The following is a 576,716-nucleotide window of genomic DNA, read 5'->3' as shown; positions in this document are numbered from 1 at the left end:
GGTAGACCCTGGGTAGCTTTATAGTAGAGGTGTTAGGACATTAAGGAAATGTGAAGTTTCATAGTGCCACTGAGAAATGAAAAACCAAGTGCCTGATGAATGAAATTACCTTTTTAGTACCTCAGTCTTTTCCCATGTAAAAGAATTAAAGACTGAGGGGAATCCTATTTGTATGTTGAAGAAAATTGGTTCTCAGAGACAGATCTTTTAAAATGGTCCAATTTCCCGATCTTACTGTACTTAGTCAAAAATCCTTATTACATTAATTTAACAAAATTACACACTTTTGTGTAAAATCTATCCTCTTGTCTATCTTCCGTCATGTACATTAAGTTCATTTCAGAAATGCTGTCAGTGCCTATTTTGATTTAGGTTATTTTATTTCTGGTTTAGAAGATGTTCAGATAAAAGAAATGTGTTTAAAATCATTGATTTAATGTCTTTTTCCATGCCTGGAATAATCTTTCTGGTGACAGAAAATTATATTGCTTTCTGTTATGTTACATATCAACACATAAACCAGTTAATTTCCTATTATAAGGTGTTTCCAAATTGTGCAGTTTTAAAGTCTTATATTTTTTATTTCTATTTTTACACATTGTGTAAAACAAAACAGTACGTCTAGTAAATAGATGGTTATAAGTATGTACAGGCACCAGCAAGGCCTTAATTTATTGACAAAGAGACATATGCCATGCATACTGGCAGATAAGTTGCATATTTATTTCTGAAGTATATACTAATGTGTATACTATTGACATGAAAAAAAACTTATATTAATAAAAGGTTTGAAATAATCTTTTAACATGTTTGGAGGCTAAATTTACCATTGTTAGTACAAGGAACTACAAATGTACATCTCTCTATATGCTCCTCTCTATCTCCTTTCTATGATGCATCCTGCCTACGATTTACATCCTCACTTCTTGGGAAGTTTGAAGGCATGCCACGTTTATATGCATGCACACATTATACATGCATAGGGCATGTATGCATGCATATGTATAGGACACACATGTAAATGAAACTGTAGACCATTAGTTTTTAATATCTACATATATGAAATATGTGTAGTATCTTTTAAAAGAAAACTCAAATCACTGCAGTATCTAAATGTCCACCATTTTGTAAACTTAGAAATCCCACTAACAGACTGAAGTTACAGAGTGGGACTACACCCAGCACTGACAGTGAAGCTGCTAGGAGGCTACCCTAAACTGTATATTGCATCAGCCAAGATCAGCCACAGATGTCTGCCATGGGATGGGAAAGTTGTCTTTGAAAACAATTAGCCCTTCCTAAGAAGACCAGAAAAATAAAAGCTCTCTGTCATGCTAGCCTTACCACCAGCTGCTCTCTACGCTGGTCCCTTACAGCCTCCTAATGGATTTTATGTCCTGTGATGAGCCTGAGTTCACAGAGTTTTTCCCAGAAAATGTATTTGTTCCTTGCATTAATAATTCCTGGAATTCTGATATATAAGATGAATGGGAAAATATATGTAATATAATGGAAAGCTGCTTTCAGGTTCTATAAAATAGAGATAGTTAAGTATTTTATGACTACAGTTTTATTTTCAAAGAAAATTTCTACATAGGTACAAAGCCGTTTTCTTTTGAAGATCTCTTCCTAAATTTTCTGCACCTTAAGCTTCACAACATTTATACAGCAAGATATATATTCAGCTAAAAATATGCCAAAGATGAGCATTCAGTTATATCTGAATTCAGTGAAATTGCATATGAATTTTATTGACACGATAGTAATACTGGTTGTGCCATACAGCTACTAAGGAAGCAGAATGTTTATTGACAATTTATTTTGTGAGCTTCTCATGGAGTGTGAAGGATGAGTATTTCCAGTCTGATGACAAAACCACAATGTCTGGTGCTGAAAAGTAAATAGAATAAAAGAATGCTACAAATGTTTCGGTTACAAATATGAATGCAGGTAGATCAAGATTTACTGTCCAAGGGGAGTAGGTACCATCATCTATTTGCCAACAATTGTGCTTGTATCATTTTACATCTCTTCCACGACTTACCACTCTGCCTCCTCATCGTTTTTCAGTGTAATATACACAGCGTGTCTTGCATTGCTTTAACTGTAATGATATACACAAAGAAATACAGTGCTCTCTGCTGTCATCACAGTTACAATTTCCCTTATATTAAAATCACTATCTTGTTATGGTTTATTGTCTGGTCTGAACCACTATACTAATGCATAAAGCTCTATTAATGTAACTACATTATTAAATATACAAAAATAAACATAAAGTTGCAATAGTTAAATCATACAACATCATTATATTTAGACAAAGACAAACCTTGGGAATTGCTTTCGTATTACCTGAGAAGGGGGAAAGCTGTGAGGAGACAGGAATACCTAGGTTCTGCACTAGTGAAAAAAGAGGTCATAACCCCAGCACTGTGGACAACTTGTGTGGCACTGCTTGTATCACAACAGCCAAATTTGTGGTTTTGCCCTGAAATAGGTTAGCTTCTTTCACACTGCCCACCAGTCTGGGCCATCACCCAAACCATGTCCAGGCATTGCTCAGGTTTAGCAGCAGGGTTGGCAGCAGCCTGGACAGAGCCACATGGGTGACAACAGGACAGTACCCATGCCTGTGCCAAAGCCCTACCTATTTCACTAGTATGAGTAACGTACTACTATAGCGGGGCCACTATTTACAAAAATTTACATACAAAATTGTTTTTTGCATAATTAAAATAACTTTAAAAATCGTAAAGTTTACCCTTGTGTGAAGGTTTTTTTTTTTTTAATCAATACAACCTAAATCAAAAAGATATAGGGGAGATTCACATTGCTTTGTTTTGACTATCCAGCTGAAAGGCCAAAATTATGTGCTTAGAATTATGCAGTGTAACTTTTTTAAAGTGTCTAAGAGGACGATTGCATTGATTTAAACTAAGTCTATTTAAAAACAAACCAGCTTAATGACCTTGTGCATGGGTCACCTTAGAATCTTAAATTCCTATTTAAAGGATCAACCTATTTCTTCATTCCAAGCACACACTAGTTTCCCTGCACATCAAAAGAAGTAAAAGTGATTGGAATCTGACATATTGCTATTGCTACACATGTTTTCAGAAACGTGGTACCAGCTGCAGCTGAAAAAAAAATGTTACCTTGTCCTCTTTATTGTACACCTAAGGACAAACCAGATTCATCACAGGCCCTCCAATTTTTGTTTTAATTTTCTTTTCAGTGTGGTTCATCTGAAATCACATCTCTGGGAGCCCCTCAGGCTGCAGGTTGTTTTTCATTCTCTTCAGTGTGATGTTTTAGCACTGTGACGCACCGCACCCAGTTATGTCCTTACACGAACTGACTGATGTGACCAGGCAGAGTTATCAGCATAATGACTAGTGAGCCTGGGAAGTCTAAATACAAAACCAATGAGACCTCACCTTAATTTCCTGAGGATTCAAACAGAAGAGATTGGAAAAAGGAATAAGAGCTTCATAAACTAAAATTAGTTTCTGTCTTATATTGCTTTAATAATTGCTTTAATAATTTAATCTATTGCTTTAATCAAAATTTCTCCCCTTAAATAGCAAGAAAACAATTTTTGTTGAATTACCTACTTAGGACCAGTAACAATAGGTTAAACAAGCATTGATTATCTTTCCTTAATGATAAATTATTGTATTCATCCTAGATTTTGCAGTGCTCTTTCTCAAGTCTCATTCAGTCCTAATGTTATAAAAGCCTACATCTTTCCAAGCTCAGATGAAAATTGTACGAAGTACACTAAATGATTTACAGAATCACACAATGACTTACTGAAAATAAAGCACCTTGTGTTATGTGTTTGACATGCATCCCTCCAGGTACACTGATTAGCCATACTTCTACAGATACTAGAAAATGCAGACAGCCATGCTGCAGCTAAGCACTGCACTGAAAAAGAAATTAAGGTATGTAGTTTAGGAAAAAAAAATTGCCTCTTCTCCAGGTGAAATACCTCTGAAAGCATCCTCACTGCCTCCTGAATCTTTCTCTTCTGCTCTATTGTTTAAAGAACTGTGGGGACACGACTTATGTTAGAAATATTATTTTAAAGTTACTAATGCCACAATTTCTATATTTTTGAAACCTACTCTTGGCTTGTAAGAAGGTAAATTTTCTGCCTTTTAACATTAGCTAGGTCATCCTGTCACCAGAAGACTATTTGCATTACTGACTCTTACCCCTTTAACATCATGTGCCCATAGGCAACTAAATTCCTGAATTATGATTAGCTAAATGTATTTTCCATTGGACCTTCTTCATTGCTATGATGAAACTTTCATGTTGTATGACAATGTTGCACACGGCAAAATGCAAACTTTTCAAGAATAAGCTTCTGTTACGTAGCTTCAAAGCTACCACCAATGGATCTCTCAAGATGATCTGAAGTTTTATCGCATTTAATACAATTAAGATGTATATGATTATTAAATAGAATTTCAAAACATATTACAGGATGGTCATGCTTCATCAAGCCCAAACTGATTCCAGTTAGTTTTTCAGTAGTTTGAAAAATTGAAAAAATGTTGCAGTTAAGCAGGAAAACACCTCTATGGGGCAATATGTCTTACATATATTAGGAAAGGATGAATTGTCCTTCAAAATGCCAATTCCTCTCCTTTTACTATGTAGAAGACTAGAAAACATAGTTATACCATTTCCTTTTTTTTTTTTTAATTATAATTATGCTTTCCGATGGTTATCATTATCATTTTAGCATGTTAAAAGGAATGTAGGAGTCCAATAAAGTTAGTTTAGTTTCATTTAAAGTTCAATGCTTACTCAGCAAGTTATGAAATTAAGGTATAGTCAGTATTTATTTTGCATTTTGTCCTGTATCTGCAGTATCAGGGCACAGGATGGACACAAAATCGCGCCAGCGTTTGTTTTAAGTGACTAGATAGCTCTTGCTTCTTTTCCTAATGATATGTATTTTAAAAATTATAAACAAAGGTGATACCATTAGTTTCACCTTTTTAAGTATTATCTTCTTTTAATCACCACACAAAAATAAAGAGGTCTTAGACTTCACACTAGGAAGCTCAGAGATGAGGGCTTTCTATTCCAGGACTTAGGTTTTTAGGCAGATTTGCTGACAGGCTGGCAAGTGAGCAAGTGTATGAAATAGAGGAGCTGGGCTACTTCTTAAATGTTTCTTATTAATATAATGACGAATTACTAAGCAAAATCAGAACTTGCTCCATGTTTACATGAGTTCTATTTTTATGATTTGCACAGAGTACAAGCAAATCTTTGGATAATTGCTCAGTATGGTTCACAAGGATTAAACACTTCAGCTTCTCACATGAAAAGCTCACAGAAGTGAAAATATTACAGGATTAATTTTTTGAGTCATTTTATGAGTTTTAAAAATATTTAAGTAATAAGAGGCAATATTATATTCTCACTTCAAAGGCATTTTTACTTTAGTTTAGTAATCCAGTTAAAAAGAGAAATAGAGTAAAGAAAAGCTTTGTTAACATCAAGCTAATAATGATGTGAAGTATTTATTAGTATCAAGAGTCTATGTTTTCTACTGCTATTTCAGAAAGGAATAATGCAAGTTGAAACATTTGTAAATAGAGGACAGATGATTAAATGTTCCAGTGCCTGCTCTTGTTTTCATGATCAGTTTAAAGTAGTAACACCTCATTTTAAAATATTCTTAACAGAAAACCTGGAATTGAACCAATTTGTTGTAGAAAGGTACTTAAAAGGGAAGGGGCTGAACTGAAGGCAGGTAAGCAGAATAGAGCAGCAGTACAACTAAGCAGAAAATGAAAGGCCCGCTTATTCCTGCGTGATGCTCATTGTTTGACAAGTTGCTTGCACTTGGCAAAGCATTTGTGTAAAGCAGACACTGGAATACATTCAGAAGTACACAGCTTTGACATGAAACATCTTGAATTTAGCATTCTCTATAAGATGACAAAAGGTTGACCTTGACAAAAGCATAATGAGATATTTTTAAGCTCTCATCAGCACTTGAGTGCAATGAATTGATCTTCACGTTTATGTATATAAAATAAAAGTGGTCCTAGCTGTTGCAAACCTATTCTTTGCTCTGACAGAATCTAAATGTTTCTCAAAATACAAGAAAGATGTCAAATTGTAAAAGGTAAAAGTCTTGTAGACAAATCACAAGCTTTAGTCTTTTTGTTGTTTACATACTTTCTCGCTTTTTTTTATAGTAGTGTAGAAATGTCTTGTGATACAGATATTGCAGTTAAAATACCTTTCAGGGCTGTAGCCATTTTAAATTTCCTGTAATGTGAAATTCTGTCAAAAATGGGTCAAGCATGAACTGAAGGTTGGTTCAACAGAAGACAAAGGATGTTATCATACAGAAAACAACATATAACATATTCCTTTCACAGTGTGGCTGTTTCAATGCAGTAATGGTTTTCACCCTCTTCCACATATATTTTTTTTCCTGTTAAAAGGGTTCTGCAAGGTTAAATGTAAGAATGTTCAATACTAACAGTTCAACAATCACTAAAACCATTAATTTAGCTTATAGAATGACTTTTATGTTTTTGCACGAATAGTAACTACATAATTCACAGAAAGTTAAAACATATGCAGATACATATATATACATACATATGTATATATACACATCTATGAATATGTATGCATGTGCATAATCTGTATTTTTGTATTTGTATTAATTTCTATGGGGTATAATTCTTATTCCATTCTTTCTATTTATTTTTCTGCACATATCAAATCTTCTAATCGGTGGTTTGAATGGTTAAGCTTGTGGGGAATTTTCTTAAAGATTACTCATTTCTCTGAGTACCAACAGTCTTGACAACTGTATGAAAAGTAGTGTTAAATGTATGGCATAATTTAAAAGCTGGAAAGTTATAAATAGTCCAAGAAAGATTTACGAAAGGAGCCTGGTGACAGGTGCACACAGGTGCTTGTTGAAAGAAAACAATTACGTAGTTCCACGATTTAGCAAACTAATAGCATCAGCATGTGTGAGTACTCCTTACTTTGACAAGCACATAACTTGTGCTTATACCTGCACATGTGGATGAAGCTTTAGATATTGATTTATATGTACAATAATTGTTAATTTACTTCTCACCTTAATGAACTATATTCTTGAACTACTGGGATGTGATCTGTATCCAATATGATGGCGTATTCAGGACAACAGACTGAGAATCCACAACTTGAAATGGCATATGCTTCCTGGGATTGAAAACCAGGATATATTGATATGCTTTTTCACTGACAGGTTTTTTTACTTAATGCTGCAAATACTGCTATAAAAGTCTTTACTGATTGTGTGCTTAAACATAGTATGGACTTCCTGAGTGAGTGGAGAATAGTAAGGAAGGCATAAAGGTGGCTATTGGAAGATGTCCTTCCTCTTTAACTACAAAGATAAATTTGTATAAAGGAGTAATGTTCAGAACTGAAGTCTAGTCTGAGGACTTTTACCAAAAATTAGATATGTGACATTTTGTTTGCACTTCTGTTTCAAAACTGAGTAGCCAAATCTTTGTGGGTCTCCAAATCTTTAATTTAGGTTTTGAAGCCCCTGCTATTTGTACATGACAAATTTCCCATGTCCCAGGAGATGTGCCTCTCCCTAGACTCAACACAAGAAAGAGCAAATATAGTGACACAGCTGTGGGCACAAAAATATCCTGATATTAATGGAGAGTGAGGGAGGAGGATGCTGAGCTTGCTTTTCTCTCTTTCTTTCCGTCCCCAGTTCCCACTGGGCGTATAGCAGGATATTGTCTTTTTTGGTGGGTGGAATGGGGGCACTTTTTGTAGAGGTCTTTTGTGCCCTTTACACCACCACCACCCCCCTTCCCTGCCATATTATGGCCCCATTTACACCTCCAGAGTCCTTCCACAGCTTTTCTCTGGTTCTGTTAATCTGGTTAATAAGGCCTGGGAGTCAGAGCAAAACTGCAGTACTGCAAATATGAGTAGCACAGGAGTCTCTTGATGGAGAGACAAGCAAATGGGCTCATCTAATTCTTTTTACTCCTTGTCTATAATTACTGTGCTCTAGAGGCTGCAGCAACATGCAGTAGTAGTAAGTCTGTATTTTATAACCTCTAAGCTTCAGGAATTTGAATCTATATTTTTCCATTTCTGATGAAATGCCATAACCGCCAGATGAAGGAAGAGGCGGCGTAAGGATGTTTCAGGCTTCTGTGGAAAGTCTCAGGTCAAAGGAAAGAAAGCTTCATTAAGCCAGAAGAGGAGAAAGAACATGACTCCTTCAACCCAAATAGGAGAGGGTCGTGGGTTTGGCTCCCAGGGCTACCTACACATTTTATATTAAGGAGCTGCTGGACATGAGTCCTTACAGAGCACTGGGAAGAATGACAAAGGTGAACTATAGGTAAACTCAATCTTGCTGGCTTAAAGCTGATTGCACAAAGCAGATTATAAAATTTATATTAAAAATAAACTTTGGAGGGAAAGAAATAGTCAGAATTACCAATATTTGATTATTCAACACCATTTTTTAGTCAAAGGCACAACTTTTCTCTTTGAGAACAGAAGTGAATCTGAACAGTGATGCTGAGTCATATTTTGGTATGCGGAAATGAAAAAAAAAAAATTGTGTCCATGATATTGAGCTGATAGAATTTCACCCTTTAAGTTTTTAATTCAAGATTTAAGCATCAATTCAGTTAAAGGTCAAAACATACAGGTACACTTTAAATGAAGAATACATTTATCAAACAGTTTCAAATGTTTATATCTCAAGAAAACTATTTATACGCGTATATGCTCAGGAAATTTATTTTGTTAAGTTGCAAGTGAAATTATCACATCAGTCAGATGTAGACAGAGAATAGACAATGAACCATTCAGTGGATTTGTAAATGAAATTTCATTTATTCTGATTTTAAAATAAATTTACATTTATTTTTAAATGTAATTTTAAATGTAATTTGAACATAAATTAAAATTTTACAGCTGATTGATGATAGACAAAAATTAGATTTTTATTTATTTGATACCTCTTTAATATTTTTTTTCAGGATGTCTGTTTAAAGGTAATCAGGTTAATATGCCTGCCCTATTTGTAAAGGCTGGTCGAATGATTTTGAGAAAATTAATCACATCATGTTTTCTACTTCTACTTATTTGAATGACAAGACATTTTCTAGTGGATAGTGGTAGTGGATACCTTCTCCAGTGGAGGTTTCCTTCCAATTTACTTCAACTGTTGGATTTTTCATTGTATACCACACCTATTCCACTCACTTTATTTTCAGTTTTGTACCTGCTAAGTATTCTTGCAATGGTTTCATGGAGAATTCCCACATACTGTTTCATCCAGGTCTTAATCAAGCCTAGGTCCATCTTCACTCTGAAGAGGAAATGCTATTGTGTTTATTCTTCCATAGATTATCGCATATGAAAAACATGTTTTTGTATAGTTTGCTAAAGAAATGTAATTATGTGGCTGAATGTTAAGATGGCATTTGACTCTCAGGAGAGTATTTGGGTATGCTGCACACCTTTAACCTGTAATAAAGATTGACATTAATCAGCAGTCAGGTAGTATGGGTATATTCTGGTATACCAGCTGCAGTCTAAACACAAGAAGAACATTAGAGGCTTTGGGAAAATGCCACCTTACAGTTCATAGGACTAAAGTACCAGGGTTGTCCTTATTGCTTCCTGTGTTTTATGTTGATTTAGCAGTGCAAAGACAGGTAACTAGAACAATTTGATACAAAATGGTTTTTGATCTAAACACTAGTTTAGACCAAATTACTAAGGTACCAATTCCTTTAATGCTCATAAGACAATACTTACATAAACAGCATGGTATAGGATATCAGAGTGACCTGAAGAAAAGGAGCATCTGCACAGCTCATCTGGGTTTGTTGCTGTCTTGTGTCCAATCTAGAAACAGCTTCACCCTTTGTGTGGTCAGAGCTGATAATTCCCCAGGTGGTTAAGTTATGTGATTCTGGTACAACATTAAGTAGTTTTTCCCATTGAAATTTTCTGGTTTGAGGTTGGGGTTTTTTTGTTTGTTTGTTTGTTTGCTTGGTTTTTTTGTTTTTTTGTTTTGTTGGTTTGGGTTGTTTTGGTTTGGTGTTTTTTTTTTATTCTGAAGACTATCCATGTCTTCATGGGTATTTTCTTATACAATTTGTCCACCTTGCACATTCTGTTTTCTCAGATAATCTGGTCATCTGTGGACCACCCATCAGGGTATGCTTTTTTGAGGTGCTTATTAACATTCTTTAAAGACCTTTTATTTTACCCATATTTTTATCTGGTTCAAGATAATCTTATTTTATTCTTCACCCTAAATACTTTCCTATTTGAAGGTTCTCAGATTTCCTAGGATCCCTTGAAAGTTCTTTTACATAGCCATATTGCAGGAGTATATATATCTACTTGTGTGTATGTATTTTACAGGCATATTTTACATATAAAAATACATACCTGCGTACTAAACATAGAATCATAGAATCCTAGAATGGTTTGGGTTGGAAAGGGCCTTAAGATCACCTAGTTCCAACCCCCCTGCCATGGGCAGGGACACCTCACCCTGGACCATGTCACCCAAGGCTCGGCCCAACCTTGCATTGAACACTGTCGGGGATGGAGCATTTACCACTTCTTTGAGCAACCTATATTTGCATAATATCTACCTGTTCTTTCTTAATTTAACATGCCTCTAATTATGGCAATATCAATCATGGTTTTTGTAGTTATCAGATTTTCCTTATGTTGTTTTGTTCACTTAAAGCTACAACAGTTGCACTAGATGTCCTAAACATGAATTTATATTTGAGGGAACTATGTCCTCTACAGGATGTAAATTGATGCCCGAGAATCTGAGAACTCTGGTACTGTAGTATACAAAAGTACAAATAACAGCCCCTTTACTACTTTATTTTTATATCTTTTCTGTCAGGACTAAATAGTAAAATCTTTCTTACCCCTGCATCCAGAATTTCTCCATTACTGTCATTATTTTTCCTCTATTTTTAATTTAAGTGATTTTTATTTCTGAGTTATAATGACTGGAATTAAACACTGAATTACAAAAAATCATTAGGTACTTTTTTTTTTTTTTTTAATGCATCCATGGAATTGCTATCTTGTGCTTAATCTCACAGAATCATAGATTTGCTGAGTGGTTGAGGTTGGTAAAGACCTCTGGAGGGCATCTCATTCAACCTCCCTGCTCAAACTACTTAGAAGCAGTTACCCAGAGCCATGTTCAGATGCCTTTTTAATATCTCCACAGATGGAGACTCCACAACTGCTCTGGGCAGCCTGTGTCAGTGCTCCGTCACTCCATCATTCTGAGTGTGACGGAGCACGAAGTGTTTCCTTCTGTTCAGAGGAAGCTTCTTACATTTAAGTTTGTGGCCATTGCCTCTGATTCTGGCACTGGACACCACCCTTCGTTGTCTCCATTCTATTACAAGTTGTTAATGAATGTATTTCTAGGCAAAATGTAAATCTAAATACAGACTTTATGCAAGGAAGAAAATCATTATATCAATGCTTGATAAAACACCCGAGTTCCATAAATCTTCCATGTAATGACAACATAGAATATCTTTCATCAATTATTTATATTGGTTGTGGATAGTTATGAGGTAGATTAAATGAATTTAAAAAAAAATAGAGTTTATAAACATTTTCCCTATCATGATGTTGATCTATACCAGAGTTAGTAATAACTGCGTACTTAACAGTAATTTTACTTTTGAGATTTGGGGTTTCCTAATGTTACCTTTTGCATAATTACATCTGTCATATTCTTTAACCTATTAATTATAAAGATATTCTTTCAGTCTTAATTTATTTTTAACGAAAGTATTCCCTGTGGTATATTGCATATTGTTTTGTTTGTCTTTAAAAAATTTTGAGTTAGACACCCCAAAAAAACATCCTTAGAGGGAGTACAGACTCCAGTATAAAGAGTTCAGGTCTACTGAGGAAAAATTTGCTTTTATTTAGCTATCATTTTATGAACTGCAACGTAGAAAACTTCTGCCAATTTTGTCTGCCAAAAGCTCCTTTGTTTTTTAGGTAGTAATGCTATAGGGTGACATCCAAGTGCAGATGTCCAAGTAAATATGCAATCATAAAATCTTTAAACAGCAGTCAGTGAGAGAAGCAAGGACTTACTGGTTTTATTTTACATTCTTCTGCAACCACAGAATTATTGCTTTACAGTAGTTACTAAAATGGGCTACCGAAAACTGCTAACATGGATTTCTGCTGATGATTAATAACTACTACACATGGAACCATATCTTAAAAGAAAGTTATGAAGAGTAGAGAACAAAACACCTAGAAGTTACAAATGTCAGATACATTTAGCAATTGGGGCAAAAACAAAACCTACTATTAGCTTAACTGAAGTAACTGGAATCAGCAGGCAAATTTTATGCACACAACTTATGACTGAAAACAGCAGCGGACAAACCTCAAGGTAAAACAAAGAAGGAACCTGTGCAAGAATGAAGGTGGAGCACAATGTCAGGGTGAAAACAAATGAGGGTGTACTACACAAACTTGCATGTCCCTTGAATTCACAGTTTATGCACTGAGCAGAGTTATATGAGTTTTTGTTTCCAGACTTAGTTTTGAAGCAAACTAGTAGAAATTGAAACATTGTTTTTCAATGAATAGTATGTCCTGTATCTGGACTTGTTTGAATGTCTGCTCCATAACTTATTTAGAAGTAAAATGGTAAAAGAAATGAAAGAAATTTTATGGTCCCTTTAAAAGCATGGAGCCAAATACTCCATTTTCTCTCAAAGACTGTAAAATGGGAAAATCTCAGCTTGTATGAATGATGGAAGTAAACATAATCAGCATGGGATGGAAATTAGTAAATTAGACATGTGGAGCTCCAAATAGGTGATTTTTTAATACAATCCTTGGATTTGGGCTCCTGAGCCACCCATTATATTCAATATTTTGTCTGCTCTTTCAATTAACTATATGAAGACAACTAAAGGACATTGCATTGTGTTTTGGTTTAATGGAGGTTTACAGGCCATTCTGATCTCCACTATAGTACCCATTTTAAAGAACACGCTTTTATCTGATGGTTGCTTTAATATTTTCACTGGAGGAGAATACTCTTGGTGTTAATGAAATGCCTTACATCCCACAGAATTTTATTTTCCATTTATCTTGTTTGCCCTCAAGCCTATGCTTCTCTCAACTGTCAGGAAGTAAGAATTTTCCTTGTTCCTAATCCATTTGTTTCGTTTTCCCTGGTTACCTTTTGCTTTTCAGTGTTTGTGTTTGGAGCAATGTCCCGTAATCAGCTGTTCATCCTACAGTGGGTTTTTATAGAGCTTGCATCTGTTTCCCAATGTTACTGGCTTGACAGATGTCTGTGGCTTCATATTAAGATTAAATTAGCTTCCTGGGACAGTCTATAACCTCATACAACTGTTTTGTTTTTTCCACACTCTGCCGTGCCAGTACAAGCCTGTCTTTTTACTAAAGAAGAAATGCAATTTTCCAATTTCATATGTTAGTTTTACATTTTCATCTATGCAAACATCCATCCACGGTTCCCACTGCCTTTGGTTTTAAACAGGAAAAATATTGACAATGCATCACATTTCTCAGATAGCTTATTGGCTTCAGCAAAGCCTTGCCCACAAGAACATTGTCCTGAACATTGGTCCTGAGCCTGTTACTGATGTCTATGTTCATTTTACTGTTTTATGGATCACCACTCTCTCTTTTGTCTGCATCAGGTCATAATAATCAGAGATGCACTCACCATACCATGGGATTACAGTAGGAAGAGGACAGAGCTCAGATTTTACTTATTTGTGTGCACATTTTCATTTAAGGGGTGTTTATTCTATTAAAGGACACTGGTGTCATCCTGAAGTCCCTTCAGCAAGTCTAGCTGTACTGTTTTGCAAATGTCTATGATAAAGTCAGGCAGCTGAGTAATTTTGTAGAGGACTAGCTTAATCCTAGCATTGTTTCCTTAAGAATGTGGCATATTTACCCCATTGCAGAGCTGAAGAAGATGGTTTTGGAAATCTTTACGACATTTTATAATACTCATTCGCCAAACTGAAGGTAAAGAAAAAAGACATTTCTTTTCCAGGGCAAATCATAGACATGGTAAATCTAGTGAAAGGTCTAAAAATGCCACTCTTCATTTACTGCTCATGGTTTCTGTTTTACACAACTTTTCTGTAATTTCTTTTTAGACATTTAAGCACCTGATTATTTCTTGAGCTTCAACTACTGATATGTTCCTTCAAGATTTGCATGGCTACTTATACACAGGCTTCCTTTATCACAGATTGAGCTAGCGATACATTTATCTCTACATCCAACTCTTAGCTATATCTTTGTCCAGTCTATATATTTAACTGAAAGCATATTACAGGAAAAATAACTTTAAGATTAAATAGCAAGACTGAAAAGAAACTTCTTTTATTCCCACTCTCCACTTCCATCCTTTGAATGTGGTAACTGGGACTCATTTCTGCTAGACAGCCTATTAGTTTGGAGGTGCAATGTAATTTCCTTCCCAATGTTCCTCTTGCAATCCCATACTAAGACACATGCCATAATTTAGGAAGTTGTTACAAAAGGAACTGCCCAACTACATGTGAGAGACCTGTTCATCACTGGATAGCCTCTCAGTGCTGTCCTGTAATAACTCCAGGGCTCTTGATTTAGGAAGGGTTCATGCCAACATGCAAACAGTCAGGAGCTAAAAGCATAAATGAAACTGGCATTAAATCTGCTTCAGCCTTGATAGTGAGACCTTCAATATGCTGCTACACAGGGCAAAATGGGGCTCCACCCTTGGACTTGCTGATGGGGAGTGAGCAATCAGTATGGCTGCTTATCCACCTTTCCAGGAGTGTAACAAAAAAATTGAGCTCTGACTCACTATCAAATTTCTCACTGATTTTATTTGATCAATATCCACTGAACTGTCTTTAGTAAATATACATAATTTCAGAATTTGCAATAAATTGCAGACAACTTATGACTCTTGTAAGAAACTTTCCCCATGTGTATGGCTCCAAGCTCTATATGAAATACTGACAGCTTGCAAGTAATTTGTTTTCCAGCTCAGAACTTTTCTAGTCTCCATCAGTGTAAATGTTTGTTTATGTATGTATGCGCATATATATATATGAATTTGAGACATTCAGTCTGTGCAGTATTGCATCTTATAACTAGTGGAGGAAAAAATCCTCAGTGGCTGCAAGTTTATAATACATCTGGCTCAGATATGACATGACAGGTGTTCAGAATACGCTTATTTGTTTGACATTTTAAGATGATTAAGCTGAATTTGGTTTAGATTCTAATACTTTAAATTAGCCATGGAGTTTACAGACTGCCCTAATTTTCAGATTTGTAACAAAGCTTCAAAGCAGAAATCCGCATATTTTTTAAATACTAGTAATTTGTATGTGGATATTATTTTCTATATTCTATTGAGCTAATAATATAAAATGTTAGACAAACTGTGACATTATTTTCAGTAGGAATGAAGCAATTAAATAGATATTTTACCTATGGCATGTGGTTGGCATAACTTTTATTTCTATTTTACTCCTTTTGTGCACATATGCACATATTTTATTTAGTTTTGAGACTTTTTCTCTGTATTTGAAACAATTACTTTGAATCATTGAAGCATAGAATGCTTTGGGTTGGAAGAGACCTTAAAGATCATCTACTTCCAACACCCTGCCACAGGCAGGGACACCTTCTACTAGACCAGGTTGCTCAAAGCCCCGTCCAGCCTGGCCTTGAACACTTGCAGGGATGGGGCATCCACAAGTTCTCTGGGCAACCTCTTCCAGTGTGTCTCATCACCCTCATAGTAAAGAATTTCTTCCTAATGCCTAATCTAAATCTCCCCTCTGCCAGTTTAAAGCCATTCCACCTTGTTCTGTCACTACAAGCTCTTGTAAATGTCCCTCTCCAGATTTCTTGCAGGCCCCTCTTTAGGCACTGGAAGCTGCCCTAAGGTTTTCTTCTAAGAGCCTTCTCTTCTCCAGGCTGAACAGTCTTGACCCTCTCAGCCTGTCCTCTTATGGCAGGTGTTCCAGCCCTCTGATCATCTTCATGACTCTCCTCTGGACCCACTTGAGCAGGTCCATGTCTTTCTTGTGTTGGGGGCCCCAGAGCTGAATGCAGTACTCCAGATGGGATCTCATGAGAGTGGAGTAGACGGAGAGAACCACCTCCCTCCACCTGCTAGCCAGACTTCTTTTGATGCAGCCCATGAATGTACTTGTATTCTTTTGAAATCACAATTTATTCAATGTAGGTCGCCTACTTCAGCCTTCTCCTCAAAGCAGCTCCAGTCAGGTCAGCTTTCTCAGTGCTTTGTCCAGCCAAAATAGAGTATTTCCAAGGAGTAAACGTCCACAATCTCCCACAGCAACCTCTTATAGTGTCTGCCCACTCTCATAGTAAAATAGATTTTCCTTATATTTAAAAGAATTTCACATGTTGCAGCTTGCGTGTTTTGTCTCTTATCCAACCACTGTGTTACCTTTGAGAAGAATTTGATTCTGCCTTCTCTACACCCTATCACTAAGCAGTGGAAGACAGCAGTAAGGTCTCCCTTCACCTTCCTTTTGTTAAGGCTGAAGACACCCAGCTATCTCAGCCTCTCATTGTTCTTTATGTGCTCCAGCCCCTCACCATTCTGGTCGCCCTTCACTGGACTTGCGCCAGTCTGCCAGTCTCTTTTTTGTACTGGGGAGACCCAAACTGTGTGCTGCACTCCACATGGGTGTCAGAAGTACCAAATAAACAAGGACTGCTCCCATCTACCTCCTGGCTGCTGTCCTGCCAACATAGCCCAAAGGAATGTACTCTGCTGCCAGGAAATATGCCTGGCTCAGTTTACAACCATTTTGAAATTAAAATCTCAATAAACATTAGAAAAATATGTACTGCCTCTGTCTCTTAAGCAATCATAGTAAAATATTCAAAGAAAAATCCTCATGTGAAATCACTGCTACTTTCATAACAGATGTGATGTGCAGGATCGGGCAGTGGCACCATGTCACAGGGAAACACCTTTGGCCCTTGGTTCCATTTGAAAACATCTGTTTTCAGAACACATCCAGATCAGGGACATCCCTGCACTGCCAGCATCAGCGCATGTAATACATGCAGTCTTTTTCAGCAGTCGCCCTGTCGTGGGATTGCAATAAAATACATTCCCTGGTGCTCTCGTCAGGAATACAGTCTGTACTCACAGAGCATGCTGCCAGGCAATAGCTGTTTTATTGTTTACTTCATCTTTTTGCTAAATGCCCAATCTGGAGTTCAAAAATATATGTGAAATTCATGATATTCATAAAGATTACATTCTGTAGTAAGAGGACACTTCTACATAATTTATTACTAGTTACTAAATTATTAATACTAGCTATAAATGCATAACGTGGGCTGAACTCTTAAGGATTTCAGAGGCCACAGCTTGAGCTGCACTCTTGACTTCTGTTATGGGCCAAACCTAATTACTTAAGATGGAATTTGTTCATGATCATTTCATTTAGATACACAGAAACTGTTACAAATGTGATACTGGCCATATGAGCTATAGCTACAAGAAAGCATTCCCTATATGGACCAACAAAGCTCAGATGGATCTTTGATTTTTGTCAAACCATTTGCATTGGATTATTCAAAACATATCAGTGGAATGAGTTAAAGATCTTTACAGACTGATATTCAGAAGTCTGTGATAGATAGATAGGTAATAAGGCTATTTTAATCAATAGTGTTCTAAGCTACTTAGAAGTAAACACTCTTACCATCTGAAAATAATTTAAATATTTATCATTTAATAACCCTCTGTAAAAAGCATATACTTATACATGTACACTTAATTTAATTGTTGCTTTTGGCAGTAGGATTGAGCTAAAAAAATATAGTTCTGGTTTTACTTTAACTTAGTTGTTTTCCTCCTCAAAAAGATTTTGCTTATACATGTGTAATTACGACATATCACGACATATACCTGTATACAGTTTCAGATGAGCACTATTTTTCAAGCTGACTGCAGCTTCTATTAGCATCTATATATGATGTAATTGAACCTATTTGACTAAACTGATAAAAATACAGCTACACAGATGCAAACAATAGGCTTTGCCTAATATCCATATACACCAAAAATAAATTTATTAATTGATGTAAAAAAACAGTCCACATAGCCTTGTGTCGTGCTTTGAGCCCAGCCAGTAACTTGGAACCACGCAGCCGCTTGCTCACTTCCCCCCTTCTTCCTCCCATTGCTCCCGGAGGGATGGGGAGGAGAATCGGAAGAATGTAACTCCCACGGGTTGAGATAAGAGCAGTCCAGTAACTAAGGTATAATACAAAACCACTACTGCTACCACCAATGATAATAATGATAAGGGAAATAACAAGGGGAAAGGATACAATTGCTCACCACCCGCCGACCGATACCAAGCCCAACCCGAGCAGTGATCTGGGCCTTCAGGGTAACTTCCCCCGGTTTATATACTGGGCATGACGTGCCATGGTATGGAATACCCCTTTGGCTAGTTTGGGTCAGGTGTCCTGTCTCTGCTTCCTCCCGGCTTCCCCTCCTCCCTGGCAAAGCATGAGACTGAGAAAGTCCTTGGTCGGAGTAAACATTACTCAGCAACAACTGAAAACATCAGTGTTATCAGCGTTGTTCCCAGGCTGAAAGTCAAAAAACACAGCACTGCACCAGCTACTAAGAAGGAGAAAAATGACTGCTATAGCTGAACCCAGGACACCTTGTCAACATAGCAGTTGCCTTTAAATAAAATCAACTCCATTACCATTTTAAACCTATATTACAAGATCAGGTTGTGAAATTAATCTTTTATAGGTATGGTACTGGATCCCTGTGGAATTAGCTAGAAATAAAGTCCATGACGTCATAGTACGTTCTTTGCTTTTGGAGAACTAGCTGGGTAGTGGTATCTATTAACTGATGTCTTGTTTTACTGATACTGTTAAACATGTAGCCTTTTTCTATCTAGTGAGCAATTTTTTTTTTATTCACAACAGTAAATGACAATAATAGTTAATCTACATAACACACAAGTGAGTTACCTGGTAGAAGTTAGATTTTCTATTTCCAGATGGAGATGCACCCCCTAATTTTGACAACCTAGTCTGAGACTTCTAAGGCCTTTTTTCTTCATTCATTCCCAGGTAATTTTGGTCAGATAAAATCCTGTATATTCAATGATCTCAGTGTTAACTGTGAACTTTTGGAGTTCCTAGAATTCTATAGGTGTTAGTTAAAGCATATATTTTAAACTGGCTTTACTCTTCTTATTTCTCAAAGTAGCTTCATAACCCTTTCCATACCCAAGAATTATAAATAATATGTTCTGAACTACCAGTAGGGTTAGCCTAAAATCATGTGTAATACATCAAAATGTTTCAAATTAGTAATTTTAGCCTCTCAGGTGTGACATACTCTTTTTTCAAATGTAGTTTTATTCATTTTCGTGTATGTATTTCTGTATACACTGATTTACACAAGCAATACTTTCAAAAAACTGTTATGAGCATCAACTGGTGCTGGAAAAAAGCAGAATAATGATAGCTTTAATCTTCACTTTAGATCATACTCTTTTTCTCTTTGACTTGTGATCATAGCAAATAAACTGCATACTTGTTTTCAAAAGTATATTTATTTCACTACTTATCATTTTTATCATTACTACAAAACGCTACTGATCTTCAGAAAAGATTTTGTGCATCCACTATTATAATTAACTTTTTTCCTTGTCTGTTAAAAAAAAATCCCAGATTATGTGTTCTGGATGTCAGTGACTGGTAATAATTCATGAGCTATTTATGCTGGACAGGCAACTGAAAATCAGCTTTCATTGTGATGTGATGGCAAAAGCAATTAATGAGACTTTGGGGGGGGTTCAGATCAAAAAGAGCTTCTGTAATCTGTATACTTGTATATAGTGAAAAAATAAAAAGACAAATAATAGCAGTCTCTTTCATCTAGCAGGTGAAAAAAATCACAAGAGCTGGGACATGAAAACTGAATTGAGCTTAAATCATTGGAGCAACTATTAGCAATCATTAACCACTGAAGCAAACTATGGGGGGAGTGATAACTCCTTATGTCTTGTCTTCAAAAACTGCATCAGATGTCTTTCTACAGCGTAGCCAAACATAAGCATTAGGCTTGATACAGGGTAAATGAGAGAAATGTATTGGTCTGTTCTATGGAAGCCAGAATATGTTCTTTTTCTTCTTTAGTGCCACTTCTGGAAGGTCTAGTGGCATTTCTGGAAGGTCTGGACTTAAGCACAGACCAGATTTGCATAAATCATCTAATAGATGTTTCTGGCCTCCCTAAATCTTTTAACTATATGAAAAGCCTTACAGATTTGAAACCATAGATATACATTCAGGTTTTTCTTTCAGTGCCACTCATGGTAGCCCAGTTACCTGCCAGCTTTTCAGTGCTAAAATGACATACTGGCCAAGGCTGCCACAGGCTGCAACAGAAGAATCGTCAGCCAAAGTGGATGTCATCATTCCAGCTGCTCCAGGACCGACTTGTAATGATCAGACCCAGACATCTCCAGACCCTGTTCCTGGCGACTCCAGAATAATAGAAGAGAGGGAAGGAAGAATAGTTATAAGAAGCAACCTACATAAAGCAGGGGATTATATTACTGCAGTGCTTCAGCTAAAGTAAAAATAATTATAAAAGGGCAAAGGGAAAATGTCCAAAGGAAATGGAAACTCAGTAATGGAGTAGATAGAAGGCAGTTATAGAGAGAGGAGGAAAGCAAACAGAATCTAAATTATCACAGAATGGGGAGAAGAATGGGTCTCTATTATGAGGCACACTCCTAGCCAGGTTCCCTCTTACTTAGAACTTCACCCCAGAAAGAGAAAATTATTTTGTGGTCGAAGAGCCACAGCATGGGATGAAAATGCCAGGGGAGGCAATATAGGCAAGAGAGGCAAAAAAGAGAAAGAGTGATGCAAGAGATGAGATGATATAAAAAAAGAACTAGTAAACAAAGTCATGGAAGATAGAGAAAGAATGAAATGAAACAAAGATGAACTTGAGAAATGGAAGAAGAAAAAAGATGCAAGCAAAGACGGTGAGGAATGGAAAGGAAGGTAGAAAAACTATTTACTTTTGAAGTTACCAATTTATCTGTTTGCACTCACAAACAGATTATAGATAACACTGTAGATGACACAGGAAGTATAGAAATAAGTATATATAAAGATGTGCCGTATGACAAAAGAGAAGTGAAATGAGTTAAAACAAAAGCAGCTGGTATAACTGGAAATAATTGTTTAAGGAAACATTGATGGAGACATGGAAGGAACAGTGGCAATCAAACACAAATACAGACCTCCTTCCACAACTGTAGAGATAAATGACAATGAAACTGGGGAGCAGCAACCAACACAGAAAAGAAAGGTGGGATTAAATATCAAGATCTCAGCTCTAGCACAGAGGGATTTGAAGTTTCAGATACGCATCCACCAGCAGCATTCCTGTCCGCATTGCTGCGTACAGTTTTTCAGGTGATGAGAAAGGCTGCTATTAAAAATTAGGCCTTGCTATTAAAAATTAGACACCATTTCCCAAAACTGAACTTCTGGCATGTTTTAAAATTTTCCATAGGTCTCTGCTGGAATCGTCTTTACACTAGTGTGTGTGCTCCCGTGGCCGTAAACCTTCAAGACATTCATCACTTCTAAAGCAGAACAGAAGTTGGTTCTAGTCAGCAGCAATATGAACTCCAGCCTTTATTTAATATTCTGTAGGCATATTCTTAAAACGTCAGTGCATATTTTAGACACTTCGCTGCACTTCTGTGCGTCACTTCATGTATTTTAGTTTCTGTTCTGAAGTGCAAATACATGAGACATCACTGAAAAAACCTTCAATTGCCATTGTACTGCCTCTGCGGTTTCTTTTGATTCATCATAATAGCTCATCATGGGAACTGCTTCTCTGTACATTTACATGTATTCTGTTCAGCAAAGGTTGTTTGGCAAGATGCATATATTCCCGCAAGGGAAAGAAATACTTTTCATTTTTTGCCCCACAAAAGCAGGTGCAAACAAGCTCTGTATAGGGAAATAATCCAGTGTATTGACAGTTGCTTCCTCCAAGGTTGTTACTCCAAAGCTGGATAACATGCTACCTATCCTGGCAGGTTTCATATATTGATTTAAAAAAAAAACCCAAACTCAAAACCAAAAACCTAGACATTTCAGTATATTTATTTTCCATTTAAAATCATTAAAAGTCAACAGAAATGCTTTTGAAAAAGCCCGAGTGAATAATACTGCTTTATAATGTTGATTCTTTTCAATGCAAGTGCAGTGTTTAGATGACAATTAAATACTCTTAAACAATTTCTGTGAAATTGAAAGAGTATTCAAATTCCTATGATTTTTTCAAATCAAAAGTATTAGTGAAAAAAGCGACTCTTTGCAGTGCCTCGAGGTGTGTGAGATTCTGTAGGAAAAACACTGAACCTTGAACAAAAATCCTGTAAGACAGATCTGCTTCTTTTTTCAAACATATATTTTTATTTTCTTGAACTGCAAGCGAACACTGATAGCAATGGTACCTCAGGCATGTCATTCTGGAGGCTAAGTTGGACCAGAGGCATATACATTTTTCAGGATATATGTTTTTCATTCTGTAATAAAATGCTGTATCTTTTTTTCTGTAATACAGATTCTATTTACAGAATTTTATGATCAGTTACATGTGAAACATAGTGTTCACGTTTCAGATTTTATTAAACCTTTCTCCAATAAAGGTAAAGGTTTGCTTATTTTTATTTGTTGCCTTCCTTTTTGGTATACTAAAAGAGAATATTAATTTGTGAGTTACAGCCTGGGCATGCTATATATTTATTTTATTGGTAGGTGAAATTTGGGATGCAAATTTAGTGCTACTGTTGACTATTTAGCCTTTAGCTTTTGTGGAAATGTACAGTTCTTTATCTATGGGTGGGTAGCAGCATGGTTCAGAAGACCAGGATCTGGACTGCAAGCAAGATTTGTGGGTGCTATTTCTGGTTCAGTTAGTGACTTGCCATATGACTACAGGCATTTACTCTTGGTCTCAGTTTCCTTACAGATAAAGTAGAAGTGACAACACTAGATTTCCTTTGCAAACTGCCTTGAAAACTAGGAAAGAAAAACTAAATGGTATGATCATGAAAGATGTTTCATTGTAAATCAGAAAAAAAAAAAAAAAAATAATTACAGAGGTAATTCTATCTGTGCTAGATGAAAACTAGCTAGCCCAGGTACAGAAATGGTGATGCTGCAATGATACAGAGCTCAGCCTGAAGTGCAAACCCAACCCAGGACCTGGGTAAATATTCTGTTGGCTCTGCTGCACAGAATTTTGAGTAAGCACATTAATACCGAAAATAAGGTTTAAAGTTGCTCCTGAATGTCTGGGTGAGCTGCAGCCCCACTTCTGACTGTAGAAGATTATCTCCACCAGTAAGTTAAATACACAAGACTAAATAGAAAAGTATTAATGAAGAGTTGACAGTGTAAAATCTTGCAAGACTCTTAAGAGTGAAATCCTGAATATCAGATAAATCTGTATATATTTAAAACAAATTTAGATGCAAGCCTTCCTGGTCTCAGTTCCTGTGCGTGAGATACCCATCCTGGCTCCTTTGCCATGTTCGTATGCATGTTCTGCATCAAGATCTTCTAAATTCAAAGCACAGCGCCCATCTCCCTCTCTCTCCATCCATATGAGATACTGCTGTTTGCCCTCATCTGTCGCCCAATTGGCAGCCCGGTTATCATGGTGTGATGGAGGAGAAAAGTGGTTGTACCACTGTCCTGCATAAAGGAATGGGCCTTATACCAGTTCCACGTTCAAGGAGAGCACACATGGCAGCTCCAGCCTAGAACCATGTCTTGCCCCCATTTTATGACTTTAACAGAGTTCAGACATATGTGAGGTTTCTTACACAGTAAAAACAGACTTGTTCAATATAGTATGCTCAGAATTGAAGCTTTAAAGCCAGGGGTTTTTTTAACAGTACTTGATAGGCCTTAAATAAGAGCGAGCATAAATCTAAGGAAAGTCTTGGCCTCGTTTTCAAGCAACTGAATAGAGGATTCAGCCACAGCTACCCAGATGTAAAACACACAGTATAAAGGAGCTTAAAATTGTCAAGTAGTTCCTGAATAAATGACTGGCTGTGCATGAAGTGATTGGAAATGGACAATATTAGCACATAATCTTTGCCAACGTATGGTACTGAATATATGCTTATTACTAGAGCTCCGTAGTACCATTTCAGACAAGAATTTCTCTACAGCATTTCTACTTGGCTTTGTGATATAAGGACTTGTGGTCAACCAATGAAAAAAGAATTATGTAATCAAGAAAAATTAAGATCTAAGTATAAACAAGTATCCATGGCGTTTGATGATATAGGTTACACAATAGTACAAGTAAAGCAAACAGAGATGATGCAGAACAGATTATACTGCAAAATTTTCTGCTAGTTCACATAGCCTTTTTTTTTTCAGTTTCCCAGGTGTCTAGTTTCCTATGTGAACACAGTCAGGCAAGGGACTGCCTGGAAAACATGATAACTGTCTTATTGTAAAACCTCTTTTTATGTATAAATATCTCTTCTGTGCAATATAAGCATACTGCAGCAAGCATTTCTCTGTATCTGTCTCATTGACTCAATTTTCAAATTTAACCTGAAAAAATTATCTCCTCGTTGCCTGACTACTCAGCCACTTGAATTCTTCCTTCTCTATGCTTATGTTTTTTGGCTTTTTCCCTGTTATTTATTTATAGAAACCATTTAGAGATCTGAAAGATGTTATATCAAATTAAACTGTATTCAGTGAGACCCATCCAGCAAAACAAATAACGAATGCCTAAGCCCACACTACATTAGAACTGCTTTCATAGATATTTGGATTAGTACAGTCTAACATTGGAGTCTTTTTTTAACACCTCTTCAGCTGCCTTTCAATATTTTCTCCTTTCTTCTTTTCCTCTGCTGCCTTCTGCTGTAACACTGTAAGGGGAGATCAGATCTATGTGGAGAAGGGGCAGCACCAGTCTCGGAAGGCAGTGGTAGAACTAACATGGGATCTCTGCAAGCACACAGTTGAGCAGCAGCAGCAGCAAAACCTGCTGCTTCAGCAAGGCAATGCCTCATTGTGCTCAGTGCACTGTCTGCCCAGCAAGGGCTGGAAAGAAATGAGAGAGAGGAAACCAGTGATAATGCCTTAGAGCTGAAATGAAACATTAGCTCTCTTTTGTAACACAGAATGGTATGATGAAAATCTGCCTGAGAACAATGACACTCGACCTTTAAAAAATTTTCTTTTAGAGATTACTCCCTATTTTTTGAGGGGTTTTTTTAGACAACAAGCCTTCATTGAATGCAAATGATGAGCAGGTTTTCCTTTTGCTCTTGTCAAATTTCTTATTGGATTGAGTACTTCTCCTGCACACCATTTTCCAAAATCAAGAAGTCCCAGAGTCCATACACTCCCTGGGGCACAGGGAACCCTAATCATGGACCTGACCTTCCTTCAACCCAGTCCATGATAAGACCTTTGCTGACCTGGAGACTGGGTAAACTTCTCTGTGTGCTCACAAGACCAGCTTCAACCAGTGGAGGACTTTTCAGTGGAGAAGCCGGTGAGAGTAGAAACAGTCCCTATGTGGTAAATTCAATTCCCACTGATGTCAGTGGGCATTGGCTTTGATGGCTGCTGCACAGTGGTTTGATATCATGACATTAAACAGGCAGAAGGCTGCTCTAGGAGCATTAGGATGTACGACACGAACTATCTTCTGTAGTCTGTGACTTTTGAAGCATGATGAGATATTTTACAAGTAATATCTAATACTCACAAGAGAAGAGGGTAGCATTCATTTACAAAAACAGAGAAGGGGAACTGAAGCAAATTATTAGGAGCACTGGGAAACTATACAACCACTTGAAACAAAGAAGTTTTTGATCAGATATTATATTAAAGCTCAGGAGGAACAAAGGAAGAGAAATGTCATGCAGAGTTGTCAATTAGGAAAATAAAGGTAAAAGAACTTTCTTATTGCTGTCATTCCATAATGTGGACTAAGCTGATGATGAGTGTTTAGTGCTTTACTCTAGAAGATTGTAGTTACTATTCCAGTACATTGAAATCCAACTATTTGTGGGATGCAAGATATTTCACATTAAAAATATTTCTCCTAAAATTACTCATAAGACTGATATGTCTACATATTTCTGAACTAATTAAAGAAGAAATGAAGTTCCTAATTTCAATGGCTGGCAATTGACTGTTATTCTCTCTCTATCTGAATTTGGTGAATGTTATACAGCATTTTAACCTTCTGATTTTGAGCTTGCAAATTCTTTTGTCGATAACTGAAGTGGCATTAAAGATTATAATGGACACAGTTGATTGAAAACTGTTCTTTGTATTAATATCTTATGAGAATACTGTTCAATACAACTTTGGTACTTCTGGATACTGTTACTATGACACAGTTGGGAAAGGAGGTAGCTGAAAAATGAAAAAGACCAAGGAAAGCAGAAGCAGAACTGAAGGACAATAGTGTGACTTTTCCCTTAAGGTGTTTAAAAATGGCATTAGGTTTGCCGTCCTTCATTCCTCATGAAGAAATGTTTCAGGTAGGAGTTACACACAACCTCTGATTTACCAGGTACACTATTAGTAATTCAGCTTTATTCCTTGAGCACTCTTGAAACTTTTGGGTGAATATTGTCTGATTTGAAGATTTCTTTGTGTTCTTTATCGTATAGTTTTCACAGCCACATCAAAAGCCAGTTAAATTACAGACAGATGTTTATTGACTCTTTCCTCACAAAGGAAAGGGTCAGGTCACAGGAACCTTCCACTTTCTTCAACAGTGAACACTGATCAGTACTTTTCCATTTCAGTTACCTCTAATGGCTTTGTTCTCGTTGTGCCTTCCTTTTATACATCCTGATCACTAGTTTGCCCTTCGGACTCTCTGGAAGGTTTTATTCTCCTGCTCGTCTTGAAGAAAGATTTAATATTAATTTTGATTCTTTTATTCTTCATTCCTCACTTGTTCTTCTTATTGTATTTTTATATCTACTTTGTCAGAATTTAAATGGCAAATTTGCTCCTTTTTTTTTTTTTTCCTCATTTGGATATGCCATCAGCTTCTTCTCACATTACTCAAGACATTAATAGGGATATGTACTGCTGCTGGGCTTATAGTAAGGTGTTTTCTTCTTGCTGTTTGTAAATATTTAACTGCTTGAATTGCTCGTTTTGGCAACTTTCCTTTTAACAATTTCTCTCATTTTTACCAGTTTCCTTTTTTTGAAGCTTAACACTGAACACTCCAATTCAATGTGATGTTGGCCTTTATTATTGTAATAGGTATTTCCGATTCCTAGTTCCCAATTGTCTCAAGAACTTTGAAACAGAACCTGTGCATTTCCCTTTGTGGGCTCCCTAATCAGCTGTATCTCTATTTCTTGCAGGAGCGACTGATAGTATCTAAAAATCCCTTTCTTCACATCCAGGTATGACATTTGTCTAGTCTGTCTGTGGGCAATTAAAGTCTCTTGTTACAGTTGTATTTCCTGGTTCTGTATCTCTTTCAGCTGAGAGGGAGCTGGGCTGCGCGCCCCAGGCCCGAACCGTGCAGGGGCCACAAGCGTCCAGCGTAGCGCATGGGGAAAAGAAGGAGGGTGTTAATGCAGGAAGCTGGGAGCTAGTAACAACCAAAGAACCAACAGGAAAAGGAGGAGGAGATGATTGTCCCGCTGTAGCCAGCGCTGGTGCAGGCTCACCTTGAGTACTGGGTGCAGTTCTAGGCCCCACCATTTAAGAAGAACATGAAGGTCCTTGAATGCATCCAGAGGAGGGCAACAAAGCTGGTGACAGGGCTGGAAGGCATGTCCTGGGAGGAGCGGCTGAGGACACTGGGTTTGTCTAGTTCGGAGAAAAGGAGCTTAAGGGGTGACCTCATTGCTCTCTATGGCTCTTCCCAAGGAGGGGAAATGGAGACGGAGGTGCTGATCTCTTCTCGCTGGGATCCATTGATAGGACGTGTGGGAATGGTTCAGAGCTGCATCAGGGAGGTTTAGACTAGACATGAGGAAGCATTTCTTTACCTAGAGGGCGGCCAAAAACTGGAACAGGTTTCCTAGAGAGCTGACCAATGCCCTGTGCCCATCAGTGTTTCAGAGGCATCTCGACAACACCCTTAATAACACACTTTAACTTTTGGCCAGCCCTAAAGTGGTCGAGCAGTTGGACTTGATCATTTTAGGTCTCTTCCATTTTTTTTCTCCCTACTTCCTTCTTTCCCTAACAGTACATGCTGAGGAAATTCTGGATGACATTTCCTCCCAGCCCTGCACTAGCGGAAGGGATTGACTGGGTATCATGTCCCATGACATGGGCATTGGCTCTGTCACTTTGTGGGAAGGAGGCCTGTGCCTTCTGCAGGGGGGGAGAGATGTAGATTGTCTCTGGATCGTTTGAGCATCTGAACGGATTTGTGAAAAACATGTGTGAACTGGTTTTTGAAACTCTTCTGTGTTCATCCATTTTATTTGGGTTTCACAGGACAGCAAAAGACCATACCTCTGACATCAGCAAGGCTAAAAGATCAAGCCCTCAGCCTGAAGCAGGGTGTGCTCCTGAACTGAAGTTGCAAATCTTTTGCATGTGGGCAATCCCTGCTCACTTCCTTGTGATTTCCACCTACTCCCAAGCCCATCCCTCCACCAAATACTGGTTTTTAAAAATGCCTGGGTTGTTTCTTTTGAATAAACAAAACAAAAGACAAGAGCCTGAGAACAACGACACTCCATCAGGAGTCCATCTGGCCCAATACTCTCTCTCCAGTGGCACCCCCTACGTGTCTAAAGGAGAGTAGGTGAGGAGTGCAAGTCTACTTCTGTCAAGGTCCAGAGGGTGTTCATAGGCCTCAGTGCCTGGGATTGGCCTCCCTTGGGACCTGCACTGCAGATAGCCCCTCAGACCTACATCACAGCTTGTCATGCAGGACTATATTCATGACATAGCATAGCTGTTATGTTCTAATCTGTTCCATTCCATTCCATTCCATCCCATTCCCTTCTATTCCATTCCATCCCATTCCATTCCATTCTCTTCTGTTCCATTCCATTCCATCCCATTCTGTTCCATTTTCCCGCACGACATCCTTGTCTCTAAATTGGACAGACATCAATTTGATAGATGGACCACTCGGTGGATAAAAAACTGGCTCGATGGCCGCACGCAAAGAGCTGTAGTAAATGGCTCGATGTCCAGTTGGAAACCTGTAACGAGTGGTGTCCCTCAGGGATCGGTGTTGGGACCGGTCCTGTTCAACATCTTTGTCGGCAACATGGACAGTGGGATTGAGTGCGCCCTCAGCAAGTTTGCCGACGACACCAAGCTGCGTGGTTCGGTTGATACGCTGGAGGGAAGGGATGCCATCCAGAGGGACCTTGACACGCTTGTGAGGTGGGCCGATGCCAACCTTATGAAGTTTAACCAAGCCAAGTGTAAGGTCCTACACCTGGGTCGGGGCAATCCCAGGCACTGCTACAGGTTGGGTGGAGAAGAGATTCAGAGCAGCCCTGCAGAAAAGGACTTGGGGGTGTTGGTTGACGAAAAGCTTAACATGAGCCGGCAGTGTGCGCTTGCAGCCCAGAAAGCCAACCGTATCCTGGGCTGCATCAAAAGAAGCGTGACCAGCAGGTCGAAGGAGGTGATCCTGCCCCTCTACTCTGCTCTTTTGAGACCTCACTTGGAGTACTGTGTACAGTTCTGGTGTCCTCAACATAAAAAGGACATGGAGCTGTTGGAGCGAGTCCAGAGGAGGGCCACGAGGATGATAAGAGGGCTGGAGCACCTCCCGTATGAAGACAGGCTGAGAGAGTTGGGGCTGTTCAGCCTGGAGAAGAGAAGGCTGCGTGGAGACCTCATAGCAGCCTTCCAGTATCTGAAGGGGGCCTATAAGGATGCTGGGGAGGGACTCTTCCTTAGGGACTGTAGTGGTAGGACAAGGGGTAATGGGTTCAAACTTAAACAGGGGAAGTTTAGATTAGATATAAGGAAGAAGTTCTTTACAGTGAGGGTGGCGAAGCACTGGAATGGGTTGCCCAGGGAGGTTGTGGATGCTCCATCCCTGACGGTGTTCAAGGCCAGGTTGGACAGAGCCTTGAGCCACGTGGTTTAGGGCAAGGTGTTCCTGCCCATGGCAGGGGGATTGGAACTAGATGATCTTAAGGTCCTTTCCAACCCTTACGATTCTATGATTCTATGATTCTATATCCCAGTCAACGTTGGTCTCCTAGTTGAGTAACTGATAACATAGATCCAATACTTTATTCTTGTTGTTAGAAGATAGCACCTATTGAAACACCAGTTAATATGTAACCTTCTCTCTGGGTCACTTTCACTGGGCTTTCATCTTGCATAGAGAGAAGCAGGAAATACACAAATTAAGAGTGAGCAAGTATTTATTAGCTATTGCACATAATAGGGAAACAAAGACTAATGAGCTACTAGGCTAAGCATTGATATGCTCACTCCCACTTCACTTAAGGAGCAGTAGAGCCTTCCCTGGCCAGACTATTGTCAGTCAGAAGGAAAGGGTTATCCACAGTTGCTCTTTGGTCCTTGGGCTGCACCTCCATGCTGTCTTGTTGCTGTCTTCAGAGTCTCTGGTTTCAATATTCTCTTTGTTTTCATTTCTTTATCTTGCATGATTTAGCTCATACACTTTCTTTTACCTTCACAAGAACTTGCTTAGTAGGACAGGGCCAAATCAGAGACATGATGTACCAGACCAGGCCCTAGATTGCAGACAGCTGAGTCCTAGGGCGAGGGCTGTTCACATAGGCTCCCCGTAGCTCACTGAGGTGTTTGGTTTGTTAACTTTATTTAAGATCTTAATATACAAACCTCCTCTATGGCCAGTGGAATTTATTCTACTTTTTTTGCATGTTTGTATTTTTAGCATCGCAATGGTCCACAAAGCATTTTAAAAATCTACTAAAACAGTATCTTGATTTAGGGGTAGATTTCTTTCTAGTTCTGTCAACTGACTCCTCAGTTTGCTGGCATTGGAGCAGAAACAAATGCTGCTGCTCTGGTTCCCTTTTGTGAGTTCCAGTCTGAATGGCACTGTATGTGTTTGATTACCTGTGTGACAATATGCTAAACAGCCATGTTTTCAAAACTGAAAATTTGGTGCTTTTCTGACCAAGGTGAAATCAAACCTGAAAAAAACCCAGTCAATTTCATTTTTAAAGCGTCTCATTTAAGTGTCTTTGCATATGAAATGTGCTTTATTTCCATATGTTCAAATGCTGCATTTTGCATCCTTTTCACTCTTAGCCCTATGGTCTGGGGCACTGAAGACAACACTAACACTTCTGTGAGGGTTTGTGTGGCTGCCTGTGTTGTAGGGCAACTGGGAGGTTGCACAGCTGTGTAGGAGCAGAGCAGACTGCTGGGAAGAGCTAGTACATGTCCTGTTGAGGGCACTGCCCTGCCATCACCCTTGGCACCTAGCTTGCTATCCACTGTGGAGCAGCTCCCTCCAGCTGCCCTGATGGGCAGGGACACAGAACCATGATCTACTTATCCAGTCCCTGAACAAATGGGAGAAAAGCCCTGGCAAAGCTTCAGAAACCCTCTTTTTCCCGCAGCCTGGTCTGTGACTGCGCTATGTAGCAAAGCAGACCACGAGAACAGGCAGCCAAACCTTCAGGGCAGGAGGGGAGGGTGTAGGGGGAAAGGGACAGAAGACAGGAAAGGCTGCAGAGCCCATTAGTGCAATCAAGACCCTGACATCTGTTACTGTTTATTTTCATTTCCTTTTTTCTTCAGGCTTTTCTGGTGATGTTGCATTCTCAGACATGCTCAATTTAAATTCATGAAGCATTACACTTCCAGCTGCCTTTCCAGCATCTTTCCTTGATTTGTCTTCTATCACTCCAGCCACCTCACCTGTGTATCATGTTTATTGATACGGCTGGGAGGAAGGATATCGATCTTCTCTTTGCTACATACTTACCAATAACTCAAGTACATTTCTCTTATTTGTAAAATCAGCCTGCTCCTCAATGCTTTCCCTTTTCTGTTCCATTTCTAATGTCCTATCTCTCTCCCTCAAAACATAATTTTTTTTCTCACTGTCATCATCATCAGCCAAGGGACCACATGCTGGTTACTTTTGAATAGGGGATGTCTGTTGGATCCTCCTCTGGGGTGACCTGCTCCTCCCCTCCCAACACTGATCCCTAGTTTCCTCTTTGACTCCCTATCTATCACATGTAATAAAGTCAAGGCTTTCATCCTTCATTTCCATATTCCTGCACAATCACTTCTGCCTCCAAATCAACTTTCAATTGCTTTGGTTTTTTTTTTTTTACATTTTCTTCTTTTCCTGGGTTCAGCTATAGCAGTCATTTTTCTCCTTCTTAGTAGCTGGTGCAGTGCTGTGTTTTTTAACTTTCAGCCTGGGAACAACGCTGATAACACTGATGCTTTTAGTTGTTGCTAAGTAATGTTTATTCCAACCAAGGACTTTCTCAGTCTCATGCTTTGCCAGGGAGGAGCAGAAGCCAGGAGGAAGCAGAGACAGGACACCTGACCCAAACTAGCCAAAGAGGTATTCCATACCACAGGACGTCATGCCCAGTATATAAACCGGGGCGAGTTACCAGGGAGGCCAGATCACTGCTCGGGTCAGGCTTGGTATCGGTTGGCGGGTGGTGAGCAATTGTATCCTCTCCCCTTGTTATTTCACTAATCATTATTATCATTGGTGGTAGCAGTAGTGGTTTTGTATTATACCTTAGTTGCGGGACTGCTCTTATCTCAACCCGTGGGAGTTACATTCTTCTGATTCTCCTCCCCATCCCTCCGGGAGCAGGGGGAGGAAGGGGGAGAGTGAGCGAGCGGCTGTGTGGTTCTGAGTTACCGGCTGGGCTCAAACCACGGCACTTCTTCATCTCCTCTTGCAGCTGGCTTCCCCTCCCTTCTCTTTTGTGTTTTCCATTGCACCTGCCCTGGGCTCCTCCATTTTCGCTCAGCTTTCACAAGTGGCACCAAACACCACCTATGATGGTCTGGGACGGTAAATACCCAGTTCTGAATCTGCATTCAGTGCCCAGCCATGGGCTGTCATTACTGCGGGCACTTGCAGCCTGCCTCGAGCACCAGTTTCCGTGCTCACAGCACTTACAACCATCAGCTAGTGGTTTGCCCTCATGGTTCTTCTCTGTTCTTATAACTCGGCTGCTCGATACCTGACAGGATTAACCAAAACTCACATGCTAACCCTACTGTCAACCAAGCCCAGCCCATGCTAGCTGCCACATTAACTTATTTCACTGTGGACTTGGAGAAATCTCTCCATCCTTAGCTCTTGCATCTTTTAAAATGTCAGTTTCTTTTGTTTTAATTAGTTTAGGACACTTTAATAAAATTTTTATTAAGAATTTTTACTTAAAAACACTGTTCATATATAAACACATATAACTGTATACATATGTGTATACACACCCACACATATATAAAACAACGGCTGTGTATAACCACCCTTTATACACAGAGAGCCTGCAAAAGAAAGTAGGGATTAATACCAGAAGCAGTTGCCACTCCATTCCCATGAGGTTGCTCAAGCAGTGAGTTATTAGAGCATTACAGCATAAAGCATCACAGCTACAGAAAAGCAATGTCTTATATTTTAATTTCAGTGATTTGTAGTAAGTATACTTTTTTCCTTTGTGTGACTGTGGGATTGATACCAAATCATTTATTGGCCATGTGCTAGCAAACATCCTGAGGTCCCTGTCAAATTTTGTAATGAATTCTTCTCAGTTCAGCACTTTTTTTTTGGTAATGGGAAGCCTGCCAAGTTCTGAAATTTGATTTAAAGCTTTTAGCTAATTGTACTTCTTTCCTATTAGTTTCATTTAATGAATTTGTTGCAGTGAAACTGCTGTTTATGACCTTGTGTTTCTTCTAAAACAGAATAAATTGTTACAAAATTTCACAGTAGGGGAAGCAACAATTGTAGCAGCAAAGTTCACATCCCTCAAAATATTAAATCGGGATGCCTTTTTCTGGGTAACAAATGGAGTCCATTATTAAAAATAAACAAATATATAAACTGCTGAGATTGTGCCCATATTTCTATTGAAATTAAATTTCAGAGGAACCTTAACACAAGAGTTTTTTTGGAAGTTCTGATGGTTCTAGGTGATAATGAAATTCAGTCTACACAACATGAGGATATTGGCATGTCTTCCTTACTTGGATTAATACTATTTTCTTCTTTATTCATGCTGATCAATGACTTGATTCAAAATAATAATCCACAGTGGAATGCGTGACCTCAAAGATAAGAAATCAAGGGGAAGTAGGAATAGAAACACAGATCAGGATCAGCTTATTTCCTTGGGTACTACTGGTACCATCATGCAAAATTTTGCCAAGATGCAGAGGACTTTACACTGCATGTACAGCAAGTTTGACATTGTTGAAGATGTGATGGAGAGTCCTTTCTGGACTTGAGGGAACTTCAGTGTGACAGGCACATTAGTGGAATGGGTTACGCTGGGCATTGGAATTAATTCTTATAGGCCACTCTAAGCCAAGTCTTTATCACTAGTGAGTAGTTTCTGCTGTTGGTGCACTATTCTGTACACTTCCTAAATCATACTGTCATTATATTAGCCTCAGCTTCTAACAACTGTGATTATAATCTAAATTGAAGTGAACTTTGCTCATTTTCTGCTCAACATATTTCCAAATACTTACTTGGTAATTGTTATTCAACATTGCACTTAGAAAACTTTTTTTAATAAGTTGTACTTAAATTTATTAGTGTGCCTGGGAAATGTTTACAAGCAAAGGTAACTAAGTAAATGTAATTAAGCCATTGACAGACTGCACACTAGTTAATTTTTCTTTCAGTGAAAGACAATTGAAAATGTTGGGGTTGTTTTACCCGTGTCTTATGGTAAAACTTAAAGATCAGCTAACCACCCAGATATTTTTCCAAATGAAAGACCAGGAATGGCAGATTTTCATTCATTTCATGTCTGAAACTGTTGAAATGGAACCTGCAGAGAGCTCCTTTTCCAATGTTTTTCACAGCTAAGGACAAAAAAAAAAAAAAAAAGAACAATTCTGTTTCAAACAAAGCTGTTGGATGATAGATTGAATCCCAAAGCTTTTATGTCTGTTCTACAGTTGCCTAATATGGCTTGCTGTAGTGCAGAAAAGGATCTATGTGATTTAACATACAACAAACTTGTGCCAATCTTTCTATCACTTACTTCAATTGACAGCATGTTTTCACATATTCGGCTTTTCATATCTGCCTTGAAATTGGATTGTTGATTTTGTCATATCCCTTTATACATTCCACTCACTAGATTTTAAACAGGTGGGAATATGACTTATATGCTAAAGGCTTCCTATTGTTACTGTCACACACAGCACCACATTTGAGGACTTCTCTGTCAGGTTCCTGACTTCTTGCTTTCAGTCCTGTGTTTGCAAACCATCCACACCAGGCAGAATCCACACCAGAGACACCCAGCATAAAAAGGAAGGGCCTATCTTACAGAAACATGTTTCAGGCAGAACTTAGCTGTTATGGACAATAATAAATTACCTATCTCAACTGTAATGTTCCTTTACCAGTTTAAATTAATTGTAACTGCCAGCTCTTACCTGTGACTTCCTGGGCCATGTGAGGTGTGTGAAATATGCTTAGATTCAGAAGGGCTAACCTATTTCGGAATTATGTAACTTGTACCTTTTCTGGTCCTTCTTCAGAAATTGTGCTGTTGGGTTGTCATCCACATATCGCTGAACTCTGCAGGTTCTCATTTCACTGATTTCTTTTCGTCTCCTTTTAGACCAGATTTTTTGGTCCCTAGAATACTAATTACAAGTTTTAACTGACTATACACTTAAATCACAGTCAGTTCTACTGAATGCAAATGATTGAACAGGAACTTACTTAAATAACTTACAGCAGGAAGAAGCAGTTGCAAGGAAATTGTATGTCTTTGCTAAGCAAAGGAAGTACCATGAAAGATTGGACCGGGACAACACTGTTTACTTTTGTTTCTAGCAAACATTTAGTCTGAGGTGTTTGGTATTCTCCAACTAAACCAAATATGTGTTTAAGCCCCCTATACCTTCATTGTCAAAAATTACGATGCTTGCTGCTGTAGGATAAGACTTAATAAACAGTTTCATTCACTTCATTAAATGGCGAGTTGTCAGATTAGGAGAAACAGTTGGCACATTTATACTAAGGGAGAAAACACACCATTCAAAGCCATTCTTATCCAATAGTTTCTACTGCTGCCCATTCTGGCATTGTTTTAAGCATATGCATGCATGTTTGGTTTCAGTCATTCTTTTGGCTAACAGAACCTCTTTCCTCCCTCAGGTAAAACATGCTATATTAAGACACCCCAGGAACCACAAAATGGGAACAATTTCTGGTATCATATGAAAGTTAATGCACAAGTATTATCAGGCTAGAAGTTAAGAATAACTGGGATTTATTTGTATTTGACTGTTTTGTTCAAGTTTTGGTATAACTTCTCAAGTGATTGAATTGGTCCTGGAGTTTACTAAAGATGAAGAGCTTAGAGGTCTTATCCCTGAGTGTTTCACTGTTGCCGGGTCTATAAAAAGATGATGATACATAGCAGACAATTATCTATTTGCATGCTCACATCATGTCTGATTTATTGTCCTGATAGATACAGGCCAATGCAATACTCCTCCCTGTTTCCAATCAGCACCAAAGGCGAAGGTGAGAGATTTGGTCTTTAAAGGTGGAAAGAGGAGATTGGTTATAACAGTTACAATTGTCAGCCAAAACGGGAAACTGGCACTGAGAAGAAATGAAACCCTGGCTATTCTTGTTAGGAAGAAAATGGAAAGTTAGATGAATGAGGGGAAATAAGATCTTTTTAATATGTCTACTGTAAGTCGATTAAACACAGTGAATAATGATGATATGAATGGATTTGTCTGCCTGTCTGGCTTCCCCTCTACCTTTTTCTATACCTCTGTGATAACGTAGTATGTTTTGAATGCTATAAAGAGGTGCTTGTGTTTTAATTTTACTAGCTTTGCTTGAGTTAGGTAGTTTTAAGCAACTAGATTGCCTCAAAATATTATTTATACAAGGTATGGTAAAGTTGCCTTGGAGAAATTCTCAGTTGTAAGCTTGGGTATATTAATTTTGTCAGTAAAAATAACATTTCATTCCAAAAGCAAGTACTTTTTATGACTAGATCCCTTTATATTTAACAGTATTATCAGGCATCTTGTAAATGTAGTTCATTTGAATATATCGTTCAGAAAAATACTTTTTTTTTAAACTAGGAGCATGTGTGTCACCATAGTTTTGGATGAACTCACATATACCCATTCTCATGTTAGTTTTGATATTGAACTGCTTGTCACACACCAGCTGGATGAGGTGTTGTTATTTTTCTATATATATATATCGGTTTATTTAGGATTTTGGCTTTGAAACAGCCACATAACTTCACTAGTGATGGGTAATCTACACTGGAATTGATATCTCAAAATTCGAGGCTTTGAATCAGTTCAAATTCACATGTGCATCCAGGACAAGTATGTATGCTATGATGTAGCAACAAATTGTTTTCCAGGTTTGCAGAAATAACCTACTAGTAAAGAACTAAAGGTGTGGTGCTGGTGCTTGTGATTCTGTTGACATCCCATATAAACTAAAAAACTGTAAATTATGAAACAGTATAATCTGGATTTTTAACAGTTCTGATAACCTATGGTTTTGAGAGCAGTGAATAGAAGCAGCCTCCGATGGGCTGTACATAACAGGGCATTCAAAACAAGCACTTATTTTTCAAGCACACTTTAACAATAAACCACCTTCAACTTCAGTTTCTGCTGCAAAATACATTGTCATATTGTCACCTATGTTTTAAGTACGTGCTGTATAAATACACACTGCTGAAACAAACAGGCAGAAAGAGAGTAGGAGCTTGGGATCCTTTTGCTCCCATGGTGACAGTCCTTCCAACACAGTAAAGTTCTGATCTATCACAACAGCTCCTAAATGAAACAGTAATATAAACAATAACAAGGGATTGTATCTTGAATAAATAATCATAATCTTTTCTACTCCACTAACATCTTTTTCAAAACAATTAGATTCAAATCTCATAGGATAATGGCATTTGGTAAACACTGAATGAGATTCCATGTGAGGAATACCCTCTGAAATTATTTACTTTTAACTGCCTAACTATTCAGAGATTATTTAAATTAGGCAAAACAAACTGATGACAGATTCATAATTTTTTAGATTAAAAAACATATATAGTCCTTCATTCTTTACACTCATAAGTTTCACTGGGAATGTACATTGCCTCTACTGAACTTCACTGAGTCAATTACCTGATCATAATCACACATTTTTGTGGAGCACTGGTATGATTCAGTCCCTTTCAAGAGAAAATGTGAGCATCTTGAACGGCAATAGAATTATCAGAAAACCCCCTCTGTTATTTCCCAATTTAAAGATTTTTTGCTTGGTTCTTTTCTTCTGTGCAGGACATTGGCTACTGTAGCTGTTACCTTGGCAACTGTTTGGTCATTTCTGTTGCAAACAATACATTTTGGTTTTTGAGCTTTTTGAGAAGAAAAGGGATATACTAAATGATAATAATTCTTTTTTCTCTTTAGCCTTACTATTTCTGCAGTCCATCACTATTTCATGAAAGAAAGCCCTGGGGTCCCTACCAGAGCTTGAATTTCTGGTAGGTAGAAAGAAAGGAGGAAAAGAATAAGTCTATGTGCAGATGGATTTCTGTGATAGTAACAAGTTGTGAAGGAAGAATACTGAATGCATGCAGCTTTAAAGCACTTGGAATAAAGCAACATCAACATTTGAAGACTCTCTAAAAACAATTAAAAATTAAAATAAATAACATAATAGTGATTGAAAAACAGTATTAGAACTCAGGGAGAAGAAATCTTCTAAATCAGGGTAAAGGCTGTTTATTTTGTACTGTAGTCTGATATAGAAATATCACACTATTTCAGCTAGTGAAGAGTCATACCTCTGCACTGGCAGTTCTGCTCTGTTTTTAAGTGAGTTGACAGAGCCAGTGCTGATCCCTCTGCTACTTTAGCTAAGCAATTCCCACCATCTTTCTTGTTCAAAGCCAACAGGAGTCCTTCAACCGCATGTTGTCCTCAGCAGTGTAGACATAACCATAGACTATAACTCAAACAATAGTCAAAAATTCCAAACAAGATTTCCAGTAATGTACATTTACAGGCTAAAAGACTACTACAATCAAACTCATAATTACTTATGAACCCTATATAGCAGTATTTTGCTGTTTGGCATATGATTAGGAATGCATGATTTCAGCGGCCTTTTCTCACCCAGTACAGCAGTGAAATTCTCAAAATGCCTTGAAAAAAGAAAGAGCGTTTATGTCTAACTATGAAGGTCATATACATTCATTCCCTAGGGTACAGAAGACCTGAAATTTGAATTAGCAAAAATTGTATGTGCTTAAACTGAAGATCAACTATGAAAAACAACAAACCAACACGAGAAAAATCAAGAAAATTGATAACAACAAGCTAGTATTTATATGAATTTACAGCAACAATTTTTCATCATATTGGAGAATGTATAAACTTGGTTTCAACATAAAAGATCAATATTAAACTGACACAATCTTTTCCGCACAATAGTACCACAGATGCTAAAATAAGAGTAGCTGATTATCAGACCAAATGCACTGTGTTGATGAAGAAACAAAATCATATGAAAAGAAAAAAAAAAATGGAAAAAATGCGAAGAGAAACTAGGAAGGAAACAAAATGAAATACATTACATTATTAACAGTAGGAAAGAATAGTAGTGAAGAAAGTGATGAAAGGAATGATAGTGAAATACTTCATCAATTCCCATTTCTAAGTAGTAGGTTCATACCAGTAACAGTGTCTATAAAGAATAAATAAAGAAAAAGACCCTCACTATGGTGATAATGAAAATAAGAAAAAGTATAATAAAAAGTTTCCAAGAGTCATTTGTAGATCAGCATTAAAGAAACTATGAAGTTGTAATGGAAATTAAACATTCATAATTACGTAGAACAGTTTCTCACGCCACAATAAAATGATGCATGCAGAAATACACTGAAGTCAAGGAAATCTGTTGGTAAATCTAAGCCAGTAGGAAATGTGTGGTGATGAATTTATCACTAAGATATTTAATCTTTTTAACAAAATATGGGAATAATAAAAGTGCTCCAAAAGATGTCATTATGGACTAAGTATCAAAGAAGAGTGATTTAAGTTACTCTAATAGTTAGTGAGGTATTTTATTTCTTTTGGTGATAATCAGTTTACCATAGGCTCGCATTAATCAGCAGGAAGAAGGCAACTGGTTAAAGAAGCTTGGGATTTCGACCTGAAAGGTCTCACATTTGCCAGATTCCCAATTTAAGCATAGATATCACAAAGGCCAACAGATTAAAAAAGCCACCCCTTTAATATGCAATTTTTAGATTTTAATAAAGTCTTTGGCATTCCATAAAACAATTCACTCTGGAATATCTTGAAGTTTAAGGTCTACCAACAGAAATAATCAGCTTTGAAAAGGTTTCACATTAAGATTCAGGTCAAACTGCACAAGTCTATAGTAACAGAAAATCATGTCAGTGAGAATTTATTCTTTTACATCCGCCTGCACTGCCCTTGATTTCAGCATGACAAAAAGCAGAGACTCATACGACATAGACAATGCCTGATTTAAAAACATTTTCTAGATTCAGATCTTCTAAAGGAAATTGTTCTTTGAAGAAGTAAAATTTCAAAAGAAATGTTTAAGAAGAAATCTTTAAGAGGAAATTATATGTATTTGTTCTTTTAAAAAGTAACAAGACCTCATGCCAACAGAGAATATTTTCTTCCAAAATTACACAAACAGCACTAATAATTAATTACAAAAAACAAAGCAGTTTTCGGCCCAGGTATTATGGTAGAAGGCAAAAGAATATATGTCACTGGATCATTCATTTTCTTCACTGCTAATGTGAATTGCGGTAACAGCCAAAGAAAAATAACATCTGAATTGCCAAAGCAGCAGTTTCAGTTGATCATCAAAAATGTACAACTTAAAAAAACCCCAAAACCTATGAACTTAACTCCAGTGCAGTTACTTTAATATAATAACAGCTGAAGATATGCAAAAATATAGATAGAGCAGAAAGCACTATACAGCTAACTCAGGGGGGTTAAAAATGAACAATTTTCATCAAAATAATAGCTTTTCCTTCAACTTTTTCTGAAGTTAGAATTAACTAGGCATATCTTAAAAACAAATCATGAGAATCTCTAAGACAGACACATGGAGAACACAAAAGACAACCTACACAGTTTGGTGCAGGAGACTACAAATTTTGCCCTAGGATAGACAATGATGATGGAGCTTGCTTTATGTTCTCTGTCTCATCAGATGACACAGAAACAAATCACAGTCCACATAAAATAAGTCGCATGATCATCAGATTCGCTGACTACATCACTCACGCTGAATCTGCAATATGGTTCTTCATGCAGTGACACATCAAATTCAGAATTTACTATCAATGACTTGCAAAATTATGCTTCTCATTGATCATGTAAGCTTTTTTATTGCACTAGTTCACAAACAGCTTCATGTCTTCACAGTATCTTTTATCATTCCTTGCACACTACACACTTGCAATTTATAACTTCTTCACAGATGTTCAGGTCTTTCATTCTTTAAAGGAATAGATTCAGCAAGCCTTTAAAGCAAATTCGTATATTTAGACATGTATTTAGTTCTATTTAGTCAATACTTCAAAGTCATCTTTAAATGAAGTGTATACCCTAAGGGACATTTTTAAACCAGAGCTACAAACCCTGTCAGAAATTCATTTCTTGAAAGCAGACTTTGTTCCATTGTGTTTCAAGATTATAACAGACTAATATATGTCTAAGCTGTATAGTGTTCTATCTCTAAGCTGCACAGCGTGTACTCACCTGACAGTCAGAATTGCCTAACATGCACCCATGTAATTTATACACTAGTAATGTTCGCATGCATTGGAAGAGCAGTAGATTTCCCAGGTTGGGAAACTTACTTCCCATCTGTTCAAATACAGTAAGTACACAAGAAATAAAAGCACTCCTTAATCTGGAAAAAAAAAAAGAAAAGGAAAAAAGAGCAATTTTCTGCCATTAAGGCAAAGCACTGTCTAGTTTTAAAAGGGATATACATGCTTAAGACATTCAATTCCTCCTTGAAGCCTGAGGAGTAAAACATATTAGCTCCCTTTTGTGGCTTACGTAACACCAGTAAAATTCTTCATCTGATCCAGAGTTTTAAATTGTGACCTGGGGAGCTAAGGCTAGCTCTTGGGGGGACCAAGTCAGGGATCTACTTTCTATCTTAATAGTGATGATAAAACTTGAAAGTCATTTAACTTTTTGATGTTAGTACAATGTAAATTTGTCTCCACATTTTTTTATTTGAAAGATTAAACTCTCACAAAAGTGTGAGTAATGGAAACTGATTTGTCAGGATTAGAATTTCCTAGCAGAGCTAGAGTTCTGATTGTTCCTAGCACGAGCGCCATGCAAATTTCCCATCTAAGGATAGAATAAAATAAAGCTAGATTGGTTGAAACAGCTTGAGATAGCTAGGTTTGCAAAATTCTGTGCATATTTCAGCTGGCTGATGAGAGCAGACATCATATGATCATCCGTACGTTTTTCTGGGTTCACAGACAAAAATTAACTGTTTCTGGTTTTAGTTCACTGGAATTTAGGAACTCTATTTTTGCTTCTTAGGGAATCCAAATATGAAACCATGTTACTAAGAATTCTGTTTGTTTTTCAGGAAATGAGAAAGAAATACAGAAAAAGAAGTTGTGCTTAGTTGTGCCTAACAGAGCATCTTTTCCCCTTGCAATTTTAATTTGCTCACTTTGTATTTGGGACCCACCTCTAAGAGAGCTGTGGCAACAACAATATGTGCACTCATATCTGAGCTGCATTTCTAGATTACTCCAAACAATTACATTTTGACTAGTAAATCTGTTAACCGCGTTTGGGAAGGATGAAGGATAGATTTATGTAATTTTAGCAGTGAAAAAATTTCATATCAGAACATTAGAAACTGGGGTGGAACCCTATCTGTCTATTTATTTCATGCTATTTTCTACCCCACTTGTAACCTCTGAGGTTTCGTGTAATCAGAAATAATCTTTTCTCTATACATATAGTCTGTGACCTCTACAGTTTCAGACTTGCTTTCAGCTCAGCCAGCAGCCACCCATTTCATTAGCATCTTATTTCAGGCAAAACAGCACCTGGAAACCAGAATTTTATAGACCAGCATCCCTCATCTGTACTCAGAATATCAGCAATTCGCTGCAGGTGGAAAATACTGTAGCTCCTTGACCAGGAGAATTTTGTTTGCTGGTTGCTGGAAAGATTCTCCATGCCTGTTTGGCTGTCTGTTGCTTTGCCCAAAAACCTCTCCCATGTCTGCCCATTTTAACTTTATTTCCGTCACAATGTCCTCTCTATAATTTGGGTAAAATTAGGTTTCAGAGACTACCCATGCTTTTAAAATTTCTGTATATCACTACCTTTGCTTTTTCTCTTTTCCCCAAACAGCAGCACCTTTGGTGTTATTTCTTTGGCCTTGAACCAATTTCCATCTCCTGCCAAATGCCATAGATCCACAAAGTGCTTGTTCTGCAGTTGTAATTTTGCTGCTGCGTATAAAAAAACAGAGCTTGCTCTGGAGCCCTTGCTATAAATAGAATGGACTTTTTCCTAGGTCTCTTACTGATTTGCCAGATTGATTGTATCTCTGCTAATCAACCTGAATAATACATTGGCATTCTTTTTTTCTCTTAAAATCATACTGCATAAATATTTTGCTTTATCCTTCTGAAAAGTTATTTATATCATTTTAAATAGAATATCTTTATTATGCCCAGATGTTTTAACCCTTAATTTTATGTTGAAACATCGTTATATGTACACATCATTTGAGTGTATATACACATATAATTGAGCTATTTGAAGGTTAATTCTGAAAGGTGACCTTAAACTACCTTTTTTCTTTTTCCAGTTCTAGTTCCATCTTTTCCATCTTTCTAGATGTCAGTCTTCAGAACATGTCAGTAAAACCAGGAAGGTGCTTATCACGCATTTAAATACAAAAACTTGCTTTCTTCCCCACACTTTCCCCTATAAATACCTTGAAAACATTGTTTTAAATTTTACATTAACATCCTGTACAATTTTATATATAAAAAAAAATAAAAATCCAGTTTAGATATCTCAGTGTGGAAAGGGAGAGAAATTTCATTAATAAGGCTTTTAAAAATAGTATAATTAAGAATCCAGGTCATTAACAGAATAATGAAGTCATTGGTCATTGATATGCTAATTTCACTGTTATGAAAAGAGGAAATCTATATGCCTATTAAAAAAAATGATTGACAATATAGCCTTAAATATTTGCATAGTTTGCAAACACATTTAAATAGAATGAAATCTAATCTCTTTTAGAAGAAAATACTTGCATCTGCAAAGTTTACAATTGAAACAAAATAAACTATAGCTGTAGTTTGCACATACAGCTAGGATCCGATCCAATCCAGTTCAAAAGTAAATACTTGTACCTGTAATGAGCTGTTTGAGTATTCAGAACAGATATATCGAATTTGTACCTTCAGCTAATTGCCCAAGAGAATATCATAATTAAGAAAATAGCCCAAGAATAGGACACCTATTCCCCATTCCTGCCTCTGCTATAAAATATTACTTCCATATGTTTAAGATGGCTTTCCAAATTCTTATGCACATTTAAGAAACCTATTGCAGTCTTTTTGAGGAGTAAAGAGGAGAGCAGGTATATTTTCGGGTGTAAAGAAGATACTTGCTGTTGTGCTGATGTCTCATGACAATCTGAAACACCCCACAGTAGCTCTGCTAGCACACTCAGCTGATGCATGACACACTGGATGGCAAATCCAAAGAGCACCTAAGTGGCACTACTGCCAACAGAAACAGAAAGCAAACATACACAATGAATGTCACACACTTCCATAAATTGTACGCTATTACCAGGAATATTTCCTCCACTTTGATACAACTGTCAGATCTTCCATAATTATTAGAATATTGAGCAGAAAACAAGCTGAGGACATGGGCAGGAAAAGGCATTTCACGTACTTCGGTCAAATGAGGCTCAGCATTAACCTCATAATAATTTATATATATATCTGTGTATCTGAAGATATTGGCTATGACTCAATAGGAACTCAATAGGAACAAAATTTAAAATAATCATACTTTTGATGAATCAAGGTGAGGAAGTTAATATTTCTTTTTCAGGTGAGCATCAAGAAGAAGTTAATCACAGGGTGAGTATATTGTCTGATGACTCAATCGTTAAAAGAAGCATTCATTACAATTGCCATCTCCCTGCAATAATTTGTTATTTTCATGTTATTTAGAAAGCTTTAGGGTTCTTTGCACTTTCCCTAATTAGAGGTAGAGATTCAGAAGAATATGAATATTCCAGTGCCACTAGGTTGAATGATGAACATTTTCGTGTAGTTTTACATAGATAGGTAAAACAAAAAGAAGATACAGAGACAGATTCTCTAAGGTTACAAAGCATGTCATTAATAGAGGCAGGAATAGGAGCAAGAGGTAATGATACAGGGCCTCTGTGTTAATTAGTAGATCTCAAGAACTGTCTTTCCCAATGCACGTGCTACCAGATGCAGGAGGACTCTAACTACTGTGAATTTGCATGCACGATTGCTTATTGACACAAAAGAGCAGCACTAAACACTTAGGCAACAAGTCCTTAAATTGCAAGGTAGGTCTTTGTAGGGACCAACATTTGGAGGGACACAGAAGTGTTGCATATTACTTGCATTTGATTTTGCCTCCTCTATGTTTACCAGCCAAATCTGATGTACATCTGGTACATGAAGCAAAAAATATTGCTTAAACCTGTACTAGTATAAAGTAATACTGCTTAAAAGTATTACTGCTTGTAATATGAAATCACTCATATGCAATGCAGCTTTTGCATGTCAAACGGGAGCTTACTAGACCAAAAAAAAAAAAAGTCTTATGCAATTCAGAGCTGAGATTTAGGCATAATTTAAGTGAATATTAAATAATTGTATGAAGAACCAGTGATTATTTTAAATATAGTTATAGAATTAAAGATACTTGTAAGACAACTTCATATTAAAACTGATTCTGTGTATGCCCAGCAATATGTATTGACAATAACTAAAGAACAGCCTACATGGATATTTGTTATATGTACAAAGACCTGCTTTTGTCATTTAGTAGAGATAAAGCCTTAGTTTATAAGATCTTAGTTTATATGTCTCACTGAAGTTTAAGGATGTCAATCTGAATCAAGGTTTCAGACTCCATCCAATAGTGATTAGCTATCATTGAATCATAAAATGGTTTGGGTTGGAAAGGACCTTAAGATCTAGTTCCAACCCTAATGCCATGGGCAGGGATGCCTCACCCTCAACCATGTCTCCCAAGACTCTGTCCAACCTGGCCTTGAACACTGCCACTTCTGTGGGCAACCTGTTCCAGTGCCTCACCATCCTCACAGTAAAGAACTTCTTCCTTATATCTAAACCAAACTTCCCCTGTTTTAGTTTGAATTCATTACCTCTTGTCCTGTTGCTACAGTCCCTGATGAAGAGTTGCTCTCCAACATTCCTGTAGGCCCCCCTCAGATATTGGAAGGCTGCTATGAGGTCACCATGCATGTCATCTTTTATCAATTCCTCCTCAAAAAAAATCCCAACCTGTCAATAATCCCTTCATCTCTTCTTGTCTTATTCTGTGCCACTTAACCCTGCTGATCAGATCCATCTAGGACACACACACTCAACAAGAAGTGGAACTGAATCAGCTTTGGGGATGGATTAACACTTGTTCATGTTCCAAAAATGTACCTGAAAGGAAATGACTAGTATTACTCCTGGGACAGGTGGACTGTAGCATTAAAGACTGGTTGTCTTCTTTCTGTCCATAATTTTGTGTCTCAGTTTTATCACAAAGGAGTTTATCTCTCACTTTCTTTCAGTCTGAGTTTCTAAGGTGACCCTAACAGTTGTGTTGTAAGTTAAGAGGTGATATAGATAAATGTTTTTTTTCCTTCATGCTGTTATTTTGAATTTTAGTAGTACCTGTATATCTTTCTGTTTTGAATAATTGTAACCACCAGGATATAGGGAGCTTAGTGTTCCTGCTTGAAGTTTACTTTGCTTGGGACTAATTTGATCAACTCAACTCCTGTTTAGGATGCTACTGACTTGGATCATGTCCTTTTTGTCACTGAACAGTTGTCAGTAGTTGGAAAAACAGGCTTGTAGGCAAAGGTTCTTATTGGATCCAACCCTGCAGGACTGCTAGCTTTCAAGCGCGGGACATTCAGAAGTCAAAAAGAAAACACGAAGGGAAAAGGCTTCCTGTGTCTTTTGATCCAGCCAGCAGTAGAATTAATGGTAGTTTCCATTGATACCCAAACAGAAGCAGTTACACCCACTGTTATACCATTACAGCTTTTCCCTGAACAGAGTGTGTACTATCTTTCATTGTCCCTTTTACAGAGGCTTGGCAAGACATCCCCTTTTGAAGGAACACTTTGAAAGCTGTTGGGGTAAAATGCCTCATTAGGTAGTTGTAAAATAAACACCAGGACAAGAAGTTAAATTTTAGCTTGATATTTTAAACTTGATCATTTTAGCTGGGAAAAAAAAAATAAAAAAATTAGAGGCATGTACAAGCAAGCCAAGGTCTTCAGCCAACCTTGTCTTTAGATAAGGAAAGAGATTTCTTTCCAGCTCTTTCATCTGCTGTACTAATGAAACAACAGGCACGACTGTGACCCCACTGAAGTATAGGGCATGAGATCCCACCACTCGTGTTGTCCTTCCAGGCTGCCTGTACTTTATGGCGAGTTTTACTAAACTGGTATTTTTCTTAACTTCCAAAACAACAAGGACTGAGAGAATTGGACAGCAACCTGGTTTCTATGTTTTAAAAGTTCTCCTGTTTCCTGATGTGTTCTCATCATCAGATCATTCATCTACAGAGATAAAAGTCCAGTTTCACACTTTCAAACCCCACCAGTCAAATAAAGACTATGTTAAACTGTGTAACTGTCAGCTTTAAATTTTTCTTACGATTATTGAACACTGGCATAACAATGATCAAAGAGGCTGTGACATATCTGGGTGCAATGAGAAAGATTTCTTTCTCATTCCTTTGTGCCAGAAGTGCTTATAGAAAAAGTATTGAGTACTCTTTAAAATAATTCTGTCCAAATTTCTCTTCAGATTAGCTTTCAGAGTCTCTTATTCTGAGTTACACCTCCAAAAGCCCAACCTTTGCTCCTTTCCCTTGAATGGGTAATGGTGGTGGGGAACAATCACACAAAGAACAATCAACTGAAATGTGCTTGTACTCTTTTTGTCTTTCATTGAGCAGAACAAAACATAGCCATATATAAAACCTATATAAATCATAAGACTGCCTGAGGCTAGTTTTTTACTTTCCCCTTTTTTGCTGATTTATCTTGCTTTACAATGAGCATGCAAACTTCAAGGGATACCTCAGGAAAGGCAGAATAATTTTTTTCTCTATTATTTCTTTGATCCAGACTGCACTATCTTCACTTCTCAGTTTCACTGTTCAGCGGGTAAAATGGATAAAGCCTAAATTTCTGAGAAAAGCAGATTAATTGCAAAGATATTTGGTCTCCATAGTAATGTTGTATCTTTGTTATCAGACATGAAAAATCACGGGTAAAAAATGGAGAAAAATAAAAAACCTGTACTCTTCTCAATAATAATTCTTAACCCCTTCCCCATATCTGTTCTGTTTTCTTTCCAAAGAAAATTTTGCATTCTTCAAACAATTAAATATTGCTAACAAATTTCTGAGAGAAGCTTGAAATCTAATTGACGCATTAGTTAATTATGGTAAAATATAGCCATGTAGTCATATAAACCAATTTTTTTAAAGTCATTTTCTGGCAGAACAGAACATATAAGATGAAAATGTAAGTTTAATATATGCTATCCTGAGAAAAGAACAAAGAAGGAACAATACCCACCCTATCTGCTTTTTCATACTTATTATCTGTGCCTTACAATCTACCCACTCATGCACATTTGCCACTATTGCCAAAGTTGTCTTTTATTCTAACAAAATATGAGTTTGAATGTAGCTTTTTATCTCAAAGAAAAAATTTCTGGAAGAATGAGCAGAATATAAAGGAAGAAAATTCAATTACTCATTCACATTCACATATATTGAATATGTGCTTTTGTGTGTTACAAGCAGAAAGAAAATTCACACAAAGGGAAGGTGCACTTTGCTTAGATATCTCAATTCCTTCCAACTAGCTGCAACAGTCGTGCACTTTCATAATACTACAATATGCATAAGTATATATGGGTTTGGTGGGAAGACAGGAAATAATTTTGTGATTACCATGAATGCACACTCAATAACTCATCTCCCGAGGATTCATCACAAGTCATTGTTCAGTTTGTTCATGGAACAATAATGAAAAGTCAATGAAAATATGCCAAGTTATACATGTGAGGACCTGACTTTGCATTTTTTGCTAATGGATTTCAAGAAATTAACAATCACAGCAGTTCATACATTTTCTAAGATCATTTTAAGCACACATAGATTTCTTAATTTTAATTTAGATGAGGCAATAAAAAAAAAAGAAAGAAAAGGGACAACATGACACGTACTGGTATCTTCTATATGCAAATTTCCTTGCTGAATTTTTTTGTTTTAATATTCTTCCATCACAAAACATGTATGTTTTTTATCTTTCTGTGTCTTTATTTTTCTTCTCCACAGCATTTTGTTGCAGTCAGATGACTATATTGCAGTAAGGAACATTATGGAAGTTATCAGTCATTAAACAGCCTCAAGTTGTGAAGCAAACAGCAATATTAAAGAAACTTGTCATCAAATGAGTTGTTTATTTTGAAGCACAGAATGGAAAGACCAGCTTTTGCTGGTTTATTGTGGGGGGGATTTTCTGTGTGTGTGCATGCATGTGTGTTGTTGTTTGTGGTGGGGTTTTTTTGTCCATGTTCTTCTGGTGATTTTAAGCTACCCAGAGGTGGTATTTTTTTACTGCTCTCTCCTACCCCTTGGAAATAAGTTCTTAGATATAATTGCTTGTTTATTGGTTGTTTCTCTTATTCTCTGATATTCTAAGCTGTTGGTTTTATTCCTCTGCAGCCTAGAGGTTGACATACACCAAAATACTATAATTTCACCATAGAGACAAATTACCTTCTCTCTCAGTAGCTTAAGACAATACTCTATCTAGAAATATTTGATGAGAATGTTTGAAAGAAAAAGTAGAATGTCTATATTTATACTATCTGTATTTAATCTTCATAATAGGACACAGAATCAAATCCCACAGCCAAGATATTCTGATAATAGTTGATTAATATGAGGCTTATTTTATAGTGTAGAAATCCTATTCAGATGTAAATGCAAAATGAGAAAGAAGTTGACATGTTCCTGTACTTTTTCTAAGTATTTTGACTTTAAAATTGCTTATGAACTCCACCTATTACCTTCAGTCTCAGAGGCACATACATAGCTATATAATCCCTAAATAAATAAACTAATAATAATTATTAAAAAAAAGTTGCTGACAATAGAGTGTCTTGAAACCTTTATGCAACAGTCATTTTCAGAAACAAAGAATGGCAGTTTGAGAACGACTTCAGAGAAGAAAATAAAATAACAAGTTTTTAATTTCATGTATACACATACATATATTTAAATATGATTATATTGAACAGGACTTTAAAACTTCAGCATGCCAGAATAATTCTGTCTTCTCTCAGATGAATATATATTTCCCAAGGAAAAAATATGCAGAAGAATTTGTATTTCTCTTATGATACTTTCTGCATATTGTTTTTGCCTTTGAGTTCTGAATTGTTATATATGTTTATTGTAAGTAGAAACAAACAGGAATTTTCCGATGAAGATTTTTTTAACAGAAAGAATTAGTCAGAAAGAAAAATTTTCATGAAAATCTTGTCAGCCTCTTTAGGAAAGAAGTCTCTTCAGGGAAAATTTTCCACGGATCCAAGATGACATCTGGGGAAGTGTGTCGCAGGGCAAGCATCTGACAGACTGATTCCAGGGATTTGTTATTTAACCTAATACCATATGGCATATACCATAGTTTTAGATGTACTGTAGGGTCATTCTGAACTATCTGGGAAACCTACCACTGTTAAAATACCAGTGAGTTTTTTTCCTTCTAACTCTCACTATATAGTACTCATAAATTGCTTGTGCTAATTTGCCTTACGATGGCTCTTGGCTTTCAGCTACTTGAATTTGTTGTGGAACTTGTTCAAACATCATGATTAATAAATGCAGCACTTTTATATTAATCAAAAAAATGGCAAGATATTAAACTTTCTGGATGTGTGAAGTGTTATTTATGTGCTTCCAAAGTAGTATTCAGTGTATCTAAAATTATGATCCTAAGTAAGCTCAGTTTGTTCATCTTCTTACCTCAGATACATTGCTTTGATGAATAATTAACCACACACACATTTGTCAAGAATATACACTTATTTTTCATTCTTTCTGCTGTGATGAAATTTTATGTTAAATACTATTTTCCATTTCCTTCAGTGACATTTTTGTATTCCCAAAATAATTGAAAGTACTTAAATTCAACATGCTAGCTAAAATAGTTTTCTACAAAGCCCTGTGTTGGAACACATTTGTTGATAAAAACAGCCAAAAAAAGGGAAGACAGGGTTGGATCATCATGTGACATGTGGAGGAAGCCAAGGGAACACCAGGCTAAGCAGGTAGTCATCCAAAACCAAAGGCATGTAAGAACTGACACTACTAAATACAGCTGAACATTTCTTCACTCCATCATCCAACAGCTACACAAAGGAGTAACATACGGCAGCAGCCCAAGCCATATGGGTATCTGCAGGAACTCCAGTAAAGATCATAGCAAAGGCAGCAAGTGAGCTGCCGACAGCGCTAGAGCATGCCTGCCAAGAGCTGATGGGCTTATGCATCACGAGAGCAGATACTGAGGAAGCATCCCTGTCTTATCACCTTCTCATTACCGTGCTCTGATGCTACCAAGTCAGAAAGTTTAAATTCCTGACAAGAGTGCAGTATTAAAGTAACTGGTAGAACCACCTGTACTGATCTTTCACAGGAACGCATACAAGTCCCAGGAGTGAGTGTTTACAAAAGGTACAAAAAATGTCAATCTGTGCACACCAACAGCAGGAAATCTGTGTAAAACTGTAGCATGTCTATTATTAACACTCTTGAGACAACAACACAGTGACTTTTGCAAATTCAATTTTTTCCTTTTTACACTGGCTGTGAAGCTGACTGAAGTAGCCTTTGTAATAAGCACTTAAGAGAAGGATGCGCAGAGAGAGAGTGACTCTCTGTGACTTACCACCTGCACTAAATTGGAGTCCCTTTCACCTGCTGGCCTCACTTTTGGAACACAGGAAAGGAGGAACTGAAAGTATGGGAAGTTGTGTAGAGTCTCTGGGGATGAAACACTGTCTGAATGACAGTTAGGCTTATCTATCCAAACTCTGGGCCTTAAGCTCCAAGCTTCAGAGCTTAATCAGACAGCTCTGAAGAAGCTATCACTGAGGAAAGACATATCTTCTTGAGATAACAGTAACATATAAGGCTCAGGTTATCTTGTGTGTGTTGTTCATTTTTAAGATATTGTCTTCCAGCTTCCAAGGGCATTATTATTCTGTGTGTTATCCTGTGTGTAGGTTTTATATAGAGAAATAATTTGTCTAAGTTTCACATGAAAACAAAATTAATAGTAGGGAAATGAATTTTAAGGCTAATTGAGATTATGCAGCATAAGTGAGTCTATGGCTTGTCAAGAAATGGTTACCCACTACTGTTGATAAAAATACAAATGCAATTTTCATCTATTGCTGTTGAATTAAATGCTTCTTTCTTTCTGTAAACAGAATCTGAAAGGTTTTTCAGAATAACTAAGTGCTTCTGAATCCTGTTGCATTCAGTCATAGCTATAGAGGTCAGGACTTAAAAAAACTGTGAGTACTACAGAATCATTCTCAGGCTTAGCAGGGTAGGATTTTGTAGCTGATAATTGAACATCTGTGCACTTTCATATAATTTGGCAATAAATATCAGTCCTGGTTGCTTTCAGGTCTTTTGCATGTGTCATTTTTTTTAGAATATTTTAAATCTTTGCATACATTTTAGATAAGTCACTTTGCCTTTATGGTTTTTTTTCATTAATTTCTTTTAGCTTCTATAAATTGCAAACATGTTTCTATGGAGAAGTCAAATTCCTCTTTCATCACACTCACAAATCTTTGTACTGGTCTAAGTAAATGTATAGTGTAATTTTACAGAGTTGTCTCTCGTGCATGAAGGACAGTTTATTCTTCTCATGGAAAATATTAGTCTGAATGTTGTATTATATTTTTACAGCAGAAGAAAAGCTTATCTGGAAGTTTCTTGATGTCGTTCCAGCAGTCTATACCAAGAGCTCCTGCACAACGGTATGCAAAGTAGTACAGAGCCCTGCACAGAGCTGCCAGCAACACCCATCAGGGATCACAGAGGAAGTTTAAACAGAGGAATTTTAGACAGAGGAAGTTTAGGTCAGATATAAGGAAGAAGTTCTTTACTGTGAGGGTGGTGAGGCCCTGGAATGGGTTGCCCAAGGAAGTTGTGAATGCTCCATCCCTGGCAGTGTTCAAGGCCAGGTTGGACAGAGCCTTGGATGACATGGTTTAGTGTGAGGTGTCCCTGCCCATGGCAGGGGGGTTGGAATTAGATGATAAGGTCCTTTCCAACCCTAACTATTATATGATTCTATGATTCTATGATTTTTAAAGCAAGCTACATGTTCCTGCTAGTAATTCCATTTAGAAGCAGTGGCCTGCAAGGGCTTATCTTGCAAAAGAGAACAGGACAATACTGAAAAATATTTCCTCAGGTTTCTAACAAAATGGTAATAGTGAATTTATTTATAAAATACAACATACATATGTTGCCTTTATACATTCCAATATTTACTAAAATCTTAACACCCCCCTTTGAAACACAAAACAATAGTATGTATTCACATATTTTGCTATATATATAAAAAACATCAATGTTTTTAGGCAGAAAGACTAGCTCTCTCTCTCTAATTCCTGGGATTTATGCATGACACAGAGAGGCTAAACTCCATATGGGTCCTGTCTTTTCCTGTCAGCTTGCTTTTTTCAAGTCAATAGCATCTTGTGACTGATAGCATCAAAAACTTGATGTCAGTCTCATGTCCGTGCATGGCCATTTACTCTTTACTCATAGGCAAAACACTTTGTACTCCAGAACTGATACTAAGTTTCCAGAATTCTTGTAGATCTTTGTAAGTGTAGTTAATTAAAGGGAAATGTGGCCTTTTCTATGGGCTGCTCGGAGTAGTGATGGGAGAGCAGCATGTTATGGGGCTAGATGCCCAGGTCCATGCTGGTGGCAGCAGAAGACAGAAGCTCTTATGGCTCAGGTTCTCCCTAGGACTGCTGTTCTTTTCTACTTCTTGTCCTAGCACAAAGCTACATTAAAAAATCTGGTACAATGGACTGGACTGGACATAGCCTGTGGGGACTTTTCTGATGTAGGCATTCAAAGGTGCTATTATTTTAGCAACCTAGATCTGATATAATTTTGACATCCTCAAGAGGATCATGAGTATCCCCTGAAACGTCTTTTCTGACAAAGAATAAACTACTCAAAATAAAGCCTATACTAATGATGTTTACACAGTGGATTAAAAGGATGCATTTTTGCTGCATCAAAGAGAACATGGCATTAGTCAATGACTTTTCAGAATAACGGTTTCTAAGATTTTACACTCATTGTCATGGGTTGATAGTTTTGTCAACTGGAATGGAAAATATTTGCACCTTTTTCTTGTATAAGTAATTTTGCCAGAAGTTTGGATTAAGATTGTATAGAGCCCAGGCCAGTGTTACCCCATGGCCTTATTCTGCATATAAATTTAATGCTGCCTCACTAATAAATCAAGAACGGCTCTTCTTCTTTGAAAGGTGATAGATCTTCCATGAGATGAGCTATAAGAAAATTTTTAAATGTTTGAGGAACAAAGTGTTACTCTTTCATATATGACAAAATTATTGATACATGTTTAAATATTAGTTCACCATGAAAAATACCAAGGCAGTGTTTCATTAGCATGTATTGTCCTTTCTGTACCGACCAGGTACAGAAAAAAACAGCTGGTAGGACAATTGGAAAAGTCTTATAAAACTACATTGTGCCCACACAATAAGGCAGTTAATGAGTCCTATTCTCAGCTAAGTAAAGCCCAATTCAGAGCATACAAAGTAGCGGGAAGATCAATTAGTTGCTAATAAACCATCATATATTATAATAAAGTGGTACTGATCTTTGAATCTTGGACTGATTCAAACTCAATTTTGTATGATGTGACATTCAGAAGTTATTAATAAGTGCTTGCAGTGGTAACTTCTAGTTACCACTATGTTTTATCTAGGTTTAGACACCATCTAAGTAATGTGTTTTGTTATAAGTGCGAGAATTTGGAGTTTTCTCACAGCTCATAAGAAGTTGCACAGACTTTGCCTCACTTAGACCTTTTGCTATGATTAAAGAGGGAACCTTTTCTAGAGATATTCAATGGTTACATTCAGAACCTCTGTGCCACATGATACCATTTACCTCTATCATGACTTCTAACTGCACAGGAAGAGGTCTTCAGGAAGGAGGGAAGTAGGGATTGTGATGTCAGGAGGAGGCATCTAAGTATAGAAAAGTAGGAAGCCCCCATGCTCACAGTCCATGAGGACTCTGTCCTCCTACCTCAATGTACATAATGTAATAAATCCAATATTTCTCTGGTATCCTGTGCCCTAGACACCCAATATTGAGTGCACTCAACTCCCTTGACTTATTTCCTTGCGGATAATAAGTGTCATCATCCACTCCCATGGGAATGTATAAGTACAGGTTTGAGCCAGTTCCGCAGCTTGTTTTGAATTGGCATAGGCAGTGGTGATTGTCCAGCACCTAAGAAAGGAATCTGATTTGTGACCAATAGCAACGTTGACACTGCACATGACAATGTACCCTTGGGACCAACTATTCTTGGCAAATACTGAGAGCAAAGCTCAGGCACCTCCACAGTTGTGAAAAACCTCCTGAATTCAGCCTGCATTCATGTCACTTAGATGTTGGTTGCTTTTCCTGCAGCTGTCCTCAGGGCACTGGGCTCCTACAGGAAAACTCTGACGTCTCTTATCTGCCTGACATCATTAGTGATAAGACAGATATGGTAGCTAGAGGCTGCACATATTCACAGTGTGGTCATGTAGCAGATAAATACGCCTTGGAGGACACTGTAGGCAGTTTGTACCAAGCATTTCCGTTTCCTTCCTTGTCTGCATACAGTCTCAAGGGCCAGACGTATGGGCAGCATGTTTAGCCTCCAGCCTGTCTTGTGATACTGCCATCAGTATCGTGTAACTCTTAGCAAGGACTGTGTAAGTACAGTCTTAAACAGTCAATTCCAGATTTAGCAACAAAGCCCCTGTGTGCCAATTACTATACAGAGCAAATTAATGAAATGTTTCCCAACCTACATGACTTAAAGTCAGGAGAAAAACAAAACTAGCATAAAGGTCAATGAGAAGATGAAAAGAGGTTAACAGGAACAGAATTCCTGTCACTATTTCTGAATTATTTTTTTTTAACACAGATAATATTGGATGAATTGTGTGTGACTGTAAGTTGAGGATATTAAGCTGGTGTGGCTAAAGGCATGAAACACTGCGGTACTGTTTAAACTCATTAGACTGTATACCTAGAGAAGTGAAAAAAAAAAAAGCTCACAACCCTAAATTACTTGCTTAAATGAACCTTTTAAAAAGATAGTGATGTACAAGAAACCCTGCAGGATTTAGGAAGCTTATCAGCCTCTATGCAGACTTGCTTGTTTCTGCTCTGTGTCTCAAGCGTCATTTTAAGGGTTGGAAAATCATTTTCTCCTGTTGTGCTCTGTTTTAGCCATAGACTGTCAAAGCTGACAGGTTCAAAATGCATTCCAGTCTTGAAAATGCATCTTTTCCTTGTTGTTTTTGTGCTTTGGTTTAGTTTGGTCTTTTTTTTGGGGGGGGGGGTGTTGGGTGTTTTTGGTTTTGGGTTGTGTTTTTTTTCCCCCCAAAACAACTGGAAACCTTCCCAGTTTAATTCTCTGTTGTTTCCTTAAAGTGCAAGGAAGCCCAGGTATGAATATTCAGTATCTTAAAAGCACACATTCTGGATAGAACACATCTGACCATTGTGCAAATCTCTCAACAGTTTCAAGGTCTGCTTAAAACAGCTGAGAATCAAGAATATTACATGGGACTTTAAAATTATACCAGAATATCTGGGAATAGATTGCAGTTCAGTAAGTCTGCACAAGCAGAAAAAGAAAAGTAAGAGATCTCGTATGGCCCTCTGTAAGTATTGTACCATGTCATGGTAGGTACATGTTGCATAGCTGCTCATTTTAAGCAAAATATGTAGGAAAGGGAGAGTGAGGAATGGATGGTGTCAATCTTCTCCGTCTCCAGAGTGCTGGATGACAGAGATGACCTGAGGAATGCATCATAATTAATGAAAATAGAAGTCATGAGCCTGAATCAATAAGAAAGTAAAGTGGAATTGAATTTTTTTTATGAAATTTTTATTTATGAATTTTTTATTTATGAATTTAAAACTACTTCTGAGATGGTACAGTTCCACACCACATTTTGCTAGGGGCTGTGCCAAAAGACATACCAGACATTTAATGCTATGTAACACCTTTCCCAGAGCTAAGCAGAGGTTACTTTCATGGAGAATGGTGATACAAAATGTGAGGAAATAAAAATATAAGAGGAGAAACAGAACCCTAATTAACAATTGATTTTGGTCCAAGAACAATAGCAAACATCCATTATGATCTATTTTGTCCATTGACCAAAAGGCTATTTTTCTTGATACTGTCTTGCATCTTTTTATTTTGGAGAGACATTTTGTATATTTTCACTCTACTTTTGTGAGAGGAATGCAACTTTTTTTTTTTTTTTATATATATGTTTGTTTAAATTTAATTGGATAGATGTTAATGTTTGCACGTGCTACCAGTGTCACCCTTGGAAGCCTTAGTTTCTGTGCTACTTTTTAAGGAATGAAGTCCTCTGTCCAGATTTTGTCATACACTGTATTATGCAGATTGCTGAAGCATGCAAGGGCAGTCCTGCTGAGCAGGAACACCCTGCCCGCAAGCCTCAGTATGGCAGCTGCTAGGAAAAGCAGAGCTTGATCATCATGATTAAGCTGGATTTCAGTTTGATTCAACAAGTAGGAACACAGAATTTTAAGTCAAAAATGGTTGAACATAATGGTGGGTTTACATATACAAAAAAAAATAAAAAAAATAAAATGTCAAAGACTTGATGTTCCATACAAGATTATTCATTAAACAAATATGAGAAAGCACTTCTGTCTGTGATGTTGTGAAATATGGAACTTTTCGTTATGAACCTTGGGCAACATGGTCTAGAGTAGGGCATCTGTGCCCATGGCAGGGGGGTTGGAACTAGGTTATCTTAAGGTCCTTTCCAACCCTAACTATTATATGATTCTATTTCATTGGGTCTGCATTTTTGTTAAGACTGCTTCCTTGTTAATATCTGGCAAAGTGTAACAAAATTTTTTGCAGTTTTTTAAATTGTCCTTTCCCAAAAATATAATTTAAATTAATGTTAAAACTATTTGGAATGCATTTCCTGCTCTAATGGCAAAGTAGATGGTCTTTTAATTTTATCTTTCTCCAATTTCAGTTACTTCTGAACACTGAAATTACATTTCCACTTACCACTTCTAATTATTAATCCTGTGGTACACTAAAACATGGCTTTATCAGAAGAAATATTTAGTAAGAAATTCTAGCATCCTTGCAAACAGTGGTCTGGTCACTACCCTGTGAATCTTGAGTATCTTTGTTGCTGAAACTGGCAACAATTGCTATCACTCCCTTCTGCTACATTAACTCATATAATGATATAACATGTCAGACTGCAGAGGCAGTAGTATTTTGGGTTTCAGTGAAAATTCAATGGCAGAACTCCGTCTTGAGGTCTCGGATGTACATCTTATCTGGTAATAGCAACATGGGCTAGGAAATTTCTCATCTTACTGAGGAAGCTTAGAGTTTCTAATGCTTTAAGCTCACTCACACAAATTCCTCTAGAGGTATTTGACTCCATATTTATGACTTGCTCTTTATATTTGAATGAGACTAGTATTATCCATTTTCTGATTTTTCAAGCTGAATAATAAAAATACACAAAATTCTTTCAGAAGTGCTACTTCTTTTGAATCACCTCCTGCTGTAGGGCAGAATGTTGACATTTCCAAAAACATGGAAGCTGTGTGCTCTCAGAAATGTAAATGAGGTTTTAATTCCTTTTATAATGTAGCAGGTACATTGTGTTGTTTTTAATTACTTCATCATCTTAGATAAGCAAACCATTTCAAAACTGAGTGTTTTCTTCCCAACATATGCGCCAGATGCAGTATTAGGGAGCTTGCAGCAAACTCAAATAAGGGCGTGATTATATAGAAAGCCTGAAAAGAATTGTGTCCGCATCATAAATATTTTAAATAGATTTTAAATTATTGCAAGAGTCTTTCTTTAAATAACAATTTTACAATTAAAGATAAACCATAATTTTATGATAAATCAGTTCAGATTATTAGAAGAAACAATATTACAAACCCCAGACATTAAATTAAATCCTCTAAAAATTGAATTTAGTAGCTACCAAAACAAAATAAACAATATGTTTACATAATCAGGAAGGAAACGTTGAAGCCAAGTTCACAAATGAGTACTGCTTTCAAAGCTATTCAAATATTTTGCTTTTAAAATTGGCTTTTACATGAATATTGCAACTTCTAGTATTTAAGCTATACTTTCATGTTGTTACTTGATATAATGTTATTACTTGATAAAATGTTTTGATTACAGAGAAACAATCACTTGACATTTAGCTTTGAATCTGTTGACAACAAAATATGCATGGAGTCTGTTTAATATTGTCCTATTCTCATTAATATATTTATTATTCCATTTAAGAATAGTTATTATAATTACTTTGAATGCCATGGCAAAGTGAAATAATAATTCAGATTCTTAGAGTCTAGGCCCCTGTGGTTTGTTTTTATTGTGGTTTGTAATTGTTGCACCGCCTTTCTCCTTTATAGTGTGTGGGTTCTATTATATTGGTGGATGTAAGGAAATGAGGATTGTAAAATCTTTATTAGAAGTATTACTGATGGTAAACACTGTAGGGTTTTAGGAAAGGTATGGCTGGGGGGGACTTGAGGGGTCTGTGTGGTTGGTTAATGTTTTTTTTTAATCCTCATGCTCTAAATAAGTTTAAGCCTAAAGATTTAATTGCAGAATAAATTGTAGGGGGAAACTAAGATGTAAGAAAACTATCTCACTTGTGGTCATTTATGTAAGTATTGCTAACTCACTGTGCTTATATAAATTGATCTTACATAAATGACATTTTTTCACTTTTCATAGTTTACATACTGAGTGAAAAATCAGTCTTAACTCCTCCACAGTTTTTGGTGCTCTCCCCACCAATCTTGCCTTTTTTACTACCAAAAGAACTGATCTCACTTTGTTATAATTCACTAGTAAATCAGTGGGTTTACAGGCAAAGATGCAAGCTATATTATCTTCACTAATTACTTTTCAAGTTGTAGTAATAGTTTTCTTGTACATTTCAGTCTTCTGAAATGAGCAGAGAAGCAAGCTGCCTATAGCCTTACTTCACACCAGCTTTCTAACAGACAGAAAAATGCATTGTGATGCCTGCAGAACTTCAATACACAGACTAACTCTTTAACTGGTATTATATTTCATTTGCTCCTGAAATAATGTTCTTCATTATTCTTCCATCTAGATTCCTTTGCTGAATACCACTGTAGCTAAGGTACTAGTGCATGTTTGTGCACAAACCAAAAAGTTGTGAAAAATAGAAGCTGGAAATGTTTGGGAAAACCTTTTATGTATTTTGAAGTAGGATTTCTAACTTATGAATAGAAATGAGTCCGTCTTATGTCTCAGATCATAACAGGAATTTATGTTCCATGTGTATTCTTTTCATTTATTTGAAAAATACAGTATTTACAACTGTAATTTACATGAAGAAAGACCACATCTTTAAAATATGATATGCATTTTCTCTGGAAAAAAAATAAAAAAATAAAAATTGCTATTTATTCATACAGATTGGTATAGAATAGGATCCAGCTATTTAAAATTCAAGTAATACAAATAGAAACTATAACTGATGGATGACTAAACTATAATCTAAAAAATGTACACTTTTAGATAATTTTTGGTTGAAAAGGCCGTGTAAGTAGAAGTTTAGTTTGGACACGCAGTTGTACTGTGTATGTGTACTGGCTTTCAGAGACCATATAGGCAATTTCTCTTCACTGCTCAGTTCATTAGTCAAATTCAAACCAAGCAGTAAAAGTGTTCATTTTTTCATGTGAGCCAATGTGCAAATCGCTGAAGAAAAGCTGAGTGAGCAAAGCAGAAAAGGTGGAATTTGTCTTAGAGATGAGGACAAAGGCCAAGGACTTAAGATATGCACAGTATACCATAAAAGCATAGCGCAAATTTATGTTATATTACCCCTTTTCAATTCCAGTCTGGGGTGAGCAACATCCCTTTCCAAAGCAGAATTTAAGAGCTTTGGAAGGTTTTGTCATTGTCTCCTAGAGATGAGGGTAAGGGATGGATCCCCTCTCATGATATAAGTACCACTACCTACTGTGACAGTGGAAGGGAGTAGGAAAGTAAGGGCAGGGATGGGGGCACCATGTTCCTCCCTCTAACTGTCCTGACATTAGAGATTGCATCTGTAGTAGAACAGAAAGTGGCCATAAAAAAGTTTCAAAAGAAGGCCACAAAATCTCAAGGCTGCAAAGACTTTGCTTACATAGACTTGCCAAGTCATCCCACTTGGAGAGAAAAACTAGCTGGGGAGAGCATTCAATTAATAAAGTTATCACTAAATTCTCAATGTATTGAAAGGAAATAAGGATGCCAGGATGACTAGTATGGAGCAGAGAAAGAATACGGTCCTTCTGCCCTTTTACTTCAGCAGAGGCCTTAATACAGGAACATGATAAAACTCTACTTAGTAACTATGCAAGAGGCATTTGCAATAGCACTCTTACACACCTTCGTGTTATGAGCTGCCTGGTAAACTGTCTGTAGGGTTACTTCAAGTCAAAGTTTTACTTTATACCTTCTTTCAGCACAAACATGAGTCCAGTATCGTCTGAGCAGCCTGTTCCTGTAAGAAAGTTGTTCTTTTTTTTTAACTCACTGTCTTTTTGTACTGTGTCAATAAATCATGCATCTCCTTTGGGATCCTCTTTCCTTTAAAACATCTTTTTCCAGGAGATAATCTTTGTGCGTATGTCTTCTCAAAAGCATAGGCACAATCTTCATTCTTTCTAATTTCAGTCTTTTTTCTGAAGACTGATTAACAAAACAGCCAAAATAAGTAACTCGCTGATATGGTTTGCCTACCAGTAGGACCTCCAAAAAATGATGAATGGGGTAAAATCTGAACTCAGCAGTTTGAGTGCCTTTCCTGTATTAATAATTTTTATTTGCACTGCTATTTTAGAGGATGGTGCAGATAAATTCAAATGAAATAAAGAGATGAAGCTGATGTTAGTATTAGCTTTACTTGTTTTTATCTCTGTAGTCAGTGCTATTAAGTACAGCTATCTGTGACTCTTCTGAAACAATTTAGAACATTAATTCATTAAATTATTTTGATGATTATTAGGAAAAAAGTCTTCATCAAAACCAAATGGGTGGCAAGAATGTATACCTAAAGGCTGCAGTCCTGCCTGGCAATTTCTACCTGTGTTTCTCACTGCTGCTTCAGCCAAGCAAGGCAGAGGGCTGGACAGTTTTCATGTTGGGGTTAGCACCTTTGAACCTTATCGCTCTCTACAACTACCTGAAAACAGGATGGAGAGAGGAGGTGGCTGTGCTAGGAGGAGAGGAAATGGCCTCAAGCTGCACCAGAGGAGGTTTAGACTGGAGATTAGGAACAAGTTCTTCACTGGAAGGGTGATCACGTATTGAAACAGGCTTATCAGGTGGAATCGCCATCTCTGGAAGTGTTCAAAAACTGTGTAGATGAGGCCCTCAGTGACCTGGTTTAGTGGTTGACTTGGCAGTCCCGAGATAAAGGTTGGCCTTGATGATCTAAAAGGTCTTTTCCAACCTGATTGATTCCATGGTTCTATTATTCTACCTTTGCCAGATGCTGCATTACCACCACGTGCATTTGACAGCTTGGTTGGTGTGTTGTTACTTCCCTCTGATTTATGGTGGAGACACGCACAGAGCAGTTGTCAGGCCACTGGCATTGCCAGAACTCTCAATATCAGCCAAAGCAGCGATCTGAACCCCATCCCCTCCCAACAGCCACTGCTAAAAGGGTGCAGCTTTATCTCTAACTAACCATTTTAACAAAAAAATAATTTTCTAAATTATTAAACACTTTACATCACTTAATATTTCACAGTGCTGTGAAATATATTTTATATTCTTGTAGAACTGCTACCCAATAGGAAAACACCTTCTACTCCATGAAGATTTTTAAAGCATTCACAAACACAATTCTTACTTTTGTTGTTCCATAAATTACTAAGCACACAATTTACAATGTTCCAGCTACCTATATGATTACTGCATCAAGTATATTGCGAAACTTCAGAAAGACATGGAAGCACCATTAATCATGTAGTGCTGGCCCGAATGTTAGCTCAGCTTCTCTTAGCAACCTCAGTAAACATGCTTAATTAAGAAAGGAATGCAGCATCATTTTAAAATTTAATAGATCTTTGGCTTAAAACCTTAATCATGTGTTAAAAACACATTTTAGCTTGAAATATTGGTATGAGGTTCCACACCATTGAGAATCCTTTTTTCTTAAAGTAATTGTAACACTGTGTACATGTCTTTGAAAAGGAATATGCTTTTATTAGGATTCCAAAATATTTTTGATCCTTCCTGAAGTATTATCTTCACAGACACCACACAGCAGTTATTGTCTCCACATGCAGTGGAATAGTTTAAATTCAGGTGCCACCACAGCTTTCCAAGGTAGAATACTATAGTTAATAGGCTTTGTAAATCCTTTAAATAATTTTCAGTAATACGCAGACATGTAATTTTATATTATATAAACCCTTGTCCATGTATGTGTTTTCCAGAAAAGCTCTTGTTCAGCACATTATCAAATGCAAAGGTAATCCTTCCTAAAAACAGAAAAAGTTTGAAAATAAAACAAAGCAAAAAACTCAGTCCCCAACTGCAAAACAAACCAACCTGCAAAACCAACAGCTGAACCTAGCAGATTTATAGTACATTTACATGAAAGATTTCTGGGGAGCAAATAACAGAGGTTTCAGGTGCCGGCATGCATGGTGCCAGCAGGTGCAGAGGACAGACATGCTCTCATCACCCAGAGGCACGTCTAGAGGATGTCGCAGTTTCTGATTGTCCCAGGCACATTTAAATTCTTCTCAGCTCTTACTCAAGTTGTTATATATTGTCCAACCTTATCTCTATTAAAACACCTTAAGAGCAGAAGGAATAAGTCAGTGACCCTTTACTTGGCCATAAAGAATAAATTAATGAGTGACTGAGTATGTGTCATGGCTTCATTCTGTGTTGGCCACTGAATCCTTGATAACAGACCAAATTTAAAAAGAAGGATTTCCAAAAATCCTTATGCTTTTTTCTGATGTACAAGATGTAACACCTTTTCCAGTGTAAAAATCCAGGTTGTGCATTCCTGTTGTCATGAAAGGCTCACTGCAGGTCGGCATAAATGGCTGTGAATGGGAAAATGAGAAGACACCAGTCTGAGAAAAACCTGCAGTTACTCGAACAATCAGTGTTTAAAAGACTAAAGCAGCATTATGTAGTATAGGACAGAACAAAGGGCTAATTTTGCAATTTTACAGTTGCATCTTTAAAAACAAAGCAAATTTAATGCATTTCAGAAACATTCGAGTCACTCAGAGCAGCCTCTATCAGGACCCCGAGGGATGATTCCTACTTACCATTCTTAGAATGTTTATAAACACCTCTTTGTCTTAAAGAAACCTGCAATCCTGGATGGTTCTCATTTCCTTTCATTGTGCTAATATTGACTTCCATTAGTACTAATTATCCTTTTTAGTGCTTTATTTCAGATGGCTAATACTTGCTTTAATGGAAGTTGCATAAATTAACTCCCTTCTGAACTGGGAGAGAAGACTGGAAGATCTTTGGAGCAAGAATTATTCCTTCTTTTTCTATCTAAGCAGTTCCCAAGTGTAACTAGCCTTTCTTCTCTTGGTCAAAGGCTCATAAGCATTGCTGTAATAGAAACACAAAGGCCTGCATGCCACTGCCAATGTGTGATTTAATGTAGCTAACATGGTGCATCGGGAATTCTAAGTCCCAAACTGGGGCCATGAGAGACACTATGTTGCAACTTGGCCCTCTGTAATAATTACAACAACAAATTTTATTGTGCACCCTTCCTCAGCGTTGTTGAGCAAAACTTTACAAAAAAGCATTATATTTTGTTGGCTTTACTACTGTGACATTTAATTTAAGAATAATTTAATCCATATTCCTGTTGTGACTTATGTTTTACAATTGTAACCCATTCTCTCAACATTAAAAAATAAATGCTTACATATAAAATGAGTAAATGTATTATATTTTACATTTAGCCTCAGAGCAAAGTAAACATGTCAAAACTAACAACTCCCAGTGCTTTCATTGCTAAAACCCACATAATCTAAAACCCCCATGTTTTATTTGATTTTGATGAATATTTATGTTCAGATTCTTAAAAGTAAGCAGTGCTAGTAATAATTCCTGAGGATGCATAGTAACAAGCAGGGTTAGAGGCGTGCCGTATCAGTTTTAGCTCAATAACAGTGCACAGAAAGAATTTATTTCAGCTGATTTCTATAATAGGTATGGGAAGAGCAGTCACAGACCTCCTACCCTTTAACCTTCAGCCACTTATACAGAATATAGTACTGAATATAATAAAAATGTGTTTCTGTGCATACGTGTATATACATAAACATTGATAGTGCAGCCACCATTTTACACTCTGGCAGTGCTGCACTAAAGAAAGAAGACTTTCACAACTGAGCTTCCCCATAAGTGCAAACACAGAAATTAAATGCTGCAGGGGAGCGAGGAGCAACAGTGAAATGAAGCACAGTTTACTTTTAAGCCTCCAGTCTGGAAATTCAGGTATCATAGTCATATCCACAGCCATGCATCCCTCTCATTAGCAGTGAAAAAACTGGGCCACATGTCGCAGAGGATTAAGTACAGGCCATAAGCACAAAAGAGCAACTAGAAAACAAAAGAAAACAACTTCATCCCCATTTTTTCCAACAGAAGTAGTTTTTTGAGGAGCTGTGCTTAACTTGAGCCTTTGAAAAATGCCTGTAGCAGTTGGCAAATGGGGTGAAATTCACTTTGTCCTGAATTTAGGCCTATGGTGCTTAAGCACTAGCAGGAGCATCAGAATGCCCAAGCTCCCATTTGGGTCATTCAGCATGGTTGGGGGAGGTGGGAGATGCTCAGCAGGATAAGGGGAAAATAAAACAGCCCTGTACTGCAACCACACCACTGTAGTCAGTGACTGCGAAAGGATTCAGGTCTCTCCCCCAACATCTGGCTGCCTCTCAAGCAGAGGGTGTCCCCAGATCCTGCACTGAGCCCTCACAGGGGGACAGGATCAACATAGCTGCAGTGAGTGCTCATCTCTGCTTCCAGCGCCCGCCCCACCTGCCTCTCCTTAGCCACCAGCCTGCAGAAGCCAGAGCTTCATGGACTGGCAGACTGTCACCAGTTAACAACTGGAGTAAACCTAATATACCCACTAGGGAAGAGCAGAAGTTTCTAGTCAAGGGACACCTTTTAGGAGGGAAGACCTCTAGTTTTATTCATTTTTCCCACATAATTATTACATGCAAGACCCTATTTTAAAAGAATAAATTCCAGATGGAAATGGTAAGCACACAAATACTAGAAAAATGTTATGTTATTAATTCCTACCATTAACTGACTCTTCTTTTGCACACATATGGGCTAATGCAGTCTTTACTAGGCCATATCATTTTGATTTTGATGGGTGCTAGCAACATTTGCTAAGTAAGTAGCTATTCAATATCTATTTTTCTCCTCCTCATTTGACCTATGTTCTCATGGCCCGTTTAGCATACACCTTATATTTAACTTTTCTTTTTTTTTTTCTTTTTTTTTAATGGTTTCGTTCACCTTTCGGGAGAACACCCTGACTGACTGTAGGCCTGGCAGTATGGAAAATGCCCGCATTCCTGGTAGTTGGCCTCTGGGGCACAAAGTAATGGAAAATTACATAATTCAAGAGAAAATACAACTTTGTGATTCTATCATTTGGCCATCCCTTAGAATGAATGAATCCTGGGTTTCAGCCTCAGGTGCTTGACTATTTCATCCCATGACTAGCTACTATAAAATACAAAACCAGTATTTCCAGTAGCCTTAGTTCAACCTTTTTCTTTTAAATTATTGATCTTGATTTGATAAGTTTTATGGGAATTTTTTTACATGCTTAAAGGTGCTGCTTTGATTCTTAGGCTTTCTTTTCCCCAAAATAAAATCCTATTAAAATTCTGCTGGAAGGCCTTAAAATATTCTATTGTGACAGTATGTTCAGTTCAGCATGGATAATCCTCACCAGAAAAATTACTGAAAACATTATTTTAACCCTAACATAGGTCACCTGTGAGAGATAATATGCTGATGGGATCGTTAAAGTTGTGGTGATTATTGTTATGATTGTTGTTAGATACAATGATTAGAGAAAGTGTGAGACTTGAAGCCATAGGGGATGTTAGAATTGACAACTAATTTTAACTGCGTGCATGACTACCAGCTCTATCTGCATGATGGTACACCTAGGAGGATGCATATATGTGTAGAGAAATCAAAATTTTAAAATAACTATCTATTAAGAAACAACAAAACCCTCGTGAATAGAATTTGCATATAAATATTTTTAGCATATTTTTGCCTGCACCAAATTGCTAAATCTTTATGCTTTGCTAAATCTTTTCTGAAAAGCATGAAGAGATCATTTCTTTGTGTGTTTGCAATCTGCAGCGTATAGGGATGGGCAAAGTCCTGATTAGCAATGTTCTACTGTGTAACTGTAGATCAATGTAGGAGTAAAAAGGAAGACAAAGACCTTAACACAAACTGCAAAATATAGTAACAATTGCTTCTTTTTTCATGACGCTTGCATTATTACTTAGCTTTTAAACCTCTGTAAAATACGTATCTCAGGAACTTATTTCCCTACAATTTATGTATTTTGCAATGCAAATTTCTTGAAGTCTGACATGTTTCTAATACTTTTTGGATTACTAATACTGGAACAAAAAGTAGTGGGACTGGATTTATTGGAAAGGACTGAGGAATAGCTATGAAGGGTCACAAATTAGACTGACTGCAGGAAAATTATATTCAACAACATCCAGTGATTGCACTGAAATGGTTCTTCATGAGGCTAAATTTAAAACAGATTTTTTAAGACTCAGGAAATAACTAAGAAGGGTAAGAATGAGTGCAGGAAAACTATTTTCAGCAATGAGCAATGGTTGCACTGGAAAAGGATTCATTGTGACACCAATTTTTAAAAAAGAACTCTTTTTACCTTTAATTTGAGATTGAGGGGCTACTGAAGGTCTTCTGTGGAAATAAACATTTGGGTCATGGAATTGTTGGGGGTCTCTGTCATTGCTACAAAAAGCATGGCAGTTACCTTTCCAAGCCCAAATTTCCATGTATAATTTATTTAGCATTCAGTGATACCTTATTATCATCACAGACTAACTGAAACAGAATCATCTAGTAGCTTGGTTTGCATTATTCTACTCCATGAATCCTGACCCTATACTTAATTCAGTTTAGCATAGCTGTCTTTTGTAAATTGGGTTGATGTCCTTGCCTTGCTATTTCTTACAGCACTGATTTTTAGCTATATATAGTAAAACACTGTGCAGTGGGTTCACCTTGGCTGGATGCCAGGCGCCCACCAAAGCCACTCTATCACTCCCCTCCTCAGTTCAAAAAAGAAGAAAAAATATAACAAAAGGCTTATGGGTTGACATAAGGAGAAGGAGAGATGGCTCACCAGTTACCATCATGGGCAAAACAGATTCGACTTGAGGAAATTAGTTTAATTTACTACAATCAAATTGGAGTAGGATAACGAGAAATAAAACCAAATCTTAAAAACACCTTCCCCCCAACCCTCCCTTCTTCTGGCCTTAATTTTACTTCCAATTTCTCTACCTCCTCCCTGCGAGTGGCACAGGGGGATGGGAAATGGAGATTGTGGTCAGCCTATCACATGTAGTTTCTGCTATTCCTTCCTCCTCAGGGGAAGACTCCTCACACTCTTCACCTGATCCAGCTTAGGGTCCCTCCACGTAAGCCCTTCTCATGGGCTGTAGTTCTTCACACACTGCTCCAGTGTGGGTCCTTTCCATGGGTGCAATCCTTCAGGAACAGACCACTCCAGCCTGGGTCCCCTGTGAGGTCACAAGTCCTGCAGCAAACCTGCTCCAGCATGGGCTCCTCTCCCCACGGGCCCACAGGTCCTGTCAGAAGCCTGCTCCAGTGCAGGCTTCCCACAGGGTCACAGCCTCCTTCAGGCATCCCCTTGCTCTGGTGTGGGGTCCTCCATGGGCTGCAGGGGCACAGCCTGCCTCACCATGATTTGCACCCCAGGCTGCAGAGGCATCTCTGCACTGGCACCTGGAGCACCTCCTCCCTTCCTTCTGTACTGACCTTATTGTCTGCAGAGCTGTTGCTCTCAGATATTCTCACTCCTATCTCCCAGTTTCAATTGCTGTTTCTTAAATATGTTATCCCATATGTTATTATACATTATCAACACTTCATTTATCCCGACAACCAGCAGATCGCAAACACACACAAAACTAATCTCTCCATGCTCATCAACAAACAATTAGTAATAAATATTGTACCAAGTCTTCAGAGAATAAAAGGAACAGAACTTGTGTAGACTATTGTAAATGTTTTTAGAAGTTAAATAATGGCTTAGGAATTCCACAAACAAGGGTCTGTGGCACTTAACCTTTTTAGTTTCTTTTTATTTCTACCAAGCTATTAAATTTAGAGACTCTAAAGTTATCATTCAGTCTTCAATACACAATAATAAAACTCCGTCACTTTGAAAAACATGTTGGCATATATTCTGTTTTTATTTTTCAAAGTAACTTTTCTTCCATCTTACACAGAAAGTAAGAGACAGATCCTATTAGTATGAAACTATCTCACAATCAAAACATAGATGTCTTTTTCTGTAAGTAAAATGAAAAAAAAAAATCTGATTTTTTTTCTTAATCAGATAAAATTCTTTGAATTCTTACCAAGACAGATATTTGTTCAAACAGATAGAAACCTATGTCTAATTTTAATTTTCCACATTGAGAATTTTTTTAAAGAAACGTTTTTGAATTCACAAATCATTTAGGGTATGAAATACATGCTGTTGAACTATATGTCAGCCCAAAACTAGGATGTAGTTTTTCTCAAACTAGGATGTAGTTTTTCTAAAACTAGGAAAGCTAGTATCTTTCATAACATCTTTTCTTTTTTATTTCCTAGGTCATATCTGGTTACATTTGCAAAGCACATAGAAGCTTTTTAAGTCCATCTCTACTAAAAATTGCAGTAAAACTAAGCAGATGTATTTAAGTATCTTTTTAAGTGAGTATACAGTTAAATGCTTTACTGACATTTTGCAAGTAGCAGTATTTTCCTTTAGGTCCCAAACTATGTCAAAACACTAAACACAGGCCACATTTCAATGCTAATAACATCCCATAGTACTTATAGTTACTCATGTGCTTAAATGATTACTTGGATTACTCATTACATTGGCAGAAGTTTTTTTAATTTGCAAGACAAATAAGATATCTCTTACAAGAATAAGGATAGGGAAAAGGATCAGTTCAGTACAAGTGTTCTGAATAAAAATAATCAGAAATCAAAAATTGTGCATTAATTTAATCTAGGAGTAGTTCCAGGAGGCAGGAGTAAGATAAAATAATGGAGATATGATGGACATACTTTGTAAGTAAAAGAACAATAATATCCAACTAAATTTAATCCTAGTGGTTTAGGTGCTAAATAAGTAGCTATTCAGTATCTATTTTTCTCCTCATTTAAACTACGTTCTCGTGACCCGTTTAGCATACACCTTACATTTCACTTTTTATTGATTATTTATTCTACTTATTCAACTGCACTTGAGTTATTCACAAAAAAAAAAAAAAAAAAAAAAATTGAAGACACTTGAAAAATGTGATCCACCTCACTTTGGTATCTAAAGCAGGTGTGATAAATAGTGCTCTAGAAGCTCTTATTGACTATGGGTACTTCTAGAAACGCAGAAAAATTATACAAATGTAAATGTTGACTTAGTTGATACCTTTAGCTAGATGAAATGAATCTATTCTTAATGTTACTGTGTGTTCCTCAGGAGGAAGGGCATCTCTATACTGAAATGTGAATGTCTGAAATGGATGGAAGGTAAGAAGGGATCAACTTTATGAAAACAAAGACCAGTGACCGTGGCACCCTGACCAAAAATAAATAATTTAAAGAAGTTATAAACAAACTATTATGTATACAAGTCTAAATTGTGGCATTATTTTCAACATAAGAATGTGATTGTTTTGAAATAAAATGTAATGTTTGGTTAGCATTTTTTTTAACAATAAAAAAGTTTAATAAATATGTGATGAAATGTCACCAAATAAAAAAATGCAAAAAACAACCCAACAAAGTGAAGTTCTTTTTCATGTAAGACCTTTTCACTGTAGGCATTGCCCTGTTTCTATGGTGGCTGTGGACACTTCCATGTTTTGAGTCCATTCATTAATGTTACCTGCCTCCACATGCAGCAAACTTTTGAGTTCGTATAAATCAGAAGTTTCACAGGATTTGGAGACAGACAGAGATAATATTATTATATATATAAATAATGTACTTTAGTTTCACCAATTATCTTTGACACTTTTAATCTAAAAGTTACTAAACCTTTATCTCTTCTGTATTTGAATGACACTTCAGGGACAGGATTTCCACTTCTCCTCCTTCAGTGATAATGAAGACAGAAATTTCCTGCATCCCACTCTCAGACAGCACTGGGTAAATCCTCACAGACAACTGAACATATATGGTGAAAGACAGCCCACATTTTCTGCACAAACAAGATCCTAATGAAGACAGTTTTGCTGGCTTTTTCACTGAAAACAGGCAAAATAAGTAACAAAGAACTGAGGCTACGTTTTTTCAGATCCTTCACTCTCCTGGCAAGTTGCAGAAAATTCAGAAAGAGCCAGGAAGAAGACATTTCTTGTTCATAATCACTATAAAAGGAAGCTGTGTAGTCTCCCTATTTCCCTGGGCTATTTTACCTGCAAGACCACAGATACCTTGTGAGAATATTTCTTGTACCACTAAATCATTTACTTCCAGGCACTGTTGTCCCCCACCTCCAGTTTACCTCCAAAATATTCTGTTTATTAAAAATGGAAAGATTCTACCTTCAATGTTTGCACAGTCTGCTCCTTATGTGTTCAGAAAGAGAAACAACAGAAGTAAATTAAATAAGTGGAAATACTGATTATGTGGGGGAGATTACATTAGGGTTTTATTTGGTTCATAAAAAAATAAATAGAAAGGTAATTATCCATCCAATCCCATAGAAAATTTTTTACAAAATTGTAGAACTGGTACAGGCACTGGATTCTTCATATTATGAAAGGAAGCAATGCATGGTGCTCATTTGAGCTTTCAAGTCTGCCTACAAGTTAGTAGGCAGATAAGTATTTCAGAGTCTATGATTGAGATCTGTCGTTCCACCTCTCTCTTCAAAAAATTACATAATATAAAAATAAATTTCCTGTAAAAGTACTAATGATCTCTTCTGGGAGAATCCCAAAGAAAGACTTTTGCTTTTTCTGTAGGTAGCGTCTTCAAGTAGTGTCTTCAATACCATTAAGAGCCACCACTAAACCCCTGTCAAAACAAGTCTTACAAATTCAAATGCTTCATTTTCTGTGCTGTGACTCTTTACTACCTAAAGAAGAAGGTAGGCAAATTAAAATAATTCCTGATTTGCCAAATGCACATGCCCTTTTAAGAAAATATGTCTTGGCTTCTTAGCCAGTGAGGTTCAGATATGTATATGGCAGAACTGCCATATACGGATATGTATATGGCAGAACTGCTTTGCATTCAGCCACCAAACACAGCAACACACTATATAAAATATTGGTCCTTACCCAGTCATTCTTGGGAGGAACCGTGTTAGGACCAGCTAATTATCCTCTGATATGGATCAGGAAAAACTCTGTATCGGTGCAGGCACCAGACACTATATGAGAGGATACAGATTTGAATATCAAATTCATTTCTCCATTTCAAGCAATGTGGCACATATGTAAGCTATAAAAAGGCAGAAAATAATCTGCAGCTCGAGGAGTAGCTGGAAATGTGTCCTGGGGAGAAGCCTTGTGAGAAAAATCAGAATTTGCCTTCTCGTGAGCAGCCCTAGCACTGAGATGATGCAGTCTGGACCAACTAACCTCTCTAAGCATTACAGGCTGGAAATTGACTTATGTGCTTTACATTCAAATTCAGGTGTAAAGTTAAAAGAGCTTTATTCCATGAGATGTGTAAAAGCAGAGACTCTTCAGGAATAGGCTAAAGGCTTCGCTCATATCTCTCTTCATGACTGAAAGTTAGTATAAAAGGATTGCGAAGGGATAAGCCTCAGTTACTTCAATTGCAATCACATCACTCCTCAGGTCTTTGTTTTGGTTTGACTTAAATGTAATTGAAAACCCTCCTCAGCAACATAGTTGTGAAACATCTTAGAACAGAGATCGGTCCTGAAATCAGTGTTTGGGAGAGGAATGATAGTTGCCTGCTCTAAACGAATAAGTGAATTTGCTCCTCGCACTGAGAGTATGGTAAAAAGAATGATGTACTTTTGTTAGAGGTTCCATTCTTATATTCACTAGAGAAAAGGCCTTGACTTTGTGTAAGCACTGTTCAGCAATAACCAGAACATCCCCCTATTATCAATACTGTTCCCAGCACAAGTCTAAAACATAGCCCACACTAGCTACTATGAAGAAAATTAACTGTATCTCAACCAAAACTAGCACAACAGTCCACAAGGAGAGAATCACATCTAAGGGATAATGTGCTAGACAAATTTACAAGCAATGATTACACACACACACACATATATATCGACAATATGAAAAAAATTGTATTTATTTTAATAAGAGTATCTAAAGTAATGTAGTATGCAGGATCAGTAACTTTTCATCTTTTTTTGAGAATCACTGACTGCTTTAAACATCCAGAAAAATTGCATTGAATATCACATCATAATTAGCTTGAGAATTGTAAAACCAGATCAAATTTCTAAAGAAACAAAACCAAACCACATCAAAATCGTAAGAAGTAAGACGAAACCAAATGCAGGCACAGGCAGTTACCTTGTGAACTACTTTAATAGCTATGAATACATCCTCTCTGAGTAGTTCTCTAAGCTACATTGTTTCCACTCAGGTTTATTGAAACAATCTAGTTTCTTAGAAGGTGAATACAACACCAGGGAGCATTTTATAATCATTGCTTACTATTGAAAATACTGTTGAGAAGCTTTGTTCTGTTGTTTCATGTGTTCATTACAATTACATCCTTCTGCTTTCAAGTTCTTCCTCCTTTCTTTCCTGTAACTAACAAGCAAAACTAAACAATAATATACACATAAACTGTTGGGTTCTTCAAATATAAGACAGCATCACTCACCCAATGAGTTCAGCAGAAGTATCTACAGTGCAGCATGAGCTCCTTTGTCAATTTATATTTCTTTGCAGTTTCCAGGTCACTAATGTGAAAGGCTGCATGGGTCTGTACTGACAAAAAGTACATCAGGGTAGTCTATCTATTCTTTCCACAGTATGCCAAGAAAGTGAAAAGGAAAAAAACCTAAAGTGTTGAGGCCAGTCTTTTGAAAAACAGGTGAAGTAACAAATTTTACATTTTCTGAGGGAAGTTCGAATTAATTATAAAGATTTATAATCTGGGATGACTGCATACTCCAATCTATGAAATTGCATTTCAGAAATAAGAAATGCTAGATAGTGTAGAATAAACTCACCTCTTCATCACTCAGCAGGATTAACTACTGCTTTAAACTCTGCTACTCCCAATGGTGTCACAGAAAAACTCCTATTGTCTTCTGCAGGAGCAAGAAAGGATTTTTCTGTCTTAAATTCTCTGGGAGAGAATACCCAACGTAATCACACTATCAAAATTCAGCTGTGACATGATATTCTTGTCTCACTAGCCATGCAGGTAATACAAACTGCCCAAATCACGTTTCCACTTTGAACAGCTTTCTCCTAGATCCAAATTATCTCCAAAAAATGTAGAGTCTAGGGATTGATCTGCTGTTTGAGGCAAAACAGTATTTTGGGCAGTTTTGTTTCAATCTTGATTTATATGTAAGGTGGTAATAATGTTTATTAGATTATGAGTGACTGGTACCATAATCAAGCAATTCTGCTTATTATTTTTATTTAAAGTCCTGCCAATTGCTTTTTCCCACTCATCATTATGAGGCCATTATGTATGTTTTCAAATGTATTCATTGGCACGTGAGCTGTGCTTCATTTTATTTTTTAATTTTAATTACAATGGAGACAGAATGAGATAGGGAGAATACTTCTTTCAAATATCCAGTGTTTGGATGACTGGTTTGCTGCTGCTAAAAAAAAATATATATATATTTGGGAGGGAAATACATAACTTCTAAAGTAAAAGTTCAGCTGAAGAACAAATAATGTTAAGAAAATGCAGTAATGTGACTCATTACTTGAGTCAATCACTAGAATTAGGAAGTTTTGCCTACTACCTTTATTAAAATCTGTTTCACAGTTGCTGAAATGGTTTGAAAGCTTGAGTAAGAAGATGAAATAGTATTGAAAATATTGTAGATGAAATTACCCAAGATAAAGCAAAATTATTACAGTTCAGTCAGGAATTGAGAAACTGCATACAAATGTTTTCAAAACTTAATGAAAAAAGTCTTAATGAAAAAAGTCTAGGTTTTAAACATTTACTGTAATAGAAAAGTTGACTGGTTCCATGTGCGGGTAGTAGAAAAAGACACCAGATTCATGCAGTAATTTTGTATTGGTTTTGGTATTCAATTAACTACTGCTCTATAAAAAACACAGACATGAGTAGGAGTCTTGGATAAATAAGCTGTCTTGCAAAAATCTGCTTCCAATATTACACATCTATGACAAAGTTTTCATAACCTTCTTTGTTGCTGGAAGTATCAAATCTTCTACATCTACTGAAAGTTTAAGTATTCTAAACTGTATCACAGTCCTCTGTTATAATGATCTCAGTTCTCTTTGGAAAAATGTATTTTACCTAATCTCAATTTCTTTTGTTGGTAAGGAGGTTGTTCCACAGTATCGTGAAAAGGTTTTACTGACATCAGTAAGAATTGAACTGAGCTTAGAAACTCCCATTTCTGACTTTTTTTTCCCTCAGCTTTTATTGTCTGTCAGTGTTTCATCTTGCTTTTTCCAGATAATCAATGATTGTAAAAATTTTTGTTAGTGTTAGATACTCCAAAAAAGAATCCAAGACAAAATCAATTGCTATACTACTTCAAAACTAATTTACTACTGATACTTAAATTTAGGTTATTGTAACCCCTGAATCTAAAAATAATCTGCTAAAATTACACATATATCCTAATTGTAAGAAAAGATCCAAATTTTCTCATTAATTCTTTTCCAAAACTTCTGGAGGAAGACCTGAAAAGACAAGAACCTTTTAACTTTACCACAGTATTTTCATCTTTCCTTATCCAGAAATAGCAATACTTTCAAAAATACACATCTTTATTAAAATTTATGCTTTTGAAAGTGTTGAGTCCAGAAGACATGCAGGGAAAGATTATTTTAATGCTGTTTTCATAAAAATAAGGCATGTCATAAAAATGACTGATGATACTTACTTATAATACTTCATAAGCAAAAAATTCCATTAGTCTTCCTTGTGCCTGATGTCTTAATTTTTTAAAATAAAATAAAAAAGCAAGCCTGTTGTGTCTTAGACATAGAAGTTCCCTGGGGAACTTGTTCTGTCAGCACTGGCATTGCTATTCAAGAAATCCTGTCCTTTGATTGACAGAGTGCTTTATTTTGGACTGCTGGCATCTGTGGAAAAATTTTACTAAAGGGTAAAGAAAAGACCTACTGTCCTTTCATCCAGAAAGATGAAAACACATTTCATTTTAGTGTGGCAAGTTGACATTACTACTTGTGGTTTAACCCCAGTGGCAACTAAGCACCACACAACCACTCGCTGACCCTCCCCCCAGCGGGGTTGGGGTCAGAATCAGAAGGGTAAAAATGAGAAAGCTCATGGTCTAAGATAAAGAGAGTTTAATAATAGAAATAAGTACAATAACAGTAACGAATCTAACAGAAGTAAAACTCAAGAAAGACAAGTGACGCAAATGAAAACAACTGCTCACCACCAAATAACCGTTACTCAGCCAGTCCTTGAGCAGTCGCACTCCTACGAATCTTCTTCCACAGCTTTATCTGCTGAGCACAATGTGATATGGTCTGGAATATCCCTTTAGTCAGCTGGGGTAAGCTGTCTTGGCAGTCCCCTCTCCAACTCCTTGTGCATCCCCAACCTACTCACTAGTGGGGTGGTGTGAGGAACAGAAAAAGCCTTGACTCTGTTAAGCATTGCTCAGCACACCCCTGTATTATCAACACTCTTTCCAGCACAAATGAAAAACATAGCACCATATCGCTACTACTCTTCCCGTTCTGAAAAAATACAAAAGACAACAGTGCTAGCACTAAGATTCTGCAGAAATATATGTCTTGAAGCAAGTAAGTTTTTAAAAACACCTACCCTTGGCTGAGTTTAAACCCAGATCTACTGAGATAGCTTTCTGTTGCAATTTTCAGAGTTTTGAGCTGATCTTTCCTTTTAAAACTGATATATTAATCGGTATTGTAAGCTTTTTTTTTTTTTTTTAATAAAATAAATTGATATTCAACAGATGCAAATCTGTGTGATTCCTCAGCACAAATGAGCAATATACCTTAAGGAGCTGGCCTTAGTGGATAGTACAAGCCACATAGAGACCAAAGATAAAATTACCTTCGCTATAACTCTTATCTAAAAAATGTCATTGAAAGTATTTGTCTTCAAGGATATAGAGTGGGAAGCAAGGGGATTATGGAGAGAGGAGAACTAGTATTAAGAGGATTTAGTGATCCTGGAATGTCTGTTTTATATTTGTGCTTTCAAAAAAAAAACATGCAAGATTTTATAAGATTTATCAATACTGCTGGCTAATAGGAAAGCCTTTGTTTCTCCATTCCTAACTGCAAGATTATCTGATGAGAAGAAATTACAGTCATCTCCTTTCTATAGTGAGGTTATCTTCATAAAACTTACATGTTTATGAAAACAGTTTTAACAACTATACCGCTAGGTTACTAACCATGGTTTTTTTCACTGTTTATGTAAATTATATAGAATAATTAACAATTATTATCCAAAAGAAAGGAAGAGAGTTTTCCATGACATTTTATTCATGACTGTAAAACTTTAAAAAATCAAAATTAAAATATTGAAATAGAATATAAAATTTCATGGAGAGAGAAAGGCTTGATCTTGAAGGAGGCCCATTGCAGTAGATGAGGAATGAGGAAAGGCCACATTCACTGGGAAAGTCACGGATTAAATCAGTTGTGTCTAACAAATCTAAGAGACGATACCAGGTGTCATAAAGCTCCAGTGAAGGAAAAAGTAGCTATTTTGATTGGAGGAACAGTTCTGTCTCCTGACTAAAGTAGAAGCAAACATGTTTTGGAGAGGAAGATTACACCTGTCCAGTTCCCTTTTTAAGTGTTCGCAGTGGGATGGCCTTTTGGTGACCAGGGATGAAACAGGGAGTTAGTCATATAATGGGGACTGTGCCTGGACCTGAAAGTTCCTTCAGAAGATTGTCACAAAGTAACTCTTTATTTCTAGATATTCTTCACACATTTTCCTTAACTTTGAAAGGGTTACTTTTCAAGGGTATTGGCATATTATAGCAAATATTAAGATTTACATAAATTCCATATTTTAACACTTTTAAACTGTAAATGCACATGCCTTCTGAGAGGTATTACAGCTGCCCTGTTTACCCAATTGATTTAGCAAATCCTTAACTGCTCATTTTTGCACACTAGCTAATTAATCTGCCATCAGATATTTTCTTTTTCTGTCCTTTTAAAGATTTTTAAATGCTTTGGAAAAAAACTTGTACAGGTCACTGACCAAGTTTCAACCTTTTTAGGACTAACGTTATGTATAAAAGGAAAGAGGCTGTAGAGGTGGTTAAATGCCATCAGATTGTCACTGGTTATTTTTCCTGAAAGCTTTGCAAGAAGCTGATTATATTGTACACAGTTGTACATTCTTTAAACATTATAATTGTTCAAGCAAATTTTGCTGTTTAGGCTACAGATGTTTCATTCAGTGTATAATGAGGGCTAATAAAACCTAATAATACTGAATAATTGGTCATGCTGTAATTAGATTTGACTCAGCATACTTTTGTGTTTAAAAATGCTCCAGATACAGATTAAGCTTTATTCTCTTGAAACAAGTAATTCATATGATGAGGCAGGTGCTTCTATGGTGTCATTACAATTTCTCAGTCTTCTGATTTTTACTTTTTTTCCAGTTCAAGTATGGATGAAAATGTATCTAAGGACAGAGGACACAACAGCCATGACTTACTCTTCCAGTCCTAAACTGAGGAAACCAGACTATTTCTCTAGCTAAACTTTAATCTACAACATTATGGATCTTCTCAGAGTTGTTGCAAAGCTCAGCTGTGTAATACTGTTACAACTGGTAGTTCTGGCAGGTCAAAAGCAAATAATGACAAATTACTTTAACCATTCATGAAGAGCAGTTTTAGCACAGAAGACACATTCACTTTGCTTGAAGTTGAATGCTGCAGTTTGTCATACTGAGCACATCTTGAACCATAGATTCTTAGAGTCTTTTGACCTTGCACTTGAAGTTTTGTGATTGCATGGGGCATTTTTGATTCACAGAATCATAGAATAGTTAGGGTTGGAAAGGACCTTAAGATCATCTAGTTCCAACTCCCTTTCAAAACTATTTATATGGTAGAAGAACATATGCAGGCAAAAACAATCTCTATCTGCTTCTAATTACTTTTTGTGTTCCAAGTGAAGTACTGGAGCAAGATGACTCCATACCTCATAGCTAAATAATACAGAAGGAGTTTTGCTTTTTCTTGACAGCTTCACAAAAGTGAAAGTCCTTCAGGACCTTCAGGGGTTGCAAACACAACCCGCTCTGAATACTATACTTGCAGTTGTACATTAAGAGTAAAATGTCCAGACTTCCTAGAAGGAATATTACATTTTTAATACGTGGAAAGTTTAAAACTGCAACACTCTCTGAATTCTATATCTGTAATAGCATGTTATGGGGAAAGAATCCAGACCTCCTGAAAGGGATTTTACCTTTTTTAATACCTGAAAAGATTAAAAATCAACAAGAACAACTCATAACAAATGCTGTTTAGGTTCTGTGCATTTATCCATTGCCTTTTTGAAGGACCATTTCCCATTTAAATAACCAAACTAATTGCCCACAATAACAAGAAGGACCATATGGAAGCTTCTCTACACACAAAATCTAAATCACAAAATATGCCCACATTTTAAGATTCCCAAATGAAAAGAATTAAAAATATATAGAAAGACATACTTTTACAATGGATACTAAGAGCGTGTATTGTGTCTTCAGCCTAGAGACCTCACTGGGAAACACACGCAGTTCTACCTGTTAAGCTACATCTTGGGGTTTTACTCAGGTTTTGCTGAAGGAGTATGTCCCTGGGGGTTGAGATCTGCCTGTGCATTGACAGAGCATTGCTACACCTCTCCTCCAGCCTGCCCCCCTCCCAGGTTTAGAATATCTTTATTATAAGTTTCTTTTGTAACCCAAATATCCAGTGAACTTGAAAATCAGAAATTCCTTCAGGAATTTTTTTAACAGATGATTCATACTCTGACCTCCAGATATCAAAAGTGGGAATACACTGTTGTTGTACTCCCCCCTCACTATGTGCCTACTTAAGATCAGCTCACAGAAGATATTGGCAGTGCCTACAGAGACTCCAAATGGTACAGTCCCAGTGTTAAATATTTATACACCAAATACAGTTTGTATGAATACAAAATGAGTGCCACAAACTGAAGTATTCTCATTTTGCAAAGCTGTTACAGTTTACAATTAATCTGACAAACTTAGGTAAGACCTACAATCTCTTTTTCCTCTGGCATTAGCAATCCAGGAAAGGCTTTCTTATTTTCCATGAGCTGTAAGGTTTGTGATATGCTTTAAGGTGAAAAATCATTATTTTGAGGATTTGGGGGCTTGGGCTTGTCTTTTTTAATTTGAACTGCTGCTTCATTCCCAGTACTTGATATTTAAAAAGATGTTAGATAGTGTGTGCCCCACAAAAAGTGTATTTCACAAAAGTACACTTTCTCTGAACACAGGATGTTTTGTTCATATGATAAAAAGCAATGTGTTCACTCTACTATAATATCTGAAATCATTACTACGGGTACGATATTTGTGAAATATATGAACAATAGAGAGTACTTTTCAGAAGAGCAATTTAGTATAAAAATGACACTGTACCATACAGTTCTGCATGTGGCAATGTACTTAATCCGTTATTAATAGCTGGGGTGTTTAATTTCAGATTTATCTTTTATAAGTGTCATTATGTAGGCATTGCTAGAGAATAAAAGGGATCTGCTCCATTTTTCTTTCTGTTGCAGTATGAAACATGGTGGATGATAGCTACAATTCTCTAGAGATGGCAAAGCAAGCAAGTATGAAAAGAAAAGAAAGATCAAAGAGAGGCTCAAAACCTCTTCCCAATGCAGCTGAAAATGTGCTTTTAGGCTCTACCAAAGCAGTGATATGCTCAGCAACTGGTTTATGCACAATAACTCTGGTTCTGTTAACAAATTAGGCCTTATTTGAAAGCTACTTCTGTTAGAAACCTCTCAGGAAAATCAGGGCTAGCATCCGTCTTCCACCCTGCCAAGTAGGTGAAGGATTTCTGGAAAAGGCTGGCTTGCAGGTTCATCAACCGAGGCAGCAAACTCGCTGCCCCAGCAGGTGCAACATCAACATTTTGTGGAGAAGAAGCGGTTCTCCTGCCAACTCCTCAGCAACCTCCATTTCCACTCTGCCCTTACTCTCAACTCACACAAAAGCTGCAAATAACACAAAATGGCCCCCATGGTTAAACTGTATAAGAAATTTGAAACTCCTTAATGTAGCTTCTGATACCCACTGTGTTATAAACTGTGATTTCTTCTATTTTAAGATATGTTTTAATAAAGGTAATATTCAAGATACATATGACATGTCATTTTATACTGCAAAATTCCACTTCTGTGGTAATAACAGCTATTTAAGAACTGTAGCTATGACTCGTGCTCATGTAGGTGAGTTATTTGAGAGCTCTCACTTATATGTATACCACTACAGTGTTAAGTTACTCTCTTCTAAGTCAAATAATTTCGGTTATGTACAGCTCCTTTGTAGGTCTTCATAAGCAGTTTCTTTATATGATTTCGCTTAGGAGATCAGCTAAAACAAGTGAGATTTAGTGAATCGAAATTAAGACTGCATACAAACTCCAGAAATATTAGCAATATGGGATTCTTTGTCACAGTAAGGACAGTTAATATAAATCATATTATTCATATTCTGGAAGGCAAAAGACATTTAAAACAGACTGGAGTAATATGCAGAATAAAGAAAATCTTTTGAAAAGAAAAGATTCTAAGTCTTTGCTTTTAATCTTATGTGTCTATGTCAGATTGTTGGACTGATAATATATAATAATATTTAAAACAAATGTCCTGTAATGTGTATTTTGTGTTAAATGTGGTTTATTAGAAAGGAACTCAATAGGTATAATAAAAAAAACCACCTGATCTTTGCATATGATTTTCACCCAAAACATTTTTTGAACATAGGATACGTTTCATCACCAGGTGAAGTAAATTTATGATTACAGTAGAGGCTAACAACTAGGAATAAAGCAAAACATGAAAGAGATAGCAGGGAAAAAAAAAAAGAAGAAAAATTCAAGTTTGTTTTAAAGAAGATGCAGAGCAGACAACAGCTGTTTATACCATCGGACAAAGCAGGGTCCCTCCCTTCCAACACAAGTTAATATTTGTGAGGTTTTTGTCTGAAGCATTCATGATGTTACATATTTTCTAAGTTTTTCTAAGCTGTAGAAAATTAACCCCATCAGGCTCTGAAAATTAAGGGTTTCTGTATTTCGAATTTGAAGGTCACCATAGCAAAACTTACAAGACTCATAAGTCTTGCCTTATATTTTTTCCAGTTGTATATAACTTTGGGAAATGTTAGGCCAGGATTCTTTTGATAGGAATCTCCCCCTGATTGGCTAGTATACATATACATATATATAAAATATTAATCTCTTCAGAGAATGTAGTTAGGAAAAGGGTATTTTTATTCTTAAAAAAATTGAGTCTCTTACTCTTAGTAAAATGCTAGTTCTTCTTTGCTCTTAGAAATAACTCAAAATTTGATGAAAAACTCACCCTAGTGTCAAGAACATGCTTTTACTGTCCTTCTCCAGAAGATCACAGATTTGGTTGATTGCTGAGTTCCTAAAAAAATCTCAGCATTTCTCAGTTTCGAGCTGTTTAAAGGTCCCACTTCTCCTAAGCCCAGACTTCCTGGAAGTGTAGACTCTGAGTTTGAGCTTTCCTGAAATTTTTCTTCTCTGCTCTGGGAGGCATTATGCTGTAACGCAGTAGAACTGAGAGCTTGGTCTCCCCTGTCAGGTAAGGGAAGATAAAAGAAAAATAATGTATTCTTACGTGTAAATAGGTAAGGAAGATGTTGAACTCAGAACAGCATAAAAGACAGGCGAAAAGAAGTGGGGGAGGGGGGAAGGAGAGAAGGTGCTTAAATAGGAGTGAAGTCCACAGATAAAGTGAACATTACTGCAGTTGCAAGCAATAAGAGAATGGATAAAAGGAACTCCTTATTTTCTTTACAACAGGTGAATATACTCCCGACCTGTTTTGCAGATGCACTCAGAGGAGCAAACACAGTTAGTGGGAGCTCTATTTTCAACCTAGGAAAGTATCACATGTTGTGAAATCCTCGGAAAATAAAAAATTGCCTTGGGCTTCTGTGATTAGCATCCATAATTAGCTATTACTTACTTAGAAATTTGGTCATTATCTGTATACTTCAATTCCAGGTTTGCAAGTAGGTATACTAATTCCATTTTTTTTTCACAGAGGTGGTACTAAAATACATGCCTTAACATGCCTTAACATCTGGTATCTATTTCATATATTGTGGAAACAGAAACCCTTAAAAACCAAGTAGTTACATTTTCTGTTCAGGACATAGAGAATATGTTAGTGAGAAGGGCATTTAGACAAGAACTGACTGATGTTCATGAAAAGTAATACTGAGTAACTAAGCATTCAGTGACAGAAGTAGGAACGCTGCAACAAAAGAAAAGAATGAGAGCTTTTAAATAAAATCTGGTTTCCATAATCACAGAGGATCCATATTAATGTTATATACACAGGAACAAAAAGTATATGCTTCTTAAAATTTGGCTGCTTGATCCAGCACTTAAAGACCACAAAGTTCTTTCAGAATAGGTAACCTTTTATGTAATATTCATATACTTCAGAGAGCAATTATTCCCACTTATATTAAGTTGGTCTTGGTTGGCAATAAATCTGGTTGTAGCACAATTTCTACAAGCTGTGCTCTACTCCTGAGAATGCCTGAAAAGTTGAAAATGTAGAAAATGTATATTTTGCCTGGCTGAAAAAAGATATGCTGCCTACCAATTAGTCAGGACACAACATCTGACAACCTCACCAAGATTCAGGTATCTACGTGAAAGATAAAGTTAATTCAAAGATTCTGTAAATACTGCCAGGATTTGAACAATGTTTGAGAGCATAAATCAACAATTTATTAATTAGTCATGAGAATCTGCAACTATTTATTTAGGATTATCTCCACACAACTCCTTCAGGAATTACTGTTTGGAGTTGCTTATTTATTTGTGTTCACAGACAAGCTTCAGAAAAATAAAATGTGAAACGAATGGATTAAAAGTCTCTCCTGAGCTTCTGCTAAGCTTTCTCTCATAAATTCCTGTATATTCTACCCATTTATTCTGCCCATAAAAGGTGAGGTCAGTTCATGTGTAGGAAGAGCCTGATTAAACTATTTCACAGGTGAAAGGTATTTACTTCCAGAAATTCCAAGTGCACTGACCAGGGACAAATTTATCTATTTCATACCCTATAAAAAGCATTCTTTGAATCACTCACTCCTAATTCCTTAGGTAATTGATTGCATTTCTACAAGCATCTGTAAGGACAAATATTTTTCACTGAAGAAATCTAGCTTCCTGGCACAATACTGAAAGTTAGTGTAGTCAATAAATATACAGACGTGCCCTATTAATGTAATATATACCTCAATAATGAGGAATGAGCAACCTATGTACTGACAAACAAGAACATTGGTTACAGCAGAATATATTTTTTCATACAAAAGTTCCCAGACTGTGGTTCCCGAACCTATGGTGGCAGCCTGTTTGCTGCTTTTTCCTGAGGATTCTGCTTCTCGCCTCCAATGGTCAAGTTACAACAAAGATTACACAAGAATCTTAAAAATAGCATTTATTTTACATGGGATGAGTATTTTATAAAGTTCAAGAACTAAACATAGGGTGTAGTGACATTTTTGATGCTGAAAGCCCAGTCTCCAGCTTTCACTTGCAGAGGGCGCAGGTTACCCACAAGAGCAGATGCCTCAGATACTGTTGGGTGCTTAAGACAGAACTAGACACTAACATCTTTGTATGTGAACTGATCCAGAGACCACTCTGAATTCCCTTAAAACCTTAGAATATGGAAGCTGAGATGTTTTTCCCATTTCCATCCGGGTTACATTGTTGAGCTCATGAGGCTGATTTACGCTCGAGTAAATGAAAAGAGAACCGTTCATACAGTCCTATAAAGCACACAGATGCTTTTTATCAATTGCAGTGCACTTTGCACTTGTATGGGTCAGCAGAAGTGTTGTACCAAATGAACTCTTTGCTCTAAATAACTGGCCTGGAGAGTGATAATGGCTCACTGATTTTGTTCAGAGCACAGTTTTGTACAGTTTTGAAGCTAATCCCCTGCTTGTCTCCATTTACGAAGTGTTGCTTCGCTGCTGAGAGCAGTTTTGGTGTTCATGAAATAGATTTTTTCCAGAGGAAACTGAATCAGAAGGTCTGCTCTCTAAGTGCTTCAGTGCTAATGGGGACATTATGCTCCAAAACAGTGTGCAGGTTCTACCACCACAAGATCTTCCACCATGTAATTAACATCTTTTCCTTGCAAAAAGAATCCAACCACATGAGTAGCTGAAACACTCAACCCAAAAAATGGGTTGAATTGCTGAGTCCAGACTGAATTTAAATTGAAATAATCCCCATACTTTCATATAGTGGGAGTGGGATTAGCCTTGGCTTCGAGAACTTGTTTACAGATCCTTTCCCATTGAGCTGCACTGCCTACTAATCTAGACATCAAGATATCTTAAGTTTAATTTTTTAGCACTTGAATAAATTTTGAGCATTTTAGAAACCTAGGTGCAGACACCCCTATGGGTTTCTCTCTTTAGCAGTGGCAGGAACTTTGACAGGAAACCCAGCAGTTCCTTTCCTCATTCCATTTTGCAATAGGTAGCCAAAACTAGTCCCATCCTTGCTGTTACAGGTAAATAGCATATTGCAAAAACATCTGGAAAGAAAATGGAGTAAATTATTAACACTATTTTCTATGATATATTTAAAATGTTTCTGATTTCTGACAATCAGATATAATTTTTTTGCAGTATCTCTGACTTCTTATGAAATAAAGATGAAGCAGCCAAGGTTGCTTGCACTGTGGCACAGAGAGTTTCTTAAAAAGTTTCTTATAAACACTGAGAAGTACCTCCAATAGTGCTTTAAGAAATCATTCTGAGAGTGGATACTTGGAAAATGGCTATCGCTGATCCAGAAGTCTAATTACAAGATATTGGATTTATAGAAGTGTTGAGTTGCAAGGGGCCTCAACAAAGCCAATATCTTTCTATTTATGCAACAGTAAGATCCTACACCGTTAATTGTTAGAAATCAGGAAATATTAATATGAAAGCAGCTCCTACAAGGTTAAATTCACTCCATACCATCTTCTATAAATTCTGGCATATGTATATACCAGGATACTTAGAAAGTAAAGAAGCTGTTAGCTTCAGAACATGAAAAGTGCTGATGTTACTTGTGATACTGATATAATTCAGATTCAGGAAAAAAAAATAATTTTGAAATAATACAAATTTTGAAATAATACAAAGTATCATTTTAATTGATATAATATTCTGGTTTTTGTGAATTTGCATATGTGGGGGGTTTTTCCTATAGCTTATTACATTTTATTTGTCCTCAGAATGAAAGAAAAATTCCTTTTTAGGAGGCTAGTTTACTGCCTATATTCACACTGTCATTGAAGTCACCAGGAATTAGCAGTTGAGCTTGATTAGTCCCTCCTAGCAAACACAAGTCATCAGTCCCTTCGAGCAGCAAATCTGCCTGGCAGAGGTATACAGCCAAACAAAAGAGCCACAGCTCTCCTATTGCTGGGGGCCCTGAGAATTAACTAGCAAGTGCTGCCAGGGGGAGAGACTTGTCTTGAACATCTTGTCTTCTGCCACAGCAAGTATGACAGAAAGGTAAAGCAAGCAGTGGAGAGCTTTCACACAGCCAGACCAAGCCCATTTGCAGCTGAGAGAGAAGGAGGTTGCAAGAATTTATTCACAACTCCTTTAAATCATTAAATTATTGTTTTTGGGGGGTTTTGGGGTTGTTTTTTATTTTTTTATTCACAAGCATTGCACAATAATAGATGCATTGTAAAGTGATTTATTGTCCTCTGGAACATCTGATAGCTAGTTCCCTAGTTAATAATAACACCTAGTTTTTGCCAGAGCTTTCAATGGTAATTCCGAATTCTTCACAACTGAGGTTTCATTATCTCCATTTTATAAACAGAAAACTGGTTGTACAAAAATTACTTGTTCAAGTCATCACTGTCAAAGCTGGGAAGGGATATAAAATAGAAATTTTACCCCTCTTGCTTTATTCAGAAGAATAGCTACATAATATGTGCAATACCTGCACCTGAGGCCTAAGCTAGCAAAACAATTGTTATGTGCATCTTGCCTTAAATTTCATGGGAAGAATGGGCTTTCCCCCTGCTCATTTTATGCTTTTTTAGAAGTGGGTATTTAGCAGCAGTAGGGAATGAAGGTTTTGTTGAAGAAATAATAGCAGGCTGATGGTACGCGCAGTATGGTCTTTCTCAGGTCTGCATTCAGCCCAGCAGGAGTGCCAGAACAGCAGTGTTTGCTCACTCATAACTGTGTGTTAAAACATCAGTTAAACTCTTTCAAATATTTTTTTTTTACATATTGCTATTTTCAACTGGTTTTCAATGCAAGGGGCTGTCAGCTGTGTGCAAACTCCTTCAGGAAACAGTCTTTCCACCTCTGTCTCTGAATATTGAAATTTTGTGAAATGCAGGATACGGTATCTTCCCAACTTGAAAAACAAGAGTTCTTTTTCAATACATTTGTGTCCCATCATTATGGCATTCAACCAATGTTCAGCAAAACAAAAGTAGGTTGTAAAGTAATGTTACAGTTATGGAACCTGAGGACCTTGTTTATTGTACATTTGCTCTGTGGTATCTCTATTTTTGTCTTTTCCTTATGAGCTGTCACTACTTCAAGACAATTCTAATTAAACCTCAGTATGTGTGCAAAACTAAAATGCTTGATAATGGACAGAGGGCTTTGCCATTTGCAGGTTCAGTCTCCAAGATATTGCAACAGTCCTTGCGAATACTAAATACTTTGCAACTGTCAGTACTCAGACAATGTTTATTTATTAATAATGAGAATTTTTTTACTTGTGTGTCTCTATAGGATTCTGGAAGCTGTCATGCTTCCAGTCCAATATGCTGCTACATGTTTTCATAATTTATTAACCTTGTCACTTATGTATAAGGAGAAAACAGGAATAACTCTTATCATGGCATTTGTTTTTCATTCATGTTAATTCAATATTATTCTAAAATATCTGAGAAGACATATTCATGGCTGTATATGCCAATTTCTCATTTAAGACAGTTAACTTCTCATTTTATGGTCCCTCTCAATCTTTCAGGCCGAGTCTTAAGAAATATTCTACTTACTCCTGAGTGTCTTAAATTTCCTCTTAGAAACTTTAAGATTCTGGTACTTGTAGTTTAAAAGTATACCCATTAATTCAAATGGTAGACATAATGAAATAATATCATAACAAAAATAGGTCCCCCATTGACATCAGCAGAAAATGTTTTTGAAGTATTTATTCAAAAAAGAAAAATCTGAGAGAGAATGAGGGACATAGAAGCATTAATCAATGTGACATTTTTTTATCCCTCGTATAAATATTGTGGGCAACAAGTAACTGGAAGTTATAGCATTCCAAAACAAAGCAAGCACTTATCTTAGAAAGCATGTACAGGGTGTATAAAGTGGTGTGAGACATTTAAAGTGTAAAGCCATTCAGATACTCAGAAGATATAATGTTTTCTTGGAACTGAGTACTCAGTGAATCACACAATTAATTTTGATAATGGAATAAAGCATCTGTAAAATTCTACAGGGAATTAACCAATATGAAGTATTTCCAAGACACAATGTTTTACTGCTGATTTATATACTCAACTTTTGGAGAATTATTAGGTCTAATAGTACCACTCAGTATTACTTTACTTCTAATAAATAAAATTGCTTATTGCAGCACAGAAATATTAGAAGCTATGAACTACTGGATTGACTGCTACAAGTGGTGGCTATCAGCCAATCAAAACACATATGTTGGGTTATTATTTAATACAATAACCTAAGGCAGAACTCCCGCAGAAACCATAATGTATATTGCGTTATTAAAGATTATCAGCGTTTCATCGTGGAGACAGTGACTTAATGTTAGGACAATAAATGCACTCTTACTGTTAACATTCTTTAACTTCTGAGTGCTTAATTTTGCAGGATTAGTATTACAGTAGAACCATCTTCAAGACCAAATTTCCTGGTGAGGTCTGGATGTAAACTGCCATACCTGATAATACCAGGGAGCCTCCAACCCGCAATGGTGCTCTAGGAGTTGCAAGATCCACCTGAACAGCAGGGCTGTGCACTGAAATAGACAGCTGCTGAGCAACACACACCTTCCCCAGTCCAGAACTCCAAGGCTGGAAAATGCCATGACACATTACTCTTTGCATCAATTTTAACTTTTGGCTTAGGTCTTTGGGCACTAGATATGCTATCCTTACAAATTTAGTATTCTTCCCTTACTACAGTCTGCTAAGCTCTATACTTAGTGCTTTTGTACAGCCATCACTTCACCAGACCTTTTTTTCCCTATGACTTTGAATACATAATCACTGCAATTCCAAAACTTCGTTGTTTTGTTTGTAACTTTTTGCAGAAATTTCAAGATTACAGGTCAATCATTTGATGATTTCACCCATCATTCAAGAGAACTAAACATCTCTCTATAAGGTGCAGAGGACCTAAAGTCTCTTTCTCACTCTTTGTGGCAGGTTTGAAGGTGTGAAGTTCAAAATTTTACTTTCATAAGTACCGACTTAAAAGGCAAATTCATCAGGAAGTCCTAATGTAATGTCAGTGTTACATGCTACTGGTTAGTAAACATTTCCAGTGGATTTTGTTTCAAACCATACCTTATAAAACCTGCTGGAAAGCAATGTCCATTTAGTGAAACTGCTAATGAAATTACAAGGTACAGGGACAATATCCTCACATTTGAGGAAGTTTCTTTAGTCTGCTAAAATAATAAACTTTAGTAGTTATTGTACACTGGAAATTATCTGTGGAAATTTGTACATATGTGGGAAGGAAAGACATTACTCAAGTTTCCTTTCAGTTACTGAAAAAAAAAAAGTTATGAAGCCACCCTTTAATGGGGCTTAGGTCCCTTTATACATCTTTCGTTTCCCCATTTCCCTGTTGCAGAAGGTGTAGCTGCAGTCTGCACTTCTTGGAGTAGTACGTACTGGTGCTGCTTATGGAGCATGTCACTCAGACCCTGTAATATTCAGTCTTTTTTTAAAACTCCAGGCACTCTCACGGTTGCAAGTCAGAAAAAAGGAACTGGGTGCTTTTTGTTACTCATAATTGGTAACTGCACTGAGACAGATCTGTGTGTAAGTTTATTTTATAAGTTGTAGTAACTACAAGTTAGTTACTAACCAGTTACTACTGGTTAGTGTAAAAAAACCTGCATGCTGATACTGGAATGAAGAGGAACCTTTACAGTGGAAAATGTTAAGGATTGTAGAATATTAACTTCTCTTCTAATATCTAAGAATTCTCAACTTCACATTTTATGAAGTTATCTGAAATATTAAGTATTAATGTTAAGTATTTTATGTGAAATGTCTAGTGTGTCAGACATTTAACTGACTTTATACTACATGGCAAACATAGAGGCACGTATAAATATTAGACCTAGAAAATCTTTAATATCAGGGGTAGAGAAAACATACACGGCAGCTCAGACTGAAAAAAAAGTGCAATGGTACTGTAAAACATAAAAGCAAAAAGCAAAAGATCACATAAACAAAATATGTTTGTCAAATACAGATGTTTTGTGAGAATACCATATCTGTAGCAGTGAGCTATGTTCTCAGAATGAAGCAGTGTGGCAATGTTACTGGAACCACAGCCTCAGAAGACATTCGGAACACAAGCAATTAAAAAAAAAAAAAAAAGAAGAAGAAATAATTGCAATACATCAGTGTACACTCATGATTGGATTGCAAGAAATTATTAGGGGTTGCCACACCCAGATGAATAGCCACCTTCTGAAAATAGATGTTTCAGTAGCAAATTGGCTACTCTGAATTTGTAACGCTCGTTTCCTAGTTCTTTTCTTGGAAAATCTGATTCATAGTGATTTTCTGCGATGACTGAAAGATCCCTAAAGAAACATATGCTGTTTTAACCTTAAACCATACATTTCTTATAAAGCAGCTACCATTTTATTGATTATGGCTGCTGTTTGTTTTTACTGTGGCATCTGTGTTACTTCGAAACAGTAGCAAGCTTTTTCAATGCAAATAGTGACTGTGAAACAGATTGTTAAAATTTTCTCTTCCAGCAGGATAGTTTTACTTCTGAGCATTTCTACTTTCTCTCTGAGACTATGACATGATTTTCAGCTGGTGGAAATCAACAGAATTCTGTGGCCTTCCTCTGGAGTTGTAAATCAAAGCCATCTGGACAAGTACTAAAACTTACTTGATTTGTAGTTCAACATTTACAGGGCTTATTACATCACTAGTTAACAAGATTTCTGCTTCAAGGTGTCTTTGAAATACTTCTACAAAGAAACAATGAAAAGAACCATGAACTTAGATGAGATCAAAATACTTAGGGTTTTCCTTCCAAGAATTAATACTGTTCACTGAATCACACTTCTTAAGTGTTTCAGTCAAGAGCTTCTTACGTGCACTTCTACAAGAATCTCTGCGGAACAACAATGTCGTCTTATATATGTCAGATGCCAGTGTGAATAGAAGCAACTACTGCACTGACGTTCATGAGAAGTTAAGTGGCAGAGGGTGAATGATTTGTATTGGCAGAAGTGCTTTTGGTGTCCTTGAGTATGTCACTGCTTGTTGACTTACTCTGTTGGTTTCTGGAGTAAAATCCAATTAACTGGTGCCAGTTAGTGCCTCCTGCTAATGCTAAATAATGTCATGTAGAAATACTGTAGAAATGAATGGTAAAACAGGAAAAAAAAAATAAAATCCAAGCAGCATTCTGATTTTAAACTGGTGTTACATCAGTGTATCACCAAGAGGTGCAAGAAAAGAAGACCTTGTTATTAAGCACTGAGATATGACTCAGAAAATGTGGGTGAAATTTCCAGTTTGGCAGAATTTTTGTGACCTTGAGAAAGACACGCAATCCTAATATATCTCAACTTATTACAGAAATAATACTGTAGCTTGTTAAAAAAACCTTATGTGGGGATTAACTCTCTTATCAAGAGCTTCTGTACAACAAGGAAGGAACTTACTGCGTGATGTTATTAGGGTAAGACCTCCTACTCTGAGCTCCTCTGAAATATCTTTGCTTTTGGTGGATTCAGGTTAGACTGAACATGTAGAAACTGAATGTGCATTGACATGCAGTGAAAACAGGAAGATCAGAAAAATGTTGGAACCCAAGGAAGGGTGAAAAGAGGATGGACTCTGCTGTATTGTATGCTGAAAACTTAGTTATGTTTGACCCTTCTGATGGAATTTTTAAGTATCTAGATTCCCAGAGGCTTTCCAGCCCCAAGCCACTATTAGAATCAAAGCAATGTAACACATTTTAGGGGAAGTGTAGAAAACGAGGTGAAAACAGACACCTCCACTTTGGAGAAGGAATGAACCCATGAGACGCTATAATGCCAAGGACAAATAGGACAGAGGGGTTTATATTCACATTGCTCAAAGCCAATACTCTTCTAAAGAAGACAATAGCACTCTCACCCCACAACATTTGGAGATTGTCTTGGCTGAGTACATACACCACAACCCTTTGAACTTACTCATGCCCTATCTACTTCTCTAACATATGTGTTCCCTGCGCAACATACAGTGTCATAATCTTCAAAAAATAAAAAGGCTGCAGCCCTGCAGCCTACATATCTTTGCAGTCTCTGCTCACACCTCTCCAAAGCCTAATGTTGCCTATTGTTGTGAACATAGAGAGCACTGCTGCTATAGGTGCTCCTGTCATCTCTTCAGGTGTTAACCATGGATTAGGCAAGAAATATTTGATGCCATTTTCAACACAATCGTGAGTTATCATTCTCTGCAGGATGATATGTTTTTTCCTATTGCAAACATCTTGTAGGAAGACTGAGGTGAGATTCTTGGCCCAGGAGTCCAATGCTCACCACTTGGTCAATGTACTCTGTATAAATAAGATAAAGTTTTGGGTGTGCCTGTGAGGCAGCAGCAGAAAGGCAGCATCGCTTTGCAGTCACTGGTGCGTAACTATGGTCAAAAGGAGGCAAGCAAGTGACTTCTTGGAGTACGAGCAAGATCTGGGCCACCGGTAACTCAGAAATCAGGAAATCTTACTTTGTGAGCAGCAGAAAATGTTTATTCAAGGAACATGTTAGGGACAAATCAACTCTTCCAGCACTATCAAGAAATGTTGATTAATGACTGTATTTCCTACAGCTCGTAGGACCTTTTTTTCTGTAACAGATGTAGGTCTTTATCAGATGTTTCACTGTTACGAGAAGATTAAGAACCAGAAAATTGCCTAATATGCGGGTTTTATCTTAGATTCACTTCAGCGAGGAGTACAGCTTTATCTAAACATTTGGTCTCTATATATAGATCTTTCTCTCAAAAGGACATTTAAAAATTATCTTATCTGAATGAGATAGTCTTAGTGGATATCTTTGTTATTTACTCAATCCTTTTTTCAAAGTGGAAAAACATTAATTTTCCTCTGGAGTCTTTATCTTGAGACTAGCTTTTAAATAGAAGGAGAATATGAATTTGTTTTGTTTTTCAAAAAGACCCCACTGGTGAGATGAATGAGAAATTCCATTGTTTCCTTCTTAAACAATTTAGGAGTGACTATAAATGTTATCTCAAACTCATATGAAATTTTCTTAGATGTCTGGTTTTTGGGGACTTTTTGAGATGATGATGATATGAGAAAAGGGTGGGAGAAGAAGAAATTCCTGGTATTTTTAGGCTTCTTCCCTGGAAATATCTGAAATTTGAGCTTTTCTGTGTTTGACTGTTTATGTAAATTATTTCTGGTCCTTGATTAGATGGGATTGATTGCATTCTGTTGTTTTTCTTTCACATTGACAACTAATGGCTCCTAAGAGAATTTCAGCTGATGTCCCCTGGTAGAAAAATCTGGCAGGATGGAAGGTTGAAAAGCCTTAAAATTGTGAACATTCCTTTCAGATAGAAAGAACCATCTATTGTTGTGTAAGATAAGGGGAATTCAGAATAATTTTAATCATGATACATTTAGCTTTTACTCTATGTAGTCCTTATTCATTGTCTTAGGAAAACTACATCAAATCAATTTTTATCAAGAACTTGTAAAGAATAAAGGTCAGGTTATTACATAGGAAAACATTTAACAACACACAAATTGCGGCAAAAGTGCTGTCATTACAGTTGAGATGATAGGGATAATTTCTTTCACTTTAATGAAGACGTAATCAGTTTCCCAATGAAGACCTTGGAAGAGTCTTTCTTCATACCCGTTCCTGGTAAGATTTCCCCAAGATTACTACATTGCACTGATCTCCCTTTCTCCGAGACCTAGCTCCACAAATACGATTTCACACCATTGCTTCAGGAAATATTGTGTAGCAACTGCTTGCAAAGGTTGTGGTGCTGGTTCAGACTTCACCCATTTTTTACTGTCTCTTTAAACTAATAGTTACGGGGGTCTTCCCTTGGTGTTGTGTAGTTTCATGCAAATCATGGACCCCATTCCTGTAACAGAAGCACTGTACTTTCTTTGCCACCTGTCCTTTTAATATGAACTAAGATTATCTATTTTCCATTCTATTAAATAAAAAAATCTTACCATTAGTAACAATGGTGACAATAAATGATATGGCATAACACACTTTATCTATTTCTTTTTTTTCCAGTTGTGATCAGGAAATAATATACAGCACAGCAGCAAAATGAAGAAAAGTTTATAAACAAATTCTTCAGTGTAAGATTTTATTTTATGGTTTGTATTTGAGTACCAAGTATGTAAAGATTAAAGCAATTTTCCTTCTGATTTTTCCTTTAGGATGGAATTCCTATTCGAGACTTATCAGAAACTCATAATTTCCATTTTTCTTCATAAGTTCTGTCTCTGTGATCAGTGCTGTGGAGAAGTATATATAATTAACTTCAACACAGCTCTTTCCTCTTGCTTATCCTGGTTAAATCCTAGATTTACCCTTTGAACCTTAAATGTACTAAGCTTAATGTTTTTTTCTGAAGAAAGAATCGTTTGTGTTAGAGAACTAGTGGACTGTCAATAACACATTTCTTTGGACTAGCCTACACATTGTATCTGCTTCAAGATGTTCGTTTCATTTTGTTGAGGGTCAAATATTAACTGTAAATCCAACTTATTACCTAGGGTTTCTTGCATCGGTATATGTTTAGAACAAGAATGGTAAATGGACTGGGACAGATTGTTGACAGACAGATTACTCATCATGCAGCTATTGTCAGGTAACAGACAAAAGTGAATGTTTTCAGCATCATAAACTCATCATAAATCAAAATTGAGAGCTAAATCGGTAAAGGAATTAAAAAGCATGTAATTTTTACACTTCCCTAAAATGAATGTATTAGTTCCTAATTAATTCCTTTGAGGTATGTACGGTCTTGCTTAACTGTAAACTTCAGGGATAGTCAAAGTTCTCAATGCTTTTGAGACAGATTCTTTATTTCCCAGATGAAATTGAGCAAGACAAAATACAAGCTTCTATGTGTGGAAAACAAAAACTAGATTTTTTTTTTGTTATGTCAGGAGCTCAACTGGGTCTAAGCAGAAGTACAAAGAAAAAGCTGATTACAAGATGATTTGGGGCCATGAAAGTAATAATACCCTCACAAGGTCTCAATTCTATGTATAATTCTGTTCAAGAAAGATCTTAGATTTTCATAGGAATAAAAAAAAAAAAGCTAAACTGCTGAGAAGAATTAAATGTTTTCTATATGGAGACTAAAAAAGCTTAAGTTATTTTTTTTTATCAAATGCAGGTTGAAAGGAGATATCACCATTGCGTAAAACACAAAAGGACAAAAACAATGTGAAGAGAAGAAAATATTTGCACTAAGAGCCATGACTAGAACGAATGAAAAATGGCAGCAAATTAACCAAGAGCAAATTGCTTCAGAAACTAAAAAAAAGAAACCAAAAATAACTCAGCATTGGAACACATCTAAAATGAAAGTCATAGGCCCAAAAAGTGTTATTGTTTTGTGAAAGAAGGTGATGCAGCCCTTCTGTCACTTATAGCAAGGTGCTGGACTCAGTGGCTCAGGAGGGTCATCCTTCTTTCCAGCCTCACCAAAATGCTAAAAGATATTAGCTTTTGAATTTTTCTCCAAGCCATGTCTCTCAAGGTCCATCTGTCTGAACACAACAGCAACTCTCAATTCTAGGATTCTAGTGAACTAGGATGAAACTTAGTATGGACTTTATGTGTTTATTTACTTACAACCAGAGTAATCCTGGTGTGCGAGGGTGACAGATGTTAATAAGGTAAAATTTGCAACTCTGTGCAGGCATGTGCACACATGCATGCATACACACGTATTTTTCTGCATAGTTGCATAGTTCAATATAAAATAATTCTTCAATTGACTTTCATTATCTGTAAGCTATTTAAACATATATCATTGAAAAGTAACCTCATGGAAGCAGACATCCGCAGAGGTGTCTAAAATGAAGCAGACACTGTTATTAAATCACAGACAGGACTCCTAATTTTCTTGTTTCAAAATCAAAAATAATTATTGGTGAAACCAATTGAGGACTCTGAATAATAACTGCAAATGTACTTGTCAGTCATCTATAAAGAAAGAAAATGCGTAATTAAATCTATCATACAGAAAATAATCCACTAAAAATTTCTTAGCTATCAAAAATTAATTCATGTTTTATTGTAGGAACCTTTACTCTGACTCAGACACAAAGGCCTCATCACCCCAGTTAGAAATTTCCCATCTATAATAAGCATGCACAAGTCTTTGTGCATTAACACTCTAATTTACAGTTCCATTTTGAATAACAGCAGAAGTAACTGGACCGTGGAATAAATTATCAAGGGAAGTGGTCATGGCAACATCACTTCAGACAGTGAAGTCTGTGACATTAGCAAGGATGGCTTAACGAACTGCTGTGCCAAATATAGGTTGAGTTGTATTGTACAGATAGTTGGATTATCGAACCCTGAACCAGAGACTTCAGTTTCTACCACCGTCAGTCTGCGCTTTTCCTTTCCCCAGCCTTCCTGTCTCATTCTCAGGCTTTTTCCAGCCAGAGGTGGCTGCCAGCAGTGGGGGATGGCTGTGTCTATGCTGTAGCCCCCATCCCAGGCGTACCCAGCGGTCACGTTGCCTCACTGCCTCCACTGCCTTCTATGCCCCTGGAGAATCCTTGTTTGTTGGCGTGCCCCAACGAGAAAGTCATGCACAAAAGCATGACAGCCTGCATCTGCCTATGCAGTAAATTAGATGAAGCAGGTGGAATAAGACAGCTCTTCTCCTCAAGAAAAAAAAGGAAAAGTAGGGGGACACATGTCTCCTTAAGCAAATAAACAGAAGAGGAAGAGCAGGGTTGTCACACTGCCTCCCAGGGCAAATCCTTGACCTATGCTGTCCCAGAGACTTGGTCCAGGCATTTCTCAGGCTACTTCTGGTTGCTACAGGCCAGAGCTGTGCCAGGGAGCATTTTAACAACTAAGTAGTATAGATGATGTTGGAAAAATACCTGTGCCTACACCATAGCCCATTTTGCTAGTGTAGTTCTAGCTACGTCAGGAATTAGCCCGGCAAGCAAGGGTGCCCTTCTGGTTCTGACACCATCACCTCACAGTTTTTGTTTCTCTTTCTGTTCTAGCATTGTTTTCCCCAATGTCAAATTGATTGATGGGATTTTTTTTCCCTTTGTATATTTTGAGGAAGGAAAGGTGGTGTTTACAGCTGTCAACATGCAGAGACGAGCGCAATCTCAGTGCCTGGATACACCACATGACATGACATGGGTGAATACATTCATAGTGAGTCTAATTATTTCCTTGGCCCTCTTCTAAAACATTGTCTATCAGCATATCTTTCCTTCGACCAGGAATCTCCTCAAACGATAAATCTCTACAAGTATTTCTTTCATTTTTTTCCATTACTGAGTAGACCTAGAGACAAGATAAAGGCTGGGTCATATTTTTGGTCCCAAGCCAGTACTGCCATTTTGTTCTTCCATAGTCTACTCTTACCATAGATCTTAACATAAGATTCAAGCAGAGTTTAGTTACTTTATATTTCTTTATATAGATGATTTTTTTCAATAAAAATTATAGCATTACTGAAGCTGCAAGAGGGTAATTTTAGTGAAGTATAGTTTTAAAAAGAAAGTCTTTGCATGACATCTGCAATAACATATCTTTAAGCTGGAGACCATACTTACTGAACCTCTTGTAGATCCTTAAGAAAAAAAACCAAACTCATGTCCTCAAGAACATGGAAATGAAACTCACAGTTCCCTGAAATAAAAAACTGCCTTGAACATTTTCCTTCCATGCCGTCTTCTTGTTTTAGCAAGTCCACCCACAAGCTTTACGAAATGTGAAACATGAAAGGCCAGAGAGACTGAAACTTTCAATAAGAAAGCCGTATTTGTCACAATAACAGAAAAAATTCATTCCATCTGAAAGTGAAAATTAAAACTATGCCTCCACAATTCGTGATAGGTACTGGTCTGAATGAGGCACTACGTAAGAAGGACTGACAGGACTCAGACTACATGAATTCATATGAATGGATTTGTTGTATTAACTGCAATATGCATTTATTACAAATATAAACGAATCAAACTTATACATCCTTTAGTTACCTGAAATGCAGTCTTGGCTGTGGAATGCAATTTACCTCCCAAATAGCCACAGAGTACTCTTCTGATGACTCAAGGACAACTAGGAAGAAAATGTTTTGACTTTATTTTAATTTTGTAATCAGTAACATCTTACTTTACTGCCCATTTCATGACCCTTTATTAGTTCAATGACTGAGACAGGTTGGTCAGAGAGGCTATGCCGTTTTCATCCTTGGAAGTTTTAAAAACCTACTTGGGTAAAACTCAGAGTAACCTGGTCTGAACTCAGAACTGATCCCGCTTTGAGCAGGAGGTTAGACTAGAGACATCCTGTGCAGCTTTCCAACCTGATATATCCTGTGATCTTTTCAGTCATTCAAACTTCTAAAACTTTACACTGGTTTTAAAATATGCTTTTAAAATATGCTTAACTAATTGCTGTTAATTTTCCTGTTCACCTTATCTGCATTCATTACCATATTTTGGTTGCAATAAAATTTCAAATATATGTGGTTTTCTTACCATTAATTTTAGGTTTTTACTTCTACATTGATTTAAAATTTACTTACTCCAAAGCACTTTTACTAGTTCAGCTACATAATAGCTCATTCTTCAAAGCCTTGTGACAAATATTTTCTATTTTACTTTATATAATTTTCCTACACATAAACTTTCATAATGTAAGACATTTTCACACATAACAGAAGCCTATTGATTTATTAAACTGAAAGCATCATTTGACTGTAGTAGCTATCTCCCAAGCCATCTATATCAGAAGTTTAATTTACTGAGTAGTAATTCACTCAAACATAATTCCAAATCTTATCCTTATTAGTTAATCCACAGGTATAGTACCACAAAAATATCTCTTTTGTGCTTATTAGCACAAAATAATTCTATAAATATGTGATAAACTCTACTACTACTGTGATTTTTCTCCTGATTAGATTAAATATCTCTTCTCATGTCTAATAAGACTGCAGCAATTCAATCCAGAAGTTTGTAGATTTCCTAGAAAAGACATTAATATTTTACACAGTGATATATAATCCAAGCTGCTTGGCTTCACAGAGGACACTGTGGACCACTGTTGGAAACCTGAGAGTATTCATTTGCTCCAGGGAAGTGGGAGGAGCTGTTGAGACCTGGAGCTGGTGGGATATGACAGCCCTGTCAAGCCAACTAAGTGGAAAGTGAAGTAATTGCTCATGAACATGTGTAAGGATAAGGATGGCCAAGTTCCCTGAAGAAAGAGCACTTGGTGCCCTTCCCTTTAGTTAAGTGCCTGATGCCACCTCTGCCTTCCCCTTCTTTACTCCAGGAGATGTCCTATATGCATTTCTTCCTGGAAGGTTGTACTAACTAAACTGGCACTTACAAACACAGAGCATGAGGGATGGTGATCCAGGGGGAGGAGCTGGACATGGTCACAGGTGGCTGGAATCAAGAAGGTGTATGAAAATGTTCAAGACCTGACTAGGCTGCCCTTCTGATAACTATCAATAGTTTGTCCCAGAAGTGCTTCGGAGTACCATGGCTCAGCAGGGGGTTGAAACAACAGGTGGCATCCTCAGGAGGAAGGGGTACACTGAATACCAAAAGCTTAGTCAGCCAGGGGAAAGGGAGAATAGTTTGATGGTTAGGCAATGGAAGAATGATTTTGAAGGAAGATAGGAAATAGGAAAAGGTGCTAGAATTGTGTGGAGATTGAGGGAGGAAGAGCAGAAGGAAGAGGTAAGACAAAGAATAAGTCTTTTGAGGAATTGCTGAGGGAAGTGGGATTGTTTAGTCTGGAGATGAGCAGGATCAGGGTGGACCTTATCGCTCTCTATAATTACCTGAAAGGAGATTGTAGTGAGGTGGGGGTAGGTCTCTTTTCCCAAGTAACGAGCGATAGGACAAGAGGAAACTGCCTCAAGCTGTGCCAGGGGAGGTTTAGATTGGATATTAGGAAAAATTTCTTCACCAACAGGCTGATCAGGTATTGGAACAGGCTGCCCAGGGCAGTGGTGGAATCACCATCTCTGGAAGTGTTCAAAAACTGTGTCGATGAGGCCCTGAGTGACATAGTTTAGTGGCGGCCTTGGCAGTACTGGGGTGATGGTTGGACTTTATGATCTTGAAGGTCTTTTCCAACATAGTTGATTCTATGATTCTAAAGGAACATGAGGAAAAGGAAGTTGGAGTGATGCAAGAGGGGTGGGGTCAGAAAGGTAAGAGACTGGAAAGGAGATGGGTTCAGGTATGAGACTGGAAAGGAGATGGGTTCAGTTCATGGAGCATAATAGAAAGAGTGAGCACTCACAGGAGTCTTCTCCACTCCAGAAGGGTTGGACTGAAGATGGAGTCAAAAAAGAGAGTTTGAGAATATAAACAGCTCCAGAAGTTTTTTCATCCCATGAAGACTACACTATCACAGAATGTGTATCAAACAGATTGTTACAGAAGTATTTAATATACAACACATAATTATGTGATTATAAGCATGATCACCACACTCCACAAAATCCTGATCTTATGAACTATGAAGAAGAAAAAGAAGTAAGAAACTAATGGCTAGGGCAGTAGTAGGGCAAGAATAATAATGAGTTAGTGGTCTGAGTATCTCTGTTGCATCTATTCAGAAGCTCAGTGAACAGGAAGATGAGGGACAAAAAAACCCAAACACATGATTCGCTAGAGGAGTGGAGGGTGTCCTTGCTTCTGCCACTGGGTGCCATTGTGAAAGTCTGGACAGTTCATTTAAATCAGACTGTGGTTTTGAGTATCTCAAAGAATAAACCTTAGATCCGTTTTATAGAAAAGAAAAACAGAGAAGTTCTGCCTTCATCCATAAAGATGTAAAATGCATACAAATGCTATCCTAGTACTAAGTATTCTGAAAAACTCACCTCTGTGTGTTTCAAATTAGCACGCTGAAGAATGGATACTTTGGATAATTTTGGCCTTAAGCTATTTATGATAATTCCCCATGTGTGAAATGGAGTTACCTCACAGAAGGACTGTGTAGATAATTTCATTAGCATCTTTAAAAAATGCACTGGATGCACTGGCAAGCATTTAGAAAAGCTCATGAGAGAATGCATAAAATGAGAATGAATAATTCTGAGTTCAGAATGGGTTCACTAAATAATGGATGGATCCATACACCTATAATAATGAAGGATAAACAAATGGAATAACATCAGGCTATCATTTCAAGGAATACCCTTTTTCTTGCATTTCAGCAGACAGGGTTCTGGGCAAAAAAAGTGTATATGTTTACCAATCAAAACTGTATCATGAGATATAGGAAGCCTAGTGAAAGTAGCCTGAGCCAATTTTGCAATTTCAATGTGGATTGCAGAAGCAGGAGGAAAGGTGTTACGAGATTTCAATCACTACTTGATTCTTTAGTGTGAATTAAGTACGGTTCCAGAAAGTTTTTCCTTAGTAGATACTTTCATTAAAAGAAAATGTTTTCTTTTGGGCCTCCATTGAGGTAGAGGTAAAGCTCTCATTTAGTTTCAGAGATGGGAAGGCTCAAGCTGTTTACTATGCTCCTACACTTAACAGTACTCATCTGAGTTTTCTATCACTATTACAACTATTTAATAAAAGTCAGACATTGGAACTGTACTGTTGTGTAAACATTTTCTGGTGCTTTTTAAATGAATAATGTCATGTGTGTGTATCTTTGGCGCACTTTCTGATTTTTCTCTTTTAAAAAGCTTTTTGTTTAGTTATTCCATCTAAAATAACAATCATATCTTGAAATATGTTGCTGGTTTGGCATGAGGAAAATAAGGTGAACCTGGTTTCTTAGAATTTTTCTGAGCATTAGACACACAACTTCCACTAATACAGATTTGACAGCATTTATATGTTTTTCAAAAGTTCCAATGAACGTAATAAATCTTTTGCGCTTAGCTTCTCTACTTGGCAGTTTCACCATGATCCCTTGTTACAAATAAAAGTTTATACTCTAATCTTGAAGGACAGCTTATGTAAAAGAAAGCACTCTTGAAGCAAAATAGTGAAGTGGTTAGCTGTATCATTAAAACCTTTCTGAACATTCAATTCTGAATATTGAATTGCCGAGGTATCTCCAGAGAGGACGCCTTTAACACCGGAGCGGGGGGAAGCACAGCGTCCCGGAGCCTCAGTTCGGGGCGGCAAGAGCGACCGAGGGAGCCTCAAGTCCTCGACAGGACTTGCCCAGGAGCCGGCAGCTCAGCTGACGCGAGCAGCTGACTCACAGGGGGCGGTGCCAGGAGTGACGGCACCAGCCCTCAGTGGGGAAAAACCCACCCCAGGGAGCGCGGCGAACAGGGCGTGGCGCGGCAGTTGGCGCAGGCAGGGCGAGCGGGCGGCGAGCGGGATGGTGAGCACTCGCCTCAGGAGCAGGGCCCGCCCTGGGAGCTCTGCCCCGGCGGTGGCCAGCGTAGGCACCCAGGCAGAGCCGATGAGAGGGGAAGCTGCGGCGCAGACCTCGGAGTGTAGAAAGTGCCTCGACTGGTCTCTTGAGGCGAGGGTGCACAATGGACAGGGCTGCACTCGGTGCGCCCTGGTGGAGGTCCTCCTGCAGCAGGTGGCTGAGCTGCGGGAGGCTGTTGGAGAGCTAAAAGATGCCAGGGAAGCTGAGAGGAAGCTGGGCTGCTTGCTCCAGGCCCAAACTGCACAGGGGCTGCAAACGTCCAGCACTGCTCATATAGGAAAGAAGGAGGGCGGCAACCCAGGAAGCTGGGAATTAGTCACGAGAAAATCGAACAAAAAAAGGAGGAAGAGGACAATTAACGACAAGGGGCTTCCTCCTAAATCTGATGTCCCCACCCAGAACAGCTTTGCAGTTCTGCAGGGGGCTAATGAGAAAGCACCCACCACACCTAATGAGCATCCTGCTGATACACCAGTAAAGAGGATCACTACTGGTGCCTCCAGGAACAAGCGGCGGGTCGTAGTAGGGGACTCTACTTTGAAAGGCACAGAGGCATTCATCTGCCAGCCTGATCCAGTCTCGAGGGAGGTGTGTTGCCTGCCAGGGGCTCGGATCAGGGATATGGCTCGATGTCCAGTTGGAAAACAGTAACGGGTGGTGTCCCTCAGGGATCGGTGTTGGGACCGGTCCTGTTCAACATCTTTGTCGGCGACATGGACAGTGGGATTGAGTGCGCCCTCAGCAAGTTTGCCGACAACACCAAGCTGTGTGGTTCGGTTGATACGCTGGAGGGAAGGGATGCCATCCAGAGGGACCTTGACACGCTTGTGAGGTGGGCCGATGCCAACCTTATGAAGTTTAACCAAGCCAAGTGTAAGGTCCTACACCTGGGTCGGGGCAATCCCAGGCACTGCTACAGGTTGGGTGGAGAAGAGATTCAGAGCAGCCCTGCAGAAAAGGACTTGGGGGTGTTGGTTGATAAGAAGCTTAACATGAGCCGGCAGTGTGCACTTGCAGCCCCAAAAGCCAACCGTATCCTGGGCTGCATCAAAAGAAGCGTGACCAGCAGGTCGAAGGAGGTGATCCTGCCCCTCTACTCTGCTCTTGTGAGACCTCACTTGGAGTACTGTGTACAGTTCTGGTGTCCTCAACATAAAAAGGACATGGAGCTGTTGGAGCGAGTCCAGAGGAGGGCCACGAGGATGATGAGAGGGCTGGAGCACCTCCCGTATGAAGACAGGCTGAGAGAGTTGGGGCTGTTCAGCCTGGAGAAGAGAAGGCTGCGTGGAGACCTCATAGCAGCCTTCCAGTATCTGAAGGGGGTCTACAAGGATGCTGGGGAGGGACTCTTCCTTAGGGACTGTAGTGGTAGGACAAGGGGTAATGGCTTCAAACTTAAACAGGGGAAGTTTAGATTAGATATAAGGAAGAAGTTCTTTACAGTGAGGGTGGTGAAGCACTGGAATGGGTTGCCCAGGGAGGTTGTGGATGCTCCATCCCTGGCGGTGTTCAAGGCCAGGTTGGACAGAGCCTTGGACCACGTGGTTTAGGGCAAGGTATTCCTGCCCATGGCAGGGGGGTTGGAACTAGATGATCTTAAGGTCCTTTCCAACCCTTACGATTCTATGATTCTATGATTCTATGTTGCTGAGAGGCTGCCTGCTCTAGTAAGTCCTGCTGACTATTACCCCCTTCTAGTGGTCCATGTGGGTGCTAGAGATATAGATAGCAGTAGCCTGGAGAACATTAAGAAGGACTACAGAGCCCTGGGAGAGGTGGTTAGGGGCTCTGGAGCTCAAATAGTTTTTTTATCGATTCTCCAGGACAAAGGGGAGGACCTTAAAAAAGCTAGGCGCGTTTGGCAGGTTAATAAATGGTTAGAATGCTGGTGCCATAGTCAGGGGTTTGGCTATTTAGAACATGGGGCTCCATTTGGGAGGCCAGATCTACTGGAGGCTGGTGGAGCTGATCTGACAAAGAAGGGGAAGAGCTTTTTTGGTAGGAGGCTTGCCAGGCTGGTCAAGAAAGCTTTAAACTAGACGTGTTGGGGGAGGGGAGCATTGATCCATCCCAACATTCCTGGTCAGTTGCCAGCACCTGTAATAAGTGCTTGGAGCGATGTAGAGATGTTCCAGCTGCCCCAGCCATTGAGTCGGCTGCATTTGGAGCTCGGCTAAGGTGTCTCTATACAAATGCCCGTAGTATGGGGAACAAACAAGAGGAATTAGAGATGTGTGCAAGGCTACGGGAATATGATGTCATTGGTATCACAGAAACATGGTGGGATGGCTCCTATGACTGGAGTGTTGGATTGAAAGGTTGCAGGCTGTTTAGAAAAGACAGGCCAGGCAGACGGGGAGGGGGCGTTGCTATCTATGTCAGTGATAGGCTAGAGAGTATGGAACTCTGTCTGGGGACGGGTGATGAGGTAACAGAGTGTTTGTGGGTCAGGATGAAAGGGAAAACAGCAAGGGGGACATTACGGTGGGGATCTGTTACAGGCCGCCTGATCAAGAGGACTCTGTGGATGAAGCGCTCTACAGACAGATAGGAGCAGCCTCACGCTCGCACGCCCTTGTCCTCATGGGGGACTTCAACCATTCTGACATCTCTTGGAGGGATGGTACGGCCCGGCACAAGCAATCCAGGAGGTTCCTCGATTGTGTGGAAGACAACTTCCTCTTTCAAGCAATAGAGGAGCCGACGAGGAGAGGTGCCATGCTGGACCTTGTGCTCACCAAGAGGGAGGGACTGGTTGGAAATGTGTTGCTCCAGGGCAGCCTTGGCTGTAGTGATCACGAGATGGTTGAGTTTGAGATCCTCAGGACAGTGAGAAGAGCGGGCAGCAAGCTCACTGCCCTGGACTTCAAGAAAGCAGACTTTGGCCTCTTCAGGAACCTCCTTAGTAAGGTTTCATGGGATACAGTCCTAGAGGGCAGGGGGGCCCAAGACTGCTGGTCGGTATTCAAGGATCACCTGCTATGTGCTCAAGAGTGTTGCATCCCGACTAGACGAAAGTGCAGCAGGAGGGCCAGGAGACCTCCATGGATGGACAAGGAGCTGCTGAGGAAACTTAGAGGGAAAAAAGAAGCTTATAGAAGGTGGAAGCGAGGACAGGCGGCCTGGGAAGAATATAGGAGCATTGCCTGAGAAGCTAGGGACCAGGTTAGGAAAGCTAAGGCCCAGCTAGAATTAAGTTTGGCAAGGGATGTAAAAGATAACAGGAAAGGATTCTATAGATACGTAGCAAATAAAAGACAGACTAGAGACAATGTGGGCCCTCTTCAGAAGCTATCAGGAGAACTGGCTACCATGGATTTGCAGAAGGCTGAGGTTCTTAATGACTTCTTTGCCTCAGTCTTCACCAGCAAATGTGCTGACCACACCACCCAAGTCTTGGAAATCAAATGCAGGGACTGTGAGAACGAAGACCTAAGGCCCACTGTAGGAGAGGATCAGGTTCGAGACCATCTTAAGAACCTGAACGTGCACAAGTCCATGGGACTTGATGAAATCCATCCGCGGGTCCTGAAGGAGCTGGCGAATGAAGTTGCTAAACCACTGTCCATCATATTCAAAAAATCCTGGCAGTCAGGTGAAGTTCCCGATGACTGGAAGAAGGGTAGTATAACCCCCATTTTCAAGAAGGGGAAGGTGGAAGACCCGGGGAACTACAGACCAGTCAGTCTCACCTCTGTGCCTGGCAAAATCTTGGAACAGTTTCTCCTGGAAAACATGCTAAGGCACACGAAAAACAACGACGTGGTTGGTGACAGCCAACATGGCTTCACTGAGGGGAAATCCTGCCTGACCAATTTGGTGGCCTTCTATGATGGAGCCACGGAACTGATGGACAGTGGCAGAGCAGTTGATGTCATCTACCTGGACTTGTGCAAAGCATTCGACACTGTCCCACACGACATCCTTGTCTCTAAATTGGAGAGACATCAATTTGATAGATGGACCACTCGGTGGATAAAAAACTGGCTCGATGGCCACACGCAAAGAGCTGTGGTAAATGGCTCGATGTCCAGTTGGAAACCTGTAACGAGTGGTGTCCCTCAGGGATTGGTGTTGAGACCGGTCCTGTTCAACATCTTTGTCAGCGACATGGACAATGGGATTGAGTGCGCCCTCAGCAAGTTTGCCGACAACACCAAGCTGCGTGGTTCGGTTGATACGCTGGAGGGAAGGGATGCCATCCAGAGGGACCTTGACACGCTTGTGAGGTGGGCCGATGCCAACCTTATGAAGTTTAACCAAGCCAAGTGTAAGGTCCTACACCTGGGTCGGGGCAATCCCAGGCACTGCTACAGGTTGGGTGGAGAAGAGATTCAGAGCAGCCCTGCAGAGAAGCACTTGGGGATGTTGGTTGACGAAAAGCTTAACATGAGCCGGCAGTGTGCACTTGCAGCCCCAAAAGCCAACCGTATCTTGGGCTGCATCAAAAGAAGCGTGACCAGCAGGTCGAAGGAGGTGATCCTGCCCCTCTACTCTGCTCTTGTGAGACCTCACTTGGAGTACTGTGTACAGTTCTGGTGTCCTCAACATAAAAAGGACATGGAGCTGTTGGAGCGAGTCCAGAGGAGGGCCACGAGGATGATGAGAGGGCTGGAGCACCTCCCGTATGAAGACAGGCTGAGAGAGTTGGGGCTGTTCAGCCTGGAGAAGAGAAGGCTGCGTGGAGACCTCATAGCAGCCTTCCAGTATCTGAAGGGGGTCTACAAGGATGCTGGGGAGGGACTCTTCCTTAGGGACTGTAGTGGTAGGACAAGGGGTAATGGCTTCAAACTTAAACAGGGGAAGTTTAGATTAGATATAAGGAAGAAGTTCTTTACAGTGAGGGTGGTGAAGCACTGGAATGGGTTGCCCAGGGAGGTTGTGGATGCTCCATCCCTGGCGGTGTTCAAGGTCAGGTTGGACAGAGCCTTGGACCACGTGGTTTAGGGCAAGGTGTCCCTGCCCATGACAGGGGGGTTGGAACTAGATGATCTTAAGGTCCTTTCCAACCCTTATGATTCTATGATTCTATGATTCTATGAACATAATGATTACTGTCAGGCACACAGGAATTACAGACTACTGGAATTCCTTCTTTCAGTTTTAAGTTACAGAAAGGCTCAGAATATGTTGTCTGAAAGTCATCACGTAGAATCAGCAGTGACCACCTACTCCATAAACAGCATAATTTCGTAATAATTCAAACAAGGTGACAGCTCCTGAGGAAAGAGTGATGATTTTCAATATAGCAAAGTAATTTATTATTTGCTTTCTGTGTCCTAGTTCATTGTTAGTGTGAGTAAATGAGAGCTCCGAAAACAAAGATATGCTCATGTACCTTGCCTCAAATGTCTATTCAGTTTAATCATGAGAGAGTTCAGGAAAGTTTACCACTGAGTACTGACTTATCGCTTATTATTTGTTCATAGAGATGATGTAAACTCAGCTCAGAGTTTTGAATAGTTTCATGGATTTGCTTACAAGGAGCACAATATGTCCTTGTACACGTTGCTTTTATATACTATGTTGATTTTGGGGGAGTTTAAAACAGAATTCATCATTTGAGAAGAGGATGAAGCCACCTAGCATGTTACCCTCAAAAGGCCCACTATACAAGAAGCAATTTCACAGTGTGTGAATAGCTGTGGTGTGTAGCTCAGTTTCACACAATGTAGTGACATAAAATAATGAATGGTTTCAGAGGAACTGAGTGTTGTAAGCAGTAATAACACCAATGAAAATATCAATAGAAGATAATTTGCACAAATATCAATGTTCAACATTGACCTGGTTATTATTAGCTTAGGACCACATTCTTCTGTCATGGTTTAATCCCAGATGGGAACTAGGTACCACACAGCTCAATTCCCCCTGCCCTGCCCCCGTGCAAGGGGAAGAGAATCAGAAAAGGGAAACCTCATGGGTTGAGATAGGAAGAGTTTAATAACTGACATAAAGTAAAATATAATAGTAAAAAATAAAAGGGAGATTACAGTAAAAAAGGAATAAATCTCAAGACAGACAATGCAAATACAATTGCTCACCACCTGCTGACCAGTGTCCAGCTTATTCCTGAGCAGCAATTGATGGCTTCCAGCCAACTCCGCCTAGTTTCTATACTGAGCATGACGTTCTACGGTATGGAATATCCCTTTGGCTAGTTTGGGTCAGGTGTCCTGTCTCTGCTTCCTCCCAGCTTCTTGTGCCCCTCCTCACTGGCAGAATGTGAGAGACTGAAAAGTCCTTGATCTGGGTAAACATTACTTAGCAACAATTAAAAACATTGGTATGTTATCAACATTGCTCTCAGACTAAATCCAAAATACAGCACTGCACCAGCTACCAGGAAGAAAATTAACTCTATCCCAGCCAACACCAGGACATCTTATTTAGGATAACTGGAGTTCTGCCTTCTATTTTTAATGAACTGGTATACTTCAGTCAGAGACTTTGCAGTCAGCAAGTATGTTCTGCATAGTTCCTCGTCTGGAGGGAAACTTCTACTTTGAGAACAATTCTCTCACTGAAGAAATTTTCAGAGATATAACAACATGACTGACATATTGCCTATCGTCTTGTAGCACTGTTCCCTCTGTTCTGATAATAAAATATCGATCAAGGTCCCAAATCAAATAAGTGCTATAAATCACTACTAAAACTACATATATGACAGAAAAGCAGCTTTTCTAAAATTTAATATATTTATATTATGATATTATTTGTAATTCATATACACAAAATAAACTGAAGAAGATAAATGTAGGCAGATTCATTACAATCTTAAACTGGTAATTGTGAAGCAAATTATTCTTTCATTTAGAAATACTTCTACATGAGGGTAAGTATGTGGTGGCTTCTTGGGCAATGTAGTGTGGCAACAACACTGCATGAATATTAAGACAATTTTTAATAGTAGTATACTAATTTGTACTAGGAGGTAGGTCACCCGCCTCATATTTTAAATACTTTATAGCCTTACACAAGCAACAAATATTTGGAGAAGAAAAATACTATTCTCTCTGAAGAACAGAGAACAAGAACAGATTCTTGTTGCTTAGTTGTCCTGTTTACAGTAAGCTAAAAATATGAAAAAAGAAATCCTTAATATATTACATTAGAAATGAAATATACAATTATGCTATAGTAAAATTTCATATCATTAATAATCTTTCAGGCACTGTAGAGAGCCCAGATTCCGTACTCTAACAAAACCAAAATTCCTCTGTCTTGAAACTGAATGTTACATTTGAAATATTAAAATACGGAAATCCTGAGAAATGCCACCAGAAAAAGCAGTAACTGCCTTAACCACAATGCAAAGCATGGAAACACAGAGTACATAGAATGTCTGAAAATGGGAGTAATCTAGTCAAGATACCCACAGATATAGGACTGAGCAGATTTTGTGAGTGATCACCTTTAGCCTAACTTTGTTTTCGCTGAAATTAGTAGCAAAAATTCATCAAATTCTCTGGAACCACTGTTTGTACGAGGCAGGAAGTCTTTGAAAATCGTGCCCTTGGGACTGGAGAATAATTCTAGTAAACAACCCATTTCATCTGCTTAATATCTTCTTGTCCTTGTTATTTGTGCATCTCTAAAACATGGGATGCAAGCCCGCTTCTGACTCTGAAGCTGTGATACGTTTCCTATATGCACCTTCGCACCGCACTGGGTGCAGCTCAGCACTACACCAGTCTGCTCCTTGCTTTGCTTGCCAGGGAAGGCAACAGCACTATGCAGACCAGAAGGGAATGGTAGCAGCCCCTGGCTCGGATGTCATCGTTGGGATTGATACCCTGAGCCTGTTGTGCTCACCTGCCAGTCAGTTTAGCTGCTTTTTAGGATGAGCTTCTGGCAAGCCAGTGATGTGAGTAGAGACAGGATATATAGAAGAAAGTAAAAATGCAGAAACTTCATATACATGTGCCCATACATACACACTCATAGTCAGACTCTTCTGAGTATCTCAGGAGAAGGTTTGTATGTTTTTAATTTTTGTTGCTGGTTCCTATCTGTTTCTACGTTACTTAAAGCTTATAAGTAATTTCTGCCTCCCCAGATGCTATGGTTTCCTCTTGCAAACTGTTTCAGATTTAGGCAAATCTAATGCAGCTGACCTTCTCTGTAATTATTATTTATGTGGTGGATCAGGGAAAAGCTATTTAAATGCTACAGTCTTTCAGGGTTTTATTACCTTGTCTCTGTAGGAGGACTTTTCCGTCCTATCTGACTCTATTTGATCTAAGTGCTTATATGGGCCCAGATTAAGTGTAGCTCTCAAGTACTTAGTTTGCGTCAATTCGTCCCACCCTTGCAACTTCAGTGTGATTACTTTTATATGCAAAATGTACATATGTTTGCTTTTCATAAAAAATGAAGCTTGTACCTAAATACTTTGCTCACTCAGGACAATAATTGTCCTGTTGGTCAAATACAGCCCACCTGCAATAGCTTTATAGTTGTAGAAATGCAGCTACTGCTTTGACTTCCTTCTGCTTTGGCTATATGGTTTTGCTCTCCTAGCAACATCTCATGACTTACTCATGTCAAAAAAAGTCTTAAAAATAATCCTGCATTCTATCCAGTCTTTAAGCAAGCATCTTCCATCAAAGGTCTTCCTTCAGTATGGCTATCATGGCAGCACTTCCATCTGAGCCTACAGAGTCCTAACACAGTTCAGGTTCCCTTATTTTGGTGTAGGACAAGCTTGGATAAATAAGAAACCTACCTCCTCTATTCCATAAACCCCTTTATTTTACCTCTACAGTAATTTATTATATGGTATCCAATGAGGATAATTCTGGGAACACAAGCTACAACCAGCTGTCAGCTGTGTGCTCTGTCAAAGCCATCTTAACCTCAGATTTCACTTTTTCCTTAGTCCTTATAAAACTTTCAGGAATGGAAGAGAACAACTCCTAAAGTGTCTCCTGGAAATTATGTAATGACTCTTCTTCCTAGTACCCCATGTCACCTGCTATTCCCACAGTGTTTCTGGATAGCTGGTGAGCAATTCTTATATTGTCAGCAAAGGTCAATCTCAAAAACATTTGTAGGTTTTTGAGAAAGCTGCACATAAATAAATATGGCAAATAAAATGTGTCAGCTTGTACTTGGACTACACCAGTATGTCACAGTGTTCTAGGTGCCTTAGTCTTTGGTGCTGCTATGGGCCTTATATCTGCAGCTCTGTAACTTGCCTTTTCTTTTCCCTGACAGCCACTGAGTTTCCCTTTGACTTTTTTCCTCCTTCTCTCTCTCTCTCCTCTTTTGTTTTCTTGTTTTTCTGAAAAAGTAACTTTCACCATTAGAGTCAATCTATGCCATCAGCTATGGAGGCCACTAACGTGTATTTAAACACATAGTTTGTGCAACATAAATGGTGAAGCATTTAACCCCAACATCTCTTGAGTTTTAGGCTGCTGCTCTTTGCATCTCTGTGGCATGCTGAAATTTTTGCCAAATTAGGAACTCCACGGTTGATCCAATTTCTAAATGTTCAAAATACTTTAATACTTTTGCGTGATAGTAGGGGTTGATTATGTTATATGAAGCAGAAAGTGTTTGTCAAAGAGAAGACATAATGTGATGTTTAACAAGATCAAGGGAGTTTGTCAAAAGATGGGGTATATTTTAACACAATCCTTTTAAAATGCAACTTTCAAAGCAAATTCCCATTAAGGTAGAAAGCTCCTGAATTCAAGCATTTTAAGAAATAATAGGCAGCCCTCATGTTCTCAGGATTAAGTTCCAGAAATCAGGTTTTTTATTTAACCACCTGTCAGTTTATTTCTTTGGCAGCAATGAAATAGGAAGAGCTCTTTTTCAACCTAGGTGAAAAGGCTTCCCGTTACTGGCATGAAAATACAAATCCGCAGTGTAGCTAAACAGAACACTTGGAAAGAATAAAAATTAGAAACAGTCTCAGTGGAATGGTGTGAAACCCAAATGGACAGTTACATTCACCGCTGTTGCCACCCAAAGGTCTTATTTACATCAAAATGGGTGAAAAAAGAACTGAAAATTATATTCTGGGATAGACATGCAATATTATGCAACTGGTAAGAAATAAATTAGTATTCCTTCATTCACATTTGCAAGCTTAATTAATTATCTCAAAGTTAAAATTAATTTTAAGCATTTGTTCATTAATCCAAAGAAATAAAGACATTGGATTTATGTAACGTTGGGTTTCTTTCATGATTTCTCTCAAACCTTCAGCAGCATTGTAGACAACACAAATATTGATAGTGAGCTTCATAAAATAAAACTGTAAGTATAACCTGATGTTTTAGATTTCAGCAAACAAAAAATTCCAACTTTTACTGCAAGAACAAAAAGTATGTCTATAATTTTAGTGCTTCTAAAGATCCTAGGTGACTTCAGGTTCACCCATCTGTAAAATCACGCAGGGTTAGGTGGTAGGGGACAGCCAGCCTCTTAAAGGCCCTATGGAATTGATGTGCTAACACAAGTCAGAAGATTAATGTAATCTTTTGGTCAAGGAAATGGACTTGGAATTAAGACATCCAGGTGCAATTCCAGGGTCCTTTACATTGAGCTTAAATATATTTTCTGGCTGCCTATGAGTAATCATTTCATGTCCATGTCCTTTTTCTGTCTTGTATGCTTGTAAACTATTAAGGACAGAGCTGTTGTATCCCAGCAAAAGGGAGAAGTGATATCCATCACTTTGCAAAGGGGATGTCATGTGGGAAAGACTATTTGAAAACTACCAGTCATTAGGAAAGACACTGATCTCGATATTGGTAAAAAAGGAGTATGGGCATTAACACAGGCCTTTCTATTCAAGCATTCCAAACTTCAAGTCAGTGAACTAAAAAATAAAGAATTGTGCTTATGGAAACATGTTATCTGAAATAGCTGTTCTTTTTGTCAGTGTGGCTTATGATCCACTTATTCTAGCCTTAGCTACTAGGAGCTCAGAAGTAGCCAAATCTCAGCTGCAAATTAATTTGTATCTTCTGCTACTTTGGCAATGTGGATCTAAGTAACACAATCATCAGTTATTGTGATTTTTATAAAATCATAAGATTTCTAATTTTCTTATTTTCTAACAAACTTTCAGTTCAGACAATTTAAATACTACAGGTGTATTTACAATACTGCTACAACATGCACATGCACCTTTGAACTTGCCAACAAATGTCATAATTGCTATTACCAATGAGTAGTGAAAGAGAAAGACATTCAAATAATCAAATTGCTGGAAAACAGCTTGTTGCTTACTGCACATAATCAGAATGAAAAGGAAAAGGAAATATTTGTGGAACTGAAATAGAGATATTTATGGATCAGCACATTAGTGGCCTGCCCAGAAGTTATCAGTTTTAGATATTGCTCTGACTGAGAAGTAAAATGGAGTTGTCATTTAAAATAAGTCACTGGTTTAATCACTTGTCAGGCTAAGTTAGTTGATAAAAGGATCTACTACTGTATTTAGGTAAAAAAAAAGATGGGAAATAAATACTATATTTGCTTGAACATAAATATGTTAAAATTCTAAATCAATTTCAGTAGTTTGAAAGCGGGTTTCGTGCTTGTATAAGTTCAGGCAGTACCAACTCCAAGGCATATTTTACACATGGTTATGTACCTGTATTTTAAAGAATTTACTGTTTTGGCTTATCCATGTTTCTCATTTTGGACATTGTGATTTTTATTCTCTTACTACATGAGAAAAGGGAAAAATCCTTGAAAACCTATTACCAATAAAACTTGTTTGTCTTTAAATTGTAGTATGTGAAGTGATACACAAAGGCAGCTTGATGGATTTATATGAAAACTGATTATACAGCAATCGTCATCACTCTAGCTCCTGGAGAGTTATTCCTTATTCACATTAAGAAAAGCATGGCACTTTGTAAAAGGAAATCTCAGCAACTTCTCAGTTGGAACAGAGAAGTTGTTTAAAAGTATGTTTTAAAATCACATTAATACTTTAAAATTGTTCTGAAGTATTTACAGTTCCACTGAGGTTATTCACATAAGCTACAGCTGAAGATTTAGGCCTGCAGTATTTCTCAACCTTAAATGTTTCTACCTTCTACACCTGTTTGAGAGAACCATTCACAAATGGCATACTATAAAAATTACTAAGTGAGGCTTTGGATCATTTTCCCCCTTTATTTTTTCATGTCCTCCATTTTCTGAAAATCAGATGTGATAGTTTCTTTTTTCAAGACCATGATTCATAGTTAATAATAACCACTATAGTACTTTAGCTTCCAATGATTCCAAGGCTTAAAATAGAGTCTTGAAGTTGAGATAAATAAATACTGTCATCCAGCAGAAAAAAATACATATGTTTTAAATGACCTAATTTTTCAAATGTTCTTTATGTGTAAAAATAACATGGTTGCTGTGTTCCAGTTAGAGTACTGACATGCTATAAACACAGATGTCTAACACAGAAAGCAGATGTTTTCAGAAATAAGCCAAAACCAAACCACTCTGACAACCTCAGCGATGACAAAATCTGAGAAGACATAGGGTACTCAATTCAGTCAGCTAAACTGAGGTGCCTAGTGCCCTCTGAGGCTCTTTTGTCTTTTGTGTATCTGAAGCACTCACCTTCGGCTGTCCTTCAGGCATCACCTAAAGGGGTCCCATAGACTTACATACTGGCCAAGCACAATACGACAAATGGCACTAGATGCTCTGTGTTTATAATGGAAACTTGTGGACTTGCACTTAGATCAGCATCTGCCCTTTACTTTCAGAGACACTACTAACAAATCAGAAGTTGAATCTGCCTCTCACAATCCAAAGACAAAGCAAAGTAGATAAATATATTTCTCCAATCAAAGAAAGGTTTCATCTTAGGCGAGAAGATCCAAGTTTCTGCCTTTGAAGCTGTGTACCTTTGCGTAAACAATGCTTGCTTTTGAAGGCATCAATTTGATTTGCCTGCATCCTAGGTGATTCTGGAGGAATGATGTCAAATACATTTGGTGTGTCAGTATGCCCCAGTGTGAGACTGGCAAAATGATGTGCTTCATGGAAAGGGAGGGAAGGCAGTCAAACCTGTCCCCACAAGAATGCATTTGTGCATGTGTAAAAAATACAGCTCAATTAGGAAACATTGTACAGGTTGATTAGGGCAATTAGTTTTTAATTGTTTTCAAATGAATGTTTCCAGTTCATGTTAAATAATCAAGCATCTGTCATTCATTAAGCTGTTGCTTTCAAGATTTCTAAGATTTTTTTTGCCAACTCATCTGCAAAGTAGTAAACACTTTGTAGCATGCCTTCTGTGCATGTTTGATGCTTCTTTCTTTGTCAGCACTTCCTTTGGTGTAAATTCATCTCTGAATAAATTTGTAGGTCACAGCAGAACTGAAGAGGTAAACCCATACAAAGTTGTAAAGAAACTTGAGAAACAAAGTGAGATATTCAAAAGACATTTTTGCACTACTCTAACTAAATCCAAATAAACAATGGCACAGATATACCATAGAAGCATATAAACAAGCAGCTACATTTATCTTTCTGTTCACTGAGAACTGATTCCACTAAAATATGTGGTGGATTAATTCTGAGCTTTAGTCTTTTAATTTCTCTTAAGAGAATTCTTTGATGTCAGTTTATCTGACAAGGCAAGACTTTGGTAAATAAGGGAAAGAGCTTAGCAGACAGTAGTGTAATCAGTATACAGTGCAATTAGTCAAAACTCTGTATCTGCTCAAACAAGCAATTGATAATCATGCAAAGAATACTCCTTTTCTGTTTTATGCAACTGACACTTAAAAAGCTCTGCTCAATTATACAGAAAAACAAAACAACTCTGAAGTTTAAGTGAAATAACTTTTCCATCTAGATCAGCCTAATTGAATGATGGGCAGTGTTCTTAAATTGTGTGTGTATATATATAAGATAGCTCTAAGACATTATTAGACAGTAAGGATTTGGTACTTTAGGAAATGAGAGAGCAGAAACTGTAGCTTCTGATAGTACAAAATCAATGATAGGCTCTTCTGCAGTATGTATAATAATAGGTGTGATACCCTACAGATTTTTCTATTATAGTCACTGAACTGAAAAGAGACTACCCTATTTTAAACATGGTTTTCTTAAATAACAAGGTCATTTAGAAGAGCTAGAAACCAAAGAGCAAACAAAAAATCTTGGATTGAATGACCAGGTGCTGATTTAATTGAATAAAAGTATACATATAACTACCATTCTTCAGTCTCACTCATTTCCCATCAGACTTCTCTCCTCTAGGGAGAATGTCATTTTTCATTAAGAGTTAAATCAGGACAGCTATTGGTAAGCAAGTGGGATGGCAAAGCGGTGACTCAGAATAACATCCCACAGCAAATATTTGAGGCTAGTTTGAAGATGAGTCACCGAAGAAGGTAGTTCAGCCTCCTGAATTCACTGAATTATTTTTCAATGGACCAAGTCAAAAAAAACCAAACCCAAAATCAGGCTGAGAAATTAAATCAAAAGTGAAACTCAAAATGTAAAAGGAATGGAAGGACTATCCCAAGGACTGATAGAGAAGTAAAGACAACTGTCTTTATAGAACAGTCAAGTTCAGCTGTGACTGACATTTATGTATGCAGTCTGGTGTTTTAAATACCTTTTTTTCAATACAATGCTTGAACCTGTTATTTAGGTTAAATACTGTTTTCATGTGAAGAAAACTCTCTATGTAGTCTGTTCATCACCAATTACAGCCTCCCAAGGGTAAGAATGCAGTCATGCCTGCTGGCTAAGAATGGTTGATCCAGAAGGTATTGCTAACCAGGGTTCTGTCTGAAAACCAGACTGGGTAGCACAAAAGATGGTAGCCAAGAAGCTGTCTTCATATTCCTAAAAAAGGATTCTGTAGAGCCAAAAGGCCTAGGGACTGATTTTGACACTGAGGCTAGACAGCACTGAGTGTTTGTGCCCACATTATATAGCATTCACTTGGGGTAATTACGCCTCCCCACCATGAGCATCCCTCATTCTAGATAAGCATTTTTTGTTTCCTCTTTCCAGTTTATGTTGCGTGCAACAATGTGAAGAATGCGTTGCAGTCCATCAGAATGGTGCTATTTCATATCATGAAACTGAATGCATCTACCATGTATGGTATGAGGGCACAAGAATGTTTACAGGTTGCAAAGCCTGGTGGGAGCATAATTTTGGACGATGATACACAGTAGAAGGAGCTCATCTTGGTGATGACTTGTCCATGCTGACTATTAGGAATGGTCTCTGGAATAAGCAATCTTTTGAACTCTGTTGGTGTTGTCTCAGGGAATATTCACTGGAAAGGAAAATGGTAGTTGAGGCTGAACAGAAGACTCTGTGGGCTTCATTCACTATGCAGGAGTTGCACAGGGAAGGCAGGGCTGCCATCGTCATCATCATCAGCTCTTGCCCTATCCCCAGATTCGGAGGAGAATTACCCTGGGGTTTCTTGCAGCCCTATGGGATATATAATAATTTCTTCTGGGGAATATTGGTGATACACTTTAGATTGAGAACCACTCTTCCAGTTTGCTAGTAGTTTGTGAGACCTTGCACCTGACTTGATAGTAAGAAGTCGTGTCCCCTGTTCTTTAATTTTTACACAGAAGGCATTTAATCAGTTTTTGGAAGCATGATGCAAGCCAAAAGAACCTTGACCAATGGGATAAAAAAGTAAGACACAATTTCATGAAATATTTTAAAGAAGTTATTAATGTGCTTTCAAAAACTGGCACAAGAGAACTCATCACAGCCTTAGCAAAAAAAGAAATAGCCAAAATATGCTGCAGTGGGAATTATGTGCTATGTAGCAAATTGTCTTTGTACTGACAAAGTAAAACAGATACAAATGCAATTAAGATAACACATAAATGTTTATTATTATTTTGTGTATTTCATTACACTTAAGAATCATGTGTCAAGGACATAAAGGCTAATTGAACTGTAAACTGGTTGTTCTACCCCAGGGCATTGGAATCCCATGCTAGGAATTCTCGTAACTAACTTAGATTTCTACTGACAACTAGAAAGAAATCGTAAGAATCGCTAATTAAAAAGAAATAATTTCACACGATGATTGTTTTGTTCAGTGTGCACCTGCAGAGAGGAAAAAGGCCAGATGCTGATGAGTCATTCAAGTTCTCAAGAAGGACGGCTGTTGGAAGGCATCTCTCATTCATCCAGGTAAAGACTGAAGTGGAAAGACTAAGTTAGGAAATGATGAACCATGAAACATAGGCAGAATATAGAGAAAAACACGGAAGTGGAAAAAAAAACAGCACCAAAAGTAAAAAAATGGACAAAGCAGCTGAATACAGTGGAAAGAAAGCATTAACTCCCTGCGTGTATGGAAGGGTTTGTTACATGTACGGGAGAGCAAAAATTATGATCCGATATATGCAATAATTCTGGCTCAGCTTGTTCCTCAGTAGGAGCATCTGTTTTCTATCCAGCTGTTTTCATAAAACTTGTAGGAACTTAATATGTTCGATAGATCTTCCCTCCAGGGGAAACAAACAGACATACCACATACAGTGTGTAATCATGAAATTTATCATTATGTTTAAAATGAAATATATTTCATTATCTCAGCAGTGAAATCTTGTTGATGTAGTTAACACAATGAATTATGGCTGAAGTTTTTGGCTAAAGCAATCAAGATTAGCTAGCAATGATGGTTTATAGTAGTTAGGAAAAAAATTATAGACTCATGGAATCATAAAATGTCTTGAATTGGAAGGATCAAATCCAGCTATGATCTTTAGAATTCTGATTCTGCTTGGGTTTTTTTTCCTTTTTAAAAATAAAATAATATTCTAAATAAGCAATCTTAATATGGAAATACTTCAACTCTGTAGGTTATAAAGTCAGTTCAAGATATATCAGTGTAGCTTATTCATTTAGAAAAGTCCAAAGATATAAAAATGAAAGATCATGGTTTGAAGAACTGGAAGAAACTGGGTTTACACAAGATGCAAAAGTAAGTGATTTCAACCAGGTAATTTTTGTAAAAACTTCAATTAACAGATTTGATTAAATTACTTGGCAATTAGCGAGAAGATCAGCTGGTAGCTCTGTGAAGCTAATGACCAAAAAAATTCATTTGAATTCCACTGATGTAATGAAAAATCAAAGCAAAAACAACCTTCCTTGAACCTTTGGATTTATTGATGCCTGCAGGGAGAGACTGTATTATTCATATGCTCTTAATTCAAAACAAATATTTCAGTGGATTCCATCATGTCTACCAAGAAGTGAGTTTATTAGCAGTTTTCTCCATAGGAACACTAATATCTTTTCTCTATATAACTATTATTTTAATATATATTTAAATTACATATTTCTAAAAATTTAAAGTACCAAATTTGGTCAGAACTGGACAACGTGATCAGAAAATTTTGGGTGAAGGCAGAGGAGATGTCTCACATACTCGGGCATATATGAAGCGGGGACAAAAAAACCTTGGGTGCAGTACCATTGCTCAACTGTGCATTCTGGGTTCTGGCCTTATATCATGATATTTTCCAGTCCATTCAATGAAACTAAGTAAAAGATCAGAAATGCAATCACACTATAAAATTTCACACCTTTCTACCCTCAAGGGGACACTGAGGTTTGCAAAAGACAGGAAGAGGGAGAATGATAAAAGGCTGATGCTGGGCAAAGAATCTAATAGAGTATTCCTCAGAAAAGAACAGAAAACGTTGGAACTTTAGATTCTCAAAAGATGCTCGCTAAGATCAGGCTAATGAAAACAGCTTGCAAAATTAATTTAGTAGTTGGAAAACTGTACCTGTTTTAAATAAAATAGCCTCCTCTCAGCCTGTCCAATTATACTGCAACACAAATATACATATTTCTGTAAAAAAAATGTGCAGTTATAGTGGGGCTGGAGGTTTTTTGTATGTATCCAAAAGACTGAATTTAGGTCTCACTTCACATGCATGTCAACGCTGACCTTTAGTGGTCCATCTCTAAGGGATGTGGGTTATCAGGTGGGGAAACAAAGCTGACAGGAAAGTTGCTCATAGATCACTGGCTATAAAAACTCTTATTATTTAATTATTCCTGCTCAACAAACTGCCTAGGTTTAAGACAGGTAATTAGCCTGTATGTAAGGAATAGCAGTGATGTCATTTTAACCATTTTTGAAGAATTTTCTAACTGTTAGATAATGGTTCACAACGTATCTATGAAATGAATCATGCTGCCATCACGTTGCCCTTCTAAGTCTTCAGGAAAATATTAATTTTGTAGCACATAGAGTACACAGCACATGGGGATCCCAGACACGCATCAATGCCTCAATAAGCTCTCTGTGTTTCAATGCGTAAGATATTATAAAAACACACAAAAAAGAGGCACAATACCTCAATAGATCTTGCAGTGGACTTTGATATGATCCGGTCTTGCCTTTGTAGAAGTTTTTTAACACTTTTGGTCTCTTTTGTAACATTGCATGAGAGAAAATGCTGCATGCTTAGCTGGATTTGTATTGATGGCGGTGTCCCATGCAAAAGAATATGTGAACATCTGCCACTAGCATCAATGAACTTGTACAATTAATTAATTAATATTTAAAGTACCTTAAAGATTAAAAGTGCTAAGTGCTACTACTGCTTGTTGATGGTTTATGAGTGTATTAAATTAAAGCCTTTCTGCTAATTCATGAAATCTCAGACTATTTTTTTTTTAAGATACTGGAATACTTATTCTACGGATAAACAGAAAAGAAAGTCAGGTTATTTGTTTCCAGCATATCATCTGTAAGATGAATGATATTTTTTCCTTTAAATTAAAGAGCAGAAGCCTGAGTTAAAATAAAATGAAATGCTTAGGAATTTTAGTTATGTGATATAATCTTTTTTTTTTTTTTTTGTTTATTTCTAACAAGTATCTTCCATTACAAAATAGTGAATCGCTTCTCATTGATAACTAAATGCACTGTTGATGGTTTTCAGATGAACTAATTGGTACCAGGATCAAATATTCTCTGCGATTCTCTGTCAAATGGCATGGGTAACAAAATGCTGTCTGGTTTACTGACCTGGAGTACACAGAACATGCCAGTAATGTCAAGTGCCAGCACAATTATTTGCTGGATTTCAACAGCAAATAACAAACTGAATATCAGAGTAAAGACAGTCTTTTGCTTCCTCAGATGAGACATATATTTGAGAAAAGAGCAACTCAGTTTCTTTGTTTTCCATCATTGAAGAAGGATCATTTATCTTTAGAATTTCTAGTTATTAAGAATGGTTATCAAGTTTATTGCAAAGTGCATATATGTGAGAATGATGTATGCACAGAAAAGATGCAAAAGAATTTTGATCATTTAATGATTTCTTTTTGAGGGGGTGTGTAAAAATGGCTTCATTTCACAACCTCACCGTTAGTAATATCAAAAAGTGCAAGCAGGGAGACAAATACTTTTTCATTCTTGGACAGGACTGAATACTAATTTCCCCAAGGAGCCATCTCAGAAGTAATTTCTACAATTTATAAATCAATTTTAATACTTGTTACCATTTCAGAATGTATTAGCTACGTTGATTCATATGTTTGTGTATTGTCCTACTAAGACTGCTGATGAAGATTGGTTTTATCTTCCTAGATTTTTTAGGCTTTTGTTTTTTCAAAATTCTAATTTTCAAAATTCCTTTGATTCCTTTTCATGGAAACATGCAAGTCTTTACTTCTGGAAATACATTGGAAGAAAAATATACGCCTCTGTTTTTAAATTGTTTCTGTCCTTCCATTAGAAATTTTGTGAGTATCTATCTCTGCATTTCATCCTACAAATGTAAAATTGAGAGTGGAATTTGGGTGCTGCTTGGCTTTGGCAAAAGCCACGTGATGGCTTTTTGCCCGTCACGTTTTCATTTCCTCTCCCAAATAGATTGAGCAGTCTAGTAAAATCTGTTTCTTAACTTGCATGAGGCATGAGTTCTCTGGGGCTTGAGGCATGCTCTCTGTAAATGTGCTGACAACAGTGACTGCACAGTGTTGCACGCACTCAATGCCATCGTGTTGTGTGATGAAATGGCTGAGCAATAATAGATTTGCAGAGGGCATAAATCTGCTAATGGTGATTTGATGTTCTGCTTCCTTCTCCTAAGAGAGTAATAGGTTGGGAGGAAAGAGAGGTCGTGTGGCAGCTGGAATGACATTTGGAAAGGAGATGGTCAGAGAGTCAGGTTCCCTGGGGAGATGGGGGGTTGTTTAACACAAAGTTGTGGCGTGCAGGTGGTTGAGTGCACTTTGGCACACACCAAGAAGCAGATACAGCAGCTTAACTGGTGGTCTAAGTGATGCACTGTGCATGCAACTACAGAAATTTCTGCATAGGGATGTTACATCAAATCATTCAGTAACCACATAAAGTGAATTGATGGTAATAATTATGAAAGTGCCCACATTAGGAAGTGGTAGAGAATTTTTCCACCAGAACTTCCCTCTAGCAGAAAATTAATTTTCCTTAACTGCTTAACTGCTTTTCTCAAGACCGTTATACTTGTCCTAAACTAATAACTCTTTCCCAAATGGTTTTAACTGACAGATTAATTCTGGTATGTAAACCTAAATACCTAACCAATATAAAGGAGAACCTTTTCAATAAATGGATATTTTAAAAAATGTGACTATGTAATAAAATTATGATGCCACTTCTTGCAATATTTGAACAAAGGGAAATACAGAAATTCACCTGCCTGTAGAGATTTTATTTACAGAAAAATAACATTAATAGCAGCAGAACTAAAATTAGAATAACCAATAGTTATCTATACTATTATTGATAGTTGGTCTCTATACTGATAGTATTAAATTGTAGATTGATGTGTTACTGTGATAGTTGTAGTTTGTAGTTTAAATAACTAATTGTAGTTTAAATAACAGAAGTAAAACTCCTAAAGGTTCTATTTAAGAAGGAAAGTGAAGGTATCAGGAGTAGAGTCTGAATTGGTTATTATTAAAAAAAAATACATTTGAATGTAAAAACCCTTCTATATATTTAAAAATAATTAAATGAAATGCCTTACTGACATGTTAATGGGAGAAAATTGAGAAGTATTTTGAAGATATTTTTCTTGTTAAATTGATCACTGAGGTGAAAAATCCTGGGTTTACAAATACATTATTCTTAGGAAGGAATGCTAAACATGATGGGAACTCAGGTGATCATTTTTTAAAAAAATGTGGCTTTTAAAAATAATACTTCTCATTTCCAATCTCCCTGTTTACATTTCCTTTGAAGGAGAAAAGAATTGTATTATTAATGGTAAAAACAATAAAAGAATCTGGGTTTTGTCCTGAAAGTGACAATGAAAATATTTCTGATGAAGAAACTGGATGTCTCAAAAGTCATTGCTTTAGGAATATACACCATAATTTATTAACACACAAACGATGTAGTATATGAAAATAACTCACACAACATCTTAGTAAGTGTCTTCAGTAGAGAAGATTGCAGTAGTCACTACGCGTCTTTCAAGTTATACTGCAGAGTAATGCTAAGACTGGAAATTAAAAAGTCATTAAGTCATCACCTCTTCAACTAACCTTTCAAGACAACTCGCCGAACAACCTTTGCTGAAAAAATGCCTTTGCTGAAGCAGCTCTTCCTATAGTAGCATAATTATTATAGAAGCAGTGACATAGATCATGGTTTTCCAAAGTGTGAGCCTCTTCTTTAAAAAACTAAAAAAATTTCTCTCTTACACATTCCACCTCTCTCTGATGGTAACAAACACAAAATACTATGGCTATAAAATAAGTCTGTGTAAAACTGCCCTCAGGCCAGTATTCTCAAGATCTGTGTATTTATCTAAGATCATGTTGACCCTTCACATGGGAGGCATGAGTAGAGCCTAAAGAGAGATACCTAACATAGTTCAAATTTAGCAGAGTAAAGTAATGAAAAGTTAGCAGGTTTCAGTATGGGAGAATGAGAACATACTTTTAGAAACTTGACTACAGTTATGACTTTTTGGAATGAATACTTTAGCTAGCTAGATGAAAACAAGTTTAAATATAGTTATAGTTGCTGCAATCATGCACCCAGTTGCAATGTACACATACTGTAAGACCTCCTGTGGAAAGATAAATCAAACTTTGAAAGTCAAACACGTTTGTTTTCTCAGCTATGTTTCAGGTAATTTACAATTACGAAATTTGCACAGTAGGACTGCTGCTTTAACTTGATACAAGCTCTTCTGTTGTGCTACACCAGTTCTCTCTGCAAAAGGAAAAACAAGGATAAGAAGTTATTTTAAATTAGAAAAAAAGAGATGCTAAACCAAGAAACTAATCCAAACCAACACTTTTGGACAGCCACAGACCAAATCATCTGTGCAGTTTTAAACTTCATCTTGAAAAGAGAGCAAGGGAAAAGTGCCTTTTCTTTCCCTGATGTTTGTCCTCAACAGAAATCTGAATTATTTGACTCAATGACTTTTCATGTCACAAAATGCATAAACATATCTGACACTATGATTAAGTTTATAGTCACATTAATTTGTCCAGTTATACCTATTACTGGTACTAATGCAATATTTTTTGCATTTCCTCTGTTTAATTACGCAAAGAGCTGTACAACAGATGTAAAAGATCCTTCTGTAATAAATACAAGAACTTACACAGAATATAATAGATTAATTCCCTGTTTTCAATGACAGGTTATAAAATTATATACTAATTTCTTGTTTCATACATTTTTCTCATACTTATTACAGACAAAAATATGAGGCTAGTAAAATATACTTTAGAAGTTCAAAGAAATAAACCTAATTTGATAATAATCTACTCCTAATTACTAATATTTACTGCAATTGCATGACAGACGTGTATTAGTAGGATATATATGTTACCTCTCTGATAGAGCTAGAATATCCTCTTTATTTTAATTCAAAAAGGGATGGTATAGGGTAAAAAAGGCTTGTGACCTGTTTGTGAGACAGCTCTTCAGGCTAGAGGTAGTCTAAAGCATTCATTCATCCAGCTTAAATCTAAAATACACTGTGACAGTGCCTTCTTCCTGACTGAAGAAGTTGAGTTACTAGGCATCTAGAACCACTGAAGAGGAAGTATGTTTTAACACACACTAATTCATACAGGATAATAAGGTGTTAAGAAATAACAAATAAACTAAATAAGACAAAAATATTCCTTACATGTGCCCAAGGTGACAGATGTTGTTATGTCTGGTTTAGCAGTGGTCTGATCCATTATCTTCTGAAGTTGATGGAAATCACCTGACTTTACTGAAACCGAACAAGACTCACAGAGCACTATGGACTTTTTAATACCGTATTAGGTCACTTTGCCTAGTAGCCAAATTCATAAAAATTCCTCTCACTGGAAGAAAAAACTAATTAGTAAGAAGCACTCTGCTCTTTGAAATAAATTAGCTCCCTACAGTTATTCAAAGTTATTTATGAACAATTTTCTGTAGTTTCATGTACGTTCAAACATCAGCTAAGGTTGTATGGGTGTTGCCATCACTATCTTGCACTGGTAGATGTTGTTCTTTACTGTCAAGTCTTCTAGAAATGTCAATTCTTTTAAAAATGCTGGTGCTTAATCTAAGTACCAGCAGCAAACACAACACCCAGTGAAGATGGATATTAGCAAGAGTTGTAGATATGTTAATATTGATACAAAAGTATAATTTGTCTGTGGCTTCCTTAGGATCATCTGGATGTTTTGTGAAAAACGAAATGCCCACAGAGGACACTTCTTGGTCCTCTGTAAAACTATCATAATTTAGTAAAAGAAAGGGGACATGAACAGTATGGATATTCTGTGCTGGTTTCAATTTAAGTGTATCTGTCTCTGCAGGTAGATGTAAAACGTGATGGGCTCATTGCACACAAGCTATGAGCCAGCTGGACTGCAACAGCAAGGTCTGGAAGCCATGGAGACCTGACAGCACAGGCACATGTCTGAGTCAATGAGCCTAAGAAACGACGGAAAAAAATGGGGAGGAGAATCTACAAGGAGGACAGGGGGAGTGTATGAATATCCTCATTCCCAGATCCCATGCAGGGTCTGTAGCAGCTTCTAATACTTCCTGCCTCAGGGGCCTCCAGCTCTCCGAGAACTTCAGACCTTCTGCTACAGAGCTTACCCAGAAGTTTTTTCCTTTCAGAACTTTCAAATCCCGGTCTCCTCTATCTCACGCCTTCCTCATTCAACTTAATGCACATAGTATCCTACTACTTTTGTCCAAGAGTCTCTATGCTTATTTATCATATTTGAGACCTAATCAGCTGTCGTCAACCCTTTGCTTGTGACTTGACCTCACAATGAACCATCCTATGAAAGACTTTTTTCTGTATTTGCCTGATCCAAGCCTTTCCATTGAGAACCTTGTGTATCCTCCATTCACATCTATGATCCTGGAGCCAATTCATGGAATTACATTAAATACTATCACGAACTCTTTGTACTAAGTAGACAATTGTAAGTACTAGTAATACTGAGATTTCCAAAGAAATATAAGTGTTAGTGACTTGCCAGAATGTATGGATCGCAAAATGTATTTGATGATATGGGCTTCAGTGAATTCAAAGGTGGCAGAAGAAGTTAATGGCAGAGAGAGAAATTACATACGAATGCAAATCACTTTTGTTTTTGTAATAAGTGCCCTAGCTTTAATAATGCATTGCAGAAAATTCCTGGTATTCCTGGATATACTACACCGAATTCCTAATTTTTCCGATTCCTCAGATGTATCCTTTCCTCCAGACCATACCTCCTAATTTATTCACCTTCTTCTCTTTGAATGTCTGTGTTCTATTTAGCCACTCATCAAACAATAGTCCTTAGCCCTGAAAAAATTTGCTTTTATGACTTGAGAATGGTAATAGGGCTCAGCGCTACAGCATTTCTTCCAAACAGCCTCTGATTTACAGCACTCAGAGAAAGGAAATTAAAGTAACATCTTTATGTGTATATTCTGTTACTGTTGGCTTTCCCTCAAGCCCTTACATGGAAAATTTCATTTTAATATTTCCGGTTGTCATCAGCACAAAATGACAGCCTTTTTGCTATACAGTCTAAATATTAAACTGGGACATCAGTTGGTCCTCTTCCTTTTTTGTAAGTTGAATCTATTTTTCCAGTTGAGTCTTTTGGTCTGCTGACTTTTGTTCTGAGCATAAGAAAATGTAACATTGGAATTCTGCTGGTTATCAAAGCCATTCTTCCACCTTTCTTGCTGATAGCCTTTCATGATTTCTACAGTAATTTAGCTTAAGTAACAAACATAGCTGTTCAAAGTAATACATAAATATTTTCTGCTATTCAAAATGCTCTTCTCACTTAGGGTAGCACTACAATTTTGAAGCAATGTTTCTGAATTTAGGGTTAAACTAAGAATAGATGAAAATATCACAAAGTGTCATGTTTGTGCTTTATTTTGTTTTACTGATGAATACAATGACCAAACTGTCTTATCTTCTTTTAGGTTGCCATTTAATCCTTTTTAGTTATGACTCATACATTAAAAATAAACAATCAATATTTATGTGTATCCTGAGTGTGCTCTTATAAGGAAAGATGTTCTCTTAGAAGATCTAAACCATTCTGTAGGCAGGTTATTTTTAAAAAATGACATATTTTTGAGTAAGTGGAGATCCTGCTACTGTGAGAATATTTGACTGCATGCAATCTTGTCGTTGATTCCACCCACTTCAGGCGGAGTTATACATTATAATGCTTATTGGTGCACTATGCCTCATTAAGGTCATAGTTTTCTTTTTTTGCCTAATGCAGTAGAAACCTCTGCATCTTCTTTTTTGTTTTAATATAGCAAAAAGATTACTAAAGAAACTATGCTTCAGTTCTGGAAGCTACAGAAGTATGTGGATAGGCTTGTGATGTAGATTCTAACCAAGGCATTTTCTGTCCTGTTACTGAGCACTCTAAACTCAGCTGGAATGTAACGGCAATTTTTATGTATATGAAACAAAACTGACATTAGGCAGTGAGTCATCTTTCAAACTGATGAAATACATATATATACAATCCTTTATCAATAGTATATACCAACTGTAAAGATAACAGTCTAATCTGCTCCTTCCACATGAGCATCAGCAGTTAAAAATTGCATAGCATAGATTTTGTACTGCAATCCAAATGATAGGAAAAGAGAAATAAATGCAAGTAGTATTTTTTCTAGTAGTGGATCTCTGTGCTGTTTGTTTTAATTTGTGGCTGGCAAGGCAGAAAACATGTAAAATGGGATTTTTGACGCTATGAGAAGCTTATTTTGGTTTCTGCCCTGCCTGCTAGTGAGGACACACCCACACAGTTTGGCTCATTACCTCTAAGCATGACTGATTTGTTTTTTATGGAAAAAAAGGCACAACATTACAAATTAGTTAACTGGAGCTATAAGTGAACGTAGAGCACATGAAAGACTTGCTTTGAATGCCCAGATAAATCCACTTGACTTTCGCTACTAGCATCTGACAAAGCTGGCAAATACTCTGGTGCTATAAAAAGTTCAGACATGCAAAAGCCTTTGATGCCTTATTTGTCAAAACAAGTAGTGGAAAATATTATCTATTTCAGAGTGGGAAGGTGAATGGCCTGAAAGTGATGACTTTGGTTTGCTGGAGTTATATCTGAGTTTTACCTAGTGAATTACAGTAAATTGCATTTTTTTTGAAGAATTTTTTCTTCAGCCTAGCACAACCATTTCTATTCACCCCAGGATCCTGGAAAGTGGCCTGTAGTTTGTATTGACTATGTAAGTTAAGCAATCTCTTAGAATTTACTGTGGTGCATTATTTTGCCATTCATCAGTATAACAAGAAGATTATTGAAGACCTGACTCACACAAGTGAGACAAAAGCTTGGGAAATAAAAAAAAAAAAATTGGTGCAAAATCATGACAACACAAAAGCACAATAACACTTGACAGAGGAAAAGAATCAATATAAGTTAACAGTATCTGCACATGAACAACAATTTTCCCATTTCAGCTGGGAACTAACACAGGTACTGTCCCACCAGAATTATAGATGACTGCTCCAGGAAGGTATCCATCCATTTTGCCTGAATTCCCAGTCATCAGAAAGAAAGAAACACCTCTGAAGACCTACAAATACAGATCCAATTGCGGTGGGTTCGCCTTGGCTGGACACCAGCTGCCCACCAAAGCCAATTTGTCTCTCACCCTCCTAAGCTGGACAGGAGAGAGAAAATATAATGAAAAGTTTGTGGGTTGAGATAAGGGCAGGGAGAGATCATTCACCAATTACCATCATGGGTGAAACAGAGTTGACTTGGGGAAATAAGTTTAGTTTAATTTAATACCAAGCAAATCGGAGTTGAGTAATGAGAAATAAAGCCAAATCTTAAAATACCTTCCCCCCCCCCCCCCCCCTTCTTCCCAGGCTTAATTTCACTCACGATTTCTTCACCTTCTACGTGCAGAGCAGCACAGGGAAACAGGGAATATGTGTTGTTTTCAGTCATCACAGGCTGTCTCTGCTGCTCCTTCCTCCTCAGCAGAGGACTCCTCGCACTCTTCCCTGCTCTAGCGTGGGGTCCCTCCCATGGCAGATATTCTTCCATAAACTGCTCCACTGTGAGCCCTTACCATAGGCTGCAGTTCTTCATGACGCACTCCAGGGTGGGGCCCTTCCACGGGTGCAGTCCTTCAGGAGCAGACTGTTCCAGCACTGGACACCATGGGGTCACAAGTCCTGCAGCAAAGCTGCTTCAGCGCAAGGTCCTCTCCCCACAGGGCCACGGTTCCTGCCAGGAGCCTGCTCCAGCATGGGCTTCCCACAAGGTCACAGCCTCCTTCAGGCATCTCCCTGCTCTGGTGTGGGGTCCTGCACGGGCTGCAGGTGGAGACCTGCTCCACTGTGGACCTCCACGTGCTCCAGGGGCACAGCCTGCCTCGCCATGGGCTGCACCATGGGTTGCAGAGGAATCTCTGCTCCAGTGCCTTGAGACATCCTCCATCTCCTCCTTCACTGACCTTGGTATCTGCAGAACTGTTTCTCTCACGTATTCTCACTCCTCTCTCCCGGCTGCTATTGTTCCACTGGCTTTTTTCCCCTTTCCCAGCTATGTTATCACCATTGCTGATGGGCTCAGCCTTGGCCAGCGGCGCATCCATCTTGTAGCAGGCTGGCATTGGCTCTGTCAGACACAGGGAAAAGTTTTGGCAGCTTCTCACAGAAGCCACCTCTGTAGCCACTCCACTACCACCAAAACCTTGCCATGCAAGCCCCATACACCAGTCCATCTGACAGAGCTGCTTGCCTTTTTTTTTTTTTTAATTAGTACACAGTAGAGGCAGTGGTAAACAGTATTCTGAAGAATTTTCCTCCCAATGACATTTCCTTTTTTATCTGTACACCTCTCATTACGAATTTCAGAAGCATTATATTTGATTAAATGTACTTATATCTATGCTAACTTTATATGTTAATTATGCAAATAAAAATGTTAAAATGTATTATAGAAATCTATTATGTTATGTGGTTTTTTACTGTGACTTACCCTTCTATTACCATTTCATAATTTTTCACAATGTCTTCTAAATTATTCAGCATTGCAGTAATAATACTGCATTATGTAATATAGTGTCATTGTTGGGAATCTTGCAAACTTGCATTGAACTTCTATCTAATACAGGTCTTCAGGCCTGTTTGTTCCCTGCTTATACCATTCAGCCCGGCTGTAAGTCTGTAACTAACTAGGGATATGATTTAAAATCCATTTTCTTAAGTATCAGCAAAAGCAGGCCAAGATTCAAGCTTTGTCATAAAGGTGTAGGTCACTTTGGCTGGAAAATGTCTGCTATTAAAGCAACTTACAGCTTATACTTAAGCGTTCAAACAAATGCAATTATTGCAATTCTGAGTACCATGATCTCAGACCTCCTGCCATCTCACAGACCTGCCATCTTTGATTTAAGTGTGCAGGCCAGCCAAGCTACACAGTATGCCTAAAGGGAAAATCTGAAAGTAATGATTTATCTGCCTAAGACAATAATGAATTGGAATGCTGAAAAACTGAGAGGAACTTAAGAATCTACTCCTTATTAAAGGTCAATGTCTAAATCTAGCCAGATATGCAACTCTTTCTGGCTGAGATCCCATTATAGGAATTGTCTCCTATAACTGTCCAGAAAGTAGTCATCTTTTAAGAAGAAAACATTATGTCTAGCAGAATAGCCAATATCTTAGCAATTAAATTTCCTCAGCTAAGTAATGTGAAAGTCAGTGTCAAAATCCTATTTCATCCAATTTGTAGCAGGGACTTAATAACCAAAATTAATGCTAGAATCACCGGAGGTCTGAATAGCACAATCCTCTTTCAGAGGTCTTTCTTCTTGTACTCCTTTAGTGTTTTTAGATACTTCTATCCAAAAAAGGTACTTGGGTCTCAGTTACTTACACCACAGGTGAGGACTCTAGCCTCTAAGGTATAGTTCTGGCCCAAAGAATACTTTGCTGGTTACAGAAAGTGGAAAGAGTTCAACATGAAAGACTGAGATTCTTCACCTTCCCATTTATCAACTTAACACATTTGCCCAAAATACAGGTTCAGGTCACTGCCTTACATCAGGCAGATTAGGAATCTGAGCCAAAATCTCTCATCTCAAATGGGCTCATAATTGATGTAGGCTTTTGCCCAATAGCTTTCAACTGTATACATTACTTTTGATGAATAAGAGGTCTGACAAAGTCCTGGCAGGACAGGGCTCTGGTTCTCAGAAGCTCATGAGCTATGTCATCAGTTCATCAGTTTCATTTAACTGACTGTGGACACCACCAGTGTTTAAGTATCTTTCCATCTGCTCTCTGACATATAGCCATTGGTGCATACTTCAGAGCTAGGGACTTTGAAAGGTAAATTAGATTTTAAATTATTTTGTAAATCTCATCCATAAAATGAAATTATTCCTGGGTTTGCAGAGAACAGGGATTTCAGGGGGCTTTTTTCCATCTCTTCATCTCTTTAGATGAAAACAATATGAAATACACTCTTAGTCAATGTGAATGGTGTTGCCCCACTAGAATATATTAAGACATACATAAAACACTAAGTTCTACTAAATTACTATATAGAGGCTGTATTACACCCTTCTACTTAATGGACACTCTTTCTTTGATCCTTAAATCTGCATATATGGCCCTGCATGCAAAAATTCTCCTTAAACGCTATAATATAGATTTAGTAAAATTCATTTTTTTGTTTAGTTATATGCCTTTTTGTATGGAAGATTTGCAAAACTAATTTAATTGGAACTGGATTTTTGGATACATGTCAACAAAATTGACTTGTCTAAGCAGAATTTATCACCTTCTCCAATACAATGAATTAATAATAATGGGAAATTTCTTAAAACCTCTGCAAATTATAAAAGCTTTTTCAGCTCTGTTACCATTCACTGTTCACACTCCCTGAAGCAATAGAAAATGACTACCAAACACATCCAAATAAAACCATTTGTACAATTCATGAAACACTGTAAGAAGCAACTTGCTCTCGAAATAAATAACAGTTTTCCTGTGATTAAAAAATCTACTAAGCAGTTCTGATTTCTATTCCAGATCACTCCCACACACTTAAAAGGAGCCTGCTGTATTTTGTGAACTGCAGAAGATACTAGGATTTATATTTCTTCCAGCTGCACATGAGCATAAACCACATGGAGCCAAATTTCTTTTTATTGCAACTCTTGCTAATGTAAGAGAGTTACCTACTGAATAAAATGCTCTTGGTTCCAATTCTGAAGTATACCAACACAGCTAAGAGAATAATTTACTTCAACATATTTAGTAATGGAACTTACGTAAACCTAAAAGTTTACCTTATAATCCACAGATTTAATATATTTTTTTGTTTGTTTCTGAAGCTATGAAAAAACTTTGAATTATGGAGTTTAAACAGTGACATTTTCCCCCTTTAATCCAGATATAGTTCCGTCTTTGTTTCAAACTGCTTTCAAAATTTCTTAGATCCAGTCTTGTTACAGTCACAAGTATTGAGCCCTCCATATGATCTCATTTTTAATGTGGTTCAGCTGAAGACATAAGATATAATTTTAGTTAAACCAGTGCAAATTTTATATCTACACAAGACCTATATTACAACTGTTAAATATTTATTATTAGTAATAGTATGGCTCAAGGAGATACCACTGCTTGCTTGTAATTTCAAGTGAGAACATTCATGATTTCTCATTCTCCTTTCAGCCATATCTAACACTTTCTAGCTTTCAAGCACTGCTCATTTGACATGGGATATTTAAGTAATGACAAGAAATGTAATATCCATAATGCTATTTTTACAGAGGTATTTCCAAGACAATTGTTCATTTCTTAACAGGTCACAAAATTTGGCTGATTTACAAGTTATTAGATCATGTATTTATTTATAACTATTTAATTTGCTTTTACAGTTCCTTTTATTGTTCTTACTGGAATTATACTGTTTTCGATACTTTTTTTTTTCACGAGGCTGTTTTAGTTTTACTGCAATTTGTGTTTGTTATTCTGAATATTTTTTTTTCAGCTTTCCCAGTGTAAATTCAACCTTTCCTCAAGGAAGCCAAGAAATATTTACACATATATTCCAAAGATGGAACCTTCCCTTTAGCTCTCTTTCTAGATTTTCTTCAGAGCTTGAGATCAAATGTCTCCCTGTGTGCACAGAGTAGAAAAAGAAATAAAAAGTCTACAGATGTTTGATTGATGTTGGGTTTAAGTATGAACAGCATTCTTCATACCTCCAACCTAAGGATCTATCTTCCTAAGGGAATAAAACATCACAGGGCAACAGAGGCTATGCTCTTCAGTGGCCACAATGATACCTAAAAGCATTTCTTTGGTGTGTAGGTAAAAAAAGCCCCCTTTGGGGATGTAAATATTCATATTAGACTACAGAAAATAAGTAACCCTAAACCAACTCAGACAGAAAATAAAATGCATTGAACTGCTTTTACCTTTTCTATATGCACCCAAATTATCTCATCTAAAGATTTATTATTTTAAAAACAATGAACCGGTACTTTCTTGAAGTAAAATATCTTAGCTCATTGCTTGCAACACCTTGGTTGCTAGGCTGCATTAGGAAACAGGCATTCTCATGTTGTCATACTAATTTGTTTCTTCTTTCCTTTGTTAAAGCTTCCATTTTCTCTTCTTTTGTTCATTTTCACTTCATGTTTTCTTCAGCTGGGCAATTCACTTCTATATCTTTCATATTCTAATAATTACCTTTTTTTTGCATCCTGATTTTATCATTCAGTTCTGTTCCCAATCCATCCTCTAGTTACCAGAAAGCTACTGAGTTGATGTCATCCAAAGCTGAGTTCTGCAGATGTAACAACAAGAAAGGTGATGCTGTTCTCTCCACAGCCCAAGTCAATACTCACACAATTCAACAAACGTCAGCCCAAAATAGGAGCTAGAAAAAAAGGTAGAAATATTCACACTAGACCAAAAACTTTTGCAGACATAATAAGGATGGATTTGGTTTGTGATTATTGAAATCAGTTTTCCTGACCCATACTAAAATTTTCATATGTATGTAACCTTCTCTCCTAAAAGGGAGGACATCACTCCGCAACTGTTAAACTTCATTGTAAAGTTTGAAAAAGTTAAAAACTTCACAAAGAAGAAATCTGTACCAGTTTGCATTACCAAGTCAGTGGTTTTCAGGTGACCAGAATACCTCTAGTGTTATGCTCTAGTACAGTGCACAACACCACAGACATATTGAGTTATTAAGACATACTGAATAAAGACATGTAATTAAAATTGTAATGCTAATTTAGAAAAATCAACAGGCACATACATATTTCTCACAGGTACAGCAGCACTCCTAAAATGGCCAGAATGCTTTTTGGACAGGTCTGAAATCACTCTTTTGAGAGGCTTAATCGTTCAGGTTTTGGAGATGAATCTCCTCCCTGTACAGCACATTTTCTTTCTCTGTGTTGGAAACTGTTGGGGTAGTGTTGTTTTGGTTTGATTTTGTGGGATTTTTCATTTGTTTCTTTCTTTGTAGGGTTTTTGTTTTGTTTTTTTATTTCTGTTCTGGTTTTGGTTTTGGCTTTTTTTTGTTTGTGTGCTGCATAAACAACTTCATACAGAAAAATATTGTATCATGTAAAAATGAGAAGCGATAATGAATGTTGTTTTCCTCTGCATAAAAACACCTAAACAGATCAACCTGCTCCCAAACTCCACACAATTAAAACAAGTTGTTTCTAAAGGAATGAATTCTGATACCACTAGATGTTCTGAACATGCCATTAATCCATGGTTACACTCATCATCTGCAAGAGAGGTGCCACAGTAGTTATTGAAAAAGGATGTCCAAGCACAGTCTGATAAGAGTCATGTGTGATATAAAAGCACACGCAAATGAAATTCTAGCCCTGTAGCTGTAAACGTCATCGTATGTTCAGCAACATTTGAATATGAAAGATTTTGTTTTCTGCTCTATTTGCTGTTTTGGTGCACAAGATATACTGGGAAGAGATGATTTATTTGTTTTGAAAAGTGATACATCCGATGCTTTATTTGCTGACCATCTAGAATCATATTCTGACGCATTAAACTCCTGCTGATATGTATTTTACTTCGAGAACAGTTTCATTGATTTTTGGTCTGGCCCTGAGTCCAGGGAGAAAAGTGCCTAGTATGTGTTCTGATTTGGTTTTGCTTTACATCAGTGGTGCAAAAGGAAGGACAACTAATATGTCATTTAAAAAGAAGTGATCTCAAGTCAGCATGTTTCTGTTCTTCTCTGACTTGATGAAGAGTCACAAGGGCATATTTAGACTTTCAAAGTTTGAATACTCCTTCTTGAACTCTTTTTCTCAAAAGAAAACCATAGCTAAGTACCTGAATGAGCTCTCCCCCTGCTCATTTCCTCCCTCCCTCTTTTTCTGAATACCAGAGCAACTGCTGCTACTTGAGATGCTGGATACATGCCTACAATGAAGGACACAACAAAAATGAGCAGGAATTCACAGTGATGCAGATACAACTTATTTCCACTGTAACCATGGTTTCATCAGTGAGTACTTGTTAGTACACTATTTTAAAGGCAGAGAGGAAAACAGCAGGTCTTTCTCATAGCAACATAGATTTGAATCCAACATGACAGAATGTCTTACATAAGGAAAACACATGACTTTGGGGAGTATATTACAGTTCTCATTATTGCCACGATAGTCCTGAATTACTGAAAAATATAATTTTTCACTAAAGGTGCTTGAAAACATTATATGTCTTAACTGATTTCCTAATACTTTGTAGAATAATCTGAAATTATGAAGACCGCATCATGCAGTGAAAAGCTAAAATAAGAGTTGTAGTTTCTAGTACAATCATCAGTACAATATACTCGCCAAATATTTTCTTTCAGTCATGTGATCTAACAAGAAGTTTTGGATTAATTTAATGGATTTAAACTGCATTCATTCCCAAATAGACATTTTATAGCAAGTCATATTAATACACTTGGAAGATATTTCTGTTCCTCTTGAAATTTTACCTGAAACTTGGAACACTACATCTTTTATGGCCACAGTTGGTATCTTCCTTTAATATAACGGCAAGGATTAATGCAATACAGAATGTAAAGTAAAAACCAGTGAGGGAAGTTATCAGAAGAAAAATAAATACACATGAAAACGTCTCTATTCCCTAGCAATACTGACTACAAGATAATTAAACTCAATATAATAAGAAGGCTGAATATTCAAGCACTCAGATGGCAACAAATTCTAAACATGAAGACAAAAACCCATAGGGAGTATTAGTATAGCTGTATTTTAATAGTCTGTATTTTTAAAATCACTTTTATGAGCTTCTTATAAATATAGCAGGCCAAAAGAGTCAACTGTCTGAAATCAAATCAAGTCATGGTAATGACTTAGTAAAAAAATTTTATCCCTTTATATACATACCAATGAAAGTCATGACAGACTTTACCAATGTGTTTAGAAATTCTGCCATAGGATTTCTGTTTATCACACGCAGAAGAGATCTGGGCTATGGAACAAACAGCTTACATGAGCCTCAGAACTGCTGGCAGACTGACAGACAGCAGTGGCTCTCCTGATCTTAGCAATTGCATTTTGGAAGTGATGTTTAACAACAGATGATATATCTGTAGGCCAGTCTACCTGCTGTAGAGTTCAGTGTTCAAATTGAGAAGTCAGGATAAAGGTGCAACTACTTCTCATGCTGTTTTTATTTTCTTCCCTAATTCTCCCAGATTGAGATCACAATTTCAATCTCCTTGGAACTGTTTCATCCAGGTTCAGAAGCACTGACCTGTGTTTAAAAGGAAAACAAAAATATGAAAGAAGACATTTATGTACTCAGTGATTTTATTCTTTTCTTTTTTTTCACAAGCATCACTCTAGTTGTCCTTATTCTGTCTCTTTCCTCCTCTCCACTCAGAAGTCCTAGTTAAACTACAGGTTTGACATGCCTATCACTTCAAGTTCCTGAGTCATAAGATTGCATGAAAGTAATTTTTTTTAAACAAAATATGGAAGTCTTGGGTTCCATTATGTTGCAAAAGTCTTGAAGACACAGCCAAATGTAACAAATACAGCAGTATGTGCAGAAAACCTGAAATCCAGATTCTGAAATCTGCCACAATAAGAACCAGAGAGAAGTGTGGACTTCTAAGCCCTGTGCCTTCTGCCATGCCATGCCTGTGATAGCGCTCCCAAGAGCATACTATGGATGTGCATCCCTTCAGCTCAGTATATTGCTTGCACCAGCTGCACAGCGGCCTGCGGCAGCAGTGACAGGAGAAGAGAAGATGCCTCTCTGGAGCTGAAAGGCAGAGAAACATCCTCAAGTGAATGCCTGGCTTGCCGTGAGAGAGGTCCTTCAAGAGCCATAACTTGCATTGAATGTCAAGGCCACAGAGGGTAGCTGTAACAAAGCACTGGGCGCTGGCTGAACGGATCAGTGCTGGGACAACAGACTGACATACATGCGTGGTGACACCTCACTTACCACAGTGTACCAATATATGCTTCTCCCAGACAAAGTTTAGTCACCTCAAATGCACCCTCACTTTAAAACAACTCTACAAAAAAAAAAATAAAAAGCAAGAGAGCTGCATGTACTTCAGTCTCTTATTTTTCAGTTTGTTCCCCATGATGTGGCTCACTATTTAAAGCGTTCAGTCTTTGTGTACAGTAGTATGAAGTTATTTGTAAAAATAATGTGTGGTAAATTGGCAGACAAGTACAGTTTAAAATATAGACAATCTGCTGAGTGATTTAGGAGAGCTGCCATAAAATTTCATTTCTTACATTATAATATGTTTAACATTTTATGCAACATACTACTTCAATAAGAATGATAAAATTAAACAGTAAAGATTCTTTGAAAACGCCTTGTAGGGAAGAACATACCGAATGATTGTCAGGGCACAGCAGGGGCCGAGCCTGGGGTGGCAGGGACTCCCCTGGGGTGGCATGGCAGGGCCAGGTGCCAGGGCTTGTCCCAGTCCCAGCCAGGAGTGGGGCAGCCAGGGGGCACTGGGACAACTCCAGCCCTGGGTGTCACCTCCCTGGGGACAGGGACAGGCCAAGATGTGGGCCTGGCTCAGGGGGACCCATGGCCGGGAAGGGCAGAATTGTGGGGAGCTGGAGACCAGCCCTGCTGTGGTGTCCCTGGGGCAGGGGCTGACGGCTCCAGGGGGCAGAAATGGGGTGCTGGGCTGTGGGCAGGGTGGGGGAGCCCCAGGGAGGAGTCGGAGATGGTCAGGGTTCACACTGCCCTTGGGGTCCTAGGTTATTGAACTTTCAAGGGAGAGAAAAATATCCACAGACAGTACCATTTTAACCTTTAAGAAAACAAAATCTATAACTGATATTCTATAATTCACTGAAAGAAATCTCCAGGGCGGAGTTGATGATATTGTGATCTGGTGAGTTTACAAGATTCCACTACTTGCACTGGGCTACAGAAGATTGTAAGTATCTTATAATATATTTGGGGCCTGAGGGCCCTGGCAGAAGCTATTAACAACTGCTAGTAACTCTCTACTTGGTAAAATTCCATAAAGACTCAGAAAACAATGATCATTTTCTACACTCAGAAATTAATATGGGAGTCCACATATCAAGTTGTTCAAACACATGAAGAATACCAATTGGTTTTGTAATTGTAATTAAAAAATTAAACAGACATAACAAATTATTAATTTGAACATCTAAACACTATGAAAACTAAAGTCCACTGAGGCTAAAACCCATACCTATGCAGAGCTAAAGTTTCATCCTAGTTCTTTACACTGTTATCTAGCACACAATGTAGTCTTTTTGTGTTGTCATTCCATATTAAAAACTACCTCAAGAAAAGTTGCAAGTCTACAAAACATTCTTACTTTATTTAGTTAAACTCAGTAGGTTTGATTTTTAAGGAAAGTAAGTGGGCTTTTTTGTTAGGATGTTTATTGGTTAAATCTTAAATAATAAATGCAGTGGGAAGAGAGTTGTTCAGAAGCTTTCACTACCTGGAAACTGTCTGGCAACATTATTTTTAAGTTTGAGATCTGCAGAAGCTCTCTCCGTGTTTAAGTGTATGATTTACTATTGGTTAGCATTAAGACTCCATTGCTTTTTGTGTTCCACATATATGGGTTTTCCTTTACCAGTAGAATACTGTCTATGCCAAATTTTTCTTTAATCTTTCTTCTGACAAGAGTACAGCTGAATGTTTTTCCCCCATGTGCATATGTAGCATTGAAAATCCATAGCAGAGAAGTTCTCAGCTTTGTAAGACCTAATTGACCCCACCATACACTTTAGGTCTGAGTTAAGTGTTAAGGAAAGAGGTATCTTATCGTTTCTGATGAGATTCACTCAAGAGAATGAGCTAAGGACAATCTGTCTATGGCAAACAGTAGAATATGCTCTGAAGGAAAACAGAGTTTAGTCGGGTATTCTAAGGGGGCCATACAGCATTGTGGAGTGATGCTGGTGGTAGTCATTGTCTTTACTCTTCTCCCTCTCCCTAGCAGAATGAGAATTATGACAGTCATTTTTTTAACACAGCTCCAATTTAATTGTAAAATAACTAATTGTATTAATCACCCTATGAATGATAATGATTGTTTTTTCTTTCTGAGAATGCGACATAAGATGTACTCATTGGTTAACTACATCTCTCTCTTACTTTCTTGTCTGGTATTTGAAATAACTCCCATTTGTGCAGAGTTTATTTTTTACTTTAAACTACATATTTTTCTTCTTTGCAAAATTCAGATGGCCTTTTTTCATATAATTTCAAAGATTTTTATAGTTTATAATAGTTATCTATCTGTATTAGATTTGATTTGCTTTTATTTCAACAAATGAAGATTGACAGAAATGGACTACCTGGAAGCAAAAGGTACAGTTGCTTTTTAATAAAAAGATTAATAATCAATAACAGCTGTTAATGGTCATCTTCAGCTTTCCATTAATAAACTGGAGAATTATTCTTACCAAAATTAACCGAATGCTAAAAAAAAAAGGAACTAAAAAAACATCTCCAAGATATAAAGGAGACATGGAGAAGCAGAATATGAACAAAAGAAAAATTCTTAAATGTGTAAAAATTTCATTCTAAAATGGAACTTCTATCGGTCACATTTTATACTAAGATTTGCTGGTTTTCATGTGATTGATGTTGAAAAACTTCAATAATATTTGGAGGTTTGATAAATTTCTTTGGTAATTTTCTGGAGAATTCTTACTGCAGTGAAATTCTGTAGGCGTGATTTTTTTTCTTTTTTTTTTTTAATTGTGTTGGGGAGGTTGGTAGGTGTGTATGCAAGAGTGTGTGTGCATGACATGACAAGTCTCCTTCAGCTGAGATCTTGAGTTCTCCAAACAATGACATTTTGTTCATCTCTGCTCTTCTGCTTGCCTTTCCTTTCCTTCTGTCAACTAATGGTAGAAGTGTGAAGCTTGTCACAGATACAGATGTTAAGAAATCTTTGCCTTGACTGAAAATAGTTTGAAAGTAACAAAATAAATTGCTAGCAGTGATGCACATAATTAGCAGAAAATATGACTCGCTTAAAGGGTAAAACTTAGAAATACTACGAATACCTGTATTTTTTCAAACACATGTATTTCTCCCTATTACTGAATTCCTAGTCCATTACTATTTTCTACGATGAATTTTTATTCAGATAATTGAAAGAAAAAAATTAACATTTTCATATTTTTCGTTGAAGATAATGGACATTAAATAGCACTGAAAATTAAAAGCAGAAGGAACATATTTGACAATAATTATGCCAAGTGTGTTCTAGAATAGCTTACCTTTTATCTAACATAATAAATAACAATCTAACATATAGACAGCAAAATAAAGAGTAGGCTCAACATCACTGAATCTTACATAAATTTAAATTTGTACTGCTACATGTTTAATGACACCACAAGCACTCAGATGTTTGATAATAGATGGCTGATTCTTCCTGTTACTGTATAAATGTATAGAGGAGTACAGAAAAGAGCAAACTGAAGAGCCCTGTGTTGGTGTGCAGCATGACAAGGTGAGAGGTTGAAAACCAACCAGCCCTATTGCAACACAGTTAATGCTGTTTGGGCCACATTCTGGTTGCAATAACAATAGCATGCAAGCATGCATGCTAACTTCTCTCTCTCTTTTCCTCCTTTTTGTATTCTCGCCTGTCATTTTTTCGTTACTATTTGAGATTCTCTATCAGGTATATTGTGTGGGCAAGAAACTCCACAGGTACATAATAAAATGGTTTGTGTATAAAACCACGTGCCAGTCCATGACCTACCAAAACAAGGAACTTCTGGGCTTTTTGTAGTCCTGAACCTTCCACGTTTTCTCTTATTGATGATTATGAACCTAAGCTTGTGCCCTAAGGAAGATGTATGGTTCATACACTGGCTTCTATTTCACAGTTTTACATTAATAAATACTTTGTACATATGGAACTCCTGCAGTCAGACTCCTTTTTCTAGAAAAAAAACCTGGAAACCTCTCCAAAGTACCTGGTTGTTAACAGGGCTGTTTGTTAGATTCCACAGTGAACAAAGAATGAAATTTCTTTTTCTTGTTCTTAAAACAACAATTTGGACAAAAACTGAGAAGAGAGAAAAAAAAACCCAACAACACCCCCCCCCCAAACAAACAAAAAGCCCCAAACCCCAAAACAAACAAACAAAAAACAATCAATCAAACGAACAAAAAATCAAACGAGCAAACAACCCAACGAACAAACAACCCAAACCTTAAAACAGTGAGAAAGAACAAGTACATGTATATGGTAAAGTTAAAAAAAACCCAACCCTTTATGGAGTAAGATTTTAAATGGTATTCGTAATTTCTGTACTGCAAGCATATGATTAAAAATTTTAAAAAGTTATTTGCACATCTGTGATGAAGATTTCCCAGCCATAACACAGCCTCATAAGCAACTCAGCGTTCTTTGAAACTTTTTATACATAGTGAGAATGAACAACAGCACATGCTCGAATGCAGTGCTGGAATCTCCTAAACTATTGACTTCGGCTATTGACAAAGCAAGGCTTATCTTATCAATTATCTTAAGCAATTATCTTATGAAGTTCTTTTCTAGCACCAGAAGTTGCCATTCTCTTAACTGCACCAAAGCGGAAGTGGGCATGCTTTGGCTACACGTGAAAGTGAATGGTTGAATGGTGGGGACATACTTTCAAAGTAAACAGATGATTTTTTGTGAAAATCTGTTTAATATTCCAGGTAAGGCATTTAACCTGTGTGTTTCCTTATTTATTATCCTTATTATCTTCCTGAGACAGAAGGTATAACATCAAGTGTCTTACTTCAGCATGATTTCTTGTATGTCTTTGTTGTGGCATGTTTATACACTGCTACATTCAGCCCAACAGCTAAGAAAATCCTATGAGAGCCCTTCGTTTTATTCTTTTTGCTGAGCAGATGACGTTTTTCTCAATAATCACAGAATCATAGAATCATAGAATAGTAAGGATTGGAAAGGACCTTAAGATCATCTAGTTCCAACCCCCCTGCCATGGACAGGGACACCTCGCACTAAACCATGTCACCCAAGGCTCTGTCCAACCTGGCCTTGAACACCGCAAGGGATGGAGCATCCACAACCTCCCTGGGCAACCCATTCCAGTGCTTCACCACCCTCATTGTAAAGAACTTCTTCCTTATAATGAAACATTCTGTTATAATAAAAGAACATAACTGTCAAACCCCAAACTTTAATTAATCTAAACTAGAGAGATAAAAAAACATGGAGTATTTGAAAGTATGAAGAATCAGAACCTCTTTTAAAATTCCATATCCCTGTGTTTAAAATCTAGAATGAGGAGTGGTGTGTATGTCGGCTTTCTCTGAGTAGCCTGTCTAGCTGAGGAGTCATATTACACCAGAAGTACAGTACTTGTAGTTTCCTGATCATGGAAGAATTTTTATCCAGATGAATAGCACTTTCGTAACAAAGCTAAATGATTATGAAAGTCTATGTAGCTGAAGCTACCTCATCGACATTACACTGAGATAGAGTTTACTGGGAACTTCGTGATGGAAATTTTAATTTGGATACTGCTTTGCAAGGGTTTAGTATAAGCAGGTTTTTATTTATTCATGTGTGAAGGAGCCAGGCATGACCTGAAACACCTGTGAGATGTCTCAATGTCTTGACATTTTCAGATGGAGTGGTCACTGGTCTTTACCTTCTTAACTTTTTCAGGTTTGAGATGGAGCAAGAATCTTGGGGTGGAAGGGTAAACTAATGGTATCAGTTAGTTCGTCCTGATGCTGGCTATGATGTCTGTTTTACTGCCAATGGTGTTATAGATTGGATTGTTTCTTAATGATATTAATGAATGATCTTTCATCAGCATCAGTTATGGCTCATGTTATTATTTTCTGATCTCTCTGGTCAACATCTGCTTTGTGGTCCTCACCTTTGGCTCTAGAATTAGTTCCTCCTTCTTTAACTCACACTATGCAAAGAACTTGATCATGAATTGAATGATCTTTAACAAATGCATTGTGATCACAAACTTTAAAATGCTTAACATATTTTTAAAATAACGATACATTGTTTCTTGACCACAGTGGCTATTTTGATAGTCTGCATGTTTTTACATTTGCATGGATGAAAAGGAAGCTCCTTAGCTGAGCAATGTGCATAGGACACGAATTTCTCTCTTGTGAGCCTGGATTTCAGTGGCTTTTAAAGACATTGCTGTTCCCCACTCAGATATGTTCCATGCCACTGGCAAAGGCCAATTTAGAGCAGTTTGTAAAAAAACCTGAAACTAGACAAAAAAGGAAAAATTATGCCAGAAATGGGAGAATTTTTTCTTGTCTTCATGCAATTTTTTGCTTGCACCTACATGTTAAGGATAATTAAGACAATGATCAAATTGTAGTCCAAGAATCTGATAGCACAGATACAATACAGGTGAATGCCATTTATCATTTCATATGGTAATCACACTAAAGGTTTCTATTACACTTTTAAGTATTCAATAGAAGACTAACTTAAAATGTTTACTCACATCTTACACCACTTTAGCTGCAAGAAATACTTCCGCTGAGTAACATCAGAGTGGAAAAAGAGCAGAATGATGGCTCTCAAACAATATTCCCAACCTCAGATCACAAAAATAAAAGGTCCCCTTCAATTTTCAAGTCTCATATACAACAGCATGTGAGCAACTGGGCTTTTTCAAGCAAGTCTTTATCAGCCCTTAAATCATGCCCTCAGAAAAAGCACCCCAGAAGAGCATAGTAAGACCAGAAGATTCTGGTAAAATCAACCATTCTGCAAGCAAGAACTAGAACCTTCTCTGCAGATCAGCTAACTAAGAGAGAGAAAAGCTGTCCTTTCCCAGGTGAGGGCTTTCAGCTGTGCTGAAAGGTGCTAACTATGCTATTAGACTCTCAAGCTTGGTTGTCTTTTATTGGTCTTTAGTTAGCTTCAAACAATTCAACTCTAAGTTAGCAGGATGTTCGTGTTCCCAACTTTCTTTCCCTCCACTGAATGTCTGCAATAAGAGCTTTTTAAGATTACCACAACAATTTTTGAAGCCAAATGTATAATGTCGTCTTCTGTGAGAAAAACAGGTTTATAACAATCTTCTAGTGGAACACAGAAATTGAGATATGAGAAGTAAAACTCATAGCTGAAATAGGTAAGAAATTTAAAGTGAGGAACTACAGAGGAACCGCTAATATGCAGAGAACCTTTGGGAAATAAGCACGGATGTAATTGTAAAGTACAATTGGAATTACGACTCCAATTACATTGGAATGTAATTTATTCACACAATATTATTTTTTTTTTTTCTTTTTTCTTTTTTCACAGTCTTAGCCAAGATCCCCTGAACTTTATTTCTGCACTCCTCTCTTAGTCTCTAGTGGCTTCTTTATCAAGTGAAGACTAGTTCTAAATATTGCTGCTTTATTTTTTTCTTCCAATGTAACATTTTTAAGACAGGTTCTCCTTTCTCTATATTCATCTAAAAATCTTATGCAGGCCTTCATCATGCTGTAGTAGCTCTGGAAGGTCCTAAAAAATGAAGTGCTGCATCATCAATATTATTCAAAACAGAGCTACAGGAATCACTTTCCCTTCTTATTGCTTTGACTACATCACATACTTTTGTAAACACTACCTGCTCCTCGGTTTGTACTGTATATCCTGAAAGTAAAGGCAAACCTTTTTCAAAGGTGGTTCTTTACCTCCCTGCAAGATTAGTTATTCCCTGAGAGTGCAGTGGTGTCTACCCTGTTTGTAACAAAATATTTCATAAGTTTCTACTTTATCTTTGTTGGAGACAGTATGTGAGAAAGACCCATGCTGAGACTTACATAGGGGAGGAAGACAGCTGCCGGATGTGTCTTCAAAGTATTCTTTCTGACATTAGGTTATATTTTCTTTTTTTTTTTTTTTAATAACCTGGTAAATGGTGAAGAGGACTTTCTCTGGTAATAAAGAGTACGATCTCACCCCACTCTTCCTACCTGTCTTTATACACCTAATTTATCTCCTGTAAGTCCCATGTGCTCAAATACTGGCTGAAACAGAGCCAACTGACAGAGACTGGGCATTTCATGCTTTGGGGCAAATTAGCAGATTTGGTTGGCATACTTGGAGCTTGGATAAGCAAAAATATGCTTTGGAGGTCTGATGGTCAAATTCCATTCAAGAGAAACTTAAGCTCATAATTAAATGGCACATTCACTACTGAAGTTTCCACAAAATATATCATTATACTTTTACGCTCTTCATCAAAATCATCCGTGCAGTTTAGCTTTACCAAAAGAGGCCCTTTACTGTAGCGAGCATTCCCCTAGTATGACAAAGCCCAAAGGACTTGCTCCATCCCAGTTTTTGTGGTTCTTCCATAGTTTTTTGTTTTCCATTCTTCAGAGTTCTCCTCCTTCTTCCACCTCATTGACCTCAAAAGCCTACATGCTTTAATAGGAAGAGGCTCGTGTTCAAAGTGGTATCACAAAGCACAGGTGCTAATTGGCAGCCTCCACACTATGCAGTAACCTCAGCACTGTGAAAGACGATACTTCAGCCATTTACTCCTCTGTGAACCTGGCAACGGAGAAGTTAAGGGCAGCAAGTCAACTAGGACAATACTATGAGTAGCAGTAACAGTCTTTCTGTGCTGTTTTTTTTTTTTTTTTATCATGCTTGAAAGAAAACAGAGAGGATGGGCATGGGGAGCTGAGGAGCCAAGAGGCTTCTCAAAGTATTCCACAAATGTTTATAAATCAAGTGATTATGAAGGAGGCCTGTCTGCTATACAGCTTTGCAAATAATTGACTCCTATAGTCCATAGAACAAGGATTGGAATTTTTTCCAAGGTGAGTGCTGAAAACAACCACTTTGGGTGAACATGGACAGTGAGCTTGATCTCCCACATGACCAGCAAATGCTTTAATCAGTAAGTTGCTGTTTGAAAGATGGTAAAAAGGAAGGATGTCATCAATGACACTCATCTTTATCAATACTTGGAAAAGAGTGATGCCTCCATGCATACAGGTGCTGTTATAAAACATAACAGTGCTGAGTTATAGTTTGAAGCTGCAAATCCTGATCTGACCCACGTACCTTATTGTACAGAGTAACGTGCTTTAACTCCAAAGAAAGGAAAATAAAAATCCCCCCAAAATAAAGGAAGAAACCGCACTAGAGATGCCCTGCGTGGCTGTCTGCGAACATGCTTGCTTTCATGCGTGCTTTCTGGGCTGCTTAGTTTTTCTTTGCTCACCTAACGCAAAGCTCAGATTTGTTGCAATTTGTTGTGTGTAAGTGGATGATGGATCTTGCCCTCAGCTGCAGTCGATTGTTGGGATACTGCTCTAATGGTTTGTGTGTTGGAGATAAATTAAGTCAGGATAAGGATCTGAAATGGCCAAGAAAACTGACAAAAAGCCACTTAGAATAGCGGCATAGGTGGAGGGAGAAAGTCATTTTGTCTCTTTTAACCCATGCGTTGCACTGAAAGGCCAAGCTTCAGCAACAAACTCTGGCTTGGCACCAGCATCTTCTTTGCACTTGTTTTTGCAATGTCCGTGTTGGCAACGCTTCTCAGCTATTGGCCTTCTACCATTCACGTGCATCCTCTCTGCATTTACATTTTCCACAATACAGTGTCAAGCCCACTGTGAAGCCACCACTGCAGCATTGCTGAGCCTGAACGCACTGCAGGTGGTGGCTTCATGCCCTTCCAGTGCCTTTTTAAAGCGGATGAAGTGGCTTCAGGCTTCTGAAGCAACACAGCCTGTCCTTCATGGACAGTATGTCTAGGAAGAGTAAGCGAATACCAAAATATGTATTGCAAGAATGAAGTTTGTGCAGTTGATAAATGTGTATCATCCCCAAACTGGGATGAACTCGATTTCAAACCAACACTCTGGAAGTATTAGACATTGGGAAGAGGTTCTTCACTATGAGGGTGGTGAGGCACTGGCACAGGTTGCCCAGAGAAGCTGTGGCTGCCCCATCCCTGGCAGTGTTCAAGGTCAGGTTGGACGGGGCTTGGAGAAACCTGGTCTAGCGGAAGGTGTCCCTGCCCGTGGCAGTGGTTTGGAACTAGATGGTCTTTAAAATCTCTTCTAACCCAAAGCTTTCTACTAAGTTCTGAGAAAAGCTCCCACTTCAAATCGCTTTCTGGCACTCATTCACAACACCCTGCTCCTCCGAGACCCCACGCCCCATCTCCTCACCCCTTCACCCGCCCGCCCGCCTCGTGCCGCGCGGCACAGCACTGGCGGGCGGGCGCGGGGGCTCAACGGACAGCCACGCGCCCGCCTTCCCGCCCTTTCTAACGGTCGGAGAGGAGCGGTTGCGCTGAGGAGAAGAAGGGACACGACACACCGCACCACTCCACATCGAGGATCCCGCCCTAGTGTCCTTTTATTACGGAGTGGGCGTGAGGGGATGATCGCCGCGAAGCAGCGGCAGCAGCTGCATGCGAGAGCCGTGTGCGTGAGGCAGGCGAAGCAGACGTGATTACTTCAGAATTTATTTAAGGAGCGGTGGAAACCACTGCAGCGCCTTCCAGGGGAAGTCCCCGCCGACGAGCAGCGCGCCCAGCCCAGCAGCGCCCCTGGCCGCTCCCCCCCGCCCCTGCCTCGCCCGCCCGCTGCCGCCAGGTCACGGCCGCGTCACCCGCCCCGACTTCGGACCCGGGGGAAGGGCGCTTGCACGTGCCTGGCGTAATAGTAATTATTACGCTTGCCCGCGCCTGGACTATTCAGATTGTAGCAGATTTTAGCACTGCTTTGTCATGGTCGGATTACAGCAGATGATACGTTTTATTACGCTGTATATTCGATTAGATGAGATGTACTGGCGTTTGCCTGAACTCGTTTGAATTACAGAATACAGCACCTTAGAGCTCTCGTACTGCCTTCAATACAGGCATCACCGAGTTATCAGCCGGGGGTAGGGCAGTCCCTGGCCCCGAGCGTCGCTGGCGCTGCCCCGCAGGCAGGGGCGCGGTGCGCGGAGTGGGGCGAGCTCATCTGCTCTAGGTGACCGCCCGGGGCTCTCCCAGCTCCCACTGCCGCGGCTCTTGCTTTGTACCGCTGAGACCAGGCTCCGTACGGTGTCTGCCGGCCAGCGATGGGCTGTGGGCAGAGGATTTCTTCCTGTAAAACAGAAAACCGCGTTTGCTTTTGATCATGCAGGCAGTCGTGCGCGCGTGTGGACTTCAGTCACGCACAGAGGCATGATTAGCCCGGGAGGTACTGAAGAGACAGAGAAGCCAGGCAGCGCTCAGTTAAGTTTAACAAAAGATGAGAAATAAAGGGAAGATGCTTTCGCCCTGGCCCCTCCCCCCCTGTAATCGCTTGCCTCCAGCTGCAAAGATGCTGTTGCTCTAAAGGGGCTGCTGGAGCTTTAAGAGCCGCTCCCCCCCTGCTCCCGACAATGGTCTGAGCCGAGCTCTGCTTCCCAAAGCAAAATTTGTAATATGCCATTTTTCCCATGGATGCTTCTCCTCTTGGCTGCTGACGAAGTGACCGAAGAAAATGCTGAGGTGCCAAGCAGCCAGTCTTGCCGGAGAACGGGTGCGGGGGCTTGGGGTTCCTCGGAGCAACGCCTGTGTCACCATTGCTAGGAGGATGGTCCAGGAGTGCTCGGCTGTGTGAGTCCCCGCTCGAAGCCGGTGGAGACTGCGGTTGTTATTGATCAAGTGAAATAGCAGACGCCGAAATAAAAGCCACTAGGTACTGAACCTTCTGTTTCTGAGTTAGACATTCCCTCCTTAGCCCTGCTACCCTCCGAGAGGTGAGACGCAAAAGCAAAATCTTGCTCTCTGCCGCTTGCTGTAGGACATGTATGATATTTAAATGCATTTCTGTAATGGAAGTTGGGGAATTTCAGACTAAAAATTGTGGAGTCAACTTCTCGGTTTTTTGGTGTGGTTGCGGGAGATAAGAGGCTGGAGAGATGACATAAAGTACAAATAGTCAGAATGAGCCCTTTTTTTCAAGGTACTGTGTTGATCACCCCTCCTGTGTGGAAGGAGTGCAGGATGCTTCTGTTAAAGGTGATATCATAGTTTAGTGGGGTCTGGCAGGTAAGGAGTTAAACTAGGAGGAGGAATATGCATGTAATGCAACTCAGACAATAGGAAGGATTTTCCTTGTGGAATTACACTGTGCTGCCTAAGAGCGATCTTGCTGAGAACATCTGAAAAGACATAATTGCAGTAAGAACTGGTTTTACCAGCCACTATATTTATTTAATGATTTGGGGGAAAAAAATAGTTTGTAAATCCAAAATATCCAGAATGATCCAATGAAATGAGTTTTCCAGCTGATGTCACAGTGGACAGGCTAGAATGTATGGTAGTTAGATTTCTACTTCTTTTTCCTGCAGCAAAATTACAAGTAACTTGAAATAATTCCTCAACCTTGGTGTGCAAATCAGTTATTTGAGTATACGGAAAACAAGGTTTTAAACCCAGTTATGGACAGAAAGGCGAGGGAGTAAAATTAGAATCACATCTAAGGTGGTAGCCTTCAAGGTGAGCAAAATGAATGCTTGTCTAAGAGCCATTGTCAGGCAGAAGCCAAGTAGTATTATGTCTTTTCGTTCCCAGAGCTTGCCCAAGTGAAAGAAGTCCAGCTGGTAAATTATGCCCAGGCTACATGAGATTGCAGAGGTGTTTGTTACAACATTCACTTCAAAAAATAAATAATTCCAAGACTCTTGGACAATTGAGATAACAGGAGATGTCAAATAGGGTGGGGTCTGATGAGAAGAAAGATGACAACTTTTTAATTTTCCATCTTTATATAGCATATGTACCACAGAAATTTCAAGTAGTTTTAGAAAGTCAGTGTTGAAGATGCACTTTTGCACCCAGTCCGTCCATGATTATCAGCATCTGTAGACAGAAGATAAAGAGAATTGCTATCAATTTAGTTGTTAGTGGAGTAGTTCCTGAAAATGATCTTTATATTACCCAGTTTTAACTAAGAGTAGGCATATTCTGTGCCCTTTGTTGCAGTTTGTATCCATTTGCTTATCTGGATATCTAAACTGACCTGCAGAATTCCTAATTGAGCTAATATTGAGTTCACTCTTGATGGAGACATAATGCAGCTAATGCTATAGATTTGCTGTGACATTTTTTCATACGACCTGAAAAATCATTCGTGCAATGAGAATGAACCACATTCTTTCCCCCTCTCATGGAACAGATGACTTAAACAGTCATTGCTTTTTTCCATTTACCTGTTGTGTGCTTAGAGGGGAAATCTGTTTGTGAGTTCTCTTAATATTGTAGGCAATGGTCGCATAACATCCAGTGTGCTACCTAGTCATGCATAACATACATTTGTGATTTTTATCCTCCTCTTTGGAGGTAGTAAAATGACAAGAGGTTGACCGTTTGCCTGTGTTCCTGCCTTTTTCAACCATCTACACTGATCCAAACCCACTTAGGTCCATGGTAGAATTTGTATGAATTCAAGGAGTTGTTGGGTTAGGCTCCATGCAAATGATTGGAGAAAACACTGATCTAGGAACCAATCAACCTGGAACGGATTTTGCAGTAGATGGTGTACAAGATATGCAACAGACAAGGAAGAGAAAGTATTTAGAGAACTTTAATGTGCTGCTTCACAGGCTGCCATCATGTGTGGCTATGATACCTGAGCACTTCAGGTCTAGAACTACTATTAAAATAAGTGCTTGGGTTTTGCTTCAAATTAGAAGAATTCTGGTTATTACATTGACTAAAAGTCTTTTTCTACAGAGCATGTATGTGCTGCATAAAAAGTTGCTACATTTTAAGGAAAACAGTAATTTGTCAGTACCCTGCTCCCCCTTCAGAACTTCTCAGAGGGTTTGTGATAGTTGTAAGGCACCGCACGCGTTCAGTGTCCATTGCAGTCCTTAAGAGTTTTGGGCACATTGTGTGCTCTCTGAGCAAGGGAATTGTAATGTTTGCTCTGTGGCTTCTGATGAATCTAAGAAACAATGTTTGTGTATTAACTGTAAAATGCTGGTGACTTTAAGTAAATGCATTTTTCTTTGAGGGATTGCTTTACTTACGTTCAGAATACTGAGTAAAGCGGTAAACTTTTTACTGTAGAGATACCAAATTCAGTACCAATGGAGCTTTTATTTTTCAAGAAAGAGGAACACATTTAAAAAGTCTTATTTTTGTAGACTGAGATCAGTCAAGCATAGCTCTAATTAAGTTGTATTACTACAGAGCAAGTCAGCTGCCTTCTGGCAAAGGAATATAAAATTTATCTTTTTTCCTTTTGAATAAAGAGTTATTAATGAAGTACATGTCACCTTTTTAAGCCCTTTCCCCCCACTCTTTCCTCTTCTTTGTAGTCCTGGCTGTATGGGAAGTACTGTACATGAGAGCTTGTTCTTTTATCACGGACTTCTGTGGTGTTGAAGATACAGGACAGAGGTGTTTAATACACCACTTGCAGTTCCTAACACCAGTGGAAAGAAATTCCAGTGCCCTCAGCGTTCTTTCTTGGATGACCGTGTTCCCTCATACGTAACTCAGTGTGCTTTCGGTCATGTCCTGACAGAGCAAGATGGCTGCCACTTAGTAGTTGCTTGCTGCTACCGTAGTTATATGACCTGTTCCTCACTCCTGAGGACTAGGATGGTTAATGAAGGTCTTAATTATCTGTTCCCTCTCCACTTCCATTCTTCCCCCAACTCCTTTCCTGGCTCAATTTTCTGAGGGCACCAGCCTCCTCCAGTGGCACAAAGAATTGCATGACTTACTAAATGCATGGTTGGGCACCACTGGTATAATTAAGTAGGATTCGAGTATCAGATTAAGAAAGCAGGCTGGATGCCTGCAGTACACCTACTTCATCTTTTCTTCCTTCTTTCATGTGACAAGGGTCTTAGTAAAGAAATCCTTTGTAAATTACTTCAGTGAGAATTTACTCAGTTTCTGCAGAGCTGACTCCAGATAGCTCGTTACAGATTTCAGAGTTTACTCAGTTCAAAATCATGTATCTTTCGAGAATAAGCCATGTCTGCATTTCTTGGTTCTTGGGTTTGTTTGGGAGTTTGTTTATTTGTTTGTTTTTTGAGAGTATGATGTTAGGAAAGTGCCTTTTTTTTTTTTTTTTTTTTTTTTTAGTTCTGAATGAGAATATGATGTGTTCTTATTTTTATTTCTCATCAATAGCATGGTCAGAGAACTTCTTAAATGTACCAAGCATCTCATGGCTTTATGTATGTTATAACCATTGACTTAATAGCAGATGATGACCACTGACTAGGTTCAGTGGAATTTTGGGGGAAAACATTTATTCATATTTACTGATTTTTCCCTTTAGATTCTAGAAGAAGCATATACCACTTAACTACTGTCATACTGTACGTATATGTTCTCCTGCCAAGCTAGGCTTCAGCAGCTTTTCAATCTTTATTCTAAAAATAGTTTTTTCATTATTTGCTTTACTGTGATTCACTGGGTAGGTGAAAAAATGTAAAGCATTAAAATCTTTCTTTAATCCTTTTTTTTGTTTAAACCAGTTGAATGATAAGTAAAGCCAGAATATGTGAGGCCATAAAAATTGAGTTATAAGACTTTTAAGACTTTTAAAACTTTTAAATATTAAATGTTCTGAGATGTGGCATTTTGACATCCAGTATAATATTTTAGGTTTGATGGGGGTTTTTTTTGTGTGTGTATATTTTCTGACAAAGAGAATTGCCTACATTTCAAAAAATAAGCATAGATTTTCGTTATATTTGGATGTCTAAAAAGTACATATTTTCATTTCCCCTTCTCATGTGGTTATGTTTTCAGATTTCTTTAGTTTGTGGTTTTTTGGGAGGGCTGTTTCTTATTATTTTAATGTCACTGGGAGATCAGGACATTTAGTGTAAATAGCAATATCTGAAAATGCGGCCATACTTGTAATCAAGTATAACTGAGGTTTATTTTTTAATGATGATTTTCTTTTCTTTGTCAAAGTGTTCCAAGTATATAAAGCCCACCATTCTCCACAAGGCAAAGGCAGACCATCATACTGAAATAAACTTTTCTTTTTTCTTCCCCCCCACCCCCCCTTTTTTTTTTGGTGTTTTTTTTTTTGTTGTTGTTCTTTTTTTCTGTTTTCTTTTTTCTTTCTTTCGTTTTTTGTTGTTGTTCATTTATTTATTTACATATTTATGAATGCAACGAGATGAGCCACAGTATATTTTTTTTTTTAATTCCAAATTTCTCTCCAGCCGTATTTAAATATATATTAAATTTCAGAATTTCTGTGGTAAATGAGTGAATTCTTTAAACTTAAAGCTCTCTCCAGACACATGGAATTATTTGGTGTAGAAAGGACCTTTGGAGATCATCTGTGCCAACCCCTTGCCCAATGCTGGGCCAACTGCAAAATAAGATCAGGTTGCTCAGTGCAGGTTTGGAAAATAAAAACAAGTTTCAGCAATCAATGTAAATTTCTGAAGTGTAAGGTAGATATTTATACACTCCAATTTCCTTTATATTTTGTCACATTACCTGAAAATTACAAGAGAAATAATTTTGCAGTATAGATTTGTGGCAATGCAATTCAAGCTTTTTGTTGTAAACTTCAGAGAAGAGATCCAGATGCTTCATGCACAGTTGTTTGTCTTCACTCATTCTTCCTTCACTGTTACTGTCTGTTCTGAATTATTTTTCCCTAATAGAACTCACCAAAGCTACATAACTGTAATTGCCTTGTAGTTGATAGGAACATACTGATTAATGAAAGGAATACTGCCCTGGGATAACAAAAATCTTAGCATAGGAGCTGGCACATGCAGACCAAATGGAGAGATTAAAATGTATGCACAGACATATTTTTACATTTGAATTTCAGTGTGCACATGGAGTTGAATGAGGAACTTGCAGCCTATTATACTGTATAAAACCAATTCAGAAGAGAAGAGGGCCAGGAAACTTCTTCCTGATGTTTGATCTTTTGGGGCTGTCTCTGGTTATATAGTTATATATAGTAATCAGTTGTATGACAGGAGCAGGATCTCAAACCATTGGCTGATAAACAGATTTAGAAAACATGGAATATCCAGATGTATTATGACTGTATTTGCTCTATCCAAAAGTTACAGTTTGGAAAATTAAGTCCTATGAGCTGAACCAGTCATTGAAGTGGTAAGAACGGAGGACAAGAAGGAAGTTTAAAGATGGTCCATTATTTATCCTGCTGAGTTCTGTTCTGAGTAGAATTGATGCCTACATGAATTAATAAGAACTCTGTACCTGAGACAAATACCTGCTACATATGCATGGATCTGTTATTCCTGAACTGTATATATATATATATCCAGTAAGTTCAGGATGAATCCGACCTCTCTGTATGAAAATTGATCCATGCATATATAGTGAAACGTATCTGAGGTGTATCGAAAGTTCTGTAAGCTCACAGATCATCCACAAAAACGTGTGGCATTGTGGGTCTAAAACGTAATAGAAGTGGGCTTGCCAGTAGCCTTATCCCAAACCTTTGAGAACTGCAGCGTTGCATGTGGCTGCATTTCCCCTAAATACAATTGAAAAAGGCATTTTTCACAGAAAGAAGGAGTTATTCTGGTTATTTTACCACAGAGATCACTTTCAGTGTCTAATGGTTGAAATCCTTCTTGTATAAAGTATATTTTAGCTTAACACAGATTTATGGTCCGTGATTAGTAGGGCAAGAGTAGTAGTTACAGTGATTCCTTCAGATTTCAGTGTATGAAATATTGTAGTTGATTATATTATGAAACCGGAGTAAAAATTGCCAGAGTTTTGGTGGTTTTTAATCATCAAAATGAGGCTTAAAATTCAAAGTTACATAGAAGGAAAATCAGAACACTCTCTTTCCCCATTGGAAATTTAAGACTAAAATTACTCATGGTATGACCACATTAGCAATCAGACCCACCTGTCATAGCAATACTATCTTTATTTTATGTTTTAATGAAAATTTCTCAGTTCTTTCCATCTGCATTGTGTTGGCTTGGTTCTCTCTGTGCTTTTGGTGAGTGTAAACTTAAGTTCCTTTCAGCTACAATTAAACTGGAAGCTTAAATCTAATGCCCTGACCCTGTGCGTGAACCACATCATCATGTGGTTAACCAAGGGTTGTCTAATACATGCACACACCATCAGAAGGCTCTGGAAACTTCAAGAACTCTTGTAACTCCCTGATGTGATTCACTTCCTATGTAAAGATCCAGCTGCAAATGTGCGTTTCTATTTGTCCTCAGCTGCATATCCTGTACTACTAAATTGTGATTGGGCTGTTTGATGACACTCTTCCTCTATTTTTGTTGAAGACCATGCTCTGCTTTACCTGCCCTAGCTTTTGTTGCAGCCCCTCTTGATGAACCTCCCTTTTCTCCTTTTTTTTCCTTCCTTTTAAATTTCTTCAAATATTCTCAGTATTTTGATTCCTTCCTGCTATCAAGCAGAAAATTGATAAAGGGTGCAATAAGGTCCTGGGGAAATGGCTCTATTCTTGAACATATGCTGGAAGAAGGCCAGCATTTCTTGGGAATAGTGTGAAATGGTGGCAGCCTTGGGGCATTGAAAGCATCCCATCTGCTGGCCAGTACGAGTGATAAATGCCAGACAAAGTTTTGGGGTTTTTTTTGTTTGGTCCTTTTTTTTTTTTTTTTTTAAATAAAAAAAATGTAAAAGAATGATTTTGTAAGGGCAAGAAGACACAAATCATAGTAAGTTGGAACAGCATGGCATATGTGTCTTTCACAAAGACCTGTAAGAAAACTTTCTTTGAGACCCCCACAACATACCTGCAGTTGTTTGAAATTTTGTTTTTTTCCTGGTTGATGACCCAGGAATAGCCTGACAAGCTGGGTTCCCTTCAGAGTTGTTCTGGGGGCCTTGTTGTTGGCTCCCATAAAAGATCCATGTGAGGACATCGCCCAGGATTCTCTTTTCCCCTGCTCCTCATCGTTGCAGGTATCAGCGCATCCCTTTCTGGTGTGACCTACCAGCATTTCTGATCTGGCCCAGGTTAGGATACTGCTTTTCTGTATTTGTCTCCAAGCTGAAAGTGGGGAGAGAGGATGCATATGGTTCCAATGGAATAATGGCATTGATCTCCAAACTGCTGGAAGGCAATGTACATCACCAGTCTGACTGCAAGAGCTGCTATACCTTATAAAGATTCTCCTGGGGCTGTGAGCTATGGGAGAAAACTTCTAATAGAAACTGCCTACATCTGGAACTCCACGCATTTTCCCTGCTCTCTGTGGTCTTACTGATAGCCTGAGTTTTTCACTTGTGCCATGTCATGGTAATGCATCCCAGGCTCCCAAAATAAGCACACTGCGTGGTCCACTCCCCTCCCTGAATGCAGCAGCTGAGAGAGAGAAGGTATGGTAACAGTGCCATGAGCATTCGACCCATGGATTCCATTGCTGCCTCACAGCCACTTAACATATATATGGCTTTTCATATCCCCATAATGGCTATAGGAGGAGATTTTCTTTCTCGTTTAAATATAAGGAGCTGAGATAGCTACAGCTGTTTGCACAGACTTTTCCCTACCTGTTCCTACACACATACCAGCATGTGTGAAATAATGCACCACTCTCATTCTGCCACTGCTTGTGAGCAGTCATAGTGTATGCTGTGCCATTCAGACCATAAATGTGATCTGCTGTGCAGGACGTTGGAGGTAATTTCTTGAGTGATGAAGGTTTTCTGATGAGAATCCCCTGGGACAGGAAGTGTGCTCCATGAGATGATGATCATAAGGCAGGAAAGGTTCAGTGACAACCTGAATTGTTTTCTTTGGTCTTGAAGAATGGGCACCTTGGTCTCTGGCCACCTGCTGCGTACTGAAAAGTTATGATTAAACTGAGCAAGTGACAGATGGCCTTGATGTTTTAGTTGTCCCTTTGCTCTCTGTGACCTTGACCATTCCAAACTGGTTAGCCACAGGTAAGACCTGGGTGGAGATGCTCCACAAGGTGATGGCCGTTTGCTGCATGAAATGTATTCCCACAACATTGTGAGAGGCTTGTGGAGGCAAGACAGTGGTTCGTCCCTGCTGGTAGTCCCTCATATCATGGTATGTGTGGACAGTGGACAAAGCCGTTACATCAGCAGGAACTCCCCAAAAGCTCTTCTGCCTCTATAGGGAAATTGAAGTATAGGAGAGTGGGTACTCATTTATTCAAACTGTCCTGTTGGTCCAGCTGCAGAGTGTAGTCACTCCCCCCATCTGTGGTGTCTCACGATACGCAGTGTCCATACTCCACAGAAGAAGTGGTAGATACCATGAAGGTCAGTTGGTAATAGTGTAAATATTTTTCAACTTGAAGGTATTTTTGGCAGTGGAGGCACCGATGTGTTAACATCTCAGTATGAAAGGACATTATGGTGCTTCCTAGTGGAGCCTATAGTTTAGGAGAGGCAAAGGTTTCTGGAACAGAAAGTTTTGAACCTCATGAGTAATGGAGATACGCAGCATTGAATCAGATAATCCTGAGTAAATATACCTGACCTAAATATATTAGAGATGTAAGGACAAATCAGTATCTATCACTTTAAGCTATTAACTGTTTCTCTTGCTAAGAGAGAAATAATTACTAAGTGGGTAATTAATTACGAAGTGGCTAATAGCTACAAACAATTTTTATTTTGCATCCAGTCCAAACACTGTAAAAACAGGATCAAGACCTACCTGAAACCTCAGAAATGAAGCTATTGCCTATAAAAGTTATACAGTAGTAGCTGATAATTCACACTGAAATACCAGTGTTTGGTGCCAACTTTGCTAGTTACCACATCTGCCAAAAAAGTGAAAATTAAGGATGCATGAACATTCAGAATATGATCAAGGTAAATCTTAGCAGCAATCAGAGTTAGCACAAGGGTTGCTTGTGGCTTAGTGATAGTAGGAGGAGTTGGTTTTAATGAATTAACAAGAAGTGTCTGCTGTTTTGTTCCCTGGTGTATGGTCTGTCTTTAAGTGACATTCTGTAACAGCTAGATCTTCCATTTTTCATAAATGCCACTTTTAGAAGTTCCATTCTCCTACTTTGGAAAGCAGACCAGATTTAAGAAAATGTAGAGCTAATCCATCATAGTAGTGAGACTAAAATGGTGAGAGTGTTAGATGATGACACATTTAACAGTGAAAATGTGTCAACCACATGTCTTGTAGACAAAGATCATATCCAGAAAGGTCACAGCAAACTTCTAAGTAAAATATTTTAACTTCCAGTAGATCTACCTTGATCCCACTTGTTGAGACAAAAGGCTTCCAAAAGTTACTAAAATAATAGAATATCCAGAAATTAACCCTTAAGTTAATTTAAACTTAAGGTTAATATAACATAAGGTTAATTTAAACTTACAGTTATGTCTGCTGTACTTCAGTCAGTATTTCTGACTCTGAGTGACTATCAGTCACTGGGTAGATGTCATCTACTATTAACACAATTTATTTTTTGTTTTTTATCCTAATCTGAGCTTTGAGACCAGTCATATCTTTGGGTTTGTTTGGGGCTTTTGGGGGGTTTTTGCTTTTGTTTGCTTGCTTGGGGTTTTATTTGGTTGGGGTTTTTTCCTCCCATTTGCTGGACCCAGTATCTCATAGCATAAGCTTCTCCCCATGTGTGAACTAGAGTTTGAGATTTACATAAGAAGCTTTATAATTGAAGAATGGGACTAGATGACAGTTGGGGACTCTGCTTAGGACTGGTTTTAGGCAAGAAACAACAGTGATTCTGTCCCTGGTAATTAGCACTGAGTTTTTAGTTTTTGACCTCTTACTGAACGAGCTCACTGGATAATAATTTCCGCCAAGGGTGGGAATAACTACATAAAAAAATAGATTAACCTGATATTGTTAAGGCAGCATGATACTGGATCAATGGTTAGCCTAAATTGTACTGTAGAAATGCCTAGAGCAGAACAAAATCTGGCAATTAATGGCAGCTACTGGCATCAATACCAACAATTCAGCAATGACATTAAGCAAGAGAGGGGAGAAAATCAACAATAAAGGAGACTACAACTGCGGAGGAAGTTTTTTCTGTCATTTTAAGAGGGCATTATTTGCAAAAGTATTTATTTAAAATATTCTGCTACCCTCCATCTCCTTCCAGTCATTCTTCTCTTTGTTTAGGAAGCACATTCAAAGTCTTTGCTGTGTGGAATTAGTCACTGTATTTAATTCCTGTCTATCGACCATCTGATTAACATGGAAAGCACAAAGTTGAAAGAGGGAACAATGCAATAATCTGCTAACTGTGTCCATGTGACAAAGTTAATTCCTCTTATGAAATCCCTTCAAATGTTTTCTGCTGAAGAGCTTTTCCTTGATTTGTGTTTTTTTAAAGAAATGATGTGTGAAGTGATGCCAACGATAAACGAGGACACCCCGATGAGTCAACGGGGGTCCCAAAGCAGCGGCTCGGACTCGGATTCTCACTTTGAGCAGCTGATGGTGAACATGCTGGATGAAAGGGACCGTCTCCTTGATACTCTTCGGGAGACACAGGAAAGCTTGTCACTTGCACAGCAACGCCTACAGGATGTCATCTACGACAGAGATTCCCTCCAGCGACAGCTTAATTCAGCACTGCCTCAGGTATGTAGTTTATAAAGATTTTTTTTTTTTAGGTTCACCAATTTTCTCCTTAATGCTACTTACTTTAACCCTAATCAGTATTTATTCCTCGAGGCCCAAATTCTGCTCCCATTGAGGTTGGCTGCAGAACTCCTATTGGTTTAATAGTACCTGGTTTGACCTCTTTGGGTCCTGCCTTCTCTTCAGACTAGGAGTAATGCTGTTGACTTCAAGGAGACCAAGATGAAGGCCTATAGCTACTGGTTCTTTTGGCTGTTGCACTAGCATTTACAACAGATGCAGGATTACTTAAATTAAAAATCAGATGATAGGAATGAAAAAAAAAAAAAGAATGAGGATGTTTCTTACAGACTGCATTCCAGAGTTTCTAACAAACAAGAAATAAATCTAGCTTATATAGGTTAAATAAGGTACTACACAAAACCGCATGAGCAAGTGATATTTGTATTCATTCATTTTTAAATAACTACATAAGTCTCATTATCTAAAATTACCTTGATCTTTTTTAGGAACTGCAAAATGAATTACTTCAGTTAAAATCATAATATTATATTTCATTATTATATATAATTTTTTTTCCAATATACTAGAATGAAAAACAAAGAAACATCTTAGTTCAGTCTTGCCAGAGATTTGAAATATACCATCATCAAAACCACAGTTTTTCTCCATGTTAATTTATTTGCATCTCTCAACTGTCACTTACCAAAAAATTCGATGGTAGCCATGAGAGCCTGGGCATACTTGCCTGGGCAAAATTGTAAACCTGTTAGACAGTGATTAGAGAAGGAAGACAGATTCAGTTGTGTGATTAGAATAAGGAGATGGTAAGGATGAATCAAATGAGTGAGAAAGTTCTTAAAGAGAAGATGAGAAAGGCACCCACTGGAGTAGGGAACAGAAGCAGTTGCTTAAGAGTTAACCCCAGTAGGTGGTTGGAATATCTTGGGATAGGGTTGAAAAAGAGAGAGACAGAGACTCTAATTATTTGAAGAACAGCATTACCAGTTTTAGCAATAGCTCCAGGCAATGACTACACTTGGCTTGGGTAAAACAGAAAGGAGTAGCAGTGATCTTGATATGTAGTAGAATCAAGGTGTTTTGGTTTTGTTGAGGGTTGTTGTTGTTGTTTAGGGTTTGGTGGGGGTTTTTTTGTTCATTTTTCTATAATCTGTGGGCAGTTGTGCTTCTATTGCACTGGTCTATTTTCATAGAGTGTAAAAGAATAAGTGAAACACAGCATAAACTGTGTTTCAGTCTTTGAATAAATTCAAAGATTTATTGCTAGAAATCTGAAAAAGAGGGAAGGTTCTGCATCTGTGAACCTTCATGCAGTGTGCCACTTAGTACAGAGGCACTCTCCACTCAGCCCATAGTGAGGTATTTCTGTTGAGCTATAGCAGGTGTATAACCCTTAATGTTTCTGTGTCTCATATAACCAAAACTGCTAAAATGCAGGAGACTAGCTAAGGAAAATAATATTCATCATGAATGTGATACAGAGCCTAAAAGAAATGGAAATTCTAAGGAACTGGACCATGATATTATTTTAATCTTAATTTCTTCTAGTAAATGTTGGTATTGTGTGTTTTTGAATGGTAGCCGAACATCCCCTAAATGTAATTGATTTGTCAGGTGAACACTTTGCACTACCTTGTACCATTAAGAATGTATATTTCAGGTAGCATTCATCCATGTATCTAGAGATGCGTGTTTCACATGAGAAACTGACATACTGCTTAACTTTAAAGCAGAACCAGATTTTTTTTCTCATCAATTAGGCTGTCTAGATCTTCATGTAAGTAATTCAGTATTTCTATAAGTAGTGAACATTAGCCTATAACATTCTAGTAATACAGCCTTCCAAGAAAATAACTTCCTTATGTCTGCCATACTATCTAGCTTCCTTTATAGACTTGAGATATTCTAAATAGTACTTTTATAATTTTCTTTTTTGTTTATAGCTTTATGAACGGCAAGCTTGCATTGCTAGCGGCCTGACATAGCCCCATATCAATATGCTACCCAGCGCTTTTATTGTGGAGAGAGGAAGAATTCTGTGTTCACTTGATTTAATAGAAGAATACATAAATATATGATGACTATATGATAATTATTATTTAGTTATAATGTTACATCTAATGAGACTTGTTTTATCAAAAAATAATATTTTTTAGCACTTGATTTCTTTAGTGGTTTTCAAAGTTCGGTTATTTCTTAGCGTTTACATGATGTTTTCCTTCTAGAAAATATATATTGACACAGTTATATTCCAAAGCATTTTTGTTAGAACTCTGGTTTTGTTGATTGTCTTAAACAGTTAAAAATACGGTCTGGAAAAATCATTACACTTTGCATAAATAGAATCTTAACAAAAAGAACCTGCTTGAAAACTGGTAATGATTAAGCCATTGTAAAAACTTGTCTGATTGGAAATAGGAAATAATTAATAACATTAAATATGAAGCTTGAGATGTTAGTTAATGCTGCTAAAGCCATAGCTGTTAATGCTATAACAAAATACGAAGTATGACTAACTGTAGATGGCTCTAAGGTTTTATATGGATCTATACTGCAACAAAACAATGTATAGTTAACTGTCTTTCAAATTTAGATTACAGAAATATACGTGTCTTGCTAATCACTATCACTGAAGTAATTTTTATTTCCATTAGATTAGTAGTCTTAACTTTATGAACATCCGTGTTTAACTGGCCAGCTATGTTTAAGGAAGGAAGGAAAAAGTGAGCAGGTGATTACAGGCCAGTTAGACTAAATGTAATAATAGAGAAGACTTTAAAACTTTTTTTTGATTAAAAACTAATAATAAGTCAGAAAGTTAACTTTAAAATATTATAAGGGTGTGCCAAAATTATGTTTATACAGAATAACTTAACATCACTCTTTGGTACCAGAATTTCTAGGCTATGAAACTGAACTATGATATCCCTAAAATAGATCTCTTTCAAAGTAGCCCCATTTAAATTACTACTAGATATGAAGTGAGAAAGAAAGAGTAAGATAATTAGTAAAGTAAGTAATAAAAGAGAGGAAAAATTTTCAGTTACAGTAGAGATTGAAAGGATGGAATAGGCTAGTAGTAATAGTAGTTGTTACAAATGTGTTTGGGGAGCATGCCAGTGGAAATTTTAGATGACACAAAATGGAGTTGAATAGTCACCTAAGGGAATGAGTATGATAGTACATGACAATAAGAGTAACAGAGATGGGATGATATTGCATGGCACAAAGATGAGGGCTCTATATCTAGCAGTTAACAAAAATTTATGTTCTGACCTTTTAGATAGCAGTAGGAGAGAGGGAAAATACATATTATACTATGGTTGTAGGCAGCCAATTGGAGGTGGGTGTAAAAAAGGCAAGTATCATTCTGAAATGCGTTATGTAAGAGATTTCTGTTAGAAGTAAGTGAGAATGCAGTTAAACCAAGGGCTGGTTTGAACCTTATTGTCTGCATTTTGGCTCGGTAGTGATTGAGACCAACCTTAAATTAGAAGAGATTCAGAAAAAGACTGCTAGAGCAAAGAGGCAATAACATCTTCTGCATGAAAAGACTAACTGGAGTTTTCTTACTTCTGGGAAAAACGGAGTTGAGACGGAATATAGAATCATAGAATAGTTAATGTTGGAAAGGACCTTAAGATCATCTAGTTCCAACCCCCTGCCATGAGTTACTTCATAAGTTTTCTTGGAGAAGCAGGAAGATAGACTATGTAAAGAAGAAAGAAAGAATTTAAGCCAAAAATAATGTTGATGGAGGAAAAAATGAATATAGGGTACCATAAATAAAGATGTATCATTCATGAGAAGAAGGTCTTGAATTATCAAGGAATGACATTCAAAATCCATCTTTCGTAGACAAAGACAGTGAAAACCCCAAAATGTTTTCAACAGCAAGCTGTTGTGAAAGACATTATATATCATAGTACCTTTGGTTAACCTCTGAACTTGATCCAGAACACCCCTTCCTGTTCGTTATTTCAGAATTTACTGTGGAGACATTCTACTTTGTGTGGGATCACTCACACAAAGAATGAAACATGAGTCTGAATATTTTTGCTAGAACTATTAGAGTTATGTGGTAGTACAGTTAAGTTGAGAAGCATTCTGTGCAAAATAAGTCTTTTGGTGTCAGGAATCTAGTTCACAAGTGGTCTTGTTTGTTCTTCCCAAAGCTGCCTGTTGACAGTGGAAGCCTCTAAGGAAAGTGTATTTAGGTCTGCGCTACATGTTCCCTTATAAAAGGAATTTATTGTATTTAGGTCATGACTCTTGAGTCCAGCAAAAAAATATAAAATTGATCAATACAATATAACTCTAATGGGGAAGCATAGGCTCTAAATACAGTATGTTTGTATTTTGTTGGAATAAAATTAGATCTCTTACAGTAGCATAAAATGTGCTCTACTAAAAAGGTTAGAAGCTAACTCCTGTGTTGAGTAGTAGAAAGAGTAAAATATTCAGTTGCAACTTTCTCAAGCATATTTCATCATAATCTTCTCTAAGCTAAATAGTCTAGAAAGTGTCACCTACATTAGTTGCCTTGTAAACAAACATGGAAGAAATACAATTCTTGTCATTGTAAGACTTACATTGAATCATAAGAATCATAACAGTTACAATAATTATAAATATGCTCTGATAAAAATGCTGAACTAGGCTTGTTTTGTGGTTGTTTTATTGTTTCTTTTAGTCTTTAAAAAATAAGTTTCAAGGGATGGAAGATGCTAAGCTATTATTTATATGAAGATGTTCGTAGGTCATCACTCCCTAGTCAAATACGTGTATTTTGTTCATGAATAATGCACTTGCTCAGTAATTTACTTAGAAATTAATCTAATATTTACAGGATCCCAGAATGGTTGAGGTTAGAAAGGACCTCTGGAGGTCACCCTATCCAACTCTTCTGCTCCAGCAGGGCTAGGAAGAACAGGCTGCTGTGTCCTGCCTAGGACTGTGTGCAGATGGCTTTGGAGTATCTCTGAAGGTAGACTCCACAACTGCTCTGGGAAACCTGTGCTGGTGCTAAGTCACCCTTACAGTAGAAAGTGTTTCCTGATGTTCAGACTAAACCTCTTGTGTTTCAGTTTGTGTCCATTGCTTCTTGAATATTATATTACCAGAAACAGGGATTACAGTATGGCCCAGTCCTGTGGCTGTGCATGATGATAAAGTAGAACAACTTTGTGAGCACATTAAAAGACTTTCAGATGCTGAAATGAATCCTTATGTTTGTCAGTCAGGACAATTTCTTTGATAACTGTCAGTCTGTCAGTCTCTTTCTTCTGTCCTGCACTGGGAATTTATCTAGACATTACTGGGCTGCTTATTAAAGCATTGATGAAAATGTGTAAGAGCTTTTCACTCAGATGAGTGAGTTACTTTCAGTTTGAATCTGAACTAATAACGGAATTATATTGTGGATAATTCTGAGAAAATAAGTTCCAAATTAAGTTTTCAAATACAGTGGTCTGATTTTTAATTCGAATGTTTATAGAAGTTTAATAAAAATACTAAACTCTTTTGAAGTCCTTTGAATCAAAACTTTAGTCAATGATATTGCAACAATTTTTTTGGGAAGCTTTATGCTTATTTCACAAAATCAGCATATTTAAATTTTAAATGTTGCTAAGGAGCAACTTTTTACATTTCAGAGCCTGACAGAGCTTTGAGAAATGCTGTTGCAAGGCTGAAAAGCCTGTTGATAATCACAATTTGAAAGCAAACTTCATAGGTGAAATATTATTCCAGGTGAAAATGGTAGATCATGACTTGCATTCATTGACTAATGCTTTGATATTTACAGTAATACATTGATTTTGTTAGTCTTTGAATACAAATTCTGGTTTTAGAGAAAATTCGTAGGTGATGGAAAGGTCATACCATCACTGACATTGCTGTACTTATGCTGATAAAAGACCTAATTCTTTACTTACAAAATGCTCCCTTCATGTGTTTTCATCTCCTTTGCTGGAGATTCATCTCCTTTGCTGGGTTTTTGTAAAGAAGGTCTAAGTTCCAATTTCACTGAGCATTTATGTTATTTCTTAACATTACTTATGTTTTGGTTTGGGGTTTTTTTTTTTGTTTTGGTTTTTGTTTTTTTGTTTTTGTTTTTGTTTTGGGGTTTTTTTTTGGTGGTTTTTTTTTTTCCCATGGTTATAACTCTTTTCAGGTTCTGATGATCAGAATCTACACCTATGCTATGACTTTTATGGTCCATTCATTCTGACTAATAAAGCCGTCTAAAAGCTAAGCATTCAGTCTTAATCACATAGAATCTCTCTATAAGAAAATGGGAAAATTAGGTCCTTCAGAAAGGACAGTAAATTTTGTAAGATGGGTAATGCGAACCTGGAAATTATCTGGGTTTGTTTTGTTTTTCTCTCATGACTAGAGAAAAAGCATTAATGCCTAGCTTGGGTGGTTAACTTTTAGGCAGCTAAACTTATAGGAAGTGAATTCTTCCCTGCATGGGTATGAGACCCCTGAATTTAAAATGACTACGGCAGTCTAAATTTGCTATTCGTTGGTAGAGATCATAGAATAATTTATACTAAGAGGGACTGTTAGAACTCAAGTGGTCCAAACCTCCTGCAAAGCAGGGCTAGTTATCCACGCCTAGGAGTAGGGTGTTTCTGAAATACATATTAATCAGTTTCATAGAATCATAGAATAGTTTAGGCTTGAAGGGACCTTTAAAGGTAATCTAGTCAATCTGAGATGGCATCCTCTCAGAAATTCTATAGCAATAATAGACAACCCTGTTAATGGTAGCAAGCAAACACATGTATAACTTTATTTGATAAAATATTTAATACAAATTTACAATTTTATGAAAGACCTTCTAATATTACATGTAGAATAGAAAAATTGAATTACTTGTTTCTAAACTAGCCTCTTTAGAGTTTTATTGAAAGTATCTTTGTTATGAATCTTTACAACAGACAGTACTAAAGAATTAAAGTCACACTTTCTTTTTAATCTTGATAAGGAAGATCTTGGTAAGGAAAATGGCATGGAAACGGCTTAATCTATTTCTATCTTTTTGTTTTTATTTCCAGCAGCTTTGAGTGTATTGTGTTTCCAGTGAATCTCTATGGTGGAGATCTAAACACATAGTTCTAATTAAGTATAAGTTCTTCAAGATATTGCCTTTTTTTTTTTTTTCCCCTCTCTAATAAATATTATCATTAGCAATATTTGAAAATCTGTTCTTTCTGGATATAGCTAGTAGGATTGTTTGGGGTGTGAGATTGCAATGCTAAAAAGAATCCTTTGATATCCTCTAGTACCCCGTAGAGTTAAGCTAAATTCTAATTTTTAGTGACAATAATTCAGTAATAAAATCAGTAATAGAAATATACTAGTAATCATTAAGGTTTTATTTCTTCTAATAAGAGACCACTTATTTAGAAATTATTACTGGAGGCATGACAGAAGGGAAAATCCAAAGAGGGAAATGTAATGACCTTGTTTTATTGAACCATTTTATGTAATTTGATCAATATTAAGCTTTAATAGGATTGTGATTAGAGAATTTTGTTGACAGCCTTGCAGTTTCTTCCAGTACTGATGAACAATGAATGTTTCACTGCCAGGGACAAGAAAGGTATTGGAAGACAACAGTAAGTCAGTAGGGCCTTATTCTGAGCTTGTATTATCTGTTTAAATGTGTGTACATGTAGTGCATAGATACAAAAAAGTGACATACCTATAAATAAGTATAGTGACATAGTTACAAAAATAAAATAGCCCACCAGAAAACAAAAAAACCAACACATTTTTAAAGAATTGAAAATAAATTTTGTTCTGTTAAGATTAAACACTTGCTAAGCAATTTCAGGTATTTGCTGTTTAGTTAGAAAGAATAGTTTGACCCACAGTATTGTTCTTAAAATAGATCTTGTTCTTGTGATGGAGATGGAATGGTGGCTTTTCTCCCCTTTTTATTTCTTTCTGGCTATGCTGAAGAACATAGAGTACCAATAGCATCCTGTGTATTTGAATGAATAATCACTACATTTTTAAGTATTAAAACCCTTGTCTTGTACAAATGGCTTTTATAAGGTCTCCATCAATTTCTTTATAATCCAAGGTAAAATTTTTCTCTCTTAATTTTTTTTTTTTTTTTTTTACATTTCCACAGAATAATTTATAAATAATTCCAAAAAGTGAAATGGAGATCCTGTCTCATGTGTCTGATGTGGAAGTTCCAAGTTTTTTGTGTCAGAAGTCCAGTGATGCACTCAGTATTTATTTGTAAAAATTAATCTCAGTCGAGTGCTTGTTGCTATCTCTAGATTTCCACTGTCTTAGAGAACAGTTGTTCAGGCTTCTAAATAAAAATGTCTTCATTTTCAAGTATTCTGAACCTGTGCAAATCCCGCTAAAGTCAGTCCAAGGATAAAGTCTTTGTGACTTCCAAAATCAGTTTAGATTACTAAATATGAACATGAATATTTTCTTAAATTGGAATGATGCTTTTCTGTTAGTTTACCATTTATCTCGATATATTAATATTTAGGCAAGCATATTGGTAACATATACAGAAGACCACATATTAAAAATAACTATTAATTCTAACAGGGTAAGTATAGAGGTAGGTACATTTTGTTACAGGATTTAAATGTATCATGCAGAGACAGAGCATCTGGAATTCAAAGGAAACTTGGTGTTATTACATTACAGTGGTTTAAGTGGAACACAAAGATGAAATACTAGTTGTGTCCAACCTCAGAAACATTTAGGAAAGAGTTAAGTGTTACCTTCCTCAGTCACTTACAGAACATGTATGTGAGACTGTTCTTTTTCTACATAAAAATAAGTAAAAGTTGTTTGCATAGTATTAAATATCAATATTATTATGGTTGACAACTCTTAACTAATATTATCTGTGAAAACACAGGCTAGCTGTATAAATCACGTAAGTAGGACAATGCTTTAGCTGGCTCCTCTTGACTGTCTTATTTTTAAACAGCCAGCATATTCACAACAGAGCACAATCATAGGTATAATTGTACATACAAGTAATTATTTCAGTTCTTTTCAAGAATGAGTTTATTTCCTTTCTCTTGGAAGTTTTGTGTGTTCAGCAGCATAATGCAAATATTTATCAGCAGGAGATTTTCTCTTAAAAGCTGTAGACTTTGTAATAAATACTTGATGACTAAAGAAGACTGATGAGACAGTCCAGCAGAAGAAAAAGCTGGGATACAAGAAAAGAAAACGTAAATATTTAGAGGAGGAGCATGTTATGAATGCCTGAAGCTAGCAACAAGTCTATGTTCTCCCATTGCATTCTGTATTTGCTTCATACAACATTGCTATCAATTATTTTAGTTTGAACCAGGTACATCAACTGCTACGTTAACTATTGACGGCTTGTAATCTGAATGCTTATAAAGACATATGACTGAATATGAGATAAAAGTACAATGGTGCTGGTCAACAGAATGGCACACAGATGGTTACCACATCCTTATAAATGAAGCTGTTTCCATGAAAATTGTAGACAAAACAGTTTTCCTAACAGCTATAGTCATGTTTAATTTTTCTAGTTTTCGTAACGCTGTAGTTGCAACAGCTACAGTCATGCCTGCAAGTGTTTAAGAGGCATTTGGGCAGTGGCCTGGATATGATTTAACTTGGTCAGGCAGTTGGGAATACATGGTCATTGTAGGTCCCTTCCAACTGAACTATTATATTCTGTTCTATGGTGAAGAAAAACTGGAAGAATAAGGCAATTTTGTAAAGCTCAACTCTGACGGGCTACTCTTTGCTCATGTTCCTTGAAAGTGAATGGTAGAGGCTCAGACGACATCCAAGAACAGCACATCAAGACAAAAATGCAAGACAAAAAATGTAGCTTTTTAAAAATACATACTCCTTCCTTAATTTCTCTACTAAAAGCAAAGAAAATGCAGAACATTTAAGAATCAGCTTTTAGAAGTGTCTTACTCAGGCTGTCTTCTATATTAACAAATACCTATACTAAGAAGTATTTGCTCAAAACCATAAAATTATATTAGGGACATGATTTTTTCTAAAATACACATAATTTAGCTCTCACTGAAGTTTGTGGAGTTCTTCTATTGACTCTTAAGAAAACAGGTTTGCTGGTGTTGTTGAATATGTATCATTCACATGATCCCTGGGACTCTGAACTTCTATGGATGGAAGTTAAGGGAAAGATAGAGCAGTAACCTTATTTTATGTAATATCCTTTAAGATAAGTGTTTTGGTTTTTTTTTTTCCCTAGTTAGGATCATTTCATGCTTTCTTTTAAAATTATTGTTGGTCTACTGCATTCTTTATCATGTATGAGTTCTAAAAAAACCCCAATTATATTGTGACAGTCAGTCATCTGTCAAAACAGATAATTTAAATAAATCTTGGAGACCTGCAGTAAGGTCCTCTGTGTAGGTTGGTTTATTTGAACTGATGAAGTAACCAACCAAAATTACATATTTGTTTTTTCCTGAATGTTTGTTGTTTGTTTTTTTCCCCCCCCATGAGAGTCTAAGCAGAAGGGAACATAACGATAAATAAACGGAAAGAGTAATAATGAAAATATAATGTGCAAATAGCCTCCCACGTGTCTACAGTTTCATGGGTAATCCAGAAGAGTGGTCACATGCATGAGAATGCACTGTTTCTTGAAATGCATGCACTTGCTTCTGGAGTTCTTTGGACAGTGTTTTAGACTTATCCTAGTGAGTTAGGGAAGAAATATGTAGCGGCTTCAGGAAATAGTTGGGCATGATGGGGCTTCTAGAATAAGTCTGGATTTGGCAAGACAATTTTTGATTGTTAATTTTTAGCTTGCCTAGCTAAGCAAATGTGGATATTTTCACTGTGCCCAAATCAAAAGTGCTCCTTGACATTCTCACTGTCAAAACAAGGCTCATAAGAGTATTTGAATCAGCGGAGCAAAATTCTGATTATTGTATTTTTTTGCAGTTATAATGACAAATACTGTCGTTATAGGCATTGAACACTAAGATAAATACTACATTCAGAAAATAGATTTTCTGATTTTCTGAAAAATAAAGTTACTCTTTCTTTGGTACTAATGAATAAAAGTGCCATCTGGAGAAATGCGCTTTGGAGACAGAATTCACAGATTATTTTTAAATTATATTTAGTGTATGTTTATACACTAACTTTGTGTATTATACTTCCTTTGCTTAATAATATCAAATTAAAAAAATTAAACATTGACCATGGAAATAACGAGTACCCAAGACACTAAGAAATGTGTCAGATTTGCAGTGTTTTCTTTTTAAAAGGTGAAGGATGAATACTATCTCATCTAATTGGCGCATAGCACATGCTTATGCATGTTGGTCCAAAAAGTGTTGGTCTAAAAAATATAGAAGACAGTACTTCTGAAATAATGAACACTAGATAGATATAATTACCCCTGTTCAAGTAATATGTCATTAGCAGTAGAATCTTGATATCAGAAATATCCCAAGAAAAGAGGCTATTTTAAGATAAAGAATTTCTTATTGTTCAGTAATTTATAGATGTTCATATCAGATCCAGATACCTGACTATTACTTGAGTTGCTGGTTTTATCTGCTATAAACTAATACAAAATCTGTTCAGCCAAAACATTTGAAATTCTAACACCATGTATGTGGAGAACAGATCAATTGACTTATCCCATTTATCCTGTTTTATTGAATAATCAGCTAAGTTTTGTGACTCATTTTCCTTTCCATTTAACTCTGCTTAGTATCTTAGCTTTAATACAAATTCAACTGCCTCCTTTATTAAGAAAGAAATATGGTTTTATTTTTCTGTAATCCCACTGATCCTTTTTCAGTCTGTACTGCTACTACTTCTGGCCACAACTGTGGCATGCAGTTATAAGCATACACTCAACAATCTAATAATATCTCGAATGTATAGATTCCCTCCAGAGACTCAATATTTGGATGGTATGGGTGGCTTTGAGGACATATTGTTTACTGAAAGCTGTAATTAAAAAAAAAATAAATGAAAAATTTCAAGAAAAGCTTTCAAGAAACAGCACATTTTTTTCACAAAATTGGACATGTCTATGCATTTATAAATTCTCAGATTAAGTCTTCAGAAATAATACTCTGCATGGGCAGATGGTTTTATTTCAGTGCAAATAGAAACTTCTGCATATTTAATACGGATCAGTAAAGATTATTTAGGAACCTACATTTAAGTCTGAAAGTTGATAATCTGACTTCCAAAACAAATGGCTACACAAGATCTCAAATAACCTGAATCGGACTTGCTGAAACATGTGCATTTGGCACTGAAAACATCACTATATATTTCTGATTTCTCTATTTCATCTGGTTACAATTCCTTATAAGTTAGTGGTACTTGAATCTGAACCATATACTGACAGTTATTTTCTGTTCGAATACATCCTTGATAATTTTTGTTCTTACATATGGCAATAGGCAGAGCTATGATAGTTAGGATTACAAGAAGATCAGTAACAATTTAAGGTAGTAAAAAAAAAAATCAGTGTTCTGATCTATGCTAGAAGATACAGAAAAATAGATTTTTGTTGCTGGTCATTATTTGTGTTCTCAGACATTATAGAAAAAGAAGGATCACTTTTTCTCTGGACAAAATAAACCAAAGTACTTGCCTCCTAGAATACTAGCAGATAACTGTGAAATACCTGAAATGCTACTTGTCCTAATCCAGTGCTGCATTTTTGAGTCCTTCACTATGATGTCTTTTTGTTTTCTAAAGATTACCAATATTACCTAATTTGCATGGTGATAATGATATGCTAATAAACCCTTTGAAAAAGCCACAAAAGTGACTTAGCAAAGAAAGACTTTACACTTACAGATGTTTTTAGATCTCATTCTCCAGATGAGAATAAAATTCTTGTTTCTTACTGGTTATTTAAACAAACAAAAAAAAAAAAAGTAGTTTATTTGAAGTCATATGGCAATGATCTGAATGTAAAACAGAAGTTTTCTACACCTATACATGAAGAACTAGTTTAGCTTTACAATTCTTTGTTTTTTGCAGAGATAGGGGAATGACCACAGGCATAACATAGAGGCAATTGTTGTCAAGTTCTGAACACCTAGTGCTCATTTCTAGGGTGCACACACACCAGCTGCTCACAAAGAGATGTCAAAACAAAGGCCTAATGAGATGAGTAACAACAGTACTGTGAGATCTCTGGAATGCTTTCCCAGACTTTTACCATTTGCAGCTGAGGGCAACTTTTCCACTTCAGGTTGGATGTTCTTCCTAAGGTAGAAATAAAGTGTTTGTGCTCCAAAACCTGTGCAGTCACATTTTAGCCACTGTAAAATTAAAAAAAAAAAAAAAAAAAAAAAAAAAATCATATCATGGACTTCCTCCTACTTTTAAAATTTACCACTTAGGACATCACCAGCTGATATCCTCACCTCCACAAAGATTTAAATTATATGAAAAATCAGCTTTGCCTATCACCTTTTCAGCATTGTACTGTTGAAGAAAGTATTCAGGTATTCATAAATATGCTAATCTTGTACATGAGTGTGCTTGTCTGCATGCAAGCAAAAAATAAATAAAAGAATGCATACATGATATTAATTAACTACAAGCTATTGATCCAGGTGCACTTAATCTGAAAACAGATGTGACCAACTCCGGTAACAAGTTAAATTTAGTGGACTTATCAGTTCATTTTCTCCAAGTAAGAATGAAAAAATAAAAGGTATTGATACAACTAAATGCAAAAGACTTTTGGGTTCTCTTGAAGACTCTGTTTCTAAGAACAAGAGCACATTATACATCATCACTGCAGAATTTTTCTGTTGTCGTTTTTGCGCAGAACATATCCTTGAGGAAGAACATAACTTTCCTACCTCCTCTTTTTCCATGAGTCAGTTGTGACTCATGATTGTTGTACACTGTCCTCCAAAAGTGAGTTATTTTATGAGTATAAAGTGTGTGATGTATGAAGAACTGTGGCACAAGTCAAAGTCACCATGGATATTATTTAAATATTCATGTGGAAGGTTGTACCTTAACAGAATTTTTAATGGCTTGTGACATCTCATTTGAAAAGGATGATGCTTTACATGCCAAAGATAAGTAGCATATTTGTTTTTCTGACAGAGTGATCACTTTGTAATGTAGTAGTATAAGTTACATAATTTGATTACGTTGTACCCTTAGTGTCCTTCAGGATCCTTCTTTTAATTTCTAGTAGTGAAATCAGTATTGTATCTATTTAGACTGCTATTGAAGATTCAGGTTCCTTTCCCTTATGTCCAACATTTTCCCCCAAAAACTTCTGCAGCTTGTTGCTTCTGTAAGTAGTTTTTGTGCTCGTAATATACAAACTTGGAAGCAGTTTTAATAACTTGTGAGAATAGGTTTACATGGAATATGGATAAAATACTGATGGCTGCACATGCCCAGTCTCAGATACACTGCTATTGCTGGAGCTATGCTTGTAGTAATAATACATATGTTCAATTAACTGAGAATTTCCATTAAAATTCAATTGCTACTGCACTAAAATTTCTACTGATTATTAATTAAAAAAAAAAAAAATTACCCAAAATAATCTGATTGCATAATCATCCTGTAAAATGTTATTTATTATCTAAAACTTTGGTTTTTAAATCATTATAGTTTGGATTTTCCATGGAAGAGAAAATATCTAAACTATTTTCAGTCCTTTTCTCCACTGTTTTAGAAGAATATTTTGGAACCATTTAGTATAAATGCATCTTTGAAAAAAAATAGTTTATTCGGGAAAAAATATAATTCTGTATTAGGAGCAGAGGTTGCATTTTATGGAGAAGGAAATTATTCACTAAAAATTCTTGTTTTGATAGCCAGACCTGTTTTTCAGACCATGTCATGATTGGGATATTGTTAAGTAAAACCCTAACATTAGAAAAGTCAAAGACTTTTTTTTTTACAGACATTGAAAAATTTTTGAACACTTTAATGAAATGTTTATAGTTTTCACTTAGAAATAGTCATAGAATCATAGAATAGTTAGGGTTGGAAAGGACCTTAAGATCATCTAGTTCCAACTCCCCTGCCATGGACAGGGAGGCCTCACCCTAGACCATGTGTTCTGTTTTGAATTTGCCTATTTGGAAAGAAGATTGTCTTCAGCTGGAATAAAACATTACAGCTGAAATGAAAAGAAGGTTTTGGGGATTTGTGTGGGTTTTCTTATCAAGGAAATCAGAAAAAACCTCAACACTCTGTAGTGTAGAAGGTAAAAAGAGTTTATTAGAAATTAAATTTTAAAAAGTTAATTGCTAAACTGTATTTTTAAAGCAGTGAAATCTGCATGAGTATGTTCTGTTACCATTGTCTATGTCACTGAATTCTTCTTATCTGTGTAAATATAATGATTCCAGAGAGAAGAGTAGCCCATTTTTTGTAAGGATTACTTTAGGAGGATATGCCACAGATGTGCTTTTTTCTCTCTTTTTCTTTTTTTTACAAACCATAAAATAGATTGGTATTTTATGAAGGGGTAAAAATTCCTATCTGTCCATTTCTCTTTTGTTTTAGTAAAACAACAAATGATAGCCATTTTGCCTTCCACTACAATTATGTCTCGTTATCTGTCTTCCCGAAAAATGCTTCCTGGTCAAACATGTTGATTCCAACTGTATTTAGTATTGCTCAGTGGTAGAGTTGATTGCTGTTCATAGCTTGAGAGATAAAGATGAGAAAATTCTATGGTGTGGTTTGATGTTTGTAATTCTACATTTTTTAAAGGCAAAGTATTTAGAAATAAGGAGGCCATACTTCCATTTAATTAGTTGTTCTCTGGTTTAAAATCAAATATGTTTCCTCTCTGTTTTTTGGGTTTTGTTTGGTTTTGTTTGGTTTTTTTTAATTGCACTCAGCCTATATGCCCATATAGATTTCCAACAGTTAGATATTTTGCACCTGGTTTATTTAAGAAACTGTCAGTGGGTTCTTTAAGAAGCTTTCTCTGCCCTCTACCATTTAACCAGTCTAGTCTGTTAACCCTTTGTCTCCAAAAGTAATTAATGCACTACATTTGACATTAGTGGCTTTATTTTTGAGTCAAATTCATACTGGAAAGTCTTTTCTACAACATGACATATATAAACCTTTTGGTTTGGAAATCTAGTTAATATTCTGTTTGGAACTTCAGAGACAACTGGCTGTTAGGACCTTCTCTAACTGCATAGGACCATTTCTTATTAGGCTTTGGATAGACATCTTTTGAAGCTTATTTTACCACATTCTGTAAATCTGCAGTTCAGTGAACTAAAGCAATACTTTGCAGTTCCTTCTGTATTTTGGGCATAGCAGGAATTGATGACCTTATGTTTCATTTAGTAACCAGGAGGTACTCAGCATTACTGAGCACATGGAAAGGCAGGTTAGGAGAACAGACTAGTTGAAAGGCTTGCAACTTCAACAAAACTGCTGGAGGATATTGGACTGTATGGTTCGGAGTCTATACTTGGGATGTGAGTGTGCAGCAAGAAAATGAGTCTTGTAAAACAATACACTGAACTGTGGTTTAGAAAACTTCAGGAGTGCTTAGGTCTGCCTCTGATGTGCTATTGAACCATAGGTCAGTCACAAATTTGCTGTTCATCAAACCTCTGAAATGGTTTCCTTTCTGTTTCTTCACCTTTTTAATGTTTCTCAGGTGTAGCCCAGGCTTTGATCTGAGTGGCTCACTCATTTCCTTTGTCATTCAAAAAACCACAGTGTGTCCATACGTACCTGTTATAGTAAAGCTTATAAGTTAGTTTTGAAAGGGTGATGGAGAGCAAATTAGTGTTAACAAATGCAGAAAGACAACCTGTGCAAGACTTGGGAGGTTTAACATCAATGCTGGATGACACTAAGTGAAGCTGAAACTTCTGATTTATGCTACAGGCCAGTGAGCACTGTAGGTTTTTGGTTGTGGAAACTACTTGTGAGGTAGCTAAGAAAGCAAGATTTGCGTTTCATTGCTTCCTTGATTGGTACATTGCACAGCTGAGTATTTTGAAAGATGTACAGTACATTTTTGAACATTCAAGTTTTGCAGTAAATATTAATACTTGTGCAGCAGTGACTCTCAAGGAATGGATCTATGTATTTTTATTAATGTATGGTAATTAAATAATTTTCATTTATAAATTAATACACTTCTTAAATCCATCTTTATGACCACAGAAAAATTTATACAGTGGCAGCAGTTCCTCCTTCATATTAATACTGATTCAGTCATTGATGCTATTCAGGTTCATGGTAGGACCAAACAAGTCTTTGCATTTGTAGTGTCCCAGTATGGGTGGATACATTCCAGGTTTTCTTCCTTTTCATCAAGCTTTCTCAGAAATATGCCTCTTGTGTTGAAGACTTTTTGCAGGTCGTGTCTTTTTGCATCTTTTATCTGTTCCATTTAGGTATCTATTAATTTTCTGCTTATTTTTGGACTAGAGTCTTAAAAAAAGGGAATGGTTTGTTGTCTTTTCTGAACATTACTAATAGGTGTGTAATATTTCTAGCTGCCTTAAAACAATAAAAAATAGCCACAGATATATGTGCTGAAATAGCTGAATAATAAAAAGTAAAGCTTTAACAACACTGGTTAATGCAAAACTGTGTGGGGAAAATTATTTGCATTGCTATTAAATGCATTGCTATTAAATTGCTATTTGCATTGCTATTAAATACAAATTCATTTAACTGATACATGATCTTGCCATGTTTCTATGGTCTTTCATTCAGTATTCAAGAGCAATGCAAAAAATGCAATTCTGACACCCAGAGACTTAAAAATCCTTTGGCTGCCTTTTTAAACTCTGCTGGCAGCAAGATGATGAGCCTAATTATATATGCCTGAGTGACAAAACCGTATAAATTAGTCTGATGAGTTACCAATACGCAATTAAGTGATAACTGAGGTTTCTTAAAGATGACAATTCTCACTGAGATTTTAAAACAAAAATACTTCTTAACTGAGTATTGAAATTCCTTTGTATGGGCTATAAATTAGTCATTAATATCCTAGTGAACTTGGTCACAGATGATCTTATCTAGTGGTTTAGAGCTTAATGATCTGGAGGTGTTCCTGTTGTTATAACAGAGATACTTCATGTAATTACTTGAGTGAAGGGATATAATGTACTTAGGTTTGTAAACCATGTAGGATTTTTACAGTTTTTGTCATATCAGGGGTTTAGTGGTTGTCCAACATGCAGAAAAAATGGCACTTCATTTAATAAGGAAGAAGAAAATCATAATAAGAAAAAATACAGTATATTGTGCCTATAAATGATGGTTAATGTGTACTTTAACACTTTCAAATGACTGCCCTTCCTTTCTAAGAATTTTAGGTTGGTGGGATACCATGTTAATGTGACAGCCCTAATTATAAAAGTGTCACTTCTGGAAATGAATAAAAAATTTCATTAAGAGCTCAGTGATTATATGTGTGAAGATTGTCTAGCTAATTTAAGTTGCAAAGGTAGATGATGGTATTAAGTGGTAATCTTATGCATTTTAATAGTTGTATAATTCTGAATAATTTCAAGGAGATTGTTAAATTCTATGGTACCATTAAAGATGCATTTAACACAATAGATTGTTCATATCTGATTCATTGTCAGCTCCAAATATAAATTGGAAAACAGGTATAGGTTAAATCACTTGAGAGCTGGGTGATTAACCTAGTTAGCAGGCTCATACAGTCATTGCTGCTCCACTTAACAGCAGGCAGATGGGCATACATCAGTAGGGTGATTTTGTGTCCTGGTGGGACAGATTGCCCTCATTCTTTGGGGCATCTGCAGCATCCCTGTTAGTTTCACTGACTTTAAGAAATGGCCCAGATCCTTAAAGGTATCTTTTGCCTAATTGCCGTTGATTCCTTAAAGAGGTTAAGCTTCATATGTACTGTTACGCACAACCGGACTTGTTAACCAAGCCTCCAGTCTTCCTTTGTTAGCGCTGTACCTCAACTGTCATATCCACTGGCTTCAGTTAAATACTCCTCACTGTGCCAGTAATTAGCTGAGAGTGGCTAGCAGCTGCAGTCTCTGCAGCCAGCAGCCTCCACTGCTGCAAGTTCTTGGGAAAGGAACCTTGATTATAGTCATTGTCATTGTCATCTAGTCTAGTCATTGTCATTGTCATCTAGTCTAGTCATTGTCATTGTCTAGTCATCTAGTCATTGTCCATTTTGGAGGAAATTAGAACCCTGTAATTTCGGTTCACTGCTTTAATGCTAAAAAATACAAACCTGGTATAAAATGTCTCTAAGATACCATAAGTTACTTTTTGCTGCCTATAGGCTGGCCAAACAAGTATAATTGGCTGAGAATGTATGTGTTTTTTGGCTTCTCAGGCTGCTCAAAACTGATGCTGAATTAAGTATGAGAGGTCATAGAAAGAGCACAGTACATTATGCTGGCTGTTCATCTCTACGCAGAGTTATGAAAATATATTTAACTTTGCACTCTGTGATCTTTCTCCTGAGTGGATTTATTTTGAAAGAAATAAATCTTTTGGTCTTCTCTAATCTGAAATCATAACTTGGCTTCTAGTCTAGGTCACTTGTTCTGTGACCAGCCATGCTAAGGGAATGCAGTTGCATGTAAAGTAAAGCTAACTTTTGGGAGTAGCATTACCTGAATTTGTTTTCCTGATTTTTGTGGGCTTGTAGTAATATTCACATGAAATGGAACAAACTGAAAACAAAAAACACGAACAACAAAATCTATCTCATGAACAAGTCTTTAGTAAATTTTCCTTCTCCCTAGAGGATAAACTTTATATCGGGAGTGTATAGGTGCTTCTTATTGTACATATGTGTACAGTTATCACAGAAACACTCTAACTGGATTGTTATCATTGTAGAGCTCTGGCAAAGCACTAAGTTTTTCCAGAAACCTTTAAAATATAGACTTGGGCTTACAATAAATTTTAGTTGAAGGTTAGAATGAGTTAGAATCTGAACTGATAATCTAATTTATGAAACACTTTACCAGCTTCTGAAGGGCTGGATAGGGTCATCAAAGTCAATCAGAAGAGAGGACAACAAAATTTTAAAATGCCATCTCTACTAATTTATTTTTTTTCTAGACTATTGTCCTGGGTTCAGCTATAGCAGTCATTTTTCTCCTTCTTAGTAGCTGGTGCAGTGCTGTGTTTTTTAACTTTCAGCCTGGGAACAACGCTGATAACACTCATGTTTTCAGTTGTTGCTAAGTAATGTTTATTCCAACCAAGGACTTTCTCAGTCTCATGCTTTGCCAGGGAGGAGGGGAAGCCGGGAGGAAGCAGAGACAGGACACCTGACCCAAACTAGCCAAAGGGGTATTCCATACCACAGCACGTCATGCCCAGTATATAAACCGGGGGGAGTTACCCAGGAGGCCCAGATCACTGCTCGTGTCGGGCTGGGTATCGGTCGGCGGGTGGTGAGCAATTGTATCCTCTCCCCTTGTTGTTTCACTAATCATTATTATCATTGGTGGTAGCAGTAGTGGTTTTGTATTATACCTTAGTTGCGGGACTGCTCTTATCTCAACCTGTGGGAGTTACATTCTTCCGATTCTCCTCTGCATCCCTCCGGGAGCAGGGGGAGGAAGGGGGGGAGTGAGCGAGTGGCTGTGTGGTTCTGAGTTACCGGCTGGGCTCAAACCACGACAACTATGTTGGGGAACTGAAGTCACTGGGTCAGATGCAGTAACATACTGATGTAAAATGTGTCAGAAATATTTTGAGGTTTGGTTTGGTTTTTTTTTCAAAATCGGTAGTTTGTTAATAAGCTACCTCCTCTTTTCAAGCCTATTGAAATTATCTATATTTTAGATGCTAAAATTATATTTTAAACAGAAAAAAAATGATTGCTTGGATAAATTAATATTAACCTTAATCTGTAAAAACAGATATAGGGACAACATTTCTTCTTTCTAATGGACTTGCTAGTCTCCTAGGAAGACCTACTAGCTGAGGTAAGGCTAACTTGAACATGAGGTAAGATTCTTTGAGTAGAGTCAGTGATGATAATACACCATTGGTGAGATAGTAAGAAAAAATTGTCAAGGAATTTGCCTCCTAATGTTTTTAAGTTAAAGTACTTATTCTTGAAAAGGAAGACTTCATATATTTTTCAAGTTTTTCTCAATAAAAATATCCTTGCAGTGGAAAGCATATTGCTCCAAAATGCTGGGAAAGGAGGAGGAGGATGTAATAATATGAAGTTATGTCAAATGAAGGTGTAAACTGGCCATATAGGTTAGAAAGGCTTATTGCAAGACAGTTTACTTAACAGTGAAAGAATGGAAAATGACATGATACATTCTTAAGTACTGAAAATAAAAATGTAAAACCTAAACTGAAAAGGGACATGTTTTGAAGGAACAAATGATATTTGCAACTGATGGTGAAATACGTAGTATGACATTAAATAATGATATTAGAAACTCTAAATGTGGAAGGGATCCTGTGATATGGTAATGCTTGATAATGTTGCAAAAGATAAAATGTTAGAGAAGTCAGATAGGCATAAAATCTAGAATGAACATGAATGCTGCATCGTCATAAAAAAAATTAATGATTTTGGTTTTGTATGAAATTTGAATGGGAGGGTTAGCCTGCATGTGAATAAAAGTTTAGTCAATCTTGAATGTAATGGAAAAACCTGCTGTAATGCAAATAATTTTGTTGAATTTCATATAAAATGGTGTAATAATAAAATGTAGCTAGTATCTTAGCAACTATGTGAGTGACTATCAGGATAGGCATGCTGCTGTTTCTTTGTTTATGATGATACATTGTGGGTAGGAAAATGAATCTGAACTTCTTTCCAAAAGGTTGTGTTACGTTTCTTCATCAGCTTAAAATCATAAAAATCTGAACTCTGAAGTTCTGCATAAAAAATTATGTGGGTTTTTCTAAAAGGCTATGTAAGGCTTCTGTAAAAAGAGGGATTTTATGAAAGTCCATCAGTAATAATTCTTGGCACAAAATCAAACTTTCAGTTGGTACGCTGTGAAGCGGAATGTCTTTGAGAAAGGCCTACAGGGGGAGGACAGTAAACTGGAAGGAAGTCATGCTGATACTTTAAGGCACAACTTAAAGCATTACAAAACAAAAATTAAAAAAACAATGAGCAAAATGGTTCCTTTGTCGGTCAGTGGTTCATCTGCTGTTGCTTTGTAATCAGTTTGGTTTCAGGGCCCTGAATGTTTTAACGTATTATAACGGTACTCTGCATGCAAAAGTTTCCCTATTCTGCTCCTTTTGTTTCTCTGTTATAAATTATATATCAGTATTAATAAAATAAAGCTTTTCTCTTTAGAGCATATTTTTAACATGGTGTGGGGACAGGGAGGCGGTAGAGTCTGCCTCACACACAAACCCTGCTCCTGTCATCCCACTGTACTTAACGTGTGCTTAAAGCAAATCCCATGGGCCTTGGTATAAATAGAAACAGCAGCTTCATGAAGTGTTCAGACTTATGTTGTTTGTTTGTGAAATGAGAACGTGACCTATTCCAGAGATGCAAAATTGCCTAGTTTAGAAGGAACTGTTTTCACAATTAAGTAATTTTGATACTTCAGTTATTTTATTCTGTTTATATTATTATCTTGGCTTTTTGTGGAAGTGAAGTTTCTGATTTGGTATATTTTACTCATTTTAAAAGTGAATGCAGAAGTACCTGACCATCGAGAAATGAGCAGAAGGATATTTGACATTACTGATTTGTATCTCAACCTCATTGTGTGCTTTTCTTCCTCAGATTGTTGATTTATTGTTTTCAACCCACATCAACAGCTGTGTGACACAGTTACCTCCAGGTCCCTTTAAATTATAGATATCTGAATGTTCAATTAAAAAAGAAAAAAAGTGCTTCTGGAACATAATATATGGATATGCTCCAGTGCAGTTAAAAATTCTGATATGTTTTGGTTTGGGAGATGGTTCTTTGCATAAGAAAGCATTACCTGTGAATGTCATGAAGTATTAATTAACTAATATTAATTTAAAAGTGTCTGGTGATGAAGAACCAATAGAATCATAGAATCATAGAATAGCTAGGGTTGGAAAGGACCTTAAGATCATCTAGTTCCAACCCCCCTGCCATGGGCAGGGACACCTTGCACTAAACCATGTCGCCCAAGGCTCTGTCCAACCTGGCCTTGAACACCGCCAGGGATGGAGCATTCACTACTTCCTTGGGCAACCCATTCTAGTACCTCACCACCCTCACTGTAAAGAACTTCTTCCTTATATCTAATCTAAACTTCCCCTGTTTAAGTTTGAAGCCATTACCCCTTGTCCTACCGCTACAGTCCCTAATGAAGAGTCCCTCCCCAGCATCCTTATAGGCCCCCTTCAGATACTGGAAGACTGCTGTGAGGTCTCCATGCAGCCTTCTCTTCTCCAGGCTGAACAGCCCCAACTTTCTCAGCCTTTCTTCATACGGGAGGTGATCTAACCCTCTTATCATCCTCGTGGCCCTCCTCTGGACTTGCTCCAACAGCTCCATATCCTTTTTATGTTAAGGACACCATAACAGGTGCTTTTTTTCTTTTATTTTTTACTTATTTGTAGTAAACAGACTTCTTGCGTCCAAGAAACACTTGATTTGCATGTTCTCGAGAAGAAAAGCAACATGGGGCTGGCTAGCTACACCTAAGTGATATCACAGAGGGAGTCAGTAACCAACTGGCAATCAGAAAACAAGGCCTGCAAGAAGCAGCTTGGTGGGCTAGCTGGTTGCAGACTGCTGCCTTGTGTCGGGAAGAAAGTTGGCCTAGCCTGTGTTACTACTTTGGAAAAAGCTTGTTATTAGATGGTTTCCACTGTCAAAAGGATGTTTTTTTACTCTCAGTCTTCTTACAGCTAAAGGAGCTTCAAAGTGGGATCCTGTAGCACCTGAATTAATTTTTCGTGAAGAACTTACTTGAGAATAGCAGAAGGAATAACAGGGAGTGGTAGAAAAATATATATAGCTGCTCTCATCTTGGTTGTAGAGCAGGCTTGTGCTTACCTTCTGGCTCCTGTGGGACTAGTTACTGAAGTCTGAGTAATATGTCAGGAATGGTGTTGCCATGAAAGCAGGAAGATGTTGCTGGAGATCTGTTGAGTTCCTTTGTGAACTACTGGATGATGAAGTGGTGAGATGGTGTCCTGTTGTACCATTGTCACACTTCTGCCTTAACAGTTAATGCCTCAGACTTTTTTCCTCAGTACTTCCCTGTGTTAACGCTCTTTGCTTCATCTCTCGTTTGCTTTATTGTGGCAACATTGATGTTTTCATTAGCTTAGATTAATTTAACAGCGTTCTATGCTGATTTAACTATAGCTACTCTAATTTTTTAATAAAAGTTCTTAAGCATGATTTTTCAGGTATGAATTCACAACACTATATTTTAAAGACTCTTATTTTTATTCTCATCTTCGTTACTGTAAAACCCAAAAGAATCTATATCTGTATTGTGTCACTTATAAGTGATGTTCTAACTTGTGGAGAGAACTTCTTTATTTCCTTCCCTGTGGGTGGCAAATACCCATTACTAAATTTCAACTCCCCTTGGGCATGATTTATTGATGATACGGATAAATTGCCATTCTTTATATTGAGCTTGTGATTCAAAATCTTGATGAAGTGTTTTTTCTGTTCAGAACCACCAGAAAAAACAGTTTCTGTAGAGCTGCCTCACTCCATTATGTTGGTCTAAACCATGTCTAATTCTGATCCCAGTCTATGTGCTGGTGATGGTGAATTTGGAAATATATTGCTTTCTGGACATAATATATTTTTTTTGTGCCTCATTTTTGTCAGGCAATGATAACTGTTTCGTACCAATGGTCTGTAGAAATACATGTATTTTTTATAATACTATCTCTTTTAATATTTCAAATTAGTATTAATGTTTAATATAAAATGAAGAAGTTAGAGCCTTGCAATTTCATATCTTTATGCTACCATAGAACTTCTGAAAAGAATGAAGTATTTGGGGTTTTGCTTACTGATGCATAGTTTCAAGTGCTTTTCTAGAAAAACATTTGCACAATTTTCAGTATCTAGTTCCCTGAAATAATTCAATGAACATTCAAATGTCCTTGTGGAGCTGATGCAGATTCTACAGTTTTGTGCTGTATCTGAATGTATGCCGTGCCCTCTGAAGTAGTTTATTATATTCGGCATCGTCATCAAGTTATACAACCTTAAATAGCTTTATTACAATAAGATGTTTACATGAAGTAAAATGCTTTGGATGATGATTCAAGATGATGAATGTAGAGGGAAAATGGAAGGGAGAGCAATATTTTGTTTTGAGCCTCTGTTTATGTTAAGATCAGTATAGATTATTGTCAGAACTTATCCTTACAGGAATCTAATATTAATTAAATACTGTAAGAACCTTGATTAATCTGATATACAGATTAATTAGTTAAACTTTAATTCTGGTCATTTTGTTACATTTTACCTGTTTGTTGTGGAAATTTGTTTTCAGTTGAATTTGCCTTCAAGACAACTTTTTGTAGGAGTTTGGTGAAAAGATTTTTTTTCTTACCATTCGGGCTATAGTTATTCAAATCTTGATGTGATGAAGTTAGGATGGTATTTCTAATAAAAAAGTAAATCACTGTTAGTTTTCCTCTAGTTCATAAAGGAAATGTTAGGGGATGCAAACTCTGATTTTTATATTGAAGTTGTTCTGTGATTTGTATTTTGACAATATCATACATGTTGCCACTGAAGGTAGTAGGTTGATGCACACCTAATATCTTGTTATGGAAACTGAACTTCAAAAATAGAAAGGAAGAGAAATGCTTAAAGTGAATTGTGTGGTTATAACAATGCTACTCAATATGCAAGATTCCAATGAAAATAACCTAAAGAAATGTTGAAGAGAGAGCTTGGATTCGGCAGCGATTTTCTTGTGCTTCCTCATTGTGATTAGTGATTCCAAGAGTTCTCCATTTAGGACACTGAGATTATTTTTCTTAAGGATTTTTTTTTTTTTCCAGCCATGTACAGGTAGGCAGTTGAAGATGTTTCTGTTGACTTGCATCAGAGTCTAGGCTTCTGATAATGAAGCTTTCTCTCAGTGTAGCATGATTGCTGTCTTCTTGAAACATAGCACTTAAAACATCATTAGTGCTAGGCAGCATGCGACAAGTATGTTATCAGGAGGTCAGAAAATGAAATGAAAAAGCCTTTGTGAGTATATGCCTATATATTTTTGGGGTTTGCTTTTTTGTCTAGCATCGTATTGGTAGATGAGGCAATTCTGAAAAGACTTTTGATTTCACTTTGTGACTGTTTTACACTTAGAAATCTCAGTTATGTCAGGTATTTTCTTAAGTAATTCAGCCTGTGCTTTTACCTCCAAACCTCCATTAAAACATTAAAATTTAAAGAATCAAGTAGTATTCTGCTGGTTGCAGTGAATGGGTAGGAAGAACAACATGTTTGATTTTTATTAAAGCAGACAGCATTTTGCTGAAGAGGACCATCTCCAAGAAATTTTTCCCTTGGGGAGGTGGTGCGGTGGGAAGAGAACAGGAGGGTAGCAGGTCTTAGACTTGGCAGCTAACAAAGTTTTATTTTTCCCCTCTATGACTTAATGTGTGGATTAGGTATATTTGCACAACTGCAGACAGTGTCTGTTCTGCATGATAGGGGAAATGCAAATTGTCTATTTCGGTGACAAACTTATTCATTCTTTCTCTGTTGTGTATTACATTAAAGCAATGAGATGTGTGGCTTGTCTAAACTGTTCTTATTCTAATAATCCACTAAACTTATAAGGGGAAGAAATTGAACCATTTTGTCTCCAGCTGTCTGCCTTTCTTACCTTTAACAAGGTAATTTAAAAAGAAATAACAAATAAAAAACCTTACTAGGCTTAAAGGTGTGGTAATTTGTTCTTCAGCTCTGCAAGGTAGCTTTTCTAGCATATTAGGTTTTTTAGATACCAGTGAACTGAAGACACTCAAGAGTGTTCAAAATCAAACTAATAGCATTTTACCTGAGGCTTTTTACAAGTCTGGAATCCTTCTTCAACAGGGTTTTTTCAAGGCCCATGTATGTTTGCATATGTTACCTGTATGCACAGCAATATCTTAAATTCTGGACCTGATCAGAATTGCTGTGGATGTAGCTATTCAGCTACGAACATGTACTTACAGCCTGGTCTTGTCTCCCTTTTTCACTTGGATCAGGAAATATACACTGTGTTCTTTCTCAAACCTAGTAGTATTTTAGTCATCTGCTCATTCCTACAAGCACAACAGTCCTCTTTCCATAAGCTTGCAGAGAAGAAAAATGGTCAGCAAACTGTGCTGTGTACTCCATGGCTCTAAACATTAAATTAAAACCTCACATTAATAAAAGTAGATTGAAAGGGCCATTCTTAGTCTGACACTTCGGTGTGAACTTAAAAAGACCTCAACATTTTTTAGTATTGGAAATTGATAATATGTCCTCAGGTACAAAACCAAACAGTTATCTGAATTACTAAACCAATTGGATAAAGATAGACTATAGAACCATAGAATCATTTAGGTTAGAAAGATCACTGAGTCCAACCATTAACCCAACACTGCCAAGTCCACCACTAAACCATGTCCCTCAGCATCACATTTACATATCTTTTAAATACCTTCAGGGATGGTGACTTAACCACTTCACTGGACAGCCTGTTCAGTGCTTCACAGCCCTTTTGGTGAAGAAATTGTTCCTAATATCCAATCTAAACCTCCTCTGGCACAACTTGAGGCCATTTCCTCTTGTCCTATCACTTGGGAGATTACCTGGGAGAAGAGAACGACCCCCACCTCTCTACAACCTCCTTTAAGGTAGTTGTAGAGAGCGATAAGGTCTCCAGTGAGCCTTCTCTTCTCCAGACTAAACAACCCCACTTCCCTCAGCTGCTCCTCATAAGACTGGAGCTCTAGACCCTTCACCAGCTTCATTACCTGTCTTTGGACATGCTTCAATTCCTCAAAAATTTTCTTGAAGAGAGGGGCCCAAAACTGAACATGGTATTTGAGGTGCAGCCTGAGTAGTTTACTTTATTAAAGATGGAGTGGATGGCAGTATGTGTTGCTAAGATTGACTGATAGTTTTGGCTCCCTAAGAGTAGGTTTTAAGAACTGGAATGCAGTTTAACTTTATTTCTTTAACACTGAAGTTGTTCTGATTATCATTCTATTTGGCATGCAATATAAAGTGCCCTATTTCCCTTCTTCCTACACATTTAAACTAACTCTTGGTTTTTATTATAATTTACAAGCACTAGGTTTATCTGTCAATAATGAAATGTAGATTGTGATGGCCAGAACTTGTCTAAAAGGATGACATAGAAGTGCAAGTTTGTTTGTTTGCTGAAGCAGCTAAGGTTTTTCTAAGAAAATACTTCCAGCTTCCTTGCAAATCTGAAGTGACACAAATTACAACATGGCTTTTCTGTTACTTTCTGAAATGAATGCATTTTGACATAATATTTGCATAGATTCTGAAGTCCTGTAGAGGATAAACATGAAATATTAAATTGTATGCAAGTTACGTTATGCTGGCTGGAAGCAAAAAGTTACATAGGAGATGCTCTGCAATATGCAAGTTCATAATACTCAATGCTGAGCACTTTCCGATAGGTGCATGAGTTCCCTCATTTCTTAATAGGTTCTTTTTCTTTAATACATTCCAACTGTGTCACACGTTATTATTTCTGTTGCTCTGTTTAACATTTCTTCCTGTCCCTTATACTTTTTATCCTGGAGGTGCAATGACCCTTCAAATCTAATTTTCTATGTAAAAATTTTGAAGGGTAATGTACACTGACATATAGGAAAACAGATCATGAATGCCTAAGAGACTCAGGACACCTGTCATCATCTTACTTACAAGTCCTGTAAAAGGGATGCAAATGATAAATGTATGATATGTATATGATAAATACACATCATTACTCTCTCCCTGACAGGATTTATATGCCTATCATGTCCAGTTTGGTGACACAGCAGAGAAGGTTATAACAGGATTCTGTGTGTAGAAGTCAAAACAGGGTTAACTACAAATGGAAATATGATGTAGATGTATTTAGATTCAGAGCAGCTAAACAAATAATAAAAATAAGTTATTGTGAGTGTGTCTCCTCAACCTGAAAGAAGACTATGTGTTTTTACCAGAGGAACAGTGTTAGTACAGTGCTAATAGGACTACCAGACAGACCTTAGAAATTCAGTCTTATGGAGACAGGGTAGTGGTGGTCAGAAAAGGTCATCTAGCATAATGCCTCTCACTCTTTGCTATTCAAACTTGATTTCATTTAATCAAAAACTTTTTCATGCTTCATTATAGTACTTAGCTCATGGTGAATGAGTAACAGATTTGGAAGGTGATGGGATCTCTCAGTGTTTGTAATGCCACTGAGGGAAGGTCTGACCCAATAGTCCATTCCAGTCTAGCCACGCTAACTCTAAAGTAATGTGTGGGTCCTTTCAGTCTAAGGGTGTAGATTAACAGTGAAGTTGAGGTGAGCAATGAAGCTTCATGGCTGCTGTAAGATAAAAAACAGTGCAAACTGCACTGCAGATGAAGTAATTAATGCAGCTATGTCATATGCTGGCTTTGCATTCTTCTCCCCCTACCCCTCCTTGACTATAAATTGCACTAACAAGCCCAGAAGTGGAGATCCAAGTCGCCTGTATGCTTCCTGGATCACAGGTAGGAATTCAGTTTGATCCAATGTTCTGCCTTCTAAATGGAATGTGAGGAATGATCACATACATTTGAGAGCAATACGTACAGCTCCACTGCTTGTGCTGATTTTGATGCTGCCAGTGTGGATTTTTTAAAAATAGCTGCCCCCCCCCCGCAGTTGCACACTACAGTTATGCAGAAATTCTTGATCTACATCTTATTCCTCAAGGAGTGTGTTTAATTAAGAATTGGAAACTGCATCAATCCCTTTTATCCTTATCAATGCTTGGCACATACAGAATTTTATCAGATGTGACTATTTATTTTTTTTTCCTCCTCCCTAATTCAGTTGTCCTATAGCTTATGTTAGAAAGAGCATAAAACAGGATTTCATAAAGAATGGAAATAAACCAAAACTTTTGTGTGTACAGTAGAGATTTCCTAAACAATGGGAAACACTTAAGATATTTCCTAGCAATGAAAAGTTTGAGATTTTGGGGTTTGTCTTTTATTTGCCTTTTTTTTTTTTCCCCATAGACACAGTTAAGTACTCTCACCTCATGCCTTTCTTCTGTAATTCTATGTCATATTTGTCAATTAAAACTTGCTGACTCAATTACCATCAGCCTTAACTGCTTCAGTCTCTTACCCTTCTTATCTTTTCTGGTGGGTGAATGACACATGCTAGGTTAAGAGGTCTGAATAGCTGTTTTTTCACTCTCCAAGATGGTTCCTTTCCGGTTGATCTGTTATAACATTTATTCCCTAATCATGGTGGTTGGGAAACGGGATGTAAGTTGGCAATTGGGAAGAGCCTATGTCCTTCTTTCCTTCTGCTCCCTATTTAAGAATTCTCATTAAGAATCTGCTCTTCATTTGAAATGAACTTTCTTAATTAAGAAAGTTTCAACTCTTAAAATTAACTTGCTTAATTTTGATTAATTTGCATGGTTCTTCTGTAGTTTTTTCTGTAGTAATTTTCTGAAAATAACATTAAACCATTTTTTATTGCATAGAGTTAATAATTGCTAAATAATTATGATAGATATTTCTTCCATGAGCCTCATATAAAAGGTGAACATGTGGGTTTGGGAATTGCTTCATTTAAAACACGGAGAATTTCAGGAGCACTCTTCTGCTCCAGAAGCTACTTGAATCTTTCTTCTCTGCTTCTACTTATTATGTGATTTAAAAAAATTTGCTTTAGGCCCCTCTAATCCCACTAAGAACAGGAAGGCACTAAAGCAAAGACAAGCCATGTCAAATGCCACACAAATGGAAGTGTATCAGTAGATAATGCTATCCTGTCAGTTCATTTTTGTGGTATGAGGAGTTTATGTGACAGTGTTCATCACTGATGAATGCTGAAATACAGAAAATTTGAGTTAGGGCAGTGAAGAGAAAGAGGGAGGCTCAGACTATATCTGGCCTTGTTCATTAATATTATGCGTAAACCTAGCTGAGTTTCTTCCTTGGAAAATGTTTCATAATGTCACTTTTTTAAAATGTGTCTATGGGAGTTGAATGTTTATTGTATTTTTTGGCCTTTAATTGACATTTCCTGGTACATCAGTTTTGCAGATAAATCAACCTCTTCTACTTAGTCAGGAAAATGCATTGACTACATAATATTTATCACACTGTAAGAACATATGGATGTTATTGTCAGTTTTGCCTGACCATATGCTTGGACTTGAACAGACCAATGTAGTTCCTGTCTTCTTAATGTGTTAAATATGAAACTTTTAATGTGGAATAGACTACAAATTAGGCAGGGAAAACTCTGAGCATTTTTTTAAAGCCACCTTAAACACAGAAAGATTTTTGAAGTCAGCCTCAGCTCATGTAAACAACTTGTAGGGGGCAGCAGTTGGAGTGGCTGCATCATTCTGATTTTCTATGTGTGCCTGCCTAAACGAAAAAGAAAAAGCTCATTACTGAGAGACTGTTCAGGAAGATTTTGGTCTTTAAGATATTGCTGATGTTAGTCTGATCCCTAGTCACAGCTGCAATACTGCAATGTGTTGCCTGTGCCTATTTTGTCACCAGTAATAGACCTGGAAGTATTTTTATGTATTCATCCTTTACTGTGATGAGCCGTTCAGCATTGTAAATTGTTACATTTCATGGGAGAATAGAATGGCAACTTTGTCAGTTGTCGGCTCCACTATGATTTGAGTACTTTGTGTGTACCGATGTATTCCCCCACTAATAAATGAAAAGGATTTGCTTTCGTACTTAAAGTAGACACATTTGAAGGTGAGTTGTATTTACTTTAGTATAAAATTATGTCTTTATTTTCCTATCCTGCATCCGTTTCACTTTTAAAAAGTCCTATCGCAAATCAAAACATCTATGAAATTGGTAATTTTGTTTTTCTGTGGAATTTGATAGTTGATTTTTGAAGACTAAAGATTCAGGTTCTATGTTCTGTGACCACCTGTTGTTTGATTCCTGGCAATCATTTTGAACTTGATATTAAAAATTGTGGAGTAGTTGAGGACAGAAGGGACCCTGGATGACCATCTAATCCAATTGCCCTGCTCACAGTAGAGTCAGCTAGAGCAGGTTACTCAGGATCATGTCCAGTTGAGTTTTGAGTATCTTCAGGGACAGAGAACCTCAACACTTCCCACCAAACTGCTCCACTGTTTGATCACCATTACAGTAATTTTTTTTTCCTTGTATTTAAATGGTATTTTTGTTTTCAGCTTTGCGCCCATTGCCTCTTATCCATTCACAGTGCATCGCTGAGAAGAGTTTGGTTCCATCTTCTTTTTGCACTCCTGTTCAGTATTTATACACATTGGTAAGATCCCCCCTGAACCCTCTCTTCTCAAGACTAAACAACCATTTTGAACTAAACAATTGAGATGGTACTGTTCATGTGCGTACCTTAGAATTTGCTGGAAAATAACAGTTTCGGTGAAGACATGATATTTTCATCTATTTGGTAATTTTCTATTTGGCATTGTGCCTGTCCATTGTGGCTGATGTTTGCACAGCTGTTAGCAATTGCTCACAGAGACTTGCAGTAGGGAATCCAGCTCATAATATTAGATACGGAAGGCTTCATCTTTTTAAAATCTACAGATTTTCAATCCAAAAAGATGAAAATCTCTTTAAAGAATTTTAAAACCCATCCTCAGTAATGTTAGCTCATTGTGTTCTATGAAGATTTTTAAAAACACATTAATGTTTGCTGTGGAATTTAGGGATACTACTCACCTCTGCTAGATGTTTTGCAGTAAACGATGAGATAATTTCTACACCAAAGATGTGCTATTAAGATAGGACAGTGGGTAGAGGTAGCAAGTGGAATTTTAACTTCCCAGTGTTGATAGTCAGAAGAAACTATTGATCACAAAGGTAATCCAGATGTGCCCACATCAACCCTTGCACGAGTTTTTATTATTACTGCAACAAAACAGAATTTTATTAGTAGATTTGAAGAGAAGTAGTAAAATAACAGGAATTTGTGGGGCATTGCTTTCAAAAATGAGAAACAGTTTCAGATGAAACTCAAAGATGTAAATTATAGAATGTCACAAGTAAGCAGAGTTTTGTATTGTGGTGCCCATACAATTCCAGTTAGGAATTCAAGTAGCTATCTTACTAATACTGTAGTTTGAGAGAGAGAAAAGTCAAGAAACATCATTCCTTTTGGAAGATAAATGCATCATGAATCAAGAAACTACTTTTTGCATTTAGGTGCACGAGAGAAATAATGTTCTCTGTTTCTTGATGTCTTTCTCGTGGACACTTAGAACAGGAAAGGGAATTTGAACATAACGAATTCTTTCCCAGCATGGAGCTCAGAAGCAAATCTAGAACTAAGTTAGAACTAAGTTCCTAGTTCTGCACACTGATGGAACTGGATAGTTATAGCTTAAAGTACAGCTCAAAGTAAAGGAAAAATACAATGTAAGGACAATCTATGAGTTACTGTTTTATTTTTTTTTTTACTCACAGATGTCAATGTTCATTTTCATAAAAGGAAGGAGAATTTGTGTTCACATACCAGTTTCCAATACTGCTGTATGGTTGTGAGAGAGAAATGATTAAGCAGAGCAACAGAGAGAATTAAGCATTAAAGGCTGCTGGGTGTTATGTTTCTGTAAACACTTCTGTATTCTGAATTAAATGGCACACAGCTTTTCAAAGCCAAACTATACTAACTTCTGGGCCAGGCAGTGATGAAACTTACTGAGATTCAGATATTATATTTAATACAAAGTTCCATTGAATCTCATGTGTAATGATCTGCTTTAGGGCCTCATCCAAGACCTCCTTTGAGCAACCCACCACATTTCTGAAATGTCCTGGCAAGAACAGCCAGATTGAATGAACACAGATTCCAGTCTATTGAAGAACATTGTAATTAGCATTTCTGCAATTTGGCCATAGATATGAATTAAGCCCACACAATCTTTCTGTTATTTTTAGTGACACACTTCTCTTTGCTCTGTCCTTTAGAGTTGTAAAAAGCTTTTAACCACAGAGTGGGCACAGTGGAATATTCCTTTGCATTAGCAACTTTGGCACTAATGTCTGGAAAAGCATTGGGAGCAGGAAAGATGGAGTTGCAAACTCTTGTACTTCAGCTCTGGATGGCCCTGATACCTAGGGGAGCCTGGTATTTCCTGCTGTAACTTAGATGTGCCTAAAGCCATTGTGGGCATTGGAGCAGCACAAACTTAGGAAAGTGGTATGGCCTTGGCTCTCACCTCCCTCAGACCTCTCGGAAACTGTCATACCACAGTGAGGTTGCCTTGTATTTCTGGAGCCAGTACAGGCACCAGCTGATCTTGGTGATAGCTAATGGTGCTCATGACGCAGATCTGAGGCTGAGAAGTAGAGGCTCTAAACTTGTGTTCGCTGTCCATCCTCATCACTTAATACCTTAATCTATTCAAATGCTGTTGAATATAAACACACATTTATTCACTAAACTTCTTAGTTCTGCTGGTGTATCTGTAAGCTATGTCCATTTGAATAAAAGAAGACAGGCCACACACAGATTAATATTATGGGAACTTCCTCACCAACGCTCCACTGTACAGAGGAAAGAAAGGTCAGACTTGTTCTATGGGGCAGACATGAAAGTGTCATAAAACAATCAGTGATCAGATTTGTTTGTTTTGCTTACCAAAAAAAAAAAAAAAAAAAAAAACCAAACCAAAACCCCAAAAAACCCTCTCAAAAGAACAAGGAAAAATCTCAAATTAACTTCAAGTTTAATTTGGAGTGTAATTAATTAATGTGAATTATTACTCATCTGCATTTTGTACTTTTTTTCCTGATTTCTTTGTCTTTTTATGTTAATCAGAATTGATTGCCTTCAGTTTTACTTGTCAAAAAATGTGAATAATAAAATTTGAATAGGGATAGTGTGCTGAAATACCTCAGCATAGATGTTCATGCCCACTGAAAAAGAAGGAACATTATATTAGAAAGGCAAACAGCCATGAATAATCAAACAAACAAAGCTCTCCATGTATATCGGGACTTAAACGGCATAAGAGAGAGAAAAAAGGAATCATTAGCAAATGAACAGCTGGCAGAAACACATTTATTCTTTATGTCTCTCATGAGATATACAGCTTTCTTCTCTTGTTGGAAAATTTAAATTGATACTGTCATTCGTAATGAAAACAGTTCATGTAGCTTGACTTCAGTTGATGTATATACAGGAAGATAGTAAATTCTTTGCAGTTCTTCAGGATAGTAATGTCTATTAATAAAAATGGACACTTATTAAAAGCCACATAATGACAGTTACATACCTTATCTTGTAGATAATTTTTTTTAAATGAATATTTGGAATAAGCATGCTGCTGTCCCTGTCTGAAGTAAAATGCTGTAAAATGATTTTCTCACAGCTTAGTGATTAACCCTATCCATAGTTTCCTTAACCAATCCACTTTAGTTGTAGCCCTTCCTTGAAACAAAACTGCAAAATATGCTGAGACTGTAATTTTACTTAATTTCTCAAGATCAGTGAACTTATTGTTTGTAAATGGTCATGAACAGTTTCTGTATTGATCATTGAACTGGAGTGAAGGAATAGAGGAATCAAGTCCCAAGAATATGGTAAGCTTAGGGACCTTAGAAGACAAGTGACTTTTAAGTCCTGGGCAGTGTTTCACTGAAGCACTAGAATTACATGAAGGAAATATGATATAAAGCTCAGAAAGGGTAAGTGATCTCATCATTACTGAGTTGAAGAATAAACTGCGAAGTACATCAGGGAATTTATTGTTTAAAAGCAAAGGTAATATTTTTTAGAAAAGCTGCCTTCTTTTGAATAAATGTTTATGTTTACTTTGTCACATAAAACATCTCTCTTTCCACCTGTAAGTCTAGTATTTCCTGTGTAAATGGAAGCTACTTAGAAGAAGAAGGTAGATATGGACTAGATATGTAAAACTTGAGCTTATATTCAGGAAAGAAACAATATGATCCTAAACACTTAAGATTCTTACTCCTATCTGTGCTATTAAAAAGATTAGATTGAGAAGTGATCATTCTTTGGAAAGTGTCATCTCTGTGAGATGAGTAGAACCAATCATCTATTGTGATCACACTTGAACCACAGTCAGGCGTACTGTCTCCCCTTTGCTCTGCCCGTTATTGTGTTCACATACCTGCAAAGGGGAACATACACACTCCAGGGTACGCAAAGTCACATAAAATCACACTAAATTGGACAAGTTGGTTTCACATAGAAGCAAACCAGGTTTTACTTCCTTCTTCAACTTTTGTTTTTGCAAGGGTTAATCTTTTGTTCTTTGTGTGTTTGTATTTCTTCTCAGTTTTTATGTACTGAATGCCAGCTTTCAATCATATTTAAGATACTTTGATGAGACAAGAGAAACAAGAAGTCCTGTCTGAGACGCAATTTGGAATAAAGTACTACTTAAAGTTGAATTTCCTTCCTGCCTTTGAGGGGACCTGGGCATTAGCCTCTTTACAAAAGAGATAGTGCTATTTTTCTACCATATTAAAGCAAAGATATGAAACCCTTCAAGACAACTGGATGTACCTTGGTAGATTGTTCTGTAGGATTATAAATGCCATTGCTTCCTATTGGTGATATTTGAAACTGAGGATGATACTTCTGGTATCTGAGTATGATACTATCTGGATACTTCAGATAAACACTTCTGGTGTTTAACTGCATGTACTCCAATACAAACTAGTTAATGTGAGTTAGTTTATTTTGTTGATGGGACGTGAGATAGGAATCCCTTCTGCCCTTTTCTGCCTTGGGATTATTAACACAAAGATTTCTGAAGGGATTTTCAGCACATGCTTTCAAAGCAAAACATTTTGGTGAATAATGCAAGTATGGGTAATTTCTCCCAAAGTTATGAAAATGGGAGTGGGTGAGTGTTATAATTAGAGACACTTGAATATTGTTTGTCAAAGACATTCTTTAACAAATTATTTGTTATTGGATAATTTGAAACTCACATTTGACTATTTCTATAGGTCGTGGGAGGGAGCTCTTAAATTTAGTGAATAAGAATTATGTAAATTGAATACTTCGCGTGATTTTTTTATGTTATTTCCCTTCCTGCTATTTAGTTCCGTTAAAAAAAAAAAAAAAAAAAAAAGAAAAAGCTTTACATCCTTGTATAACAGGAGCTACCAGGGCTCATCTGGAATACATAAACCCAAAAATGCTTTATATCTCCTCACCGTGTTGTGAGTGAAGACTAATGAAATCTAATAAAGACTGTTTTTTGCAGTGGTAATCATTTCGTTATTTGGAATTTTAAAGCAGAAGAAATAGATGGGTTAAATGATCTTCCCAAAGACACATAACTGAAGTGTGACCTAGATCCATACACTAACTATTGCTTTAAAAAGGTATCTTAATGAAAGGCAGAGTTTTTTCAAATGTAACCTTTAGTTTGAAATTCTTGTCACTTTGTGGCTAAGGTAAGTACGGTGTTGATGCCTCTGATTTAAAATGTTGTAGAATGCAAACATATGTTAGATTATTCACAACTACTTTCATGTAATATGAGTGAAAAGTAAATAGACTAAGATGAGATGCATATGAATCACTGAAAATTATTGTCCCTGTAAGCGAAGACTTTACAAAGAGTGCTTTTGTGCTACAGTCTCTTTCTCATCTGTGCCCTTGGTCTTTTCAAGTTGCTTTGTGACTGTGACCCCACCAGTCTGCTCTGTGCAGAGTGTTTGTCATGTTTTGGATGATTTATTTATTTTTTCTCCTGAGGAAAGTAACTTTTGGCTCTTGTGGAAATTTCTCCCGGTTGACTGGACAGGCCTTTATTGGAAAAGGCTGACTTCCTCTTTTCCCTGGCATCTCTTCACCAAACTGACCTCTTGGTCATGTATATTTAGTCTGTGCCAGGAGCTGCAGGCAAAAGAGCCTGTGTAGCTTCCCTGCTGCATAAGCACTCAGGTGGATCCTTTGGGAGAGGCACCAGGTGCTCAACTTTCCTGGCACTTACCAGGAGCCTCTTTTTCCTTCTCAAAACAGGTCTGGTCATAGCTTGACAGTTTCTTCATTGAAAGAAGAAGAGTATCATCTTCAACAGCTCAGATCTGTTGGGGGAATTGGCAGCTCCTAAAACTGAGCTTTGAGAGCTGGCCATGAACCTGTACAATGCAGCAAATGTACTAGTTGGAGATTTTAGTGCATTGTGTGAAACATCTGGAATGAATGGCTGTGCTGTTATGGCACAAACCAGCTGTGGGTTACCAATTTACTGTGTATAGATATCTCTCCAACCTTTTGCTGTCAGCAGCTGTTCCTGAGATGCAGTGAGCCACTGTCTAGCAGTACCCAGAGCAGGATCTGCTTGGTTTCCATCACAAATGATTAGGCAGGACCTACTGGCAGCAATTTGCACCTTTCCTTCAGGTCTACCGCCATGGAGTGGAAGGGTATTCTTGTCATGTTGGTGGAGAGGTTCCTTCTAAAGTCCAATTTCTCTTCCTAACAGCCTAGGTAAAATTTCTGGCTGTGCCAAAACTGCATTGCTTTCTCTTAATCAGTGACATGCCAAGACAGGATGCTCAAGGGTAGGATTTCATTGTAGCTAATGTTACGGTCTTGTTTTTGGACTGAGATGAATTTCTATTTGGAGTTGTGCTTCCACTGTTTTTTAATAACATGCAATGTTTAGGCTACTCTGAAAACCATGCTATGTTTTCTTCCAAATAAACATTATTTGCTGGTTGGTTGTAACTCATAAATAAATAGCTATGTTATTGGGAGACATCACTTAGCGCATGATTATGGATTTTATACTGCTGTATTTTTCTTGGAAATTCATGCTTTATTAAACACGTTATTTCAGGATGTAGTTGCCCTGTGCCTTTATACTACTTGAGTTCAGGAGATATACCTGCAATTATGTCATTATAACTTAGAAATACTATTACTACTAATAGTATTTCTATTAGTGCTATTACTATTAGTATTTCTAATACTTTTACTATTAGTATTTCTAATACTATTAGAAACATCAATAGTATTTCTATTAGTACTATTACTACTAAGACACTATATTTTCACTGTGTATTACTTTGGTATGTCCTGTGTTCAGTTTTATCGTAAGACATTCATTGCTTGTATTTCTTCAGACACAAATAAAAAAATGCACTTTTAAAAGAACCGTAATTTTATTTGCTGTTTTACTAGATTATGCTACATGGATTGATCTACTATATTATATTTTAATGAAAAGAAGCCTGAATTTATTTTGGTAGTCTGCCTACATGCATTTTGCTTTCAAATTAGATAAGAAAATTAACTGTTGGTTTGAATGTGTGACTTTAACAGCATTCACAACAATCACAGTAATCAACCCATTACCACAATTTCAGCCATAATCCATTTTACTTTTTATACACATGTGTTTATTTTAAATCTGTGATTATTTTTTTAGTTCTACTTTTTGCTTTTATATGTCTTACCTTGTTTCCTTCTTTTCAGTATTATATCAGGTATTTGAGCATTCTCCCACCGGCTTGCTTTAGAAGGATGCATGTGAGAGTACCACTTTTCATAGCTGCCGTCGAAGCTTGGTTTACATGTATATGTGCAAGATATCTCTAAAGTCCATAGTATTAACCACAGTACTTATGTAGAAGGCCTCATACATGTGATGTACCTGTCTCTTAGTAGGAAGTGGTTGTTATTACGTGTTTTCATTTTGGGTGGACCTGTGAAACATACATTCTGTCAATATCATAAATTGGGGTAAGGAGTTGATGTTTAAGAGAAGAAATTTCTACTTTTTCCTACTTGTTCTGTAATATAAAATTAATCGTAGAATTATGGGGGGGAAATGGACTTTCCTATAGCTCTTGTTTTCCGCTCTTTACAAAAGAGTGCTCTGAATGCTTAGGCAAAGACATATTACCAAAAAATCTAAGCAGATACTTATGCATAAACCATGAAATTCCAATAGCTTTTGGAGTGTACCATCTCTGTGCTTGACATTGGTATTTAGAACATTTTAAAATACATATGCCCTGATTGATAATGTATGGAAATATATTTTTAAATAATAATGAACTAATATGGATGTACACCGCAATGGTAGAACAGCATGTTCTGAAATATACATAAAAAGTGATATGTTTTTTCTTTTTTTTTTTTTTGAGTTTTAATGAATTAAAAAATAAGCAATTTGATCCAAAGCAAAAGGATTAAAAAAGTGTATATTTTTGGGGTTAGTGGTTTTTTGCCAATTTAAAACAATTTTGGGCTAATGCTGATGAAGACTGGACAGGCAAATTTTTTAAAAATGAAGATTTCTGTTCTTTATTTATACTAGTGTCATTAATAAAATGGTTTCTGTGATTCCCGCTTCACTTACAGTTTTTTACATTTTTTGAGTGTTGGAGAGAAAAACATTAAACATGTAGTCACCATACCTCACTTAGAATGCAGACATGAGATAACACTAATTCATGTTCCTTCCTTGAATTAAGATGTGTGATTGGGTAGCTAACTATAGCTGGTATTTCAGAGTAGTTTGTTTTAAAGCTCATCGTGTGGTCTTAATGAAACTGGCTTTTTCTGGCTGATTGGTGCTAACTACTTCAGGCAGGTATACCTGGAGGTCCCATCACACCAGTGTGAGATAAAGCTGTTTCAATGTAGGACCAGTGAGGATTGTTTTATCAGGAAAGGCGGCACAAAATGAGGCCTAGGCTGCTAATTAACCTTAATTAGAAGCAATTTGTTTAGAATCAGAAGTTTGATAGCCTACTTTAAGTACTTCAGTCCTCTCTGTTGCAGCTCTTTTCAGAAATTCCACCCGATGAGACTTGTATAACTCTCCAAATGCATGTTGTGTCTGAATGTCTGTGGCATCCTCACATGTACACAGTACAAAATCTTCCTCTACACTGAAGGAAAACTGTGGGGTTTTTTGTAGTAGTAACTGCTGCTACACTGCTTTTTTTATTGTGTTCTCTGTTACAAAGGTCACATCAGCACTGGACAGAGACACTTGAGAGACAGAACTAGACTTGGTGCATGCTGGTACTTTTCAGTAAAAAACTAATTTTAGGCAGTTTACAAAAGGTATAATGAAGTCACAAAATTTTTTGAGTAAGGTCTCTTGAGTTTTTACAAGTTCTGAGGTCTAGCCTGTGACTTTATTTTTCCTCTTATGGTGTTCATCTTTGTGCACCTGATACTTGTGAGATTTGTAGTTTTGTCTTCCAGGAGGTACTGAAGACCTTTTGAAAGAACAGTAGTTAGCAGAGAAACAGTAGAAAACACAGATACAAATTCAGTTAGAGGGATTTTGGAGCTTCCTGTAATACAGCATATTTAATATTCAGATATAGTGCTTTCTATCCCAGAAAATTTTCCTGAAATGATTGAGGAAGCTGTCTAGAAATACTTTTTCAAAGGTGTAGAAATGCTTATCAGATGTGATGTACAGTAGGCACAGAAAAATAAAAGAGCATGTAAAGTGTAGGAAAAAAGTTTGAAATGAAATACAATATTTTGCATTATATCAGAGACATGAGACCTGAAGAGACTAGCATTTCAAGGATCTTTTCATTGATATCTCAGTTATCATCCTGTTATCTAGATATAGGGGAATAGCTCAATTATATTGGTTCCTGAAACCAGAAAATGCAACCCAAGGGACAATTTAGATTTACCAGAATTAAACTGGAAGGAAAATCAGTGACAGCTTTATGGTACTTAAGTTACAGTTTTAAATTCAAAACTTATTTGGAAAGGAAAAGCTCTATTACACTTTTTATGGTGAAAGAAAACAGGGTAATGTATACAAATATTTCTTCTCCTTTTACAAATGCTTTCATTTGAGATGGCAGAGTCTAGTGGTCTCGTGTACAGTAAAAAACCCTGAAACAAAACCCTGACCAAAAAAAAACCCCAACCCCCAAAAACAAAGCAAGCCAAGAAACCAAAACCAAAAACCAGAACACCTTAGGCTGAGGTTAAAGACTGGAAAAAGGTTGTATACCACTTTAGGGATAGTACTGCCCATTCCTATTGCTAATTCCTTTTTAGATTTTCATAATTCCCATACCTTAAGAACGCAGGCTTTCTAGAAAGTATGTTTTTCTTGGTGGAGGTGAAGGAAAAGGAGTTAAGGCTTCCGGAGCTGAGACCTTCTGGAAGCAGATTTGGCCTTGCTCACCCAACACAAGCTGGAATAATCCCAGCTGGTAAAAAGTTCATGCACAATGATTCCAGGCAAAGGAACTGAACTGTAAGCTTGAACTCAGTCCAAAGCTGCTGCCTTTGATGTCATTGTCCTCTGGAGAAAGTATTATTGGAATAGGAGTCAGTAAGCACAAGCATAAGTGCTGCCATGGGGGAAGAGACACTACCTCCTCCAGAAGATGATTCTGAAATCCAGCATCTGGCTTGGTGAACATCAGAACAGACACATTGCTTGAGCTGGAGCAGTCTTTTACCTTTTCTGGAATCATAGTTGGAGGACTGTGGGGAGGGAACAGCTTTCAGGTGGCTAATGTTGTTTATGTCACAGAACACTTGCAGCCAGTGAGCTGACCAGTGTCCAGCCCCAGATCTGCTCATGGTGAGGAATGTTACCTCTCCCTCCAAACCGACTGACCCTCACAGTGTTATTCGTAATGGGTGTTGGCAGATGTTTTAAAATAAAGTCAAGGAGCAGAGCAAGAAACTAGTGCAGCCACAAGTAGAAGGGAAAAGTAGTAATGAAAATGTGACCCAGCAAGTTTATTCTAATGCTTCAGTCTCCTTGTTAGGAGGAAAATTGTCCATTACAGGCTTTGCAGGCAGACCATTAAAACAAGATGGCTTTATGGTGTTTCGCATCTTGTCATACTCTCAAACGCCCCAAGTGCCCTTTGTATTATTGAGAATTCAGTTTATTTCACAGTATGGTTTAGGGTCCTCTCTCTCTTCCAAAGAGAATAGAGTATTATATTCACATAAAGACTGTAAAATACTGCAATTCTATATATGACCCACGGTGTCACTGTAGCACATAATATTAAGACACAGCTTATCAGCTGTCCCACTGCATGTAAAAGGGAATCTCTTTCTACATCTTTAGGTGTATGACTTCCATTAGTTTATTAATTGCTACTACAAATCTGCAGGTTTTCCATTGCTAATCTGTTCCTACTGCTTCCTCCACTCAGAATTCCTATCACATCCCCGTTCAAAATGCAGAGCTATATATGAAGGTGCTGGCCTATTCCTGCTGAACACCCTTTCCTCCTGTCCATTATCTTTCTGTTGATGAGGTTAATTCTTACCTCAGGTGAGATTCTGGCTATAATAAATGGTCCCTATACAAATGAGGAAGCATTTAAAAATATATTTCCTCACTCTGCTCTTTATTCTGCTGAAGTCTTTGAGAGTGCTAATTTCCTTGATTGTAATAAAGCTTGCATTATTATCCATTTGAGATCATCAGCTGTAAAGGATTACTTGTTTTCATCCTTTTCCTTCTGTAATACCTTACATATAATAGCATCCACAGACAGAGCTGCCACTTTTTGACCAAAGTAAACAGGAGGAAAAAGCAATTAGGAAATGATACAACAGTAGCCTGCCTCTAGAATATGCCACTTAACAGAGGAATGCTTCAAAAATAGAATTCTCTTCTACTTTATCCAACAGCAGAAACCAGAAACATGAACGCTTGCTTACTGAGTGAAGAGATTGCAAAAGAATTCTCTGTAACCTTGTCAGCTAAAGTGGTGAATTAAATGCCATGTCTTGAATTACTCAAGATATCAACAAACTTGCAGGCAGGCAAGGCTAAAAATGTGATAGTCCAGATTGTCTGAATGGATCACATATGGTCTAGTCATAGGCAAAGCAGTACTCTCCACTGAAACTCCTCTGTATCCTGACGATAACTTTTAAACGTGGACATGGTGTTGTTGAATTTTAGTAGAATTACAACATACAGAATATTTTTAGTTGTGTGGATGGATTTTTTATTTGCATGAAAAAATAATGGCATAAAGCTTAGTATGTTTTTACCGTGTCATGTTGGTATTAATGATCTGTTGCTGAACCTGCAGTTTAACTGTAAATGTTAGGGGGAGATTGTTGGTTTTCTTTAATGTCCTTCTGGAGTGACTGTTTCAGGCATTGACAGAAATTGTCAGAAATTCATGTCAAATGTTATCCCAGATCAGGGGACTGCCTGTCAGGAATACCAGTAGATGGATATATGGATATGGAAAAACTGACTGAAGATATAAAACTTCAGGCATCATATGTATGAAGTAGCTTTTGGAGAAAGAACAAAAAAAAAATACCCCAAAAGAAACACTTACTTTTTTTAAATTTGGTATATCTTTTATTTTTTTCTTTTCATCTGACTCCAGAAATTAGTCACAGATATAAAAACTAAGTTTCAGAAGATAATTTTGTTCTTTGAAGAAGAAAAGAGGATGTTGAAATGGATATTCTACGTACTTTTTCTCTTCATTTTCTATGAGTGTATTTTCTACATAGAGCTTTCCTGTCATAATAAATTACCAACATTGTTGCTTTTCACGTCTGTCTTTTGGCAAGACTCGGGGGTACTTAAAGAGATTAAACAGGGCAATTACTAAGTAAAGTCTCTTGAAACTATCTCTCTTGCTAATGAGAGAAAATGCATGCATGCGTCCATTTAAATGAGAGATATGAAAGACAAGCTTTTAATATATCATAGTACCATAGAACATGATGTAAATGTGTTGGAGCAACATGATGGTATATTGGAAAAGGGAATAAAAATGGACATGAAGCAGCAAGGTTGCTATGGGGAAATATATTAGATCTTTTCATTGCATGCTTTTTAGCCTTTGAGGAATTCTTACAGAGCTGGAATTGGTGACCATTATTTGAGACATTCCTATATTGGAGGGTTTTTTTACTTCCTTCTTATCCCCACCTCCCTCCCTTCCCCCTTTCCTGGATGTGGAAAGCCTGATTTTGCAAAACATCAAATGGAGTAACTGCTGTTCTTAGCATGGTTGATAAGTGTAAGGAACTTACTGAAAAGACATACAGCCTCTCCTACTTCCTAGTAATTCTGATAGTGTGTAAGAATGTAATGAGCAAAACAAAATGCTGCACTTTTCAGAGCTCGCTCAGTTTATGAGAAAGGTTATATAAAGTGTTTCGTGTCATCAGCACTAGGTGAAGGGTCTTTCTGGCACAGGCTGATCTTACACAGTTCCATGCTTTGTAGTAGTATAGGGCCAGGAATTGTGGTGGTGTTCTTTCGTTCTGTCTTCCTTTTTTTTGTCATCAGAGAAAGAAGAGGAAAGCCGATTAATACTCAAAAAATAATGCCCACTGGAAAAACCATGAGGTTGAAAGTTAGAAATATTAAAAAAAAAAAAAAAAAAGATGAAATGGATATTGTTTGTTACTGTTTGAATTGAGAAAGCAAGTATAATGTGATTAAGTCTATTTAGGGCTATTGTGTAATAGTTCTTATTTACTAAGCTTTGAAAAGACTATGAATAAAAACTATTGCAAAGAATTTGTAAGAGATTAAATAGTTGATTACGCAGTTTTAACCATGTCATGGTTTAATCCCGGTTGGCAGCTAAGCCCCATACAGTCGCTCACTCACTCCCTCCTGGTGGGATGGGAGAGAGAATCGGAAGGGTAAGAGTAAGAAAACCCATGGGTTAAAATAATGACAGTTTAATAGGCTAAGCAAAATACACACACACAAGCAAAGCAAAATTTATTCACCACTTCCGGTCGGCAGGCAGGTGTTCAGGCATCTTCAGGAAAGCCAGGCTTCAACATGCCTCATAGTTACTTGGGAAGACAAATGCCATCACTCCGAATGTCCCCCCTTTCCTTCTTCTACCCCAGCTTTATCTGCTGAGCATGATGTCATACAGTATGGAATATCCCTTTGGTCAATTAAGATCAGCTCTCCTGGCTGTGTCCTTTCCCAACCTTTTGTGCACTCCCAGCCTACTCGCTGTGGGGTGGTGTGAGGAGCAGAAAAGACCTTGACTCTGTGTGAGCACTGCTCAGCAATGACTAAAACATCCCTGTATTGTCAACACTGTTTCCAGCACAAATCTGAAACATAGCCCCATACCAGCTACTATGAAGAAAATTAACTCTATCCCAGCCAAAACCAGCACAAAACATTATCCTCCTCCTATGTTTGAAATTAAGCCTGTTTTGGATTATTACCTCCAGTTTCTTTCATGCTAGTAAATATAATAACAAACTTCAGTTCCAGATAATTAAGGAGACAAGTTGGATAATAGACAGAATATTCAGTTCTGTGGAATTTGCAGTGAACATGTTGCACTTTTGAAATGGTGTTAAAAAGCGATCAAAACACAGAATAAATTCTTTTGTCTCACTGCTGTACTGCCTCTTTTTTCCTTTGAAGAATTGAATCCCAAATATCAAAGAAGCAGGGTAGTCAAAGGAGAATAAAAATAATGCATCTAAGGAAGAAAAGAATGTGATTATAGAAATTACTAAAAAGCAGTTATACTTCTTGCTGTGCTATGTCTTCAATAAAATTGCTACTGTCATTCTAAACTTTCAGTTTTATTGAAGCTGTGCAAAAAGGAGATGATGCTTTAATAAGTCCAGTGGTTGCACTTACACCCAGAAAATGCCCAAAGGCTATCATTTACAAACCTGAATTATGGTATTTTAAGCATTGTTTAAAGTATTTTCCATAGAAGCAATTATTAACATATTTAGGCTATTTATATTCATAGAATCATAGAATCATGGAATGGTTTGGGTTGGAAGGGACCTTAAAGATCATCTAGTTCCAGTCCCCTGCCATGGGCAGGGACACCTTCCACTAGACTAGGTTGCTCATAGACCCATCAAGTGTGGCTTCTGAAAGTTGTATAATCTTTACTATGATCTGTGGGAAATTGAGAAACTTATTTCTTGTAACATGTGTGACTTTTCAGGGGAAAGAGGAACATGGGAACCGTATGTGCCTCTTTAAACTTTCTTGCAAAGGACCATCATGGTTTAACCCCTGGCTGGCAGCTAGGTACCACACAGCCACTTGCTCACTCCCCCCTGCCCTGTCCCACTGGGATGGGGAGGAGAATTGGAAAAAGGTAAAATATGTGGGTTGAGATAGGAACAGTTTCATAATTGAAATAAAGTAAAATATACTGCTACTACTACTAATTGTAGTGAAAAGGGAGAAATCAAAGAGAGGAATAAAACACAAGAAAGACAAGTAAGTGCTGCACAATACAATTGTTCACCACCTGCTGACTAATGCCCAGCCATTTTCATTCCCATCAATAATCTCTGCGAATCTCTCTAAATATGCAATGGGATCTGAAATGTGCCCTCCCTAAATATATGCAGTCTATTTTGCAAAGTCACAAGTGGTAGTTTAGTGTTTTCGAATATTTTAAACCAGGTGTAAGAATTACAAGAATTCTGCACACACAACAAACCTTTTAAAGAAAATAAATCTGTGCCTTGTACAGCAGGTGATGTTTACATGTTTACTGTGACACAGAGGTGATTGATCTTTAAAAAAGAGCATAATCTGCTGCTTATTTGCATGCATTTTTTCTTTTATAGAAGTGTTAAAATTATTACCATGTCAGAAATCCTTCTTGTTAGCATTATGATTGCAGTAATCAGATGGGAAACTTGGTGCCCTCTTCAACACACCATTATTTAGAAAATAGGATATAACCTCCTTACTCTGTGTGGGGCCCATTTTCTGTTTAAAAAATAAAAACACAAATTATTTTAAGATTTAGATAGCAACTAAATACTATATGTTAATATTAATGTATTAAATAGCCTTGGAGCTGATCTAAAGTGTATTAATTTCAGCTATTTCATGTTAACTTGGTCTTTCAGGGCTGTTCCTAGTTTCTGAGGGGAACCAGAAAAAATATTTCCAAATTCTATTCTGCCATCTTTTTTGAGACATATCCTGCAATCCTAGTACAACTGAAGGATGCGTGTTATTTCTCCTTTTATACTGTTGATGCATCTCTTCTGCCATGCCTTATTTTTTACTTTATCATAATCAATTGTCTTTGTACCTGAGCATGAACCTGTAAGCTCTGTTGAAATTCCTTCTAATGTTTTAAAGCCTTTTTTATTTCTTTTCCTAAAGTCACAGTTAGTGTGGATAGACATGCAGTAAATTACTTAAGATGTTAATAATTTTCTGCTTTCCCAATTTGCAACAACAATTTTCCTCCAAGTTAGAACAGCGTAATGGGGAGTGATATTTCTCTCTCACTCTTTCCCCAGTAATACCTTCTCCTCAGATACTTTCAGTTGTGAAAGTACAAATTTCTACTCTGTTTTTCTAAATGTAGTGCTTGCTTCTTTAAAAGAATGAAATACTGGAGATTGTAGCAAAAGTATACACTTTGCACATACACATACAGACACACACTTATTCTTACCTCCGAGTTGTCTGGCATTTATGTGAAATATTCATAGTACTGAATTTTGTTAAAGTGAAAAAAGATTACTTTGTGGTAAACAAATATGCCTTGGCATAAAAGCTATGAAAAGGTAATCTTATGTATGATAAAGTTATGGTGATAGTGTGTTCCCAATCCTCAGTGAAGCAACCGTTATTTTGCAAACAATTATTTAGAAAGAAATTTTAACTCTAGTTTTTGAACAGTATCTTCGTCACTTCAGAAGCTGTGGCACTGACTAGTTCCTGTAAAGATGGTTTAGCACCACATCTCAAAAGTTCTGCCAACTTATTTAAAGTTCTGGGCTTTTATCCAATGAACTTTTCTGGTTTTGAAAAAATACATTAGACTAGATTTAACTGCATCTGATGACTAGCCATAGAGGAAATTGCCACTGTAGAAGAATAGAAGTTTGCAAGCAGTCCAATTCATATGTAAGTTAAAAACCAAGAAACCTCTTTTGTGCCGTGAAAGTCTTTTAAGGATAATTTTCAAGTAGAAATTTATATCCAAGTTAGTTCCTTCTGAAATAATATGTTCTAGAAAAAGATGGGTTTTGTTTTTTTTTTTTAGTTTGACTAGGTATCTGAATATTACATGGTGTCTTCACAGCTGGGATTGTATAAAACAATCTGAATTGTAGCATTCAGTGAAATAAAAAAATCTACTTTTCTCTGCAGAGAAAGACATCACATACTTTGATAGGGATTATAATATACATTTATATTGGTTTTAAAAGTGATTTTTGATAAAAATGGGAAAGTGCTGTTGAGGTAAACAGCTTCTACTGAAACTGAATTTCTGATCCTCTGCTTGAAAGCCAGCCTTTGCCAAAATATAGCAAAATTAGGATACAATAAGCAAGCGACAGGCAGTATTTTAATCAAAACACTTGAAGAGGTAAAGCATGACAAATAAATGCAATATATACCAAAATCATAAATACCTACTAGGAAAACTAGATACTCCCTACTTGGTAATCTGGTAGGTATGAAGTGCTATTTGTAAACTCTCACAAAATCTCAGGTCCTGCTTTCACACCGCTGATTCAAGAGAAGTTAAGTTAAAACCACTCCTATGAAGTCTAGTTAATGATAGACTCACAGGGGTGTTGATGTGTGGATTTATGTTTGCCCAGTATCTCATGTCTGTAGATGAAACAGAGCTAATGAATTTGGAACTTCCAAACACTTGGCAGCTCCAAGAGGATGCTGTCCTACTAGCATGAGGCTGCACAGTGATTTAAGATTCTCTTTAAAAATAGTAGGCAGAGTGCCTGCAAACTGGCCTGTATTGTTAATTTTAATTACACCGTATGTTTAACCTTTCTGTCCTTTTCAGACAGTCTGAGAAAACAGTGTTTCTGTGGAAGCTGCAAAGACCAAGTGATACACATTTAGAGGAAACTGTGAAAACAAGGAAGACTTTATCATAAAATATGGCATGTCTTAAGCATTCAGTAAAGGATTGTCAGAGAAATTCACTTTCTCCTCTCCCCCCCGCCTGCCACTTTGTATCTATAATTAGGAAGTGATAATGATATCCAAATTAATAGTTAATAAGAGATATCTTATGCCAACTATAGCAGGCAATCCAAATCCAGTAGCAGTTAACTGCTCATTCATTTTCTCTATTGTATCTACTGTTAAATACTGTATCTGGAGTGAACGTAAGGATGGGTAGATATCAAATGTTAACTTAGTAACGCATACCAAGAGTGATCAAACTAGATGTGTTAACAGCCTAAAAACTTAGTTGAATTTGTCTTTCAAGTTGCATAAAAGAGAACCATCTCTAGATGTGACATGCTGCATAAAGATAAATCAGATGTTCTTTCTATGTTGACAAATACAATAATCACTCTATCTGATGGAGCTTTTCAACTTCTACGGCCTTCATTAGGTTTATTCCTGCTATTAACAATTAAAATACTCAAGATCAAATTTAGGTAAAATTGTCTGGGGAAAAAAAGTATTTTCAGTCACTGCCTTAATATGGATGGATGTGTGTTACTCATGCATCTGTATAGTTTTACAGTAGGCCCAGAGTGCTAAGGTAATTTCAAGCAGATAATTTTTCCTTAGACTTTTTAACACCCTACCACTAGAAAAAGATCTCTGAGATTGGAAGGAAGTTAGATTATATCAAAAAGAAATGCTCTTTCCTGAGTTCATAGTACAAATTTACAGTTCTGTTAAACACATCTTACTCTTTTGTTTAAGAGCCATGTGTTTTGATGGGAAAATCATAGAACGGTTTGGGTTGGAAGTGACCTTAAAGATCATCTAGTTCCAACTCCCTGGCCATTGGCAGGGACACCTTCGACTAGGCCAGGTTGCTCCAAGCCCCATCCAACCTGGCCATGAACACTGCCAGGTATGGTGCATCCACAACTTCTCTGGGCAACCTGTGCCAGTGCCTCACCACCCTCACACCTGAAGAGTAGACCTGTGCAGGAAATAAAACATCACTGGTAGACAGAAAAGTTTGTGATCCGAACATTGTTGTGAGTTGAACATTTTAGAGACTAAAATCTTAACCTCTCCTGCAAATCTACACTTAGAAAAGTACTTCAGTGTTTCTCAGTTAAAATATTCAGTTTTAAAATTAAAATATTTGAATTTATTACACTTTTAAAAATATCTGAAATACATTTTGCATTATGTTTTGCATTATGTTTGTTTCCAAAATGTTTAGCTTGGAAAAAACGTTAATGGAGTATTTCAACAGTAAGTGCTTTGTGACATTTCTGCTTTGAAGTTCAAGTGAAGGAAATGTTGAAAATTTGTGTTTATATAAAATGGTTTTATTTTCACAAGCCAACATTTTTGGACAGAATAATATCCCTCAGAAACTGTTATTAAAACCCCCTCTACTTAAATGGAGAATGAAAAAATACACATTTCTAATCTTCCAGAGCAGCACTGCCTCAGTTCTTGTATCTGCACAATGGCATGTGACATATATTCACAATTTATCTTACCTTCCTTCCTCTATCAAACAAGCTCTTTGCATTTTTCTCCACTAAAATTATTTATTTGCACTTAAGTCAACAGCTGGGTTCTAAACTTGGTAGTAACCTCAATTATAAATGAGTGCTTTGCTTATGCAGCTTGCGTATATAACACCTTTAGCTACACATGCAGTGCACGCTTTTTGCAATGATGAAGTGCAAGGTATACCTCATGCATTTCATCTGCAAACACTGTTCTTATTTCCTGTCTTTCTGGCCTTCATTATTCTGCAGTACTCATGCGCATTGTGATGCTATAGAGAAATCCTAATTTTAGCTTAAAAAATCCTCTCTTCTTGCAATCATATATCTTAATCTGTGCCCATTCTGTGCATTATTCCTGAGTTACCTGTAAAATAAACCCCCTGGGAGTAATGGGTGTATTTTAAAACACAAATAAAAATTACCCTGGGCATTTGCCTAAGGAGAGAGATTAGTGGAGAGATACTAGTGTTCTTGGTCTCCTCTTTTAAGGTCCCAGTATGAGAGAATCTCTCCCAAAATAATCGCAGCACTCTGGAATGGCATAAAGTTCATGAGTTGCCAGCTAAATCTGCTGCAGGTTAAAGGAACTAGTAAGGTTATTTTAAATTATATTGGCATTTCTAGTGTTACCTGGAGTTTCTCAGAGACGTGTCCATGGAGTTTAACTAATGGATCAAGTTCAGTCTAAAAGGAGTCTGAAAAAGGATTAGAATATATCCCTGAGTGGCCAACTAGAGGAAGGACATGAAAAGAAAACAGCCTGCAGCCAAAGAGGAAAAATGGATTTTTCACAGTGCTACTAACACAAGAAGCTGATGAGCTGCTCTGTCCTCATCAGTCTATTCCCTTACGTGAACCCATGTCCAAAGGGATAATGGTAATTTCTGCCTTGTCAAATTCTCCCCCTCTTCTTGGTTATCCTTGCACCACTGATTCAGTCATCTGACATTCTGTTGCAGATTAATTCTCCCCTTGTGCCCTTTTTTTTTTTTAATGGAGACAGTATGGATTCAATACTGAAATGCATGTTGAATAAGCACAAGATTATAATTTTAGTAGGTTCCTTTATGGCCAAATGCTTTTTATCAACAGAAAGAAAAGGGAAGTAGGACAGAGACAAATGAAAGTACGTGATTGGGAAGAGAGGATGTGACAAGGAAATTGTGTTTTGGATAAAATGTCAAGAAGATGGGAATGTGGAAAGTTGCTCTGTTTGTTCACTTCCAGGAGGCTCCATGAAAGGATTAAGTCACCTGCAAATAACAGCACTGGATCTTTTTGAGTGTCACTGTGAAAAGGAGCACACACAAACATTGTACATTTTTCAGGGTTATGTATAATTTCTCATTTCCTGTCATGAGTCAAAGGTGAGTGATGTGAATTAAAATATCAAACAACCTATAGGTAATAATACACCTTAAAACCCCACAATTCATTGGTACTAATCACTGAGGAGAGTAAGGCACAAAGAAACTGAAACTTGGGTCTTTCTTTACATTCTCTTTTTGTGCATTCCTCTCTCCAGTAGTATCAAAAAAGCTCAAAGAGAAAGAGATTATGATGTGTCTAAGAAATGGAGGGGGCCTGAATAACTGAATAACCCCATAGATTAATAGATTATTGAGAGATTTGGGGTTATTCAGCCTGGAGAAGAGAAGGCACCAGGGAGACCTTATTTCAGCCTTTCAACATATAAAGAGGGCTTATAAGAAAGATGGAGAGGGATTTTACTGATTTATCCTGTCAATACTGAGGCCTGTATTGACAGGATAAGGGGCAAGCGTTTTAAACTGAGAGCGAGTAGATTTAGATTGGATATGGATAGAATAGAAGACATTTCTTAAAATGAGGCTGGTGAGACACTGAAACAAGTCCAGAGAATTTATAAGTGCTTCATCCCTGCAAGTGTTCAAGGTCAGGTTGCACAGGACTTTGAGCAACGTGGTCTAGTGGAAGGTGTCCCTGCCCATGGAGGGGAGGTTGGAACTAGATGATCTTTAAAGGTCTATTCCAACCCAAAACATTGTAGGATCCTGTGATTATTCTGGTACTAATACCAGAATAATTTAGATGTATTGTTACTAAATACCATAAATATGGTATTGTATAGCATTCACATTTGCAGGATAGGTGATGTAACCGTCTTTCAGGACTTAGAGCAGAGCAGAAATTAATCGAAAAATGAGATGCCCTTTGAAGGCGTCAGCTATACATAGGATCTAAGTGCGTGCTTTTCTTTCATGTTGACGGCATCCTACCAGGAAAATAACTGATGTGTTAGTAGGCTGTTTCCTGATCTCCTCAGTGTTAAAATCTAGTTGTGTAAAATATTCACTGTATATAATAAACTTTTTCACCCTTTAGAGGAATTCAAGTGTAGATATTGGGGAAGAGATTTAAGGATCAGTGAGTATAGTCCTGTAAACTCCAGATGGAAAGAAAGCCCATCTTTTGAACTTTGAACCTTCTCCTTTTCTAGTACAATAGTATAATTCCAATCAGATCTTTTTTAAACTATTATGTATTTTAGTCTTTCTTGGGAAGTATTCTTTAAGCACATTAGAGAAGAAACAGTTACTCATTTTACAAAAATATCTTATCAAAATGACAAAGTTGAAGATTTTTATTTACAAGTTTAATGCCCTAAGCTATCATTTCAGCAAAAGGAAGGCGGTTTTTATGAAGACATTGCTTAAGGGCTTTAATCTGAAAATAATTGAAAAGAATAAACAGCAAGACTCAAGAGTGCTAGGACTGTTTACTTGCAATATACAGTAGATAAAGAGTTTGTTAGTGAAAGTATTTGTATGAAAATGTAAAATTAATAGCCACGTTTAATGTCTCACACAGGAAACTGTAACAGTTATGAAGATCTTGAGGTTTGCATAGGCCCTCCAAAATTTGAAATCCTTCTACAATTCGTAATACCTTTCTATAATCATCCCAGGCCAGCTACATGTGCCATGGCACCTGACAGCTAAGTCAAGCACAGTATTGGGGAAGGCAGAAATATTTGTTATTCAACTGTATGTAATAAAATATTCCATATATTAGGAGCACTGTGTTTTGTCTCAGTGAAACAGTACAGTTCTGAAGTGAATGCAAGAGGGCAGTGCAAGATAGGCGTTTCGGGAGATCCTCTAAGGGCACAGACTATAATAATTCCTGCATCGTGTCTGGAAAGTTGGCTCTTGTCAGCAACAGCCACATGTTGGCTGTTTTAGAAAATCTCTAAGGCAGTCCATCGTATTAGTCCCAGAGAAGATGGTAGGGGAGGAGGCCCTTTGCAGATCCTCTGAAGTTTTTTGGGTGTACGTCAGATGTTTTTCAGTTAATGTGGAAGTTTGGGTTCATGTGCTTCAGCTGTGATTCCTAATTGTTAAAAAATTATTATAGCTTTTTTATTTTGATGGTTTTTGTTTCTTAGAGATTTGTTCTCAAATGTGATGAGACAAAGCCATGCTCCCTAAGAAGCTGCTAATGATGCATGATAAAAGTGATGATCGCTTCAAGCTAGTGATTTGACTGACATTTCTCTTAAAAATAAAATAAATTGATTTTAATATACATTTAGAAAGGAATGTAAATGCTTCATATGTTATGTATGAAGAACAGTTTCAATACTCAATACTTTTCCATTGGGAGCAGGATATGAATTTCTTTTGAACAGAAATGAAAACCATTCCTCTTTATGTATGATCATTCTGAATCTGAATATGTTTATAAATATATAGTTTGTGTAATAATAAATACATACATAAGGGGAATTTATACAGTACTCACAGAGGCACATAATTTATTAAAAACAATTTAGTGTTATTTATGAAATCTGTAAATTTTTAAAAAAAAATACAATTATATTTTTAAACCAAGTATTTAGGAACAGCTTGAAACCTCCTGTCATCATTAAATTGCACTACGTAAGAATAGAATAAGGCAATGTTAGAAACAATAATCAAAACAGAAAAATATGCCCAACTCAAGGAAATCTTTTATTACTTCCCTTACATGCTCCTGACTCTTGCTTTTCTTCTTGTAAAGGACTTCTATTATTATTGCATTACTGCCTAAATCAAAATAGTCTTTTTATAACTGATCATCTCAGGACAACAGAGATAGTAAAATGCAGTTATATTTGCATTCCTACTGCTTAATTGCATATAAATTCAATTTATATAGATAAAATATAGAGAAAGCAAGGCTGTGCCTGTAAGACAGAGACCTAAACTGTGAGAAGCACATTATCTTAAGGGAAATTCATGTAGGCATTGTGTGCTTCAGGGACGGAGACAAAAAAAGAACAACTCATTCAACAGGAAATGTGCTTAGAGCAATGCCCTGAGAAAGATGTCATCCACTGTGGAAGGTGATGGGGAGAGGAATAGTTTGCTGCCTCTAATGGCTTGCATTGTTTGCAAGGCTCCATTCCTATTTGTGCCACAACTGAGAGATCTGAGAGCTCCAATAGTTGCAGCTATGCTTCTCCCTGTGTACCTTACTTTTAACAATGCCCTAAGAATGACTCCTGACTGTATAAATTACACAGAAAAGATCACAGCATGCCCTCCATATTGGACCTCCTCTGTCATCAACAGTGAATTGTATGACTGCAATGGTGGTTATAATTTGGGGGAAAATCACACTATGACTGATTAGATTTTCTTTTGACATTTTAATCATTGTAAAGGCTCATTGCTGCTTTGTTGCACTGAAACCTTTGTGAATTGAATAATAAATACATGTCATGTATTTGAAGGATGACTTCTTTCCCTGAAATTAGTGAAGCTTGACTAAATGTTGAAAATGCTACAGTGCTATCAGTTGGCAAATAGGTTGGTTTCTTAGAAATGTTAGACTGTGCAACACATTTGTTTTAAAATATCATAAAGCACTTATTTTAAAATCAATACTGTATTTTTTCTTGAAACTTAACTACTAATGGACAGTTTATTTGAACAGGTAATTACTATCATAACCAATTCAACATATTGTAGCTTTTCTGAGAAATGCTTTTGGGAACTGTCTTTATCCCAGTACAATTTAAATGGATTTCAGAACAACTTGCAGTGGATTTGGATAATATCCTTTCCATCAGCACCTAATTGGCAGGAAATGAGATTAATAGTAGTACACTAGGAGTTTTTCAGATTTGATTGCTTGTAAGTGTGCTAAAATACCTGAGTAATTCTGTATGGCATTACACAGCACCTACTGTTTAAATAGTCCTATTCAAGCTACTGAGACTAGTGAACTAAGTAGATTTAACTTTCATACATTGACAACAAATTACCTTATGAAAATCACATAGGAATAGGTTCTGGGTGTCCTAAATCAGTAAATACTTTTTTGAAATTCAGGCTTAGGTCTTATGTCATCGATAGCTATGCCTTATGACTTATGAGTTGCATATCTACAAGCACTGATAAAGAAATTTGGGCTTTATATTCTACTGACAATCCAGACATTATTCCTAAAAGTTGACACTTGCCATGAGCATTTAGGACAAGTTTTAAGACATCCAGTTGTTTCTGTAGAGTACCTATTTTTTTTATATCCTGCTTAGTGTGTGTCTGGTTTCCAAAAATATGTACACAACATATGTCTTTTCTATTTGCTTCTTGTCTGAAACAGTTTTAGCAAAATTAATACATAAAATAGTGGCTATTATTAATGTTGGCATTAGTCCGGAATAATTTGTAATACCCACTCATCTATATTTCGCATGCTGATCATGTTGAAAATCAATGAAGCATGTGAAATTGTAAACGGCAAAGTGGAAGCATTTGCAATTCTATCCACTTCTGTTCACAGATTAACTGTTTTAACATTCAGAAAATAAAATTCCCATGGTACGGAAGACCAACAATATGAGGTCTATCCATGTGAAATTTGTCGTGCCCACAAATGGATATTTGTACCTGTTGTACCAAAATTTCGCATAAGAAGTTCAAATGATAAAGCAGCTATAGTGATGTGTACCCATTTATTTTGTAGATGTTTTGCACACATTGACGATGTTGCTTGCATATTATGTAAGTTTGTGCTGGTAAAAGAAGAGGAGAGGGAATGAAGAAGTGTGGCTGAATTGCTCAAGGTCACTTTTATGAACTTAGTAGCAGAGGTGGGACTAGAAGTCAATCATTTTTGTAATTGTGATGCAGCTCAATCATTCCCAGAATCCTACCTAGGTGATTATATCCACCTTACATTACAGTGCCTTTCCTAAAGGGCACTGAACTCCAAGGTTGATTAATTGTGACACATTACTTTCTGTGACAGGAGCATAAGCTCTGAATGAACAATTATTTAAATGTTCTCAACTGAGAATCATGCCCTCGTCATCCATGCTTGATGTACAAACATGGTCTCCTGACTGTCTACGCTTTTGCCCATCTGTTTGGATGGCATAATGCCTGTTCTCAAATAGGTCAAAACCTTGCTGTAGGGCATGTATGCCAGGCAACAATGGCTTTCAGTGGAAGACTGCATAACCCTGACAGTGTCTTCACTTCTGCAGGAAGTCCTTCCTTTTGTGTAGGATTGAAGCATTAGCTCCTCAGGTTTATATACTTACCCTCAGATATTGCACATCAGTATCTGGAAAGGAAAGAATGGCCTAATATGATGTAAACAAGGCAAGAAAGAGTCTTTCTTTGGTTTTATCTCCTATGAACTCTGAGAAGAACAACACGGTTTTAATGTCTTTAAGTGTGGAACCTGCCAGGCCAAGGGGAGAATCTGGCATGGTGTCTGGTGTATTAGGTTTCTCTGTCTACTTATGCAAGTATACAAGCAACTTACTTATATGTTCAGGCCCTTGAGGCTGAAAAACAGGAGGACATTGGTCAATGCACAGACCTCTGATTTCTCAAGAAGACCACTTACTGTAGTAGGTATCACATAGACAGAAGACTGTCTTAAAATAATTCTTATCCAAGAAATAAGTGAAGATATAGACATAATTTTAATTAGTCTGACCATAATACTTGCCTTGTTTATATTTTGTGTATGAAAGGCAGCATATAAAATGTAGTAGTAGAATTGCTTCGTGGTATGACTTGCTCATTGTATGAACACATATCTATAGGCAGCAACATTCTCTTTGCAGGAAATAAATAGTAAAATTAATAAAATATTTTGTATATGTTTGTCAGTGTTGATCTCTCAATAGCGTAGACGGGAGCCAAGCTTCTGAGCCCTGTGGCTGGTGTGCTCTGCAAAGTATAAGCTAAGCTCCTTTAGATTGTATTAAATAATGATTAAAATTTTCTGTTACAAAACATTTGACATGCTGTCATGTTTATTTTATTTCCAGCCAGTATATACTACCATAGCAATATAAGCACAAAAATAGTTAAAATTATGTTTCAATTTCAATATCTTCAGTACCCTGAAAGTCACTGAAAGGATTTAGATGGGACATCTGTCCTATTTTTTTTCCCCTACAATATAAGATCCTCAGGGTTATCTCAGGTAGGTACTGTTTGAAATCAATATCCACATTAATTGCAAAATAACCCATTGATACTAAAAGCTTCTGGAGTTCAAATACTGCAGAAAACTCCATAGAAGTTATAGTGCACCAACCCCATGAAATACAAGGGAGTAAGCAAAGTGCCGTCTAGCGTAAAAAGCTTAGCAATACCTGTTTATAGAGTTGAATATAGATATAGATAGATATAGATACAGATATAGATATAAAATCATCCACCCTCTTTTTCATCTAATAAGGGCATGGATAGAACTGAACTTTTAAAATTTTGCTGATAATTCATAACTGATTTTTTCACTAGCACATTTGTCTGATTTATTAGTATAAAAACAAATCACCAGGAAAAATCAAACAAACCAAGAATAAATAGCTCAAAACCAGTGTTAGGCATATGCTGTCCTAAAGAAACATCAGTTTCCATTAGGAAATACTGCTGGTCTTTCTTTGAACAATGTCAGTCCCGGTGGCCTCTTCCAATCTGTTGTGTTTCTTCCTCTCCTTCCTGCTGGCTCCATGCCATAAAGCTTGAGCTGAAGTTGCCAATGTCATTGCCTGTCTAGAAAAGATAGAAAAAGTTTGAGAAGAGCTAATATCAACAAAGTGTATGTCTAAGCTTCCTCGCATGTACCTTATAATTTATCAGCTGCTCCTTTCTAGCTGAAAACCAGTGCAATCTTTAGTTATACTGTCCAAGTTCTCCTTGTGAACAATGGGCACATATTTGTATAAATCTTCAGGTGGACATTCCAAAGTGCATTGCATAAACCAAGAGCCTGAGTCTCAAGATTAGTTTCACAAGTGGTCTTGCTCTGTAAAGTGACTGGGTATCTGCGTGCTGGTCTGGGAGTGTTAAGACAGCTGGTAGGAAATCAGTTACCCATCAGGTATTTCTGTGCATACATGTGACTCAGTGCTTCTCAGAATTATTCAGGACTTTGTTATCTTCTGAGATGATAGGCTATTATTTAGTAGTCTAAGGGTTAGAATAGGAGATGTGGGGTCTTGGTTCTCCTCAGCTTGGATCAGTAACCGTGCCACCCTAAATGACTGACCTAATCACCTAATCACTGGGGCCCCTCAGCATCCTGTCCAGGAAAGCTGTGTTACTCTGCAGCCACAAGTGCAAGAACTTCTTGGGTGGAGCAAGGGTGAGCACAGCACGAGTCTGGTGAGACCTGGCAGCTGGGAAGGGGCAGCTCAACAGTTGCAGCACGTGGTGCTCAGGCTGCTGGAATCACATAGAAAACCACCAAACTGACCTTTCTATCTTTCAAGTGCCCTAAATTATTACAGTGTCTTTATACCAAGACACCGTACTACTTGATACTAGCTGGCTTTGTTTCTGGACCCTTGTATTGTTTTTCAGTCTCAGCATCAGTAAGAGCCATGGCAGGAGCTCTCACATAGAATAGGCATTTGCATGGAAGTTAAGGCTGTCTTCTTGAACTGGGAGCTCTGGTTCACAGCCTCTTAGCTGTGGAAGTTGTTTTACCATTAGGACATGACTTCAATTCATATAGTCACATTACGATAGTGTATTTTTTGTCCATATACCTTAGATAAATGTGAACATTCTTCAGGGACCTACCGATGAAATCTGGCCTTCCAATTATGGAAGAAAAGACTAGGAAGTGCAGAGTTCTTGGAATGTATCACAATATACCTCTATAAAACAGCAGACTGTCAGAGAATCAAAATCAAGTCAGAGAGATACAAACAATTTCCCTGATGGTTCTTCAGAGCTGCTTCAAAACCACTTGCCAAATTTGAAGATACATGCTGGGGTCTGGATATTCTCAGAGCAGTTTAGAAGGACTTTACAAAATACCCTTTTGTCTGCTTTCTCTTGCCATATCCCAGAAATAGCCGGCAGCCTCCAGAGAAGTCCAAACAGTTGTGCTCAAAACATCCAACCAAATCTTTCTTAATAAAATTCAGGAATATGTACTACAGATGTCTCAGCATACATTAGCAGTGTGGGGTCAGTAATGATGGCCTTTTGCAGCCCAGACTTGTTACCATAGACCGTAGGAAATGAAACAGCCTACTCTGAAGCACTAAGGGAGAGCTGTTTCCTGTCTCCATTGTCCTAGTAAATGATGGGCTGCAACAGATTTCCCGGTTTCATCAGAACTCTCTATAGCCTTATCTTTCTGCAACTCTAGATCACCTTCCTTTAAGCATATGATTCACCTAAATTACATAGTCTGGAGGTCAGTCTGCAGAGGAAGATCTATAGAGGAAGCCTTACAAAAACTATCTGGCTAAATGTTAAGGTTAGAGACTGTGAATAATCCTCTATTCTTTTTAAATGTAATCCTTTCAATGGCAACATTATAATAATGGGCATTTATGGTTTGCCTTGCAGTCCTGTTATTAATACTAAGTAGCAGCCAGTCTTTTTACAAATCTTGCAACTTCCCAGTCAGCAGGTCTGTATTTATGGTTGCTATTCTGAGACACCTAATTTCCTGTGCGCACTGTGAAGCTTTGGTGCCTAATACTTGGGTTTGGATTCCATCCCAGCAACCAGGTGCCTCCAAGTTACTTGTATAACCTCCTGACACTTTTTTTTTATGTCTAGCCATTAAACCAGAGTTAATCACTGCTGAACTTCAAGTCCAGTGACATGGGGTAGCTGGATGTTAGGAAACAACAGGATGAAGTCTCCGATCAGAGGCAAATTGGACAAATTATACAAAAGCAAAAAAAGCTATAAGTTGATTTATTTTACATCAAAACCATCAGAACTGTAAAAATCAGAGTAGTATAGGTCAAACCTATGCAAATGTGTATGTCAACCTTCATTTAAATATATTGGTTAAGAGATTTAATAGGAGTAACAGGTAATGAAAGCTTGCATTCAAGAGCAACTCCTTTTGAATTAAAAGTATTTCTCTGCATAGAAATTTGGCCTGAAGATCACTATTAATAATAAGGATTCTTGTAGATAATGAAGAAACTATTGTTCCTATCACAGGAAAGTCAGTCAGGCTCCTGAAATGTTTATGACTGTCAGGCTTAATCATTCCTGAATTCAGTGGATATGTGATAAATCTGATAAAATGTGATTTAATCTCATGAAGTTCATTCAGGCCAGGTTACTGGTACTGAAAATCAGAAGTATTTGATCTGTAGCCATCTGTGGCAAATAGAGCTCTTTACGGTAAAGGTCAAGTATCATTTGTTCTGAAAACTGTCCTTTCAAGTAAAATAACTTGTTGTTGATATTCATTAGCTGTATAAAATGCAGGGGGGGGGGGGGAATGGGAAATAATCATGCTGTGGTTATAAAGAAGCAGCAGCACAAACAAAAGCATCTTAAAAAAAGTAGGTTTATCAAAGCTTGGGAGGAAGAAGGTCTGTTATTTGGTTTTCCTGCTACCATCCCTGCTACTTCTGTCACCTTTCCCCTTCTGTGCTGGAAGTGGTAAAAATTATAAGGTGAATCCCAATGTGCTGCATTTTTGATTGCTATTTTATTATATGCATCCCATTTTCAGGATATTTTTTCCTTGCTGTTTATCTCTCAGCTAAATTTGGAAAGCTCTCTGCAGGCTGGTGTTCTGTTGAATGAGTTGGCTGCCTGAATAGATAACGTGATGTGATTTTGCACCAGTTAGCGCTGTAAAGTAAGAATACTGTTCTCTGGCTTGCCAAGGGCCTCCTTTCATATATTAAATCTTGCCTCCTTATATCATGTGAAAGGACAAAATTAAACCAGTAATCCATTTTCTGAACAATTCTCAGCTTTATCATAAAATTATGTGGAGGAAGGGAGGAAGGGGAGATGCTTCACGCACTAAAATAACAAATTTTGGGGCACGGACCTGTGGGAGAGAGTCCAGAGGAGGGCCGCAAAGATGATCAGAGGGCTGGAGCACCTCTCCTATGGAGACAGACTGAGAGAGTTGAGGTTGTTCAGCCTGGAGGAAGCTCTGGTAGACCTTAGAGCAGCTTCCAGTGCCTAAAGGGGGCCTGCAAGAAAGCTGGAGAGGGACTTTTTACGAGGGCATGTAGTCACACGACAAGGGGGAATGGCTTTAAACTGAAAGAGCGGAGATTTGGATTAGATATTAGGGAGAAATTCTTTACTATGAGGGTGGTGAAGCACTGGAGCAGGTTGCCCAGAGGAGCTGTGGCTGCCCCATCTCTGGCAGTGTTCAAGGTCAAGCTGGATGGGGCTTTGAGCAACCTGGTCCAGTGGAAGGTGTCTCTGCCCATGGCAGGGGGATTGGAACTGGGTGATCTTTCAGGTCGCTTCCAACCCAAACCATTCTATGATTCTATGAAATTCAGGACACTTTTAGGAAGTAGGGCTAGAAAGTGACCACTAAGATCAGCTACACAGATCACCTATAGAATTCCCCCTAGGTACTGCCATACTTTGTGTCTCAAGTGAAACCTCTTCATTTTAGAGGCTCAGATTGAATATATCAAATTTTCTGGTAAGTTATGTTGTTTTTTAATTTCTAAATAGAGAACTGTTCTTGCATCTTAATTCTAGTCTCATATGTATACACTACAGTGCCAGAGACAAGAACAAAAAATGTGTATCATATCTAAAATCTTCAGATTTTGACCTTCTTTTCCCTATGACCAAAATTAACAAAAGCTTAGTTATATTTCATACACATTTTCAAAGTTGTCCAGGCTTGAGTTCACAAAGACACATTATTTCACAAGTTTTGGCACACAGCAGCTTCTGCAGAAAAAATAAAACCAAACCAAACACAGTTCTAGAGAAGAGATGATGAACAGAAGGAAATGATAGAGAAGACAGAAGCAGGGCAGAGCTCTGAGGCACTTCGGCTGTGAAGATCTTGCCTGTGAGACAAAAGGGAATCTGAGATGTCTTTTCCTGCCTCTCTGGTTAAGTTTAAATAACTATGCTTTTGAAGTCCATACATGGCTCTAATGGAGGTGCTTTTGGGAATTCTCTGATCTGTTCCTTTTTGGTCGTATATTAGGCACCTTGTGAGAAGACCCTCATTTTTAGTCATCATATTTTGATGACTGAAATACTGCTTTCCCAGTATCTTATTTTAGATACTATTCCTATAATGTTTCCTTTATTAAGTGAAGGATCTACCATATAAAAGTCACAGTTTTATGTAATGTTGTTGCAACTCTGTAAAACAATAGGAACAAAATCAAAACACGTAACTTTTTTAAAGCATCAGTTATGACTACCACTGGCAGATACCCAAAAATTCTGTAAAGGAAACTGCCATATGCTGCCAGCAGCTCATAACAAGCACAATCAAATCTTTGCATAATGTTTCCACTTTGAAAATGCAGCTTTTAACTTCTGGAAGTAGTGCTGAAATTACTTTTCCCTGAACTTTTTCTGGAGAATACAGAGAATACATAGAAATTTCCTAGGCCATGTTTGCTTTTCACAGACTTTTAATAAACAAGTTTGGTAACAGGAATGTTCAATGATACAAGGAATTTTATTAGTTATGCAAAGTGAAATTTGTAATTATAATTGAGAGTGATGGCATCAGGATTCAGTTTATGTTATGTAAAGATGTAAATATGTCAATTTAAAACAAGGGATGTCAGATGAGAGCACTCATCTATTTCCAGAAAACACAACAACCAAGAGTTGTTCATAAAAATAATTAAAACCCCATCCAATATTAAATAAATACCTAAGAAACCTTATTTTAACAGACTCCCAAAACAACAATAGAGGTATAGTGAGGGAATAATTGTTCATTGTGTATTAGTCACCCTGCTGCATTAATTATTATTACTAATAGTAGCTGTCTCAGAATGTTTGGACCCTGAATTTGGATTAACTTTTCCATCTGCTCATCAAATAAAAGTCCTTAATTAGGCAAAGACTTGGAAAGAATGATTAGGAACCATTGACTAAACATAGCTAGGACTTTGTGGAGACATGAACCGTGTCTTTTTACTTTATCTCGTCCAGAGCATGGGTTGTCCCGGAGTCACAGGAGGCATATCATCATTTTTGCTAGCTGTAGGGTTTCCCTTGTCCTCTGGCTTCTGTCCCAAACAGCTGTTCAGAATATCTCACAGGATAAAATTGACACTAGCAGTATGAGACTTGAAAGGATCCAATTCTTCATCGTACTGTCTTGGGATATCTTCTAACCAAACACCATGTTTAGGAGCAGTGTAACTTCTCATTGCCTCATATGCAATACATGTGTGTGGTGTTTAAGGATTAAAAATTTCCTGTACATCATGGCATACAGCAATCCATGCACCTCCCCGCCCACCCCAGCCCTGGGGGAACAGATCTATCCAACTAGTTTATCCATGTAAAAGGCACTTCCAATCTGAGGAGGAATGAAAGTGAGAAGACATATGAGTGAAGGAGAATGGTTCATGGAACTTTTACTTTCATCAGTAGAAAAAGAACTTTTTGTTTCTATGTTTGTTTGGTTTTGTTTTCTAACCCTCCAGAAAACAATATATAAAATTAGAATCTTAACTTAAAACACAGGCCTCTGATTTCAAGAGTATGCTTTGCTAAAGAACAAAAGCTTCAGACTATTCCATGTTTCTGCAATTAAAAAAATACAACATGTTCAGTTTCCATTGTTCATCAAAAACAGGGGGGGAAAATGGTTTGTTCTACCTTCTTGTAGCTTCCTACTCTCTCTCCTTGCTCCCCATGCAATTGGTTTCCTCTTCTCCTCCTGAGCTGCTTAGAGATTGTTCTGTGCCTGTGACTTTGCTCTCTGTGGCTTCACACTCCTGACTTGCTCTCAGCAGTTGTCTCTTCTGCTGCTCCACTTTGTGTGTGAGCCACAGCAAACTATCATTGACAAATCTCAGACAACATTAGGACCTGGGATTTTCAGTTTTTCCCCTTTCTGTGCCTACATGTGGAAAGCAAGAAAACAAGGATGGGGGAGCGTATCATGTTGATGTTTATTATATTTCCCCATCTATCCTGTCTAAATGATTACACATATTGTGCTTACATGTGCCTAAAGCACAGCACAGTCAGGATACAGGCAGTAGCAGTGTATTGAAACTAAATAAAGGAGACAAGAGTTTCTCTCAAAATCTTGTCAGTGAGTTCCTTTAAAAGATTGCCATAAATCCCTATTTTCTTCATAAAAATGACTTCTGCTGCATATCTGCAGCAAAGTTGCAGAGGGACTGTCTTAACACATTGCCAGATGCCGTAACCCTCTAACACACTGCTAGAGGGTTTTTCTGGCTGAGCCTAACCATGTTCATAATAGAAAATTGAAATTATAATCGTATTGGGAGATTCTGTGATCCATGATAAAAGAAATAAAATTTAAATGTAGCATTTATGTTAGACAAAGCTATTTCCACTATTGATATTTTTATTGATAGTTTATTTCAAGAGAAATTAATTTAACTTAATCTCATAGAAAAAGTTTGCTTAAATTTATTGAGAAGCAATAAGGTCCTGTGTGGTTGTGTAAAGCTTTGTTATTTCTAGTATATTTAATTTAAAATGAAAAAATACCTAAAACCTGTCTATAAAATAACATTCCTGTTTCAAGGTTTTGCTTATCAGTAAACATATTTCTCAGACATCAGCAATGCTCATTGCAGATAGTATAATAATCTTAGGGGAAAATCTGGTTATTGGCATACTAGGAAAATTTAACCATATAAACTCACAGATTAAGGCAGGAAGTGATGACTAATTAATATTTCTGTGATTAATCATTACAATTTAGAAGTGCCAAGCATCTCAACTCCACTGTGCTGCTATATTCATGTGTCTAAATCTCTCCACCTCAGACAAACTGGTGCTTTGAATTCCTATTTAATAATTTAATAATTTATCCACTGATCAATTCCCATTTTATTGCATCCGCCTACTATGAATCAAAATTAATTGAAGTTACAATCTCAGCAAGCATTTTGATTCTGATTGTCTGTAGATGGAGTTGGACACAGCTCAATGTGAATGGGGGAAATTAGCATAGACCTTGTGGTGGGGCTGGTCCTTCAATATGAGACTTCAGCTCGATTTCAATTCCTCTCCTAATTCTTGTAACATGCTCTCACTGAGCTGGCAGCACTTATGTTTGCAGAAAGGTTGTATAATTTCTCTGCATCTTAGTAAATCTGGCAGCTGGGCTGAAGCAGCTGAGAGACCTGCAGTGTCTGCACAGCATCAGGGTGTTAATGGGGGTGGCAGGGATATAAAGGCCCATTTCTGTCCCCTGATATTTCTGCACACTGTAGCTACAATGTTGGAAAGTCTTCCATCAGTTGAGCTGTCTTGGTACTGGAATTGAGAGCTACAGGAAAGCAGCCACCTGCAGCATTAATTATTGAGACATTTACAGCTACTCAGAGAACTTCCCTAGCTTCCTGGCCCACACCAATGCTGTAATTTCAAATAATTATTTGGTCATTCCGTTCACTGAACCAGCCAGCTTAGACCTAATGAAGATTTTAATTTAGCTGAAATTTGAGACACTGCAGCTTATTAGTCACCCTGAACATTACTGATCAGAAGAGGATGTTGTGGTAAGCTTCCCTCACATCTGATTTCTTTCAAAAAGAAAGGTTGAGCCACCTAAGCATGATTCCCTCACCAGCAGGAGGGACAGCAAAACTGCTAATAGCACTCTGTGACATCAGAGTCAGTTGACAACTCTCAATAACTGGCAGATGCTTGGGGCAGAACTGCTTTCCTGAGGGCATGGAAGTGCTGGTTGTGCTTCATGTTCAAGTGGGCATCCATAAGACTGAAGGCAGGTGATAATCCCTTCATATGCTGGAATCTTTTGGATATTTTCTTTGGAGGAAGAGGGGATGGGTAGAGAAAAACAGTGTGCACGACAGAGCATCCTGGAGCAGTTTCCTGTGAAATGAACATAATCTGTATTTCTATTTAGGCTGGGTGCACTGATACAAGGATCAGATTGAGTGATTTCTGTGAGCTGATGCAAGTTACAGCCATCACAATAAAGAGGAAGTAGAAAGAGGCTTTCCTCTGTTTCATTTTTGCTCTTGATCACTCAGCTCCTAGATGCAAGTGAATCCCTATCGCTTTATTTTTCATGAGTGTGAGGTGACCAAAGAGAATGGTACAAGTCCGGTTAGAGAGAACTCTGCCTAGCCAATGACTGGGGAGAGAGGATGCAACCCTGCTTGTTCCAGCAGGCTGCACACATTCCTACTGCTTTGGTACTGGAGATGCTGTGAAGAGAAGTGTGGCCGATCCTTAGCAGCATCAGAAGTGGCAGACATTGGTCTCTGGACTTCTGACTCCCAGTCTGTCCTCGCAGATGCTCATAAGCCCTAGGAGAAGGAGATGGTCCTGTGATGAGCCCTTCCTGCCAGCCCAAGGGGAGGAGTTGTGTGCCCGGTGTTAGTAAGGAAAGAGGATAACATGGGGAAGGTGGAGGAGGGAGGAGAGCGAGTCTAAAATGGAAAGAGAGCCCCTGAAAGCATACTTGTCTCCCAGTCTCCCTAGCTTCCTCACCACCTACCTAGCATACTTCTACCTCCCGCTTCTATAGCATTATTTTACCCATGTAGTTCTGCCCAGTACCTGTTTACAATGTCATTCAATATTATTTGCTATTTAACTTGCTTTTTCGTATAACTTTAACAAAATGTGGACTTTCTGCTGTGAAGATATGATTGTTATAGTATCTCTGCTTGTTACCAATTGCAGTTCAAGTTTATTTGTTGGTAAAAGAAATTTTCATATAGCTAAGGGCAGAGGAAGATTTTTTTTTTCCCAAGGAAAACAAATGTCAACATCTGCAAATGTTAAGTTAATGAAAATGGGCTAAAATCAATAAATATAATATGACATATCTCTCATTGGACCAGAGATTCAGGTTTCAGAGATATTTGCCTAATTCCCACTGAAGCCTTTTTCATCAAAATCCGAACTTTACCTGTCTATTAATATTTTACTTTACTATGTGTGGTTTTGTATTTATCTGTCCCTATGAGTAACTCACAACTTTATTGCATTTGTGCTAACCTCATTCCCACAGGATTCAGATGTGTAATCATCTTACATTTCCCAAGTGAGGAAACAAAATGAAGAAAGATTTAAAGCCCAGTTTTGACAATTCTGTTTACCTTGTAGAATTCCTGACTCTTGGAATAACCCTATTGCTGCCAGTGAAGCTTTTTCATGGAGCAAACCACAGCTGTTACAGGCTTGAAAGGCATGTCTAAATCTTTCTGGAACCCATCTGAGCGAGCTTCTTAGTGATGGGTTCAAAACAAGCAACAGGAAATGAACTCCAGGCTCCTGACACACAGTCTGAGACTTTGAAACCAAGACACCTCTTTCCATTATGCAGTTTTGTAGGTGACCGATGTGGCCCATGAAAGGTGTGGGGTGAAGCTCCTCAGGACACACGAGAGCTGTGGAGCTGTGTCTCCTGGCCTGCAGCCCCCGGCAGTTCTGTGCGTCACCCTGTCAGGCAGCCGCAGTGCCACATACCCAGCACCCCGGCCCTGCACCCTGACACCCACTGCCGCTGCTGTGGGACCAGCATTGTGATCCCTCTGATTCCCATAGCTTTGCTGCAGTCAGCATTGTCTTGGGAGATGAGGGGCAAGATGCCTTTTATGTGACCTCAGCTAGATTACCAAGAGGTCATTGGCCAGAGGCCAAATTAATCTCCCTGAAGTGTTTTTCATCATTGTTTACTAGTCAAAACGTTTTATTATGCAGGTTTCAGTGTCATATCATTGAAAATACTTGCATAGTTAAAATCAGTTGAACCTCATAGTTTGTTGGCATTTTAATTCGTTAGCCACATTAAAGCAGGGTTTTTTAAGAAAGAGCACCATCTTGTGGAAGAATGTGTTCTGAGTGTGCTGAACAGCCAAAATCCCGTTGAAAGCGGTGCAGTTAAACCTGGGCATTGCGAGTTTCAGCATCAGTAGTCTTTATAATCACAGTTTTACTGCTGAGATTTAAGAAAATAAGCAGAAATAAAGAGGAAGATGAGATAACATATTTCTTTCGTATTATAAGGACTCATGAAGCATCATTTGGAAGCTCTGAAAAAAATAATTTCAGAACTTATTGAAGTAGATAAACTTTAAAGAAGATACTTCTGTACATACTCTAGGATGACAGAGTGGCAAAGCTAAATTTGAGGCTACTTCCTGAGAATATGAACTTGAGGTTTATGATTCCTGCACAGAAATTCTTTTAGACTATAAGTTTAGGCTATACACTTTAATGTAATTGTTTGATAGACCAAGGAAATGGCCTTCAAAGGGAAGCCAGAGCACTGTTCTTTGCAGTACAGCCAGCTATATTAGAGCCTGGATTTAAGCCTATAGTGCATTCATCGTAAAACAGTCACTTCTGTACTAGATGTTATTATGCTGTAGGGGAAGTGCAGTCTTTTTAGACTTTCTGTTACGTTTGGTATTTCTCTGTACCTCTCCGTACTGGCTGGCTGGTTTCATGCTTTGTTTTCCAGAGTCATTTAGTATAAAAATGACAGATAGAACTGCTTCATTAAATGGAAATGGTAAATTGACTCTATTTATATAAGCTAATCAGTTTACTCAAGCTTTCACTTATTTACATAAAATCAAAATAAATCAGCAGTCAAACTTTACATTTTTGTTGCACTTTATTTTCATGTGTATGTGGCACTCTCAGATCCTCCAATGTAGTTAGTCTGGCTCTTAATGTAGAGCTGTTAACATAGAGTAGCTCTTGAAATCAGGCCTGGTATTGCATGCTCATGATCAGGTCTGCACAATTGTCCCAGTAAAAATACATCATCCACCAGGCAAGTGCATGACACTGACTTTGATCATTTGGTATGTCAGAAAAAAAAAAGCCTTTTATAGGAGCATGAAAGTATCTTGCTTTAAAACTAAATACAGGATTTCTTTCGCCTTCACTTAGCAGAAGAGATTCTTCTATGAAAAATATTCCGTTGCTCTGATATTAAACATTTTATATATATACATACATGAATATATAGAAAACAGATGTATATTTTCATATATATACATATATATACACACATGTCAGCAGAATAATTCCCCAAAGTTGATTCAGTGAATAAGTGAACAGATTTACATTTTTATGTCTCTTTCCAACATATAACAGCCTTGCAATAACTGTTTCGTTGGTGGAAGTGCAGTTAAAAATGGGTATAACTTAGTAACTTGCAAAAGTACTTAAAAGTTCCTTTTGTTTTACCAGAGTGGACCTCATAACCAAGAAAATCAGTTTTATGTTCCCATTAAATATCCTAGCCGTCCTATATAGCCATTGGTACTGTTATTTAATGTCAAATGGTGTGTGTTTAAGGCAAGCGCTAAATCAGAAACATACGATCTTTAAGCAGAAAATTTCCTGAAAAATTCCATTTAAGCTTTTGAAGGAGTCAGATTATTTCTCATGGCTCTTCCTGAAAAACTTCAAACGGTAGTTTTCCTTTTAGAAAGTGGTTTGTTCTTACGATCGTTGAAGGGTAGGTTAACATGACTGATCATGGCGATACCTTTGTTCCTATGCTGGTAAGCGTATTTTGTCTGTGTTCTGGTAGTGGCTGTGTGTGTATTTAGGCTAAAAGCTTATATTAAAGCCTAGAAGTTTGATGTGTCTGCCCTCCAGTGAACACAGATCAAAATGAGCGCAAGCTTTGTATTACACTCTCATCTAAGAGATCTGTGAGACTTTTTGACCAAGTATGATAGAAAAACACAGGTGTTGCCAAGTAGAGCAAACTGGAGATCTAACAATCTGGTCTGCGTTTAACCATGTTTAGGGATACATATTTCCACAGAAAATTGAAGAAATTTTGAGGGCTATTGTTTTTTAAAACTTATCATACAATTCTAAAAGTTCTATGCATGTATGTAAATGATTCTTCTTTCACTTGACACCTACTAAATGCTGGAAGTGAAACCCCTCAGAAATAGGCTGTACATATTCTAAATTCTCTGGCTTTGAATTACTGTTCTAATGGGTCTGACATTTTTCTACATTTCCCTCTTTAATTGCTGCTGCTTTGCAGTTTTAGGGAACTGTTGTATCTTTTACTTTGCTCAAAAAATTATAAAAAAAAATGTTCTGAAATAAAAGCCTGCAGCAGCTTCATATATCATCACCTCTCTACTTCGTGAGAGATGCTAACCCTTACTCTGGGTCACCTGATGTTCTGACAGAAATAAAGATGTACTTTCATCTCAGCCACTGCAAATCACAATCCAGTGCAGCAATGCAAATGATTTTATTAGTAGTGTGAACTATGTTGCAGCCTGCAAAAAGGTGTAATGTATGTGAGTGAATCTCCATTTGTGAAAAAGGCAGAATACTATAATTGGATATACATACCACTTCCTATAGTTTCAGAAAATCATTGCCTTTACTCACGTCTGTTCATGTTTAAGATGTGTGAAAAGTTTCTTAGTGTTAGGAACAGCTTTTCCTCTTTTGGTTGTGTATATGATGGGTGCCTCCTTCTGAAATCACACATCTAAATACATCTGCCTGGAATTTAACAGCCACAGCCTTACTGGAGATGGAAGGAAGGTGGTGTAATTTTATCTTTGTTTTGTCTGAGGGCTTTTCTTCTCATGATTCATTATTTCTTAACTAGAAAACTGAAGGTTTGTGCTGTTGTGTTCTCTCTTTTTCTTGTATATATTCTGCAGTTGCTGCATAATATTCTGATTTCAATATGAACAGCAACTGCATTAAAATAAAATCAGAAAAACACCCCTTCATGTTTCCCTCCTTCCCCAAATACAAGAAATTCTAGTTTCTCTAATGATCCTGGATTTGTAGTGTTACTCAAACTTGTAAAAGACTGCCAGGAGTAGTTGTTAACTTCCATTTTATTATTTGTTTCAAAGTAATTTCAGGAATCCAGCCCTGTATTATGTAATTTGTCAGGGTTCATACTCATCCAGAGAGGTCATTAGAACAATTACATGCCAGCTGACAGGAAAGTTATGTTTAAACATTCTACATGAAGAACTTACTTATTTTTACATATGGTCATAAGGAAATGTTTCTTTGCCAAAAGCTGGGTAAAACTTTCTGGCATATTTTGATGAGGTGAATGTTACGGTCTTGTCTAATGTTTGGCAAACAAAAAAAATGCAGTCATCTACTACTTAAATTTAAGCCACAGTCTTTGTGTGGCCAACAAACCACAATTTCCATACTGTACTGTGTGTCATCTTTGATAATTTTCTGTAGAGTTGTCCCAGCCCTGGCTTGCATGGTCCCTGGTGCCGCTGCCTACTGCTTCTCTTTGTTAGAACCCTGAGTCAATAAGCTTCAGTTTGCCTGAGTTTGCTTTTGTATAGTGTAATCTTTGACCATTTTTTTGAAAATCAATTAGTTCTGAGATGCATTGGCTTTCCGGTGGTTCCCACAAGTTCTTTTCCTTGATTCTACTTCTGCAGGCAATCTGTGTTTGCAACTGGGCATTTGAGAGCTTTAAGAATCTGTGTAGAATACAACACACCTACACATTTTATGCATGTCGATTACTTCTGACTCCAGCACAGCTAGAAGTCTAGAGAAACTCTGCATCTAACACAAATTTCCCAGTTTCAGAGATCCTATTGCTTCAGGTTTCTTACCATTCTCAAGTTGAGATTTTGGGGTTTTTTATGGTTGCTGTAGGTTCCCTTTTGGCCTGGTTGGGTGCTGTGGCAGATCCCTCACCTACGTGGAGCTGGTGATGCTCCATATGATCCCATGACTCAGAAAAGAGTTGACTCCCACCAGCATTTGCTTTCCTTGTCATGCACTCTCTTTGTATTTTGCCACCCACTTGCAGAGAAGCAGAAAATTTGTCTCCCAGATCACCAGTCCATCATTTTGCTTAAGGTAATTGTAGGGACATACCATGAATCGAGATTGCTGACAACAAATGGCAGCAAATTCTACGATTGAATAATTCCGCAGTAATAAATTCAACAAGAAATGTTCGCACTGACTTTTTCCTGCAAAGAGAAAATTTTGAAACACATTCCTAATGCAGGGACAATTCTGAGAATATTTCAGCCTCATTGCACTTTATAGCACTGCTGTTACAAATGTTATATACAAGTAATATGGTACCACCTCTAGAGAACAGACGTGATTATGTCTTTTGTACTGTTTATCTTGCCTGAAGCAGAAGCACATACAGTTCTGTATGAATTTTTCACAAGGGATACAAATACTGGTCCCACTCATGTGAGCTTTAAAACTTATTCCAGTAAGAACTATCATTTATATTTGGTATTTTAATGAGTGCAGTAGTCTAGCAACAAACCAAGAAGTACTTGGTACTCCTAACTATCAGTGATTCTGAAGGCTTATTTTAAACCTTTATCTAAAATATGTACTTCAGACTACTGCTGAGCAAAGTTGCTTATGTGCAAATACATTTGCAAGACTGAAATTTTAGAGAATTATCATGAGTTAATATCTGGCCTTTTTGCCAAACTTTAAAATATCCATAAAACAATAATCCAAAATTATGTCCCATATTTTTCCAGAGGAAATGTTTTATGTATGCATTAAAAACAGTTTTCAATTCACTTACTACCTTTTCTCTTGAAGGAGGCAACAACCCTACTTCATCTTGATAACAGCCATAATAACATTTCAAAGGACCCCTGGTTTACTTCCTCTGTAATTGCCTTCTGCTTCCATTAGAACTGTTTAGCACTATTTTTAAGCAATACGTAACACAAGAGATTCCTAAAATTATTATAACTGTGTGCATTAACTGTGGAAGGACTAGTTAACTAAATGTTGGCATGGTGAGATGCAGCTTGCAGAAAAGTTTGATTTTGTATGTAGTTTGCATTTATCGCATCTCTGTTAAAGTAGTAACGAAACAGTGATGCTCAGTGACAGGACGAGGTGCAGTGGCCATAAACTAAAACACAAGAAGTTTCACCTCAACATGAGGAAAAACTTCTTTACACTGAGGGTGGCAGAGCACTGGAACAGGCTGCCCAGGAGGGCTGTGGAGTCTCCCTCTCTGAAGACATTCAAAACCTGCCTGGACGTGTTCCCATGTAACCTGCTCTAGGTGACTAGATGATCTCCAGAGGTCCTTTCCAACCCGAATGATTCTGTGATTCTGTGAAACAGTAACAGACTGTTACTGTGGCTGAGTTAAAACTTTAATACTGAACATAAAGCTGCCATGCTGACACCAGGGAGTCGGGGACACGCATTCTTAACTTTTTCCTGATTTTCTTCATCTCCACCAACAGCTATGGATTGAGTAATCTGTGTCATACAAGCACCCATTTCTCCCTGTGCTGTTCATAGTGAGCGCTTGGCAGGGGAGCAATGACGGCTGGAGAAGCCTCAACATAACATCATTTTCCCCAACATTACCCTTGTTACAGTGAAAGACTACCTCTCCCCAGATTTACTGTCTGTCTCCCTCTCTTGCAACCCTGTTTTCATGCACTGCCGGCTGTGGCAGTCTTCGGGAAGGCCTGCGGCAGCTCCTCGGCAGCCGCAGCCCCGGCCCGGCAGCAGGTGGCAGTCAGGGGAAGGGGATGGGCCAGAGCTCTGCTGTCGCCATTTGTTTTGCTGGTGTTTGGGGGTGTTTTCGGAAACCGGGAGCATGCAGTGGAGGGGTTCAGCCGGTTGCAGAAGATCAGTCTTTTGCCTTCTCTGACCTGGAAATAAATAGCTTGTTTCAGTGCTTCAATCTTTAACTAGGAATAATGACTTACAATCCCTTCATATCTTACAGTTTATCAATGGTCACGTCGGGTTTAAATCCACTGTAAGATGTTCTATTTTGCTAGGAGAATGTCATTTAACAAAGAAGTCATGCTAGGAGTAAAATGAATCGTGCACATAAATCCTCACTTCCATGTGCATTAAAATGAAAATAGGCCTCTAGAGCATCAGTGTCAACTTGGCTATTCTTACCCTAAAGATTTAGTGCTTAAGACCATGTTAAATTTGTGACATAAATCACTGCATATCTGCACAATCACCTGATTCACATGTCTTGTAATACGGAATGTTTGTAGATGTCCATTAACTGCATTCTGCTAGACAGAGATTAGAAAGTGGGCCCTTACGTTTTAAATAGGCTATGCATATACTTAAAGAAAAGCCTACTTAGTGACTGAGGGGCCACTTTCTAATCTCAGATACATAGCGTGCTCTGCCTGTTTACTGTATGCGGAAAGCCGTGATACTGAGCAGAGATTAGTGTGGCATTAAACCTGTGCATTCTGCAGTAAATTACCTGTATGATGATAAATATTTTTAAATAATTTCTTTAACTGTGCGGTGTTTTTTCTTCAAGTATATCAACAGCTTCCCTACGCATTTTTCAAAAACCTTTATTTAAAAGCCAGCATGCAACTTTGTTGTGATCTTTGATAGGATGATTCACAGATTCATAGAATCATAGAATTATAGAATGGTTAGGGTTGGAAAGGACCTTAAGATCACCTAGTTCCAAACCCCCTACCATGGTCAGGGATGCCTCACACTAAACCATGTCACCCAAAGCTCTGTGCAACCTGGTCTTGAACACTGCATTTGGATGCATTTACTATTTCTTTGGGAAACCTGTTCCAGTGCTTCACCACCCTCACAGTAAAGAACTTCTTCCTTATATCTAACCTGAACTGCCCCTGTTTAAGGCTGAACCCATTCCCCCTTGTCCTATCACTACAGTCCCTGATGGAAGAGTCCCTCTCCAGCATCCTTGTAGGCCCCCTTCAGATACTGGAAGGCTGCTGTGAGGTCTCTCTACGCAGCCTTCTCTTCTCCAGGTTGAGCAGCCCCAACTTTCTCGGCCTGTCTTCATGCAGGAGGTGCTCCAGCCCAGGAGGTGCTGCAGCCCCCTTATCATCCTTGTGGCCCTCCTCTGGACTTGCTCCAACAGCTCCATGTCCTTATGTTCAGGACACCAGAACTGTACACAATACTCCAGGTGAGGTCTCACGAGAGCAGAGTAGAGGGGCAGGATCACCTCCTTTGACCTGCTGGTCACGCTTCTTTTGATGCAGCCCAGGATACGGTTGGCTTTCTGGGCTGCAAGCGCACACTGCCAGCTCATGTTAAGCTTCTCATCAGCCAACACCCCCAAGTTCTTCTCCACAGGGCTGCTCTGAATCTCTTCTCCACTCAACCTGTAGCTGTGCCTGGGGTTGCCCTGACCCAGGTGTAGGACCTTGCACTTTGCTTTGTTGGACTTCATGAGGTTGGCATCAGCCCACCTCTCAAGCGTGTCAAGGTCCCTCTGGATGGCATCCCTTCCCTCCAGCGTATCAACCGAACCACACAGCTTGGTGTTGTCGGCAAACTTGCTGAGGGCGCACTCAATCGCACTGTCCATGTCGCCAACAAAGATGTTGAACAGGATCAGTTTCAACACCAACCCCTGAGGGACACCACTCGTTACCAGTCTCCAGTTGGACATTGAGCCATTGACTGCAACTCTCTGCGTGTGGCCATCCAGCCAATTCTTTATCCCCCAGGTGATACATCCATCAAATTTATCTCTCCAGTTTAGAGACAAGAATGCTGTGTGGGATGGTGTTGAACACTGATTATGTTTGCCTGAACAGTTTGATACCTACATTTATTCTCTTTGTATCTGCAATTGCAAGTCCTATGAGGATAATTAGTTTTGGTTTAGAAACAACCACAACGTAGTGGGAATTCTGCATCTGTCACATAAGGTGAATTCCTTTAAAGTATCATCTTTCTACTTGTTTTTGGCTTTGTTTTCCTTCCTTACTTTCTGAAGAAACATGTTTATCTTTCTGAAGACATTCTCAACACTGCATAATCGTCAGAGAAGGCTGATTTTTAAAATGCCTCAAGTGATGAAAACCCAGTGCAAGACACAGGGGAGAGAGTGGTATTTAAATGTTTGCAAGAGCGTGATGCAAGATCTACATCAGCACAGACGCCAAAACCTAAAGCTTTCTCTTCCAATTATGTCATCTTTCAGCAAGAAGAAACCAAAATGTATTCTAGTTTTTGGCTGGAACTTTGGGAGGGGGTGCTGTTCATCCCGCACAGCGCTGATGGGCTCGTGCTTCTCACAGACCCATCTCTCTGCTGTTTGAATAGTATAGAAAAAGACTGGCTCTGCTACCGCTTCATTTTTTTATTAGATGAAGTAGAAAAAGATGTAGTTTCTTAGTATTCATTGTGCTAGACAATTTCTTTGAACGCCTACATGTACATTAAGATGCCTGTATGCTGAATTGCAGGGAAAACCCAATGCAAGAGGGCTAAGTTCTCACTAGGATGGTAGATGAAGTCTCTTTTTTTGGTGGTAGTTGTGTAACCAGTTCATTGTTATTACCTCATTCTTTTGTTTATGTAGCCTAGTTTGTTGGAAAAAGCTCCTCATCTTCCAATCTAAGCTATCTTTTCACCTGTGTCATCTTTGCAATATCTGTGCAGCAGTATTCTGTGTCAGCAGAAACACTGTTCTGTGCAGCAGCTTTTGCTTTGTAACAGTTTTGAAACCTATTATACTCATATATATTTTGAAATGTTATACTCATATAGTATAGTATTTGTTTTAACTAGCATAGTAGTTTATTCTAAGTCATGGGAGATGTATTTGGTATTTGCAGTGTTCATAGTGTGTATGTTGCAGGATTAACGTCAGTGGTACTTTCTGTATCGGGGGAGGAAAGGAGTAAAATTACTTTCTTTTCTCTGCATCACAGTCTACAGAGCAGAAAGGGCTGCACAGAACTGTACCATTTTTTACTTTTCTGTGGATAGTAACATTTCTGAATAGCTATAGACACAACTCCTGTGTTCTGCCATCATCAGAACAAGATACGAAATGAGAGCTGAGCCAACTAGATTTTAATGAAAACAACATTTTGTTATTTGTTTTTATAAAATCTAGCTCACCAAATTCCTGAAGAAGACAATAAACAAAAGGAAGAAACTCTAGGTTTAAACCGGAAGATTTTCATTGTATTACCTACCAAATCCATAAATCAAAAATATTTGTTTTGAGAATAACTCTTCTGGTAGAAAAGGTCCAGTGTACTTTTGACAGCAGCATTTTTAAAGACATTATAGTTAATCACTTTTCATGAGTGAATGAATGAATGAATGAATGAGTAAAAACATTCAGTGCTCTGAATTTAGCCACATGATCCTAGCTCAAACTTAGGTCCTAAACCCCCAGCCAATCATGAAGTGAATTATTATGAATTCATATATATTATACCCTGAAGAGTTGACTTAGAAAGCACTAAAAACTGTTCAATCATGAACATCCTGTCAAAAGTTATTTACCATTATAATTGATTCAGAACTTTTTGTTCTATATTTCTAGGTTTTTAGGGCAATATTATTCACTACTGGCAGTAATTTCTTTTAATGAAGAACTGATTACAAAATAAGAATTTATCAGTGAATACTTTTCATTTAGCAGCTCAGTTGCCAGAGAAATATCTATGTCCTCTCACTTATCATAGATGCTGAGCACCCATCATTTCTGCAGAAGGTGATAAGATATGAGGATGCTCAGCATGCATTGGAAAGGACCTGTGGTTAGCAACACCTCCTGGCAATCATTAACTGAAAAAAAAAGGGGGGGGGGGGGGAAACAGGTTTTAATTAAAAATTACTTTTCCAGAGTTAGCTGCTTGTAGCTGCGTATTGCTGAAGGGTGAAATAATTTGTGAAACAATCAGACTGAAAAAAGGCATTAAGTTTAAAAACCCTCAATTTTTACAAGCAGAGGTGCCTACAGTTTTATCTAGTACTTCCGCCTGCAAGATTCAGTATGATCTGTACTCTGGTGATTAAATCAGGAACACTTAGTGAAGGAGGCTGTTGTCTTTTGGATCTGCTGTGCCACTGATTACAGCTATTAAGATGCTGGAGTGTGGGAAGAGAGCAGAGTAAGAAAAAGCCTGCCTTCTGGCTAAAGCAGTTGCATGCTTCTCTGAAGTATGCCCTGCTGCCTCTGCTACAGACAACTTCTATGATTTTGGTCAAGCCACATAAGCATAAATCTTAACAGACTGTCATGTGCTGGTCTTCACACATGGTCTTCACACATGCTCTTAAATCTTGAGACCATCTAACATTTGCAGGTCTCAAGCACTCCCAGCAAGAATGACAAAATTTCTTTGGTCATATAATACTGAGTTAGCTAAAAAAAAAACCAAACCCAACAGTTGTATAAGGTACTTCATGTTGAATGTAAAATTAACTGACAGTTTTGGCTGCAATTTGCCAATGTCATTCAATATGAATTACTGATATGTACTGGAAAGTAAAAAACAACCTCATCTCAAGTTGCACAAAAGAAATGAGACTTTGAATCACTGGGGTGCAATGGCAATATAGTGAAATACAGTTATTTCTGAGTGGTTGTTAGAAAGTCTAAGGTAAGCGTAACACCTTCTTATTCAGAGAGCAACATCAGAATGTGAAAAATATTTTTAAAACCCTGTCGGGAGAAAATAAAAGATATCAGACCACAGAGTAGTTCATTATGGTGAATTTTGGGAAATTTAAAAGAAAACTGGAAATATATTCAGTTTAGAAATTGTTAATGAAGACCTGTCCTGCAAAATCAAGAAAACAACCCAACCTAATAATGCTATGCAACTTCTGCTTTCTTATTTCTGTAAGATAAGAAACACCTCCATACAACACAGTTTTAATGCTTAGAATAGAATACATAAAAGTATAAAAATTATCGGAAGGAAAGCATGGACAGGCTGAATCGATGGGCTGAGGCCAATGGTATGAGGTTCAACAAGGCAAAGTGGTGGGTCCTAAATTTGGGCCACTGTTGTCATTTAAGCCCAGCTGGTAACTCAGAACCATGCAGCTGATTGTCCCCCCATTATTCCCCATGGCTTCCAGAGGGATGGAGAGGAGAATCAAAAGAATGTAACTCCCACGGGTTGAGATAAGAACAGTCCAGTAGCTAAGGTATAATACAAAACTACTACTGCTACCACCAATAACCATAACGATAAGGGAAATAAGGGGAGAGAATATGAAACTAAAAGGGGACAATGTTTCAATAGCTTTCTGTCACCCTCTTTGAATATTGCTTAGACTTATGCTTTTCTAGGAGTGTCTGCTTATGACATGATCCCTCTTGGCTAGACCACTCATGTTGTATAAATTATGTGTAATTTACATTACAAGAGTTGAACGTTCTCCAAGACCAATCATTTTCCATACTGAACTACTGTTCTATTCTAGGTCTGAAACTTCCATCTAACTTCAAGATACTTTGAAGATATATACTTCCTTTGGCCAATTCTATTTCTGTATCATTAACTGTATTCATCTGACTCCTAACATCTGATTACAAGACACATGTAAACTTTCTGTAATGTTTTGTTTATACCTTTTTACATTTGGCTTTACTTGTGGGTTCTTTGCAATCAGGTTTTTCCTTTAACAGGAAAAAAATCTTTTATCTTTTCAATTTATATCCTTTCCTGCTTTATCTTCTAATTTTTGAAGATTATTAAGATATATTAGTTTCTAAGTATTTGCTTGAAATTCAAGGTAATTTGCATGCTTTTGACAGCTCCCATATAACTTTGCATTGTATTGGTTTTGTTTGGTTTGTTCTCCTGCCTGTCTGTTGGGCTTTGTCCCTTTGCATTTTTTGTATTTGTCTTATGTTTCCCATATGCTTTTTAATTGTGCTGTACGCGTTATGTGCTTTGTGCTTTAGTTTGAGACCTCTGTGTGTTTCTCCTTGTTTGCTGCTTGTGATAAAGTTGTGCCTGAATCTTTCACATTTCACATGCAGTTTCATCATTAACTGTGGAGAGTCTTCAAAATATTCTGCATAGATAAACATATAAAAAATTGTAAAGTATTGAGAACTTAGATCTCCCCATTCTCTAAGGTTTTGTTTCAGACTACGTGCAGTCTGTATTATGGAAGTATGATTGCAGTATGTCTAGATAATATAACTTGTGCCAAGTTTGTTCTAGATGAATTGCATAAAGAGAGCCTTGAAGACTTGGCAGGGCAGCTGGCAGGAATCAGTGATCTTCTATAGATGATGCAGGCAGAGCACATGCTGTTTTACATCAACAGCTAAGGATAACTGAGTGAAATGAGCTAAAGGTATCCATCATCTATGTGGTACCAATCTGCATTCTCTCCCCAGTTATGATGTTGTATTCTTCAGTCAAAAATTTGACTACCACACTGCGCCTGTTAGGATTTATCTTGATTGAAGTTTTAGAAATAGTTGATTAATATTGATCATTCATATTCTATCTTTAAATATTACCCTAAGAACCAAATATTTTTCAACCGCAAGATTGGAAATTAATGAAATCTAAAGTGCCATAACTTTAAAAATTCTGGAAAGGTTTGACATGTTTATATGCTAGTAAATCAAATGGTACTGGGAAATGTCCCTGGATGGTCAAACACAATCATCTGTAGTTGTAATCTAATGGCCCAGATCCTGGCACACTTTTCATTTACACTAACTAATATTTCCTAGCAATTCCAAAGTATGGTGTGAGTATAGGGCCGTTGCAGGAACCATTCCAATAAGCAGTTTGCATGAAGCCTCTTTGGACACTTCCGTGTTGACTAGCACATCTGTGCGCTCTCCTGTGCCAGTTGGCCACAACGATTTGGAACTTTCCGAAGCACATTTAGTTTACTCCTATAAATACAGCTTTCCTTTCCCCTCTAGTGGTGTCACAGCCTGCATGCCAAGTCGTCTACCACTTCTGCTTTAGTTTTGACAGGTTTTGCATGCCTTTTTCTTGCCCCATTAATGTCTCCAGTGACTCAGATATCAGCTCCAGAGATGGGCAGTAACAGTGAAACGCAGTAACAGTGAAACACAGTAACGTTTGGGATGAGATTGCTTAGGAGGATGATCTTTGCATAAACTGAAACAAGAAACAGCTGATCTAAAAAAAGTCTGTGAAAGGGTATCTATGAAACATATTTGTGCTTGTTGAAAATTATTGATAATAATAAAAGCTTATTTTTAGCCCTCATGAAAAGGAATGATTTTTAACTGTGGAGCATGATGTAACGTGTCATTTTTAATCTAACTGTAGCATTCAGTGTTCCATAATGGACATTTTCTTCTTTAATTGCTGTTTACCGTTTTACCTTTTAGATGCATTAATTGCAAAAATGAAATTGCAGACATTAGAAAGAATTTTTGAAGGTTCTTTTAAATCAAATGAAGAGTTCAGTGGTTAATTTAATATGTGAACAGTTCAAAGACATGTGAAGCAATAAAATATCTTGTTTATCTTGAACAGAAACCAAGTTCATCTGTTCAGATATTATAAGGCAGAGTGTATGTAATGGAAAATTATGGGGACATAATCATGATTCATTTGAAATTTTTAAAAAATAAAATCACAAGTTTTATTTAAATTGTTGACTCATATGTGATTTATTTTCCCAACTGTTCTGTCTTGCTTGTCTGTCAAACCACGTCCATGGTCATCTTAGATTTTTCAGTTAAACAGACAGTGCAAATGTAGAAAATCGTTCTGCTGTTTAATGAAATTTCTTTTGTGGTCAGCGTCCGAATGCTTTGAGTTGCAGTTTATGTTTGTGCTTGTCTAGTTTGGTTTGTATGCCACCTATTTATTCTGATGTGTAATGTTGTTCAATCTTAGCAAACTACAGTTAACTTCAATTTCAGTGCTGTTCTCCATGCGCCAACTAGAAAGTTTGGAGTCTTGATAAATGGACGGGAGTAGGAGTAGGATAACATGTTTCCTTTTGATTTGCATCTGGATGTGCAGAAAAGGAGCAAGACATACTCTGTCATGGTAAGCTGCTATCTGGCGATGTGGAGACAGATAGTGAAAATTATTAGGGGTAAGAGGAATTTTTAAGTGAAGAGAGGCTGTCAGGATTAGCACTGTTTGGTTAAAGGAAATATAAGCCACAACTCATTTATGCAAAATGTAACTGCTATAAAGGAGCTACAGCAAATGTATCTATTTATTTTCTCAACAGAATAGAGGCCAGTCAGTGAAGTTGAAAGATTAAAATATTTAAAACTGATCAAGTCAAACAAATTATTTTCTGTATAGAAGTATTTTTCCCATAAAGTATTGCTGAGAATACATACTGCACCAGACTTGGGAAAGGACTAAACTTTTTAATGTTAATAACCCAGGTTAAATCTGTGGTTGGCTTGTGCCATTTTATTTTTTCCAAATGAAAATTCTTCCTAATGCATTTCAGTTAGGAAAATTTTCTGTAGATGACCAATACTGTGATTTTACTATTCTATTAGCCACAGGTGCATATATTTTATATATGTCTTAAGTTCACTATATATATATGGTGCTTTACAGTTTTTAAGGATGTCCTATGCCACCTTAAGAACATATTAATTAGCATTGCCACTAGTTGACATTTATAAAAATTTAAAGCTGCTTGATATTTTATGAAATTCTAAAGAAAATTCTGAGCTTTGAATCACAATGAGTGTATATTGTGTCCATTTAATGTACATAAGACATGTTCATACTGCAGTGAATATGAAATGAACACAGAGTACTAAGAAATAGGAGCTGCCTGGCGTGAGGTTGCTGTGCTATTTAACCTTGTAGATGTGGCTTAATTTGTGTCACAGTTTCTCCTTTCATAAAACATGAGTAATTTTACTGCACTCCATAATGTTCTGTATCTTAGTCTGGGATGTTAATCTTGCATGTGATTGTAACAGCAGACTATATCTGGATGTGACTGTGAATTTGTTGCTGCAGATGTTACTTTTCACATCATTTGTTTTGGGAAAGTACAAAAAGCCATTTTCAGGTTTGTGTGGTTTTGGTTTTGTTTCACATAGGTATTTCTAATAGTAAAATTCTTTCAGGTGTACTTAACCTGTGGTGGGGTTTTTTTGTCTTTCATTATCATGTTTTCTAGTCATATTTTGATAACTTGTTTAACATTTAGTTTGGGCTGCCAGGGTAGGATTCACTGCACCTACCTTCAGATATCTAGAGCGTAGGCATTTCTGTCTTTACTGCCTCCCACCTCTGTGGTGTGATTCATCTCAAACAGAAATAGACATCTAAAATAGGTCAGAAGCAGTGCCCCTTGAAAGTGGCTGTCTTTATTGAGTTAGGGGAGCCTGTGGTAATGCACAGAGACACTGGTACTTACACTGCAAATAAAGCCCACCAGAAGACGCTGATGTTCATTCCTGCTATTGCTTGTAAGAATTAAATGGAGAAGCTACCTTGCATACATTGGCAAGGAACTTTGAATGTGGGGATGTAGTCCTTGCTCAATAGTGGTCACTTTTCAGTTTCCCACCTATCATTCCACCTGAGGCTTTCTGTGCATGAATAATGCTTGTCTTTTGATCTGTCATCTTTGTAGTCTTACCACTAAGCTTTCAGCATTTTCCAAATGAGTGATGAGTGCAGAATACCAGGCGGTAGTCATCTGCTACCACACAGAAGGGACAAGATTTTGTTAAAAAATGAGAACAGTACTGTGTCAGTATTGCACTGTTTAATTTAGGTTTGACTACTTTTTTATACTTCAGTCAAGTAGCTAACTTTTCCTGACTGTCCAGTCCAAGTGTATGCTTTTAGACTGTGATCTTTAATAATGACAATTCTTTCTTCAGTTAATACTGGCACATGCATTTGACAGTTAGAATCATAGAATCATATTTGATGGATCATAGTTGATTGTCTAGAGTTGAAGATGGATCATACTTGATCTATCTTCGTCTTGATTTTCTAGCTAGAGATGTAGATTAAGCCGTAAGAATGTTAATAATATATATGGCACTGTTTTTAAGTGTATGGCACTTTTGAGGTGCATGGCAAGATAAATCATGAATAATGCTGCTTAGTCACTTGCATGATCAATAATTAAGGGAATTTTTTTCCCTTTTTATGTCATCCATACTGAATGCAGAAAGGAAATTTTTCGTATTTTTCTTATATCCTATAAATACCGCCATACTTTATATTCTATCCTACTTTTTTTTTTTTTCCCCCCAAAATGTGTTTAATAAAGCATAAAGGTGGCTATTGTGAAGAATAAGGTTTAGAAAGTCCCTTTTTGGGGACTTAGCATGTTTTGAAGCCCTTCGGCCTGAAGATTAGGAAAATGGTGGGTTTAAATTGTTGCCTTTTAACTTTTCTTTCAGAATTTTCGGGAAGATAAATATGATAACTGAAAATCAACATTAAACCAGCATTAATCAGCACAGCATATTCTATGATTGCCCAAGTCTGAATTACAAAGGAAATAAATAAAAATTTGAATTCGCATTTCTTAGCACTGGAAAAGTATTCAACTGTATTTGTATATCATCATTTTCTTCCCAGAGAAATGCACTGTTTGCTTCTCCTTAATAGGTATGCAGTTGCTGGATCATTCTATATTTTTATAATAGCTTGTAAGGGGAAATGAGAGTCTGCTGAGTCAAGAGCTGGAACAGCCATTTGCCCACAGGGCAGTATTGACTGTTTTGTTTTATAATCCCATATCTTTTCTGTGTTGGAAAGATCATTTTAGACAGTGTCAGCACACAAACACTCCCACTGCATTTTTTATAGGGAAAATGGCTTCAAGAGGTTAAGGACAAGTGCAGAAGAAATAGGATGCATTTTTAGAAGAGTCGCTGTTTCTGCTTTCTACCATGACCACTTATCTTTATAAGGCTATATGTATGACAATGAAGAGGCATACAGTACAGCAATGTCTTGAAGTCTTTTCAAGCTAATATGTTATTACTGATTTGCGGTATGTACCTAAAGAAAAGTGCTAGAAGGTTTGATTGCTTGTCACTAGCTATAAATAGGAATTTTATATCATCTGTAGAAGACCACATTTTGTGAATAGAGTGGGAGCAACAGGTCTGAGATTTTCAAACTTGCAGTCACTCCAAGTACCTGGCTTGTTATGTTTACAACAGTGAGACCTGATGCTCAAAATGGCACATAACAGCATCAGCAGGCCTGAAGCAACTTGGAGAGGCTATTGAAAACTGAGCATCCTTGAAAATTAGATGAAAAATATCTTCAATTAAACAACCAAATTAATTACTGCTTTTATGACTGTAAATATTGTTCCCTTTAGCAGTCCTGTAGCAGATTCCAATTCCAAGGGTTGTAATCCCATTCAGAATCATTGCTCTAGTTAGCTGCAAGACAGAAAAGCTACTAGGAATTTTATTTTTTGGGGAATTTTATTAGAGCATAAGTAATATTTCATTACTTGCCCAGTATGAAAGAAGGCATGTTTATGCAGTTTTCTGGGTTTCATTCTGGTTATCCATGTTTCTCCAGTTTATGTTCACTTCATTCAGAAATATGTTCACTGACATTATGAAGAAATGATGAAATTTTAATTGAGAAAGAAAACAGACATGTTCTTTTGCAAAGGTCTACTGATATCCACAATCCTTACTCAAGTGAGTATTCCCAGTTCCCATGTAAAATGTGGGACTAATCAGTTGTGAATTTTAGCTTTTGATTCAGTTCTGTAAGTTCTTACTCAAAGGACCAGTTTAAAAACTTACATTGCTCATTAAGACAAAAGATATTTTCCAGATGGAGCAGAAACAGAAATAAATGACAAAGACAATTGCCTTGGTACAAGGTTTCCTGACAGCCTTTATCATCTAGGTATAATTCTGCTACTCATTTTCATTAGTAGTTTAGTCTCTGAATAGTTTTTATACCTGTGGACCAGGATACATCTCAGTGTATGTAAAGATTGCAGGATCAGTATAAAATAATTAATAAGATGAAAATGAATGAAATAATACCATTAGGAAGAAAAAATATTTTTTGAAGGAAAGAGAGGCAGGTTAGAGAGAATATCTATTCATAGTGAGCTGTGCTAAGTTGTAATGTTTGAACACGTTATCTCAAACTTGTACCTTCTTTTGTTTTTCCATCATAAGCCCTCATCCTATTTTTAACCTCATGATAAAGGCATATAATGTAAGATGTTCTCTTAAAAAGAAAAAACCTTTCTGCTAAGGATGATACATAGGCAATGATTATCATCTCATGTGCTTTCATAATTTCTCTCATCCTTAATGTACTGTGATCCTTTGCAATAATTTATGTGTTTTAGATGCTACATTTACTGGTAAGAAATGACTCTTATTTTTGCCAAGTACAGTGATACACTGTGTGTAATGTTACAATCCAAACAACTTAAAGGATGTAAATAACAAAAGTGATACCTAAGTGATAGGGTGCAGGGTGAAATAGCAAGCTGATTGTTTTCAGTATTTCTTTGCTACCATCTGGGATCACATTATTTTGGAGGTTTTGGTCTTGATTCAGCAAGAGTTAATGTTAGATTTGACTGGAATTTTATTAAAACTACTCATAAATGCAGTCACTGCTATATTCTACATTGAAAAATGCCTTTAATTCCAAAGAGCCTGAAGACTTTTCATGAAATATGTAGTCATGCCACAACACAGAAATACAGTCATTCCTGGCATCAAAAGTGAATGGCAGAGGACACAGGTTGTGTACTAAATATAGTTTAGTATCTGTGCTTTGGGTAGTTGAAGCACAAGTCACAGAGAAAAGAAAAGTATGTATCTTTTCAAATCAGGTAAGATACGACTTTGGGGTGAAGATCTTTCCTCAATTTTTTGTTGTTTCATTGCACATTCTTGCAACTCAGCCATCCTCTCCTCCTTTAACTCTCACATTATGCTCAATATCCAGAACACTTCTCTGTATTCAAGTGTTATGTTTTCATTCAGTTTCTTTTTTAGATTCACTCAGTGAGTCACTGTCATCAACACATAACTTAAAAATAGATAAAACCAGTGTTTATGTCAGGTTCATTTCAGTTACCTAATGAGCTTCTGTATACAATCTTGATTTACTGATCAAGTTTTATAGAGGAAATATAGATCCAGTGCTGAGCAGTTGAAGTGTTTAAAGAAAAACAGAATGGTACTTTGAATATTCCATCCCAGCTTTGTTGAACCACGCAGAAAGGAAGTCAGTCATAGAACTATTTAATCAGTAAGTCTTGAGAGTGTGAGAGTTAATTTCTCATACCTATGATGACTAGAATATTGTAGCCACTGCTGCACAAGAGTCCTCACTGTGGTCAGCAATTGCATGTCTGGATTGTATAAAAGGAAGGGGAATTTTGCTTCTGCCCGAGCAAATGCACATCAAAATCAGGCATTGTGTCTTTTGGACTTGTTTGTGTTGTGGTTGCATTTTATGATTGCTGATTAGGGACTGTATACTTGATAGGTCGTAGAAAATGTATTCTGGATTAGCTCCTGTATTTATAAACTCACTTAGATAATGAATCAGTGACTAATTTCATTGACCTTTTATAGCACAGAGATAGTGGTAGAAAAGTTAGTTCTGAAGTTTGCCATTTAAAAGAGAAATAGTTATGAAAATTTCAAGTTCACTAGTTGATAGTTCATTCAGGGTTTTTTCAAAATAATTGCAATACTTGGTAAAATGTCCCAGTATATACAACAGAGCAAGGGTACTTCAAAAAATTAATTACATTCATCTTTGCATTTCCTCTGAAAGCTTCAGCCATTGTCCTTGTGCTTGAAAGGGAAGCATCGTACAGAATGTATAGGTTGGGGCATGCTTTATCCTTTGCTATTGCTGACATACAGTTTATACAGCTAACAGAAGATAATTTTTTTTCTGCAGTGTACTTGCCTTCATAGGTTACACAAATCCTTATATTTGAGGTTAAAATAGGTACATACTTACATGCTTTTCTAAGACACACTTCCCTACAAGCATTGGTATTTGTATAATCAAGATACAAAGCAACAAAGAACAATGATGTGAAATATTGATAATAAGTTCTTAATTATGGAAACAGGAGGAATAACAGGCTTTACTTATCAATAAGATAAGCTGATCTGTTTCTACAAGTCTTCCTTTCTAAAATGATTCTCTGTTTGTACCAGGAGGCTGAAAGGGAACAAAAACTTCCTTGTACTATGTTTAATTTTCCTTAATTCTCCCTCCCACTAGTTTTCTGGGAGCGGTACCAGCTGGGAAAGGTTGGTTTCTGAAACTTGATGTGTATGAGTTTTATAGATTCTTTGAAGTATATTCATTTGTTAGGTAGTGGGTTTTTGTGTTGCTTTTTTGATGGGAAAAATGGAAATACTTTTGGTGTAGAACTTCATCAAATGAGCTAAAAGGAACTGTAAATTAGTTTGGATATGGAGAACAATTAGTCGTGATGCGTGACTTTACGAAGGTATTCACTGCGATTTGATATGCAATTTGAGTCTCTTTTGTTTGAACTGTGGTAGAGGTTTAACATCTTTTCAGCTGTTAATAGTGGCAGACCAGAATTCTTTAAACATTAACGTATTTCAGTTTAAAGCAAATTCAGGGAATTTTAGCCAGATGACTAATGTATTGTATGATACTCCCTCTATGTAGATGTCTGCAACAGCAGATATTAAAGAAACATCAGTTCAAGTAGAATACTGTAGATTTTGGAAGCTTAGTAGGGTTTCTGTGAGTCTGTGAAGTAAAAGTGATGTGGTCTAAGTTTAGTGTGAAAGCTCTCTAATGTTCTGAAAATCACACACTCTCCCCGATCCTGGAGGAAGGCATGTTTCTTTAACATGGTTTTCGCTGATAGAGACAGAAATGAGAACGGTATGTAATATAAAGTCCATGTTTCTGGGTAATAACTCACCTAATTTAATACGAGCTGGCGATTTAAATCTTAACTCAAAACATCTGCTTTTCTATTGCACTACATATTCTGAAGAAAAACTATATCACACAAGCACTAGCATATTAAAAGTGTGTTTGTCCTTCACTGCAGTCAGAGATAAAAGTTTTTGTATTAGTGTCTCTCAATTTTCAAAGTACTTCACATAATGGTCTGATATATTTATATATATATATAAAATATATATGTATATTCCTTCTTTTTTGATGTGTAACTTACTGTTTTTTTAATGCATATATATATCTACATATATCAACATTTATCTGAATTTTTGTATCTACTATAAAAAATAGTAAGCCTCACATCAAAAAAGAACAGGTATACCACACTGAAAGTTTTGGAGACGGGTACCTAATTAAAATGTAAAGTCAACATAACACATATAATATAGGTTCAGAGCTTGATAACTCATACATTCAAAAATAATTGCGAGTAAAGCCACCTCAGGAGAATTGCCATGTCTCATAGTTTTAAACATGTAGGCTTTCTTTTCATATAGAAGATTTTTTTTTCCTCCCCTACAACTCTTTCACTTCATGGAATAATTAAGTCACCCAGTGGAAGACTTATTGGAGCAAGTATTTGAATTGGGATTACTTCTATCGCTGAGCTGTAGTTATGGTCTGTAGGTCTGATTCTCCATTTGTCCTGTTGGGTCTGTTCAGTTTCCTTTTTTCTGTTTCACTTTCTGCTCTCTTTCAGGCTATGTTGTTTGATACCCAGCTTAGTGGTTGTGGCATTCAATTAGACATGGGAGACCTGGTTTCAGCTCTGTGTTCTGAGATTGCTGAATCCCAGCTTTGGGGCTGCTGGATTTTCTGAAATATGTCTCCGTATTCTGAACTATGTGTCCCTGTAATTGTGAACACGCATTCTGCTGTGCATCTGTTCATACTTTACTGAATTTACCTATACTCTGACCAAGTCCTGAGAGAAGGCTGCTTTCACATTTTTCAGAAAAACGCTGTTTTTCACAAATGTTTTCAAGCTGTTTGAGTGATACATCAAAATTACGTTCTGATTCCATGAGGGTCCTGCAAGAATGTGGTGGTGGGCTGTTTCGCAGTGAGCTGAAAGAAAATTTATAGTTATTACTGGGAGCATTTTCACATGAGGTCAAAGTTATTGGAGAGAGAGAACAACAATTTTAATGCCATGCCTCTTCTCCAGATCTGTATTGATTAGCTAAGGAGATGTGTTTATTGGAACTTAAATACAGGGTGAGAGGGATGTTGGGGTTTTTGTTACTTTTGTTGGTGGTGTTTTTTTCTGAGCGTAAATTTCGTCACCTAAGCAAGAAAGCCAAAACCACAGATAAAAGATCAGGAGCAGTATTTTGAAAAGCAGTAATTTTTTCAAAATAATGGGCAGCTGAGTCATAGTGGGCAGTGATCCAAAAAAGAGCTCCTAGTGGAAGGCTGCAGTTAGAAGAAGATACACACTCCTAGAGGAACAGAAAGGGAAATAGCAAGTCAAAATACAGCAATAGAGTTATGATCATGGAAGGCATTATTGAGACTGCCACTAGAGCACTTATGTTCAACTTTAGTATTGACCATTTCTTAAAGATGTTGACAATATCTTTTAGGAATGAAATAGCTTAAGGTTTAACAAATGTCTGTGTAGAAAGATGAAACGAGTTTCCTATATTCCTGGTAGTAACAAGGATTAAAAAGTTGTGAATGTTGAAGCAAGAGAAGTTCAAGCTAATAGGTACAGTTATTCAACAGTGAAAATCTATTGGCGATTGTCTGCTGGAGAAATGTACATAGGATTTTGCACATGAATTCTTTAAATTATGCATTTGGTGAGAAAGCTAAGAGGTAAATTTCTGTCATCTTTCAGGGCAAACAATGTTAAGCTTCCATAAAATAAACTTTATGGATTGCACCATGGGGAAATAGCACAAGTTAGGTAGGTAGATTATAAAGAAGAAAGTATCAGCTCAGAACAAAAGATTCTATACTCAGATTACCGACAATCTGGTGTTTTCCTTTGACCAGTTGAAAGGCCCCTTTCCTAATACCAGCATCTAGATCTTCTGGGAAGTAGTCAAGGAGGGGAGAATAATCTGTAATCTGAAGTCTGTGTCTCATGAAAATGTTCTAGACAATAGTTTTGCTTTTATTCAGTAAATGTTATAGAAGCAGTGTCATGGCAATTATGAGATATTGTTAGACATGGATCTAAGAGGATTTTTTCTCTGGCTTACAAAATGTGATTATTGTGGTATGTGCCACACTGGCATACACAGTTAAACAGACAGACATCTCTGCATCTATCCCAACTCTTTTCATAGTCATTTTACTTTAGAAACTGTATTATCTTCATTTGCTAAAAGCATTAAGATAAAACAGAATAAAAAACAGAGGCAGCCTGGCAACTCACTAGGCTTTTAGATTTTTGACAAATTTCATTTTGAAAGCACCATTTCTTAAGTGGTTTCTCTGTCTCTCATTTAAACCTTATGAATAAAATACAGAGTGGTTGATAGAACAGGTAAAGTTAGTTTTCTAACCACTTTACATTTTTTACCCTTTACTGAAACCTTACTTTTCAATTCTTGTAAATGGAACACTTATTTTTTATTGCTGAAAGGTGTCAAGTTCTTTGAATATTACTTCCTTTAATGCCTTCCTGTAGTTCAAACGATCTGTGTGTGAAGAAAAAAGATGCAATGAATGCTTTTTGGATGTTCAATGCAGGTGTTCACAAGCACTATTGACCTTAAAAAATAACTTTTTAAAAAGATACTGTGTATAGCTAATGAGCTAAGCTGTAGGTCTGTAGCTTTGTGAAGCACAGTAAGGCTCAGAATAAAATTTCAACCTTACACTTAGTTAGAAAAACCTTTCAGAAAGAAAGATTCAGACTGAAGCTGAGAAAACAGAAAAGAATGAGAAAAAAGAGGCTTATAATATGTATTCTATTTAAACGGACTATATATTTAAATTGACTGTTAACAGTCTCACTAACATGTATTTCCTACAATTTGCAGTCTGTAGTAGCATAAAAAAATAAGAAATATAAAAAATATCAATTTGGAAAGCAGTACATTGTTTCTTTTTATCTAGGCGAGAGAGTCAAATTACAAAAAAAACCCCACAAAAACAAACCCAACCACTTTTGTGTTATTTAAAGCAAGTTGCTATGTGTTAAGATAGCTGTCAGCAACTGAAATGATAAAATTATCATTGTTATCAAATAGAGCTATAAACTGAATGCCAGGCATGCTTCAGGTTAGTCAGAAGAGGTCCTCTGTTTTTCACTGTGCATGCTTGCTCAAAATGAAACTGTGCGTTATTGGTTAACTGGGATGCTTAGCATAATCACTTTGCAAGGCTGTGGTGGAGGGAGGTGATTATCACTGAACAGATGGGCAGGTCCAAAGCATTGCCAGATTCTGCACAAGCTCCGTCTACTGTAGGTTCTAGCTCTCTTTTCTTTGGCATTTGTGATTTTTATTCATTGTGCACACTCTGAAGGGCTAGCTGAGCTAGAGGTCAGGGAGCAATGACCTTACAGTTTAGCTTGCAGATGTAGGAGTGGGGAATTCAAAGCGCTGTCACTATACGTCTAAACGGATGGGAAGACTGCCTTTGGTACAATTTCCTCCCTAAATGTATGAAAGGATTTATCTCTGAGCTTAGCACTCTACTCTGCATCTGTAGCTCTCTGTGGATTGTACTGTGTGTGTGACCAGAAATGATATTCTCGGATATGAGCACTGTCTCTGCCTCTCCTAAAGTGCATCCTCCTAATGGGACCCGGTTTTATACTTTTCAGGTGAGTGAACTTTAATAAAACTGAAAGGATTTTTCATGGTACTTAAACGATAGGTAAATTTTCAGTAAGAGTAGCTAATAGGTTAAGAAGCTTATATGTTAATTAGTTTTGTGTTGGTTGGAGAAAATATGTAAGAAATCAATATCAGAATAAGTTTGCTGCCTTAAAAATATCAGCATGTAAATTGTTCCTAAACAAACATAGAATTGCATTCACAGTGATTTTGCTATTGATTTTCTTTCTCAATAATATTACTATCTTACAATTCATTAGATTTATAGTTCCTTAGATGGACTCACACTGTCTGTCTGTTTAGTTCAGATAAGCACTGTGTTGGCATTATCAGAAATTCCACATTCGTATTATACAGAAAAATATTTTAAAAACTTTGAATGTTGTACCTGTCTGGATTTTTTCATATTGATGCTGAATGTAGATTCATACCACCTGATGCTTAATATGATTCATGTGGATTGTAACCATACATGTGCAATTGATAGAACAGCAGAATCTATTGTTAGGACTATTAAGGTTCTCAGTTTTAAGCCAAGTTTTGCCTCATTCAGGTAAATAAGCTTGTGTGCTTAGCTAAAGGTAAGAATTTACTATATGCTCTAAATCTAATGTGCAAAACAGTCTAATTAAAACCATCTTTCAGTAGCATTTAATGAAGAGTAATCTTCAATGCCTTGGGTCTGGAAAACTATGTAATCCTATATTAAGACTTAACAATAATAAACTTGACAACCTCTCTGCCCCAGCTGCTCCTTGTAGCATTCTGGCCCTGCAGGGCAATGCAAACACTCCACTACTTAAAGTGGCAAGAGCTTTTTCAGCTCAGCCTCTGATACGCTTAGGATTTAAATAACCTTCCCATTCATGACGGTATGATGATTTTGTCTTTTTTGTTACTTTATGCTATTGTGGAGTGATGTCTTTAATATGTAATATATCCTGTGTGTGGTACCAGAGCAAACTGTCTGACGCAATTTAAAATTAATAATAAAATGCATGGCAAACTTCTTTCACAAAATACGGGTACCCCATTCTTTGGGTCCAATAACTGCATTTCATTCTTGCCTTCTTTTAATCCATTGTTTTTAATTGTACTGTATTGCCCTTCTTTCAGTGATGTCAAATGATAGTTGAGGGCTGTGCAGAAAGAGTGGCATCCTCCTAACAGTGACAATCTGCTGATCCTGGCAGTGATTCAGAGACATGAATGCCCCAGGCCTGTTCCTCTACAGCATGACTACTTTTCTCACACACTGACATCTAAATATTCTATACAGCCTCCTGTACCTATGCTCTTAAACACGATTCCTGACGTCAGGTATTTTTTCTGAGTGTGTGAAGTTAAAAAAGTCACTAAAATTAGAATGCTTGATTGTGGTACCAGATTGACTATTTTATTATGTGGTACTTCATGAAAGCAAGTGCTAACAATGAAGTATATAATTTTTTTACAGTATGTATTTTTGCTACTAGCAATCTCCGTGATTACTGTAGGCATTATCCAACATACAAAAAACTCTCTTTTAAAAATTATTTCTTCTGCTGATTTATGAGCTGAGGGGACAGTAAATAAAAGGGAAATATAACTGAATTTGCTGTTGCATTCTGGATATTTTAACAAGCAATGTGGAGTTAAATGACCTTGGAATGTAAAGCTGCTAATTCAGGACAGTCTGTGTTTGTGTTCTAGAACAGCTTGCTGTTAATCAGTGCTAAAAGAATCCTGGGAAAACTAAAGAAAAAAATCAACCAAAGACAGCCTATATTTTCCTATGATGTCCTGTAAATTTTTTTCTTCTATGTATTTGTTTATGTATGTGCAGCATAAAGCAAGCCATGTGAAGCGGTTTTCCAGGTCTTGCCTTGGCTTCCTTTGTCATTCCTTGCTTCCTAGCTTTTGACCACCATGTTTGTGGTATCTTCTCTTTTCCTCTTGATTTACTTCAGTCTTTGCTTACAAATATAATAATTGCTGAGAAGGACTTCATATGACTCTTGTTAATTGTTTTGATCTGTTTTAAACTACTTTCACGTTTTGCGTTCTTAGCTATTGTTTCTATATTTTACATTGTAATCTCTTTGAGACAGAGAATCTCATTTAAATAGCTTGCAAAGTTATGGGACAGCTTAATGGTTCTTAATTTGAAATATATGTGTGCTGGTAGTTAACTTAAATATCTGAAAATAATCTTAGCAAACCCAATATCTAGCTTTTTTAAAACTGAATACAAAAATTGAGATGAGGGCCTGAGTTCATCTGACTGATGGAGGGTAATGAGTGATTTAGCCGCTGAATTAATTGTACATTGATGTGATGATTAAAAGCAGCTGAATTAATTGTACATTGATTCAAAACTGCAACATGTTAATTCAGCAACAAAAATGGTACTGAATGAAACACAAAGCATGTGTGCAACTTGTAACTTTATTATCTGGTATTCTTAGGAAATAAGACTGGATTGGCCTCTACTGGACATACAGGGATGCATCTAGCAGAGCACTTGGGAGGGGGAGAACCATAATTATTGGATATCTCTGCAAGTTTTTGAGCATTTACTAAAAATCTTAATCAAATATTTTGAATAGTATGCTTTAAAATCAACTTTATAAACTGTGTCCACTTTGTGAATATTAATTGAAATAAGAAGTCTGCTATAAATTTTCGAATTCAGAGATTTTCTTGCCTCATGAGCTTTATTTTTAGTAGATGAAATTAACAAGGAATTTCTTGACAACTAATTACAACATTTAAAATTATGTTTTCACTTGCAACAACACAGCATAATTAAACATTTTTTTTCACTTCCCCCTCCTCTCCCACTTTGTTGTGTTTTATCATCTGCTTTTGTCTCCAGACACCTAGTGTTCAGAAAAAGTATTGAATTTGAAAATTACATTGAAATCTGCAATTATCTAGAAACTGTAAAATTCCTAGTACCTTTGTCCTGCTCAGGAAATCTGTCCTGAAATTCTGCAAAAGGTCAAAGCATGATTTGGTTCAGTATATTTGCTGAACCACCTGCTATAATTAAAAGAAGCTTAAGCTTTGATCCCTAGACTATGCTTGATAAAAACAATTAAAATAGAAAATTATATGAAAGAAGATCATATAAAGCAATTATATACTGTATGACGGGAAGGAGTTGTAACATGTTTATGAACAAGGTTTAATTTTATAATAACCACGGCAGTACCAAAGTTTAATGCTTTGTACTTCGATATCTCTGTTTGATCTCAATTTGCTTGTGACAACCTTAGCAGACTTCTGCAGCTATGTAACAGAAAGCGGTGATTTTTCTTCTGTCTTCAAGGTTGATAAAAGGTTAGCATTTCTGCTATTCCATGGGGGTAAATTAGTTTGCCAGCATTCCCACGGTGAGCATATATCTTTCCTGAATATTGCAGACATCAAAGTCCAAGTAGTAACATTGCCTTGCTCTCTGGTTGTGGTTATTTGCATTAAATAATGATACAAGTGGAAAAGGTTTGATTAGAAAAGAGTTATTTTTGACCTGGCTATTGGTTATGAAATGGGAAACAATGCTTTGAAAAAATATTTTTTAATCAAGCTGAATTTATAGAGAACTGGAGAGCGGTTCCTTTTTTATGAAAGCATAACACAAAGGAACTTAATTTTGACATTTCAGATTTCATATGTGAAAGTTGTGGAATATTGCTTTGATCATTTAAAAACAACCGAAGTTTATGTTGGTGTTTATCATATCCAGTAAATATTTTGCTTTCTTAAATTAGTTGTCTACACTAAGAAATGTAAATACTAATTTGCACAACTTCTAAACATTTATAATATTTTCACATTGTACACAATATTTATTTCACCAGAATTTGAAATTGAGAGTATGTTTTCTGTTTCAGTATCTTTGCAAAAGAAAAAATCCTGAAGTATTTGCATGAACAGTATTTTTTTAACTCTTGTAACTTTCAATTATTAATCTAAAGCACAGATCCAAGCACAGACCTAAGTGAGGGATAAAAGTAGTTGCCGATAGGCAGAACTTAGGAACTAGGCATGTGCAGTAGAGAGAGACAAACACACTCAAATTGTAGCAGAACACCAGTCTCATGTATCCAGCCACAACTTTAGCTTTAAAATCAGCACTATGTAGTAATATTTTCCATAAATGTTAAGAAAAAGCTTTCAAATATTTGCAAGAAATGCTAGCCCATTTTATAGTCAGTTGAGATTTGTGGTTTATAAATTAATTCTTAGGACAGCTGAAGTATACTTTTTGCTAAGAAGTAGTGAAGTAAGGACTGGTCTGTCTGAAAACTTGGGAGGTTAAAGCAATTTTTATGAAGTTACAGGGTGATCAGAAGGTCATGTCTAAGACACGTGAAGGATGTGGCCCATCCCCATAAATGTTCAAGGTAAGGCTGTACGGGGCTTTGAGCAACCTGGTCTAGTGGAAGGTGTCCCTGCCTGTGGCAGGGGGGTTGGAACTAGGTGATCTTTAAGGTCCCTTCTGAGCCAAACCTTTCTGTGATTCTATGATTCTATGAAATAAAATTACTTTCTTACAGAATCTGCAGAGAAATCCTAAAATAACCAAAGATTTGAAACTGGGTTACTGGGAAACGTTTCTATACATAAAACATATCTACCACCATGATACTGATTACTACTCTTTATTTCTTAGCAACTAAACATTATACTCCAATGATAGTGAATTAACAACAGAATGCAAACAGAAATGTTACTTTCTAGTACACAATGTGCTTTGAGCTGTGTGAAAAAAAAAAGCATTATCTATAAGAAATACTAGATGCACTCCTTAATCTTCTTCTTAATTCCTGTATTCATAGTTTAAATGAACTGTATACTTTCCCAGAACTTCTGTTTTATACTGTCTTGTAGTTTTAATATTTCAGTAATCCTGTTGTTCTTCCATGTATCTTCTTATATGGAACTAGTAAATGAAACAAAAAGCCTCTCCTATAAGAGAAAGTATATTGTTGAAATTTATAATTGCACTTATTAGCATACATTTATCATTAAGTTATGCTTTGGGGAGGTATGCCGTGCTACTCTGTTTAGTAGGCCATAACTTTTCTTTAACTATTTTTTGCCTTGCCTATTTCTATGCAATATATAATATCAAAGACAACAGGTTTTGAGGTTTTTTGCAGAAATCCCCTCTACTATGAAAACAGTATATTTTTGGTGATGGAGATGGGTTATCAGTCACCTTGAACCTGATGTGATCACTCATGCCACTACAAAATTCTTGTAAAACGTGTATTTGATGACTCTGTTCCTACTCTATGGAGGCTTAACTGCTTGTGTGGAAAATATACTATGTGTGAGATACAGATAAGGGCCAAAAATTTGTGTATACTTTCAGACCTGTGTCACCTGGTCCACCTAAGGACTGTGGAATCTGATCTTATTTCAAACCCAGCAGCTGGCTGAGCATGTGGGCAGTTCCTTCCATTAACTCTCTGCCAGGCATGGGGTTTCTTAGTTTTGCCTAAATAAAGGTTTTCCTCTTCTTACTTAATGCACTGGCACAGGATGTTTTTCTTTGCAAACATCATGTAAAAGTACTAGAGGCATGTTCTTTTTGAAGGCTGCAGGTCCATAGCCAATTGGTAACTTGTATAAGTAATGATGGTAGACTTCACTGAAAGGCCAACTGTAACAGGAGTCAACTGAATAATTGAGTTTGTGTGCAAAAAGTTGTGGTACAGTTCACGTAGATTGTTGTAGACTTCTGAAGGTTTGAAAGCTGTGTTAGTGAATATACATAATAACAGTGGCAGAAAGGCTGACAGTGAGGTGTTTTTTAAGACTTCTGACGTTAACAGTTACAGAAAATAGTCATACTGGACCACTGCTTTAGCCTGTAGCCAAAAAATAAAATAGTTAAAAAGCCTGGGCAGTGTCAAAGGCAGGAGACAATAATAAAGTGATCTGCATTGCAAATAGCTTGGAAATATTTAGACCTGTAAAAGTGGTTTTATATAATTTTGGAAATTAGGAAATTCAGAGGAGTAGTGTGAGGAATATACTTACAGGCTCTTTTACTCAGAAGTAAATGACAAATGGTAATAAAGGCTGATCTTGCATTACAAGTGGGTGATATTTATTCTTATTCTCTATTTTTATTCTTTTTTATGTATTTTTATTGCCTGTTTTGTGGAGAACAAACTTAAAGCTTTTCTGCTCAAATACAGACATGTTAATGCAGTGTTGATCTGAATGTACACCAAAATATTCATGTTCTCTGTATTCAAACAACTATAAAATTTTGAAGGAGAAATATTGAAATATTTTATACATTAAAACATATTATACCAAAGAAAATTTCAGTAAGTTTCATCTGGTAGTGCTGGTTTTTGGTTTTGTTTTTTTTTTTGATGGAATGGACAAGACTCTGAGCATTTGTTAATCAGTCCAGCTATAATGACAACTAATAGATTTAATCATTTTGATGGCACTTAAACTCCAAAAATGGAACAGAATTATTCAGGCTAACAGGAAAATTAGAACATCATCCAACTGTCTGGCTAAAAAGCTCTAAAACTTTATTACTGTGAAGTACTTAATATAGTATGCCTTAAGTAGATAAATAATTTTGTTTGCACAAGGGTATTTTTTTGTAATTCTGTTGTGCTAAATAATTGTGATTTGTGGCCATGAGAGCCACAAGATGAGGACAATGTCCTCATCACCAGCAGTCCTGTCCACACCTGTGACGCAGGGAGTGTCTTTGAAAAGCTGATTGTTTTCTGGTTAGCTTCTGAGTTTGAGTGGAATCCTGCTGAGGGCTGCCCCAACTGCCACCACATGTCCTCCCTCTTCCTGCTTAAAAATCGGTAGCACTGCATCACCCCACATTTTCTATAGTTTCTTTTCCAGCCAGTCAATAAAATGGTGTGATAGTTTTTATGAACATGCTGTTCTGCATGCAGTGAACTGGGAAGGGTGACTGACTATTAACTGACTGTTTTGATCTATAGATACTTTGCATCCTCCTCTAGGTGGAAACACACATTGCTTAAGGTTCTTTGCCTGTTGTACAAAATCATTTTTCCACTTAAAAGCATTTAACTGAACAGTAATCAAGAAAAGCAGTCAATGCACCTTTCCCATGCAGAATTCCTGTCATTCGGAGTGTGGCAGATTTTACTTTGCAAAGTAATGAAGTAGAGTCAGAAAGTACCTGTCCTTTTTCTGACAGAATCACTGGGGCTAAACCAGAGCTGCTGTTTTTTTTGCAGCTGAGTGGATGTGACCAGTAAAAGCAGGGGACAGCAGGAGGAATAGCAATAGGAGTGCTTTCTCCTATTCCAGAAATAGGATCATGGTTCAGTTTCTGAATCATAGCTAGAAACCATGTTTCTGGCTCAATTTCAGAAGCGCTTTCAGTGTTGGATTCTGAACTTGGGCTTCTTTTACCAAAATTTGAATAGAATATAAAACTAGAGGAATAAATGTACTGGTATTTTCCAGAAGAGTAAGAATACTAAGGATTATTACACAATAATGTGTCTTGGTTTGATACTCGTTGGATCATTCTCTTAACTGAACACAAGCTGTATAGAGTGAGATAGCAAAGTGTCTGGATAATAAGCTCTCCTTATAAGAAAAGATAGAACGATATAGGCATAGCCTGTTCTGAGAGCACAGACTGTGCCTCTGTAGTTGGGTGTCCTGAACATCCTGTATAAATTGTGGTGATAATCTATTGGAAATTGTGTTGTTTTTCCCTTGATGAATATTACCAGTCTTCCTATATAGCACTGCGGAAGCTCTCCCATCCCTATCTGGGAAGAAAGTAATTCGCAGGTTTCATTGTACATTTAAAATATATTCCTAGTAGTTGTCTCAGATCTTGATCATACTGCCACTTTGATTTGCTACACATTGGACCAAGTAGAGGAAAGTATTTAGTACAAGAGGGTGTTTGGTCTGGAAGTCTTTAGTGCTGTCTTGACTAGCTTTTAGTACTATGTATAACTTCAACCTCAAAGTTGAGTTTTCTGTGTAGCTTTTACTGTCTGAAAGGCTGAATTAGTTAGCTTTAAGAACATAAAGGTAGCCCTCTACATCAGTTGGTAATCCTATGCTAATTATATTTCCTTCAGAGCTGGAAATACTGCATATCAGCACTTAAAAATGTTGTTTGTTTGGAGAAAGATACAGTCTAGAGAAAGATGCAGTTAGATAGAAACTACTTACTAGGCTTAGAAAAATGAAGTAAATGGAATTATATATAAATGGAATAATTACTAACTAGCACAGCATTGACTTTGTTTTATATAAGACATTTTTGTCCCTACAGTCTTTTTATACATATTTTATAAATTTGTAAGGCAAGAGGATCTGTTGCTTGCCTGTTGCTCATGTAGCATTTACTAATACAGTCGTCATTATCAACAGCATCAGCTGATGATTTTGAGAGGTGGGTGATCTACCTGCAGATTTCTTCTCTTTCTTACATCTGTCTTAAGGCAAGGAAAAAAGCAAGCGAAGACAGACAATGCAAAATACTTGGCATGTTGAACTGTCCTATGACTGAAGGCAAGCAATAAAATTGTGAATAAACTTTTTTGCTGTGGAACTTGTTAGCCTATAGATATGCCTGTTTTTGGAAATTACTGTGATAGAAGGATTAAACTGTATATTCCAATTTTACCTTTATTCATAGGTTGCATTTTCCTTTTGAATGGAGTCGTGTTAATATACATCACAAGGTTTTTGATACTAAATTTCTTAGTAGTGATTTCAGTAAATAAATTTTATTTTGCCTCATCAATTCCTGCTTAGTTCAATATTCATTTGGCAGTTATGTTTAGCATAATATTTATGGAGGACTACAAGGCTAAGATTGTTTTGAAATGACAGCTGACATAATTCAGTTGATACTGTGATTCACTCAAACATGTAAACAAACGAGAAAGGTATGGATTCAGTATTTCTACCAAAAGAGTTAGAATTACTGATTCATGGAAATTTAAGTGATCTGTTTATATTTTTTCACTAGAAGGAATTATACAGTTTTACATGACTAAAAGTGCTTGTTCACTAGAAATAACACATTTTACCCTTTTTTTTTTTTGTCTAACAAAGTGTGCATTGATTTTTTTTTTTTTTTAAGTATTCTAATACTGCACACATGATGGTGGCACAGTGTGAAGAATTACTGTCTGCCCCATCAACCAGAACAGTGTTAGTGCTGAGCAAAGGCAAAGTGGTGAGGAGATGCCAGTGGCACTGAAAATGGATTGAGGGTGTGATTACACAGAGAGATGTGCTTCTGTTGTAAGCTGAGTGTAAGGGAAGCTACTTGATGTGTGCTAATGGCTCCATTAGTAAGTAGTGTGGCAGAATTAAAGCTAATCTCTAGTGCAGAAGAGGAGGATCTGATGTCTCTGTCATTCACATTTGGGGGCCAGGTGGGTTATTTTGGAACAGGTCTAGTCAAGTCCTATTGGTTGAATGTCCACAAATAAAGGGAAGGCATCAGATGCACTCTCAAGAGATGAAAAGCAAAGCAAGTTGAGACAATAGAGAAATTTGCTTCAGACCTCCTGATGCAAACTGAAACACTAATGTAGACTTGATTTCTGTAATGGCAGGCTCTGATAGACAGCATTTCAGAATAAGGGCTGGGTTTTGTGAGTCTCCAATCGTATTATGGGAGAGTGTAGTCCTCTCAAGGAGTCCAGGAAGATAAGCCTCCCTATGCTGAGCTAATCTTTGTCAATATAACTATATTGATAAAGATTATGTTGACTCTCTAATGTCATGCAGTCATTTCAGATGAATCTTTCCAAAGCATGCTATTTGCAGTGTGTTTTATTATTTTCCTAGGACTCTATTACTAAAATAAATATTATGTGGAGAAAATTATTATTGGGATGTTACGTTTCTGAGCAAATAAAAAATTATTAATGGAAAGTTTTGATGAAGCAACGAAAAAGGGGTTTTTGACACTGAATTATGGAAACCTCTTTACCATACTCTTATGTTAGTATTAAAAATACTAATATAAAATCATTTTGGATTAGTAATTGAGTCTCTCTTTCATATAGTTAGGAACCTGAATTCCAGATGGGCTTAGTGCATGGGTATGATGTATCACATAAGGTTTTAAAACATATATGGCCTCTGTTGGCCTGAAGCTTTGGATGGCTTGGCTAGCACTGTAATGAACAGTGGAGCATAAAGCTAAATATCTGCTAAACTGTGCTCAGCAAAAGAATGCAAGTAGTAATTTATACTAAACACAGCCATAAACACATCTACTGCTTGAAGTAAAATTGTCAACATCAACCTTTGTGCTTCGAATAACGATCTGATGTCAGTACTGTGCACTGTCCTCTACTCAGGCTGGGAACATTGTAGCTTGCTTGAGATAGTCTGGGAATTTTCAGCTAGTCAGTAAAAGAAACCTTTTTTTCTTGTCACAGACAAGAATTTTCTTGTCACCGACTTTTAATAATTTCAAGCTGCAGTTTAAAGCAACACGCTTTTGGTCATGTATTAGTATACATTTGTTGGCAAGTATCATTTTGGGAGTTAGACAGCAGATAGGCCAAATAGCCTTTATGCAGAACTACATTCTTAAATTCAGAGTAAAGCAGCAGGGACCATGGGGGGAGGGTGGGAAGGGGGAGGGAGGAAGAAACAAAACCAACCAACAACAAATCTACTGTTTTAAGTTTCTCAGTTCCCCACTTAGTTTCTTACTCTTCCAGAAGCATTAATGTATGGCAATGCTTCACAGACTACGTCTTTTATTTCCCTATTCTGAGCAGCACAACTCCATTGGACGTTTGAGGTTCAGGACAAGTTTCATCCTCTCTCACCTTTGGCTTGTGAGGAGATTCATAACAGGTCTTTGAAACCAGCTCTCTTTCCCTTACACATGATTTTTATTATTCATTGGCTGTTTATAGGGGGAAGCTTAGTCCTTTAGTTTGCATAGTCACTATGCTTAATAGCATAATGCAACATTGCTGATCTCATACTTGCTGCTTTCATTGCAAGACTTGTCTGCTATTTTAATTTTTTAGGGTTTTTTTTCTGAAGTACCATAATGATGATGTGAAACTTCAACACACAGATTTTGGAGCAGTTTCTGCGTCAGTGGTAAATTAATCTATTTATGCCTTCAAGAACATTGACTTTTTTAAAGTATACTTTTTTTTTTTATTATTTTAAGGTAAACTCTATGACATAGACCAGTACTTCCACAACATGTTTGTGAGTTGTTATTGTAGAAGATTTGTCTTTTTCTGACATTTATTCTGAAATGTTTTGATAAAGCTTTACCCTGCAAAATTTGTGAAATGCACTTGCGAAATCTTTCTTATGTCAGTACTTTTGCAGTCACATTTTCACTGGAATATTTTTCCTCAGAAATTCTATATAAAATAAATATATATACATGAATTTGAATACATGCATGTGTGCACAAATAAATAAATAAATATTCATTGTGGAAAAATAGCATTTTGGAATCTGGTATAAGTGGCAGGACATTGGAAATCTGTGGAGCACTAGACGAATTCTTAAGAGTATTCTTAAGAGTAGGGGTTTTTTGGTAATTTTGAGGGATTTCAGCAGTCAGAGTTTAAAATTATCTCTGAGAAAGCATGAACTCTTGTAGCTAGGTAGCTGTCATTAGCTGTCACAGACCAAATACAGTGTTGAGTCTTATTTAATTACTGACACTGCTCATAAAAACTTTCATGTTTTTCCAGACAAATTTGAGGGTATGGCAAACTAGTCTTGCTTTGGATAGATGCAGTCAGCTAAAGGCTTATTGTGTGGCCTCTGAGTAAAATAATACACTAATAAAATTCTAATGTCCTGGTGGAAGTGCAACTGAAGCGTCTGATTTGTCACTAGAATAGAGTCCAGGAAAGGAGCTTAGCCTTGTATGCCAGACTCTATCATCCCCCTAATCCTGTGGGTAGGAATATGATATATGTGAAATGTTTGCACAGTTCAGGATCTGTTTTCTGCACTGTGTGACTAGTTGGAAACTCTGTAAGTAGAACTTCTGTATTCCTCAGCTTTTTGACTGCTTTCAGAATATTGCTGGGTAAGACTGTATGGAAAACCTGTTGATCAGAGATAAAGAGCTTACTTTCCATTTCTCCAGAATAGAATTGACTGTTCAGGCACTTGTTTCGTATCATTCTCATTTATTATCTGAGTGATGTGAACTTCACCTCAAGACTTTTACCTCTTGGAGACTCAAAAGAGCTGGGGAAATTCAGTATATAGTAGGAGTGGATAGTTTGCACGTGTTTTCATGTTTCCTCTCTGTGATATTCATAGAATACCAGACTGCAGAAAACTGCTTTGGAATACTTGATTTCAGTTTCAGGGAAAAAAGTGTTAGTTGATCACAATGAAGAGTGATTTTCAAGCTGTAAGGTGAAGAGCTGAGTGTCAGATGCTCAAAGAGGTATTGGTATGACCCTCATTCTGTCTCACAGCTTTCACTTAAAAGGTGGGAATACCATTTTATCTAAGTCTAAATCCACAGTTAAGCCCCAGAGAGAAAATTTGGATTAAGTATACAATTAAGCATCTCTAAGACTTGACAATCATGTTTACCTTTTTTTCCCAAAAGTAGCCAGAGCAAGGGAATGAAGTATGTTGGCCCACACAGTTCCTTCTGTAAATATATCAAGTGCATCTGCTTTTGTCAAGTCAGCATTTGTGAAATCATCCCTGGTAATTCCCTATTCAGCAAACAATAACTTTACAAATCTCCTGGATGTCTGCAGTTGAGCAAAGGGCTAGAGTTGGATCTTTTGAAGATCACCATTCTTTTAAGAGGAAGAATTCAGAGACATGAATTGATTTTATTAAAGAGAGGATTTTACCAAGGAGGCAATGAGCATTCATCTAGAACTTGAGAAGGATAAGCGAGAAGGGCTCATAGTGTGGTTGAAGAATATGCTGGAAGCTTTCCTGTGGCAGCTGCAGCATGCAAGATCCAAGTCACAAATTGGATTGCATTTCTCTCTTGCATGAAAAAAGGATATGGATATTTTCAAATTTAAGTCCCACTCATTTCATGTACCAGCTGCTTTATCACCATTTAGTCTCCTTTTATTCCACTTACAGTTCTGATATAGCTACAGTTCTTTTAACATCTTAGTGAACATGACAAAAATACACATTCAGATAGCAGCTGAATATACAGTTTGGTATGACTGGATGTTATAATCTACTAAAGGAATAATAAAAACGTTTTCATTCCATATGTTCTGCATATTTGGGAAAACCCAGCATGTTAGCTCTGAATATTCACCTCACATTTGCATGAAACCCGTGTAAAAACAGAAAGTCAAACCCATTATTTTCTTCCACTTAATTTCTTTCAAATAACAGTGTTATATTACTTCCTGACAGGGCTTAATTAACAGCCCTGAAGATTTTTCCTAAATTAAGGTTTGAGATTCTTCAAACTCATCTGTGAATTTATCTGACCAGGAGAAAGCTAGCAGGCTTGTTGCACTCATTATTTTCTTTGCAGTGTATGTGTGTCTTGGTGCATGATGTGTGAGAGTTAAAATAATTTCAATTATCTGTACAATTTTTATAAATGGGTGAGCACAGCTATGGCACTTTTTTTGCTAAGTGAAGGTTACAATTCTATTTTTTCTCAGAAACAAATTTGGATTAGAAGTCAAGGGAAATATAGATTCCCTCCATTTGTCTGTGTTTTGGGGTCCCCTGAGGACTTACCGTTCTAATAGAAGAGTTTTACCTTTACTTTCAGGGCAAGGTTCATCTCACTTGATATTCTGTACCTGTACTGTGAAGCTCTATCCAGACTTTTAAACCTACTTGCAATTTCACCAGACTTTCTTCTGTGTACCATGTAACGACATAAACTATTCTAAAAGTACCTGTTTCTGAGATTTTGAAGACAGCTGAGGATGGTTATCTTTGATTTTTATGTGCTGATTTCTGGTCAAATCAAACTTGCCTGCAGTATCCAGAGGTTTAAAGAGTGAATATTTCTTTTTGGTTTTAAACTTAGCTCATTCTTACATTTTGAAAATTTGAGGAGTAGGTTATTGATGAAAATTGGTTTGTATTCAACGTATAGTAATGTGGAGGAAAGCAAATCTGAATATGCAAAATGTATATTCCAATCACCTTCTGAAAAAATGGGTAAAGATAAGCTGATACCAAGGTTTGGTGTGTGGTTGTCTGATTCTTTCTTGCCTAACTTTAGAGAGTATGATATAGACATGGAAAAATGACTTTGTGCTACTGAAATAAACACCATTGACCGATTTTTATATCAAATGCTATGTATATAACCAGGATAAGAGTGGGGTTTTCAGTGAAGAACAGATGTAGTTTGGGGTTTTAGATAAATCTTTGTTTAAAGAACATATCTAAAAATACTGTTTCCTTACATTTGTAGTAATATTGGCTATGCTTTCAAATTTGAATACTCTCTCCACGATATGTTTTCTTTGCTTACATTGCTGAAGGAAATTTCTGTCTGTTTAATATTTTAAATAGCTTTGATATAACCCTATCTGTCAAGAATTAAGATAGAGCAAACCAAAATCAATTATGTCAAAGTTTACATATCAAGAGATCAATCTTGACTTAATAAATAATGATATTGTATGCTTTATAAGAGCCATATATTGAAATTGTCAGCCTTTTTAAATGCTATATGATTATTTCTGGATAAAAACAGAGGAACTATAAGGTTTATTTTAGGAAGCCAGGGAATTTAAGGGAAAACTTGATCATTTTTTTGTAAGTTTTGTCTAATCTTGACATCAGACATCAAATCTAGGTAAAATGAAACCAGCTTGATAAAAAAGAATACATTCAGGTTTTTAAGAACAAATATTAGATATATTATTGCTGAAATTCAGTGGAATTCTTAACTTTTTTAAAGCGATAGAGAGATTTCTGCAGAATTCAAATACCGATCATTGAACAAACAATGTATAAGGAGCTGCTTGATTACGGAAAATGAACATTATCTCTAGTATTACAATGTAATCATAATTGTAGTAAAAGTGTAAAAATAATTGTAGATTTCACCACGCAGTATGGCTGAGGGTTAAAATCTATCATCTCAGTTTGCTCTTCTCTGCCATTCTATTTTACTGAAATCCATCATAGGAAGATGGATTTTTGTCCTCTGGCTCTGAAAAGTAAGCTTTGCCTTAAGTAGAAGTTGAAAGACCAATGAACTGCAGCTTTTTTCACGATTTCAAGCCATCTGAGATGGTCATACTGATCTACAGCAGCTTATGAATGCTATGACCTGCATATATATGGATCTGCTAGGTTCTTGAAATCTTTAATGATTTGATTCTAGAGCAGTGCAGTTAGGCAGATTGTGGCAAACCAATGGAATAGCTTTAGATATGCAGCTGTCTAGAAAATACTTTACTAGGTCTAGGAAGCAATGACTGTTCTCTAAAGAAACCAGCTTATTATAACAGTAGAGTCTAAGGACTACTGAATCTGTGAACAACAGATTAGTAAAGAAGTTAGGGAATTATAGGGAGTTACTGTCTAGAAAGGAAAGGAGAACCGCTTAGTGGCTGTCACAGAGTTTAAAGCTACATTAGCTACATTGAGCCCAGATTTTCAGTCTGAGACTGTATGGGCTTAGTGATACTTTAGATAAGAAAATATATAAGAAAATATATTTTTTGCCTTTTTTTTTGTCATTTATGTTGACTCTTTAATCAGTATCTCAGACATTTTAAAAATCCTGTATTTCAAGCAAGCTGCTCTGAATGGAATTTTTTTGGATTTCCTAGTTGAGCATTTGATGCAGAAGGTGCCACATTCTGTTAGCCAAGGATGATGTTCAGAGGGACAAAAAAATGCAATTCATTGTCAAAGAGGATCTGTGGGATTTATCTTTCCAAATATCACTCAGCTCCAAATCTCCCTTTCTTAAAGCCAAAACTGTCTGAAACCCATATAAGACAGAAGGAAATGCAGGGGGTTTGCAGGTAAAAATATAATCTTTGCCTTCAGCATGGAGCGGTAGCATTTGAAGACTCACTTCAGGGGCTAATTGGACGTATAGCGAGATCTGTAGCTATACAAACTGTACAAATACAGTTTATTCCCGTATAAAAATCAAGCATCTTGAAAATGGTTAAAAACTGAACAGGATCTGCCACAACATCAAATGATTCATGCATTAAAGCTACAGGTGTTAGGTTTCTTCTGAACATACAATTGGATAAAAGAGAAGTTGATCAGTGTCATTATCTAGGTTTTTTCCCAAGTTAGTAGGTAAATCACTTTCTTTAACGTAGTTTTGAAGACATTTAAAGAAGTTGTTTTGTAGAAAACAGTAATGCTGGAGAATGGGGGCTCCAGAAAAAAAAATAAAAAAAACATCTGTTCTTGCAAAGCAGGTATTGAAGTAGAATGGACTTGTTTGTAGACCCACAAATCCAAGAAACAGTATTTATTGCAGCCCCTAGCAGAACAGATGGAAGTCTGTGCTTCTCAATTTGCTAATTAAACACAAATTAAATCTTGTTTCATATCAGCTATTGTTTGTGTCTTTCTTTGTTCAGAGCAGTGACAAGAAGGCATATAATTCTCTTTATGTTCCCTCTTTCTTGCTTCTGCTTACCGTATGTGCTTATATCTGTAAGAAAAGCTAAAATTTTGCATGTAACTTTTTTTTTTTTAAGAGATAGAAGGGTAAAATAGTTTAAGAAATTTAAGTTTCCTTCACAGCCTAAAAATTTTTTACTTTCTTGTGCTTTGTGGGGTAGAAAGAACATTTCCATTCGAAGTCCTGCTGTGATAATAGTAATGGGAGTTTTACCACCTACAATGTAAGGGTAGCTTTATTGCAAGTATTCAGAATGAACAACATGTGAGCCGAACTTTTGCGTCTTTCAAAGGAAGGATTAATGATAAAGGCTGACATGTCTTGTTCAGATTGTCACTGTTTTCAAAGACTAGGAGCCCCCAAAGCTTTGCCACTTTTGTGGAGCTTGCTTACTCACTGTGTAAGTAAGTGACGTATTACGCAAAATAATACTGATCTATAGGAAAGCTGATGGAAATACATGATAAATGACTTCCTTATAACTGCTTCTCAACATTTTTAGTATTAAATATTACATGAGACCATATCGATATATTCCATGGTTTAGTATCCTACAAATTATTTGTTACTGGTTTTTCATGAAATACACATTAAACTATACAATATCTTTTTGCTTTTATGAAAGTAAGTATTAAATTTTATTGTCCTTATCTTTCTATATTAAAATTATAAGCTTTAAGTGTTAAGCAAAACTTTTGCTATCACTTTCCAGAATTTTTAGTTGAACCCTTCAGTTGATTGAAAAAGAAATCAATAAGACAATATAATTACATGTATATATATAAAATTAAATTCAAAATTAGTTTTGAAGATAGATTGATACTAATGGGGTGATTATTAGAATGCAAGTGAAGACATTAACAATTTAATGCTTCATCCAGAGAGAAAAATAAAACAGAAAAAAAAAAAAAAAGGAAGCTCCTGTAATTCTTGAGCAAAACCACTTTAATAAACAAGCATTTATGACCTCTACTTCTTTTTCAGCATTGTTAGGAGCTTACTGGTAATTGAAGTGTACTATAACCATTAAGCAAAACGGCTAGTTTTCCTTTTACAGGAGAACATCTTCCAGTGATTCCAGCTGTCATTTTTTACCTCTCTAAGGTTCTCTTAAAAACAGTCAAGGTTACTTCTTTTTAGGGACCTTTGTGATCCAGGAGCAATGAGAGGGTTTTGTTGTTTTGTGTACCATAAAGACAAACCAAAATATTAAATGGGAGGGATTTAAATATCTTCTAACTCAAAAAAGCAAAGCCCAAATTCCCAATTTCTTTTCACAATACATTTAATAACAATGTAGGACTACAGAACAAGTCCATGAAAATTTTCTTGTTACTGAATATCTCTTGCTATATCTTCCTGCTCAGAACTGATGTCCAGTTTCCTTCAGCCCTTTGTATTATGAAAATTATTTCAGGTGAATGACCCAGAAATACCATATTTTTTTATTTTTCTCTCTCTGTCTGCAACTGACTTGTGCATATTCTATATGATATTTTCCTTATTCTGGTGAGTTTACAAAATATAGTTCTTTCTTTGACTTGTTAAGAAACTTTATATTTAAATATACACTTATGATTGCACACAGTAAATGCGTCTTTGTCATGCCTAATATACCTGACTTTTAAAATAGGACAATTTTTTAAATAATATAACATTAATAATACATGAAAACCAGTAAAACTTTTTCAGTAGATTGTTTTTATATTCTAGACTGGCAATTTCATTTAAGCAGTAAAAAGCTCTCCAACATTTACATGGAAAGTTTGAAAGCTCACCACCAAGCATTTTTTTCATGTAATTCAGCACATACAACAAAGCTGCCCCAAAAAAATCAGTAAAAAAATTCATCTCACTTTTCTCCACTCACTTGTATTTGATTTAAGATTTAAAATTGTAATTTGTTGCATGTTATTAGACTATTAAATAAAACCTAAAAAATCTATCAGAAAAATAAATACTTTGATCTGTGCGAATACTTTGAATCTTGTGGAAAAAAAAAGATTCACCAGTTCCTCTCAGTCTAAACCTTTTCACTAGGTTAATTTCAATAAGGTTTTTGGCAAAGAAATATTACAAAGCAATCAAGATCTCTTCTAACTTTCTCTATTCACCTCACCAATTTTTTCCCACTACACTCCTCATATGTTCTCCTGAGAACAGGTATTTTGGAAAGGACGTTATCTTTAGACTTACCTAATGAAACAGTTTCAGTGGAGTTCCAACATGAAAGGGCACAGAAATGTTAGACGTTTTAGCCATGGGCATATTTGGCACCATATGTTTATCAGGAGGATTTATTGCCAGACGCTGATGTTACAGCTAAGTTATAATTAAGCTGGCATGAGACTGGTGAGACAAAGCTAATGTTTCGAAGATGTTCTTCCATATTTGGAAGCCTAGCTCCAGGTAGGAAGCCTTTGCTTGTATTAGATTAGGAAAACAGAAGCAGTTTTAAAAAACATTTCCTACTTTTTCATCGCTTTTCCTTTATCCTAATTTAGATCACATAATGAAGTTTTGCCTCTTTCTTTTGTTCTAAATCTTAACTATACAAACTTTTTTTTGAAGTAGTATACATCTGATGCAGTTGTTCTGCTCCTTCCCATCTTTTCCTCCATACTCCAGCATCCTCCACTTTTAGAAGCAGAAATCTGCTACAGACAAATTACTAGAATTTAATGCTTCTTTCATGTACGTGGGCTGACCTGTCTGTGTCACCAGCAGGCTGGGAAATGAAGAAAGCTCTGCACCTTCTTTGCCCTTCTACACTTGCAGAAAACCAGTAAGACATTTCAGAGATACAGAGTCTGGTGTGCAGTGTGGACCTCGGTATTAAATGTGCTGTGATTGAAAAGCAGGAGTCACAGGAAGAAAGATCCATGATGTAAGAAATACAGAGCCTGTGCATATTAGAAAGACTATATGCATGGACAGATTGAACTCTGCCAGCAGTGATTTCCGTTCATGCTATTTTGCATTGTTAGACCTGAATAATGCGCTTCAAGACAAGATAGCTCTGTTACCTTGGAAACATCCAGCCATCCATGGATAATCTACCTAGCACTTCTGCTACTTTTTGGAGCTCTTATCAACATTTTCTGAAACAACTCTTTTGACTCAATCTAAAACTTAGTTATAATTATAGAAAAATCACCACTCTGAATTTTTATTACACTTCAGCAGCCTGACTAAAAAAAAAAAAATGATTTTGTTATGCCAGACCAGGTCTTGCTGTCTGTCCAAAGACTGAATGTTGTCTCATTTACTCCTTCTTTAATTTCCATATTCACACACAAGAACTCCAATTATTGCAATAGTTTGAAAAAAATTAGCATTTTCCATTTCTTGAGGATGGCGTCAAAGGGGGCATCATTTTACTGGGACACGTACCAGGCACTGCTATTGTTATTTCAGATGATAAGTTAATCTCAATTTACTGTTGAGATCTCAAGCTGTGTGTCTTAAAGCACAAAGCTTCTGGCTGCTGCTGCTTGTTTCGGTTGTAATATGCACATAAACCAAACTGAGGGACATCAGGCCTAGTACCGTGTTCTATATTTTGAGAAGGCACCTAAGATATCTTAAGTAAAGTGTCATTATTCTTGTTTTTTTAAACAGATTGACTTCATGATTCAGTTAAATTGAACCATCGAGCTCCTATCCTGAAAATTTGTTACAAACTTACTTACACAGACTTAGGCAATTTACTTGACCTTCCTTTTCCTTCATGCTGCAAGTGTAAAATAAGATTAAATGCCCTTTTCCGCATCTCTTGACCATAAGATTTGGATTGAAAATGTGAGGGGAAAGGAGTAAGGCCATTGACCACATGACTTTCTCTATTGCTTTAAATGTCCCAATTCTCATTTAGAAACAGCTTGCAATTAGCCTTCCCCCCATGTACTAAGAGCAAAGATAAAATTAGCAGACCTCCTGCAACTAGATATCCATCAAGATGAGAAAGAGAGAGACTGATGACAGGGACAAACTGCTTCAGAAAGACCAAAGTATTATTTCTGATAGTCTGGTTTTGAGGACTTTGGAGGCATGCTTTTCACCGGGCATCAATATTAAAATAGATGTGTTGGCTTTTGAGCAAATATTGGTCTCCATAATGAATGGGGCATTACTTTGAAATACCCGTTGACTTCTTGCAGTTTGCAAATGAAATGTGCTTTCTCTCTTATAAATCTAACAACTTACTTCAAAAGTAGTAAGAAAACTGGGTCTTTAACCTTGCGTCTGGCCTTTAAGCATCATCATAATTAGTGATAGTACAAATTTATCCAAATAAATGGTAAATACATGTTAAAAACAACCTGTGGACTTGTCCTGTGTTCTATTTTTGAGAAAATAAACTTTACATTCAAATTAAAGTCAGCCTCAAAAGTTATTCTTTTCTCTTGAAATGCTACTCATTTAAATTTTAATATATTTTACTCCTTTTTCTTTTAACATAATTTTCTAATAACATGACATGCTATACATGCATGAAAAAAATTGCTGAAATAGTATTAGGTTTTGCTTTTCTGTGTTATGTTTCTTTTGAAGCATAAGTAACAGAAACAAAAAATAAAGTTTCAATATGGCATTTAACCAGAGGTGATTTGGCATATGATGTGGTATTTCTCATACATCTCAAGATGAGAAAATGTCAGTAGAATCAGTCTGCTAAAACTCCTTAGGATGCTTCATGGTTTTGAGGATAATAAAGTAGAGGGATTTGGCAAATTTCCTCTGGGAGGCCAAAGCTTGTCAGCTGCCTAAGACTCCCATCAAAGCTACTTCACAGATAAACTGTAAGGGAGGTGTGGCTTAGATGAAGAAATATCACATCACCTGGTTTGATCAAATCCTGCAGAATAGAGGGTGCCTAAGGAGGCTTTCTGAGTTACTTATTTTAAAAGATAAGTTTCATACAAAGCAATAAAGGAAAATCAAATAAAGCTGAGAGTGCACATCGTGTTTTTGCTTCTTGTTACGTGACATTTTTCATCTTTCACCATAATCATGCTTAGTTCATCAGCTATCTCTGGGTGCATCTCATCTGACATATTTTATTGGGACCATATCACATCATGCAGTATCTTAGCAGTCTTGACCAATGAAATTTAAAGGGAGATTTTTGTTTGATTTTTTTTTTAACCAAAAAATTCCATATGTAACAAGGTGGGAAAGCTGTGATGCACATGGCACAGTGACTTCTTTTTTTCATTATTTCAATTTGGTTTCTCTGAATTCAGCCAAATTATTTGTGTGATAACCTTTGTGAGTGTCAGGTTTAAGACTCCAATATGGGATGAACAGAATAAATATAGATTAATTACTCTGTAGTAGTTAATCATTAAGTGAACAATTTTACTTTATTCCTGTCTTACTAGCAATGCAGTTTTTAAATAGAAGTTTGTATTGAGTATGTGTATCACTTGAAGTAGTGGGTTTTTTTTTTTTAAGTATCATTTTATATATAAATCAACTGTGGTGTAAGCAGGATGATAGGAATGTATCCCCTAAAGCCAAAGTATTACATGGTTAGTTACAATACTAATGCTATTTATTAATGGACCACTTGTAAAGTCAGGGATATAAATAATCCAGTGTCTCTAGACCTAGAAATATGTCTCATATTGCTCTTGATATCAGTAGATAGAGGGGAAAAATACACTAGCATTTAGAATCTGCACTTCAGAAATGCAATAAAAGAGACAAATATCTAGGGGACAGTAAATTCTAAGGTAAACTAGAGAGACAGTATAGGCATCTACATTTAGAAAAAACAGTGGAGCACAATGATATGGCATAATCTGGCATCATGAAGTAATATCTAGTATGTAATACCTAATAGCTATTTAAAAATACAATAACTGAGAAGAAATTTGATTTCAAATAGGTAAAGCCAAACTGAATCTTAATGTATATAAACAGAGAATGTTCCTATTTCCAGAGCTACTTATTAAAGCGGACTGTCTATACATTTACTGTTTGGCTCCAAACTTTCATTGCCATGTTTTAACCAATAATCATTTAAAAAAAAAAAAAAAAAAACCAAAAAAAAACCTGAAAAAGATAAATTTGAATAGAAACATTGTTTCCTTTGTGTGATTGTGTTTAGATAATGTTTTCAGAGAGCTATATCTTGTGATTAAAAAAACTGCTAATTTAAATCCATAAGAAAAGAGTACGGATCAGATTTTGAAATCTGATTAACTACTTTGTTAATTTTTATTCATAGTTTTTAGCATTTAAAAGAAATGTCCTTGACCATCATATTCATGCACAATCAAACAGATGAGTAGATCAAGGGATGTCAGGCTTGCTTAGCACCTCATGTGTGCAGATCACGCCTTGTAAATTTATTATAATGAAGGTGGGTGATTCTTTTAAATGGTAAAATTACATGAATAAATCCAATTGCACTGCTACCACAGGAATTGAATTCAAAGTCCACTGTAGGCCTAAGGGAGTTGGCAGTGTCCAATTGAATGAAAAGTGTGTCTAATACTAAGTGGCTAACAGAAACATAATTACCATGGGTAACTAGAAATAACAGGATTAGAAATGAAAAATTACCCATTATAATGCTGATCCTGAATTTATTGTGCATGAATTCAGCAGTCAACCCATGCATAGCAAATGTCAGGATTGGGACTTAAATAGCAATAGATCAACTTTTGTTATTGTATGTTGAGGAAGTAGGAAAATATAAGACTAGGATAAACATTTACCTCTTGCAGCCCAGAAAGCCAACCATATGCTGGGCTGCATCAAAAGCAGTGTGTCCAGGAGGCTGAGGGAGGTGAGACCCCACTTTTGTGAGACCCCACCTGGAGTACTGTGTTCAGCTCTGGGGTTCCAGCACAAGAAGGAAATGGACCTGTTGGAACATGTCCAGAGGAGGACCGTGAAGATGATCAGGGGTCCGGAGCACCTCTCCTATGAAGACAGGCTGAGAGAGTCAGGCTTTTTCAGCCTAGAGAAGACAAGAGGAGACCTCATAGCAGCCTTCCAGTACCTGAAGGAGGCCTGCAAGAAAGCTGGAGAGGGACTTTTTACCAGGGCATGTAGTGACAGGACAAGGGGCAACAGCTTTAAACTGAAAGAGGGTAGATTTAGATTAGATGTTAGGAAGAGATTTTCAGCTGTGAGAGTGGTGAGGCACAGGAACAGGTCGCCCAGAGGAGCTGTGGGTGACCTGTCGCTGGCAGTGTTCAAAGCCAGGCTGGACAGGGCTTTGAGCAACCTGGTCTAGTGGAGGGTGCCCCTGCCTGTGGCAGTGGGGTTAGAACTAGATGATCTTTAAGGTCCCTTCCAACACAAACCATTCTATGATTCTATGCATTCCTGATTGTAATACCTTATCTCCCTTTCTTTTCCTTCCTTTTCCTTCTTTTCTTCCTCCCTTCCTCTCTCCCTCCCTCCCTTCCTTCCGTCCATTGTGAAAAATAGTCTACTATTCCTGAATTTTACTTTTCAATAATCTGGGATTTTTCTCATAGACTGCTCAACTTTCCACTGTACGTTACCTACGTAATCCATTATAACACTTACGCAAAAGACTCTATGATTTGATCTAGAAATGCTTCTATTTATACTGAACTTATCCAATTAAAAATAATAAAGGCTTAATCAATCCTTATGGCTTTACACAACATGGTTCGGTTTCTGCAGTATAGTATTGGCAAGAAAAATAGTATTTATATATCCATAACATACCTACAGATTCTAGTGGATTCAGTTTAACTCTTTTTAGGCCCAAATTTTTGTCTCCTGAGGAAACTTGTATCAAAGCCATCAGTAGTTTTTAATATGTCCAGAGGCAAATTCTGTAAATAAATTCTGTTCATACGCAGGAATAATTAAATCTCAGTCTTATGATGCTCTGTGCATGGATCATAGATCAGAATTTATTCTATTAAAGGAAGGTTACATCAAGGTTACAAAATCAGAACATCAAAGAACTTATATGCTTCACAAAGCAAATTTCTTATTTCACTTTCTGAAGGGTACATTACTATTAAATGACACTGCATTTTGATTCTTTGCTTATTGCAGAACATATGAAGCATTTGTAAATAAGCTCATCCCTTCTATTTCATATTCAGGCTTCTCTTCTTGTCCTCTGCGTTCTTAGTAGTTTTATCATTTCGATAACTGGTGTGATCTTACTGATACAGCAAATGGGGCTTCCATGATGTAACATACCCTTCTGCTTCTGTAACAAATATATTACTGAGGTTGTGATTTAAAAATCCAAGATCCTTCCTTCTTTTTCTTCTTTTTCGTACAGTATTATTTTTACCATTTTCTCTTCTCAGCAACTGATTTTTTTCTTCTCTTATTCTAAACAACTGGAGAGAGTCTTTATAGCTTCAACCTTTTTAGATAGTCTCTTGATTGGTTTCAGTCACCTTCCTTAGGTACCTGTTGCCTAATCCACTTCTCTGAGCTTTGAAGAGCTCCTTATCTATTTATAGTTTTATCATATTGCTATTGCATCATTGTTTCACACAGAAGTTAAAAAGGAAACAATAAGGCTCGACATTCAAACGAGGCTTGCAGCCTGTGATAGAGCCCTCCAAATCAGTTAGAATTATTAATCTGTACCCTGACAGGCTTCCCAAACTATGACATAAGTGAGGAAATCAGAAAAAATGAATGTTAGAAATGCAAGATCTATACATATTCAGCCTTTGAAGGTCTGTTTTACTTTGAAGATCAATCGTTGTCCCTTAATATATGGCTATTTATTTAGCCACACAATATACAAACAATCTCAAGCACATACTTCTGATAAAAAAGTTACTTCACTGAAATATATAAATGATACTATGTGAAACATTGTTAAGGTATATAGCTACATATTTGTATTAGTAAAAATATTTCTGTATTTTGTATCATACAAGTTAGTTCTTAATCACTCAGCTAAGTATTTTCATTTTTGCCCATCTCTGTTTACCTCATGTTCATATCCTCTTGTTGGCTTGACTCTGCTTCAGAAAAACCACTGTAGCACATAAGTAAGTGCTTGTCATAGCTGATCAACCAGCATAGCTGAAGTCCATGTGTTCAGCTGCACACAGTTAGTATAGGTCAGCTTTTGGGCCACATCAGTGCCTTCTCAGGAAGGCCAAAAATCAGAAACTTCCACATTGCAAGCCACCAGATCCATATTTCCTTTCTATATGTGGTTCTTGCCTTTTGTGTACCCATACCAGAACCTCAGTGATGTCTTTTGGGGGCTTTTTTTTTCATTTTTACCCATTTTATCCTGTTGGTAAAACAGCTATCAGTTGTCCCTTAAAGCTTGCAGCTTACAGGAGTCGAAGGCATCCCAGTCATCCAGTGAATAGGGTTGCCTACCTGATTTAGTGTCACTTTATGTTATCTATCTCATTCTGCTGCCTTCTTTTTTTTTTTTTTTAAGATACTGTTTTTATTTCCGGTCAGGATGTCTATGCCAATTAATTTTTAAATGTAACAAGGTGACTTTCTGAGAAATTCAAAAGGAAGTAATAGTGGTTAATACTACTGGAAGGCTTACATCTGGAAAAGCTCTCAGAAATCTTTGTAATACACTCTACCAACCCATGGTACTCTGTTGGTGAGGCCTGGGAAGGTTTCTGAAGCTCGCTGTGCAATCAAAGAATGTGCAGGTAGTATTTATTTTTATGGGTAAAATTAATCTCTACTGATAGCCAGAGCTAGAATTGTATGCTACCAAGGACATCAGAAGAGAGTTAACCATTTCTTTATATAGGCAGATTAATTAAAAAAAATTAAAATATATATATATTTAGCCTAGACATAGCTTCTTGTTGGTCCATAGAGTCTGTAAGAGTCACTTGTCTGTCCTAAAAGAAGTGCCTGTTACTACCCAGCCACCTCTATAAGCAGCTGGAGCTGTGATTAAGAGAAATACAGCTGTAAAGCAATTTTCTAACACACTGCTTCTTAACTTAATTTGAACATTCGTTATGGCTTTAGTAATCTAGTTTCATCATGTAGAGTTTTATTTGATCTGAATATGCTAATGAAGAAGGCCAAAGTGTGTATGAAGACAAAAGCAGAAAAACAAGCTAAAAATTAAATACTGGGAGAAGACAAATATATGTTAGCTGTATGTCTATGATGCTTGTATTAGTGTTTTTTACTCCTAAAACAGCTGCATAAAGAATGCTGAAGTGTTTTTCAGTCTAATTAGTAACATAGTGAAGCACATTTACTATTTATTAATCAACACACAGTTTGGATTCGACAAATGAAGACACTGTGTTGTTAGTGAATTATAAAGATTGAAGCTTTAGGTTCCGCAAAGTGCATTAGACATCTTTAACTTACTAGAATGTGATGACCTTCTGAAGCTGATGAGATTCCTTGTGCCTAAAATCAAGCACATGGTCTAGTAATTTGCAAGGTCAGAGACCTTGAAGGTTGGCACGCATTAAAAAAGTGAAAGAGGAATAAGTCTAGTGTGTCAAGAAGCTGTTAAAAATATTCCATTTTTAGAAATAACAGTTTTGATGAGCACAGAATATCCCAAATGAACCTGAGATATTTATCTAACTGACTTCACGTGATTTACAGAAAGCTCATCCAGTTTAAACGCGCTATCAGTGTACAAAACAATGCATTTAAAAACTGGAAATTCTGCTATAAAAAGGAAGGCAGAGCTAAGATTGAGACATCTTGAACAAGTATTAAAAAATCATCTGGTAGAGAATTATATTAACTTTCACAAAAGAATAAACATTAGATAACCAAGATATAATTAGGTATTTTTAATCCAGGTATCATAGGTTGAGATTTTTTTGTTTAATAAAATACCAAAGGTAAAGCAATTAAAGTATCTTCTGGTTGAGAAAAATTTAAAAAATAAAAATCCCTTTAAAAAATTCATTTAGTATTATTAAAGTTCTCATTGCATATTCATATAATTCTTATACAGCCTGTACTTCCAAGTATTTTTCTCTCAGATTTCTCAAGAAGGTAAATTACTCAGTATCTTCCGTATGACAGTCCTCATTGAATAACACTTACATGGTTCATGCCGCAATGCTATAGACTTCAAGAATGCCCCGCACTGAAGACAAGTGGTTTGGCTCATAAACAGGTGCTTTAAAGAACAAGCATGGATACCTTTTCCTTTTTTATGTGCAATTGGTTTCCGGGTGGTTTGGAGAAAATTTGGTTTAATTAACATCTATTAGATGTACATTGCAATGCTCCAACCATGTTGTGGTCTCCAGGGCAGGCCATTTGAAGTCCTAAAAGCTACCAAGTTCTTGCACAATTGCATGAATAAGTAGTAACAAAGGTAAAACTTGGCTGCTGAGCTGAGTTTAGCAAATAAGGTTAAGGAATTTGAGGTCCAACAAATGAGATATCTTACATCCAGTATGATCCCTGGGGGAATTAAAGGTTTATTGCTCATGTATTTACGCAATACAAATGGTGCTTTTATTACCAAGATCTGGATGTGTGCACCTTATGCCTGATTATTATGATTTAGTGTCTGTATTCAAGAGAGCTGCGGCCTGTCATTTAAGCCTTGCCCTGTATTTGTGCCACGCTGCTTTGTGTGTCTAGGCCAGTTCAGCAGTTTCAAAATCCTTATGTATTTAACTGAAATCTGAGTGAAGCCCTTTGGGATTGTTATTTCTGGGTTTGTTTTGGTGTGTTCTGTTACTGTTCTGTGGATGAGTTTTTTGTTTTATGAAATGCAAAACTCCTTGTTTACCTCCTGATAAGGGATTAGCTTCATCTAGAGTAAAAGAATGCTTTGAATGAGCTTCTGCTGCTAACAGTGTGGAGGATCCTAAGCTCTGAGTCTTTAAACCTTTTATGTGAAGGGATCAGTGGGGGGTTTTAAGTTGACTAAAGTGAGGGAGATTACCATACCAAACAACCCTCAAATAGCTGAAAAGGTTAGACATATGTTTCAGACAAATGTACTTTGGTAGAGTAATTGGAAAGCAGTACAGTGTCAAAGAGTTACAAAATATCATGAAGAAAATTATACCTCAAATTGCATAGGATTTTTGCACAGAATTTTATGTGAAATTCATTGTCCTAAGTATAATGTAGCTGTTAGGTATGACAAACAACATTTTTCCTAATGTCTTTGGAATGTCACTGTTTAATTATAAATAATATAAACATGTTATCCATTAGCTAATACAATTAAGCTGCAATTAAAAAAAATGCTGCTAAATTATCTAGGTAGTTAAAATAAATATTGAGGTAATGGTATGTGTTCATATCGTAAAACCAATCTCAGATTTTAGGATGACTTTTATTATGAAATCGTAATTTACCTCTCTTTATGTAATATATTCACATGAAATTTACTGTATTCAGGTACTACTGCAGGACCTACTTAACTGCCAGTGATCTGTAATTAAGACTTTAAGGTGGAATGACCAAACTAAATTTTTAATAATGAACAAGGTTAATTATGTATTGTTAAAGGTACCTAAGGACCTTAAAAGATATAATCTAATCCTGCCTATACATTACAAAGTTGCTCAAACCATACTGTATATTTCATTGCATTGTGATTCTAGAAACTAAAACTGGTTGGGGAGAGGTTCCTAAATTTTGATACGGTTATATTAAAGTTGTTAATGAAAGCGTTTTTCTTCACCAAATTTCAACTATATGTTCTAGAGAAAACTGCAAGAATAAAGCTGAAAACTGTAAGTGTATATCTGAACAGTTTTCACTTCTTCAGAAACAGCTGTCTTTCTCAGTTTGAAAGGGATTTCCTCCCCCCCCCCCCCAATGTAAAAATATATTCTGGAAAGTTTTTATTGAGTTTTAAGCTGAAATGAGTTTTGCTACATACCATCAGAAATCCTTTCTTCAACCTCCAGCACTTCTGGGACACTCATGTTGGCGTGTAGACTTAGATAGGTGGGGGACCCAAGACTGCCCTCTAATGGCACTTTCTCCAGTGTAGCACAGCTAACAAAAGCTAGCTGGTAACTCCCGTACTGTAGGTTACACAAACCATTTCCAGTAATTATAGTTCTTATTTATTTCTGCAGGACACCTGTAAGAATATGTACTTTTTATTAAATGAAGAAACAGATGAAAATGTCTGTGGCAGCGTTAATATTACAGAGTTCACAGAGGGGAGAATGGTTGTCACTCTTCACAAATTGCTTCTGTATAAAAATAAAAGAAAAAAGTGCTTAATTTGTGAAGCAGTAGGCTCTGCTCTTAGCTGAAATGAATTCATTTTGTCAGTACACTGCAATTAGAGAATATTAGGAGAATGATTATGACTCTGCTTTTGTGTATCTTAATGGATGTTAGAGCTGCTAACTTTTATCAGCTGGATATCATACACAAATTAGGGAAAGAACATGTTCTGGCAGGATTCCAGACATGCTACTGCCAACTGATGCACCTGTGTGCTGGGTGTGAGCTTTACAAAGTGTCCAGAAAGCAAAAGAAAACCTAATTCACTGTGATTGTGGTGGAGTTTTTTCGCTTGGTTTTTGAAGGCCTGTTTTGAGCCTTGTGAGGAACAAATTACCTTTTAATGGGAAATGGCCCTGTGATATGAAATAAGAGGGCTGTGCTTTGCTTCAAGATGAGCAAAACGGTCTTATTTTGCATTATTACTCAAAAATAAAGGAGGTGAGAGGGGTCGGGGAGATGGGATTATACAGAGCATTCCCATTGCTTTTGAGTACCTAAATAATGTATTTTATACACACTTCTTTTGTGCTATTTGTTGGCTCAGAGGGGTAATTTCTGCTATTAGAATATACACAAACAAATATATTCCTGTGCTTTTAAGGGACGGTGTCCTTGCAGAGTACATTCATTTGATTAAATATGACTCCTAAAAAAAAAAAAAAATCACACTGATGTGGGCCGATAACATTGGCTTTTTTAATTTGTAGACCCTTCAGCAGCACCTAAGAAAAGTTTCAAGTGTATTCCTCTCACCAATGCTATTGGTCTGGAGGAGGCATGCCAGATTGAGCTGAAGCTGAAACTCAGGAGCAGCTGTAAGATGTCTCATGCTCCCTTGGTGAATTGGCAGTATTTCTAATGAAAAGCAGCGCTAGAATTTAGGTAATTCACTTTTTCATTCTTCCATAGGAACAAAGGGTGCACAATAATGGAGTGGTAAGAACTGTGTTTGTGCTTATGCCTACTGTGTCATCAGCAGTAAGATGACACAAAGTATAGCTCAGAAATGCAGACCTTCTCATGAGTGACCCTTAAAATTTTGCAGGCTTAAGAGAACCTTTTATGTAAGTACTTAATCGTGTGTGTGGTTTTAATGCTTTTTCCATGCAGCATCTGGGAGATTATAAACGTTGTGATTATTAGGAGAGCAAAACCTGCAAACTCTTTAAACCCAAAATAGCGAGCTGTGGGTAATTCTCAGAACTTTCCCTGTGTGAGGATATGACCTAACTGCTGCAAACAGGTAGGAGGATAGGTAGAAGGTAGGTAGATACATAGATAAGAAAAAACTGAGTGTTGATGTGTACTGAGATGATAGCTACTATCTTGGGCCTCTCTGTTGTCCTGTGTTCTCCTCCAGTCCACTTTGAAAGACAGAGTTATTTCAAAGGATGTTTCACTCTAGAATCTTCTTTCAAATTAATATTTCTTATTAAGTAGGAAGTAAATTTCTAATTTGTGTTGCACCAGTTGGACAACACAGGGTAATAGAGATTAAGAAGAAACTTTCAATTATATTAAAATTAAAAAATTACTATGTTAAAATAAAAACAAAAAAGAATTTACTGAAACAAAGACATAACAGTGAGACCTTTGCAAGATCATAAGCTAAGGTTATAATTGGCAAAGTAAGTTTTAAAAAAATGTTGCCAAAACAGGGGCTATTTCTGATTTCATGCAGGCACAATCTGGCCATTGGTCTGTCAAAGGCATTAGAACTGAGAAAGAATATTTCAGAGCTCATTAGGAATATTTTGTGTCTGTGAAAATTAGGTACCAAGTTGATATAAGTTTGATTTCCACAGATACCAGAGAACTATGAGCTGCTTCAGTTTTGGCAGCGGTGGAACTTAGGTTTGATTCACTTAATGCTTCTTGTTAATAATGTTCCAGTGGGATAGTGGAGAAGTTATTTACGCCGCTTATATTGGGTGTTTAAGGTAGCTTTCCTGATAAGGGAGACAGAGACGCTCCCCCACAAGACCAAACTTTGGACTTGCCTATCTTCAGACTGTAATTATGAAGACCCCTAAACTGACATACCAGCTGCCTGCTGTTCATGGAGGTCGTCATGGACCTCTGTTCCTCCATTATGAGGTTGTGACCTTAAGGTTCTGCCCTCCTCATTGCATTGCCAGAACATTTGCCGGATGATTTAAATTACCCGCATAGCAGTTTGGTTTTGGTTGGTTACAAACACACACCCTCCACCAAAAATTTCTGGGTTTATTAAGTCAAGCGATTGCACAGAGGAGTCAAGCTGCAGAGGTACATATGGTCAGTGCATGGAAGTGGGACCCACTCTTTCAGAACCTGTTAAGTCTTATGTCAGCTTGTTACACCTCCTGAAAGTAAATTCTGAATCACTCCAGCCCACTTACTGCTGAGGATGCTGCTGGGGCAGTTTGGTTTCCAACTGACGTGCCTCAGGCGGCATTGCTATCCCCCCCACCCCAAAAATCAGCGAACAAGTTGGTTTGTTTTTTTCTTTTTGGCAGTCTTGCACTCTGCCACTGAAGTTTAGGACCTCTTCCTAATCTATATAGAGTTTTGAACCACTAAACTTGTGTAATATCCTTGCAGCTGCCCCCTGTGATGTTGCATAGGAATTTTGCTTATTTTAATCACAACGTCATTTTAATTGGCTTTATGAATGATACTCTTTAAAACTTAAAAATAATTACAGAGCATAATTTACATTTAGAAAGAGTGAATTAATAATGCATTTACTTGACCTGAAGCTTTTTCAGTTATGGTACACTGATACAGGCTGCTTCTAGTATCTTTTATACTCTAATTCTTAGAACAGTGGGTTTTGAGGCATTTGGTGGGTTTTTTTGTGCTGGTTTGTCTTCCTTTTTTTTTTTTTTTTATAATGTGGAGTCTCCCTACAGAGTAAAGAATAAAAGAAAAGACTCTCTGAGGCACCCCTCTGTAAAATAGTGAAATAATGCCTAACTCAAACCTACAGGTCTGCAATTCATATGATAATGTAACTGTTCTGTTTGTCATCCCCATATACAAGCTAATTTATTTGTTCCTATATGTTTATCAGTGCTTTTTAAAAGAAGATAAGCTTGTAAGACTTGTCTAGTTTGCAACTTAACTTGATGTATTTTAGTATCAAGCTAATAATGAATGCCATTTCCTGTATGAAAAATATAATTGGAAATTGGCAGTGGTAGATAAATAAAAGAATAAGAAAAAGCTTTCAATGACTAAATACTATCCTTTTCTCTTGGCAGTTTATATGTCATGAGACCAAAGAAAATCCATAACTTCTCTTCGCAAATAAAACCAGATACTCCATAATTACCTCTTCCTAATACCCCAAATCTGCATGTGTATACATGCTTGTGATTATTTCACAGTATAAAGTCTGGAGGGTCTGTATTGTTATTTTCAGTATTTCAAATATAATGTTACTCTAACACTTTCTTAGTCTGCTAAGAATCTGTTACACCTACATACAAAATCTGATTAATTATTCAGAATTATGAATAAATTTTATGCCTGAAGTATTGTCAATATTAGTTATGGTGATACTTGAGGGACACAGGGAAATTTTCAATTAATCCAAGCAATTTTTTTAATTGTCAAAATTACAACTAATTTTTTAATCTGAAATTTCTTATTGTAAAATTCATCATACATGTTCATTCTGTGCATTTCTCTTAAATTGTTTTAGCAATAATTGAGTCCACTGCAGTGGTATTAAGGGAAACTTGGTAAGCACAAAGTCAGATTTTATTTTCTTTTGCAAAACAAATTCTGTCCTAAACTATTAATACATGGAGTAGGTATGCAGTTATGTAATAACCTTTTTTTTAATATTATTATTATTTATTCTGAGATAAGGTCACAGTTTTAAGAGATTCAGACAGTTAAATTTTAGGTCAAATTATATTTCAGCAGAAAGCTGAGGGCAGATATTTCTCTGCCCATTTACGAAGTGACAATTTTGTTGCTTATTTTCTGACTATGTCATGAGAATCTTTATCAGAGAGGAAGTATGCTCACTGTACTTGCACAGAAGATTAACACAATTGCACTAAGCTACTGTTACTCAGAGACTATGTTAGAGACACTGTGTAGTTACAGTGCAAGCTGTTCTCCAGAAAGCTTCCTTGTATTTCATAGGGTTTTTTTGACCATATTTATTTCTGAGAAATCTGACCTGGTGTATCTGTTTCGAAACAAAGACTGATTTTTTTATATGCCAGTCTAACTTTACTGATGTGATGAATTGACATTCGTAAATCCCGCTCTATAACAGTGCAGTGCTTCCATTCTAAACAACTAGTGTTCAGTTTTCATGACAGTGATTCCATTTCCTCCTAATATGAAACTATATTTGGCATATTTTTAGTTCTTAATTGTTTGATACATTTTCCTTTCCCAACAATATCCTCCACTCCTGCCTCCAAACCTCTTCATATCCTGAAGTTGTTTTTTTGATGTGTTGGTAAAATTAACTGGAAGTAGATGTTGCTGTGGCTTAACTGCCAAGACAATGGGAGGACAGACATGAACTTATGTAATCATCTCTTTTATCCTGATGCTATTATATAGCTAAAGATTAGGCTTATAATTCTGACATTTCCCCTGTTTCAGTGTCGTGTATCATTAATAACACTGTTGGACTTCCTATTACTTCCATATGTTCTGGCAAGAAAACGGTAGGAACAAGTGTGTGTGAAAGCAAATAAATTTTATTTATTTATTTTTATTAATAGCTGCTTCAGCATTCTTATTTTATTTGCATATAGAGTGTGAAAAAACTAAGGGTATGTACTTTAAAGCCACTTTCTAAAGCCACTTAAAGCCACTTTCTCACAGAAGGTCTAAGCTAGAATGTAGTCATTAACTTTAGTAGGCATAGTTTGGGCATCACGTTCTTTTCTTTGTTGTCACTACCTTGTTCAGATTTTAAGTTTATCTATATTACAGGAATTTTTCTGGCCACATATAAAAAAGGAATAGGAATCTTAGATATTAAGACTAGACTAGAACAGTATACCCATGAGAACATTAATAGCTCTGTTATGACACTTCTTTTCCTGTTAGATGGGTGTTGTCTATATTTATAGATCTCATCTCCCAAATGGATATATCTGTTTTGAGACAGATGGGAGAGTGGGCACTCTGTACCAGCTGCTAGGAGATCATCATTAAGCAGCTACAACTTGGCTCCACTGTTATTTGCACATCATGCCTCCCCTTAGAAGAAGTTGCCTTTCTTAACCATGTATTCACAATTGCTAGCTGTGGCATATAGTTGTTTTTCTGGAAGTCACTTTTATTGTTTGTGTAGAAGACTATTGTTCACATACATTCATAGCAGTAGGTGTAACCAGATATTAAAAATAATATATTAAATGAGGTTAAAGATGCAACACCGACTTCAGTAATGCCTGTGTACAAAGCTACAGCAGGATACAGGATGATTTTAGGCCATAATATAACCTTTAGTTAATACCATTCATAATACACATGAAGTGCTAATTCTCCTAATTATATTTAGATAAGGTTATTAGTACCTTTATATTGTATATACTAAGATATTCGGTATCAACATTATGTTGTTGAATAAAACATAGGGACTATGGTAGTGACTTTTGCACAAAGGTATCTTCTTTACTGTCAACTGAGGAGGTGGAAATGGCACTAAAAAGTGTAGGTCTACTTTTGCAATTCTAAGTAACAGTGTAAGCATGTTTTAAGTAACTTACTGTTTCTCCAAGCTACATCTCTATCTGCTTGATCAGGTAGCCTGCAAAATGTTCTGTTAAAGCCACGGTTGTAACCACGACAGTTACATATCTTCCATTGCTTCCTCAACAAACAAGTAAACAGTGCTTAGAGAAGGAGGATATGTAGGGACTCACAGTGCATGCATTAAGTCGATGATCCATCCTATTTCACTTGCAGTATCTGTTTTACTGCAAGAGAAAACTCTTGAGTGTCTCATTGGTCTTATGAAATACTGTAAAATATTGGTAAAATTTCTTCTTTAACACATTTCTGAAATAAGGCATCTCAAAATTTCCTTCACAAACACATCCTCTTCCCTGCACAGCATGTACATAAGGCTAAATTTAGGAAATTGGTGTTTAAGAAATAAAATAAGAAATAGTATAACTATCAGCTTTGCTGTTGTGAATTTCTGTGCCATCTGCTGAAAGTTGCCTCTGCTAAGCACGATGTAGGGATGTGTTTAGGACTCAGGCCCTCAGACTCCTCTTGTGAATACAGACACAAACTTGTTTTGTAAGGAAAAGGTAGGTTTAGTTTCACCAAGAGTGCTTTAAAGTACAACAATGTTTGCAGAAAGTGAGAAGTAATAACTAAGAGGTCAGGAATGATTCCACTAATCCAGCCATGTCCTAGATTTCACTGAAAGACCTCTGCCAATAGTATCCCAGTCCTCGTCATTGTCAGTAGCTCATTGTGGTTTCAGAGTATTTATTTGATAAGTAAACTGGAGCATGAATCATCTTCACTTTGAAATGGACTTTAACTGGTCTCATGGTGCAGAGAAAGTCAAGAACAGATTATAAAACCTTGTGATGCTTTTTGGCAGCTTTTCCGTGCATTCCTGAAACCCGGTTTAGAAATCATGTGCTGGGTATGGTGTTGGAGTTGATGCGGCTTTGCTGTAATGAGGCACGTTTGAAATAGGTCTTGAGCAAAGTTGGTTTCCTTCTTGCTAAAGAAAATCCAATAGATAAAAGCAGGTAAAAACCAGCCTTTGAAATTTGTTTGCAACAATAAAAAGGGCAACCAAGAACCGAGTGCTGATCTACTACTGCTAATGGTAGGTTTACCTCCATTATATATTGTCATGGTTACTAGGTAGCTAACACCCTCATAACTTTAGTATTCCTCTGAGACTCCAGACAATTGACTAGTCCTTCAGCCACACTTGAGCTAGCAAGTTCTGGCCAACTTCAGATTTTACGTATGATGAATGGAAAACCAAACAGATTTGGTACTGCATGCACTTATTGCATATTTGGATGCAACAGCTGAACTCAGAGCATCTCAGAACAGCATTCTGCTGACTTTGTAATCTCTTAATTTTCACCACTGTAGGCTGACATGGAATTGCAGCACAAGGAGACCATAACTAGAATCATAGAATCATAGAAGAGTTAGGGTTGGAAAGGACCTTAAGATCATCTAATTTCAACCCCCCTGCCATGGGCAGGGACACCTCGCACCAAACCATGTCACCCAAGACTCCATCCAACCTGGCCTTGAACGCTGCCAGAGATGGAGCATTCGCAACTTCCTTGGGCAACGCATTCCGGTGCCTCACCACCTTAACAGGGAAGAACTTCTTCCTTATATCTAACCTGAACTTCCCCTGTTGAAGTTTGAACCCATTACCCCTTGTCCTATCACTACAGTCCCTAATGAAGAATCCCTCCCAGCATCCTTGTAGGCCCTCTTCAGATATTGGAAGGCTGCTATGAGGTCTCCACACAGCCTTCTCTTCTCCAGGCTGAGCAGCCCCAACTTTCTCAGCCTGTCTTCATGCAGGAGGTGCTCCAGCCCAGGAGGTGCTGCAGCCCCCTTACCATCCTCGTGGCCCTCCTCTGGACTTGCTCCAACAGCTCCATGTCCTTCTTATGTTCAGGACACCAGAACTGTACACAATACTCCAAGTGAGGTCTCACGAGAGCAGAGTAGAGGGGCAGGATCACCTCCTACGACCTGCTGGTCACACTTCTTTTGATGCAGCCCAGGATACGGTTGGCTTTCTGGGCTGCAAGCGCACGCTGCCAGCTCATGTTAAGCTTCTCATCAACCAACACCCCCAAGTCCTTCTCTGCAGGGCTGCTCTGAATCTCTTCTCCACCCAACCTGTAGCTGTGCCTGGAATTGCCCCAACCCAGGTGTAGGACCTTACACTTGGCTTTGTTGAATTTCATGAGGTTGGCATCAGCCCACCTCACAAGCGTGTCAAGGTCCCTCTGGATGGCACCCCTTCCCTCCAGCGTATCAACCGAACCACACAGCTTGGTGTCGTCGGCAAACTTGCTGAGGGTGCACTCAATCCCACTGTCCATGTCGCTGAAAAAGATGTTGAACAGGACCGGTCCCAACACCGATCCCTGAGGGACACCACTCATTACTGTTTTCCAACTGGACATCGAGCTGTTTACCACAACCCTTTGCGTGTGGCCATCGAGCCAGTTTTTTATCCACCGAGTGGTCCATCTGCCAAATTGATGTCTCTCCAATTTAGAGACAAGGATGTCGTGCGGGACAGTGTCGAACGCTTTGCAGAAGTCCAGGTAGATGACATCAACTGCTCTGCCACTGTCCATCAGTTCCATAGTCCCATCGCAGGAGGCCACCAAATTGGTCAGGCAGGATTTCCTCTTAGTGAAGCCATGTTGGCTGTCACCAACCACCTCATTGTTTTTCATGTGCCTTAGCATGTTTTCCAGGAGAAACTGCTCCAAAATTCTGCCAGGCACAGAGGTGAGGCTGACTGGTCTGTAGTTCCCCGGGTCTTCCCTTTTCTCCTTCTTGAAAATGGGGGTTATATTACCCTTCTTCCAGTCATCAGGAACTTCACCTGACTGCCATGATTTTTCAAATGTGATGGACCGTGGCTTAGCAACTTCATTCAGCTCCTTCAGGACCCGCGGATGGATTTCACCCAGTGTGCAACTTTACTCTTTTTGTAAGATTAAGTTAATCTTGCTTTGAATAGGAAACAACAAGGTCCCTTTTTTGCTCCTCCCTGATGTGTTTGTGCACATAATTGTGCAGAATCTTCTACATAAATACTGCAGGCTTTGTGTGTGTGCCCGCTATGGCCCTTACAAAGCACAACTGCCTGGCTTTCTGTACTGCAACATCTCTATTACTACAGTAGTTTGCTCTCCATGGTGGTATGAATCTGCAGATGAAATGCAAAATTTAAAGCTGGATACTACTGTGAAGTCCATCCAATAGGAGAATAGTACAAATGACATTTGTTCTGTTTCAAGAGCTAATGACAGGTATGGTGGTGATGTCAACGAGTGATGGGTAAATGCTCCAGAGGTAGAATTATACCATCTGAAATTTGATTTGATGTTGAATATAGTGAGTGTTGTTTAGTGGAAACTTGGAAAACCAAAAGCAAATAATGTCTGTGAGGAAAACTATATAACTTCAGACCAAAAGTTAGCAAATAAAGCCCTTTTAGCTTCATAGTTTAGATGCAATAGAGTTCCATGGACATTAACAGCATACCCTAATGAGTACCCCTGAAATAGAATCATAGAATCATAGAATCAGCTAGGTTGGAAAAGACCTTTAAGATCATCAAGTCCAACCGTTACCCCAGGACTGCCAAGTTCACCGCAAAACCATGTCACTAAGGGCCTCGTCTGCATGGGTTTTGAACAATTCCAGGGATAGTGAAACTGAAAAGTCACCATTTCTCAAACTCCAAACTCCCCAGATCATTTCAGAATTGTCTCTATATGGATGAAAATGTATCTATATGGGACAATCTGCAAAGCGTGACAGGTGCGTGCTGCTCAGGGCTCTAATTAAAGTCACAGAAAGCACAGAATAGGTCAAAAAATTAAAACCAATAAATAATAAATAAAGCTACCCACAAACATTAATAGAAGTGATTTATATAAATAAAATAATTGATTGTAATCTGCTATTAAATAAAAATTGTTTACTCACCCCCCTTTGAACACTATTTTACAGTGGTTATTTTCTTTTTTTCTCCTGTTAGTAGTTGATAGAATAGATTAAAAGAAATTACTGATTTAAATAATAACTTACAGTCTTGTTGAAATAAGAGAAAACATACAGTCTGAGAAGATATTATGCCAACAATGCAAAAATAGGATTAGCTACTTTTACACCATTATTTCCTCCAGTTCTCCAAATCATTGGTATCAAGGATCTTCCACATGGAGATGGGAGCAAGACAAGTACAATACAGCTCCCTCGAGAGGGAAGCTAATGCAGATGGAATAATGAAGTCCTAAAAATAGACTCAGCCTTACAATGTCCTGTTATCATCGTAACTTTCCAACTATGTTGTCAGCTACCTGATACTGAGAGATCAAGAGAATAGACAAAAGGCTTTGTATGTTAAAAACATACAATTTGCCTGAATGCTTGCATATTTATAATGAGGGAGTATGACTGCATGTTTCTGAGGGAGGAAACTCACATGGATACACACCTATTCAAGCAGAAAAATAAAGGGAAATTCTTCACTTGCGACTTGAGGAAGTGAAAGGGACAAGAAGTACCAAAATCATTAGGTAAATTTGGCCTCTTGCTGTCACAGTACCACAGTAATTTTACTTGTATAGCTACAATTGAAAATAATCTTGAGGCATCTTTTCTTTGTAAAGGAGCTGTATATAAACAGTACCTTCTCACTCCACTGTTCTGTCCCTTGCACACATTCTGAGTCATACGCATGCACTTCTGGAACAACTATTTTTACTCTGTTTTTATATTCTCTGTAGAATTCTAATAGCAACAGCACTCTATGGAAGGGAGGTGCAATATATTCCCCCTGGCATATCATCACTCTTGGTGCTGACTCTGTTCTCATTCCAAAATGTTAATTGTTCTCAGTGACCGAGATAAAAATAACTGTTTCTGACTTTCAACCTGCATACAGTTTCTTTATGCCTTTTAACGGAAGTATATTTTTCATACTAGAATTACTTTTTCAGTATTTTTTAATAGTAATCACAATATCAACTATTACACCTTTAGTGGAGAGATTTTTTTGTTCCTTTTCTTTGTGTTTTTTTTAGAAATCAGTGCAGAGAAAAAGCCCTAATCCAGCATTTGTTTCAAAGAGAGTAGAATTTCAAGTAGTTTTCATCATCTTTCCTCTTTTATTGGCAAAATTATGCTTGAGGATTTGTTCTTTAAGCAGTTTTCATAAGAAATACATGAGATATAAATGTATAAAGCTGTAAAGGTTTGCAGCCACACATAAACACATACTGTATATAATTTAATTGATATGAGTAGTTTTCGGTATTTATGGACTTTCGTTCAAAGTGTATATTATTTTTGTAGTGCTGATACCGTTCCATGCTGTTAGACTTGACTTAAGACATTCTAAAGAAATCTTTAGAAAGACCACTACTGGAGAAGTTTCATAGTCAAACACAAACATTCGAAAAAATGCCCAACCTGAAAATGTTTTGTGTTTACTTTCCCAGCTTCATTCTGGTTTACTAGGATACCTGAAAGAGAACCGGATATGCAGCTTGTTCTTTATTTTGATGTTTTGATGCTCTCTGCATTACTACCAAAATAAAAATGGATTAGAAGCTAAACCACAGAAAGATTTTCCTTTGGAATTCCTGTAACTATATTCCTATTTACTTACTTATTTTTGAGTTACAATGAAATAGAGGTATAAAATACCTCTATTATATAAAATACTGCATTCATAGTAGCTTATTCCCTTTAAAATCTGATGGAATTGAAAGACTTGAATGATTACAAAAGGGGGATGGCTGGGAAATAGATTGTTATTAAATATAAAATCTAAATCTGTCATTTTATTCTAAACATAAGAGGGTTAAGTAGTCTGCCAGTAGCAGTGTTCAATTAAAAATGGCTTAGTTCTGCTGTTAAAGTCTGTCTGTTTGACTTAATTCCACAATAAAATTGTTCTGTTAAAATTTCATGTAGCAGCATATGGACAGGGTTTTATGTTGGTCAAGCAGATGCACACTGAATTCTAGTACATACTTAAGGAGATAGATACACTTTTAACGATATAAAGACTTAACCTATATTTACACCTGGGATTTGCGTGAGGGTTTATTCAGTGAGGTATTAATGGCCACCATCATGCAACACATGCATTTATTTATTTATTTTTCTGGGTGTAAGCTTTAGGTTACGTAGTTTATGAGTTTTTAGTTTAGATTTGTTATGCGTTTCTCTGAGCTTTGTATGTGACCCCAGAGAAGATACTGGATATGATAGATATAGTAGAGGCATAATATATATAACATAGAGGATATTTTCATTAATGTACTTGAGAAACAGATAGACACTCTTAGAACCCATGCCTCTTGCAGTATTGTTTCTTTCATAAAAATCACTGTGTTTTGTGCTGTGAAGTAAAAAGACACTAGTATGTATTTTCAGGTTTATCCTGGCTGTGCAAAGGCTACGGATCAATACATTTTGATTTTCAGTGGCAGAAACTCTTACCTTGAAGCTGGACACCTATACAAAGGTCCTGTCCAAACTCATTCTCCAGCTTTGCAGTTCTTTAACTCCTGAAGAAGTGAAGCTTTCTAAAAATGGGCAGTACCCCAGCAGTAATCAGCCGTGTTCAGAAATGCTGCCTGCTGCTCTGCTTCTGCCTCATGATTTTACAGATCGCTAATTCACAAGATCCTTCTTAATCCGTCCCTGCTGGCTTTCATTTTTAAGGTTTTCTTATAAGGTTATACCACATGTAAAGACCTTGAACTAACTATAGTATTCATAAAGAACATTCTTACACATTCACCAGTCTGACACATAACATTTGTAGTCTTCAAACCTATCGCATCTGTTTTTAACATCAGGGCTGTTATGTGCTCTACGTGGTGTATGCGCTTGTCAATATTGGTGTTAGTACTTAAAAAGTAAGGATACTGAAGAATTAAGGTTGAGGTTCCATTGTTTGGGCAAGGTAGAAATATAGTTATGGTTACAGAGAGTGCACAGTGTAACAAATTCGACACACCAAATTAAGGGAAGGCTGGAACAGAGGTATAAAAGCAGAAAACTGCATAAGACATGCAATGCTTACTGTACTTGCAAATTATGTTTGCAAACTTCCAGGTTTTTAAGGCATTTTACATGTTTCACAGTTGGGATTTATCAGCAGTGTATGTGTCTGTTTCTAGAACTATAATTTGTACTCTAAAAGCTCAGTACTCAATAGTAATTTAGGAAAGATAAAATTCTATTAGCTGGCAGTGACAGAAGCATGTAGTTCAGAAGATAAAGAATAATGAAGTCTGAAGTATTCAAAACCATAATAAAACATGAGCAGGAGAAGATGTGACACTTCAATTGTATCCAACAAACGTCAAAATCTAGACATAACTCTATCTTGCTTTCTAAGTGTAAGTAGATTTTTCCATGCAAGTTCTTTCATCCAGTGTCAGGGAGTGACATGAAAGAAAGCATGCATGCAAATTTCTGGATATCACAAAGGGATATCTGAATTCTTCTCAGTCAGGGTTCACTTGCAAGAAAGTGTCTTTGTTCTTTTAAACCAGCACATTCTCCTCAGTGTGGTTTCAAAATGCTGAAGTACCGAGTACGGCACAGTATCCTCATATGTTTGAAAAGTATCACATCCAAATCAAATGGGGGGGGGGGTGTTTCATCATCTCATGCTGACAGCTTTGAGTATTTCGGAGGTCTAGAAATGATAGTGTATTAACTCCACAGAAGAATCTATTTTGGTTACAGTTCTTGGGATAACAGTCTCATCTCAAAAAAATGAGGTGAGTGCACTTGTGATGGCTTAAAATGTTAAGGGTTATTCTTTTAATCACCCAGGTATTTTGGGTATTTCCAAAGGCTTTATTTTGGAAATTTTGGAGAGAGGTTAACTTTTTATTTATTTATTTTTCTTTAATCTGAAATTCCCTTAAAAAGATCCACAGCCACTGAAAGATTTTGGGAACATCTTGTGATTTATGTTGAACTAAAGCTGGAAATCAGGTTTCAGAACACATTCAGAAGAGTAATCTTAAAAGATATGTATCAAGAAGTAAAAATGGTCATTTGTCTCTCTATTATATGATTTGAAATAGATAAAAATTTGAGGCAGGAGCTGTAATAGTAGTTCATTCATAATATTCCAAAAGTTCCTAAGAGTCTTATTTCACTTCTCCAGTACTAGTGAACTTGCTCCTGCTGACTTGAATGTGAAAAATGACTGAGCTTCATTCATGGTTTTTTCCATTTAATTTGCATTTCTGTTAGGTCGAGTTGTTCTTTTGATTTCTCCACCTACATCCAGTAACATTAAAAACAAAGTTTTGGAAGCCTTAAAGCCATTTTTTTGATAATGTTGGAAGTGTTACAGGGAGCTCTTCATATGTAAGCAACATGGTTCCAAGAAGTTGCCGTCTGCATCTTCCTCTTTACTGAAGTTCAAGTGCTCAAATCAAGTACTCAACTTTGAAGTAGTTGTCTTGATTGTCTTACCTGCATTTGGAATTGTGCACATTCGGAGCAGCTTTTTCATGTGGGTGACATGGTTTTATTCTACACAGCATGTGAGAATTTAGTGCTTGTACTCCATGTGACTTAAAATTCAGCAGAATTGATTCAGAGCAATAGATTAGGTTATTCTTTCTGTGACAGCTGTAGGGATTATTTCTTACCTAGAGGAACATGTGCAAACAGAACATTAATTTGCAACAGGTAATGCTATTGTTATTAAAATGAAATGGTTAAAACTGAAGCCTTGGACTTTAAAACAACTATAAACCTACATATATAGGTGAAAACCACCACTATATTTGATTTCTCATTGGATTAGTCAATAGTATTTATACTAATAATCTCAATGATAATGAAAGGTGTGTATCATATGCTATATTTTCTAATATAGTATATGATATACAATTCCAGCAATGTGGGAAACCTGATAAAGCAAATGTTTAAACTCTGAAGGCTTTGTGAACTGTGCTCACAGTACTGACATGTTTTTGAAAAGCTTTATTTAGGAATTTCTGCCTACATTTTTTAAAATGCAACTTTCTGTCTTTTTTAGTTTTGAAGGTTATAATAAAACTCAATTGAGTCATCAGAGATCTGAGAAACAACTAATACGAGGTGTTAACTATTTCATCTTCTATTTGGAGCCCCATGAGTTTATACAGCTCAGTGCAGTCCCAAGGGAGCTAATACCTCAGCGAGCCTGGCACAGAGCAGCATAGAAACACCTGCTGTGATTCCAAAAGCAAGGTGTTATTTTGTTGTTGCTATTCCTGGGTTACTGAGTGCTCCTTCTTCATAGGCATCATGCCTCACTGGTACGGTTATGCTGCTTCCCAGTCTGGAGTTAGATCATTCAGAACACATTCAGGGGTCTTCTATTGCACAGCATAGCCATGCTCACAGGCTCTGTTCTTTGCACTGTAGATTTTGAAATGGTTCTGGTTTGCTTAAAAATCCTTTTTTAATTTTTTTTTTTTTTTTTTTTTTTTTATTGCTGGCATATTATGTTTAGTTTCTGTATCTGGTTGGCACGCTCTGGGCTGGGCTTTTTTGTGACTCTTACTCCTTATGCTTATAGGGAATATTAAACGTACTTTTTGTTCTATGTGCAACTCACACGTACACCCAGAGAGCAAAGAGCTCAAGATGAGAGTACCGAAGAAGTGTAGTCAGCCTGGAGCGCTGAGCAGCACCTGAAGCTGGGGGGCTGCTGACATTGGCTATAGATACAATTCTTTACTGGAACATACTATTGTCTTGCTACCTAGTGACAAAACCAGATCAATACTTAGCAATTTCCTCCCTAAAGCCTGCTGATGAATACTGCTATATGTGAGCAGGTTATTCTTGTTTTTCTGCTGTGAGAGTTAAAAAAATTTCAGCAATGTGTAAACACTGTGAAAGAAAAATTAGCTATCCCATCTGCTTTCCTCTGATTAACATTTCTTCCATCATATGTTTAACACTAAGCCTTTCTGATGGAATTAAAAATAGACAGCTACAGAAGAGCCTACGTCTATTCATTGACACTGTCTTTGAAACTTACAACCATAAAATCACTGGAGTAACAGACCCAACCAGGTATAGATATAAAAGCCAGATTTTCATTAAGTGCTACTGTTGCACTGCTTCTGTATCTTATCCTCTTGGGAAAATTCTGTGGGGAAGTTCAAATATGATATATATATATAGATCTCAAGCTATTACAAATTATTAGCAATCAATAGTACCAACAATTAAAAATAGAAGCTATCAAGTACGTATACATGTATATATCATGGATTACTACAAACTTAGAACTAATGAAACAAACCTGTCAATAATGTAACAGCAAATATGACAGATTAAATAGATGTATATATATGGTACAAAGTGCATTAAACAGATTCTGGAAGGGACCAAAGCATCCCAGAGGGCAGGACCAACCCTCCCAGAAGTGGGAGGACGAAATGAAATGAATCCAGTTTTTTTTTCCAGACTGTTTTCATGTTCCTGCAGTTAGAGCAGCCAATGACAGTTGCTAATTGTTACTTCCTTAGGATGTTTTCCTCTTTTTCCAGACTCTTTTCACACTTTCAGATGATAAGTTACCATTACAGTTCATTGGGTTTGTGCTTTTTGATGGTATCTCAGAATGTCTCTGGTTTCTATGTACCCATCTGTACTTCAGTGATGCCAGCTGTGCTTCTTGGGGATGCTACCCATTCACAGGCCTAGTTCCTAGGCTAACAGCTCCCAGGCTGTCAGGTGTATTCTCTGTCAGTATTTCAGCAGACATTTTCTTCTATTCAGTAATTTTTCCTTCTAACCAGGTCACTTTTATAGCTGCTTACATCAGAGCTTTAAGTGCAAGTTTTAATTTTTCTATTAATAAGAAACAGAAAGAAATGTGAGATATTTGGTTACAAAGCTGATAATTTATGCAGGTAATTTACATAAACTAAGAATGTGTGGTGTGGTCTTGTTTTTTAACCCGTTACTTAGTAGCTGTGACATTGATCCAGGATCAGACATTAAATCCAAGTAGCCTTTAGATTCCTTCTGTGCTTGGGAAGATTTGCCTCCACTCCTGCCATCTTCTGGAAGAGAGTGCAGCAGCCAAGCTATCCCCTGACCTGTGCACATCTCCTGTTGGCACCAAGCCATCATGTGTAAACTGCTAACAACTGAGTAGGGCAGGGGCAAAAAACCAAGTCTGCTGTTACTGTGGGAGGTGCTCCAACTGATCTGAAAGCCATGTTCTCTTCTAGAGTAGTTAACCATATGAACAGGTGAATAACTCCAAGAGGAGAGTTTAAAGTTCACAGGTACTTTGTAAACTTAATGCTGTGGACATTCTTCTGAGCGGTAGCAGACTTTGGTTCATATCCATGTTCTGAAAATGATAGAGACTGACTTTGAATTTGACATGAGTGTTCTCCCTATTATGTGCCTCTCTTAGCTGTACTGTGCATTGACGTGAGGGTCTCTGTCTTATATTAGGAATGTTCTTAGTAATTAAGACAGAAATAAAAGAGAGATGCTCTTGCAAGGTGACAGTGGAGGACAGCAGCCAGGCAGCTTTACTGCCTGAGTGCTAAATTAACTCCCAGTGGTCCATTACATAAATAATGGGTTTGGGTTAGGTTTGGGTTTTTTTTTCTGTTTGGGTTGTTTGGTTTTTTTTTTTTTTTGATAACAATATAGTAGTTCCTAGTAGGATTTCAAGTGTATCAAAACTTTTGAATATTAACAGCAAACCCAAACTATGGGCATAGATATGTGGAACTGAAGAAGATGCATAAGCCCATAAATTCTCTTAATCAAATACATATATGAAATGTTCTATTCTCAGTTTCACTGAGATGCTGGTTGAAACAGATTCAATCAAAACAGATTGACCAGAAATCATAGCTATGATTTCCTTAAGTTTCCTATCTTATTGTAGGAACACTGGAGCATTTCTCTCATTATACACAATTTAATTATTCAGTATCAGGATTGCAAATTGTTATGCTTTTTTTTTTCCTTATAGATGCTTATCATTAATCCCATCATTGTATGTAAATGGAGACAACCAAAACTGTAAAGTTGGTAACACTGCATCAAAAGAGGCAGAGCTGTTGATAAAAGAGTGGGATTCTGAGTTAGAAAAGATAGTACTTCCATTAAGTAAGGTTACATGACACTCATAACTAAGACTATCAAATGAATGCACTTATTGAGATAATGTTTGTATCTTTGTTTCACAATAAGTGTTGTGTTAATGATTAAAACTATCACACTTCTGACTCATATATTATTAACCATGTCTTCTGCCAGTGTTAATTATGTATTCCTTTGATGAACACAAGTATATATGACAAATCATTGTCTGGAGAGAGCATTAGTTAATATATATGCGCTGAAATTCTTCATAAATTTTCTTTTTTTATATTGTGGAAAGATACTATACTGTATTTAAAACATTATTTTTTGCAATAATTTCAATTTTAAATTGAAATACAAAGTACTGACTAAATGTCATCTTTTTGGAAACCATTTTTTCCTGAACTTATTTCCTGTGACTACTGCTACAATTGGAAGTAATATTTCTAAGTACAAAAATTGCAGTGTCCTGTTTTAATTAATCTCATGCACCAAAGTGCAAGCAAAAACTAAATGGTAAAAAAAGGTCAGGAATTAATCATACTTTGACATCTTGCAGATGGATGGATTGATAGATGGATGTGAGAAAAATTCACAGTGCATCTTAGCAAAACACCTTTTCCACGTACCTCAAAATTATTAGAGAAATACACCTTAAAATCAGTAAAGATATTACTAACTGAAGATATTTCTTAGTTGCATAAGATAGCTCACAGCACTAAGCCCATCATGTTGATACCAATAAGACTAGTTTCAGGAGTGAGCTCTTCGCAGCATTCAGGCCTATACAGAACTGTCAACCTTTGAGATATTTTCTTATACTCAGAGGCAATTCACTTGGAAAACACTTGCACATGCGAATTTTGGAATGTGACTGTTCTGTGCCCAGATAGCACTTCTGTCTTTACACTTTTGGTAACATCATGCTGTGGATCTCCCCAAGGTGTGGTGTTGGCAGCTGTGCATCAGTTACCAACAGAAACTACAAGAGAATGATCTCTATTTCCTATCTTCCTTCCTCCTACTAAATGAATGAGATGTTTTCACTACTTATAAGATATTCTTTTTAAGACATTCCTGTGAGTTAGCATAGCCAGGATGGCTATTTATATAAACTGTTAACTGATGGTATGTGCAAGCTAATGCAACTTAGTTTAGACCACAGTGAAAAAACAGTTACTTGAATCATTTCAAGTTCTACTAAGTTGAATTATATTTCATTTTCCACACGTATGAGATGAGATGCTGATGAGATGTATTTCATTTTTTATGTGGAATTGTGATATTGCGGATTACATTAAAGTTAGCCTTACAATTAAAAGTTAGCCTTTTAATTCCATTTGCAACTGAAATACAGACCATCTTGGAGGAAGGATTTAATTTGAGTGAAATTAGGGGGGGTTTGGGTGTTCCCAAGCTGGAACAACTTTGCTACATTTAAAATCCAGAACACTGTAAGGAATACAGTGTGTTTTATTTTCTATAGCAAATATTGCTGTGACCATTCCTTGGTAGTCTGGTTGTCTAGATATTCTCTTGGTCTCTGAATGCATCCTCTATAAATAGTTAGCAACTCATATTTTGCTTGAAATGGGAAATCAGCTCAGCTTTCCTCTGACAGAGATGTGGTAATCTTCAGCCAACCAGAAAATCCAGTGTATCTATCTGGCACCTGCTGAAGTTTTCCTTTCCCATGCTTGCCTGTGAGCAGTAATAATGCAGCAATGGTGAGGAAACAGCTTCTCAAAGCATTGTGTTTTGCCAAGAAAGATGGGATTAAATAACTGAATTCCTTGTCTATGCTTGGCATTCCTTAGGAAGCAAGGCTGACAGCTTTTTGGCTAAGAGAACTGTGCTATAGTCAAACCACTCACCTTTAGGCAATTCACTCAGATGTTAAGAATCACCTTTGAAGTTACCTGCTTTTCTCACTTGCAGATCAGAAATCTTCAGCTTTTAACTTGAAGTACTCTGAATTACATTTAATTTAGACAACTCAATTTCAGCCTTCTTGATACAGATTCTGGATCATAGCTGCTCTTTACTGATCTGTGCTCTCTTCACTTCTCTGTCAGACTGGTCTTCTAACTGGTCAGAGTATTTTGATCTGCCCTTTCCCAGCTGCTAGAAAACTTGCCTTATTAACAAAGCCAATATGTTCATTATATCTTCACTACATTACTGTGTGTTATATAGGTATTCTTCTTCAGGAAGTATTAGTTCATATCTTTCTTTTTGCTTTCTAGCTATGTTTTATAAATTCTTTTTAGCTAATGAAAATAATACTTGAAGTACACATAACATAGAGATATAATCATATGATAATTTACTAGGTTGTTACAGTTGCCAAGTTTCTAGTGACAATATGATGTAAAATTTTAATTAAAAAAAATATTGGCAAGCTGTTTTTCTTTTTTCTAGCCCCAAAATAATGTTCTATTATTACGGTTTATTTTTTATTAAAATTACAAAATGTTATTAGTGTTATTGTCAGACCTTCATGGTTTAAATTTGGATTTTAAGCTAATCAACAAAATACCTCTGCTTTGCAAACTAGATTCTATATTTTTTTATATATGTATTTGTCTATGTCTGCAGTTATGATGTACTAAAAAAGATTGGTTTTGTCTGGATCTGAAGTCTTTCATGTCACTCTGTGGGTGAGCCTGAGAAAAAGTATAGCCTATACTTATCCAGTGATACTTTGATGCTAATTCTTTGGCCGTTTGAGTAAGTGTTGCCAGGGTAATGTTTTATTATGTCTTTTTATTATACTCTTTTCATCATAGTCAGTGAAGTGTGTGCTCTTGGATTTAGCTCTTTAAGTACTGCTATAGTCTTAGCTTTATATGGGCATGATAATTATTCATAGAATCTTAGAATAGTTAGGGTTGGAAAGGACCTTGACATCATCTAGTTCCAACCCCCCTGCCGTGGGCAAGAACACCTCGCAACAAACCGTGTCCCCCAAGGCTCTGTCCAGCCTGGCCTTAAACATCGCCAGGGATGGAGCATTCACAGCTTCCTTGGGCAACCCATTCCAGTGCCTCACCATCCTCACTGTAAAGAACTTCTTCCTTATATCTAATCTAAACTTTCCTTGTTTAAGTTTGAAGCCATTACCCCTTGTCCTACCACTACAGTCCCTAATGAAGAGTCCCTCCCCAGCATCCTTATAGGCCCCCTTCAGATACTGGAAGGCTGCTATGAGGTCTCCACGCAGCCCCCTCTTCTCCAGGCTGAACAGCCCCAACTTTCTCGGCCTGTCTTCATACGGGAGGTGCTCCAGCCCTCTTACCATCATTGTGGCCTTCCTCTGGACTTGCTCCCACAGCTCCATGTCCTTCTTATGTTCAGGACACCAGAACTGTACACAATGTTCCAAGTGAGGTCTCACGAGAGCAGAGTAGAGGGGCAGGATCACCTCCTACGACCTGCTGGTCACGCTTCTTTTGATGCAGCCCAGGATACGGTTGGCTTTCTGGGCTGCAAGCGCACACTGCCGGCTCATGTTAAGCTTCTCATCAACCAACACCCCCAAGTCCTTCTCTGCAGGGCTGCTCTGAATCTCTTCTCTGCCCAACCTGTAGCTGTGCCTGAGATTGCCCTGACCCAGGTGTAGGACCTTGCACTTTGCTTTGTTAAACTTCATAAGGTTGGCATCGGCCCACCTCTCAAGCGTGTCAAGGTCCCTCTGGATGGCATCCCTTCCCTCCAGCGTATCAACCGAACCACACAGCTTGGTGTCGTCGGCAAACTTGCTGAAGGCGCACTCAATCCCACTGTCCATGTCGCTGAAAAAGATGTTAAACAGGACCGGTTCCAACACCGATCCCTGAGGGACACCACTCATTACTGTTTTCCAACTGGACATCGAGCTGTTTACCACAACTCTTTGCGTGCGGCCGTCGAGCCAGTTCTTTATCCATCAAGTGGTCCATCTATCAAATTGATGTCTCTCCAATTTAGAGACAAGGATGTCGTGTAGGACAGTGCCGAACGCTTTGCAGAAGTCCAGGTAGATGACATCAACTGCTCTGCCACTGTCCATCAGTTCCATAGTCCCATCACAGGAGGCCACCAAATTGTTCAGGCAGGATTTCCTCTTAGTGAAACCATGTTGGCTGTCACCAACCACCTCATTGTTTTTCATGTGCCTTAGCATGTTTTCCAGGAGAAACTGCTCCAAGATTTTGCCAGGCACAGAGGTGAGAATGACTGGTCTGTAGTTCCCCGGGTCTTCCCTTTTCTCCTTCTTGAAAATGGGGGTTATATTACCCTTCTTCCAGTCATCAGGAACTTCACCTGACTGCCATGATTTTTCAAATGTGATGGATAGTGGCTTAGCAACTTCATTCGCCAGCTCCTTCAGGACCCACGGATGGATTTCATCAGGTCCCATAGACTTGTGCACGTTCAGGTTCTTAAGATGGTCTCGAACCTGATCCTTTCCTACAGTGGGCCTAAGGTCTTCATTCTCACAGTCCCTGCATCTGCTTTCCAAGACTTTCGTGGTATGGTCAGAGCATTTGCTAGTGAAGACTGAGGCAAAGAAGTCATTAAGAACCTCAGCCTTCTCCAAATCCACGGTAGCCAGTTCTCCTGATAGTTTCCAGAGAGGGCCCATGTTGTCCCTAGTCTGTCTTTTATTTGCTACGTACCTATAGAAGCCAATTGTTATACTACTGTTATACTTTAAAGTCCTGGTGCTTATCTACGTAGAATGGCTGTATGCAGAGGAGCAAGATCATAGGTATAAGGAAATCTTTTCTTTCCTGGACCACTCCCTGGTCACTGCTGCGGCATCAGGGATTTGTAGAAGCATAGCAAAGGAAACTGGGCTCATGGACATGCCCACTGTCTTGCTGACTTTCTTCAGGTCTCCTGGTGTACAGTCACTTTAAGCACCTTTATCATTATTTTCAACAAAATTTCAACATGCATTTCTGTTCATTTTCGTTAAAAAGACATAGCTCTCCCAACATACTCTGTTAAGAAATTTGGTCTGATTTATGTTCCAAGCCGCTGTAGGGAATGTTACACAAGGGAAAAATAAACAGCTTAAAGAAAAGTTCCCTGTGCTTATTTTTTTTTCTTGGAGCATTTCCTATTTGGCCTTTCAGTGCAATGTCGAGTTATAAACCAGTGTCAAAAATGACAGTTGAAAAAGTCTTAAAATGCTTTTGTGACTAAATGTGCTAGTTGTTTAATACATAAAGACACACAATCCTCAGTCTGCTGGCCTTCAACTGAAAAGATTCATATTTGATTTAAATCAAAAATGTTTCAGTTCTTTACAGTTAGAATTTAATTTAATTTTTGAATGTGCTTTTCCTCATAATGCTTATCATGAAAGCTTTGAGGAAAGTGAATAATCTCCCTTTCCTACCTAGCCGAGTTATCAAATTTAGAAATCTGCATTTGAGCTATAGTTAATAGAGAGGAATAACGAGTTTCATGTGCATTTCATCCTAAAATAGAGCCTGCATAGGTCAGATGATTTTTTTTTTTTTTTCTGATTGTGTAGTTCTTTTGTGTTTGGGTTGTTTAGTCTGGAGAGGAGGAGGCTCAGGGGGGACCTTATTGCTCTCTACAACTACCTGAAAGGAGATTGTAGTGAGGTGGGTGTTGGTCTTTTCTCCCAAATAACAAGTGATAGAACAAGAGGAAACAGCATCGAGTTGCACCAGTGAGGGTTTAGATTGGATATTAGGAAAAATTTCTTCACCAAAAGGGTTGTCAAGCACTGGAGCAGGATGCCCAGGGAATTGGTTGAGTCGCCACACCTGGAGGTGTTTAAAAGACATGTAGATGTGGTACTGAGGGACATGGTGCAGTGGTGGACTTAGCAGTGTTAGGTTAGTGGTTGGATTCAATGATTTTAAAACTCTTCCAACCTAAACAATTCTATGTTTCTATGATTCTAATGTGAAGCTAAACTGATTTCTGACATCTGACTGTTGCCCAAAGGGTGACAAACAGCTGAGAAAAAGACCTCGTTCTTGTTAATTTGTCTTTGCTGCTGCTTGGCAGCATCATAAGCAGCCTCAGTCCCTGAAACTATGTGTAAATCATGAATATATCACTGCATTGCATTATATTCGTTTCATTGTCTTTTGGTATCTCAAACAATTGTGAGGGGGTCTTTAAATGCAAAGAAAAGTGCTGCTGCTGAAGTCTGTGACTTAGACTTCTATATTTACCAGGAAAAACAAACAAATCAAAACCAGCGAAGTGCATCCAACCAGCACACATGTATCCCACATATACATTGTTTACACACACATGAAAAGGTCTCTTCTGCCTTTTTTCAGAGGAGAAAAGTTCTCGGAGCTATACTTCATGGTGCCTAGCAAATATGGTGGCAAGTTATGATATAAATTACTTCAATAATTTCTCTAAGACAGCAGGAATGCATGTGATGGCCCTGACCTATTCAGGACCTGCAGAACATTGTACAGTCATCAGTGAGACAGGAAGGGAGAGAGCCAGATTGCTTGGAAGATGGCTCAACAGAGTAGCATTAAATCCCCCAGGAATTAACGCTGTCATATGCCTGTCCCACTCATATATTCAAGAGCGAGTTGTATTTTTTCAGCAATGTCTTTTCTAGAAGAATAAACATTTAAAACAAACCACCAAACTAAGAACAGTTCAGCCAAAACACTTTGCAGACTACAGATATCTAGGTATCTGTACATGTTTTTGAGGTGACAGACTATGAGAAAAATCAGTGTGGAACAGTGTTAGCCGTATTTGCTAGTCTTATAGAATGAGGTTATATTTATAAAAGTGGTACTTTTAAAAAGAGAAATAGAATACGAAATTATTTTTGTAGCATCTAGGATTTACAGTGATAATCTCAGCAAGTCTGTTGTTGCTGGAATTAGGCTAGGCAGAGTTTTAATCAATGAATCTCCTTTCTCTTGCATCATCAGGCAAAAGAGAGTGGGCTTTGTGTACTTTTTATTTTCCTCTTGAAGTTTCTCCACCTCTGTATTTTTAAAAACATAGATTTTTCTATTCTCCAAAGAAAGAGAGAAGAAATAAAATCCCTTAATCACTATATTCTACTCTACTCTTGTGAGACCCCACTTGGAGTACTACTGTGTGCAGTTCTGGTGTCCTGAACATAAGAAGGACATGGAGCTGTTGGAGCAAGTCCAGATGAGGGCCAAGAGGATGATCAGGGGGCTGGAGCACCTCCCGTATGAAGACAGGCCGAGAAAGTTGGGGCTGTTCAGCCTGGAGAAGAGAAGGCTGTGTGGAGACCTCATAGCAGCCTTCCAGTATCTGAAGGGAGCCTACCAGGATGCTGGAGAGGGACTCTTCATCAGGGACTGTAGCGACAGGACAAGGGTTAATGGGTTTAAACTTAAACAGGAGAAGTTCAGGTTAGATACAATGAAGAAGTTCTTTACTGTGAGAGTGGTGAGGCACTGGAACAGGTTTCCCAAAGAAGTGGTAAATCTTCCATCCCTGGTAGCTATACCAAGATAGTTTCAGTTATACACTCTGTGCAATTTTACTGTACTGACATCCACATCCTTCATACTTAAAATTTAGTGAACCATCCAAGAAGTGTTAAATGTCGCCTTTCCTATATCCCACATCCTTGAGCTGCGTTGCAGTCCAGACAGAGGATGCAGAGTCAAGGTCAACCTCACTCTTGTTTTGCCCCTGTAGTGGCTGAAGCAGTTTCCTCTGCTAACTCACTCTAGGTTTGTGCAGGTCTCTTGACACAGCTGTGCTGAACGCAGCAGTGTGGTGGGAGTATGGACAGTCCTTCATGACTGGCTTCCCTGACCACAGGGGATGGACTGTGTTAAGTCATTTTCTTTTTCATCCTGGACAATGGTACTGACTTCAGGGAAGACATGGCCCTTTTCCTTTGTAAGAGGAGTAAAACCGTAGTTTTCCAGCCTGAAGTGGGAAATTCTCATTACCAATATGCCTTCTTTTATATTTTCTAGGATTCATCATTGGTCTGCATTTAAAGTCCGGCATATTGGGGATTCGTTAACCGACATAGTATAGACAATACAAACTCACATGTGACAAAGCAGGCAATGACTTGCAGAGGGCGTACAGTATAAAGTTCCCAGTTAATACAAGATACTGTTATGGCTTTTTTTTTAACATGAAGGATATGAAAGAGAAACCATTACTGAAGCTTAACTATCTATGATTACAATTTCCAGATAAACTTATCTTGAAGACTGCTTTTTGTTGTGGTTAAAGCCCAGCCAGTAACTCAGAACCACGCAGCCGCCCACTCACTCCCCGCCTTCTTCCCCCCTTGCTTCTGGCAGAATGGGGAGGAGAATCGAAAGAATGTAAATCCCATGGGTTGAGATAAGAACAGTCCAGTAACTAAGGTATAATACAAAACCACTACTGCTACTACTACCACCAGTAATACTAATGATAAGGGAAATAACAAGGGGAGAGAATATGAAACTAAAAAGGTAAAGGAAAAAACCCAATAAACAGCAGTGATGCACAATACAATTGCTCACCACCCACTGACCAATACCCCGCCTGACCCGAGCAGCAATCTGGGTCTTCCAGGTAACTCCCCCCAGTTTATATGCTGGGTATGATGTGCTGTGGTATGGAATACCCCTTTGGCTAGTTTGGGTCAGGTGTCCTGTCTCTGCTTCCTCCCGGCTTCTTGTGCCCCTCCTCACTGGCAGAGCATGAGACTGAAAAGTCCTTGATTACTTAGCAACAACTAAAAACATCGGTGTGTTATCAGCATTGTTCTCAGACTAAAGACAAAACACAGCACTGCACCAGTTACTAAGGAGAAAAATAACTGTTACAGCTGAAACAAGGACACTTGAAGGACCAGTTTGTAATTGGTCCAAATAGTCTATATTCTGATGATTTGGTTTGGTGAGGATATCTCACTGATTAGGCACAGCACAAATTACACAGCCAGATAACATGGAGCTTAAATCGAAAGTACAAGCACTGATTGGCTTGTTCAGGCAAAAAGACATTCACCTCTTACCTACTAAGAGTGAGTAGTTGCAAAATTCCTCAAGACTGTCTTTCAAGCTTTTCATTATCATTAGACACATTCATGCTGTGAGATTTATTTTTAGCTTTTCTGTTACCAGAAAATTACCAAAAAAAAAAAAAAAAAAAAAAAGGGAACAAAAACCAAAAAAACCAACAAACAAGCAAACAAACAAACAAACCCAAAACCCCAAACTTCATTTAGCCTCTATGGTATATTTTCCTTGAAAATATATACTGAATAAATGACATAAAAACCCTGTTGTGAACCTGAATACTATCTGTCTGCAGCCTAAAGTACCCTGATAAGGGTATGAAAAATGAGCACTGGGGACATAGACATGATCACAAGCCTGAATTAAGGCTTCTGTGCTTTATCCCTTACCATCTTACTTTCTCCTTGCACATGTCAATCAAAAGTTGAGGTATAGCCTTCTGGGCCTCCCTAATGTACATGAGAGGTTGTACTGGTTGCTCCTTTTTGTTTGCTCAAATTTATACAGAATAGCTGCATCCCAGACTCCTCCATAGCCAGGCAGAGCAGAATATTTCTCAGTAGCTCAAGCAGGTGCAACATTCTGCACTTACCCAAGGGCATGATTTCTTCTGCCTCATCCTGCTTCCAGATCAGAGGACAAATTGTCCCTCTGTTTACAGGAAGCTTGACCTGCTGGCACATGCATTCAAGGAAATGAGGGAAATATTTATTACTACAAAATAAAACCATGATTCTCTGGTTTTTTTTTTTTTTTTTTTTTTTTTTTTTTTTTTTTGGTTGTGTTTTTTTTTCCCCCTACGTAGGAATCTGAGGACTGGAAGAGGAACAGATTTTGAATAGGCTTCATTTGACTTGTGGGGCAACCAAAGCAGTATGCTGTTGTTGAAAATGATTTAGGCATACTTTTGGCCTTGCTGTCTGCTGTAGTCATACAGTAAAAATGAGACTACAGGAAGCAACATCTTAAAATTAGAACATGATTCACTTTATTTTGAACATGTTTCCAGAAGTTTGGCTGCATTTTGCCTTTGACAAAGCTCTGATAGTTCCTGTGATCCATGTCTAGTTTTCAAGATTTCTCTCTGTCACAAGACCCATGTGGTTTCTGAAACCTGTATAGGCTCCTCTGGTTCACATGAGATCTATCTAACCTAGATCTGGCAGAGGTCTGATGTCCTGGGACCATGTGCACTCTTCAGCATCGTTCTCAACACACCTTCCTAAACTACGTTTGTCTTAATGCAGAGTAGTATGCAGACATGTGTGAACTGCTGTATCTTACTTCCCCACAGTCTCTCTCTTCGGTGACAAGAGAGATTATTACTACAACTTGGGTACAGGTCTGGTTGCTGGCTGATTAGAGGAGCAGGATTTCAGACAGTGCAGGAAAACACTATAGGTGTATTTGGTTGGTGGTTTATTTTTTTCTTTCATTTTCTTCTTTTCCTTCCTTTTTTTCTTTCCTTCCTTTCTTTCTTTACCTTCTTTTCCTTCCTTTCCTCCCTTTTCAGTACTAGTCCTTGATAAAATGACTTGGAACTGAACCTGGAATGTAAATAGAGTCTTCATTAGACAAAGCAAAGGAGTATTCAGCATGATTTCCACAGAGCTAGTTTAAAAAACAATTAGCATAACATTCCAACATGCTCATAAGTTTCATATTTTTACATGATATCAAATGAGCATACTCTTTTCTACACTTGAAAAAAATCTTTCAGTCTGAAAAAACTTTACGTGAAGGGAATCTGACAGTGAAGGAAATATTTTTCAGTTTTGACTAAGAACTATTCAGACAGTTCCTTTCTAGACTTCTTTTATTAACTAAATTTTTAATGACAAAATATATGCCTGAATTATTTCTGTGCCTTGGTACAATACAGAAACACGATCTGAAATATTTTAATGGCTACATGAACTCAAAATCTGTTCTGTGATCACTGTTCTGAATCTTTAGTTGCTATAATAAATTTCTCCTAATTTCAGTACGTTTAAATCAGTATTTTATAACGTAAATGTAAGAGCTTATTTTGACGATGGTTATTTTCTGCATTCACATCTTGTAGAGATTTTTAAAATGATTAATCAGAGAATAATTAGACTGTTCAGTCACTGTGATGCAGGTAAACAAATAAATATGAATTTTATTATCTCTTTAAAATGCTCACTTAATGATGCATTACCTCACCTTGTATCACCATGGGGGAATGTACTATACAGTACTGGGAGAGGATTACTGTACAGACTGCAAGGCCTATCTGTATATTAGGTATTAGGGCTAGGTCTTGCATATTTTTACATGTAGGTTTAACTCTGCAGTGATAACAAGTTCCCTTTAGCTCAAGAGGAATACTCCCATGAACAAAGTCAAGTGTGTATAGGTCAGTGTACACACCAGAGAGGTCCTATTGATGTAGATGGATATAGAGTGGGTTTTGTTACTTCTTTTTACCTTTTTTCTGCAGGCTACCATCAAGTATATAATAATTATTAACTTACGCATAGTGTGTGTATATGTACAGTGTATATCAAGTCCTAAAATCATAGAATAGTTTGAGTTGGAAGGGACCTTTAAAGGCCATCTAGTCCAACCCCCCTGCAGTGGGCAGGGACATCTTCAACCAGACCATGTTACTCAGAGCCCATCCAACCTGGCCTTTAATGTTACCAGGGATGGGGCATCTACCACCTCTCTGGGCAACCTGTTCCAGTGCCTTGCCACCTTCATTGTGAAAAATTTCTTCCTTATATGTAGTATAAATCTACTCTCTTTTAGTTTAAAACCATTACTCCTTGTCCTATCCCTACCTGCCGTTGTAAAAAGTCTGTTGTCATCTTTCTTACAAGCCCCCTTTAAGTATTGAAAGAACATACTAAGGTCTCTCTGCAGCCTTCTTCAGGCTAAATAACCTTAGATAGTTTGTGTATATTATATCCTATATATGCAAAATTATTGTATATTTATGGGTACACACACATGCAGAGACATACCAATTCTGGTTATAAAAAGGAGATTCCATTTGATTTCCCTGACTTAAGAGCATAGACACTTCTAACTCTTGTTAAAAGTGCTAAGCTGATAATTTAGGACCATTCATTTACTTCCCATATTTACAATGTTATTACATGTAAGTGAGTATTTAACTGAATGAGAAAGTATAATTAAAGAACAAAGATCATATCTTAAATGTTTATGGGGTTTTTTAGATGGAGGAAGAAAAATAAATTATATATGTTTTGGTTCAACAATAAAAGATCACTTTCTGTGCAGAACCAGCTGATAGGTTCAGATAAGAAGCCTCTCACAAAGACAACTCCGATATACTGAGGGCAGCTGATAGTAAGATGGGGCAATATAAAACATTAGATATAGCGAAAATGCTATTGGTTATGGGTTTGTTGGGTTTGGGGGGTTTTTTTGTTTGGTTGGTTTGGGGTTTTTTTATAAATAAATAAATAAATCCAACACTTTTCTAGTACAAACGTTAAAAGAAATTAGAGGGTTTTGTTTAATTTTGATGATATATTAAGAAGTCAAATTAATTTTTCAGGAATAACTATGCATTTCCATGGAAGAAACAACTTGAGTTGAAGGTACTGGTTGTTGTAGTAACCATGTGAGGTGCATGAGATACTACATGGAACCAGCTTCACTGCAGGATAGGCTTAGCTGAAGCCACTTTCCTAGTCTGAGTAGACTAAAACACATAAAAATCATTTTGGAATGTGGTAAGTGATGTAAGACTGGTCACCACAAAATTCTAGTCAAGAAACACCAGATATTGCTCTGAGGGAGAATTTCTTACTTGTGAGAGCAGGCTAATAATTACTTTTCTAGTAAATATGTTCCATTTGTCAGTTACGTACATCATAGAAGTCAAAAAATTAAGGAAGATTCTGCACTGCTTTCTTCAATATATCAACAAATTAGATTTATTCGGTGAATATCTTTGAATTTGCCAGCAGCTTTGGATACCACTGACTATAAAACCTGGCTTTCTTTTTCATTTATGTCCTTACTTTGGAAATGGCCTTGAAATTAGTGCTGTAGTGCTGATATAACTGAGAGCAGGAGAGCTCCTGCTTTACCAGAGCTTTGACTGGGGACTTCCTATGATTAATTTACAGAACTAGCTAAAATTTTGTTTAATTTAGTGCTTCCACAGAGGCTTGAAATTGTAGTCTCATATATCCTTTGTCACTATTTCCATCTAGTTGTGAAATGCAGGCCAGTTTGGTGCATATGTTGGCCATTATTCGTGATGTTGTTTGATTCTGTTTTGGAAACGCCAGGAGGTATTAGCTTCGCTGTGTATGTATCTAAAGGGCTTTTTGTAGGTGATGAATTTTCTGAAAATGTTTTCAGATGTGCCATAGCCTCACACAAGGCTTTTCTACGTGGAAACACAAAAGAGAGAAGAGAAAAAGCCTGGAAACAGTTTGGGGTCCACCCTTTAGGGTACAGATTGGGAATCTATCCCTGTGCATGTGTATCACAGCAAGTAGTAGCTGAAGTGCTCATCCCAGGCAAGAATATAGTTCTAGAGCTTCATTTTCAGATTTTTTTATCTTTGTTGACCTTATTTTTTCCTCTGATAAGCTTTAATGCATTTTCTGTAGGAGGAAGACGAAACTGTAATAGACAGCTTCTAATAGGCGATAGTTACTAGGGTACAAATTATTAAGTAGATGCTATAATATTAGATGCATTCCTGAATGGAGTAAATATTCTATCAAGATGCATGAGATGGGAATTGCTGCATTACTTACACTGGATAACTCATTCATGGATTTTGTATCTCAAATGATTGCCAGTAGAATCTTCATGACAATGCAATGTTTCAGTCTTAACATGCATGGTTTGAAGACAAACAATTTTAGAATTAATGCATAAATTTTATACTTTTTATTGAATATATTTCTTTCATTTCTCTTTTCATACACTTGACATTTTAGGTATTACGAGTCCAGTTAGATAGGGAATTACCATGGCTATAACAAAATAGCCTTGCAGCCTTGAAATATCAGGGATCACACATTTCCAGTTATGTAAAGTTTCCCATAGTAGGCCTGAAGAGTCAAAATACTGGTCCTTAAACTTATCAGCTGCTAGAATTCATTTTATACTTTTCATCAGTAAACCTTTAGTCACAGTTTTACAAGAGGAAAGAGGGGGAAAACTGTTTACAAGAATAGACTAAAGTTACCCAGAGGATATTGCTTTTAACAGTGATGAATAACAGGCAAAAATGAATTAGTTAACAGAGCTCAGATGCAGCAGTCAAAAGTATACAGTAGATCTACCTTTTCACACAAAAGTGCAAAATTATCAGAAAACATTTTATATGAGATATGAGTAAATTAAAAAATGTGCAAAAATGTGGAAATATTTACACCTTTTTTTAACCCTTTTTCAGTAGTTGTGTATGTATAAACATTGAGATTAAATTTAATAAGCATCAAACCATTATTAAATAAAGATGTGAGACAAATAATGGATGGATAATGTTTATAAGGTATATGTTTTCTTATGCTGAGATATTGTTTATTTCAAGCCATATCATGCTGACATAATGTGGGCTGTGTTTTCCTTACAAAATTCTGGAGCAACGATTGTGTTAAAGATGTGTCTAAACATGCTACCTGAATTGACCATGAAGTTGATTTGCAGGGAAACGTTCTTTCCAAAGTAGCTGCTTTGTATGAAGTGAAATTGCCTTAAAAAAAAAAAAAAAAAAAAAAAAAAAAAAAAAAAACCAAACAAACAACTACAATACAAAGCATTATAAAAACTTTTTCAAATATTTAAGGTGGTAAATATAACGACGGGAAATCTGACAGAAGGAAGTTAAGAACTTGGCAGCATACACGGAGAGTTTGCTTAAAATTCAAGATTTATTCTTTTTTGTTACCACTAATAGCATAATTCTCCTTTAAAACCTTGAAAGTTAAAACTATTTCAAATATTTTAAAACTCTTACAAATTCCAGAATGAACATCAGTGGCAATATGTGGTTTGTAGATAGACAAACATGGATACGTGCCTGTGGCTGTTATCAAAGATATTATTAATGTGCACATTTTAGTTTACTGCAAAAGTCAGTATTAATATACAGTCAGGCTTAACTTCCTTATAAATTATAATAATGAAGTCACTATAAAACACATCTTGCAATATGTTGTATTTTCCAAATGTTATATTGTGCTATTAAAAATACTTGAATCCAAAAATACTGTCTTTCTGTCAGTTCTGAATACCAGGTTTACTGAATTGAGTTGGTAAATAGTCACAGAAATAAAGTGTAGGTCAATATTTACTTTGAGAGATAATGAAGCTCAACTATAATTAGCATGAACATTGTATGTATTGTTACATATGCTCTCAACAATGGAAAGAAATTGTTTAAAGGTTTAGTCTAGAACTGTTTTGGGTTTCTTTGTTTGGTTTGTTGTTATTTATTTAAAATGGTAGTCAGGATAGATTGAATCAGAGGTTTAAAAAGTACTTCTAGAATTTGTTGAAAATTTATGATATTAATTTCCTCTGAAATAAATGTGATCTGAAGAATTGTAATCTGATCAGATTTCCCATTAGTCGGGATCTTTTTGAAGAAGAATGTTACATGTTGGAATCTGCAAAACTAAATTAAGAAGTTATGAAAAAGGAGTAAAAATAACATTCAATGCTAAAATATATTCTTCAGATAGCTGAAGGGACTTCTTTTGATGTCTTTCCATAAATTGTTTTAATTTGGGGGAGTAGATCCTTCTTTTTTCAAACCTCACAAACAGGTAAAGCTCTTGCCTTATCTAGAGACTTCAGATTAGAGTTAGCCATGGAGCTATAATTATTTCTCCATAGCTATCTGACTTTTTGACAGTGCTTCAGAGTTCACTTCTGTGACGCACTACAGAACACCGAAGTGACTCACTATTTGGTTGTTCTCAGCACCTCATGAGCCAGGAAATGTAACAATACTTTCAATTTTTTTATGTGAATTTCAGTTGAGCCACATTTTTCTTCTCTTAGTCAGCTTGCTTGAATGATAACAACATTCATCTTGTTAGCATGGTGTAATTTAAATATACTGTAGCACTGTATAAAATTGTGTTCCATTCAGCGGAATCTCTGTTGCCCCCTTTTTCAGATGACGGTTGCTGCTGGTACGAGCATTGAGAATAACATTCAAAGGACCATATCCTGCCCTAATGTATGTTCAAAATATCTTGGATTTTTGTGAAATTTAAATGCAAAGCCTCCTAATGTGAATTTCATATTTTATTGCCCACAGAAGCTTGTGCATCTTGAGGTTACATCACATTATATGTTTCAGGGTCAATGAATATTGTACTACAAGTGAGGTCTCACTCTATCAAAATTACTGAATTACTGTCATTTTTTTTCTGATGCAGCTAAATAAAGACAATGTTAATATATTCACAGTTCCTTCTGCGTTTACCTTGCTTCCCACCCAGCAAAATGCTCCTGTCAGTTGAAATCAGTAGAACAGCAATAAGCAAAGTGAGGAAAGCAATGAGAGGCTATATTTATTCTACTGAACTCTGTTCTAGATTGGATTTTCATATAAAGATGTGTAATACTAAATTTGGAAGGAAGGTAATTTCATTTTTCTTGCTTAAACAAATGTATCTCATGACTTAAAATAGAAGAGAGGAATTCTATCGCTCAGGAAAGGTAGACTAAGAAATCTATTTTGTTAACACATGAAGCAATTATTCACTTGTAGTATAATAGGTCATTTATCTTTTTTCACTAAAAGTGTTCAGATAATGGGAAGTTATTGGGCCAAAATTGAACTCTTATACATTATTTGGGAAACATTAATGAGAATTTGGGATGTACCACTGAGAAAAGACTGTGGCTCTGTATTATATAGAAGTTATTTCTTATCATGTAATGTGTTCACTAATTTATTTTTCAGCTAAAGATTATCATGTTTATAGGGGAATAGGCAGGAGGAATTCTGGATAAACATTTCCATCACCTTAAGTTCTTTTAAGGTAGAACAAATAATCAAAGTACAAGCACAATATAGTCAAAATAACTAACAGCAAAGAGAAAAATACTATGAATTAATATTGTCAAGAAGTTTGTTTGTCCTCCCTATCTGGGAAAAAAAAAAAAAAATTCAACATCTTAAACCAATCTTTTTTTTTGGAAAGTTCATGCTCTTACAGGAACATAGAGAAATTCTTCACACTGCATTCTTAGAAGATACTGCATCTAATGATCTGAATCATTATGAATTTCTGAATATATTCCTTGAATGGACCAATATTATAAATTCTTGTCTATAATTTGTACTATTTGATTCCAGTTTCAGACTTCCTTCTATGCAGAAGAAAAAAGCTTCCTCAGTATATAACATGATTAATCTCTCATCTCATCTGGATTTCAATATGACTTTAACTTCTCCAAGGCAATTTTAGTATTTCAGTCTGCATATACTACCATTTTGAATGGAAGATAGTAGTATTAAAGCTAATAATATGACAGAACTGACAAGCATGGAAAAACACAGGATTTCAAATTTAGTTATAGAAGTCCATAGCATTACCTCAACTGCCATTGAACAAGAATATCCTTACTCTTGCCTTTAGAGATCACAGGAGCTGTCATTATAAACTACAGTACTTAATCATCCCAGTTTTAATTTTGTTTTTTCTCTCTGTAGTTATGCAAAGATTTTTTGTTCTCCAAAAAGAAATACATCAACCTCCACAAGAAAGGGGATAAAATTTAGAATCCATTAAATGCTCTTCTAACTCCATCTCCTGATTTTAATTTCAAAAGTTTAATGTTGAATTTAATGTTGTTGCCTCTGCTCTAGAGACAGTGGAGGGTAGAGGCAGTCTCACCTGTTGGTTTTCTGAAGGTATCGGTCTTTGTTGACTAAAGAGGACCTAAAAGGCTGCCTTGGCTTAGTTACCTTCCTAATAGGTGATTAAAATTAAGTAATACAAACCTTGTTTTCACAATTTAAGATGATGTTTAGAATAAGAATTACCTCACCAGACTTGTAGCCTCCTAAAAGTCTGGTCAATTAAGCCATGATGCAGCCACTTTCAATGAATAAAACAAGGTATACCTTTTGAGGAATTGTCCTCATTAAGATATCTTGGATGGAATGTTACTGAGAGGTCTTTCTCTCGTAACTTAAGCTGGTGAATAGCTTAGCCTAGACATTAAAAATCATTCCAAAGCTGAAACTCAGAAAAAAAAGTAAGTTCCTATGCGGGTAACAGTGAAAAATCTGGCAAATCAGTTGAAAGACCAGACTTTATTAAGTCCTTCTGATATCTCTCCATGAATTGAAAAGAATTCTTAAATGATCTTTAATAAAAAAGGTACTTCCTAGTCTAGATTTTACTTTCAGTGTAAGTGCACATAAAATAAAAACTTCCATGTTTAAAAGTACTATTGATTTCCTACGGAGGGGGAAATAGCTCAGTTCAGTCACAAAGGGTATGAAACAAGCTCTTGCCATTATTATTTAGTTATACCCAAAGTCATTGTCAAGTAGTCATGAGGCCTAATTTTAAATTCGCACTTTATAAATAGGTGCAAACAATGAAATTCTTAACTCTGAAGACTCTTAACAAGGAAATTCAGTATTTTTCTGTTACGTACTTCCAAATAATTCTCAGTGAAAGTCTATGTTATGATTTTAATGAATTTTAGTACTTTAATTCCTTATTTTTTTATTATACCTAATTTTTGCATAGTCCTATTAGATACAAAAGAATTCCATTCAGACACAGAATATAATCCGTACCAACATCTACATGCCACCCAATGCACAAAGCCTTCAGCAAGAATGAAGAGCAGAAGTCTGCACTCACCCTTTCGCCCATCATTTGCGGGGAGAATAGTAAGGGAAGGCAGTTTTGTTTTTCAAGTACTTCTCTTGATACAAGATCCGCCCGGGGCACAATAACAATTACAAAAGCAGATCGAGCTTCACTTTAGAGAAATACTGTAACTGAAAAGAGTCATCCAAAACTGGGTGAATAATTGCAAAGTGGTTTATTCACTCCTAAATACTCTAGTTCCCTGTTAATTGGAAACTATTTATGTAGCTATTCATTACTGAATAAAACACAGCTCCTTAGTCTTTTTCACAGGTACACTTTTATGTCACGACCGATTGTTCTTATGCTAATTAGAAAAAAGAAAACTGCGAACAAAAATGCTTAATGTACTTTGTAATATACAAGAAAGAAAATTAATTAAATAATTTATTTTATTCCATTGAATTCCAAACCCGCAATTACCTTTGTGAACTGTAGTTTCAATAACTGGCATTAAGGCTGTCAAATCTACATCTGAAACTGTTTGAGTGCACAGTAACTAACTTTTCAATTACTGAGCTACATTATTCTGAAATGTTTTCTGGTTTCTTGCAATTACTGTGAATTGTACAACTTTTTATTTCTGCCTTCAGTAAAAGAGAGAGCTGTGGAAGATGCTCTCAGAAGCATAAAATTTTCAGTCAGTATATATTGCACTGGTTCAGCATTTTAATTACATAACATTAATTTTACAGTTGTAATTAATTATAAACCTCAGTTATTTAGTTAAAAAAGAGGCACAATTCATTTCATTTGGCTTTTCTGGCTCTTAATATCAGACCTAAAATGTATTTCTAGAAGTACTCAGCTGGAAGCAGTGACTGAGATGCTAAAACTATACAAAAAACATAGAATAGGTTGTTCATGAGAGATATATGCTAAAATATTTCAAAACTCTCTTTAATCCTAACATCTCTTAATGTTATTAATAACAATTGTAAGTGGATTTTTAAATATAAAGTGTGGATAGTATATAATTTTGCTTAATAGGAGTACACTGCAAAGCTTGCAATAAAACTGAAACTCAAGAAGAGACTGCAATATATTTGCAATTGATCACTGAGATATTATGATGATTTTCAGGTTATAATTTTGTGGGCAATTTATCACAAATTAAAAAAAAATCTAATTTGTGTGCTGTTGCTCTGTGAAGTTTACACCTCCACAATCTTCATTATAATCCTCGATTTACCTTTATTCCCACATAAACTTTCCGTTTTCTATTTCTTATTCCTATGAATTGTTTACATGAGAGAAGCTGAGTGAAGAAACTGATATTAAACACAACAGTAATATGCTATTGTGTTATATTCCTTTCTCTTACATACTGCTTAGTGGCATAATAAGAGGCACTTAACTGCTGGGTTTGCTGTCTTTCATACAAGATATACCAAATCTTGATTGTTTCTCTCTCTATATATATTTACGTATCATTGTTATAGATTGGTCTTTAAACAACCACTGCAATTGCTATATGCGTTGAAAAAAAATGTTTCTTGATAAGAAATAATATCTGCAGATGTACTCCTAAAATATGCATGTGTTCTAATACACCTGGATGGACATTACTGGTGGATATAAAGTCGTTTAGACAGAGCAGTCTATCATACCTCAATGCCATTACTTTATGGCTGGAAACAGTGCAAGCTAATGGTCGGAACAAAGACAGGACACTTTGTATGCAGATCCAGTTGCTGGGTTTGCATGATCTTGAGCTTCTGCAAAATGTTGAGTATTAATACTCAAGTATTAATACTCCTTTTTTTTACAGCTCTTTAAGGTCCACAATAAAAATGTAAATAACAAAATATAAAGACAGGCTGAGAGAGTTGGGTTTGTTCAGCCTAGACAAGGCTCTGCAGAGACCTTAGAGCAGCCTTCCAGTACCTAAAGGGGCTGACAAGAAAGCTGGACAGGGGCTTTTTACAAGGGCATGTAGTGACAGGACAAGGGGGAATGGCTGTAAACTGAGAGAAGGGAGATTCAGATTAGACATTAGGAACAAATTCTTTACTGTGAGGGTGGTGAGGCACTGGCACAGGTTGCCCAGAGAAGCTGTGGCTGTCCCATCCCTGGCAGTGTTCAAGGCCAGGTTGGACGGGACTTTGAGCAACCATCCCATGGCAGGGCGTTGGAACTAGATGAGCTTTAAGGTCCCTTCTGTAATTATATATACATACAAATATATTACATTTTGAGTGATGACATAGAAATTTTTTTTGTAGTCGTTTCCCCAGACAATAGTTCTGCTTTATTAAATTGCTAATACTTGTCATCTACGAAGAAACAAATATGCCCCAAGAAAGAAAATTAATTATTTCAAAGGTCAGTATTACTTAAGCACTTGTTTCATGCTTACAGCCCATTGAAGTTAGAAATAATTGAAAAGCATCCACATATTAGTCGTGACAGATCAGAGGAAAAAGCTTACACCAAATATTATGTTTTGAATTTCCTCAATGCCTTAAGAAAGTCACTGGATTGGAAATGCACAAATGCTTTATACAAAAATGATTGAATATAATACTACAGCAAGGATTAAACTTGATTTCAATTTCCCAAAGGAAATGACGGGGAAAAAAATCTATACTATGAGAACTCTAAACTGTATATTAAATATAGCATATTTTTTTCTTTACCTGAGGAGCCATGATGACAGACCCTAAAAGAAATTCATTAAGAGAAGCTCTCCTCTGGTTACCTTTACATTCTGATGCTGCTGCAGTATGGATTAGTTTATATTTGCAAAAGGATAAAAGTGGGAATATAATCCTTCTGTAGAGTTTGAATTTCACTTGACCTTAGAATTGCATCTCCAGCATCCTTGTAGGCCCCCTTCAGATACTGGAAGGCTGCTATGAGGTCTCCACGCAGCCTTCTCTTCTCCAGGCTGAACAGCCCCAACTTTCTCAGCCTGTCTTCATATAGGATACTCCTGGAGGAAGGAAAAGACTTGAAACAATAGTGAGTTTCAATCCAAACTAACATTATTGTTACCAGAAAGAAGCATACTGGTCACACATAGGAACAACATTTCTTCCTGGTAACTGCTGTAGGAAAAAAACATGTACTTCCTAGATACTATTTTACCTTTTTTCTTCTTTTCTGATCTTACGACCTCCTGCCCATAAACAGCATAACATCCCTGTTGATTTTTATGTTCTTAAATACCTTTGAGGATAAGTCTGAGCTGTTGCAGTGGAACAGTTTAACCTCCAACTCCAGGACCAGCTGTCTAAGTGTCATACACCTGGGTGCAGTTTTAGTATGCAATAGATTTAGTCACTTCTGCAAAGACAATATGCCTTGCAGGGTAAGGAGACAGGTTTTCAGGGACTATCTTGTAATATAATTCCCTTTTGGTAACTATAAATGTGTGACCTGTATATATTTCAGCTAGTTTAAAATCGTCCAAAGGTATCTCAGAAAGCATGTCATTCTGTCCACTTCTTGGTCTTCTCTTAGAATATTATATTCTCGCATCACAAAAGTGATGATATTTTTGTGGTTAGTTATTTTTTAGTGTATCTAAGGAACAAAAAGGGTTTGTACATGGTTTCATGGAAAATTACATTTTTATGAAGACCTGACCTCTAGCAAACTGTGTTCTTCACTCTAGACCTGCACCTGAGGAGGGGTCTTGTTCAGACTGTATCTCTCACCGCTCATGATACCATGGTACTCTCCAGCTGTGAGAAGAGGAGATGATGTTGTTCCAATTGTATAAAGGAACTTTATTTGGCCTGAACAAAAATATTTGCCCAAGATGAAGAGCTACCACAGAAACCTATTTCAACTTACAGAAATGCAATTCATGGAAAAAGCTTTTGAGTCTAAATCACCCATATGTTTTTGCTCCTAAGAGGTTTCCCAATGCAGTAGAGACTTCTGGAAACATTTTGCAGCCCCTCGGAGCAGTAGTTTTATTCAATTGCTTTGCAACTCTAACTGTATCCACAATGTGGTCCCATGGTCTGTCCTTTTAGTAGAGCCTCAGCATAAACTAATATTTGTCATACATGCCTACATAATAACTTCAGTTTCTAAAGAAGTGAAGAAATCTGCGAGAGCTATTGAATTGCTGCTGCAGAGTTTTCAGAATAGCAGCATGCAACACCAGGTTCTTTTAGATATTACATACGAGAAAGATTTACCATTTAATACTGAATTTACTTGTTTGAAGATATTTGACTTTACCTATACGTAGGTTGAAGCCAGCTCAAACCTGTTGCTCTCTTCAGAGCCACTTTTGCTGTTTGCTCAATATTTATACTCTTCGTTGGTCTGAGCCACAAATACAGCTCCCCCATGCTGGTCTGTCTGGCTCAGGCAGATAATACTTTCTGTTGATTATTTTAGAGAAGGCTGTTTACATAACCAATTGACCCACTCAACTGATACAGCCATTTATCCACAACAAAGGCCACTCCCTGGTCTCCTTGGTATTGAGATAAGTTCATCTGCCTTTTATGATAGCTTTGTCCACTTCCAAGATTATTTTCTGAGCTTCCTGCGCACATCATTCTTGTCTGTCTTCTCTGAGCTTTATTTCACTGTAGGGGTTTATTGATCCATGACACAGAATCAGCAATATTGCAGATTACAGCAAATACTCTTGGAAGAACAAAAAGAACATGTTAAGCCGTTTGTACGTGCATCTCCTTCTTTCCTTAACAAGTCCAAATGACCACATTCAGATAATAAAGCTGACATTTGTCAAGTTCAGTATTCTTCTGGAATACAGAGGTTCTAATATAGAAATTCCATCAATAGACAGAAATATGATACTTCACGTAGGAAAGGTGAAAAAGGCATTAGTCATATGAATAATTCTTTTTATTACATTATTAGTTCTCTGGTAGCAAACCAAAGATTTGTTTTTAAATGTTTTATAAAGATATCTATGAAATACTATCCAGTCATTACTGAGAAGGCCTTTAGAAAATAATTTAAAAGTAATTAAACTTTTCATTTACATTTAAAAATAGACATACATATAAGTTCTTATGCAAACTTGTTTGAAGGTCTTGTAGACACTGCATGCATGTCCATGCAATTTTACATAAGCTACTTAGTAACAGACAAATAAAATCTCAGCATAATTTGTGGAAAAAGAGTAAATCAAGTTGAATAGGCTTCCTGAGGCAAAACAGAAGGTACAACTTTGTGCAAAGTTAAGCATGATAAGAAGGGAAGGATATTTTCAAATATATCTATTTCAGCAGATAGGGGCTTGTATGTCTGTGTGTATGAAGAGGATAGCTTTTACTATCCCCTTTATTTTTGCAAAGTGGACTCATTTGTTTCTCATATTGCAGTTTTTGTTATTGAGAAAACCTTTTGATATGATTACAATACAATTGCTTGGGGGTTTGGTTGAGGTTTTTTATTTTATTTGGTTTTGTTTCCAAAAATATCTAAAAGTGGGTAATGAACACTGAAATGCTGTCACTGCATTTTAATTCATTTAGTCTTCTTGGTTTTGGCCACTGAATGCAGTTGAAAAATTATTCCAAAATTTAAAGAAGGAACGTTACTTTTCTAGACATCCATTTAGTCCCTCCCACATTAGAATACATTGCTTTCTTAGTGTATAGGCACTTATATTTCACTTTAAATAAAAATATTGTATTAACTTACACTATAGCTCAGTGGCTTATTCATAAAGTTGGTAATAAAATTTTGAATAATAGAGATTGGAAATGTTAGATAACACACAGCTTTACAGAGTATTGAAAACCAATTGATTCAAAATGGACGAGAAGGAAAAGAGGTGCCTCAAGGTGCCACCTTCAGTTCTATAATATGAACTGGTTTTCTTGCATTCCAGCAGTGCTAAAATAGATGTCTGCCTATGTGGGTATCTTTAAGACTTTTAGTAAATTTGTATGTGATGATTATATACTAAATATAGTGCAGGTAGCTAGCATTTTGGCTGACAAAGAAGTCAGATTTTCAGTTCATCAGGCAGGTCAAGACAGAGTGCTCTGCCTAGATATATTGAAGCATGACATTCCCAAAGTGTTAGGTGGTTTAGCACCCAGGTGGGGGTTTTGCCTTCTGGGTTACCCACAGACAGTTTACAGACAAACTGTGAGATAGCTGCAGTACCTGTGAGGGAGCTGGAAGTGAACTGAGTTGCTAGCTGCATGGCCACACCTGGGACAGTGCTTTACAGGCAGCTAGGATGTAGACTTTGGCACCTAACATGGACCTCTGGAATTATCTTCTGCTTGATATCTGATGCTGTGACTCTTTCTTTTTTTTTACCTTCTGCTTGTCGCAGCCTTTGTTAATCAATCCAAATTCAGAAGTGCTAAACTAGATGTCTGCCTGAGGCAGATATATTCAAGATTTTCTGTAAACTAATGAGTGATGGTTATATACTAAATATATTCCAGGCAATTACCTTTTTGTGATGACAGAGATTTCAGGCTTTCATACTGAGACGATTGCATGTCTCTAAATCGAAGTTTACAAAGTATAGTATAGTACTATTGCTGTACTTATTCACTATCTTCACTACACTTAACTAAGTCCCACTGATTTTTTTACAAGTAGAAAAGCACATATGTTCCCTAGAAAACGGGAAAACAGTGCGGTATCATTTTCTGCAAGATTTATGTTCTTCCTGTTTAGAAAAGTCTTGCTTTTATGGCCGGGAAGTTTATTTTCATGTATGAGTGGCATAATGCAATGCTGTGGCCTTAATTCAGTATCTACTTTTTTTCCATATCAGAAGTACCAAATCTCATTTCTCTTGATTGAAATATTTCTCTACAATAATGAGAAATTTTCCTCTTTTACTAAGGAACTAAAAGGTAAATGTTTAACATAAACGGCTCACTAGGAAGTTTTGTTAGTAATATATGCAAACAAGCAACTGTTCAGTTTTACCAACATTAAACTAGTACAAGAAATTCTCTTCTGGAAAGGCTGTCGTCTATTAAATTTTGCTTTTGACCGAATTTTGGTACCCTCTTCATTGCAATAATCACTTTTCTCTCAGCTTTCTCACATGATCTTTTTGGTTTTTTATAGATAGGCCAAATAGTGAAGGAAGGTTCTTTTATTTACTTTATTTGCTTTATTTACTTTATTTACTTCTATTTGTTTTCTGTTTTATTGAAGAGATACTTCCAGACAATTAGTTACAAATTTATCTACTTTTGCCCAGTTGCCCATCAAAGAAAGCATTAGTCACATTCAGAAATCTGACTGAATAAGCTGTTTGAGCAAGTTAATCACTATTAGCAATTCATTAATTAATTACTCAGTTATGAGTTTATCAGGGCAAGCACAGAATTTTATATAGGGCTGCCATCATGGGTACTTTGATGATGCTTAAATCTAACAGTCTTAATTAATCTCATTTGAGAGCACCGGCACCCAGAGTCCTATTGTGGCATCATGATCTCATCCACTGCTGCTGGGCTGGGAAAGGTATCAAAGTCATCCTGGCTAAAGATGGAGGAAGGTGTGCCTGGGTGAGACCTGCCCAAAAGCTCATGGGCTCTAACTGTGGCTTTAGGCTCAGCTACAGTAAAAATTTTCCTCTCAAGTTAATATGCTTTTCAATTTTGAGTTGGCTTGAAAGAACGGACGGCTTTGCTCTAGGGACTGACTTTTTAGAAGCTAAATACTTCAAAGATTTTCCATTGTTATGATAGAATTTGATTCCTTTGCATCCACAGGCTTCAGGAAGGGGGGTACCAGGACAAAAAGAATACAGCTGTAACGTTTTAAAGTGCCCTGAACTGCTATGAGACCCTAAGCTTCAGCATATGTCTGGTTTGGGAAGATTTATGAGGCTACAGTACTAATACATTTCATCCAGCTGGCAATTAGGATCATGTTCTGAAACAAGTGTTCTGCTTCCATTGTATTTCAAGGTGTTTGCCTTTCTTCGTGTATTTACTTGTCATTTTCATAATGGTCTTGTTGCTGGAAATATACTGTAAATCATAAACCCACGGAAAAATGTGTATTTAACATGCACTTTTTTACACATGTTAGCTAGTTTGGTTTGGATTTTTTATTTTTAACTTCTGAATATTGGGGCACATCTTGGAGAAATACAAATCATAAATCAAACATCATACAGAAAAACGCAAAAAGTTTGTGAAGCATTTGTCTGCAGTGAATCTGACAGGTTCATATCTGTGGGCAGGTAAGAATGAGTCTGTATGCATTCTATCTCACAGGGGAGGTATAATATAAACATAGTTTATCTATGTTACAAGTGCACCAGGATTTCTGAGAATCAGTATTACTAAAATCATGTTTTCTATTTCTCTTGATGTTAGCTATTGTGAAGGCTGAGCGCTAGAGAAGAGCTAAGTTATAGTCTGAATCTAGTAAGATTTAAAAATATCTGGTGAGAATATTTAATAGTCTCTATGGGTATGTTTGTGAGTGTGCATGTATTTCACTAAAACACTACCTTAGAAAAGTAATTTTTATTTCCTCTCCCCTTCAATGACTCTTTCAGATCTTGTGGTGATACCTGTAATCCTAAATGGAGCTTTTCTGAATAGAAGAGCTCAAAGCTGTCATGTATACTTGGTCCTGAACATTATCATCTGTGTTTATTTAGTTATCTGGAAACACAAGGTGGTAAAGGGGACAGATGTATCATTGAATTGGTAGTAATGTAGTAGGGTAATGAACTTAAAACTGAAACGGTTGCTCTACAGCACCTCAAAGGCAACTGGGCTTGTTTGAAGTGTAACTTTCACTTAGAGCACTAGATCAGAAAATCTGATGTAGTTTTCAAAGTGACGGTCACACTTCAAACAAGCCCAACTGCTTCTGAAGTGCTTGTGTGAAGATTAAGTAGCAAACCTTTCTGTGACACACACTTGCAGTAATTATTTTAAACATAACTTAAAAAAACCCAAACCAAACAAACAAAAAAACCCAACAATCCCTGTGTTTGCCCATTTCTGTTTTGTCATTTTTATGGAGAAACATGGATAGTACCATAAGTATGCTATTTCAAATTTTGAAAGGGGAAAAAATATACTTTTACTGTGGAAGGAATAATGTGTTCTGAACAGCAGACTTGTTGACCTATTATTAATAACTGAATGAGTGATCATGGATAAAATTTACTGAGATACAATGCTGAGGAAGAAAAGACGGAGACAAGTGCCAGAACAGTGTGTGTTCCCCAAAATGAGGGAGAAAGAAAGATCACGCTGTATTTGTCAAGTTTGCCTGGAAGAAAACAAGAAGATGCTGTGCAGAGAACGAAGTCGAAGCTATAGAGGTAAAGAGTTTGAAAAGTGAGTCAGGCGTGCTTAAAATCAACCAGACTTGTAAACTGGAATTGGCACCAAAGTAAGCTGTGGATTCCTTACCAACATTATAAGACAAGGCCTATTCTGTTTACTGGTAAGCGTGTGTTGCTTCATACAGTGACCCTTCATATATCCTTTCTGTCAGGATTTATTTTAGGTTATTTCTTAGGGCCATGTACTGACCTCAATCTGCCATATAACGAGAGTTGTATATATGCATGTATGTGCTGAAGCCATTGTACAATCTGTAAAGTGCTTCAGCAATTTGCATGTTGTCCAGGGCAACTCACTGTCCTTGTTTCAGCTGTAACAGTTATTTTTTCTTCCTAGTAGCTGGTGCAGTGCTGTGTTTTGTCTTTAGTCAGAGAACAATGATGATAACACACCAATATTTCAGTTGTTGCTAAGTAATGCTTACTCCGATCAAGGACTTTTCAGCCTCATGCTCTGCCAGTGAGGAGGGGAGCAAGAAGCCGGGAGGAAGCAGAGACAGGACACCTGACCCAAACTAGCCAAGGGATATTCCATAGCACAGTACATCATGCCCAGTATATAAACTGGGGGGAGTTACCCAGAAGGGACTGGTCACTGCTCAGGTCAGGCTGGGCATCGGTCAGCAGGTGGTGGGCAATTGTATTGTGCATCACTTGTGTTTTCTGAGCTTTCATTTCTTCTCTCATTGTTTCTTCTTCTTCTTATTATTATTTATTTCTACTATCACTATATTTTACTTTATTTTAGTTATTAAACTGTTCTTATCTCAACCCATGGGGTTTACATTCTTTTGATTCTCCTCCCCATCTGGCCCAGTGGTTGGGAAGGGGAGGGGTAAGTGAACAGCTGCATGGTGCTGAGTTACCGGCTGGGTCTAAACCACTACCCTCCCTTTATAACGCTGTGTTTATTTTAATCTTAAAAAAAAAAAAAAAAAAAGAAGAAAAAAGTAGGATAAATATAAGATAAAACTCTCTGCTGGCAGTGGGAGGTTGTAGTCTTGTAATTCAATACAGCAGTTTAGTCTTTGCTTATGCTACTACTCTGTGACAATTTCACACATTTAATATTTAAATATCTGGGAAAATATACTTCTGACAAATTAGAATAAAATCAATCCACTTTTCCATAAAATTAATTTATAAATTAGTCATAGTCTGACATTTTAGACCATATTTTGCTCTTTGTCTCTACTGACAGATGATAAATTTCTAACTGTGGCGTAGTAAATTGTCATCAGTTTTGATGCATTACAATATTTAATCAATCAAGATATGCTCATATATATACTTTATGTTAAAGAATGTTACTTGAAAATAATAATATAGTCTGCAAAATAACTATATCTGCAAATTATTTATGATCTTTTAGAAGAAGTGAATACAAATATCTGTTAAAGGCATTGATTATTAAATGAAAAACAAAAAAAGTTGACGGTCCAATTTCCCTTATTGTATAGCTGATTCCCTTCCATACTTCAGTAGTATGATTTGAAGAAAAAATCACTATAGCCCTAACACTTCCACTTCTGAGAAGTGTGCTGCCATAGTGTCTTACATGACTAATACTTCTACAAAATAGAGTACAGTGCGTGTAGTAGAACATTCTGAAATATGACTAATCAAAACAAAACACATTTTAAGCCAGTATGCAGTTTCATCCTACACTATCTATAATATTATGATCTGTTTGAACCTCATCCACCTGAATTACGAATTCAGCTTTCTTGTATTTACAGATGTAAACAGACAGACTCTATAGTTTATTCAGCAGTTTTTTAATTAAAGAGAAATTGACTGTGAAAAAAACCCAGACATGTCAACTGGGTACTTTTTAGCTGGAGTCATGTAAAATTTAAGTTTTTACGTGACAATTTTGCAGGTTAATTTAGGAAATAATGTAACAGGTTTGTGTTTGGCTGTTTGGTACTGAGTAGAGAGTTATGCTTGGGCTTGTACTACTTTTTGGCAATGATTCTAAAACCATGTGAATTACATTCATATTATTATTGCCGTAGTTTCAAGTGAAAACTGGCAAATTTGTGCCCAGATCTTCATGTGTCTGATTTCTTCCTGAAGTAATCCTGTATTAGAAAATCATTCCCAAAAATGAAGCTATTGTAATACTCATGTTGCTGGGCAGATACACTTCGGCTTCAAAAATCTGTGGGAATTAATCTTTATATGGCAAGTGTGTACTATAGCAGGAAAATGAAGCAGATTATATCACAAGTCTTGATAGTGGCATGCTCTTCTCATTCGTTATCTTTAAATTTATCTAGAAGTACTATCACATGAACTAACATGTAAGCAGATAACATTTAAAGTTTGTGTTTGACTTTTGAAATATAATTTTGAATACTTTTTTGTGCTCTTGTTTTTCTAACAAATCATGAAACTAACATGGTACAGCTGGTGATTTTAGATGACATTTATATTAAAGTCAGGTTACATATGCTGCAAAGCTAAACCAAAATATGTATATCCACATTCGTTCAATATGTTCAATGGCCTTAATCAGATATATAACTTTTATCTAGTATAATCCTTAGTTCTCTATTATTCTTCTTAGGTCCTTTCTAGAGGCAGGCTTTTTTGAGGTTTGTGGTTTTTTTTAAGGTACTGAAAGAGAATTTGTGAGATTTTCTTTTTGCTCAGCAAAACCCAATTATATCTCTTTTAATTTGTGACCACGATCATAACGGTAAATAATTCATCCAGAATAGCAGGCCATCCACAGGGAGGCTATACTAATTTGAGATGATTTCTTCTGCCCAGAAAGGGATGACTGAATAATTAATACTCGCAAGACTTAATTCAAAATCTGATGTAGATTCAACTGAGAATTTAAAGAAGGAGTTCCTTCTTGGTGGAACTGTATAGCAGTTCTCCATTTGTCCAATTTTCACTGGATGCCACTGAATGTATTGGGATTATTGAATTCTTGTAGATATTAACATGGGCTCTGAGACTCTCAAAAGTTTTCTTCTTTCTTCCAAGGGGTATTGACTGTGTTGCTTATGTGTGAGTAAGGACATATTGCAAAATTTCAGTTGGTGCCCACCTTTCAGGGAAAAGAGGAAAGGAGAGAGGAGAGGAAGGAAAGAAAAGGAAAAATATAAAGTGTGGGGTCACAAGTCCACTGTATTATGCAGTTCTCTCTCTCTTACGTAACAGAAATCACCTCCTCTTCATTTTTCTCCGTGAATTAATGAACTCTCACATTGTGACATTTTCCACATTTCAGATGTCTTGCAGACAGATGAATGGCCCAAACCATCATTGGTAATTCCTGATAGTTTGAAGCGTGTTTTGTGGATATGTAAGAGCCACTAAGATCACACATGAAAAGCACCTTGTTCCCTGTCTGCAAAAGCATGGTATGAGTCAAGGAAAGTAACAGGGAGTTTAAATTAGAGATTCAGTAGTTCAGCATGATGTGGCTCACCCACATGATATTATTTATTATATAATTTATTGGCCAATTTTCTTGAAGGGGTAAAAAAACCCCTGCATGAAAATGGTGAAATCTATTTTGCTTGCATTTATTTGTGGAGAAGTATAGAAAACTCTCCTATCATCAGCATCATAGCGCAAACGTGTCTAATAATATTTTTAAAGAGGCTAATTCAGACTACTCTGCAATTCTGAAACTGTGACTTTTTTTTCTTTTTTATGTATGAAGAGACCAAAATTTTAGCACAAACCAGATCCAAACCAGATTTCCTGGTTTTATCTGGGTCCTGTTATAATACGTCAGGGTACATCTTATCCAACCTAAAACTTGTGTACAAATGAACTCTCATTTTGAGCAGAAATGTAACAATAAACATTTCAGAAGATATTGACATCAAACCCACATATTTAAATCGTGCAATCAATCAACCTAATCTAGAATCAAGGATTATTATTATGGTTCTTCTGTAGTAAGAAGATAAACAGTGAAATACATTCAGAATTCTGTAGTGTTTTGCCTTGTTAATAGGAGTCAACAAGATTGAAATCTGTGTGCTGCTAATGGCAAAATAGCTGAAATAAATCTTTGATCATTTAAAAAGTGTGGAGAATTTCCAACAATATTTCCAGTGAACGAATGATAAGAAAAGAAAGAAGGTACAGTATTTTTTACAAAATTTGATTGGATGAAAACATAATAAATGAGAGATTAAAACTCTGAGGGAATTGTGGTATATAGTAATTTTCCATGTTAAACAACTTACCTCTAAATTTATAGGAAAGCAAATCAGTTGACATAGCTTGTGTAGAATGTAAAATGAAAATTATAAAACCTTACCAGTCTTTCTCCATGCAGTGATTAATTTGCTCATATATTCCTGAAATGAACTGTGGTTCAAAAATGGAAAATCCAGAGGAGATTTTAAGCTGAGTCTCCCCAGTGTCTCTGAAACAGAATTTTATGTTTGGGGGGTTAGTTTTTTGGGGGGTTTGTTTTACAAATTTTCTCCTTTCAATAGTTTTGTGGGGTTTTTTTTCTTTTGCGGGGGGAATGATGAGAGACTGTATTTTTATTTCAACTTCCTCTGTACTGGACTGTATACACATGCTGAACAGTTGACCATTGCAGCTATGAGGTCTCATAATTTCTGAGGCACGCCCTCAGTTTGGAGACAGTTATATATGTTTTCTGCATATTTGGTCATAAAAAATAAATCTCGTAGGCCTTTCCTGGGAACAATAAGCGAAGAAAGCAGCATTTGTTAAGCCAGCCCCTAGAGGCAGAGATTTAATGGCAAGAGAGCTGTGGTATGCCTCCCCAGCACAGTCCTGCTGCCAGCACATCTGGCAGCGCTGTCAGCAGGCCTGTCCACATGGCCTCCCACTTTCCCAGGCACCCTCCAGCCTCTGCTCTGACTGTACCTCAGGTGCTTCACCAGGGAAAGTCTGTGACTTTTTGTTATTTCTAAAGCCTAACGGTCCTTTCAATGGCTACAAATTTCTCTTAAATTCGTTTTCAAGGCTTCTGCCCTCTCGTTAAAGATAAACATGGAATAAATGATGAGCTGTCATTTTGAGTCAGCTGTTTTTCAGTCAGACTGCTTTATAGCCCAAGTATTAAGACAAAAAGAAACAGCAGATAAGATAGGCTCTGAGATTATGTTTATTCAGGTGACAAAAAAAAAAAAATTGCTGTTACTTGGGTTGTTTTATCATGAAAAAAAAATTGTTAGTGTCCTGGTGTCCAGTATAGTATAAAAACAGTGCAGTCAGCTGAATAATTTTCATATAGTTTTAATTCACTTCAGTTCTTAATTAGCTTTATAGCCACACAACTTCTACATAAGCTTTAAGAGCGCAGTTGTGGCTGTCAAATTATATTAGTTATGCAACAGATACTACCTTCAGGGTTCCCAAAGTAAGACTGACCATGCAAGATTTCTGCTGCAAACAATAATTCCAGATGACAGTATTCCCTTGATCCCTGGGAATGGGAGGGAATTGCACAGGCAGAGGTCATTATCATCACGTGTTATTTACTACATAACTGGGTAAAACAAAAATATGCTTTGCTTTGCTTCTAACCTGTGGAAGAAATACATTCCCTGAAGCCCTGTCATATCTCAGGGATACCTTGGATGAAAAAGGTACATTTAAAATGAGTTTTACTTGTAGGTTTGGAGACACGAGTTGAAAAACTTGTTGTTGTGAGGTTTTATCCTAGTTATTGATTCATCAAAACAGATATGACGGAAATAATCATTTGTAAACCTCTGGGGCAAACTCAATTTTACTTTGAGACTTTCCCTGAAAAGGCTTATGATAAAGGAAAAAAAAGTCCTCTTTCTATCATCATTCAATTCAGAGAAGTCAAAGCTCTTTACAACCAAGCAGTCTCTGGTAGTTCAGAAGAGAGATATGAAGAGGTGGTTGCTTGTTGTAAATGCTGGAACTGCAGACACATCAATAGCACAGGGGAATTTCAGAGAGCAGCAGCAGCTGAATAATTAAAAGGCTTGAAGGGGCTGTGCCAGTGACTCAAATAAAAAGTTCTAAAATACTGGACTCAGGTAGCACAGCTAAAGTGGGCACTAATAGTTATTATGAATATAAGCTGAAGATATTTCAGGGCTGTGAGGATACTGTGTTAGGTATGCGACTCTCTGTGAGCAGAATTTTGAGTAATGATTTGGATTTAAGCAAGGGGAAACGCTGATGACCAAACAAAATTTCCCTAATAAGCTCCATGCTACTCAGCAAAGTAGTAGGAACTCCATTCCTTATTGAAGATTGTGTTGACCAAAGCATTAGGGACTGTCCTGCTGGTAGCAGGCTTGCCTTGGCACGGCAAAGAATATACAGTTTGATAAACTAATATATTTCTCTGTTTCCAAGGAAAGCAACCTAAGAATGTTATCAGATTGGTTTGTCTTACTGTACTTAAGAAATGGAACTGTGACTCACCAGATGATACTTGTTACCCTTTTCACCATTTATCACCTATCTGGATGCCCAAGCATATTCCAAAATGTCTATTTCAATTCCAACTGAAACAATACAAAGAAATAAGACAAAGTAAATAGCAACAATGCACTACATAGATTACACAGAAAGTTTATTCTGTGAGATTCTGAAAGTACCTGAAAAGATAGGCATTTATCCATGTGTATAAACTGTATATAAATTAGTAACAAGAGTTCCACCCTGTAGCCCTATAAAATTCCTCTTATAGGAATATGAAGGAAAAAAAAAAGTGTGTGTGCATTTTAGTGCTTCAAAATTCCAATTCAATCTGAATTAAGATAATTGGCTTTCTATTAAATACAATATTTTCATTTAGTATGTAACTTTAGTTATAACCTTAACAACAGAAGTTTTTTGAGCAAAGTTCTCAACAGAATAACACTGCTGGACTGGCAGTTTCTGAATCCTAGACTAAGACCTACAGGCAGAAGTTCTAATGATACTTTTGGGAAGTGAGAGAAGAGATTTAAAATTTAAGTCTCATTTTCAAGCTAAGTTAAGGGCTTTAACATCAAAGTATGCTGTGTATCCTCACAAGTTCTTCATCACTAGGATGTAAAATAAAAATACTGATGGAAACATTGTTACATGGTGCATATGATCAATACCTGATCTCTAAAACAAAAACCACTGAAGATATCAGAACAATGCTTTCCTTACATGCGATTTACATAGATGTTTACTTTGAATCTAGTTCCATCTGTTGAAAAAAGAAACAAAACAAACCCTTAGTTACACATTGTCAGTGTATTACTTGAAACCTATCTGAATACTTTAAAATATATTATTAATAATACCATATACCATAATCTATTTAGAAACTTGATTAAAAAAGAATGAGCCTAGGAATACCTACCAAGCATCTGTTGAACAGCACTTTAGTTCAGATAAAAGCTGCTGTCAGCAACTCAAGGGGAAGCAGCAAACCCAGCCCTTTTGAGCTCATTGCTAGCTTTTGTCTTAAATAAGTAGATTTAGTCTCAGCTTCATCCTACTGGCTGAGAAGATAAACCACCTGGACATGTTTTTTTCTTAAACTGCTTTCTTTGGGGAGGAGGGAAGGAATTAGGAATGACTGCAATTTAGCCCTGGCGGCTTGTAGGTGCACTGACTATTTTGCTCCAACTAAAATTAATATTTAAAAATATGCATAAATCTTGTTAAGCAGCAATACCGTTCATCAGGACATCTTTTTTTTCTGACAAATGACCACAAGTTTTAAAGGTTTTTCATCCATTGTTTTCATGAGAAATGTAGGATCTTTTTGCTGGAAAGAATAAAATCAACCACTGCAGTTTAGTGTATGTCATGCCTGTCAAAAACTAACACATATAGAGTGAAACCTTTTCATTATTGAAAGGAATGACAACTATGTGACTGCACTTTCTACAGACAAATATCTACGTAATCTTGAAGAGTAACAGCAGTAGCAAAATCAAGAGACTTTACTAGGAATTTTGATAACTAAAAAATATGTTTTTCAGAAAACCTGTTAGTTGCATGTATAAAATTTAACGTCAGGAGCAAGTTACAGTACAGTTTCATTTTATGTTGATATTTTGTAGGAAACTGACTCCTTACTAGCGAACGTGAATATTGATCTGCCTCAGCCTTTCATTATAATGCCCAAATACATTTTAATAGTTAAATTCAAATATCAAATAAGAAAAACAGGTTTGATATTTGCTTTTGTGGTTTGTTTGGTTTGGGGTTTTTTGTTTTGTTTTGTTTTGGGTGGTGTTTTTGTGGGGTTTTTTGGTGGGGTTTTTTCCCCCCACAAAAAAATATTAATTATGTTAATCTGGTATTAGGTAGATTTTCATCAGTGAATACCTTAACTTTTTTCTCCCATGCCATATTACAACAGCTGCCTTACAGAGAGGCAAGTACACTCATGAAGCGGATATGTTGAGTTGAATCTCGGTATGTGTAAAATGTAGTGTCTGTGTTGCTATGAAATAGGCCAGTTCTGTTCCTCTTCTGGTGTGATTCTGATAGCTGCTGTATAGGGGATGTTGCCACCACGTTGAACCTTCTTTAGTTTCTAAACTTAAATCAGTGTTTTCCATAGGCACTTTTTAATAGATATGCCCAGACTTTAAATGGTTTTGGTAGATACTGATGTTTACATACGCTGTTTTAGTTTGTGTTGATGATTTCTAAGTATCATTTAAATCCTCACACTCTAGAATGCATACGGATTTGATTATTCTAACTCTTACGTCTTCAGTAACTTTATGTGTAATTTTATTCCACAGGAATTTGCTGCACTGACAAAAGAATTAAATGCATGCAGGGAACAGCTGCTTGAAAAAGAGGAGGAGATTTCAGAACTGAAAGCTGAAAGAAACAATACAAGAGTAAGTATACAGCAGACCTTTTCTGGAAATCATGTATGTGTAAAGGAGGAGGAATATACTTAAATGCAAATTTAGATCTTCATTTGTAAAAATAAAGAGACAAAATTCCAGCCTTTTACATAAGACTTGCAAGATTCTAAGTAACAGGACAGATCTACGTTGCTGCAGTCCTAGAGGAAATGAGAGTACGTGTTAGCAAGATATATTACAAAAAATAGCAGATTTTATATATAACATAAGTACATTCCGTTTAAATGTTTTCTAAAGCAAGGGATCATGCAGCTTTCCAAGCCCCAGGGCCTGCCTAAGTAACCTTCACATACCCTCATGTCTTACTAAGGCTAAAGGCAAGGTTGCAACAGACCCAGATTTCTTTTGTGCCTTGAATTTGATCTGAATAAGGATGAGATAAAGGCTGCATATCATAGTCAGACTGCTTAGTCTAGATGCAGCCATGTGACCCTTGCAGTAAATGTCACTTACTATGCAGCTGAGTGAGGACAAGATTTCAGCCTTAAATTTACCACGTTCTACTTCAATCAGAAGATGTTATTCTGTCTGGGGACAAGAATATGTGATAGCACCTTCTAAAAATTCTCATCTGGTGTACAGAATGGTTTTCATAATAAAATAATTTGCACATGCAAGTATCTGGGCAAAGGCAGAATTGATCAAGAAATGGAAGACGCGAGCAGAGAAGGCTTTACGGGATGTGGAAATGTTTGAGAAAAGAGATGAAGTAGTCCCAGATGAGACAGGAGTCAGGCTGGTAATGAACGTATGGAATAGACCTCAGAGAGGTTCAACACCAAGGATGTTTTCTCACATTCATATTTCATTCTTCTGTGACCTGGGTAACTCTTCCTTTTTTCCTCCTTTCATTAAACTAATAGCACTTTGGCTGGCCAGATAACATCTTTCCTTGGTCAGCTAATTTGCATTCTGAAGGAACTGTAACAACCTACATGACAAAAGAACTGAGAGAGGGTTTTTCTCCCGTCTTCTGTGTAACTATATCACCAGGGTGCCATAGACTTCAGAAATCTAAGGAAGGACAGATGATACCAGTGCCTGCAGAAAGGCAAAGCTGCCCCTTCTACTTCCATGCTGGCTTGGAGGTGCAGGAGATGATCACATTTAGCACAAAAGTCTTAGAGGTGATGGATTTGGGAAATGTGATGGGAGTCATAGGTAAGACCTACATTTTCTCACATGACTCTCATACATTCTAAACAGTCTGAAATGACTCCCACAAAAATAGAATTAATTAATGAAGAAGCATGTAGGAATTGCACTGCATTTTTTAGGTTTAGCAAACCATCTCTACAAATCTGAAGACTTCTAACGCTGCTTAAACTTTAAGTAACTGCTACATATATCGGGTATTTTAGTATTTAAAGTAAAAATAGGAAATTCCATTGAGAAAATTGTTTACATGGAATAAAGAATACTTTGTGTTAATTTCCAGAATCATTTTTTGAATGCAGAAATATAGTTAAAATATACATTCAGTTGTACCTATTTAGCCAACTATATATACCCATTCCTGCACAGAACGTATATCCATTTCCCTTTCTTTACAGAAAAAATACCATATAAACTAAATTTGCAATGTCATCTTCTCAGTTGTCCTAAGTTCTTCCTAAGTATGTGCACAAAACTTCCTAGCAGAATGCATTATGCATTTCACTTCAAAGCCCACAGAACACCAACTTTGGTATGTTCAAACTGCAATGTACCAATACTTACTCTGGGTCTGGAATAAGCAGTGCAGACTAGCAAAAATTCCCACACAGCCTGGAGCCAAAGATACCCCCTTGCCAAACAACTGTGAGAGAAAAGGAAGATGAATCAACTGCAAGTCATCATCTAAGTCAGACTGAGCTCAGTCATAGGCACTTTCTTTGCAAACCAAGAAGCTTAAAGATCATCCACGCTTATGTTTCTTGTGTTATGTAAAAGAAAAAATTGGTAAGAGATTTTCCAGGAGAACTAATACCAATGAAGGAGAGTTATAGAGTGTGATAATCCTTGTGAGAAGTCCTTGCAGTTAAAATTAGTAAACTCTACCAGTGTGTTTTCAGAGTGAGGATGAAGCTAGGTATTGGAGATTAAAAGATTTAGGCTATGGAAAAGATATAGGAAATTCAGGAGGTGTTACAGTAAACAAGAGGGGAAGATGTAGTCCAAGTATTAATGGGGAAGGGGAGAGAGAAAACATGCATGACTTACCCTGACCTCTAGCTTTTTCATTAGTAAGTTATCACCCCATCATGTCATACATCCATTCTTGCCAGTCTAAACTGCCATATACATTAGTTGTCAGAGTTTGCTGTAATAGTCATGCTGTCTTCTTTAGGCCCCTGTACACATCTTTTATAGGGAAAGATCAGCATTTTAGATACAAAGCTGTTTTCGGAATACAGTCTTGATGATGGTGAATACAGTGCTAGTGATGAGAATTCCAGCAACTCTCATTCAGAAGGTATTGCCTAGAAAGAAGCATTTTTGCAAACGGAGATTTCTGCTGTTATTAATGCAAAACAGCATTAATATTTTGTACGAAAAAGTTGCTCCAAAATTCTTCTATAAGTAAGCAAAGATTCTAGTAAAGTAATAGGATATGGGAACCACTGATAACATATTTGTGATGAGCAAATTAGATGTATTTTCTAATATATAAACTTAGTCCAAATAATGTTTCTTTCTTCCATCCCACTAGTGTTCACACTTAACCCAGCTCTAGCTTGGCTATGCTAGCAAGCCTTACCTGTCCTCCCAGGACACACACATGAGTAGCTGCATGTAGTGGAACTACTCACTACAAACATTTTTCTTTCAAGTATCAGTTCCTACTACTTTTAAATAGAGAGGCTCAGTTCCAAATTCTCAGATTGCTGTTTCTGAATTTTTTAATCCAGTCTTTTATCTCCCTGGGTTAGCAGCATAAATATACTGTTTGAAGTACCTACTGCTTCAAACTGAAGATCAGCAAGAAGAAATAAAAGTGGCAACTCTGTCAGGTTCTGAGTACACACTAGCCTTCTAGCTCTCTTTTACATTTTCAGTTATGCCTAACTGGCAGTTCTTTCTTTACTCTAGACCCATACCTGTGTGTTTATTTCTTGGCAACAGCTTCATACACTTTTTGCCAATCTCCACAGAAACAAACCAACCTTCCCCTAGAAACCACACAACCACACATATCCTGATTTGCCACTCTATTACAAGCTGCCCTGGCAGACCCTGACAGTAACATGTATTTGAGAGAGACCAAGATAGAATTACATCAGCCTTGTTCTCAGACCAAAGCCAAAACACTGCACTGCACCAGCTGCTAGGAAGGAGAAAAATACAGCTGAAACAAAACCAGTATCCACCCCTTATTCCATACCATTTATGTCATGCTCAGGTCCCACATTTTTCAATATACCATCACTTTTGTCTCTTGATATATATACATCTGAACCCAGGACACTGGGTCCTGTACACTCCAGGTCTCAGTCAAAATACTAGGGCTTAAACTTTACCCCAATTTTTTTCAAGTTCCTACTCAATCATTCTTAAGCAAAGCTTCCTACTGACTTTTTGCTGTTGAATATGTATTTTTACTATCATAATTAACTTTTTCTGACTTAATACAGTAGAAATATTTTCATGTCAAGAACTTAGCTGGCAACTTCATCTGTCAGCATGTGAGGCAAAACAGAAATTGCAGGAGCATACGTATATATGTTGATTGGTGTGGTGCTGCTGACAGAAAGACAGACAAGTTCTCTCTGAAAAACTCTCTCATGAAACTTTGAAAATGTACGAAAGTATATTAATAGCAACTGTTACAGTTATTCCTTGGATATTCTCTAGCTAGAATGATCACCTATAGCATGTGGAAAGACAGCATCTTTTCTGAAGCTGGAACACAGGTCAATGTGATTTGTCATGTTATTTAAAGAAAATTATAAATACCACTAATTTGGTTCTACTAAGTTTAAATTTAAATTGAAAGTTATTTTTGCCTCAATCCATATCCTTTAAAAGTAGAAAGAGTTTGTAGGATTAACTTATTAAATCAGAATATGATTATGAGGAAATTTGAGGTTTGGCAGCTGAAACAAAAAATATTACAATACTGATACAGATAATTCTGATTGTGTTTTTTCACTGCAACAAAACCCAGACATATACATATACTTTTTGTCTGTAGCAAAAAATGTTACTTAAATTGGTCTGAAATATTTTAGCTCAAGCAGTTTTAGAAACAAGAAAAATTAAACCTATGTTCATGCATGAAACAGCAATAGAAAACAGTGTCATCGTCTTTCTTCTACTTAATACCTCGGGAGCTGAAGCATTTGCTAAAGTGAACAAGGCTGACTTATATTTAATTTTATTCATATTTTATTGTCTCAATTCCTTAGTGAACGGTTTATGAAACATCTTCAGTTAGGCACTGCAGTCTCATAATACCCATAGATCAGAACTTAACCTATATTTTATGATTAAATTTCCTTTTTATTGTCCAGAAAAACTGTAAGAATATCTTTTAAAGTGTGGCTTTAATGCCTTTATTTAGCTAATTTTCTTAGAGCTTACATCAGTTTGAAAAGTGCTGAAACTAAATTGGGCACTCTATTTTCTTTTTTAAACTTGATAAAATGAGTTCTTACAGTCTGAACGTACTGTACACATGAAAATAACTATAGCTGTTTCCTAAAGTTCTGTAAAGGCAAAAGCATTATTTCACTAATGTAAATGGCAGTAAATTTCATTAGATTTGCCTCAAAAGTATATCTGTCTTCTAGACTCACCTGTTTCTTCTTTCAAAATAAGAACGTCTGTCACAGAAAAGAGGGTGACAATAGATAGTAAATGTAATATATAGCAATGCCTGTATTTTCAAATACTGTATAATCCAAGAGTTATTATATTTGCATTATTCTCATAAAACCCCCTCTCTTAATTTCTATTGCTTTGTACCATTATCCTGATTATTACATTTTCTTTCATACTTTTGCTTCACATATGTTTGTTTCCATTAAGTTTTTAGGTTGACGACTTTTTTTTTTTTCTGTTTTGGATGTACAGAAAGACAGACATGGGACATATGCTGCAGTTAGGCTGTAACTTCAGGTTTTCAAAGAAAGATTTTCACCAGTAATTTACCAGTATAGTATTTGAGGTCACCCTAGCTGACCACAAGTGCAAAGTGGTTTCCATCACTGTGGAACAATGTAGAAGAAAATTACTGATTTTTGTGACTAGTTTTAGAGATACTCTTCAGCTCCATGTCTGCTTATTTTGCTTGTCTTCTTTGCTTGCACCAGAGATGGAGATCCAGTGAACAACGTGCATTCTAAATATAGATTGGAAGCAAATTTAATTTTTGCCTGTGCTGGTGAGAAATTTTAAGCTGGACCTTGAAAGAGAATTGTCTTCTTAGAAGGTTGCCCTATTCCTCTAAGGAATCCCTTAAGCTAAGTCTGTATCATTTTAGTAAATCCCTTATCTTTTGATTTTTTTTCCCTGTGTTCATTATTTATGCATCACCTTTTCTATCACCCACTCCTGATTCTTTAATTTCTCCATTTATATTGATTAAAATCCAGGTCCTGTAGTAATACAAACTCTACTTTGTATTACTCTAAACTCTACAAAACTCTAATTTCAAATTACTGAGTCATTATTCCTAAAAAAGAATGTTTTAACTTTTTTGATATTCCATATGTAAATCAGTGTCCATGTAGTAATGATGTTATAGTATAATATAGGTAGGTGACACAGGTAGATGTAGTTTATGTCATTACATTTAACTATGAATTTCCATTTCACAGAAATCAGTCACTTCCGTAAGTGCTTTGGAAGTTATTTGAGAAATAGAGGAAGCTGGGTGTAATCTAACAATTTTCTCTATTATTGTTGATTTAGTTCTACTTAACAGTTTAAAGATGCTTCATTCACTCACAAAACATGCATTAGAGCATTTTTCAATCTTCAAATGATTATTTTAAACATTCTTGATGCTCATTAAAAGTCCAAGTCTCCAGAAAACTTCATCTCATTTAGCTATAACAAAATTATCAGCATGGCATCTTGAGCGTCTTAAAATTTGCCCAGCCTAAGAGTTAAATTCACTTGTCAGATTATTTCATAATTCATTGTCAAGCTTATGCTTTCCAGTAAGAGAAGCATAACAATAACGCGTGGGTGATTCTGTCCCACCTGCTACAGTTCATCTTAATCTTCCTTTCTCTGCAAGCTGCCTGTCCCTCTGAGTGCTTGACAACTGTAGTAGTTTGACACAGTGTGAGGGAGCAGAAAATGCTCAGCAGTCCATGATCTTTATTAATGCCAGAGTTTAATTGCAACATACTAAAATACCTAAAGCTGTTTCTAACAATTGTTTTGCAGTTTAAATGAACTACGAATATTGTTAGAATGTTATTTCAATATGAAATTTTGTGGTGTTCTCACAAATATTTGGAACAGTAATTCTTGAGTTACTGGCGGGGGAAGTCCTCAACATGCCCTCATGCCCACAAGTTATTGTAATTTCCTTTAGTTGTTAAACTACATTGCTTGGACACGTTATCTTTAATGTCAATTTCCCCCATCACTGTAGCAATGGGACACTTCATAGTTCTCTCAGTGTAGTTAGGTTTGCTCTTCCCAGAGAAGTAGGGAAGATCTTTTTTTTTCGTATAATTGTAGTTGGGGCAAAAGTTGGGTAAAATAGCAGTAGCATTGCATTGTCCAAGGGCAACAAAGCTGGTGAAGGGTCTAGAGCACAAGTCTTATAAGGAGCAGCTGAGGGAACTGGAGTTGATTAGTCTTGAGAAGAGCAGGCTCAGGGGAGGCCTTATCACTCTCTGCAACTACTTGAAAGGAGGATGGACAGAGGTGGGTGTTGGTTTGTTCTCCCAAGTAACAAGTGACAGGACAAGAGGAAATGGCCTCAAGTTGCACCAGGGGAGGTTTAGATTGGATATTGGGAAAAGTTTCTTCACTGCAAGGGATGACAAGCCTTGAAACAGGCTGCCCAGGGAAGTAGTTGAGTTGCCATCCCTGGAGGTGTGTAAAAGATTGTGTAGATGTGGCACTTACGGACATGGTTTAGTGACGGACTTGGCAATGCTGCCTGGCAGTAATGAGGCACTGGGAGATCTGGTTAATAATACTTTTGCTTAGCTGGATTTGCTGTGAGCAGTGCTCACAGAATTTGCGGACAAATATTGTTGACTTCTGCTGAAAAGCAAAAAAAAAAAATAAATTTACAAGCCTGAAGCCTATGTCAGCATGCTTCCTTGAGCATCCTTAGGACTGACAGTAAAGGAAAATTCCAGTGTTCACAGAAATTCCAGAAAAATGAACCAAAAAATGAACCAAACTGAGTAAAATTCAAGTGAATAAGAACAGAAAGAAAAAGCATGAAGTGTTCACAAGTAGTGCAGTAAATCTTCATCAGTATTTTGACACTTAGGTGTGACATCAGCTCATCTGTCTTCATACAGTAAAATAGGCAACACAATATTTTGCACTTGATTTATTTGATGACTATGACATATATGCCAACATTGAAATATGGTTTTGTCATAAAATTCTAATTCTAAGCTAAAGGCAAAATTAGTGGATGGCTTTTATGGGTTTAGTTTTCTACATTGTGCACGTTTCTAATATGGCAGCAACTTAACCTGTTACCCGCTGTTCTACAAAGACTAGGGTGCTGCACTGTTCGTATAGTAAACTCCATGATCACCCCATTAGAAATTCTGAATTCCCACCACTCTGTTCTTTTTTTATACTGGGAAACCTTGTTTAACACTTTTCTGTCTCTTCATCATTCTCTTTGATCTCCATTCTTCCCTAACAAGGATCTTGTCTTCTGTCCATCCTGACTTCAAATTCCCTCTTGAGATTGTGTGTCTACATCCATTCAAAAACGGTTCTGGATGTGTATTATTTTTTTTCCCTATGTTGTTTATTTATCTCTATGCTATAGGATATGCATAATTCCTTCTGTCATGAAAGTTTTGTCCGTGTCAAGAATTCTGTGCCGCCATTGTTTTTCTTTTCCCCTAAACCAGATTTTCTCATTTTTGCTTCCAACTAAGACTTGCAAACAGGCTCTCAGAACTCTCCTTTACTGTATTTGTCTGGAGCATAAGTTGTTCCAAGTAGTAGAGCATCAAATATGATAAATTTACTTAGTGTTAGGCAAAAAATAGCCATCAAGATTTTGTTATTCTGGACTGTTTCAGCGGGTGCCAGCTTGACCTTCAGACAACCAAAAGCTTACAGAAGGAAAGGCCAAGCTAAAAGCTCAACTGTGGTTCAATATTTTCCGTTTTTCTCACAATTTCTTCAGAGATTTGTAGCATTTTGACCACATTTAAACTATTACTGAGGCAGCCATGATGCACTGAAAGTTTCCGCATAAAGGCATACAAGACAGACAACAGAACAGGATGAGCCAGGCTGTAACAGGAATCAGCCAGCAAGTGGAAATGACTGTAGAGAAATCTGAGTCCACAGCATAGATTAGAGCCAGAGTCTGGCTACCCCAGGGCAACGGAATGGGGCAGAGTCTGGGTGCAGAGAGAAAGGAATGTTGCAGCCACAGTCTCCTTGCAGAGATGGGGCAGTGGGTGGGCTGTAGCATTAGGAATCAGCTATTGACTTACTTTCCTCCACCTATCTCCTAGATAAACTTGGTGGCCTATAAAAATCATGACGATATATGAATTTAGACCAAAATTCAGAAATTCAGTTCTATGCATGATAGCAATTAAGTGTGTCTTTAAGTACTGGGTTACCATCTTACCAAAGCACCATACCAAGTTCCCAATGGCTCTGTGATACAGAGATCTCTTCAGATTTGCCTGTTACTTTGGACTGCCTCAAACAATTAAAAATCCACCTGTATCTGCTGTCAGCTCTACAGGGATTGGATGACAAAGCTCTGAATTTCTTGCTCATTTGCTTTTAATAAATGCAGGCCATCACTTGAATTCAGAAATGGTAGAAATACTCCTTTCCTGAACTGCATGGAGTCATTACATTCTTAATGAATGTATTTTGCATATGTGTTCACTATTTTTGTGAATAATACAATTACTAGGTGCAAATATGGACACAAGAACTGTGTTTGAAGCAAAGATAACATTAAACCCTAATAATTCCTGACTTAATAGCAATATATTACAACTATAATGTGATTACACTCTGGTTTTGCTCTTCTGTGCCTATCAATTCATGTAACAATAAAGTCATTATGTGACTGAATATAACTATGTATTACAGATAAATGTATAACTAATAATAGCTAGATTAAGAACACATTGAAGGAGAAATAATAAACAGCTATCCATATCACTTTCAAATTTCCACTTCAATGACTTAGATATAGTTATATCTTGTAATTACAATACATTTAACATGCATTGTGATTCATGAATTTAGTTACCCTGCTTTATCCTTACAGTTAATCAATTCTCTTTTATGTTCAGGCAGTAAGAACAGCAATGGTAGCCCTATGAAAGTATAGACAAATGAATTTTCTATATAATGTCAACTATTATTTTAATTTTTCATGTAACCTCAGAGTAATAATAAAAAAAAATTATAATGTGTTTTTACAATAATAGTAGGTTAACAATAGGCTATTTACAGGTTATTTTACAGATATTTATAATAGCCTGAAATTTCTTTTTATAGGCCTTTTTGTCTTCCATCATGTCTGTAATACAATAGAGACAATGAACATTTAAGTGCACATGCCAGTGAGAAACACCATTAGCTGTGGCATTTAGAATGAATGGCCTTAAAAATGTAATAAAATATACTGTTTACTTTTACATATTTTGTTAAGTAACTTCCAGTAGAAATTGAAAACATATTACACTTAGGGTGAATTAATTATAAACTTCTTTATTATTTTTGCATGATGCTTTAGACTGGCTTTAGTTGTTATTTGGTTGTTAATGCTCATCAATTACTATCAGAAATAATATTGTAAATATGTACTTAATTTAGTTAGATGGTAACCCTATGCTCAGTGATTTCTTGTTCTCGCTTTTCATAGCAGAGTTTTAAATTAAATTATGAGTAGATTTCCTGTTTTTCTATTTATTCCATCTGATTTAGAATAATGAAATGTTCCCAATAATTCCAGTAGTCTCTCCTACAATGAGGTTGCTAAGAAAATTGCCATTTGGTACCATGCGCTTTATAGTTAAAATTCCCATGGCATTTAGGTGCACAAAAATTAATATCCTGTTATATCAAATCCAATAGCTGTTACTGGAACATTTGGAGTGCCTTGTCTCAAGACACGAGAGGTCACTGAGGATGACAGTGGTGAAACGGCAAGCACAATCTCCCTCAGGAGTTTCCAGTGAAGTTGAGGTCCTCAAAGCTCTGAAATCTCTGTTTGAGCACCACAAGGCTTTGGATGAAAAGGTACAGTATGGAAAAAAAGCTTACTAAATACACTCTTTAACTTACTTAACTGTGCCTTATGATGCAGCAAAGCATCTGTATTGTTTATTTGCTTCTTGGAGTATGTCCTGTACTTACAACATTTACATGTGTCCAGAGAAATCCATAGGAATGTATGACCAATAGCTGTGATGCACTTCGGGTCACTTTACCTATCTTCTGTAGCTAATAGTACTGACTTTTCAAAACAAGCAAATCTCACCTCTGCCAGGCATGTTTCTCCTATTTAGCACTAAATAAAGATGACACCATGTAATTTATTGTCTGTACAATATGCTTTAAAGTTATTGCTGAGAAAATGTAGGTATCTCAAATTTTAAAAACACACAAACGGAATAAAAAGGCAGAATGAGGTCTTTCTAACTACATAAAGGAACCTGCCTCTTAAAAAGTTTTAAAAGGAAAACCTCTCAAATTTCAGACATGTTTTTAGCATTTACTACATAAGCACAGTGTTTCCTTTACAAGTAGGGTAACCTAAAATAAGTAGTAGATCCTTATTATTGCAGAATAAAAATAAAATCCACTGATGATAACTGCATCTAGTCATGCTAATTAGGAGGGTCTTTCCACTGGATTCCTCATGTGTCCTCTGCTGGAAAGACTTTTGTGTGAATGAAACTTTGTACAACTAGGAGGTATCACTTTGAGCATTGCTTACATGAATGCAGAAATCCAGTTGATGTCTAGAAACACGATGTTCAGAAGACGATGTATCTGAATTAGTGAAGAAGTGCCTCAAAACTACACATGCAGGGAGCACGTGAGAGACATTGCTCATGAGTAAAGATCTTAGTTCCTTGTGGGGTCTGTCTTGGCTGATTTGCTTGGGCTCGTTGCTGCAGCCGAGTTGCTTCTCTATTTGAGATGTTTGGGAAAGCAGGAGAGACATTTGTGTAGCACAGCACCCGAGACCATTGACTGCAGGGTTGAGCTGTGTTTGTGTAGAACCAGTTCAGCAGTCTCACAGTAAAAAAATTAACTTTTCCAAATTCAAAAATAAACTCAGAAAGTTGACCATATTTAAGTAATTTATAGTAATATTTATTTTTCTTTGGTAATAAAGGTGTGAAACACTGTGGCTTTTGAGTCATACTGGGTTAACTTATAAGGTTCAAAGTTAAATGAATTTAAGGAACTTAATGCCAAATCAAAACTTATTTTGTGTTTAGCCATAGCTTTAGTTATACATTCTATTCAGTTACATGTCATGAAAGTATATTTAAAGAAAATCTAGGAAAGGGAATATAATGACTTCTTGCTGCTGTAAGCAATTAATTGTAATAAGCTTTTAGATGTCATTAAGACTTACAAAACCCTGTATTATCAAAAATATCTTTTGAGGACTGATAGGGTTTATGGTCTGAGCTTTGATCTTTTACCCAATATTTTAAACACCAACAAAATTATAAAGCAGGGAGCTCTCCTGCTTCTATACTTTTTGACACTATGCTGGATAAATATGAGAAATAATAAGAACTAAACTTTAAATAGATTCTGATTATTCAGCAGTTATGTACTTACACTTTTTTTTTTTTGTGAATGTTGTAGTGTTTATGTACTATGCAGTTTGTTTTACATCTCATTTTGAAAATTATTTTACGGAATTAGATTGAAGCTAAATATAATATTTTGACATATATCCCTGGAAATTCTGGTGGTTTTTTTTAATGTAACAGGTTAAAATCAGTATTCAGTTAATTTAAAAATCTTGGAGTGACACAGGTAACACATCTTATGTATATAATGGGTCTCTGTCCCAGTGGTAATGATAATTATCAGTGTAGAAAACTCACCCATCTGCAGTTATATTAACAGGAGATTTGTTACATTATAAAGCAAGTTTTAAAATTGATTGGTCAAAATTCCTTTTTCCTATTTGCTAATCATCTATGCATTGAACCTTTTGAATTTTGATATAATAAATCATATTTTAGTTATAAAACATTCCAAGATCAATCAAGGCAACAGTTTAGTAAATGAGTTTAAAATAATTTGTTATAAACCTAGAACACATTATTTTCAGGTACAAATTATATATTTATGTTATAGTGTCTTTCTTTAGAAGAATTGGATCAAAATTTTATATATCATCCAGATACCTGATAACATAATGCTATCACATTATACCACACATTGTCAGCATTTTTGAGACTTCTATTTAAAAATAATGGAAGTAAAAGAGACTGCATATGTCCAAATATGCTAAAATACCTTTATGGTTTTTGACAGAAAATTACATAAATTAAATTTGTTTCAGACCCTTCAGAAATAAGATATTAATCCACCTATGAAAGAAAATTCATTGAAGTTACTCAGAGACTAGTAGAATAATGTAGGTTGGACCTCCCAGAGGACATCTGGCCCAACCTCCTGCTCAAAGCATGGGCAACTGTTTCAGGTTGCCTAAGGTCCTGTCTAATCAGCTTCTGGGTATCTCCAGGCACAAAACCTATTCTGGTGTTTTACTACCCTCACTGTAATTTTTTTTCTATAATATCTAGCTGGAGTTTCCATTGCTGAGTCTTGGACCTGTTCGCTCTTGTCCTGTCACTCTGCATCTCCAAGAAGAAGCAGGCTTTGTTTTCTCCATATCTTCAGATTAGCTAGTTGTAGATAGCAAAAAGTTCTATGAACCTTCCCTTCTTAAGTGTGATGAGACCCATCTCTCTCAACCTCTTCTCATATGCCATCTGCTCCAGTCCAACTTGGTGGGCCTTCACTGAAATCTGCCAGTGTCTTTCTTGTACCAAAGAGCCTCAGACCAGATGCAGTCTCAAAAGTCCAGAGGGGAATCATAATTTCCCTCAACCTGCTGACTGAGCTGTGTGGGCTTATTCACCCCTAGGTCTTTTCTGCAAAACTGCTCTCTCTTCCCCAAGCCTGATTTGTGGCCTGAAGTTATTCCATTCATAGTAACGGAATGCCACTTGGACTTTGTGTCACTGATCACAAATCTCTAAGCCTTGCAGTCCAGCCAATTTTCTATGCACTGTATAATCCACTTACCCAATTCAGATCTCACCCTTTTCTCTAGGGCCAAATGAAAGATCTTGCAGAAAGCCTTGGTAAAGATAAGATAAAAAACATTCACTGTTCTCCCCTCATCCATGGAGCCAGTCATCTCATCACATAAGGCAACAAGTTTGGCCAGATGTCATTTGACTTTGACAAAGTTATACTGGCTCTTCCCAATCACCATCTTCTCCTTTATGTGCCTGGAAGTGGCTTCTAGGAAGATTTGCTCCATACCCTTCCCAAAAGTGGCCAGCTTGTACCTCATCAGAAAATGCACACAAAACCCAAATAATGGATAAAGAGTAATAAAAACTGTCAAAAGTGAATTGAAAATATATCATGACATTTTACAAATGAATAATGGAAACTTTAACTTCTTCACAAGAAATGTTGACATTGAAACCAATAGTTTAGCCTTTGCACCCTTTAAAAAGCATAACAAGGTATTTTCATAAAAATGTTTGCCTTTTAAACATACAAAAATATCAAGAAAGTCCTAAATGCAAATTTTCTTTCACTTTCTCACTTCCTATGCTAAAACATCTCAAGGTGGTGTAACAAGTTCTGCCACAAAACTTGACTGGTCATGGAAGGATTGCTGTGTACATTGTACAAGAGTTACAAAAACATCCTCATTAATGAAATTCAATTAAAAAGACAAAACAGACTGGAAGGTGGAAAATAAAACATATCCATTCAGGATTCATATTTCCAGGGAGGACTGCTAAGTATAAGGAAAACCAGGAATGATACCTTAACTTATTCCAAAAGACCTATTGCCTCTATGTATATTACATGAAGTCTCTAGTTTGCGATTACCTTTTGTCCAAAAGATAGACCATCACAGAGAGATCACATCCACAATTGAATTATTCAGAGAAAGCATGTCATTGACAATTATTTCAGTGTCTGACAGCTCCTTCAGCATCCCTTCACCCCCTGTAGAGTGAAATCTTGTCATGAGCTTTCCCTGCTAGAAAGCCAGTCCTGTTTGGCTAAATCAAATAGATACATCCTAGTGAGTAGCAGGTAGTAAGAGTATGCTGTTATTCTTACCTCATTGTCCATATGAGATCCTAGCAGTGCCAAACCACCATCTTCATAGTCTATTCTTGCATAGTCACAGTGTATTTTGTGAGAATTTTTATATTATGGTTTGAGGATAATGAATAAATATATGAATATTTAATATTTTATGTGTATCTCAAATCTCATTGTGTCTCCTTGGGTGAGTTGTGTCACAGCAAATGAAAATGATACTAGCTGTATTATTATTATTTAGAAATTTAATTTGGCATAAGCTATACATATAGTCAAACAACAGTATGTATCTAATGATGCTAAAATATTTAGAAATCTTAAAACACAGGCCATGGGCACTTCAAGATTTTCTTCATGTTCAAAGTTAGATTCAGTGATTGTTTTTAACAAGTGTAAGGTTATGTTATGTCTAACAAGCAAAAGCTGTTAAAAAAATCAGAAGTTTTATACACTAAAGGTTAGGACTGATTACGACTGGGAGCGATGTGAAATTCTGACTTAACATTTCTAATAGCCTTTGCTATTGCCTAAGTCACTTGAAATTTGTGGCTGTGTTCACAGGGAAGATAGCCTGTGTGGAAACTTCAATTAATCACCCCTGACCTTCTGAATGCTTCAATTCCCAAAGACTTGTTTCACTGCTGCTGCTATCTTTGGTTTATTTCATGCAATGAAAAGTTTTAGAAATAACGTAAGAGAGCTCTACAAAATATTTTGGGATATTATGCATGAATATACATGGAATAGTTTATAATACAGAAGATGAAGATGAGATTTACTAGACATCATTAGAGTTGAATAAAAAATAGCAGCTCAGATTAATTTCATGGTTGGAATATACACTGAGTATAGAGTAGGTCAGGAAGTACATATTCCCCATATGCAAATCAGGAAGAACAAAAACTAGAAATATGGGTTTATTTATACCATTTTATACCTATAATGGAATTCTAAAATCTGCCTGAACACGTTTATTTTCATGGAGATGTTTTTTCCTGTTTTGCTTTAAACTTTGGGTTCAACATTTAAAATGTGCATTTGGAAAGAAGAAACTGTTTGAAGCAACTTCTTCCCCAAACCCATTTTTTGGTTGATGTTTCAAGAGAAGAGTCCAGTTGATCTTCACAGAGGAAGGAGTTACTGTCCTAGCTAAGATTCAAAAAACACTGGTTTCTTAATTACTGGCAGAAAAGTATACCTGATATTCTTGCAAATAAAACCAACCTATTCATGTGAACATTATCACTATCTTTTTATTCATTAGCAGGTAGCTAGGAGAGCTTTTATTCAATAGACTGTTCATTAAAAAAAAAAAAAAGGTGATTCAATGGTAGCATGTGCAAGTGCTTTTTAAAAGCTCTTAGTGGGCTGCAGATCTGGAAAAAATGAAGAAAGAATTTGACAGCAAGGAAAAAAGTGGGAAGCAGTTGCTAGGAGACAGAGAAAGATGGGTGATATTTTGCACCGACAGCAGTGCTAATATGACATGGACTGTGTTACATTTCAAGATAATCCGGTTGCATTTAAAAGCCAGAGGAATACGCAGTCATCTGGGCACATGCTGGATACACCCTTTAACATGGAGAGAGCAAGCCTTTGCTTGCTGTGCAACCCTTTTGCTTGGCACTCTAATAGGAATCTGTCCTTTAAACATGCATATTATAGCATGTTCTGATAGATCAGGTGACATCTGATAACTCTTACTTTGTGAAATTTTGTTTAGTAAAGCTTTATCTAGTGCCAAGAAAATAGAAATACATTGAAGGACCATATGAAATTTAAGTAGTATGTTTTTTCTGAAGTGATAAACACAGTCTCACTATGATGATGCTTACTTCTATGAACTATACTTGCTATCTTTCACTTCCAGAAGATAAAAGTATGGAATATTCTAATCACTAATTTGCATTCCTCTTATGAATGCGCACACACACACACCCGTCCCAAATTATCAGATAAAAATAGTTTGCATTTGTTCCAGCTCCTTGTTCTCTGACAAGGTAGTGACCAGGAGCAATACTTTTTCCTGCATCTCTCAGAAATGAGGCTGGTTCTGTTTGCTTTATTTGCTGTAACATAAATTTGAAGAGGAAATGCAATACAAAAGTATCTGCAATACATTTGTATATGGCTTTTCAGGGGCTTTGGCTGTTGCCCTGTATTTAGATTCTAAGGTTATTAGATATGAACTTAAAAAGTTCAGGAAAATATTAATACAATTACTAACTGGTAAATATTGCTCAGAGTAAAATATTTTCAAAATACATGCATACCGCATACATCAGTGTGGCATTTGTAGTTTGTATTCTTTCCTGGAATGTGAATGACCAAACCTGAAATCTTTATTCAGCTTTTGTCTTATTTCTCTAGTTTATTTTGAAATCAATTGAAGACTGAGAAAGAAATTTAAAGTGAGAAATAAAGTTACAGTTTCTGGTCTGTAAACTGGAGCAGATTTCTCCTTCAGATCAGAACACTGATTTAGCATTTTTCCTCTTGTTCAGTGATAAAATCAAAGATTTCCTTCCACTTCAACAACCACTATGTATGTGATTGAAAGTGATGAATTAGTTGCAACATTTCCAATGTCATCATGGAAAACGTGAATGAATTAGTTGTTCACTGGGCAGATGAAAGTTAAAAAAAGTCTCCTGTGCCAAGGCAGAGTTGCCTTCAGTTCGTTTTGCAATTCTTACATTCACAGAACAAGGGCCACTGCAATTTTGGTTAGGTCATTATAAAAAAGCAGTGTGGTTAACTGTGTATGTAGAAGGGAGGGAAGGCAAGGCAAGGCTAAAGAAACAGCTTCCAGCTGTTGCTCTGTGTTACACTGGTACTGTTCCATGTTGTTACTAACAATAAAGAGGGCAAGAATGAAAAAAATTTTATTTGAGTATAATAGCTTGATATTCAGAACAAGGACATTCATTCTCTACCTATTTTTTCTCAAGTGCCGTGTAAAAAAATTCTCTCTCAAATTTTCTTTTAAACAAATGCCTATTATTTCCAGGGAGTGCTTATTTCAGGCTTTAAAATGTCCATATAAAACCCACTCTGATTCAGTTCTACAGTGCCACAATGTGTAAAGATTAAGGATAATTTTTCTGATTCCACCTCCTGTGGATCTGTGACCTCAGTAATGTTGCCTAGTTGGTTTGCAAATTCTAACACTATTCAAAATGAATGCCAGTGTTAGACATCTTATAACGTATTTTTTAAACATGAATTCTCATTTGTAAAACGCTTAGGCTTTAATATATGGAGCTTTCAGGAAACTTACAAAAATTCAAAGTAAAATTACCAACTCATTGCAATTCATTTCAGCAATTAACAACTGCAGTCTTGCAAATTTTCTTTAAATCATCTTGTCCCCCAGCAGTGCTTACATCCAAGAGGACTGAAGCCAGAAAGATGACTGTCATTTTTCCGTGGAGTTTTTGCATCTAAGCTGAGATTTCCATTAAGAAATTGTTATCTGCCAGCCCTCACTGTGGTTAGAAAGATTGAAATTAGGACTTTTGAAGACAGAACTACACCCCTCACTCAGAGGACATGGACTTTAATAGCGAAGAGCTAGTAAAAGATAGAAATGGTGGTGAGAAGAGAAGCAGGATACAGAAAAAGAGTTTTAGGATCTGCAGAGGAATTGAGGGAACCTCTGGAGAGGCAGAGAGCATAGTAAGAGGAGAGAGAGAGGAAAGATGTGAATGCCAGGTAGTGGTCTTGTCCTGTCTTGGGTCTGGGTAGGGAGCAGGTCATCGAGCAGCCCTTGGAAGCTGGTAGAAGAACTGAAGAAATAATACTGGTTTTCAAGCAGAATATGATTTTAAAAATAGGAGAAAGGCAAATGAAGAAATGCTTTTTCAGCTATTAAAACAATTGAAGTTTTTCAATTACAACCAGAATAACTGAAAAATAGAATTAGATGAAAAATATTAATAAACTAGAATTAGTAAATATAATATTTCAAATTAATTTTGCATATTCAAAGTGAGTTAGAATTGAATACTGAAAAAATTATATAAAATGACTGCTGTGATAACTTACGTACTACCATAAATCTGAAGCTTTATGAGAAGCTTTATTAAGGCTGCGTGGAGACCTCATAGCAGCCTTCCAGTATCTGAAGGGGGTCTACAAGGATGCTGGGGAGGGACTCTTCCTTAGGGACTGTAGTGGTAGGACAAGGGGTAATGGGTTCAAACTTAAACAGGGGAAGTTTAGATTAGATATAAGGAAGAAGTTCTTTACAGTGAGGGTGGTGAAGCACTGGAATGGGTTGCCCAGGGAGGTTGTGGATGCTCCATCCCTGGCGGTGTTCAAGGCCAGGTTGGACAGAGCCTTGGACCACGTGGTTTAGGGCAAGGTGTCCCTGCCCATGTCAGGGAGGTTGGAACTAGATGATCTTAAGGTCCTTTCCAACCCTTACTATTCTATGATTCTATGATTCTATGTTTTCCAGGAATTATGTAGCTCATTTTGGAAAGCAGGCTTTATGATTAAAGATTTTTACATACATTTTTGATGAAAAATAGTACAAAAATTTAATAAATAGTAAAAATTATTTTAGGTTCCATTGCATATTTTCACTGCATTCTCTTGTTCTGATGTATAAAACCAATTGAAACAGTCATGAAAATTTATAGTAATTTTCACTCTTATCACTGCCACTCACAGATGGCTCAGTCACTCCCACTTTAAAATTACTTAAACTGCATCAGGTGAGGAACAGGCACAGTCAGTTACTGCAGCTCAGCTATTGATTACATAGTCACACCCTATAGGAAATGTCAATTTAAGCTACAACATGCATTTTTGGGAATGTTAAAAGTTGATTTTTTTCATTCTTATAGGGCTGAAGGAATATAGGGAGTTGAATTAATCAGAAATTGGACTAAAAAATTGAGGATTCTTTCTGATCTTCAGAGCATATTAGTATTTCTTCTACCCTAATGGAACCATTAGTACATACACAACCTTTTCAGGGATCTCCTGTATTTGTCAAGGGTGTGTAAACAATTGTACATACATGAAAAAGTACTATGTTCCATTGTACATAAAAGGTTTTCATTTTGCTCTATTTGCCAGCTACATCTCTTGGTCTAAGAGAATATGCTAACTTTCCCTACAAACATTGCTAATAGCCTTAAACATCCTTGGATCATCAGCTGGAAGAGCATTGCTGCATTGTAGCAGGAGCATGCATAGAAGTATATCCTGAGTGTTGACTGATGAACCAGGTCGTAATATGAGTTAATGGGAGGCGCCTAATGAAATTGTGTAGATTAGGAGAGGTGTTGCCATAGGCTCCCTTCACAGGCAGGAGAGAGAGTCACCTGCACTCAGCAGTGAAGATTGCCTTAGGTCTGATTTGCTTCTGATCATATTAGGAAACCGATGACTACATTGCCAGCTTATTGCCAGCTTAGGTTGTCTATCACATGAGCTGGTGCTGAGCCAAAGCACTCAAACAACAGTAAATATGTCTTCAGAGGTATTAAATAAATATACTAATAATTAATATTTAGTCATAATTACAATGCTACTACTAATAACTGAGTAGATCATACACATCCTTGGAACAGGTTATCTATGAAACTGGCATGAACACAGACATCTTTTCTGCTTATGAGAGTATATCCTGTTTATGACTTTTTGCAAAACCAAAACAAACTGCATGATGATATAAAAATCTCTGGTATGTATGCCTGAAGGCAATGCTGCAAGTTATTTTTGCAATGAATTTGTTGAATCCAATTAATATGAAGTGATTAGTTATCTTCCATGAACTGGACTTAAAACATCTGCAAATGTTTTTTTCTTATTCTTTGTAAAATATGCTTGTAAACAACATTTTATTTTTATGCCTAGTGTGGTCTTAGAATATTTTCATTTGCTGTGTATTCCATAAAATTACAGGCAAACTGTGGAACAGCAGTATGGCACTTCAAGTTCAATACCTATTGTCATGGGTTAAGTTTTCCTATGGTTAGGTGTAAACGTTTAGAACACTGTATGGTCTCATGAAAGGATGCAACACACATGCCTGCAAACGGACTGGCAGGGCATACAGTAGTGCATATGGCAGGTTATATAATCTTTAAAGACTAATAGAAATTACGTTACTGCACATATTTTGATTTTTCTTCTAGGTAAGGGAACGACTGAGGGTTTCTTTAGAAAGAGTCTCTGCACTGGAAGAAGAACTAGCTGCTGCTAACCAGGAGGTAACATAAAACACTTTCTCCCCTTTTGAGGTTCAATTTCTCTAATACTCTGTCCCATGTGTTCCCTGTCACTTTTCTTAAAACTCTCAGGAAAAAAAACCAAGATAAATTACATTCTGAATAAGCTGCTCAGTGAGGCTTGTTTAAGGTGGTTGTAAGACCTTCTGTTTGCTCTTTTATTCCCTTCTTCTATTCCCTTGCGAGCAAGCCAGAATCCAAGAGCTAGTGACAGATACCCACATTTCTTACTGGTCACGAAAAAAAGAGTGAACCATCAAATATGTCAGATACTATAAACAATTCAATAACCTGTATTCCTGTTTTACTATAAAATTAAGTAGAATACACACGCACACATATATATACATACACACACGTTATATAGATGTTAACATTGATGGAGGAAGGATTATGGATGGCTTTGAAATTTAGGTTTGTCTCTCCCTTTTAATTGCAGTGTGTCATGATGAACTGTGGTACCATATGACTATTGTGAACTTGGACAAGAGATTTTTTTTGCCTCTACAGTAGTTTGCAGACTGTTCTCTTTTGTTTGAAAGGATGAACAGCAACACATAATGTGTTGCACACACAACAGTACACACATATAGAAAGGAATTTTACACCCCAGAGAGATGTTTCTGAGGCCAGAAAACATAAATAATGGTGTCTGCCAGTTATTTTACCATTCCCATCATGTTCTGAATCTCCACCTGACATGTGCTTCTCACACTGTTAAAAGTAAGTCAGACAAGCAATAGAGTTGGATTAAAGCTATTTTGAGTTATGTTCTTTTCCTCAGGCTTAAGAGAGAAACTGAAAACAGCCACAGACAAACATGATGGACTACCAAATAATTCTGAAAAAATTGAATGTAATTCAGAATAATGGGTGATAATGTAAAATATAGACTCCTAACATATTTTTTTTCCAATATTCAGCTAGAGAAGTTAATTTCTTAAAGTTACCTCTTAAAAAATAAGATCTGCAGTTAAGATATTAGTACTCTTTTTGTAAATTATACACTACATATTTTGAATCATCTCTTTCTTCTCTGAAGTAACTGCAATTTATCTTTGCAAAAATAAAATCCCTCTTTTGTTCTTCCATTTCATAGTGTCTAGAACACTTAGGTTCAAATGACTTAGTTACACTGTATTATTTAATCTGTTATTTGCACCAGTTTTTATTAAATAGAAAACAGTCCTGTTGTTCAGTCAAGCCAACTGAGGTACGTCACACTCCTCTAATCCCTCCCATTCAAGATCCAATTAAATCCAAGTCCACTTCACTGGGCATGGGACCAGGTCTTTAGAGCATCGCCTTGTTATCTGGAGTTTTAAATAGAGAGATTTGTATTGACAGTAAGGAATAAAGGCATATACAATGAAATCAAATTGAAATAAGATTTTCATAGCCTTTCTTGCCCCAAATCCTTAGAAATGTTGTACAAACTTTGTGTCTACCTGATACTAAAAACATTTAGAAGAACCAAGCATAATCAACCAAGCATAACATGACCATTAACACAATCTGAATACTATTATTTCAGTTTCCTGAGGAACTCTTAAAGTTGAAAAATGGAAATTCAATTAAATAATAATGAAAAAAGATGGTAAGAGATGTGGAAGAGAATGGGTGGATAATTTTCAAACAGATAATGCATTTGAACAAGAGCAGATGATTTTCACATAATTATTTATTTAAACAACATAAAATTAATTAGAGATCTGCAGTATATAAGCCTGTTTTCATGCTAGGTTCCACAGTGAATACACAGGCAATAAAGGGCTTTAAAAATTTATTGTACTATATATGAAAATAAGTGGGCCAAGTTTCCAAGGGAATCGAATATATGTTTTTCAGTAATTTCTGTATTCCTGTCACTCAGTGTCTGTTCCCCCAAGAGAATTAATATTTTATTTCATATTCATATTCTCATACTGATTCTGAGTGTACTGCATATTCAGATCTATATCTAAACATAAAACGATGACAGTAAGTTGGCCCTCTGATTAAACAAGTATATCAATAAATATATAGCAAGTATCAGATTGAGGGATACAAAATATTAGAAATGTGTATGTTAAGGTAGCACTTTTCTCTGAAAGCCTATGGCTGTGGCTCTGACACAGAGCAACAATGCGAAACTGCAGACACTCATGAGTACTTATTGGAAATATGCTTGTGTAAAAGAGAAAAAAAGAGAACTATAGCTTTCCATCACTGGATGGTAAATAAGCTCTCATTTAGTAGTGGCATATTGCACACATAGCAAAGGGACTGAAAACTTCTGTAACTGTCAAAGCTGGTTTTATCTCCAGTTGCCAATGCCATCTTACAAAGCACTTTGTGTTTGGTAGGGAATAGTAACACACATTGACTTTAAGCTGCAGGGGCAACTGAGACGGACAGTTGGACCCATTGGGGGAACTTAGTTTATGTAGCTAATATTTATGCGTAATCACACAAGGGTAAAGTGTAATGGAGAAGGGCTTTGATCTGCAGTTCCGGCAGTGACTGTTGATATGGCATAAGTCACTCTCACTGGTTCAGTTGAACTTTTCAGAAACAAGAATGTCCACCAAATGGTTCATCGTTGTTTTGATTCTGCGAAGGCAATAGCCTCTATAAAAAAGTGAATATGTAGTTTATTTCCTTTTTACATAAATGCTACACAGAAATTATTTTGATTTTATGTAATAAAATGCTAGCGATTGTAATATTTTCAAAAAATCAATAATCTCTATGAATTGCAATATAAAATATATATCTAATTATCAAGGGAATCCTTATGTTTACTACAGGTTTAATAACAATAATTTAGGGCTAGAATTAACCAAATCAGTTATATTAACTATTCTACTGAATAGGAAGTCCTGGTTTTAAATTGTGTCAAGCTGGAGGATACTTACAGGGCACATCAGCTCCTTATTAAAACATGTTTACAATCACTAAACATTATACTCTATCTTACAGAGCACAGGGTTCAGTTCAGAATTAGGAGTTTTGAATTGAGTGCCTACGTGTGAACCAGTATCTAAAATTTGACTGTAGTCTGTGGTGGTCTAGTAAAGCCAGTCTGCCAGCTGAGCTGGTAATGAATCTGCCGGGGCTGCCAGATACAACACAAAATGGACAGTGGAGCTGTGTCTGTCTGGAGCTAGAGGTGGGGAAGGAATACTGCTGGCCACTATGATGACACCAAATGCCTGTGTTGGGTAACTGACTCTCACAACAAGTTCATATGTAGACACTTCATGCATAGACAGCTAAATTTAGGTGTCTTACTCCTTACAAACAGCTCTCTGAGTCAGGTAGTGGGCTTTTAGATACAGGTGAGATTAAAAAAATGGGCCTGTATTATATTTTCAGTGGATTGAAAATTCTTTAAATATACATTTTACTGTGTCTGCTGTAGCTAAGATGAATAGTAGATATCGTTAATTTTCTGAAAAATTGCTTCCCATTTTTAGTTAAAATTACTGTAATACATAGCTACATTTGCTTACGCGTCAGCTGCTTTTAAAATGATGCTGGTTTTCAGCTGGTTCCACACAACCCATGGTCTCTCCAAATAGTTTTGTCACTGAAGGTCTAATTTGCAGTTAGCAATTAGACAAGCTGCAACTGGTACGCCAAAATCTCCCTCTCTAGAGACATTGAAAACCCACCTGGATGTGTTCCTGTGTAACCTTCTCTAGGCAGCCCTGCCTTGGCCAGGGTTGGACTAGATGATCTCCAGAGGTCCTTTCCAACCCTAACGATTCTGTGATTCTATGAAGCTCCGTGGTACAGTAGTATCTGTCTATGAACTTTTTGAAGGCAAATGTGATGTTTTTCAGTGAGTATATGAACAAAGTTCTGTTAACCAGCTTCATTTTTACACACTAATTTGAGAAGAATGAGTCTCATTTGCAAGGGAAGTAGGATGCTAATTTTCCTTCCCAGTTTTGTCATTTATGATCTTCATGGAAATTAACTTTAATATTGAAATTACTGACAAGATAACCACTTTTGTTCCACAGCTTTTGAGATCCTCTTATTAGCCTTATGAGTGTGAATCTCTTAAAAGTATGCTAAACTACAGCACATGCAAACAGGACACTAAGATATTTCATCAGTGCCATATATCACCAGGAACTCAAGCTCTAGTGGCTTCCACAGGGCAAGGATACATAGATTATAGACCATGGCCCATAGTGATGGTTTTAAACCCATTTCTGCTGCAATGTGCGGTGTTAAATGGCAACTGTTGCAATTTCCATTAACAGATTTCACTGTTTCCCAGAACTCTCAACAAATAGTTTCAAAAAAATAAAAAAGACCTTTAGAACTTTTTCTCAGGGCTTGTATGTAAAATTAAGCTTTATACATAGTTAATACTATACTGAGAAATAGTAATTTATTTTTTTTTTAATGGCTGTGCTTACTTTACACATGAAATTTCTCCTGCTTGTCTTAAACGTTTATCCAGCCCTTGTTAAATCTTCCTGTGTTAATAAGAATTGTATGATGTGACATTCCAAAACCCTTTTTAGTTTCTCATTAATTTGCTGGCGTTTCCATCTTTCCTCATTAATAGAAAATGTAGCATGGAAGATTACATTTATTATCTCAAAGATATACTTTAGGAAGCCACTGGGACTGTGTAGAATATGAAATTAGAGAAATTACTGGTTTGGGTTTATATATCACTGTGCTCCCATACACTGTTCTTCAGCATTTGTTGAAAATGTCAGTGCTGTTTGCAAATGCCAAACAACATTATATCACTTCTGTCAATTGACACATAGATTATATTTAAAACAATCAGGCTTCCTTTTAAAACCTCATTGTTACAGTTTCTACAGAATTGTACTCAACTTTGAGGCTAAATTTTACTTCTGGAGCTACGAGAGAATTTGCAGGAGTTTTGAACCATAGATCTCTGATTTCTATAAATGCATCCATTTATTTATGGGCAGTGGGTTTCTTCCTAACAGTGGGTTAGTTTATTCATTTGGGTGTCCTAATGCTATTTTTTATAGCATCCATGAAAGCATTAATAAATTATTTACATCACTGAACAGAAAGGATGATTTGCAATTTATGATTCTTTATATTCTATCTCAGAAACACCAGAAAATGTAGCCACTTATTCACCAAAGAACTTTCAAATGCCATGTTTAATTGCCTAACTCTTGCTATGCAGGGCAAGTCAAGAAACAGTAAAAAATGCAGATAGTTTTAACAGTTGAGAACGGTTTTGATTCTGACCATGAGGGATGCTGTGGACATCATTGTAGTATCATTACTACTAATGAAATATTCTGTAATATTTAACACATATCTTTTAAAGTAAAGCCTCAGCTAACTATGGTGTGTTCTTTTTACCCATGCTTGCATGTGAAAACATACTTTTATCCCCAGCTGTTTCAGGTTCTATTAGCTTAAGGCACTTTTTGTTACGGGAATTTCTGGATGGCCATAGCCTTTGTATGTAAATAAAATGCAAAGTGATTTTTGGAGTAGAAATACCATTAAAGGAATAGTTTGCTGAGAAAAAAGGGCATGTACCTTTCTTGAATGTATAATATACACAGAATTTCATTAATCTGAAATTCAGAAATTATAGATATCAAATCTCTGGATGAAACTGGGTGAAATTCAGTGACTTTTTTTCTGAAGAAGGCCAGGTGGATGGCTTATACCTATCTCTGGTGACTTTAGTAAATCTTTTTGCAAAAAATCTGAATCAGCCTTCATCTACAGCACCTTGCTTTACCGTATTTTCTCAGAATGGTGTAACTGAAAGTTATTGCTTTGTAAACTTTCTCCTATACTTTATTTTAAGCTTTTTTTTAAGCTTTTGAGGTCTAACTCTGGACAGACCTTGTTTGTGGTCTGAACTTTAATTTTAAATGTCTATGTAATTGTGCCAGATTATATATTTTCTGCAAAGTTGCACATAATTAAAAATATCTTAATTTGAAATGTAATCTTTATCTGCTATATGTAATTGCTTTTCATTCTGCATTTAACCTTAGCCATCTAGTTAAATGTTAACTGCTAAAAGTTGTTGTTGCCGTTAAGTTTTAAATGTGGTAATGAAGCAAAACAACTTTTTTTTTGTGGATGTTTTCATTCTGCGTGTTCCACAACATTAATTTCTGTCTCTACATGTTTGAATTAGGATGTGTAGCATAGCAGCTGAAGAGGTTGAAAATTACTACAGCAGCACTGCATCCTTCATTGCCTTACTTTTTTACAGTCAAAAAGAAATAAGCACAAAAAAAAGTCAGTGAAGTTGCTATAGCTATTTCGTTTTATGTCCTCAACTAAATGTAATCTGAGTTCTCAGAGGAAAAAATCACTGATATCCTTTGTGGACATTGAGGGCAGCAGGACAGATCTTTGCATTATCATCAAAAGCATTTTTCACTAAACTCAGGGCAGAAGAGGCCTGAAATTCAAGGTGTTTTTTAAATAGTCACTTAAGAATATTACTTTCTATTGACATATTTGAGATGAACGTCACTATTCCACTTGCAAAAGTGGTTTCTCAGTATAATTTCCATAAATTTCTACCATAGAGAAAAATGTTCCAATTTTGAGTAAAAAAGCACGTATATTTTCTACAATGACAATAGATAATTTTTTTTATATTTTAATGATTAGTCATTAAAATACGATAAAACATATTTCAATATTGTTATGGAAAAATCTTCATTAGAAGTGCACATAGATTTGATTTCTTCTTTTATAACTTTCTTTAGTGACTTAGGCCTGTTTGTTTATGTGTTGGCAACTCAGTAATGTATGTTAAATAAGTTCAGCAACTTTGGTCTTCTCTGAAATGATTTTGTAAAGCAGTATTGTGGAGCTGCCCAAATGTCTAAGGATATTTTCAAACGACATCCTGAAATGCTGTGTTCTCTTACCCCTCCATTTAGCATATGGCCACTTGTAACAAATCCTAAAATACATGCATGTTCAAATTTTGCATTGACTTTTCAGCTGCTTCCTATGTATTCTTTAGAAGAAACCAATTTGTAAGAAAGATTGTGATAAACAGAAAGGATGTGTGGAATGTGCTCATGTGTTAATGGAGAGCTTCTTGAGGAAAAATGTAGCTGAATAAAGCAGCTTTTTATTCTTTCACAAATACATTATGATTAATATTTCTAATACAGTCTTTGATATCGAGTGCTTGATAAGTTGTATATGTTACTCTTCTTTCAATATCATGTCATAAAGGCAATTGCTGCTTCCTATTTTTATTTTTCGAATATTCTAAGATCCCAAATATGTTTTGCAGCACAAATTGTCCATAAAACTAGCATGTTTATCAAAATGAGTACAAATCTAATCCACTATATTTGTGTGTGTGTGTTCTTTTTAAAAATTATTTCAAGGATGCTCATTCTGAATTCTATATTACTGTATAACAATTTAACATAAACATTTCCTGTAAGAATCTGTGGAGATTCTCTTCATACCTTGTTGCTCTGACCTCATCTTTCTTGTACTGGATCTGCTGAGTTTCTCGTTACTCACTTTTTCTGAAAGCAGATTGAAGGTTAGCTTTGCTTTTACAATCTGGCACCCCTAAAAGTTTTCAGTGATGTCACTTGTTTCAGTCCTTACTACATGAGTTCTCCTACACTCCAGTTCCTCTCTCAGGTTTGCAGTATTTTCTTATATATTGCTTTACATTGGAAAAGCGTTAGATAAGTTTTGAATTACACTTCTTCATATCACTCCTTAAACATCATTCCTGTGACCATCATTCTTGATTATTATTAGGCAAGTGATGACAAAATTTTAGTATTTCTCATCTTTTCTTTTTTCTAATTCTTTGGTCCAAATAGTTAAAGAAAGGTAACTAGGAAATCTATGACAAATATTTACATTATTCTTTTGTTTAAATGTTATATTCTTATTTTTATAATACCTGTGGCCTGTCTGCAGATTTTTGCCTTTGTATTTGGATTAAAAAATGTATTTGCATTAAAAAATGTGGCCTAATCTTAATTACAACTTAGAATGCTGTAGAAATATAAATATTTATTGGTACATTTAGTAGTAATATATATTCCATCTTCACATTTATACTGGAGGGCTTTTATTACACAACTTTACTATGATTATTATTGCATTTCTACACTCTCAACAGAGCTCCAACAAAAGAATAGGACTCTTTTTTTATTATTTTTAAATTAAAACATGGTTCCTGCTCCATAGCATTTCTAGTATAAATGTGCCTTGTAGTTTCTGTTGCTCTTACAGCTGTGGAAAAGATAGCATTACTGTAAAGCCAAGGTAGCACAGTAACAGGTACAATACATGTGGCCATCATCCCTTACCCTTCTTACTACTACAGGAGCTTTGCAAATATCGCTCATGGGACTCAGGCTAATCTGGTCCTTTTTGAATATTCCTGCTCCTCAAACATTGAGATTATTTTAGCTGGGGTGACTGACTGTTCCTGCAGCAGAAAAAGCCAGAAACAATCCAGTAGAATTCATGGGTGAAATGATCAACTTTGTAACTATTGATAGATGAATTTGGCTAAATTGCATAACTTGATTTTTGTGAGCTGATGGCTGTAGTGCCATTTACTCAGATGTACAGTCTGCCATACTGTTGTTGTCCTAGTACACTGCATAAATCCTGGTACACCACGTGAATCCTAGCATCCTCACCATGTCATAACTCCATGTTTGGGAGTTAAATACTGAGCACATAAACTCACCCCAGCACCATGCCTGTTTTTTTAATGGGAGAGACACTCAGACTGTATTCAGGGAGGGAGCGACAGTGCTCTCCATGAGGTCCTGGGTCTAAATAACTATAGGACATAGTGCTCGAAGCTCACTGCATAACACAATTGCTCTGCAATTAATCGGTGCGTATGGAAAGTTTTCGTTTTCTGATTCTTGTGAGGTTGAGTTACAGGAGTTATTTTGGGGGTCTAGACAATGTTTTATATTCATCAGTAAATAGGGATCACGGAGCATGCCTGACATTTCTGCACAACAGCAAGCAAGTATATCAATATAGAGAAAGCTATGAAGCTGAACATGTCTCAGAGAGTGATAAATGGATCTTCTGATATCTTCTCTACTTTATTCCAGAGAACTACAGAATAGCTAAACTCTGAGTTTCTAACACAGGCTTTGTGGATTTCTTGTTTATCACATATTCCTCACACAAAGTAGAATAAAGGGAGAAAGAAGAGATGAGATGACAGCCAAGGAAATACAAGCTGAGAGCAGAACAAGGATGGCAGGAGCCAGGTGTGTGGCTGAACATTTCACACACCTGAAAATTCCACATCAATGAAACTAGAAAGTTATTTGTATATGATTAGTCTAGGGATTGTTTGTAGTCAGCATGAGATTAGACACTAGGATAATTTCAGATAGGATTTAACATCATGTATTTGGCAGCCTGTTTAGGGAGCTTGACAAATCAGTTGAATACAACTCTCATCGGCCCTGGTTTCATAAGGTTAAGTTAGAAAATGCCTTACTTTAACCACACCAACTTGCTAAAGTAAAGAACATAGCACATATTTAAATGTATGCTCAGCTGTTTCATAATGTAGAGCTATTACTTGTATAAAGGATATCAGTGAAGATTTTAATGTCTAATGCTTAATTTGCTTGCAGTATGCACAGAGTGCCTTTCATGAGACATCAGAAAGAAGGCATCACTTCTCTTTGGTCTGTTATTTTGGGACTCATAAACTTTGAAATGTATGACATTTTATCTTGCTTTGGAGGTATAAATTCAGGTTTAAGAACATAGTTGATTATAGAATCATAGAATCATAGAATAGTAAGGATTGGAAAGGACCTTAAGATCATCTAGTTCCAACCCCCCTGCCATGGGCAGGGACACCTTGCCCTAAACCACGTGGTCCAAGGCTTTGTCCAACCTGGCCTTGAACACCGCCAGGGATGCAGCATCCACAACTTCCCTGGGCAACCCATTCCAGTGCTTCACCACCCTCACTGTAAAGAACTTCTTCCTTATATCTAGTCTAAACTTCCCCTGTTTAAGTTTGAACCCATTACCCCTTGTCCTACCATTACAGTCCCTAAGGAAGAGTCCTTCCCCAGCATCCTTATAGACCCCCTTCAGATACTGGAAGGCTGCTATGAGGTCTCCACGCAGCCTTCTCTTCTCCAGGCTGAACAGCCGCAACTCTCTCAGCCTGTCTTCATACGGGATTATCTTTCTGTCTGTATCAGCTTCAGGGTCATTTGACATTTGTCAGTTGCGATGTTCATGCAGATCAAGAAAATTTCACTGCAAGAATCAGTCTTGTTGATTCTTTACCATCAACAATCCTCTTGCACATCCATCTTGATGAGAAGGCAAAACACATACCCATTATCCTTAATTTTTAATCTGCTGGAACAATATACTCTTTTAACATGTTTAATGTGCTTCTTTAGAATGAGTATGCAATTTTGTGTATATTTGTTAAGTGTTACATGATTTGTTAAGAACATTTACATCCATTAACTCTCAAATCAGATTTTAGATAGTATAACAAGATCACAGTATTATGTTTTATGCCTGTTACTCCCCATAATCAATTTTGAATGTACGAATAGGCCTTACATGCTGCATTTGAATAAAAGATTTAAATTAATGACATAAGCCATTAAATAAAATCAACTATAAGCTTCAACATGTTCATATTTGTTAAAGAATATTCCCATTAACACATGAACCACAAAATGTATCATTTGTCTTTTCATAGTTGATCACCTTAGCCCAACAATGCACATGCAGCTCTAATAGTATTCTGCAGATTGATAACATAGTTAACAAGCAAGAGATTAAAAAGTAATGTCTGTGAGCAGTGTCAGCAGTAATGTGAATCAAGAGTAATTTGCCACTCAGAGGTCTGTATTGGCCCTCCATTATCAATAGGCAGAGCAAGGTCCATAAGCATGACAAATTGATTCCACATTTGTTACTGATAGACCAAGAAGAAAATTATTGCTATTTCACTACTGGTTTGCTAATGCTGGTAAAACAGTTGAGTGATAAAATATTTGTGAGAAAAATAGGAACAGAGACTGTACTGGGGATATGCAAAGGATAGATGTATCTTGGTAAATGCTTGCCAAGGATAATAATATCAGGAGATTTTTTTTATTATTTTTTTTTTTTTATTTAGTGCAAACACATTTCCATCATATGTCTGTAATAGAAATAATTATAGAAATACATTTACTTGGGATCCAAAAATCATATTTAGGGTCTAAGGGGGAAAAATTAGATACTGCTACTTTGGGATCTTGATTGGAAAATGTCATCATTAGAAAATACTAAATAATCTTCATTAGGATTAATAGGGACTATCAATGTATAGGTGGAATTATTCCAAGAGGAGCTGAAGAGGGTTTGTTTTACTTGGTTGACCTCATAAGAAATGATCCAGCTTGCTTGACATTGAACCTGGAGAGTATAGTTTGGACACCTTTAATTGTATAGAATCCATGGTTACAAAAAGGAGGAAAAAAAAGAAACCATATGTGTAATTCCTTTGCATTAGAACATGGCTATCATGTCAGATTTTTTTATGCAGTAATCCTAAAATGAAAGCATTATTTTAGAAGTTCTACTTATGAAAATATTCATAATCAAAAAAAAATCTAAAAATTGTATCAGCGAGGACTATATCCTTGATTTTCACTGGAGAAATGTGTGGGGGGGGAAAAAATTACTCCCAGTAAGAATGTCATTGAAAAGTATTAAGAACTTGATTAAAATTAAATTGGTACATTTGGTTTAATATTTTAAATATAGACTTTAATTCACTTTACTGTCCTTTGATTTCAATTGACTGGGAGTTTGATTTAAACTGAGATTTCTTCAGTTTGTGCATGCAGATCAGGATTTTGATATGCTTTAATTGTAGTTCTAGGGTAAGGTTCATTTCCTTTCTGGATTTTTACTCATATCCTATCTGTTGTACTTTCATGTTTTGTACAGTCAGTGAAATAGATGGTGATTTTAATATCGATACATTGAATAGGAAAATTCAATAAGACTGACTACACAGGCAGAATAGTGGTATTTTCATAACAGATGTGTCCAGCCAAGATAAATCTAAAGAATCTCAAAGTCTCCACGTGGCAATACACAGACAAAGAATACAAAATTTATCTGGGGAAGACTCTTTTCACCTGGAGGGAAATATATTAATACAATCGGGAAAGAAAAATAGATTTGCAGTGCAAATAGCGAAATACTTCATTTTGACCTGAGCAGAATTTTTTCCGACTGAATTATACACCTTAAGCATGGGTAGTTTTACATTAAATGTGTATGTACTAAGAGCAACTACATAAAGCCCTAGAGGCATATTATTTTATTTATGGTCAATGTCCTGGTTACACAGAGGGTGTATATAATTCTAGAAATAAAACATCTGTGTATATATTATCATATATATCATATATATACACACACAATATTTACATATATTTCAATAGCTCCGATTTTGTTGAAAACAATGAAAATCATAATGTTTCTGCCAAATCTGTCTTCAGCTCTGACCACCTGGAAATCAGACCATATAATACCAATGTGCTCTAGAGCTTTTTTTTAATCCTGGTCTGTGTACATTACTAGCATCTTTGTGAGAATAATAATGAAGGAATGATGATTTTGCTACTTCTTTGTTGAGCTTGGTTGTGGGGAAAAAAGAAAAAGAGAAATTAGTAAGCAGGTGTCAAATACACACTATAATGCAACCGTGTAATTGATATTTGTTGGTTTTCCATTGTACGAGTCTCTGTAAAAGACAGTTTTTCACTGTATCATATTTCATACAATTTTTGTGGCAAATTAAAAGTAGTACAGTTTTGTTTACTTAGATAAGGGTTTCTGAAGAAAATGTGCTGAAATGTAGCTGGTAATCTTCTGTGAAAAATCTTGACAGATACTCTCTTTCATAACAGCAACTGCACAATTGCTTTAAATGACTTGTATTTTGTTCACAGGGTTCCCAGTATACAATAGAAATAAGTGGTACATGCTCTAGACTACATGCAACAGAACAAGATAGTTATTTACACAGGGACACTTCATTTGGTTCGGAACTCACAATGAAGCAAAGGAGACCAATAAACCCTATTGCCTTATTACCAGCCTAATATGTTAGTGTATCACTACATTAAAAGTATAAAAATGACTGCTGATCCACGCAATTAGCATTCAGAAGGAGTCGGGGCTCAGTGATGTAAGTGAATGACAAGAGGTCGTGCAAGTGGTTGCCCGATGCCAGCACAGTGCCACAGCTGTGGGCTACCCCTGGACGACAGTACCCTTGTCACAAGCAGAAGTGACCTTCATAAGCTTGTCAGTAAAACACTGATACAAGAAAACAAGACCTGTCAATAGTTATCATGAGCACAAACCACCAACCGTAAAACATCACATGGTTAGTATTTTCAAGTTTTCCTGTTAAAATTATGAATCTGACACAGATTCAGAGCGTCTCCCATCATCTTTGCAAGTTGTCATCCATTATTTGCACTTCAGTGACATGAAAGCAGTCTGAAAGTGCTAGCCACCATACAATACAAACAGGGTCACAGAGAGCAGTGCCTACATCAAGATTAGAAGAATAGCATAATCAAGACATACCAGAAGCTGCAGAAGCAAGATGTTTTAGCTTTCTTTGAAAGAACTTGAAGCATAGAAATAAAGACCTACTTAAACCATAAAAGAACAGAGGGCTGGAGCTTAGCATTCTACCTCCCCCTTTTGCCATAAGGTAAAGATCCTCTGACTTTTTTATTCAACGGTCTTCTACAATGCTCCTCTGATCAGCTTAAGAAGTGTTGCTGTAAATCTGAATGTATGTTCTGTTGCAGAGCTCGCTATCAAAGGCTGGATTTCTAGTAATGATAAGGCCATGCTTCTTGGCCATTGAGGAAGAAGAATGTAGAGATTCTATTTCAATTTACTCTTATTTAAACTCCATATAGCACAAATGTACAAGATTTGTTTTCATTAGGCCTACTACCATCTAATCTCCAAGCGTTATAAAGACTCCCTCATGAGGATGATTTCACCTTAATGAGTATTTCTCCACAGCAATGAACGCTCAATAACAGTATTAAAATCTCAAACTTCCTCAGAAAGGAAGGAAGAGAACAATTTACGATGTTGAAATGTTGAAAATATGCATTACTCATAACTCCCACAGGTTTTTTCTTCGAATAAAGGAGTATTTTTCTTGACATGTCAGGACACATTTTAAAGGGCTCAATTGTGTAAAGTTTCTGGAAAGCTCACCACTTAAATAGCAATAAAAATCACTGGAATCCAGGCAATTATAAAATAAACCTAGCTGAGGTTGTCAGACATGAACATTAAGTTTACAAGTGAATTTTCAGAGTGCTACGAAAGCCCTACTTGCAGATTTGTCTGATTCTTTTTTGTTTAAGTAGTCGAATGGGAGAGAAGAAAAAGTGCTAAGTTAAAAAAATAAAAAAATTTTTGATTTTTCCTTCCCCCAAAGGGAGCTGTGGTGGGTTGACCCTGGCTGTACACCAGGTGCCCACCTAAGCTGCTCTATCACTGCCCTCCTCAGCTAAAACAGGTGAGAGAAAATATAATGAAAGGCTTGTGGGTAGAAATAAGGACAGGAAGAGAACACTCACCAGTTACTGTCATGGGCAAAACAGACTCAACTTGGGGAAATTAGTTTATTACTAATCAGAGTAGGATAACCAGAAATAAAACCAACTCGCCCCTTCCTTCTTCCCAGGCTTAACTTTACTCCCAGTTTCTCCACCTCCTCCCCTGCAGCAGCACAGGGGAATGTGAAATGGAGGTTGTGGTCAGTTCATCACACGTTGTCTCTGCTGCTCCTTCCTCCTCAGGGGAGGACTCCTCACACTCTTCCCTGCTCCAGTATTGGTCCCTTCCACAGAAGACTGTTCTCCATGAACTGCTCCTGCGTGTGTCCCTTCCACAGGCTGCAGTTCTTCATGAACTCCTGTCTCCACGGGGCCACAGGTCCTGCCAGGAGCCTGCTCCAGCACAGGCTTCCCATGGGGTCACAGCCTCTTTCGGGCATCCCCCTGCTCCAGTGTGGGGTCCTCCACAGGCTGCAGGTGGAGATCTGCTCCAATGCCTGGAGCACCTCCTGCCTTCCTCCTTCACTGACCTTGGTGTCTGCAGAGCTGTTGCTCTCACATATTCTCACTCCCATATCCTGCTGTTGAGCAGTAACTCTTTTTTCTCCTTCTGAATTATGTTACCCCAGAGGTGCTGCCACTGTCACTGATAGGCTCAGCCTTGGCTACCATCATGTATTTCTTGGAGCTGGCTGGCATTGGCTCTGTCAGACATGGGGGAGGCTTTTGGCAGCTTCTTACAGAAGCCACCTCTGTAGCCACCCCTACTATCAAAACCTTGCCATGAAAACCCAGTACAGGAGCCCACAGTGCATTCACTGTCACTGCTGAAGGTTTCATTCCCCACCTTCCAAAGTTATTTTTGAAATCTGAAAAGGGTTTTTTTTCTTTTCTTTTGTTCTCTCAGAGTGTGGCTGATGTTGATTACAATGCTGTAGGGTCCATAGTTATTTTAGCTCCTACCTGTTCTGAAAATAAAGCTCTAAGTCCATATTTGCCCTTTTAAATATAACTGTTTGCAAAGATCAAAACCTGCATTTCTAAATGGAAAAACTAAAGCTTTTCAGCACCAAAGCTATCTTCAGGGAGATTAATTTTTGTTTTAAGACTTTCTATGGATTTATGAGAAGCTTGGTTTATGAAGTCAGAATGTGCATTTATGATAGCCTGAAGAGCATCTTGCATTCACTCACTCAAATGTTATGTGTATGGCCAGTCATCAATCCTATGTAGTTTGTTCGATCATGATACTGAAACATACCAAGATTTTAGCTACCACTCTGGGAAGAAAGATTCCCTCCACCCCAAGTCAACACCTCACTTTTCCATGTGTATTTGTTAATAATTTTTCATATATTATTCATTCAATTAATAAGTTTCATTTTATACCTAGACAGCTCCAAAATTCTGTGTTTGCTTTTATTTTGGGAAAAAAAACCCTAAATAATAAGTTTCTTGCTTTAATACCTTCTTTAGTCCGCCTACTAAAGTCAGACACTTTGGTCGATGAGAAGGAATTTACATTATTAGACAAGTTTGTGAACCTTAGACTTTCATCTGCTGTTGTCTAGTAAAGGATGTTGAGAAGGCGGTTGAGCCACACACACACCACTTCTTTCCCTGGGTTTTCAGGAACACTTTGGTGGTCTTATTACAGGACCATCTCACTAGTACCCTTTTCATCACTTATTCAAAGATGGGGCAAGCTCCCTCCTTAGGCTCTTCTTTTGATCGATGTAGAAAATGAAGCTAATCAGAATTTGTGACTCAGTCCCATAGATTTCTGGAAATAGTTAAAATGTAGTTAAAACATAGGTTTTTATGACAGGCAAAGAAAGTCATCATTGGTTCAGTCATTTTGATTAGTATAGAAGTTTTAATTGGGAAAAGAAAGTCTTGTGAGAATGTAAATGGCAGGTGTCAGGATATCTGCCAAAACCACCTAAGCCAGTGCACCGCTTTATGTACTGTAATTCAAATAGATCTTGCAGTACAACAAACTGCTAATCTTGAGATCCTTTGTAGTGCTCCAAGTGTGCCACTAGCACTTTGCTGGTACCTCTGCTTCTCACTGCGAGAGCTTGTGATCCGACCGTTTTCCTGCAGGGCCTGTGGTTACATCCACCTCTGTGTTATTCACTGGAAGCTTAGCCTGCAAGGCTTCCTCTTGGATCCTGCAAACAATGACAGCATGGTGTAATTTGGAAGTGATTTCCTTCATGCAAAATATGATTTATTGTGCCAAAAGGTGCCATGTCATGATTTTGCCTTTCTTGTCTGGTTTCTTTTTTCATTCCAGAGCACGTAATACAACAACTGACATACAGGGACATTTTCAATACTCATAGTAGGGGTTTCCCCCAGTTCTTCAGAGTGTATATTTAAAAATAGGACTGTTCAACTGGAATGTGTGTAAAGCTTAGAAATGGCTAATCTTCTTGCCAGAACAAATTAGAAATCTTAATAATGTATCTACTTTCAAGCAAAATTCAATTTCTCATTCAAAAAACTTGCTACTATTCTCTAAAAACAGATTTCCATTCAAATCTTTTCATTCTAGTTTGACTACTTCTAAGCCTTTACTTTATAACACTTACACAGAGTTCTTGTTTGTGATTTCCTGAGTGGTCTGCCATGCAAGTATATCGGTGATTTCTTCAGTGATGTGAATATGCATGAAAACACATGCAAGTAAGTGTATTCTATGCTGTGCTGGAATTGCTATGATATGGCAGTCATGAGGCTGCAAGTGATTTGAAAGCAGTGGAACAAGAAGGAGTATAAGCTGGAAAGTGAGAGATGGAAAGACTTTCAAACACCACTGTGACAACTTGTTTTGCCTTTGATTTGTAAACAGCATTAATTTTGTAAACTGGAGGAATTTGTTAAGAAATTTCAAATCTATAGTAGATTTTTTTTTCCTGTACCTGTATAAGATTCCCTGTCTCTATAACAGAGAATGCATTTCTGCATTTCGAGAACCACAGTTCCTAGTTTTGCATCCTATATGAAACTGTTGAAGTGGAAACTTGTGACCAGCAACTCCTCATGCTGCTTCTGCTTCTAAACTCAGACTGAGAGGATGGAGGCACAAATGTCTTAAAGTACTGCAGCTAAATCTGCCATACCTCAACTGACAGAGTCATTAAAATTGCAGTAAAAGCTGAAACTATCCAGTGTGATTCTAATTAAATATTGAAAGTATCTTTTGAACAGGATTATTAAAAGATTCCTTTTTACTGATAGAGAAATACAATTAATATTTTGACATATCCAAGGCTTTTACGTAAGTCCTGCTCTCAAAATTGACAGCAGGCATCCAGGTGACCCCCACTGAATGAGATGCATCCTTCCTAAACCTACCCTCAGGAGCACATAAAATCTCACATAATTGTCTTAGTTTGGTTAAAATGCCCTTTCCCTAATGAAAAAAATCTCCTTTTATTGTACTTGTTTTTTACTCAGATGCAAAAAAGTATCAATCTGTTTTACATGAAAATATTTTGCCAGTGTGCATCCCATGTCGGGTTTTCCCTCTGCAAAGGGTGAAAGAAATATAGTGTATAAAAGATCATGATAATACAAAATTCTGATTATCATTATAATTCTTTTCAAAAGTTACATATAAAATGTCAAGAAAATGCATGTGCATTTCTGGCCCTGTAACTAAAATAAAATATTCATAATAACAAACTTATTGTACAATTGAAACAATTTCAATCACCTTATTTAATATATCTAAACTCTCTAACCAGTGGCTTCTGAAAGGCTGTGTTGACATTAACACAAATTAGAAATATAACTGGAAGAGACTACATTTATGTTTATTTAGGCTACATTTAGGAATCAGGATTTAAATTTCCATTGAAGCAGAAGGAAATCAGCTGTCTCTAAGCATCATATATTCCCCGTGCCACACTTAATATTTACCATATCAAATGACAGACATTGATTAAAGCTTTACACAAGCTATCATAGAATCATAGAATCGTAAGGGTTGGAAAGGACCTTAAGATCATCTAGTTCCAACCCCCCTGCCATGGGCAGGGACACCTCGCACTAAACCACGTGGTTCAAGGCTCTGTCCAACCTGGCCTTGAACACTGCCAGGGATGGAGCATCCACAACCTCCCTGGGCAACCCATTCCAGTGCTTCACCACCCTCACTGTAAAGAACTTCTTCCTTATATCTAATCTAAACTTCCCCTGTTTAAGTTTGAACCCATTACCCCTTGTCCTACCACTACAGTCCCTAAGGAAGAGTCCCTCCCCAGCATCCTTGTAGACCCCCTTCAGATACTGGAAGGCTGCTATGAGGTCTCCACGCAGCCTTCTCTTCTCCAGGCTGAACAGCCCCAACTCTCTCAGCCTGTCTTCATACGGGAGGTGCTCCAGCCCTCTTATCATCTCCGTGGCCCTCCTCTGGACTCGCTCCAACAGCTCCATGTCCTTTTTATGTTGAGGACACCAGAACTGTACGCAGTACTCCAAGTGAGGTCTCACGAGAGCAGAGTAGAGGGGCAGGATCACCTCCTTCGACCTGCTGGTCACGCTTCTTTTGATGCAGCCCAGGATACGGTTGGCTTTCTGGGCTGCAAGCGCACACTGCCGGCTCATGTTAAGCTTCTCGTCAACCAACACCCCCAAGTCCTTTTCTGCAGGGCTGCTCTGAATCTCTTCTCTGCCCAGCCTGTAGCAGTGCCTGGGATTGCCCCGACCCAGGTGTAGGACCTTACACTTGCCTTGGTTAAACTTCATGAGGTTGGCATCGGCCCACCTCACAAGCGTGTCAAGGTCCCTCTGGATGGCATCCCTTCCCTCCAGCGTATCAACCAAACCACACAGCTTGGTGTCGTCGGCAAACTTGCTGAGGGCGCACTCAATCCCACTGTCCATGTCGCCGAAAAAGAGGTTGAACAGGACCGGTCCCAACACCGATCCCTGAGGGACACCACTCGTTACGGGTTTCCAACTGGACATCGAGCCATTTACCACAACTCTTTGCGTGCGGCCATCGAGCCAGTTCTTTATCCACCGAGTGGTCCATCTATCAAATTGATGTCTCTCCAATTTAGAGACAAGGATGTCGTGCGGGACAGTGTCGAACGCTTCGCACAAGTCCAGGTAGATGACGTCAACTGCTCTGCCGCTGTCCATCAGTTCCGTGGCTCCATCATAGAAGGCCACCAAATTGGTCAGGCAGGATTTCCCCTTAGTGAAGCCATGTTGGCTGTCACCAACCACCTCGTTGTTTTTCATGTGCCTTAGCATGTTTTCCAGGAGAAACTGTTCCAAGATTTTGCCAGGCACAGAGGTGAGACTGACTGGTCTGTAGTTCCCCGGGTCTTCCACCTTCCCCTTCTTGAAAATGGGGGTTATATTACTCTTCTTCCAGTCATCGGGAACTTCACCTGACTGCCAGGATTTTTTGAATATGATGGACAGTGCCTTAGCAACTTCATTCGCCAGCTCCTTCAGGACCCATGGATGGATTTCATCAGGTCCCATGGACTTGTGCACGTTCAGGTTCTTAAGATGGTCTCGAACCTGATCCTCTCCTACAGTGGGCCTAAGGTCTTCGTTCTCACAGTCCCTGCATTTGCTTTCCAAGACTTGGGTTGTGTGGTCAGAGCATTTGCTGGTGAAGACTGAGGCAAAGAAGTCATTAAGAACCTCAGCCTTCTCCAAATCCATGGTAGCCAGTTCTCCTGATAGCTTCTGGAGAGGGCCTACATTGTCCCTAGTCTGTCTTTTATTTGCTACGTATCTATAGAATCCTTTCCTGTTATCTTTTACATCCCTTGCCAAACTTAATTCTAGCTGGGCCTTAGCTTTCCTAACCTGGTCCCTAGCTTCTCGGGCAATGCTCCTATATTCTTCCCAGGCCGCCTGTCCTCGCTTCCACCTTCTATAAGCTTCTTTTTTCCCTCTAAGTTTCCTCAGCAGCTCCTTGTCCATCCATGGAGGTCTCCTGGCCCTCCTGCTGCACTTTCTTCTAGTCGGGATGCAACACTCTTGAGCACGTAGCAGGTGATCCTCGAATACCGACCAGCAGTCTTGGGCCCCCCTGCCCTCTAGGACTGTATCCCATGAAACCTTACTAAGGAGGTTCCTGAAGAGGCCAAAGTCTGCTTTCTTGAAGTCCAGGGCAGTGAGCTTGCTGCCCGCTCTTCTCACCGTCCTGAGGATCTCAAACTCAACCATCTCGTGATCACTAGAACCAAGGCTGCCCTGGAGCGTTACATTTCCAACCAGTCCCTCCCTGTTGGTGAGCACAAGGTCCAGCATGGCACCTCTCCTCGTTGGCATCTCTACTGCTTGAAAGAGGAAGTTGTCTTCCACACAATCGAGGATCCTCCTGGATTGCTTGTGCCGGGCCGTACCATCCCTCCAACAGATGTCAGGATAGTTGAAGTCCCCCATGAGGACCAGGGCCTGCGAGCGTGAGGCTGCTCCTATCTGTCTGTAGAGCGCTTCATCCACAGAGTCCTCTTGATCAGGCGGCCTGTAACAGATCCCCACCGTAATGTCCCCTGTTGCTGTTTTCCCTTTGATCCTGACCCACAAACACTCTGTTACCTCATCACCCGTCCCCAGACAGAGTTCCATACTCTCTAGCCTATCACTGACATAGATAGCAACACCCCCTCCCCGTCTGCCTGGCCTGTCTTTTCTAAACAGCCTGTAACCTTCCATTCCAACACTCCAGTCATAGGAGCCATCCCACCATGTTTCTGTGATACCAATGACATCATATTCCTGTAGCCTTGCACACATCTCTAATTCCTCTTGTTTGTTCCCCATGCTACGGGTGTTTGTATAGAGGCATCTTAGCCGAGCTCCAAATGAAGCAGACTCAATGGCTGGGGCAGCTGGAACATCTCTACATCGCTCCAAGCACTTATTACAGGTGCTGGCAACTGACCAGGAATGTTGGGATGGATCAATGCTCCCTTCCCCCAACACATCTAGTTTAAAGCTTTCCTGACCAGCCTGGCAAGCCTCCTACCAAAACAGCTCTTCCCCTTCTTTGTCAGACCAGCTCCACCAGCCTCCAGTAGATCTGGCCTCCCAAATGGAGCCCCATGTTCTAAATAGCCAAACCCCTGACTATGGCACCAGCATTCTAACCATTTATTAACCTGCCAAACACGCCTAGCTTTTTTAAGGTCCTCCCCTTTGTCCTGGAGAATCGATGAAAAAACTATCTGAGCTCCAGAGCCCCTAACCACCTCTCCCAGGGCTCTGTAGTCCTTCTTAATGTTTTCCAGGCTACTGCTATCTATATCTCTAGCACCCACATGGACCACTAGGAGGGGGTAATAGTCAGCAGGACTTACTAGAGCAGGCAGCCTCTCAGCAACATCCCTGATCCAAGCCCCTGGCAGGCAACACACCTCCCTCGAGACTGGATCAGGCCGGCAGATGAGTGCCTCTGTGCCTTTCAAAGTAGAGTCCCCTACTACTATGACCCTCTGCTTTTTCCTGGAGGCACCAGTAGCGATCCTCTTTACTGGTGCATCAGCAGGATGCTCATTAGGTGTGGTGGGTGCTTTCTCATTAGCCCCCTGCAGAACCGCAAAGCGGTTCTGGGTGGGGACATCAGATTTAGGAGGAAGCCCCTTGTCGTTAATTGTCCTCTTCCTCCTTTTTTTGTTCGTTTTTCTCGTGACTAATTCCCAGCTTCTTGGGTTGCCGCCCTCCTTCTTTCCTATATGAGCAGTGCTAGACGTTTGCAGCCCCTGCGCAGTTTGGGCCTGGAGCAAGCAGCCCAGCTTCCTCTCAGCTTCCCCGGCATCTTTTAGCTCTCCAACAGCCTCCCGCAGCTCAGCCACCTGCTGCAGGAGGACCTCCACCAGGGCGCACCGAGTGCCGCCCTGTCCATTGTGCACCCTCGCCTCAAGAGACCAGTCGAGGCACTTTCTACACTCCGAGGTCTGCGCCGCAGCCTCTCCTCTCATCGGCTCTGTCTGGGTGCCTACGCTGGCCACCGCCGGGGCAGAGCTCCCAGAGCGGGCCCTGCTCCTGAGGCGAGTGCGCACCATCCCGCTCGCTGCACGCTCGCCCTGCCTGCGCGAACTGCCGCGCCACGCCCTGACTGACGTGCCACGCCCTGGTCGCCGCGCTCCCTGGGATGGGTTTTTCCCCACTGAGGGCTGGTGCCGTCACTCCTGGCGCCGCCCCCTGTGAGTAAGCTGCTCGCGTGAGCTGAGCTGCCGGCTCTTGGGCAAGTCATGTCGAGGACTTGAGGCTCCCTCGGTCGCTCTTGCCGCTCCAAACTGAGGCTCCGGGACGCTGTGCTTCCCCCCGCTCCGGTGTTAAAGGCGTCCTCTCTGGAGATACTCATCTCGGCAATTCAAGCTACCCGTGTTAAAGTCAGAAGGTAGACCAGGAGTCTGAATTATGTTCTAAGTAGGCTAAAATCCTAAAATCTGATATTTAACACTGTTTAAATATAGAATGTTATGATAGAATAATGTAGGAGGACATCCAAGTAGGCAATTTCACTGTTCTCTGAAAGACTTACTTACATAAATAAGATCTGGATGGAGAACTGACACAATATAGTGACAAGAAGTTTGGCTTAGCGCAATATACATGTAAAAAGAAACACGTTCTTGAAAAGAAGAGATTAAACAAAAAACCTTCTAGATCTTTCAGCTTTTCAGCAAAGTAAAACATGGTTATCAGTGAGTTTAATTGTGTAAGACCAATTTGTTTCAATGTCAGAAAATAAAAAAAAAAAAATCAGTGGTTTAAGGTAGGGCAAGTTTATAAAACCCAGCTTTTCAAAAACTTATTGTCTTCCTTTAATGCTTTGCATTTTTTAAGTGGTCCAGGTTCTTGATGTGTTTAGGGGACTGTCTAACATCATATATGTGTGTTTAGGGCCTCTGTTAATAACAAAACAGCATACTCAACTTGTTCTAAAACTATTTAATAATAAATTAAATAAATTCACAGTAGAAAAAATTGAAATATGTAAGTAAAATCAAAATTCCTAGTGTTTTAAATATTGGGAAGAATGCTACAGAAAGAAACCTCTGTAAAAATTAGTATGTTTATTAATTAAATTGAATATTCTTAGATCTCTGCATACTGTAATCATTTATTCAATGGAAAGCAAAATTAAATCAAGATGATTGTTATATTTAAATCCTTTACTGGTGGATGGTTTTAGATACAATTTAAATTGCAAAAACATCAAAGAAAAAGTCAATAGAGAAAGTGCTAACTTTTTACAGAACAGCAGCACTGGGAATAAGGCATCAGGGGCCAAGATTTCAAGTGAAGGGAATTGTTATGGGTGGGAAAAGTACCCAGAATACCATCCTTGTAATTTACAGTATATGATATACATTGATGATAACAACAGCTTGTCCCTTGGGATGTCAGAACACATTCAGGAAAAGCCTAGTGGTGAGGGTGTTATTTTGTCTGGTCCTTAACTGGTCAGTATTCTCTGATTCACTCCAAGTCTTATCAGGTGATACCACCAACAATCATCTCAGACTTACAAATCCTGATATCCTGATATCCATAGTTCCCCTCAGCTTTCAACTACAAAATCATTCTTCCTCTCGAAAGTTATTATTCTTCCTTCCTGGAGTTGTCAACACTACTTATGGACCAAATATCACCATGATTCATAGCAGAAAAAGGAATGAATTTAGCTCCTTCCCACCAACCTGGAGGGATTTCAACTTGCTATTTGAACAGTGAAATTTTTCTTACATATATAAATCTTACATCTAAACTGTATCTGAGTATCTTGGTGTTTTGCAGGTTACGTGCTGCTTTCTAATTGGATTTAACGTAATTTGATCAAGAAAATAAATTAATTCAGGTTTGGTTTTACACATCTAGTTGGAAAGTAGCAAAACATCAAAACACAGGGCAAGCAGCAGTCAAAACATCATACCTCTCTGAACTAAACCGCAAGGGGTTGAAGAATGCTGGTGCTTTGAGGGAAAGGCTGGCAGTGAGTCAGTAATACTCCTGGGAAAGCTAATAAAAGCTTTTCCATTGATGCTTCAGATACATGTACAGTAAGTAGTAAAGAGACAAGACCCAAGTTCTGTAGATGTAAGACAGATTTTTGGATGACATTAGACTGCACAGACCAAGAAGTGCATAATTAAAAAATGTATGTGTAGTAGGCAACTGTTACTAAAAAAAGTGTAATAGGTTGGTAGTTCCTTTTCATTGTTGTTATAGATAAGTATATGAAGTATGCATAGTAAAGTTAATTACCTGAAGCCTGAAACTAGCAAGGTAACGAATGGCCACTCAGTTGGAAGTAAGAACTGAGTAAGTTTCAGCAGCAGAGGTACCCAGTCATTTAGGATTTTGTATGTTTAGAAATGGATTCTGATCTAACACCTCTCAAATAATTTCAAGTTAATTATTCGGTAAAATACACAAAGTAAACATGCAGAGGAAACACTTTTCTTGCTTCATTTGTGTCTTGTGGGAGACTTTGCACCGAGAATAAATCTGTTACATTCTCATGTATAATTTGTATGTTCCAGTTTGGGGTTTTGGTGTCTAGCAGTCATAGTTCAAATGTTGCCATTTTTTGTGTGCTGCTTTTCGTTTTTGTTTTGGTCACCCTTCACAATTTCGTAGTTTTTGCAACTACAATGTGAATCTTTTATTTCTTTCATATATATGTCTTAGTGTCCTACTACGGATAGTAATCAGACTGTTTCCCTTGCTAAATAGATGTAATTTATGCTATTCGTTACTGATTTATAGCCTTGTATAATCTTTATTCATGATGAAATGATTGTCTTATTACATTGTCCTTTTCACCAGCTTGGCTGATGGGTATGGTTCTGTAACATCAGGTACTTCTTCAGATCAGTTCTGGCTTCTGTATTGATATTCTGTTCTATGGTGTATTTTAATATTTGAAATTAATATTCCCTTAACATCTGAATTCAGATTAGTATTTTCAAGTGTACAGGCATAGCATGTAGATTTGGTCATTTATGATAACGAAGACCAGTTGTAATTTTGAAACTAAATCACTGAATCCTAATTTCATAAAAAACATATGATTCAGCGATGTCTATAGATAATGGACACAAATTCTGCTAAGATTTTGGAGATAATTTATATGGGTAATACAGTAGGAATCTTTACCAAAATTGTAATTAAAAAAGCTGGGCTTTAAGAAAGTTGAAAATATTTTAGATTTGAGACAAAAAGGTAGAAGTTGAGTAACAATATATTCAGAATGATTATGACACAGTGGGGCTTTAGAAATCGTGCCATTTGTTTCTATGTACCTTTGAAATCCAGAAGACAGAACCTAAATCTGTGAAAGTTCTTCAAAGTTTCATATTATGAAATTGTCCCTTGTCAGTCATAAAAACTGGCTACAAAAATGTGACGTATGTTGAAGATCAACATACCTGTGAGAAGAGAACAAGCTAAAGGAATGTTTCTCTAGGTTATAGGATATTTTCATGGGCTTAAGCCACAACATTTAGGAAGGTCCAACTAGAAAATTAACATTCTACATTTCAGTCTTTTTAAGCTCACAACTGTTGTTTTGATTTTCTCAATCAAGAAACAACTTTTCAGTTCATCTGACTGAGTTTGGCAAAGTTAGCAGGGAGCCAAATTTAGGCCTGCAACAGGAAGCTGTCTTTAGACTTAACTATGGAAAGACTAGCATCTCTGCAATTTTACATTTGCTTTAGATTAGAGTCCAATCGAAATGCGTTGCTGTGGTCCAGGTCAAATCTTGACAGGTGTGCTAAATAGGAAAATAATGTCTGTGATAGCAATTTAGAAAAGAAATCTAATCATGAGACCCACAGTCAGAAGTTGAAAGGAAAAAATATACATTTGAGCATATTTTTGCATGTATTATTTGGACCTGAATGTTTAGGTTGATTGTCTAGTTTTGGATACAACAGTAGTAAATACAACAGTGGTATTTATCTCCATCTATTCTCTATCAATTAGGGTTTTAATTTTTTTTAATTTGGTTTGTTTGGATTTGGTTTTAGGAGATCTGACTCCATCCTCAAGAATATTAGCTTTTACTTTTTCAAAAGAGAAATTAGCATGAAAACCATTAAGAATTTAACTTTAGAGGGTTAAATAGTATGTAGGTACTTGGAAAGCTGTCTGCAGACATGTTTTATAGTAGATACTTTAAGTTGGATATCATAAACATGAAAACATCAATAGAAAGGAACAGACATTTCTCAAAAGTAATATTATTGAGTTTTATTTATGTTGCACAATTATTTTCTTACCTAGGTCTGTGGTATTATCACTGTCTGCTTTTGAAACGATGATTAGAATTTAAGATTCAGAGGCTACCTAGGAAATAATTTAGACTCCTCTGTGTCTTCACCTTCACCTATTTCATCATCATCATCATCATCTATTCAGCCATGTTTTGGCCTCCTGTGTAGAAAGTTACACAAATTCTTCAGTGATTAAATTAGCGTATTTTCAAATTATTTGCACATTATTGAAAGTTCAAGTTAAATAAGAGATAAGTAAGTAATAAACAAGAGTGTTATAGCAATTAAAAACCTTTTGCTTCAACAAACTGATAAGTAAAAATTCATGTTTATTTGTAAGACATGAGAGTTTCCATGCTTCCTTAGGAGTATTAATTCTGTCTTAATTTAGTCTTTAAATCAAGAAGAAAGAAAAAATATGAAAGCAAGTTAGCTGTGTGGATCTTCACAACTTACATCTGATATCTGATGACCACCCTAGATCTGAAACTGTTAAGATGTGACAGACTTCAAACTCCATGTTATTCCTGTGTATAATTACTCTGCATTCATCACGGTAACAAAAGCATTGAAAAAATAAGCTTTAACAATGATGGGGTTTTGACAAAGAAATTGTTCTCATTCAAAAATCAAGTGAATCTCCCAAAATAATGATAAACGATATTGTACTCTTTTACTTTCCTTTCACTTTGAAGGGACAATTGAATTTGTTTTTATTTACTTACTTACATACTTAGAAAGTGGTAATCCTAGAGTAGCTAAAAATCATCAGAGGCTATGAAAAAAATCAACTATTGTGGAATATGTGACGAAATAATAAATTTTTGCAGCAGTGTTTATACAATATTCTTATTGAGCTAAAGGGTTTGTATTAGATGCAGATGGTAATTCAAAATGAAGGCATAGTGAAGTCTGCATTTTAATGGGTCAAGGAAAGTTTATCATGTGAAAATCCAGACCTATTGTAGGCTGCCAGTTAACATATCCTATGATTTTATGTTTGTTTCACTTGATGTATAATAGGTTTCTATAAATAATAATTTTATTATATATGCATTGAAGAATCTCCTTTAATCTACCTTAAAGTCACTTAGCAGTAATTAATGGCTTAATTCTGCTTGGTGAGAACCATAATTTCTGTAGTTTACACTTGAGAACCATTTGAACTGTAAAGAAAAAGAAATAGGTGAAGCTATTCAGAAAAAAAAAGTTATTAAATTACCAAATACTGTGTACAAAGGGAGTCCATGCTAATGAGATTATAAAGATCTTTTTCTGTTATTTAAGGCAGGCCTAATTCTCTTACTTAAGCAAAATGTTTTAAAGCTCACTGTACAATCCCAAAAGACACAGATTATGTCGGACAGCTTTAATTCCCATTCTTTTATATTTTCCTATAATTGCTTTGGGTGAAATGTTGCCCTCAAGTCTCCGTCTTAGCACTGAAATCAGTTGGAGTCACATGAGTTCTGCAAGGGCTGTAATTTGGAATTTAGCAGGCAGTGAATCAGCCTGTCTCAAATCACAACAGTTTTCAACATCTATATTAAGGAAGAGTTGCTTAAAGTGGTGCATCCATGAGATTTCAAATGCTGGTCAGAGCCGATTCAAGTACTCTTTACAATCAGAATTTAAACATAAGTTAAAAAACACATTTGAAAATCACTTTTTTTTTTTTAAACTTAAATTATTCAGATCAAAGTAAATATATTTTAATGTAAATTAAAATTAAATTAAGTCAAATTCATTGTCCCACAAAATCTTGGCTGCTGTAAACACTTAGAAGGTAGTATTGCCTTAAATCTTCCCTCCCACCCCATGCTTTTGTATTCTAGGCCAGGACAGTGTTTTAGGGTGTTTCTGACTCAGGATTTGTGCAGACACAATACAGTGACACAAGCCTTTACATTTACACCAGCTTTCCAAAAACGGCATGTATACATCCTACCTGTGTTCTACTGTTTAATACACAATGTTATCCATCCAGTAAATAATTTATTATACATGCTCATGAAAGCAGAATTGTGTAGAGAGATTTAGCTGTGCAATTTATCAAAATAAGTAAGTTTTATATTAGCCAGATTTTCCAATTTACGATAGTATACCATGTAAAAAATTTTTTAGGACCTGAATCTTTCCATCCAGCATATTGTCTGAGAGTAGGCTGCAAAGTCAGAGAGAAAGCAACTTATTTTCCAGTAGTTGCGTGAGATTTTTAATAGCACTACCAATAAATAAAACAATACTTTCAATACAAGAAAACCTACTTGTATACACACTAAAACAATCAATGAATACCACAGACAATGGCTTTTGCGTACATATTTTTCTTAACACAAACGAGTCAAAACGTATGTTGCACTTACTAACAGACGGGAAGTTGACGGAAAGTGAGCACTTCATTTTACATCACCCAGTTTTGATTCATAGCCTTTCAGCCATGTTTTTATATAATGCCAGTTTGGTGTCCATTGTGTTCTGTATGGAAGAATGAGTCCTGCTTGCAGTGTTACAAAATCAATGCCAAACAGCTCTTAGTATGTTTGGTTTTTAAACCTCTCTGCATGTACAGATAATTTTGCAAATGCTACAAATGGCCAATATAGAATCAAAATATTAATAGATTTAACAAATTGTCTGCTTAGTAGTTTTAAGGTTTATTATGTATGTTGACCACATATTTTCTTTCTTTTGCAGATTGTAGCTTTGCGTGAACAAAATGCACACATTCAAAGGAAAATGGCAGCTGGTGAAGGGTCTGCCGAATCAGAGCATATTGAAGGAATGGAGCCAGGGCAAAAGGTTCATGAAAAGGTATAAAATGTTAGTTTTCATTGGAATACACAATCAATATAAGAAATAAGCAAGTGTTAGATTTTTGTAATGTAAATATTTTGTGGCACATCCCTTTAGAATATTGTCTGCCTAATTAAACCAGTATCAAAAATGAGCTTGTTTAAATGGAAAGGAAATGTAAATGGGCAGGTCCTTGCTCTTCAATAGGGTACTGAGTTAGACCCACGGCTTATAACAAACTTTTCTTGACATATTTTGTGTAGTGCTACAATTGACAATACTATATCCTGCTGAGTGATGTTCTGCGCATCACATATAGAAGGGCAAGGTGTAGTGGCATGAATATGTGAAAGCGTGTACATGAAAAAACTTCTGCCAAAATAGTCCATAATGGGATAACAGAGACCTAAAAATTAGAAAAAGTAATTTTCCTCTGTGGTAACTATAGATACTCTTCAAATTCATGTCCATGTTCATATGGAGAGAAGAGAAGAGCATTTTACTTACTTAGCATTCTTCCAATAAGAAATAGGGATAGAAAATTTAGGGTAAGTATTTGCTCCTTAAGACTGAAAAAGAAAAAAAGGTAGAGAATATCTGATTTAGAAACATTTTCTTCTAAGCCTTAGTTTTCCAGATTGATAAAAAACCAAGTTGTGTATCTTCCTTTCCTGCTTCACAGTTATTAAATTAAAATGCAAGCATAACATAACATTTGGCAGACAGCTGAAATGAGTAAAGCTGCTGCTTGGATCTCTAATTGTGCATTTTTGTCTAATGGCCTGTGATGAACAGTGGCATAAATCATACTTATAAAAAAGACACTCATCATTATTTATTTATTTTATAGGCAATCTAATTTACAGGGGTGCATTTGCACGGCAAGCATTAATTTTACATGCTTTGCAGCTTATTTTATGTCTGCATTTTTCTTTGAGTAATCTATGTGATTGAGAGCCATACAGTAAATAAATACTGTTCAGCTACTTTCCTATTCCTTGCAAAATCTTACTCTTTGACATCTCTGTGAAATTTTGTTAAAACAGTGAACATCCCACTCTCTTGTGCTTTTAAAACCACCACACTGCTTAGTCAAAAATCTCTAATTTTACCATTTCTTTGCAAGCTATGTCTTCTGATTTGAATCATTGCACTCCTTATTTATAAGCGGAACTAAATGGAAATATCTGTCCTTTAAAAAATCTGCATTTTTAAATATTAATGGAAGGGAATGAAAGCAAAGAAATACATCTTTGTCATTTTATATGAAATGTTTCTAGACTGTTAGGTCCAGAAAACTTCTGTACTTCCTAATCAAAACAATGTAAGTTGGTCTTGTTAAGTTGACTTAAAGGCTTGTGCTTGCTAGTTTTTGCATACTAGATAGGGAGTTAACAGGAGACTGTACATTGACATCAGATTACCCAGTGCACTCTAATTCAAATCCTCTGCAGTAGCTGCTCTCTCCCTTTCTACAATTACCTTAGTGCATAATGCCATCAAATTCTTCTCATTTTGTGAAGTATTTACTTTGTAAGATACTTCATCTTAAGCCCATACTCTGAGCATCCATTTAGGAAATATTCTTTCGACTTCAGCAGTAGGGATGGAGAACAACAAGCTCTGAGGTAATGGTTTGCACCCTTTTATAATACAGGGGATCAAGGCTCAGTTTCAGTCAATCTGAGTAGATCCAATGGTTTAGGTTTCAACTTTGTGTCTGTTATCACAATTATATAGGTTAAACTTAAGCAGTACCTTTAGCAAGTCACCATATTAATCACGCCTATCTTCCTGGACTTCTCAGGAGATACAGACATGGTAAAGTCTACACAGACATCGAAGCAGAGTTTGCCTAGGTTCCCAAAACAGATAGTCCCAAACTGGTATGGGCAATTAGAGGATTCCTCATCTTAAAATAACCTACAGAAAGAGTTAGCCAGTATGAGTAACATGGAAAACATGAAGACTGGACTGTTTTCTGAGATTTAGATGTGTCAAAGTTTAACATCTGCTTTGAAGCTGGAATAACTTTTTGTGTATTTAGGAAAAAGATGTCAACATAGATTTCAGTTCATTTATAGCATTAGTACTGAATGATTACTATACTCCTGTGGGAAAAAAAAAAGATCATCTGACTGCATTCCACAGTAACACAGAAATATTTTTTATTACTTCAATGCTTGGAAAAGGTGCTAAAAAAAGCCATTATATGGTTTTAAGCTACTTCCTCTCAAGAGGATAGAAAGAACAGTCCAAGAACTTTTCTGGGCCATTCATTTTCTTTTTCAAAAAATCTTAGAAAAATGAGATATTGCCAGAGAACGGAGAAGTCAATGTCATGCCAATAATTAAAACAAAATGAGCAAAGTTGCATTTGTCTGTATTAGCAAAATTGGTGTTAGCAAAATTATGAAAAAGCTAATAGTGAAAATTGCAAACTAAAAAAAAACTTCTCCAGAAAATGAAAATAAAAAGAATGCTAAAATGAGTCTATAAATTTTATAGAAAGTAATTTATGTATATATATTTTTATGAGACAAAAAATTTGGTTCAAAAGCAAATTCTACTACTATACCATAAATTTATTTCTATAAAGCAATGGCTCAGTAAGTAGCTTTTTTTGTCTGTTTGTTTTGTTTTTTGGTTTGGTTTTTTTTTATGAGCAGTAAGGGAAATCAAGCTAGGTAATCTTTAAGAAATAGAAATCTTATTAATGATGACAGGGTGTAATCATAAATGGAGACTCATTACCGAGTATAAATGAAACACCTCAAAAGAAAATAATCGTAAAATAGAAGTAATGAGAAGTATTAACCATGAATATTTATGGCTTCACAAAAAAAAAAAAACAAAAACCAAACCCAAAACAAAAGCAAACGAACAAAAGGTGAAAAATTCTAAGCAAAAATAGAGTGAATGGCTTTTAATTATGACTTCACGAAATTCCAAACTTTGTAATGCATCTGCTGTAGGAAGGTATTAGGGATTTCAACGTGGAATTATCCTGATTTAAAACAAAACAGAAACCAACAAGGAGCTTTTAGGATCTAGCTTTTGTGCCTGGAGCAGACTGCAGATTGTACTGTAAGTTGCTTTCATTGGCCAGTGGATGCCAGGTCATTAAACAGGTAAGGTCACACATGTTCTCTAGGGGGCCTTCAACCAGTTATGTTAAAATTTCTGCTTTATGACAATAGAGCTTCCAAGCTATATCAGTTAAGCAAGAGAAATTTAAACGCTATCAAATACAGAAACTTGCAAAGAGGCCAACTTGCACAAAGAGATGTTTAAAGGACTCTGAAAAATTGTTTAAAAACAATCTGACAAAGATCACCTGCTGAGGGAACTAAGATTCAACGATTTCTATTATCAGACATTCTCCTGCTTAGATTGGTGACCACTGGACACTACTTGCTGCCGTCCAGATCTTTCACTCGATCTGTAGGGACCTGATTTCCCTACAAGCGAAGGCCAGGAAAGGCAGAATTCCCAGTGAATAAAGTGCCCCTTGAGAAATCTGTTAGGAAGTAGGTAGGGAAGCCGCAAAAGTGGGACTGAGCATTAGAGATCAAGGTCATAACAATGGAGGATGTATGCGGGGTTGTTAAAGAAGTTAGGCAGGTGTGAAGCTCTGCAGTGGCACATACAGTGAAGAAGGAACCTTTCATTCTGCAGGGGGGGCTAGCTTATGTGCTTCTCAATACTGATGGTTTCCCATCTGAAGCAGCCTGCAGTGAGTGACAACTAACAGATAAGCCCCTCCTGACAGTATGAGCAGGTATCTCTGGGGAAACTTGAGTGCAGGGTGCTAGGAAAGTATTATCAAAGTTCATCTGCCACCTCAAATTATTGCATCAGCAATATTACAGGAGGTTATTTATGTAAGCAAATTTAAGATTATGATTAAGCTTTGGGACAAGAAGGGTTGGTGTTCTCTTCAGTCCTCGATGATAAGCTATGTAGCTCAGAATGAAAGATGCATCCTGGGCATGAAAGTTTGGCTGTGAAGGTGGTGTTGTCAAGTGATCTTTCGTTTTCTTAGCTCTGGAATAATGTCTGAGGAGTCAGTGGCCAAAACCAGTCTATATCTCATGTAAAAGCAGAAATGTCTTTGACCAGTGGATTTCCGAGAGAATGTTTGCTGTAAGGACTTTTTGTTTTGCTATTTACTGAGTGCAGTGAGAATGTATGATGTGTAAAAAAAATAGTGGGATAGGTGATCCTTGCCCCAAAGCCTTCATATTCTGAATTAGAGAAATAATACACTTCAGACACACAATACATTTGATAACCAGATGATGGGTTTGTTTCCCAGCAGTGCAGATGTCTTTCTGGCTTTCTAATCATCTCCTTCTGGATTAGTATTGATAAAGCTAATTAAAGAAGCATGTGCTGAGTGGGACTTAATGAAGATTGATAGCTTGAAATACCTGAGGAAGTGAGGAGTTTTCAGAGTGAAAGGAAATCAGATAAAAACTGTAGCTGGGATTATAAGTCTTCATGAATTTAGGGAGTAAGTCTGGGAGAGTATACAATGTTTTCTCTGAAAGAGTCAAGGCAAATATTTTGTAAGTACTGTGCTGCTTAATAGTTCAGTATGTCTGCATGACTGTGAATACTTAGTGCTCAACAGTACAGCATAGGGATTTTATTATACTGAAAAGCTTCATTACTTATGCAGTATTTACATGTTAAATCAATAGACTTCTCAGATCTTTACTTTTTCAAGGAAAAAACAAAAAAGCTCTTTGCCTGTTTCATATAAATTAATTTGTCTTTCAGTCACACAAATCTGTTTTCCTTTTTACCTACTAGAAATCCCTATATACTTCTACATGTCAAGTCTTTTAAACCACTGCTTTAAAAGTATCCTTACCTTTGCAGGGGAATTTTACCCCTCAAGCACTGTGCTAGCTGACAGCATTGGCTGACTGAGTTTGCTGGATGATTTACTGCAAGGAGTTTCCAGGCCAGTAATTTCTAATGGTAGGCTGGGCAGACTAGTAAGAAAAAGGAGTTAGTCAAGGTAAATGGGGTCAGGGTTTACATGTAGAATTTGGTTTGGGCAGCTAACTAGCCCTTATAATTAAGAAGCAGTAATTGATTTCTCTCTCCTGTGTAAGATCTGAGAAACTCTTCTAATAGTGTAAAAGAGAAATAGGCAGGCGCTCTGGAAGAGACCAGCAATATGCCCACCTATCAAGTAAACCCTATTTTTTTAAGATTACTCCCCTTATCCAACCCTCCATTTTGCAAAGCGAGTAAAGTGTAACAGGTGATTACAGGCATCAGACAGAAGAATGAGAGCTGAAGGCTGATCAGGAAGCAGGCATATTTCAGATCTTAAAATTAGTAATAAATGCTGAAGTCTTTTGATGGCTTGGTAGAAAGAGCAAGAAAGTGAGGACGGTTGGAGAGAAAAGTGTTGGAGAAGGCAGCTATTTTTACATTGGTATTGAGGTGGCAAAGAAATAGTTCAGAGAACACTGGCTTTGATAATTTATTAGAGATTGGAAAAATGCAAGGTAGCTGAAGAGGAGACCTCTAACGATGCTGCGATTTCTGCCTGACACAGACCAGAAGATTTGGAACAACCTAGAGAAGTAGCATAGCATTCAAACATGAAAGAGGCAACCAACCATTTGGAAATGACTGTGGCAGCTTAGGTGTAATGCTATTATTTTGGGCATAGCTTTTCACATTCTGTTGTGTGTGCTGATTATATGGATGATGATCCTATTGTTTTTTCTTGTTTAGTTGTCGCTTGTGATTGGGCTATTACGTAGCTGTGTCTGTGTTAATATAATTTACTTTCTTTTAAACCTTTTGCATGAGGCAGTTGAATGGAATAGGAGTGGAAGAACTCTATAGTAAAAAGCATCCTCTGGCAACTTGTTATTCATTTATTCTTACATCTCAAACAGCAACTCTTTGCAGCATTAAATTTTACTCTTTCGTAAGGTCAAGTGACATGTAGAGTTTAGCTTCATTTCATGATTATTTTACTTCCTTTTTAGTATTTCTATACTGCAGAATTCATACAAGTTTATTTGACCTGAGAAATATACTGTATTTCTGTTTCTTCGCTGGTGATCTGGCCAGCATTCTAAGTCGGAAGGATCATCAGCACTACAGAGCTAGAAATAATCTTTTTTTTTCCCTGGGACTGGAGATTAAATTTTCCAATATTTCTGCCTAACTGTTTTACAAGCTTTTTTTAAACAAGCAAACAACTGAACACATGGTTTTAAAGCTTTTAAACTTTCTATGGCATTTCTTTGCTACTCTTCCTCACATTGAATTTTCAGTATATATATTATTTGTAGGAATTATCTTGGTTCAAAGAGAGTCTAAAAGTAACTTAGGTTTTAAAACAGGTACTACTACTGATCATCTTGTATTTCCAAAATATTTCTAAAGTGATTTGTTGTATCGTTAAAATTCTGTATACTATGTATAAAGACTTTAATATCTCAGCTACTATATCAGCAGCTGACTGACCAAAAGTCAGAGCAACTGACCGAATACATTTATATTTTATAGAGCAATAGCTGACATCTGCCTTAGTAGAAGATGAAGGGAGAAGTCACAAAATGAAGTGAGACAGTGACATTCTTTTAGGTTGAGATGCCATCCTAGAATAAGAGGGAGTGAAAGAGGGATATTTTGAAGTCCAGTCCCTATGAGTGTTAGGGTCTTACACTTATGGCAGATGTGAGGATATGTCCTATCTTGAGGCAGGTAACAGTATATTCCAGTCTCCAAGAGCTTCTGTAGCAATGATGTTCTGTTAGGTAGAAACAATCCTGTCTTATTTTTATAGCCTTTCTAAACATTGTGATTTTTCTGAAAACAGTTCCTTGCTGAAACTTAACTTATATCCGTTGCATTATTTTTTACATATGCTTTAGATAATTGCTTTTTTGTCCAACTTCATACTGGCAAGAAAAAAGAAACAATGAAATGCCCTAATTTGGCAGGTTCAGAGAGAACTTGCAAAACTTGTGTTCTTTGCTTACATATATTTACTTATTTATATGGGTAAATAAGCCTTCACATATTTAGCAAATAGAACTTACTATATGCAGACCTTTGAAAAGCCATTTTAATGTTAGTTTTTATGTTGCATGTCAAGAAAAATATGTATAATCAAAAGGGTGTTTTTATCAAAAGTTTTCATGTTTTTAAAGATAACTCAACTCTGACATAACTCTAGTGTAATGAAAGGAAAAAATTTCTCTGCCAGTGGACAGACTCCTAGATAATGCAGCTTGCCATTTCAAAATTGCCATGGTTTATATCACATAAACTACATGATCACATGCCATTTATTACATTTCAGATTTGGTATTTGGCTGCTTATAACCTTGCAGCAATTCCTGGACCACTATTTAGAGAGCTGTAGGGTAAATTCAATGCAAGATAGATAGAATTTGTTTATCTGTGACAACTGCTAAAATTGCTGTATGAGATTAAAACTGTAAACCAGATTATAATTATCATAGATTAAAAAAAGTTATCTCAAATTTGCACAGTGGAATAAAGTATGATGGTTATAATGTTTTGTCCTGCTTGAGTACTATTTTGTGTACATATCTGACTGCTGCAGTACAATGGGATTTTAAGTAGCCTAACTGAACACTTTCCAAACAACAAACTGAGTGTGAATAAGTTTTTCAATTGCTATTATCATTTTATCATGGTGTCCTGAATGTAGATCCATGATGATTCAGCAGCTAACGTAAAATGTCAAAATAATATAATTAACTAGTATAAAGAAAGCAGTTTTGGAACTGAGTTATTTGATATAATGAATTTTTAGAGTAAAATAGCTTTATTCGATGATCCACAGAGGGGCAGGTGGTCTTAATCTGAGTTCATTTTATGGCTGATTGGGGAAAGGATGTTGTTAAAGCCAATAAGCAAAGTAAAGCTCATTGAATTTTCTAGAAGATTCCTGTGTAAATATATTTTGATGATAATAATACAGAAGTGCTAATGAAAGCAAGCTTGTTTTCCTCTCAGAACTTGCTAGGAATATTTCATATATACATTGCTCCCTACCATCTAAGTGCATTTTGGGACCAGTACTCCTGTATGATGTTCTTTGAAATGCATATTTAAAATGACAGTTAGAGTGAAACAATTTGTTCCCATAGTGCATAATATCGGTCGGCGGGTGGTGAGCAATTGTATCCTCTCCCCTTGCTATTTCACTAATCGTTATTATCATTGGTGGTAGCAGTAGTGGTTTTGTGTTAAAAAGCCTACAGCACCCGGGATTCCCAGGCGGTCTCCCATCCAAGTACTAACCCAGCCCGACCCGAGCAGTGATCTGGGCCTTCCGGGTAACTCCCCCCGGTTTATATACTGGGCATGACGTGCTGTGGTATGGAATACCCCTTTGGCTAGTTTGGGTCAGGTGTCCTGTCTCTGCTTCCTCCCGGCTTCCCCTCCTCCCTGGCAAAGCATGAGACTGAGAAAGTCCTTGGTTGGAATAAACATTACTTAGCAACAACTAAAAACATCGGTGTTATCAGCGTTGTTCCCAGGCTGAAAGTTAAAAAACACAGCACTGCACCAGCTACTAAGCAGGAGAAAAATGACTGCTGTAGCTGAACCCAGGACACAGTGCAACATGAGTGTTGGACTTTTGTATTAGGGTTGGTTTTTTTTCTTTCTTTGTAACTATATTCATACCAAGGCTTTCAGCAGCATACAAATTACTACAGCAGAACTTGTTTGTAATGTACACCTAACCAATATGTTGTGCAGACACTAAGCAGTTCTTGGTACAGTGAATCTGTGCTTTATTAGTGTTGCTTCCTGCCTGCAGTGTGGCCTACTTTTGCAAATTAAATAGGCTTTGATTAAGTTTAAACACTGTGTAACTTTAGCCAAGATGTATGCATGCAATTTGATGCTTTTTAGGAGTAGTATTGTTGCAACTGTCAAACTAAACCAAACATTGTTGTAATGTCAAACTGAAGTTATTTTTATATAGTACTCTTATTACAGACGTTTACATCTATGAGATGTTACATTCTAGAATCCCTTGGTACGAATGAATACGAATATTTTTCCAATTTTTTCATAACTACACCTGTCTTACTTAGCATGAAAATTATTTTGATTTTCTCTCCCTAGTTGCTTGTGTAATCTTTAATCTTTGTTTTAGATATTCTTTGCATAAATCCTATGTTAAAAGATAATTAATAAATTATGTCACTTCTCTGTCAACAGCGCCTATCCAATGGCTCCATAGACTCCAATGATGAAGCCAGTCAAGTTGTTGAACTTCAGGAACTACTGGAAAAACAAAACTATGAAATGGCACAAATGAAGGAGCGTTTGGCTGCACTGTCTTCCCGTGTGGGAGAGGTAGAGCAGGAAGCAGAGACTGCCAGAAAAGAACTCATTAAAACAGAGGAAATGAACAGTAAATATCAGAGAGACATTAGAGAGGTAAGGAGTTCACTGCACTCGCCTCCTATTTCTTGACTGTTGTTCCTGTGTTACCCGTTACAAACTGGTAGAGGCCAATGAACATGGGCAGCAAAAGGTGAGCACTGGCAAAAGCACTTGTACATTGGAAACACAAAATTTACATTAAGCAATAGTACTAGAAATCTCTTTATAAAATCCCTGCTCATAAAAGTGGGGGGGTGTGTGTGTGCAACTTGAATAGGAGAAAGGCCAGCTCCTTTGGGATTTAGTGTAACTAGAGTGCATTCTGGTCAGATTTCAGCTATTTCAATTTTTCAAGATGAACTCTGTTAGATAGAGATGCTGGTCATATAGATAGTCTAAAGTAAATTTTTAAAACTCCTCGGTGGTTTTATAAAATCGTGTTAGTTATATAATCAATTATAACATTTACTCATGTGCGTTAACTCTGTTACCTCTGTTATAATATGCTCTTCCGTTCTCTGAATGAATGGAAATGTAATAATGAATTTTCCTTTTCTTTCCTCCTCTTTAAATTTGCAGTATTCCTTAGTACTCTCTGGAATATCTTACGTAGTTGTTCTCAATATGTGTGGATCATTGTCTTCTATTTTAGCATTGTGAAATTAAAATTTTAGCAGCACCCAGGAATGTGCATATACAATTTTCCCCCACATCATTGCACTGTTTCTACTGTTATGTACCTATATCAGTTTTTCTATTTTCTGATCAAGCCTTATGTTGTTTAAGAAGCACACAAGTAAATGTGAGCTGCATTTGCTATGTTTTTTTGCATCGAAAAATACAGAAACTAGAAAAATATACAAAAAATGAGTGTTGTTTCTGTTTGCTCTACTCAACAGGTACCACTTTAAATATCATAGTAATAAGAAATCCCAAAGGATATAAATTCTCTTTAAAACAGAAAAATTACTTCTGAGCATACCTTACATCCCAGTCTACTGTTAGCATCTAGTGAAAATTAAACTGGTATAAAATGATGTAGCATTTTAATTGCATGTTTTTTGTGGGTTTTTTTGGTCACATTAGGCAATGGCACAAAAGGAAGATATGGAAGAAAGAATAACCACTCTGGAGAAGCGCTACCTCAGTGCTCAGAGAGAATCCACCTCCATACATGACATGAACGATAAGCTAGAAAATGAACTGGCAAACAAGGAAGCCATCCTCCGTCAGGTGCAGTATATTCATTACTCAGTTGGTTTCTTCATATATAGTGAATATTAATGCTAAAAAGGGGGAAGGTGGGAGGTTTACATTAGTTTAATATATTCATTTTTTAATCAACAGATTAGTTTATCTAAAAAAATATTGTTCAGCATCTCTAAGCTTCATATCGGCTTCTACAACTGTGACTACATGTCACCGTGCACATTCAACACTGGGAAATAACTGTGTGTTCTGGTAGAGTCTTGCATAAATGCACAGTCATATTCCCTAAGTAAAGAATCATCTTTGCTTCTTACCTAACAATTTTCTGAATTTTATCTACCAAAAAAACCCAAACGAAATCAAAAAATAGTATAAGCAAAAGAAATTATCTTCTGCAGGAAAGATCAAAATTTGCATACAATATATTCTAATGATTTCTACATATTAAAAAAAGGAGTGTAAGATAAAAAACATGATTGTGCAGTATTCTCATGTGGTACTTTGTTTCCACAGTGATTCAAAAGCTGAAGTGTAAAGTAAACAGAAAACACTGTTTGTAATTTGAAGAATACAATGTGAACTGAAAGCTAGCATGAAATTAATATAATTCAAATTGTAAAAGATTAAATTTCTCCTCAGCCTCAGTATCAGATTTCTTCTTTTTTTTTTTTTTCCCCACCTATCTTGTCTTCAAACAGCATAAAATATTATATGGGAAATAAGCCTGTATGATCTGATAATGTCTGCTTCTTGATTGTATGCAGATATATTTACACACAGATGCATACATCCCTCTGTATGTGTGTAAATAAGTTTACGTGACTACGTCATCAGGGAAGTTAAAGAATCAAAACTAAAACTCTGTTTTATTGCTGCCAATGTAAGTCATGCTGTGCTGCAGAAGTCTACCCACTCAAAGCAGTGATCAATAGAACCAGGCTTAGAATACATACAGGCAGACTTAAAGATGATTTGCAGCATAGCGAAGTGAAAAGCCCGCCTTTTCATGCTTTTAAAGGATTAAAAAAGATTGTAAAAGCACACTTGTTTTTCATTTTGACTTCTATTATCTGGAATGAACAGGAAAGTAGGAAACACTTATCAAGCCATTGAAAAAAATCTTAATCATGTGGTGTTTCTCAGTAGGCCAGAAATTACTGCAAAAGTTATCAGAAGTCCTCCTTTTTCTCTTTAATGATTATCACAGATTAATTAGTTTCACCTCTGTAAAATGAGACTTGATTGTAGGTTCACAATGAACAATATCACTGACAACTGAAACCAATAGCAGCTAGGTTATGATCATGAGTGAAATTTCAGTTTAACATTTCCTAATATATGATTGGCATTTGTTCAGAAAATTGCATTTGAGAATTTGTTCAGAAACTTTGCTGGGAATTCTCTCCTTTTGGAATTATACTTCTTTCCCATTTTAGCTCATACATACACTTTTCTGTGAGATGGACTCAGTATTTCTATTTAGAAAGTTCTGATTTTACTGGCACCGATACATTCATTTTGCTCAGATTAACAACCCATCGATCAGAGGGCCGCCTTGTTTGTCTTCATTAGTGCAATTTTACAACTTTTTTCCACCTTCATATGATCTTTGAGCCTCAGATCACTCATCGTTAGTGAAACTGGCAGCCTACACTCTTCCATGCTAGAGATGATAACTCTCCAGAGAGCTCTCCCAGGTTGTGGAGTATCTATGCCTACGTAGTGAGTTTTGATTGCTTCCCTGGTACCTAAGAAACTGAATGAAAATCTTAATTCTGGTTATTTTTTTTATGCCTGTTTACCTGTCTTTGGCCTTCAGTTGGAAGACAAAAACAGGCAGCTGCAAGAGCGTCTAGAGCTAGCGGAGCAGAAGCTGCAGCAGACGATGAGGAAGGCTGAAACCTTACCTGAAGTGGAGGCTGAACTGGCTCAGAGAATTGCAGCTCTGACCAAGGTACTGCCCTGAGAAATAGATTCAATTCAGAAGCCCCATTGTTTAATGTTGATTAACATTGCCCCTCTACTCTGCTCTTGTGAGACCCCACTTGGAGTACTGCGTACAGTTCTGGTGTCCTCAACATAAAAAGGACATGGAGCTGTTGGAGCGAGTCCAGAGGAGGGCCACGAGGATGATAAGAGGGCTGGAGCACCTCCCATATGAAGACAGGCTGAGAAAGTTGGGGCTGTTCAGCCTGGAGAAGAGAAGGCTGCGTGGTGACCTCATAGCAGCCTTCCAGTATCTGAAGGGGGTCTACAAGGATGCTGGGGAGGGACTCTTCCTTAGGGACTGTAGTGGTAGGACAAGGGGTAATGGGTTCAAACTTAAACAGAGGAAGTTTAGATTAGATATAAGGAAGAAGTTCTTTACAGTGAGGGTGGTGAAGCACTGGAATGGGTTGCCCAGGGAGGTTGTGGATGCTCCATCCCTGGCGGTGTTCAAGGCCAGGTTGGACAGAGCCTTGAGCCACATGGTTTAGGGCAAGGTGTCCCTGCCCATGGCAGGGGGGTTGGAACTAGATGATCTTAAGGTCCTTTCCAACCCTTACGATTCTATGATTCTATGATTCTATGATTCTATGATTTGCATCCTGATTCCTTGCCTCAAGGACAAAACAAAATTACTATCAAGCTAATTTGAAATAAGGAAATGTTTCCCCATAAGTATGTGCCACAAGTTTAATCAGGAATGGTCTCAATGCTGTGTTTGTAATTCTTAGCATTTTGGTAATAGGAAAAATAGTTATCTATAAGCTAGACTATAATTAGAAAGAAGTCCTATATTTCCAATACATGTGAGTATTGCTTATCCTAGGAGGATTCACTTTACTGCATAAGAGTTTCTAATTTAAGCGGGTGGGGGGAAGTCCCATTCCTACACTTACTTAGTTCTTCTGGATGTTTTCATACACCATGTATGTGAAACAACAATTATTTCCATTCCAATAAGTGCTATACAATCAAATCCTAGTGGCAGCTGGGATCATTTGTACAACACAAATGAAAAGAACTTGCAGTACATACTTACAAGGTTTGTTTTGAATGATTCTCTGTATCATATATCTGCAAAGACAAATGTGAAATCCTAAATGGACTTCAAACTGGTTTTTTTTTTTTCCCAATAACTTTGTTATGTGGCAGCTTTCTTGCAGAAAAAATAAGAAAAAAGAAATTCAATAGTGTAGTTTTCATATTTGGCCTCTAATACTTACAGGTGGGCATGTACTTAATACAATGGCTTGGGTATTATCAGCTTCATAAAGACATACAATACTAATATGTTTATTCTTCATCCCCTAAAATCAGACAAGTGGAGAAAAATGCATTTAAGAGATTGTATTACATATCACTCTGATTAATTTAAGTGTTCTTTTCTCTATTGCCAAGGAATATTTCTAGCTATTTATGTGCCTAGCTGTTTTTAAATTTGATGGATTATTTTAAATTCTCGTGTTTTTCCATTTTTAGTGAAACCTTAAGTGCTGAACAGCTCATTAATAATGTCTGATTTTTAAGGAATTTAGTGAAGAAGGAGAAAGAAAGAGAGGCCTATGGGACATTTGGGTTGGGGGATTTTTATCATTTTATTAAGGCAAGATCATTATTCAGTAGTCAAGATTACGTGCTGTCTGCCTTAGGTTTGTATGAATGGGTGGGAATCTGAAAGAGAGACTGAAAATGGGGGGAAAAAAGAAGAGTCAGCAAAAAGAGAGCTACATGAAATACCAAACAAATATCACTGTGTTTTAATAAAAACTCAGGTGCATATAAGAGCAATCCCTTGGCATTTTAACTTTTTTTTTTCAGTTGTCTCTGATTCAACAAATAATCACATATTCTAATACCCTCAGTAGCTTAAAAATATTGTTTTCTATTTTAAGAGGATTTTTCCTGAATAATTTCTCCAGCAATTAGGCACCAGTAAGTATTTTGCAGTCTCAAGCATGTCTTGTCTTGCAACTGCATTTTTCCTTCAACATATGTTAATGACAAATATTGTAAGAAGAAATCCCATTTCAACCATGCAGAGCACTCAGGGACTTCCATGAGATACTGTTGTTACTGTGACCATAAAGCTGCAGTATACATCTCTGTTTGTCTTGCATTATTTCATAGGATGTGGTTAGAGAGCTGTGAACAGAGCTGACACTCCACTCCATTTCGCTTTGATGTACTTTATCAAAGATTTTGCAAAGCGGGAAGCTAAGTGGTATATTAGACTGGTAATGCCAGTTCTGTTCATTTCTCTGTGATTACGTGAAAAACTGAAGATATTATTTAATTTAAAATTGTGTCTTCTTGGAATACATGACATGAAGATTTATGTCAGAATTTGGCCAATAGGCCAAATAAGCCTGTATTTTATATATCTTGTATACAACATCTTTGCAAACTGCAGAGCTTATTAAAATGCTGGTTTGACAGCTCTGAAGTTTAAAGTCCAGTAGTTTTCATGGATCACATAAATGGAGCTCAGAACCAAGGACAACGCTGTAATCACTGCAGCTTACTTAAGTAGTTTTAAAAGAGCTAGCTGGGATACTGTTACCATACTAGCTGTTCAATGAAAGCTGCAAGACCTACTTAAGGGACTGAATGATGCTTAATTAATTTTGCCTTTGTGCCAGCATACATATTGTCAGTAGGGCTCAAATTAGCTGGCTTCAGACTACTTTAATTCTGCCTACCTGAGCTGCGATCACCGCAATGTCCATGTATACTAGATAAAAGATGAGCCTCCTGAACCAGCTAGTCTTTCTGCACTGCAAAGAAGTTAAAACTGATCCTCCTTTCTTTTGTACTACCTCAATGAAAGTGGCTTCTCTGAGATTAATGGGGTTACAATCAAATGAAAGAGGTGAGTTAAGCCTAATATGTTTTACATGATTTTCTAAAGGGAAGTAGTATGGGATAACTTGAAACCATGACTGTTTCACTGTGAGTAAAATGTAAGACTAACTATTTACCTGTGGAGATAAAACAGAACAAATGTGTTCTGGATTTGGATGTGATTTTTATTTTTTTAATTATATTTTCCCTTCAAGTTTAAAATATGCATGTTACAATTCTGCATTCACTTTATTATGCTTTTCCTCACAATAAATCTGGGTTGGGATTCTGCAAAAGAAGGATATAGAATGAGATCCTTCTATGACGTCAGTTTTAAAGAGAGTTGTTTTTCTTTTTTTATATATATATATATATATGGGCTAGTGAATGTCTTTTGCTACTTTTCCATGCCCAAACTAGTTCATAAGGAGTGAAGTTCCAAAAGTTTGGACTGTACAGTGAACTCAGATAAGTACCCATAAATTTACCTGAATCGTTTGAACTTTTCTTTGGCTTTGTTTTCACCGTGTTCTGCCCATTGGGTGAGCAACTGGAGGGTTAGTCAGCCTGTGGCAGACTAACCTGGAACAGCATGATCCCATGTACTGTGCTGTCCTGCCTGGCCTTTGCACTGGTATCTGTCTGGTCATGACAAGTAGCACAGCTCTCGGCATGTATCCCAAGATTTAGATTGCCATGACTCATTGAGCCACCTTGTAATCACTCTCACAGTATTGGCCTGTTTGCCTGCCCAGGAGAAGAGGCAGTTGGTAGTAGAAAGAACCTCACTCCAATATTAACTAAACCTTTCTTTATCCTGTAAGATGTTTATTTTCCTGAGAAAGGAGAGACATTGGAGCATCCGGAATCTTCAAATGGTTAGTGTGTCAAACATGGTTTCTCCTCGCCTGTATTCAGGGAGGCGTCTAGTAGAGACAACCAGCATCCACCTACTTCCATTCACTCACTCCCACTAGTAGTCACTCTCCCCTTCAGGTGCTTGTGCAGCAGAGGTACCATGTCACTTCTCTGATCACAAGCCAGCAGTCAGCATTTTACTTCATCATTCCTGTATGCAGGTTACCAGAAATACCAACAGTGCTTTTTAGCTGTTTTAGAGAAGCCCTGAGATGGCGAAGAGGAAACCATAATCATAATAAACCACATTTAGCATAGTAACACCTTCAGATAATTTTAAAGGTCATATAGAATGACTTGAAAGTTGGAGGCAAGTGGGACACAGTGCTTCTTTTGTGACATCGTGGGGATCTGGTTTGCATTAGTAGGGAAGAAGTTGCAAGAAAGTGAAAAGAAAAGGTCTGCAATGGAAAGGATGCAATAAAGTTTCTCTTGTGAGAAATGGATGTGGTTAAGACAGAAACCTCAATGAGAACAAGGAATAGAGAGAAGATGATGTGTTACATGGAGAAAAAGTTGATAAATCCTCTTCTGGAGAAAAAAAAAAAATCTTCTGTGGGGAGAGAAGCCTAAGAAAACTCCACGTTTACAACACATAACCTTCATTTCAAGCCACCCCTCTTCTTGTGCTTCCCTTTCCATAGAAGACTTTGTCCTGATAGGAGGAAGAAATGAAAGAAGCAGAACTGAATGGAAGGTGTTGCTTACTAAACCTGCAAGGTGTAGAAAGTAGTGAGAACAAGAAAGAGTAGCGAGAATGTGTGGATATCTAGTGACTGAAAGGTTGGGTTTCAGAGAAAGGGTTGACTTAAGCCAGCACATTTTGTCACATTTCAACAGGTTAGAAGTGAGCATGTGAACAAATAGCTGATAACTGTGTGAGCTGTTGTGGCTCAGGCGTCATGGTCACCTGTTTTCTCCTTCAGTTGCACAGCTCAATTCAATAATGCATTCTTTCCTCTTCAATAACTCATTCAGTGGATAGCCAAAAGAGTGTGCCATAAGAAGCCAGTAGAAAATCTGGAGACGGCAGGTGTTCAAAAGTCCACGTCTCAAAACTGTGGAAATTGGCTTGTACCATTAGAAAAGTTTAGATTTCTCCTGCAGATCAGCACAAAGAAGAAAAATTACAGCACCAGTACTGTACAGGTGTTTTCTGCATCTGAAACTGGACTTTTTTTTTTCGACTAAGATGCAAAGACCTGAAAAATATGCAGTGCCAATAGTAACAGATGATGTAAAAGCAGCATCTTTTTTGTGGGAGTATTAGCAGCAGGTGCAGCAGCAGAGTTTTAACAGGGTTTGAGATCAGAAATACAAGCTGCTTTGGTATTCCCTCAAAGCAAAATTCTCCTGTCTGTTGCTGGCTTATACTGGCTATTTCTTTGCTATTTCATAGCATACAGAGTGCAAAGTGAGCATTAAGACTCATGCTGCTATCTATAGGGGTCAGACATTGTTAGGTTTTGTCCATATATTTTTAATGCAGTCTGAGATGCACAATTTCACAAATCTATTTATATCTGAATGTGCTGGCTAAACAGTGTAAGTGATAGTTGCTGAATACTGCACCATGTGTCTTATTAATCCTCGTGTACAGAGTACTAGAGACCAGACATGCAAGTCATATTGAAAAGAATGGAGGGTAAGGTCTGCCAAGCAAGTAGTCAAGCAAGTTCCACTTCAGAAAGTTTTGAACTCAATTAACTTTTAGCAAAGCAAGTCAGAAGAAATCCAACTTCTGTTTATGATCATCAGAGTCCGCAGCTGTCCTTTCTGCCTCGTGTATCTGAAACTCTGCTAAGGGAACATGACTAACACTGCTGTCTCAGCCTCTGTCTCATGCCTCAAACCACAAGGCAGGGATGGAGACATTCAATATTTTTATGGTAGGCTCCCAAGTCTCTCAGAGAGCCTATTCCAGTGCAAATGAGTGCAACTGCTACAGGCGTGTCAGTCCTAACAGTATGGCCTGGAGAAGTCTGTGCAGGAGGCATTTGCAAATTCCTTAGGAAACAGATGAATTACTAGGTCTTTTTGTCTAGAAGGGTCTCTCTGAGACCTTGGTTGGGGCCTTCCTCAGCATAAAGGGCAGTGAGCAGCGGCTGCTCAGGCATTTGGCACATAACTAGTGGTTGAAATCCCTAAACAGCATTAGAGTCCAGGGTAGGTATTGAGGCAGTGCAACCATGGTTGTTTAATGTCTCAGTTATAAAATAATTTTGTTCTTTTAGAGTAAAAATAAATGTAAATTATGTAGCTCACTAGACTGGCTTCTCAAGGATTTTCTTATGTGGATATCTTCATATCAAAAGCTGCAGTTTATGTTAAATCTCTAGATCACAAGCTTATTTTCTGTCTGATCTTTCGGTCCTGATAATCCTACTGAGTTTAAGTTATGGGTAATTTTAAGTTATAATGTACATCTAGAATTACTTTGGTATTTATTCCTAATTATTTTGATAAATCATTAGAAGACAAGATTATGAAACACAGTCTTATTAAAAAAAATAAAGTTGTAAAATTAATTTGTTGTACATATTAAAGTTCGCTCATTTAAAGATGGAGTTCAGGATCTCTTTTTGAGAGAGGGTAAATGACAGAGTGAAATAGCATTTGACAAGAGTGAGCTCACAACTCAAAGTCATCATCAGCACTGTCTATACGCCTTATGCACATTCCTGTTTCCATAGCAACAAATCCAATATAGCGTTTCCCTTTCCTTAAGGATGCTTCTTTTTTTCATTTTGAATAATAACATAGACTTGTTTGATATGACAGTAACATGAATATTCATGTTTTGCAACACATGACCTAATTAAGGTCAACTTGTGTCAGAAATAGTAATGAATCTTTGGATAGATTACCATTTCTATACTCGGTAATGACTTTTCATTCCTGTTAATGAATTTTTATTTATAGGTTCTTCTTTTATCTGGTGACCTTGATCTTCCAAAGAGATCCACCAGGGTGGATCCTTTCAAAGGGTTGAAAACTATATTGTTTATTTGGATGAAAGAGCTTATGTAATGTATTCTAAAATGGAATACTAAAGCCTGAGCCTTGTCTCTTTTGATGTTCTTTCTGTTCTCTAAAAATTAGGGAATGTGCCATAACATTGCTCAGTTCGGTAACTGACCAACCATTAATTTAGTATTTATGCATTGTTTTCATTCCTAGAAAATGATAGAAGAATTATAAAGGACTTTCTGACATTGGCCTCACAGAGTCCTGGTTTTTAGTTTGACATAATTAAAAAATAACCCATTAGATTAGACACTATTGCTTTGAATTCACTCTGTAGTAATATGTCATCAGCCAGCCATCACTAACCTTGAACCTCCATGTGTAGGTTGATAGCTTTTTTAGCATTCCATTATTTTCAGTTTCTCCACATCAACTGCATCATATTCACCAAGTATCAGTGTAGTTTATTCCACGTAAAAATCTGTCAGTTCAAAGTATTAAATTTTCAGTCACACTTTTCTTTTAAGCATTCTGTGCTGTGTTCTGTTCAGTGTCAGTGTCTTTAGTTCTGATTTTTCAATTTTGTCCCTCTCCTTTTCCTTGACTTGTTAGTCTGATCCAACCTCTTCTACCTCATCTGATGATTATCAATATGTTATGGAAGCTAAACTACAAGAAATGATCTCCATACGTAGGAAGGTAGTCCTACTGGACTTTACTTTCTATTGCTAAATAGAATCCATCTGATTTGTTTTCATTTTCTTTAACTTATTTTATTTTATTTTTATTGATAATCAACCATCGTGCAGTTCAGTGCTTCAGGAGCTTACAATTTTACGATGGCAGGTTTGTGTTCAAACCATGCACAGTCTGCATGTTACATTTGGCTGATTTCATTGCTCATAAATAACTCCAATGTTTTGCTGATGCTTGGATGTAACAGGCCTTTGTAGCTGACACATTTCAAGCAATGCTGTTCAGCTGCCTGTTTAAATAAAGTTTCTTTTTGGAAAACTAAGTTTGCAGTTAGTAGTAGCTTGCTTTATGTTTTGTTTAAACTTTACTGAGATGAAAACTTACGAAGCCACTTAAATTACAGAAAGAGTCTTTCTATGTTTTTTACAGGCAGAAGAAAGACATGGAAATATTGAGGAACGTATGAGACACTTAGAAGCTCAACTTGAAGAGAAGAATCAGGAACTTCAAAGAGTATGTGTATTGCAGACAATTTCTGTCCACTTTTCTTGGTTTAATTTGTCAAAATAGCATTACATTATTCACTCCAGCACACAAATCTATTTACTGATGTTTTATTGCTAACAGTGATGGCAGCATCTTCCCACTTTATTTAACCATCTTAATGCACTAGTTTACATCTAGTCACAGCATTCAAAGTATTCTGCTGATAGAAAAATTAATGTGCATTAATCAGTAACTGTAATTACGTTTCCTGTTTAATTTCTTTAAATGTCTACAGTTACCATAATTTTTTCTATTATTTTTTAATGATACAACTCTATAATGGTTAATTACTAATCTGTCTCTTCTATTCTACATTAAAGGCAAGGCAAAGAGAAAAAATGAATGAGGAGCACAACAAAAGATTATCGGATACCGTAGACAGACTTTTGACAGAATCCAATGAGCGTCTGCAGCTGCATTTAAAAGAAAGAATGGCAGCACTTGAAGAAAAGGTACAGTGCAAAGAGCAGTAGAAAGTTCAGTTTAATAAAGCTTCTCCACTATGAAGCATATTCTGCTTTTATCAGGATGGAGGCATGATGCTGATTTTTATATTACCAAATATTACCACAAATATGGTCTAACTTACACATTCGACAATTAATTCAAGAGTGTGCTCAAGCATCTTTCCAGAACTCCTGTGAACTGGATATGCTGAATATTCAAGGAAGTTCAAGGAAGATGCAAAGCTTTTGCTGTTCTTGAAAAAAACATGATCCTATGTATCTGGCTTATTTCCAGAGTTTAAAATCTCATATATATACTCAAACTGAGGCATTTAAGGATTTTAATTTTAAAGTCCAGTGAATATGAAATTTGATGACTTTGCTACCTTCTACATGGAGGCTACACATGTATAGTGATATCTGATATTTAATGTAGCTCTAATTTTTCTCTTTTTTGGTGTTTTTTCTTTTTATTTTTATTTGTAGAATGTTTTGATTCAAGAATCTGAAAGTTTCAGGAAAAATCTGGAAGAGTCTTTACATGACAAGGTACTATAAAATACTGTGATTTTATCTGTTTTTATCAAAAGTTATGTATTATTTGGATATATTTATGTGGTATGTTAATTGTCCAGCTAGCATGTAAAATCTTCCTGACATCGATAACTCCTTTAATCGCTCAGATGCCCTAACTAGCCTTTGAGGCTCTCTAACAATTGTTCTGAGCTAAATTCATGGTTGAGATTCTAGCCTCAGGAAGTCAATACAAAAATTCATATTGATTTCACTGGCTCTGGAATTTTTGTTCTATCAGTTTTAATTCTGAAAATGGAGATGTATGCATAACTGGTTACACTTTCATGGAGAAGAATGTAATTGCTTGATTTGATGCAATTCTTCTGAACAGGTGCAGTGGTGTTATGCTAAATATAGCTGAAAGGGGCTATATTAATTTTATTACAAATTAACCCCTGATACTGTTTAGTGAATCAGTCAAATTAATTCTAAATATTTGTTCCAATCCCAAAGGTTAGGACTTTATTTTGAAGTTGTACTTGCCTTGAGTGCAGTAGGGTACACAAATGTGTCTTCATTCGGATTCACTGAAGTCATTTTGCAATGTCTCAAATTAATTTAAAAGTGATTGTATAGAATTTAATAAACATAGCTCCATTTGACATTAATATAATTACATCATATGACATCCAAAATCAAGAACTTTGAGAAAAATAACAAAAGAAGTATCTGTTCAAATAAATTTTTATTTTCATTTACATTTAGATAACTGTGTAGAAAGGCAGTGAGATTAAAGTCCCAAAAAGGAGCTTGTAATGTGTTGTAATTGTATTTTGGATAAATAAAATTTATGTACTGTGCTGCCACAATTATAAGGTGATTCAGCTGTTGCAAAATCAGGGTCATACTTCACCAACTTAGATAACAAAAGGACGTTTCTAAAGCTGTGTCAGTTGAAACAAAAGTTTCTGTCATTTTACTGCCGGAGAATCTAAACCTGTATTATGGATACCAGTTTTGTCTATGTAAATAAGGTATTTTTCCAATCTTATCTCCAACATAACATTATTGTTATAATGGTGTTATAGTGGAAGTAAATACAGTGGCTAATTCTTTTTCAGTCTGTTTTCTGGCTTGAATGTATATATCAAATCTTGACAGAAATGAAAAGTCTGGTATAAAAATCTACGTTTCTATCAAAAGTGTTTTTGGAAAGATATTTTTATTTGCTCTATTTATTGATTCTTGCTAAAGGGTGGGAAGTGAATGAAATAGAAAATACGAGTGACCACAAAATCATCTCAGTAATTTTATTTGATCAAGAATTACTGTAAAAATACTGCAATAAGAATTACTGAATCTGATATTACTTAAGTGTGGATCCTTTTCCTTCCTAGTGTTTTGGAATTCTGAACATTTGAAACTCTAGTAAGAGCAGTGTTACGTCTTCGTCTCTCATGTTCTCTCTTAATTTCTTTAAAAAATCTTTGATTTTATTTTATTACAGATGATAATTATTTGTACAGCTTGGGAACAGTGCTTAATGGTTGCTGCCAATAGTCTTTTTGTTAGCTGGTTCCAAAAATCCTATTTTTGTGGCACAGTCATTTTTTGCCAGCAGCGCCTCATACTGGAGTTTCATAAACTCCCAAGAGCTCTAAAGCTGCAGTTTAACAATTCACCTAAAATGTGGTTGTCTCTAAGTCTGTGTTGGTATCAGTAAATAAAAAGGCCAGGATGCACTCTTGGTCTCTAAAGAGCAAATGGCATGTCACACGCTGAACTATGCCTGACAAGGAGAGTGTAGTTAGTGCACAAATCAGTGCTGGTTCTTCTTTTCCTCACCCTAGCTGTATAAGAAGAAAAAAAACATAAAGTTTCAGGGATAAACGTCTCCTGCCATCACTTCCAGATAGAAGAAACGCAGTAGTGCTATACAACTTCCTCTTGATGCATATGTCTTATTAGCAATAATGAGACTTGAAACAGTTCACTGCTGTTTCTTGTTATAGTCAGTGTTACATTCAGTGTATCTTATCTTCCTTGTTTAGCTTTACGAAAACAGTATCTCATAAAGTAAATGCATTTTGTATCACAAGTAAGTGTATCTTACTACTCTTGTTTCCAGGAAAGACTTGCTGAAGAAATTGAGAAACTGAGATCTGAACTGGATCAAATGAAATTGAGGGCTGGTTCTTTAATTGAACCCACCCTGTCAAGGTAATACTTAATGACAAAACTTTCCTCACTTTGAGTTGAAACAGGTCATAAACATAAATGTCAAGTCTTTATGATGGGGATGTGCTCAGACCATGTGTAAAAACAGTCATGTATTTCTTTAAAAATGTAAAATCTGTGCAATGATTATTACTGTTGCTTTTCACTTTTTTCATAGGTAAACGGGGCCTTATAGCAGTGAGTATACACTGAAATATTACTAAGATTAAGGAAAGTCTTTTAAATTATGGAATGTTTTCAAACTTGTATCTAAATACCTTTTTTTTCCCCCCAGGAGACCTTAAAAATAAAGTTGAAATTGTCATCTTTAATGCTGAAACTGATCAGCATATTTATGATCATATTTTTTTATTCTATCAATTATATCTTCAGCTGAGGATGAAGGCAGTATTCAGTGAGATCTGAAAATATAACAGGACAGCAAACATTATGCCTCTTCTCAGTAGAAAAGCAATATGGAAGCAATAGTGAGACAGATACCATAAAAATAGCTGCTAATGGCTGAAATTAATTTATAATTCTGGAAAGTCCTTGTCTAGAAGTGCCCTTCAAAATGAAATTGTTACTTTATTGATAATTGTGTGCCATGTTCTGGTTTCATAACAAACACGTTAACTTTTAAATCCTGCCAGCAAAAGCTCATGGACCAAGTGTTGCCTTCTGAAGGCGTGGCGACCTGGTTCAGGAACGGCACGGCGACCAACCCCAGACCGCTCGGGCCATCAGCTCGCAGACACCAATGTGGTGGATGGCAAATGGCGTTTATTGTTAAGTAGCATAGCATTATATAGCTTTAGGTCTTATGACGTCACTTCCGTCCGCTTACATCATAAGCTAAGCTAAATGCTATTGGCTATCAGAAATGTCAGGAGAGGGGCTCTCTCTTTCCGTACAGCGCGATATCTTCCGGCTGCCAGACCTTAACTACCTACACCAAGTCTAAATTCAGAGCACTGTAACCTTCTAAAGTTATTCTTGTTGGATTTTTTTTTTTTTTTGTTTGTTTTGCTTACATCAGTTATTGTCTGCCCACTGTTTCCTCAGGCATCTTGCTCATTATCTGGACATGGTTTCTCCCTCAACCTTTTACTATCTCTTGGAATAATATTTTTCTGCACATGGAGAAGTGTAAATCCATGTGATGTTTATAACTGTTACAATTTTTGTTCCTTTGGGAGTGTAAGTGTGACTACAGGTGCGCACAACACTATTTTCAAGAGTGCTTGTGAGGACACAGAGTGTTGAACTGCTGCAACAAACAGCAGAAATGTCTTTGTAGCAGCCATCCTTGGTGAACAGCAGCCTTTCCTGTTGGCTAGATGAATATCATTAGCTTGTGCCCTGTAAATTGAAGTCTGATTAGCCCTTGTCAAAATGCTGTTTGAATTTGATAAACTGTATAAACGTCTTGAGAATTCAGCAAGTTCACCTAAAACAGTATGCTTCTCCTGTGACCTTAGCTTGTGAAGCTACCAGCCCTCTCAGGAATAGGGAGCTGTCAGCATTAAATACTAATTGTTTTCAGCCCGTATTCAGCTCTGTACTTGCAGGAATTTATTCATTCAGCAGAGTACTGAAGTTGGTCAGCTGATAAATATCTGCTGCCAGAGACTGGAACCTGGGCTGTTTCTGTTTTCCTGCCAACTTGCTGTACAATTGCACAAGCGTGACCAGCAGGTCCAAGGAGGTGATCCTGCCCCTCTACTCTACTCTCATGAGACCCCACTTGGGGTACTGTGTGCAGTTCTGGTGTCCTCAAGATAAGGACATGGAGCTGTTGGAGCAAGTCCAGAGGAGGGCCACAAGGATAAGGCGGCTGGAGCAACTCCCATATGAAGACAGGCTGAGAAAGTTGGGGCTGTTCAGCCTGGAGAAGACAAGGCTGTGTGGAGACCTCAGAGCAGCCTTCCAGTATCTGAAGGGGACCTACAAGGATGCCAGAGAGTGACTTTTCATCAGGGACTGTAGTGATAGGACAAGGAGTAATGGGTTCAAATTTAAACAGGGGAAGTTTAGATTAGATATAAGGAAGAAGTTCTTTACTGGGAGGGTGGTGAGGCACTGGAACAGGCTGCCCAAAGAAGTGGTAAATGCTCCATCCCTGGCAGTGTTCAAGGCCAGGTTGGACAGAATTTTGGGTGACATGGTCTACCTTTAGGGCAGTGACTGTTTTTATTTTCTGTATACAGTATTTGCTGTAATAGAACTTTGCTCTGATAACTGATAATGCTTGGCACTTCACAGAATCGTAGAATCGTTAGGGTTGGAAAGGACCTTAAGATCATCTAGTTCCAACTCCCCTGCCATGGGCAGGAACACCTTCCACTAGACCAGATTGTTCAAAGCCCCATCCAACTTGGCCTTGAACACTGCCAGGCATGGGGCAGCCACAACTTCTCCAGACAACCTCACCACCCTCATAGTAAGAAATTTGTTCCTGTGTCTAATCTAAATCTCGCCTCTGTCAGTTTAAAGCCATTCTCCCCTGTCCTGTCACTACATGCCCTTGTAAAAAGTCCCTCTTCAGATTTCTTTTAAGACCCCTTCAGGTATTGGAAGACTGTTATAAGGTCTCCCCTGAACCTTCTCTTCTGCAAGCTGAACAAGCCCAACTCTTTCAGCCTGTCAAATCTCAGTATCATCAAATAAAGTTGACTCATTCATAAACCATATTACATATCACAGGGCAGTTCACTAATATTTTCATAATTTAGAGTACAGACAGTAGGAAAGTGTTATAGATATCCTCATTCATGAATATGTAACACGTGTAACCTCAGGCATATTTATTCAGGAAAGTAATGGAAGGAAAATATATACGATTGTACATTCAACAGCCAGATCTATTAATTATCCTGAAATCTGCTTGTTTTTTCATGCCAAAGTTTTGGACAATGAGTTTTACTATTCAAGTTCTTAATTTTGAAAAATCAAAGGTTTTAATTGTTTAGTTTCTTTCTTAGTTTTCTCATAGTATGTTTTCAAGTTTTTGCTTTTAAATTCTTTCTTGTGATGTGGTTTTGTCATTTATTATTTGATACGTAATTATTTGTTTACAAAAAGGAATCTATGTTCCTAGACTGAAGGTCATTGGATTATTGTTATTACTAGTACTTTCTCAGTCTACTGATGTGGTCCTTTTTTAGGCCTCACCTTGACACATCAGCAGAGCTGAGGTACTCTGTGGGCTCACTGGTTGATAGCCAGTCTGACTATCGGTCAACTAAAGTGATAAGGCGACCTAGAAGAGGCCGGATGGGAGTTCGCCGAGATGAACCAAAGGTTAATCCCCAATTTGTTCTCATATGTTCATTGATAGGAGAATGTTTTTCATGCTGTTAAGCTTTCAGTTTGTTTTTTTCCAGAAAACAACAAAAAACAACAACCCACCAAACAAGAAAAACCAAGCAAAATGGCTTTTTTTCTATACATGCTCAGACATGAGTACTGTTGTACTAAAATTAAGGCAGAAAAGGTTGACATTCAGACATCATAGTTCAAGCATACTGAATATCTGTCTTTCCTGGGCATCTTTTTGTGCAAATTTTCCTGATAGTAATTTTACACACCATTAGAAATTATGTGAAAATACTTCACATCACCTGTGATAATACTACAAGTATTAATGGACAATTAATCATTGAATAAGTATTCTTAAATGTTAGTTGCTTTCCTTTCCCATTTTATAGAAGTTCATATTTGCAAATCTTTTCCATGGAATGAGCCATACACATCCTAATTCCTGCACAGGTAAAATCACTGGGAGATCATGAGTGGAATAGGAGCCAGCAGATTGGTGTTTTGAGCAGTCATCCATTTGAAAGTGACACTGAAATGTCTGACATCGATGATGATGATAGAGAAACACTTTTCAGCTCCATGGACCTCCTGTCACCAAGCGGCCATTCTGATGCCCAGACTCTGGCCATGATGCTTCAGGAGCAGCTAGATGCAATTAATAAAGAAATCAGGTATGTAGTCTGAACCAGGTCTGATGTACTTATGACTACAGCTTCAAGCTTCCTTTAGTGCATGAGTTCAGGTACCAATCATAACAATTAGAATGCTTCTTGTATATTTAAATGATTGATAATGTATCTGCTTTTCATAGGAGTAATGATTATGTGAAGATAACAATGGCATCCTCATTTCCTAACCATAGAAATTTCTTTCAAAAAATGTTCCAAGAACTGCTGATCAATTAAAGAGAAATATACTAGAGAAGGCTAACACATGGCAGATTTGACAGATCACTGTTCATAGCCCTCTTTTCAAGGTCTTTTTCACCTTTCTGCATGACTCCACTTACTCAGTAATGACCTCCTGTCAGAAATATTTTATTTCAGTGCTCTTCATGCTTTCTTCTGGTAATTATTCCTATGTTACGTCTAATATAAATCACGTTTTCTAAGATGTGGTTTTGATTTTCTATGGAGGCATTGAATGTGATTTTGCATGCTCCGAGTTGGGTTATAGTGGTTGGAAATAGGTGGTGAATTTAATGTATCTTAATAATTTATTTGAAAATTTAATGGAGTGATAGAGAATCCAGTGACACAATTTAATTGATTTTTATAAATGAAACCATATTTTAGACTTACAGCATTCCTACGTGTTTTTCAGGAAAGGTAACTTTAAAAAAAGGTGGTGTATGAAAAAAATCCTCTCATTAGTAACTTACTCTAGAAGGAGATGAAGGAGATGTTACGAATTGTATTAGTGGCTTTCTGATAATACAATGAAGGTGGTAAAATACTGGAACAGGTTGCTCAGAGACGTGGTGGATGCACCATCCCTAGAGACATTCAAGGCCAAGCTGAATGTGGTTCTGGGCAACCTGGTCTAGTTGAAGATGTCCCTGCTCATTGCAGGGAGGTGGGACTAGATGACCTTTGAAGGTCCCTTCCAACCCAAACTATTCTATGATTTTATAGACAGAACGACTGGTTAGAAATTCGGTCAAAACCAGATTACCTTTATCCAGCTCTCAGTCTTCCTCAGAGCAAGATAACTTTAAAGGCAGAACTCTACTGGAATATATTAAATTTTAATAACTTTTCTGTTCAGAACCTTCATACTTTTTCCTCCTCTTCACAAAAAAAAAAAAAAAAAAAGACTCCTCCTAACCTGGGTTTATGGGCAAAGGACTTGTAAACAAATGTTTGATTCTAAATGCACATTTTCATTCTAGGTGCAATCACAATTAAAAACAAAACTAAAGAACTCAGTGGAAGCATCCTATTGAGGCCATGTTTAAGAAGCTTATATTTTTTTGCTAAAAGAGAGCTGTTTTAATGAAATCCACTTAAAACCTCAATGCTTTAGAAACAATTGTCATTTTTTTCATCAGTTCATAGGGATGAAACGGACAATTTGTTTTGCCTGTTCTCTTGTTTTATTAATTTGGATTATTTTAGCAATTCCCTTCTTAAAGACCCAGTTTCATTAGACTTTAAGTTTGTGTTTGTGCTTTAGCAACAGAAAATCAGATGAAGCCAATTTAAGATTGGAATTATTTTCCTATGGTAAATCAGATTGTTAACCGCCCCTCCCCTATATGGTCTGTATTTTATCATTCTGGTGATTAAAAAAATTACCCTTTTCAATATTATTTTGGAGTTGGTTTATGATATTCATCTTTGTTTTCTTTTACTTTCAAATTTCATTTTTAAAAAAATGGTTTTTAGTTCTGCTTTTGGGGTATCAGAGATAAATACAGCCACCTTTTCTTTTTTATTTAATAAGGTTAATCCAAGAAGAGAAAGAGTCGACAGAGCTGCGTGCTGAAGAGATAGAGAACAGAGTGGCCAGTGTGAGTCTGGAAGGATTAAATCTGGCCAGAGTCCACCAAGGTACCTCCATTACTGGGTCGGTGACAGCATCGTCACTTGCAAGCTCATCTCCTCCCAGCGGACACTCAACTCCTAAGCTCACCCCTCGCAGTCCAGCCAGGGAGATGGACAGAATGGGAGTTATGACGCTGGTAAGAAACTTTGTGATGACAATTTTAGGTGTGATATTTCTGGTTTTAAATACTTACTATTTCACTGTATGAATAGCTCATCTCTCTAATTCTTTATTCACCTCTTCATCATACATATAGATAGAAAATTCCCTAGAATATGGACATTTGGGTGGTTTGCAGTTTTGTTATTGTGTTTTGGTCATTGCATGATTCACCAGGGGCATAATGGTCTGAGGACCAAGAGCTGTGGAACTAATAAGAAACAGAACTGATCATTGGAATTACTGTAATCAATTTATATGTAAAAATGTTTAGTAATGAAAAGCTCTGAAGTGATACAGTTATTACACAGTAGTTTGTGGGACTACTGCCAAGTTTAAACCTCCAGGAAATGTCTAGATGACATTAGAATCATCTACTACTTCATATATAGAATCATTTGGATATACTTCTATATTTGGTATACTCTTATATACTTGCAACATTTTGTATGTATTTTTCATTATGGTATATCAAATACTTGAAATAAGTGTTTTGTTTTCCAATAGTTCATTTCACTGATATATTTTAACATTACAAGCACACAAAACAGATACCAAGCCATCAAATTACCATGAAAAGCATTTTTAACATTACTGTACATTTGAGGACATATTCTGAAACGTCTGGTTTGATTTGAAAGGGGATTTGCAAAAAAAATTGCTTTTTGTCTTAGACAAAATTTAACAGTGCAACAGTCAAGTAAATGAAGGTAATATGCATTGACATATTCAAGACATAAACCTCTGATAAGAATGCAGATGCAGGATTCAGCGTTCAGCACAGGCTATGAACTATTTTGGAGCCTGGGTGAATTCATCCCTTTAAGCATTAGGATTGAATCAAAACAGCCCTCTCTGCTGATCTCTATGTACAGGGAGGAGAATAAGATACGTTTAATCCCATTTTTTATTTGGTATTTCTCTAATAATCATGATATCCCCAGTGTTCCCTTGTGGTCCATTCCTGGGGAGCAACATCAATGGTTCCCTTTGGAGCCTCTCAGCAGAGGGGAAATGAGCCTTGATCTCAATCATAAGGCAGAAATTAACTCTCCTAGCCAAGACGGCTGCAAAGAAGAACCGGGAATGGAGCCCGGCTGTTCATTCTGCTCAGCTGGGACTAGGGGCTTCTGTCTACCATTATTTAGCTAAGTACTCCCTTTTCCTGGGAAATGACAACTCCTTGTATCCAGCTCTAGCCCTCCCAGTTTAGGCAGGGTGTTTGCTGCCTTCTTGGGACTGCAGAGGGGAGGTCAGGGCTGGCAGCTGTGGCAGACTGCAGTACTGATTCTGTGCTGCCCCCAGTTCCCACTGCTGAACAGGAGAAATGAAAACATTGGTGGCACAGACCCACTTCACCAAAGCAGCACCTTCGCGAATATGCAGATTGGCTTCATTTCACCATCCAGTTAAACTAAGCAATCTGGCTACAGATAAATGGCAATGGTTAAACTGACCTTCCAGCAGACACCTGCACTGCCTGGTTGTCTTGATTTGGGCGCAGTAGCTTTGGGTCAGGTAGGTTCGTCAGATTCAAATATGAAATGACAGCATAGCCTCTGTTCTTCAGGTTGCCGTGGACTCACTGGCATCCAGCTCTAGCTGTGCTAACGCTCAAATGGGTATGTCTGTATAGCATAAGTTGCAGTTGAACTCTTGGCATGTCATAAACTGTAGAAGTAGCACCTGACTGTGCTCAGCAGCACAGCTCACAACTTTGCTCACCCTCATCAACCTTTTCAGGACACTTCTGCCCAGCACTGTTTCAGCAGGAGCTCAGTGTTGAGTATCTCCTCCTTATTGGCTGCGGACAGGCACTGACTGGCTATCAGACATCCTCTAAGTGGAAACTTTGTGTTGGTTAATGTTCTGTAGAAATTTGGTCTCTAGAGCACAAATTGCCTAATAATCCTGTAGGAGTTGGCTGGAGAAGCAGAAACCTAAGTTTACACAGCCCAGGTCCATGCAGTAAATATATCCTGCAGACTATCTTCAGCTTTAAATGAATGAGACATCTAACAAAAATAAAAATGAAAAGGGGGTCAAACAAGACACATTCTGGCAGCCTTCTACTTCCAAATAATGCTCCAGTGCAGAAGATGGGCGAATTTGTTTCCATTGACTGAAAATCCTAGTCACTTTGATGTGGGATAACTGGAGAGAAAAACGTCTTTTTCAAACATACTATTTTTTGATGACATTTTGTTTTTATACTTAGTGTGACACCAATACATTTGTAATATTAGATAAAATTAAAACAAAATAAATAAAAAAAAAAGAAATCTCTGTTGGGGGTAGTGGAAAGATTTATTTGAAAATTCCAAAAATAAAAAATGCTGTGATAAGCTTGCAATGTCCTATTCTTTGCTAAGCTTATGAAAATAAAAGAGATTGTAACTTTAGAAAAAATAACTGCTTTCCCAAAATGGCATGTTTGTCAGGGGTTATGTCATGACAGCAAGGATATAATTAGTATATAATATGGATGGTATTAATGAAACTTCTGCTTTCCACTTTTGAATGTGAGAAGAATGAATGTATGGCATGTTGTTTTGCTCAAACAAGATTTATTAATCATTCTTTTTTTGTTGTTGCTGCTTTTATTACCAACCTAAGCCAAGCGACCTAAGGAAACATCGGAGAAAGGTATGACACTAGAGGGGGTTTGTAAGTTTGGGAGAGCACATTTGTCATATTCCTCTGCTATTCAGATACCCTTGCCAGCCTCTGCATTCCCTCTGCTCTTTTTCGTTCAATTCCTTAACATAATCATTTTAATCCTACCTGGAAAGGCTTGCAGGTGTCACAGCTAAGTCACAGAATCAAGGCTCACCAGTGATACCTTGGAGTAGTAGCCTCTAGAGCACAAACTTAAAGGAACGTAGTTTAAAACTAACTAAATAAAAAGCGTGGATGCAAAAGAATTACCTTAAAATGTATTTTGACCATTCTTCTTGCTAGAGGAACCAGAGTGAGATTACTTGAAATCTTCTCAAGCAATATAAAATTGTTTACAGAATTGGCACTGACTATGGGATTTACCTTTGCATTAAAGGAGATAATATTAAAGTTAAATCATTACATGCTGTGATGAAATTCATTTTTGTCCATGCTTAGTTTCAAGCATTGTGACCATTCTGTTAATGAGCTATGGAGAGAATGGTCCTATTTATGTCTGTATTTACCTTCTCCCTTACATCCCTGAGAAACTTTGTTTACCCAAATAATCCTGTTTAATGAAGAGATATGCTCATGTCTAAGGTTATTTTTGTGTTTAGACCTTCACTAGATCAACCTGTTTGGCATAAAATGAATTAATTTCTTCTTCAAGTGTGATCTCTTTTCTTTCAAATACATACCTTAAGCTGCCATATTTAGACAATTGCTCTTTCCCAACAGCTTCTTTCAAAAATAAGAATCCTTACTATTTGCCAAAAAAATTGCACCTGAAACCGTGCATGCTCAGTTCACTTGACAAATTTGTGCAGCATATGTTGAAACTTTCTTGAAAAGCTAATCTGCTCTCAATGGAGTCTCTATCCCCCAGATCGCAGTAGTTGAAGAAGATGGCCGTGAAGATAAAGCCACAATCAAATGTGAAACTTCTCCTCCTCCAACACCCAGAGCTATCAGAATGACTCATACCCTTCCTTCTTCATACCACAATGATGCCAGAAGGTAAGATGTTTGTAATAGGAACTGGTACTTCACAGTTTTACCTGGTGTTATTCTTTTCAAATTATGTTGTTGCTTAACTATTCCAAAATGACTGATTTTTTCCTGCTTCTTCTTGGCAATTGTTTCCCCTTCCATGAGAGAGAAAGCCTTATCCTTTGTCTCTTGCATGACCCTGAGAACGTTTGTCAGTGCTAAAAGACAGAATCATAGAATCACAGAATGGTTGGGATTGGAAGGGTTCTCTGGAGAACATCCAGTCCAACTCCCCCTCCCCTGCCAAAGCAGTTTCACCTAAAGCAGGTTGCACAGGATCTTGTAGAGGCTCGTTTTGAATATCTTCAGAGAAGGAGGTTCCAAAACCTCTCTGGGCAGCCTGTTCCAGTGCTCTATCACCCCAAAAGTAAAGAAGTTTTTCCTCATATTCAGATAGAACTTCTTGTGTTTCAGTTAGTGCCCATTGCCCCTTATCCTGTTGCTGGACACCACCAGAGCAACCCCTGGGGAGCACCACCAGAAAGAGTCTGGCTCATCCTCTTGACACCCCCCCTTAAGATATTTTTATGAATTGATATGATCCCCTGTCTTGAACTGAGGAGTCCAGAAGTGGACACAGTACTCCAGATGCAGCCTCACCAGGGCTGAGTAGAGAGGGAGGATAACCTCCCATGACCTGCTGGCCACACTCTTCCTAATGCACCCCAGGACACCATTTTCCTTCTTTGCCACAAGGGCACATTGCTGGCTCATGGTCAACTTGTTCATCAGGACTCTCAGGTCTTTTTCCACAGAGCTGCTTTCCAGCAAGTCAACCCCTAACCTGTACTGGTGCATGAGTTTATTCCTCCCTAGGTGCAGGACCCTACACTTGCCTTTGTTGAACTTCCTTTCCGCCCAGCTCTCTAGCCTGGTCAGGTCACACTGAGTAGCAGCACAGACTTCTGGTGTATCAGCCACTGCCCCCGGCTTCATATCATCAGCAAACTTGCTGAGCCTACACTCTGTCCCTTCACCCAGGTCATTGATGAATAAATTGGACAAAACTGGACCCTATACTAACCGCTGGGGGGCACTGCTAGCTACTAGACAGTGTCGCTGATCTAGTTGGACAGACAACCCTCTGAACTCTGCATTTAGCCAGTTCTCAATCCACCTCACTGTTCCCTCATCTAAGCCATGCTTCCTGAGCTTACCTATGAGGACGTTACAGGAGAGAGTATCAAAAGCCTTGCTGAAGTCAGGGTAGACAACATCCGCTACTCTCCCCTTGTCTACCCAGCCAGCCATTCAATCATAGAAGGTTATCAGATCGGTCAAGTGTGATTTCCTCTTGGTGAATCCATGTTGACTACTCCTGATAACCTTCTTTTCTTCCATATGCTTAGAGAAGACATCCAGGATGAGCTGTTCCATCACCTATCCAAGAATGAAGGTGACTGGCCTGTAGTTTTCTGGATCCTCCTTCTTGCCCTCTTTGAAGACTGGAGTGACATTGGCTTTCCTTCAATCCTCAGGCACCTCTCCTGTTCTCCATGACCTTTCAAAGATGATGAAGAATGGCTTAGCAATAACATCTACCAGATCCTTCAGCACTCATGGGTGCATTCCATTAAGACCCATGAATTTGTGGTTGTCAGTTCTGCCTAAATGATCTTTAAACAGAATCTCATTGACCAAAGGAGTGTCTTCATTTCTCCAGACTTTCTCTGTTGTCTCCAGGGTCAGGGATTCCCGATGGCTGGCCTTAGCAGTAAAGCCTGAAGCAAAGAACACTTTCAGTAGCTCTGTCTTCTCTGTATCCTTAGTCATCAGGGCATCCATGTCATTCAGCAGGCCCACATTTTCCCTAGTCTTCATTTTGCTACTAACGTACTTGAACAAGCCCTTCTTGTTGTCCTTGACATCCCTTCAGTTTTAATTTCAAATGGGCTTTAGCCTTCCTTGTTGTATCCCTTCATACTCTGACAAAGTTCCTATATTCTTCCCAAGTAGTCTCTCCCTTTTTCCACGTTCTGTTAACTTTCTTCTTCTGTTTGAGTTTCGCCAGGAGCTCCTTGCTCATCCATGCAGGATGAGCTTGATCCTTGCTCATCTTGCCCCCTTTGCTTGATTTCTTACTCATAGAAATGCATCAATCTTGGAGGAGGTGATGCTTGAATATTAACCAGATCTCTTGGATCCCCCCTACCTTCCAGAGCCCTAACCCATGGGATTCCACAAAGTAGGTCCTTGAAGAGGCCAAAGTTAGCTCTCCTGAAGTCCAGGGTGCTTAGCACAATCCTGCTTACTGCCCTGCTCCTTCCACACAGGATCCTGAACTCCACAATCTCATGGCCACTGCAGCCAAGGCTGCCTGCAACCTTCACATCCCCAACCAGTCCTTCTTTGTTAGCATAAGGTCCAGTAACACATTGGCTCCTCCACCACCTGTGTCAAAAAGTTATCAATCATCAGTGCTTTGCAGGAACCTCCTGGACTGTGTGTCTTCAACTATGTTGTCTCTCCAGCAACTGTCAGGTTAAAGTCCCCCATGAGAACCAGGGCCGGTGATCATGAGGCTACTTCCAGCTGTCTTTAGAAGGACTCATTGACTTCTTCTTTCTGATCAAGTGGCCTGTAGTAAACACCCTCAACAATGTCACCCATGTTAGCCTGCCCCTTAATTCTTACCCTTAAGTTTTCGACTGGCTCTTCATCTGCCCCTAGGCAGACCTCAACACGTTCCAGTTGCTCTCACTTAAAGAGCAACTCCACCACCTTAACTTGCTGGCCTATCTTTCCTGAAAAGTACGTAGCCATCCATGACAGCATTCCAATCATGTGAGATATCCCACCATATCTCTGTAATTGCAATGATATCGTGGCCCTGCAAGTGCACACATCTCTCTGATTCTTCCTGTTTATTCCTCATGCTGCATGTGTTGGTTTACAGGCATTTCAGAGAGGTAATTGAGCATGTGGGTTTCCCAGGAGGGGTGCAAAAGGATCCATCAACCTTAGCCATACACACCCTTGAGGTGGTTGGCCTTCTGATTCTCATCTTAGGAGGCAGCTAAGGAACATTTGTCGCTGCTCTCGTTGGCCTGGCTTATTCCTCAGTTGCATGCAATGCTGTGAGCATTGCCACTTTGGACCCTGCCCATACATGCTGGATATTTCTTTTCTGAGGTACAGTTTCAATCGCTACTAGAAGAAGTGAAACTGCAAATCCTAGAAAGACAAACTGCAGGCTGATTCCTGTTTTCTTCATCAATTTTTCTTAGCAAATTAAAAATATTTATTTACTTTCAGCCTTTTTTTTCGAGTAAGATCCATTCAGACTGATGGACAAAAGGTGATCCTTTATTGCCCTACATGTTGCTAAATTGTTTAAAGATGATGTGCTTGTTTCACTTGTTGGGAGATCATTACCAAAGTATACGCAATTTGTTTGCAGAGCTGCTCAGAAAAAAGTAAAATCTTACCTGCAAATGTTGCCATGTTATCTATTCCATTTCTTTATTATCATTTTGTAGTAGCTTACCTGCTTCATTGGAGCAAGAAAGCATTGGTCTTGGCAGTGTCAATAGCAGCCAGGACTCCCTGCACAAAGCTCCCAAGAAGAAAGGAATCAAGTCTTCGATAGGACGCTTGTTCGGTAAAAAAGAGAAGGCTCGTCTTGGACAGCTCAGTAAGGAATTAGTGGTAACAAGCCAACATCACCATTTCACAGTCATTTTCCCATTTTTAATTTCACTGCTTCTCAGTTTCCAATTTGCTTATTTTTCTGTTTTGTCTGGCAGAACTTTTCCATTAAACTTCATTGCTATGAGTAGTTGTATTTGTCATGAGTTTGCTATAATGTAAATGAAAGGAGACTTCTGGCACAAATTGCTAGAGTCATCCTCTTCACTAAACCTACTTCTTCAGTAGCCTCTTGAATTAGGGTAGAAGTGCTAACAATGTATTCTCAAATAGCCAAATAAAGAGGAGGTGAGAAAGTAGTAAGTAATAAACTGCTATAAGCGATGTAGCTATGTGGTATGGAAGGTCCTTGCAAGTAAGTGTGGTTGCTTTTCAGATTTCAGTGTGTCGATAGATGCCTGCTAGTGCCTGTCACTGAATGTCCTCACCATACTCTTTCAACTAGCTATGCTGCTCATGGCAATGCTTTGTTTTCTTTCTACTGCTTCTCCCCTTTTCCCTTGCTAAGACCTTAGTCTAATTCATTTGTGGTAAAAATTTTCCTCTGTGATTTTCCATAGGAAAAACCACATCACATGCAAAATTAAAAAAAAAAAAAAAAGTCATAGCATAACTTTATTTAATTACCTTAGGTAGCATTAGCAATAGAAGGTGAAATGACAGTCTTCAGCAAAGGCTCATAGTCTGCATGTCCAGGTGGGCAAATACATCCTTAGCTGTGGTCTATCCTGCTAAGGTATCTGATCTAGCTAGATTAATATTAGTATGACTACACATGCCAACAAACCATCAAATTGGAATAGATGTGTCAGTAAAATAGAGATATTTGCTATTTCTTAGTTAGGAAGATGTTACATAATATGAATTTGTGAGGCACTAAATTTTTACTGCCATGGTGACCAAATAACACCTGTAAAAGGATTGTAAGGGTTTGTAATATGTAAACCTGAAGTTAAAAATATAAATTCATATTAAAACATGTCCTTATCACAATTAACAAACTCATCACTAAAATCATACAGAATAAAATAAGGTAACATTAAGGCCAAAGTATAAAAACTCAAATAACTGAGCATTCTCCATTTATACTCCAACTTTTCTCCTTTCTCCCTGAACTTCATGTTCTTGGGGGAAAAAAAAAAAAATCTAATCACAATTTAAATTCCTTTTTTTTCTCCACTATGGGAAGAATAAAACTGATTTATTCAATCTTTTTAATAGTGTAATGTATTTCGGAATCTATTAAATGAGTCTTTCAAATACACCTGTATGTCGCCATCTGCACTGATGGAGAATTTTATAACTTCATAGTGAATTATTAATTCACATTTACATTCCATAAAACCAATTTTATTGATACTGGTGGATTATGCATAATAATCTATGATTTCACAGTAACTCAGGAACACATGGGATAAAGGTGTAACAACATGCTGGTCTTCCCAGCAGTTCCTTGCAATGTGGAACAAAAATAAAGTAACAGGAGCAATGTAATCTGGTAGTAGACTAATCACCATGTGTAATAAGACGTATGTATAATTGGATAAAACTTATTTGTAATTCTCAACACTAGCTCATGAAATTGCAGAAAGATATTAGTGAAGATTTGCAATTAAATGAAACAGCAAAGATTTCAGTATAATTCACATTTTAATTAACCAAACCAGGTTTACAAGCATGTATAAAATTAACAGTAGAACTGTTAACTGAACAAAAAGTAGGTGCAAAATATTTTTAGAAATTGAAACGACATTGAGCAGCTGAATTATAGTTTTTCTTGTCTTAATATTTAAGATATCAAAAGAAAACCAAATATTGAGTGCCAATTTTCATTCAGTGGCTGTACTTTAAAGACCAAACAAAATTTAAAAAATATCAATCATTGCAGTACTTGGATCAATTCCATGACAGGTAAGCTATCTGTGCAGCTATATAATTAATGGTTCTATTTATAGTAAGTTACTATATCACAGAAATCAAGATAGTAAGCTCTATCATTACTGCACTGCAATATATTTGTATGGCTTTTACAACCTAAATTTATTATAGAACATCAATAAAGGAATCTCATTTAATTCCTTACTTAAATTAAACATTCTAATTTGATATAGATACATACTACTTATAGTTTTTAATATGAAAAACACCTTTTCTTCAATAGCTCATCAAATATTAAAGTAATAAATGTAATTTTGAGCTTCAGAAACTTTAATTTGTTTTCTTATATATATATATTTGCACATGCACACAATTATGCTTAAAGAGCACTTTAAAAGTTCATGTCAATGCAGAGGATATTAGGGATCCCAGTAATATTATACAGTGTAAGTACACATCATATTTCCATAACTAATTCTATAATATCTCTAAAATCACGTATAATATATGGTCGTATTTAAGAAGCAATACTTTAAGCTCCAGAGTTTTATCACGAACTTCAATAGAGCCAGCTTATCACCCAAAAGATTTCCTTGCTCTGCATTCCCTGCAGAGCTCTGAAATGATTAATTTTCCACTGCTAAACTTGCCAAAGTGTCATTATTTTATAATTTGCTACTTTTATCACCTCTGTCAAACCATTCATGTTCAATTTCATGCCTTAGGAGATCTTTCTGAGAATCAAGATTCAAGATTTTTAGATTCTTCAAGATTTCTTTAATTATGGGAAGAGGGAAAAGGAATATTACAGGGACCATGGGTGTCTTCTTTTTCTTTCTTTATTTATTTGTTTGATTGTAAACTTTTCCACTTGGGGAATACCACACTAGACACATATTCTTCCCAGATTACATTTTAAATAAAGTAATCCTTAAAAAAAACCCAATACATTGCTGGATTTTTCAGCCCTGCCCAGGCAAGCTGATCTGTATGGTGTGTGCAAAGGTCAGCTTGTTGGGAAAGATTTATTAACGCCATACTGTGAGCTGCTCTCCCAGAAAGATGTGCAATTTGCTAAATTAAGAACTTACTCAAGAGTCAGCAAGAAACATTTTGTGAGATATTCTGTAAGATTTTGGAAGACGGAGTAAAACAAAGTATAATGTTCATGTTTTCTGCATTTGTGATTGGAGGCATCGTTCTCATCGTGAGAGTTGTGGAAGTAGTGTCCTCTTTAATAAAGAAAAATTCTGTCTAGATGAGCAGGAGTCTTACAACTACACCAGCTTTGAAAGGATAGCTTAAACCCAGGCTTTTCTAAGTTAATGTCATAAACAGAATGCAGCAATAGGTTTTGTTCTTACTTGCATGTAAAAGTGACTTGTAAAAGGCTGAGATGCTATTTCACTATATGACATTTATGCATTATTTTATGGTTAAAATAGAAATATTTTAATTCATACTGTGCTTTCCAAATTATGCCAGCATGCACTTCTACAATTTTTCACTATCGATTAGCTGAGAAATAAGAAGTTGCCATTGTCAAATGGAGTCAAGCACCAACAGTTACATCTTGACTTCCTTCTTGTGCTGGTTACATGCCTTCTGAATAGCAGCACAGGAGGAAAATAGCCTTCAAAGAAGTGCTCCAGCCCCAGTCTGCACACATACCTGTGCAAATGAGAGGACAGCATGGAGCCAGACTGTAGTGACAGCATAAGCAGATCCCTTCTTCCTTGAATCCAGGCAGCGATAAAAAAGTCAGATCATCTTTCTGCTTCTGCACTGGGAAAGTTGTGTTAGTGGATCTATTGTATGATCCATGCTCACAATACAGTAGCAGTCGTGTCCTTAGTTTATAGTATGATCTTATTGGTCTGGGTGTCCTTGTTTACTGCAAGATTTCCTTGTTGCCCTATGCAAGTTATTCAAGTTCCCATGCCTTTGACAGGAATTAGGTGCCCATGAGACACATCCAGGAAGGCCTAGGAGGCTTTTTACTTCTTTTGAGAAGGCCCTTTCATTTGTACGTTTCCCAACTAAGATTAAAAAATGGTGAGCGCTTACTTAGGACCATGAGATTGATCTTCAGGAAGCAAGGAAAAACAGGCAAAGTAGGTAAAGGTGCTCTTCTCATAAATTTCTGCTAAACACCAGGAGGAGGAAACAGTCTTTCCCTCTACTTCCACTCTTTTCCACATAGCGAATGCTTGCCAGAATTTACTTCTGTAGGTGATAGATGTTGTCCGCAAACACCAGATATCATGGAACACCAGATATCATGGTTTAAGGAAACAAACATAGATGATAGTGACGAGTGGGAGGGAGATTGAAGTGTTGAGGCTGGGAAAAACTGGGAAAGAACTAGGGGAAAATATGATGGGCCTTGTTTTGTTTTGTTTTGTTTTCCAGGAGGCTACATGGAAACAGAGGCAGCAACTCAGGAATCTCTGGGATTAGGCAAACTTGGAACCCAAGCAGAAAAGGACCGAAGACTAAAGAAAAAGTGAGTACTTTTTTCATGTGAGTTTCATTGGCTCAAACTTGATTCAAACGTGAAGTTTTGTGTTGTTTTTACACACATGTGTAATGAGAAGCAAGACCATCCACTACAGCAGTTTAGTACTTGGCACTTTTTTTTCCAGTTTTAAAGCTGCCTATAAATTGTAGGGAAAACTATTCAGTCTGTCAGTTGTACAGTGTTGTTTTGTCTGTGAAAGAGTGTAGGTTTATGAGAAAGAGACAGTTTCTATTTCATATTGTCATGAATTCCTTTTGCCTTACGTGCAATTCTTTAAAAACAGGCAGGCATTTAATGACTCACTACATAGATTATTTTCAGAAGGTAAAGAAAGATTTTTTGCATTATCTATTGAACACATGATTATTTCTGTCTATAGAAGTCAAAGGCTCCCCATAAATCACGTAATAATTTAACACTGTCTTTGGTGCCCCTTCTTGTAAAACCAGTACACTGACTCACAGCAGCTGTCAGCAGATATGGAGAGCTATTAAAATAAAGCTACAAACACAAAAGAACCCTCTTGGCAGCATCACAGTTCCAGTGTAATTAGAGGGTGTCAAAAAAAAAAGATGGTACTTAAAAGTGACTGCAAATTCGTTCTGTAAACAAACAGGTTTATTTTTCATCTATAACCATTAACTTTAGTGCTATTATTTGGATTCTGAAAGCCTCATTTTTCAAATTTGCAGAGATTTCAAGTTTGTTTCAGTCTTTCAATGTTCCTTTGCAAAGTCTCAAGAGAATTTGCAATTCTAATCCAAAGAATCTGGGGATACTCTTTCAGTTTCTCTTTAAATTTATATGTAGAGTATTTTTAATCACTACTTTCATATAAAGCTCCTATGAAATACAATTCTAAGTGTAAATATCCATGTAATGTAAAAATGTGTTCCATTTAAATCAGCCTCAATTTAGCAATTAAAGATAGAGAAGCAGTCATTGTGCTAGCTGAGAGAGATGTTTTAAATTCAATTAAGAAACTCACAATAACATTCACAGGGATATTAGTTGATGAGTTTTGTCCCTGTATTTCTTATCTATACATTTCTATCAGTCATTAATCATTTAGAAACATATGGATGGAAAGATTATATTACTGTGCTTTTTCGCTAAACCTAGAAAACATTTCTGATACTGTCATTACCATTCCTAAAGAATATAAGTGAATTTTCAGCAGCCTATTTTTTGAAGTCCCTATTTATCTTCCAGCTCTGAGGACTGAAGGTACCACAGTATTGAAATCCCTTTGAAGGGACAAATGTGTTCACTTTGTTCATTTTCTCATATGTTCGTTCTTTAAACTGGATAAAATAACTTGACTTGACACACACTACTGCATACCTGACATGACTACTCAATATATGAGAGTGCCTACCAAGTTTTGGGTCTGGAAATAGTAGGCATATAAGTATTTTGTTATTATACTTATGTCTAATCTCACACAAACAGACTTTTCCATGCTTTCTGCTTTTCAAGTCTTTCCTTTTTTCTCCTGTGTCTGTGTGTCCTTGGTTCTTTATGAATTAGATATAACCAAAATGTTCTCTGCTGGAAGGAAAGTAATCTTTCCTTTATGAATATGACTATTCATCTAGTCTGAACTGTATACTATTTATCCTAAGTATATGTTATATGCCTATGTCATGAAAATTTTTAATTTTTTTCCTGTTCCTTTAGATTTGTCTGTCTCATAGTTTCTCACTTTGGAATCCTTACAACTGCTTTTAAGATTACTCCTAATTTACTATCAGAGAAAGGTTAACATGAGAATTGATGTTTTATATATATATTACATAGTTGTACAGGATATGTAATATGGGAAATATGTAACATTTTGTGTTAGAGATATACACAAGGATCTACTGAATTATGATAGTGATCAGGGAGCTAAACAATCAATAGGATATAAAAGAATTAACAAACCATTGTAAAAAATGCAATCTTGTATTTACATGTCTTGCCTCAGAAAGTATTAAGTTTAAACAGTCCAGAAAGTCACTTAAATGAAAAGTTTGTCTCAGTAGGTCAGATTCATTTCTGCCAACACTTATAAGCACAATGCATAACTCCCTCTGGAAGCTGAGCCTTAATAGTAGCTGCAAGATTATTGATCTGGGTAATGCAGATGAGAATGTTACGCTGTGTAACAACAAGGATGATATTAATGTGTATGAGGTCTTCATAAGAGGTAATAACAGAAGTCTGAGAATAATTTTCTGTCTTATGATGTAGCAGTAAGATTTAAGTCCAAGCATTTGATTCCATTTTACTGATAAACAAAACTGCCCTATAAACCCTGCAGCAACAGCAAGCTCAGTTGCTGGAACAGAGAGAGCAGAGTACTTCACCTTGTAAGAATTTCTACTGCTAATTTTAGATTAGGACATGAAACCCCAAGAAAGCCAGATACACTAAACGAATGAAGCATAGGCTAAAGCAGGAAGGCACTCCTTTGTATTACATTTTAGGTCTGGGTGATCTTTCCTTATGCAGCCAATTCCTTTCTCTCTTAAACCAGCAGTAATACCACACACTGAACTTGAGATTCTCTCTTACACGTCAGTCAAGTGAAATGGCTTTCGGCACTGTTAACAGCTCAGTGAACTCTTTCAGTTCAATAGTAGTTCTGGTGCAGGAAAGCAAGGAGCCTCCCCTTGACATGAAACCAGAGGTCTGATTCATCACTGTGATCAACACGAGTTCTGTGAGCAGTACTTCACCAGTTTGCAATTAGCTTTGAGTTAGTAAATTAAATTTGAATAGAAGTTAGATGGATTCCTTAAAATGTTATCCATTTCTTTCACTTGGATCAATCTCTTAAGTTAAAAATACCTTAAAATGGTAAATTTCTAATTTTGTATTTTCTAATGTATTCTCATCAGTAATTCAGCAAGGATGCCCCTACCGCAGGGATGAAGCAGCATGATGTTTCAAATTGTCAGCTGCTGCAGCCAATAGGTACTAATGGTCCACTAGGTGCCCTGGCCACCTGCTCCCCGAGTAGTCAGCATGTGCATTGACTGTTCTCTGCCCTCACGAAGTTGCAAACACACTGCAGCATGTGGTAGTATTTTAGCACAATTTACAGGCATAGAATAGATTACTGAATAATACATTTAATTCAGAAAAGTTTCATGAGAGAATATGGTAATCCTGGAGACCAATTCTCTCTCTGGTGATTATAGTGTCATTAACTTAAATTTCAACGTTTTCCTGCTTCTTGCTTAGAAAATGCTATTTAGATGTAAAATTTCTTTCAGTTTCAATTGACTGCTTAGGCATCATTAAAATGTAATTAACAGTTTGCCTCAGTGATATGCTAGACATTTATAAACCTTAAACAAGAGTCTCTATTCATCCAACGTTTGGTTATTCCAGTAGATTTATTAGGAATGAGTCTTTCTCCTAAGGCATCAAAAAGAAATTAAGGAAGCTGTAGAAAATTTTTAAATTAGACCCAACATATTCCTAAAATAATCTGAAAAGATAAATTTAAGTTGCCTGACTCACCCATAGATCTTCACTCTCAAACATTAAGCAGCTCTAGTTAATATTAGAACTTTTTAAGTCTTACTATTTGTAAATTGAGCATGCAGGTATAGAAAACAAAAAAATGAATGTCAGGGGTATTTAGAGCATTTAGGATGTTATGCCATCATTTGGTGAACATAAGTGATGTTGTGGTGTGGCAAAAAATAACAATCGAATTTTTGTTATTTAAAGTAGCCTTTATATTCCACTTGGCTTGTTCTATACAAAATATTTTGTATATAATGTCTTCTGCCTTTTGTCTGACTCTCAGAGCTTGTTTGCCTAATGAGTAATTTCTTCAGGAAAACTCATGGTTTAGGACTAAAAGTATTAATGGCACTGATACCCTATAGGTCACCATTACTTTTCATCCCCCTGATGATTCAAATAATCAGCACTCATCTAAATCATAAATTTTATTTCATTAAGGTATACTGTCCAGAAGACACCCATCACTGAAATGAAAAATGGAGCTTTTCTCTTTATATTATTTGTTTTTCTTTTGTGATTAACCAGTGTCCTCGTGAAAAACGGTTACCGAATTTCCAATTCTGAATTTTGTGGTGGACTCCAGCTACCATTTCTCCATGACTGTGTATACACTATTCCAGCTGTTCATGACGCCACCCTTCATGGGTGTCTTTTCCGCCAAATAATATGGCTGTGCACAGTAACTTGGCCTTGGCATTCACTTAGGGTTGTCATTATAGCCCAAGCTGGGACCCAGCATAGGAAGTTTCAGGTCAGTCTGGTTTCTATCACGACTCATAAAGGTTCACAGAGGGTTCGGACAGAGGCATAGTGCCTTCTGGGACAGCAGAAACTGGTTATCGTGTGTCCCATAAGACAATTCATACCTCGGAAAAAGAGTAGATACCACTGTGTCTAAAACCAAATAATCTGTATCCCCCTTAAAAACGCGCATCCCCCTTAAAAACGCATATCCCCACTGACCTCATCTCAGGCAGCAAATTAAGACACTTCACAGAAGATGTATAAATATTTTACTGTCCTTTTCACTAAAATACCATATCATGAAACCTTTATAAAAATCTTCTTTAATGGTGAACTCAGCCAAACTTGAAATACTATTAACAAATAGAGCCATGTTTGCTTCTCTTTTTGATATAATTGCCCTAGTGAACACCAGTTGTATTCTCCTTGTCCACAATTTTGCCCAGGAGTGATGTCAAATCATCCTTACCCAAAAGCCTCACTAGTGGCAAATACAGCTCTAAAGTCTCACTTTGCCTTTCAAAGTGCAGTATTGAGTGCCAGTAATACATATCCTTTTCAAATGTAATGTTTGATCTGCAACAGTATGCAATATAGCACCAAATAAGTATCTGCCTGAAGAAGGGAGCATGCTTGTGCTGTTTTTGGCTGTGATAATTTTCTTCATAGTAGCTAGTATGGGCTAACGCACAACAATGCTGAACAGAAGACAGTCTTCTATGTTGCATAAAAGTATGTAATGACTGGTCATAATCACTGATATTCCACAAGGTGTGTTTATTTCATCCTGTGCAAGGCACTAACAAGAGGCAAGGTTTGAGAGACATTTAAGTGGTGTGTAGTCTTAGATTGCCACACAGAGGTGTATTTGACCTTGTGCGTGCTGCTAGTACAGTTTGAGATTGGCCAATGCCATTGCTTCCTCAGCAATCCCAAATATAAATTATCTCCTTGAAAAAAATATTTACATGCAAGTCAGCTAGCCTGGATCCTACTGACAGGATTCCAGTCAGAAGCTGATAAATTCCCCAGTATATTAATATGAGCGTTTGAATACCAATTATTACTTCGTAACCAATGAAATAACTGCACTGTGTCATCATGCTATCGCTCCTAATTATCTGGCGGTGTCAGGCTGAGTTGAGCAGAGCTTTAACTTCGCTTTTTTCTTCAATTTTGTTTTGAATCTGGACAAGAATCTAGTAATTCCACGTTTCCAAAACAAGCTTAAGATGTGAGGTTTATATTTTCCAAGGGAAATCAAATTAAGCCATTCTTTCCAATGAACCTGGTTTGGGGAGATTTACTCCACAGGTACAGGTTTTTATTTGCCAGATATAGCCTCCTGCCTTCAAGCGGATTGCAGAAAAGCTTTTCTATGCCAGGACATATACCTATACTTACATATCTGAATAAAGACTTCTAAAATCAAGACCTAAGTAATTCTCATATGTAAAATTGTAATGTAAAATGAAATTCTTAGTATTCATAGCTTTATAATTAACCTTGCAGAAAGAATTGCAGTGCTGTTAAAGTCTCAGCTGACTATAGTGATGTGCATATTAAACAGTAGTAACTTCCATATGAACAGAACAGTATGTTGTATTGTCTCTTCTTCCTTTCTACCTAGAAAAGAAAGACTGATAAATGATCTAAGTTCCTTTGATAAATTTGACAAATTACTAATAATGGTTCAGTCCTTTTGTTGGTGTTCATTCCTATATAATTTTCAGAAATTGGAAGATGATAGAGAAAAGTCACAAAAAATAGGCCTCATGTAGTGGAATCCACATTTGAATAAAATGAGTAAAAAACCTCAGAACACTGGGACTTCCGTTTTTTTTTTAACAAACAAACCTTAGTTTGGATCCCTATAAACAGGCTACTTGAAAAAATGTTTAGGTAGAGCTTTTTGTGGAATAAGAGTTTGAAACATCATACTTATTGTTTAGGTGCTTTTGAATCCATACAGTGCCCCTTTAATTAGGTTGTATGTGTGCAACTGCAATTAGAATTTGTCATAGTGTATTTGTAAGTACGAACAATCTCTGTCCTCTGCAGTATACAAATAGCTGGTTTTAATGGTTTTCCTAATTGCACACATTTTGGAAAAATTAATCCAATTGGATTAATTAAGGTCTTTTTCTGTGCCATCCATCTAATGTTCCTGCATACTTAATGCTTATTAAATGCCATTATATCCTAAATGTACATAATTTTTTTTTTTTTTACAGTGATGTAAAATGTGATGCGTTTTCCCTCCCAATCTTTCATTTACTGAATCTTTAGGAAAATTTAAGTTTTTTATTTGATTTCTTCCCTTCCTACCCCATCTGTGAGAAACTACCTGATGTTGTTAGTAGCTTTGAGACTGATCTTTAGTACTTCCTCCCTTTCTAGAAAACAATACTGTGTTCAGTATCTGTTATTTTCTGTTTTCTCATTCCAGTGGAGAAAGGAGAGGTATTCAGTGTTCTGATATGGAGATTAGGATTGTCTGCTGTGTCCACCGTGGTTGTCTTGGCTAGATTGCTGTCTAAACCTTGAGACAGACATAAGATGAATTTTATTTTTAAACTTAATTCCTTTAGCAAATATTTTTAACACTTACTGGAAGACCTTTCAAATCATTAGTCAGTCAAAGCTTTTGCAGTGCTAAAATGTATCTTGCTATTACGTTAGATACTTGGAGCCTTTTAGCATTATAAATGTAAGGATATATGGGTATGTATCTTCAGAGGATTATTAAACCTTATTCAGATTATTCTGAGGATGAAAAAATTGATACAACGTATTTTATTCTAAATCTAATAACGTTTTTAAAAAATCTAGCATTTTAAAGAATATAATTTTTATCCTTTGCCCTTTTTTTATTCTTTTCCTCATAAAAGAAAAGGACATTTGTATTAACAAGTTGCGTGGTTTTTTATCAAATAAAACCAGAACGAAACCCACTCCCTGACTGTTCTACAAATATAAGCCTACCTATCGCAATTTTGGATTTCTAGATAAATATAAACATCTACCTATATGCATGCAGCTGGCTTTCTAAACAATGATCTCCAGCAGATGAAATATCCTGTCAGATAATTCTAGAATTAGGGTTTAAGGGAATAAAGGATGAAACACAACAGAGGAAAAAAATTCAACATAACTTCTAGTTTAATGTATGCCTAAGGGAATTTATGTTCCTTCAATAAAATGATGATGAAAAGGCAAAAGCTAAAATATAAAGATCCAATTTTTTCTGCTGTATTTTATTATTCTGCAGACAAGGTTCTCAGGAGGTGAAGAAATGTTCCTTGATTCTCTGCTTCTATAATGAGGGAGACTGCAATGGCCTTTAGGTCCCATAAGTTATGCCCAAGCGACTGCAAACTGCCAACTCATTAAAGCTGCCAGACAATTACTTGCATTCTAATTAATTCCCCTGTTTATTTCTCTCAACCCATACCCAAAGGAGTATTCAGAGGAAGATGTAAGAAGTGAGAGTTCTGGTTCAATAGGTTCTGAAGGTCCAAAATTAAAATCTTTTCCAGCAAAGGTGTTCAACTCAGTAATTTACAGTTAGCTCAGTAGAAAATGAGCATGAATCATCAATTCATATTCAATTCTAGTGCTACTTTCGTCAGATTTGGTAGTCGTTTGACTAGTTCTCTAGTCCTTGATTTATATTGCATACCTTTGTTGTTCTTCTCTTCCTTAATTTTCCTTTCCTAAACCTTCTGTGTATAAATTTGTCATTTGTTTCCATCTACTTTTCTCTATTGTGCTCTTTCCTCTCTCCCAGCTGTTCTGCTGATCTCACATACATGAAAACAAAATTTAAGATCTTGAAACCAGCACCCTCCTGAGCTCACTGAAATGTCTGCAATGTTTTCTTAATTATTATCAGAGCACAGACTTTTCATCCCCAAGTTTTCTACAGCTATCTCTGACAAGCATTTTTATATCTCTATAAATCACTTATTAATAGAAGTATAACATTCTGAGATGTCTGTGTTTCGTTCAGGCATATAATTTTCTTTTTATGATGGCAATTAAAGGACGCTGAAGGAAGTTTATTATTGGTGATGGCATCCTGCTTTCTCCTGCAGATATAGTTACCAATTATATTGGCAAGAATAGGTTACCTAAAGGGCAAATCATTAGTATTGCTACTAATCTAGTGTTAGTATGACCATTAAAAAGTGATAGTCATTTATGTACATGAAATCTGCATATTTAAAGAAAAAGGGAGTCGAGGCCATTTATGGTTACTCTAAGATACTTTGCTAAAATATTAATAAAGTGCACATAGAAAAGTAAACATCGGTTTGTTGTCCACTCAGTTTTACTGTTTCTCTATGGTAATTTGCTTAAATCCAAAGGTTTGGGATTTCCAGGGTTTTTGGTGTTACACAAAAATCATTATGCTAGAATTCAAATCTGGACAAATGCTTGGATTTGAAAAATCTATTCCACATTCACTGTGTTTACAGATTACTGGCACAAATATGTATTGTAGATGGAAGATGTGCTGTGCTGAGTGGTACCTAATAAATAGCCAACATCAGTTTAATAAAAATCTCATTTTGACTGATGCATCTGTTCTTCACAAGAACATTTGACTTCTTTAAAGCATTCAAAGGCCAGTTGTTAGAAAGATTTCTGTAGTTATAATGGTGGTATTATTTTATCTATCATATGATTTTTATTTTTTTATGGGCTACTCTATGTTCATTAACATTTATGTGCTTTTTTTTTTTCCATTCATCTCTCTCCATCTCATGAAAAGCATATCTGGGTAAGTTAAAACACCATGGCTGCTGAACATTCTCATTTTCAGCACCATGTTTATTTTCTATCCTTTATTCTTATTTCTTTTTGTTTTTTTGTGAACCTTGTGTAACAATCCATTCAGAAAACCAATGCAAATTAAAACTTTCAAAGTATTCAAAATAAACAGTAAACCTCAAAAGCGTACAAAAATTCAGGTCAGGGCTTGCTCCTGCAGGGCTTAACAGAATGGATTAACTAATTGGAGATTACTTCTGATGATTTTTTTTTAATTTTTTTTTTTTTTTAAATAAACACTTCTGGGGAGGTTTAAAGCCCAGAATCATGAAGACATTTGAAAGTTTAAGTCAGTGGAAAAATCGTGAGAGCCATGGCCTAGATTAACAAATGCTGTTAAGGCATAAATTTTTAATTATGTCCCAGAATACTCAAGACTGTAAATATTAAATAAGAATCCAGACTACACAATTTACTTTTTTTTTGTTTGAGCCTTCATGCACTGTAGTAGTACAACAACATTTTATTTGTGCATATAATTTTACTATTTTATTTTTTACTAGTTCATTTTTTTAACCTGATGTCAAATTTAAAATCTTCATTTCCTCTTTGATTTATCATACAAGTATTATATTTTCTTGAATAACTTTTGTAATTTATCAAGAAAATTTCGTCTGTTTAAAATATGTATGAGCTATAACTTTCTAAAGGTATAAGGATAAAAAACTCAAAGTGAACAAGAGTTACCACATTAATTTAAATAAATACATAAAATGTAACTTGTTTTTTATTACACATTTAATACCGTTATTAATTTATACAAATTCAACTACCTTATTTTCTCTTATAATGACCTTAGCTATAGGTCATTATAGCTATTTATGACTATTAAGTATTTAGCAAACAACAATAGAAAAGATAAAATACAAATCCAGCTTAATTGAATAGAAATCCTCTCTCCTGAATTTATAAGTCTTTGACTATGAGTATGTTCGCTTTCAAGAGACAGATGTGCTTAATCTTAACTTGAAATCATGGGATTACCCAGACAAATATGATATATTTGATCTATCATTACTGTGTACTTCTCTTCTAGAATCATGCAAAATATTCTGTTGTAAACTAAACATTTTAGTATTGGTGATCATGATAGTGTCAGTAATAATAATCAGAGGATCTGCAAGATAAACACTTTTGTTTGTTACCTTTTTTGAGAAAATACCTTTGAGTAAAGGCCATTTCATAAAATCTAAATTGCCCGTTAGCCAACATTTTTAAAAAAATTCTGCTTGTATTTTGCAAACATGATTTGGCTCTTGACTTTCACCATGCCTGGTTTTCAGTCATCTCACATTTATGATTGCATTTTAACTAAGAGACATCATAATATGTTCAGTATGATATCCCCAAGGACTTTTCATGTGAACCCTAACAGAACTATCAGAGTAAATGCTATTATTTGGAGAACTGTGAAGATCTGTGTTGAAACATTGTTCAGGTTCCATCAAGACAGTGTCTGGACTACACAGACTGTTTGCTTTATTTATATCAGAATTCCTAAGCTGTTATTTCTTGTTTGCTTCATGGGGGGGAGCCTCTTCTTCGAAAAGAAAATTGAATGTCACTGCATGACACTCTTTAAATCAAGATCATGTTAACTTCCCACACAAAGTCTTTTTAAAGATTATTCTTATTTTTAATGAAGTTCATTGCATTTTATGTAATGAGTTGGTGAGGGCTGCTTATAGAGAGCTAAAATTTTCCTAGTGCGAGGGAAGGATATATAAGAAATAACAAATCTGCGGGATAATAACATATTTTTGCTCTTATCATTCCCCTATCGCTTTTGCTCCTCTGTACCTTTGCTGTCCAGAGGGATATTAAAGCATTCATATTCCCCATGGTATGAGACAGTTGTGCTCTCAGCTTGGTAGGTTGATTTGAGTGCTAATAAAATGGCCCAATGTAACAGAATATTTAGGAAGTTATTTTGGGAGGATCAGAAGTCAGTGCTAGGGAGGCAATCCTACTTCTCTGACACACAACTCCACAACTTGGCATGATGTGATTTCTCTTTTCTGTCTTGCATAAAAGAGTGAAGACAGCCCACTTGATGAGATGCTCTCTCTAAAGCAAATAGAGGCATCTCAGATTTTGGTTAAATGCTAAACAGTTGATGTTCATGAAATTTCCTGACTTTACAAAACCAGACTCAGGGTAATGATATATTTTAAATAGCTTTTTGCAGTTACTCCCATAATACCTCCAAGAAGAGGATTTTATTCTTGAACGATAATAATGTTATCTTTAAAAGTACAGCTTTGATTTGGAATTCATTGCAGTGGTAGTAAGTGGTTTAAAGCCCTATGTGCAAAATAATAACATTTATAGGAATGTCTAATTAATGTCAATTCTTCCTTATCAGCTTGTTTTCATATGTTGCCAAAAAACTAAATGAGCATGGAAATAATTACATTTTAATTGCCTACCTCCTTACCAGTGCAAAGTGGGCACATTATAACATGTAGTACTCTTCTGACAAAGTCTTAAGATGAGAAAATCTCCATGTTCCCCTGCAAAGCATCTTCCAAATTAGAGAAACCGTATAATGCTATTCACAATCTCCAAACCTTATTTTTGTAATGAAAGAAAAAGTGATGAGCTTTAGAGTCTTTGTTTCTTCCGCTTGTTATCAGTTGTGTGTTTTTGTAAGGAAAATGGAACCACAGTTGCCAACATTTGCCCTTGGGGACCTTCTGTTTTCAGGAAGCCAGTGACTATCTCAAAAGGACAATAGTTCATTCAGGCTGTTCAAAAATGTTTGGATTGTATTCCAAAATACACAGATCACTGGATTAATTTTTCTGATGATTTGCACTATTGATCAAAACAATATATGTTTTTTCCTTCATGACACTTTTAACTTATTTTGAAAGAATGGCAGGTTTTTTTATAGTGCTTTTTCATAATAAAAAACCCAGAGTTTTTTTTTTTGACTGCCAGCTAAAGAATATCTCAGCCAAAAATAAAAATTCTTGGTTTAGTTCTGGTTTAGAATTTGAAGGTTCAGGTTCTGCAGACCTCCTAGCGTGTATTAAAAAGTAGTCAAAGAATACTGTTCGAAAAGTAAAATATAATTTAAATAAACTTTTATATTGGAGAGTTATTTAAAAGAAGTATCTAAGGGAAGGAAGTATAAGTCCTGAAGTATAAAATTCTTTTAAAGCGAAAGAAATATTATAAAAATCCTTTAGTATTCCATATCAGTAAGTGAGGCACAGGCCTTATGATGCCTGTATTCCCTGTGCATATCTGAGTAAAGGATTTAACTTTACATTAAAAATATTTTAAACCCAAAACACTTCCAAAGACCCTTTGGATTATGTTGATCATACTGTAGTCTTCGGCAATAGCAGATATATATATATAGGGCATCCCATTTCTGGCCTGGCCTGATTTTCTTCAAACAAAATCAATAACCACAACTGTATTTCATTTGGCTCTGTGAGTCAGACTACCTCTGAAGTAACAGTTGTTTTTTCCTGCTCTGGGAGAGTGTATTTGTTTGAGAAGCACTGGAATAATGCTAATCCTCCACACCAAGCCTCAGACCGGTTCAAATGTTGCAAGGTCACACAAGACTCCTTAGAAATATGTACTTTATAATTCCAGCATAAGGTGTTAAGCTTTTCATGGAGGTGAGACCTTAAAGAACCAATGCCTCTACTGCAGGCACCTCAATTCCTGAGGACATGCAGGAATTTCACACTAAATCAAAGAAATAGGCCAAATCTTCTTCCCCATCTCCCTACAGACCACATACTACTGCTCTCCTGCTTGGAGCAGGAGACCCACACAAGCAAGGAAGGACCGTGGCCCTCAAAGCCATAATCTTCTTTTTTTTACTTACTATGTTAGCTGGCCCTGCTCTTTCAGCTGGTTTGGGTGACAAGAATAGCCCAGATAAGGAAAAATCTGGGTTCAGGTTCCTCCAAGGATGGTGTCTCCATGGGACTCCTGCCTGCAGAAGGGGCTTGCTTCCTAGGCTTGTGCTGACTTTGAGGAAGGCGCAAGTCACACAGGGTTTTGCGAGGTTCATGCTCTGCCATGGGACACCAGAACTGGCCATGTGAGAAAGAGGCATCCCTGAAAGCTTGGCTCTCCCTAAGCACAGCCGTGTCAGTTCACAGCCCTGGTGGCAGCTAGGAGCTGTGCAGCCCATTGTGGCACCTGAGGTAGGTACAGCACTGGTGTAGCTCTGCAAGCACCTTGTAGAACCAACTCCAAGGGAAGTCTGCAACCCAAATACCTCATCCACAGGTAGCTGGGAGGTGGCCAAATCGGGCCATGACTTAATTCTGCTTTTCTAAACAGTCCAGTGTGTATGTCTCTATTGGTCTTTGCTACTTGTCTCCCCGGGAATATGGGATTCCTGGACCTTCACCAGCTACTGAAGGTAATGTGGTGTTTGTGTGCCCTGAGAGTAAGTTCTTCACATTTTATTGAGGATTATGCTTTCTTACAAAGCAAGTATAGCTCTACATGTCTTTGAACATGATATGCTGGACTGCATCAGGAGTGTGGACAATGGTTCAAGGTTAGGTGATTCTCCCCCTGTACTCCACTCTCATGAGACCACACCTGCAGTATTGTGTTCAGCTTTCAGGGCCCCCAACATACAAAGGAAATGGACCTGTTGGAGTGAGTCCAGAGGAGGGCCATGATGATGATCAGAGGGCTGGGAGCACCTCTCCTCTGAAGACACTGAGAGAGCTGGGCTTGTTCAGTCTGGAGAAGGGAAGGCTTCATGGAGACCTTAGAGCAGCTTCCAGTACCTAAAAGAGGCCTACAAGAAATCTGGAGAGGGACTTTTTACAAGGGCATGTAGGGACAGGACAAGGGGTAATGGCTTTAAGGTGAAAGAGGGTAGATTTAGATTAGATATTAGGAAAAAAATCTTCACTATGAAAGTGATGAGGCACTGGAACAGGTTGCCCAGAGAAGCTGTGGCTGCCCCATCCCTGGCAGTGTTCAAGGCCAGGCTGGATGGGGCTTAGAACAACGTGGTTTAGGGCAAGGTGTCCCTGCCCATGGCAGGGGGGTTAGAACTAGATGATATTTAAGGTCCCTTCCAACCTAAACCATTCTATGATTCTGACATCTGAGTGACATAGGATAAGCTATGCTGCAAAGGATGTGTGGGAAGAGAAGTTAGATAAACTTCAGTAACACTGTCAAGTACTTGTAATGTTACATATTACTACACCAGAAACATAGAAAGTAAAGCAGCTGCCTTTCTATTAATATTCAGACCTAGGGATTTAAACACATATGCAAAATTGAATATTTGAATTCCATTCCCTACTAAAGCCAAACTTCCTCAGCCTGGCCCCTTTGCAGTGCAGAAATCCTCAAAGGGCTCCTTACAAGTAAGATCACTCCATTGCTTTTATCTGCTGTGATTTTATAGTACATATATTTGAAATGCTGCTAAGGCAGTGAAGAATTGCCAAGGGATAACTGAACCACAAAAGCTGTAGTAATAAAGGAAGACAGAGCAAAACTGAAGCTATAATTCCAAGATTTCCTTGTTGTGTGGGAATGTAAGCAAATTTTAATACTACATTAGCATAGTCCCTGTCAAATATGTTTTTCACTACAGCTTGTTGCTGAGAGCATTCTTTTATGTTTCACTCAGTCGGAGGCAGCTGAAAGTATGTTGTTAAATACCAGGAAAAAAAAGACTTTTGAATGGCTGCTTTTTCTATGCCACCACCAAGTGGGTTTTTATTCCTGCTCCAGGAATAAAAATGTCTGGTCATATGGTTGAATATATTTAACGTAGAACATTTTTCTGGTAGTCTAGCTGACTGGCCTATATATAACTACCAAATATTTCATACCACTGTATTAAAAGTATATTTTAAGCTTTGAGAATGATGTTTTACGTATATACTTACTGCAGCCCAGAGAAGCTGCAGATGCAGGAATTTGATTGCTATCTGGTCAACTCAATAGAAATATATCTGTGTATATGTATAAAATTTAGAAACCACATCAATCTATATTTTTAGAAATGTATACATCAGTAAAGCACATGCATTTCTTCTATGTGTAAGCAATAATAATTAAAAAATCTAACATGGAACTATCAGAGATACAACCAACCATTAATTAGCCATGAATGGCTTATTTAAGATGTAGAATAGCTAGACCCTAGAATTGTGCACAGCTGGTCCAGCAGGTTTAGTTTTTCAAACACTCAGGCTTAGCAGTTTTATATCCATGCTTCACTCAGGTCTGGAAGTTGGCAATTTGGGTTTTTCTTGGCCATTACCAGACTGGAGCTAAGCTAGTCTCAGGAGGAATGCCTCAGTTTTCTCTCTTTGCCAATGTCTTCTGTTGTATGTGTGATCCTTTTATGTAGGGTATCCCAATTCTTTACTGCTTCAGCTAAAGGACAGAAACCTCACCTTTTGTATGTTGGGTGTTTAAAGGGATGTCAAAATGCACCAAAAGGAAAAAATCCAAAAGCAGGGGGAGACCTATTGTTCACTGGTGTTTTCTGTGCCTTTTCTATGCCTGTCACCGTGCTTCACTGTTGTTACCCTTAACAAAATGGCACGGTTGCATCTATATTGTCCCTATGCATACCTCTGCATATTTAACATTTTTTGATCCATTTTTAGACATGAACTTCTGGAAGAAGCTCGGAGAAAGGGTTTGCCTTTTGCACAGTGGGATGGGCCAACGGTGGTCGCCTGGCTTGAGGTAAGTGTTAGCCATAACTTGGAAATGTGAGTCACGTTTGCAAACACAGTTTGTGTTTGTCTTACAAATTCATGAAGAGACTGTTAAGCCTCCTCCTCTCTCCTCTATGACCAAAGCCAAGAGCCCTAAGCAGCTTTTGATACTGGATGGTGTAAATCAGAAACTAGAGCTGAAAAAAAGTAAACCAGGATTGCACAGGGAGATAAGGACAGGAAAAAAGGCTGAGCAAGTGCACCTGAATACCCAAATTTTTGAAATCTTATAATTTCTCAATCTCTAAATATCTAAGAACTCCACAGACAGAGTATATGTAGGATGATGTGCAACGGAGGAAACAAAAATTAGCTATCAAATTTTATTTGAGGTTAACACAGAAGCTATATCTTCAGGATTTTTAATAAGTTTAAAGAATTTGTAACTTTCTGTCTTTTTAAAATGTAATGGGAAAGGGCTGATTGACCTAGATATCACTCAGCACATGATAAAAAGGTGTTTCTCTCTGCACTTTAACCTGGGATGTGGCAGACCTAGACCGAAATGTCTCTGATTTGGCAGGCAGCACCTTCATCTCTGAAATCCAGTCTGTAGAGAGCTCTCCTTTATTTGGAGTACCTAAATGAATAGATTTTGGAACCCATCCAGAGAAACATTCAGCAGAGCTATCCATCAACTTTGACAAAAAAATCAATGAATTTTTTAGGTGATGGAACTATTCAAAAATATTTACCCAGATACTGAAAGGAGGAGAGGAGTATGTTCTTATAAAAGTACACAATCACTTTTATATGGCAAGGCTCTATCACTTCAGTGGAGGTACAGGATTTTGTTGCTTCAAGGAACAGGTTTCTATTTGTTGTCTATACCAAGCATCTCTATATATTCCCACCTCTTCTCATGCCTGCTGTGGGTATCATCCATTGACCAGCAGAATTTGGATTAAAAAAAAAAGGTCCCTCTCTAAAGCTTTAATAGGATTATGTTCACGGAATAAGTGAAGGGTGAGGAATGAAAGCAGCTAATATCTGCAGAATTTCTGTTTCATATTGGAATTCCTGAAGGTACATAGTGAAAGAGATTAAATGAAAATTGCAGAAAGGCAGTTCAAATGTTTGTGTATGACCTTGGAAAATGGGATGATACCTTCCTTCCCAAAAAAATATCTCTGTTAATATGGAATTTTCATTAATTTGGCTACCATCTGACTTTTTCATATGACTTTGAGAGTTCTGTAACCAGATTTCTATCAGTTGAAAATATTCAATATTATAGTCAAAGCTGATTTGCTGGAAATGTGAACATAAAAAGGTCTATACAATTCTGAATACTGAGAAAAATTTGCCCTTGATATCCTTCAGGGTGATCCAAAATTTGAAGACATTTCTGGCAAGTTAAGCCCTAATCTTTTTTTAACCCTTGACTCTTAGCTGTAAAATAGGATATGCTTCCCACTGTCCCAGAGAGTGGCTGTAAAGAGAAATTGATGTTTATGAGCTTATGATGAGAGTAGCACGGGAAAGCCATTGAGGAAGTTTATGTTGCAGCATTAAATGCAAATTGAATATTGATGATAAAAAGAGATGACGGCAGAAGTACTCTATTTATTCAGTGGGCATCAGTGCATTCAGTCGGCACGTGGACGCTGTGTGCATTTCATACCCTCCTGGGGAAAATATAACATGTGACACTGACTAAAAAGCAAAATTAATATTAAAGGAGACAAAGGCCCAAATTAAAAGTGTATGTGATCACAGTTGTAACATTGCCAAACTTTTCAGGGCTTAAGTTTTCAGCCTTCATATTTATTCTGGTCATTTGTATGTAGCATAGACATAGTTGAGAACTGTGGGTTTTCTGAACTGATCCTGGAAAAGTATATCAAGCTTGATACCTGGGTTTTCTTCCTAGAACAATTACTGTGCCCTCTATTTAGGGACTGTTTTCACCTTAACTGAATTTTCTGGTAGAGACAGCTGTGTTACAGAACTGATGTACCTAATTTGTTAAAGAATGAATTTACTTAATGAGCAGCAAATATTTGAATCTATTTCTGCAGGGTGAACAACTCCCAGTATTTGTGCTTTGTAGCTTTTCAACTACATGTATAAAAAAAAAATAAATTAAAATTAAATGAGAATATTAAATACGTTTTAAAGCTATGGTTAGTTTTCTCATGGCCCTTCGTTTAAATGTAGCTGGGTATAATCTACATAGCTGGGTATAATCTACATAATTTTGGTTTAAATTTTTTTCTTTCCTGAAAGTTTGTATTTTATTATAGTTAGTTGGAATTTGTTCATATTTTTAAGGTTCAGATTAGCATTGGATGGAAGGCAGTGGCTCATCCTATCAGCGGAAAGGGTTGTCTCTGCTTTCCAGATTTGTTGGTGAATTTACTGATGGCATATTTTAACTCATTTCCTTGACACTGTGTCCTCTTTTAGTAAGCTATTATTAAGAGAAAAAATTAATGAAATTAGATAATTCTGATGGCCTATTCAAGATGCACCAAGCTTGGCCTGTCTGTTTTCCGTGGTGTTATCCTCACATTCTCAGTACTTATGGCATTCACTGCTTATGACCTTCTCACAGTTTTTGCTATAGCATAATGTATTTCATACTGTGACAACAACTTCCTACACGTGTATCCCTGCTATGGAATTATTTCCTTTGGGAGCAAAGAGCTGTAGACACTGACAGTCATTAATGTGTCAGCACAAAATGAGAAAGCTGAGAAACCCAGGAAGAACTCATAGTCGGTAGGTCCTAGGAAAGACTGCTAGGAGTAGAGAGTACCTCTTACAGGGAAAGACTGTGGTGAAGCAAGCGACTGTTACTGATCTAGGCTTGTAAGACTAACATAAGGAGTGGAAAAGCATGAAGTCCGAAGTACGTATCTTCTAAATCCTCAGGCGATATAGTTGTGCTTACATTTTGCTGTAGCTTCTAACCAGTATTTCTAGCTGGGATGTGACACCATACCAGGCTCTTTCCAAATTCACAGTAAGCTCAGTCCTCGCTAAGTTGGTTATCTGAACTGTGCTTGGTTTATTTTTACCAAGAAAATAACAGCTGAGAAGTCTAAGATTGTGCCACATGCGTATACCGTGGGGACTAACATGGGAAAAGAGTAAAAAAGGTTTTAGTACAAAAGTAGAAAAATTACAAAATCAATTCCTCTTAGATTGTTTTCTGTAGATGATAAGACTATCAAATGGGCAGTGACACTGACTTGTCCCACTACTTGCTCATTAAAGGCCTGGAAAAGGAGTAGCCCAGGTGATAGAGGCACACAGCTCTGAAATTATTCAAAGCATCCCTTGCCTTGAAGTTCTGGTTACAATAAAAGCAACAGAAAGTGTTCACATGAAGCCATGGCAATTTCAAATGTTCTGAAACAATTTTGTTTTGTTAAAGACTATGATATTCATAATCATTTGTGTGTATTACCATGCTTATTCAGATTGATAGGTGCCTTGATGGTTGATTTCATTTGAGAAATGAATGTGTGCTTTCTCTCAACAGCTCTGGCTAGGCATGCCAGCCTGGTATGTTGCTGCCTGCCGTGCCAACGTGAAGAGTGGAGCTATTATGTCTGCTCTGTCTGATACTGAGATCCAAAGAGAAATTGGAATCAGCAATCCTCTTCATCGCTTAAAGCTTCGATTAGCAATCCAGGAGATGGTATCACTGACAAGTCCATCAGCACCTCCAACATCCAGAACAGTGAGTCCTGTTCAGATAACTTTTTCCTTCCCTGCAGGAGTCTGCAGAAAGTTTTTTATAGTACGAGGGTGGCTCTGTGGTAACACACACTTCAATATCAGTGGGAACTGTCCTACACAGACTTAGAAGGACCTGTTCGTCACTCGCTTGATTGTTGATAGCAGATATTCTGATTTTTTTTTTTAAGCCATGCTTTTGATTAACCTTGATGTTATCTAAATGTTCAGTATTGAGCATCTTATTTGTAATTTTACCTGCATTTTTGCTTTCCTTTTCCTTCAAGTCATCTCTCCCAACCATATTAGATTGTGTTTGTCTTTCTTTGCTTCTCTTTTTTGTTTGGGGGAGTGAGGGTGGTGGCAAGGCAGGAGTGGGGAGAGGTCACATAGGAACACAGCTCTTTTGAATCTTGTTGCTATTCCCCTTTTTTGCATCCTTTCAAATGTTATCTAATCTGTGTAAGCAGGCTTTAGTTCTTCATGCTTTTGAGAGAAGTGATTAAACCTATGAAAGGAGAACTGGAGCATGTGCATTTGGTAAGGAAGGGAAAAAGAGTAGCAGCAAACAGGAAGCAAGTAGAGAAGAAACACAAAGATACAAGTCTGAAAGGAAAAAGGAATATATCAAAAAGAGCAAGACAGTAGATTAGGGGAGAGTAAGAATTTATATGCTATAAATAAAAAGCACCTTTTAGTGGAAAAATAAAAAATAAAATAACAGGCCAAACTGATGACATAAAAAAGAAACAAGATAATGGGGAGCTTCATGCTGAGAGGCTGATGGTGATGGCTATGGAAGAGGCAACAGGGACTGAAAAAAATAATAAATAAATTAGACTTGATCAGATGGGAAACATTGCAGAGAAGAGGAGGACAAGGACTACTAAAGTAGTGCAGCCCAGACTTCTAATAGTAAGATAATAATAATGATTTTAGCAATAATGTTATTTATATTTTCTAATCTCTTCATGGAATTCATGGAGAATCTTTTGGTGAAAATTGGAATTGAGATACCTTTGAGGGGTACCAGATCCACTGAGCTGCGTAAGGAGTGCGCAACAGGACTCTAATGTTCCTATTGACTGGCCTTTTATCTTCATGTTGCTAAGGTTCTTTAAATATTATAGTTCCCCCATTTGATATTTTCTCCCCTCCGAACAGTTGTATATGTCATAACCATGGTAATACTATGAATCACAATGAATTTCACCTATGTAAAGCAGTATACACTCAACATGATGTTGACTTACTAAACAAAATTAATTTTTATTTTAAAAGCACAAGAGCATATTTCAAAGCATAAGAGCATTGACACTGAGACAGCAGCACATTCAACCTAGAAACACTGGTAATAATTTTGCCTTGGTTTTTTTAATACTCCCTGAGTAACTGGCAGCACAAAGCTGCCCTGCCCTGGAATGTGCATTTCTGAGTCTTTCTGCATCCTCTCTTTCTCAGGAATGGAGTTAATTTACTTAAGCTCTCAAGAAAATAACAGCAGACTTCCACACCCTCTCCCTGCCTCATCAATGTCCTAGCAATAATCTGACTGAAAACAACAGGACGAGGAAAAGGTGTTTTACAAGTGAATTCTCTCAACAATTTCAGTTTACAGAAACATGTTAGAAGTAATCATTATTTAGATTACAATATGAGCAGGTGATGTGTGCAGAATATTTAGGCTGGAAAATCTTTGAGGACTGAAGCTTACCTCCAGACAGAGCCATGAGCTAAAGGTTGTATGTGCCACTTGCGTGTGAAATGCAGCTTTAATTGTTATTCTTTCCTTTGTGATGGTGCTCTGTCAGATTTCATCCATCCGTTCTAGTCGAAATACTACATTGTGTCTGCTCAGAACCCTCTGACAAAAGACACAAAACAAGTTGTCTAAAGTTGTCTCTAGTTGCAGCTCAGTAGAGGCAAGAACATGGTTGTGCTGATGGTGATGCTATGCGCTGTTAACTTACAGTGGTGCTGCCTTTCTTCTTTACCACTGCTTACCTAATGTGGATCCCACTTGCCTTCCTGCGGGCCTTGTCCATAGCCCTCAGGCAATGTTTGGGTGACCCATGAAGAAATGGAAAATCTTGCTGCTCCAGCTAAAACGGTTAGTCTTTCCAATTTCATTTAAAATGGTTTCAATGCTCGAAAGAGAACTATGATGTATATCTGCTGTATCACAGATGCCATATCTTCTGTAGGATGCTTCCCAAGCATGCCATTAGGAACTTTCAGGGAGTAGTGAAATTGAATTTAAAGAATCTTACATCATTTCTCAGCAAATGAAATTACACACTGTATTGCAATCACAAAAATTGTCTTAACTTAAAACCAGTATTGGAGTTTTACAGTACATAATGATTTCACTGCCAGTGTGAAGCCTCATTTAGTGAAATGAAATCATTGCGGTTACAGGTGCAACACTTTCCCTGTGCTCTACTTTGTGGTACTTCTTCTAAATATAGTTTTATATCTGCTGAAATAGAAAAAAGAAAAGGCTTTAGAATGGTGAATTACGCAACCGAGTGTTTTCATTATGCTAAGACTATGCATAGTCTTTAGTGTCCATACTTGTGTATTCATGCTCTTTGATTCAGGGTGCATGGAGTGTATCATTTATGTATTGATTTTTGTCAAGCTTCTCCCTGCTTTGGGGGGGACATTAATATTAATAGATTCTATTCAATAGTTCTGACTTCTTTTTGGAGGAAAATGGCATCTCTAATGCCCAGTTTTGTAAGCAAATTCTTGTGTTTTGATTGTGAAACCACAAAAAGTGGTTAAGATAATGCTGTAAAGTTTCACCAAGCTATAGTTATTTTATATCTCAAAGATTCAGCTAGATTTGCCCTACTAGGATTTTATGGTTTTGGTATTGTAATTTTAAAGGTAGTTTAGCCCAGGGTATTGCTACTGACTGGAGTTATTTTATTGGCACATTTTACATGTGTGTTTTCATTTGTACTAAGATTAACATATGCATGAAAACCACATCTTTTTATAAATAATTTTTATTGTCTTTTTACGTGCTTTACTAATTGCTTCCTGCTGATAACACAGAAAGAATCTGAAGAAGGCAGCTGGGCTCAGGTATGACCCTTTCGCGTGATATTTTTGAATGGAAAATTAATTAAGAATGTTATCCATATGCATAGAGAAGTATAGTATTGTGACAGTATCTCAATGATTGAATTATGATTTACACGTTTTAGAATTCTTCTAATACACAGAAAATATTCTCTGGACAGGTTTGCTAGGTAAAGCACAAAGAAGTACGTATGCTGCAAATATTTTTCTTAAAAGAAATGGCTACATTCCAGAGACATCGTCTACCTCCCAGCTAAATTTAGGAAAAATATTTGCCTCATTTTTGAGAATAGGCTAATAAAATATGCCAAGAGTTTGAGATCTAACATTTCTAAAATTGCGTTGGATCTTCTTAGAACAATTGTATAAATCCTATCCAACTATCATTCTACAAATAGTCTTGTATAATTAAGAAGAAAATTTTTCACTTTAGTTAGACTATAAATTACTTACATTTTGCAACTTATTTCTCTCTCTGTAATATATGCATACTTTTATACAGTCTTACTGGCTTTACTTATAGCATTCCTTTTCTTTTCAAAATTTCACAAGAATGAGAGACGAAGGGACTATATTTTCCCCCATAGAAAATATATCCAGCTTGCACTGTGTTATCCTTTTGTCTAGGATGACAGGAGACATTAAAAACAAAACCAAAAAGATAGTTAGGCTTGAAAGTAATGCTCAAATCTGAGCACAATCCTATTGAAGAAGTGTTAATCTTGCAGTTTGAGTTCTTTTCTATTAAGTTTTAGTAGTACAATATAATTGACAACAGTGAGATGAAAAATCTATTTTGCATACTAATTGTGCAACCCATATAAAAATAGCTTGTGGTTTTTTCTTCTTCACCTATCAAAATTCAGCTGAACAATGAAGTAGCTTAATGCCTGAATTCTAGGAGGAATCTGGTTTGCTCTTGTCTTAAAGAATTAATTTATTGAGCTCCGCATATGATGCACTTAGTTTTAAGCTCTTCACAGCTGAAAATATCTCATTAATAGAATGTATTTGGTCACCTGCTGTGGATGATGAATGATGGTGAGCATAAGCTTGGCTGACAAACACAATAATCTTTTAGTCTCAAAAGGATTTACAGGGGTGTAACCATGAAGTGTCATTAGAGCCTGTTTACAAAATCCTAGCCCCCACTAAACAGTGACACAAACTTCAGTTGAATCCATGAGGCCATGTTTGTATTACCAAGTTCAGTGTAGGAATTGCTTATCATAAATGTTCTAGAAGGTCAACTGAAAGCAAGTAAGATGATGAAACACATTTTGAGTGTGTAATTTTGCTTGCATTTAAAACTCAGAATTGAACCTATGATTTCCTGTTACAAAAAAATTGCTTAAAGTTTACAGGTATAAAACAAGACACAACAGGCAAAACTACTGTCAGTAACAAATTTCTCATAGTGGTTTCCACCTCCAATGTCAAAACAGAACGTGTTTTTTTTTTCAGACAGATTTCTAAGCTAGGAAGTCTCACTAGAAACAAGCATAGCAGATAGATAGATATTCTGTCTTTAATCTGTGGTGGAATCTTGAAGAAACTCAATAATTTGTTTCTCCTCTCCTTTTTTTGACCCTGTAGACCCTGGCTTATGGTGATATGAACCACGAATGGATAGGTAACGAATGGCTCCCCAGTCTGGGTTTACCTCAGTACCGAAGTTATTTCATGGAATGCCTGGTAGATGCAAGGATGTTAGACCACCTGACAAAGAAAGATCTGCGTGTGCACTTAAAAATGGTGGATAGCTTTCATCGGTATGTTGGCATAAAGACTACACCTATAAAGACATTTATGTGTTTGATGTAGTGCTCAGTACTGCACAGAATAAAACTACTTACTTACTTTCTGTTGTTCTGGTGTGGAAAACCATGCAGAAAAGTGAGTGCTGAGTGTCAGAAATCTTAATTGTGAGAGATTCCTTGAGTAATAGCAACCACATTGCAATTATGTCTCTTAGAACTAAAATATCGGTACAGATAAATTTCATAACAAGCGGGAAACCATTAATGTATAAATAAAGCCTTGACAATACAGTAACAGTAATAATTTATGAAGTGATTTAAAGTATCAGAAAGTGGTAGATTAAGATTTGAAGCCCTAAGATCTCATAAGAATGAAAAGCTATTGTGTGTAGCACATAAAAGCTGTTAAGAGTACAAGCAAATTGACAGTTGTTCAGGTTATGTAGGGATATAGCCAGGAAACTAAATTGGAAATATGGAAATAAAGGCATTTAGACTCTAGGGAGAATGATATTTATGTGACAAGAAGTGGATTTTTTTTAATGTTCTGTCTGATTTGTCACTTTTTTAAGGTCTGATTTGACAAAACATTTTGCGGCCTACAAGGGCTGACCTTTCCTGAATACCATTTTTAATGTTTTGGGTTTCTTATGCTAGAACATTTATTCAAACATACTCATTTTGGTTTCATCCATTTCATTTTTTTGAAGTCCATGGAGTTTTTTAAATGGTTTTGCTCTCCCATCTGTCCAGAAGATTTGCTACATGGGCACCATGAAATACCTCATGCGAAATGCAGGAAATGCATCCTACATATGTTCCCACCTTCAAGATTATCTTTATTAACTCTGTAAATGTTTCTCTTTAAATAACAGAACAAGCTTGCAATATGGAATCATGTGTTTAAAGAGGTTGAATTATGATAGAAAAGAACTGGAAAAGAGAAGAGAAATGAGTCAGCATGAAATAAAAGGTGATAGTTCATGGGAATAAATACTGGGAATGTTTCTTCTTCTGAAGCTTGGCACTATCAACCCTTTGTCAGGCCATTTTAGCAAAGCATTTAACCATATGCTTTAAGTAAAACTAACCTAAGTCCACCTATCTTCAGAACATGCAATATGTCTGTAAATTATGTACAGTTAAGTACTTTGCTAAATCGGGGCTGTAAGTACAAATGGTGGTTTGATTCATACATTTTGCTAAATTGGATTTTTGAACAGATTCTGTCCTATTCTAGCTTCTTCCAGTCTCAGAAGCAGAAGGCCAAGTAGCCTGCAGCCTTGAGGGAGGTGCTGGGGGTACCATGGGGAATCGGGAGCGCTCAGGACCCTAACACTGATCTCCTGCTATCAAAAATCATTGCCTTTGATTTCTTACTTCAAAATATGTATCATAGAAAATGTTGCTTGGAGGGGTGTCTGCTGAGACGGTTGGTATATAAGAATAGTTCTTAACAGAACTGGTGTTACTAGATTTAACAGCTGATTTTAAATTATTTTTCTGTGTAAAGCTCTCTAGAGCAGAACAGAATATTTTTCTGTGCATATACTTCCTGCTATATATATATCTATATAAAACAATTAGGGTTGCTGGGTTTTTTCCATCATCAGAAGTGAATTCTTTGATTTCCACCTCTAGCGACTACAGCAGTTAAAGAGCTTAAAAAAAAGGGATTAGAAGAGGAAATGGCTACAGAGAAAGCATGTGTTTGCTCAAGGCAGATGATGGCAAGCAGTAATGTTGTCACTCAGCCTGAGTGGGTACAGCTGGAGACTGAAGCAGGGTAATTGGGTATTGGTCTCAAATTCTTCAGTGCCAGTCACTGCTAGGACAAGGGCCATAACCCATAGCCTCATTCACCCTGTATACATCCGTCAGTTTGACACAGTCCCAAGTTGGATTTTTTTCTTAGTGATCCCTGGCTGCCACACTGTGTTTCAGATGATCCTGACCCCAGCCTGGGATGCTCTTGGTCAGGCAATGGGAAATGCCTGCACCCAGAACAGCAACGTTAGCTGGACTTCTAAGGGTTCAGGAAAAAGCCTCATCACTTACTAACACATAACTCAGTGTTACATTTCCCACTTGCAATTATAAAGATCACTATAATTAACTTTCTTTTAATCTTATGGGCAGGGTAGGATACTTTTTTTATAACAGCCAAACCCTCAAAAATTGTTTCCTAGCTCGTTTGCTTGTTTTTCCTTAGCTTTATAATTGGCATGGACCTTGACAGCTCAACTGGCTTTCTGAACTAAATATAGTTTTAGTCTCTAACATTGTGAACTCATCGTTTACTTTATGTCATGTGGTAAAATGGCAGGTGCTGACCCAACTCTCAGAATGTTTAATACAAAACTCTAAAGTGAAGCCTTGAGGAAAAGGTATTTCTCCTGTGCCCATTCACTGTTAAACTGTAAAACCTTGCCTAAGAATTGACAAGGCTAGCTATAGCAGGTGGGAGGAATTGCATTCTGGAAATGCCCTCTGGAGGCACCTTTCTCCTTTGGAAACATTTAACTTGCAGGTAGCTAAAATCACACAGGGTTTTGAATAGGTCTTATTAATTCTATATGAATAGTTTCCTGACATTACTCATTTAAAAAATAAACCAGTAATCATGTATGATAACATAAAGTTATCATGTATCAGCAGACTGAACTGGTGTTATGTCCTTACAGATGTGCTGGTGTGGAGCAACGACCGAGTCATACGCTGGATTCAAGCTATTGGCCTCCGAGAATATGCAAATAATATTCTAGAAAGTGGTGTACATGGTTCACTTATAGCACTGGATGAAAACTTTGATTACAGCAGTTTAGCGTTATTATTACAGATTCCAACACAAAACACCCAGGCAAGTTTGCTCATGCTACTTCTGATTAATCTGTACCCACTATTGCCTTTTATTCATCTTCAACCATTTTAATTTTTTACTTTGGTATCTCTAGGCACGGCAGATCCTTGAGAGAGAATACAACAACCTTTTAGCACTAGGAACTGAAAGACGACTTGAGGAAGTAATTAATTTTATTAATTAATTTTATTTTATTTTATTTATAAATATTTCAGTATTTATAACATATCACAGTAAAATATAAAAATTACATTGAATGCATGAAGACATTTAATTTGCACATTGTTAAAAAGACTCAGTTACAGCTTTAAGAAAAAAAATGCCAGTCAAGGGTTTTAAAGTAACCTCCGTATGGCTACATATTCATATTACTTTGGATGCTGAATTTGGCACTGCACTCTTACCTTAAGATGAACATTTTCCAGAGAGGAAACATGCAAAAGGACTGGAAGTTTCACTGGCCAGAGCAAGTGTTGGTGGGAGGCAAATGCCTGTGCAATCTATTTTTTAGGACACTTACTTATACTTCAAAAATAAAGAAGAATAAAAGTGAGGTCTTGGTGGCTTGTTGTGAGATGGGGTTGTTTTTTGGTTCTTCCAAGTTAATCAGTATGTAATAGAGTGGGATTTGGGGCAGTTATCTAAAATGATTTTCCACCTATGGAAAATATTAATCGTTAGATAAGAGTCCAGTGCAAAAATGTTTGTCTTTGACTTCTGCACATAAGGAGGAATAAAACTTTTAAGGACTTGCTGAAAATGTGAGACAAATTCTGTTCATGCACATGAGTGTTTAATTCTTTATTAGCACTTTACATAAGCCTCTTAATGCAGTAACAAACTATTGCACTTTCTTTATCTGGTAGAGATCTGATTTTTAAGGAAGTTCTACTTTAGCTGATACTAAAACCATCTACTATATTGAGCCAGAGATTTAAGAAGAGTTTCCCACCTTAGCATTTAACATTTCGAAAGTATTTACTTTTACAAGAGTGTCTCAAATGCACTGCAGTTACTGGATGCAGTGTAACAGAGCAGGTAGTTGTGTAACAGAGCAGGGTAGTTGTGTCAAATGTCAATACATTTGACAGTGGGGAGAGGCAGCACACAGCAGGACAAGGAATCAAAAACTTCCATTTTGCTTTAACAAATACAACTGTGTGTTGGCAGAGCGATGACAAGAACTTTAGACGTGGCCCCTCCTGGCGACGACAGTTTCCTCCACGCGAGGTTCATGGGATCAGCATGATGCCGGGCTCCTCGGAAACGTTGCCAGCTGGGTTCAGATTAACCACAACATCAGGGCAGTCGCGGAAGATGACGACTGATGGTATGCAGTCATTCCTGCACTTACTGTTGAAAAGCAAGAGGCTTATTCTGCATGCTAAACTGACTTCTAGTGCATGTCCGTCTTGCACCAGAACGGCTGTGTTCATGTAGCTATAGGATGAATAGAGTCTGGGAGAGCTGAATTTAGGGAATGGAAAAGAACTGACTTGGCATACTGGTGATCTTTTCAGGTTTGCTTCAGACTCTCAGTGTTTAAAAAAAAAAAGTTGGGGGGGAGAGCATCTAGCCATCCTAGATCTGTAAAGGAAACATTCAGAAAGAGAGGAATTAATTCGCTGACTTTCATCTAAGATTGTATATAATAGCTAAGCAAATTTTTCAGCCAATTACCCTTTCTAGCAGGTGATTTTAGAGAATGAACTTTAAAAGGGCTATCACGTTTATTTTCCTAATTTACTTTCGAACTAACTAGCTTAGCCTTGACCATCAAATAACTCAAGTTGTTAACAATTAGTTACAATCAGACAGGTAGTGTAGTTAGCAAATACTGACTTTCATCTATATTTTTTCATCATACTAATTGAGTTACTGTATACCAGTCTTAATTTTCTCTGGAAATCTTTTCAATTTCCAAAAGATGCACTAACTCAGCAGTGATTGGAAAAGTAACAAGAAAATCATAATTAAAAAATAAGTAAAACTTACAAATCATTGTAAGAGGGCAGGGAGAAAGGACAAATCCCATTGCAGCTATTCCCTTGGGTATATGGATGCTAAAGCCATGTATACCGGCTTGAAGTCCTGAGAAGTACCAGTACACAGATTGGCCTATTCCAAATACCGCTGCTTATTTCCTCATGAGAGAATTCAGGTCTATGAATAGACTTGTCTCAAAAGTAATTTAATATCCTGCTTGTAGTGATTTCATTCTGTAACTCTTGAATGAACTTGGTATGATAGTATTGCATCTAAATTCCATTAAAGCCATCTAAATTCCATTAAAGTTTCTCACCTTTAAAAACAATACTTTATAGTTGCAGTTATAGATGGAATAATTTGATTGCCTCACTGAATGCCATTGGCTCCACTGCTCATCTGCACGCTTTGCTTTTAATCCTGCACTTTTTGGCAACAATGAAGCTGTAAGACGAGAATCCATTTCAAGGCAAATTCCATGTACAAATAAAGGTACTAGCTCCCTAGGCATTTCCATGGCCCACATTACTGTAGTAGCTAAGAACCTTCCAAACATTCATGGATTTCATCTTCTAGCTGTGCTATGATGTAGAAGATACTATTCTTATTTTATAGATGGAGAACTAAGGCACAAGGGAGATTTAGTGAGTTACTTGTGGTCTTCCAGACAGTAGACTTGAACATAGGTAGCTTTGAAGACCTACTTCTTCATCCAGGATTTGGCTTCCTGTCTCCCAGTGCTAGGTACAGTATTAGCACTTCCAGTAAAATAAGGACAAAAATTGAGTTTTCAACTGTATTCACTTAAGACGGACTTCAACAGTACACCAGATGTGAAGAAACACTTGAGTTCTGAACTAGACTATGCCCAGATAATGTCCTAGAAATCCACAGAGCAATTTAATAGCCACCCTTCCAGTGGGAAACAGACTGGTTTATTTTCTTCATTATTCTAAAGAGGTTCTGGTTTGTTTCTTTTTTGCAATTTGCAGTTGCTTCATCACGACTGCAGAGGTTAGACAGCTCAACAGTTCGCACATACTCATGCTGACAAGGCCTAGCAAAGAAGCCAGCACTGAATTGTTGTGAGTATTCATAAGGGGCCATCATAAAGCTCTTTATAACTGTAAACTACACCAAATATTTCTTGGCATTATTCAAGCAAGAGCCAGCATGGTGCAGAGGATCTAACTCAGGCTCACTAGGGTGGTCATTAGATCATGACAATAGCCTCAAGCTCAGTCCAGGAGATACCACACTGTTCTTTTCCCCATCTCAAACATCAGGTTCTTTCTGCTGAAACCACTTTAGCAGATAAAACAAAAGTTTTCAGACAACTCTCTTAGATGGTAGCTCACCAACCATAATGTATTTTGTGTGCTCTCAAACTTAAAGCTAAGGAGACAGCAGTAGGCACAGGGACTGAATTTACTTATTGAGAACTTGAAGGCATTACACCAGGAGCTAGGAAGAGGAGAGAGGAAAAAGCCAATAAAGCAGAAGAGATTTACCTTTTTTAATGAGAAATATGTCTAAATTTAGAACATGAGATACCTGCATAAATCTGGATCAAAACTTCCCCTCTACAGAAAATCTTCTGAATTTATCTAATCTATTACAGAGATTCTTGCACTTCTCAAATCCCTCAGAACTGATCAGTGAAAAAGAAAGGATATTCTGAGCTGGATGCAACTTTGAATTTAGTACTGGAATTCATGTTGCATTTCTCACCACTTCTCTTTCAAATATGGCTGTGAATCTCTCAGATTTACTCTTCCAGAGTTCTGTGGAAATACACCATTTTCTGCTACATCACAAATTTTGTAATAAACCCTAACAGGATGAGCGCTTTCATTAATATGGCATCATTTCATGCTAATATTTTCTCAGTAAAAGTTTGCTGTTCCATTTAGTTACTCAAGGGATTGTAGGGGAGCTGGAAAGAACATCTGGATAACACCAAAACTTCACTGGGCATTAAACATGCTTGAATAGCTGTTACATACTGTAGGCAAGACATTCCAGGATCTGTGAGATAGTAATTTTTTTAGATTTCCCAAGACTGGGAGAGGATTGAGGCCATCGAGATTTTACTAGTTCTGGGCAGGTTCAAAAAATGCTTAGTGCAAATGTTATCAGTGGAAAACTTAGATTGCTCAGGATCTTACTGATGATATGAGCCTTACTTCATAGATCTTCAGGAGGCTTATACTAGATTAAGGATGACTGACATTAATATATGCTATTTCTTTTCACTTACCATATACTCCTTTTAGAGAAGCAACAAGATGGTGTGAACTACATGCACTGTTCATAAGTGCAATTTCAAAACGTCATGCAGGTTAGGAGCCAAAGAGCAAGTTAAAGTATTTTTGGCTTTCAGTAAATTACATTAAAAATATGCAGGGAGAAGATTTCCTTCATTAGGATATCAAACTTGAAAATTTAAAAAAGCTACCTGATTCTCAGGGATGAATGCATAAATAAAAACCGCTCATATGGGGAATCTGAAGTTGGTTGAAGGGCAAGAGAAGATTTTCTGAATTTTGTGATCACGGTTCCTAACAATTTCTTCATGGAAGGAACTGATTGATACTTGGACAAAAGAAAAGATTATTCATTACAACATGCCTCCTGAAATTTTCCAGATCCAGGTCAAACTGAAACCCAGGCTTTTAACACCTTGCCTAGTTGTTTTACATCAGTAGTTGTGTTACTCTGGTGACTTAACTACCTGCACGCACAGAACCAGGAACTGATTCTAACTAAGAAGCAGAGGGGATGGAGAGCTGGATGAGCTAGCACACTATACAATATAAGTTTTAATGTAGTAAAGGGGAATATGCATATGAAGAGCAGACTGAAAAGAGAGCTGCAAACGGGTTGCACATGGAACAAATGAGATGCCCTGTGATCACAGCAGGCTGAAGATCTTTCATTCTGCTACTCACCTTTCTTAAAGATAATGTCAAAGACTCCTATTTCAAAACAGTGTATGCCAACACCACCAATTGGGTACAACCTTACAGTGTCCTATGGTGTTTCTTCACAACAGCTGGGTTCAGTTCATATGCTTTCAAGTTGCATTTCAGATATTTTTGTAAACATTTGCTGAAACCACCATGACAAGCTGCCAGAAACCATGAACTGACATTCTCAGAACAGTCACCTGAGCATACTCCATGCAGCCCACTTTGAGTGCACTCTCAAATCAGAAATGTAACAACATTTAAGACTGCTGGTGCCTGGCCATTTTATCTTGCAAAGAAGTTCACCATAAAGCACATTGGATGAGTCAAGCTTTCTGCTTGGTGGCTGCACCTCACCCAGCTGAGCATCTGCAATGCCATTACACAGCCAGTGGATGTGGCAGTCACAAGGTCTAAGCTTTCCCAACACTTTTCTCTAACAAAATACTTGTCACCACCAAGTCAGAAGGCTCAGCCAGGACAATTTCACTGCCATAGGCTGAGGCAATAGAACACACTAGTTTCATTTTTATTCTAAGGATATGTCAAAAGGGATTTGGCAAAATCAATGATGTACTTTATCAATGAGGGGTTCCAAAGAGGACTTGTAAAGACAGATAGAGAAGAATAATTCCAAAAAGATGTGAATGATAATCTGGAAACGGCTGGTCCATAGCAAAGAAATAGTCAGGGTGAAAAAGGTAAATGCTGTCAAGCTGCAGTGAACAAGGAGAATCAGAGTACATCAACAAGGTCGACACACTTAAAATGTGTGTTCCATCCTGTACCAAACAGGCAAAGGTCTCCAGATCCAGTGCTGAATCAAAACAAGAAAACAACTGTAAAATGAACATAAGCAGGCATCTGTTTTGATCTAGGACAAAAATCAGTATACATTAGTAAAAGATTAAAATGCATTATTAATAGGTTTATGTTACAGATCTAAGATGAAACAACAAATGCATGTCTCCCTTAGATACTCAAAATCCATGTTTTACTAAAACATGCAATAGCTTAGTGCTATAGTATTTTCTGGTGTCATTGCATCCTAGACTAAATAGGAATCAAAGAATCTCACTAATTAACATTTGTTTTTTTTTTTCCCTTAGATGTCATCTCTTTCTTCTACTTTACCTGAAGTGCACTACCACTACTTAGGAAAAAGAGCATTAAAACTCTCTGCAAGAACAGGGTAATAGGGAAGAGAACACATAAGGTTTATCAGACAAACAGATATGATATTCCTTTCATGTATTGATTAGTTTAAAACAAGAATTACTACAAAAATAAAAGAAAAACAAAACAACCTCCCCGTTTCCTCTCAGCATCTCTGTCATCAGAAATTTGGCAGTAGTGCACATCCAAAGCTTTTATCAAATGAAGCCACTCATTTTTACATTGTTCCATCTGTTTTATTGTAAAATACTAGACATTTACGTATTTACTGTGTATGTATTTCTTTTAAAATGTGTCTTATGTAAATGGATATAAATATGATTTTTTAAAAATAAAATCTATGGTACATGGGGTCTCAGTGCAAACATTTGACAATACAGTGTCAATAATACTGTTTGAATCTTTCCATTCCACCATTTTTACAGTTTTTGGATTGTAACAGTCAAATGAATATGTTTAGCAGAGTTAGAAGCTTCAACATGTTCCTACTGAGAAAATCTGTCAATATTTAAAGCTGAACACCTGCCTCTGATGATGTATAATAGAATGATGTAACCTGGAACTGGAGCCAAAATGGACCTCTAAAAACAAAATGGAAATGTTAGATCTCTGTAGAGAAGAACCATTCATTTTAAGAGGTTCACCTCTTAAAAACTAAGAAATAAACCCAGAAGAACTGCTTACAAAAAAAAAGAAAAAAAAAAAAAAAAGGCAATTTAATAAAACATGATTTATACAAAAAACCAAAAACTTTCTTCTATGTTACCTGCGGACCAAGAAGAATCTTGCTTTACCAAGAGCCACCTTTTTGTTCCAGGATCTTGAGACACCAGCCAGCATTGGAAAATTAAATTTAATATTTGCATAGAATCAGATTCTCACTTCCAGATATATTCAACAAAGAAAAAGAAAGAAAAGAGAAGCCAAACCCCACCATTTCTTCATTATAATAGGGCATTAGACAGGCTCCTGTCTGATGTTACGCTTTTAGCCAAGATGGCCTTGCTGAGACTTCACAGAAGTCAGTTTTATCAGAGGAAATAACTGAAAGACAGAGTGATTAATATATAGTGTATAAAAGTTTAGAAGAGCAACTATTACCTGCTGTGGCTTTATTTGGTGGTGTTATTGTCGTTTATTCTTTGTTTAAATGGGAAGTTTCCAAGTAAGACCTACTTAGTAGTAATTTACCTATTTGCTATTTTTCTGCTGCTTGATCTTAGCTCAAGACCTGTCTTTTAGTTATTTCTTTTAGCAGTTTGATCTGCAATGTTTGCACGTACATAAACATTTGTTTTGTCTATTTTCATTTGGCAAACTTCAGTCAATCAGATGGTGAAAGATTTTTCTCCCCCAATGTCAATAAAAAAGAATTCAGTGCTATTTGTGTTTAAAGTCTATTAAGCTTGGTACGTAGTAGCATTAAAATATTTTGGATGCCAGATACTTCTCATAGCTAAGCATAAGCAGATGTTGCCACTAACAGGTATAAGTTATGGTGGATCTACAGGTGAGAATCTGCCACGAGAGGGAGCACTGAACTTGCTGATGGGTAAGATATGATTGCTTGGGTTAGGACACAGCTATATAAAGATATGGCTCTCTTACATACAGTTCTTCGGGCTTAACCAGCATCACTGCTTATGGTCCTTCTTTTCCTCCCTCAACCTCATTTTAGATTACTTAAATCCAGAATGTCACTAAGTAAAGCAATGCAAACACCATTTTCAGTGGTTGTAGGATCATTTGAATATACTCACTAGCTCCCATTTTAAGAATTTCTTTTGCAGCCCACATTATCCACACACTCCACACTCAAATTCAGGAGGCACAGAGGAATGAGGTGTGTTGGGGAAAACAATGAGCAAGATCATGCAACCACAGCTGCAGTTATCCTGCCCCAGTGTACAGCACTCCCAAATTATTTATTTCACAGTGGAAAAAAACAGACCAGAAAAATTAAAAGTATATTTTAAAAAGAATACTATTGTGACTCCAGTTTTGATCTAAGGCTAATATATAAAATCTTCTAGTGCATCCCTATCTCCTCTATATGAGCTAGAGCTGTACTCTCAACCGCTAAAAATTGTGGCTATGCTAAATGTTGTGTAGTTGGCTGCAATGCTTTCAGTACACTGGGAGTAATTACTACATCAACCTCTCCCAGCCAAGTTTCAATAACTCCCTGGCCATTAAAATCTACCCACATGCTGCTTCTCTCTAAAACCAAAATTAACAAAAACAGTGCTCTCCTACAACTTGTTGAATGGGCTTGTTCTTCCTTGATGGCATACCAGGTTGCTGGGCAGCACCTAAGCCATGCACAAGAATGACTACTCCTGCTCCCTTTCTCCAGCTTGGCACAAAGCTAAAGCTGTAAACAAAGCATTCTCTTTCTGCAATCACAGTTCCTCAGCAAAAGGCTCCTCTGGAAAACAAAAGCAATGCCCACGAAACAACTGTTTTTCCATACTGTACTGCTGCAGTAAGGTGTCTGTCTAATTTCCTGAAAGTTGATGAATGAGACATTTGGCATTTCTGGAATCCTCCACATTACCAGGGTGGTAGCAGTTAGTACACCTGGCGACTCAGCCCCTCTCTTCTATCCCAGTCTTGATTTTAAATGATTCTTACCAAAACAGATTATTACAAGTATTTTTCTCCTGGAGACACTTTAAGAATGCTAACAATTCAAGCTCTTCACAAACAGTTCAGAGGACAGACAACTGTTTCTTGTCAATATTAATATGAACAAATAGCCTTCCAGAAAGGTAAGTTCTTAAATCTCCATTACTAATGTTGTGGTTTGTTTGCTGTTGGTTTCAAGTCTGATATTAAGTCTTTCTTCCTTAAAAAAAGAGCCCCATACTAGAAAACAGCTTACCTTTCCTGACAAATGGAGAAACTGGTGCAGGAACATGAGATGTCGTTGGGAAAACTATACATGAGCTAAGAAATTCTCTTCTCCTACATCCTGCTGCAGCATCCTTACTAGAGGACTTGTGTTCTCACTAATTAGCTCTGCTTCCCTGCTTCTACAATTATGACTTGATGGCTGCAGCCAGGATAACTACAGTAAACATTCACAACTTAACATCTCAGCTTTCACTGTGCAAAAAAAAAAGTAATGGGCATGCATGCACCTCGTGAATGTACCATGGTTTCTCTGTGACAAGACCTGGTCTCTCACCAATTAAAAGCAAAACAAAACCACAACAAAAACCCCACCCCAAACCCCACATCAGTGACAACTCCCAAGATCTCTCTCTTGCCCTGGTTCAGCATAAGTTGCTAAGTTGTAGAAATGTGAAACTGAAAAATACTCTGCAGTCTCTGCAAGGCACTCCATTATTTGGCACAGGCCTCCTCTTAAAGCCCTGGCACATCCAGAAGAAAATACTACCTTCGACTAACTGCAACTTATATAAGCGGTATTTCAAGAAAGTCATCAGGACATCTCTGAGAAGCAAAATCACTCCCACATATAAATCAGTAATCTGTGTAGTTAGCATACCTACCATAAAGCATCATTAGCACTTAGTCTTTAAAATGCTTCTACTCCCTGTTCAGACTGGGATTTTCAACTAATTCAAATAGCTGAGCAGGGTGACTACCTTCTGCAATAATTTGGCAAAAAACAAGTACAGCACAGACTCAAACTTGGCTGGTTTACTATACAACTGTGTGACCTGGCTCAAAACAGTTGCATGCAGTCTCCAGTGAAAAAACACCCAGAAATTGTATTGATTTCCTATGTAACTGGCAGAGCTCATTTACAAAAAGTCACAGGCTCAAGGCAACACTGGGTATGGCTCATGTTAATTAGCACCTATCTATCACCTTTTAGCTCCTACATCAGCCTGGTGGTTTATTTTATCACTTAACAGGGCTATCATCTTTACCTCTACCCAACAGAAGTTAACCTATTTCTGGACTCTTTTGAGGACACTGCCATAGCAAAATATGTCTAGACTTAATTTCTACCTTATCTCAACCTAAGTATGGAGCCCCTCTTTTATACCAACGTCATCTGAATTTCCATATTGCTTACTGGTTTTTCCTCTGGAAAGCACTGCCAAGTTTGAGTAACTTTGCTGCTTTTAAGCTTTTCTGTGAATATATATCTTTAAAGGTATTTTTGCATTTATTGTTCAATTAAAAATCTGCAGCTTGAGAAGTAATGAATGTAGAGAGAGTATCCTCCAGCCCCTGGGATTGCTGAGAACCCTGTGTTTTGAAATGGCCTATAAAGTCAAGAATGGGCTGCCTAGTATCTGTATTGGCTACATTTCTTGGCTATATATATCTCAGTGAGCCTGAAACATCTAATTATGTCAGAAAAAGCACATTCTGGTTATCCTTACAAGTGGTACAAACCACAACAAAATTATCAGAAAATGCAAAGGATAAATGCTTGCCTTTATTTAGAATACATGGGTTTTACTGAATATTACTATGGACAAATCCAGATTTTCACAGATTTGAAAGCCAGAAATTATCTATCATGCTACAAAAAGACACTTCAGAAAGTTATTGAGTAAAAAAATTATAGAAACCTAATTTATAGCAAAAAGACTTAGGAAAAAAAATATCAGTGCAATAAAGAAAACTAATTTTAAAATTTATAAAAATTTCAAAGACAGAATCATAGAACAGTTTGAGTTGGATGGGAACTTAAAGATCATCGAGTTCCCAAGGCCCATAAAGGTACATAATTTACAAGCGAGGACAATTTATGTCTGCAATAATTTCACATTGGAATTCCTATTTATTACTGTCATCAGTTCATGACTTACCTTTTGTAAGCTATTTTAGACAAACTCAAGTTACCGGTCACATTATACAACAATGGACTGAAATGTTAAGGCTATAGAAATGTATGGATTATATTTGCAATTCTTAGCAGTCTTAATATCCAGCATATAATGACAACATGCAGAGACTTTTGTATGCTTCATTGGCTGTGACAATATGGTAAAGAACACAGTAATATTTCTAAAGTAAAAAAAGTCAGTCCCAGATCATTAGGAATTTTTAGAATGTGGTGTTTCCTAACAGAAAGTCTCTTTGTATACTTCATTAACTGGCACATTTGTTACCAACAATTATCCCATTTAATTTTTCTTTAGCACTTCTTCAATGTGTTTAAACATGCTAGCATCTTCAATGGTCGGTGTTATCTGAAAAGGAAGAATATACAGAAGCATGTGATAGTAGATTGCTGTCCTTCAACAGTAAACCAGAATTTCATTCAGAGAATCTTCTAAATCTATCTCTCAAAAGCAATCAAGAAAAAAGTATCTGGAAAGCTCTGGAACATGAGAATCTTTTGGGTAAGCTACAGGAGAAATAAAATATAATGTGGTACCTGAAATCATGGACCAGTTGCAGAGTGGTCTAGAGAATCGAAACCATGATGTTGTGTCTGGATGTGCACGTGCGCCTAATTCATACATACGTCTCCAGCTTACCTTATATGGCTTTCCACTGACAAGTGCAGAAAGAGCTGAACGTGGGATCTTGCCAGAGCGTGTTTTTGGCAGCTGTTTCACAAACACCCCCTTCTGGAAAGCTGCTACTGGACCAATGTTAGTTCGAACTCGCTCAACAATCTCTTCCAAAATCTTTTCCTCTTCTGTATTTATACCTAGGGAAGAAGTTCATGTCCTTTACCTTTTCTGAGACTTTCACAGGTCTAAGTAACATCAGTAGCAGTGAGCTCTCACCTTCTCTCAGTACACACAATGCAAAAGGAACATGTCCTTTTAAAGGATCCTCCTGGCCCACAACAGCACAGTCAGCCACAGCATGATGGAAGAGAATACACTGAGGGACAGAGAACAAAACTGAACAGAACAAATAATAACTGAACATTTCAGTGAGAAAAATCCATAGGCATGGACATAAAAAGTAGACTTAGTTCTTATGTTTTGACAGCAAAAAGTACTTAGTAGACCCCAGGATTCCAATTACACATGTTGCAGATGCACGTGTGTATACTTTCATACACACTTACATGTAGTTTTCAAACAAACATAATAATAAGTATGGTGGCACAAAATACAAATATAGAACAAAGCAAAGGTGACTTACAGCTTTGGGAGAGTATCGCATCTTTGGTTTTGTTACTGAGATCTTTGCTGGAACAAGTAACAGTAGTCTAACATGATGAATAACATGGAGTTAAGTGGTAAGGACCAAAACCACAGAAGCACTCCAACTACAGGGCTATAAAGTCATAGTGGTTCATTCTTACTCCTATCTTTTTGATTCTTTGCTGCACAAAGGCATAGTGTTTCAACCAACGCCAAATACAGGCCTAACCTCAGCTTGCAGCCAGCCTAGTTCCATTCACTCTCTTGGAAACATTAGGTCTTTTTCTCCTTAGATTAAAAAAAGAGAATTAATCCAGAGTCACCTCCTTTCTACTACACATTTATACAATTACACAAGCGATGGACAGTATCACTAGTATCTCAAATTATCTTTTAAGAAAAAAAGTGAGAGATTCTCTTTTCTTTCCAATCAGCCAGCTGAGGTTCTCACTTTCAAGGAAAAAATTACCAAGATGTCTCTGTACATACTAAGATGTGTGTCATTAAGTCTGGGACAAAGTTGGACTTAAGATACCAGCAGTTGTGAACCTTCTTCCAAAGCAACTGGCTCTTTACATGTAAGTGTCTGTGTCCCTGGGGGCACCTTGTTGTCAACAGTGCTTTCAACATGTCCACTGTACTCAACAAAGAAGACCTAATATGACCCTACACCAAGGCCACACCGAGGCCACATAATGTGACTGTGCATATTAGTTTATCTGTGCATACAAAGACGATGTGTTTCTAAAAACAGATCTTCACATACTGTGTCGCCAAAATCAAAGGCACTGGGATGACTGAAAGGAAGACTAACTGTCACGGTTTAAGCCCAGCCGGTAACTTGAAACCATGCAACCGCTCACTCACTCCCCCCCTTCTTCCTTCCTCCACTCCCAAAGGGATGGGGAGGAGAATCAAAAGAATGTAACTCCCACGGGTTGAGATAAGAACAGTCCAGTAACTAAGGTATAATACAAAACCACTACTGCTACCACCAATAATAATAACGATAAGGGAAATAACAAGGAGAGAGGATACAACTGCTCACCACCCGCTGATACCCAGCCTGACCTGAGCAGCTATATGGGCCCTCCGGGTAACTCCCCCCAGTTTATATACTGGGCATGACGTGCCGTAGTATGGAATACTCCTTTGGCTAGTTTGGGTCAGGTGTCCTGTCTCTGCTTCCTCCCGGCTTCCCCTCCTCCCTGGCAGAGCACGAGTCTGAGAAAGTCCTTGGTCAGAGTAAACATTACTTGGCAACAACTAAAAACATCGGTGTTATCAGCGTTGTTCCCAGGCTGAAAGTCAAAACCACAGCACTGCACCAGCTACTAACAAGGAGAAAAAATGACTGCTATAGCTGAACCCAGGACAGTATCCACCCCTTATTCCATACCATTGATGTCATGCTCAGACCCCACATTTTTCAATATACCATCGCTTTTGTCTCATATATATATATATATATATATATATATATATACACCGCCATACCCACACACAAAGAAAGAAATATCATTCCTTAGTCCATGGACCAATCCCTATAAAGTTGCTGAATTCATCCAGTCCATGATGTCAGGCTCCACCTCTTGTAACAGTCTTTCAGGGCAGGAGGGACGGTACGTAGTGTTGGGTTGTTGCCTGCTGATAATACTGCCAAACTCGTCTGGTCACTGCTGAGCTTGTCTGGTTTCATCAAAATTCATTCTTTGTTGGGGTGATGATCAGAGGGAAGTCAGGGTCAGTTGCTGGCGACCTGAAGATATCTAGCTGGTGGGCTATAAAAGTGTTATAGAGCAGGCAACAGCGTACAATTGAGTTCATTGGCTGTTTTCCCCAAAAATTAAATCCCCTTGAGGTACACATCGGACTTCCCCATCTTCCCGCATTACCCACCAAGTATATCCAGGTCCCTGAGCAAAAGCAACCCCACGAGTGGGTTTGCCTTTACCTGAAGCAGGAATAACCCAGACTGTCTTCCCCAGCAAATTCTTTATGTGCACCACAGGAACTTTATCCCCCTCTACAGTACGTAAAAGTTCTGATTGGACTGGGCCAGCCCTGTTGGCAGATCCCCTTGTGTTGACCTACCAGGTGGCTTTTGGTAAATGTGTATCCCAGTGTTTGAAAGTCCCACCACCCATTGCTCTCAGTGTAGTTTTTAACAGCCCATTGTATCGTTCGACTTTCCCAGAGGCTGGTGCATGGTAGGGGATGTGATATACCCACTCAATGCCATGCTCTTTGGCCCAAGTGTCTATGAGTTTGTTCCGGAAATGAGTCCCATTGTCTGACTTAATTCTCTGGGGTGCCGTGTTACCACAAAACTTGTTTCTCAAGGCTCAGGATAGTGTTCCAGGCAGTGGCGTGGGACACAGCGTATGTTTCCAGCCATGTGGTGGTTGCTTCCACCATGGTAAGTACCTAGCGCTTGCCTTGGCAGGTCGGTGGGAGTGTGATATAGTCAATCTGCCAGGCCTCCCTATATTTGTGCTTCAGCCATCGTCCTCCATACCAGAGAGGCTTTAACCGCTTGGCTTGCTTAATTGCAGCACATTTCACATTCATGAATAAACTAGGCAATAGTGTCCATCGTTAAGTCCACCCCTCGATCACGAGCCCATCTATATGTTGCATCTCTGCCTTGATGGCCTGAGGTGTCATGGGCCCACCGGGCTAAAAATAATTCACCCTTATGTTGCCAATCTAAGTCCATCTGAGCCACTTCAATCTTAGCAGCTTTATCCACTTGTTGGTTGTCCTGGTGTTCCTCAGCGGCCCGACGCTTGGGTACATGAGCATCTACATGGTGTACCTTCACCACCAGGTTCTGCACCCGGGTAGTGATATCTTGCCACAGTGCAGCAGCCCAGATGGGTTTACTTCTGCGTTGCCAGTTGCTCTGCTTCCATTGCTGCAACCACCCCCACAGGGCATTTGCCACCATCCATGAGTCAGTATAAAGTACTGGCCATTTTTCTCGTTCAGCAATGTCCAAGGCCAGCTGGACGGCTTTCACCTCTGCAAACTGACTCGATTCACCCTCTCCTTCAGCAGTTTCTGCAACTTGTCGCAGGGGACTCCACACAGCTGCCTTCCATCTCCGATGCCTTCCCACAATACGGCAGGACCCATCAGTAAACAAGGCATATTGATTTCCACTCTCTGACAGTTCATTATATGGTGGGGCCTCTTCAGCACGCATCACCTCTTCTGGTGACATCCCAAAATCTTTGCCCTCTGGCCAGTCCATGATGACTTCTAGAATTCCTGGACGACTGGGATTTCCTATTCGAGCTCGTTGTGTAATTAGTGCGGCCCACTTACTCATGTAGCATTGGTTGCATGATGTGTAGAGGAGACCCTGCCTTTGAACATCCAGCCCAGCACAGGCAACCAGGGTGCCAGGAGGAGCTGCGCTTCAGTTCCAATTACTTCTGAAGCAGCTCGAACCCCTTCAAAGGCTGCCAGTATCTCTTTTTCAGTGGGAGTATAGCTGGCCTCGGATCCTTTATCTCCCCGACTCCAAAAGCCAAGGGGTCGACCTCGAGTCTCCCCTGGAGCTTTCTGCCAGAGGCTCCAGGTAGGACCATTCTCCCCGGCTGCGGTATAGGGCACATTTTTCACATCTGGCCCAGTCCGGGTTGGTCCAAGGGCTACTGCATGGACTATTTCTCGTTTAATTTGTTCAAAGGCTTGTTGTTACTCAGGGCCCCATTTGAAATCATTCTTCTTCTGGGTCACGTGATAGAGAGGGCTTACAATCAGACTGTAATTTGGGATGTGCATTCTCCAGAACCCCACAACACCTAAGAAAGCTTGTTGATCACATCTTGTGATCACATCTTGTTGATCACATCTGTGGGGATCTGGCGATGTCCATCTTGACATTTTATTCCCACAAATTTGATCTCCTGTGCAGGTCCCTTGACCTTACTCCATTTTATGGCAAAACCGGCCTTCAGCAGGATATGGATTATCTTCCTCCCTTTCTCAAAAACTTCTTCCGCTGTATCACCCCACACGATGATGTCATCAATGTATTGCAGGTGTTCTGGAGCTTGCCCCTGTTCCAGTGCAGTCTGGATCAATCCATGGCAGATGGTAGGGCTGTGTTTCCACCCCTGGGGCAGTCGGTTCCAAGTGTACTGGACGCCCCTCCAAGTGAAAGCAAACTGTGGCCTGCATTCTGCTGCCAAAGGGATTGAGAAAAATGCATTGGCAATATCAATTGTGGCATACCACTTGGCTGCCTTTGACTCCAGTTCATACTGAAGTTCTAGCATGTCCGGTATGGCAGCACTCAATGGTGGTGTGACTTCATTCAGGCCACGATAGTCTATTGTTAGTCTCCACTCTCCATTAGACTTTTGCACTGGCCATATGGGGCTATTAAAGGGTGAGCGGGTCCTGCTGATCACTCCTTGGCTCTCCAGTCTGCGGATCAGCTTATGGATGGGAATCAAGGAGTCTCGGTTGGTGCGATATTGCCGCCTGTGCACTGTTGTGGTCGCAATTGGCACTTGTTGTTCTTCGGCCTTCAGCAACCCCACAGCAGAAGGATCCTCTGAGAGACCAGGCAAGGTGAACAGCTGCTTAATTGCCTATCTCCAAGGCAGTGATATCGAAAGCCTATTGGTACCCTTTTGGGTCTTTGAAGTATCCTCTCCTGAGATAGTCTATGCCAAAGATGCATGGAGCTCCTGGACCAGTCACAATGGGGTGCTTCTGCCACTTCCTCCCAGTCAGGCTGATTTCAGCCTCCAGTACAGTCAACTCTTGGGATCCTCCTGTCACTCCAGAAATACAAATGGGTTCCACCCCTTGATTCTTTGATGGCATCAGGGTACACTGTGCATCGGTATCTACTAGAGCCTTATACTTCTGTGGGACTGATGTGCCAGGCCATCTGATCCACTCTTCTGGGTTCAGCTACAGCAGCCATTTTTTCTCCTTGTTAGTAGCTGGTGCAGTGCTGTGGTTTTGACTTTCAGCCTGGGAACAACGCTGATAACACCGACATTTTTAGTTGTTGCTAAGTAATGTTTACTCTGACCAAGGACTTTCTCAGTCTCGTGCTCTGCCAGGGAGGAGGGGAAGCTGGGAGGAAGCAGAGACAGGACACCTGACCCAAACTAGCCAAAGGGGTATTCCATACCACGGCACATCATGCTCAGTATATAAACTGGGGGGAGTTACCCGCAGGGCCCATATCGCTGCTCGGGCATCATATCGGGTCGGGCTGGGTATTGGTCGGTGGGTGCTGAGCAATGGTGGTAGCAGTAGTGGTTTTATATTATACCTTAGTTACTGGACTGTTCTTATCTCAACCCGTGGGAGTTACATTCTTTTGATTCTCCTCCCCATCCCTCTGGGAGTGGGGGAAGGAAGAAGGGGGGGAGTGAGTGAGTGGCTGCATGGTTTCAAGTTACCGGCTGGGCTTAAGCCACGACATTCAGACAGTCCAGTAAACCCAATTGTCCCTCTCCTCCATCTGGCTGGAGGCAGGGCCCCTCTAATAGTGATCATAAGATTGTCCACTTCTGTCTTGTAGAAAGGGATTAGTATCCCTTATCACAGGAGCTGGAGTAAAATCAGCTCTTCGACTCTATCTGGGAAACTGCTCACCAGAGACTGGAGCAGCAACTTTCCTGGGAGGATCATCCTTGACCATTGTTCTCCTCTTCAGTTCACGCACCCGTTGCTCCAGAACTGAGGTAGGTTTTCTGTCCTGCTTTCTCATGTCTTCTCCATGATCCCGCAGGTAAAACCATAGGGTGGCCCGCGGCGTGCACCTCCTACATTTTCTCTCTCGAGCCGTAGGGCTCCTTCTGTTAATAGTTGAGACATGGGTTGGTACGCGTGGGGAGCTGGATAGATCAGATAAATCGTCTCTCAATTGTTTGAACTCCTGGGACAGTTTTTCCACAGCTGAAATGATGGAAGGGGTGAGATGAGATTGTCTTCAAGCTCTTAGAGTTGAAGAGTCACCTCATTCACTGTTGGTGGTGCTATGTCATTCCAGGTCATTGATGCCAATGAGTGGGCATACGATGATGGTGCACTCCGTATAAGTTTCTGCCACATGGGTCGTGTACATTCAACTTCATCTGGATCTACAGATGCATTCCCAGCATCCGGCCTATGATAGATCATCTCTAGAATGGCTGATTCCCTCAGGGACTGGATGCCTCTCTCTAACATGGTCCAGTTGGCTGAGCGACTCAAAACATCGTCCTTGTAGGGAAACCTTTCCTTCACAGCTGCCAAGAGCCACCTCAAAGGCTGAGGGCTCGCTTCTCTTTTGCAATCGCTTTGTCAATTCCTCCTTCCCTAGCAAGTGATCCCAGCTGCTTGGCTTCCCTACCTTCTAGTTCATGACCGTCAGCCCCACTGTCCCAGCATTGGAGCAACCAGGTGACAATGTGCTCCCCTGGAAGACGCGTGAAATCTTTTCGCATATTCCGCAGCTCCATCGAGGTCCGGGGTCGAGAAGTCACCTCTTCTTCGTCTTCCTCTGATTCACGTAGTAATAACTTTTGTTCAGATGCTGTCCCCTGTAGTAAGTGCACTGGGTCTTCATCTTTCTTTACTGCACAGGTTGCTCTTTGTGCCTCTTATTTGCTTTTCCCCTTGCTTACAGGGGCAACCGATATTGGCACGAATTGGCCATTGGGTTTAGCTGCAGGGTCTATCACTGTGGTTGGAGTGGCTGTAGTGTCTGCCACTAGGGTTGGAGTGGCTGCAGTGTCTGTTGCCAGGGTTGGTGCAGCTGCTGTGCTTGGGGGTTGAGTAACACCAACAGCTACATTGTCTGTTGCTGTCGGGGTTTGAGTAGCTGCTGTGCTTGTCACTGGGGTTGGTGTAGCTGCTGCACTTGGAGTTGGAGTAATTGCGTTGTCTGTTGCTTTGCCATCAGATCCAGAGACATTTTTTTCCCTTTGAAGGTTAGTGTTGAGCAGGGCTCTGTAGGCATAGGCCAAGCCCCAGCATGTTGCCATGATTTGTCCCTCTCTGGTATAGCCAGGATGACAGCACACCTCGTTTAAGTGTTCTACTAGTTTTTCCGGATTTTGCATTTGTTCAGTGGTGAAGCTCCAAAGCACTGGAGGGGCCCACTGGCCTAGACACTTGCCCATACTATCCCACACACCCTGTCACTCATGACTGTCCAGCCTTGGGAAAAATCTCTTGGTGGTCCTCCTATATTGTCATCTAACCCTAGACCAGACTTGAACCTGATACTGCTTAACTTTCGAGATCAGATGAAATAGGGTGTTGCCAGGGTGGGATGGCTGTGGGTAAAACACACTCCGTATGTTTACCAACATGCTGATCCCCAGCACAATCAGCAGGCAGGTCTCAAGGATATTCAAAGGCCATCCAAAACCTTCAGAGCTCTCAAATGCTGTTGTAAATAGTCTGGTGGGGGAGTGGGGGGTGCAAGGGAATGCCTCCTTCATAGGTTGACCTCCCAAAGGGGAAAAAAAAAAGATATCTAATTCCTAAAATCTTTTATTATATACCTCCCAAAGTATAGAGGTGATGACCACGCTGGGAACGCAAGCCAGATCAGTTTCATGATCAATGAGTCTATTGTATTACAAGTAATTACCATGAAGTACAGTGAAACAGTAACCTTAGCCCAGGTCCCCCAGACAATAAACACTGAAACAGCAAATACTGGCTGTAAGTAAGGTACGACATGCTGAAACTCTGAGATCAAGCGCAACAATTCTGAGACCCAATAAATCAACATTGTGACAAGTGACTATTAATCTGAAACAATGAATGCTTATCACAAATATGATTAGACATACTCTGGTCAGATCTGTCAATATCTCAACCCTTTGAGCCCCACGTTGGGAGCCACAAAGAACTGTCGTGGTTTGAGCCCAGCCGGTAACTCAGAACCACACAGCCGCTCACTCACTCCCCTCCTTCTTCCTTCCCCCACTCCCAGAGGGATGGGGAGGAGAATCAAAAGAATGTAACTCCCACGGGCTGAGATAAGAACAGTCCAGTAACTAAGGTATAATACAAAACCACTACTGCTACCACCAAAAACAATAATGATAAGGGAAATAACAAGGAGAGAGGATACAACTGCTCACCACCCGCCGACTGATACCCAGCCCGACCTGAGCAGCTATATGGGCCCTCCGGGTAACTCCCCCCAGTTTATATACTGGGCATGACGTGCCGTGGTATGGAATACCCCTTTGGCTAGTTTGGGTCAGGTGTCCTGTCTCTGCTTCCTCCCGGCTTCCCCTCCTCCCTGGCAGAGCATGAGACTGAGAAAGTCTTTGATCAGAGTAAACATTACTTAGCAACAACTAAAAACATTGGTGTTATCAGCGTTGTTCCCAGCCTGAAAGTCAAAACCACAGCACTGCACCAGCTACTAACAAGGAGAAAAAATGACTGCTATAGCTGAACCCAGGACACTAACTAAAAGAAGTTTTAAGAATAAAGGCTTTTTCTTTTTTAAGTAGGAACACTTAAAAAAAAGTGTTGCATGGCTACTCCTACAATGGCAGAAGCATAAGGAAGACTACAGGAAAGGCACAGAGAAGATAAGAGAAAAAAAACTTGAAGGAATGGAAAGCTGAATCATTGCTGTTCCAATTAACAAAAGGGAGGCTCTTGTGTGACCTGGTTGTGAAACTGATGGTGGAAGGAACAATTCAAAGCCTTTCCCGTAACCAATCCTCAAAACAGACGATTTGTAGTCAAAACAGGCAAGAGAAACTGTCTCTCTGTGCCATGGTCACACACATCAAGTAGCTTTTAGCAAAATAAACCTGCACAAAGTGTTTCTCACATACTTTTTTTGACAGAAGCTGTACTCCTTTCACAAACTATGATCCTAGAAAAGTCCCATGCTACAAAAAAGTAAATGGGAAACACTTAGCTCTGAAGTGAGGCATGCTCTATCAAAGTACAAAAGCACGACCATATACGCACAGCTTTTGAAACTGTGTGTTTTTCACAGGACTTAAATGGGATGTGCGCAAGCCATACCAACAGTAACGCCTACAGCACTGCAGTAGCAATGGAGCTCAAATGATACTAATAGATAACTTAGACAAATAAACTATTTGTTTGGAACACAATAAAGCTGAAATTCTTAGTCAAAGTACCATAGAAAAACTTTTTAAGTTTGTAATGCAGCTATAATGTAACTGCAGATAATACACTTGTTCAACAAGGTGACTGTCACTTCATTAGACAATGGTTCAGTGAACCTCTAATTCTGTGTTTACTGATCTTACTGAAGGGCTAATTGTGGTCTTGTTAATGCTTTCCCATTTAATTTGCAATTTGCTGTGTGTGCATTAACAACACATTTTTCAACTTTGTTTGAAAGGTGAATAGAAAAAAAGAATTTTGTAGTGATGAAACACTTTTTGTTTCTACGGGAAAGACCTAAGTAGCAGGGAGGAAAATAGAGAAAGTAAGCTTGGGACGAAGGATACAAAGGTAATATAGCTAAGAAGGTGATTCAATTCATCAACTGTATATTAGTTTCACATTCAGCCTGAAGTGAAGAAACAACGCCTAGCTCAGCCCCTGAGCAGTAGAGCAGTAAGGGGTGTGACGAGACTCCCTGCTGCGCTTTAGTAGAACACCACCAAAAATTTACTTCAAAAGGAAAGAGGTTTAATCAGCCTGAAAGCCACCGTTAGGTCTCCATAGACCTGAGTCAGGGCAGCGACTGGTTCAGCTCCCTGGCTGACTGATCTTCAAAGGATTGCCCATGTTTACCTGAATTTGTTCACTTCTGTGTGATCAGAATTTCTTCTATTCTCTTTCAAGCTTGCTAGCATTTTTTTAAAAATAGTCCCTAGACTAATAGACACTATAAAACAAAAAATGACTAACAGATTAGTTCGTGATTCCATGAACAGTTAAATTCAGGGTTCTTAAAAGCATGTTTTTCCCTTGTACAAGCCCAGCACACCTTTTGCTATACTGCCTGAATAAGCATTTGATATGTAATCAGGGAAAATTGTAACTGGCAATCATAGTGGTTCCAGAGAGGTGAGGGAACAATGATATCAAATTTGGACACTATTATGAACTGCACTATTTTCAACTTTTTGAGTTGCATGTGTATTACATTAATGACCTTCAATTTAACAGCAGGGTTGGGTTGGTATTTTTTTACAGAAATTTTCATTGTTGTTTAGCACTGCTCATGCAATAAAACAGCTGTCAAAGGACTGTGAAGGAGAACCTTCAAATCAAGAAAAAGCACTGAATATAAGTATATGTGAAGTCAACCAACACCAAGCACTTTAAAGAAACACAATTAAAACTCTGTTTTAGGAATAAATGTTTCTCCTCCTAAGTAGGTGGTGAAACTACTTGGTACATTGACCCTACATTATCTTAATGTATTCCCAAATAAATATGTTATCAGAGCTTACAGGGATGCTTCCCATGTTACCATATTGCCCCTTAACTCCACCTTCAAATGTCAAATCATACTTGTCTTATCAATCCCATGGTACAAACTGCTTATTGTTGACTAAATTTATTATGGTCCTGGAAAGCACCTTAATAGGAAGGACTTGAAACAATTAATGTTTTGCTTAAAAGTACCAATGGAAATGCAATCAAAAAAAGCAGAAAGAAAATTAAAGGGTTTTGTGAGATTTTCAATTTCAGCTTACTTTATTTATCTTTCACTTTTCTATTTTACTGTCAGGCAATGCTAACCTCTTCAATTGCACCTGCTGAAATCCTGTGTCCGGCAACATTGATCACATCATCAGCTCGAGACAGGACATACAAATAGCCATCTTCATCCATATAACCTGCATCCATAGTATCATAATATCCCTAAACACAACACAACCAAAAACAAACTCAGAATTAGTATTAGGAACATCCATTCATTTCCTATGAAAACAACAAACAAAACTTATTGTTTCAAATTAAATATGGTTTTGGTGCCCAAAAGATTTAGTTCTGTAATATTTTTCACCATTCTTATGTCAGAATATACCGTGTACCTTCCTTTCCAGAATGGTTTTGTAGTCTTTGATAAAAAGAACAGAAGACAATACATAAATATGGATTTTTTCCAACTTTGCTTACATTGACCCGACAGCTTGGAGAAGGATGTTGCCTGAATCTACACAAGGAGAATGGAATTGTTACAATATAATGACAGTGGTCAAATTGCTCCTAAAAATATCCATGTTTGCTGGATCCAAACATGTATCCTCATCATGATGCAAGTGTACACAAAAAATAATTTGTCTGATTAATTCACTCACTTACTTTTATTGAACCCGACCTTCCATTTTGGACATTCACATAGGACCAATCTATTTCTATAAGGAAAGGAGGAAGCCAGTCCTTGCATAGTTCATCTGACAAGGAAACATAACTAAAGCAGTAAGGAGCCTCCCGTGTATTTAGGTGCAATTTAGGTGTGTTTAGTGGGCAAGTGTATATTTCTGGACTGCATGTTAACAGCAGCAGTATATTTGAAGCTATGCTAGTCTAAGGTTGTGAGGCTTATATCTTTTGCTAAATCAAATGACATAATCCAACTTCTAGGTTCAGAAGCTTGCGGTTTACTAATTCTGGTTCAGAGCTTAAAAAAAACCAAACCAAAACAAAACAAAACTACAAAAACCAAAAAACAGAACCAACAAAACCAAAAAAAAAACCACAGTGTTCCCAAAAGCTTAAAGTATGGATAAAGAAAGATCTCCCATAAAAATAAGATACAATCAGTTTGACTGCTATCCAGTTTAAATCTACTGTCATTCAGTTCTTCAAGATTACCAAAGGTTTATACAATTAATTTCAGAATTCTTACTGGATATTTTTTGAAATATAACTTCTGGAATGTTTCCTGATTTTCCCAAAGACCTGAGAATGCTCCAGGAGGCAAAGGCAACCTTAAATTAAAAAGAACAAAGTAGTAAGAAACACAGATATACCAAGTACAACTTATGCTCTCTTTTCAAACTTTATATTTACATAAATAATCATTTGCTATACAATCAGAAAACATTTCAGCTTAATATGCAGAAAACAGATCAAAAAGACCATGTGTCTGTTGTAATCACACACATATAGCTCTGAACTGTATCCAGACCATACATTAATATAACATAAGCATCTCTGTCATTCAATAAAAAAATGTTTGGTCTAGTAAACCCTATATACCATACTATGATATCAGCATTCAGCTTTCAACATTTGTAAGGATTAAGTATCTGCCAGAAATGTAATATGGGACGCTTCACGCACATATCTGCCGGGAGAAGCTACAGAAGTCTCAGCTAACAAGAAAGTGGTTGTTTCTTCCTTTAAAGCTCTAACAGGGTTAAATACAGGTTTACCTGAGCTAAGAGGTACATACTCGGACATATCAGCACAAGTTTTACGAAGCTTAACCTAGTAACAGAGAGAACAATCATGCAAACAAGCCTATTTACACAGATAAAACCATAAATGCCTCATACAGATTTTACTAGCATATGCCTGCATTCCTAATCAGCAAATATTTAGCCAGGGGTATTTTATTTTCTACTCTGATAGTATCCCCGTGACACCAGAAGGCAACATCTCTAGCAGTGAAACACCCCTATAGCGTAGTGACACCGGTATCATTACAAGTCTCCAATGATGTTCAGGTCAAATGAACAGGTGCTACTAGCTCAGTGACATGTACATTTCTAACACTACAGGCCCAAAAAGAAGAGTTATATAAACACACACACACATTTCTTTTTAGCTAAATACAGTATAAATAGTACAAGCTACATCGAAAAGGCCATATCATCTAGTAATGATTCAAATCCATGATTTTTTACAATCCCAGTTTTTTCAACTTAATTCAGCTCAATTAGCATAATAGAATATCTACTGTAAATACTACGACTTTCTCTGAGAGTTCTGGCTCAACACATCCTATAAATCACATTCCCTGAAAGTATGGTTGAGGTAAGGCCAGAAATGCCAAGACACTTCCCAAGTAGTCACCCAGGCTTCAGGAAGGCAGGTTGGCTTCTGCCCAACTGGAGTGAATTCACTGGCCTATTTTAAGCTTTCCAAACTTAGTAAACATCCTTGTGACAGACAAAAATGATCTATAGAGTATTTAGCTTGAAAAAAAAAAAAATTAGAAAAACAGTATATTGATCCCAGTGTTTGTGTACGTAGGAGTTTAAAAGAAAAATTTCTTGTTTAGATTCAAGAAGAAACACTAGAGAATGGAAGTTACTATGGTTGTTGCCTGGTTGCTAATAGCATGGCAATTCATAACAGCCTCAGTCACTGTCGATTTTGAACTTAAAATTTATTTAAGTCTGAAACATCCTTGTGATGGGAGAGAAAGGACAATTCATATGGACATAGTCCTTAATTTCGCCACAGCTCTACTCAGTACTTTGAAGTTATTCATTAAATAGAAAAAACAATTTTACTGATGAAAACAGAAAAGCATTTTCCTTTCTGTAACTGTAATTATTTATAAATCTAAACACAGAAGTGTGTAACATCATGAAAATGTAATCCCTGCTCCCAACATTTGTTTTTGGTTTTTTTTGTGGTTGTTTATTTGTTTGTGGGGTTTTTTGGTGGGGTTGGTTGGTTTGTTTTGCCTTTTCTTTTGGGGGGATGGTTTTATTTTTCTTGTGATTGTTTGTTTTTTAAAAGGAAAATTGCATTGATAAATACATCTACAGTACTTATTTTGTGAGTCTATGGAAACCAGACTGCTAAAGTACTGGCTATCACAAAGATCTCTACAATAGGGACACAATCTGAAAATGTGCTTCCATGGCTTTCTGTAAAATATTACTTGCTGTTAGACCTCCATTCCATCTAACTAAGCAAAAACTGAATGCCATCCTCCATGCGTCCATCTTTCAGGCAAAATAATTCCAGAGGAACGGGCACATACAGCTCTCCCATGACAGTAAAGACATCTTAGCATAACGACTGACTAGAATTTCTAGGTGCTGTGCAAACACAAGTAATTAGTAAAATCAATAAAGGTAGAATTCAGCTTGCCAAAACATAATTATGTGTATTGGAATTTTGCCAGGACATCAGAATTAAAGTGCCTAGAGACAAAAGTACCTCCATCCTACTGCTGTCAGTGGGAATGCTGCCATGAATTCCAAAGGGAGCAGACCTGGATCATAAGTATGCGCAAAGAGACAGAAGAGAGAAAATAAGATAGTCATAAAATAACAGCAACCTGAAAACAATCATCTCTTCCTTTCCTCAATCATAGAATGGCTTGGGTTCGAAGGGACCTTAAAGATCATCTAGTTCCAACCCCCCCGACACAGGCAGGGGCACCTTCCACTAGTCCAGGTTGCTCAAAGCCCCATCCAACCTGACCTTGAACACTTCCATGGATGGAACACCCACAACTTCTCTGGGCAACCTCTTCCAGTGGCTCACCACCCTCGCAGAAAACAATTTACTTCACCAGACCACCATGCCTTCTCAAATATGACAAATAATGGCTTGGCAATCCCTCCATTAAAAAAAAAAAACAAAAACAAAAAAAACCCATGAACATTTTGAGATGCGTGGTTTCGGTCTGTTCTCCCTAGGAAACATAACACACACCTACAGAAGTTCTGTATTTGAAAAACTGCTGCCTCCTTGTCCCAACACTTGATATTCAAGGCCTTTTGGGGTATTTTTATTAAGGGGATATATTGACCAAAAAATAGCTGGTATGCATAAGTAAACATGATTGCTCCAGAGATGGTCCTGCTTTCCTTTCACAAGTGACACTAGCACAGAAGACCAAGAAGGAGGTAGGTTCCTTCATCATCATTTCCATGATAAAGAAGTTGCTTTGATTGGTTTCCCCTTGGGACATTAACTCTATAACTCTAGCTATCTGTTAACTTCTCTCTCTCATCCTGCATGGCAAGCCACAAACCAGCCAGTGTTGAGCCTTTGCATCTGCTATCAGTTCAAAGATAAGCCCTCCCTTACACTATTCTTGCTTTAATATTTTATATGGTCATAACTACAGTAGCATCTTCTATCTCATCATTCCTTTTTCCTTCTGTAAAGAACAGTCATGAGCTTCAACAAATACAAATTCGAGACAAGCTTGCCATCTTTTTCTGAAATATGAATGTATTACCAGCTATATTGGATCAGGCTACCGAGAATTTTAAATCAGTCAACTCATACCATTAAACTAGCAAACAATAGGCACGTTTCAAACCTAAGTTGAGGTTTAAGTCAAAAACCCACTCTGAGCTGAACCAAAACATGTGAACTTGGGAAAAGCTGACCTTTAGATTTTAAACCTCAGAAAAAAGACGTATAGATCTGAATTTTGATCTTGCTCATGCCTATTTTTCACCAGTACAGGAACAGCAGTACAAATGATGCAATTCTCCATTCACTCTGGTGCAACTAAGATGACGATTGTAGAACTACAGGAATACAAATCCAGTATTTCTCATTTCAAGGTTGAATACATTTAGGACAACATCAGGAAAACTAGGTAAAGTGTGTAAATTCATTATGTAAATTATATGGGTTCATTTTACAAAGATCCACTCTGGTTACATTTTACAAAGATAAGAAGGTAGTTTCATTATAAATCAGAGAAAATAAGACAGCTTAGGTGAGCTTGGCAGCATCACAAAAACACTCTGAAGTACTTTCATAGTAGCTATTTTCTGCTAGACAATTTTAAACTACAATCATTATCTGGTTGCTAGCATTGTTTCACGGTTCACTTATTTTTCATACAACAGTGGCTGACCTTTTACAGAACAGCCCACCTTTAGCTTAGCCCATGAAAATCTGACTCTGTGTGTCACATCCTTTCAGGATGTCACTCAACAAAATGGTGTAAGATTCCTTGTGGTTGAAATTTGTTCCAATTCCAATTTGTGGTTGGCAATTATAGACACAGCACTCAAAAGATAATTTACACAGAAAAGCAGATTTCTGAAAGTACAAATGAAAGTCAAAAACTATTAGAGATACTACCTTGTCTGAATTTTAGAAAAGACATCCTTTTATTTTATGGTAGGCAGTGGTACTCACAAGCTGTTCATTACAGCCAGTCAAGGCAAATATAAACTATTGTTAAGTGAGTTTGGACTTGTGAATGGAGCTAAATCACCTTGACTGACAGCTACAATTATTACTCAGCATTTATGTAGTGCTGTGCATAAACATCACTTAAAAAAAATTTTTGATTGCAAGTTTGAAAGCCATATGGAGCCTGCAAGCTTTTTCAGACACTAGGAACAACAGCACAGGAAAAAGGGTGAAGAGGTAAGAGTAGAGGATCTTGAACATTCATCAGTTTGAATGAAGTTAGCTGAAAGGGGTCAACAGTAGTTGGTCTCAGTGTGGATTTTTCAGGGAAAAAAATATAGTTAGTAGGGAAGAGAGAAACCCATCAAAATCTAGTGAAAGCACTGAAAAAAGTTACAAGTAAAGAAAATTCTAATGCTACTTACATGTGCTCAGCCAGAGATCTGTTAGAAAATCCATCTTTGGCCAGACTGCTCTCACATTGAAAGCCCTACTCACTGTTTTGCTTGTAAAGGGAAAAGACAAAGCCAATAAACATGTGGAAGGCCAGCAGGGAGATAAATCAAATCTTTTACACAGATTTTTCATGATCATCTGATCTGACCTCCCATATAACACAGGCTAAAGGATGCTATCTACCAAATCCTGCCTCAATCCCATAACTTTTGGTTAAAATAGAAACCCAGGTTTGACCTAAAGGTGTCAAAGAAAACCACCATATTCCAAAGAATTTGTTCCAATGGTTTAATACTTTCACTGTTAAAACTGTGTTTTATTTCTCATCAGAATGTATCTAGCTTCAGCTTACAATCACTTTATGGTAGATTAAACAGCCATCTCTCAGAGATGTCTTTTCCTGTGGGAATTTCCTGACCTTGATGAAGTTATTTAACTCATCTTGGATGAGCCACATACCACAAGTTAAACTGTAAGTTTAGGCCAAGCTTTCCAGCACTGAAGTCACTCTCATTCATATTTTCTCTAAAAACCAGTCACTTTCTCAATAGTCTTTTGAAATACAGACAGAAGAACATAAGAATAATGCATTAATGGTTTTACTAACATCATATCCACAGACAGTAATAATAGTTCCTCTTCAGTTTTCCCTACTGAATAACGAGGAATCATATTGCCTGCTTAGTTATGCTAGCAGCTTTCATTCGCAGGTCTTAGGTGTTTAGAGGTTTATCCACTATAACATAAAAAGTTCCTGTGAAAGTCACTGCTTTGTAGGGTACAGTCCTTCATCTTATAAATCTAGCAAATTTTCACTACTCCTATCTGTATGACCTTTGTTGACAGGAACATATTGCAAGTGGTCTATGCAGGATGACACACTTGCTTCATACGACTCTGCAAGCATTTTTCTCTCTCAAGCAATATTCCCTGACACTCAGAACAGCCTGCAACATGTCCTTCCTTGGGCTGTCACAGAGTTTCAAAAAAGAGAAGAATGGACAACATTAATTACTGAGACACTATAAAATGATTAGGTCCTCACTGGTTATTCTGGCATCTCAGGTAGTTTCTATCTGTCTTTCTTTCGAGCTAAGGCCATATACCCCTTACTCTTGGCTTCAGATGGAATCTTCCCTTGTTTTCACTCTCTGAAACCTTCTGGGAAGGGGAAGAGCGAAAAGAGAGCTGTGACCTTTCTTATGTGCTTATCCCAAATTAGAATGCCCAAATATTGACCCATCAAGTCTTACAAGATTTTTCTTTACTTTCTTCAATGGGTTACCAAGGTATTACCATGTGTTGCAAAACATTACATTTTTTTCTTTCCCTTTTCTTCCCTTTGAGCTCTCTTGGTTAGCATTTCTGTTGTGCATCTTGATTACATTCCTGGCTTCAGATTGCTTCAGGCTTCCACATAGATACTGACTTTTTTCTAAAATGCATTGTAAGAAATATTAAATGACTATCATTTTTGTTGAACATCTAATTGCTCTCTAAATACTGTACAAAAATTGAGCAGAGTACCACAGACCATGAAACTGTGAATGAGTTGCTTACTTCTGAACATCTCTTCCACTAAAGCATATTAACTTTACAGTATTTGCTTAAAAAGTCCTGTCACATTTCCATTCAGCTAACTTAAAATCTAAAATGATAAAAAGATGTAAACTTGTCATGACCCTTTCTCTATAAACCTCATGAATAAACATTATTTTCCAATACTTTACACTCTTACAGCATTATACATGAAGTTTTGCATTATTTTACCCTATATAATGGGGTGGGTTGTCATTTGAATCATTTTAACATTATAATTTTCCTCTCTCTTCCCCCACTAATCCCAAATTGATGAAAAAAACCCCCCACAACATTAATGGTCTGCAGAGCCTCTCACACAGTCACTATTCTTAAATGCAATTTAAACAACACAACCAAAACATTTCAGAATTGTTCTACATTATAGCACACTGTCTCATTGCTTTCTGAATATGGAGCAGAAATATTTATGTGATTCTGTGGAGATCGATAAAACAAATTCATAAATACTTATCCCGCAAACCTGCATTATTATGGCACAAAATTAACTATTCAAACACTAGATGAAGTGTAACTAGGGTCTAGCTGGAAATTTACTGGCAGGCATTACTCTCTGGTTAGAATAAACACAAAGCAAACGTAGTTCTCTTGCTGTTGTGGGTGAATACAAAGAATAATGCTAGCTAATGAGAAAGTTCTGACAACCGCTTCATAAAATAAACATTACAGGTTTGCAATCTTTATAATGTACAAGGGGAAAACAGAGTTTCCCACTGCACTGGAATTTAAATGGGATTTCTCTTTGCTAATGTTCCTTACGAGAGAAGGCAACTTGGAAAATTCTCATCGCTAATCACAATTACTTGCACACACACACACACACACACATTTCAAGTGTGTATTAATCATGGGCAGGTCAGAACAATGCAGTAAAACGGTGTCGCTAAATCAGACTGGTCTTGCTAATGGAAATGGAGGTCATTGCTACTCTAATTTTCACTTCGGAATAAATCTTCATAATCTTTCATGTTCAAAGATTCTTCCACACAAAAAAACCTAAAGTAAATTTAGAAACAATACATACAAGCCCACCCTCATGAGTTTTTGTTTTCTGGTTTGGTTTTGAGGATTTTTTGGGGGTTTTTTTGTTTGTTTGTTTTTCCCCTTTGTTTGTGGTTTGGGATTTTTTTGTTTGTATTAGAACGAATTTTAAGAGAACCTATTGGCTCAAAAGATTAAGTCAGAAAAAAGGCTGGAAGGGAAAGAGGGGTGACAGTTACCTCAGAATCGGTTTCATATTGACTACTTTAATGCTACAACGTATTTCTTCCCCCTCTTTTCTCCCCCCTCTTTCAGCATGGATATTGCAATAAATATGAACATGATAAAAATAATAGTGTCCCTGTGCCATTACTCTTTCTTGCATAATCCAATGCAAAAAAGCAAAACAACCCAAGAATCCCCTTTTTCCTCCATCAATTTATTTGGCTGCAGCAAAAGTCATGCTGAGCAAGTTAAACAAAAACAAAACAAAACCTGCAATAAAATCAATAGATAAACACATTTGTTATTACTTAAGATAAATGCCTAAATGTGGAGCCACATTAGGGAAGGTAAATTCTGGCTTTAAGAGTTTGACAATAACCCCAAACAGGATCATCTAATATAGTAATATCTATTCCTGACAGGCTCTTAATCATAGAGTCATAGAATCGTAGAATGGTTTGGGTTGGAAAGGACCTTAAGATCATCTAGTTTCAACACCCCTGCCATGGGCAGGGACACCTCACCCTAGACCATGTCGCCCGAGGCTCTGTCCAGCCTGGCCTTGAACACTGCCAGGGATGGAGCACTTACCACTTTTTTGGGAAACCTGTTCCAGTGCCTCACCACCCTCACTGTAAAGAACTTCTTCCTTATATCTAACCTGAACTTCCCCTGTTTAAGTTTGAATCCATTACCCGTTGTCCTATCGCTACAATCCCTGATGAAGAGTTCCTCTCTGTCATCCTTGTAGGCCCCCTTCAGATACTGGAAGGCTGCTATGAGGTCTCCACGCAGCCTTCTCTTCTCCAGGCTGAAAAGCCCCAACTTTCTTGGCCTGTCTTCATATAGGAGGTGCTCCAGCCCCCTGATCATCCTCGTGGCCCCCCTCTGGACTTGCTCCAACAGCTTCATGCCCTTCTTATGCTGGGGACACCAGAACTGCACACAGTGCTCCAAGTGGGGTCTCATGAGAGCAGAGTAGAGGGGCAGGATCACCTCCTACAACCTGCTGGTCACACTTCTTTTGATGTAGCCCAGTATGCGGTTGGCTCTGGTCTGCGAGCATACACTGCCAGCTCATGTTCAGTTTCTCATTGAAATGATAGTAATGACTCAGAAACATATGCACACATCTACCGACAGTACTTCTTAGTAGATATAATTCAGCTGGTTTGGCAGAGTTGCTAAGGATGGAGTCCACTTCTCTTTTGGCAGACAACCCTAAACACCTACCCTAAGCTAGCCGTGCCACCCCTGCAGTCCTGGATAGACATGAGCCTATCTAAAAGGCTATTTATTCCATTCTAGCTGAAAGCTAGGATCAATTTTCTTACAAGGTACCTTTCTCTCTCTTCATTGATCACAAGCCTTTGTTTTATCAGGTATCAGGCACAAGAGAGCTTTGAAAGATGGCGCTTCACTCTGTCCTGGGCTACTGACACGCAAACCACAGTCTTATTAAAGGCTGGAGCAATTTTCATTATTCACACTCAGCAATGGAATGAATGCACAATCTTACATGTGTCACACAATAACCATGTCTAAATACGAGTCTGCTGATTCAGGGAAGATTGTGTGTGCACTTAAACACATGCCTGTGTGTCCTGGTGGCTTAGACCTAAGGTGCTGAAAATTAGGTAGGGCATAAACTTTATCCTGAAAGCACACGTCTGTGTCACACAGCACAATAACTTCATGTGATACCACCTCAGTCTTACAGTGGCCTAGTTACATTAGACCACTAGTACAGCTGAGTAAAAAAACCTTCACATTTTGGCAACTCCAACTCCCAAGCAAGCACTATGAGGCCAGCCAGTCTGCATGTCTGCAGCATGCTGCAGTGTCTGGAGCTTTTATGGCCAGTTCATATGTCCATTGCCTCAGTTCTCAGCTAAGTTCTCTCTCTAGCAGCTCATCAAAATCACTACATCTGTCCCAATCCTTTGGCTTTCGATAGAATTTCAATTCACTGAAGCTTAACGCTAATCTTGATGTTTCCTTCCATTCATCTAAACAAGCAGCGAAGACTCTGAGCTACCAAAACCCTCCTAAATTTTACCACAAGAGAAGTGGATGAATACATTTCTTTCAGGCCCTGTACTTGCTGGCAGTTTGGAAGTGTTCAGAACTGAAGCATTCTCTGTGACTGAAAACAGAGGCGGCTACAGCTAACATGTTTATCACAAAGCAGGTATCTGTCAGAGGAAAATGCCATTTGCCTAAAAGCCTGTGAAACAGCTAGAATACACAGCTGGCATGTGCTGTGGCAAGCAGTAGTCTATCAAGCTTTCAAAACTAAAGGAAATGATCTGGCAACAGTGAGACAGTAGAAGGTAAGATAAATCTAACTGATGTTCACAGTGCTATCTAAACAGAGGTCCCTTTATCTAAGAAAAGTGTACTTCAAAAAATAAAGTTTATGGAACTCATCTGACAAAAGTCTGTTAAACGGTACTAAAAATCACCTACATGATGCAGAGCTGAGGTTTTTTTCTTTCCTTTTTTTTTTTTCCCCCCAGGATCTTTTCCTGTATGTGTTTTGCCCAAGTACTACCCTAACTGAACATGGTGTGTTTCATGCAAAGCACAGGCTGACACAATACGCATTCTCCCTCTAAGAATGTGCATCAATTGGGATTCAAAGACAGTGAAAGAGGAGGCAGGATCACACCCATAATCAAAGCATTTCCATCTGCCTTGCTGTACTATTTCACTAAACTGAAAGACATAAGTAGTAAAGAGAATGCTTCAGTATCTTGCTCATACATTGCAACAGAAAGGCTTCATCCTGTGCCAACAGGCTGGTAATTAAGAAAATGGTAAACTTTGCTGTAGCCTAACAAAAAAAAAAAACACCCCAACCCCAGCAATGCACGCTCATTCACTCATACAATTTCATCTGTGATTTTCGATTTTTCAATATTAATGGACATTAACAGTTCTGGCAGTTTGATATCAATATCAGAGACAGTCATACTTTTCAATCCTCATTACTTCAATTACTGTGTTATATACAAAAACTTCAGTCAAAAGACAACCCATGTAGGAAGATTCTCTTAACTGTGAGATACTTAGTTTGCTTACTTTATCACAATATTTCCTAAAGTCTTTGCCTTCACTGGTTCCTTATTTTCATCCAGAATCATCACTGTAAAAAAGAAATATAGGAAGAGAACTCCTGATTAGCATATTTTTAAGTGGAGGGCAGTGTCTTTCTTCATTATGTCACACTTCAGAATGGCAATACACCAAGCAACAAAAGGAATTAAGTAATTTGGGAGTGCCAAACTGGATAATTTTGTGACCTTATTAACATTGAGCCTTAAGTACAAAAAGTCTTACATAACACCGTACTTTGGGAGCAGAAATAGCACGAAGTCCCAAAAGGGAAAAACTGAGAATTGAAAATCGACAGACACTTCCATATCGGAAAATTTAAACTTCCAAATAGCAAAGGACCATTAAGATATGTGACAACTACAGGAAAAAAGTGTGCAGGTAACATGAGTAGGAAATAACAACTAAGATTAGTGGAGGCTAACCCAGTTAATGTGAGAAATACCACTAGCAGTAATAAGTATGTCGAGAGACCCAGAAAGATGCTCCCCAGCTGACATGGCTTATTCTCATCTGACACAGACGTAAAGTAGCTCATGAACCTCCCAAAGCCGCACAGCAGGGTAATGCTAGAGTACAGCAAAGAATCCAGACCTTCTAATGAAGCCTTTTCCCTAGACAACACTGGCCCATCACTTTCAGTGGAAGCATCATACCCTGGTACTGAGATTTCTGAGGAAAAACACCTGAAAGAGCCTCTTCCCTGCAGTCATCTGAGAAATCTACTACAACCAACCATTCCATCTGAAGGTGGACGCACAAGGAAGGAACAACAGATAGTAACTTGATAAATGGAATTAAATAAAGTGAAATGACTAAACCATGGAAAAACAGGGAGAGAAGGTTTTGACAGACTGGACAGATGTTCATTTAAAAACATGCTTTTTGAAAACTGCCCAAGCAAAGAAAGCAAAGTTCAGCTGGATCTAAATTACTACAAGTAATCATACATTTATTCTCCTTCTTGCAAGCAGTGTATTTAAATGTACAAAAATTTGGGGAAGGGAGATACACTGCTCACCCCTGAATTTCTGAAGAACTGACTTAATTCTTCAAAATGTGGTCTTGCCTCAGGTTGAAAAAAATGCAATTAAATTATCTGGTAAGAGATCAAGTATATCAAAAAGAAAGTACAATATAATGTCTGATTTAAGACAACAGAGCTAGAAATCAGTATGGCATCTTGATTCACTTTTAAATGGAATTTGTGTCACTGCACTTTGGTATCATAGCTAAAGACTGCTTTCATTCTTCGTATTCTAAAAAATTAGCAAAGAAATCAGTTTATTCTAACAATACTGTAACAGAAAGAATTCAGCCATATTTAAAAAAAAACAGCCAAAACAACCCAGATTTTGTAACTTTCTATTTATATTACAGCATAAATACAACATAAATTTAGCAATTTACAAAACCATTAGTAGTTGCATGCACAATCTAAAAACACAGAATCCAGCTTCTAAAGGGTGTAACGATCTCTTCCAATTAACACAAAACAATATCAAAACAGAAGTGGGTGACAGCAAGAAAGCTGCCAACACTGGGTAATTTCAAGATCCACTGTTTTATGAATGGCTGCATTACGGGACATAATTGGCCTGAAAGTAGTAAAGTTTTTCATAAAGCTTTAGTGAATTTTAGTGCTCTTTTCACATTTCACTTTTAAAGCATGCTAAATTCATTTCCTTCATTCTATTTAAACAAATTCTTCACTTACACTAGTCTCAGTACTTAAAAGAATTTGTAGGAAATTTTTATATTCTTGCTATTCATACTTTTTCTAGGCCTATCATGTGATAGCATGTGCAATGCAATTACATTCTTCCACTCTTCCCTATTTATTACAACTGTGGACAAACTTGATAGCTTTGGGGTTTTTAATGTTGTTTTTAATCTATTGTTTGTCTTCGTGCCATATGTGTAAATGCTAAAATCCAGAGCTGCTGAAAATGAGTTTTTTCTTTAATGTTCACTTTCACTTGTTTGTATTAGAAGAAAAAAAAACAGCTTAGCTCTTTCTGCCCAATGATGTCAGGACTTTTCCTGAAGACGATTTCATCTTTAATGTAATTATTTTTTTGAATTCAAATAATTATTGAAAACTGTGTTAAAAACCAGGGTTCCCAGGTATGAAAATATTTTTGCATTCTTAATCTTGTGGTTGCACCCTCTGCATGCAAATACCTTCCAGACAATGAGAGGTCATCCTTTTAACATTTGTCCATAGCCTACTGTATCTCCCACCAGGAAATAAAAATGCTCCACAAGTACTAAAAAATAACATGCTTAAAACTCTCTCAAATATGAGCCTATGTACCTATACAAAAAAGGCAGAAAACTGACTTAGATTTCTATAAAAAGTATGAGATGAGTTCAAACAGAAGATTTATATCCTTGCCAAGCTGCTTTCTAGCTCACTACGACATGTTTGTGGAAGACACAGACCAGTAAGAATTTTCTTTAAGCTTTTTAGAATACTTCTCATATAAAATTGTAGAGGCAAAAGAAAATCATAGAATCATACAATAGTTTGGGTTGGAAAGGATGTTAAGATCATCTAGTTCCAACCCCTCTGCCATGGGCAGGGACACCTCCCACTAGACCAGGTTGCTCTAAGCCTTGTCCAACCTGGCCTTGAACACTGCCAGGGATGGAGCATTCACAACCTCCTTGGACAACCTGTTCCAGTACCTCACCACCCTCACAGTAAAGAATTAAAAACCTAATTAATCTAATTGATTAAAATCTAATCAATCTAATCAATGTGTCTCTGAGATATAATTATTTGGTGTACATCTTCTAAAGCAAAACTATTTAGGCTGTGAAAATTGAAAACACGGGTATAACAGAATACTCAAAGTTCAAGTTATAACAACTATTTGTCTAATTATCATTTCCTCTTTTGCCGATAGTTATTACTAACATTTTTCTTCTTTATTTGCCAATACTATTTTTACTGCTGCTCTCATTTAAAACCGTGAAACTGTAAATAAAGCCTTAAAACACAGTATTTTTTTCATATCTTTGTTATATCCAGTCTAGAAGGATATATAATATGAAATAAACGTAGGAATAGTTGATCACTTTTCTTGAACATAACTCTGAATTTCTTCTTCACAATCACATTCCATAACACACAAAAAAGCAGAGCTTCCTGTTACACAAAGAAAGAAAATGTGCTAATAAGACTGTAATTTGCTTTCTTTACAAGTTATGAAAATTAAAGAGAACTCATTCAGGAGTATAACCAATATCCTTTTCTACTACCATGTTTAGCACAGTCTTACCATTGTATCCTGGCACTGGTTTTCCTGCCTGTCCGGGTGGAGGTGTTGTAGAGTTCCCTAAACCAACACAGGAAGCAGTAATTGCAGAACCAGATTCTGTTAAGAGAACACAGATATTGTCAGTTAAGATTGTTCTTAGTGTCATTAAGTATTTATTGATGTTTAAGTTTTGCTTCTAGTTCAGCACATCAAAATAATAAATTAAAAAAAAAATCTCGGACAAACAATGGAAGTTTTAGAATTTGGGAGCTTTTATGTATTATCTAATGAATGCAAGTTCGTTACAGAAATTTGCATTCTTCAAAAGGGGACTTTTTCCATTCCATATAGAAATAGGTCCGACTTTCTTCATTACACCTGTAGTTTATTCTGCTATGGGTATAAGGTTATACCACGCCAGTAAGAAAATACCATGATACAGAAATACTGCGTAGGGCAGATGTACTTCAAGGGTTGTTTCACGAGTCAATATCCTTGGGAGGAATGAATTCCAGAAAACAACATCAATCATTCTTGGTTGATTATTTTATCTGTAAAGCAATATCAAACTGTCTGTCATTCTATTTTGGAGCTACACATTCAGAGGTTTGAAAGGTGAATAAATGCCAAATCTTCTCCATGACAATACTGGTCAGGAAGATCAGAGAAGAGGTAGTGCCTAACAAAATTTACTGTGAATAATGAAGTCAGGAATTCTTCTTTTATAATCCTGGAAATTGGTGAGAACTATTTCAGATAACAAAAAGATTCAAAAAGAAACAGGGTAGAAAAGTCAGAGCTAAATTTTCAGTGTTGCCAAAATAAACTCAGAAGAAACAACCTAAGGAATAGGAATCAAATTGCTGCAAGATTTTTGTGATCATAATCCAGATGTTTTCTCCTCCTCTACCCACAAACATTGAAAGTTTTACTAACCACAGCATTTTGGAGTGGGGTTTGGTGGTGGTGGTGAGGCCAGGGGAGATGTGAGAAAACAAGTGTGTTTTGTTTGTTGAATCTTAGGAAGATATTCATTAATCTAACTGCGGAAGGATAAACTGAACCCTGTCACTGTGTTTCCTTCTTTTCTCAACGGAGCCCATGGAAGGCAGGTCTGGAATCCCCTCTGAAGCACCAACATAAAATACCTTGTTCAAAGTTTCCAAATGAGACAGCACAAATACCCCCTGGAATGCCTTTGCCTTTCTAATTATCCTCACAATTAGGCAGCTAGAAATTCCTCCCTCCTCACCTTCCTCTTTTTCTTAAGAAAGCTCAGTTTCACATAATATTTTTATACTACAAGAGTTGCTATTATAGAAAAGAAAAAAAAACTATCAAGTCATGTAATAGAGAGTCTAAATTTGAAAAAAAACCCAACAGTTGGTATTCTCTCTTTTCTTCAAAGAAAAAAATCTATAGAATTACTTTTAAATGCTGCTGTAACTCTGAGCCACAGAAAACAAAGTGTAGGTGTAAGTATTAGCAGGAACATAGTACGATACTATTACTTTAAAAATGTGGCTTTATCATTCTGGAGATGTCCCAAGCCTCAGGTCACTCGGCCTGGAATTCATAGTCCACACCACTCTCTAGTGTCAGCACAACAAAGTGGGTTTGTCTTCAGCTCTGATAGATATGGTCAAAACTGTTTTCAGTTCTCTTGCATTAGGAAATTACAGTTGTTGTTGCTGTGAATTTTCTAAGCTTCCACAGCCTTTCTCTGCCACTTCAGAAGTTGTTAAATGACTGTTCAAATGCTAAAAAAAGCAGGAACAAGATCAAAATTACAGAAACTTGTGGTGGTTTTATGTTAGGTGTTAATGAGTAGCTGAAAATTAGCATCCACAGCATAGTTAAGCTAGGGCCTAACACCAGCTGTGGGACTCAGAATGAGAATTATCAACCCTCGATTCTAATAAAGAGAGGCTAAAAGATTTGCTCAGTTGTTTCTCCATCTTTCTCTGCTCCTTTTATATAATGCGCATTCCCCACAGAGTCACAGATCCTGATCTTTTCTTCCGACAAGCAGAACACCCAAGCTACAATTACAGTGGTGACACAGTATCAAAATAATCTAACATGCCCCATCTCTGATCACACTGAAATTTGCACGAAAAGAAACGCAAAAAATAATTATTCAACAGTTTGGAAGCTTCATTTTCTGCACAGTATCTACACTGAAGTCTTTCTTCCACTTCTCCTCAGAACATAACAAAAAATGGGGTTTTTTCTTAGAGAATGGTGAATTGGAAAAGACAGTGGAGGGGATGGTTTCTTTTTTGACTGTGTTAGGAGGAAAAGAAGTGGTAGCACAGAGTATTTCTTACTTTACATATTGCAGGGCAAGAGCTAAATACCATACTCTAACAGATCAGGTGAGAAAGGCATTGTCCTATCATCAAAACATAGTAATTAGGTTTGCTACCAAGAAGTAGTGAACACAGCATCACTGTCAACCTGATGTACCTGTAAGATTTGCATGAACTGGAAATTGACAAATATTTCTAATCAAGAGTGCTCAACCAAAAAACCCTGAGGGAACATGGAGAATCTGAAATATCTGAAAATTAGTTTTGATTTATTTGACTCTCTGATACACAGCTAATGAAAACAATAGAAACTAAAAAAGAAACTTCATCATACTAATTTGTCTGTATTTGTCCCTGCTTTTTGGGTAACAGTGAATAAGACTGAATGAAAATCCACTTATTCTAAACAAGAACCACAAGTTCTAAAACTTTGTGAATAGCTCTCTATAACTGCTATTTCTTCTATTATCTTCTCAATTACCAATGGATATATCATTTTCATATTTACCCAGTGCTCTAATCTCCAAGCTGTACATTCAGTTCCCATGGGTCAATAAGACTTTTTAGATATATGAAAAAAATGACATTTTTTTGTACTTGACCAGTTATTAATTCAGAGAAGGAATCCCAAAAGCATGTCTTTTTTGTGTTCAGTTAACAGTTCCCGAATGCTAAAGATTCGCATACAATGCAGAAGCACAAAGGAGTACTGTCAAGGGACGACAGGAATCTTTGTGCTGTACATGTCTTGGGAAATCAATGTGTATCTTTCCAACAGGATGCTGAATTGAAACATCAATTTCCCAAACCTATCAGGAAACAGCAACCCCTTTCTAGGACAGGATTTTTTATCACAGAAAAAACAGTCTGACTTGAAAGTAGAATTCAATTCAAAATCCTGCTGAAAAGAAATCACTGTTCAGAAGAATACAGAAAAACAAGTACTGATGAGAAATATTTTTACCAATTTTGCATAATACAAGTACCGTGTGGCCCTTTTATATATTTCCAATAAATAAAGTTGCTTAAGAATCTTTGGTTTCAATTAAGGCTGATTTCTTTACGATTCAAGTCAAGACTTGTATGCAGATGCTTGTCAAACAGACATTGCATTCCACCTACCTTTTACATCAGGTTTCTGAATGTACAAACAGACATCCCTGACCTGACACTCACTTGTTTATAATCATAGATTCTCTGAAATTAATGCACAGTGTCTAGATAGATCCCTAATCATGAAGTCTTTAAAAACTTTAATGTTTTTAATATAAGGAACAGAACAGTAGATCTGTCTTCCAGTCAAGCATTTAGGTGCTAACCCTGCACTCGCTACACTAGCAACTTAGCTCACCCTCCGGCTGTGGAAGGATTTTCAGGGACGACTGGATCATAAAACAAATTTCCTCTCTGCATAACACCTTATAATGTGACAATGAAACAGCTATCTAGAAGAGCAATGTTTCACAACTAGTCTGGTAGCTACATTCAACATCTGCTCTGAGTTATAATGGAATGAATATACATACTTCTGAGAATAACAAAAAGTACTGCACTGAGACTTGGAAGAGAGAGTTAGTGAGAGGTCATTTTAAAAGTATAACTGTTGAAGTCTCTCAAGTACCTCATTACATTTTTACTTTCATGATAAGGCCTGATGTAAAGAAATAGGCCTCAAAATTCATAGATGTGACCTTCTTTGTTATGTCCCACTCTACATGTAAGTAAAAGATATTATTTTAAAGATATTGAAATATTATTGAGATATATTGAATAGTTAATTAATAGTCTGATACAGGCTTTTTTTTTTTTTTGCATGAGTCTGTGAAAGCAATTCTTATGTCAGAGAAGATGCTGCTGACGCAGAAGCAAAAAGTGCACTCTCTTACAAGTAACAAGGAGTACTGCTTGACTTTATTCATCAGAAATCTTCCACCTACCCATGTGCCTGACTTGCAGAAGCTGTGCTCTGCCAAATGATGCAGAGCAACAGTTAGTAAGTTCTGTGCTCAAAATGGTCTTGCTCATTCACAGTCAACAGTCAAGTTCAACCAAAATAGTTTTGAAATAACCCAGGAATTTAAAGATGAAAAACGCCCTGTGCCACTTACATTCCTGCTACATTATAACTTCTAGACTGTGTCTCATGTTCCTCAACATAACAGACTGTCGCGCTGCTGAAATACTGTGTTTTCTGGCAGGAAGTACTTAGGGAAAACACACTGCATTCTGACGTTAGTATTTGAGTTTGGGCTGCACTAAGTGGGTAATGTAAGGCTGTTTGCTTTGAATTTCTTAGGATGCCATTGATAGACACTGGAAGCATGCAAAAGAGGTGGGAAGTTGTTATATCGGAGGAGACAAAAGAAGAGAAGAAAAAGAAGCAATTGTCATACATTAACATACACATTAATAACACTAAGTTCTCAGTATGGCAGTGCTGTTTTGAGCCATTCTCCTGGCAAAGCTGTCATTTTGGTTGAACGGAATTGAAGGAGTTACTACAGCAGAAGACAGCATTGATAAAATGGAGAGTAGGGTCTATGGAAGGGAGAAAGCTTAGGCAGCAAATCCACCCACAGAGCAAGAATGCAGCTCTGAAAAGACTCCTTGCACATGCTCCCTCCACGCTGTGGTCATTTTAATTATGCCAGAACGGGCAAAATGAAAAATTCAATAAAGTAACCTCAACATGCTTTCCAGTATGGCAACAGCTACTGGGCATCCAGGAACAGAAAATCACAGTACCAGATGAATTACAGCACTCAAAATCTGCACCACAGCATACCATACTGCTTCCTTATAACATATTCCTTATAATCAAACCAAATGAAACACATCACAGAAATAATATGTACTGGGAGAGTCCTGAAGATTCAGGGGCCAGATCATCAAGTATTCATACAGACCTCATTCCCTTTACCCTTGCAGCATATCACTGCAAAGAAGTCAGTTTCCCATGCAGTTCATCGTGAAAACCCAAGCAGGTTTCTAAGTCTCTGATTACACTAGCAGTAGGTGGCCTCACTCACAACCTGTGACTTAGCACTGTTAACCCTGACAAATTCTGTCTAGGCAGCCATGCTGCAGGCTGGTAGCCCAAGCACCAATTTAGTCTTCTGCTTTCTGGTCTTGGAAGATAATTTCAGATAACTGTTTTAGCGTCTGTACAGTACAGCCATGCCATGCCTTCAGCAAGGAGTCAAAAATATCTGTTGTATAATTTTGCCATGAAGTTTTTTTGACCTCTTCCAAGGAAGAGATCTCCACTCTCTGCACAGCTCAAGGGTGGTGCATGAGACATGATACAGTATTAATGTGTAGAAAGAACAAGTACACCTCGCTAGTGCTGGCTATTTAACTACAAATACTCTGATGCTAATTATCCATCAACACTAAAATAAGGAGATGACACCCAGCCACTATAATCTACTGCACCAGAGGGTACAGAGGAGAACAGCTTGGATAATTCCAATGCAATGTGATGTGCGATGCTGGGCTGTCAGCTGGCAGACTGCCACAAAAGTCCACAGTACAGCAGTACCCACATTGTTAGTATATGTTGATATGCCATGATTTTTACCATCTTCTAAGAGTAAAACTAGTGAAAATTACATTTCAATTCTATCATACTTATATCATTAACTTCCCCATCCATTTTATTCATTTTCTCTTCCTTTTGCTTAAGTTTGTCATGAAATGGAGTAAAATTTAATGACAGCTTATATTTACTAAAATTCTGATATTCTAATACATTTAGCAGGGCAATGCAGCAAATTGTAACAGAAAAGTGAGCAGAGTCACAAGAAGACAACAGTGACTAAAGAATCTGGAGAACTGTAAACTCTTAAGGATTCCCTGATTCAGTTTTACCAACTGTCAGAAAGCAAGTGTGAAATTAAATCCAAGTCACACATGATGCACAATTAGATTAGATTAAAGACAATCTGTCATCCTAAACTGTGAAAGGCTTTGCTGGCTAGTAGTGTAACTTCAAAAACTCATGCACCATTTGGTATTTCATTTCACCCCTTATTTCTGATGAGCATGACAGATGCAGCAGAAAAATTCTTGAACAGTGATGATAATTATAATTTATTTTTCCTTCACGTGACTGCATTCTTAACTTAATCCTCCTGTGAATTAAGCACATGCAGTTTCGAAACAATAAATACTAGGTGCACACAGAATGCCAAAATATGGTGAATAGCAGTGGTCTATCTTTGCAAAACCCACAAGAAGTATCAAAGTTTAAGTGAGGCTTGCAAGTTGAATGATTTCTATTCAAGAACTTGTTTTACAAGCAGTTTATTGACTTCTTACAAACTTAAGTAAAGCTAAGGTAAAGAATATACAAGTAAACCAACTGGAAAGAATTTCAGTTAAGACATTCTTGCTCAAATATTATTTAGAGAGACTATCACATCTGAAACTGCAGATTTAGATTACAAACTGCTTACAATTTAGATTACATTCATTTGGCAGAAGATCAGAGCAATTTGTCACCCTGAGGTGGGATGGCTGCAAAACATGTTTGTCCATCTCTCTATAAAACGGTGTAAAACCTCTACAAGGTAACTGTAAGCCTCATGGAAAAACAAGAGGTTTTCACCTATTCTTCACCTCCAAGTGAAATTAAATTTGAGCTTTCTTATTTGGTTAAATTCTTTACAGAGCCTTGAAAAAAGTCTACTTAACTTTCTCTACTCAGTAACTGTAATGTAGAAACTTGACTCAGAAAACATGGAAAAGAGATATAAATAGGAAACGAACCAATCAATATTTTAAAGGTTTACTAACAAAACCAGAAATATCTGTTAATTAAACAGACTCTCCAGTACAGATGTATCTGTCCAACAGGACCAAAGTGTTGCACAAAATTTTGCTTATTTGATTTTTTTTCTGGTTATGACTACTTGCTGTTCAGTATTCACTTCCACTTGAAGTTCTCCTTATTCTCTATATTCTCTATTGTACAGCAGCACAAAGGGTGCTCAATCATCAACAACAGGGCCATACACTGCAGACACCACTGAAAGCGTTTACTGTCTGAAAGACAGCACAGGCAGTAGCTGTGCTGTAGGGACAATGATGTGACAGTCATATTCATTTTCATTATCCATTGTATGAAGAAGGATGATTTTGTAATTAAAACGCACAACTGGACACTGCACAGTTGACTTGAGCTAATTTAAATGCACATCAGTGAAGATAACTGTGGGGTCTCATAATTCTTCTACGCCTTGGCTGTACATCCCCATGTTCCTTCTTCCCTCATTTCTACATTGAATTCGATTGAACTGATTAAGATTTAATAAATAAATAAATAAATAAAATCTTTTTTTCAGCCAGGTTAGTTTTTGTCTAAATCAATGCTCTGTTCCTGCTTGCCATGTGGCCACATGCATGGCAGGACTGGCCTAAGAGCAGGGGCACAAAAGCTGTGCCAGAGATGAACGAAGGATGCTCCACTCCCTTTTTCACTGGTGGTTTGCACTGACGAAGTTGACCGTTCACAAATCACACATGTTACACACCACCACTGCTGAGCTATTTATCTCAGTATGTTTCATTTAAATAGCAACACAAGTATTTCCTCCTCTGCAATCAATATGTCCATGTAGTCTAACTCATGGTTTAGGATATCACTTTACTTTTTTGTCCTGGGTTCAGCTGTAGCAGTCATTTTTCTCCTTCCTAGTTGCTGGTGCAGTGCTGTTTTTTTGACTTTAGCCTGAGAACAATGTTGATAATACCGATGTTTTCAGTTGTTGCTAAGTAATGTTTACTTCGATCAAAGACTTTCTCAGTCTCATGCTTTGCCAGGGAGGAGGGGAAGCCAGGAAGAAGCAGAGACAGGACACCTGACCCAAACTAGCCAAAGGGGTATTCCATACCACAGCACGTCATGCCCAGTATATAAACTGGGGGGAGTTACCCGGAGGGCCCAGATTGCTGCTCGGGTCGAGCTGGGTGTCAGTCGGCAGGTGGTGAGCAGTTGTATTCTCTCCCCTTGTTATTTCCCTTATCATTATTATTATTGGTGGTAGCAGTAGTGGTTTTGTATTATACCTTAGTTACTGGACTGTTCTTATCTCAACCCGTGGGAGTTACATTCTTTTGGTTCTCTTCCCCATGCCTCCAGGAGCAGGGAGAGAAAGAAAAGGGGGAGTGAGCGAGTTGCTGCATGGTTCTGAGTTACCGGTTGGGCTTAAACCATGACAGTTTTAAATGTCAACTGCAACAGAGGTACACATTTAAGAGCATTCATAAGCCAGGCTATTTTTCTTAAACAGAGCTTTAGCAACAAACAGCTTTCTGAAAATTCATCTATGTAGTTACTCTATTGGTTTATCTTTGTATCAGATCCTAACCTGCAGTGGTATCAACCAATGCCTCTCACCTCAGCTGGGACACTATTTCCAATCTTTAAAAGCAAATACTGCATTGTATTCAGTGCTGCACAAATTAAAGTATATTCATATTTAAATAAATGGGCAAGCATTGCCATATTATTATGCACATATACAGCACTAAGAATGACAGCTTCAAGCTTGTTTGCACTATCTAGGAATTATGATGTTAGTACTAACCTGACTGTGAAGCTATATTAATATGTGAAGAATAACGGCTGAGTACAGCTAGACAGAAGCAGAGCATTTCCCTCATTTCTTGTGAATGTGCAGAAGCACAGTGGGGAAAAAAAATAAATCACAAAATAAGCTAAAAGTATTTGAAAATCTGAAGCCTGCATCTCAAAATAAAATCCATTTTGCTTATAAACGAACATATTTTCTGAAAGTACCTGACTTTCCATGCTTATTCTTAGATATTAACATGAGAAAAGAAACCAGCAATTCTTTAAGTATTTTTAAATGCTTCAAAGCACTTTTAGAAATAATGCATCTATTACCATGAATATATCTTACACTTGTGAAGGCTTAATACTTCTGGTATAATAATTCTATTGCTATATTCAATCCACTCATTTGAAAACCAAATCAACTGCCAAACCCATTAAAATTCCCTCAAGGCTCCCTTTCACAATCTTACCCAAACATAGAAAGCATCATGTTTGTGGTATTGTACATATATGCAAGGCCTCTGAATATTTCAAAGCACATCCAAATAAAATCGCCAGAATAAATGTACAAAATTTAACTGTAAAGAAGCTCCAAGTAGTTAGTTACAGGTTGGTGGGCCATGACATATATTAAAACCAAAGAAGAAAGTAAGTTCGGTTATCATGAACTGGCAAGCTAGTCATAAAGCTCCAGCAGTTTATGCATTCTTTTTGTAAGAATACCAGGCTCTTTTGCCTACAAATGGTAGTTTATAATGTACATCTTATAAGTTGCCTATATCAAAATGACAGCCAAGATAACCAGAGGAGAATAGAAAACTTTTTGGCCTTTTTCTGAAGATGTCAGGTGGCATGTTTAAAGATGTATTAAGCTGGGCAATGCATTGAATTATAATATATTTTCAGACTAAAAATTAACTTCATTTTTTTTATTTTCCTCCTACTGTAACATCGTAACTGAGACATGATGAAATCCTAAGAGATAAATGGAGATTATAAAAAGTAATTACATGTCTCAGCGCTAACCATTTACTGTTTAACCATTTTGGAGAGTCTTAATATATTGTAAGGATAGTAATAGTGCCAAGATGGAAAACACAGATAAAATTACTACTAAGTAATTCAAATATTTTTTCATTTATCAGGGTCTAGCATCTTAGAAACTCCTGTTCTCTTTCTACTTTTACTGGGCAGCCCTGAATCCTGCAATGGTTCATTCCTTCCATGCACTAGATCCATGCAGCTTACTATTAGCTTTTCTGTTCTTAAATCACCAGGAAAATCATCTACTTTACACTAATGAGGACTTTATTCTCTTTATTCATGAGCAGTGAAAAAAAGCAGTTGCCATTTGACAAGACGGAGATCAGCAAGCTGTAATAATTTCACAGACACAAACTGGAGAAGCTGTCACAGCTTATCTCCTTCATGTAGGTGAGACTGTTCTTATTTAGCATACCCATTTCTAAAGGTGTCCCCTCTTCTTCTTCTTCATTTGCTTATTCAGTGCACACTAAACATTGTTGATGGCTGAGCTCCATAACTTCAGACTGCTTTACAGTTCCTTTAATTTTCAATCATCTAAACCACATCAATGAAACTTTAAAAAGGAGGAAAACATTTATAATGCTTCATTCATATTAATGCATGTGCCCAGCTGCATTTGGAAAGACTAAGATTAATAAGCACTGAGAAACTGAAGTCAAATGGGAACAGAAAAGCGTAATACATCCTTACTATCAATTCTAAGATAGAAAATATCAGCGTAAATGAGACAGAGTGGCACTGGCACAGCTGATACTGAGTTTTTACCAACACAGAGGAGGTGCTGATCAGAGTATAGTCAGGAGAAAAGGAGAAAAAGAGAACAAGAGAACCTTCCCAGCAATTTAAAGAACAGAGATGCATGCTTTTCTTTTTTTACTAAAAGGACCTATTGTGCTTACTGACTTGGACAAGCCCAAACTGCAACCAACTCCATAAATATAAACAAAAGGGATCCACCTGTTTTCAAACCACAACACTCTTGCCATCTCCACCCCAGTATGATCTTTGCAACATGGCACATTTCCCAAACTGCATGGGAGAACTGAAAGCCATGTGAAATGCACATCTGAAATAAACATCAAAAGAGAAACATTTTTAGAGGAGAAAACACACTTCATGAAATGGAGGAGACAGTGAACAGCACTGAAGACCACAATAAACCTATGCAGCTGTAATGATTCATTCAAAGTAAAAACACCTTAGAGAATATGTATATAATCCAGTCATACATTCTTTCATGTCCAACACCTACATAAGCAGTACGTGGTAATAAACAAGACACTTCTGTAAAAAAAAAAAAAAATCTCAGCTAAGCAGCTACCACCTCAATTTCTAAAGGAGAATCATCTTCACATGGGTTCTGCAGAGAAAACTCATGAAAATTCAAGACTGGAAGATAAGTATAGATGACTGTAAGACTGAAATGCTACAGAGGCAACACAATTCTACTAAGACATGTCATGAATCATATATGAAGGAGACGCTAAACTGTGTTAGCATGACTGCAGTAATTCAATATTTTACCATTAGATTAACAAGGATTACACCAATCAAATGCCCAGTTCTGAGCATCGGCAGTTTTCAATGTTTCCCTTCTCTTCCTACCTGCCTGGAAACATGGTGCTCCAATGCAAGGTTTTCACAAATAAGCAATTTTATCACATTTCCAAATACAGGCTCATTTAAGAAACTTCTGCAATTCTCATGTTCCATGGGACTGGCCATACGAAGGCCCAAGCAGTTTACATCATAATGAAACACCTTCAGCAGCAACACCACCACAAAAAGGTTGGGTGGAAGGAGAGTGAGGCAGTGGGTATTTTGTCTCTGCAATTACAGCACACTCCTGGGATGTACACACAGATTGAGGGCTCCAACGTCCCACATGAGGAGGGGCACATTTCCCCACTCTTCCTCCACATCTGAATACTGCAAAAGAGAGGCACAACTGCTTTTCACAGGTTTAAGAGACAGGTTGGCTCCCCCAAAGCATTTTAGCCCAAATTACTTGGCTTATTAGAAAACAAGAGTGTCAAACCCTAATTTAAATCCATGTCACTCCTTTAAGTTAAATTATTGTAAGATAAAAATTGCAAGAACTGTAATTACTCCAACCTCAAGAGAGAAGCCAATCATCAGGAATAATTAGGAAAGTGCTCCTTGATGCTGGCACAAGTTGACCAGACAGACAAAATAAATACATACAAGTTTTGATAAAGGCCATTGTACAAAATTAGACAGCCACACACTACTGAAAAGTCAGTCTCTGCATTGACAATGTCCATGGTCCCTAAAAAAAATTTCCTTCTCTCTCTCCTCCAATAAGGACAACCAAAAACTTAAACAGGGTGTCCTAACATGACACTGAAGGAATGACAAGCTACTGTAACTAATGACACGCAGTCCACACCTTCACAAGTCTGATTACTTAAACAACAAACAATGGCTGAAATGATCTATGTTCATACACTTACAGGACAGAATGCAAGCTGCCAGGTAGAGACATGATAAATGACCACTTTTCTCCTCCTCTTCTACATTAATATCTAAGTTCAGTTATCCAGAAAATTATGCTCAGAGAATTCTGTAATTCAGGGCTGTAGAGCTGCATAAGTTTCTGCAGATTAATTCCCACTTCTGTAAAACTGTGCTGCTGGATATCAGCTTCCCCTAATAAAAAATATGATCCTAGTATTTACAGGATAGACGTCTTTAAAAAGCATGAACTGCATCTACACTGAGGCATGACCTGATAACCTAAACCAGTAGCCTGGACTTCAAAAGAAATTTGTAACATATCTTTCATCTCAGCTCCAGACTCTTGGGCTCCGTAAGTTCAGAATTGAACTTCTGGAGCTCAAAAAAAAAAAAAAAAAAAAAAAAAAAATAGAGAAAAAAAAAATCCGAGAATTGACTCTTTTGCTACAAATTAAACAGCCACCCTTTGTTTCTTTGTTTAGTTTACCTTTTCTGCTGCCTCTTTGTCTGAAAATGCCACCATATTTAAGGAATGCAATGGATGGGAATGCATCATATTAAGGAATGCACTGGACTGACCTGCATGGTTCTGAATGGGACAAAGAGGGAAATGAACGAAGAACAAAATCTGTAATCCAATTGTCAAATGTGGGGAAATGGAGGTCTAGATTGACAAGTCAATTCACCTAAAGAACAGTTCTGTAGTGGAAACCTGGGAAGATTAGCTACCAATTCAGCTGCAAAATCCATCTTTCCAGATACTCAAGAGAAGATTCTGCAAAACGTTGCCAGGACAACACAAGGGAAACTGAGGACTGGGGAACATATCATGCTGCTTGGAGACCAAATTAATAAACTGTTCCCCATACATGATTGTGGTAGAAAGTAGTTAATTGAGGTATATTACAGTGCATACACTTCACTATGATTCGTATATTTTACACTGAATTCAATGATACAGTTGTTTGTTTGTACAGTTGTAATATAAGATTTGTACAACTATTAGTCCTATGTGGAATTACATAATAATAGTATGTCTTACTAAAAATATTACCATTATAGCGTTTGCACGTTTTAGAGTTAAGACATAGGCAAGGAATAAGAACAATTTTAAAGGTGATAGAATATATTAATTGTGCAAGAGAACTTGGGGAATTCCTAATAGTAAATTTTATCACACTGGGTCACAGAGAGTATCCAAGATCTCATTACAATGTGCACATCCTATAACCTTCTTTTTCAGCAGCTATAATGTAGTAAGCATTGTGTGATTTTTTTTGTCCTATGCCTGCTGCAGACACCCATTCCTTATTGGATAAGGTAGCTATTTCCATGAAAACAAAAAATATGGACAATCTTCTCATAGTTCTGCCTGCTGACACTCAGGACATAGCACATATTTCCAATTTACACTTGCTACACTTGCATGCTCCGTAACTTTGATTCCTGCAGTACATGATCAAAAAAGTTTTATGGAAACACGTCTCTTGACTGAGATTTTATACATGTAGAATTTTATCATTGAATTTTCAGTTTCAGTTCTGTTTCAACTGAATTTTTCTATACATTCTCAAAGATAGTCTTAAAACATTTTTATTTAAAAGTATCAAGAGAAAAAAAACTCTTTACATCCTATACTTATGAAGAAGCAGAAATCTGACTTCTTAACATTGTTCTTGAATGTCAAAAACAATGTGGTAGGGTTTCATTTTACTTCTTTTTACTACAAAATACTGAATAGCTAGCATGAAAGCAGTTGAAGTTGTTTAACACGAGCTTTCAGAGCGCGCATGCTTCCACAGCTCATCACAAACTCATGGCTGTAACCCAAACTCACATTTCTTTGTCTATTGAGGCTTCTCCCAGGGATGTGACACAGTAGCTACAACCTAAACTCTATTTAGGCTATTTCAAATAGATTTGGCAAGGTGCCCCGTAATATACTTACATGGAATACTGAAACAGAGCTACTGTATAATTTCCTTAAAACGTAACTACCCAGAGACAAAACAAGGTCCAAAATGTGTATTCCTTTTCCCTTTCGGATAAAATATCACAAAACATACATAAATATGACAAGAAAATTTATCTCCGATCGAGAAAAGCTCTGTTTTTTAAAACTGAATTTGCAATGGCTTCCTGGATAGCTCACAGCAAGATACTCGTCTTTCTCAATTTAATGTCTGCAAGACTGGATTAACTTACTTCACAGGGGTGTTAAAAGAATTAATTGCTTGTGTTTGCACAACTACTTTGAAGATAAAAATTGCTATTTAAATGCTAAGTGTCTTTTTATATAAGTAAGCAAAAACTAAACACTGCACAAATCCAAAACAAGACTATCCTCTCTCCATGTACAGATGAGCACAGTATCTGAAAATACTGTTCTTTCATCCATTGCCATGTCTCCAAAGAAAACAGCAAGTTCTTACCAGTCCTTACTGCCTCAAATCCTACTTTGCCACTCACTGACATACGTTTCACAGCTTGTAAGATGTGCTAACTATACTTGTAACACCAATATTTAACACCAATATTAACATTTAAAGTAAGTGTTATTGATGACAGCACACTGACACAAATCAAAGTTTTAATCAACCAGGCTTTCCAGGTGTAACTGGTTTGAAGTCCTCTAATGAAAGCTTTCTTCTGTTTCAAAGTACTGTTTCAACTCACAGTGATTTCATACACACCATAAATCTTCTAAAGACAAAATGGAAGAAAATTCTATCTACATTTCTTTGTCCATACTCATTTACTTCTAGTTTCAATATATGGCAAAAGGGCCAAGAGCTTTGAAGATACCTTACTAAACCTGAAGCAGAAAGTGGTTTACACTCCCTTTTAATTTTATAATACTTTTGTTTGACAGCTTTTTCTTTCCCTTCACTCATACTCATTTCCATCTCCAAGTAATGACTCAGTCGCTTCTCATTTCTATAAAGCTGGTATTTTCCCTACTCTTCTCAGTCATAAACAAGGGAATAGAAATTACCCCATCATACAAAAACCACTAATTACTCAGATACTGGATTTCCCTCCTCCTCCATCCTTTCCTTTAGCCTCAGTTGAAAGAGCCAGCAACTAAGACATAACTGCATAAGAAGGGTTACAGTAGTCAGGTAAAACAAAGGTGCCAACATTTCTCACAGTTTTGTAATGCTCTTGTTTTGAAAGAATGCAGACAAATATCAAATTGAGGAAGAAGTAACAATTTGCCAGATTACCAAACATCAAACGCATTTTCATATCTAGAAATAAGTCAAAGGCTTTCAATCTCAGGCATAACAAAATAGCAATTTATAACTTCAGCTGCAATTCAACTACAAAAAAGGTAATTCATGAAATTCAATAGTTTTATTAATTTGAGTAACCTCACCTATTTTAAAAACTTACTAGTTCTACATAAAATAGCTAACTGTCTCAACCTCTTCCTGCTAGAAGTGATAAGGGGTTTTTATCCTGTGTTTTTAGTAGTCATTTTTTATTTTAAAGATAGTTTGGAAAATTGTTATTTCTGAATTTTTGGGTCCTCTATCCTGTCATAAGTCACCAATCTTGCATATTTCTAATACAAAGTGAAACAGACAGTTATCTCCTCTGTAAAATATTTCATGTTTAGTGCATGCAGCTTTGACCTAGTGTGCTGAAATACAGTAATATTGGACTTAAAGGGCTTTTCCAGCACAGAAATACACTTTCAACAATATCTTACCAAGTGACAGACACTGCTTATTTTTTCACAGTTAATGGGATATGTTTTGTATTCTGCTAAAAACGAGGTGACAGAACAGCAGAAGGGAAGGCTGCTACAATTTAATTTAAGAGCATGCTGTGAATGTAAAAATCAAGGAACATACAGTACTATGAGCAGGGTTTGTGGCCTCCTTTGAAAAGTCTCTCAAACAGTCTTACCTCTACACACTATGAGTACAATTACATGTATATGTTTGTTTAAGGTCTCTCACTCATACCTGAGATACATCTACATGAACACAGTATCACTAAACCTTTGCCCTAAACATATGTCAAAAGTATAAGCAATTTTATATATATATATATGTGCACACACAACGACAAATAAAAACACATGCAAAATTATGTACAGTAATAGTGCTTACTGCCAGTTCAGTAGGTAGTCAAAGACATTATTTGATCTTTTAACCTTTTTAAGTTAATTGCTCATTCTGCATCACTCAAGTCTGTTCTTGCCTATAGATATTAGGATCACAGAGAAGTGAGCAAAATGCATGTCTCACTTTTGTATTTATAATTAATTAGCAGATTAAATCAAGATAAAAAAATACACTATTATCTTGCAGGACTTTCTCAGTATTTATCTAATATTGGGGGGATTAATAAAAGCAATTCATTTTAAACCTCCTCAATTGATTCCATTACCTAACATATAATAGAGAGGAGCTAAAGAGTTTGCCATTTTTTTTCCTAATCTTGTTTGTCTGATATCTGACCCACCGTGGAGGAATCAAAATTTTTTTCCCCCTAGAGAGAGAGAGAACAGAAAAAAATCTGCATCTTAAAACAATGATGCACAGAAAATAGAAGAGGTATTCTTAGAAGGGAGCGAAGGAGGGAGAGGAGGAGGAAGCTTTTGTAATACACTTCCTTAGCTTGAATAGCAATAATGTGTGCATGAGGCAAAATCCGAATTTGACCTTGTAACAGTGAAATTTGAAAATCCACAGTTATAGGCAGATACATTTGATTGAGCCTTAATCCAGAATTCAACTGGCACTTTTGCAAAGTTACACACAGATGGTACTCTGCTTCACTGCAATCTAAGAATCTAATCCTCCCTCAAGCGAAATAAATGTGAGACATTACAAAATAATCAACTGAGGTTGGATGAGATCCACACAGACCAATATTAAAGACCAAAGAGTCTACTCTGTGCTGCATATTTTCTAGGTACACAAAATATATGTGCAAAAAACTTAAACCTGAAAGCTTCCCTAAACACTTAATTTTCTGTCACAAAGCAGTCATGTATGCAAACAATATAAAAATACACCTGGAAAAATACTGATGCAAACTTCTTTTTTTTTTTTTTTTTTTCCCATTTTTAAATATACTGATCACAAAAAACTTTTTTTTTTAATGTAGCTTTTAAAAATGCTGTGTTTTAAGTATATACTTAAGTCACTTTTCAGACCACTTCTAACAAACATTATTCCTGCTTGAATTTTTATTTTTACGCTTGGTCCTGCCTATTTAAATATTCACAGAAAGAGAAAACGGTTCTACCTGTAGACTCGGGGAAAAAAGTCTGAAAATATCGCCTCATCATATTTTACAAGTGGTATTTTAAAACACTCACCTGTTTGCCACCAGTGGTCCAAGACAGGTACTCTGAAGACCTTTTTTGACCATTCTAGTGTGTCCACATCACAGTGCTCACCAGCTACAAATAACGTTCTGAACCTTCAAATGAAAATTAAAGAAAGTGTATGTCTTGATCTGGATGGGGAAAGGAAAACAAAAAATTCAGTAAATCACAGAATCATAGAAAACCAGGTTGGAAGGGACCTCAAGGTTCATCTGGTCCAACCTTTCTAGGCAACACATGACCTAGATTAGATGTCCCAGACCCTGTCCAGCCAGATCTTAAAAGTGTCTAGTATTGGGGAATCCACCACTTCCCTGGGGAAATTATTCCAGTGGCTGAGTGTTCTCTTTGTGAAAAATTTCCCTTTTGTGTCCAGTCAGAATCTTCCCAGGAGCAACTTGCACCCATTAAACCCTCGTCTTTTCCATGTGAAAAGAAATAATAAATATCTCTGGTCCCAGATAAAGACAAAAGGGGAGGAAGGATCCTTACTCTTTGTATGCTCCTTCCTACTAAGTAACAATTAGAATCTTAGTAATATTAATTTATGCTACTGAATAAATCCTGTAAAAGAGCTTTATTTTCTGAATGCAAACACCATGGGAGAACAGAGGCAATCAGCTGTCAGTGGAAGTAATTAAATGCTTTGTACATAGAAACTAGGTAGATATCTTTTAGGCAAAACATGTCAGAAACATATCAGAAAAACTATTAAAGAAATAAACAGAACTAAAAGAAAATACTTGTAGCATAACTCTTAGGTTTAAGTTGTTAATAATGTTCCATTTAAGCAGATTTTAGTATTCTTTGAACTGTTGAGTCATCGTTTTATAGGCATTTGGAAATGAGTTTTGGGAAAAATTAGTGGGACATAAAGCCATCTTCCTGTGGAGAGGCAGGCTATATAGCCTACTGGATAATGCTAAACTGAACAACATTCAGCAGCCTGGGGTCCCTGATCACAGTTCTAGACTTCAGCTCATTTGACTGGCTATTCCACAGCCAACTTTGGCAGAGAAGAGATGCAATGCCTGGCAGTTCTGACAGATGTGATCTGCATGTTTGTAACATTAATTTAGGCAGTGCTATATAACTGAGCATTAAACCCACACACACACTTTAACTTCAGAATCTTTTATCTGATGCTTAGTCATACTTTATTGTCCTTCGCTAAGCATCACAAATGTACTTCATGCCCTGTTTAGAATGATCAAGTCCTCTATGTCAATGGTAGCTTTCTTAAATATGACTATCAGTACTCAGAAGCTAGACATTATCATGTATTACTGCATGCTAGTAAGGTTCTGATCTTTCTAACAATTGCACCATAACTTTATTCATATCCTAGAAGGTTTTCGGCACTTATTCCCTAATGAGCAATTTAAAACCCTGTTAAATTGCATGTGGGGCAGCCTCACCTTGAGTACTGTGTGCAGTTCTGGACAACACAATTTAAGAAGGATGTTAAGGTACTCAAATGCTTTCAGGGGAGAAAAACAAAGCTGGTGAGAGGGCTGTAAGGAATGTCCTATGAGGAACAGTTAAAGACTTTGGGCTTGTCTAGTTTGGAGAAAAGGAGGCTGAGGGGTGAACCTCACTGCTCTCTCCAGCTTCCTGAAGACGGAAAGGGGAGAGAGAGGTGCTGAGCTCTTCTCCCTGGGATCCAGTGATAGGACATGTGGGAATGGTTCAAAGCTGTGCCAGAGAGGTTTAGACTGGACATTAGGAAGCATTACTCTACTGAGAAGGTGGTCAAATACCAGAACAGGCTTCCTACAAGGGTAGTTGATGCCCCAAAGCCTGTCGATGTTTAAGAGGCATTTGGAAAATGCTCTTAAAAACATTATTTGAATTTTGGTCATCCCAGAATTGCTTGGGCAGCTGCACTATATAACTGTATAGGGTTGAATAGCATTGAATTTGTAAAACCTGTAGACTTGTGGCCACAAAAAGAGAGAATTCTTAAACAGGGTGGGCATGAAACAAATTTCACTTCAGAGGCATGTGCAATTTAGAAAAACACCCTACAAGATTCATCTGTGTAGATGAAATCCTGAAAGCAATTTAGTAAATTATGAGAAAAATCGGAACAAATAACTCAGGGGTGTCAGAAATGAGAAAGAGGAATGTAGATATCAGACTGTCTGACGATAGGACTAGGAATACCTCTAAGAGGGATCATAAAGCTTGACTTCTCATTTAGAGTCTCCAGCTATCCCATAACAAGGCTGCCCAGATGAAAAAGTATACTTTGAATATTCACACTCTATACCTCTTCAGAGGATAAGCATATCCCATGAAAGGCAGCCTTGCACAGTGTAAGAACTAGTTACCTACTCACTGTAGATGCAAGGCAGGAGAATGAACAGAGTAAAACTACATCTGGAGACAAGGTAAGTAAAACATGGGATGAAACATCATAAAGTGCAATAAGCCCTATGCCCTAAAACTGAGGTTTTTCAGTGATGCTTGGCCTAGACTTAAAAAAATTGTGATAAGTTGATTGTCTTTTAGATTCATTTACAGTTCCATAGTTAGAATGGAAAAGAAACTTCCACAAACAAAAGATATTGGGAACTCTAATCACCAACGTAGGGACCACTGCACCAGATAAATACAACAACCTGAGAATGGTCTTTTCTGTGAACTAAGTAGAAGTAGCAATCATAGAGGTAGCCATAAAAGTAACTTTGATACATGAAAATCAACCTTACTACACATCTAGTTACACACTTACGAAAGTCAGAAGACCTCAAAAAATGTTACCATGTTGAACTTTAACATGCAGATGAAAGAATTCAACTTCTTTAATTGCAGAACAGTGTTTTGGCCAACCCTCCTTTCTGACATCCCAGATGGCTTAAAGTGGCTTCTTTCTTGAAATAGAGGGCAGGAGGTCAAATGTATAAGCAGATTTCACATCAAATAAACATAGTTTTCTGTACTCATAAACATACTACATCATTTCAGTAAATTGCTTTCTGAGCACGTCTCCCACATTAGAGAATAATGATTATGAGTGTGACCCCAATCAGTATCTTGCACCCGAATGCTTCTTATTGTAAAGCACAAGCCATTGCTGATAATTACAGCTAATAGCTAACTGGAAGCTATTAGCTGTATTAACTAACATAGATAAAAATTTATGATAGAAGAGAACAATATATTGTGTAAGAAAACACAGAAATATGTATTTTGTTAGAAGTTTTTTAAGACTCATGTCACATGTAGGGCACTCCTGTTAAGCACTGCTCAATTTACATTATATGGAATGTTCTGTAATTAGGCATGTTAAATACAACATTTCAGCTATGGTGTAAAATATCAAATTATGAATTCATTAACTTTATAAACTGCTGAAAAAAAAACTGTTAAGTGCCCTTGTTCTAAAAATAGGGCAAGAACTTAAAGACTTGACAAAAAAGACATCATGTTACCCCCTGAGCCAAAAGCAGAATTCCTCTCTTCTGAATTGCCAGCTTTAATAATCGGGTTTAATAATCTGCAGGTTTAAGAGGAACATAATGTTGCAAGAAAGAGAGGGATTAGCTTTTTGGCAAATTTACAGCACACCACCATAAAAAAGAATATCAAAGTGCCACAAGCCTAACAAAGCATAAGAACTTCGGAATTCTTTTCTCCTATCAAACAGTATAGCAAGAGAGAGATGGCAGTAGTAGTTATAAAATGTCCCACTGAAAAAAATTTCTGACAGTCCATTTAAAACTTCAAAGCATGTCAATGCACACGTTACTGCAATCATCTATCTCTGCAATGCAGTTAATGGAGAAGAAACATCTTAAAGCTTCTCAGTTAAATAAATATGCCCTAAGCTGTTGTTCTGAAAACCTACATTATTAGCACAAAATTCAGTGCAATCAAGTTTTTAGGCCCTATTCAAGAGTCCAGTAAGTGGACTTGAAGTATCACCTGATACAGGGGACAGATCAAGGTCCCTAATGGCCCTGATGCAACCTAAATTGCATCAGTACAGCATGTACATTTTGGTGTCACTCCAAGCACAAAAGAAACCACATCTCCAAACCACTGCCCAAAAGCAGGAGTGTTCACATGGATAATAATCTGAGCTGTACAGTTCAAGACTCCAACAGGAATGGCCATGCATGATCTACAGCAGCACAGAGTTGGGGGTAGCAGGCAGAACTGCATAATGTACTTCAATTGTCCTAAATTCTAGGTCTTAGTCACACAACTGCTAGCAGCATATGTGAGATCAATTATATGAGAAGTATTTAATAGTAAAAGTTTCTGAATTTACTACTTTAATTTCACATAATCATGTTCCTGTGTTATGAGACAAAAAATGGGAGTTTCTAATCTACTTGCTGTTCATTCTTTCTGCACAGTTTTCATATTTTTTAGTAAAGCAAGCGCATTAATACCTGGTATAAGCTGAACAAGCTAAAATCTCTAGATCCTCTTGATATAAAATGGCAAAACATTCACAACTGACTTAAAGTCAAGAAAGCCAAGCAGGCCATGGACACAAACTGCAAATTATCACTAATCTGCTGAGCTGTTGCCCCACTTCATGCAAAACTGTCACTTGACAATCATTTGGAAATCAGACTTAACCAGCACATAACAATTATGTCAATTAAAAGATGAAGTGTAATTCCAGATATGGGAAGAGTTAATGGCTTGGTGTTACAGAGTTAAACTTGTAAAGATAAGAACAGATTCTAAAAGCTGAACAGACTATGCTCAGGTACATGAGGGTCATAGTATTTGGATATTTTTCAAACACAACCGGCAGCAACATGATCGGACATGCTCAGCAACACTGTGTTTTATCAAAAGCTGGGTCTTTACATCCTCTAGCAATATATGGTTGAACAGGGCTTTTATCTTACAATGCCATAAATTGAATATCTCTTTTACTGTTAAGTATGAGCCATGTTTAAGACATAGATGACACTTTGTGTCAAAGTCAAACAAATTTCAAGATTTTACTCCAATAGCCAACACAGAGTTTGAAGCGTACACACTAGAACCTTTTGGAAACCTTACATACAATTTTGTGCAGAGGCTAGTGATGCCTCCAACATCAGTTCTTAACAGAAATTTATTTAATTTATGCCATTTCAAAAGAACACAAATCTGCTTATAATTCAATTTACTCCTGTATATCAAGTACTCCCTTGCATTCTGGAAGCTGTCATTGCCTACCAACTCTGTACCTTAAGAGCAATATTCTTTTTTAACAGGACTTTTAAAAAGTGACATTGACCTTTATCAGTTTTTAGATAGAATTTTTCGGGAATGAAACTCTCCATGGTGGAAACCTCTGCTGTGACTGCATTCCTGAACATGTGTTTTGGAATCTCTATAGAGTAAGTAAGGATACATCTTAGCCCAGGTAGCAGAAACACATCTCATAGCAAAGATTCTACAACATATAACAGAGAAGAAAGCATCATAGATCAAGTAAATTAGTTAAAAGTAAGACTGATTTCAAACTGAAACAGACAGAATTCACTTGAGTTTGAATGTGAAAGTCCAGCTAAGTAACACCCAAAAGCAAGGATTTTCCTAAAATGGAAATTTTAATCACCTGTTGAACTCCAGTTCTTAACAACTACACCTACTAGACATTAAATGCTGCACTAGGGGGTGTAGTAAAGAGAAGTCACATACCAGGGAATGACATGGCCCAAAGCTGAGTGAATTATGATACAACTAAATCTGAAGAAAATTGAAAAGTTCATTAATTATGCACTGAATAGGAACAGGAATGATGAAATACCTCTTTACATCTGGGACAACTGATATCAGCAAGGAGACTCTTATCTGGAATTCTCATTTGGCCAGAAAATGTGACAACTTACAGAATAGGTTAGCAGATTTTTCATTAAATGAATACTCTAAGGACAGATTAAGTCATTTTAGTCACTGACAAAAAAATGCTGAGGAACAGTAATTAAATTTTCTAGTATCCGAATCACTTTCTTGTCAATAAACATCATAGAATAATACGGTCTCAATTGAGTCTGTCAATTAGGAGAGTCTGTCAATTCCCCTCAATTAGGGTCTCAAATGAGCTTGTTTCCTATTTCAAGCAAGAGTAAGGATTCGTAACACTCAAAACAGATGGAAGAAAGTAATGATGAATTTGTAATGAATACCTCAGGAATAAATCCAGCTTACTAATAAATAAAACTTTCTCGAGCAATTAAGAATGTGGAGGTCTAATGAAACTACATGGCTTTGCATCTTCCCCTTCTCTTTGGAAAAGTGTGATAAAAGATGTTCTTATGACTGAATGCTGCCTATACAGTCTGACACAGTCCTTCGATGCTGAGCAAAGTATTCAGCTGCAAGATTAGATGAGGTCCAAAACCACATATGTTTCATTTTTAGATTATTTTCCGCGTAAGATACAGAAACTTGGTCTGTAGGTGTACTAAACATTCACAGATGCAAGTCAGTGTGACAGACATTTTATTAATATAATGCTAATAATGCATTTCAACCATATAATGTTAAGAACTCTGAAACAGTGGTAGTTTTATGGCTCAGACTGACTGGATATTCAAAACTAATAGAAGACTTTGACCTTAATCTCCCTGTGCCTCAGCTTCCCATCTGCAAAATACAGATAATACCACTCTCTCATCTCACAGGGGATTTGTGAGGATGAACTCAGTTAAAGAATGCTGATAGTATAGTGATAAACACCTTAAAAACAGTACGAGATAGCACACAACCATAAACAGTAACTTAATTATGGGGAGATAAACAAAACACTGACTAGCTGCTGATTAAACAAACACTAAATATCCTGTGCACTCACTGAAATGAGAGGTCATGTGGGAAAACAGTACAGGATCATGTAATCCACGACTGTATTACAGGGTATAAGCACAGTGGAGTAAAACTAAGGTTGAGCGAGCAATCCTAACTCAGTAAGAACTCTTAACCTTAGAGTCATAAACTTTTAAACAGCTTTCATCTCCTCCAAATTATCAATATAAATTTACAAGCAAATACATGTACACCTTAACTATCAAGAATACATTTGAATTCTGCTATATGGAGGTGGGCAAAACCACAGACACTGCTATTCTTAGTTCATCCTGCCTGTTTCTGGAAGAAACTACTTCCAGTGTATCCTTAGTTCACCTTTTCAAAGAGTACTGCTTTCCCAAGGCTGCCTCAGGGTCCTGCTGACGGATTGCTCTAATTGCAGTTGGTGAAGTAAAGGCAGCAGCTACTTCATGCTCTGCTAGCACACGGAAATAGGCACCAGCATCTGGCGTTCCCACAGGCTTCCCCTATGGAGAGAATAATTTAAAATATCATAGGATAAAAATACTTCATGATTCCTTGACAGTTCAAAGCTTGAACACATAACAGTAGTGGTAGCACTGCAACAGAAGTAATTCATAGTAAAACTTTAAAGAAGGCTTTGTTAAAAATAATAATACTGTGACCATATTCACTTGTAGAAATAAGTTCACAAACTTAGGGCACAATCTCTTCCATGAACACAGCACATACTAGCTGCCATTCAGAAAAACAGGACAAATGGACACATGAATGAAAAGACAGCCACAAAGAGCTGTTACTACACTGGCAGCAAAGGGAGTCATGTCTACATCTATCCTTATTGTGAAGCAGCCTGTAAAACACCCAGAGACCCACTGAACTAGGGGGCTCTGGACACAGTGGCACTGCAACTACATCCTCAAGCACAGGCCTAAGGGACTTCTTCCCTGGAAGTTTCCTTCCAGTTCTAGAAAAATTCCCATTTAGCTGCTTTTAACTGGCTTCCTGGAACCTTTGTGCTGGTACCCCAAATGAAGCCTGGAGAGAAGCTGAAGACCCCTTTTCTTATTTAGTGTGCTACCAGACTGCAGTCTGGTTTATGGTTGGGATTTTTTTTTTTAGCTACTGGGCTTTTTTAAACAACCATTGTCCTGAGCTAAGGGCATAGTCAAGAGAACTGTAAACAGAAGTAATCCGATAATACAAATTGTCCAATGGTAAGTAAAAGTAATAAAATAATAAAAAATAATTTTCTGTGGTGCTGTAAAAAAAAAAAAAAAAGCAGTTGGCAAAGATCATATAATCACAGTCTTACTGTGTGTAATTTCTGCAGCACATGAACTGCTCCATACATGTTCTGAAACTATGAAAAGATGATGTTAATGTAGAATGAGTTTTAGCTCTACAGGAACTGCCATAACCTTTTCAACTAGAAAGGCCACACTTGGAGGATGAACTTTGACAGAGCCCACAAGTTAGGAGAGACATACACTTTCCATACTGCAAACACAACTTTGTCAATGCTTTATTCAAGAAGCCACAAACACAGAGAAAGTTTCACTATTGAAATCTCATTATCTTTCAGCAGCTTACCAGTCACAAGACAAATTCTTACCTTCACCACCCTTGCATAAATGCAAATTTGGAATAGAAAGATTAATAAGTCCAGTGGGAAAGAAAGCATATGAAACTCTAATACTTTTCATTTTACCAAGACACAAAAGGAATAGAGAGTCATTTGAATACCTTGAATGATTTACTAAATTCAGTATTTTTATTCTGATGATGAGGCGCTAGTAACAGAAAATGCCTTTATGAAAATACACACTAATCAAGTTAGTTGACCCGTACCAACAGAAAAAGCAGCACACTGGCTGTGATGCAGGCTCATAAGAATTCACTCCCTTCCCTCTCTTCCGTCCGCCCTCCCCACTGCAATCTTCCTCAGACTTGCTCTGCATCCAGCTGTGCCTGAACACTGGCAAAAGCACTGATAAACCATTTGGCAGATTTAAAGAATGTAGCATGCCTGAGGTCAGGTACGTACCATTGACTTTGAAGCCCTATGGTGAAATACTGCTGGTGAGAGGAGACTGGATCACAGGAAAATAAAATGGAAAAAAAAAAAAAAAAAAAAACCACACCAAAAAAAAAACCTAACCCAAAATTTAATTTTTAAAGGATGGAGCAGGCAGTGAGAAGCAAATTAAGAGAAAATAAACAAAAGAAACAGTTCCCAGCCCAACTAGCATGGAGGAGTATCACCAACGCAAAAAAACCCCTTTTTGCTAATAGCCTATACAAATTATGAAAAAGAAATGCAAAAGAATGCTATTTGCTTACTGAAAAAGGTGAATTATGTCTTTTTTTTCCTGTCAAATATCACACGGTTCCAGAAGAAAGATCTTTCATGAGGCTTTAAGCGTCATCCTTGCAGGCTTCTTCACCACAACTTTCACGTGTTCGTCAATATTTGTACATGAATCTATTTATTCAAGTTGGATATCGCCTCCCTATGATGTTCACTATACCTGCAGATCTGTAAACATCTGGTTAGGAGTTCAAGCCCACATCGCTAACTAATGCTAAATAAAACAAATGGTCTCAGATTGAAAAATTCCAAATATCCATAAACTTCTCACATTAACTAATTATGTAATTGAACTGGTATCAATCAACTTGTACAGCAAATAAACCTAGCTGTGGAGCAATCGTAAATTGGCTAGTCTGCCAGTAATAATGCAGGGTGTTATTTTTAACCAAATGGAAACATCCAGAGCCCATAAAGGGGCTACGTCTGGCCCTCATGACAACCACCCCCTTCTAGGGGCTTGGCTGCCAGTGCTCAAGGCCAGGTTTGCAAGGGTGCAGCTGTGTAACCTTGGATCAGACCACCAGGAAAACAGCAGTTGTGAGAAGAGCTGAAAGGGGCTTCCCCTTCCTTGAGAAGCAACTTACGCTCAGGCCCTCATCCTTGATCCCTGCTCAACCCACACTGCAGCTGAGCCCATGCCTCATACTTCCAGGAAGCCCAGGCTCAAGCCCAAGCCTGGGCCTGAGCCCATCTTCAACACAAACAACTAAACCTTCAGTAGTACATGGGTAGGCATGCAAGGATCTGACAGGCTGTTATTTATATGTCACACATAAGCTACAGCAACTTTGGTTTGGAGAACTACCATCCTCAGATCTAGGGGAAAAACAAATAAACAAACAGTGGAAGGAAAGGAAGAGACATTCCATTTGACAGATGATAGGAAATAATACCCAAAGAATAAGACGACTCTTAAAATACTCATTTGGGGGGTGGGGGGAATAGTCCATTAGTAAAATATTCTTACTGATTCTGCAGAAAAACTTCCCTGGTGCCTTGGCAGATGTTCGCAGTTTAGCAAATGCATAAACAAAAACTGACATGAGCAAAACAAATCTGAGACAGTGCAAATTAATTTCAGAGCCCAAAAAACTACAAATACAATTGCCAAAGAGAGTTATCATTTATTATACAAAAATTGTAAGTACTATGAGATGCCATGAGAGGCTTATTACCATATGCAATTTTGCTTTTTAAAAAGTTAGCAATATAAACAATAAGGCACAGGGTAATTGAATTCACAATATGTTGACAGATTGCTTAGTCAGTTGGCGACTATGAGCAAATGAGATGCTTCCCCTGGATTTCTGCAGGGATTAGTTCAGGACCTGTTGCTATTCAGTATTTGCATCAATATTGCAATATTTGCAGTAATATCTGTGGTTAGCAGGAACCGAGGGCATGGTAAACAAGAACAAGACAGTCAGAAAGAGAGTGATCTGCCTCACCTGATTTAAAAAAGAAGAGTAGAAACAGACATTTCTTGTATCAGCTAGGAGGGTTCAAATAGAAAAGGCTTTATTTTAATAACCTACCAAGAGACTCTGAGAAAGAGAGACAGATAGGAACACCTTTCTGGAAGTACCTAGATTTAGCATTTATCAGATGTCAACCAGCTGAGCAGCCATCCTGAGGCAGAATGTGTTGATGTATAATACATGATTATGAAAGAAGTTTCATAGTCAGGCAGCAAGAACGATCAAGGGGATAGAAAAGTTCTATAGAGAAAATCAAAAGTCACTGGGATGGATTACTTGCGGGAAGACATATAAGAGGAGCTATAATAAAATAACTGCCAATGAATCAGTAACAATGCAGCAATTCCCTTTCTGCCTGATCCCTAACAAGGGGCTCTTCAATTAAGGATAAATTAAAAATTATGAGGAGAAAATCCTCTCTGCATAACAAATATTATACATGGAACATATTGCCACTAAAACCTGCTGATGCCAAAGCACACTCAAAATCCTGTCATATCAGGATTCAAAAAAGTATGTTCATAGAGGCGCTCATCCTTCTGCTGCTGACCCTGCTGCCAAACCTCCACTAACGACTTGAGATGATAGGTCCTACTGAATTCACTTCACAAATAAAATCAGTATGGATGATGGCAGAAAGATCACAAAACTGGCAAACTTCAGAGACAGTGCTTGCTTTGTAAGCTGATAATAATGGCTGTATAAAGGCTGGATGCCTCAAAGAACTGTGCGAAATGAGACTAATTTGAAGCCCATTGCTGCTGTGTACCCTACAGATCTGTTGCAGCAGCAGGGACTGGGAGGACTCTTCATTAAGGACTGTAGTGATAGGACAAGGGGTAATGGGCTCAAACTTAAACAGGGGAAGTTTAGGTTACATATAAGGAAGAAGTTCTTTACTGTGAGGGTAGTGAGGCACTGGAATGGGTTGCCCAAGGAAGTTGTGAATGCTCCATCCCTGGCAGTGTTGAAGGCCAGGCTGGATGGAGTCTTGGATGACATGGTTTAGTGTGAGGTGTCCCTGCCCATGGCAGGGGGGTTGGAACTGAATGATCTTAAAGTCCTTTCCAACCTTAACTATTCTATGATTCTATGACTCCAGTGAGCGTGGTGAGGGTTGTTGCATGAGCACAATGTCTTGAAATAGCACTGTGTGGGACAATAGCTCCTCCTCTGTCCTAGACCACTCAAATGAAGTCCTTAATGAATGGCTCCTTGGCAAGTGTGGGCATGCTCTTCATTACCTTAGGTCCAATTTAAAGTCCTAAGCACTGGAAATACTACAATGCTGCCTTTTTCCTGACATCACAGGACCACAGGTAGTAGCTAGATTTTCTCTTCATTCTGCCATGTTGCTTTATAGCTTGTGATCCCATTAGCAAGAACAACCCAGAGTGGGCTGTGAGACTTCGAGTAGCTTATTTATAGCTGGAATTTGTCATGCCTTGGACAAAAACAACTCAGGACAGATTATACATTTAAAACAAAAAACCAAAAAAACCCCGACCAAAACCAACAAACCTTGCTGTATTCAGAGGAATTCATCACTGTTCTCACATTCCTGACAATGCTGTTACAGCAAGTAAAAACTGAAAGCACGTAGTTTCTATAGCAATTGTTAAAATGACAAGTTGTCACCTACTAAGTCATTTAAAAATAAATAAATCACTTTAAGAAGTGAGGATATGAAGTCAGCACAGTTTATATTCAATGGTGGTTGTCCCTAGGCAAAGGAGATGAGGTGTTCTTTCTCCTAAACAGCATATTGATACTTCCTAACACAAAAACCTATCGTTAGACAATCATTTAGGAAACTTGGACTACAAATTTATGAATATTCACTGTTAAGAGAGTCTTCTGAGCAGAGGAAAAATTATATGCTATTCTGCTTGTAAATATTATTTTTAACTCTCTAAAAGATGACACTGATGACACATCTTCAGGCACTCATGAAAACTTGCTTGGTGGTATCCCAGAGAAAAAAAAAAATGGGAAATACACTGTTTAATAATGTTCTCATCAAGAGCAAAAAATCATGCAAACAAAGCAGATGTCTAGGTCAACCAGATATTAACTCTGACTTTTCTTTAACACTGTTAAAGAAATAGGGTTTTTACTCTATTGATTTCCCCAAACCAACACATTTTAAATTTAGAGGTGTCTTTATAATAACAATAACCATCTTGATCCCCATATTTGCCCAGAGATAAAACTTTATTTCAAGACAACTCTGTAGCAGAGACTGTTGAAGAAACTCATCACTTTCCTCACCATTCCTCCTTGTCTTGCCCTACTCTTGCTAGAATGAAAACCTTTTTATTGCAGTGACTCTGCCAATTCATGCAACAATTTTAAGGTGGCCCCGTGTATCAGTGGTCAAAAATAGCTACTGTAAAACTATCAAACTCTTTTCCTGATTTCCAAGAAAGTGATATTTTTCTCACACTGCTTTCCTCTTCTAAACTAGTGTAGTGGTGATAAGTTAATCTCCCTTTGGAATGAAGAATCTAATTAACATCTATTAAGTGTTCAAACATTAATTAGACTACAGTAATTTAACACTCAAGCTAGTATATTTGATTCTATAGAAGTGCATTCCTGCTACTGCATGAAGTTTTTGCTCTTTGTTATTCAGAATATCAGAGAAGTCAATCTCAGTGGTCCCCAGCCCTAAAATTCTATGAATTTAATGGGAAATCACTGGGGTTTTGCCAGGCAAACTAGAAAATGGAACTCTTTTAAAAGAGAATTAAACTTCAAAAGGAGTAAAAACTATTTTCTATAATTTTTTTTACTATTTCACTGCTATCTTTCTAGTGAAACTCATTTATAACTGCAGTTTTCTGTTCAATTATCTGTAGAGATCCTGAAGCCACTGAAGCCCCCAAAATTCCATACTAGAACTATTCTGAGCACCTGGAAATGAAATAAAGATGAAGATGGGGTTTGAAAAGCATCCAACATAAGGTAAATTGGGTAAGTTATAAAATCAGCCTAGAAAAGAGCTCAATTTCTTTCTTCCCCAAATTTCAGCTGAACTCAAAACATTTAGTGTCAATACATTCAGAATAGGTATGTTATGGATTCACTGCCTCCAAAATTACTTGATTAAAAAGCAAAGAAACTTAAAAGAAGACATTATTAATAAAGTAGGATTCTAAACTACAAAAAAAAAATAAAAATCAAACAATACTTTTGGACGAGTGGATAGCACAGTTGAATTAATTAATTGAAAACTGTGCATGATCAAATACACTTAAAAATACAACAAACATTCATGCAGATGAGGAGGTAAAAGAGATTACTACCTATATAGGTATACTTACACAGCCTGTAGCCTTACCTTTATGAACACCCATCTGCATATGTACATGTATGATACACTGACACTGCAAGGAGCAGCTCATAGCAGCATATGCTGAGATTTCTCACACTCCTACACATGCAAGTAAGAATTCAGCCTACAAAGTCTTTAGTCAAAACAGTTAACAGTCTACTATTTCATGTACTGCAAAAACCAGCACTGATCCTAACTAGAGGACTATTATATACTGCAGAGTTAATGATTCATGTAACAGATGACCTGAGAAGGCACAGCCCTGTGCTGTCCTTGTCTCTCTCTCAGCTTTGCCCAGAAGATCTATTCTGTGTGAGTAAATCCAAGTGAAGAAAGAAAGATTTTTAGCTTGTGTGGAGACTATACACCAGAAAATTAATGTCACTTATCGGTTCATACTATTTAATGCAAAAAATGTCATCAACTATAAGATCAGCAAAGAATAGATACTTTTTTCCTAGATGGTATTTCTGCTTCATAAATCTTGAACAGACTTATTAACTGATTACCTATACAAATAATTTAATTTGCTGGACAAGTAGATTCAAGATTGAAGGATGGCATGTTAGTACGTAATTAAATATAGCTTACAGAGATGTCCATACACTGTCTTAAACTTTCATTTCTAGACAACAGAACAAGGTCAAAATAACTTGCAGGGGTTTTTTGCTTAAGGATACTGAATTTTTAAAGATTTCACAGGATCCTTACATACTACAAAGATGTAACAGCAAAGAGATTTAACAGCAAAGATTGTTACTAACCTGACAGGAGAGGGACAAATGGTCTCCTGTGGGATTTAAAGGCAGTACACAAATTGTTCTTCCTCACTCTTTCACCTCAGGAAAAAGCAGGTGAGAAATGCACACTGAATACTTCAGGATGCAAAGCCATGCATACTTCAGCTAGTTTTTCAGACTAAACTGAAGACCTCTATGAGACCTGTTTTGCTATTCAGTATTTGCATCAATATTGAAAATGAAAATAAGCTTGTTTCTCTTGTTCACAGTGATCTCTTCTGCCACCACAATAATGCAGAAAAGAGTGTCCAGACTGTTTCTCTTCTTCACAAGAAAAATGATCTTTTTATCCACAATACAAAGATCATTGCAGTGATCACTTTATTTCGTAAGTAGTTAACTGACAGCCTACATGGCTTAACTCAAGATATTAAAATCAATCCCCACATTATTTAATGAACTTTTAGGAGTTCTCACAGATGTGTGTATCCATGCTTGCCCTACATAAAGGAACACCACACAGGAAGAATCCAATAAGCATGACCTGTGGAATGAGCAAAAGGTATAGGACAGCTGTACAGTATGTACATATGTACTACAAAACATCACAAATCCACCTCTGTATCTGGAGTTATTTGCAATTTCAAATACGCAGTGTATACAGTGCTAGTTCTTCTGAACATTTTTATCCATCTATACAAATGTATGTATTTGAACATATGAATTGCGGTACTCCTTTTTCCAGATAAAGATATATTTAGTTACTAAGGAATCCTTTCTGCAAAAGACTCTACCTCATGAGTTTAATACAATTCTCTCACTTACCTGTTCCTTTTCTTCTTTTCCTAGGATTTTGCCTATTGCTTTTAAACAAATGCCTTCCTCCTTTTCTGATTACTTTTAAATTGCAATGTCCTACAAATCACTTTGCTTCCTAATGTCCTTCAGAACTTATAAGTGCACTAAGAACCAAGCACCACTCCTGCAATCAGCAAGCTGACACTTGTCATTGACCCAAAAGCTTTCAAAAGTACCACAGCGAGCTGGATTGTAAATTCACAGAAGCAAGCAGACTCCACCAGATTAGTACATCAGAACCTCTTCAAAAAAAAAAAAAAAAAAAGAGCTAACTACATGCAAGACTCAAACGAATGGCTCATTTTTATTGCCATAGTTGCACTGTACATACTATTCTCTGAATCATGTATTTCAGTAACACATTCATTGTAAGCTTTCACACTGAACACTGAAAGTAAGCAGGTCAGTAAACTTTATCTGGACAGAAGGTACAATGAGATTCAAAGTACGAATAACTATTTGTTTAAGTTTTCTCCAGCTGCAGCAGTCATTGGCTGGGAGAACCAAGGCATGTGAGCTTCTCTGTCTCAGTTGTTTAGAGAAAAACAAAACTTGTGCTTGTTGATATCCTGAATTTGGAAGGTATTGGAAGCATTAGCACAGTGTCTGTCCCACACAGCCCTGTGTCTTTCAGATGACCAAATGTACATTGCAGTTCCATTATGAATTTGGTAAAAGCATAATTATGTTAGGCCTGTGCTGCAGAGTCCACATTATGGTGTGGGGCACAAAGGTATGCAGTATCTCTCATGATGCTCACTGGCATTGCACATCCTGTCCCCTCTTGGCAAAAAGGCACTGGCATATGGCATATGTGACCAGAGATATGGAAGATAAGGGATACAGAAACTTTATGGTGGAGTTTACTGGCAATGTGTGAGCCGACACGCTACTGTCATCTGCATGAAACAGATGAAAGGGACAGTGTGACAGAAAAGAAGTCCCTTCAGTCAAAGGAGCAAAGATCTGTAGGATAGCTTTCCGGCAGAAAATTCAGAGTTCAGTCTAGTGAGCAAGGTAAAGTCTAGTCTAAAATAAACCTCAAATAACATGTAATGGAAGAGGGCACCACTTTTAGTCTGAACCGTCTGTGAGGACATCTTTGAGAACTTCCTTCAGATTGAAACACAGAGCATAGATTCTGCAGTACCAGAATGCACAGGTTTGCTCTCTTTGTGGGGCATCCAGCAATCTGCTTGTGCCAGGACTTTGTAGGCTCCTTCACTGAAGACAGTCATCAGCCCACTGAGCATTCAGGAATGCATGCAGTGAAATGGGAGGACATCAATACCGCTGGACATCAATATCCTTCGATCTGGCAAATGTTATGCAATGATTAAACAGAACTGATAACCAATACTTCTCTCTGTCCTCAGTTTTCCTCTCCACCACACTTGTGTGCTTCACATATTCCCTTGCTGCATTCTATCCATTTGTTTTGGGTAAACCTGGCTAATCCAGCTACGCCTTACCCTATCTACAGTGTCCTTCCCTTTACAACATTTCTGGAGTGACTTGGGGCAGACGAAGAGATAATACATTGCCAACAACCACTACATTAACTACTGCATTTCAAAGAAATGGTATCATCCTGAATGTTAATTGCTGTGCAGTGTGATACATGTGAGCAGAAGTACCAGCAGCACTACCAAAAGGTAGGTCCTTTATACACTGCATTTGAGGAGACGAAGAGACAGCATGGCTGGCGTTTTGTGCAGAAGCCCAGGAGACCCATTACCAAGGCATGTTATCAAGGACTGTAGGTCCTGGGACTAAGGATGTGGATGTCCTCTTGAGCAGTGGGCTGGTGAAGTGCTCTCCCCTCCCCTGACAATCCTCTGATCTGTTCAAGATCTTTGTGGTAGGGGCACATGCACCATGCCACCTCTGAAGCATGGATTTGCTTTCATCTATTTGAAATGAATGCAGCACTGCTTGTCAGTCCTCTCCCACTCTGCAGCAGGCTTGAAATCAGCAACAGGGTGGTGTATCTGTTGGAGAAACTTCTGGGCCTTTCAGAGCACATGGTCAAGCTCCAGGTTGCCCCTTCAACAATATTCTGGAAGGCCAATGCAACAGTTGTCACTATTGTAAAATGCAGCAGTAGAAAAGGAGGAACAATTTTAATAAAATCATAAGAAAGGTGTTCAGAAAGGAGGAACAACGAAAGAAATATGGTTAGTGAAGAGGATAGAAGCAAAAGCTTGGGAGAAGTAAGAGCAGCTGAAAGTCATTAGCAAGCAGGCAGTCATTAGCTATGGAGTCACACATAGCATCTGGCCCTTCTGCAACCACTAGAGGTACTTCAGAATAAGGTGGGAAATCTTGACAGCTTTAAAGCTTTCTGTTGGTATATGTACTTTTCGTTTGTCCTGAAAAACTTTTCAGCAGTGCGGTCCCACTCATTAGATCCTACCCTTTTAACCCACGTGGCAAAACTTCTGTCTTGGCTTTCTCTGTAAAGATGTCATTCATATGTCTAAAATCACCCTGGGAACCAAATCAATAAGCAAGGACAATCATAGGACTTATTTCAGAACTGCACTACTGCTGTGATTTGAAATATCATGTAGATGTCCCCCTAATAACCACTGCTTTTCTGGACTTGAGGATTCTTGACCCGCTTCAAGAGACATCTTATGCCTGTGAGAATCTCTCTTCTAAGTTTATAAAAAGAGTGAACTTTGAGCAGTAAAGTATACCTTTAACTTCCAAAACAGGATGCAGCAAGCCATAGCCAGTTCTGTAGTGTCTGATGCAGGGGCTTCTAAACAATTTTGGAGGCAACCTTATCTTACTACAACTGTCCATTCTTCTTCAGTATCCCTAGGCTTAAGAAACTTATTTACTCAAAATTAAGGCACAAACCCAGCACCAGCACCCACCAACAGTAGTGTTTAAGTTTGTAACAGTGAAGCACATCTCAACCTTTCTGTTCTACTATGGTCATCTTTAGTTACATGGTATAATAGCAGGAAGATGGAGAAAGTTCCACCATAATATCAATTTCCTTATGTGGAACTTCTGCGCCTATGATGGTCTGTAAAACAGTATGTTTCCACAATGCCATGTGGACTCCTGCTCCAGAAGCACTAGGTACAGATGGTGCTCTAACAATTGCTATATTCACAGCATCAGCAAAGCTTATTTTCATGTCCTCAGAATCCAGTACATTCATTGTACTTTTGCAGATACTGTATGCTATGAGTTACCATTGGATTTCCCTTAATGGTTCACGTGTTTCTAATTACCACTACAACTCAACAGAGGTGATCAGCATGCCATGATGGCAGAATTAAAACAACTTCTGCCTCTAGGATCATTGAAAAACACAGAACAATTACTAGGGGGAAATCATGCTGCACAGTGTAAGAGAAGCTGGGATATACCCAGAATGAATGCAGATAACCAAGTCTCAGCATGCTTGAAAGCTAACGATGTCAGTGCTTTTACATAAAATGTCTTTCACTGTCACTGATGCGTACTGAATTTACTCCCTGAAGAATAGAGAAGATGGTTCAGGCAATATTGTATCTTCTTGCTTGGCGAGTAGAGAATCAACAATAACTTCTGAAAAAATAACAACATAAGGCAGCATGATTGGTTTTTTGAGCACCAAACGTAGGATGCAGCGGGCCACTCTAGTTGGACTACTTTCCTCTCCACTCCTCTGAGTTTCATCCCCCAAGGAGAAGGACCAAGCCCTGAATGTCATCCGAGTCTTGACTCAGGTGCCTTGAGTGGTAGAAGGAAAAAAGAAGAGAGTCTTCTTAGAAGTTCTGGCTCCAACCATAGAGCTCCCAATTGCCTCCAGCTTAGATCCAGTAAGAATCTGTCATCTCCAGACATGCAAAACACAACATACTCTCCTAGATCCACAATAAAGGTAGTCTAATGGCCTCTGGCTGAAGCATCAGCAACACAGGTACACTCCACCATCTGCCATTTCTGGGTCTGTTGTTTTGGAATTCCTTGTTCTGCTGACCACCACCAGTCACACAGATGAAGTAGACAAGTTTGAAGGATAGTGAGGAAGCAAGTTTTCTTTAAGAATTGCTGTAATAGACGGGAGAATATAAACACTAAACATATACATACAATTAAAACATACGTGGCATGAAGAATAGAAAGGTGTAAACAGGATCATCAACTGGAGGAGATGCTGCCTTTTAAGAATGGGTCATACCTCATACAAAACTGTAGTATTCCCATGAAGGAGAGGCCCATAGCAAATGTAGGAATGACCAACAACCCAGCCTAAATCAGAAGCTGCCCACCACACCTAAAATGAGAGGGAAAAAAAAAAAAAAAATAGTGAGGAGTTTTTAAGAGGAGTTCAAAAACATTTACATGACATCTAAACAGAATTACCTCACCAGGTTTCAGTCCATATACAGCTGACATTGTCCAGTTCAGCATGACTGCATAGCCACCTGTTGGCCTGACAACACCCTAAATGAGAAAATTCGAATATTTAAGACCATTTGAAGGATGCAATGATATTCCTGTCTTCTATTAAATTTTAGGCTTCTAGCAGCAACAGACTTAAAGTTGCGTAGTTCCAATAATTCTCATTGAAGAAAAGGATCCATTCCAACAAGTATATGCTTGTGCTAGCACTCCTACTAAAGAATGTTTTAGAAAACAAACAAATAAATAAGCAAACATACAACAAAACAAACATAAAAACTCAACCCAAGGTCTAGATGACAATAGTTTTCAGAAGATTACTAACAAAACTAGAATTCTCTTATTAAAATTGGATATACAAATATTTAGTCAACATATGCTGACCAAAAAAAAAAAAAAAAAAAAGAGATTTGAGTATTTACGTGACTTAAACTGTGGCCATCTAAAGGCTAGGCATGTTTTAAATTCATTGCCTAGTATCTCTACATCATCACTGAAAAAGAGTAGCACCTGTGAAGTAGCCAATCCCTAAAATAGCTGGGGTGAATTACTCCCTGAAACGCACCCTTCTTTCTGCACTAACTCTTTTTAAAGATGACAGAAAATTGGCTTTCACCAGATGTCTATTTTTGAAAGGTTTAATATCTAGCCTGACGTATACATACAAATAGAGGGATTTGAAAATTAGAATGAGAGAGTATGAACAGCATCGTGCACTTTGCTAAGACAAAAAATGGCTCTGGAACACCATTAATAGGATTATTTTTTTTTCAATATTTTGTAGTATTTGTATGTTTAATATACATTTAATCATCTCCTGGTACACTGTTTCTAGAAGAAAGAATAAGTATACCATATCCTGATGTCCTGAACTAAAATTCAGATGACATTCACTGAACCAAACAAATGTCTATAGTGCAGACAACACAATACACCTATCTGTCTGTGGTAGGCATGGTATATTCTCTTTTTGCAGTTAATGGAATGAAGTAGGCACATTCAGGCCTTGTCCAAGAAACAAACTATAGTAGAGACATATTAACTCATTAAAATGGAGATTGCCACAGGAGATAATGGTTAACTAACACTTCCCAAATTTTAGAAAGCAGATTGCCTTTGTTAGACTCAGTGTCTAAGTTAGGCCTTGCTCTGAGATTAACTATTTCAAAGCAAGCTCCTGAAATGAATAAAAAAGTTATTTATTAATTAAGCTACTCATTGTAGCTTAGCACTACTTGACAATCTCCATTTTATAAGTGTTATTTGTCCAAGGTGTCTGTCTTTTTCTCTGGATAGGCAACACCAGTGAAGTAAATTTCTGAGAACTTTTCTCTCCAGTATACTGCATTTTCAAACTAATAGTCAAGGAAAACACCTTTTGTAACAAAGGATCCTACCTTGGACCTTTTGACAATATAATTAATTTAAGATACGTACCTTGCTTTAAAGCACCCACATTCAAGGCAAAAGCAGAGACATTTTTCTCAGCAAAACTGATGTTTGTTTTCCTTTACCTCCTCAAAGATTCTGAACTTTATAAGACACATTAAACAATTTTCCAGTAGTAGTGTAAGCACTGCCTTATCCAGGGATGTGTGGTACTGCCTCTGAATTTCTGGTGGTGAGAACACTGCTAAACATTATATTCGGCTTGTCTTTAAAAGAGGATTGTAAGTACCAAGCAAACACTCAAGTTTGCTTTAAAAATAAGCTCTTTTAAAAATAGATCATTAAGACTAATTGACATTTAAAAGCAAACATTTTCAAAGAATGTCCTATGTTAATTTTCACTTACTCAAGCAAAACTTTCATTTTCATGGGAATTATGTTCTCAGAACTGTTCAGTAACACAAGCTTTCAGAACATGCTTAACTCCATTTAATGTGTAATGTCATACACTACATCTTATTTAGATTAGCTAATATGTAAATAATGAATAAGCAAAGACTATTCAGCAATAAATATTATCACAGAAGTGATATATTAACTAATCTTGCCATTAAGTGACCATACTTCGCTCATCCAAAACAGTTAAAACACAGAAGATATTAACGGATAAAAGACATGCTGCTGTCCTGAAAAGTTTGTATTGTACAAACATTTTGAAGTAAATGTAGTTTATCTTTATATTACTAGCATTTAAATAAACATGATTTATTCCTTGACACTGACTGTAAAGTAGTGAAATGTGAATAAATGAGATTAAACCATTTCTAGCAACGCTTATCACTGAGCTCTGGCAAACATTTTCAACCTCTTTAAATATTTTCTCAAGTGGAACTCAGAAACAGATAGTCCTTTACCTTAGGCAAGCCTGTTGTTCCAGATGTATACAGAATATAAAGTGGATGATCTGAGGGAACAGAGACACATTTATAACATTGTGCTCTGGCATGCTCTTCTTCCCAGCCAAGATCGCGACCTGGGGTAAAAGGAACATGACCCTGCCCATTGAAAAATAGAAAATTGTTGAAAGAAAAACAGATAGAATAAATGGAATTGCATTCAAAAACATGTACTTTTAAATATTCTGTACAGTAATTTCTCTGCTGCATTTGTTGTATTTATTATTTAAATCTTATGAATATAAAGTTCTCCCATCAAATGAAAAAAACAAAGTAGAATAGATACACTAAACATTTTACTTGTAAAAGAGAAAAGGCATCTGCACTACATATACATCTGGAAGTTAACATAAAGGCACAACAACTGTACACCCACCAAATTAGGTCGTGTGTAAATGAGAACTTTTTCAGGTTTGCTCTGTACCCTTGCCAGTGCTCCTTCTAGGAGGGATATGTATTCCACCTTCCTTTTTGGTTCTACTCCAAAACTTGCTGTTACAATAAGTTTGGGCTAAAATAAAGAAGTTAGATTGTTAATACATACATTTGCAATATATTTTATATATGTAACCTAATAACATGTTTTCTATGAAATTCTTTGATTAATGATCCTCAATGAATAAAATTTATCTTCACATAATCAGAAACAGAGATTTAGATCAGTTTTCTGATGAAATCAAGCTTGTATGATATTGCTGTCCATGCATCTGGTTTTTGTTCAGGAGCATACTAATAACTTCTGACACTCTTCACTATTTTCAACCAAATTTGAGTAAGAAATCAACAGTATTAAGTTCTTGAAGGTGCGCAAAAAGTAACCAAAAGAGAGAAAAACCCATCTCTCTATTAGCCCCTCCATTAAGGAAAAGTATACAGTGATATCAACAATTATCTGTTCTGTTGAGCCTGCTTTCTAATTATCTGCCCGCACCAAGTGGCGTATTTCAAAACTAGCTGTAGCACTTTGCTGGCTCTTTTCCAACCTATAATTAAATGGCAGCAGAGGGAAAAAATCAGAGAAAGAGGAACAAGCAGGCAAACAAGAGATGACAGGAAACTAGAAATACAGGAAGAGAACAAGCTAAAGGTACATGAGGGAAGTAAAGCTAGAGTCTTTCAAGCGTTGGTTGCAGGATTCAGGATGCAAAACCACTAAAAATCAGATTTCCATAATTCTAGTGGGTTTTTTGAATAATTTCTATTTCCAAATGTGGATTTAACATCTTTACCACTAAATTAACCTCAGGTTTTATGTAAGATTTCCTAAGTCAAGAAATCTGCAAACAAACTATTTTGACTTAGGTCCCAAGATCAGTAATTTTATTTCTTGTATTTCAAGAAATAAAAGGTATCACCAAAAAAATTATGTGTCAAAACACATTTTAATTGGCGAAGAATGAGCCTTCAATCTCCTTGCTTTTGGAGTTTCAGAAGTATATTTATCTTATGCCCCTCAGTTTGATCAAGCTAGTTTGCTAATTGTATGCATTAGCATAAATCTCATTAAGTAGGCACAAACCATAATGCCACAGCTAAGGCTGCATTAAACTCCATACAGAAAGCACAGATTAAATCAGTTTCTTATGCAATAATCAAATGTTTCCTGTCCAAATCTGCCATTTGGGGAAGTTTGCTAATTAGTGTGTATTCAAAATAAAGATTTCAGATGAGCTTTAAAATTTCAGGATGTATCATCTTTCCCTTTCAGGATAAAAGAGAAAATAAAAGATGATACAATACAATGCAGTTAAACTGAAAATTCATCTGATGCTACTCTGAAATTAGACTGTAATTTATGTAAGATTATTAAGATGAAAGACTGTTGTCAACACCACGTTTACAGTCATTTCTAACTGGTGCCACCTCTGCTCATCAAATGCTTTGTATGCAGCCTAAAAATAACCAATGCTAAATTGGCTAAGGTGATATATTTCCCAAATGAGGGCTGCTACTTGGAAGCATCATGGATCACTCTGTGCAAATCAAAGGTCTGTTACTGGCTTCAACTGCTGTTTTTTCTAGTGATTTGCCTCTCTACCTACACATACTATTTCCCCTGCATCTCTGGTCCCATACTGCTTTTATACACCTATTCTCCACCTCTTCTGTGGCTCCATGTAGTCCTGCATGATAAGATTACATAGAAACAGAACTAGTTTGAAGGAAAACGAAGAAAGTTCAAAGGTTAGCTGGAGAAGGAATGCCAGTAATTGAGAGCTGTAGGGGGGAGGGGAAAGTGGAAATAAGATAAAGCAAGGCCCCATAGCACAAGACCAATCATTTTATTCTGTTGTAAAGACTTCTCCTACAAATTCTTCTCTAGTCTCTAACTGCATACAAGGCAAAGCTTAGAAAAAGGAATAAAAAGATTTTATTGGGCCAGCTAACAAAGCTGCAAAAAGCCCAAACTGAAAACTAACTAGCTTTGGGACGAAAAATGTCAGGACTGTAATGAAGATGTTTACTGAGAGATCCAGTGCTCAGGCTGTCATTATACATTTATTGTACAGTGGTCTAAAGAAAGAGACCTTAATCAGGCAAGTAGTTAAAAATAAACACAAGATACTGCTTTCTAATCTACAATACATATTCCACAAATAAACAGTGCTTCAAGACAAGAAAAGACCTGACTGCAACTATTATAAGGCAATTGTGCATCTGAAGTATCAGCAGCTAAGCTTGCTGCCTAATCATAGAATCACAGAATGGTTAGGGTTGGAAAGGACCTTAAGATCATCTAGTTTCAACCCCCCTGCCATGGGCAGGGATGCCTCACGCCAGATCGTGTTGCCCAAGGCTCTGTTCAACCTGGCCTTGAACACTGTCAGGGATGGAGCATTTACCACTTCACTCAAAAGGTTTGATTATCTTATGATGAGAAGTAGGGATAACCATTCATAGCCATAGCTGTGTGCAGAAACTACGTCTTATTCAAAACAAACTATTACAAAATATGAGCTCATTTTATCAAGGAGGAAATTCAGAGGAATGGAACACCTCTCATGAAAAAAGGCTGAGAGTTGGGGTCATTCATCCTGGAGAAGCCTCACTGCAGCCTTTCAGTATTTCAAGAGGACCTATATGAGATGGGGACAAACTTTTTAGCAGGGCCTGTTGTGACAGGACAAGGCATAATGGTTTTAAACTAAAAGAGGGGAGATTTAGACTAAATATTAGGAAGAAATTTTTTATGATGAGGGCACTGAAACACTGGAAGAGGTTGCCCGAAGAGGTTGCCCAAAGAAGTGGTAGATGCCCCAAACCTGACATTCAAGGTCAGGTTGGATGGGGCTCCAAGCAACCTGATCTAGTTGAAGATGTCCCTGCTCATTGCAGGGGTTTGGACTATATGACCTTTAAAAGTTCCTTCCAACCCAAACTATTTTATGATTCTATGAAAGTGTTTATTGTTTCGATATTGTAAACTATATAGTTCCACATTCAGGTGAAAGGAAAGAGAACAAGAAACTTGTTATCAGCTCTGTATCACTTCACTGCAATTCACCGCAGAATGTCTGTAACTGCCAATACCTGACAAGAGTAGAAACTATCAGCAGGATTTTGCAGCATTCCCAGTCCTATTTAAAATTCAAGATAAATTAAGGTAAGTTGATAAAGTATATGTACCTTTTCAAAGCCACAAAAAGTGCTTGTTATTTCTTTCACTTAGATCTTCCAATAAAACTTGAAGTTTGACCTTTCTTGCACAAAAGCATCTTGCAGCCAGCTTTCCATTGCACACTTTTAACTCTTTCTAATTAATCTTACCAACATTAGCTCCTGAACTGCAGCATCTAAATCAATTCATAAACCAATTCATGTAAAAGCCTAACAGAAAAGCTATTTTTTGAGACTGCTTCAATTAACGTCTGAGTTAAGCAGAATACCATCTATCACAGCTACTTATATGAATATCTTAAATGTAATCTCAGTATTACGCAATTCACTTATCAAAAAAGCTTTACTGTGTTACAAAAAACTAGGGCATGTTTTGAAATTTCGGTTGAGGATTTACCTCTCCTCTGACTTATACTTCCACTACACATCAAATGGACCAAAAATCATCCACAATATTCAGATCTGCCTTTTAAAGAAGGCAATGTAAATGAGGATTTAATCCATCGCCTGCAGCTAGTAACTCTATAGCTAACACTTCGAAAGGCTTGCTATGTGACCTTGGATAAATCACTTAAACTTTCTCTGTTTTCTTTTTAATGTATGAAGCAAGGATTATGATTACTGTGCTGCCTCCCTTTGTACCTCAGAGAAAATCCATTGGGATTAATTAGTTAATATTTGCAAAATACTCTAAAAGTAAACATGCTAAATAATTTACATTGTAACAATCTTCATTTTAAAAGTTTATAATTTTTCTTCTACATTATTTTTCCCTAATTCTATGAGTTAAAATTAATTTTTATAGCTTGTTAAAAAATGAGGGAGTAGGAAGAAAGATGGGGGCAAACTATGGAGCTGTTGTTAGCTTTCCCCCAGCTTTTTTTCACAAATCCAACAAACCACTTCAGCCATTTTATTAACTTTTTCTTTGTTAAAACATCAAGGTGGGGAGGGGGCATGCATTCAACTTTCTATTTACAGATATTCATAAAATTCAAGCCTTGGTGATCTGACGAGCACTTCTGTACACAAACATCTAAGTAAAACTTCCATACATCCTGTGGACTTTACCCTGCGTAATGTTTTTGCTTACACGTCTAACCAATGTGATTCAGTGATAGATGGCTACATGGATGGTCTGAATGATCCGGATGACTGATCAATATGACAAAGACTTTTGTCTTATTCACTGGTAGAAAACAGGAACAGAAACTTCCAATAGAAGCACTATTAGGTGGTTTGAAACTAATGTATACACAAGCTACTAATATGCACGTATAAGCTACTAAATAGATTATTAAAGTACTACTTGCATTTTCACTTACAAAGACTTACATAATGCTTCATAAACACACTCAATTTGTGCTGAATTTGGAAGCCTTTAAAGCATTCACCTCAATTAATTATGTTCTCTGCAGAGTCGCTTACTTAAGGTAACTGGTTTCCTAGCTGCCTTGATTCATGTGGAAATTAGATGAAGTAAATTCACAGCTGAAAAATCATACAACCCAGTATGCCTAAACGTCAAGTAAACCACTGAAGTCATTTAGGGTTGGCAGCATTTTCCTCTTACACTTCAAGAAAATGCTGGGCAAAAGACCAATTTTAAAGTGATGTTTTGTAGAAAAAGATTGACAAATGATGGGAGGAGAAAGTGTGTTCTAAGCAGGCAGCAGCATGTAAAACTCATGCTTTTTTAAAAAGAGGTCAAAATTTGTGCCTCGATGTCTGCTATAAAGTTATCATCAACCTCAGCACATCTATAGTACTTTGTTCATATTGCAGTGTTAGGCATTATAAACAAACTTGTCAAAGTTGTTATGCTCTCTGGGAAAAAACAACAAACAAACAAAAAGCAAAAAAAACAATAGGGGTTTGACATTGACTTACATAAGTAACTAATGCAATGATGTTTGTTGTTCCAAATATGTATTACCTTTGCATGGTCAATGCGAACAGAAAGCTCTTTAGATGCAAATCCACCAAAAATCAGGCTATGGATGGCTCCTATTCTTGCACAAGCTAGCATACAGTACACTGTCTGTGGAATCATGGGCATATAGATGACCACACGATCTCCCTTCTTCACACCATGTCTGACCATGACACCAGCTAATTTGGAGACCTGTACAGGCAAAACATTCACAACATATTAAAAGTTTCTCTAGATATGCTTTTGCCCCATAAAAAACAACTTTCACACAGTCAACAGGTGCAGGACATTAAGGAGACAAGCCAGCATGATTCGGGAAGTTTATGAATGATGCAATCAATAAATTTAGGACAATTTCCTTTTTGCAAAAAACACTAACACTTTTTTCTTTCATAACATGAGAACGGACTGAAGCCAATTATTGTACACATTACAGAAAAAAAAAATCAGTAACAATGTTTTGCAAATTTTTAAATGACACTCTAATCACTCTTTCTTTTATCCAGAAAACTGCTTATATTTCTCAATTTTAGCTTTTAAGAACAGATGTAAACAGAGCATTTCATAATGCAAATTCTATCCTAACTAGCTAACATTGCGGATGGAATGACGCACTTCACTTGTAAAAAAAGAGAAGTGCGGATATGTTTATTGATATAAAACTGATTTAACAAAGTTGATAGTAAATGCAACAGTGGTTTAACAAGATTTGTTGGCGAGGTACATGTGATTATTTAATGCATAGAGGACAGGGTAAGACAAAACTTTCAGGGAGGCGCTCCTGTTGAGCCATGAGGTTCAGAAAGGACCCCCTTGTTTTCTAAACTCCTTTCTGAGGGGAGTATAGGTGCAGCTGGAAACAAACTTAGTCCCAGACTTGGTCAACAGTTTATGTCTAAAGGATTATATGTGTACAGTCAATCCTTTATATCACTTAGCTAAGGTTTCAAAGTTTAGCATGCTATTAATCACTTATGTAGAATCTGTTGCAGCAAGGAATCTCTCAAACTCGAGGAGTAACCTTGAGAGGTGTCCCTGCTCAAGGGGAGATTCTGGCAGCCTGCTGCCATGCAGGAGAGATCAACAGGCCCTGGGCTGTCAACTATTTATGGATTAAGATGATTGACTTTTAGTCATATTTGCATACCAGCCATATTTCAGTTGGTGCATGCTCAACAAGCTGTTGAGCAAGACTTATGGCCCTTAGCTATTGTGCTGTTATCTGTCTCCACAAAGTCCAAAATAAGCCAGGTGCAGCCTTCACAACCAATACTGATGGCTATTGCTTGAGCAGAAAAAGGGGGGGAAGTGAAGAGCACAGTGCCACAGTGAAGTCTGAAACACAAATCAATATGTAGTAACACTTGCTCTACCTCAGTAAACTTCTCAGAATCCAAGACAAGAAATCTTACACCCTGAACCAAATACAAATTCAGAGGAACACATTTAGATTTGAGAAGTCATTTTTCCACTCATTTTCAGGTATTCATTTTTGGTATGCAGGAGCCTGAAGACAGACTATGCATGGCATGAAAGGATTGGAACTCAAGAAATGTGATAGATCAGCGGCAACATCAGCCATCTGTATCATCATGAGAAAATATTTATTACCTTGACAGTGTATAGTATTCTGTTACAAAACTAGTATTGAAAATTCCATTAGTACACCAGGATGGAAAATTCACCACATAGTATTTCTGTTTGAGTGAGCATGGGAGCCATGTGAGCTCTGCACTTCTCCTGACCTGCTTGTTGCAGCTTGTTGTGGCACTTCCTGAAGGAAAAGCAAATGACTAATTCCCCAAGAGCAACCGAATGAACTCAGCTGAAAGAGGTTTCCCAAGTTCCACAGGGTGACAGCTGTGTAGCACTCAGTAACCAAACCTGCTCACTGCTTTTAAATTTTTCAGTTAGACATCACTGTGCAGAGGAGTATAAGTAATATAGGTAAAACTGCATGTAACTGTGCACAAAACATAAGCTAATAGTTTATCAGGAAAAACTGTAAACTAAGAAGAAATAAAGTAGATTAATAAGCTAATATGAAAAAAGTTGGAAGTAGAAACATCCCAGGAAGTTGTGAGCTGGAATACTCCATAAGCATGATTACATGCCAGGCAGATGTAACAAGAACAGGAGTTTTGCTTGTAATAGTTTTACATTAGTGATAAGACTAAAAAGTTAAATTCTCTGGGAAGGGATATCTGAAGATACATAAATCTAAGTTTGGAAAAAAGGAGTTGCTCTGTCTTACAGGGGAACTCTTCTTATGTACAGTAGCAAAAATCTTCTTTAAGAGGTTGTCATTCACTAGAAAATAAGCATAAGAAGTTTAAACATTTGGATTTCTTCCACTCTCAATGTAACAGGAAACTACTCACATATGTATTCCTCACATCTTACCTGAACTGCATTATTCCTTATTTATTTATTATATCATACAGAGAAGGTTTCAAGTAAAATTTAGTCTCATGAAAGACTTTTCTTCAGGTACTATCAGACTGGTACTATCAAACTCCCGAGAGCAGCAGGGAGATGTTGCCTGTTAAATAGAAAATACCCAAGCTTCTGAAGCAGCAAGAGATGTTTTCAGCGACCCAGCAAATAATGCAAACAATGGGAGCAGCCTAGGCCAATAATACCTGTTGTGCAAGCAGAGGAGGCAAGGAGCCTGTTTTTCAAGGATAAGCTAGACAGGAGGGTAGATTTTCTTTGAAATGTTTTACTTTAATTTATATTATTAATCAAATTTGAGTTTTCTCTATTTAAAGAGTTACCTTATTCCAGTGTAATATTTCAAATTCTAGTACCACTGTTACTTTCTGAGACTTGTAGGCATTAGGCTCTTTTACGGTCACATTCAAGAAAACTTGGGGCAATTACATCCAAATCTAGTAGCCTATTTGATACATGTTCTGAAGAGAATAATACAGCATTACATACTGCTTCTCTCTTCAGTGGGAACATGTTCAGACTTTCAGCAACCTGAGACAGTAGCATCCAGAAGCTCCACATGCATTTGACCTGTGTTTGCATTAAATACACAGCTCATCCACAATCAAACTATGCGTATTTTTTACACTTCTCCTGAGGATTTAAGAAAATGGAAACATAGAAGGCTCAAGCATGCATGCTTGCATCATGCAGATGACAGTATAGCTTCCACTTTTTATAAACATTGCCTAAATCCCTGCTGTTATTTTAAAGCACAATAGAGAAAATGTTTATAAGGCAAAGTGATCACCATAGCAAGCTGAAAATTCACACAAACTAAGGTATGTACATGATTTATTTGTAACAGACCTCTTATATTAAATGTTACTGATTATCAAAAGAAAGTATCTTTAATTCTAGACCTATTAATACCTATCAATACTATATGGAACTGACATGCTATCAAAACCCAACAAAAATCAACAAGGCCTAGACACAACTAGAATTTTTGCCATATCACCAGCATTTACAGTCATTTCTAGATATTTGTCTGCTAAAAGCAAAAAGCATCACTTAAAGATCATCATTAGTAATTTTGTAATAGAAGACTTCTAATGCCTCTATACAAGCTATATAACATTGGTACTTGGCTACAGGAAGGAGACAGTGAAGAGGTCTGGATGTACTTAAATCATTTTTATTGAAACCTATCATAGGTAAATTGTACTTAAAGAAGAATGTACGTAGCATGCCACAGACAGGAATCACGTCTTCCATGCAAACCCAATAATCGCTTGTCTGCACTTAACCTCCTATCCTAGAGTTTAATGGCACTGAAGACAATAACCCAATATACTACATGAGTACCTATGATATTCCTTGTGCTCTTTCCCTCATCCTTCTGACAGCCAGAGAACATCTGGACTATATAACAGATAATAAAACACTGTATCTGCAACTATTTGGAAGAGTATGGAACAGTTTATATTGTGGGTTTATATTGCCCTTAAGATTGATGTGGAAACCCTGAAACATCCAAGCAATCACTCTTTCTTAAAAAAAAAAAAAGGGGGGGGGGGGGGGAAAGGAGATGGCAGTAGTGACATTTCATTACACTGTTACAAGCCATGAAACCTTCCTCTTTGTTACAGTGTGTTGTCATTTATAGTTTACATTAAGACAGCTTACTTTATCACTCAAGATTTTATAGTTGCTATTTTCCTACCAGCATGTTATTTCTCCGCTTGTCTTCAAGTTTAAAATTGCTCTATCACTTCAATATATTTGACACTTCAGCAATAAAATTACTTGAGACCAAGTGATATAATAAGAAACTCAAGTAGGTTTTCAGCTTTGAAGATCTGGGCTGAAATTACACTTCTATCAAATGCAAGCCCCCTGTGAACATGGCTTTCTTTTTACTCAGCCACCAAACAAATACTACATCTGTATTAGCAGTTCAGGTCTGGAGAAGTATTCAGTTCTGAAGTAAATCACCAGGCTGCCCCTAGTAGTTAAAAAAAGCAGTTTTGGTCCATGCCAAAAGAATCCTTCAAAGATACTAAAACAGAAATTCCACTCAAAATGGTCAAAAGATGAGCTTCAAAACTTCCTGGGTTGAACAATGGCTGGGTCTCACCAGTCTTGAGTCCTTCAATACAAGCTAAACGCAAAAGGATTCTTCAAATACTGAGAGCTCCTGAAACATCCTGAAATGCTTCTCATGGAGTAAAAAGACCCATGTCACATACACATTCCTCTAAACCAAAGGCAGCAAGTTGCTCTTCAGCTTCTCCACTGTGTCATTTTCCCAAGACTGCTACAGAAAGTACTCCTTCCTACTTTCCCCATCCCCTTCATCAGCCTCTTCACTCTTCTATTACTCTTCTTAATTACTGTTCCCAGGGGATCCTCATGAGACAACATGCAGGAACATCCTCTTGGCACACTCTCTGCTACAGCAGGCAATGGAAACTGCAAAATCATTGATTCAGATGCCCACCTAAGTGTGTACACCTTTCCTGTATGTGTATCGAGCATGGGACTGTGTTTAGGGGGTTTCTAGTATAATTACGACACTGGTCACAGAGCTGTGGAAAGGTGGTGTAGGTCTCTTGATTGACTGTGAGAGCTCTTATGCCTTGAGAGACAGTTCCCCAGGGGTGTGAGGAAAGGTCTGTAGAGCAACAAGTTCCACCAGAGACCATATGCCCTGTCCCAACTCTGCCTGCGTGCCAGACACAGCCCTGGCAACTGCTGAAGTCACGGATGCGGCATGTCTTGATAAGAGCTCTCCAAGGCTTCTGCACAATATACCAGCCACACTGTCTCAAATGCAGCATGTAAAGCAGCATGTAAAGGACCTACCTTGTGGTGGTAATGGTGCTGGTACGCTCTTCCACACATAGCAATAAAAAATATTAAGCAGAAGAATTGCCAGACAGCTGCTGGGATTGCAGTTAGTTGCAGAAATCTGCCCCTCCTTCTTCCAGATGCCTAGAAGTTCTTTGTGTTGAGAGTAAGCTGGGGATTTTTGGGAAGGGCCATTTTCCTTCCTGCAGATTGGCTGTGGACTGTGTGCCTTCAAGGAGGGACTGGGATGGGATGGGGCATCTGTAATACTTATCAGCTTGGCATGGATTCAATGTTTGATCAGAAGTGATGCCATGGCATTCACTCTACAAGAAGAGATGGTTTCCAGACACCTATTTGCCCCATAAAATTTCTGGTATTTGTGAAGGATAGCCTCAGTATTAGGCACAACTCCTACAGCATCTGTTTCCCTGAAAGGCCGTTATTTGAACAACATCTACTCAGCATGGGGAGAGAAATCAAGCAGCAGCGAAACAGACGAAGGGTGAGCACAGCACTTCATAAAGGAATCCACAAGTCAAGGAAGCAAAGATTTGTGGGGTAGCTATGTTCAGACATCTTTGAAGTAAGCTATAGGACATTCATTTTAAAGGATGAAACTAAACCTAGTCCAAAGTAAAACTCAAAAACCAGATACAGTGGTTTTATTACAGTTAATTCAGCATGGCTTTGCTTCACTGATCTGCCCAAGCTGCACCAAATTATACATTACTGTAGGCACTACTAACATTGACATGCTGCAGTATAACTATCTTCAGTCAGGGGAGATCAAGTTCCAGCCGCTTCTTCAGACTTTTACACTGTCATTTGGAAGTCTTTTGAGCGGAACGTGAAAAACCCAAGACACCACTCTTCGTAAATTCCTGATTAGTCTCATCCTTTAAAGAATACTAATATTGATATTTTTGACGAGCTACCCCAGTGACATTGCAGTTAAATCTTTCTAGGACAGGCACTGAAGAATACCATTTGAGATTTAAATAAGATAAGGGAAACCAGCATTAAAGAAGTCTAATACATAGTTTTATCAAGATAATGTTGCTTTACCAGACAAAGAGGATAAAGTGGGGTTGTCAGTCTCAGTAGGATTTTCTGGCTGTATTCTAGTTTTAATTCTAAATCAACTCTGAGAGAAGATATGTCTTGAAATGAAAGTTAATATTTCAGGCCAGGAAGGAATTTCATTTTTCAAGGCAGAAGTCAAAGAAAGAAGTTGGAGTAAAGCATCAAGAATGAGAAAGATTACTAGAAACAGAACAATCTGTGTGATTCCTCAGTCATATATAGAAGATATGACAGATACACATATAAATACAAATTGACAATAGCTAATACAGCTATTTTGGAAAAAGGGTAATTTTAGGCTGAGTAATTACGAAAAACCTTCCTACAGAACAAATTACATCCTAGTCCACTGTTGATAACCTGAAGCCCTTCTTTCTCATCCATGTTTTTGCAATATTCAATGCTGTCAGAGGCTTGGGGGTTGGTTTTACTAATCCTGCCATGTTACTGCACTCAGAAAATATTTATTACAGCACTGATTCAACATGTTAGCTGTGCATTGTTACTGAAAAGAATTGCAGAGAGAAATCACACTGCTTTTGTGTGCGTGATCTGTCAAGCATCAACAACTGCCAGTGACTCTCAAATTCTTGAGATTTCTTTTTAGCAAGTGAGACATTCTAGAGAATACACTCAATGATGTAAACAGAAAGGGGTTTTCACCTATCTAACAACCTTTGCCTTAACTTGAAAATGATAGTATTTTCCAACGCAATCAGAAAAATTGTTTGCAAATGAACAAAAGCTTTAAAACTTATTTCTTCTGCGTACCTTTATATTTCCCTAATACTACACAGACTCAGTAATACTTATAACAGAATTTGTGTCTTTCTTATCTTTTCCTGCCATCTCACTACTGCAATTAGAGAATATCCCAAGACATAATACGAATTTTCACCTACACCCCCATTTCACTGGCTTCAGTCCAACATTCAATCCTCATTTAAAGAAAAAAGACCAATCAGTACATTCTGGAAGACTGTTTATGTCTTAAATTTGGCAAATTCCTCCTCTCTGCATTTGGAAGATTTCCTCTGGAACAACATATAATTAACACACTTAAAATGCAACTGTGTGCACTACATACAGCTTCACTTTAAGCAACTGTAATTCTCAAGACTTCCCAAGTGTGCAGACCATATAGTTGTGCAGAATATCAATGCAAACTGATCTTGTCATTATTTACATCAATAAAGAATTGCTGAAATTGTCCTGCAATCTTTCTAGTCCAGTTCTGACCAAAAAAAAAAAAAAAAACCAAAACCAAAAATCCTACAGGTTGGGCACTAAACATTCACAAGCTTCCAACATTTCTCTCAATTATTTATAGTTTAGTGGTACTTAACCTCAAAATTGCAGCATCACTGTAGTTCTTAGGTCTGAAAAGCAGTGCAACAAATAGAAAATATAGGGATAATTTGAAAATAACAGGTTTCCTGAGTACATAGCTCAAGGCTCCTCCCAAAGGAGCCTTCTCATCTCCAGCCAAACACCTATGGCACTTTTTTCACCCTTACCATGAGTTTGATCATGGAACAAATGATCCAACCTGGTATAAAACTTTGCATTTCCCCATGATGTGACCCACAGTTATCCTACATAACTTCTGGTGAATCCAAGTATAAGCTCCACTTCTATCACCAAAAGCCAGAAAGAATTCTGCCACTTCAAGTGCTGATCATTTGTGGAGACACTTTGAACAGGCAGGCTCCCTGAAAAGGCATCCTCATTACACTGTCAGTCTGTCTGGCCATTACTGGTCAGACAGATTACTAAACATTCACTGGATGTGGACAGTCCGAACAACAGTGTGAATATAAATACACACTGTTGGGCTATTTTAGATTGGGAAAGGAACTCGGGAAAGATGGCAAAAGGCTTCTTTCCCCGCCAGTAGGTTCATCCACTTTGGTCGTATGTCTGATCTGCACTTACACTGATCTATAGTGAAACATTCGGAGCACTGAAAGTCTATTTCAAAACGACAAAATATATTACTTTTAGCTTACACTGAGCAGACTGAGACCATGGTGACAAGCACTGACTGAGGACTGTGAGCCAACATCATCACCCACGCTCCACAGTGGTTTTGGTAGGCCTTGTCTTAAAGTCTTTCCTGCTCCTACAAGATCCATTACACCAAATACATCAGCCCATGTCTCCCATTTTCAGCAGATCTCTTTGTGAATACCTTTGTTATCAGGTGTCGTAGTTACCAGGTAAACCACATTAAATTTATTCCACAAGAGTGGACTGGAAAGCTTCAACGGAAAAGATCTTAATCTCAAATGAAGCCTTTCACTTACATTCCCTTCTGAGTAAGGAGAAGAGCAAACTGTAGAGAATCAAAAACAGCATTTAGATAGGACTCAGATACCAGCAAGATTATAATGAACTTCTGAATGAGTTCTGCTACGTACACCCAGAAAACTTAAACCAGTTCTTCCATTTGGTTTGGTAATGCTGCTGTAAGAGGAAATGTGGAGGAGAGGATGTGATGTGTATGTCAACTACCAAATTTTCTCATTCTGCACAAATCTGCCATACCCTGAAAAATTTCATACACTTCTAGAGAATACGGAGACACAAACTTAGGGGACTTAATACCAACATCAAGCTTAAAAAGCAAAACAAAAGCTACTTTTGAAACGCTACTTTTTTCTCCTTTTCAGGGGAAATTTCTATAGAAAGAGTTCATTTCATATAATTTACATTAAAATGTCATATTACTTCACTAAAAGAAAACATGTATCTTAATATGAATACATATATAATTATTTTAGATATACATATATAGTGTATATATATTAAGTATATATTTATATTGCACATGACAAGATTGTATCTATAAAATTATAATTTTATAAATGTAATATTATGTATGTCATCTATTAAAAAATAAATAAAATTAGATAAGAAGCTAGGCCTTTTTAAAATCTTCTGATTTCTCAAAACACTGAAGCTAATTGTTCTAGTCCCAGCATACTTTACAGTAATTTCCAAGTTCTTGTTTGGACTTGGTAAATCAACAGAATACTGGTGAGGAATAAATGTTTTCCATATTTTCCTTAAAAGAGAGTGCAGTACGGGTTTATAATTTTTGGTAGGCATATGACTTCTCTTTTCTTGCATCAGTGGAATAAAACCCTCACAAACTGAATTACTGTACTGTGAACCTCATTTCACCTTTAAAACCATAGGCCCACATTACTCCAGACACTATGTGCCTAAGTAGAGTGAGTGTAATGTATTTTAATGTGTGAGATACATTAAGGAAGAACATGAGTCTGACTCCAGCATTTCTTTGTACTTAGTGTTGAGTGCAACTGCTGTATAAAACTGGAAGAAAAAAGCCAGCTAAACAGAGGATCAGCATGATAGCAAAGCACCAGCTGACAGCTGAAAGAGCGGAAAACACTGAATAGGGCAGACTGCAAACACCCATAGTGGCAACAACCCACAGTCAGGCACTGAGAAAATCTGAATGGGCTGATGCAGGACTGACTATTCACCACCCCAGCTGGGAGTAAGCTACCTCAGCCAATGGGGAAGTCAAAATTCACAGACTTTCTGGACAGAAAACTAGTGCAGGGCCATCAGCATCCCCGCTGCAGCCTACATTGGGGCAGGTGAAACAGCTTTCTTTAGAGTTCCTCCTTCCAGCTGTAAAACCAATTTAATCTGGTTTTACACTCAGTTACACACAGCAACAGCCAAGGTACACATTTTAATTTCTACGGAGCTCTATTTTTGTTCATTGTAGCAACTGTCAAGTGACTTGACTAATATTTGCTTTACCTTTTAAATATGAAACAAGAACTGTTGGCGGGGGGCAGGGAGGGAGAGAGGGGAGAAATCCAATAGAGTTAAGTTCCAAATTTAACCAACCGGGAAAGAAAAAATATTAAACTGCAGAAGAAGAAGAACTCAAGGAAGATCAAAACCTCTCAGATGCAGTATAACTAGTACAGGGTACAGGTAGCAAAGCTTATAATTCAATATTGAGCACGGCAAAAGCAGCAAAAGGAATAACCTAGCAAGGCAGAACATTTGTACCTCTGTAGTATCTTCCTGCTGTGCAATATTTACTGCCTATTTTCAGTAACAAGGTTATTCTCAAACATACCTGTTCAAGAAGTTCATTATATGTTATTTTCTCTTTGGTATTTGTTACAGGACTATCATGAATAATGGCAATTTGGTCTCCTCGTCCATTCTCAACATGACGATCTACAGCATTGTAACAGATATTCAGCTCTCCACCTACAAACCTAAAAAGAGAAGTTGGAAGTATGTAACAGCCAGCCTTCCAAATAAGACTTTTTTTTTGGTTTTTTTTTTTTATGCTCATGAAACGTTATACTCTGTTCAGGAAGTCATTTTTTATTCTATAAACTCACAATTTACTCAAAAAGCTAAATAAGCCCATTACTGAAAATAGCAAAAGTGCTGTACCTTAATTGACTTAACTAAGAATCTGCTAAACTTGGTTTTAATTTAACTGCCTTTGCATCAATCATTCTGATTTTTATAACTAAGGTTTCATAGAAAAAGCACATATTCACATAAAATAACCTGACATTATGAAAATACATTATTGCACTACTTTGCGTTGGCATGCACACATCATTTTTAAGAAGAACAGGTTCAGGACTCAAAATATTCATCTCTTAGCAATAACAGTTAAGCATATAAGCATCTGTAACTAAATGAAACTGAACCCAATGGTTATAAAATCTTATAAATTTGTCTGACATTCACAATCCATTTGACATGACCATGTTTTACATCAGTGACTTAAAATCCCCTGTAAAGCAATGTGAGTCATAGGCTCTTCAACAGCCAAAAAATTCTCATCTTCTAATTAAGGAAAAACACTTCACAAACTCAGGTTTCATTTTTATTGTCACTTTACACAAGCGGGGGTGGGGGGGGAGAAGTGCAGCATAATCCTCGAGTAAGAACATAGAGAAGGCATCAGATACAATGATGACTCTGAGAGATGACACACAATCTAAAAATTAAAGTTCACACTAAATAATGCCCTTTGTATTTCTTTTTCTATCTGCACATATCTCTCCACAGCAAAAAGAAACGGAAAAAACACAGTTGAAAAGTTCTGTGGGGATGCTCTACTGTGACAGCGTATTGTTATAATGTAACTAGAAATAAAAACAGAGAGCCTAAAGTAACCCTCTACTAGTTTAAAAAGCATTTTCTTCTTCACCTTTCCTGTCTAGTAAATGATTGTTCTAAATTAGAATATTTTATATACTACTCGTATATCCACATGCACACATGCTATGGGACAGCATTGGCAAAGAATAGCAATTATTAAACCAAAACAAGTTAGGATGTTTAGGATGCAGCAATCTTTTAATGCAACTCCTTTACAACACCATTAATAAGGAGAAAGTTAAGAACCAGGAAAGTAAAAAAAACACTCTCTACTACAAACCCCTTCCCATAATAGAACTGTATGAACAATAAAGGATTCAGGGTTATTTCATGTAATATAGAGAAATTTTGTATTACTGTCATAAAAGTTGTGTAGGATCCAGGTTCTCCATTGATTTTATATCAAATCACTGTAGGATGATATGAACAAGGGAACAAGGGAGCACAGCACCTGGGCTACTATCCATAACCACTTGAGAATGGTCAAAACATGAGCGAGCACCAGAGCTTTGATTCTTCTAAAGACACATGGCAATATCACACTGCCATATAAATTTTTAACAATCACTTCCAAACAAATATGTGGAAAAGATGTGACTGCAGGTTGAAACAAAAATACCCCCAAGACTATATGGGTAATCTGATGAGAGCTCTGCTACCCCATTCAGAAAGCAGGAACCTTAAAAAGGTTATCAGGGATCAGAGAAACAGAGATGCACCTACCATGACCACAACTGCAAGACTTTTGCTTCTCTACTTTAACCCAAAGATATGCTCAAATACCTCATTCCAGCTAACAAACAAAAGCTGCTTGGCTTTGAAAAGCTGCGCTGTGCTACTACAAAGTTCTGGTGATCCAATAATTCTCAAGGAGATGAATAACTGGGTAACCTTGATTTGCTTGAATAAGCTTTAGCTGGAAAGAAACAGCAGCAGGAAACTAGGACCCAGTGTCCTGGTTTTGGCTGGGATAGAGTTAATTTTCTTCCTAGTAATGGTACAGTGCTGTGTTTGGGGTTTAGCCTGAGAATAATGTTGATAACACACCAATGTTTCAGCTGTTGCTAAGTAGTGCTTACTGTAAGTCAGACTTTTCAGTTTCCCATGCTCTCTTTTTCATTACAATTATTGTTGTTGTTATTTTCTTTTTTTTTTTTTTTAATTATTAAACTGTTTTGATCTCAAACCATAGGTTTTACCTTTTTCCAATTCTCCTCCCATCCCATTGGGGCTGCGGGGGTTACTGGGGGAGAAATCAAGCAACTGCGTGGTACAAATGGAGTTAAACTATGACACCCAGCCTTGGAATAAGGACAACAATGAGATGCTCTTATCTAAAACACAGGTCTAGGATCAAAAAGAACATGTCCCAGCAGCCTGCAGAAAGACCAGAGGTAGACCTGCAGGATGTTTGTAAGAGCTGACAGTAAATCTTGCCATAATAAGGAGGACTGTAAAATGCTAATCCATTGCTAACCAGACAATTGTCTCAATGCGGCTTACCAACTGAATTCAAGCCTGAAGAATCTTATTTTAGGCTGTGTTCCTGATGCTGAGAAATTACTAACATTCAATAAAGAGAGGAGGAATAAAACAAATAAAAAGAGTACACAGTAATAACTGATACATAAAAGAAACTGCATGCAGCTCACTAGCAGTCTCTGAAGAGCTCAAATACTGCTATGGTGGAAAACAAATTACAGGATTCTTCCTGTCAAAACTGACAGAATTTAAAACTGTTTATAATAGCAAACCAGCCTGCTTCACTGCAACATTTTAAAACAATAAGGTTTAAGGAGGAGAAGGAGGTGCCTGGTCTCTTCTCCCAAGTAACAAGTGATAGATAGGACAAGAGGTAACGGCCTCAAGCTGTGCCAGGGGAGGTTTAGATTGGATATTAGGAAAAATTTCTTCACTGAGAGGGTGCTCAGGCATTGGAACAGGCTGCCCAGGAAAGTGGTGGAATCATATTCCCTGCAAGCGCTCAAAAACTGCGTAGATGAGGCCCTTAGTGAGATGGTTTAGTGTTGGACTTGGCAGTCCTGGGGTACGGTTGGACTGGATGATCTTAAAGGTCTTTTCCATCTAGTTGATTCTATGATTCTAACATTCTGACAGTATCTACCTATCCTTTCAGTAAGTCTTCTTTCTGACACATCCATGAAAGCAGCAGCTTTTTATAGTCCACATTATACATAACTTAGATCTAATAAGGCATCTTTTTAATAATTTGAGTCTGGTTAATCATTCAGGCCTTCTTGAGCCTCTTTAAAGCTCCCTACAGCAGTCATCTCGGACTTACCACCTCTCCATGACTGGGGTTCAGCACCTTCTGTCTCACCTCAGCCTTGAGGTCTCACAGAGTTCGTGTGTTTTCACAACAGGAATCTCAAGCACGTGAACTTAGCTCTTCAATCATATTTAAAATGACTACTCTGATAACCTTTTAGGGGTAGCAGTAAAAGAGAGCATGAAAGTGCTTATCTTCTGTTTACATCTTCTGTAGCAGGACTCCCATTACATACAGCTTAACATCTACCATCTACAGTCTCGAAATTTTTTTTACTGCATTCAGTATTTTTTTGGATGTGACAACAGCCTACTTCCTCATAATGAAATAAGTACAGTAGGGAAGAAGGTAACACATAATTATGCCTTAGTTCACTCAAATATTAGAAAGTTACGCTTTAATTTCCAACACTGTCTGCTATCTTAAGAATCAAAGCAGCTACATTCAGAGATGATTTTTAGTCTTTATTTAACAGCTCCAAAGCAAAGATAATTAAGAATAAAAAAAAAAAAAAAGAAAGTAAAGGCTCTAGATAAAGCTGGCATACATGCAAAAGAAAAACTACATAAAATTATTTTGCATCCTAAGTGTAAAAATGCATATTGCTAAAATCCTTTATGCCATGCAGGGTACACACACTTCTCCAAGCAGGTTCCCAGGAATCAACTGAATTTTTATTTTTTTTTCTAGATGAAGTGAGAACAGAAGGTGAATAAAATGTTAGACAAAACCATGATGATACTAGATATTCCGAGATAATATTATGTTAATTGATCCTCTCTCATTTTTTAAAAGTGTAAGCAATATTTGAATAGCAATCTGTGCAACATTCCTAAAGCTCAGAAGGGATTTTATACTGCATTTATGTCTTAGAATAAGAGAAAAAACGTAACTTGCAAAACTGCCATCTGCCTACACACGAGGAAAAACTGTTTCCACATTCCAAAGGAAATACGTGCTTTAACCTTTACAACGGGGATTCCACAAGATCCCAAAATAATCTATTCAAGTGTTTCACTATCTTTAGTGTTAGATTTTTCTTTCCAGCATCTAAAATCTACATATTCCTTCTTGCATTTTAAGGCTCCTAGTTTTAATCTCTTCAAAGCCAACTCAAACAACAGTTTTCCTTTCAACTTTGTAGCCAAATTCTACAAGTTTTAAAACTTAGGTCTCCTTTTTGGCTTTTACATCAATTTTATTCCTTCATCCTTTTCTTGACCATTCATGCTTTTTTGATCTTCTCTTTACTTTTAATGTGGGCAAAACCAGATGGTGTTTTGTGCCGTACCAGCCATTGATGTAGGTTAGAGTAGTCAATGGTACCTGGGATTACTGCTTCAAGCAAACAGCCTGGGGATGGTGACACTGATCGCTTCCCTTCTGGAAATCATTTTGCATCCCACTAACATAATACTGGTATTTCCAATGGCAGAGACTAAAGAAGATGCAATAGGGCATGCCATGTTTCTTTCATGCTCTTACAGTACTTAGAAAGGACAAATTAGCATTTGCCTTATAGCTACATTTTAAATACATTAACCACCTTCTTCAACTTCTTCAACCAAAGCAAATGAGACTGGAAAAGATATGAAAAGCAAGTCTCAGGTTTGGCAACCAAAAACAAAGATACCGAAAAAATTACATTTATTAATTAACCTAATAATATGTCTCTGAAACAGGAAATAAATTCTAAGAAGCACACACATGAACTTCTTAATACTATTTTTAAGGTCTCCATAAACTGCTTCCTCAGTAAACCTCAGAACTAGAGCTACATCTTTACCTGTTAGACTAGCAAGCTATGCTTTTCTTGGAAGCCTGGTCTCTTCCTCAGTTATGTTCCATCCTCTTTGTTTTCTCTTCAGCATGTCCTCTGAAAGAGCCACTTGTATCCTCTCTCTCTATCTAATATTAAGTCTTTTCCTCAAAGAACTTACCTATCTGTCATCCTGCTGAGCATACTGAATGCTGGTAACCATCTGGGACTTCAGAGGCATTACAATACTACACTAGTATGACATCTAGCCTGTTACCACTTAAGGGGAACTTAAATTTAAAAAAGAAATAAAATTGCATGTTGCACATTAAGACATTAAAGAGGATTACACAACTTTGAATTGCTTAATGTTTTATTATCCACAACAGAGCAACAGATACCCAACATGGAAACAATAATTAGGGCCTGATGTTGAGTCTTCAGAGACTTGCATCTGGTTGAGGTTGGAAAGAACCTCTGGAGCGCAGATGGTTCAACCCCCCTGCTCAAGCAGGGCCACCTAGAGCTGGTTGCCCAGGACTACGTCCAAATGGCTTTTGAGTATCTCCAAGGATGAAGACTCCACTAACTCTGTGCCAGTGCTCAGTCATCCTCACATTAAAAAAATGTTTCCTGATGTTAAGAAGGAACCTCCTGTGTTACAGTTTGTAACCATTGCCTCTGGTCCTGTCACTGGGCACCACTGAAAAGAGCCTGGCTCCATTTTCTTCACACCCTCCTTTCAGGTATTTGCCCACATTAATGAGATAATTTCAGTCTGTGGCAACCTGCATCCACAGAGGGAGAAAGACAAAAGTGAGAAGTGAGGCCAGGAAAGACCCTTAGAAGATAAGTCTGACTTCAGCCCAGGAAATTCTATCCAGTTATCCCTGCCGTAAGGCCAAATAACTTCCACCTGAGAAATCACAGTGCTTCACAGAGACCTAACCATGTTACTTTCAGCAAGCAAGCTTATCATGCTCAGCAAATCAAACCACATCAGATTTAACAGAATCTGATAGGAAAACCATTCTTTCCAGCATGTCTTCTATATTCTATTCTCATTCCTTAGTCTTAAAAAGTAACCATTGTATTGACTGCTTCATTATTCTCATTATTCTGCTCAGGAATGCCAGAGCCAATGAGCTTTACTGGTCTTTAATCACAGAATTATAGAATTGTTTAGAGGTTGGAAAAGAGCTTTAAAATCATCAAGTCCCACCGTTCACCTGGCACTGCCAAGCCTGCCACTGAGCCATGCCCCTCAGTGCTACATCTACACGTGTTTTAAACACCTCCAGGGATGCTGACTCAACCACTTCCCTGAGCAGCCTGTTCCAACGCTCAACAACCCTTTTGGTGAAGAAATTTTTCCCAATATCCGATCTAAGCCTCCACTGGTGCAACTTGAGGCCATTTCCTCTCTTCCTACCACTTGTTACTTGGGAGAAGAGACTGACACCCACCTCGCTACAACCTCCTTTCAGGTAGTTGTAGAGAGCAATAAGGTCCCCCCTGAGCCTCCTTTTCTCCAGACTAAACAAACCCAGTTCCCTCAGCTGCTCCTCATAAGACTTGTGCTCTAAACTTTTCTCTAGACCCTAACTATGCAGGCAATCCTACCTGCCTTTTTTGAACAGTGCCATCATCTAGAAATCAAGGTCAATGGACTCCATCCATTTTAGAACTTCTCACTGTCATACAGCCCTGCTGACCTAATGAGCTTTATCCTGGATGGTGCTGTTTAACATTCAGCTTAAGACATATAAACAATTTTCACTACTAGAGGTGCCACAGACTAACACCAGACACCAATAAGAAAGCAAGCTCCACTCTACAGGTTCTGCATCTCTTCATTTGGGCAGATTTAAGAATGATTAATATTTTTAATTCCACTTTTAGAATTATTAGTATTTTAAAATTAAAATCAAACCAGAAAAATCTAAAAATGGCAAAGAACATCAATGTACCAAAGATGACCCTCATCCTACATTGCCTTTTTTATCCTGTATCGGCTTCTTAATGAGAAAAGATCAAAGAGCATGATGCAAACTTGTCAAAAAAGATGTGATTGGGGTCCATATAAAATTTTAACAGGTAAATTTCCTTTGAGAAATACTGGAAAACCTATCTGGTAATTTACAAGAAGGGTGTCATACTCTGTCTTAAGTTAGTTTGCCATTCACCACATGGAGATATGGATATACATTACAATGCCAGTCCTTTCACCAAACTTTATCTTAAACACATCCTCTAAATTATTAACTATTTGGTTTCTAAGATTAAGCAACTCTGAAAGCCACAATCCCTGTGTTTCCATGCACCCACCTTTCCTGGCACCTCATGCCCAGTTTCCCATGCTCACAGCAGCCAGGTCCCAATCCAGACCCAAAAGAGGTCGAATGGGAGAGATCAGGCACACTCACCTGTGTCTCTGACGCACACGGGCTGACACACGTGTATGTCACACCTGTCACACACATGAGAACTCTCCTCTTACCCCGACACACTCAACCATGCTTCTTTTAATCATTAAGCTTAACCAAACGTAGTCATTAAACCCCTCCAATGCTCTACAGCAATCCCCTTCATCAGCTATGGCACACTGACCACTCCACACCAGCGCTGGGGCAGTTTTGTGTTAACCACACGACCCAGCACACTCGTGGCCCCCTCAGCAGGCTGCCCTCCCCACCACAGCTGAGCGGTTCCCTGCCGCGCTCCCCGGGCCCCCCCTGACCCCAGCCCCGGCCAGACTCACCAGGAGGCGCCCCCCGGGCGGCCCCTCTCCAGGGCCCGGTCCCAGGGCTTGTTCCACTGTATCTGCTCGGCGGCTGCTCCCCAGACCTTCTCGGGCTCCTCCAACGAGGACTTGAAAACTTCCTCGTAGTCGCCCAGCGCCTGGGAGGAGGCAGCGCGGCCGCCGGGCAGTGGGCTGCGGGCAGCGGCGGCCCAGCACGGGAGCGGGCCCCCCGCGCAGAGCCGTCCCGCGGTCCGCCACGGTCCGCCGCCGCCGCCCCAGCCCGCCGCCGCCCCGAGAACTTTTGTCAGCGCCGGCAGCCTGCCCAAGAAATCCATGTTGTGCGGCCTGCAAGGGACGGGAGCCGCGCACGGGACGCTCAGGCTCCAAAAAGCCCTCGGACGGGACGGGACCTGACGGAGCGGCAGCAGCGGCTCCCTGCGGCCAGCGGTGCACGGCCGGACTGCCCCCGCCCCGGCGCTGACCCTAGGCGCCGGCGCTCCGCGGCCAGGGGGCGCTGGGGCAACGCGGAGCGAAGCGGTTAGCGTCCCCGCGGCGGGGCCCGGGCCGGGGCCGGAGCCGTGGCCCCGGCTGCGCCCCGGGGAGCGGCAGGATGGGAACTGTGTTGGGGGACAGGGGCCATATCGGGGGTATCTGGCCCTGCCAGGGGCGTCCGGTTTTCCCAGGGCCTGGCTGCGACCGCCGGCGAAGAGAGGCTGAAAAAGGGAACACCAAAAATCTGGGATTAATTTTGTCTTAATGACTTGAGAAAAAAGGTTCATTCTGTTTTCCAGAAGACCTCCACATCTGTAGCGTTTTGTTTTACACATCTTGGCATCTCCCTTTTTCCTGCTGGGGAGAAAACTGTCATGGCCAGGCTAGCTAAAATATTTGTGTATTCTGTAACGTGTTAGTTGTAGGCACTAATACTGAAAGAATCTTTCTGAGATTTAAATACCTAATGGGCTGTGTCTGATGATGTCTAATATTCTTGTGGTGTTGAAGAGCAATGCTAACCATTTTTTTCACTCTCCATAGTGTGTGTTTAATGGTCAGAACATGAAGTGCATTAAATTCCTATTTCAGCTAGCATCCTAATATCTGTTTCCTGAAGGAGTGTTTCTAATGAGTATCTGTGGAATATACTTCATTAATTAACCTCATCACAGCCCATACTGATAGCTAACAGGGTAAAGAAGGGGATTGCTAGTTCTCCAATGCATGCTAGTAATTTAAGGTTCACTTGCAAATACTACTATAGCAGATTTCTGAATGATGAATTTCTCTCTGAGGAATTTTTTTTTTTTTGCAAAACTTTGATGCTTCCCTGAAATTCAACTCTCAACAAAAAATTCTGAAGTAAGTGTTGAGTGGTGTGTGTAGCAATTGCCCTTGTAGCTGTAGACTCATTGAAAAACATATGTATGTTCTAGGCATAGATCTAGGTAAGAGCAAACTGTGAAACGTGGCCTGGCTTCTTATGCAATTACAAAATTACTTACTTGAAACCTTCCCTTTCCTTTTAAAAAAAGCATTTTTTTTTTCACAGTGCTATCCTTTAGCATAAGGCATGGCTGCTTGAAGATGTATGTATGTTGAAAAAGATTGGCAGAAACGTATTATAAATATCATCTCCACATATGAATGCTCTGACCGTCCTAGCGTACAAAACTTCAACTCTGGTAGTTCAAATTTCAGTTAGAGCCCTTTTGTAAGCACAAACTAAAACCATAGTTAAAGAATTAGTACATATGTTAAATCACTTTATTATGGGTCAGATGACCTTTTGTCCAACTCTTAGACTGTATCTATCCCAAAGAACTGCCAAGTCTTGTAAGGTTCACAGCCCTGTATATCATTGATGTCTAAAAAAATGGAGGCAGTCACAGTTTTCTACAATATGCAGCAGTGTACAGAGTTAAGTTCAAGTCAAAATAAACTTTGATATTTTCCCTGAAAGGTGGTGGAAGTAGTAGTAGTAGTAACTGGCACCTTTGGAAGTACGTAAGTAGAAACATTATTCCTTCTGTACATACAATTATTCTTCCATAGATACAGTTATTCTTCCAGTTCAATATTCAGTCTTAGAATATTGAACATCTCACAGCTTTACTTGAATCCACAAAAAATCTTGTACAGGACTAAAATAATTAAATTATTACTTGATAAAATACATTTTTTGATGGAATTTTTCAAGTAGGTATTTTGACTATTTTTATTGAATATAAAAGGTGGCATGGTTTGTTCAGCAATGTGAGATCTCGTCATAGGGAAAACCAAATCAAACAAGCAAACAAAACCAAAATAAACAAAAACCCCCACAGAAATACCTCTGCTTGCCACTCTTCATTTGACTGCTGCCTTCCAGCTAAAGATGCCTTCATGTAACAGGTCTTAGGTATACTTAGCTTTCGCAGCACTCAGAATACTGATGCAATGCTGAAATCAGTGTGTCCATGTGGATCACCTATCTATCTACCCACTGAAAGTGCTGGGAATTCATGACTTCTTTTATTTCTGCCTTCTGGAAATGAGTGTGTAATCTCCGGGACACAGACAGATATTTTAGCATTTTTATAAGTTCTTATCGTTTGTGTCCCAGGAGATTACACACTCATTTCCAGAAGGCAGAAATAAAAAGAAGGTCATGAATTCCCAGCACTTCAGTGGGTAGATAGATAGGTGATCCACCATGGACACACTGATTTCAGCATTGCATCAGTATTCTGAGTGCTGCGAAAGCTAAGTATACCTAAGACCTGTTACATGAAGGCATCTTTAGGCTGGAAGGCAGCAGTCAAATGAAGAGTGGCAAGCAGAGGTATTTCTGTGGGGGTTTTTGTTTATTTTGGTTTTGTTTGCTTGGTTTGATTTGGTTTTCCCTATGACGAGATCTCACATTGCTGAACAAACCATGCCACCTTTTATATTCAATAAAAATAGTCAAAATACCTACTTGAAAAATTCCATCAAAAAATGTATTTTATCAAGTAATAATTTAATTATTTTTAGTCCTGTACAAGATTTTTTGTGGATTTCAAGTAAAGCTGTGAGATGTTCAATATTCTAAGACTGAATATTGAACTGGAAGAATAACTGTATCTATGGAAGAATAATTGTATGTACAGAAGAATAATTGTTTCTACTTACGTACTTCCAAAGGTGCCAGTTACTACTACTACTACTTCCACCACCTTTCAGGAAAATATCAAAGTTTATTTTGACTTGAACTTAACTCTGTACACTGCTGCATATTGTAGAAAACTGTGACTGCCTCCATTTTTTAGACATCAATGATATACAGGGCTGTGAACCTTACAAGACTGGCAGTTCTTTGGGATAGATACAGTCTAAGAGTTGGACAAAAGGTCATCTAGACCCATAGTAAAGTGATTTAACATATGTACTAATTCTTTAACTATGGTTTTAGTTTGTGCTTACAAAAGGGCTCTAACTGAAATTTGAACTACCAGAGTTTGGAAGTTTTGTACGCTAGGACGGTCAGAGCATTTCATATATTGGAGATGATATTTATAATACGTTTCTGCCAATCTTTTTTCAACATACATACATCTTCAAGCAGCCATGCCTTATGCTAAAGGATAGCACTGTGAAAAAAAAATGCTTTTTTTAAAAGAAAGGAAGGTTTCAAGTAAGTAATTTTGTAATTGCATAAGAAGCCAGGCCACGTTTCACAGTTTGCTCTTACCTAGATCTATGCCTAGAAACATACATATGTTTTTCAATGAAGTCTACAGCTACAAGGGCAATTGCTACACACACCACTCAACACTACTTCAGAATTTTTTGTTGAGAGTGAATTTCAGGAGCATCAAGTTTTGCAAAAAAAAAAAATTCCTCAGAGAGAAAATTCATCAATTCAGAAATCTGCTATAGTAGTATTTGCAAGTGAACCTTAAATTACTAGCATGCAATTGGGAGAACTAGCAATCCCCTTCTTTACCCTGTTAGCTATCAGTATGGGCTGTGATGAGGTTAATTAATGAAGTATATTCCACAGATACTCATTAGAAACACTCCTTCAGGAAAGTATCAGCATTTGGCAAAGGAATTTGCATTGCAACAGTTAACTCTCTGGTATTCATTTTGAATTCATATCCTACTAGAAATTATACACTAGAAGTGTAGGGGATACAAATGAACTTAGTCAGAACATGAAGTGCATTAAATTCCTATTTCAGCTAGCATCCTAATATCTGTTTCCTGAAGGAGTGTTTCTAATGAGTATCTGTGGAATATACTTCATTAATTAACCTCATCACAGCCCATACTGATAGCTAACAGGGTAAAGAAGGGGATTGCTAGTTCTCCCAATTGCATGCTAGTAATTTAAGGTTCACTTGCAAATACTACTATAGCAGATTTCTGAATTGATGAATTTTCTCTCTGAGGAATTTTTTTTTTTTGCAAAACTTGATGCTCCTGAAATTCACTCTCAACAAAAAATTCTGAAGTAGTGTTGAGTGGTGTGTGTAGCAATTGCCCTTGTAGCTGTAGACTTCATTGAAAAACATATGTATGTTTCTAGGCATAGATCTAGGTAAGAGCAAACTGTGAAACGTGGCCTGGCTTCTTATGCAATTACAAAATTACTTACTTGAAACCTTCCTTTCTTTTAAAAAAAGCATTTTTTTTTCACAGTGCTATCCTTTAGCATAAGGCATGGCTGCTTGAAGATGTATGTATGTTGAAAAAAGATTGGCAGAAACGTATTATAAATATCATCTCCAATATATGAAATGCTCTGACCGTCCTAGCGTACAAAACTTCCAAACTCTGGTAGTTCAAATTTCAGTTAGAGCCCTTTTGTAAGCACAAACTAAAACCATAGTTAAAGAATTAGTACATATGTTAAATCACTTTATTATGGGTCTAGATGACCTTTTGTCCAACTCTTAGACTGTATCTATCCCAAAGAACTGCCAGTCTTGTAAGGTTCACAGCCCTGTATATCATTGATGTCTAAAAAATGGAGGCAGTCACAGTTTTCTACAATATGCAGCAGTGTACAGAGTTAAGTTCAAGTCAAAATAAACTTTGATATTTTCCTGAAAGGTGGTGGAAGTAGTAGTAGTAGTAACTGGCACCTTTGGAAGTACGTAAGTAGAAACAATTATTCTTCTGTACATACAATTATTCTTCCATAGATACAGTTATTCTTCCAGTTCAATATTCAGTCTTAGAATATTGAACATCTCACAGCTTTACTTGAAATCCACAAAAAATCTTGTACAGGACTAAAAATAATTAAATTATTACTTGATAAAATACATTTTTTGATGGAATTTTTCAAGTAGGTATTTTGACTATTTTTATTGAATATAAAAGGTGGCATGGTTTGTTCAGCAATGTGAGATCTCGTCATAGGGAAAACCAAATCAAACCAAGCAAACAAAACCAAAATAAACAAAAACCCCCACAGAAATACCTCTGCTTGCCACTCTTCATTTGACTGCTGCCTTCCAGCCTAAAGATGCCTTCATGTAACAGGTCTTAGGTATACTTAGCTTTCGCAGCACTCAGAATACTGATGCAATGCTGAAATCAGTGTGTCCATGGTGGATCACCTATCTATCTACCCACTGAAGTGCTGGGAATTCATGACCTTCTTTTTATTTCTGCCTTCTGGAAATGAGTGTGTAATCTCCTGGGACACAAACGATAAGAACTTATAAAAATGCTAAAATATCTGTCTGTGCAGGCAGAAGCCATTTTGTACAGGCTTCTGGAAAGTGCTTAAATGAAAGTCTGACTCAATCCAGGTGACAATGAGTTTGAGATCCTCTGGGATGAAAATGTGATTTTAGTATCAATTATTACTGATGTTATCATTTGATTCCTCCCTGAGGAGGTCTGACAGTGCAGGAAAACCTGTATTTCATCCATATTTTTCCAGATCTAAGTTCTGGTTTAGAAAGCTTCTTGGGCATATGCTTACCTTTATTGTAGGAGTCTTACTCACATGAGACCCTGTTAAATCTGAGTCAAATATTCAGACAGTGAATTTTCATACTTTTAAGGTCTAAGCAGACTTTGAATATGTGGGAAACAAAACCAGGCAAATAATGGGGAATTCTTACATAAAAATTAAAAAAAAAAAATATAAAAAAATAAAAAAAAAAAAAAGGAAAAAGAAAAAGAAAACCTAAAAACAAAAACCCACAACACACCACCTAACAAATCAAGCACATGAAAGCAAAGTAGATTATTCATGCAAAAGCAAAATTTATGATATGTTCTTCAGTATTTAGGCATGCTTGAGGAAAACAGCTCATGGTAAAAGCCATGGAGGAGAAGTAGAATTTTAGCTCTTGCTTTGCATTTGTGCTGTTATGGATTCAGCTTACAATCTTGATAATGTAATTTTATAAAGACAGTCACTGAACTTTGATTTTCAGGTAACCCATGATCCTGAGCTGCCCAGATTCCTGAAATCACAGATTACTGATTATTTGTCTCTATGAGAGCAAAATCTGCTTTTTTATCCAAAGCTATTCCCATTTTTTGATATGCCTCTACCACTGTTTTCCAGATCACTGCATCAGAACCATCAAGGGCACAACACTGTTATCACAAAACCTTCAGCATTCAATATATATACTTTGAAGAGGACAAAAGAACTTCAAGCACTAGTATTTTTATTGATGTTCCTTTTAAACTTGATAACAAAAATATCCATGGATTTTGCAACCGTTCTTTTACCCAGAGAGTTGTCTTTTTCACAGAACTATGAAAGAGTGCATTAGCCCTCAGTGTAAATGTTAACGTCACCACTGGCCTAAAAATTAAGTAATTTTATAATTACCTGTTATATTGATATTTCTTACCAGCAAAACTTTCTCAAATTGAGAATACAACCCAAGAAGTATGAATAAGTTGGCCACTACTGGAGAAACCCTATGCTTAAAAATGGCAATGGCTCCAAGTCCTCTTTTCAACCTTCCTTGCCTAAGGTAAAACTGATGTTCCCAAAATATCCAGATTTGCCTGGATCAAAGGTACGGAGATTGTGTCTCCTGACTTGGAGGAGTTGGAGAGGGTGAAGAGGATATGTAGCTAAAGATAGAAAGAAAAAGAAAAAAAACATATGCATGCTCTGGGTGCATGAGGAGTGCAAACCTTGCATTATTGGCTGGGCTAAAGACTCGTAGGACACTCCTGGGAGCATGGAGTTAGTTGGCACAGCTTTAGTATTCATCTCATTGCCTGTCACATCTCTCTGCAAGAAGTTATCAGGGGTATTGCAAGGACAACAAACTTGCCTAGGAGGCTGCCCCAATGGCAAGCTATGGCTTAGCATATTAACATATACTGAAGGGCCTCTTTTTGTATAATTGACATTGGCTTAGTCTGCTCCATTTCTGGTTATCTCCCAAAGTTTCATTCTTGCAATCCCATTCTCAACAGTTGCTGGATTTTGTCCTTGTTACATATTTCATGATCCTTATTCCACTACAGAACTGTATTTGCTGCATGACAAGAAAAGCTAATGTTCAAGCGCTGTGGCAATGTGCTGATTTAGTTAATCTACAGAATTATCTTGCAAGCAAACAAGAAATTAACACCTAAATTGAGTAAGTACAAAGTCAATAGCATATTTCATTACAACTGTCATTTATTGTGTGCTGTATTTTTAAGAATGCAAGTTCATCCAGACCCATATAACAAATAATTCTGTGAATTTCTTGAATTATCCCAGTTTTGAGCAGCTCAGATTGATGAAGAATGAACGAAATTTCACAGCAGCTTACAGAAGAAATAGTAGCTGTCACTCAGTTTGCCCCAAATAACATCAGTAATAATCTCTGGAAATAGCTCATCTTGCAAATTAGCATGTCACAGGATTCTGGAAAAATCTAAATAAGAAAAATAGGCACAAATTCAGGCCCAAGAATCATTATATGAAGCAGAAAAACCCTTACTGGTGAGCCAGCAGCAAAATCATACGTCCAAGTACATTCAGTTGTACATTCAAGCCCACATTTTCTCATGGCCTCACTCTCTTACAGCGCTGAACTAGGCTGCCAGATATTTACATTTGCACCCTTGGAAATAGGATTCCAGAATTAAATTTTATGGCTATGGAGATTTTAGATTGCAAGGTAAAAATTTTATACTCACTAAATCTAGAGGCCAAAAGTCACTGATTATAACAGACCAGAAGCTGCATGCCCACTGTCAAGATACTCTTTTTTATTAATTTACAGTCTCACTAGTGTAAAATGAGTATAGCACACATCAAGGAGAAATTCAAGGTAAAAGGCAGTGAAGAATCTTCTGCCACCAGATGACCTATTTAAGTAAGCTCTCTGGCACTGGAAAACGGAAGAAAACCAATTTCTCTGTCAAATCAGTAGAACAGGAGTGGAATTCAATGAGGCAGACATTCCAAACTGAAACCTGGTCATTTGCCTTATCACTGATGTCCTATTTTCCTTCTCCAAGCACCCTGAAGTTTACTCAAAGTACCTATACTGTTCTACTTTTTCAGGGTCAAAGGAAGGAATTTCAACATGCACACTGCATGTTCAAATATTTGCTCACTTCTGTTAAGGGAAAGCAGTGAATGATATATGTTTTAGAGCACAGTTTTGGATCTTCAGGATTCGTTTTTCAGTACTAGCTTTAGGGGGCTTATACTCAATATTTCTGCTCACTGGAATAGCAGGATTACTTATAAATCTGAAGGACATTCAGCTGGTTCTTGCTCAGGTGTCCAGTGTATGTGTTTGGAATTGTATAACAAATGATATTTTACTGTGTAATTTAATAGCAGAGGCTAAATTCCCCATTCATTTTGAAGGTCGAGATCTGTAGTGTACTCTTTTTAAGCCATGTAGTTGTTACAAGAGCTTTGAGAAGAATGAATTCATGAATATTTGCTTGAAACATTTAGATGTGCATTACAGAGGGAAGTTTAAACATCCAGTGTGAGCCTGAGAATTTGTTACACTTTCAGAACCAAGTTTTACAGGCTATGCCAGAAGAGATTGCCTTATTGGCTGTCAGACCCAAAACAGCCTATTTGAATTGTCATGTCCATGTATAATGGTCTCTAGAAACCAGAGTCCGAAGTTTAACTTCTTGGCCTCTGGCAATATTAGGCCAGCAAAACCAGTGTCCAGGCTTTACATCTCATGGTAAATATATACATATACATATATTAAAAAATCCTTGAGTAAAAGCTGACTCCTTACATTTTAAATAGATTTGGTTTTCATCTCGTATAAAAATTTTACATTGACTCATTAATAGCTGAGAACCATTTTTGTATGCAGTTAATTCTTTGATACTTTCAATGGTCTCTTTTCTTGTAAAGAGCCACCCTGAAGGATCCCTCCATAGAACACTGTGATATTTCATACATAACAAACAAAAAAAGTATCCTTCCTTGTAACAACTGGACAAGCCAGATGGCAACTTCTGTAAAATTCAGTTCCCAAAAAGCTGACCTATTTTCTTGACAGCATATTTAATGAAAAAATGAACTCATAGTATTCTATTTTAACCAATAACAGTATTTGCTGCTTTTTACACCATTTATGGTTTTCTACTGAGTGTCTTCTTTCCTTTTAGGTAAGTATAGGTAAATGTGGAAAGGAAAACAAAAGCTAAAAACCTGTCTCCTCTCATTCTGGCACTAACATAGATGTGATAGTAGATAAAACATCATGAATAAAATAAAGTCTTGCTATTTCTGCTTGCTAACTGCACCATAACCAAATATCACAAGGTTCAGTATTAATACGTATACAAACAATTTAGGCCCTGTGGGCTACACAATCTCTGACCAAGCTGAACTACTTTTTAAATTGTAAGAACTTGTTATAAAGAGTATGAAACTATTGTGGATACTTTCTGAGTCTAATTTGATCAGCTCTTACTTTTGATTTCTGGCAATCAAGAGTTTTGAACACTAGGAAAAATAATGAATGCCAAATCACCTCTCCTTCCAAAGTTAACAATATGCATATATATAGGTTAACTTTTTTAGGACAATGACAGAGTGGTTTTCTGTACCATCAATAACTAGTTTGTTACGGGGTTTTAGCAGTCTTAACAGTCTTCAGATCCAAGAATCCCACGTATGGGAAAACATTCCAATCATATACATTTCTTTACATTTTAGTAAAAAACCAGCCTGACTAAACACAAAGGATAGAAAATATATGGATGAACTTAAAGAACTAAATCCATTTAAAATAATCAGAGAAACAAATACTTCTTTATAACTTTGTGGCAGTAACAGTCTTACTTTCCTAGCAGCTTCAAACATAAGAACAAAATCACAGTCTCCATACGAACCAATAGATTTATTTCCAGCTGCCATATCAAGGATGTGTTAGGGTAAGGATCAATCCCCTTAGATTTCTGCCTCAATACCTGTAGTGTTAATTCAATCAACAGGCTTGCCTAGACTAAATAGCTGAAAAACAACCATTATCCTCAGCCTTACTGCTTAGTAAGAAGGCTCATGATAATTCCATTGTAATTTCAATTATAATATCTTTGGGGAAAAAAAATCCTTCCTCTTCATATGCTGAATATTTTTTGCATACATTTTCAAGGCTTTTAGGGTTTTTGCAAGGTTACCTCTAGAGCTATGAACATTTTAATGAGGAAAAAAAGGCGCTGTAATATAAAGAATACAAACAAGTGACAAAACCACAAGCATTATTTGTCTTAATAATTTGCTTGCATCTTAGCCAAAGGAAGAATTAATCCATTATAACATGTCTTCACAGATATTTGCCATCAAATTTTGGTTTCTTTCTGTACTTCTATATCAAAAGGATTAGGTAGCATCACATAACAATAAAAAAATAAAAAGCAGACTCTAGTATAACTTCAATTTAACAAGCTATCCTGATTTGAAATTTCATTCTCTGTCACAAACTTGGCGACAAAGCAAAGACATTCCATTCCAAGCAGGAAGGCTTATCATAGTTTCATAGAATCATAGAATGGTTTGATTTGGAAGGGACCTGAAAGGTGATCTAGTTCCAACCTCCTTGCTGTGGGCAGGGACACCTTGCACTAGACCAGGTTGCTCAAAGCCCCTTCCAACCTGGTCTTAACACTTCCAGGGATGGGGCAGCCACAATTTCTCTGGGCAACCTGTTCCAGTGCTTCACCACCCTCATAGTGAAGAATTTTTTCCTAATATCTAATCTAAATCTCCCCTCTGTCAGTTTAAAGCCATACCCCCTTGTCCTATCACTACATGCCCTTGTAAAAAGTCCCTCTCCAGATTTCTTGCAGGCCCCCTTTAGTACTGGAAGGCTGTTACAATATCTCCCTGGAGCCTTCTCTTCTTCAGACTGAACAAGCCCCACTCTTTCAGCCTGTCTTCATAGGAGAGGTGCTCCATCCCTCTGATCACCTTCGTGGCTCTCCTCTGGCCTTGCTCCAAACAGTCCACATCCCTCTTATGCTGGGGGCCCAAAACTGGATGCAGTGCTCCAGGTGCGGTCTCACAAGAGCAGAGCAGAGCAGAGCAGAGCAGAGTTGAGTATAGTAGAGTAGAGGAGGAGTATCAGCTCCCTCCACCTGCTGGTCATACTCCTTTTGATGCAGCCTGGAATGCAGTTGGCTTTCTGGGCTGCGAGCGCACACTGCTGGCTCATGTTGAGCTTCTCATCAACCAACACCCCCAAGTCCTTCTCCTCAAGTCCATTCTCCCATCCTTCCTTCCACTGTCTGTATGCTTCCTTTTTGTGTTTTCAGTTTGGCCAGGAGTTCCTTGTTCATCCACACAAGCCTTCTGGCATTTTTGCGTGCCTCAATATTTTTTGGTTAGAACTCTCTTGAGCTTGGAGATTTCTGGATTTATTCTATGAGTTTTATATAAAATCCACACAAAGGAAAAAGGGACAAAGCCATTCCTCGTCTACTGCCCTGCCCAGAAAAGACACATTCATGTGTGTGAGACACACTGCTGGGGGTTCTTGATTCACTTGACAAATTACATTATCTGTAGCGTTCCCCCACCTTTAAACAGCGGCAGTTCAGGTTTGGAGTTAATTGCCTCATCTACCTAAACATTGATTTAGATATCTCAAAGTTTATTAAAAATCTTTTAAACCCATATAGCCTTTATGATGTTGCACTTTAGTCAGTTGAAATGAACCTGAAGACTTTTAAAAAGAGTAATCTATGTTCAGGTGGTCTGTTGAACTGGAACTCTTAACAGCTTTGTAACAAGGTGTGCAACATAATCATGTTAGAGTGTGTCCTCATTTATACACAGTACAGCATCTTTATACCTCTTTTACATGGGTCTCATGATTAAATAAAACACAAAGCAATAACAAATAAATCATCTTTTTGATCTTATGATCTAGAGATTATTCATGGTAGCTCATTAATCAGTCTGATTTATTTATTTTACTCAATTCTAAGACTTATGTTCTAATGAATCCTTTACAAGAAAAACAGATACTGGTTATGTAATATCTCTATGTGCTC

The 576,716-nt window shown here is 37.3% G+C and overlaps 2 protein-coding genes across 10 annotated transcripts; one reads left to right on the top strand and one right to left on the bottom strand.

The window, feature by feature from the left end:
- The first annotated feature begins 152,141 nt into the window (after positions 1-152,141).
- Positions 152,142-469,170, top strand: PPFIA2 (PTPRF interacting protein alpha 2). Of its 9 annotated transcripts, none has more exons than XM_030479347.1 (33): positions 152,142-152,737; positions 163,371-163,621; positions 322,157-322,219; positions 342,915-343,016; positions 353,307-353,471; positions 363,722-363,796; positions 393,423-393,539; positions 402,768-402,989; positions 404,022-404,168; positions 405,964-406,098; positions 413,982-414,065; positions 414,419-414,550; positions 415,031-415,093; positions 417,189-417,280; positions 420,445-420,580; positions 421,049-421,269; positions 423,044-423,281; positions 425,921-425,950; positions 426,852-426,982; positions 430,495-430,649; positions 434,954-435,047; positions 444,109-444,117; positions 450,797-450,878; positions 454,401-454,601; positions 456,645-456,707; positions 457,661-457,690; positions 459,284-459,459; positions 460,323-460,420; positions 462,132-462,307; positions 462,402-462,470; positions 463,478-463,637; positions 465,286-465,378; positions 468,372-469,170. In XM_030479347.1, the coding sequence occupies exons 2-32, from the start codon at positions 163,373-163,375 to the stop codon at positions 465,342-465,344; spliced, it is 3,774 nt and encodes a 1,257-aa protein (XP_030335207.1). In that variant the 5' UTR covers positions 152,142-152,737; positions 163,371-163,372; the 3' UTR covers positions 465,345-465,378; positions 468,372-469,170. The 9 variants fall into 9 exon arrangements, with proteins under 9 accessions (XP_030335207.1, XP_030335209.1, XP_030335214.1 ...); XM_030479348.1 differs by having other exon boundaries at positions 152,435-152,798; XM_030479349.1 differs by lacking the exon at positions 444,109-444,117.
- Positions 469,171-472,839: 3,669 nt separating this feature from the next.
- On the bottom strand, positions 472,840-564,651 carry ACSS3 (acyl-CoA synthetase short chain family member 3). The gene is made up of 16 exons (XM_030480422.1): positions 564,249-564,651; positions 556,387-556,531; positions 545,892-546,080; positions 540,714-540,848; positions 540,296-540,436; positions 537,954-538,034; positions 537,769-537,864; positions 525,150-525,301; positions 517,998-518,101; positions 500,264-500,359; positions 496,944-497,007; positions 486,376-486,457; positions 485,262-485,384; positions 474,165-474,264; positions 473,910-474,085; positions 472,840-473,618 (listed from the first exon to the last, which is right to left on the bottom strand). Exons 1-16 carry the CDS (start codon positions 564,563-564,565, stop codon positions 473,553-473,555), a joined length of 2,067 nt encoding a protein of 688 aa, XP_030336282.1. The 5' UTR covers positions 564,566-564,651; the 3' UTR covers positions 472,840-473,552.
- Positions 564,652-576,716: the final 12,065 nt, after the last annotated feature.

This window comes from Strigops habroptila, chromosome 3, assembly GCF_004027225.2.
Source record: "Strigops habroptila isolate Jane chromosome 3, bStrHab1.2.pri, whole genome shotgun sequence".
Taxonomy (NCBI): domain Eukaryota; kingdom Metazoa; phylum Chordata; class Aves; order Psittaciformes; family Psittacidae; genus Strigops; species Strigops habroptila.
The sequence above is the reverse complement of the archived record's forward strand: the minus strand, read 5'-3'. Positions and strand labels throughout refer to the sequence as shown.

What these genes read in the sequence shown, in the direction of transcription:
- PPFIA2 (XM_030479347.1), top strand. Translation starts at nt 163,373, where the DNA reads ATGATGTGTGAAGTGATGCCAACGATAAACGAGGACACCCCGATGAGT. An exon ending in CACCTCCAACATCCAGAACA is followed by an intron (nt 454,602 to 456,644) that starts GTGAGTCCTGTT and finishes CCTTGTCCATAG; the next exon opens with CCCTCAGGCAATGTTTGGGT. An exon ending in GAGTCAGCATGAAATAAAAG is followed by an intron (nt 460,421 to 462,131) that starts GTGATAGTTCAT and finishes ATGTCCTTACAG; the next exon opens with ATGTGCTGGTGTGGAGCAAC.
- ACSS3 (XM_030480422.1), bottom strand. Translation starts at nt 564,565, where the DNA reads ATGGATTTCTTGGGCAGGCTGCCGGCGCTGACAAAAGTTCTCGGGGCG. An exon ending in TTAGGAAATATTGTGATAAA is followed by an intron (nt 486,458 to 496,943) that starts GTAAGCAAACTA and finishes TTTTAATTTAAG; the next exon opens with GTTGCCTTTGCCTCCTGGAG. An exon ending in CAGCAGGTGCAATTGAAGAG is followed by an intron (nt 474,265 to 485,261) that starts GTTAGCATTGCC and finishes TCTGTCCCTCAG; the next exon opens with TGTATTCTCTTCCATCATGC.